Consider the following 569,042-nt stretch of genomic DNA (forward strand, 5'->3'; position numbering starts at 1 on the left):
ATGTGCTGCCCTGTGGGGTCAGGCCAACTCTCAGGACCACAATATTATGCTGTTAGACAGGAGGGTGTGACACAATTGCACATATTCAAACACACAAATCAATTAGGTGCATACACACACACACACACACACACACACACACACTACCAACTCAGGCACATACACATCCGAACCAGCCTAGGCACATGCATACCTATCACCAGTTCAAGCACATACACTATACACCCCAAAAGTTAGACAAAAATCAATTGTCCATACCTGCACACTCAGTACACATACACAGATGACTACTTCGTATATCACACAATGACATATATACACACACATACACACTCACCAGTTCACACACATACAACCCACCTACACATAAACACAAGTAAGTTCCTAATTTGGATGGTACGGTATGTTTGTGTGTGCTTGGGGTACCAGGGATACTTGGGGAAAGGTTAAGGTGAGAGAGAGAGTTGAAGTGTAGGGAATGAAAGTTGCCAGAACCAAGATTAGAACCTGTGGACTACAGAGAAGCTGGCTGAGGAACTTAAGGTCAAGTGGCCCCAGGGTTACTCAAGGTCACTGGTGCATGGGGGAGGGGGTCGGTGGCAAGAAGGAGACAGCCAGGAAAGAGAGACAGACAGAAACCTGGGAGGTTGGGGCTGGAAACTGAGGTGGACAGCTGAGATTTTGGGGGCCGGGGGGAGCAGATAAGTGGTGGCAAGGAGGAAACAGTCAGGAAACAGACAAAAACCCAACTCAGGGTTTCAAAATAACAGGTTTATTAAACATGGCCTGTTCAGGCAATGTCAGTCCTGTCCCAGAGGGCTCCAGGTGTTCTTCCTGAGCATGTATAGCTTTGGCACAATGGTGGGTTGCCTCATCTTTTGTTTCTTGAATGCTGAGGGTAGTTCCAATGGCTGGGTCATTGGTCCAGGTATTGGTGTTGATGGTTTGGTGATTCAGAGGGAGCTATTTTTAGACCTACTGCCATTGTCTCTCAAGCACCTGCATTCATCCCCATTCATTCAGGAACCAAGTTACATGGGAGGGGTAGGTATGAGTCATAGGTTAAAGCATCATGGGACACAAGAAGGAAACTTGACATGACTTATGCTAACTTACATATGTAGGCCTAAAACAGTAATCACACAATATAAAATCAGTAAAAAAAATCAATACAAACATAATAATTATCACATATAAAACAGTGGATATCTATATCAAAATAGAAGGGCACTTGTTTGCAAAGAAGGGAGAGAAAAATAAAACTTACTACCTAAAATAAAATGTTAAAGCTTATCCAACATCTTAGTTTACTTATAGTTATCTATAGGGAATAGAGGGGGAGAGAAAAAGTCAGAAATGGTTGGGGAAGGGTCAGGAATGCATTTTTAAATTTTAAAAAAAGAAAAACTGGGGGTTTTGCTACACACACACCATTTGTCAATCACAGAACCCTTTTATACGAGCATTGCACTCCATGCGCTAACGCACTGCACACGGCACCTGAAGGTGTACACAACAAGGCCTTTGTGAGTAGATGACATCATTCTCTTCCAAGGGTGGGTCAAACAAGGGTCCCTAGATGACCTGCTTAGAGTCATCTACAGAATCAAACAGCCTTGGCATTACCTTAGACCCTGTTTCTCTCCCAGCAGTCCCCTCCTTGATACCTTTCATGTGTAACCTGGAAGGTATCACCACAATGGTATGAGGGGCTGAGCCATGGTTTTATTCCTTCCTCAGAGGACACCATGCCCAAACGTTATTGCAGTCTCATATCTTGCTATGGATGGGAACAGATAGGTCAGCTAGTCTGGGAGCACGTGAATAAGTTTTATCCAACACTCTAACATGATCTAACTTAACCAAATGGGTAAATGATAAAACACACACTGTATTTAGTATCACTTATATGACTTATACATTATCACATTCACCCACTACTTCTTCATTCATATCCTTGTATACACTCCCTCAATCAACACTCATATATTCTTCATCTAACAATTTAGCTAGCTGTGTTTTTGACTGAGCCCTTTTAATCATTTGATTCACATACATAATCTTCTTCCTTATCTGACACATCCAAACTATAGTTACAACACTCATTACACGTAAACATACTTGGCCAATCACAATTACAACAAGCAGGTGGAGTACAAGGTTCAGGACACCAGTGGCCATGGGACTCCATCCTAATAAAGTTTCCCACCACTTGTGATCTGCCATCTTGGCAAAAGCATCCAAAATTTCGACAATTTCCCAATTATTAGATATCACCTTAATATAAACTTGCTCAGCTTTTTCTGCATTAGCATACAGAACTTCTTGAATAGCATGTTGTCTCTGTACCCAACCTGCAGCCTGTTTTACAAAGAGTGACATCTGCAACCGTTCCAGCTGATTCAGCCATCAGGCAGACATGTGACGGTTTATGTGCTAGAATTTGTGAACCACAAGGTTCCTTGCTGGAGTCACATTCAGCACAGCTTGCAGGACATACTCAGCAAGCTCAGGCACGGGAACTGAGAAATATTGCTAACAGCTCAATTCTGATCCACTGTCTGTTATCAGTGACTTCTAGAAAGGAAAACTAGTTTAATGGTTGGGACACTAAACATGGGAACCTGGTTTCAAATCCCACAGATATCCACATCTTCACCGTAGATTCCCTCTGTGACCTTAAGCAAGTCATTCAGCCACATGGGTCCCTCAGTTTCCCCACTGTAAACTGGGAAGAAGAAAAAATCTTAACTCACAATACTGTTGAGAAGATGTAGAATCATAGAAAAATAGGGCTAGAAGGAACATCAGGAGGTCATTTAATTCAACCCCCTCCTCACAGCAGGGTCATTTTTTCTCAAGACTAAAATAGAAGGCTACAAGAATCCCAGTTCTTCCAACCTTTCTTCATACCTCTTGTTTTCTAAACCTCAAATCTTTCTCGTTGCTCTGCTTGCTTTCCTATTTTTCCACATCTTTCTTGAAGTGCAATGCCCAAAACCGGACACAGTCTTCCAAGAAAGGCCTTACCTGCGCTGAGCAGAATGGAAACAATTATTATGCATGACTTGCATGTGCAAGTTCTGTTTATACATCCAAGTATGTTATTAATTTTATTTTCCAAAACAATCACAGTAAATTAAAGATGGCAATATGGACTCAGTGTACACTGCAGATAGAATTCAGAGGTTTTCTGGTTCAAAAATAATTGAATGTTTTTCTTTTTTACTCTTAAACAACTGTTACCAATAAATGTTTCCACTCACCTCAGGAATGCCCAGTGCTGAGGGAATGAGACCCACCACGCTCAAGAGCTGTTCATAGAAGATCATTACCACTTTATGTGCAAAAGAGCTCTCTTTGCAAGTTCTCACTTTATTTGGCTGTTCAGCACATGCTGATGTGCTTATAATAGTCATACTGGTTGCAAAATAGTTCCCTTCTAGCGCTCATCTTTACACTCTCAAAACTGCCTCCCCATGCTTTGATTCTGATGCAAGGGATACTAAATGTTAGTGCAGCTAGATTAAAAAAGCTTGAGTAGAATTTGTTGGGTATCCAGGTTGTAGCCATATTGGTCTAGAGTCTAGACACAAAAGGAATCAAAAATATTTGCAAGCTTTTGGGCACAAGCACCCTTCATCAGGCATTGGAGACCGCAAAGATTGCAAAAGTTCTCCTAGGTGGAAATTAAAATTCATATTCCACAGGAGTTGTGGTAAAGTCTCCTGTTTGGAATAGTTCATTTTGTGCAGATTAGGCTCAGAGAAAAGTTGGAAAAGTCTTTTTACCCTAAAGTTGTCTAGTAGAAAGCAGGATGTGGAATCATATTTCCTTCTCGTTATGATGTTTCTGGTTATGAGTAAAATGGGAATTTATCCATGATCAAAAATAATTTTTCCCACTGTTATTGATATTAACAACAATAACAATTCAGCAACTGCGAAGATCTTAGGCATTCTGGGAATGGATGAACCATCCCATTCATTCAAAAAGTTATGCTTCATTAGGCAGCAAGAATCAACCCAAAAGTTTCCTCTCTGTAAGGAAGCAGGCAGTTTGATTCAAGGCCTGCCATGCTGTTTACCTGGTATGAATCTAGGGCATAACAACGATAGCTACCTTTATTTTTCCACAGTGTTAACTTAAAAACTGCAGAAATCTATAGGACTGTGATTCAAATTCATTCTACAATAGACATGTATGGCTTCTGCTTTCCCATTCATCCTCAGAATAACCATCATCTTACTGGGTGTGTCTATACATTCATTAATGAGCCATAATTACAGCACATTACATTTAGTACCTGTAATGACAAGTACTAACTTAATGTGCCATAATTGGCGCTACTGCACATTAGTGCAGATGAATTTATTTTTAGTGATATTAATGTGCATTAAACTAAATCTTTGCCACCCATGCTATGGTGCAGTAGAATAATTCTTCTGTGCTCAAAGTGTCTCATGTAGATGAGCCCACTGTGTCTGAACTGACCTTAAACTTATTGCCTGCCCTAATCTCGGTAAGGCACTTGAAAATTGGTTGTAGCCAGTTCCAGTCCAGTTCTGGTGCACTGACTTCCTTGATGCTATGATGTTTTACACCAGCTGAGGATCCTGAGCATGTAGTGTAACAGCTGGGCTCACTGAAAAAGAAACAAGGTTTAGTATCATTATCACACTGCTGACACTGAACCCTGTGCTGCCATACAAGCAGTCCTAGTAGCCACATACACTCTTTATACAAGAGGACTAATAAGTGACCCCCAAGACACAAGCCCCCAGAATCGAAATGGCACAATTTAAAGCTTCCCTCTTATATTCCTTCCATCCAGAGCAAACTCCATTAGGCTCAGGGGTGATCTGATGGCCACCTATAAATTTATCAGGGGTGACTACCAGGGCCTGGGGGAACATTTGTTCAACAGAGCGCCCCAAGGGATGACGAGGTCGAATGCTCATAAACTACTACAAGACCATTTCAGGCTGGACGTAAGGAAGAATTTCTTTACTGTCCGAGCCCCCAAGTTCTGGAACAGCCTGCCATCGGAGGTGGTTCAGGCACCTACTCTGAACACCTTCAAGAGCAAATTGGATGCTTATCTTGCTGGGATCCTATGACCCCAGCTGACTTCCTGCCCTTTGGGCAGGGGGCTGGAATCGATGATCTTCTGAGGTCCCTTCCAGCCCTGATGTCTATGAAATCTATGAGAAGGCAGCCTCACCTATCACTGCAAGTTCTCTCCCACAGATCATTTTAGCACTGTGTGTTGTGGATTAGCTTTTCTCAGCCCACCTGTTACAAACCCAAACACTATCAGGTACAGGCTTTCTGTCCTGAACACAGTGTAAGTGTCATGCATCCATGCATCTCAGAAGCCTAGCTTTAACAACGTTGCTTGTGACAGATATAGTATAGCTACACACTTGAATCTTTTCTAACCTTGTGGCTTGTGCTGTGAGCATTGCTACTTTGCCTCAGTCTTCACAAAAAAATTTAGCTGCAGCCAGACACCTAATAAGTAGGGCTGTGTGAAGCTTTGGTCCCTGATTTGATCTGCCAGAGATTTGGCCCGATTTGGTGGCCAAATCTCTGAATCTGAATTGAATCAGAAGACCCTTTAATCTCTCCAAATTGAATCGGAACCCACCAAATTGATTCGGAGAGATTTGGAAAGATTCAGCGATTCAGACATAGACACAGCTTTTAATGTTTTGTCTACATTTCTCTAGGTAGCAGGCAGCTCATGAATGCTGCAGCGGTGGGGAGTATGGAGTATCCCATGGGAATGTGGGGGGCTCCCCAGCCCACTCAGCACCAGACCCAGAAGTGGACCAGAAGCACTTCCAGTCCACTTCCTGGTCCACCAGGGAGCATGCTGCCCCCCCCCCCATGCCTCCTTGGCTCGGCAACTGGTCTGAGGGGCAGCCACAGTCCCCCTGTGGCCAATCACTGAGCTGGGGAGGCTCAAGGGGCCCCTGGCACGCTCCCCTGCAAACCCAGAGGTGGACTGGAACGACTTCCAGTCCACTTCTGGGTTCACTGCCGAGCGTGTGGAGGCCCCTCCCCCCCGACACTCCTGTGGGATGCTCCATGCTCCCCAGCATTTCAGCTTTCACAAGCTGTGCTGGTACCTCGAGGTATGTAAAACATTTTTTTTAAAGCTGTGTTTATGTCCAAACCACCAATTCTCTGAATCAGCAGCAGATCTTCAGTTTTGGATTTGGCCAAATCGAATCAGAGACAGTGATCCGAATTAACCAATCGAATCACTATCCCTGAATCCAAATCTGAATTGAATAGGGCCCACTTCGCACACCCCTACTAATATGGATTATTTCGATAAGGAAGGGGACACGCTGAGGGAGGAGATAAAAGAGACAGTCAGAGGACTTTTGATGGGTCTGAATGAATTCAAGTCAGCAGGGCCTGGAACTTCATCCCAGGGTACTGAAGGAACTGGCAAAGGAGATTTCAGAGCTCTCGGTACAGGCAAGGTACCAGAGTAAAGGAAAAAGGACAACATAATGCCAGTCGAAAAAAGGCAAAAAGGAGGACCCAGGGAACTATGGACTGGTTAGCCTCACCTCAATACCCAGGAAGCTATTGGAGCATATCCTAAGGAAGGCCATTTGCAAGCATCTGGAGGAGGAAAGGCTGGAGGAGAAAAAACAATTCATGTCAAACAAACCTGATCTCTTTCTTTCACAAAGTAACTGCACTTGGGTAGATGAAGGGAATGCTGTGGACATAGTGTATCTGGACTTCAGCATGTCTTTCTACAAGGTCCAACACCACCTTTTCATAAACAAATTGGAGAAATATGGGCTGGACAAAACTAAAAGGTGGCTAGACAATAGCTATGTGCAAAGGGTAGTTATAGGTGGATGCTTGTCAGAATGGCAGGAGGTTTTGAATGGAGTTTCACGGGGGTCTGTCCTGGGCCCAGTGCTGTTCAATGTGTTTACTAATCATTTGGATGCTAGCATAGAAAGCTTCCTGAGCGAGTTTGAAAATGACATGAAACTGGAAAGGATTGTGAATATGTTGGAGTATGGGAGCACAGTTCAGAAGGATACTGATGGATTGGAAAGATGGGCTGAAGACAGAATCATAGAACTGAGGACCAGAAGGGATCTGCAAGATCATCAAGTCCAGTCCCCTGCCATGGGCAGGAGGTTATTGGGCCCAAATGAGCTCAACAAAGTGCTTATCCAGCCTCTGCTGGGAGTGTGTTCTGGATTCCAGTTACCCTCATGGAAAATAAGTTTTTTCTTATATCCAGCCTAAATTTTCTCTCTATTAGTTTGTTCCCATTGGTTTTCATCTTCCCTTGAGGTGCCTTCCTGAAGAGTTGCTCCCCTAGATCTTGTTGCTCACCCTGATGTACTTGTAGGCAGCTATCAAGTCACCTCTCAGTCTTCTCTTACTCAGACTGTACAGGCCCATTCCTGGAGTCTCACCTCATAGGGAGTATCCTCCAGGCCCATAATCATACAGGTGGCACTTCTTTGTATTGTCTTGAACTTATCCACATACTTCCTGAAGTGTCGTGCCCAGAACTAGATGCAGCACTCCAGCTGTGGCTTCACCAGTGCCGAGTAGAGAGGGAGAAGCACGTCCCTGGATCTATTGACAACACATCAGCCGATGCACGTCTGAGTTCTATTCACCCTTCTGGCAACCTCATTGCACTGTTGGCTCATGTTCATTTTCTGGTCGATTGTGACCCCCAGGTCTCATTCAGATGCTGTGCCAGCCAGTGGACCACCACACATCGTGTAGTTATGGTGAAGGTTCTTCCTACCCAGATGAAGATCCCTGCACTTCTCCCTGTTGAACCTCATCTGATTCTGTTCCACCCATAAAACCAATCTGTCAAGGTCATCCTGCATCCTTACCCTATCCTCTGATGTCCCTGCTGTTGTAATCATTTTGCATTTGTTATGTGTTATGGCCTTTTGTGATAGGTGGCCATGTTCGCATGCGTTAGTTAGAGGTTTGCATAGTGTTTATGTAATAGTGTTTATGTAACAGGTGCTGGGTGAATGGGAGACTCTGGGGCTGCAGCATGTAAGCAACATGCGGTTGGAATTTTCCACACGGGGTTTCTTAAGGGAAAGTCCAGGGTCTGTCAGTAATGTGACAGTCACCGCTCCGAGCCAGTGAAGAAGTGCCACACGTGATTAGACCGCCCTGCATCACTGAGGGTATAAAAGACATTGCACTGTGAACTTTGGGGTCTTTGCGCGCCCGACGGAACGTGCCCTATGGATCGAATCGAACTCGGAATGACCTTCGGCCCGGCCAGCCGGAGGGGAGGACGCCAGACCCGCCTGATCCCGGAGACCAACCCCAGAAACACCTCGCCAGAAAACAGCAGCAGTCTCATGTGTCGCTAGGGCGCGTGAGACGTGGTGAGTGTGTGCTCACTGGTGGACACAGCACCATTAATTCTGTTTTATTTTGCACTTCATTAATAAAGTTAAGCCTGACCAATAAAGCAAAGCGTGATCTGCCGTAAGCCCGACTATCGAAAGATCCTGTAACACCTGCATATCCCCACAGCTTGGTATCATCCTCAAACTTAATCACTGAGCTTTCATCCAAGTCATTAATAAATATATTAAAGAGTATGGGTCCAAGCACTGATCCCTGGGGGACACCACTGGAGATGACCTTCTAGGATGAGGCCATCCCATTGATCACAACTCTCTGGGATTGGCCTTTAAACCAGTTGTCCACAGATAACAAGGTGAAATTCAACATAGACAATTGTAAGGTGCTATACCTTGGGAAGAATAATAAAAAATATAAATACAAAATGGGTAACGCATGGCTGAATAGCAGCTCTATGAAAAAGGACTTGGGAGTCTTGGTAGATCCTTCCTTCCTCCTCATGTCCTTGTCACAAACTAGATGTTTTTCCAGAACAAGGAGCAATGGTCTCAAGTTGCAGCAAGGGAAGTTTAGATTAGATATTGAGAAAGACTATCTCACTAGGAGGGTAGTAAAGCACTGGAACAGGCTACCCAGAAAGGTTGTAAAATCTCCATCTTTAGAGGTTTTTAAAACCCAGCTAGACAGAGACTTGGCTGGGATGATCTAGTTGGGATGGTCCTACTCTGAGTAGGGGGTTGTACTAGGTGATCTCCTGAGGTCCCTTCCAAACTTAATTTTTATGAGTCTATAAGAAATGAACTATTGTTGGTTTCAGACAACATAAATAACATATTTGGGAGACTTTAAGGGGAATCTTATCTGACAAATTCAAAGGTGCAGGTAATGCTGAATATGGTAATGCCCAAGGATAAAAAAAGGGAATTCAAAGACTACTAGGAATGTTGACTTGTGTCAGCAAGTTTATACCTAACTACACAACTTCCCCAGCTTACTTAAAGTATCTTCTCCACAAGGGCACGGAATGGGCCTAGGTGCCAAAGTATAAAAGTGAATTTAATGATGTAAATATATATAGATATCAGGTCCAGTGCTACAGTGCTTTGAAGTGAGGGCAATACAGGCTGACTGTTAATGGTGTTGTTGGTTTGATCTCGCAGATGGAAATTCATAGCATGAAGCATTTGGGTCTAGTACCAATTTCGGGTTGATGATGACTGGGGACAGGACTAAGAGCAACAGCCTTAAGCTGCAGCAGGGGAAATTTAGGTTGAAGATTAGGAGGAACTTTCTGATTATAAGAGTGGTCAGGCATCAAAACAAGCTACGTTGAGAAGATGTGGAATCTCCATGCTTGGAAACTTGCAAAAGCAGAGTGAACAGACACTTGGCTGGGATAGTGTAGTCACGGATGATCCTGCCTTGAGCAGGAGGCTGGACACAACGACTTTGTGAGGACCCTTCCAGCCCTGTTTCCTATGGTCTTACAATGTAAATGCACTGAGGACCCCAATGCACACTGGGAGGATTGTTGTTTTAGCAGGCATCCCTAAGCAAACAGACTTTTTCTCAGCTTCAGTATGGATCATTTTCTCCACTAAAAATAAAGACATCCCAGTCCTAGCAGGCATATTGACTTCACTCCCTCCTGCACATATTTTGAGTCATGATACTTTCTTGTAGATGTAACAGGACAGGATTTCTTGGGGTCAGTTGCTCCCAATCTTTTTGTGCAGTTCCCTTCAAAACCCTCCATAGATATCACTCACAAGAAAAAAATGTTCCACTCTGCTAAAAAGCAAGTGTCTTCCTAGACGCCTGCTTTCTTGTTGGCAAAGTCTGACATCCAGTGGTCCAGGCCCTAAATTGCAGCAGAATTGGAAAATGGTATGCTTATTTATTTAAATGTCTCCAGTAGCACCTGGGTTCTGCTTCTTGCAAACTGAAGGGGAGACATTCAGTGTCATATTTCTACCTTCCCAGGCCTGAAATTATCCATGAACCATTTTGGGTTTAGTATCACAGAGCAACCTCAGAACTGTCTTAAAATGTCATGGGCTGGAGCAGTCTTTAGAGATAACTCAGGCAGTCAAGCATTGTTGGAGACCCTCTCAGTGCTTCCATACACCTCTCAGCCTTCAAAATCCCCCTGCATGGAGTGGAAAGCATTGGGTGGCTATATTAGCTTTCAACTACCATGGAGTCCCCTACAAAGGAAGAATCCATAGCTGCCTTTTAGGATGGTGCATGCTCAGGCAACATAGGGCATTTACAACTTGAACAGGCTGGAAGAGCAGCTGAAAAGATCCAACCAGTTGTGCCTGTCACTAAATCTGAGTGCACTGGAGGAGTTGCACAACTCTCCTCGTTGTTAACAAGGAAATGCAGGCTGCCCAGGCAAGGGACTCATTTAGAGCTTCAGAAAGAACAGATCACTGCAGCTTCCTGAAAGTCTCCATGTCAGACTCTTCCAGAAACCTCACCTAGCCTGCCTCCCATCTCAGTCATCCTCCCTCCTCAGGGACAGGATGAGAAAACAGGTTGATTTTATAACATAACTTGATGGCAACTAAACCCAGGCCTTTCGCGAGCAAGGACCAGAGGAAAATCCAATGCCCAGCACCCAGAATGAGCATTCTCTTTGCTACCCAGTCTTTAGCTACTGGCAACAAGAGAGAACAGTCAGCACAACTGCTTCAGATGAGGTCAGCCAAGCCCAGCAGAGAAAGAGTCACCCAACTCAATATTCAAAGTCCTTGAATCTGGCTTTTTCACAGTTTAGTTCAATATGACCCAAACAGATGCCATTTCATAGTAACCTCATGGACTACTGCCCCTCTTGCTTGTATAGAAGAAATTCACTTAGGAATGACTCAGCTTGTAAGAAAGAAACTCAGTCAGGGCGTGTCTAGATGTTGCCGGATTGCTACAGTGCCATACTTTAGTACTTTCTTTTGGAAGTACCAAAGCATGGAGTAGTATGGGTGGTTACTGTGCTGTGCACATGGTGCATGGTTAAATTTTGCTGCTACATTGCCATAGTGGGACACTGTACCCTGAGAGCTACCACTGTACCCTCATATGCTATGTCACTGTAGGATGACGGGTAGACATGCCCTATGTGTTAGAATTTCCAAATTCCCCATACCAGTCTTTAAAACAAAACACAGAATTTCGGAAGGCCGCACATTTCAATACAAAACCTGTCACTGCAGGAAAATGTCAAATAAATTTCTGTCAAAACGTTTTTGGTATTTTGTACAGTTTCTCTCAAAAAGATGATCATGATTACGCTTATGGTCATGAAGATAAATAAAATAGGGGAAAGACTCTTCTCTTTGGGCACGATACACACTTAAGCTCATATACAGTACTAATACATTCTAGTTAATCAGAATGTGAGCTCTCCATGGGAAGCACTGTCTCTTATTACGTGAGTGTATACCACATAGGGTAATGGGGGGTTATTCTCAGACACTGTGTTGGCAATAATAATAATAATAAGGCACCTTCTGAACATAGCATCTTCTGAATACAGATTTCATGTGGACTCACCATCACTGGAGGGTTTCAAGAAGAGGCTGAATAAGCAGCTGTCTAGGATTGTTTAAGAACAGCAAATCCTGCATCTGTGCAAGGACTAGATGGGGTTTAGCTCCTTACCAACCCTCTGGTTCTATGCCAAATGATTGTCACAGCTATGAGAACTCAAACTAATGGCAATAGATAAGGTTCTTTCTTCAATTAGTTTCCCTCCTACACCTGACAGGCAAGTCACATTCATGAAAGAGGGACTGTTACCCTGTCCTGGGGCATGGCCTGGAAAGTATCTGCATAACTTTCCCAAATACTCTGCAATTACTGCAGACATCAGTGTCTAGAGGGGAGCGTTCCACACCACCATTCACACCACGGCACATCCCCTTGCTAAACATCAATGTCCAGGGTCTGTTTTCATCTCATGGCAGTCACATCACCATCCTCCCGTTCCAGAGGTTTGGAGTCTGTTCTGCAGTTTTCCACTAGATGTCAATACAGCCTAAGGGGGAGGACAGTGACAGGCTCTGGGTTCATGGAATTATCACCAAATGTCCTGCAAATGTGGACACATGAGATAGCATCAGAGCAGCATTCAGGACAGAAGAGCAAACATAACTGACCCTAAAAAAGCAAGTTTTGCAACCGAGTCCCAGAGGCGACCTGGCCAAATGAACTTATGCACATGCCTGTGAGCCAAAAGTGCCTTTCCCAGCTCTGCTGTACAGTCAAAGCTAATTCCTATTTGACTTTATGTGCCTAAATGGCATGCACATAACTGCTTAGCTGCTTTTTGGTACCTGCACAGAGTTTGCTATTTAGTACCACGCAGATTAGCCTACTGAGCAGGCTCAGTGGGGCTCTGCTCCAGCTGAGCAACTGGGTAAGGAAACAGAATCACCCTGGTTCACAGGTAATGCCTGACAAGTCCAGGAATGCTAGTTGTGCAAAAACCATATCAGGGCCCTGCCACCCATCAGCCCAACAGTGCAGTAGTTAGGGTACTTGCCCAGGGAGCAATGGACCAGAGGAGACTTAAACTTACATCTCTTTGATTTCAAGGAATAGGACACTAAGCAACACATCACAGGTTAAGCGGGTGCCTCCTCCAACCCTCCTTCACTGGGCAGCCAAGAGAGGAAGATATGTGGTGTCAGGAGGAAGAGAGCACCCCAGAGGGCATATGGCTCAGTGAGATGGCTGCTGGCATGGACTAATGCAGACTCTAGCTTGGGTCTCTACTCTCAATAGAGCAGAAACTTTCCCAGTACTGTTTCCTCAGTGAATATTAACTGGACAGTGCAGTGGACTATTGTCAGGACGAGGGGTCTGGTAGCTAAAGTATTTTGCTGGAAAGTAGGAGATACGTATTCAACTTCCCTGAGGGAGGGGCTCTAAATCCATGTCTCCCACTCCCTGGCCAAGTGTCCTAACCACCAGATCTTGGGCTAAAGGGTGGATGGCTTCTCCTTTTCTTCTATTTTACTTTTGGCAGGTACATCTGCAGCTGTAGCATAACTAGGGGAGGGAGAGTAGGACCCAGGCACCAGAACAAGCATGCCACACACCCACCTCTCCTGCCTGCAGCACTTGGCACCCCCCCACTCTCTGCCCAAGGTGCTGAAATTGCCAGTTATACTTCTGATGTGCAGAGTGGTTGTATCTCACTGCAGGGGAAATGGAATCCCAAATTGTGCATACGTGACAAAAGCTGCAGTTGTGCAGCCACAGACATACCTCTTAGGGGCATCCAGGGCAACAGTTTAAACCTAGCGCAAAGCCTTGCATAAGACATGCAGGGTCAGATTTTCAAAGCAGCTCAGCAACTCCGCATGGGTCAGGTTTTCAAACATTTGTGACACCCAGTGCATATCCAGTGTGATGAAATCCTGTGAAGAAATCCAGCCCTTTGTTCCTACTCACATCATCTGCTTCTTCTGTCAAACTGGAATAATGAGACCTACCAGAGTAGATAGGCTATCTGTACAAGTGGCAGGGATGGAGCCCCTTCAGCTCCCATTTACTTCGGGGGGGAGGAGGAGGGTTATGAGTGTTCATAACCTCAAACAAGCGGACTGTTCACATATAAGCCTGTTTTGTCACTAAGACACTGACTCTATGTTTCATGGTAATTAGTAATAACGGTCTTTTGGGCTGATATGAACCTCTGCCCTCTGCAATAGGCCTGGTCCATGCACACAGTGGTGGCAGCGGTCAGATTATTTCCAACAGGAGTGTGTACCTTGCAACAAAAGAATTGTTTTATACTTTTGCATAGTCAAGAAACAAGGGAAAGTCAAGAGCTAGAATTTTCTGAGGGGTGACTTTAGTCTAATGACGTGTGCTTGGCATATTAAAGGGTAAGAATCACTGCCTTAGCATTTCATTAATCCAGGAGAGGTAAGATGATGCACTCACAAGTGTTTATATAAACGTGTATGTTTTACCTCAGTGACACCTGCCGTCTGAGAATCCAAAAGCTCCAGGGCTAGTAATCTCACACCAGTACACTCCCTTGTGAAATTCCTGCAGTTTAGCTGTCTCAGAAGTGTGATGGAGCCAGATTTTTAATGGTATTTATGTAATTAAAATCAGTGGGAGGTAAGCATCTAAGTCCCTCTTAAAACCTGCCCTCCCGGTCCTCTCAGATCAGAACTAAATGAGGACCTACAAAGCCAGGCCAAATGTAAAATAAAACAAAATCAATTTTTATTAAGACATTAGCTATTTGGAATCTCATTAGAGTTTTGTCTTGCCTTTGGGTCTGATGAAAGCTTTGGGTCTTTCCTCTACTAGAATAAGCTTAAGCCATCATTGATGCAGGTAACTGGTAGGAATCCTGTTATGCCCATGACAAGAGAAAACAGATGTCCATCTTTTAGACCAGACATACAATTCTGAACTCTTCAGATAAAAATTGGGATGGAATGAACTGAACATTTCCTGTCTTGGCCTCCATTCTGCTATTACAGTTCAGACAATTACTTAAGCATATGCTAATGTCTCCTTTACTTCAGTAGATCTTAAGCATGTTCCTAGTGTTACATGTATATTTAAATGCTTTGCTGATAGGTATGGAGTTCAGCATACTTAAATGGTTTGCAGAATTAGGGCTATACTGGCAATAGCACCACTGTGAATTATTCATTAATTATCTTTCACTGGCATTGCACATTAGGCCAACTGCTGTCCAGATGCTAGATCTGATTGAATTCAATTATCTGGGTCTCTTCCCCAAACCAGTTACAAGTTAACCTGCTTAGACTTAAGCTGGAAACCTTAGGCCTACATGCAGAGGTGCTTCTAAATAGATGAAAATAAACCTCCCCCATCTGCTGCTACAAAGGAGTCTATCACATGCCTCTTCCTCACAGTTCTCAGCTGGAGTAACCTTCCTTAATCAGGTGTTTCATGTAAAATTACCACCATGTAAGGAGCAACAATAGAGTGTCTACTTGGAATAATGATCTTAATGGAATGGGTAAAAACTGGTCAAGGGTGGGAGGACAGAAAAAGGCAGAGTGGGCATTTCCAGCATTGGAAACAGACATTTATGCCAAGTTCAGAGATAACAGTCTCCCGAGAAGGAAGAGTAACTGGGTTGGAACGAACACAAAGAGTATTATCTGCGTGTTCCCCTCAGGTAGAAGACTTGCTGGGATGCACAAGCCAATCCTTTTCAAGTGTAGCCAGCAGGTGCAGCATACTATGTGAGGTTGGAATATGATCCTTGATCTCACAGTACAGACAGATATCTTGCACACCACACAAAATGCAATCCAAAGTCTTGTTTGCAATCTGTGCTGGAGAGATAAAGTCAAGAACAGTCCTTGAGAATTAATAAATCCCATCAAGGTTCCCTGTCACAGATCATTCATGAACATTCAAAACAATTTAATAGCTATGCAGTTAGAGCGCATAGTTTTATCCCTGCTGCTTGTTCTTTTTATTTAGGACCATCATTCCAGAACTGCCTGGCAAGATTGCTTCTATGTCAGTATTGATGCTTAATAATCAAATGCAATCAGAACATTAATTAAGATGAATATTGTCTGGAACTAAGACGAAGAGTAAGTCCTGTCTTCCCCATGTAATTTATTTGGCCTCTACTACCTCAGCACCTGACAATCTCCAATATAATTATCTTCATAACGCTCCAAAGAGGACAAGCAGTACTCTTATTCATCCAGCAAGGCTAAGGGCTAGATCCCCAGAAAGACTTGAGCAGACTAAAGATAGTCCCTTAAGACTCACTAGATGCATCTCTCTTTGACCTGAGTGTTCTCTTGGCACCTGCAGTTTTGCTTCTGTGCATGTCCAGAGCTGCCCCAATCTAAGCATCCAGGCACTTAGCTCCTGCTCAGACTTGATCAAGGTCCAGAACCCAGGTAAAATAGCACCTAGGTCCCTTGGGGAGCGTGATGAGGATAGCATGCTTGGAGCATGCCTGACAGGATTTGGCCCTTCACAACATGGGCTTATAGCTGGAGAGGCTGGTAACAGTTCCCATTTACGATAATAGTCATTAGAGTGTTCGCTAGGAAATAAGGGACCTAGGTTCTACGCCTTTCCCAGCCTGCAATGGTTCAAACCTACATCTCCTACTTCCTAAACCACTAACCTGTAGGAAATTCTGGGATGGGAAAGATAAAGGCACACTCCATCCCTCCTGCTGAAGAAAGGAATGCACCACTCCTGGGCCTTGAATAGAGATCACAGGGGAAGGCTCACCTTGTAGCCTGCCGGTTACAGTACTCAGCTGGAGGAGGGGAGTGCTGGGTTTCAGTCCCTGTTCTCATCTGTGTTTATGCATTTTACATTAAACAGTCACTGGGGACAAAACCAGAAATCATCCTGGGAGCAAAACCCAGCACTCCCCAGAGCTGAGAGCCCTACCCAGCAGGCTACAGAGTCAGCTGCCCTCTTACATATGTGCTCTTTTCTTGGTGTCACAAATGTTGTATTCATTTGTGCCCAATGGCACCGCTTCAACTAAAGGAGAGAATTTCCCCTCCCCACCCCTCACCCCACCTAGCCTGAAGCCTAGTGATTTGGGCACTCTCCTGAGACTTGAGAGATGCTGGGTTGAACCCATGCAGACTAGGGAGGGCCTAGAAACCAGATCTCCCACTTCCTGTATGATTGTCTAAGCATTAGCCTATAACACAGAAAAACTGGCACATGTACTACCACCACTGGCATTTGAAAAGGACAATAGTGAGCTCTACTCCTTTCTGTCAAAGGGTAGATATAGGATCCATCCCTCAAGAGGAGTCTATGGGGTCTGGGTTCCAAGTGGATGGAAGTGTCTGCCTGCAGCCCCAAGTCCGCTATCTAAGCTCTAGGAGGAAGAGACCCCTGGGCTCAAGGGATGTCCCTCAGACTTGAAAGTGGATTTTTCTTTGTTTGTGGGGGTAAAGATGTCAGAGTTCTCAAACCACAGATGACATAAACCCCCCCGTGTCTGCTCCTAGTTCTATGAAAACTATTGAATCACAGTAACTCTAGGTAACATCATCTTAAACACTGGGGTAGCTGGTATACAAGGTAATATCATGCTTTTTATCCGTAGACTTCAAGATGTTTATAAAAGAGACAAGTATCATTATTCTCATTTAAGAGACAGTGAAACGGAGGCAGCGAGGTGAAATGGTGAGGTCACACATCTGACATGCCTTTTCTCTTTACACAACATTAGCAATAGGAGGAAACCTGTTCACCATCGCTCCCCTGCTTCTAGCTCAGTTAGAATCCCCTGGAGCTCAAACCATTTCTTTCAACAGGACCTGCCTGTATACAGCAGAGAGAGGCACGAGGGGGAGGGGGAGGTGTGACTTAACAGCTGTGAATAGCTTGGAATTTGGATTGACAAACAAGCCCTCTCAAAATGACTTTGTTGTCGCAAAGAAGATGGATCAAGGTGGGCGGTGCCCACCAAAACGTGCTGGGCACTGACATACTACAGTGTTTGGGCAAGAGGGAGCTCACTCAGGGTTATCGGATGTAACCAAGAATGATGCAGGCCATGATTGTCCTGAACAGAGTGCACAGCCAAGGCAAATACAAAGCTTTGTTAACTCTGCTTGCTCAGAGCAGATGCATCCATTCCCTGCGCTTACACTCTTGATGGGTGTTGATTAGCCAGGCCTGGACAACAATAAGAATTAATGAAACTGATAAAGAGAGGAAGTTATGAGAAAGCCCCTAGATAAGGCTTTGTTCTCATGGAGAAATTTCCACAACCCACAGAGGACCATTCTTTGCTACCAGTGCAGTCTAGCAACTGTTCACACCCCATATCAGATAGACTATTTTAGTCTACCTTCTTGACTTGGGAAATACAAGAGGTCTCCTCAGATGAAAACGGTTATCTCCTTCCATGGATACAAAGGCCTCATAACTCATGAGTAGCCCTGCTTTATGCTCCATCCTCCCTGTTGCAAATTCTTCTATTAAAAGATTGTAACCACTTCAAGGCCACTTCATCTCAGCTTAATAAATAATCATAATTAGGTTGGGATGACTGCCAGAAACAGCTAATGATGCAAAGCACTTTAGGTAAAGCTCATGAAAGACACATTTCCTGTTGTCTCATTTCTCATGACAAGCCTTGGTTTGGACATATCTATTTGTAATAGACCATGGCCTGGAGCCTGTTCTCGCCAGGCCCATAGGGATTTTTCTGATGGCTTCAATGGGAACAAGAGTAGGACATGAGTTTAAGGAGTCTTTCTTTCTAAAGGTATATTGAAGGACCTCAGGGAAAGACCACCATTGTTTGAGGACTGGAGAACAGCACTCACCCTACATGGGGTATTCCTATCTTATCACACACCCTAGACCAACTTCCAAAGGGAAAGAACACAGCATGGAGCCAGAATGAAAGCAGGAGGCAAACGCAGGAGTCCCTTTTCTCTGGCCAAGCCTCGGGCTTGTTCATGCACTAGAAATGAATGCTGGACCAAGAAGAAGGGTGAATTTGTTCCTAAAGAGCAGGTTATGGGGAGATCAAACACAGCTAAAGCACTTCCCGCCACTACCAGCAGTCTAGGTCTGGCAGGTTTTGGTGGCCTGTTGATCAGCAGGCGGCAGCAAGAGGAATGCTTGCCATAGATCTTCCTGATGCTCAGCACTTGCAGTTTGATTCTGCCAGGATCCATTCACTTGATGTGATGTTTTTCTGTTCATTGTATGAATAGCAGTATCTGCAGAGCTTTGGTATGGTTTTACTGCATTTTCTCTCTTTAAATCGAAAGATATACAAGTCCCTTCTATTTATCATCAGCTTGCCATGTGATGCCAATATACTGTATAAGCTAAGCAGGCTTCAAACCTCTTTGATCATGTCCCCCTTTACCTGCTCATACCCCTTACACCAACACATTCTCTCCATGGTCTTTTGTTAGCAAGAGTGCCAACACCTACATCAATGTGTGGCAATTCCATTATGCACCATTATGCATTGACCAATCAGAAGCTCCACCAGAAAGAAGTAGAGCTCACTATAAAAAAAATAGTCATGTACCCCTTGGCAAAGCACTACATACCCCAAGAGGTACATGTGCCACAGTTTGAAAGCCACAGGCCTAATCCATATATGGAAAGCTCATTAGGAATTTGCAAGGAATGATACAGGGGACTCAGTAGGAGAGGCTCTAAATCAGGGGTTCTTAACCTTTTTTGTGCCATGGACCCCTTTGGCAGTCTGGTGAAGCCTATGGACCCCTTCTCAGAATAATGTTTTTAAATGCATAAAATAAAATACATAGAGGTTAGTGAAAATAAAGATGTAATTTTTTTCCCATCCAAGTTCACAGACCCCCTGAAATTTATCCACAGACCCCTTAGGGATCCGTAGACACCAAGTTAAGAACCCCTGCTCTAAATCAACATTAAATGATTGCCCTGGCATGGTGGTAGAGAGCACTGGGTTGAAGAAAGACACTAAATTAAAGCCCTGACCTCTTGTGATTGTACATCACTCTTTGTAAGAGACTAGCAGTCCCAAAGTCTAGCCAGCTCCAACTGTGCCAGGACTGACTTCGTGCCCCAGAGTCACCAGGCCCTGAAGCCAACCAAGTTCCTCACCAGTTTGTAATTTTCCATAACAAAACAGGACACTGTGTAGAATCCTTTTCTGAAATGTTTTAACAAAGAAACAAAAATACCCATTCATCAGCAATACGGAAATGGATTAGCTTAACCCAAAGCCAGAAGAACAGCCAAGGTTACAAGATATGCTAAACCCTTGAGGAAAAATGCAATGAAAATAGTTAATTGTTTGGCAAAGAGCAGTTCTATATAGTGAGTACTTTCAGTTCAGCCCAGCTGCTCAAAGTAAGACTTCTAAAACATAAGTACTAGAGTTGGCCAAAAGGGCAGAAATATTGAAGGAAAAAAATCACATTTTTTAAAAATCTGAAATTGTTAATTTGAGATTAAGAGAGCTACATGCCTTTGGTGCTAGGCTGAAAGCACTTGAAGTTGGAATCTTCTGTCCACCAGGAAGTTTTTCAGTATAGCCAGCAGGAGGAGAAGTTTTGCTCCACCATGCCCTCCTCCTAGCAAGACCACCTTTGAGGGTGAGGGAGGGCCTACACTCTAGGGCATTCTCAGTTCTCAGACTGATAAACAGAGATTAGATATCTAAATTTTTGTAAAGATGGGAATAAATGGAGCATGCAATGTTAGAGAACATGCTTGGTTGAATCTAGATGCCCTTGTTTACAGATGGTGGTGGGTAGTCACATTAATGCGTCACATAATTCTGCCCAGCACTGCAGAATCACCTGCAAACAAGACCTAATGATAGGCAGGAACACAGATATACTAAATGCTCAAACACCCAGTCAGAGTCCAAACAGACACTCTGTTTCCTGTGCTGTTCTTCCAAGTTCCTTTCCAAGCAGAGTCCAAAATGAAGCTGAGTACTCTTGAGACCCTCATTGCAATAGCATGGCTCTTGAGCGATGGGGAAATAAAACATGCCCAACCTACCTGACTTACTATTACTCCGGTCTCAGCTCTGATTCTGATCCAAACTTCTTCCTACTCACATTTTAGTCATGCCCAAGTTGAATCTTTACTTTGCATCAGCTTAAGTAGATCAAATTCCTTTGCATTTTCTATTCTGAATCAAACCAGGGAGAAAGTACAGAGCTAGATCAGAGTTTCAGCTCTGAAGCCTCAGGCAAGGTTCATATTAAGACATACATCGGGTTTATGCAAATGATTTTGATGAGATAAAAAATATTAATCCAGGAAACTCATTTATTTAAGATGGAGTTAAAAAAATAAACTTTCTTGAGCCTCACAAGGTATACAGAAGTCAGTATTACGGTTTTATGGTATAGAGCATGTAATTGTTTTGTTACATTGATATTTGCTTATTTAAAGATGGACTGCTAAGATAGAAGTCATGCCCATAAAAATCACAAACAGAAAGTTTATGAAACTGTAGGACTTTTTATTTAATTGGAACACACTGCTTATTCTTGACACTATTTGTTTCCTTTTTGCATTTTGCCCAGTCTGAACATTGGAAAAAATGGTGATCTTTGCACGGATTCTCATGTGCTGACATGATACTAGAACAATACTGTTGTGTCTAGATTGCTGTGGCTCACATTTGATGGCCAGAGAAAGTGTGAGTTTTGACAGCAACTTTAAAAGCTGTGAAGAAGTTTCTCTTAGTTTTGAGCCACACCATGTCACCTTCATTTCCACTCTCTGGAGATTCAGGCCCTGCCCAAGGTAGTTTTCAATGGGAAGTGAGGTGGAATTATCTGAGTTCCTTGAGTAATATTTGCTTATGTTCAAGCATAGGAAACGTCTTGTCTCCTCCTCAAGACAGTACCCAGCACTCAGAAGCAGGCAGATCAGTCCACACCAACTATGGTTTACCTATGAAGTAATGCCAAATTTCCCAATAAGGTGGACTCTTACAAGCCAGTAAAAGAAGACAGCTTAGATGAATCAGGCCAGATGTGCTGACTGACACTTAGGAATATTTGTAAATTCCATCACCAGCATCTCATCTGTCTTCCCTTCTGCTTTATTCATCATGGAGCAACCATATCCCATTTATTTGGAAGGGAAAAACCAAGGAAGTGCTGGCAGCTTCATGAACAGTAGAGGACAAAGACTATTATAAAGCTGTACTGAACCATCTATGGATGGGCTTTTGGAAGCATAGTGTTCTCCTCAAAATCCTCTGGATATTCATTCATTTCGCCAATTTCTGAAGGCAGACCCAGAAACCCCAACAGGAGAGGTATGTCCCACTCTCAAACAGTAGGAGGTAATGATCTGTCTAAATCTTTAGTCCCAGCTCAAGCACAAGATCAAGAGCATGCCATTGCCTAACTGCATGAGTGAGCCAAGAATCTCTTGCAATAGTTCCATGGTCACCTTGGTGGCCGTGAAATCCTCAGAAGAAGCACACTTGGCATGGATAGTGAAGTCATCTGGCACTGTCAGCATCAAGAAATTGGTGGAGAACTATACCCTTAGGCCGTTCATAGTCTGTGACAGAGGCAGCTGTAACCGAGACATTGAAAAAAGCACCTCTGTTGGGCACCTGATCTTCCTTAACACCACAGATTCCAAAACGCTTCATAGGAGGTTCACCAGTTCTCATAGTGATTTTACAATGCAGCAGGGTGAGAGGTACACAAACAGTAGGCCCTTCTTACCTCCATCCTTAAATTCTACTGCAAGATGGACACTTATATACAGCCCAGATTCTGGATGGGAGATTTCCTATATTTCCAACCAGGTTGCTAAGGGAACAGCCACATTTGCCAGATATGGATCAATCCCCCTTCAGCTGTGCAATGCTAAAAAACCACAGCTGGAGTCTGCTGTGGTGTAGCAAATGGCCCAAGTTTCATTAACATGTATAAAATCAGGGGCCTCATCATTGATCAAATCAGCATCTTATTAAACACCTGATTTGCATTAATCAGCATGAGCAAAAAAAACCTAGCAAAGGTTTCCTTGTGTGCTCAATGAGTGCATGTACACCCAGGGGCTTTGGTAGCACCCATAACCAAAGCATGAGGACACATCACATAAATTACTGGATTTATTCTCACATCCCTGAAGTTAATGGGATGTAAGTACTTAGGTATTTTGGAAAATCCCATGAAGCAATTATCTGTATCTCTGGATGGCCAAATACCTTTATAAACATAGTCCTTATTTTCATGAGACTTAGGCTCCTAAGTATCACTTCTAAAGAGGCTCCTAAATCACTTCGGTGTGTTTTGAAATTTTCTTCTGTAAGTGGTTTCTCCAGTAGCCCACAGAGAGTCTATTCCAAAGCAGGGATTTGAGCCCAGGTTTCTTAAGTTGTAGGCTAATGTTTTAATCATCCTCCAAGCATAAAGGCTAGAATATGACCTTCCTTTTTCCTAATTTTCCAAATTCCTACATTTGACAACTTACGAATGTATTACTTAAGAATCATATGGCAAATTCAGTTGTAATTCCTGTGGCTTTATGAATGACCTAGGTAAGAACAGAACTCAGTTTGTAGCACCAGGGAGGTCTATTCTGATGCCCAGTGGAGTCAAACCTTTCCATTAAGTTCCATTGACTTTTGATTGGAATAGGTACCATTTTTTTCTGTCTGGACTGAATTCCACTTTCTCCACCAACCACCAGGGCTGGACTACTTGTACAACGTTTAGCTGAAACAGCTGAAAACTTGTTTTCATCTCATGTCTCCCACATTCTTGTCTTTAAACTTTTTCTTAACAATGCTAAATTTGTGGCAGAGTATACCATGAAATTGGAATAATACCATATAAGCACAAGAATGAACATAGTTTATCCATTTCATTTGGGACAGGTGTTTCCACAGGGGCTGTCTGTAAATCAGATTCTAGCTGGATTTCTTCAGCTGTGCTAGTGTGTTCTAAGTAGGTGGATTGTGCATTGAGCTGGCATTTTTTACATTTCACATTGAGCCCACAATGCCTTAGCATCTGTGTTACCTTCGTACGGTTGTATTATGTCCTTCCTGATTTGCTCTATTTTATGTATGTTTTCCAGAAAGCTTTATTTTGGAAATGCCTTGAAAATCATGTTTATGTGGTCTTGGTTGTAGCCATGTTGGTCTTGAAAATCATGCGTCATTCTTGGAAGCATGGGGCTCCTGAAGCACATTTGAAGGGCATATGTATATTACTGAGAAATTCTACAGCTGTTACAAATGTCATATACCGACTTGTGATTCTCATCCCAAAGGTATCTGATATGTCGGTTAACAAGTCAAATATAGAGAACATTATATAAATTTTCAGGCTGGTTTGCATTCTATTGATTTATTTTTGTTTTTTAACATCTGTGCACATACATACTACTTACGAGCCACAGTGATGAATCAATAAGTTCAACAGTTGTACTATCACAGAGTCCCCATATTTCCACATGTAAAGGTTTTTTTAGAAGACTATTTTGTACTCTGCTGGGTAGGAGTTTCACTACTCTTTAGTTCTCTATGATGTCTGAATCTGTCTGCGAGTCTCAAAGAGCGTGTGAGAGCCATTCTGTGAATTCATTCAATAGTGTCAGAAGCACTGCAGTCTGTTGTATGTCGGACTGGTCTGTTCTGAATAGGATCAAATATGCATAGAACTTTCTGGTCTTTCTGCCCTAAAGCAGATGTTTTGCAAAAGGAAACAAACTTTTCTTGGGCTTATCTCACTAGGCTGCAATTTCAAGTGTATTCTTTAAAACAAAGTTGGTCACAGATATTCAGAAGTTTATGAGGATTTTGTGTCTGTCAGTATTTATGGTTCAGTACCACCTACCAACCATACCCAGTTTTCACTTCGGGCCTTGATTGCTGAGTCCCCAGACACTTTGCAATGCAACGTACTTTTCAGTTTAGAGGAAATTGGCTTTGTGCTAGATCTGCAAAATTTAGCCAAGTGCTTATTTGTGCTGAATTATATTCCTGCTGTACCCTATGGCAGTTTGGCCACTGGTTTTAGTGGGAGCAACACTGAGACCATCATTTCCCTCAGGCATTTTCCTCAGGGCATTTTAGAAAGTCAGACATATGGCCAGCATCACTGCACCTGAAGCCAGAATTTATCCTGTGGTTTTTACAGGAGGTCTTTCTCTCTCCCACATCATGGCTGTTTATTGCACTGACACAATGGCTCTGTGGATTGTACAGGAGATAATGACTAAACCTTCCTTGCCTTAAACCTTCAGTAGCTACAGTAAAGTTCTCTGAGCTAAACTTGACAGAATCTTATTCAGGATTGAATCTTTCTCTATTAGCAGGAAGTCTCTAATTTCAGTATTACTTAAAATTAAGTTTTGGTCTCTGCTTTTTAGAATTATTTCAGTCCACATCATCCCAGCAGCTAGATATCATACCTGCATGCAGATCTGCTGTGCGGAGGTCCCTGGGTTCAGTGCAGGGGCAGAGGGGGTTGGGGACTGACACACTGACCTGTTCTGCTGCAGGAAGGAAATTCCACCTCCCCACCATGGAACAAATGCTGAGAAGCATATATTAGGAAAAACTTGAGCTTTCCTCTGCTTCATGCTCTTCTGGCTTTACTGCAGAAAGGACTTACCCAGGCAAACCTAGGCACCATTTTTGTTCTGTTTGTGTACAGCACCAACCACAATGCGATCCTGTCCTAGGACAACTTCTAGACAAGCTTCCTAGAAGCTTCCACAACACAAGTCATAGCTAATTAAGTAGCAGACAGAATCAGGATTGTTAATTTTACTGGGAAGGCCTTAAGAACACTGGAAATAGACTGAACGGTCCCACTCATCCAAAAAGGTGCACTCCTATGGATGGCAAAAAGTATCTGAAAATGTCTTCCCTGTAAATGTGCAGGGAAAACTTGACTGTTTCCAGTCCAAGAGCCAGCCATCATTTTCTGTAGCAGTATATACCACGAATCTAGGGCATAATAATAACAGCACCAACAACATCAATAATCCAAATAATTATCATGGTTATAATAGTTATACGAATAGCAATACTACTATGACAACTAATAATAATAATATGGTGAGCTGAAATAGCGTTATGGGTTTTAATGTCATGCTGAAGGTCTGTTAGTAGCAACACAGACATGTGCAAATAGACAGGTGTGAATGTTCCTGGTCAGTGAGGCCTCCTGAACCCTTGTTACATCTCTGCAGATTCCTATAGGGCAGATCCATTATACCTTCTGTATACCAAGCCGTCTCTGTCTGCTACTTGGACAGAGAAATGCAGACACGGCCCTGTTAAGGTGCTACTCACATAACTTTTAAGGTGCATAATTGTCACCTCCTGGTTTAACTGTCCTCCTCGGTGGAAGTCTGCCATACTCACAAAGTTGTCAACCCTCGCATGCCTGGTCCCTGGGAGGAGGGTTTTAAAGCCGGCAGTCTAGTCTTCTACCCATCCTCTGTCACCCTGTGAGCTGGGCAATACAAGCCATGCCAGGTATGTTTGTGTTCTAGGAAGTTTTGGAACAACACCCCGCACACACGCGCCCCCGCACCGCCCCCCCCCCCTTTATCTTTTCATTGAAAACAAAACTGGCCCAAGAGAATCGACTGGTTGATCATTTTTGGATGTGCCAGGGTTCCCTGATTTAGCCCTTTGGAGCTCACAGAAGCATGAAATCCCTCACAGGCTCTCTCTGCAATGGCCCGGCTGAAGGCAAAACGCCACCGCAGACACGGTACACGTTTCAGCCCTTTCGCTGCCTCCCCCCGGCTCTCCCGCAGCTCGAGGGGCTCCTCGGCAGGTAGCCGCGAGTTTGGCGAGGAGGCGAAGAGGAATCAATGAGGGGACTCGGGCAGACACCACGTGGTGGGCTATTTTGGAAGAGCATCTTAAAGGGGACGTGCTCCCCAATCTCTTGATCACTCCCTGATGGCGAGACCTAAATAGCGGGATCCAGCAGGACTTCCTCCGGCCGCGCTCCGTCTCCAGCAGGTAAGAGCTGGCTGCCGAGCCCGAGCCCGGGCCTTGGCGCCGATGTCCAGGGCCACGGCGCTTCCCGGGTCTGCCCGGCCCCGGCGCTGAACTTGGGGCGTGTGTCCGCGGGCTGGGCTCCAGGGGCGCGCGTGGGTGGCTTCGGCAGAAATCCCCGCGTCTCCCTCCCTCTCCCTCTCCCTTTCCCTTTCCCTCCCCTCTCGGCCCTGTTGCTGGGGGTGCCCCGCCACACAAGAGCGGCCGGGCTGCAAGCTCAGCCCGGCCCGCCATGCGCCCCGGAGCCCCCGGGCGGTCCCCAGGGCCGCGGCTCCGCCTTGCTTGCAACTTTCCCCGCGCGCGCGCGCTTCCCCGGCGTCGCTTCCCCGCTGCCGAGCCCCGCGCCTGCCCGGGAGCCCGCGGCGTGCGGGCCGGCGCGGGGCCTGTCCCCGGGCGGCGGGTCCCACCTGGAGCCGCCAAGGGCAGCTCTGCTCGCGTCCCCGAGCCCCAGACGTCGCCGCCGCTCCCAGCCCCGCTCCTGTTTTCCGCTTTTCCCGTCCATGATCGGCGTTTAAAATATTACACAGATATTTTCACACCTAAAACTGTTGTGGGGGGGGGGGTTCCTCCCTTTCCTTCCCCTTCCCAGTCCCCATCGCCTTGATTCAGCCCTTGGTAATTAATTTGGCATTTCAGAGTAGCTACTGGGCTGGATAATGCCTGCATTCATCCCCTCGGCCTAATCTGAACAAAATCTGGAAGAAAAGCTTTCAGAAAGACAGAAACTGCCATTCGGTTACTGTTCAAAAGAACTGTCACTCCCTAGGAATAAATCGCTCCTGATTATTTCCAACGGGGGCGTCTTTGGGCTTCCAGAAACCCTACGAGGACAGGGAGGGGGGAGAGCTTTACCATCATTTCTCCAGGGGCCGATTTGCCCGGGCGTTTCTTTTCTGCCGACCGTAATAACCGCAAACAATAGCGAGCAAGCGGCGGCGAGCGGGCCGGGGGCAGGCGCGGACACAGGCCGGGGGGGTTGACTTTTTTTTACAGCGGCGTCCGGGCTTGCGTGTGGGTGCCGTTTGAAAAATCAACCCCCCCGCGATGTCTGTATAAAATTGCAGCGGAAAAGGGCAGGGCTGAGATTAGATCCAGCAGCCGAATAATCCCGGGACCGGGAGAAGTCGCCCCGGGACGGAGCTGGGGGTGCTCCGGGCCCCTCTCTGGCTCGGCACGAGGAGTGGGGACGGGGCCCGGCCTCTCGGCTCGGGGGCCTCCTTCTCCCCGCCGCGGCCCGATCCCTCCGGGGGAAAGACACGGAGCCGCGCCGCGCCGGCCGCAGGGGTCTGAGCGGGTCCGAGGCGACGCCGGGGCTTGCTCGCAGCTTGTAGGAAGTGGAGGGTTTCCCCGGGGCGGGAGCGAGGCAGCGCTCGGGAAGGGCAGCAAGTGCGTGCGGGAGCGCCGGGAGCCGCGAAGAGCTGCCGCTGCCCGGCCGCGGAGGCGGCGGGTCATCCCGCGCCGCCGCGCTGCCCGAGCCGCGCTCCCGCCGGGCCGGCATCTCCGCGCCTGCGCTCGGCGGTGCCGCGGGACACGGCGTAACCGGCCACCCGCTGTCCCCGCTCCCGGATCAAGAGTCACCCACGCGCGGGTCCACCGCGGGCCTCCCGGGAGACCCCCTCCTCGGCACCGGCGGCCCATGCGCGGCACGGGGGAGAAGCCGGCCCCCGCGCGTTAGTCAGTGATAACCCGAGCCCGGCTGGGCGCGTTGGAAAGCCAGCCTTAGCAGCCGCTGGTTTGCCGGGGGGCTGGCCTGCAGCCCCTCAGCCCCTTCTTCCAGCGTCTGCAAACCCGTGTTCAGCCTTAGAGGATCGGAGGTTTCTGACCGCCGCCGCCGCCCCCCCCCCCCCCCGGGCTGCTCTGCCGAGCCGCGCCCGCCCCGCCGAGCCCTGGCCCCCGAGTCAGCCCCACGCGGCCGGCCCGGGGCTCGGCGGGGCGGGCCCCGGAGCCGCTCGGCAGTGGCACGCGTGCGGCCAGGCCGCGATGGCCCCTCTGGTCCCTTTCCTCCGCGCAGCCGGGGGCAGAAAGCCCGCGGAGCGCACGTGCGCGGGCCCGCGCGGCCGTCGGGAGCGGACCCCGGCCCGGCCCGCGCCGCAAGGGCAGGGGCGAGGGAGGAAGGGACAGGTGGGGCAGCGCCCTGGTCTCGGGCTGCAGGGGCGCCCGGGCCCGGTCTCCGGGAGCGGAGAGAGGGAGCTGGCTCCGATAGCCTGCGGCCGGGCAGAAAGCAAGGTCGGGATGTACCTTGCAAACGAGCTGAATCGGCGACCTCTCTCCATCAGATTCTGGCATTATTTCATTCATTCATCAGTGAGCCCCCCCCTCCCCCCCCCCGAGGTGCCTCAATAAAAACCCTCTCTGCATTTGGAGCTCATAAATTACACGGGGGGTGGGGGGGAGCAGGACCCCATTGGAAAAAGGCGTTGCCAGTCGGTGAGATTATTCAATAATAATCCAAACGCAGTTTTTTGGGGTTTAAAAGTCACCATTCGCAGCCGATGATTTTCTGGGAGGGCTGGTGAAGTGAGCTGTTGCTCACAAAAGCTTATCCATCTCTGGTTCAGGTGGCCCCGGGATTCTCCAGTCGAGTAAGCAGCCCCCTGCGTGCCTGGACATTATTTTAGGGTGCTGCCACACAATGTTGGCTCTCTTAAACATGCAAATGTGATTCACAAGAGAAACTCAGAGATTTCAAATCCAGGAATTCATGGTGTTAAAACGAGTTTGACTTGCTGTGGTCTTTTTGAGTTCTCTGCAACAGAAGAACTGCTCTGTTATTTTTCTGTAGTCCACAAACAAGTGAAAACGAAGAGCTGACATTTTCCAAGGGGTGTGTTTAGTTAAGGAGGGGTGCCTCGAATCTAAAAGGCTGGACACTTAGTCTATAAAGTGCATCTCTATTCTGCCTTCTGTCTGATCTTTAAAACTCTATTACAATCTAAAGCATTAGCATTAGGACTGTACTGACGGATTTAAACACTGATTAAAAAGAAAAGGAAAGAAAATATTAGATAGAAAATATATTTGTTATTGTAAGCAATGAAGTATACTTCCACTTTCCTGTGCGCCTAATGATATACATGAAAGCATCACTAAACACCAAGAGATATTTGAGTTCAAGTTTGAGTAATAATAAAAACAGCAACTACTACTACTACTTAATGCTCATTTAAATAGACTTGTTGAATGTACTCACATGTTATCAGTGATCATGGTAATGATAATAATTTTTTCTTGTCTCAGATTAATCCATTCCTTTTTTTTCTTTCCAAGCAAAGAAAAATAGGCCATACTGAGATTAGAATACAACTATATCCACTTTCAACAGCAACAACTTTAATGCCTGAGTGAAAGGGCCAACAGCACTGGCTTACTAAGACTTCCTTTCCTTGTCATTTTTCCCCACGTCTGGAAAATGCTTAATTCAAAATGAGGAACTAACATTGAAACCCAGAACTTTTAAGGGTCTTTGTAAGCTTAGGCTGTCCCTGCAGAAACTACAAGGGTTTTTGTTGTTGTGTGCTTACTATTTAAGGTCGTTATTTTGTACCCTGTCATTATAAGAAAATTAGCTCATATACAAGACTATTGTAAAATCGATTCTTACCCCAAGGATCACATATAACTACAGCTCTGCAGCTGGAGATGCTCTCCCTGTGAGCACAGTATCTGGGAAATGTATGGCAAAAAGGCTGTCTTGCTCAGGCAAAATGATCCATGAACTGGATATTTTGTCTGCATAAAAAACTATTATTTCTGTTTTATTAGCTGTTTTGTCTGATTGCTGAATTCTGCACTGTACTGTATTCAACAATTCCCAACCCAGGGATCATACCATGTAATGGCTGAGAAACACACAGGATGGTCCATAATGTGTATATGTGCATATTAAAATTTTGAAGTCAATGTGCTTAAAGTTATGTGCAGATGTATAGGGACATAATCCATCCCCAAATCCACTTCTTGTAATAGAAATCAGAATGCAAGAATCTTACTAATTCACACTAATGAACACAAGACCCCATTACAAAATATGAAATATTTTGAATTACAAAATAAGTTAACAAATACAACAAAAAAACAGAAGAATGCATCAACAGATATACTTTTTTCTATTCATTCTGACAATTACAGAGCTTGGCTTTAAGTACAGTACAGTATATTTTGTAAAAACTATTTTTGTAAAATTAACAAAATCTCAGCAATGCAAGTCCTAACTATCATGGTAACTTTGCTATTAAGCCCTTCCTGAGAGGCGTTTAGAGACTGACAGGGTTTTTTTTTTTCCTATGAGGAATATAAAGTGTGTGGATCAGACAAACACAGATTAGAAAGATTGTGGGGGTGTGTAGCAAATATCCATGGAGTAAAACCTACTACACAGGAACAGCCATTAGTTGCACTCCAGTTTCGGTGGTAATTACATCCCCATTCAATGAGGTACTTAAGCACATACCTATGGGTAATTCTAGTGATTTAACAGGGACTATTATATGCTGAAAATTATGTATGTGCTTAAATACTGTGATGAATCAGGGCCTATAAATGGCCTCATAGTAGAGTGTTAACCAAAAAACCTATCCATACACAAGCATATTTCATACTCGGTAAGCATAAAGCTAAACCAGTGGGATTTGGGGTCAGAGAATCCTGATTTCTGTCTGTGCACAATTGCCCACATGACAAAATTGCATATAACTGTACAAAACTAAACAGCACCTGTGACTTAGAGACCAATCCTGGAACCCCAACTTGGGCACTCATCCTGCAGACACTTACACATTAAAGTTAAGGCAATCATATGTAAAACTTAACATATGTATGTCTCTATAGGATCTGTAGTTACCAGCTATGAACTGACTGCCCAGAGTTTTCCATCTACTGATTCCTCTGTGAAATCCTATGAAATATGAACTTTCATTTCTATCCAGGAGCACTTTTACAATCTTTTCTCCAATGCTTAGTGAAGAGTGTTTGTGTGAAAGCTTGCAATTAAAGATAATTTTTTTCTGAAAAAATCTTACTGGTCTAATACAAGATGTCATCTCTACTATGAGTTCTGTAGGATCTGGCCCCCTAGACTGGGGGAAAGCTCAGAGAGCAGCTTGTTTCCTAGACACTTTTGTAAGGTAGCTAATGAAAATAATCTAATACTAGTTTAAATCAATGGGAGCAAGATGCTCTCACTGGAAACAAGTGCCAAATAAGCAAACAGGTCATAACTCTCTGCATAAGCCAGTCCAAGAGGCACAGAAAGATGCTGTAGGATGGGGATTATATCTTTTCACTAAGAAATCAAAGCAGCAAATAAACCATAACTCCCTGCACAGTGGGCTTTCACCATGAGAAATGCCATCAACTGGTACCTTTCAAGTGCCAGCACAATGGGCACATCACCCTCCAGGTCAGTTAGGCCCTGCACACCTTAGCATCAGTCCTACAGATGCAGCATTTGGACTGGCTGATGTGTGGTTAGAGGTACATGTCACAGGCAGCTGCATTCTAGGGTAGGAGCGTGACGGATAAAAGGGGAAATTGTGAACCTGCTGGACATCTCACTCCTGCTAAATTCTCTGAGTGGTCTGTAAGCATAAGCCTCGCTATTCACTGGTTTCTGCTAATGAATCCTATGTCAATTCGCCCTTACAGCATCCCATCCTAAACATACTCCTTCCTTCTGCACTGTGTTCCCTCCATACTGATCATTTCCTTCTTTATCTCAGTATAACAGGGGCCAGATCCAGGCTGCCTGGGAGCAGACAGTGACTAGCACAGGACTTGGAGCTGCACTACCTCCTTTTCATTGAGTGTTCCCTGTTCCAACACTACTGTGCTGCCTGCCTTTGGCAGGACATCCCCTCTCTTAGCCTCTCCTTCACCCTCTGACTCTGGTGTTTGGACTGTAAGCACTTTATAGCCTGGGTCTCACTCTGGGTTAGCTCAGTGCCCAGAACATGGCAGTCCCAGTCTGGGTTGATTCTGCATGGCACCACAAAATTCATTTTAAAGACAATGACCTCCCCCTGCCACACCTTCCCATATGCTCACTTCAGCATGTCAGCAGTACTCGTGAATCCTAATCCACCTCCAGGCAAATACAGCTACCCACCAAAGGCATTGAAACAGATAAGATAAAAGAGGTTCCGGCCTAGATCTTGGTCTCCATGTACATTTGATATTAGCTTGTAGAGATGATACATTTATTTGGCACACACTTTTACTTTGTCTGTGGCTTATATAGCATGGGGCACATTGTGTTTAACGAATAAGCCAGTGCCCAGGAATCTTTACTTCTCATAGAAAAATCATAATGAAGTGCTGTGTTCAGCATGGGTTTGGGGTGGTTGTTTTACTCATGTGTGCTGGAATCATGTGAGTTGTGAGGTTCATCCATAAATGAACATGAATGACATCCCTAAGCCAAAGTGTCACTTGCTAATGCACATGTTTTACAGGGAAATTATTTTCAATATGCTTTTGAGAGAATTAAAATACATGATTTCACTATTCCGGCTTCATTTCAGCAAAGGACTTAGGGATTCACCTAATTTTCAGCATGTGAGCAGTCCCATTTAGGATCAATAGGACTAATGTGCTTAAAGTCAGGCACTGCTTAACCACCTTGTGGTTGTTTAAGACTAACAACTGCAAGACCAGGATAAAGTTTCTCTCTAGAGCCAAGCTAGCCTTGTACTAAAATGTCAACTGTACAGGTTTCTGAGAATAATAAAATGACTAATAAACAGAAGAAACCACTAAAATAGCTGGTATGTAAAGCTGTTGGAAAAATAGGGGGAAAGCCCACCAAAACTTGACAGCAATTTTTCACTGATGTTTTGAAATGTTCAGATATGTATGAATGTCATCATTATAGTTATTCCCTCACTCTCATATATATAAAGTAGAAGGCAGAAGATATGATTAGTTCTTATACAACCCAGGGGATTTTTTCCCATGAAATATTTCATGGAGTTCCCCCTTCTCTATTTTTGCTGAAATGTCAAATATTTTCTACATTTCAAAAAACTTCTTTTCCCCATGTCTAGTTATGTTGCACTTTTAGGCTATTTGGCTATTTTCAAAGTTGTAAATGCTCAGTTCCCATTTAAATGAATTAAGAATCCAAATCCTTTAAGCTGCTTTGAAATTCACATCCTTGAGGTCTAGCTTATGATCTAACAGAGATAGAAACAAGTGTTGTATCCCATCAGAAAAGGGAAGCTTTTACTCCACAGGAAGATACAGTAACCATCTCTAAAATGAGTAGTGCATAAAGTTTTAACCCTACAGTCTGACTGTTGTAGGGAAGTTTTATTAATTGTAGAATGAAACGTAGGCCACTGGTGTTGGGATGGAAGATTTAGTGGAAACTGATACTCCGTGGCAGAGTAAAGCAGTCAGTAGTGTCAATGGAGATGGATTAATGCAGAATTTCCTACACTGTGGTCAGCAAAGCACTGGTGATGCAGCAAGTTAGATACAGCACATACAGATGCTGCAGTGATGGACAACCATATAAACCCCTGAAGTACATGGATAAAAGGGGGCAGGGGATTGTACGGTATTTGTTCCTCTGCTTTCCACTGCAGATACTAAATAGCATTAAAAGAAATTAAATATTTATGGAATCCTGCTGTAGTTGCTGCTAGAGCTAATTGGGAATTTTCAGTTTAACATTTTTGGCTGAAAGATGTCAATTCCTCAAAGCAGAACTTTGCAAAACAAAGTTGATTTAATGATTAACTGACTAGAAACAAAATAGAAAACAAAGTTTTGCAATTGTTAAGGTGGAACATGTCAATAATTTCTAAATAGAAAAGTTGATATATTACAGTAGAAGAGATTTTGTTTTGATGTGTTTTTAAATTTAGATTGAAAGGGGTTTACTAAAAGGGGAAAGGCCCACACTGTGATTCACAGATTCAAAGAAGTTCAGGGCTGGAAGGGACCTTGTGCTCTGGGTAGGAAAGACTGAAACGAAACATTTGAAAATGATCAAAACAAAACATTTTGACTGATGTGAAAAATTGGATGTTTTTTTCCATTTGTGAGATTTTAACTTTTTGTTGTGATGCAGGAGAACATTTTGAAGTCTCGAAAATCCTTACAGTATGGGAAACCTGTTTCCTGTCCACCTGAGTTGTGAATGGAAGGGGAAGTTCCTAGGTGGCAATGTCTCTATTAGGATGTGCTAGAGATTAAGAAGTCCTGGATCCATGGTGGAAATGCAGATGAAGTAGTTGCAAGTGGAAAACAGATGCACTTTATCACCACCACATACCAGTACTAACTTACTGTAGGTCCTGGAAACTAATAATAATAAAAAAAAATTCAAGGAAAAGAAAAAAATCAAGGCATGACTTAACAAAGGGATATGCCCCTTCTCTAAATCATCCACCCCTGCTGTCTGCTCTCCAGTTTGCCAGCCCTCCTGTGAACAACTGCTGTACTTAATACAGCTCAGGTCCTTTTGCACTCCCTTTTCTGGCAGTTCTGGGTGCTGCAACTGAACATTGGAGTTGTCCCCAAGCCATTATCAGTAATGGATCCATTGAGAATAAGACCTGAATGAAATATTTTAACCATCTGGTCTGCACTCCTGCCTGAAACACACTATAGACTCTCCCCCAGGAATCAAGCACGTGACTTTTGCAGGACTGTAGCATACTTTTAAAGTGCTTAACACAATGGAGCAGAAAGCATGGCACAAAAAGGCCAGCAAAAGGATCATCTGGATAACTCTTGTATCTCTGCTTCTTGTTAGTGGCCCTTCCAAAATCTCTGGTCCCTCTGCTGCTTCTCCCACTGGTGAGTTTGTTAGTTCAGCTGATGGCAGTAAGTGCTACCCTCCCACAGTCCCACATGGCTGAAGTCCTGACCCTGTTGAAGGCAAAAGGTGGTGTGGCCACTGACTTCAGTGGGCTCAGCATATCATCTTTGATTTTCTTCTGAGACAGATCCACACACATATGACTGGGATTTACGTGGATTTAGGCACTCACATTCTTTCAATTCCTTTGGACCTTCTTCCCCCCCCTCCCCCCCCCCTTTTTAAGTATGCATTAGCAGGGACTCATAAACCCACTTACCTGTGGGCACAGATATAAATATATACACCACCCTCGCCGCACAGGCAGAGTTGTGGAGTGAGCTCGCCTTTCCCTTTCCCTGCACCTTATTATCACAGACCGAGTCTCCCCCTTCCCTCTTTTTTTTTTTTTTTAAAAAAAGGACTCCCCTAATTGTGTACGTTATTTCTGTCAGTTGATTGTGAGGCTGGTCGGAGAGCACTGAGTAATTCATAGTGTTTGGACAAGACAAACATTGTTCTGGCCCTAAACAAACCTCCAGGAAGGTCAGCCCGGTTCATCCCATTGCTGTAGAGAGCTAAAAGTATCCAGATGATGTGAAAATCAGCCCCTTTTCACGGGGGAGAGGAAAAAAAACACAAGCATGCAAGCACACATCAACAAGTCCTGACGTTCCCACATTCTGCTCCTCTCCATTCACCTCCCGTTGTTTTACCCGGACAAAGTTGCCTCGTCGCCTTTGTTAAGCTATATTTAAATAATTAAATGGCCTTTCTTTCTGGAAATCGGTGCAGAGACAGGGGAGGTCAAGCCACTGGGTTTCGCAGTCTGATTCAGGAGAGATTTTTCAAACACCAAAAAGAGGACCAGGCCTTCCCCAATGAGCCTGACACGCTATACCTTTGATCGGCCTTCTTCGCGGCTATGTGTTGCGACGTGTGTTTGGTCTTGAATTCCCGATGGTTTGAGTTAGGAGGCGAAAGGTGCCTAGTAATTGTTCGTGTCAAGTTACTTGTTTTCATTGATCAGACTCATAAAAAACCCCCAGCTCTTGAAACGACAGCTACGTGATGTAGAGGAGCTGGCGGGCGGAGACCTCCGGCCGCAGAGGCGCTGCGAGAGAAGCTGCAGGTGGGGCCCGCGGGAGAGGAGAGCGGGCGGGTCTGGCCTCTGCGAGCCCTAAGGTGCGTGGAGTGCCTCAGGCAGACAGAGCTGCGAGATCGCCTCCTCCGCCCAGCCCCGGGCCCGGGGAGGCAGCCCTGGCTCGGGCCGGCGCCCCGCTGGTGGATTTGCAGCACGCGGGACCACGCGGCCGCAACCTGGCGGGGAAGATTGCTCTGGGGAAGCACGTCGCGCCCTCGTCCTCTCTCCCAGGTCCCCCGGCCCCTCTGCTCGCCCAGCCGCAGCGCCGCCGCTCTGGCGTGCAGCCCCGCCGAGCCCGGGCCTGGCGGCCAAGGGCTACGGGGCTGAGCAGGCGGGAGAGGGCAGGCGGCCGCCACCGCGCCTCGGACCGCGGCTGCGGGCTCGGGGCGGCGAGCTGTGCCGGGGAGCGGCCGGCCTTCGCCCGCCAGCGGCTCCCGCCCCCGGGGCCCGACCGGGCGGCCTGAGCAGGCTTCGCGGCCGGAGCGCGGGCGCGGGAGGAAGAAGTCGCTCACGTGCGGGCGGGAGACGGCGAGGCCCCTGCCCCGCGCCCGCGCCGCCGCCTCCCGCCGGGGCTGGAGCTGCGCTGCCGGCGGCCCCCGGGGGCTGCGGGGGAGCCCGCACGGCCCTGCCCGGAGGGACGGACGCTGAAACGCAGCAAGGGCGGGGCCCCGCGGGAGCGGGGCCTGGGCGCAGTGGCTTTGCCGGGGCAGAGCCCTGTCCCCTCGCCGCCCCTCTTGCGGCCAGACGGCCCCCCCCCCCATGTGAAACTCTTCCTTTTAATTGGGGAGGGGGGTGGGGAGAGCGGAGCGCCTGGTGCAGCTGTCGGCCCCGCTCCCCTCCCCTCCTGCCCCCGCACGGGGCGGCTCCGCACCCGCGGGGCTGGGGCTGGGGCTCGCGGTGTGCACTGGCGGGGACCGGGACGGGCTGCTGCTCTGGGGCGGACTCTGCCTCCCGGCCTCGGCGGGGCCGGGGCTGGCGGGAGCGGCCGGGAGGAGCTGGAGGGGCTGTTTCACGGGGCAGAGTTAACAAATCCATCCATCGCGGGCTGTCAAGGGAGCGGCTGGGGGCAGGGCGGCCGCCGGAGCCCCGCTGCCCTGCAGGGAGAGCGGTTGCACTGCCAAAGGCGCCCCGCTGGGCTAGCAGGCCCGGGAGCAGATTAATCAGGCACTAATTCAATTTACAACAACCACTTTTATTCAGCTCGGTGGCAAGGAATTCAAAGGGGGGAGGGGAGGGCAGGGGGAGCGGCGCTTTCCCCAGCTCCCGGTCCCCAAGCCGCGCCTTCCCCCGGGCTGATTGTCACCGCCGCGGCTCGCTGTAAAAAGGGACAGATCGCGGCGTGCCAGAGCCCGGGCGAGTGAGTGACAAATGTATAGGAGCCCGCGCAACAAGGGCACCTCCGTTGGAAAAATAAAAGTGCCCTTTTAATCAAGGGGACAGGCTGAATGCAGCGGGCCCAGGGAGGGCGGGAGGGACCAGCCCCGCAGCCACTGGCGACAAATGGCCGGGGCGGGCGCCACACCGGGGCCGGCCCGACGTGCGCTGCGGCCGCTTCTGCTCTGCCCCGGCCCCGGGTGCTAGCGGGGCCAACCCGCTTCCTTCGCCCGGTGGGAGCGAGCGGGCGCTGGGGGCGCGGTCCCGGGCCGGGCCGGGGCTTGCGGGAGGGCGCGCCGGGAAGCCTCGCGGTTAACACCCCAAGAAACCGGCCGAGCTGCCTCGCTCCGCGGGTGTCTGCACCCGACGGGCTATTTCCGCCCAGCGGGTCCGAGCACCGGAGTCGGCGCGAGGTGTCCGGTCCGCCGCCTCCTGGCGAGCTCGCCTGTCCGGCAGGGACTCGGGCCTTCAGCTGTCGCAGGCACGGGCCGGTGTCTTCTGCACCAGCCCACGGCTCGGGGGCACACCTCGGAGCAAAGCAGCTCGGGGACCCCGCAGACCTACACCTTAGCCGGCTCCGATTCCCACAGCGTTCCCCATACAACATCCCTGACAGGTTTCGTAAAGGGCTGCCTGCCTCCGCAGGCGCGGAACTCTGTTAAGGAGCGCCGAGCCAGAGCAGCACCCCCTCCCGGGGGCGGTGGAGCTGGCAGGAGGGCGCCGGCCCCGCCGTTCCCGGCCTCTCCCCGGTCTGGGGCGTTTCTCGCTGCGTCCCGGCCTCCCGGCGCCGGGTGAGTCTCCTGCAGGAGAGAGATGCGCACCTTAGGTGCATTGACACGATTCAAAACGCGGGGGGAGTTTCATCCCGCAGCGGTGAAACCGCGTGTGCGTGCGCGCAGACAGACGTGCTCCCGCACCCGGAACCTCTTTCCCTTTCTGCATTAAACTAGTAGCCGTGATGTGTTCACAGCCGGCCGTGAGCTGCTCATTGCGGCGGTAGTGCAGCGCCCCGACGTCGCTTCGAGGTCATCTCCACTTGAAAGCGGCTGAATGCGTTTCATTAGCCAGCAGCGAGCCATCCCCGGGCGGGGCGGGGCGGGGCGGCAGGGCGGGGGCCCGATCCGTGCCTGCTGGGGCAGACGAAGCAGGCAGGGCCCGGGGCCTCCCGGCAGGTGCCAGACATCCCGCAGCGACCGACTCCCGGGAGGCAACGGAGGAGGCATTGTAAATCACTGGCAGAAGGGGCCACAATTCAGCAAAATGCTCAGGCCAAGAGGACCGGGGCTCAGGGAAGTCCGGAGTGAAGGAAGAGTGCAGGACCTGACACCCGCTTTACAAGGGGTCACATGCAATTAATTATGTCCCTGAGCACATCATTAACGGGGGTGGTACTGCTTGGAGCAGAGGGTCGGACTCGGTGCTTCTCAGCCTGTTTTGTACCCGGACCCATTTGTAAACATCGATGGCCAGTCCCCACCCAGTGCCCTCACTTCCAGCCTGCTGCCCCCAGGCCCCAGGCCCCCCCTTTTGTGGGGCAGGGGGTGGGTGTGTGGGGCAAAGGCTGCGTGTGCAGGTCGCATGGAGGGGCCCAAGCAGGCACTCTGAGAGCGGGCAAGGGAAAAGCCACCGTTTCCCACATTTTTCTCATTTTAAAACTCCGTCGATCCATTTTTAAAGCTTGTTCATGACCCTTTCGTATACTTTTGCGACCAATTTTTGGGTCACGACCCACGGGCTGAGCAGCACTGGTGGATGACCTCCTGCGGTTTCTCCCAACCTGCGTTTCCTATGATTCCGTGAGCAGCAAGCTCCCCCTCCCCGAGCAAGGACCCAGGGACCCTGCATATAGCGCAGGGCGCGGAAGACGCATAGAGGATCTGTTTCCAGACACTGTTGTGTCCAGGGTGTGCTGGAGGTAAAGCTGGTGACGGGTCCCTGGGAAGCCACTTCCACGCTGGACTGTGGTGCGCAGGCGAGAGGCCCTTGCAAGCCCTCAGTCCCTCCTGCAAGCACCAGGAACTTTCCATTGACAAGGTTAAACGCGGTTTTCTCTGTGGAATTTCCTACCAGATGGTTCCCATTTCGCTCAATGGGCCCCCTGGAGAAGCAGGGTTTTTTTGGTGACATTTTTTCTTGGACCAACTCTCTAGCCGGGAGGGATCGGAGGCAAAGCTGCAGGCACTGAAATCTGTGCCCACTAGACAGATAAAAGGTATCACCCGAAACATCCTTGCCTCCGGTACAGTTCCTGCCCCATCAGACCTGCGATGCTCCAGCCCGGAGAAGGCACCTGGGATGCACACCGGGGAGCTGGGCCTCAGGGCTGAGCGAGAGCCTGAAGGGCCCTGCCAGGGAGCCCTGTCCCGTCTCCTGCAGCGGGGACCTGCCCCCGGCGGGAGAAGACTTCCAGCGGCCGGGCGGCCTCCTGCCTCGGCGGGCGGGCCGGCCCCCGGAGCCGGGCCCCTGGCGGCCACAGGCCCCGCTCACTTCCGAGGGACCTCCGCCCCCGCGGCTCTGCTCCGGCTCGGGGGTGGCAGAAGACCTCAGGCGGACACAAGTCGAGGCCCTCGCCCCTCGCCCCGACGGTTTTTAAGCAGCGCATAGCCGGCCAGACGGGAGGCGGGCGGCTTCCCGGAGCCGGCGGGACTTGCGGGCCCGGGGAGGGAAGGCCCTCGGCAGCTGCCCCGGGCCCGAGCAGGCCCCTCCCCTGGCCCCTCCCGCCGCGGCCGCCCCCTCCGGGCCCGGGCCGGGCTCGCCCCTCTCGGCGGCCCGGACGGCGGCGCCGCCCCCGCGCTCCCCCCGCGGCGCCGCGGCTGTGCCGGGCCGGGCCGGCTCCTGCCGCCGAGCCGCCAGTGGATGTCGTTGTTCCGTTCCCGCGCGGGCAGCGTGTCACTGCCGTAGGATGACCTCAGGCTCCGGCGGAGCGGGGAGCGCCGCTCACTCCGCCACAGGCAGCGCAGGAGGCAGGAGGCGCCCGGCCCCGCCACGGCCCCTGCCGCCGCCGCCGCCGCCGCCGCCGCCGCCGCCGCCCGTCCTGTGAGGCCCGGCCCGCCGCCTTCACCCCTCTCTCCCTCTGTGCCCCCAGGTCCGGCGAGAGGATGTCGGCGCGGTGCTGCGGGGCTCTGGTGGCGCTGGTGTCCCTGGCGTGCCTGGCGGAGGGCGGCTACTACGGCCTCAACATGTTCGCGGTGCAGACGGCGCAGCCCGACCCCTGCTACGACGAGCACGGCCTGCCGCGCCGCTGCATCCCGGACTTCGTCAACTCCGCCTTCGGCAAGGAGGTGCGGGCGTCCAGCACGTGCGGCCGCCCGCCGGCCCGCTACTGCGTGCTGAGCGAGAAGGGCGAGGAGCGGCTCCGCACCTGCCACCTGTGCAACGCGTCCGAGCCCCGGCGCGCCCACCCGCCCGCCTTCCTCACCGACCTCAACAACCCGCACAACCTCACGTGCTGGCAGTCCGAGAGCTTCGTGCAGCACCCGCACAACGTGACGCTCACGCTGGCGCTGGGCAAGAAGTTCGAGGTGACCTACGTGAGCCTGCAGTTCTGCTCGCCGCGCCCCGAGTCCATGGCCATCTACAAGTCCATGGACTACGGCCGCTCCTGGGTGCCCTTCCAGTTCTACTCCACGCAGTGCCGCAAGATGTACGGCCGCCCGCCGCGCGCCGCCATCACCAAGCAGAACGAGCAGGAGGCCGTCTGCACCGACTCGCACAGCGACGTGCGCCCGCTGGCCGGCGGCCTCATCGCCTTCAGCACCCTGGACGGCCGCCCCTCGGCCCACGACTTCGACAACTCGCCCGTGCTGCAGGACTGGGTCACGGCCACCGACATCCGCGTGACCTTCAGCCGCCTGCACACCTTCGGCGACGAGAACGAGGACGACTCCGAGCTGGCCCGCGACTCCTACTTCTACGCCGTGTCCGACCTGCAGGTGGGCGGGCGCTGCAAGTGCAACGGCCACGCGTCCCGCTGCGTGCGCGACCGCGACGACAGCCTGGTGTGCGACTGCAAGCACAACACGGCCGGCCCCGAGTGCGACCGCTGCAAGCCCTTCCACTACGACCGGCCCTGGCAGCGCGCCACGGCCCGCGAGGCCAACGAGTGCGTGGGTAAGTCCGCGCGCGGGCTCCGGGGAGAGGGGCGAGGCGCGCTGCCGTCCCGGGGCTCCCGCACCCGCTCCGCGGCCCCGCCGACGCACACGGAAGAGCCCGGCCCCGGCTCGCGCCCCGCGGACGGCCCCGGCCATCGGGCCGTTTCTCCGGGGCGGCGCGGGCGCCCGCGGCTTTTCCGAGCTGACTCGATGCGAGATGGGGGGGGGGGGGGGCTGGTGCGGTTGTGCGCGATGCGGGGGGAGGGAAGCGGGGCCGGGGTGCGGCTGGTGCCCTCCTGTCATTTCTGTCTCGTGCAGAAGCACCGTCCCTGCCGGTAACGCCGCCGGTAGCTAATAACTTGAGTCAGGGCACGGCTGACGGGAGAAACAGCGGTGTGCTTGGGGAATGATCCTTTTGCACCTTCGGAGGCAGATATGCAGACGCGCTCGGCTGTCAGCGATGCCGAGACCCGGGCTTAGCCCCTAAGCAAGAGTCCTCGAGTCCCCAGAGGCCGGTCCTCAACTGACAGGCAAAAGGTCGCTGTCACCTTGAAAGGGGGGTAATGCATTCAGGGGTGCTTTTCTGTAGAAGGTATCAAGGTTTCACCTGTTTCAACGTCTTTCCCTTGTCAGGGTGGATTTGATGTTCAAGAAGGCCAGGGCACCAGCTACGGTTACGCCAGTGTAAGGTGGGCACAGACAGTTCTGGGGGCCTCTCACTGTTTCAGTTTATGACCCCCACCGCTTCCGCAAAGCTCCTCTTCCTAACCTGTGGCAGGCCTGTTATTTTAGCCTTGGGATCCCACACAGCTCTGGTCACACACTTCAGTCCTGGTCTGCGGCACCCCCTTGTATTCTGGTCCTGATCCATCCCAGCCCTGGCAGTGCCCCTTAATCCTGGCTGCTAGCATATCTGCAGTCCTAAGCTTCCTCACCCGCCTGCACCTCTGAGCTAATTCACCCTGTCCTGAAGGGACTTCCACTTTTGTCTCTCACCCAGCTTCCAGCACAGCTCTAACCTAACCCGCAGAACGCCCTCTTCACTGGTTTTGTTCTCCACCACCACACATACTTCCCTAGGAATACGGGAATGCCCCACCGGTCTAGTCCCTAGGGTCTTCTAGCCAGGGACTTGTCTTACAGCACATATGGGCAGTTTTGTACCCACCAGAGACTAGGGTGAGACTCAACTATCTCATGTTCACCTGTTAAGACTTGTTAACATTTAACATTATTTAATCACAACATCTTTCAGCAGAGCACTTCTCAGCAGAGCGTATCTTTTAGCACTTGCCAGTCCTGCTGCGGGTTCTCAGGTGATGTAAACTGGCTGAGCTATGCTGAAGTCTTTGGAGCTATGCTGATTTATACTAGCTGAGGGCTACTGAAAGGGCTTTATGCCGTATTATTTATTTATGTTTCAAATCCCTTTGAATGACCATACACAAGCCACTGGACATGATTCAGTTGCCCCGTTACATTGATTCAACTTTAACTAGGGAGTTACTCTGAAACTACGCCACCAAAGCCCGACTAAAGCAGGAGGGAAACTTTTCCCTAGTGCATTTCTCATTTGTGAGTATTTAATCCAATTGTTTACACAGAAATTACATCTCACTTGTCCCATCTTCCAAAATATCTGCAACTCTGCTGATAGGAAAAACGCTGTGCAGCATCTCTGAACAATTCATTTGTCCTTTTCTTAAATCATAATCAGATGTGGCTTTAAGGAGCATTTGATTTCTTAGTCTTCTTCTTGAACATCAAGAATAATAACAAAGAAAAGTACTGGCAAGTCGCTGCAATTCTTTGGCTGACTAAGCCCTCTCCCTTCAGAAAATTAATGCAGTTAAGATCATTTAAAATGAATACAAGTTACAGACATATGTTCTTCGTACAATGTTTGTTCAGCTATTGCTCTGTACATGTCAAGTCTACATTTGAGCAGAGTTCTATATTGTAAATGTGCACATATTTTCTCTGCACTTTTGATGAATTGGGCAGAGACAGGTGAATTTTTAAATGTTTATTATAAAATTCAGTGCCCTTCATGTGGTCACATTTGTCTGTCACTTAGATCTGTGGCATCAGCAGCCTGTGCCTTCTGTGGGGAGGTGGTGGAGGAGACACTCTTCCATAGTAACTGCCTTGATTTGCCCCTGGCTGCAGCTGCTCTTTGCCACCTGTAGCATCCTCTGCGATGTGCTAGGCTTGGACTTCTCTGAGACAACATAGATCTCCTCTGTGCCACCCAGGAGCTGAGGGGAGCAGGATCTACTTGGTCAGTTTCCTGCTGGACCAAGTTGAGATGATAACCCTGAATTGCTGCAGGAACCAGCATACAGGGGCCAGCTTGGATGACGCCTGCCAGCTCTTTTAGTTTTTGGTCGAGGCACGCATCTCCTTTGTGCTCAGACACTTCACCTTGCAATACACAGGTTGTGTCACGCCGGGCTATCAAGGTGGGCACTATGCATGGTGGAAGACAGATAGAGAGATGGGCAAACAGACAAACTAGATATCAAATCCATCTTTTGCATTGAAGTCATAAGGTTTTCTTAACTGTGGAAACATTACTGATGTTGGTATATATAGGAAAGCTAGATTCTTTGTTAGTAAAATGTGGGCTTCCTTCCAGAAATATCCCAAAGCGGCGTGAATCAAAAGAGCATGCTACAGGCATGATGGCCCTCAGTGGAGACCAGGAATCTTTCATTCAGCCATACGTGAGATCGTACAGAACTAGATCTTCTGCTCGTGTAAATCAGTCTTGTTTTCTTGCTGTCATTGGAACTGTACTAATTTATACCGCCTGAGGATCTGGCCCATTGTATATATGGAGGCATGTGAAGTCTATTACAAATCTATACACATGTACATATTTCCATGTATACATTTCCATCTGAAAACATGATGGTGCTGTTCTTTTTTTATAGTAATTTTTATTCCTGATGAGCTTATGGAAGGTCTTTCGACCCTTGTGGAAAATATTTTAGGCTACACTGATTTCTGCATTTTGAAGATGATAAATTATATTAATAAATTGGCTGCTGAAGTTTAAATAAACTTCTCGTGAAGTATATGCACTTTTGCCTTTTACTGATGAGAATAATTTTTAAAAATCTTAGAAGGCAGGTGCTTTGCGGGGAAGCACTTACTAGGCCTGTGGCTGGGCTTTAGTTTATGAAAATCAGTCCTGTGACTGAAACCAGCAGATTTGCATAACACAGCTGTAATTTAAAACACAAACAAAAGATGGTTGTGTGAAATGAGTTCCTTGGTGCCCTGTAGTTCAGTTTTTCTGTTGTTAGTGTGTACCTGTGATACAATGGTCATAATTGCATGAACAAAGCTGCGTAAGCATGCTCTTTATTGGACTGTTCTTTCAGCTGCAAGGCTCAAATGTTTTGCTACCAAAGATAATTCTGTAGAACATAGTAGAATAGCTTTTATGCAGCATAATATTAGGATTTAATTGTGATTGTGTTAGGAAATTGAATCCATGGTCAAAGGAATTTATGGGTATACTAGGAAGATTTAATAAGCAGGAAAGGAAGGACTGCAAAGGGATAGGGTTGTCTCTGTACTCTGGGTGTATTCACTACACAAAAACTTTTTATAGGCTCACAGTTTTCTAGCCTTGTGTAAAAAGTGACTTATTTGAATTAATCATTATTGCTGTTTGTGTACACCAAATCCCAAGTCTTCAAAGGCGATGGTAAGAAAAAATCAGTCTTCTGAGCCTGACTCTGATCCAACTCACATGAGAGTAAATCAGGAGCCTCCCAGTAAAGTCCATGGAAGTGTATGGGTGTAGCAGATGTAGTAGCAGGGAGAAGAGAATCAAACTGCATGGATCAGGTTCATCAGTATGCTGTGGCTGCTTTGTGCCATCCCAGTGACACCAAACAGCTGTAAAAGTGGCTGAACCAATAAATTAGAGTTAGACTGTTTTGTGTCACTGCTTTGCTTGGCCAGGAAGCCATCTAATAACAAACCTATCTCATGTCTGTAAATGTGAGGGTTACAGGGAAGTGTAGCCTATTTACTCCTATCATGGGGGAAATCTGAATTCTCTGGGTCTGTGCACTGTGTGGAGTCCTTACCACTATATACAGTAAAGAATAGCAGCAATGAAGGAGTTAACAGGTGCAACATTATTAATGAGGGAGTCTCAGTGGGAAAGGGCATTTCCAAGTCCCTAGTGTGAAGTTAGTAAACGCCCTTTAAATGTGTAAACAGTATGAAGCTGTAATTTATCTCAGCCTAAAGCAGCTGGAGCAGAGCCGCTGCTGGGATTCTCATTAACACCTAGGGGGCAGGAATCTCCAACTACCACCCAGCCGAGGGGCATTACTGTGAAGGCAGGATCTGGAGAACCGTAGTATGAACAATGCCCCGGGTTCCCCATGGGTGAAAGGGAGTTGCTTTCTACCAAGTAGCGCTATATTTGTTAACCACGGGCTGCTGTTTCAGTAAGCCCATTTCTTTCTTGTAATCTCACTGAATATTTGTCTTTTTAAAAGCGATCACCCACATTTCTCTCCCACCTCTGGCAGCAGGCCAGAGGAGACACAGAAAAGGCTAGTTTAAACGTGTCTTTCTAGAGTGTCCGTTGGATAATTCTCTCTTCTTCCTGAAAATGCCAGTCTTTCTCACTACTTTTGGTATCTTTTTTTTTCCCCTCAAGATGAGCTCTGCTTTCCATTAAAGAATGATGTTGTAGCTGTGATGGTCCAGAAATTATGCGAGAGGCAGGATTTTTTTAAGAGTGATATCTTTTATTGAACCAACTATGTAGTTGCTTCAATAAAAGATATCACCCCAAGAAATTCTTGCACTTTCTATTAAGTGAATTTATGTTTTGCAATGAAACAATGATCACATTCTTAATGTTAATAACCTTATTATATGTTTACACTTCAAAAGTCCACTTGATTTAATTTTCTTCTCAATCATCATGATGTTTTCTAGGTTTGTTCTGCAAAGTAGAATGACTAGAAAACTTTTTAGTAACTATAAAACTGGCTGGAATTATTTAGTCTAGCTGGAATGAGGTCGTTGGGGATGGTTCATCTTTGAGCAGGTGGTTATACTAAATGACCTCCTGACATCCTTTCCAACCTCAATTATCTATGATACTGTGATTTCTCTAGACGAGGGGAAGAGAGGCAAAGGCAACCTAATTTATATTTACATGAATCTCAAGTATTTTTTTAACCATGAAAATGAAATACTTTCCATGTATGTAGTACTTTAATCAAAGACACTTAATGCCTTTTGCATTTTTACAAATGTTTCCTAGAAATGCTTGCTGTATCAGAACAATTGCTCATGTAGTCCAGTATCCTGGTTCTGACAGTAGCCAGTCCCAAATGCTTCAGGAGAAAGTGCAAGTCCTGTAAAAAGGTAGGGTAAGTTTAACACTAACATCAGATCGAAGAGTGCTTTCATTCCTGTTTTGCAGTTACGTAAATAGCCACAGAAGTTAAAAGACTTCTGGCTCAGGATCTCAGAGACCTTAGAGGAGAGCCCTTGATTCCTGACTCCCAATTCTGTGCTTCAGCACTATCAACAACATGTTTAAAATACAGCTAAATCTTGCAACAACCATGATAAATCACAGGGTTAATTTAATTGCTGTCAGTGAATATGTGTGAGTAAAGCCTGATAAGGGTGTTAGGATCTGGCCGATACTCTGTGTATTGCTCAAGGCCCTCTGGATAGTAATACTTCGGGGGAATTCCTGAATACAGTCAAGCTTCCTAAAGGCTGTGTGGCAGTCACCCTTTCTTCCTGTTCTGAATTAGCTGCTGATAAAGGAAATGAGTTTACAATATCTAATAGAGCTTTCGGAGTTCATATCAGCAGCTCCTGGGTATCAGGCCTTACAGTTCAATTGTTACATTTAGGTGTTCTTCAGAAGGCGCTTATGCCTTTTAGATACATGAGACTTCTGGATTAGACATCACTTCATCTTTCCTAAGAAATGTCCAGGCTTATTAGAAAGCAACTGCTTCACTAGGATAACATTGCTACAAATAACTTTTTCAAGTGTGACTGTTTCAGTCAGTTGGTTCAGTTTAGTCAAATAGGCACTGTGCCTATTAAAATGCAACGAAGTTCCCTTCCAAACTCAACAAAACATGCATTGTCTTAATCAAGACTATATAGCTTAATATTATTACCCATCAACAAAAGTCATAATAATCCTATTCGGCCACCCCTTACTCACTAATAATCCTTGCCCATCCTGAGCACATCACCTTTCAAACTCCAGCATGCAAAACTGGGTTTTGCAATACACCTGGAAGGTCAACAAGCCCAAGCTGTGGCAGAAAAAGACCATGGTAGAAAAGTGAGCAGATGGTGGAAAAGTGTGCTCACTAGAGCTGGTAGTGATATTGCCTGCTTCACTCAGAGAAAATAAGACTAAGGAAATACAATCCCACACAACAGCAGCGTTCAAGAAACAGAAGTTCCCAGCTAGGTTGCCTGTGTTTAAACCTGAATTATCCTGGGACGGTTGTTGTTGTTGTTATTATTTAAAATTTGTTCAATAAAATCTTTTTTATGAAAAGTAGGATTTTCAGTGAAAACAATTTTTTCCCTTAAAACTGATTTTTTAAAATTTCTATTTTTGGTTTTGGCCAAAAATATCAGTTTTGGGGGTTTAATTTTTAGAGGAAAGTTAAACTTCCCACAATAAAAACATTCTTTATTATTTCATAGAGCCTGAGTTTCCTACACTCTCCATGTATAAAATACAGGTCCCTGGCTTAAAGAGCTTACACCCTGAGGGACTGATCCTGCTATCAATTTGAATTCGGACTCTACCCAAGCATAACAGTTCATGCCGGTGACCCTCTTTTCAGAATGAGGTTTTAAAGGATGGAACTGGCAAAGAAGTGTGGAGATGATATACTCCAGGAAGGGAATAGGGAGGAAGGAAATGGCTTGGAGATATGTTGTTGCAATCCAGGTGGCTTGGTTCCCAGGTTAGTACACACAGGGACTCAGTTGCTTGTTTGCCATTCCAATGGGCATACAAAATGCCAGGATGTAGTTGCATAAAAGTTTTGAGTGTCGCTGTCTCCTCAAACCCGTTATTTCTTCAAGCATCATCTGCTCTGCACCCCCTGAACAACAGTTCTGCACCAACCAGCATCAGTCTAATCTAGGAGTCGACAACTCCTGGCACACATGCCAGAGCATGGCACATGGAGGCATTTTGCTTGGTATGCATGCCTCAGGGCAGATGGTGGGGAAGGGACCCAAGCCGTGCTACTGCAAAAGGGATCGGGCCCCTCCCAGCTTCCTCACTGTGTGCCCAGAGGCACGTGAGCACCTGCTGCTAGCGACAAGCAGAGCCAGGCTCCACAGACCTCAGTGCAGTGGCTTGCAGCCTGCCCACCACCTGCTGTGAGCAGCCTGGGCTCTGTGGCAGACGGCAGCTGTGGAAGGAAGCCGGGAGGCTGCAGACCACTGCACTGAGGTCTGTGGAGCCCCAGCTCTGCTTGTTGCTGGCAGTGGGTGCACGTGAACCTCCCGGCAGATGGCCAGGAAGGGGCTGGGGCTGCACTGCCACAAACAAGGGTCAGACCCCTCATGGCTTGCCCGCCACCTGCCCCTGGCATGCCAACATCTTACAAACTGGGGCTGGGGTGTTTTTGACATTCTGCCCAAAAACGTTGCTGAACCCTAGTCTGGCCCAAGCCTGTTGGCTTCCACCCTAAGTCTTTTAGGACAAGAGGGGATAGCTGAAAGAATACAGCATTAAAATGGCTCCTAAACTTAGATATTTGCTGACTTCTGACAGCACTGGTGAAAATAACCAGGGAGCTTTGCCCATACTTTTAACAGATTTAGTAGCATCCATAGATAAGAACTGCCTGTTGGCTTCGTAATTTTTTCTTAATCATTGCATTATTTTTAGCGTTGGAGATTAATTCAGCAAGAACTGGTATAGAACACTTTTTATAACTCCCTTTAACATGAACAAAATACCCTCACAGTTGCCTGGGATATGGAAAACACTGTTGGATAAATAAAGATAGCAGTGGGATGAGAAAGCCTGTTGAAAATGACCTCTGTAATTGGTTCCCATTGCAACCTATGGTGGTGGCTTCCTCTGAGAGGATTTGAACTGTACTCTGCACTTGCACGTCTCTCTGATGTCAATGGCACTTGCTCAGCGCCTTTCGGATTTTGACCCTATATTTTTGTATGCCTGGAGAATGTTTAATAATAACAGCTGTGATCACAGCGTGAAAAAGGAAACATATTGTGTTTTCAAATACAGGATTTGGCACAAGATACATGTGAAGGCTCTCACTACACTCGGCAGACTGTTCTGGGAGATGGCCTTGTTTCCCGCAGCACCCTTCACATGTCTGGTCTGCACTCTGCAGCTGGATGGGAGACCAGGCTGCTAGTCACTACTTCTCTCAGGCAAAGAGAAATTTTGGCTCAGGGGTAGGAGAAACTAGTAAGCTATTGTCAAATAACAAAGCAAAAATCCTTCCAATGAGCACCTATCTTTCCAGATAAATCTGGAACTTGACCTTAGTTATTTTAACCATAGTTTCTGGGAAAATGTTCAGAGGGCAAACCTATTAGAACAAAGATACTGGATAGATTTCCAGACAAGGTATATTATCATGGTTCAACTGATTTCAGTGGAGTTATATCAGATTATACCAGTTGAGAAGCTGGCCCTTTTCCTATCATCTTACACAAGTATTTAGCATTCACTACAATAATACTTCTCCTCAGTCTGTTTGAGCGGATGTAGTTGAGCAGCATAATGCATTTTCTCTTAGTCCTTGTTGGTAATAGAGTGAGAAGTTGAAACTGGAAAGAGAGGTGTAGCCACCAGGAAGTTCTGATGTACAGGCTGCAGGACCCCCTCAATAGCCTGTGCTGACGTAGGCAATGATCCACAAACTCCTGCTTGGCAAGAAGGAATCACTAAGCTACCTGCCCAACCTGCTTTGAAACTATAACACATTTAATTATGTATCCACATGTCAATTTAAATGCAGATGATTGTGATTATTTCTAGAAGACCTGATACATGCAAAACTTTCTCTGTAGGCAATAGGGAGCAGCAGCAGTGATGAGAAAAGGAAAGGTTGAAAATTAGGACAATTTAGCAGTGGAACAGCCTGTCCAGCATATAATTCTTGTGTATCATACTAGCGCTCACAACATGGCATTCCAGATTTTTGTTTGACGTTGTAAGGTCATGAGACTGTGAGAACAAAATACACAGGAACTGGCTTTATTTGCTACATAAAGCACAGCAGCAGAAAGGGATCTTGGAGTCATAGTTGACTCCAGGATGAACATGAACCAACAATGTGACAAAGTGATCAACAGGGCAGACCTCACTTTATCATGCATTAGCAGATGCAGGATGAACAGGTCCAGGGAGGTGATGCTCCCCCTCTATGCGGCGCTGGTGAGGCCGCAGCTGGAGTACTGCGTCCAGTTTCGTGCGTCGCACTTCAAGAGGGATGCGGAGAATCTTGAGAGGGTCCAGAGGAGGGCCACTTGTATGGTTAGGGGCCTGCAGGCAAGGCCCTACGAGGAGATACTGAGGGACCTGGATCTCTTCAGCCTTCGCAAGGGAAGGCTGAGAAGTGATCTTGTGGCTGCCTATGAATTCATCAGGGGAGGGCAGCAAGGAATAGGAGATGCTCTATTTACTAGGGCAACCCTTGGAGTAACTTGGAGTATCTAGGAACAATGGCCACAAATTGACAGAGTAGATTTAGGTTGGACATTAGAAAGAACTTCTTCGCAGTAAGGGTTGCCAGAACCTGGAATGGGAGGTGGTGCTCTCCCCCACCATGGGGGTCTTCAGGAGGAGACTGTACGGGCACCTAGCTGGGGTCGTCTGACCCCAGCGCTCTTTCCTGCTCAGGGCAGGGGGTCAGACTCAATGATCTGCTGAGGTCCCTTCCAACCCTAACATCTATGAATCTATCAATCTGTGATTTATAGGGTACCCCTCACTCTGTAGTTGTATCTATTTCCTTTCCCAGTAAGAGAAGTAGAACAGGCTTTCCTTGGAATTGAAGATGGGGGCAGGATCATCAGCTGGTGTTACACAGGACCAGTCAAAATGTAGCAGGATGGTCCTGTTTGAGCAGGGGATTGGACTAGATGACTGCCTGAGGTCCCTTCCAACCCTAGTTTTCTGTGGTTCTATGACTGTATGATTCAATAGTACTTCCTTTCACATGACACGAAGAGGGTGGACAGCAGGGTAATTGTTCACAGGATTTTATGCAAAGACCTTGTAACCAGACATTGTTGCATTTTCTTGCCCTTCATTTGGTATTTTCTTATCTTTAACTGGTGATATGGTATTTCAATCAGGCTCAGAGAGAAGCTACTTTTTTACACATGAAACAAACTACAAAGGAATGAGAAGGAGGTGGACCTGGTACTCATCATGGAGGAGTTTTGATGGACTTGTTACACACACATTCATTTGGTTAGGGTCAGACACTGTTATAATCTGTGTTCAGCTCATTATGTCCTAGTGGGAAAACCTATTAAGCAGTTAACCAGTGGATGTGGATGTGTAAATGTGGATGTGTAAATCTCCAGCCAGAAGAAAGTACTTGGTCAGAGGTGATAAGAAGCACCTCTCTTTCTTTCGCATGACATTTTAAGGTTACAGCATTCATAGATTAATATCTAAATTTGATAACCATTCAGCTGGTTCAGGGGTAGCTGCATGGATTGATTTTAGATCACCATTAAATGATCTAACTGGGCAATCATTCAAAATGTGTCGTCTGAAAAATTGCACCACAATCGCCATCTAGACTCTCTTTGATTTTCCATTTATGGAGTAGGTGTCCACATTTTCCATAAGAAGCACTTTAACCTGTTCATCCTGTTTGTCAGAGGATATCACTCGCTGACAGAAGAGGGAAGCTTTGAAGCAGCTGTTTTCCCCTAGGTGGGTAGAGCTGGATGCACTTCTTGACTGACCACAGGTCTTCAAGCTTTCTAGGCAGATGTTCGTATCCTGTGCTTGAAACTGTAGCATTTATACTGAAAAAGCTTAAACCAAAGTCAGGGCAAGTTGCTCATGGCCTGATTATTAGAGGCACATTTTATTTACCTTTAATGGTATTTGTGGGTGCTCACAACCATTTAATATCAGGCCCTCTGTCTCTGCCTCTGTTTCCCCATCTGTAAATTAAGGTTTTGGGGTAATATATTCGTAATGTGCTTGTGGGTGTGTAGATGAACAATATAAGCTTAATTTATGTGGTGAAACATCAGATATAAGGTTGGTTGGGGTTTTTTTGACGGGGTGTTCAGGAGCAAAATCATGAGTAAAGAATTGTTACCAGTACTACAATCACATTATGCAGGGAATAGGAGAAATACAGACAAACTCTTCGAGTTTGTCAGCAGGAGCTGTCAGCTAGGATTGATTCCAAGACAGAATTTATTGCCAAATGAGGGGCTGGTCCTGCAAGGTACAAAGTGCCCATAACTTCAGTTGATTTCTGCATCAACTGCAGCTTGTCAACCCCTCCCAGGATCTGGCCCTGAATCCTGGTTCAGTCTGAGGTAGGTTCATTCTGCAGCACTGTGGAGGAATTGTAATAAATGCAGATGGTTTTGTTATCAAGGACCAGATGGAGGGCAGTATCCATAGAAATATGGGCCCATAAGAGCTAGAGTCTCTAACTGTAGTCTCACAACTGATCCTTGCAGGAGAAGAGCTTTCTCACAGGCTTTTATTCTCAGGAAGCTTAAAGTTAAACTGATTTCCAACAAAAAGGTTTTTACACAAACAAAAAAGTGCAGTTAAGGCTAAAACAAAACCAGGCTTGGCATTCTGGTTTGGAGGTTTGCCTTCTCTTTAGTTTGTCCATGGCTAATCTCTGCCCTCCTCTTTCTGGGCCAAAGCATGACATCCTTATTCAGTTTTCACTGTCCTTACTAAGGCAAACTCCCACTGACTACAAAGAAAGTTTTCCCTATGTGAAGACTGAGCAAAGACTGAGTAAGAGTCTTAGGATTGGTAACTATCAGGGGTTCTTCTTTAAAAATGCTTCTGGGGCTTATGCTGTCTATCCTTGAACAATACAAGCCCTACCTTATTTCCCTGAGGTATCCCAACTCTTTCCCTTTAAGGTCAGTTGTGGGAAGCAGGGCTTTGGTAAAGAGCTATCATGCTCTTTGCTTCTTTACTGAAACAAGGAAAGGAATAGGACTTTGTTGGGTGTCAGGGAGGTTTCCTCTAAAATTGTGTGGATAACTTCATATTTCAGATGTTGCAAACTGAAGATATAAACTAGTCCCAGGTAGGGTGAAAGGGCTCTCCAAAATGCAACAGTCAGCGACACTGTCTAGAAAGCAGTTGCTGACACAGCTTCATTTCTGCCTGGAGTGGAGTGCACCCCAGCAACAACCTAGCCCAACTCAAAAACCAACTCAGGATGAAACACCAGAGAAGAAAATAAGGACAGAAAATGCTTATTAACTGTTGGCACTAATCCTCCTCCTTATAATGCTGAACATTTTCCCAGTTCTGTTAACATGCAAAAGAAATTCATTGCTCTAAACACAATGGGTCTGAATTAATTTATATTATGTGTTTTAGTGATTAAATAAAGTAAATCTGTTCCTCTTCATTTTGGCTTTAGAAACTCTCATTGATTTCATCAGAGACAAACTGTAAGGTTTAGCAATGCCCAGATATCAGCTAGGGCCAAGAAGAAGCACATTGTGGTATTGCTCAAATAATTCAACATGAGGGAATTGCCCCGTCCTCCGAAAGATTTCAGCACTAAATAGCAGAATCTGTGTCTGGCACAGGACACTGCACCTCTGATAAGCCTCTGTGTGATAGCACAGGAATATCTGCATCCACAAACACTCTTAAAACCCAGTATAAAGGCTTGTAGGATCAGAGTATCTGTTTGCATAGAAAATTGTCATAATAAACCAAGGAAGTTACATAATATACAGGATTACATTTTGCTTCTATTTACATTTGTGCAGTCCCATCTACATTCACTCCAATTGCATGGGTGAAGCTGAGGGCAAGATTTGGCTTACAGCTTTCACTTGGGCTGCTGCACAACTGGCATCCCAGGTGAGGATGTATCCAGCTAGCACCCTGAGGATGTTTCATTTCACCCACGCGTTACTTCCAATACACGTATTTTCTCAACTTCATGAACAGGATATGCACAATTGTCTTCTCAGAATGGCAGGTGGCAGAGTTGAATTCTCTAATGCTGTCCCAACTCTGTTCCAATGAGCAGGCATTTGGGACTAAATCCTGTTTCACTTTGTATGCCTACGTGGCACATGCACAGCCACATTACTGCCATTTCTGACATCTTCAAGCAGCTCGCAATTCAGCTCTGTGTGCATAGGTCCTATATGGGCCTACTGAGTAGGCTCAGTAGGGTGGTGCTCCAGCTGGTATGGTTTGGGAAAGTCAGAATCAAGCAGGTACTTGTGTAAGGCAGGGGAAGGGTTTTGTTGCAGAAAAGTCATAACTACCAGCTTGAGGGGAAAGAAGGTCTTCCCATCTTTTACCCAATAGCTTAGAGATTAGGGCAGTTGCTCAATCACCCAGAGCAGGGTTGAACCTGCACCTTTTATTTTCCAGCCCAGTTCTCTAGCCACCAGACTACAGGTTAGACATCACCCAAGCCTCTTTCCAGTCTTTTTTTTATAGCTGGACCACAAAGCAGACAAGCAAGGGAAATATGTGGGGCCCAGAGGAGAATTACAAGCCAAAGAACTGTGGCTCAGAAACTGTCCCAGTGCTGTTCATGCACTGAGTATTCAATGTGAGATAGAGTGGGCCAGCTTGAAGAGGAGGGCGAGACAGGTGCCCATGACTTGGTAGCTAGAGCACTTTACTGGGAAGCAGGATATGCAGTTTCAAGCCCTTTCTGGATAAGGGGGACCCAGAATCCATCTCTTTGGCTCTCTGGGCAGGTGCACTATCCACCAGGCTCTTAGGTGCAAAGGTGGAAGCCTCTTTCATTTTATTTCATGCAGAATGATTCTACTTTGTCACAGGGGGAAATAGAATCTTGAACCATTTATAAATACCAAAAAATGGCAGTTATGTGGCCATGTATGTAGCATTTAGGCATGACAAGTGAAATAGGATTTAGCCCTTCGTAACTAATCATGTTTATTCTGGTTCTGGCATGATCCGTCTCATTGACTTTTCCTGTTGCCTCCTAGACTTGGACATCCCTGTTCTACAGCTAGAGCTCAGTTCCAGGAATCATAGGACTATAATATTCACTGCAGTCTCTTCTAGTATATCTTTCCCCGCCTTCACTAGCAAAGTCAGAGGGATGTACTTTTATATTGCCTTAACACTCCTCCCAGAGCACCCCAGTAATTTTATAAGGTAGTTGAGTTTAAAAACAGATAGATTGATATTGGCATTTATAAACTAATATGGCAAAGATACTCAATGTTACAGTGATAAAAACAATGTAAATGCCTAGGTGGTCAGACTAACCCTGCTCTGAACTAGAACTGAAGTACACTGGTACACTGGCAGCATGAAGAAGTTTGAACTCCTGCTGTTTGCACTATAACTTTTCTGTGGAAAGCAGACAGAGATCATTCTCTACCACTACCAACCTGGGACAAGATTCACATTTAAAAACAAATTAATGTTATTTAGTAATATTATATATTATGGCACCCTAAACAAAATATATATCTTAATAAAATGGGATCACAATGGTTGGCAAGCATCAAACCGTTCTGATTTAAAATGTAATACCTTAGCATATCAAATCTTTTAAGGTCTCCCAAAGGATTTCATAAAACCAATGAATATTCAGTTATAATTCAAATCACATGAGTGTCCAAAGCGCCTACAGGGTACAATCCCCTAAAGGGTCATTTCTGAAAAATATTAATTTCAGTACAAACATGTTATGAAGCCAAGTAGGAACGGCTGACAAGGTTTACCTTTGACAGGATTCATGTAACAAAGAAGTGGCTCAAAAATGACTATTTCTTTATTGTCTACCCATTTGCAAAACAACACTTCTGTTCTCTCTCTTGGCTCTACAGTTTAAGATAAGCCTGAACCAAAACTCTGAATCAGAACAGCACTCTAGGGAAACTTTGGATCCAGATATGAAACTGGGGACTCAGATTCCTCTCTATAGACAATTACAATTACTTAACAGTGTTTTTAGAGCTCACATGGCATCACTGTTAATGCCAGTAAGGAAACAAAGAAACAAATACAAAATAATAATAATAATGTCAAATCGGTCTCTTTGAAATGAGTAAGAGTAACATTATGTAGAGACAGGAGTTTTACTTTCAAGCTTTCAAATGATTTTGCAACTAATGGAATGTCAGAAAATAACTTTCATAAGAGTGTCACAGTGATTGAGAATGATGGAAAACAAACTCTATTTTACTCTAGAAGCAGAATTTCTTTGCCAATGTCATTTATTGGCCCAAGTTTATAATTTGGAAAGATGTTACGCAAGCTTAAAGGCCCAACATGCACTTCCTCAGGAAGTGCACCCTTGAGGAAGGGCATTTTGTGCCTGAAAGCTTGTCTCATCTCTCCCAGGTGTACAGTTAGTCTGGTAAAGAGAAAACAAAATAAATCTTGCTTCTTGTGTATTCCCTGCACCATTACAACCACAACAATGGTACTGTATTTTACTTTGTCATAAGAAACATGTGAAGCTCCTAAAATATGCTGTAGATTTATGGAATTTAAGGCCAGAAGGGACTGTTAGATCAGCTAATTTTTCCAGCGAGTTTGTGAATTGCACCAAATCTATACCTTTCAAATGCAGGCTGTCTGATGCACCAGTACTGTAGGCATGTCAGCATTGTGGGGTGACAGAGCCCTACCTTCCTACTAGGGTTCAAAATATGCAGTGGCTGAGCCCCCGTAAACCTCCCACAAGAGATGAAATCCCCTGTCCTGTCCCACACCTTTCTAGGCAGCAGCCACTGCTGCTTCCGGCTGCCACTGCCACAGACACCACTCCCTCCAAGAGTCAGAGTGTAGTTCAAACCCTGCCTCCTACTCACCAGTACAGCTTGAAACACAGCTGCTCATGATCCAGGTAACTAGTGTAAAGCGCATGCATTGCCTTTATCCATATGTGCCATTGCAAAAGCCAGGCAATAGTGTGTCCTCATGTTAGCGTAACTCCTTCCACACCTGATTCATAAGTACCTCCAAAGGATTTGTGCCTGAGAATGAATTTGGCTAGTTGCATGCATGACATTTTAGAGTTTTTTCTTACATCCAAAATGGAAGAAAAGAGCTGAAAAGCGTGATCTCCCTGGACTCCACTGCACTCAGGCCACCTTTGGTAAATATCACAACGATTAGGTGTGCGTTCAGCATCTCCAGAAGATGGATTTTATTGAAGATGATCTAAGTTTTTGGTGAGTCAAGTGTTTCCACTTCTAACCCACTAGGCATGAAATTTGAGGTTGAGTAATTGCCAAAGCTAGGGGACAGTTGATCCGATGAGCTGTAAGAAAAGGTCTTTGGCTTCTTCCCTAGACTTTTGTTACGTAGGGTATTGTAATGACGAGATGCATGGGCAGAAAGATAAGCCTGCAAATTCCCCTTGGGATGAGGGTCACGTCAGCTTTTCAGATTGGTTTCCTCTTTCCCAGAGGAAAAGCTGCCATCTTCTCACTTGTACAGTAGGAAGGGCATAAACACATACGCACACACTTCTAATACTTATTGACCCACTGACTCATGAGCCAACATCATCAGCTTAAAAAGCTCCCTGGCAAAACCAATAAGCCAAGGTGTAGACTAGCTGTTGAGTCACCAAAGTGGGAGGACAAAATATGCATGAGTAAATGGGGTATATTTGTCTTTTTTTACAGTAAATTGATTCTTTTTGATCTGTCTTGTGGAGAGGCTAGAATTCGAAATAAGATTCTCCCTCCTTGTTTGGTTGACTCATAGACAGAGACATAAACACATTGATTTGTGTAAATTTGTACAATAGCCAGAAAAGTTCACTCCCCAGTTGCTTGCATATATAGACAGTTCCAGGACTTGACACCTGCTATCCCTAGATGGGAATCAGACATGGGAAAAAAAACTACATGAGGAAAGCTAACAAACAAGCTGCTTCAAACACCAGTAAGTTTATTATGCTAGGCTGCAACCCTTACCTGGAGCTATTTGTTCACTTTCCTGATTGTTTTTTCTCTGCTCATGATCATTGCACACATGCTTCCAGTGCAGTTGACAGGTGTGGCAGACATACAGCTGAGAGTACAGGCAACCTACTATTATGATACTTCCATAGCATTTACTTCCTTAATATCAAAAAGCCTTATACATAAAATGAAGGAACAGTCATGCTGACTGAAATTATTCATTCCACATTTCATTTTAACCAGTTAAAGTCTATTTTTGCATATCACTGGCCATATTTGCATGAGACACTGACTGCACAGTTGTTACTGTCTCTCTCTCGGATTCTTCAGTGAGTTTTCCACTTACCTAAATAGAAACAAGATGTGTTCCTGTTAGGTTTAGCAGTTAGGCAATAAGAACCTCATCTTTTCAGAGATCACTCACTGATCCTTTAAGAAACAATAGTCCATAGAAACTGGTAATAAGTGTTGTAGGTCAACTGCAAAGCTTTAAACCTAATCTAAGATTCCTGAGCAAATGCTTCAGTGCTGATCATAGCAGCTCTGTCTCAGGGATACTTATTTACTGACACAGTCAATGCCACTGTAAGGTGGTTACCTTATTTCCAGGATTTGGCATGTGCAGAAAAGGAAAGAAGAAGGGCCTGCTTCATGGCAGTACTCTCATGTGTGGCATGGAAATGGTACAGATATGCCTACGGAGTCCTCAGAGAGCTTATAAAATATTATCCACTATACTTCTGGTTTAGACTGAAGATGCTCTCAGTCTGTATTGCGAATAAGGTAGATCTGGTATAAACAGTCTCCCTGGAGCAATGGTAGTAGACTTAATGCAGGAAGGATAATTAAAAGCCTTGCAAAAACTGGTCAAGTCTCACCCAGCTTTCTGTGCACTGGGGGATTTGCAAATTGTACCCAGGCCTAGTCTGCCTTGTAGAAGTCAGCAGAGAGTGTGTGGGCTCATCATTTGCTAAGAGTCTTATGGTAATACCTACCTACAAGTGAACAAGCATCCGACAGTATCCAGACTTTGTTCAAGAAGCCATCCCCTGACTGATGAGACAATACGCAGGGTAAATTAGCCTACACTGAGCTCTCTGCTGCCACACCTAGAGTGTTCTTGATACACAGGCTAGATAGTTGAAAGCTAGTACAGGTAAGTCTACACTGCACTGCAGTCACATCCTTACCTGCAGTTGTAGACATTCTTGTAAGGTGGACAATAATAAGGTTTCAATCAGGAAGAAGGTGAGCTGAGGACAGGCAAAGGCTAAAAAATAGGGTTGCAGTATTATATAAGTTAGGAGTATACACAGCTTGTTGGTGCAGTTGATTATAAGAACTGTTATGCCAATGATGCCAACTATTTTTTTTTATTACATGGACACTTAACAGCAACAACAAAAATAAAATATTTCAGTGGCAGTGTCGAGAGGCTTTAGTAGACATTTAGGGAAGAATCCTATTTTGTTTTACACTCCTGAGGGGCAGTTACACAAGGAAGGCTGGAAGAAGGGGGCTAGATAATACCCAAGCTATGGCCCGACACCCAGAGCACTGTGCTAGGACACAAGTTCAAGCCATTTATGAGTGAGAGAGGATGTAAGGGTGTAACCCTTCTGATCCTTGAATAAGTGCCTTAACCACTAGGCTATTGGGACAGAAGATAAGAGTGCCTCCCCCTCCTCCATTTTGCCGTCAGTTGAAATGCACGCAGATTCTATTTTGCCACAGGATGAAATAAGATCTGCAACTGTGTGTAAGTGCCAAAAATTGCAGTTATGCACCTGTATAACTGCCATTTAGGTGTGTAAAGTAAAATAGGATTCCATTCTTACTAAGCAGACAAAACACACAATGGATGGGAGAAAAGAAACATTACTATGCCATGTTACAGTTGGGAGGACTGAGACACAGCTCGCATCAGAGTGAACTGCTGCAGTTCATACTGGAAATCCATGGCAGAGCCAGGAATGTATAGGGGGTTTCCTAAGTTCAAGTTGGCTTGATTTGCCCTTTGCCAGTGTGGGTTTCTGTTCCAAATCTGATCTATATAACTGTATGGTTTCTGCCTGTTCCTGCCGTCCTCTGAGAGTGTTGTGTTCTCCTTATACCATCCCATTTGGCTAGATTTTGCTTCTCTCTCTTTTCTGCACACTGTGTGCATCAGTCTCCTCTTTTCTTTCCCTCCCAGCTATTTAACACTGCTGGATCTTTGCCCATGTCCTGATAGACAAAAAATATGGGTTTGAAAAGAGAAGAAAAGAAAAGAAAAGAATTAAATGTACTGGCCAAACTGCAATTTATATAATTACCCATAAGATACAATGATATTTGATATGAGATTATGCATGCTTTGTTGTGTTTCATGTCACAGCAGATCGCCTGGACCAGAGCAGCTTTAAATTCACAGGCCCTGAGTAGTCTGCATAGAACTCATTGTTCTGTTCTGAAAATCCACAGAGGAAAAGATGACTCCCCCAGGCCCATAATACAGATGCCTGTAAACCATGTCCCTGTAGATCCCCACACCCTGTTTTCTCTTCATATACTTTCATTGCTCTTCCCATAGCTACAAACTGTATTTAAACCCAAACAGAGGAGGCTTTGGTGTCTTCCAGCTAGTAGGAACATATTAGAATTGAATAGCAAAATAACCCTCCCAGCACCAGCCAGATCCAGAGTGGTCTCGTCAAGCATGGCATTTTACTGGTAATGTGTTCTTGACACTCCCAGAACTGCTTTCAGTAATGGAGTCATGGAGTTGCTATTTTTTAATTTAGACAATGGGTCTGTGTATGACCATCCTGGATGTGCAGAGTCAAGGCTCAGCCTGGGAATACTGGCATTCTGGGCAGCAGCTTGCCAGGCAGGTAAAGCAGAAAGGTCTTGTGGTCGAGGAACTGATCTGGGGCTCAGAGGTTCAATTCCTAGTGATGACACAGATGTTGCAGATGTGATCAGGAGCCAAGTATGTAACTTGTATATCTCAGCTCTCTCAGATTTTGCTGCCTGTTCTTCTAATCTATAATCTCCTCAGTGCAGGGACCATTTCTTACAAGAGCTTGTGCAGTGCACAGTGGAATGAGACCTCGATCTCAATTCTACCACTACTATTGTATAAATAACCTATGAGCTAGAAGGCACCTGAGCTGTAAAAAAGCTGTGATGAACTTGCTGCAGAAGCAAATTCACTTTTGGTGGATTTTACAGTGTCATAAATATACTGTAAATGGATTATTCAGTGTTTATAGGTGAGAGAAAATGAGGGTAGACACAAGGAAAAGATTATGGTTAGGGCAGGAAAAGAGCTGCCTTTAAAAATGAAGTCTAATCTTGCATGACAAACTTCCTGTGAAATCAGGTGATTGACTTGAAGAGCATAATCCTCTGACCCTGCTCAGGCCAACTTCCCTGTTATCAAATGGTTGGTAATTGGCTGCAATTTTTTGTCATGATTTGGTACCAACATATAACCAGTAAGGCAGTTGCTAGAATTTTTGTTTTCCCTTGTATTGCTGGTTTTCCCAAGCCAGGCTGTTTACTTTGTCTTTTCGTTCCCTGAAATAGGGAGCCAGTTCTGTTTAATGTTTGAGATTGTAACATGATTACTGAAAGTCTCATGAAATTAAATCACTTTGCTTCAAAGAGAAAAGGGAGTGGGGAGCGTCTCTCTGGATGAGCGGATATTGAAAGCAGACTGGCAGCAGGCATTGCACTTTGCACAATTGAGTTCTGACACTGTGAAGGCAAATACAAACAGCAGCCTGTGTTTGCACACAATAGCTCTGTGGACCAGTATCTCCAGCCCTGTACTTTCTACCCTTAGATCCTGGGCAGAGAGTCATGGGAGGGGACGAGGAGGGACACCCTACTGAATATTTTGAAGTGATTGAACTGTGCAAACATTCCATGAGACAGTTCTCAGTGCCGCGCCGTGGATCGGATACTCGGCTGGTTCCAACGCAAGTGCTGAAGTTTAAAGAGCGGCTTTCATGCTGAAGCGAAACTGGACAAAGGGGGCTAAACAAAACAATCTTAAATGGGGTTTTGTTTGTTTTTGTAACTCAGTTACTGTTTCAGCAGTAGTTCTGCACTGAGATCTAGTGTTTTGCCTTTACATTTTGGTTATGTATTTCAGTCCTCATTCAGGTTAACTGGACACTGGAAGCTTCAGCATTAGGATGGATCGTAGGAAAGTAGGGCTGGAAGGGACCTCACAAAATCACCTAGTCCAGCCCCCTGCTCAAGGCAGAATCATCCTTGACTAAAATGTCAAGTCAAATGTCTGTCCAACCTGCTGCCTCTCAGGCAGCCTGTTCCAGGGCTCTGAGTAATGAAGTTCTTTCTAAATTCCAATTTACATTTGCTCTGAGTCACTGTTCCTAGTCCCAGCCCCTGTGGCCAAAGAGAATAGTCTATTGCCATCCTCTTTATAATTGCCCTTCAGGTATTTCAAGGCCTCCCATAGTCTTTTCTTCTCTGCACTAAATAATCCTAATTGTTTTAGCCTTTCTTTATAAATCATGTTTCCCAAACCTCTAATCATTTTTGTTGATCTCTGCCAAACTTTTTCTAATCTGCCCATATCTTTCTTGAAGTGTGGGGCCCAAAACTGGGCACAGTACTCCAGGTGAGGTCTCACTAGTGTTGAATAGAGTAGGAGGAATCACTTACCTTCATTGCAAGTGACACCCTCTATTAATACAACCTAGTATGCTGTTGGCTTTTTTTTGCAACAAGAGCAAACTGTTGGCTAATTCAGCTTCTGGTCCACTGTACTCTCCAGGTCCTTCACTGCAGTGCCACAGCCGAGCCAATATTCCTCAGCTTGTATTTGTGCATGCACTTATTCCATCCTAAGTGTAGGACTATATATTTGTCCAGTTTGAATTTCATCAGGTTGATTGCAGATCATTTCTCAAGTCTATCCAGGTCTTGCTTGATCCTAGGCCTACCCTTCAGGGTGTCAGCAACTTCACCCAACGTGGTATTATCCACAAATTTTCTAAGTGGTCACTCATTCCATCCTCTAAATCATTATTGAAGGTGTTAAATAATATGTGACTCAGAACTAATTCCTGGGGAACCCCACTTGATACCTCCCCCCAACTATACATTGAGCCATCGATAACTGCTTGTTGAGCCCAACGGTCCAACCACTTTTGTATCCACCTTATAGTACTTTCATCTGGACTTCATTTCCTTAGTTTGAGAACATTGTGGGAGACAGTGTCAAAGCCTTGCTAAAATGAAGGTACATCACATCTAGTGCTCTACCCCCTTCCACAGAGCCTGTCACCTTTGGGGATCAATGCCTCTGAAATTTGGGTGCCATCAGCTTTAGAGACTGTAATCTAACTGGCTTGTAACTGGATCATTTTTTTCACTAGATTTCATGCATCTGGACTTAGTGAACAGTGGTGTGAAAACAGCAGTTCCTAAACTGTATTAACACTTTCATTTCTAGGGCTTCTAGTGAAAAGTTGGATACAAAAAATAAAAGAACCTAAAAATGTTTGTCTGGATTGCTAGTGGCATAAGTTGAAAGAGGATTATTGGCTTCAGTGGAGATATGTCAGTTCACAGGAGCTAAGGATCTGGGCCATTAACTTTTGGAGTGTGTTCCCAAGAGGCCATACCAATTAGCAGTATGCTGACACAGAGGACTGAGAACCAGCAACACCTTGGAGCTCATTTTATTAACTGAGCAAGGGAATTAGGGGCTGACTTAGAAAGAGCAACAAAATCTGCTATTTGTTAGTCTCCTGTTTGAAATGTTTCAACAAAAAGACAGGAACAATAGCATATGTTTTGGATGATGAATGAAACAGCATAAACAATACCGAACAGTTGTAGTGAGCCATTTCCAAATAGTCCATGCATTGGAAATGACTAACAAGAAATTACCTAGTGAACCTTTATGGCTATTAAATGTGTTGAAAGGGAATCAAGACCATCTCATGAATGATTTGCCAACCAAAAAAAGAACCAAATCATCATAAATATATTCTTAATAAATAATTAATGAGCTCTACTAAAATAACTATCATTATAGTGGAAATGGACACCTTGATTCAAAATTTGCACTGAATTGTATTCTCATTTATACATTTCTACCAGCCTGAGAGCCTTGTGCATGGTTCATGTGTAGGATAGTTTGAAGAAAAAATTGCTGCTTTGTGTAAGTGTTGAAACTGTTACTGTGCTAGAACAACAGCTCTAACAGTTTGGTAGCTAGAGGGGACCTAATGCATGTGAAGCAATCCCCAGGATTAAAAACAGACTTGCAGAATTGTTAATGAAAGAGCTGTCGAATGGGGCATATTATGCTGGGACTACATAGAAATGTTTTGTTTCTTTAAAAAAAAAAAGTGTAGTAAAGGCCTCAGTTTAGTGGGATTTCCAATGCATCTCTGAGCTCTACACCCTGGCTCTGCTCTGAGGAGCAGAATAACTGCATGTTCATTATTGCTGAAAGGCTCCTTGTTAATTATATGGTGCTTGGACTTGACTGGAAGAAGAATCTACATACGGGGATCTATCTATCTATCTATCTATCTATCTATCTATCAAAATAATGGAGAGGTCAGCAGTCAGGAAAAACTAACTGTAAAGTTTATAGGTAGCAACTCTTCTCCAAAAGATCAAACTCCCAGGGGTCTGGGCTCTCATTATCCTTGGATTATCATATCAAGCACTTGGATTTTATTCTTTGTGTGTTTCTATACAGATGTGATCACTCCAAGTTCTTCCACAGAAAAGCCATGTTTATAGGAATGCTTAATTTTATAGATTCTTTGTTGACAGAAGAATTTATAGCAAAAATGTGAAGAAAAAAAATCATTAGGTTTTGTTTGTTCATTTTTTGGTTGGAAATAAAATGTGCATTATTTGGAGCAGGAGTCTTGTTAAAAGTTCCGTTTTTGTACAAGAAACCATGAACAAGAAAAAACACTGTGAAGCTAGATTCTGAACTCAGGTGCTTTTTATGATTCAAGGCAAAATCTAACTTCAATTCTGACAGTATAACCCACCCATTCATCTTTAAAACCATTCTTTTAAAGTTTCAATATACTTGTATCACATTCAAGGCAGAATATATGCATCTTCTCACAGGCAATTAATACACTTTTAGTACACTCTGTGCTATGCAAACATGTAAAGAAAAGAATGCCAGGTTCCAATCCCATTTATACTGGTGACAGTTCAGAGTCACTCTACTAGTTTTAGCTCTGTGGCTATGGATTTATAAAAAACTGTAGCCGAAAACAGAATATAGCTCAGTCTCTTCACCAAAAGCAATATAGTACAAACACTTGCCTTTCAGGCACATAAAGAACATCAAGTCCTTGCATGAGCTCCAGCTGCTAAAGGAAAATTCAAGAGGTCGTTTTTGAAAGGCTCAGTGGAAGAACCTGTAAAGCTAATTTAAATTTCAACACATGGTAACCAAAGACTTTGATGCAGCAGATAGACTAATTCCTGTATCTAAAGCACTGAATTCAAGTCCATGTCAGGGTGTAATTTTTTTTTCTAAATTACCAGTAACTTTTCCATCAGTACAGTTAGAGATTTGTGCATTCTTATTCTTACCCCATTTTTTGGAAATAGTACTAATATTTCACTGTTAATGGTACCTAATCTTAAACAGTTCATATGCTGGGGGAAGGGCGTGTGTAAACTGGGAAAATAAGAACAACTATGTAATGATAGGAAGCCTGTAAAACTAGCCAGTTTAGAAGAGGAATATCCATTTAGCTGGGGAATTAAAACAAGAGACAACTCAAGTTATGATTCTGTGATTTTTCCTCCTAAATCACAGCTGCCATACATTTACTTTGTTCAACCTAATGCTTCAAAGACTAGATTTTTCTTATGTCGGTGAGTTTGTAGAGATTGTGCAGCTTAAATGTCCATTGTATAACTAGGATTGTATTTTGTTGCACATAAAGTATTTTGCATAGACGACGTGCACAGAGCAACCAAGTGGTAAGACATGGCTTCTGGTGGTATCCTACCACATCTTTTCCCTGACTTCAGTAGGTTTGGAACCAGATCCTTTAATTCCTATAATTTAATCATGGTTTATTATTTCTATTCCTGTAACATCCTGAAGCTCCAGTTACGTTTGGGGCTCTGTTGTGCAGGGCTCTTCACAGAGTGGCCATTGGTTCTCATGGTAAAGATAAAAAAGTCTGATGTGAGAATGTAGAAGAAAAAGTGAGATTTAAAAATTCTGTTCATAGCTATCGCACTTGGCTTTCACTGAGATTCCTTAGAGTGGCTTCTCCCATTGCTGTCAACAGCGGTCAGAATGGCACTTGGGATCTCCTACAGCACCCCCTCATTTTCAAAAATGCACTTTGCTTTGAGTATGGAGAGAATGTGATTTTGGGGCCAGCATATTCTTTCACATGGCAGCATGGGATAGACAAAGATAACCCACTTCACACTCCATCCCACATCCTGGACGCACGAACCAAAGTACTTTGCCTTGGGTGTTCTCCAGTGGCATTGCTCAGCTTTATGAGTGCAAGCAGAATGTTTCAAAACAGGCCTACATTTCCCCTGGAATCATAGACTCGTAGACAGGTAGGGCTGGGGGCCTCAGGAGGTAATCTAGTTCAACTCTCTGCCTGGCAGGATCATTCCTATCCAATCCAACCCATACAAGTATTTGTCTAACCTACCATATTTTCTTCATAAAACACACACTTCCCTCCTCAAAATCACCCTTCAAAATTGCAGTGCATGTATTAAGCAGGGAAGCTGATTTTCTGACTGGAGTAGAAGCACCCTGAATTGATTCCTGCTCCACGGTGCAGTGATGCAGTTTGGCATTACTATTTAGGTAGCTGAGGGTGACAATTGACTTAATGGCTCATTGTTCTTTACTGCATAGGGTCTCCTTATTCTACAGCCTGGGAGATGCTTAGCTTTTTTCAAAATCATGAATCCACCCATGGGCATCAGTCTTCAACAATAGCTAAGGTTTCAGCTTTAGTTAAGCAGAAAAGAGAGGGTGAGTCAGTTGAAGTTTAGGTACTGTCCCTGGTCTATGCAGTCCTAAATGCAGAAAAATCCTTGTATTCTTCATTTTGCCTTTCAAAAACAAAGTGTATATCACATACTGGGGCATGAGGTGTACAAGAAAATATGGTATTTCTAAAAGTACACTAACAACCTTGTCTCATGACTACCAGGCACGTTGCTCCAAAACACCAAGAACACTAACCTGCCACAAGTAAAGCAGAGGCATGAGGGCACTGTAAATGTTTTGCCACTGCAAGCGTTGTTTAAATATACTTGAGAAATCAAGGAAGAAGACCATGTTCACCTCTACAGAGGAAGGCACACAATCCATGCCAGTCTGACTGTGGGGTAAAATTCCTTCTTGATTCATAGATTTCATAGACATTAGGGCTGGAAGGGACCTCGTAAGATCATTGGGTCCAGCCCCCTGCCCGAAGAGGCAGGAAGTCAGCTAAGGTCAAAAGATCCTAGCAAGATAAGCATCCAAATGTTTCTTGAGGGTGTCCAGAGTAGGTGCTTGCACCACCTCTGGGGGGAGTCTGTTCCAGGCCTTTGGGGCTCGGACAGTAAAGAAGTTTTTCCTTATGTCCAGCCTAAAATGGTCTTGATGGAGTTTGTGACCATTGGACCTCATCATTCCCTGGGATGCTCTGGTGAACAGGTGTTTCCCCAGATCCTGATGTACGCTCTTTACTTACTTATAGGCTGCCACCAAGTCACCCTTGAGCCTGCACTTCTCCAGGCTGAAGAGTCCCATGACTAGCAGCCTCTCTTCATAAGGCCTGTTCTCGTGTCCTCTGATCATGCACGTGGCTCTCCTCTGCCCTCTTTCAAGCTTCTCCAAATCCTTTTTAAATTGTGGAGCCCAGAATTGGATGCAGTACTCCAGCTGCGGCCTCACCAAGGCCAAGTACAGCGGGAGGATAGTATCTTGGGTCTTGCCTGAGATGCATTGGTAGATGCAAGCTAGAGTTTGGTTCACTTTGCCAGCTGCGGTATTGCATTGGTGGCTCATGTTCATCTCATGGTCAGTCATGACCCCCAAGTCTCTTTCAGTCATGGTGCCAGCAAATGTAGCATTGCCAAGCCTATAAGTGTGATGCAGGTTTTTATTCCCGAGGTGAAGCACCTTGCATTTCTCCATACTGAATGCCATCAAGTTTTCATCCACCCACCTTGCAAGCCTGTCAAGGTCAGCCTAGATCACCAGCCTATCCTCAAGTGTGGACACTCTTCCCCGAAGTTTGGTGTCATCAGCAAACTTAGCCAGTCTGCTTTTGACACCAGTGTCCAGATAGTTTATGAAGAATTTAAAGAGTACAGGTCCAAGACCAGTACTGGGGGATGCCAGTAGTCACTAAGTGCCATGTTGATTTGATTCCTTCAACTACCACCCTCTGGGTCCAACCAGTTCCCCAGCCATTAGACTGTGGAGTAGTCAAAGCTGCAGTTGCCCAATTTTTCCATGAGGACATCACAGTACACCAGATTAAAGGCTTTTTTAAAGTACAAATATATAATGTCAACCTCTTCCCTTTTGTCCAGGTGGTACATCACTTGGTCATAAAAGGAAATGAGATTGGTCAGGCAAGACCTACCTGCAACAAACCCATGCTGGCTGTCCCTCAGGATGTAACCTTCTGTTAGCCTGTCAAGGATGATTTGTTTGATAATTTTTTCCAAAATCTTTCCAGGGATTGAGGTCAAACTGATTGGCCTACAATGTCCCGTGTCTTCTTTCCTCCCTTTCTATAAGCTGGGCACCACATTGGCCCTCTTCCAATCTTCAGGTACTTTGCCTGAGTGCCACAAGCTCTCAAATATCCTTGCCAGTGGCTGCGCTGTGATGTCTTCCAGTTCCTTTAGCACTCTTGGGTGCAATCTATGTGGACCAGCTGATTTGTAGGGGTCCAGCCTCTCAAGATGCTCCCCCAGAAGATCCACACCAATGGTGGGCATATATTCATCCTCATTTCAAATGATCCTGAGCAGTGGCAAGACCCTCTCACCAAGAACCTCTAGGTTTTATTCCCATTGGCACACCCTAGTCGAAATGCCCAGTCTTGGCTTCAACTACCACCTAATGATCCTGAAGAAAGTAAAAAGACAAAACAAAACTGACACTTGTAGCAACAGGAGGGGAAAAATTCCTTTCCAGCCCCGTGTGGCAACCAGCAAAGCCCAGAAGCATGGGAAAAACCAAATACCTGCCACTCTGCTCTGCAACCTGAGGACAGCAAACATAAATCCATGCATCATACCCCCTAACTGGAGAGCCAGAACTCCCCTTTCTGTAATTGCATCCCCTCCAAAAACTTACCTCAGCTTCTTTAATCTTCTTTTGTAAGCCAGTTATGGAGCCCTGCTTCCTTCTCCTGCTCCTGAGCATGGTCTTTCCAATATCCACCTGCTCTGGGCTGCAGAGCTCTTCTTGTGATGTCCCAGTGATTCATAAGTAGGCAGCAGGGCCTCTTGGCTTACAGCCCACTTCAGGCATAGCTGCCCCGAGATCATCCTTGACCAATACTTATCCAATCTCTTCTTGAACATCTTCGATGAAACCACAGCCTCCCTAGACAGTCTATTCCTCTGCTTCACTGTTCAGATAGTGAATAAGTTTTCCCTCATAGCCAATCTAAATCTATTTTGTTGCAATCTAAGCCTTGAGCTATTGTTATACATCCTGTTCTCTGCAGTGATGGAGAAAAGGTCCTTCTTCTTTAGGGCAACCCTTCTGATATTTAAAGATTTCTATTATGCACCCTTTTAACTGTGTTTCCCACAAGTTGAGTAAGACTATATCTTTCAGCTTCTCCTTGGATGGCTTTGTTTCCAAGCCCTTTATCATTTTTGTCACCTGACTCTGCACCTTCTCTAACGTCCTTCTTAAAATGGGGAGCCCAAAACAGCACACAATAGATGAGACCTAACCATCGCTGAGGAAAGATACACTAGTACCTCCCATATCTTACACCTAATCCTTCTATTGATGCATCCCAAAACTGTAGTCACCTTTTGTGCAGCTGTATCACATGGCAGACTCATACTGAGTCTGTGATCTACCGAGACTCCTAGATCCTTCTCTGTAGTGCTGCCATGCAAACAACTGTATTTTTTATTTCTGTCTTAAATTATTCTGTCCAAAGTGTAGCACCTTGCATTTGTTGGTATGGATTTTCATCCTATTGGCTCTAGCTCACTTTTCCAATCTATAAAATCCTTCTGAATTGTGCTCCTGGAGTACCTTGGGCTCTTTCCTTCTGAGTTTGTGATGCTTAAATGAGTGGATGTTACCCTTCTAAGTTGGCTGTTGGTGTATTTCCTGTCACTAGGCTGCTGGCTGATAGCTGGCAAGTCTGGCTACAGTTTCTATCTGCAGTAGATATTCCATGCACCACTACCGTCTGAAATGGAGATAAATTGGTGGAGCCCAATCAGCCCAAGTGACTGATCTCCCAATGAATTAGAAGAACCTCTCAGTTTCTGCAAAGATCAAAAGACAAAATAAATTTCAGTAGTGGTTTGTTTCATGTGTATTCTCCAGAAATGTGGAGGTCACAGGCTTTAGATGAGAAAAATGTATTCACATGCCAGCTCCTTTGCAGCTGAAGAACTCTCCTTCATGTTGGCAGAGTTAACTGACTTCTGCTAAATGGAGTAAGGCTTCTGCCACCAGTCAGCAGCTGACTGAAAGCATGTGTAGCCACTCCCACACATAATAAATCCTGGATTTTGCAAAGGCGGGTACAGGAACAGTGACCAGTGTTGTGAGGGTGGCTGCACCCCTACTCCCAGTCTCCCCCCCACCAACCAGGACAGGCAGCCAACACCACAGGACCAGCAAGGCACTGAATCAGGTAAGAATCTGCCTCCCCTCCCCTCTAGGCTCAGAAGCAAAGCTGCTTTCTCACCAGCTGCTGCTGTTGTCCCTGGCTGACCCAGGGCCAGGGGGAACTCCAGAGTCACTCCTGCCCTACTTCAGCTGGGCTATTCAGGGAACCAGGCTCAGCTGGGACAGTAGCAGTGGCAGTGGTGGCTGGAGGGTTCCCACTCCCTGAGCCCACTCCTGGGCTGATAGGGAGCACCCAGGGGGATGGGCAGAGAAGGGGAACCCACCCACTGTCACTGTTCTCCCTGGCTGATCCCAGCTCCCCGTGCAGCCCAGCTGAAGTGGGGTAGCAGCAGCTCTAGAGGTCCCCTCCCTCATCCCCCCAGATCAGCTGTAGACAGTGGCAGCAGGCTGGGGGAGTGGGATGCAGTGGGAAGGGACATGCTGCTGAGCACAGAGGAGAAGGGAAGAGGGGAATTTTTACCTACTTTAAGTCCCTGGCTTCTGCTTTTGCTGCTACAGCATGGTCCAAAAGGGGGTTGCATCTGTGCCACTACACCTCCCTCCGAATCTGCCCCTGCTCCCATGTATGTGTTCTGCTGGCTGCCACAGTCCCTTCTGCATCTTGTGCCTTTATGATTTGGCAGCTGCTGACTGAAGTCTTGTGGAACTGACAGAACTTCTGGCAGTAGAACAAAGGGATTGCAGACAAATCCTGAGATTCATTCCATCCTCAGTATTCATCATTTCTCTCTCATAGAAAGGCCTGCACCTTTGAGGCCATGCATGGGAGTGTTGCATACATGCATGAAGTATGTCTCTGTGTCATTTCAGGGGTCAAAATTTTTGCTGTAAAAGGAGTAGAACTCAACACAAACTCCAACCAGGATCTGAGCAGAGCTGGATGTTTGTGCTAAAATGATCAGCAAAACATATTTAGCCATCTTGAGATTTAAAGTGTTGTTCTTAGGTGTCAGAGTTAACACTCCATTGCAGTCAATTGAGCTATCTCACACCCCTCTCTTAGGGCTGTTGGATCTGATTCTCCTCCCACTTATAACTGCTTTACTTGATGTAACTCCATTAGGCTAAAAATAGATGTTGGCTTTCTCCCAGGATAAGACCTTTTATCCAGACCTTTTATCCTGGGATCCTACAGATGTACAAGCCCATTTTCCTAATTTAAGTACCTGTGACGTAGCCACTGAAATAACACTTTTTCCTGGGACAGTGGGAGGGAGATAATTCCCTTTGCCATTCTTTGCCATTCAAGCTGCAACAGTCAGACCTGAGATAAACCCAACTGTCTGATTTTAGCCTTAGCAGGCACATCTACATGTGCACTTTAATGTGCAGTAGCCTATTCTATTCAGTAGAATAGAATCTATAAATTCTATTTATTTATAGAACAGACTACTGCGCATTAAGCATCACCTAAAAAGTGTGCCCTTGCACTACTGCACATTAGTGCAGCGTAATGCACATTTATTTATTGCCTCATACTGGACGTAGTAAATTTAATGCTCATTAGAAAAAGCACATGAATGCACATGTAGACACACCCACTTTCATGCAAATGATTCCTGATTTACATCAGTTTAAGTGAAAAGATAAGATTCATTCCCCATTGCCCTAACTTGGACAACTGCAAAGTAGGTGTAAAATACTAACTCAGAATTGTTGTGTAAAACTGGAATAAATGATTACATCAGGGCCAGATGTCAAACTCTTTCATCAAAGCACAGCTGAAGTCAGTGGGGCAGCAAACATTTACAACCAAATAGATCTGGCTGAGAATGCAGAGCACTGGAGAATTGTGGCCACCGGATCCTGCTACTATGGCCTTTGATAATTTAATGGATTCCTTGCACAGAATTTCCCATCTCAGACAGATACTGGCTCTTTTGACATCTTGCTCCTCAGTGTTTTAAACTTTTAATTTAACTTAGGATTTTAACAACAGATAAATGTTTCACAAAACTAGCTTGCAGTACGTTTATTTTGCAACTGTCGGCTATGGCATTCACTTGTATTCGTTTAACGGTGTTGTCAGTCCTTACGGATTTTTTTTTTTTGGTGGCAGCTTGCAAAATAATTCATGTTCTTAAAATCCTAGATCCAAGATTCTTGTGATCATAAGAGACTCAGTTTTTAAAAAAAGTTTTAGTTCTTATTTTTACAGGTAAAAGCTTAAAAAGATGAATAGTAAAGTCTCAAAAAAACAGGTGTAATAATTTTGTAAATTCTCATGATTTTAAGACAATCCTGTGATTTTGTTGGGGGAGCAGAATTGTGATTTTTGAACATTTGAAGTTAACAATACCGTCATTGTTTTACTGAAGTGTTATAAGTCTGTAGGTCGAATTGTCCATTTTCCAGTAGAAACTGACAATACAACTTCTGTTACTGCTCCTGAAACAGACAATGGGGAAACAGCCGGTACAAAATGAGCAGGCTTCCAGGCATTCTAGCCTCTGAAACATTCTCCTGAGAGTTTAATTTTTGGGAAGCTTTAACATCACAAGCTTACCCAGCACTGAAAGAAAGGTCAGCTAATCCTTCACAATGTCTGAATGAATTCAGGCCCAGAAGTGAGATTACTAAAAGGGGACGGGGAGAATGGGAAAGCTGCATGGAAACGGGGACCCTTCCCATAGTCAGTCCTGCTTTCTAAAGAAATGGACCTTTTATTTCAGTTTTCTTTCCCTGGGAGGCGGGGGCTGGGTAGCAAAGTCCAAAGCACCCAACTCCCCTCCCCCACCAGCAACAGGCCTAGAATTCCAAACACAGGCCCAGCGAGATCACATGGGGGGAAGCCCCACCATAACAGCTGAACAAGGGGCTGGCTCCAGGGAGAGGATGGGGGCAGGGAGGGGCCGGGGCCAGCAATGAAGAACAAGCGCTGAATCCAGGCTCCCCAGGCACACAGATCAGATGCAGCTGGAAAACTCATTACAAAATGCCTCTTGCTACCACCAGCCTGTTATCACAACCATTTAGCCAGGTTTGACCGGAGGGAGGGAGCTCCAGGGCCTTGCGTCCTTCCTGAGTTGAGTAAGTAGCTTATGAATAAGGAAAGGAGCCCACAGGCTCAGTGAGTGAATTTAAATCAGCACACCTTGTCAGCCTCGACTCCATGATTGACCCTGGCTGTGGAGGATGTTGCTCGTGCTATTTTAGGTCCTGACGAGTATATGGTATTATTGAGGAGACCCTGAGAAGAGAGTTGGATGTTAGCCATCAAGGAATAAATGGAGACATGAGTCAGCTTGAAACTGGGATGATGAGCCGAGATGATATAATGGGTGTGCCTGGAAAAGGAGAGAAGGAGGAGGTGCAGTCTTCAAGAATCCCCTCCCTGCTTCCACACACACCCCAATTTCTTCTCTGCTCCTCATCCCCCTCAAGTCCACTTGCAGAGTTTGGGAATAGGATTTGTGCCTTCTGGGAATCTGAGAATGGTCCAGCACAGCAAGGGCAGAGGCAGCCAGCTCTATTATGCACTGCACCCACAACCCATTGTGAACCCTGGGGTGATGACATGACAGCACCACTAAGGACTCTCTTTTCTTCTGCAAATCAACTGTCCTTCTCAATGCTGGAAGAGCAGAGCCCCATTGAATGAGGGAGAGAAGCGGACCCCCAGGGTGTGGATGCACGATGGATGAGCCATGGTAACCTGGCTACAAGTGTGACAACACAGACACCCAGACCTCAAGTGTTTTTGCCAGGCTCCAAATTCTCCCCAGATTGGGTATTCAGGCCACAGGGTTTTTCTCTATTGACCTCGGAATAGTGTTCTGCATGGGAGAATTTTCTTTCTTTCTTTCTTGGTAACTGCAGAATCAAGTGTTTGCAGTTGAAAACTTTCACTACCCGATGGCAAACTGTTAATTCAGTCTGGAGCCGTTTGCCCAATGGCAGGCCTGACTTGAAAGTCTCAGTACCCAGGAGCCAGTTCAGAGGAAACTAGGAGGAAGTTTTTCCAGATACCTGTGATGCCGTGCATGCCATTAAGGTAGGTTACCCTGAGCTGCAACACTACCCTGAGGTCATTCTTTTAGGTGTCATAGTCAAGAAAACATACATGTTCTGTCACAGTGCTGGGGGATGATATCCGTGAGAGGGAAACCCTACAAAACTGAAGAAAAATGAAACAAATAGAGTTCTCTAAAAATTACGCTATAACGTTTCTTACAAGTTTTTTACAGACATCTTTTGAATTCTGTGACCAAGATTTAAGGTCTTTCTCCTATCTTGTGCTTCTGTTGGTACATTTGTAAAGTACTCGGATACCACGGAGCACAGACAGGCAGCTCTCAGATTGTGTAGGAAGGTTTGAAAATTCTACGGAAATCTTATTATTCTTTACTATGTTTTATAGGAATTTTTTGTAAGAGAAAACAACATGAGCCTGACATATTGTCTGCTACATGTCCTATGGGACAGAGAACCGCTTTCCACATCAAATCCCTGTGTATTTCCCTCGCAAGGAAAATTCCTTCCAGGCCCTGGTTTGATGTATAGCTCCTCCCCTGTTCTTGTGAGAAACAATCAGTGGGGTTAGGCATTTTAATAAACTTTGTGCCCATGTGAATATATTTTATATTTATTTGAGTAATATATAAGACAATATTATATATTTGTAATATTTGATTATATAGCGGCTTTCTTCTGAGTACCCCAAAGGGCTATACAGGCGTGACAAGCTAATTCACAACCTATTGACAAGAATCACTGAGATGTACTCTAAGGAGTGCAGCCATCTCTAGGGTGGAGCATGACAGATCTCTAACAGTTTAACACAATGTTATGCAATAGTTTAGGATCAGAAGGGAAGTATAATTTTTTTCCTCCCAGGCTTGAATGTCTGTAAATAAATCATAGAGTGCCAAGAAGCAGAAGTAACTTCCAAGAAAATCTCACTGAACGGTGGTGGTGTTTCTGGGACTAATAAAGTCCTGGCAAAGTAAGATGGCAGATGTTTAATGGGGCTGGTTACAGATGAGCACAAGGTTAAGAAAATTCTTGCTTTTTTTGGGGAAATGTTCTCTGACCTGATTTCTATGTGATTTTCTAATCTAAATACATGAAAAATGTGACATGATCCAGGCACAAATTCACATATTATCTACCGATTTAAAAAGGCAGGGAAACTGAGGCACAGGTAAAAGTGATTAGATTTCCCCCCAGAGGATACCGGTTACCATTCCAGTAGCTGAGCCAATAGAAACCCTGGGCCTGAGTCTCTTGTCATTACACTGGTTTTGCATTGGAGTATTTCTAACGCACCGGGCGTGTCTACACATCACCATACAGAGACACTGTGCATCTACATGTGCTCGCTAGCTACATCGTCGTAGTGACACACTCCCCCTTCTAGCACACCTCTCTGGCGATATAGCAGGGAAATCTAAGCATGCACCTCCTGTATGGCCTAGTACAGGCGGTTACTGTGCCATGCTGTGGTACTTCCAAAAGGAAATACTAAAGCACAGTGCCACATCGCCATATGGCAACATGGAGATGTACCCAGTGGTTCTCAAATTTTTTTGTATTCGAGGCATTCTTTCATAACTTCTATGAATTGAATGGCACCTGATTACTAAAAAACTATACATATTACAGCACCTCCCTCTTTGCAGAGGGGCTGGTCAGTAGGGGTGAGGGATCACTCAGGCAGGAACAATTCTGATCCTGCGCTTGTCTGTTTAGCTTATCTGCTTATCTCTTCATACTTCAAGGCACCCTTGGCAGTATCTTATGGCACCCCAGGGAGCCTTGGTACACACTGTTGTAATGTGTAATTTACACATGTGGAAGTGAAAGGGAAATTCGTTTTACTGGCTCTGCATCATTGTGGTGTTAATATGAAGGTTAAGATCCATGGTATTTCCTGGGGATTAATGACTAGCTAGGAAGAGCAATGCCCTAAGGTTCACAATTTGTCATTAACAGCCAGTCAATGATTTATACCAACGTTGCAGAGTAAAAATATCAGAAATACATAAGGACCAGATTTTTTAAAGGCATCTGTGTGCCTAAAGATGTAGATAGGCACATAATAGTTTTTTTTAAAGGCAGTTAGGCACCCAAATGCTATTGATTTCCCATGGAAAGGTTAATATCAAGGGGAGTCAGTTGTCTTAGTGTTTTGTAAACTCTTACTACCTGTCTATTTTGCATTTTTATTTTTCTAAACAATTATAAAAAAATCTGTGCTCAAATGAGTAAGGTGCATTGAAATGTGTACCCATTCTTGCTAGCCATGAGGATGAAAAAGGCCAGCTCTGCGAGGGGCCTTTTTTGCTTTATAATTAGGTGATTACTACCCCAGACATGTCTATTCTGAATTTAACTTCTTGTCCATTTACCTTGATTCTTTCCACCCTTGAGTTCTTCTCCATCTTTTCTAGTTTAGCTCACACTAAATTTTACCTCATCCTCAATAAACATTGCCTCAAGCTATTCAGCTACTCTCTGGATCATTAAACATGTTGAGCAACAGTGATCCCTTTGCTGGTTAATTAGTAAATCAACTAATTGGTTGACTAATTTAATTGTGTTTGCATAGTGCCTGTAAAATAGGGGAAAGTGCTATAAAAGTGCTAGGTTTTACTATTAATTATTATTGCCTACTGGGTATGCTTCCATGAACCTTTCAGTGCCAGACATTGGCTACTTAATCCTACTCTGGATTTCTGGTCTCTGAAACAGGTTTTAAAATAGGATGTAGCTCTTGTCCTGTAGTTTCCAAGTTTCTTTTGTAGCCTCTTGTGCAGGACTTCATCAAAACACTCTGTAAAATCTTGATTATTTATACACACTGGCTCCTCTTCATCCATTTGTTATTAGCTCTTTCAATGAATTTTACAGGGCAGAGATACAGACTGTACTATTACACAAGCCATGTATAGCCCTTGCAGCCTGCCTCAAAATTCACCTGCAAGGCCACTTCTCAAAAGTCTCTCCAAAAAAGCTGTGTCTGAATCCATATCTGCAGCACCTCTGCTGTCCATACTAGCACCTGATAAGGCTTTTCCAACAGAGGGCAATCCTGGTCTGCAGACCCCCATTTTCCAATGCTAAGATTTGCTCCTAAAGGCTCCTTAGTTTTGTCATGCTCCCAGGCAAGAATTTGGATAAATCTATGAGATTCAGTTTAATTTACCATATATTGTCCTCCTGTCCCACTCAGATAATCCCTTGTTCTAAGCTGCAGGTGAATGAAAAATCCATTTTCCTGGATTTGGCAAGTATAAAATGGCTAAGCTCCATAGGGTTTACTGAGAGGTTGAATGCAGTCACTTTCCAGCTTCCCTTGGGATTAGTAAGAGCCAGAATCACGGACAAGGCAGTGGTTGCCAGGATGGAGAAATTCTGGTCAGGAAGGCCAACCACACCTTGTCCTGCATCCACAGATGCATCTCAAGCAGGTCCAAGGAGGTGATCCTCCCCCTCTGTGCGGCACTGGTCAGGCCACAGCTGGAGTACTGCGTCCAGTTCTGTGCGCCGCACTTCAGGAGGCATGTGGACAACATGGAGAGGGTCCAGAGGAGGCCACTTGCATGATCAGGGGGCAGCAGGGCAGGCCCTACGGGGAGAGGCTATGGGACCTGAATCCGTTCAGCCTCCACAAGAGAAGGCTGAGGGGGATCTAGTGGCCTGTTACAAACTAGTCAGAGGGGACCAGCAGGCACTGGGGGAGTCCCAGTTCCCCTGAGCACTGCCAGGAGTGACTAGGAATAATGGTCACAAGCTGGCAGAGGGTGAATGCAAACTAGACATCAGGAGACGTGACTTCACGGTCAGGGCGGCTAGGATCTGGAACCAACTTCCAAGCGAAGTGGTGCTGGCTCCTACCCTGGGAGTCTTTAAGAGGGGACTAGATATACACCTTGCTGGGGTCGTTTGACCCCAGTACTCTTTCCTGCCATGGCAGGGGGTCGGACTCGATGATCTGCTCAGGTCCCTTCCGACCCTAGAAACTCTGAAACTATGGTCAGTCAGGGAATATTGCTAGGTGGTTTTCAATGGAGTCTCTTCCAATCCTCCTTAACTAGAGTTTCAGAGTTAAGACACTTGAGGGAGGGGCAGGGGTGAGAGAGATTACAAATAGGGGAGGTGGCCAGGATTCATGGGCCCATCTTTGGGCTGGGACAGAAGGATCAGAGCTTTAGAGTGGGGAGGATAGGAGCAGTCACAGTCTAAATATTTCACCTATTAAAAAGGATGTGGACAAAATTCATTATCCTTGGAACATTTTGGCATCTCTGATGCATCAACAAGTCTAAGCATCTGGGGACTTCTCTACTTCATAAAAATGTCATCAGCTCATTAGGTTTTATTATAAAAAGCCTTATCCGTCTCTTAACACTGTTCTGGATAGAAGGTATTTGGCACCAGATATATAAATAAGACCCACCTCCACATTTTTACAATAGTAGTAAGAGCCAGAAGAACACCTTGCAGACAATAAGGCACCCAAGCAGACAATAAGCTGTCAGGATCACATAGTTATCTTTGAGGACTTGGATGTTGGAGATTGCCTGTCCTTGCAGGTTCAACTTGCAGTGCATTGGTCAATTAGAGGAGAAATGTGCTGGAGCATTACTCCAGGACTTGGCCATGTCATTATTATTAACTTTACAGTGTACTTGGAGACTTCATCTGAGATCTCTATTGTCTTAAGCACTGTAGACAATAGAGACATAGTGGGGCTTCCTCATCTAGGGTTTACCTCATTCAGGTAATACATGCTAATACTACTGCTTTTGTGGCTACTCTAGGATTTTCACATATTAAAACATGATAGAAATACACATTCCCCTGATGTAGACCTGCCTATAGACAAAGGGCCTGATTTTGCATTGCCCTGCAACCTGTCAGTCATTTAGACTAGTATGAAGTGGGTATAATATAATACTTTTCTGATTTAGTAGCATTTTCCACCCATTCTTTACTGGTGCCAATGCTTACGTAAGTACTGGGTTTGTACCTAAAGGCTCCTTAATTTTGTCTTGCTCCCAATCAAGAAGAAGATCTGAATTCAAAATCTCCAGCCTAATGCTTTAATCTGCCTTCTTCCCAATTCTGTCCAGCAAGTACTGCTCTCAGAAAGCTCCTGGGAGTTCTCCTTCCTGTGAATCTGCCCTACCCCTCTTTACTTCTTTTGGGGAAGGCTCTTCAGTATTTTCTTTACAGACAGCTTGCTCTGCTGTTTTGGGTAAAAGCATCTTGCTACTCTGTTAAACCTCCTGCCTCCCTCTGTAATGGAAAACTGCAAACTCCAGAGTCCTGGGGCAAAGTGTGATTTCTATCCCCACCATTCAGTGGATCAGTTTAATGGGGTGGTTGCAGTGCCACGAACAATGATTTCCTTCCCCGTGTTACAGCAGCTATTCCATACACAATTTTGCATTTGCCTCAGCCTTTCTGTTTAGAAGAAGTGCCAGCAAAATCTCCTGGTTGGGCCGGGAGGGGGGAGGGGAGGGGGGCTGGGAGAGAGAGAAAGAGAGGGAAGTCAAGGAACCCCGGAGAAAAGCAAATCAGAAAGGCAAATACTTTTGCATATAGGAAATGTCTTGGTCCCTTTTTCCACTTTAAAATTGACAGTATGGCAGCTAGAGGCAGTATAGACATCAGTAGTTGGAGTTATGTAGATTTATAGCCACTGACTGACCAAGTGTTCAGTCTACCTTGAATGAGATACAGTGCAAAACGTTGACTACAAGGTTTTTATTAGAACACTTGGTCAGTCAGTGGCTGTAAATCTTGGGAGAGCAAAAGCAAAGGAATATCCTGTGATAGGGAGCTACCTGCGTGGGCCTTGCTTTTCTAGGCTGCATCCTAGCCTGGAGACAGATGTTGCATGGAACCATGGACCCCAAACTTCAGAGTATTTTAGATGTGGGTATGAGCTCCATGGCTTCAGCTCGTCTCTATGGCAAATACATTTTAGCCAAAGGGCTTTATGTCCTTCAGTCTTGATCAGCCTTAGGTTTGCACAGTTGAGTTATGCATCCATTTCCACATTCAAATGAAGTTTTGCATTCAGGTTAAGCATTTTGATAGGCCCAACTGGATACAGAAAGTGTGAAACACAGTATTTAATTCTATTTTTGGTATATTTATGTTTTAAAAGTTCTTTAAAACTTTTACATTATGTTTAAAAATTATCATAGATGGTAGTTCTTAAACAAATACTCAGTAAAAGACAAAAGCATCCTCTCAATCTTTAGCAGGATCTCTGCACCCCAGCCCCGCCCTGGACATTTCCATTCCCATGTTCTATTAACTAGATGTACTTAGGGGTGGATCAAAGGCAGTGTGGTGCCATGATCACTTACCCCCTGCACAGTGTAGTTCATGTGCCAGTAGCTTCAGTTTCCTGTGAACCTGGATGCCTGAGTCCTCTGCAGAGTCTGACATGTGACTGAAGTACAAGGACTGGCAGGGGACACCTGGGCAGACCAAGTGGGGAGCAGATGAGGAAAGCGGGGGGGATCTGCTGTCGCTGCTGTCCCCAACTGATTGAGGGTCGGGAAACCCCAGAGCTGAGTTGTTTCAAGAGCTGGAAAATCTGAGAGGTCTAGAATGATAGCTGAGAGTTTCATACGAACCATTCCTCTGGACCCAGATGATACATCCCCTAGATCTTGACTTTGAATATGGTTGATATGTCTGAGGCATGTCTTGATAGCTAGAGTTGGCCTTGTATGACATTGGTCCTGTAGCTTCAAGGACAGTTACAGGCACCCACTGTGGCCTGGTGGCATAGTTTCAAACATACACAGGATCGTTTGGTTTGAGGTCCACACAAATGAAGTAGCCTTCTGGTTTGTTGAAAGCTGGATTTCTTGCTTTTCTTGGTGTTCAACTACCAGGTCTGTGCGGAGCTGATCCAAACAAGTCTTCAGCTGGTGATTTGTAATAGTTCTGCAGAGCTGCAGCCTGTGGCTGTGTATGGAATGATGTGCTAAAATCAGCTAATTATACGTTCCAGTCACCACCAACAACCTGCGTCAATGCATCTTCAATAATTTGCCCCATCCACTTAGCCTGGCCATTGGATGATGGATGGAATGGTGCAAATGTGATGTGACACATACAGTTTCTGTCTCCATAGTTCTTGAATTCTTCAGAAGTGAATTGTGCACTATTGTCACATGTAATGGTATCTGGAAGACTGTGTGCCACAAACAGCTTTGTAAAGCTTGGATTATGGTGCATGATGCCACTGATGCAATTAGAATAAAATTCCAGCCACTCAGAGAAGGAATCAACAACAATGAAGCATATCTAGCCTTGGAATGGGCAAACAAAATATATATGAAGACATGCCCATAGTGTCCTAGTCACCTCCCAAGTATGGCCTGGAGCCACAGGTGGTGCACGGCGAGTAGTGTGGCATGGTTTGTACTCCTCTGATTGAATGAAATCATAAAGAACTGTGGCTGGAAGGGACCTCCATAGCTCATCGAGTCCAGCCACCTGCCTGAGGCAAGATCATCCCTATTCAAACTATCCCATACAAATCCATAATTTGAACTCTTAGTAAAATTACATAGTCAATCCTGACACAACCCAAGACATAACATCCTAACCTGCCACAGATAAAGCACAGGAACCACAGTGGCCAACATCCTGCTTCTGTAAAAGGTTGCTAGTGGGTGTGTCTACACAAGATGCTACATCGCTGTTGTAATGAGCTATAATGTAGCATTGCCAGGCATGAACCCTAAGGGCGACACTACTGCACAGCAGCAGCTAAAAATAAATGTATGGCAATGGGACTGCGCAATAATGCCGGTTACTGTGCAGTCTTATTGCACAGTCCTTTAGGACTTGCTTAAGCAAGTATTAAATCACTGCACAGTAACAACTGCGCAGTGCACCATGCGTGTAAATGCACCTAAAATATACTTCATAAATCCCAGGAAAAATAGCTTTGCCCTTTGGCCAATTGGCTGCCTTCCAAAGTAAACAAACATCTAACAAAAGAAAAATATCCAGCCAAAAGCCCTAAATGACTTTAAATGACTTCTTTGCAACTGTATTCCTGGATACAGATACAAACACACCTCCCAGTAAGACTTTAGTATGGCATGAGAGAAATACCAATCCACCTATGGTTAGCACTGACCTAATGAAGGGGTACTTGGAGGGGTTGGACATATTTAAGTTGGCATGCCACAATGATCTTTACCCAAGGGTACTAAAGGAATTGGCTGATGTTGTAGCGAAACCACTGGCACAACTGTTTGAGTGCTCGTGGCACTCAGGACAGGTCCCAGAAGACTGGAAAAGGGCCAATGTGATCCCTATTTTCAAGAAGGGGAGGAAGGAGGAGCTGGGTAATTATAGGCTGGTTGGCCTCACCTCTATTCTCGGCAAGGCCTTAGAAAAAATCATAAAGGATCACATGGGGGGTAGTGGGTAATACAATGTTAAGGGGAAACCAGCATGGGTTTATAGCAGGCAGATCCTGCCTGACTAACCTGGTCTATTTTTATGACCAGGTCACAAAGTGCTTAGATGCAGGAGTGGAGATAGATGTTATTTACTTGAACTTTAAAAAGGCTTTTGACACAGTGTTGCACCCTATTTTTACAAGCAAACTGAGTAGCTGTGATATGGGTTTTTTACAGTAAGGTGGGTAAAAAACTGGCTTATGGGACACAGTCAGAGAGTGGTAGTCAATGAGGCAGTTTTTCCCTGGAGAGATGTGGGCAGTGGTGTTCCCCAGGGCTCTGTCCTTGGACCAGTGCTGTTCAATATCTTCATCAGTGATTTGGATGAGGGCATGGAAAGCACTCTGTCCAAATTTGCAGACAACACCAAACTGTGGGATACAGTTAACACACTGGAGGGCAGGGAGTGAATGCAGATGGATTTGGATAGACTGGGGAAGTGGGCAGATCAGAATAGGATGCAATTTAACAAGGGTAAGTGCAAGGTGCTGCACCTGGGGAGAAAGAATCTTCAATACCCCTATAAATGGGGAAGTACCGTACTGAGTACCACAGCAGTGGAAAGGGATCTTGGGGTCTTAGTCGATGAAAAAATGAACATGAGTCGCCAATGTGACAAGGTAAGGCTATCTGCACTCTCTTGCATTAGTAGGTGCATCATGAGCAGGTCTAGGGAGATGATACTTCCCCTCTATGCAGCATTGGTCAGGCTGCATTTGGAGTACTGTGTCCAGTTTTAGGTGCTGCACTTCAAGAGGGATGTGGATAACCTTGAGAGGGTTCAGAGAAGGGCTACTCATATGGTTGAGGGCCTGCAGGTAAGATCCTATAAAGACAGACTGAGGGACCTGAATCTCTTCAGTCTCCACAAGAGAAGGCTGAGAGGTGATCTTGTGGATGTCTACAAACTCATCATGGGGGGGTCAGCAGGGAATAGGGGATACCCTGTTTACCAGGGTGCCTCTCGGGGATACTAGAAATAGTGGCCACAAACTAAAGGAGAGTGGCTTTAGATTGGATATCAGGAAGAAATTCTTTATGGTAAGGGTTGCCAAACTATGGAATGGGCTTCTAAGGGAGGTGGTGCTTTCCCCTACCATGGAGGTGTTCAAGAAGAGATTAGACAGGCACCTAGCTGGGGTTATTTAACCCCAGTGCTCTTTCCTGCCTAGAGCAGGGGGTCAGACTTGATGACCTGCAAGGTCCCTTCCAACCCATATAATCTATGAAATCTATGAAAATGCCCCCCTCCATGAGAGGTTCATAAGAAATCAATCCATTAGGCAGGTTCCACTGCCCTTGAACAAAGACTCAGGGTGTAGTTAAACATGACACTTAGGCCATTCTAAATCTGTGGAATATTAAGCGAGGTTAAAGTTAGAACATGCTGTGAGCAGTCACACATTAAAGGTTAATCCCATTTCTTACTTGCACAGCTCTGACTTGCCACTAAGGGGCTGGTAAACAGGGGTGGCACTAGGAGTTAGGACACCTTGGCTCTATCCCTGCTCTGAGTCAGAGGGGGTTGGGAGTAGTGTATCTTGGGATGCTGAAAGACTTCAGATTTCTCATTTTATCTCTGTGGAGCAGACTGAAGTTACCGTAACATGAGCTAGGTAGCACAGCTCAAAATTAACTTTCGCCTGACATGGTGTAATTTTGAGATTCTCAGATGGCAATTAACATGAATTAATGAGCTTTATTATGAGAACCCTTGCAGTTTAAGTGCCCTCACCATGGTCTAAGTTGACTTGTAATTACACTCTCAGAAGCTGCTCTTGCTTTCTTTTGGTTCCTCACAATTTGAGGCTTTCTAGCTCAAAATGCCACACTTTTCACAGTATTTTTCCAGCCCTCTGGTTGCCCTTCCTATGTTTCTCTACCATGCCCTTGTCCTAGAAGCATCCAGTAGCAGGTACTGTCCCCTAAAAGCAGAGAGCAGTCACATATTTTACCCAGCACATCCAGCTTATAAATCGAACAGTCTCCCTGGATATCCCATAATACTATAAGTCTGGATTGAAATAGGAATAGGGCCAGAATGGAACCTCAGAGTCAGGTGAAAGGACCAGCTTCCATGCATATATGTATGCACGCACATGCGCACATACACACACACACACAGACCCACTCACCCGCACACCCTTTTTCACTTTGGGGATTTGATCCTTCCCTAATAAACATAATGCCATTGCAAACAACAAAGCTATGCTCCTGGAAGCTAAAAATCTGTTATACTCCCTTTGCATTTTCTTTGCTCTGCTTCAGGATATGTCAAGCACTGCTTCTAGGTTGTAAGAAGTAGTATATCATTATATACCATGTTAGGAGATTACTCAAGGTTCTAGCTAAAACTATGACATGTAAACTTTTCATTAGAACAGCTGAGAGTTGCATAACATGCTAGATAAGCCAGGCATATCGTACACAAAGTGCAGAGTTCCTCTGGGTTAGTAAAGGGTCAGACATCCTATTAGGCTTTCATTTAAAATAGTGTAAAATACTATTTATTAAATATTTATGGTGTGCCAATAGTGCGCAAAGTACTGGAAAAAATTTTGCAGAGAAGATTGTCTATGCCAGTGGTTCTCAAACTTTTTTTTTTGTGGACCAGTTAAAAATTGCTGAGGGTCTTGGCAGACCACTTAATACATTTTTTTTTGTTTTACAAATCAAAGCACACAACCCATATTTTAATATCTGTAGTCTTACCTTCCAAGTACAGATATTCTCGATTGTTCCACAACCTTTCTACGGACCACCTGAATGGAGCTCATGGACCAGTGTGGACCGCGGACCACAGTTTGAGAACGTGTGGTCTATGCTATCAAAATTAATTGAAGCTTTGCTGTTGAGTGTCAGGGAAGCAGGATTGGACCCAAAGATAGAAAGTGCAGTTTTTCTGCAGACTGAGCAATCTTCTGTCTAGTCTCAGAGTTACCTGTCTTGTATATTAAGAGACTCTGTCTTCATATATACATCATATCACAGATGAGTAAAATGAATAACATCCAGTATATAAAAACAAATTGGTACAGTACTCCGGATTGGCTATGGGAGACTCCACACAAGCTGAGAGATTCAGGAGTCTCTGTTTGTATTTTCCAGGGAAACCTATTAGCACTCAGTTCTCTCCAACACCATTTTTAGCTTTTACTCCTTTTACTACCATGGCACCTTATCAATACAACTGAACTTCTGGCTGAGCAAGACTAGATGGGACTTCTTTCAGTGCTTGCCAAGGGTATCCTTTTGCTGGCCAAAGTAGTCATCGCAGCAGGGTAATACAAGATGTTCCCTGCAGCATTAGCTCTCCTAGTCACTGCTGGACTCAGGAACCTGGGGCTGAATTAGAAAGTCACCCTTAGGTCTCTCACGCTGTGCTCACAGTAGCTTGCCAAGTCAGCCCCCTGCAGTGCTTTAAATTAGCTCAAGGACTACAGAGCTTCACATCATCTGAAAACTCACCAGAATTCTCCACTGAATAGAAAATGGAGCAGAAGGAGTAAAGTGAAGTTGGGGGTGGGGGATTCGAGATTCAGGTCTAGAAATGGTTCTGTTTTTGTTCTGGACTAATGTACTCCAGTTAATCAGTCCTTTTTCCTCTTGGCGCAAATGTTATACAGACTGTAAGAAACACTATGGTAACTTGGTGCATGAATTTTTTAGTGTGCTTGCCATGAGACTAAACAAAGCCAGGGTCCTTATGTACAAAAGCTCCGGTCTTAAACCGCTTTTTGTTGTACAGTGACAAGGTCATATTAACACCTTTGACTCTCTAGACCGGTTTATTCCATTCAAATGAACACAGCAACAGCATTCCAGCAGAATGTCCCAGTCTTCGCAACCAAAACACTTCACAGCAGAATGGGAAGGCCTGATTCTTCTCTTGCTGGGGCAAAACAGGACTAAATACAGTCAAGTTGATGGAATTATAGTGATAAAAAATGGGATAAGTGAGAAAAGAATCAGGCCTGTATTTACTCTCTCTTTTTCTCTCTTGCTGTTGGTTTAATGAGGTGCTTAACTTGCCAATCAAGGTTTGGAAAAAGTCAACCCATATTTAACTTACCTATTCAGACAGAGCTGAATTGTAGTTTTGCCACAAACCCTGAACAAAAGCTTGCAAATGTGCTACTCTGAAGTCACTACAGGAATAAATTGTGATGCTTGATGTGGACATATGTAACAAAATGTTTCAGAGCTGTTGACCTTTCAAAGCAGTGGTATAGGGATGTAACCAGGTGCCCTAGGCAAAGCGGAAGCAGGAACTTCTGATTACCACTGTGATCATAAACTCAAATGCATGGCTGCCACAAGCAGCAGCTTTTTTTGCCCTTGTGCTCCTCCCCTCCCCCACAAGTTGGCATACAAAGCAGTTGCCCCTATTGCTCACCTCACTTATTGTTTCAAAAGTGCCAGCTGTACAAACATTGACGCCCTTTGAAAAGTTCCCAAAGTGGCTGAAACAGTTCAAAAAACCACCTCTTTCAATAGCATCTCAGGATCACAACAGGGAGGGGGTGGCTACTAGGGGTGGGCAAAGTGGGTTCTAGTCGATTTGGATTCGGCCCAAATTGGGGACAGCGATTTGATTCATTGATTCGGATTGCTGTCCTGATTCAATTCAGCCAAATCCAAATCTGAAGATTCTATGCTGATTTGGAGAATCAGTGATTTGGACATAGACAAAGCTTTAAGTGTTTTTTCTACATACCTCGAGGTACCAGCGTGGCTTCTGAACACTGTGATGATGGGATGCATGGAGCGTCCCACAGGAGTGCAGGGGGGGTCCCCCATGTGCTTGGCAGCAAATCTGAAAGTGGACCAGAAGTACTTCCAGTACACTTCTGGGTCCACTGGGGAGCACACTTCCCCCCCACATACACACACACATGCCCCCTGACTCAGTGACTGGCCACAGGCCCCCCCCCCCCCCCGCGCTCCCTGATGGACCCAGAAATGGACTGGAATTGCTTCTGGTCCACTTCCAAGTCTACTGCCGAGCACGCTGGGGACCCTCCCTGCATTTCTGGGGGACATACCACGTGCCCCAGCATCGCAGCGTTCACAAGCTACCTAGAGGTATGCAGAAAAAACATTTAAAGCTGTGTCTGTGTCCAAATCTCTGAATCTTTCTGATTCGATTCGGAGAGACTAAAGGGTGCTCTGATTTGATTAGAATTTGGAGATTCAGCCCGTTGGGCTGAATCTCTGCTGAATCAAATCAGGGACCAAGGCTTCACACAGCTCTAGTGACTACACCCCCTTCAGCTGTGTGGCACATGCACAGTGAGCTCTCTTGAGTTCACTGGCATGTCAGCGCAGCTCCACTGGAGCCCAGCATGGGCTTTGAACTATTTGAGCTCATCCACGGATCAGCAAAGGCTGTGCTGGAGCCCCTGCTTTTACATGGCTCCAGAGCCCAGGGAGTGAGTGCTGCCACTATATCTCCCTGCTTCTCTCCAGCAGCAGGGAAAAAGAGGGGACAAACTATGGCAGCACTCACCCCTGGGCTTTGGAGATGCATGAAAGCAGGGACGCAAGCCAAAATGTATACCAATCAAGTGGTGAGCTCAGAGGTCAAGGCAAATATGAAGTTCCAGAAGGGGCTTCAAAAACATGCCAGTGAGTTCAGAGAGCTCACAGTGCATGCACCGCATAGATGAACTGGGGTTCAACTGCACTGTAACACCCATCTGGATCTGCCCCTTTAAATGTGCATGGGGACAGCATGAGCGAAAGAGGAGATGGTATGGACTGTAGCTACAGAAAGGTTGAAAAGAACACTTTAGAAGCTTTATGGAGTAGTTTTCTTTAAGCCACTAAAATCCTTTGGCCTCCAGTTTCCTCTGTGTTTCCCAAAGGAAGAGTTTACCCCTTAGGATGAGGGAATCAGCCTGCATGTGGTCCTTGGAGGAATGGGCTTTTATGTGGCTGCTTCTAAAAGGTACTGTGCTTCAACTCTCATTGATTTTAAAGAAGAATTAAAACACGTAGTTCCTTTCAGGTCTGGGCCCATGCTAGTAGAGCACTGAGGATTGCCATATGCAGGAAGACTGGACATACATGTTTTGGCTAATTTTAGAACCACCCAAGCATTGTGGTCTTCTCTGACACCACTGTTTTGAGGTTTGCATATAGACTGGGCCTGTCTAGGGAAAAAGGAGCAAAGGGAGATGTTAATAAAAGAATGGGTGAAAATGGATCTAAAGATGGGCCAGAACAAAAATTAGCTAGACAGAACTTCAGCAGGGATAGAAAGGAGAAGAAGAGAAAAATGTTCCAATGAGAAACCAACCAATATCTTGCAGGTCTGATTCTCTATCACACTGTAATCATGCCCATTTTGAGGCCCTTTTCCAATGCCAGGATGACATAAAAGGGATTTAGGATAAATCAGACCACATGTATATATAACATCCATTATGACCAGCCTGTATGTGGATGTTTTTGTCCCTAGCTTTGTCTGTACCTAAAGTTGTGCATGGAAGAAGTAAGGATATTTCATATGACCCCTGGTGTGGCTTCCACAATCTTGGATCATGGTTCTGTGCTGTCTGTATGGGAACAGTCAGGAATGGGTGGAAGGTGGATATTGTCATGTCCCACCCACATCCATGTATGCAGGGGGTGAAATACAAATAGCACTCTTTTCAGGACTGCATTAAATTGCTTAAAGGGAGGCAGTGGAAGAATGGGAATACTCTGTCTAGGAGCCAAGAGTTCTAGTTTTTTGTATCTGTCTCTTGGACCTACTTGTGGCTGTTACATTTAATACATTGTGTGTTACTCATGGCTGGGCTTGAAAGGCAACATCTAGCCCATACAGGTATAGCCTATATATTCAATAGTAAAGCTTGCTATCTTCTTTCAAATGTATTCACCTTTATAGGGAAAAATACAAGGTTAAAGCTGTCTGAAGAAAAGTCTCCCCAGATAGCTCATGAACTCCCTGGGCACTCACCATCATCAAGCTTCACCTCTTTCTAATGTCAGAAGGATGCTGATCAGTCCCTTAGCTCGCCTTGTGCATGGACTTTTGTCATTATAATTGGCAATTTAGTAGAAAATTGACCATTGTCAGCACATGCTGGTAGTGGGGAAGGGGCTGGCAATCCACCACTGCCTCACTCCTTGGAGCAAAGCAGCCTATAGAGGACCAATAGTCAGAGAAAAGCTGTCTCAGAGAGGCAACATAATGGCAGATTAGGACAAGTCCATGGGAAGTCATTGAGCTGCTTGGGCTTCCTGGGACCAGCACATGCTGGTCAGCTCATGCATTAACTGGAACTCATTGTGCTGTTCACTCCCTCATAACCCTTGCCTCACAGGAAATCCAAGCTTCCCCCGTCTCCATAAACCGCAGTCATTGACAGTGGAGTCATTGACAGATTGTCCTTTTATTCACACGATCAACTCCCCAGGACCTGTTCCTAAGGCATTTTGATCCCAGAGCATATGAATGGCAACCCGGAAAGAGATGGGCCCCCTCCTGGGCTTGCATGGGGCTTGGGGAAGCTGGAGGCCTATTAAATGGAAGAATACCTTGAGCCAGCAGGTGGGACATGGGAGCCATTAATCCTGAATCATTTTTTTTGTGCTGGCATCTTTTTTTATTATTATTGTTATCATCAGCAAGGCATGGAATCACCGCCTGTGAGAGTGATATAATTCACTGCCTTTTGTGCACCATGCCATGTTTGAATTGATAAACAATGAGCAGCAGTGTGTGCCTCCTATTAGAAGCTTTCCTATCCCACTGGGGATCCTGGACCCTTTCATTTCAGTCCGCACAATCAACTGACCTCTTCTTTTTTCAATTTTTAACTCTTTAGTAAATATCATAAGGAGAAAGAAAGTTAATCCCTGGAGACTGGGAGCGCTACGTACCCTGTGCTAAAGAGACACAACGAAAAGGAGAAAAAAGGAAAAGGAAGCAATAATAAAAAGAACTAATAATATTCAGAATTTTTTTTACAACTTTTCATCCATGGATTGCAGAGCAGTAAACTTAATTTAGCCACATTTTGTAGGTTGCAGTCTCTGTGGAGTAGAAGCCATCTTGGTTTTGCTTGAAAGAAACCACATGACCATCAATGGGATGATGGTCCATGAAGAATAAAAAATAATATGGAACCATGAGATTAAGACCCAAATGTTCAAAATGGCTACAGATTTTCAACACTTAAGGGATGGTTCCTGAATATGAGATATTACTGACCTGATTTTCAAAAACGCTGGACAATCACAATTGCTGCTGAAGTCAAACGAAGTACCAGAGTGTTTAGTACCTCTAAAAGTGAAATCCTAAGCCTCTCAAACTGGGCACCTGCATTAATGGATGCTTCACTGAAATTTCTCCAGACAAGAGAACACGGTGTAATGCCTGTGAGCATTCATTTGAATTGGCCCTTGTTTGTGCTGCTAAAAAGGGAGCCAAGAAAAATTTGCACCCATTTTAAAATTGAAAAAATGTAATGTTATCCAAATATGTTCTGAAACTCAATGATTTCCACGAGTTTTTGAATCTCTGAAGGAATTTTTTTGTTTGTTTTGCCTTTGTGGAGGTTTTTTTGTTTGTTTGTTTGTTTTGGGGGAGTTAAATCATTTTTAGTTGGCTTGACTTTTGACAACTAAAACAAAACGACAATTTCAATTTGAAATGAAACAAAATGTTTTCTCACTTTCCATTTTGATCATTTCTGTTGGAAAACTAAAATATTTCCTTTAAACAGATTCAAACAAAATGTTTTCTCTCAAAATTGTTTAAAATATATATATGTGTTTTCCAATTTGCTCTGGATCTAAAATTAGGATTGGTGGTAGGAACAAGATTTAAATTCCTAACCCAGACTCATGATCTGACAAGGGCTAGTATCCATTTACTAACTACAGTGGCTACAGTTACAATGAACCTTGTGATTTTCTATTCAAAAACATTCATTGAAGGAGCAACAGTATCATATGACTCAGGTGACCAATCACACTCCTCTCCAATAGCAAATCCTTGAAGAATGCAGACTGAAAAGGATGCAAAAGCTGAATTTGTTCACACAGCCTGTTGCTGCTAATATAACAGTGAACCTCAAAAATATGTATAAAAAGAGGCTGTTCACCAGAAACATTAAAGAGGTCTAAACTCACAAGTACTGTCATTCTTAATAGATAATTTGACCAGCTGTAACCCACATTTACACTGGCATAAATAAGAACAGAAAAGAAAACTCTTTTTACTTGAATTACTGCTTAGAGGAACTCCAAAAATTAAGTTTACCCTACAGGGATATGATAATAAATCATAGTAAGTCATGCATTCCAGTTAGGTAGCTGTCTCCATCTGGCTACCCAGAAGGACATTTATACAGCAAGCATGGATCCCACAGTGTACATCTGTAGGATTTGTGAAATAAAAATGTGGTATTCTAACTTTTACCTAGAGAAAATTAGCTGTGTATTGTCTGGCTGGCTCAGGGATTTTTAGTGTGTGTGTGTATATGTGTGTCTGTAACCATCCTGCTCAGGACATAATTTGAATGGATTCTGTCAAAGCTTGAACCAGACTAGTCCCCATGGACACTAATAACTGGTTTTTGCTTTCCTCATCATTTATAAGTTTTCCCATTGTCATGCCAAAGGAGGTTGTATTCTATGTTATTATCACCTAAAACACTACAAATCAAATAGGGAAAATAAGACATTAAATAAATAAGAGGCAAAGTAACAACTGAGAATTATGATCCTAACTGTTGTTTGAATATGACTTACTTTTCTGAAAGATCTTGCATGAACTATATATAGGTTGTAAAGCTTTCTTAACAAAGTCAAAGTCCTAGTTCCCGAAACTTGATGTATGTACCCCATCCCCTGCAAAAAGATGAAAAGGACTGGTATTGTGATTAATACATATTGTTGGAAAGGAGAAAGAGTGCCTGTCATAGTCCAATGGAAATGCCAGTCTTGGAGAGAGAGGCTGATAGCCTGTGTTTGGATACGGGTGACCTGTTCTCTTCTCCCACTTGCACAACACCTCACCTATACAGTAAGAATAGACTCCTAAAGCAGGTTGCTGCTACACACCATACACCCCACACTGCACGCCTTCCACATGCGGGGCTCCCACTGTGGTCAGGGGGAGTTCTGTGCAGAGGGAACTTGCAAAGAGAGGCCAACTCCAGTCTCTAATACAGAAGGTAGAGTTCGAGATGGAATTAGCAGAGTTCAGAAAAGACCTGACAAAAGACAAACAACCCCCTTGCACTGTTTGCCCAAAAAAAGTATAGTCCCAGAATATTAAAAGCAGCACTCTCCAGTAACTACCTGCCTCCAGGGAAGTCAGCTAAATAGTGCCAGAAGTTGTTAAAATCCAAAGCTTGGTGGGTTTTAGTCTGGTCTGCAGTCACTCCTGTCTGTTTGAACTATAAATTCTTTGGAGCAAGAACCATCTCCTATGCATATGTGCAGCACGTACCACAATGTGGCCCTGATTTCAGCTGAGGCTCCTACAAAATAAACCGATAAAGTATCAGTGCATTTCTGATGAATCCTGGGATGTTTCCAACAAGCAGGAAAGTTCTACAGTATTGCACAGAAGGGGCAAATATGAGAGGCAAATGAGTGTGCCAGATGCTTCCTACCTAAGCTGCACAGGAAGAGTGCTTTGCAAGGATTTCTGGGCAGGAATCAGTTTGCACCTTTCAGGGTCATTCACAAACAAAATTGATTAATCCATTCCTGGCTGTGGAGGTGACTTGTGCAGTGGATTAGTTTTTGTGTGTGTTTATTTTCTTATTCTCAGGGGAGGAGGAGGATGTCTCAACACATAAAAGGCCAGTAACCTCTGAACTTTAATGCCAGCTGCACCAGCTTGCAGCCATTTTCATGCTCTATAAATTTTATTGGAAAATCTGTTTCAGTTGAGCTTTATTTTTTTTTTTATTCCTCAATAACACCCCATGAAAGGCTTGTTAAAGCTGAGCTCCTCACACTGATTAATTCCTCCAGGCAGGAAGAGGTGACACATGGTAATGACATTTCCAGCAGGGCCTGTCCCAAGAGAATCATGCTATTGCTGTAGGCTGAGTACCACTGAAGGAGAAAGAGTGCTGGACGTCTGGAAGGTTGTTCTTGGCTGCATCGTTCATTTGTAGTGGATAAGTGCCTGTAGGAGCTGAGACACTCGATGTCTCTCAGGCTGTCCAGGAGGACATTCACATCTCATTCTACAGGACTATTACAATAGTTTTCCCCTTGATGGATAAACAGTATAAACACTATCCAGAAGGCTTTAGGAGAGTCAAGGAATCTGACTTCTCTTTAACTGCTATAAGTCCCTTCAGTAAGCCCACAAAATACTTCTTTAAGAAAGCACAAAGCTTACCTAGTGAAGATTGTTTTGTTAACCTAATAAACTGCTGCTTGGCTCTTGCCTGGGTCCTGGTGTTCTTGGAAAACCACAGGCTCACAAGACACCTTTCCAAAACAGCTGGCAGACGTCTACCTACCAGCCAATGGAAGGGTCACATCCACTTACGAATGCATTTTCTTAGAAACTCATGTGCCCTCCTGTGCCTAGAGCTGATGATGGAGATCTTTCCCTTACACCTCTTATATTGTTTCTTCAAGAGTTGTTTAGGCTGTACTGGAGAACTTGCCTATGAGCCCAGAATATCAGGGCAGTTTCATATTTTGTTGTGAGGGTCCAAGGCTGAAATCTCACTCTTCATCCCTCTGTGAAACTGAGATTGTTGCATAACGGGAGAAAATAGGGAGTTTCCTCATAGGTTCACAGAACATGGCTGAAAGAGGTGCTAGTTACCCTGGTCAGTCTATATAAAGGCACTTCAGGGCTTATTAAGTGACCTGACAGATTATCACATGAGAGGAATCACACAGTGATTTGAAACCGGAAGTGGGTGAAGAGGGGGCTAATGGACTCTTGGCCTAGGTCAGTGTTTTGCAGTGTTTTGCAAACTTTTGAGATCTGGGCACACTTTTTTTCCTGGATTTAAATTGGTACCACACTTCACTCTTACACCTGAAAAGGAGAATGGGGAAAAAGCAGCAGCAGCAGCACAAACATAGTTTGTAGCTGTCCAGTCCCAGTGTAGCCCCCCAGCAGCTGGAAGCTGCATGCATGCCACAGCCAGGGGGCAGGGGGCTGGGAGAAGTGGCAGTGGCACAGGAATGGGGAAAACCTTCCTCTGGGGAGCCAGCATCAGCCTGAATGAGGGCAGAAGCTTCTCCAACAGGGTGCAAGCAGCCACTCTGCTGTGCATCCCAGGACTGAGGGGGGATGTATACAAACTCCATGTTGCCCTGGGAAGTGGGAAGGGGGGTGCAGGACACTTGTTACTGAGGGCTCCTTGGTGCAGAGTGCAGTGGGACAGGGGGAGGGAGATTCTGGGCAAGAGGCTCCTGGCTACCCATAATTGGCTGAACCTAGGAAAAGAGAGGAAGGGAGAAGGGGGACCTGCAACAACCTTCCCAGCATAGAGGAAGAGGGAGCACAGCATGCATGCAGTGTCACCACTGCTTCTTCATGCACCCCACTCCCTGGCTGCAGTGGCATGCAGCTTCCAGCTGCTAGGGAGCTGTTCTGTGACCCAACCTCTGCAAACTGCTGCCACTGCACCCTGTCTGTGCCCTGCTCTGCTGTGCCCCCTGGCTAAGAATACAAAAAAAGATAAAATTATAATTTTTTCTGGCACACCTCTGCTGTTCTCATGGCATACTATTCCCCTTTGGGCATCACTGGCCTAAGTGTTTAGCAAACATCTAGCTTTTACTGCAAGGGATATTTCACTCACCTGATCCTAGGCAGTGAGATGACTACAATTGTGGCCAAGAAATGTAACGGCTCTGTAGTGTATTATTGAGCCAGGAATCAAGTAAATTTGTTGAAAGAAGGTTACCACATTATATAAGTAATAAAAGGGGAATTGTATTTAAATTGGCACAGAACAGTTATTTTTACTTAAGCAGAACTATGTACAGACATAGCTCATAGCTGCTTCCACTGTGAGGTCTTGTTCATTTTGGCCAAAGCTACCATGGGTCAGGAGGTAAAGCTATAGTCAGTTCCTGGGGGAGGCCATGGAAGGTGAGTAAGAAGGATGAGCAAAAATGGTACAGTTTATATTACAGTACTTGAGTCAGATCTTCAGCTGATGTACATGAGGGCAGCTCCAATTCTTTGACATTAGCTGAGGATTGGGCCCATTTGCCTGGGTCATTTAGCTGAACAGAATATAATAGAATCCACTTTGCTTTTCTGCAGTGTGATTTATTCAGGAGGATTACGAACACTTCACAGCCAATTATTATAATCTATAAAGGCAAATACAAGACAGCTAATGTTAAAATAGGGCACCCTGGGAGCATCTGTAATTGTGCTGGAACCAGAGGTGAAGGGGGTTAAAAATGATTCTGTGAGAACAATTGCATATAGAGGGGGATACAAAGCAGGAATGAAGCAGCTTATGGAACAGTGTTTTACTGTGTTCGAAGAGAAAAGGCTTGGAGTTATGGGCCAAAGAGAGTCAGGAATTCATTTACCCAGAGAGAGTCAAGGAGCCTCCTTCAGAAGTAGAAGAGTCTTGAAACCAAACTATAAGTTTAAACAATAACATCCTCCTCTCACCGAACAAACTAATCCCTTGTAAAACCAAAAAATCCCACCTTTTGTTTCTTTGAGGGAGGGAGGGAGAGAGAGAGGATGCTACAAGAAATACATCTGTGAAGGGATTTGAAGCCATGGGGCCTGGAGTAAAAAATCAAAGGGACTGGAGAAAATGGAGCATTTCACTCATGATTTCATGGGTTGACCATCAATTATAATATGCCCATCAAGTATAGGACATATGCCTCACAGGAGAAAGTGTTGTGACTAAGGCTGTACACATGGCTCAGGTCTCAAGGTCTTACAAGCCATAAAACTATCAAGTGCAATGTTACCAAGTGCACTGTTATCAGAATCCACCCACATATGTGTTTATGGCTTTATAGCTTGACACAGTTGTGGTATCCCCCCTCTCTCTTCATTTGGTATAAGTGACAAATGGGTTAATGAGATTTACTATAGGAATTGATTAGCACAAGAAAACATTGGTGTTTCTGTACCAACATATACGGAGCAAAATCCTTGTTGATGATTTGGACTCCATCTACCTTAGCAGAGGTGTAGCAGCCCCTTCAGCACCCTGGGCAGAGGAGGGGCCAGAGACATACAGCACTTGGTAGGGTTTGTGTCCTGCTTGCCCACCCATCCTTATGCTACTGTATCTTATAACTTCCTAAAGGGATCAGAGTTTGCAGGTTTATTCCAAGTATGACAAAATGGCATGTGAGAAAACATCAACAGTTTCACTAATCCCGAAATCAATCGTTTTAAAAATAAAGTTTATTTTTAATTTGGCCTGTAACAGGGACTTGGGGGATCCTATTACTTTAAGGGAAAAGCTGCAGCAGGGACGTTCTCAGGAGGGGCAAGACTGTTTGTTATGGGCTGACTGCAGGGGAGAAGGCAGCCAGGGGCCCCTAGGCTGCAGGGCTAGCTGTCTAGCAGCAGGACAGTAGGGCAGAGCCTGGTTATGCAGAAATGGTGCTACTACCATTCAGTCAGAGAAAATGGCAGTAAGCTGGTCTGGAGGCTAAGGGGACACACCTGCAGCCAGTCAGGAGAGCACCTGACTGGAAAGGGAGGAGCCCCGGGGGATATAAAGCTGGGTCCCTGAGGCAGAGGGGCAGTGCAGCCCTGAGCTCTGCAGGGAGAGGGGCTCCTGCCAGCTCAGGCTGGTGACGAGTGGGAGCTGCAGGCCTTGTCAGGCACTTCCAGAGCTGAGAGCCAGAGAGAGGGGAGGGGGTTGGCAGCAGCAAGATGACCCGGAGGGGCAGACATTGAGTGTTTGGGTTCAAAGCGGCTGCTTGAATTTTGTTGTAGTCCTACAGCCACATCCGATCCTCCCATATCGGAGTGGAAAGGAGGCCACAGGGGTGCTGGAGGCCCACCAGATTTTGAGCCCAGGCAGGGGTAGGGTGCAAGACAGAAGCAGGCTGAGGCTGAGAGGGGCCAGAGCCTGGCCCTGAGAGTGAGGCACATGCAAGCTGAGGCCAAGAAGGCCAGGGCCTGATCCTGAGAGGAGGCCAGAGGGGTGACAGAGGTGGCATGGGGGTTGACAAGAGACTGAAATTGGAAAGGCCAGGGTACAGCCAATAGGTCTAGGCTATCACTCAAGAGCCAGAGTAACCTGTTGGCTCAGGCTAAGAAAGCCAAAGCCTATTCAAGAAGGTAAATCATTACATCTGTGAGGGATGGGCATGGCTATGGGGGCAGCAGGAAGCCACAGCTAAAAGCCTTTAGGCTTAAATAATGGTCATTCAGGCTACAGGTGGTGGCCATTGGCTCACAGCACCAGCCAGGCACTAGTAGGTCCTCCAGGGAGTGAAACACACCTGTGGAGAACTGTGTAATTTTGGCTAGTGGGCAGAGGGCCAGTGATCATGAGAGATGTCAGGTTAGGCAAAGCACCAGTGAGGGTACTCCAGGGCTCGGAGGCAGCCTCCCAATTACTACCAAACAAACCTCAAGGTGTGGCAGGGAAGATAAATAGGGGAGGCTATAGAGCACAGGGAGTGTGGGCAGGATTAGCATGGCCCACAGCTGCCCCAGGGCCTGTCCTGCCACAAGGTCCCATGTGTTGCTTGCCTTCTCCACATGCAGCCTTCCTGTAGAGCATCATGAAGCACTATGCTTCCTGCTGACTCATGCAGACTTAAACACACATGGGAATAGGAGCAACCATAAAGGAAACTGAGACAAGTACCATAGATCTTAACAGACAAAAGCAAGAGATGAGGTTCTGTAGAAATCATTCTAAAATCCTGTAAACCTGAGGGTGCTCGACACAACATGAATACTTCAGAGGAATTTACAGCAGTGTGTACACTGAATTAAACTTACCTTGAGTAGGAGACAGACAACCAGCTGCTGTCAAGTAATCCCAGAGAAGACCTCACAGTGTTTATAGCTATTACAGTGCCCTCCCACCAGGTGTCAGGTGAGCAGCTATCTTGGATGACTTGCAGGTATGCCTCCCTACTGCCTCCTGGAATAGATGCCACAATGTTTCCTGGGAGGTATTCTCAGTGCTTTGTGTCTGTACCCATAATAGGGAATAAAATCCTTTCTGTATAATTTTTTAACTGTAGCAGGGGTATAATTTTTCCAGTAAATTCCATAAGAGCATCTAAAACAGCTTTCAGAAAAGTTAAATTTCCCCATGACAGACAAGACAACCCCTTTAGGTTACGAAGAAATATACTATTAATTCTATGAATTCTTGTTATTATTTACATCATTTATTTTGACACCTTGCCTTAGGCATCACTGATATAATGCAGATGTTGTTTCATTCACTGTGATATGGTTTAATATGAACCTAGATCTTGATAGGATTAAGAGAATATAACTATAGCACCTAGGAACCTAGTTAATGGACTAAGACTCCCATGTGTTAGGCATCTCTTTGTGCAGCCAAGATATTATAACCCAAAAGTAGGATCACATCCAGGGACTCAGAAGTTCTGGGCTCTTTCCGACTATTTCGATGATCTCATTGTTTTGTGTGAATTTCTGAGTGAATAAAAGTCCCTGTGCTTCAGTCAACCATCAACAAACTTGGGGGGGCGGGACTTACATGGCTTAATGTGCAACTATGTGCGCTTTGAGATCCTTAGTGGGAAACACCATAGAAATCCAAAGCATCTATTATCATTTTCATCATAGAACATGGTGAATATGTAACAATGAAAATATATTGTGAGTTAATGACAGTGTGAGAGCTTAACCATGCCTTAGCTGCTCTATCGACACCATCCATGTGCCTGCTTTTACCCCACAGTAAATGAATGATAACCCCCTGTTCCTTAGCTCTGCCTCAATTAAAAAATGAGTTTTTCACTTACCTTGGGTTAAAAGCATGCCCCCAAACAGTTACCGTGGGAGAAGTACTTTGCTCTGTGCCCCCTTCTAACTTGCAATACTGTTTTGTATATTTCTTGGTAATATAAATGGTTACTTTCCTAGTCACTCGTTCTGCATTCAACCATGCCCATACTGCCTGTAAAGCAGATGTAATGTGACTGACGACTGTAGCCTTGCTGTCCGCTGGGAAACAAGTTTAGTTAACAGTCTGTGCACTGAAGGCTGTTAACCTTCAAAGGTCTGATTAGTTGAACTCTTCAGAATTGTTTTGCTGTGGGGATTTAATATGATTTTTGAGATTGCAGTACTTCTTCTTTAGCTGTTCTCTGTATAGAAATTATGACATACAACTTGATGCTTCCACATCTACTCAGTACAGTATAGTAGGTACATCTACCTACACTGTACAGATCATTGCATAGGTTACTAGGTTACATAACACCATGCATTCACATCAGTTAAAATCCAACTCTTGACATGGATGCAGTGTTGCTTTGGCTCCTTGGGACTTCACAGTTGTCATTGTGTTGCATCCTTTGGCCGTAAACAACTTCATAATGACATCAAGGCAGAACCAGACCCAAAGAGTCCACACGCAGGCTGGCAGCTAAAACTAGGCAACATTTTCAAACAGCTTATTCACTGGAAAATGCACGATTTGGGTTATCTGAAGTTACTCACAAATTCTTGCCAAATTTGACAGATAGTTTCAGCTGGAAAAAAATCAGAGTTGAAAAGTTCATTTGAGCATTTTTCAAAATTTTTTTTTTCAATTTTTCACTTAAAAATGATATTTGGAAAAGGATTTACCCAAGGTCAACTTTAAAATAATAAAAACAATAAAAATTAAATTGCCAAAATTAAATGAAAATATTTCATTTTAGATCATACAGAGCATTTCATATGACCAAAAATTTTTGTTCAGCTCATCCTGACAGGATTTTTTTTTCAGTTTTTCCATTTGACCAATAAACCAGAAAAACAAGGTTTAAATCTTATTAAGCTTCTACGGTGCTTAAGCCTCTTGGGCACTTTAAGTACCTGATTCACAAAACAGAATATTATTGAATGCCTATGAAATATCCTGGGTTCTATTTTGGTGCCTAAATGACATTTTCTTAGGTTCCATATAGGTGGCTGTGGGGGTCCCCCATGAGCCTCAAAAGCTTTCTACAGTCCTCAGAAGGCATCCAAGGTGGCCACCAAAGCACTGACACTTCTGCTACCTTGTGATCCTATTGGTCCTGAGAGCACACAAATCCTATGAAAATCTCTGGGTGGGAAACGAGCAAGCACAATGGCAGCTTGACATTCAAATTAGGTGTGCATAGCAGCAGGGAGGTTGAAGTGACAGCCAATCCTTGGCCCAATAGCCTTGTGGTTAGAGCACTTGCCCAGAAAGCCTAGGTTCTGTTCTGCTGGGGGATGACTGGCTAGGCTTTAGTGCTGCAGAGAAGGACCTGAGGTTTACAATTGACCATAAGAAGAATATGAGCAAACAGTGTGCTTTTGTTGCAAAAAAGGCCAGCAGACTGGGTAGCATTAGCAAGAGTGTCACTTGCAAATCAAAGGAAGTGTTGAACAGAGCAATTCTTCTGCTCTGTTCAATACTGGTGAGGCCTCACCTGAAGCAGTGTGCCCAGTTTAGAGCCATACACTTCAAGAAGGATGCAGATAGACTGGAAATAGGCCAGTAGACAGAAACAAAAAACATTAGAAGCCTAGAAAGCATGACTTATGAGGAATTTTAGCCTGGAGAAGAGAAGACTGAGAGGGGATTTGATAATAGTTTTCAAATACCTAAAGAGTGGAAATAGGCTTTTCTCTGTGGCTGTAGGGGACAGGATTAGGAGCAATAGCCTCAAATTGCAGCAAAGGAAGTTTAGGCTGGACATTAGGAAGAACTTTCTGACTATGACAGTGCTCAAACATTGGAAGAGGCCACCTAGAGACATTGTGGACAGTAAGCCTAGAAGGGCTGTTAGTAGGGACCTACCTAAATTGAAGTGGAAGTTCATGGCACAGCAGTGCCTTTAATTTAGCTGTTTTTGCCGCGTACTCCACCCTGCTGCTAAGTGGCTGAGAGGCAATTAATGCCATGTTTTTTGCCTCTTGGCCAGTCAGTGGTGGGAGGTGGAGGGAGGGCACGAGATGAAAAGAGCAAAATTGAAGGTGCTGCAGCACTACAAATATCCGCCACAAATTAAATAGGTCCCTATTAAGAGTGCAAATCTGTATTAATGAAATAATAATTTGGGACAGTAGTGCCATTGAACATTAAGAATGACTGAGAAAAGTACTAGATATTGCAAGAGCTAGCAACCTGAATAAGGACAACTATCAGTTTCAGACAGCAGAAATAACATATCTGGGAGAGCAGCTGATCTTAAAGGGAATCTCATCTGACAATTCAAAGGTTCAGGCAATGCTGAATATCCTAAAGCCTGAGGATAAAAATGGAATTCAAAGACTGCTGGGAATGTTGAATTGTATTAGCAAGTTTTATACCTAACTACACAGCTCACCCAACTTAAGGTATTTTCTCCACAAGAGCGTGTAATGGGCCTGGATGTCAGAGCATGAAAGTGAAGTTAACAATTTAAATACATATTGACATCAGCCCCAGTGCTACAATTCCTTGATTCATTCACCAAAAGATGGATTTTGAGCATTGCTATTACAATACCATGGGACTGATTGGTTGCCAGTCTCATATGCATCTAGGGCTATGACAGCTGCTGAGAAACTATGTAAAAAATCGAAAAAGAAACTCTTGGACTGGTCCACATATATACAGGTTTTCATAACTTGCTGTATGATTGGAGATTCATTGCAGAAATGGACCACAAACCATTGATTTGAAATATTCATAAAGGAACTTGGAGATACATCACCAAGGATACAGCAACTTTGTGATATGACCCTGAAGCTCCAACCTGGATCCCGCTTAGTGGTGGCAGACATGCTTTTAAGAGCATACCTCTCTATTGAACAATGTAATGCTCTGGAAAAAACAGTAACCATGCATGTGAATGTAATTAAAGCATCATGCCATGTATTTCTAGGCCAGTGGTTCTCAACCTTTTTTAGTTTCAGGGCACCACCCTATAACTGTTCCAAATTTAGCAGCACCCTTGTTGACAGCCACTGCCTTAGCTTACTTCAGCAGTTCTCAATTGTGGTGTTGCCGCTGCTGCAGCAGCCAGGTGGAAGTGCCCTGCATGCCTCATGAGGAATGCACAGCCTGACTGGGAAGCGGCTGCAGTTATCTGATAAGCGTAATAGAGGCAAGAGTACCCACCCACTACTGTCACAGCGGTCCTGTAGGCGCGGTTTGCTGGTGTGGTCCTGCAGGCTCCTCCTCCAAAGGCATGTGACATTTCTGTCTGGCAGTGGCACAGAAGCACCAGGACTTATCTGTGTATCGCCCATATTTCTTCAGGCTGCCACACTGCTGTTGCCACTGCCACTGCCACCACTGCTGCCACTGCCACTGGGTAGAATTGTCCCACATGCCTCTGCTCCCAGGAGGAGCAGGTAGGAGCAGCCCAGCTGCTTTCTGATCAGGCTTCATACACTGCATGAGGTCCACAGAACACTTTCATCTGGTCACAGTGGTGGTGTCAGCACCAACACTAAGGTACCCCAGAAGATGGCCTGCAATATTCTGGTTAAGATCCATTGCCCTAGATATTGAAACACAGCTAAAAATGAAATATTGCAAGCGATGAAACGAGCAATGGGTAAAAAATGAAAAAAATCCATTTCCTACCTGCATATTCTCAATATAAACATGACCCCACAGTGATCTCAGGAGTATTTGTGAAGGGTGCAAAGGCCATGAGTCCTGGAGAGATGAGAAGGAAAAGTTTGGGACAAATACATGAAGTACATCTGGGAATGACAAAATCAAAAAATAGAGCCAGAGACATTGTCTTTTGGCCCTGGATGAATAATGATATTGAAGATATGGTGAGGAAGTATGGAACATGTCAGAAGTCCAGGGATGCCTAGCAAAATGAACCAATGATCTTTCATGATCAACCTGCTGTTCCATGGAACAAAGTGGGAATTGACATGTTGGGACTTTGACTACATGATTACCTCATTATAATGAACAATTATACTTATTTTTTGGAAGTAGCAACACCTGATGATACTACAGTAGCAACAGTTGTCAAGTATATTAATATTACATTTGTGTTTGCATGCCATGGAATTCTGAGAACTGTGTTATTGCTAATGGACTACAGTTCAAGAATAGGGAATTGAGAGACTTTGCTCAAATGTATGACTTTTGTCATGACATAGCCAATCCCCTCAAGGCAGTGGACTGACAGAATGTGGACTGTGCATTGTAAAGAATCTGCTTTAAATACAATGAAGGAAGGAGAAGATCTGTACTTGGCACTACTCAACTACAGAGCTAAACCATCGTAATGTGGCAAGTTAGCTGTAGAACTTCTCTACAATAGGCGTGTAAAATTTGACTATGTGACATGGGCCACAAATGAAGAGTGACAAATAGAGGTGGACCAATATATTGGTTGCATATCGGATAGGCACTGATAAAAGGAAAATTAACATTATCAGCTATCGGGTTTTTTGGTCATTTTAGCAGATAATGTTCTCCAATAATTAATTATGCTGGGGTCCCTGATTCCTGGGTTCCCTCTCACCCATGGAGCTGAGGCCCCTCAATACCTGGGTTCCCTCTCGTGAGCCGGGCTGACCCCAGATACACCCTCATCCCCTCATCAGTGGGCTGGGCTGGGTTGAAGCGGAGCAGCTACTGCTGTGTCCCAGGTGCTGGCACAGTGCAGCACAGACTGTGGGCTGGGGCAGGTGCTGTAAAAGGCACTGAAAGCTGCAGGTGTGACTGAGGGAGGGAGGGGTGGGCAGAGCTGACCTGCCTGGCTCAGCTCAGCCCAGTGCCCAGGGCTCTGTGCCCCAGAGGCCGGGGCAGAGCCTGGCAGGGGTGGGGGCAGCCGCTCCCCCCTGCTGTGTACAGCAGGGTCCTTCCCCCAGTGGGAAGGAAGACTCTGGGAAGTGGGAAGGCACTCTGAGAGCCACTCTAATTAAAGTGCCACCATGTCTCCAGCTTCCCCATGCTTAGAAATGGTGGGGGAGGGGGGGCACTTGAACTAAAGCTGGTTCAATGAGCTTTATTACTAAATATCAGCTTTCAGATCAGTATCAGCCAATATGGCTGGTTAATAATCAGCTCTCAGTATTGGCTAAGAAAATCATTATCAGTGCACCCCTAGTGACAAAGGACAGTGTGGAAGTAGTGGTGCAGATAATGTGAAAAAGACTGGGAGAGTACAATTAGATGCAGAATTACAGCAAAGAAGCAAGACCTATTCCATGGCTGAAAAACAAAATTCAGTGGAAATTTGGCAGATAGACGAAATATATATAGCCAATTAAAGCTATAATTATCTAAGAGGAGTCACCTTGATCATATTCTGTGATCACAATTGAAGGCCAGATCTTGAAAAGGAACTGAAGACATCTGCTCAAAATCCCTGACAACTAAGTTGATATGAGTGAAATAGGAATGGAGACATTAGAAAAAACTAAGTTCTAGCTGGCATCACCCAGACTGTCTCTTTGGTGCCACACTTCCTGGGCACTACACATTACCAGGACTTACTCTGTGTCACTCATTCCCCTATTGATAAAATTCCTAATTAAACTAATATTGCAAATTCAGACTAATGTCTTTGGCCATTTTAGCAGTTTTCCAGCTTTACTGTATGAAAGACCCTCTTTACCTACATCTTTGTCTGTATCTGAATGTTTAGACTCCTAGTCAGGTTCTGGGTCAACCTGTAAATGACAAGCACCTCTAGCCATGAGTAGAGAAGTTTGGATTGGGGATAGACTGCTCGATCTAGAGTTTTGTGTGCAGTTTTGGGTTCCACATTTTTTAAATGATGTGGAAAAGTTAGAGAGGTTCCAGAGCCAGGCAACCAAAATGATAAAGGGCTTGGAAAGCAAGGCATACAAGGGGATTTAGAAGGAAATAGACATGTTCAGTTTGTGGAAAAGGCACTTCAGAGGGGTCATGAGAGCACTCTTCAAATACCTGAAGGGGGTACCATAAAGTTGCTTGAGAGAGTAGGATGTATAGCAATGGCTCAAGGTTTAGACTGCAGCAAAGTAGAGGCAAAATACATTTTCCTTCTTGCTGCTGAGTGGAGGATGTAGACCAATGGCTTGAAGTTGCAGCAAAGTAGATTTAGATTGGATATCAGGAAACACTTCTTCACTGTTAGAACAGTGAAGCAGTGGAATAGATTGCCTAGGGAAGTTGCTGAACGTCCATCATTATAGGTGTTCAGGAAGAGGTTGGACAGCTACTGGTCAGGGATGGTCTAGGTGTAGCTATGCCTTAGTTCTACTATGGGTATTTCCCATGCTTCTGGGCTTTGATGGTTGCTGCATGGAATCAAAAGATATTTTTTTCCCTTCCTTCTGTTAATTTCCCCAAAAATGTTGGGTGTTGCTTGAAGACAAGACTGGGGATTGTGACTGGGGTGTGTCAGTGTTCCTACTGCAACTTCAACTGGGAGGTTCCTGGCTAGTGCACCTCACCCCTCTGCTCAGGGTTAGGCTGGTCACCATATTTGGGGTCAGAAAATAATTTGCCTCCATGGTCAGATTGGTATGGACTGTGGAGGGTTTTGCTTTCGTCTGTACTGGAGGGCATGGTCCTCTTCCTGGGATTTCCCAAACATATTTTAACAATTTATGCAGAAGCAGAATGCTAGCCACTGTGGTCCCCCTGCTTTATGTGTGGCAGGTTAGGGTGTTACGATTCAGGTTGTGGCAGGGTTGTGTAGTTTTACTATGAGGTTAGATTATGAATTTATACAGGGTGGTTTGTATAGGGATAATTCAGCCTCAGGCAGGAAGTTGGACTAGATGACTTCTAGAGGTCCCTTCCAGCCATATTCTCTATAATTCTATCATGATTACTAGGGGTATGCAAGGTTTCAGTTGCCAATTCGATTCAGAGAAGATTTGACCCGATTCGGGGGCTGAATTAACAAATCCAAATTGAATCAGATAACCAAAGAAACCCTCCAAATCAATTTGGAGCCTCTGAATCAATTTGAAAAAAATTTGGAAAAAGATTTGGAGATTCGGAAGTTAGTCTTTCAGAGGAACAGAAACAGAGAACAGGGAGGCAAAGCTGGGGTGGTGGGAGACTGACATCTGTAGCTTGCCAGGGACTGTAATCTTTCCCTGAGTCCCCTTCCAGTCACAGTGCTCTTAGGGAGGGACACAGAAACAGCACATAAGCCTCTGTCTGCAGTCTTTCTGTCCCTTTTGTGAGCTGTTTCTGCCTCAGCCTGAGCACCCTGTTACAGGCTACCATCTCTGTTGGTTTCATCCCATTTACCTTAACATACACAGAGTCACACATCATAAGTTTTGCTTGTCATCACCTTGAGGTGCGGTTTCCCAGAAACCCATGCACCTTGAAACCTGATAGACTTAATGCCCTCAGAAGGGGCTACCATCCCTACTGTTTTCATTCAAATCTGCCCCAAAAATGACTAAGTTATAGGTATTTCAGCGATTCCCCATTATAGTCTATGGGTGAATTGCCGAATCACTCTGAATCAGCGCTGAATCTTCAGAAGCCAATTCAGCCAAATGGATTCAGGACAGCGATCCAAATCTCCGAATTGAATCACTGTCCTCTGAATCAGCCAAATCTAAATGCGAATCAAATACTTCCCTATTTGCACAGGCCTAATGATTACCTGATACCATTTTGAAATAATCCTCACCTGAAAGGGAGCAAATTGCTGTGATGGCACTTAACATGCACTAATTGCTTGAAGGTGCATTTCCTTGCGTTTTAACTACACTTAGCAAGTATTAAGTTGAATGTGTGATACAGCACTAAGACCATATTATAGAGAGTTAGAGTGTGCCACATGAACCTGAGAGGTCAGCAGCAAAGCAAATGGGAGTGTGCTTGAAACAAGAACCAACCCAAAGTTTGGCTCACAGCTTAAACAAAACTGACCCTGAGGCCCTGCTGAAGTTCAGAAAGTCTAGCTAGCTTTAAAATACAGAAGCTCATATCAAAGCATTTTCTAGTTTCAGCTAGATCAGGAAATTCGAGTACAAAATCACAGCCGCTTCTTTTTCTGTAATATTTCTAAGACGGACAGTACCACTGAGACACCAGAAGTCCTTCTGGGAAACCTGATATCACGAGAGTAATAGCTGCAGAAGACTTCAATAAACATTTATCCTTTGAATGCCATTGCTTTTCACCCTTCTGACGGAAGAGACTTCTCAGAGCAGAAATTGTGAGCGTCCTCTGCTTAGATACATTTTGATTGTTCTTCCACATCAGCTTCTTGTCCTCTTTCAGATGTGTTTCCCAACCCCAAACTTATGAGGTGTTTGTGGTTTGCCCATTGCTGAACACAAAGCTTTCAAAGGATTGTTTGCCATAGTGTAGTCTTTGGCACAAAGCCTACCACAGCCCTGGAAATAACCTTAAATTAAAGTCTAAGCCTGACAGCAGGAAATAAATTTCATTTTATAGGTGTTAGCAGACAGCCAAGAATGGGATACATCCTAGGAATACATTCGCTTTTCTAGGAATCCAGATGTTTATAAACTGAAGCGCTGCCGAGGGGCATTGCATTCAGACTGGCGTCAAAGAATACTCATGGCCTAAAGAAACTATTATATTAGAAAACAATGATTTAAATACCATTCACAAATATAGGCATGGCAGAGCTTAGCTGAAGAGGATTAGCCCTATGATATTCATTGAAATGCTACTTTGATTATAACTTCTGGGTGGTAGGGGGAATCCAGAGCAATAATGAGATACATTTAGTCAAATAAGGATTACATCCCAAGGAGAACATTCTCAGGTGAGTGTTCATGAGATCGCTGAGATACTAAGAGGACAGCTAGCTGAAAATGACATGGGATAAAATTGAAAGCTTGCATAAAGTTTTAACCATGATGAAGTAAGTGGAGCTGAAATTGCTTTGGCAGGGCTGAATTTGGCTTATGATAGTTTATGATCTTTGTGTTATGGTCAGATTGATGATCAATGGCAGAATTCTAACTGACCTCAGTTGAAACTAGTTAGGCCTTATGTGAAGCGTCATGATTTTCCAGCTTCCATCTAAAAGCAAAAATCTCTTTTCACAAGAGAGAACATTTTTCTTATTATTTAATGTCAGTTCAAATCAGTCTCCAGTTGCCTGTAAACAGCTTCTCACAAAACTGTTTAACTCTTCATCTGACCCTAAGCATCACTCTGAAAGGGGTAAACTCTCTCCTGCCTTTGAAACCAGCAAAAAAAAAATCTTTCCCACTGTATCTATCCCCCAGCTAATGCCCCTTTGGCATTGCATGGTCATTTTAAACTGAAACAGTCATGTTTGCCACTCTCAGTGTAAAATAAGAGTATCCTCACACAGGCTTGTACTGAAATAACTAAACATATGCTTTTAAATCAATTTTGTTATTTTGATTCTAGTCTGAATAGAATTGAGCCCAGTGACAGGCTGTCTTTTCCAGAAGGGATTTGCCACTCTTCCCTTCAACTGGCACGTGTTGAAAGCTGCATTGTTTATGGAAGGGTGATCAGTGTTATTAGGCAGAAGGCTGGGTAGAGATGCACCTTATAGACTGACTGAATCAGAGAGGTGTACAAGCTTTTGTGAACAAAAGGTCGCTTCATCAAATGCTGTTAGGGTTCTGTTTGCAGGTAGTGGGAAGCCATGGAAATTTACGGCTTAAGAATCTGAGTTCTGAGGCGCTAACAAAGGGCAAGACAAAAGTGGTTTCTGAACACTTAACAACTGTGCATGACCTTGGATGCTATAGCATGGTAAATTTTAAGCTGGCCCTTTTCATACTTGACTACATATACACACTACTCAATGACTCTGTGAGTCTGTGTAATAGTTGAAAAAACTGTTCTTAATTCAGCTTGGCTAAATCAAGTTAGCTAATTTGTGTTAAAATAGCAGTGAAGACAATATTGCTTAGGTCTTACATGGGCTAGTGGCTTGAGTTAAACCTGTTCAGAAGCCTGGGTTTGAAGTTGAACTCCTAATGAGAATTTTATCAAGTTGCCTCATCTTCACAACTCTTTTAACCGGAGTTTGTCAATCTGAGTTAAGAACACACCTTTTATTTGTAGACATACCCAAGGCTGAATGTAGTCTCTGCATTTAATACTTTCAGATTTCTCCTCCTATTAGAGTAAGACTTTGAGGTAGTGAAGGGTATATCTTCCCTACTGAATTACAGGTAACCTAAGAGGGTACACTCAACTGACTCTCTTCAAGTTACCCTGGCTCACGTGAGAGTGATTTCACTGCAAAATAACATTGGAGTGACTCCATCCACATTGATAGTACATCCACTTCCGTGTAGAGTAAATCTTTCAGGACTTGTCCCAGGGTGCTGAGCACTACAGTTAGTCAAACCACACTTACTGTGACTGCAGGACAATGTAATTGTCCTTTCTGGGTACATGGGTGGAAGTGGACAAAGCAGTAGAAGCTTGGTGATGCTCAAGTCTACATCTGCCCTACTGAGTTGGTCATAAAGCAGCTGACAAATTCTTCTCACTCCAGTTTTAGCAAATACTTCCTCTCAGGGCAGACCACTTGAGTTAAAAGCCCACCTGCATTCAAGATAAGCATTTTTATCTGTGGATAGGACTCAAATTAGGAAAAGCCCTTGAGTTATAACTCAAGTTAACTGTGCAGTGAAGACAGACAATGCGTAGCTCAATTAAATTTTCCAGGTTAGACGATCCCTTAATTTAAAAAAAAAAATTCTTAGATGAGAAAGGGTGAATGATCCAGTGGTTAGAAGAGAGAACAGGTAATCAGGAGGTCTAATCCTTCTGCCTGACTATGCCATAAACTTCTGTGATCCTGAGCAAGCCAGTTAGGCTTGATGGGGTTCAAAGAGTCAAATATGCTGCTGAATGGCTAAACTGCTTGCATATGTGCCAAAATTATACATCCACACAAATCAAGCTGAGGTACATACAAAAGCAAGAAAGATGTGTGACTGGCTGTGTCACCTAGAAGTGGCTGATCTGTACCTGCAGTTATGGACTGCCTGTTCTGCATAGTGCGTTCCACCTTGCAGGAGCCTGTACCCACGCAGTTCAGGGCCAGGTCTTACTTGAACAGTACTAAGCCTTGCTCGTCTAGAAGACATGGTATTAAGTAGCTCTTAACCAGACTTATGTACTGAAAAAGCCAGTGCAAAAGGACCTCAGAAGTGTCTCTCAGTGGAAGCACACGTATGTATCCAGATGATTTTTAGAGCATGCCTCAAACTTCCTTAGGGTGTAGTGCTGGCAAGCCTAGTGCTCTTATGAGAAAATTAGCAGTAGCAACTATGCAAAAGGGCACAGCCTCTGGAATCACAGCACTGCATATCATCTTCCAGCCTTACCTGGGCCCTTTTTTTAAACAGTAAATTCACCAAAAAATGGAGCTTCAAAAAATCAACCGTTTGCAAAATCAGGTCAAATTTGGTGAGTGTTTGACCAATCTCCACCCCCCCAACCCAAAATATATGCAGAAATGATGTTTGAAAACATCAAACTAGTTCATTCAACTCCCCTTTTAAAATGGAACGTTTTCTTTCAGATATGCTGAAATGTTTCACTTCATCCTTTTTGGAATGGCACTTTTTGACTTTGGGTTTTGAAACATTCCTCTTTCATAAATTAGCCTGAAAACTGAAAAGGGGGTTTGAAAAAGTTAAGTTACCAGCAAATTATATGAAACATGTCATTTTTGGTTTTGTTTTCTTCATTTAATCCAAAACTTTAAAAGTTTTTGTTTCAGTTTGCCCTGCAGCAAATTATTTTTTGCTACTTTGGTTTATCCACTAAAATGAAAAAATGCATTCTTTGCCCAGCGGCATGGCATAGCTCAGCACCTTTCCACCTGCCCCTCTGTGTCGTCTGTGGGCAGGAGAATGGCCAGAATGTATCTTTACTTTTCCCACTCTCTGTGAGGCAGCCTTGATGAAACAAGGGCCCATCACACACATCGGAAACGTTGATCAGCCCAACATCTTTAAATTATTTTGTGCTAGAATGGCAAAGGATAACGAAGGATGTAGTTACAAGCTTCTTCGTCGCACATGGAGGACGGAAGGAAATGCCTGGGCCTTAGAAAGACTGCTCACCCTCTGGAATACTTCTGCAATAACCAATGTATTGACAAAAATGCAGGCAGCACAAGACACCCTGGACCTGAGTCTGGGAGGTGCCAAGCATCCACAACGCCTATTAGCATCAGTGGTGGTTACAGGCAGATCAGCATCTCAGGGGATCAATCCCTTGGTTAATTATGCATTGTTACTGAAGTCTCTTGACTGCCCATGTGAAGTAATTCAAACTCTTTTTGTGGCCTGGGTGGAATGCACTAACCAGGAGTTATTTTGGGGTCTGAAAAAAATAAGCCTTTTGTAGATGACTGATGTTATTAAAAACATCCACAAGAAGGGGAAAAGATCCTCTTTCATGTTTGGGTAATATTTTCTCACTGCCTCTCAAGGAGAAGATTTCTGTAGAAAAACATCATTAAAATTTTTTTTTGAGGCACACGTGCCTGAAAATGAACCATGAACGGATAAGCTGTTTGGTTCAGAAATATACCCAAGAATCAGAAATAAAGGCCAAACTCAGACACTGAAGTCCTTGCTCCTAGTCCATTTCTAAAACTTAACAGAAATTACCATTGTATTGGATTTATGATGTAAAGCAAAGCAAAGTATGGAGGGTGTGCCCAGTGATGCTCTTGCTTTGCTCTGTGATGTGCAATTCAAACAAACACAGTGGTTTGAACTGCACAGGAATATGGATTATGGAGGGAAGGAAGGACTTTGACTTTTTAGCTACTTTATTCAGACTTTCAGGGTACAAAAAGTTGTCCCCTCTGGGGTCCAGGTCCAATATACAAAGCAAGGACAAACAAATTACCATCAAACCAAAAGCACCATGTCATTACATTCATAACATCACACTGTGACAGACACCTTCACAGTATTATATGTTGTGCCCAACATGTTACATGGTCATGTAAACCAAAGCCCTCTATAAACAAACTAATCCTACCCTGTTCTAGCCAATTGTACATGTGACAAAACCTTCAACTTCCCACACAAAGAAAAAATACAAAAAGCAGCCTGGTGAGGGCCCAGGGCACAGTGTAAGCTTGCAGTCATCCACCAAGCCTGCCTGGTCGCCCAGACCAGTCATGATATCAGAGTGTGTATTGAAGGCAGCCATCGTCCATATGTCACAGCATTCCCTCAAGGGCCCAGCGTGCCTCAAAGGTGGGCACCACCTGCCAGACCACAGCATGCTCAAACTCCAGTGAAAGGTGCGCCCACACCAGGGGGCTGAAGAGTCTCAGGGCATCATCTGAGCCAGTCCCGGCAAGCCAGTTGCGGTGGCTCTTGAGGACAGTCATCTTGGCCTGACCCAGTAGAAAGTTGGCCAGGCATACAGTGCCCCGCTTGGCCACCTGGTATGGGTAGGAGCACACCTAGGTGTTCTCTGAGAGGCTCCTGCCTAGTGCCTGCAATGGTGGCTCAAGGGCGGCAAAGAGCAGGCACAGGTGGGGACAGTCGAGGAAGGCATGAAAGAGATTCTCCCCAATGCCCCCAGGTCAGACGGGGCAGGCTGTCAAGGCAGCTGGGTCAAAGTGGTACACAGACATGCCAGTGGCTAGGATGCCATGCAGCAACCGCAACTGCAGGTCACCAGTCTTCTTGGTGGTTGGTGGCTTATACAATGTGCACCAAGTGAGGTGGGCTGGTGGGGAATCTGGTGGCTTCAGGTGCTGTCACCATGGTGTATCGGGGCAGCCCACCAGCACTTGGGCATGGCAGATGTAAACCATCCAGGCATAAAGTCTTCTACATGACAGAGAAGCAAAGGGGCAACCCATGTGACTGTTGGGAGGCACAGGGAGTGTCAACAGGGTGCCAGGCCCGCTGGCCAGCTCGCTCGCCATGGCCGGGGTGACCGGCAGTGGGGGGGAAGGCCTCACTCCTGGCATTTGTGGTGAGGGGGACCTGGCACACCCGGAGATGGTCATCAGGGTAACTGCTGTCTCCAGTGGGAGGGCAGCCAGGATGTCATGCAGGAGACGGCCCACACTGCAGATGGAGCACATGCCCAGCTGGGATGTCAGGGCCTCAAGTGAGAGCCAGACCAACCAAGCGGGGTCAAGGAGATGGCCCAGGCAGAGAACATGTGCCCAGATGAGAGCAGCTGTGAGGCTGGCAGAGGCCAGGCTCAGCACAGGGTGCCGCAGGGTTGGGTTGTGCACCAGGGGCTCGCTCAGGAGCTGCAGGAACTGCAGGCACTGGGCCCAAGGCTAGAGGTGGAAGGTGGCCTGCTAGGCTCATACCACACCGCGGTGGAAGGCTGGAAGCACCGCCCAGTTCAGGAGCATGAGGTCCAGTAGGAAGAGCTCCCACCGAGGGCCCCAACCCTCTGCAGCAACCAGCACAGCAGTTGTTGCCAGGGTAGGTGCTCCTCACTGTCGAGGAGTTGCTGAAGGGCTTGCAGGTAGAAGGCAGCCACCTTGCTCACCAGGTCGACCAGGCTCTGGCCCCTCTTGGCGACAGGTAGGCAAAGGACAGCTTGTGGGAGCCAGTGGTGCCCATCCAAGAAAACATCTACCAGGAGGCACTGGAGTCTCTTGAGTAGGTCCTGTGGCGGGTCGAGTATGGTGCATAAGTGACACAGGGTCACCACCAAGTTGTTGGTGATGAGGACACATCCACGGTAGGAGAGGCTAGGTAGGTGCCAGTGCCACTGTTCCAGGTGAGCCTCCACACCCTCCTCAAGGCTGTCCCAGTTGAATGCCATGAAGGCCAGTGGACCCAGGAACATGCCCAGGACCTTGAGGCCCTCATGGCACCAGGTGAGGCCCCCCAGCAAATACGGCAGGGGTTGCGCTGGTCCACATGCCAAGCACCAGGGTATGACTCTTGGCCCAGTTGATATGGGCTGAGGAGGCATGCTCATAGGCTTGCTGGCACTCTGTCAGGACCCACACATCTTCCTGGGTGTTGATGAAGGTGGTCACATGGTCTGCATACACTGACAGCCAGAGTGGAGGGCCAATGGATGGGCCCGTGGTTGTTGGCAGGGCTACACCAATCAGGCGGCACTGCAGCGCGTGCAGCAGCAGCTCAATGGCCAGGGCATAGAACATGCCTGACAGGGGGCAGCCCTGATGAATGCCCCTGCACATGGGAAATGGGGCACAGACCACATTGTTCACCTTGAGCAGGCTGGAGGTGTCTTGGTACAAGCCCCAGAGGGCCCTGGTGAAGAGGGGCCTGAAGCCAAAGGCTTCCAGGGTTTGGAAGAAATAGGCTGTCCCACCTGGTTGAAGGCCTTCTCCTGGTCCAGAGAGATGAGGCCAATGTCCAGGCTGAAGAGTTCACTGGCTGTGAGTAGGTCACTCAGTAGGAACAGGTTGTCTTGGATGGTCCCACCCAGCATGCAGTTGCTCTGCTCAGGCCCGATGACAGAGGCCATGACAGTGCGGAGGCAGGTCGTCAGCGTTTCGGCCAGAATCTTGTAGTCTGCACAGAGCAGCAAGATTGGCCACCAGTTATTAATGCAGTCAAGGTCTCCCTTCTTGGGCAGCAATGTGAGCGGCACTCAGTGACAGCTGATCAGCATGCCCTTGTTGGAGAGGCTTTCCTGGAAAATGCACAGGAGGCAGGGGCCAAGGAGAAGCCAGAAGGTCTTGTAGAATTCATCAGGTAACTCACTGAGATCTGGGGCTTTGCCAAAGGTGAGGCCAGCTGTGGTGGCTGCCAGCTCCTCCAGAGACAATTCCCACTCAAGCTCACCAGCCTCCAGGGTGCAGAGATGTGGCAGGCCCTTGTGGAGTTCCTGCATAGCCTCAGGGCAGGATGGCTTAGCCGCAGACAGGTCATGATAGAAGGCAATGGCATGCTCATACACTTCGCCTGGGTCTGTGATTACCCAGCTCTCGGGGGTCTTGAGGTGATCTAAGACTTTGCTGTCTGCCTGCTGCCACTCCAGGTTGAAGAAGCAGCGGGTTGGGGCATTGTTTTTTGCCAGCTCTTGGCAGCAGGCACGAATCTTCGGTCTATGGGCTGCACTCTCTGCCAAGTCATACAGACATTTCCTGTGGAAATGGAGGGTCTTGTACAGCACCACATCACTGTCAGCAGCCAGCAGTGCAACCTCGAGCTCTGCCACATCTTCCTCCAGCTCTCAGATATGACGGCACAGTTCATTCATAGCCAGCTGGGTGTATGGCTGGCAAAAAATCCATACCTTGCCCACGTCCCACCATAGCTTCCAGGAGGAGTAGCTCAGTCTTGTGGCCTCCCAGACCCAGCAAAAGTGGGTGAAGCAGTCCTGGAAGTAGGAGTCTTGAAGCAGGCTGATGTTGAAGCACCAATAAAGCACTTGCATGCAGGCTCTCTTGGGCAGGCTTAGCTCACAGCAGGCCAGGCCATGATTTGACAGGCCCAAAATAATGATGCGGCCATTGCGCAGGAGTGGCAGGTGGTGCTTGGTGACATAAAGGCAGTCAAGGTGTTGGGGGAAGTTGGAAATCACACCTCACCACCTGGGTGTCTAGGGCCGTAACAAGGTAGTGTACGCCTGCGATGTCCAGGCACTCTGCACACACCCTGTTGACTAGGGTGGGAGCACTCGAGTAAATCACTGGGACTGTGATAACACTGGTCACATAACATATGTTACGCTGCCCCAGGAGATCATCTAGGGCACCTGCACTGACCTCAGTCCCAACATAGGGAGGGGTATGAATTCTCAAGCCATGGTTAAGGGGGAGGTTTTGAGAGGTATCCCCATGCCAGCTGCTGGGTGTAGGGGGAGCCATTCCTGCTAGGACAGAGTTAATCCCAAAAGCTAAAACTAAGGGAACAAAAAAAAATTGTATGTATAAACTACAGAGATAAGTGTCTGGGAATGCAGCCATAAAAAGCAAAAAAGGAGAGGTGTGAGTGCCCGGAGGGGAGAAAGAAGGAGCGAAAAAGAGGTGGGGGTTGGTCATAGGGGTTAGGTAGGAAAAAAGAATAAAATAGAAGAAGTGAAAAGGGGGGGAAATTAAGAGCACCCCTCAAAAGGTAAAAGATAAAAAATGATAACTCCCCACAGCAAACAAGCAAAAAAAGAAAGAAAGAAAGAGAAACAGTAAGAGAGAAGCTACAAAGTACACAAATGCAATTTGCAGACAGAAAAACGAAGTAGGAAGGGGAGGGGACAGAGAACAGAGGAAAAAATGCAAAAATACAAGAAAAAAAATCAGAAAGCAAGGTAAACAAAAGCAAGAGACCTTTAGACAGGTGGTAGTCAGAAAAGAAAAGAGATAGAAAGCCGGGGAGTCTTACGCTCAGGGTCGCTCCAAGCAAGCCTGGTCTAAGGTGTCCAAAGCGGAAGGAAGGAGAAAACAGACATCCTGGGTCTGATTTGCCCCTGCCCTGCATTGTTCTTTTGTACCTAATAAAAGTGGATGTAACATGCTATCAATGGCACTAGCTTTCACTCCCTCCTGCTGGGGTAGGGTTTTACATTTCCTTTCCACAAGTGTAAACAGCTAATCGAGCAAGGCTGCGTAGCATCAGACTCCTTGTCAGTACCCACAGAGTGCATCTCTCTCAGTCCAAAATCTCAGCTGCGGGAAGGCCTTTTACTGGATCTCACTGCTGGTGACTTATGAAGAAATGTGAGTGCTTAGAACCGAGGGATTTAAGGGGTCATCTCACCTCTACCTACCCACATCAGTTGTACTCCGTAGCCTCCTCTTCCTTGCATTACCTTTCAAGCCAAGGTTTTGAAATACGCTCCTACCTTTAGGACTCAGTATCGTGCAAGGTGCCCACTTGTTAGACTGAAAGTTGATCAACCCTTAACTACAGGTGGATCCAGGATTGTACGAAGGGGGTGCAGGAGCAGCAACCAGAGCTGCAGGGGCGGCAGTCAGCCTGTTTCCAGCCACCCTCCTCCCACGGGGGGGAGCTCCAGAGCTGCTCCTGCGTCACTTCAGCCAGGCTGCATGAGGAGCCAGGCTTGGCTGAAACAGCGGCAGTGGCTGGTGAGTTACCCCTCCCTGAGCCTGCTTTCAGGCTGACAGGGAACAGCTGGGCAAACTGGGTAGGGAAGGGAAACCTGTCCACCACTGTTACTGTCCCCATCTGAGCCTGACTCCCTGTGCAGCCTGGGTGGAGCAGCTCTGGTGCTCCCTCTGCCCCCCAGGTCGGCTGGGGACAATAGCAGGGGCAGATGGGGGTGGGAGGGATTGGGGGGAGAAGGAAGTGGGGAGAGTCATACCTACTTTGGAGTTTAAAAGAAGTCCTCAGTTATTGTGGCATGGTCCAAAAGGGGGGTGCAACTGCACTACCAGACCCAGAGTAGATTTGCCCTTCCTGTTAACCAATCTAAGATTTCCTGTGCTAGCCCAAGAGGGAAACCCCATCCCTCTCTTCGCAGCCTCTCCTCTGGCAGTGGCATAGTGGATGTCTTGTGTCTTGGCTTGGTGAACACAAGCCTGCCTCTAAGTCAGTGGCTTTGAAACACTCCAAATCTGTAAGCTGCGCTGAGGGGAGTCTAAGCAATGAAGCTAATTGTCTGTGATAAGCCAATTACATGGGTCTGATCAAAATCTGCCTTTCAGACTCTGGAGAATCCAGTGGCAGTGCCCTCCCTCAGCTGGAAGTCAGATGAAGAGATGCTCTGAGCTGTATAGCACTCACCCAGATCCTATAATTCTCCCCCCCCAGCTGCCCCTCCCTCCACAGCTTGTCATCAACAGTGCTGGGCCTTAGATTCCCTCTGTTCATTGCCTACCTTTGCCATTCTTCAGTCTCCCTACTTCCCCAGGCACTTTCCTGTCTTGTTGACAGTAAATCTGGGGTTATAAAAGAGAACAAAAGCATTTTAAGTCCTGTACAACACTTAGCTCTGCTGCTGAACTTGGGGCATGCCTACATGAGGGAAGCAGTGGGCCCTGGCCAGGCCATCCTCAAGCACTCCCATTCCACCCACGTGCTTCTCCCTGCACACTTCAAACTCAGAGTTATGCTGAAAACACTCTGAGGCATCCCTCTCAAGCCACTCTAGAGACCTCAGTTTCTGGTGTGTTTGAGAGCAGCTACCGGGCGCAACCTAGAGCATCTTTATTTCTGAAAGGGGTATTTCTGAAACTGGAGTGCGTGTGGATGGGTTCAGTGTACTTAGAAGCAGCCTGGCTTAGACACAGGAACTCTGTAGTGCAGAAATGGCCCGAGAAGTTCTTTTGGCATTAGGGGCTTTGACATGCACGTATCTTGGTACAGTTTGACAACAGATCCTTAGAAAGGTTATCAGCCTATGCAGTTTTTAATTCTTGTCTAAAACCAAAATGGTTTTTCTAATTGGAAACACTATTTGAAATTCTCATGTGCTCAGTTTGTCAGCTTTGCAGTTGGTTATTTACTACAAGCTCTTCCTTTATGAGTCTCTCCAAATGCTATGCAGATTGGTGTGACAGAGAATTCACTGTCCTGTTCACATTTCGTAGTTTCATAGTTTGTAGGGTCTGAAGGGACCCGAGCAGATCATCAAGTCCAACCCCCTGCCATGGCAGGAAAGAGTACTGGGGCCAAACGACCCCAGCAAGGTGTTCATCCAGCCTCCTCTTAAAGACCCCCAGGGTAGGAGCCAGCACTACTTCTCTTGGAAGTTGGTTTTTCAAATACTAGTCTGTCCCCAACTTCCTGCCATTAACCTCTCTGCAAAACTGTCCTCCAAATCACCATGATTCTATGCCTTGTACCCCCAGACACCTCATCTCCCTGTCCTGATCTCACTGTAAAGTCCAAACCAACATCTTTTGGCAACTGCCATTAGCAGAAAATATCACTTATTTCAGAATAGAGCTGGGAGATAGGAAAAGGACTTTTTACCAACACAGAAGGTTGCTGCCCATAGATCTGCATCTTCTTGGCCACATGGGAAGGTTCATGTATGGTTTAGCCTTTGGTATTCTTTCACACCCATGCTCAGAAACTAGACACTATCCTAACCATCGTTATTTTAATATGAAGAGTCAAGTTAGTTTTCAGTTTGACAGTGTAACTACAGGCTGCATAATGTTTGTTTTTAATTGAAAATAAGATTTTAGCTCACGTGCAATTAATTTTCCCTATCCTACAGTCCAAATCATGTCAATAATAGGAGATATCAAAGTATTTTACAGATGGGAAACCTGGAAAACAGAGACACTGTTCAGGGACACATATCTGTGGATGGCAGAGCCAGTGTTAGACTTCAGGTCTCTTGAGCTCCTTGAACCCTAGCCCCCTTGTGCTGAACTTCATTGTCACCACTTCCGTTGTGCCCATCCCTAATAGCTTGTTTAAACCAGGGACCAGAGAAATTCTGTCACACCTGTGCCTGCTCTCAGACTACAGAGCTTTTATTATTTTGGAAACACAAGGCAGTGAAATGCATCCTTGGCACTTAGAATAAAATACGCATGTACTTAGGAAAAGATTCACTGGCTTATGGCATGAGCTTCCCCATGACTTAGACCTTGCTCACCATTCCAGACGAGGTGAGGTGATGACCTTTCACTATGGTCATTAAACACTGGAAAAGAAGCCAGTTAGAGCACTATTCTTAGAGGACAGACCTCTTTGGTACTGTGAAAAGTTGCTGTCTCACACAGCTGGGCCAAGTAATCTAAGATTATCCTCTTTGGTGCTTTGATTTAGAACAGGAAACAAATGGTATCTGAGTGCCCAGCTGATAATTACTGTTCCAAAACTAGATATACTATGTACCTATAGCTAAATGAATCATATAACAGCCCATCACACTGGCCAGTGCTTCAGACTCTCTTAACTATCCTCAAAGGCTAAGTAAAACAAATGCAGCCTGCATGATGCCCTAAAAATGAACAATTTTTGGCTATTTTAGACTAGCATCGGGGAGATATTATAAAGCCTTGGAGTTGTTATTGGAGAACTTCACACTCTCAGCTCCTTATCTAATGCCATATCAGTTGGGAATCTATCATATACGGATGTGCTGCAGGTGCTTGTCAGTTGTCCAGCTGTCTTCTTAAGAGTGTTATCCACGTTCTGTGGGAGCCTAGCTTCCTCCTCATTGATCCACCTCTCCAGCTGGCTAACCCCTTTCTTGCAGGTTCTCTTTGTAACCCTCTGATTTCCTTCCAGGTGTTGACTTCTGTCTCAAAAGGTCTATTCCCTTTCACTTTGAACTCACAGGCTGCATCCAGATGTGTGTAGGCATTCTGGTTCCCTAGGGACAACTAGCGGCAGTGTACCTTGTGCCACCGCTAGTTGTCTTTGGGGAATGCCCATGCCACATGTGTGGTGGTATGTGGCAAGTTACTCCGGGGGCAGTAGAGAAGGCTGGGGCCAGCACTGGGCTTGCCCCAGCAGCCTTACCTGAGGTCTCAGGGCTGCAGAAGCAGTGATCCTGTCGTGTGGAGCCTGTCTGGCAGTGGAGTGCAGCTCTGGCTGGCCAGGCTCTAGTTCAGGGCAGTGCATGCAGCTGCTGCCACACGCACTACTCCACTTCTTTTTCTGTGGGTTTTTCCAGGGGTCAAAAAAACACTCTGCACTGCTCTCTTGCAATGTGGAGAATGACCGAACTTGCGGTATGTGACACTGAAAACATGTCTGCAGCACCACATACCGCATGGCCACGCTTGTCTGGACGCAGACATAAGAGGTATTGCTTTTGATCTCAGAGAGGGCATGATCAGGCAAAGATTTTTCAGCTTCCTCCTTTACCTTGTGATTAGCACCTTCACAGCTTCCTCTCATGGCTTGCATCTCACCAAAGGTCTTCTTTCCAATGTTACTCCTAATTCACTATCCCCACATTGAGCACTTCAGCTAAAGAAGGAGTACCTGTGATGTGGCCCTTTTGTTGAGCTAAGCTGAGGAGAAAGAAAGTCTGTCAAGCATTGTTGTGGTCTAACCTGTAGTCTGGTGGTGCTTGGAAACTGGAGAGATGTAGGTTTAAACCTTCCCTAGTCATGGGTTTCTAGAATCTGTGCTTCTTGCTTGTGCAAGTGAGTTAACAACTAGGCAATTGAATTAAAACTTCGAAGGGTTCTGTTTGTAGCCAGCTACTGTTTAAGGACTTTGCGCAGGTATGCACATTCAGAGCTCCACACCTGTCTGGCCAGAGCACAGCCTATTGTGGTTGATCAGTAACCATGTGGATGCTTGCATAGCTACACTGCAAATGGAATAGCATTGCTAACTGTATATATGTCCTGAAAAAGGAATTTATCCATCTAGGTAAGTGCCATTGGACAGGTAAAGTGAAATAGGATGCTGTGTTTTGTTTTAATCTGTAAAAAAATGTTCTAAGTTGCTCGCTGTGCCACTCATATATTCCAAGTACCTCCAACTTTCAATCAAACACTTATCATAGGGCTGCAGTGTATTGTTGCTGCATTCCCAACTAGACATGGGACTACTTCAGGGTAGCTATGGCTTAAGGTCCTGGCTGCTATGCTTGCTTTAGGCACATCCAAATGGCTCCCTACATCACTCCTAGCAGAACTAAAAGTCCCCAAAGAGATGAGAGATCTTTTTAAGTGTACCACATTTCAGTTATGGAGCAGTTTTGGAGATTTTTGTTTAATACCAACCATTCCTGAGGAGAAGACAGGCACCTCTTCATGGGTGCTATCTGTTTGAAAGTCTTTAGGAGGAAGCTGAGGCTAGCAGGGCAGTGAGTTCAGCTTCTTTCAATATGTGTCCCTTCATTTTGCTTAATCTCCAAAAGGGCAAATGAACAGCTCTGAGAATGACTGTTAGAATTCTTTGACCATTTATTCTGGTGTTGGAAGTAATTAAATTGCTGAGACAATGATCTTCTGAGAAGCTGAGCTCCCTTGACTTCCTTTGATGTCAGTGCCCAGCATCTTTCAGGCTGGATTCTTAGATGTGAAAAAACTGTTACAGATGTGGGTGACAAACTTCCTAAACTAGTGCTCTTCTTCCAACAGAGCTCAATCACACTCTCCGTAGTAGTGCTGAAAGCACCATCTGTGCAAGCAGCAAAGCTGCTTCAGCACCAGAACAAGGGGAGCTTTGCTGCCATCCACTGCCAGCAGAGTGCTGTGACCACTGCCTTCCATATTGATCAGCATGGTCTCATTATTTTGTTGTGCTTTCCTTGTGTCCAGCTATTCTCTCTTGCTCTGTAAGACTGTAAGTACTGTCGGACAGGGACTTCTTTGTTCTGGGCTTGTACACAGCATAATACAATGGGGCCATGATCCATGACTGGGGCTCCAAGGAGGAAGGAGAGTCTTCTGGTTAGGGTATTAGCTAAGGACAGGCAATCTAGATTCAGATCCCTGCCCTACAAGTCACTTGGTCTCTCTGTGCCTCAGTTCTCCATCTATAAAATGGGGTAATATAACCCTGCCCTGCTTCAACAGGGTACTTTAAGGACAAATACATAAAAGGTTAGAAAGTGCTTAGATATTACAGTAATGGGGAGGATTAGAAGTTTTTAGACAGTCCAGAGCATCACTAGTCAACTATTTGAGACAAGAAGTAAAAATAAAAGTTCCAGTTGTACCTATAGGGGAATTTGGGGAGGCAAAATGCAGCGTATAAATTAGGATTTGTACAGAACACTTAGCCTAAAAAGCTTACATTTGTGGAAGATGCAGTAAGATTTTTAATGTTCACAAATTGCTTGAAGCCGTGATTTTCTATGTCACTGAACAGTTTGCCTGGATTCCACATATACCAGTAGGACAATTGCGCTTTCTTTTGTAGATACCTCTGTAGTACATTGAGGATTCTCCATTCTCTTAACCTTGTCAGCTGCCATCCATGAACTCCCCCTCCTTGGCCTGATCATGCAGAAATAGCAAAGTCATTGCCAAGAATATCTGATACAGAAAGACATTACCAGTAATAATCTTTACTAATATATCTCATCGCCAGCATAATACACATGGGACGAAATCACTGAGGTAAAGTCACTCTTCCATTTTGTGTATTGCCTGGTTGGATTTACCTCTGTACTGGCAGTAGTGCACAGAAATTAAACGTCCAAACAGCACGGGGTGGAGGGGAAAAAAAGGAGGGGCAGGGTAGGGAGAGAAAGCACACTGTCCTGGCAGCTCCTTGAAACACTTTCATGTTGTACTCAGTGATGACTCCAAACATGAGGTCAGTCATATAAGCATCATCTTTTTTAGATCCCTCTGATAAAATCCCTGGAGATAACCTGGATGAGGGTTTAGCTAGCCTCTGGTCACAAGGGAGCACTTCTGTCAGACGTCCTCAAGAGGCACTGATCCTAGCTGAATTAATACAGCCATAACAAGCTCTTGATACCTGTCTGGTGTTATGAAAGCATAGCCAAGATCTGACATATTAAACACAAGGATTAATGCATTGTGGGCGTATCAAACAAAAAAGAGAAGAATAAAAGGAAGAAAAAAAGGGAACTTATGGCCTTGTGCATGTAACCCCTACTATTCCTGACTGGACAAAAGGGGAAGGCTTTTTCCTCCTAGCCTTGTTAATGTTATTGGCAGTTCACAGGGTATTTTGCCTGGGAAATTCTTTCTTATACATGGTGAAGAGACTTAAAATATGATACTTTGTCTTGCAGAAGTAACCAGTGGGGCCATTGCTAGCTCCCTCTGGAAGCAACTTGTAATACAACCCATGAAATTCAGTGGGTAAAGATAGCAGAGGTGGAGTGTCATAGTATCAGAGCAAGTAGTAAAACTGTTGCTATTCTTCCAGTACTATCATCAGGGTATTGATTCAGTATGTCTGGCAACTTCCATTTAAGATCATTTGCAAATATTTAGTGACCAGCTATTTGGGTGTATAGTTAAGGAATATTTTCAAATGGGGAACAAGGCAATGTATTTTTAAATAATTACTGTATCTGAGATTTTGGACAACTTTGAAACAGAATTTAAATACACTAACATCAAGATTTTCCCAGCTTGTGCTGACATTTCTGAACTGGTTGGCATTTTTCACAGGTTCATGCAAAACTGGAAATTTTGTTATTCTTGGCTCAAATTTCATGGTACAAAAACAAAAGACAAATTTGGCTATCTAACTAGTTCTGTGCGTCATTTTTATCTTGGGAGATCAGGACTCTTCATAAATACTAATTACAGCACAATACCCCTGTAATTAGTGTACCCTCTTACAGAATGGGAAAACTAAGGCACAGAAAAGTTAAATGGTGTGACCAGAATCTCACAGTAACTCAGTAGCTGAACCAGAACTAGAACTCAGAACTGGACTCCCCAGACTTCAGGTCAGACCACTTCTCTGCACACATGCTGCATAATTTAACTTGAAGGTCAACCTGATAGTGAGTGAGGCTATCAGTCTTCAGCATGTGAGTGTGCATGGGTCTGTATGTAATGTAGTATCAGGTCTAGAAAGACGAGATGATTTATTGAGAAGAGCAGCAGAAGCAGCAAGAATGAGGATAGCTGCTGCGCTCCTGCTTAGGCAGCATATAGGTACACACATTAACTCCATTCAGTGCTGCTATGCAGAGAACAAAGTACCAATGTATCTCAGTTTAGTGCTAGAAGGGTGGCACTTCTGTCTTTTGTTGAGATGTGTGTGTTGTATGTAATGTTTATACAGGTTGCTTCTCCAATATGGTTCAGCATAAATATAACTTCACATGTGAAGGAACTAATAACAAAGCTGTTAGGTCAAAAGGAAGCTGTGATAGCCTAGAGGAAAGAAAGTGACTCAAGGCATCGCACCAGGCAGAGAAAAGAGTAGCAAACAATCTGGGAGGTCAGTAGGGTAACAAGAGTAACACAGACAAGAGCTGCACACAGAAACAAATCTGCAGCTTAGTCTTCATTGTGTATGCTTGTTGTGTTTTTGTAAAGGACTTAGGGTCAGTCAGTGGAAATCAATGTTCAGTCTGTGACATACAGTAAGTTTCCTAGAAACTGTGTTTGTCCAGAAAGCATGGCATCCTAGGAGACAGTTTAGGTGGAACCAGCAGGAACTTCCTAATGTAGCAAAACAGGAGCAAAGCTAGCCACAAAACCCTTGCAGTGGCAATAGTAAAACTGCTACCTCTTTACTGTAAATACTTCTTTATATAGGTTCCTTTACATAATAAAGTATTGTTTGTACACCCCAAACTTCATCAAGATACTACACAGTTCACAAGATCCCCTTGATGACAGGTATGTAGGTCTGGGATTGTTTACATACCTGAGAGATGGCTCTTGGGTTTGGAGAAACGGCCAAATGTTCCCATTTATTTCTATGCTTGCACTTCAAGAGAGGCAGTGCTGTCTACTTCCTAAATCCTAGGCACAGACTAGGGAACAAGGAGAATTGAAATCTGTTCCTGACTTGCTATTGATTTGCTTGGCTTTGAGTGAATTATTTAATCTCTGTGTGCCTCTGTAAAATGGGAATTAGAACACAGAACATAGGCTCAGCAAAACTACCGACCTCCACATTTGACCTGCTACTGTTACTATAAATATACAACCAGAGTATATAAGGTTGTAAATAGATATTGTGTTTGTTTCAGAAAAATCCTTTTCTCCCATGATCCTACAGACATACAAGTCCATTGTCCAGCTTCAAGTTCCTCTGAAGTATGTGGAGTAAAATGTGCTAATGCTTTTTCCCAGGCATGGCTGCGTGCATCTATAAGGTTACTGTGCCTTTCCCCAGACAAGGCAGTCGGGCTGTGTGCTCTTCTGGCAGTGAAGCAGCAACACCTCTATGAGAGATGATGTGTGTAAGTAGCCGTGCTGCACTTGTTCTGACCCAGGGTAAACCCCAGGCAAATCAGGCCGGCGTCAAGGGAGATTTTTACAGTGCCAGTCACCCTGGTATCTAGGCGCTGCCTAATAGCAGGACTGATTAAACAAGGAATCATTTTTCACCACCTTAACACATTTCATTAAGATAATAACAAGGACATATGTGTAAGTATTTACATTTATTCCTGAGTTTGTTGGAATACCAGTTTCTGTTTACACATCTGGGAGCCGTTTGCAAATAGACCCAAAATCTGGCTATTGTAATATGAAACAGTTCCTTGCTGTGCTGCCACAGCAAGATGCTATAGTCTGCTGACAAGCTGCTGGGCTACCTTTTTTGTTTCAAGAATATTTTCAAGGATTGGTGAGACAGTGACACAAGTTGTTCAGGATGTGTGGTAGGAAATGGAGAAAGTGACTGATTATTGAGAAGCTCTATCAGCTTCGTTCTTAGAACACCAGTGTCCTGAGACCTTTGTGAATTCTTCTGGTGCCCATTTTACCCCTGGCATTTTGATAAGGGCAAGACTGGCAAAGGAAATATCCCCTTGCCATTGAACATACTATTTTTTCTGCCTGAGGGCTTATTCTTTCAGTCATTGAAATCAATGCCAGAATGCTGGGTTTATCTGCTGTACATTTTCTACTGTGAAGATGGTTTGTTCACCATTTAGATGAATTGGACCAGATAGAAATGATTGAAGTAACTTGTCGCGGGAAAATTTGCAGGAGAGATACATTCTCTGCAAAAGACACAAGCATATTTTCAGTTAACAAAGCCTGTCAGCTCTGGAGACTTTGGTTCTTAATTGCATGACAGTCATTCTAAGAAACTGCATTTCCTTTGGATATTTATCATATCCTGGAAAACATTTATGATTTTAATTTAATAAAAGGATGGGGGAGGGTTTTTTTTGTCCCAACCCAGCAAACTAACCCTCACAAGGAACTGGCTTCCAGTTCCTAGCCCCCTTGCTTACTGGGATGTCAGGTTTAGGAGTCCTTAAGTCATCAGGTGGTGGGGTAGGTGGTAGCATCGCTCCTTGCTGCCAAACCAAAGCTGTTCTGGTTGGTGACTGGTGCTCCTCATCTGGAGAGTGGAGACGGGTGACGGTATACGTATAAGATTAAAACGTAGGGGTTGCTATATGTACCAGGTGGCTGGTTAATTTGCTAGGCTATAGTTCGGGCTGGATCCTTCTTCAGGCACTGACTGGTTTCTAAGCTGTGGACTGCTGATGATCTGTGAGACCATGGTTAGTGATCTTGAAATTGCACTGCCCCCAAATTTCCACTGGAGTTTGATGGGAAGGGTGAATATAGTCTGTAAGAAAATGTTTAGGTTTGACAATTGCTCAGTATATCGAAGATTTTGGAAACCACTGTGTTAGGGGGAATGGCTATGTGATCTAATTCATGGGGAACCTCCCTGTACAGGGAAAACTGCTGCCAAGCAAAACTGCTGAACAGTTCCTATCCAATAAGGAAACAAACTCTCCCGAAATTGTACCTTGGAAACAGGAGACAGAGCTCCCTCAGCCAGGCTCCATTGTGGAAGGTTTACTCTGTTGGATGGTAACGCATGGGCTCATCTGCCAGCTGTCACCCTCGGCCAACTTGGCCCCAGTGGGAAACCAAAACCCTTCCCAAGATCTGTAATCATCCAAGCTTCTGTTACTATGACTGGCACATCAGGCAGCCGAGCAGGGAGGAGGCCTCCAACAATTATCCTGAAGAGCTTGTAGTATGAACGAGGAGGAGGCTGAGAAGGAGGAAGGATTCACGTTTGTTGGGCCAGCTGTGTGAAAAATCAATTCTGGTGACTTTTAGTGGCCATCTCCATACAGACAGGCAGGGCCTTTTCCCAGACAGACTCAAGGATTTATCTACTGTGGCACAATAGCAACTGTGAGGCAACACTGACCTTCCTTTCCTAGGGTGCTGTCATCTGCTTATTTAGTACAGTTGCTCAGTCCATCTGCCTTTAGCAGTGTCTTTTCTGAATAGTTTAGCAGGCTTGGAGACAGATATATTAATCAAGGCAGAGGATGCCTTTTTAGAAAGTTGGCTCATGGGGCCAGGCATTTATCTGACATAAATGTACACAGTGCCACTGAAGTCAGCGAAACCGCATTCATGTTAATGCCAGCCAAGCAGCTGGCCCACGCTCTCTAGGAAGAGCAAAGCATTTTCAATAGTCTCATTCTTGATTATTGGACCTGATTCTTCAGGCAAATTGAAAGTAACTGAAACAAGAGGCATAACTGGCCAGTTCTGTGCCCTGGACACTTCTCCCCATCACTCTCCCCCACTTTGCACCTTCCCTGCTCCAGCTGCAGCTCTTGACAGCAGGCAAACAGAGCAACAGCTACAGCACATATTGCAGGAGCAGTGGCCAGCAGTATATTGTTGCTAGAGGAGATGTCACCACCTTTTCTTGCTGTTGACATGCTTGTCAAGCAGCAAAAAAATTGCCAGTGCATATTTTTAGTGGCAGATCACACAATGGGAATGATGCATGCAAGGAATACATTATTCTGTTAGACTATGGGTTTAGAATCATAGAAAACTAGAGCTGGAAGGGTTTTGTAGAGCTGCATGGGGCTATGTCCCTGGTAGTATCAGAACTAGTTTGTTTATAGCTGTCTTGGGTATGTCTGCCCAAGCTGCAGTGACGCACTTGTCAGCTGCATAGATGTACACTAAGTTTGCTCCTTGCCCTTCAGGGCAAGAAGATGAGAAGAATTAAGATAGTTTAAGTTCTTTGCCAATGAATAGGGTTCTTTTGGGCTGCCCGCTTTAATGCATACTTCAATGTCTTTTTATTATTATGTTGTATTGAGCATCAAAACGATGATATCCTTTCAAGTGTCATGTAACCTTAACTCTGAATTTACCTGTTGTTTGATGTGATATTTCAGTGATTTGGGGAAGGGCAAGGGAGGGAATGTGCCAGTAGAAATGGAGGGGAAGGCAGCGGAGGCAGGGGCAGAATTCTTACCTGTTTGGGGGTTTTAAAACAAAGTCCCTGGCTGTTTCTCCCACGGTGTGTTTGACTGAAAGAAGGGTGTCTCTGTGCCACCACACCCCACAGATCTGCCGCTACCAATATGTACTTCTAACCAGTGCTCTCTGGACGCATGCCTTTTTCAGGTAAAATGTCTCTCCTATAGACAGGTAGAAAACTGCATAAGAAATTATTCTTGAAACAAATAAGTCCTATGTTAATGGAGCATTTTGTGAAAGCTTTGTCCTCCCACATTAGAGCTTGGTCTGAACTAAAACCATAGATCAGAACATACAGGTGAATTGTAAGGCATTCGACACCAAACCTATGTTTTGCAGCTCAGACTTCTCTTTTAAAACCTTATCGTAACTCAAAGACAGCAGTGCAAAAAGTGCTAGGGGATGGACTAGCTAACTGTAAACACTTCGGGTGGGAATCTGGCTTACTGTGCTTCTGGAAAGCCTCAGACAAGTTAAGCTGAGCAGGCAGCACCTTATAGACTAACTCATTCAGAAATGTCAGCCTAACATGGCTAGCTATCTCTCTCTACTCATGAAAATTAGCAGCAATATATACGAGGCTAGCAGTGATAACGCTTAATACTCCTAGCTGAACAAGAAGGTTCTGCTTCCTACAAAGCACTGCTCCCTGTGACTATGGAAAGGCTGCTGCTGAGATCCACACCAGATAAGAGTGTAACTGTATGGGCAAGTAGCTTTTAAATGGACAAATGGTTCCCAAGTGGATTCTCGTTGGACTCTACATAAACATAAACACTTAACGAGCACCTAAGAGCTTTGTTTGAGCTAGAAGTTCAGGGACCGACTTCTGTGTACTTCCCTTGATAACCCTTGTGTTGTAGGGCGAGCTCTTGTATTAATTCTTGTTTTAGGCTGAAGTCAACATCAATTGCAGGATATAAACAATTCACCTGAAAGCACTTCAGAATCCAGTGCCCTGATTTGTTCAGGGCAATGAAATAAAATCTGATGACATTTTAATATCTTTACTTAAATTCTTCATTCTTTTGTCTTTTAGAAGAAAAAAAAATGAGGCTGTTCCTACATCTGAATTGATCTACAAATCTCTGCAAGGATATTCTAGTTACGGAGATAATGCAGCAAGGACCACCGCTGAAGAACTAGGGAGATTCTGGATAGGTCTCAGAAAACACTCCCTCTAGATTTACTGTTCTAAATTAGCTGTCACCACCTCTAGTTGTTTAGGAGTCAGTAAGGGATATGTATGAGTGGTTTCAGTTCCTTTCCTTGTGGTTATGTTTGTACGATCGCACAGTTGCTGCTAACTGGCCCCTTCACTGTTAATCTAAGCACAAAGGCCAATGGCTGAACTCTCTTCTTGTATAGGTGGTCCCTTTAGCTCAGTGGGCTGGTATGTCAAGGTCCTGATCCTACAAAGATTTAAACAATATGTTCTGCATTATGATTTCTGTCTCTACCTCTGTTTTTTCTGTGGGTAAGTAGAAACATAAGACTGCAGGGGCTTGTAGTCAGGAAGCTTTCATTGGCACTTAGTTAAAAATATGTAATAATAATCATTGGGCCAAATATTAATGTGATGCAAATAAGATGGCAGCTTCCAAAAGATGAATCATTGTTATGCAGCAATAACATTAAAATAAGGTCTAGTAGATGTTTGACTTTCAGTGTATGATTTGGTATTTTTCTGGTTCTAAGATGGCACCCCCCTCCCCTTCCCCCCCCCCAACAGGAGTATTTCTGGGGGGCAAGGGGAAGGAATTCTGGTGGCAAAAGTCAGGGGCTAGGGGGTCGGACTTCTGGTCCCAAAATGGTGACCAGTGGGTGGGGCAGCTGTCAAGGGGCGGAGCTACTCAAGCAGCCCTCAACAGCTCGCCAAAACTCGTTAAGCAGCCCTCCAGCCAAAATACCTGCCTGGCCCTGATATAATCCAACCCCATTTTTGAGGCAGCATCATCGCTATCCAAACCATCCCACAGAAGCCATAATCTAAACTCTACATAAGATGACTGTCAACCCTGACACAACACAGATCTAACACCCTACCCTGCCACAGGTAAAGCAGGAGAACCACAGCAGCCAATGTCCTGCTTCTCTGACATGTTGTCAATGTCTGCTCGAGACACCCCAGGTAGTGGGTCATGGCGCCCACTACAGATGAAGGCAACCCCCCCCACACTTCATGCCAGTCTGACCGTGGAGTAAAATTCTTTCCTGACCCCAAATATGGTGACCCTGAGCAGAAGGGCCTTCCAGCCAGGAAGCACTGGCACAGCCTGGTCAATGTCCCCAGCCTTGGCTGTGCCGAACACCCAGTGCCTCTGGCGAGGCTTAAAAACACCCTAATGTGTGTAGCAGAAGGTGGGGAGGAGGGGGGCAGGAGAGGGTGGAGGACAGGGCAGCCAGCAGAGCCCAGAAGCATGGGAATACCCATGGCAGAACATAGCATAGCTCTGCCTAGATCATCCCTGACCAGTGGCTGTACAATCTCTTTTTCAATACCTCCAGCAATGGAGAGTCAACAACTTTCCTAAATGGGAACAACAGCTCCACTGCCTCACTATGCTAACAGTGAAGAAGTGTTTTTCTGGATATCCAGTCTAAATCTGCTTTACTTCAGTTTCCAGCCACTGCTCTGTGTCCTTCTTTGCAGCAAGAGAGAAAAGGTGCTTTCCCTCTTCTTATGGCAGCCCTTCAAGTATTTGAAGACTGCTATCATATCCCCTCTTAAGCTCCTTTTCCACAAGCTGAACATGCCTAGCTCCTTCAGCCTCGCCTCATATGACTTGCCTTCCAAGTCCTTGATCATCTTTATTGCCTGTCTCTGGACTCCCTCTAACTTTTCCTCATCTTTTAAAAAATATGGAGCCCAGAACTGCACAAAATGCTGCAGATGAGGCCTAAGCAGTGCTGCACTATCACCTCCTGTGTCTTGCACCTAATGCTTCTGTTGATGCATCACAAATCCACATTCACCTTTTGTGCAACTGTATCACTCTGCAGACTCATGTGGAGTCTGTGATCCACCAAGACTTCTAAGTCACAGATTCACACAGATTTACAGAAGTTTAGGACTGGAAGGGACCTCGTGAGATTATCAGATCCAGCCCTCCTGCTCTGGGCAGGAAAGACTGCTGTGGTCAAATAACCCCAGCAAGGTGTGCGTCCCATCTTATTCCATAGTGCTGCCATCCTGCCAGGTGTGACCCATTTTATATTTGTATTTTTGATTATTCCTTCCAAGGTGTAGCACCTTGCATTTGTCTGCATTGGACTTCATCCTGTTAGTTCTAGCCCGGTTTCCCAATCTGTTTAGATCCTTCTGAATTGCAATTGCATCCCCCAGTGTGTTCGCAGTCCTTCCCAGTTTCATGGCATCTGCAAACTTGATCAAGAAGATTTCTATGTCAGCATCCAAATGATTAAAAAAACATGTTGAACAGCACCAGGGCCAGGAAAGACCCCTGTGGGACACTACTTAAAACTTCCTGCCATTCTGACAAGGACCTGTTAATAATTCCCCTTTCTTTGCAGCTATTGAGCCATTTATTTATCCACCTTGTAGTAGTTTTATGTAGTCCACATTTCTCCAATTTGTTTAAGAGGAGGTCATGTGGGACCTTGTCTAAAACCTTTCTGAAGTCCAGATACACTATCTCCACAGTATTCCCTTCATCCACCCAAGTCAAAGAAGGAGATCAGGTTTGACACCATTTATTTTTCATAAATCCATGCTTGCTGTTTGTAATCAGCTTTTCCTCCTCCACATGCTTGCAAATGGCTTTCCTTTACAAAAGCATACTCCAGTGACTTCCCAGGTATTGAGGCGAGGTTAATTGGTCTGTAGGTCCCCAGGTCCTCCTTTTTGCCCTTTTTAAAGAGAGGCACTATGCTGGCCCTTTTCTAGTCCTCTGATACCTGGCCTATCTCCCATGACTTCATGAAGTTCATTGCCAAGGGCTCTGAGACCTCCTCTGCCAGTTCCTTCAGGACCCTGGGATGAAGTTCATCTGGTCCTGATAAGAATTCATTCGGCCCTATCACCACCTCTCCCACTGTCTTTTGTTATCTCCCCTCTCAGCTTGCTCCCTTCCTTATCCAGATAATCTCTATTAGGTGTCTGGCTGTAGCTTGATCTTTTTGTGAAGACTGAGGCAAAGTAGCTGTTGACTAGATCTTCCTTCTTTGCATCTTGTTAGGAGTTCCCCCTGGCTTGTTAACAGAGGGCCTACAGCTTCTTTGGTCCTTCTTTTCTGGCTAACATACTTACAGAACCTCTTCTTGTTGTCCTTAACCTCCTCTGCCAGGTGCAGCTTGTTCTTTATCTTTGCCTTCCTGATTACGTCGCTGCAGGTTCTTGCTATTTCTTGGTACGCTCCCGTGGTGACCTGCTCATTCTTCCATTGCCTGTGAGCTTTTCTTTTGTGTCTGAGGCATTTTAGAAGTTCATTGTGCATTGGCCTTTTGCCATTATGTTTGTATTTCCATCAGGTTGGGACCGTTTCTTGTTGAGCTTCCAATATGTACTCTGGAAATATCTCATAGTATACAAGGTAAGAATATGCAAAATATTAGGATGCTGTTCACTTCACACAGCTGCCTGCCACCTGTTTCAGCTAGTGATGAGTGGATCTAAAAAATTCAGAGGTTTCTAAAATGTGGATCTTTATCTGAGTGACACTGATCTACAACGTAGGGCTGTAAATCTCACAGAAGGGAGCATTCCTTTGTTATTCTTGTTCTTGGTTATTCCTGCCAGACCGGAAATACCACATGGACAGTCCGGATATATCGTGTGATATTTTGGCACTTCAGTCAAGTCTGGAAATAATAAGTTCAGAGGCAGTTATGAGAGTGATTTTTTCTAACATGAACTTAATTTTTTTAAACCACAGTAAAACCACAGATTCATAGTACAGGTTAAGTTTTGAGTCCGTTCTTTTACTATATTGGGTTGAATGCCCCTTGGACAATGGAAATGAATGGTTTTCTAGGTTTTCAGTGATTTTTGGTCAACTTCCAAAGAAGTATTTTGTTATCAACATTTTTTTGATCTTGAACACTAGTAAAAGCTAGTTACTACTAATGCTGAGAAAGTAATCTGTAGAGTTTAATTAATTTGATTAAGTTCATCTCTTTCTCTGGTGAAGAATTAGCAATTCAGGATTTTTTCAAATGTACTTGTGATTAAAATGATATGCCTGGAACTAAATTTAAGGACTGGGTCTTGGCTTGCAGATTCTTTCTATAAGATGTTTGTTGGGACTTTTTGATGCATAAAATTTGAGTTCTGTTGATTGGTATTGCTTAGCGTGCAAGTATCATTGTTTTGTTTTTGTCTTTTTTTGGATAAGGGTAACTATTAAAACTAGATTGGGGTGGGGGAGGGAGGGAGGATACTTTACGTTCTGAAGCTCAGCATTTGCTTTTCATAAATATTCTCTAAAAGTTGCTGAAAATTTTTTATTTCTGCTGACATTCCTGCCAGCATTGTTTGAAAAACAGTTACCTATAAAGTTCAGAGAAATGAAGGACATAGATTTCTTTTTGTTTTAATACACATTTTGCACACATCTTTTACCAATTTAACCAACTCCAAAACTTACTAGTATCTCTTTCCTGCAGACAGGGAAAAATCAAAATACAGAAAAGTACTTGTTTATCACTAGCATTGCAATCTGCATGTCTGTCTTCCTTGGGGAGTTATAATTCAAGTATTCCTAACTTTAGCTTCATCTGCAGATAAAACCCCTAGATGTGAATGTGATGGTGTTTTTAAATCAGTTTGGCATGGTTGTCAGGGGTATAAGCTACTTCTCTAGTTAGTCATTCTGGCCCACTAACAGAATGACTCTCTTAAGCAATCTCTTCTGTTTTATGTAGATGCTTATATACTGCTTTATCATCATAGCTTCTGAGTGCCTTCCAGTTTTGTATTAGCCACTAGCACTAAAATCTGCCATGTGTTATTTATTCTCACAACCACTTCCCATGGCAGAAATGTGTGTAATAGGAATGATGAAATTCAGGAATCCTGGGTTTGATTTCAGGTACCGCAAGGGAATATGATCTGATAAACAGAGTCTTTTGTCCATTCCCTCCAGCATGATCTGTTCCCTCTAACATGATCTGTCTTGATCCCGTGTCTTCTCCGTCACTGGTTCCTTACCCCAGTCCCATGCCTCTTGCCTACCCAGTTCCAGCTTCTGTTCCTCAGCCTGTCCTCCTAGTCCAGGTTCACTTCCTCAGCAGGGTCTAATCTCCCCCATCAGATTCCACAGCTCATTCACATTCCCGGTCGTCTTCCTGAGCCACTACTGTTTTCTCCTTAACCTGCCAGGCCTTGTCCCTAAACTGATCCTGTGCCTGATCGGTGTCCCTCTGCTTTCTAGCCTCCAATTCACTTGCTCTCCCCACTGGCTCCCAGTCCCAGTTTCCCTCCCTGGTCTTCTCATCCAATCTCCATGTCTCTCACACTCCAGCTGTCTTTCTCCAGACGGTCTCCCTTCCTGCCTCTATATTCAGCTCAAAAGCCCTGTTTCACCACCTGTGGCTCACCCCCTTTTTATGATTCCACTGTTTTCTAGTCCCAGTTTCCTTGCCAGCCTGTCTCAATCTTCCCGCAGTACCTTATACCATCGTAGTCAAACCCTCCACCAACTAACTTACAGTATCCCCTCTATTTTCTTCACTAGATCTGAGTCTCATTCTCTTCCCCAGCAATGACTGTCAGTCTCTTTTCCCAGTTAATTCTAATCTCCCCACATCCTAATTCCTAGTTTTTTCCATCTCTCTTTCAGCACCATTCATAGTTTCTCACTCTTTCCACTTGTCCCAAGCTATTCTACTACCCTTTTTCTCCTTGATAGGTCTGGCTCTTGTTCTCTTTAAGAGTATAGGAAAGACAGGCAGCCTGCCCTCAGTTCTAGGGCAAGGACCCAGCATGGCCCACAGCAACACAGAACAATAGCAGAGAAAGCTCCAGGGGTGCATCTGGGGGGTAGGGGAGGAGGTACAGTGGCACAGGCACCCCCCTCCTCTTTCAGTGAACTATGATGTGGAAGCAGCAGCTGGAGATTGTTTTATTATTTTTTTAGTCTCCAAAGCAAACAAAAATCCCCTCTCCCTTTCCCTCCATGTTAAGCAGCATCCCTCTTTTCCCTCATCTTTTACCCAGCTGGCTCCAGCTGCCCTGGGGGTAGGGGCCAGGGAATTCCTTCCTGCTCCATCCAGGCTCTGCACAGAGCTGGGCTTAGCCACGGACAGTGCAACAGCAGGCAGGCCCTTCCTCTCTGCCCAGTCCCCAAGGCAAGAGTGGCTCTGAAGCCTGCCTTCTTCCAACTCCTGGGTCACTTGGGAACTGCGGCAGTGGCAGCACTTGGTGCGGGGCCGGGAGGGAAAGGTAGGGGAGGGAACGTGCCACTGAGCATGGAGAGGAAGGAAAGGGGGAAGAAAGATTCTTATCTGCTTGAGGGACTTTAAAAAATGTCCCCTGCTGCTGCTCCAGTGGTGGTCTGCCCCCCCGGTGTGTGCGCGGAGGGAGGCTAGGACCCAAGGTGCAGCCATCCCTGCAATGCAGGTTGCAGCTTGCACACAGCCATTTAATAAATTTGGGATCTGCCCATGGAATGCTCTGCTCAATTCTGGGCTGAATTTTTCCCAGCGTAGACAGTGTCTTCATGGAATTTAGCTGCAAAGTTCTAGGAAATATCAAGGGACCATATTGTCATTTTTCAAAGGCTTATAACTTGGCCAAATTTGAGCAGCTTTTCATGGTAACAGCAACAGGCACAGGTGTGACACAAAAGCCATGCTGCTGCAAAGTTCAAGCCCTTCCTCCAACACACTTGGTTCTAGAATTTCTCAATGAAGAGATTACCACAATTCTTTAACTTTAGTATTACTGTGCATTTTTCACCAACTATCTTGTAAATGGATGAGCCATTTTGGCAGAAAAGGGCCATAATAATTTAGCTTGAATGAAACTCTTAGCATGGAAAGTTTCAGCCAAAATGAATGAACTTTGACAAAGTTATAAGTAAATATACTGTATAAAATACACTGCCTAACCACACAGCTCCACAGGTATAGCACCCCTGTGGCCTACTCAGCCCCTCTGCCACCCAGGACTGCCACCATTTTATAATTGGACATGTTTGGAAACCTTAGATAGTGTTACCAGTCCCACTTACCATATTGCAAAATATTTGTGTTAGACCCTACAGAATCAAAGACAAGAAGGATAGTGTTGTGTAGGGAAAGCCTAATTTCCCCCGTGATGTGACAAGGTGCACTACTTGGGCGATGGATAAAGTAGAGAATGGGGAGCTCTCCAGCAAAGACTGTTGTACTGGGTGACAGTTGGTGCATTGTACAGCTGCCGGTGGCACAGATGTGAAGCACTCTGGCTGGGTCAGCTGTTGTATTATCTTTTCTGGAACGCTTTTCACTGGAACTGTCTGTCCTCAAGTCTTTGTCCTCATTTCTTTCCTGTTTGGGACATGACCTGCTCTGATTGCCTGGTCTCCTGCTGAAACCTATCATGTGTTTTCTAATATGTCATGTTTCCCTCCTCCTCCCATTGGAACATTGATTCCAAGACCCTATTACTCTTTCTCTGTCTCCATGTCAAAATTAATGTTTACCCTTCTTTTTCTTGCTTTCATGTTTATTGGGTGTTTAGCTGTGCTGGGAGCAAAAGTCTAATACAATTAGCCAGGCAATCACTTATGCAGTATTCAAAGTGATTTAATGTGGTATACTGCAGTTAAAATGGATTGGTAAGCATGCCAAATTTCCTTAACAAGGCCCAAGACAATACAGTAATAGGAAACTCCATTGTGACTCAATATTAATAGGTCTTTATTTGTCCACAAATAGTGCCCATTCTTCCTTTCCTGCTGCAGCCTCTGTTCATAGCTAAGATCTCACAGCCTATGTGAAAGCACAGCTGTATATTAGGGGGTTTCTCCATTCTACTATGCAAACCTTCCTGCACAGCCTCACTCTGGTTCTCAGGTAAACTTAAGTTCACACTGGTCCACTGAACTCTTTTTTCATGGCCATGGTATGCTGATATATTTTTCCCTTCATGTAGGGGTGTTGAAATCCCTGGGCCACATCTGGACCATGGAGATCTTTCTGGGCCAGATTCAGACTTAACTCCATTCATGAGTGAGTGGCAGCACAATAAGTGGTGCATGGAGTCACGGGGATAAACGTACCTGTCAGTCACTCATTTGCTGCCAACACGCGCTCCCTATGGGACAACTTACACTGGAATTCAGTGACAGACCCTGCCTCTACTTGCTCCACCACTGAATTCCCAGCTCCTCCAGGAGTTTCATGAACCAGATAATAGATAGGGCTCTGCGGGCCATATCTTTGACAGCCCTGCCTTAGTGCATAGCACAGGCCAACTGAATCTCTCTCAGATCATCTCTCTTACTTAGACTTATAATACATGCAAATAAATTATCTAGAGCCAGCTTTTTCTTTTCAATTAACTAAGCAAGCCTGTGGTTGATGACAAATATCCAGCAGTAGGGATTGCCCTAGTTTAGCCTTGAAGCCTCTATAACCATCAAACTTGGCTGAAGCAAGCCTGCCACCACAGCCAGCAGGGGCTGATTCATTCATTGACCTCTCTGAGCACTGGTAGGACACAGATTCCTAAGCAGAGAAGAATCTGTTTCTGTTTAGCTTATGTGTGTCTTACTGTAATGTGTCGGTCACACATGGTGCATCTACACATTCAGTTAATGCAAAGCGATAAACTCCGGAGCACTTTTAGCAGGAGTGAAATGCTCCTGGGTGCAGTGTCTATACATATGTCTGAGACAGCAGCAGTTTGAGCTTGACTGAAGCATGCCCAGGCTGGGAAGGGGCACAAAGGGCCAGCCCTTGGCTCCAGGTGGCAGTGCCGGGTGGCAGAGGGGCTGACTAGGCCACAAGGGCACTGTACCTGTGGAGCTGTGTGGCTAGGCAGCAGCCAGGAATCTGGCCCCCACCCAGTCACTGTCTACGTGTGCATTTCAGCACAGTAAAGTAGGGCTGTGCAAGGCTTCAGTCCATGATTCAATTCAGTGGCGATTCAGCCCGATTCGGTGGCTGAATCTCCGAATCATAGATTTCACAGACATTAGGGCTGGAAGGGACCTTGGAAGATCATCGAGTCCAGCCCCCTGCCCCAGGGGCAGGATGTCAGCAGGGCTCATAGGATCCCAGCAAGATAAACATCCACATTTCTCTTGAAGGTGTTCAAAGTAGGTGCTTGAACCACCTCCGGCAGCAGTCTATTCCAAACCTTGGGGGGCTCGGACAGTAAAGAAGTTCTTCCTTATGTCCAGCCTGAAGCAGTCATGGAGGAGTTTGTGACTGTTAGACCTTGTCATTCCCAGAGAACCCTAATCTCTCCGAATCGGTTTAGAGAGATTCAGAAAGATTTGGAGATTTGGACATAGACACAGCTTTAAATGTTTTTTTCTACAAATCTCTAGGTAGCAGGGGCTTGTGAATGCTGTGATGCTGGGGCGCATGGAGCATCCTTCAGGAGCATGGGGGGCTCCCTGGCACGCTCAGCAGGAGATCCAGAAGTGGTCCACCAGGGAGCATGCTTGGGGGCTCCCCGGCTTGGCGACTGGTGCCTCCTGGGTCTGGGGGGGCACCCAGGGTTCCCCCATGGCTGATTGCCAAGCCAGGGTGATGGGGGGGGGGGGGCACTTGCATTTACTTTTGCATTGTAATTCAAACAATATACATAAAACCAGGGCCTTTCAAGCTGTTAATGCTCTCTAGGCTTGCTGTTCAGAGTCGATTTTTATTTTAGTATATTGGAAAGTAGTGATTTTCAGAGAAAGATTTCTCTTAGGTCTCCCTGTAATACTTGCACTGGATGCAAGGAGGCAGCTTCACATTCCTTCCTCTTTTCCCACCCCGATCACCTCCTACCCCTGATCACTAATGTTTCCCACTCTTTGCTCAACTACTGACCTGTTTCCTACCAAAAAGTCCCAAGAAAGTGATTTCCATGGATGTAGAAGCTGCAGGATGGGTAAGAGAAAGGCTTACTCTATTGAACTAGACTTTCAGCAATCTTCTGCAGGATGCCTCTTCATTGTGCATGACTGTTGGGAAGACCTTGATCACTGGGGGGCAGAGACTTTCTGGTACTTTTGTGTGCCCAGGATGCTTGCCTGTTAGTTACCTAGAATTTTGTGGAAAGCAAGCAGTTTCCTCCCCTCCCTTGAGGGTCAAAAGGGGCAGATAGTCAGGCTTAATCCCCCAGAGGTGTAATCGGTGTGGTGTGAGGAGATACAAGGACACCAGTCCCCCATTCTGTTGGAAGACAACTGAGAAGAAATGGGTAGAGCTGGGCAGTTCTCTTTGGCAAATTACTTTGGTGAAAAACTGCAGTTTGGAGCAATAGAAACTATTTGCTAATGTGAGTTAAGCTTAGTGAGTAATTTCACCTAAAAAAAACGGGAAAAGTCAAAATGAAATGTTTCTTTTTTTTGTTTAGATATTACATTTCATATTGAAAAATCTCAAAATTTAATTTAAAAAGTGCTAAAAGCCCCAAAACAAAATAAAACATTTTGGTCCTGTTGCTTTGGGCATCAGGGGGAGAGGGCAGGGTTCACCTTCCACAGAAGTATTCAGTCTTGGCTGAAATGAAAGCCAGGGATTTCAACTCAGGTGCACTAAGCTCTGACTGGTGTTTGCTGCTACTGGTTTCTTCCAACTTGGCCTGCAAACATTGCCTTTTTTGTCCTACATAGAGACATATATTTCCATAGAATTCTTCTAGAGAGAGGCTTTAGCTAGACAACCAGGTGTCAATATGAATTATCTGGTACCAGCTAAATGTAGATATTTCATATAAAAGGGAATAAGGATAAGGTCAAATGTCCAAAGGGTCAGAGGTTTGGTTTACAACTACTCAAAAAAAATAAAACTGCAATATTTTCCTATGGAAAGATTAAATTTTGTCACTTTTGGAAGAATTTGGGGCACAATTAAATTAAAAACTATATTTTGAGTCATGTTACTATTACTCTCTGCATCTACATGAACCACTGTGGTGCCTGCCTCCTGTGCCAGTTCTTTCCTATAGGGCCTGGTTTCCGGGTGAACTACTCCTCCCAAGATCCCAGACAAGAGTCTCTCCATTTTTTGACCAGCGCTAGTTCAGTTAGATTTACAAAGGTCTGATAACATCTCAGCGCTGACTGGGTTTGCAAATTTCATCTGGAAAGCTCCAATTTGGTTTGTAATTCAAAAATGCTGTGGCAAAATGGAAGAAAACATCTTTGAAAATATATTCTTCTAAAAGCTTTAGTTGACATGGACAGTCCCAAGTATGGCTTTGATAACGGACAGGATCAGAATCTGTATTATTTCAGTGATACTCGCTGATACACGGCCTGTGTCGTACAGGAAATCAGACTACATGGTGTAATGGCCAGGCTTTATGATATGTAAAAAAAAATCTATGACATCTAAGTTACAAAGTGTGGATAGTCTAAAACAGTATTGCCAACTGTCATGATTTTGGGCATTGTTCTTAAAGTCTGCACTTCAGGAATGTGAAAAACATAGTTTTTTCTTTTATATATATTTAAAACATAGCTCTTTCTTTTAAATATATATAAAAGAAAGAGCTAAGTTTTCACATTCCTGAAGCACAGACTTTAAAAACAACACCAAAAATTATGAGAGTTGGCAACACTGCTAAATAGCTCTTGGCCACTCTGTTCTGGCTTGCATGTAGACAGGACACAGTCACTGTCTCCTACAGTTCTGTTTTCTCTACGACTGTAGCATGGCTCAGGAACACAAGTTACTTAAAGATGGACTGTGATTTTAATTATATGACAGGGCCTGCTGCGCTGCAGCCAGTTCTTCTAATATGGCTGTTTCTGTGGTGTAGACGGACTGTTTCCTCCTCAGTTTTTCTCCTGCTGCTATTATTCCCCCTCTCTGCATGTTGTTGTAAGAAGGAAATGGTGTGGCTATTTTTTTGTTCAGATCAAGCCTCTCCCAACAGGCATCTTAAAGCACAGCAGGCTAACTACTATAATTGCCAGTTAGTCCTGGCTGATAGCCAGAGGGAACCCAGTGCCAGAGTATTCAGTGACCAAGCATTCAGGAACAGGGTGAAAGACAAGAGCGTCTAATAAATCCAGACTTCTTGTGAAATTAGAGCCCATATCAGCTGCACTTCCAGTGGCCCGTCTGATTAGCAGGGCACTGGTTCTACAAACAGGTGCACAGGGAGGAAAAATAATAAAGAGGCACAAGCCTGTGTGTTGGGCCAGGGTTTGAGACCTAAAATTGCCAAATGCTGTTGTGCTGGGCATCAGGGCACTAGCTGTGGAGCTGCAGACCCAGCAAAAGCCCACAGAGTTGGCACTAACTGATTGCTCCATAGTGATCATCCCACAGTGAGGATAAGGAGGCAGAAGTATTGTTTCTTGGCTCCTCCCATATCCCAGGGAAAGCAGGTTCTTTGCTGCTCCCAGGATAATTGGAGACATATACCCCAGTGCCAGAAACATGCTGACATTCCCTGTCATGCCTGAATAGGAAACAGGGTTGTAGAGAGTTAAGACCTTTTGGTGATTTCAAAGTACAAAGGGGGAAAACAAAGAGAGAAGGGGAAGAAAAAAAGGCAGAGAGACTATAAGAAACAGAAACATGATTCACAGAAGCTGTGAGAGTGTAGGTGGAGGGATAGGTGCACTTGGGATGTTGCTGGAGCTGACAATAGCCTGAGCAATTTGTGGGGAAATCTCATGGGAAGGGCTTGCTGCCTGGCTCCAAAATGCATTAATCAAAAGTAGCACTAAGGCCAGGCAGAAAGGACTAGGAAGGCGGGTGAAAGAAAACTGTTGTAGACAAAAACATGGTAAAATGCAGATCAGTGCTTTGTGGAGAACAGCAGCTCATCTCCACCATCTCATGGGGCCAGGTTCAGCAGACTATGGGGTAGGCATCTTTAGTCCCCTCTGCCTCCTCCTGCTTGGGGAGCTGAACAGCTTACCTTTTGTAGCCTCTGCCTTTGCATTATGTTTTTAAAGCTGTTCACAAGGTAAAAGGCCATAAAACTTTCCACAGATGTTGAAGTTAATTTTCATGTTTCTAGGTCCCCCCACTAGTGGTGTTAGTGTGGGGCAGGAAGGTTTTTGACCCAAAGGCCAGTTCTAGTGGGTATAGGGCTGCAAAAGGACTCCTTAGTCAACTTGAAGTAATTGAAACTAAAAGATTTCAGTGTTTTCCTTTAAAAAAAAATTAAAAATAGAATTAGACACTGGACTTGAACAGAGAGTTTGCAAACAGAGCTAAATGGACAGCCCAGAGAAGGGTCAGGTGGAGGACAGTGGGCATTCAACACTCACAGCTATCCAGGCCACATTGTGTAAGCAGGAGATGGGAGTGAGATCAGTGGAAAAGCACATACAGTCTTTGGTCAGATCACAATGTCTACTAAGGAATTTGGAAGCTTTCAGGTTTGAAGGCACTGCGTGAGTATCAATATTCTTATTGGCTCTGTCTAACGGCTGCAATCAGAAAACTCCCTGTTGGGGGTGGTTTCAAAGGGAGAGACACAGCAAATTTTTATTACCATCAGTGAGGAGCTGCCCAGGTAAATCCTTTATTAATGCTGTTAAAATAGACATTGCCTCTGAACTTAAGCTTCTTATGGCGTAGTAGAGGCAATCATGAATACATGGACAAAATGCAGTTAAAAGGTGGGAGGTACAGCAAGCAAGTCATAAATCTTAGCTTATTTTGGGTAGCAGAAGGAATGTATGGGCTGGGAAGTCCTGCGTCCTTTTCATGCAGCAGTCTCTTTCCAAATGATTGGTCTTGGTTTTCTGGCAGATGAGGTGAATTATTTTCTTAACATAAGTTTTCATTTGGTTTGTCAGAGGACTTATATAGGAAAAAGGATTATGGGGCTGGTACCATCAGCATGGCTTTTGTGAACATTTCCCTATGCCCTTCTCTTAAACTTGGCAGCAATATTTTATAAGTCTCCACTGCCTGGGAATGAGAGCTAGCCAGAACTCCTTTGCCTATTGACTGTGTACTATTGCCTGCCTTTTTGGACAGGTGGAATCTGGGTACTAAAGAGGTCCTAGCAGACTCCTCAAGCTTTTTAAGGCTTGTTCTTGTCTTGAAAGAAACAAGAAACTACCCTGGATGTGCTAGATCTGCTCTGATGAGGAGATAAGGCATTTTCACTGCTTAGCTTCTGTTTCACTTATTAGATTCGACTGCATTGCCTTTACCATCATGTGATCTGGAAGGAAAATGCCTCCTAGGCTAAATCCTATTGCACCTTCATATAGGAAAGTGGCACTTACAGTTTGGTTTCTGCATAGCTGTATTTACCCTACCCTCTCCTTGGACCATAACCTTGTTGGGGTGGAGAGGCTTGTGTGTTCCAATGACCCTCAGAGCTATGTTGTCTGGAGTCTTGTACTCCTGGTAGGGTTTCCCCTGGTGAACAGATCTGAGGTGAGGTACCAGACTAAGCATGGTCCAGACTCCTGAAGACCTCAACGGTGGAGCAAGAGTACTTGATGACCTGCTGGTTCTCTGTGGCTGTGAAGGTGGATGAGGGCTGCAGCAGGATGAAGGTCTCTGGTCGTCTTGGACATCTTTGCCACTGAGTTCAGAGCTCCCTCCTTTCAAATTCATGTGGCTGTCACTTATGTACTGACTTCCCCATGTTAAAAGATATCATGCACAGGCCTCTGCCAGGGATTTTAACATCTCCCACAAACCAAGTCCTGCAGCAATGGACAAGTGGCAATGGGGACAGGAACAGCGATCTCTGGGAGTTCCTAGTCATAAATCTGCACATAGGCGACAGTCATGTGATGGTCGCTTGCACTCCCAAGACAGAAGTGCAATTTAGCAGCTGCAGCTATGACTAAGCAGTCCTCTTTAAGATACCCTCTGCTCATCCTGAATGGGGAAGGGGCTAGAAAAGGTGTCCTGAACATACACCGTCTCAAACTCCCCTGGCTGGATTGCCACATCCACTGGGATCACTGTACTTGTGGCTAAAACCAACAAAATAAAGTACTAATGTTCACCACATGGAAAGTCTGCACTCTCATGGACTCCCCGAACAGTAAGCGCCCTGAAAGAAAAACCACCATAGTAGCTAGAGAACTTGCAAGATAGACATTGATATTGCTGCCCTAAGCAAGACCCACTGGGCAGATGAAACCCAGCTGAAGGAAGAAGGAGGTGGCTACACCTTTTTTTGGAAAGGAAAGCCACCTGGAGAGAGGTGTATCCATGGGGTTGGCTTTGCCATCAGGAACAAGATTGTCAGCCAGCTTTCAGAACTCCCCATGGGCATTAATGAATGTCTTATGACTCCTCACCTCAAGCTCAGTAACAACCAGTTAGCTATGGTCATCAGTGCATACTCCCCCACACTTGACAATAAAGAAGTCAATGAGGAACAGTTCTTACTGTGCTCTTGACATGGTTTTGACTGTCACTGCCAAGGAAGACAAACTCATCCTCAAGGTGACTTCAACGCAGGAGTTGTGTAACACTCTGAGCTCTGGAATGGCACCATTGGGAAAGAGGGGTTGAGGAAAGTCAACTCCAGTAGCATCCTCCTTCTCAGCAAATGTGCAAAGTGTGACTTGCTCATCATGATGAATACAGGAAACACTATTTGCAAATTCGCTATTCACAGATTTGAATATTCACAGTGTGCCATACCAACGGCACAGCCACACTCGGGGTGGGTAGGGGTGAGTGCTGCCGTGGCTCCCTCTGGCGCTGCACTGAGTTCCTGCCTCTGTGTAAGCCAGAGGGGCAGGGAAGGGCAGAGCCGGGAGGTGGGCAGAGAGTGAGCGCCAGGGATGAGGAGGGAGATGGTAGTGACACCTTCTTTCCCAGAGGCAGCCACGGCAGTGCTCGGAGTGTGCATGGCATGGCAGGGAGGAAGGGGTTGGTCTCCAGGTGCTGCAGGGAGCCCTGCACTTCCAGCTTCTTTATTAAATGGGGGGGAAGCAGGGGAGGCTGTGCGGTCTGACTTGGAGCCCCATCAGTATTCACAGATTTTGCCATTTGTGGGGATCTCTAGAACGTATCCCCCATGAATGGCAAGGGTCTTCTGTACCATCTTCAGAAAAAAAGTGACAAATAAGACCACTTGGAAACATCCACACTCCAATCACTTTTTTAACTATATTGTCAGAGCCCCTGATTGTACTGATGTCCACATCATCTGAGTCCTGAGAGGTACGGATGACTGCTGGATGGATCACCATTTAGTCAGATCAATAATATGCATGCAGCTTGCACCATAACACTGTAAACAACCAAAAGGAATGCAGAAGAGTTTTAACATCAAGGAACTCCAAGACCAAGCTAGATTCAAGGCTATTCAGCAACACCTTACCGAGAGGCTCTCTGACCTACCTGATAACATCAAGGAGATCCAGGCATATTGGGAGGAGCTTAAGAACATTATTCATAAGGAATGCTCTGAATCAATTTGATACTGCACTTACTGTCACCAAGACTGATTTGACAAGAACAATGAGGAAATCCTAGTACTTATCCATCATAAGAGAGCCTCATTCTGCAGTTAGCAAAATGAGCCCTCCAACCAACAAAAATGAGAGACTAACCACTGGCTCAAAGCTGTAGTTCAAAGGAGGCTACAGGACATCAAGGACTAGTGGTGGCCATGGAGATCCAGAGTTTCACTGTCCAATACGACATGAGAAGCTTCCTTCAAGCAATAAAAGTAATCCATGGGCCATGTTCCAATAGACCAATGCCGTTGTGATCCCAGGATGGCTTCACCTTTCTCACAATGTATCCATCAAGCAGCGCTGGAAGGAGAACTTCAAGACTCTATTCAACCATCAATCTGAAGTCTCAACTGCCACCACTGACTCCCTAGTAATAGAACCTCTTGCTGATCCCCCATCCTTCAAGGAAGTCTGGCATGCCATCACTCAGACCAAGAACAGCAAGGTGCCGGGCCCAGATGGCATCCCCACAGAGGTCTTCAAAACTGGTGGAACAGCACTAGCATAAACATTTCACCAACTTCTCATCAAAATATGGATTAATGAGGAAGTCCTACCTGACTTAAAGAATGCCAACATTGTGACCATCTTCAAGAAAGGGGACAAGTCAGTATGTGGGAACTACTGAGGCATTGCCATTGCTGGAAAGATTCTTACTTCCATCCTTCTGAATTGCCTCCTCCCCCTTGCAGAAGATGTCCTTCCAGAATCCCAGTGTGGCTTTAGAAAATTTTAGAGTACCACCAACATGATTTTTATTGCCCAACTGATCCAGAAGAAGTATACAGGGCAACACCAGGAGATATTTATGGAATTCATTGACCTAACCAAAGCCTTCAACTCCATCAGTCGTGAAGCATTATGGAAGGTGCTGGCTAGGTTTAGTTGCCCACCAAAGTTCATCAGTGTCCTCCATGATGTGATGACCACCACAGCCTCTTCCAGTAGATCAGAAACAGACCCATTTACCATCCATACTGGTGTCAAGCAGGGCTGTATCATTACCCCAACCCCTTTTTTCCATCTATCTGGCTGTGATTTTGATTCTCATTCTTGACTGCCTTCCTCCCAGAATTGGGGTTGAGTACTGAATAAACAGTCAGCTTTTCTAACCTGCAGCACCTTCACAACAAAACAAAAGTTACCAAGACTGTGTGGCAGAGCACAAGTTGTGCCTGCCACTTTAAGAGGTTTAGGCAGGCTATGGAGCAGCCGGCAGGTGCAGTCAGGTCCAATTAGGTGGTCACATGACCACAAGGGGGCCACCTGATTGGATGAGGGCTGGATAGCCAGGGTATAAGCCCAGGCCCTGGGAGTAGAGCTGGCAGTTACATGTAGGAAGGCAATGGAGTAACATCACACAGTGAGGAGAGCAGCTCCTAGAGCATCTGGAGGTTAAGGGTAGGAACTATGGGGATGAAGGCGGTTCCTTCTGGTCCTGGGTAAGACCTGGAACTACACCTTGCGGTGGTTGGATGGTGTGGTGGGACTGCCTGTGGTAGGGCAGTCTCTAGGAAATGCCACACCCGTGCCTCCCCAGTGAAAGGCGAGGATGGGGCACCGTGAAACCTCAGCCCCCATTGCCTTGTGGGTACCCCATGGAGGGGAAAGCCTAGGGGAGTACACCCCAACAGAAAAGCACAGGTCCCAGGTCCACTGGGGGGAGCCTGAGGCAGGGGCCAAGGCCCACTGAGTGGGGCCTGAGGCCCAAGGGGTATAAAGCTAAGTAGCCCAATGAGGGGCAGAGTAGTGGCCCACTAAGGGATAAAGAGTGGCCTAGAGAAGGGGCCAGGAGACCAAGGCCCACACAGTGGGGCCTGAGGCCAAATCTGGGGCACAGACTTAGTGAGACCCAGCAAAGGGGAGTTATGGTGAATTAGAAGCCATCTGGAAGGCACAGGAGATGGTATAGAGGTGGTTTGGAGCCATGTATTTGGCCCAGTACACCATGGGCACAATTAGGGCAGCTTCCTGCATTTAAGAACAATTATTGTAACATCAAAGGCATGGCAGACAAGTCAAGACAGACTGTTCTAGTCAGGGGGTGGCCCTATGACGTGTGGCTCAAGGGAGAAGCTCGTAGTTGCCCCCCCTGTTGCAGACTGGCATCACCGACCTTCAGTATTCTGACAACTGGTTATCCTCATGCACAGAGACTGACCTGCAATCCACCCATGACCTTTTCTCAGGTGCCCAGCACAACCTGGGGCTCTCCTTTAACATTGGAAAGACCAAGGTTCTCCATCATCCTGCCCCAGCACAAGCTGTCCTCCTCCCCCCACAAATCACCATTGGTGGAGAACCCCTGGAAAACGAGCATTTCCCATACCTTGGCAGTTGCATCTCCCATTCAGTCAGGATTGATGTAGAAATTGAACATAGGATTCACTGTGCCAGTGTATCCTTCAGAAAGGTGCTTCACCGTGTCTTTGGTGACTGAGATCTGCAGATGGAAACTAAGATCCTGGTCTACAATGCAGTGGTAACTCCCACACTCCTCTACAGGTGTGAGACACGGGTGACATATTGAAACCATCTTAAAGGCCTGGAATGGTTCCATCCTTGTTGCCTCAGCAAGATTCTTTGCATTAGATGGGAAGACTACTGCACCAATGCCAGCATCCTCTCTGCAGTTAACATAACCAGCATTGAGGCAAAGACCATGAAACATCAACTCCACTGGGCTGGCCACTGTATGCAGATGGCTGACACTTGTCTCCTGAAGCAAGTCCTCTTCTCTCAGCTTAGTCATGGTAAGAGGACCCACAGAAGACGTGCTACAAGGACACCCTAAAAGCAGTGGCATAGCAATGGGGGGAGGGACAGTAGGAGGGGGTCATGGCCCTGGCACTGGCCTGTGGAGGAAAGGGGTGTTGGCCGGGCTGAGAGGCCACAGCGCCTCCCACATTTGGTGTGTGGCCCGCCCTCCTGCCTGGCAGGTTGGGCATTTGTTTACCTGTTATGGATGGAAAATCTGGCCACCCCCCCCCCCCACGGCATCAGTTTCCCCATGGAAGTGGGGCAGGAGAGGGGGCACCATGCCCTGCTCGGATCACCCCCTGGGTGCTGGAGACTGATGATACACCTCTGCTTAAAAGCATACCTTAAGAAGCGGGGCATCAACCCTACAAATTGGAAGTGCTGGCTGGTAACAGGTCTCAATGGTGCTGCACCATACATCAAGCTACAGCCCACTTCAAAGAGAACCATCTTAGGAAGCTGAGAAATGGCGGAGGAGAAAGGAAAGTGCACAACATCCTGGCTAACAGTTGTTCCCCCCGCTTCCCCCAGGCACTACTTGTCATAGCTGTAGAAAAACTTGCAGAACATGGATTGGACTCCTATGCCACCTTAAAACTCACCAGTAATCACCCTTGCAGACATCATCCTTGTATCAAGGGGGAGTCAATGATTTACCCTACTAACAGAAATTCCTTCTCAGACATGGGTATTTGTGTTTCTAGTATCACAGATACAAGTCTTCTGCTTTCAAGTACTAATAAACATTCTTGCCAGAATAGCACCCTTGCTTAAGGAGGCTTTCTGCAAGTTTAGTCCAAAGTCTTACCACTTGCAGGTGTTAATGTTCTCACCCTCTCAGGGCTGGAATCCAGAAAGGCCATCTTGATACTGTGGTGTGCTTGGTAGCCATGTTTTTCTGAGGCAAAAAGACACAAAAAACTAGAACTCGTTTCCAAAATGATACCTTTTATTAGACCAACTGGAAAATGGTTCTTGCCATTTTCCAATTGATCTAATAAAAGGTATCATTTTGGAAACAAGAGTTCTAGTTTTTTGTATATCTTGATACTGATGCTCCTTCTGGTAAGATCTTTTTTAACTTCAAGTGCCAGGGCTGCTGCTTTGGAATTGGAGGGAGTTAGCTCCAGGCCCTTCATCCTCCTGAAAGCAGAGGGAAGAACACAAAATACAACGAAAGGTGTTTTTGTCTAGCTGTTTCAGGCCTACAAAGTATTTTGCTCTTCAGTTGGGCGAGGTTCTAAGTCAGGAGTAGAGCACTGACCCTTACAGAAAAAGAATTTAAGCTGCACTGTTATTTTCTGGGCTGAAATTTGATAATTAAGCAAATATTGCATGCCTTTGCCTTGGGTGAGCAGCATGAGGTAAACAGGAAGGAATGAGGGATTAAGATGTCTCTCTTCTAAAGGAAGGTGACAAGCCAAGAGCTGTGACACCTTTGCACAGAACTGAGAGGCCCAGCTGTGGGGCTGCATTGTTCAGTGGTGTAGAGCAAATAAAAGCAAAGGGAAAAGAAAACAAGCTATAAAATTCCCCGCAAATCACACAGTTCTTGCAACTGCTGCTTGATGTTTCTTTGACAGATCTGAGGAATGGCAGGAGAAGGGCTGAGCTTTTGATGTTCCCTCTTCAGTTTTCTTTTGCAAAGGCCCTTGTTAAAATAGCCTCTGTGTTGACATTAGGTTGCATAGGGCAGAGAGATCGGCAACTCCTGGCATGTTCGGTCATGGTGTAATTGTCAGTTGAGAACACTAGCTCTTATTTACTTAACATGGTGCCAAACTGACCAAAGCCCTGCAATGGGTAGAGAATGGTCAGCAAGGAGGACAGAAGGCAGGGTAGACTTGCACCTTATGCACTCATTAAATCACAGAGGCATAGCACAGGCTTTCATAAGAAGCAGACTTACTTCATCAGATGGCTGTGAAGGGATCACAGGAAGTCCCTTCACAGCATCTGATGAAGTAAGCCCGCGACTTACAAAAGTTTATGCTATGCATCTCTAATTTAGTTAGTCTACAAGGTACAAATGTTCATTGGAAATCAGGCAGAAGAAAGGGTACATGTCAAATTACCTCTGGTCATGGATAGCGATGAGGAGAGCGTATTTAGGTTGTCTTGTTTTGAGTGATAGATATGAAGTGCTCAATAATGCTCTGGGCACCAAACCATCAAAGGAATAGTAGGGAAGAATATTTAAGAGAACTAAATTAAATCCTTACTTAGGCCACAGTCACAGCTGTGCCAAGTGGGTGTAACAGTGTATGTGTGTGAAAGTGCATATTGAAGAGAAGAACCCATTTCTAATGCTTAAAATGGGGATGGAGTTGCAAGGAGTCTTAGCTTAGAAATGCACCAAAAACCTATGGTGAATTGGACTCTCCCAGGAAGGGTGCACTTGACATATTCTGTATCTAGTACTGTACAGTGAAAAATATATAACAGTAGTTTTCAAACTCCTTAGACCAACTGATTCTTATTCTCCCTCAAAATTTCTTGTGGGCCAGCATCACCCTTATCCTCAAACTTGGTGCGTGACATGTTGGAAGCTACTTTCACTATGATCAGGAGTAAAAAGGACCGAGAGTAACAGGTTGGGGTGTGGCTTTACGTTGTCTCATGAAACCATTTACCACAAGGGGCAATGTTTCTGCTTTTGTCTCCTTTTCCACAGCTTGTAACTGCAATCTTCATGCACGGAGGTGCCGCTTTAATATGGAGCTCTACAAGCTTTCAGGCCGCAAGAGTGGAGGGGTTTGCCTGAACTGTCGACACAACACAGCAGGCCGCCACTGCCATTACTGCAAGGAGGGCTTCTATCGGGACCTGAGCAAGCCAATATCTCACAGGAAAGCATGCAAAGGTACACAGTGAAAGGGGCTGGGGGAAGGGCTGGGATACTGTAAGGATCTTTCTTCAGTTGCCTTCCTGTTTGCTGTATTCATATCAAGTTTAACAGGTTATTTTCACTGTACCCTGTCAAAAAGACTACCAAAAAAGTACACCCTTACCTTCTAACCCTTTCTTTCCTTCCTTGCCTCATTCCTCATAGCCAGTCATGAGACCTGCCCAGAGTTGGGCATTTGGATGGAGACTGAGATATTTTTCAGTATAAGTTTAAAGAAGATGTTTTAGGGTCAGATTTTTTTTTAAGAGATCAGTCTCTTGTACCTGCCATTCAGAAAGTATAAAGCCACAACTGTCTGATTAGCATGTAATAAAATCTGTCTTATTTGAAATCAGTTGCAGAGTTAGAAAACTGAAAAGTCTGACCCTCTTAAAAAAAAAAAATTGTTTATTCATTGTTACGGTCTAACCAGCAGCCATGTGCATTCGTGCACAGGTGCGCGTACACACACACCTCTCACAACTGTTCAGTCATTTTGAGCTGCTATTCAGAACACACGTGGCCAGGCAAGCAAAGAGAGAGAGATGGAAAAGAAAACTCAGACAAAGGAGAAGAAAGACAAAAGTGTGAACAGAGTGCCAGGGTTATTCAGATTAGCAAATGGGGCTCTCACATTAAAAAGCAAATCTCTGCTTCCCTCTCTTCTCACAGGTGTGCATACCAGCAAACAGTGGTCTCCATTCAACAGGCTTAGCATCTGGGAGAAGAAAGGTTATTCCTCTGACGAACACATATGGACATATATCTCCCATACACAAACAGATCTCAAGCATTAGGGGGGGAAAGTACAAGAGAACATTCAATCCATGTACAAACAGCTTTTCTCCTCTGGACAAAATAATAACAAAAAAAAAGTGGGGGTGGAGATCTGTCGAGGCATAGTGAACCAGTTTAGTTGTCCAGATGTTTTAATTTTCTTCATCTATGGAAGTAAAACAAGCATGGGGGTACAGGGTATAAGACAAAATGCAAGGGGTTCACAGTGGTTATAGGGAGTTCTGCTGAATTCTCTCCTAAAATGGTACTACTCCAGCTGTTCACAGACAGGAATAATTATTGTGCCCCCACACCAGCAGCGTGTATTCAAGTGTCCTTCAGTTTGCTTTTGAATTTTTTTTGTTGAGATCCAGAGATGAGTATCAGTAGCAAAACTTGTAGATGACTTTTCTCTGTTGTAAAGAATTGTGGCTACATGCAGTAGGGGAAGTACAGGAACAGTAAAATCTTTAGGGTGCCAAGTGAAGGGGAGCAAGGTATATGTGAGAACTCAGCACGTCCAAGGAGACTTGGGTCCAAGTGGATTCTCATCCTCTCAGGATTTACTTGGCTAGTAGGTCTGGGTCGGTTACCACACAACATGTTCTCATTGTTGTTGGATAAGACTCCTCAGCACCTCATGTTCTGCTTTCCCCTTTTCATTTGCGTTTATACAAAACAGGGTAAGATCAATCGTGTAAAATTTGGTCTTGTTTTAGTTCTCAGCTTCACTATTGAGAGAAAAATGCATTATAGACATAAGCCACCCCAGTCATCTCAGCAAAATACATGGGCAGTCAGCAGAGGCTAGTTAGTAGAGATGCAGAGAAAATGCTGGGATTTTCCTTGCAGATCGTTTCAACTTCTTGTTGAAAAAAAATGAAACATTTGATAAAAAAATATATATTTTTGGGCCACATATGGAAGTTGCTTAGTTTTGGCTGAAAAGTTTCCTTTTTTTTCCCCTCTCCTTTTTTCTTTTCTTTGCTTTTCTTTTTACAAAAACCTCATTTTTTTTTTCCTGTGGAAAGCATAAACTTATACCAAAGGACAATTGTTTAATCAAAAACGCAATTTTCCATTGCAAAACAGTTATAATGGAATTTTTTCAAATGACCCTGCCATCAAGAATTTCTGGGATTTTGGCAGAGGAGACTACAGGTGGAATGAGAGTGGCCTTGAAAGCAGTCCAACTTTTTGAACAGGAGTGGCCTTCAAAGAGGGGAAAGTAGTTCAACATCATTACCTGGACACAGCAAAGGCAGGGAAAAAAGGAAGACCAGAAAAAAAATCCAGCCTAGGGTGGGAAAGCAACTTGGACTAGAAACCTTTTAATATTTTTCAAGCTGCTCAATGGCCCCAAGAGAAGTAACTGAAGTGATTGGTAAATTATTTGTGGAGCATAGCCGTGCCTTGCCCTTAATGATCTGAGTGGATATGGTTTGCAATTCAGTTCATATTTTTTATTTCAAGGCACTTAGTCCCAGACTAAGTAATAAATGTGTTAGATGGAAACAAACAAAGGAAAATTCTGATCATATGGTGTCTTTCCTAATGAAAATAGGAGGGGAAAAACAAGTGCAGAAAAACAGAGAAAAAGGGAAAGAGTGTTTCATCCGTATTTGGATCAAAAGAGCATGTATAAACCTTGTTTCACTTGTGGCCACATACTTCAGATGTTATTTTCATTAACACTCAGGCCTTTTACACCATTCTGACACTAATTGGGCTGTGTCACGGAGTGGGGCGCAGGAGCGCCTGTGATCCCACTAGCGCCCCCTGCCGTGCCCAATTAGGGTGATCCAGCACCCTCTTTTCTCGCCCGCCACGTCTTGTTGGTATATGGTTCTATAAGGGAGGCTGCCACTTATCGCCCTGGACACTGTCCTATGCTTGTACTATTCCCCATTCCGTATGGGGTGACCTGGTGCACCCCCAGCCCTATAGGCTATGCGTGCCTCCTACCTCCCCTTTAGCACGCCCCAAACCTTGCTGCTCTTCCGGACATTATCAGGTCCTTTTCCTTTTCCGCGCCCTGCCCGGCGCCCCCCAGGGCTTGTCATGCAATCAGCGCCCTTTGTCTGGCGCCCCTGGGGCTTGTCACGCAACCAGCGCCCCTATATTTATTAGCCTTCTCCAGCTTACTGACCATACTCTTGCCAGTTGGGCTCAGGTGGCTTGAGCCTTACCTGGCCCCTTTGACCCTTCGGGGTCCCCACTACTGTGGAGCCCCTCCGGGACCCTTTCCAGTCCGCACCCCTGCTGGGGTTTCTATCAATTCCCAATGGGGCTCAGGCGGCCTAAGCCTTACCTGGCCCCTTTGGCCCTTCGGAGTCCCCACCACTGTGGAGCCCCTCAGGGACCCTTTTCCAGTCCTACCCCCAGTTGGGGCTCAGGCGGCCGTGGCCATGCCTGGCCCCGTGGAACACCGCCAGGGTCTTTCGCCTTACTGGGGCTTCTCCACTTATCGCCCCACAGGGCCGGGGTCAACACCGGCCCCCACCGGCGCAAACAGCTGTGCCCCACTGGGCACCAGGAACCCCCAGATTACTGGGGAGCTCCTGTGAGGCCTTCTTGCACCCCTACAGCCTCACCCGGTCCGCCGGTCTAACAGTAACAAGAACAGAACCAAAAGCCAAACGGCTGTAACACAACAACAAGAAGCCTCTTGGCTTATAACGTAGGGTCTACGCTCACTTGGCTCTCTTGCAATGGCCTCCCAGCCCGGGGTCTCTCCACCCTTACCATGCTGTAGCGGCTTGGGTGGTCAGGCTGCAACCATCTGCTCTGCTCTGCTCTGCTGCAGAGCTCCTGCCCCTCAGGCTGCCAGAAGGGAACTGCTGGCTAGGCTTCGGCCTGGGCTGTTTATAAAGGCCCGGCCCTGCCCGGTTCTGGTCACATAACCAACCCAGTTGCCCCAGCAACCGGCACCTGAGCTGCCCCTGGAGAGTGGCAGCTGGCCTTCTCCCATCTTAGGAACAGGGCACCTGAGTGCCCCTGTGACAGGCTGCAACTGTGGATTTGATACTTACACCAACAAAAAAGCACTGCCAAAGTATAAAGAGACCTTAGCATAACTGAGAGTCACAGCCTCTGATCTGCATTTTGCAGTTAACAAATTCTGTAGCCCCTATCCTCATATCTGCCCTGTTGTCTAGCCCCAGTTCTGCCTCTGTCTGGCAGCTCCAACTCTGCCATCCTTGCCACTCTTAGGATCGTTCTCCCCCTTCCATGTAGGGAGGTAGACCTGGCTGGAGGATCCAGACCCCTTGTCCCCATGCCTGTGGTTGCAGGGTAAAGGAGGAGTAGAGAGGATCTCATGAATAATTTACAAGAGGAGACAGAGAAGGTAGGAACCGAGCCATCCTGACATGTTTTTGGTTTCTTCCTTTCCCCTCTTGTGAACCTAAGGTCTCTTTCCCCATACCTGATAACTTTTATCACCCCTTGAAAGAAGTGGGGGAGCTCTGCCTGCTATGATTGGCTACCAGGAGGAAAGGGAATGATGATTGATGTCGGTTTCTGCACTGACACAGAAGAGGGTGTAAACCCCCCCAACCTCATGCAGCATCAGCAAGTGTAGGCTTGCTAGCAAACTTTGCAGTTATCAAAGAATACAAAGAAGCATGAACAGGTGAGCCACCATGCATTCATCTTTCACCCTCAGGTATGAGGGAGCCTAAAATCACTAGAGCACAGCAGCCACACTTCGTTCTGTGCAAACTTCCAATGCTCCTTTGCAACACAGGCTGCAAGAAGGGACAGCAGGGGCATTCACACTTACTAGGAAACTCCTTTGCACCATGAGTTTTTTCATGAGGGTGTTTGACCCTTCATATCTAGAAGAATTATTTTATGTACATTGCACACATTCCTACCCTGCTCAGGAGTCTAGGGCTTTTTATCCATCTTTTATTGGTTTTGAACCCCCCAAAAAATCAAGTTTGGGTTTAAAAAATCCCATAAGCATGGTCTTGGACTCTTGTTTGAACAGGTATGTAATAATGACACTCACCCATGCAAAGGTGCCTTGACAACACAGAATCTCAAACTCGCCCACTGCAGGATTAGACCCCAGTGCAGGACAGTGTCGACAAGACAGAATCAGTATCTTTTAACTTCCATCTAGCTAATATTTTTTGCCTACAGGTTGAAATTGCTATGACAACTACTTTGGCTTTTTATAGCCCGCAGAGGGCTTCTCCAAGTCAGGGGAGAATTGATCGAGCAATGTCCCACTGCTATTGATTTACCATTTTTATGCCTGCCAAACTAGCAACTTCTACAAGCATTAAAGGTGAACTTCATTGTTGTGCAGAGGGACAGCATTATCCCCCTGCATCTCCACTGTACTAGTGCATGTATCTTGTGCTCCCTTTAGCATGGCAATAAAAGTCATACTGGGGAAGATTTATCTAATGGTTAGTGCACAGGTTTGGAAGGAAGGAGACCTGTGTTCTCACCCTTTCTCTTCCACTAACTCACTGTGTGACTTTTGGCAGGTTAGCTGCCCACTGGGAATCACACTTATTGATCTTCCAAATATTTTGCAGTACCTTTGTGAAAAGATCTGTCATTTACTAAGTTCACTTTGCAAGCATGTTTTTGTTGATTTAGTATACTCTTGAACTGTTCTTGCTCTTGAAATATGAGATCAACATATTTGAATGTATTTCCCTATCTGCCCTATTAAGACAAAAAGGTGGTCATTGGAGCTAATAGATTTAAAGGGATGTAAATATGCTAATGAATGAGAAGCTCCCAACACTCCAGCTGTTCAGTCCAATTCACAGTACTTGGAATGGTTTATTGTCAGTGTAATCTATTGTCCTATATAAACACAGATGAAATAAAGTTTCTTGCAGCAAAAGGAGGTCATTGCAACATAGTTTTCTGGAGAACTATTTACAGTATACAGGGTTTTAGTTTTCCCAATTGTTTTTTTTATCAGCCTTGGGGCTATTTCAATATACGCTCTAAAATAAAAGAAACATACAAATAGCTACCATCTAACCATTGTAGCCATTTCTCCATTGATAACAATGTTAATTTATCATCTCACCAAACCATCTGTCAACCTGGGATAACCTAGGCCAGGTTTTCCAGAATCTCATGTGAACTGAATACATTTAGAATTAAGAAATTAACTGTCCTATTACATCTGCCATCATCCTTACAGATGACTTGTGTTTCATCTCATAGAGCAGACTGTGCTTCTCTATAAGACTTGATTCTTTCAACCATTGCACTGCTGCACTCACTTTTTTACTTTTAACACATTTAGATGAATGCATTTAATCAAATACAAATGTCTAGTAAACATAAAATTGATGCTATTAAGCAAGCATGCAGCAACATCTTGCAAGCAAGCATATGTTGGCTGGTGTGAACTCATAACAAATGTGCTATGACGGTTCTGTTGAAGATGCTTCTATGTAATAATTCAGCTTCATTAATTCAGCCTAACAGACACATTTAGCTAAACCACTTTTCCTCATCCTTGTTTTTTTCATGTTTCACTCCATATTATCATTGAGTTGTATTTCTTAATAATACCTCTAATAGCATGGTAATAGTGAATGTTGAATGAATAAAATAGTGTTATCAGTAGTTACATTTTTGTGCATTTTTGTCCTCAATTTTTATATGGCAAACCTGACATTTATAATTTCAGTAAAAATATATGTTATAATATGGTATGATATGTTCACCTTTATAATTTCAGTGAAAACATTTTAAGTGCTTTTAACATGTCCCTGCTATGGCAGGAACCAAAAACATGCAGCATAAGCTTGTGAAATAAATTGTGAACAGAAAATTAAATTGACCAATGAAATTGACTCCTGCCCAGACTGCAAGATCATTTTTAAAAAAGGACAAAAAAAAGATAATGAAAAATGCATCCATTTAAAAAAGAATATTTTATTTTAAAAAAATTCCGTGTGGTCTTTGGAATACAGGTAAGGAAATGTGTCCCTGCTTGGGGACTTTACAAATTACTTCTAACTTGACAGTGTCCACTTTTGCTATTATGTTTACTGTACATTTGCCTCCTTCCTGTTACCTTCTCAGAAAGAAGGTTTTTGGTGGATTCAGAGGGTGTCTCAGATCCAGGCAACAGCTAGAAAATGGCATGAAGGCACATAGAAAACTTTTGCTAGACTAGCAGCATGCTCAGCTACACATTGCCATTTGGCTGAGAACCACATGCAGAGGAGCTGATGACAGATTGAGAAGCAATATTGCATGAAGTGGCAGCACTGGAATGATGCCAAGGCCTACCAGGGCATACACTGGAAGCAAAAGAAGAAGAATTACATCTGATAGTGGGTGGCTGGACAAAATGAGAGATGACTGATTCAAGAAGGGCCTTAGTGCCTCTCAGGTCTAGAGATCAGACCGCGCAGGTAGATTGTAATAATTCTAGAATGACTTTGGCATCTCGTGAATGGAGTGAGGGGTTCTGACTGTAGTGGTGATCCAAAACCCACTGAAATCAACAGGAGCATTTCCAGTGACCTACAGGTGAACCATAACTGAATACAATGCTCCTTGTTTTAGCAGCTGAACTAAGAACTGTGGTTCATTTCTTAACTATTTGGGCTTATACCAATATCCCTGAGAAATCTGGTGACAACCTATTTTGGGATAACCTATGCATCAGTAAAACTACTCTAAAATTGCATTTTTAGTGAAATCTATCAACACATGTGACAGCTGGAATATTACTAACTAACCTTTTAAGATTTGGGACCACGAGGAATTGTGTTTTCAGTCTCTCATTGTTATTAGTGGGATCAAGATTGGGCCCTAAAACGAGAATAAAAACTGTGCTTTCCTTAGAGATAAAGTTTTGTGTATATTTTGATTTCCTTTTCACCACCAACTCTGAATGATGTTGCAAGTGAAATTCCACATCTCTGTCCCATGCAAACCCCTTCTATCATGAGCTGTTATAAATAGAATGGATTTCACTAGCACTTTTGATTAAATTCAATCCTGATATTTACCAGACTTTCAGTACTAATGTAATTATATTGAAACAGAGATCCTGAAGGGTTTTATATTGTTGCAATAAAACAGTTCTGCACTTTGGAGAAAGGATTTACATGCTTTTGATGAAAAGATGACAAATGATATTAGCCATGAATACACTTGCACTAAGACTGCCAATGTAAACCTAATGAGGAGAGGCAGAATTGGTATATGTGAAAGTTAGATCACCTAATGCAGAACCAAAAAATTCATGAAGAAAATGAATCTTCCCCCTCCACCGTACAATTTTGGATCAATATCTACACAGACTTCCAAAATAATTTAAAATCATGATTGGCAAATTATTACACAGCCTATGCAAACTTGTGTATTTAGTGGCTTAAACTCATAGGCTGTATCCCCACATGCAGACATGTGGGATTTAGGGTGTCACAAACTTCTTTGTGGTGCCACAAACTGCATGCACGGAACATTAAAATGTGCCCTGTGCTGCAAATGTGCAGCACAAGGGCAAAATTTGCTACCAAGATTTCTGAGGAGCAAAAAAAAAAACCCTGGAAAAAAAGCAGTGCAGCAAATGTTACAATAGCATGCACCAGAAAAAACTGAGGCTTGGTCTTCCAGGGAGATGCTCTGGCTGCTGGCCAGTGTCTCCACTACTCCATTTGTGCCCTGGCTGCTCCAGCAGACCGGGAGCTGGGTGCAGTGAAGCAAGGGCAGTTTGTCCAAAGCAGGACAGTGTCCCACAATAAAGCACATATGCAGGGGTGTGTACTGCGGCACAAAGTAGCTGCACAAATTTGTGCTACTACTATTTGTGCCACTGTAGGCGCATGCCCCTGCACATCTAGACACAGTCATATACGCGTAGGACCTGCTTTTTTTTTTTTTTTGAGAAAGATTGGGCCAAAACACCAAATGCTTTCCACAACTGCCATTTGCAATCACGCTGTCTGTGTGTACAGAACCATAACTTCCATTATACCTTCATGCACCTTGGGAGTTGGTGCATGGATGTGATCCTGTGCACTGGTCTGATCCTGCACACTGAATCTGGCAGCACAAGTCTGATCCCATGCACCACATCCAGCCATATACCATCCCAATTCTACATGCTGAATATATCTTTACACTGGCCTGATTACGCACACTGAATCTAGCCACTCTGGTCCAATCCTGCATGTTGCCTGAACCTGTGTGTGTCCCAATCCTCTATGCTGCATCTGGCTTTGCAGAGACCAAATCCCACACTTCAGTTCTGGCCATGACAGCCTGACCCCACATGCTGGATCTGGCCTGACTCTGTATGGCAAATCTGCCTGTGTACCAGATCCACTGCAGACCGAGGATCTAGCACGCATAACCATACCATCTAGCCTGCAGGACCCCCCACACATCTGGAAATTTGGCAGCAGAAGAGTAGCAATTAATGGTCTCGCTGCTCCCCCAGCACCAAATTTCCAAACCTGTGGGGAGCCTAGGTTGAACTTTTCACATGGCAACCTTCACCAGGTTGCAAACACACCTGCAGATTTTTGCACCTGCTAATGGATGAACTGGAAGGCCTTACAGATGAAGTTACAGTTTTGTTTATTGTGTTGAGATGATCACCCTAGCCAGGTGTCAACAAGCCTGAGCCAACTCTGCCCAGAGCCAACTCTAATGCTCTTTGAAGATGGAGCTATGGGGTCCTTGAGATCAAAAGGGAACACCATAACGACAACTAAACATTTGTTTCAAACAAAGGTTACTCCATCCTTATTTCTGGACATAAGAGTGCAGGTTGTAAACAAGGCTCCCCTGCTTATTCCTTCTAATGGGACTTTGCTTTTTGCTGTCATTAAAAAGGATACTAAAAAGTGTGATCCATAGAGGGACTGGGGCACAGCTTCACCAAACTTCCTGAGCTAGCTCTGCTTTTCCTCCTGTAGCCCTTCAGAGAATACTTGTTAGCCATGTCAATGGCTAAGCCTTTTCTGAATCCTACAAAGCCTTGCCCTTGGTGATATTTCATGGCCATTAGAATAACTGCATTGTAGGGAGAAATATTTCCTTTTCAGTTTCTGCCTTTCAATTTCATTGGCCATTTCCTTGTTCCCGTATCCATGAAATAGTGAATGGAAGCTACTGACCTCTCTTCTCTGGGTCATCCATTTGTATACTTTTTGTCTGTCACCTCTTACTCTTTGCCTCTTCAAGGTATACAGTCCCAATCTTTACAGTCTTCCTGTAGAGGCTGTTTTTAGCTCTGGCTGTGCCTGCTTTTTCCTGAGACCTGAAGAAGAATGCACTGCTTTTGCCTCTGTGCCATCATAAAACAGTTCCCCCATTTAGGATTGCCCAGGCATGCATTGACACTCCAGTGCAGTCCCAGAGCTGGGACTACCAATCAGCTGATTGATAGTCTCAGCCATGGGACCACACCAGAACTGGCTTTCCCCTGCTTACAGAGATGCACCTCTGAGTTTTCCTGGGGTATATCTCTGCAAGTAGGGAACTTGTCACCTGTTGTCCCACAGGATCAACAGTTGGAACAACAGGCAATATATGTTTCACCCAGTAAAGCAGATAAGCTATGTCAAGACACATTTTATTTAGCAATGTCTACTTATCTATTTAGTGATATCTACTTATACCCTAAGTCTGTCCCAGCCATGCAGTTGGTCCAATAGACCAATGTAGTTTACTGGTATATCCATTTGTATAATCATTATTTAAAGCACTACAGCCACTTGGGAAAGGTCAACATTTCTGCACAACAGGGCTGTTCACCTTCTAAGTGGCTGGGAGCTGCATGCCACCCAGGCTGCACTAGTGGGACCTGCATGCACTGGCCTGCACTAGTGTGAGCCATGAACCCCCAGGGCCACATTCCCCTGCTGCACTGTGCATGCAGGCAGCCCAGTGCTGCACAGTGCACACAGCAGCCATTGCACTGTGGGCAGCTCTTGCATCAGGCACATGGGCTGTCCCCACCTCAGCTCCACCATGGGCTCCCCTGATATTGTGAGCTGCCCACCCCACTCCCTGGGGCAGGAGCAAGAAATGAAAGCTGAGTGAGGAAGGAGGAGCCTGGAGACCCCCGTTGATTCCCCAGAGCAATAGGGGGAGCAATGGCCAATTGAGAGCTCAGGGCCCACACATTAACACCTTGCGTGCAGCCAGTAGGACGGCCTTGCAGTCAAATTTCATAGATTTCATAGACATTAGGGCTGGAAGGGACCTCGGGAGATCATCGAGTCCAGCCCCCTGCCCAAAGGGCAGGAAGTCAGCTGGGGTCATAGGATCCCAGCAAGATAAGCATCCAATTTACTCTTGAAGGTGTTCAATGTAGGTGCTTGAACCACCTCCGCTGGCAGACTGTTCCAGACCTTGGGGGCTCGGACAGTAAAGAAATTCTTCCTTATGTCCAGCCTGAAACGGTCTTGCAGGAGTTTGTGACCATTCGACCCCGTCATCCCTTGGGGCGCTCTGGTGAACAGACGTTCCCCCAGATCCTGGTGGTCACCCCTGATAAACTTATAGGTGGCCATCAGATCACCCCTGAGCCTGCGCTTTTCCAGGCTAAAGAGTCCCATGTCTCTCAGCCTGTCATCGTAAGATCTGTTTTCCTGACCTCTGATCATGCGCATGGCTCTCCTCTGGACTCTCTCAAGCTTCTCCACATCCTTTTTGAATTCTGGAGCCCAAAACTGGAGGCAGTACTCCAGCTGCAGCCTCACCAAGGCCGAGTACAAGGGGAGAATGACGTCCCGGGATTTGCTCGAGAAGCATCTATGGATGCACGCCAGCATTTTGGTCGCTTTACTAGCCGCAGCATCGCATTGCAGGCTCATGTTCATCTTGTGGTCAATGATGACCCCCAAGTCTTTTTCTTCTGTAGTGCTATCCAACGTAGCACTGCCGAGCCTATAAGGGTGCTGCAGGTTTTTCCTCCCAAGGTGGAGAAGCTTGCACTTTTCGGTGTTAAACACCATGAGGTCCTCGTCTGCCCATTTGCTGAGCTTGTCCATGTCAGCCTGGATCACCCGCCTATCTTCTTTGCCCCAAAGTTTGGTGTCATCGGTGAACTTGGCCAGTCCACTCCTGACTCCAATGTCCACATCGTTAATGAAGATGTTGAACAGTATGGGTCCCAGGACAGAGCCTTGAGGGACCCCACTGGTCACAGGGCACCATGATGAGTGACTGCCATCAATCACAACCCTCTGGGTCCGACCACGAAGCCAATTTCCCAGCCAGCGGATCGTGGTGGAGCCAAGGCCACAACTGGGCAGTTTGGCCAAGAGGTGATCATGGGATACCAGATCAAAAGCTTTTCTGAAGTCAAGATATATGACATCAATCTCTTTTCCCTTGTCCAGGTGATAGGTCACCTGGTCATAGAAGGAAATGAGATTGGTCAAACAAGACTTACCCGCAACAAACCCGTGCTGGCTGTCCCTTAGGATGTTAGCCTGGGCCAGTCCCTCAAGGATGGCCTCCTTAATAAACTTTTCTAAGATCTTCCCCAGGATAGAAGTCAAGCTAATGGGCCTGTAGTTAGCCGGATCCACTCTCCTCCCTTTCTTGAATATCGGCACCACATTGGCCTTCTTCCAGTCTTTGGGCACTACACCAGAGCGCCAGGAGTTTTCAAAGATCCATGCCAGGGGCTGGGCTATGACGCTCGCCAGCTCCTTGAGTACCCTGGGGTGCAGGTTGTCAGGGCCAGCTGACTTGAAGGTATCCAGCTTCTCGAGGTGTTCCTTCATGAGGTCAGCATTGATGGAGGGTAGGGGATCCCCCTCACCCAGATTTCCCTGTCCCATAGCAGGCATGGGCATCCCGTGTGACTGATGAAAGACTGACGCAAAGTACCTATTTAATAGGTTGGCTTTTTCCTGGGCATCAGTTGTCAGTTGCCCCATCTGGTTTAGCAGGGGTCCAATATTTTAACCTTCTATTTGGAAGGGAAGATTATGACACTGATTCACTGTGTGGCCGTGGGCAGGTAACTTCACCTTAAGGTCCCCTTGTAAAATGGAGATGACAGAAAATTGGCCTGGGAGGGACCTCAGGAGGTCATCTAGTTCAACCACCTGCCCAAGGCAGGATCATTCCTGTGTAAGTAATGCCTATCAAGTGCTTGTCTAATCTGCACTTAACAACTTCCAAGGATGGAGATTCATCAACCTCTCTAGGGAATCTGTTTCAATGCTGAAGTCTCCTCATACTGACAAAGTTTTCCTAATGCCCATCCTAAGTTACAACTTAAGACCATTGCTTCTTGTCCTGGCCCCTGTCACTTATAGAATACCATAGTTATTAGCATACCATAAGTCCCACTTTCCCCCCAAATAAGGCACACGTCTTACTTTGGGAAGGCAGAATGAAGGTTAAAAATATGTTTCTTTCCTTGAAAAAAGGCGGGGGTGGGAACGTGGGCAGTCTTATTGCCACATCAAAAGCTGTAGACCTCAGCCAAGTAGATTAGGGTGGAATTCTCTCATCATCCTCACACATCTTAGCCCATGGGAGATGCTGCTACTTCAGCACCTCCAGGATTACCTCAATCAGATCAGCAGCCTAATTATATGCAGTCCAACACTGTAAAAGCCTCCTCCAGTGGGAAGAGGAGTGAGGCTGAGAAGAGGAATCCTGCCCTAGCTCCAGGTGGCACAAGACTCCAGACCCTGCAGAAATCAGCTTCCTCATTTTAGACACACCCCAATTTTCCACTGCTAATATTTTGGGGGAAAGTGCATGTGGTATGAGAGTACATTTTATAGTCTATCACCATCCTCCATATAACCCTCTCTGGTCATATATTTGGAGGCTGTTATCAAATTCCCCCTCAGTCTTCTCTAGAGTAAACCATCCAAGTTCTTTCAACCTTTTCTCATACATTGTAAAATCATAGAATTTAAGGTTGAAGGGGACCTCAAGAGGTCATCTAGTCCAACCCCCTGCTCAAAGCAGGATCATCCCCAACTAGATCATCCCAGCCAAGGCTTTGTCTAGCTGGGTCTTTAAAACCTCCAAGGATGGAGATTCCACAACCTCTCTGGGTAGCCTGTCCCAGTGCTTTACTACCCTCCTGAGAAAGTTTTCCCTAATATCTAACCTAAATTTCCTTTGCTGCAACTCAAGACCATTGCTCCTTGTTCTGTCATCTGCCACCACTGAAAACAGTCTATCTCCATCCTCTTGGTAACCACCCTTCAGGTAGTTGAAGGCTGTTATTAAATCCCCACTTAGTCTTATCTTCTCCAGACTAAGTAATCCCAGTTCCCTCAGCCTCTCTTCATAAGTCATGTTCTCCAGCCCCCTCACCATTTTCACTGCCCTTCACTGGACTCCCTCCAATTTGTCAATATCCCTTCTGTAGTGGGGACCCCATAAGTGGACACAGTACTCCAGATGTGACCTCACCAGTGCAGAATCGAGGGAAATAATTACTTCCCTCAATCTGCTGGCAGCACTCTTACTAAATCAGCCCAATATGCCATTAGACTTCTTGGCAGCAAGGGCACACTGCTGGCTCATATTTGGCTTCTTGTCCACTGTAACCCCAGGTCTTTTTCTGCAGAGCTGCTTCTTATCCAGTCAGCCCCCAGCCTGTACTGGTGCATGGGTTTGTTCTGTTCTAAGTGCAGGACTTTGTACTTGTCCTTATTGAACCTCATGAGATTCCTTTTGGCCCAATCCTCCAATTTGTCTAGGTCACTCTGAATCCTAGCCCTACCTTTCAGTGTATATACTACAGCCCCTAGCTTGGTGTCATGCACAGATTTGCCCAAGGTGCACTCTAGGCCACATTCCATATCGTTGATGAAGACATTGAACCAAACTGGCCCCAGGACCAACTCCTGAGACACTCCACTTGATACCGGCTGCCAACTAGACATAGAGCCTTTGAGCCCAACGGTCCAGCCAGTTTTCTATCCACCTTACAGTCCATTCATCCAGACCATACTTCCATAGCTTTTCTGCAAAACTGTTGTGGGAAACCATATCAAAAGCCTTGATAAAGTCAAGGTATATCACATCCACTGCTCTCCCCACATCCACAGAGCCAGTCATCTCATCATAGAAGACAATCAGGTTGGTCAGCCATGATTTGCCCTTGGTGAATCCATGCTGACTGTTCCTAATCACTTTCTTCTCCTCCCAGTGCCTAGTAATGGATTCCTTGAGGATCTGATCCATGATTTTCCCAGGGAATGAGGTGAGGCTGACTGATCTGTAGTTCTCTGGATCTTCCTTCTTTCTTTTCTTAAAGATGGGCTCTATATTTGCCCCTATAGAACAAACACATCCTCACAAGCACACATGTGTGGTTTGTGACACCTTAAAAGTCATTTGAGGTGCTCCAAGCCACGTGGTGCATGTGCACTCATGCACCACTAATTAGCAGCATGATGGAGGTTTTTTGACACCATGAGATACCAGTGTCAAAAAAACCCCGCCACTAAAAAAAAGTGTGGCAGCACACACTGCAGTAGTGTGCATGACCAGGGACTGGAGCCTGTCCAGCTAGAGCCATGCTCTGTGCTACAGTGCACGTGCAGGAGCGTGCCACTGGATAAATAGTAGTGGCACAAATACTTGCCCCATAGAAAATGTGTGCCCCTGCACATGTGCACTCATGGGGATACACCCATGCAGTGCAAATCATGTTTCCTAGACTCCTAATCATTTTTGTTACTCTTCACTGGACTTTCTCTAATTTGTCTGTGTCTTTCTTGAAGTGCAGTGCCCAAAACTGCACACAGTACTCTAAATGAGGCCTTGCCATTGCTGAATAGAAGAATTGCTTCTCTGCACTTGCAAGTGACACTTGTGTTATTTAATCTTGCATGCTATCAGCCTTTCTTTGCAACAAGCACATGCTGTTGGCTTATATTCGTCTTGGGGGTCAGTATAACCCCCAGGTCCTTTTCCATGGTTCTAAAGCCTAGCCTGTCATTCCTCAGGTTGTTCTGTATTTGTATATGCATTAGTTTTGTCCAAAGTGAAGAACTTTGCACTTGTCTTCACTAATTTCATTCTATTAATTTTGGACCATTTTCCCAGTTTATTAAGGTCATTTTGAATCTTAATCCCATCCTTCCTTTGTCTGCAACTCCACCCAATTTAATACCACCCTGTACTTGACCCTATCCTTCAACTCAGTTAGGCTTCTTTACAGGGATATAGGTTGTAGCCATGTTTGTCTAAGGATATAGGCAGACAAGGTTCTTTGGGTAAACCCAATATCTTTTATTAGACTAACTCAAATAACTGGAAAAATTCTTAGCAAGCTTTCAGGTACTAATACCCTTTGTCAGGCTGAGAAAGCATCTGCACAGACCAACTGCAGATGCTTCCTCAGCCTGACAAAGGGTATATCTGAAAGCTTGTAAAAAAGAATATTTCCAACTATTTTTAGTTGATCGAATAAAAGATACCAGATTTACCAAAAAAACCTTAGGCTTCCTTAGGCATTTTGAGACCTTCCAGTGAAAGCACTAAGCTTCATTTTTAAAATTATATTTACAATATTGAGAAGGCATTGTCCCAATTTCAGCAAAACGCTCCAGCCTATGACTATTCATATAGCCCTTGCAGATGTAAGAAACTTTAATGGAATTTAAGCACCTGCTTGACATTAAGCAGGGGATTATATGATACCCTGAATAAGGATGGGTTGCTGAACCATGGCTGTAATGGAATATTTCTGTGGCTCAACACTGATACCTAGACATGTTCTAATTTTTTCAAGACAGGTATGGAGCCACGACCGGACCTCAGTCCTGTGCTTCCTTTTCTGCATGTGCTCTAGTTAAAAGTTATTTCTAATTAAATATAATCCTTGTATGTCATTAGCAAGGAAGAAAACCAAATATTGGAAAAAATGCAATCCCCTTTTCTCTCCAGATCCACCAGTGCTCCCCTGATGTATGCTTTGAAATGTGTGTGTAATATATACTCTCCAGAATTCTGAGAACTGCAAATACCACACTATGGTTTTGTATTAATCTTTATTTATCTAAAGCTTTCAGTGCTTGCTTTCTTCATTGACTACCCTGCACCTCTGTGTATCTTTCCCTGGAAGTGTCCCAGTGTCTGTGCCACTTCTCAGTTTCTTTGCATGTTAACTGAGCTTAGGGCAAAATCTTGCTCTCTGATCTTCATAGCAGATCTTATTTCTGACTTCTTTCTCTTCCTGGTTACAATTCAGGATATCTTCCCAACACCTCAGCAGTTAAGCACAAACTTGGCTCCAGCGAAACTTAAGCATCTGCTTAAAGGTGTCCTGAATCAGAACCACTGTGTTACAGACTGTTGTGCATGAAAGGAAAGGAAAATTTTAGAGTACAGGGCATTAGCCTTCAAGGTGGGAGTGAAAGCCATTTCCATTTGAGAAAACATGACTCGAGGGAAAGTTGGGTAATTGTTACCATTCACACTCGAGTCTGAGAACCCTTGTCATGTATACTAGCTCTCTGCTGTGACACAGCCTTAAACTCCAGATCGCAAAAGCCAGCCTACACATTTAAGAAAGCAAGCAAGCTCAATATGATCATATTAAAACCAAAAATTCACTTAAGCTACAGATATCTTAAAACTTCAGGGAAGTCAGCGATTTCGCATATTGTTCCCACCCCACCTCCCTTCTGGTATGATTTTTGTTCCTTTCTAACTTTAAGCTCTTCAGATGGGGTTGGGTCCTTCTGGAACTGCACTTCCGGCAGATGGTCATTTCATTCCCCCACCTCTTAGGCCTGGAAATCCCTTTACTTCTTTGTGAATAAAGGGAGTGCAAGTCAACACGTTAATAATTTCTCAGCCTAGGTCCCCAGCATAAATTGAGAACACCATGCCATATTTAAGCTGTGTTTGTGTTCTTCTGCAAAGCTTTCCTTTCTTCTCAGACAATACAGTCTTGGATTTTCAGACATTTTTGAGATACTGTCTTACATCTCATGTCAAATTTAAAACAGACACAGCTTAGAGGAGGGGAAGGAGAAGGAACAAGAGAGGGCCTTTGACATTCTTCAAAAAGGCTGCAACGACATCTGGACATAAACAAGGCATCATCTGACTGGAACAACTGACCTCCGGTGCAATTCCCAGTGCTGTTCTGACATGTCCGGTTGGCTTCCCCAGTGAAACCTCCAAAGCCTGAGTGTGCCCAGTACATCAGAAATATTTCCAGATCCCCTGCCTTGTGATCATATCTCAGTAGAGCAGCCAGGCACACGTGCAGAAAGGCTGCACTTCCACAGATGCTTTCTCTGGAATAGCATCAGCATTTGGCTTCAAGAATTAGCTTGTTTTGCACAACATAATATAAGCAGAATCCAAAACAACAGCCACCCTAGAACAAATATGGTAGAGAGAATCAACAGAGAGTTGATCCAAACTGCCCACATTTTTTTTTAGGAAACAAGGATCATGGTTGAGTAGGAAGAGTGGAGAATGGCTGATCTGAACAATTACAGAGCTAACGTTGTAAAGATATTCTTTGTCCAAAGCACCTCTGAAAAGAAAAAGAATTGAAACAGAAACTATTGGTAAAATCCTGGCTCAGCTGAAGTCAGTGGAAGATTTGTTTTTGAATTCAGAGAGGGACACATTTCTCCCTATGTATATAAAGAGAAATGTGTGAATGTGCTTTGTCAATAGGTCTTCTGCTCCTCATTCCCTCACGCATCTTGGAAACTTCCCTGTAATCATTATACATTAAAACCTCACTGTTTTGCCCAGCAGTATTACTAGAGTTGCATCTACAGGGTGCTTATTAATTACACTTGTGTGATATGCAAACAGAATTATTGATAACCACAGGGATTGAAGTACTCATTCATAACACCTGCATAATAGCATTAGTAAAACCCAAATGCTTTAAGTTTAGCATCAGTGAGAATTTTTCTAAGCTTTACATTATTAATGCATCAGTAATACAGTGATCGCTAGTTATAGATTATCAGCTGCGGGCAGTCCAATATAAGGACGAGAAGTTATAGGCTCTTGGGGGTGGGGTTTGTTTCAAAGTCCTATAATTATTCCATTGTTTGCATCTGCAAAGGCTGGACTTAATTACAGTTGCTCAAAGCCCTTTCTGGGTTAATCCAACTTGTTGCTTAATGGAGGCATTGTTAAGCCTGTCTGGTATAAGAAGTGAGCTGTGAAGTTAGAAATAATTAGCTAAAAAGCCACTGATGCTGCTGCTAAAACCACTGGATTCCCTGAGTTCCTGTTTCATAAACAGGAAATTAGAGAGGACGCTGAGGAGCAGCACACTAGCAGGTGCACTTGGAAATGGAATGGAGTTATTTGCCTGTACCTGATCAGAAAATGTATTAGTTTTGCCGGCTGGAAACCTCTGGATCTCTTAAGTACTGACGGATGCACAGACAAATGCAGGGGATACGACGTAAACATGAAGAAAACAACAGTAAATTCTGCTCACAACACTCAACATTTCTTCTGAAGTGATCAACAGCGAGCTGGTAGTTAACCACATCAGTACAGTATAGAAAGTCACTGCTAGGTTTCAGAATGAACACAGCGAGGTCGCATGACTTCTGCTGCAAGTTCCTTTTCCAGGTAGCAGTTCTGGTTGGAAAGAAAAATGTCTAAGATCACCAAGCGGTGTTAAGACGCGCACATTTCCATGAGCATTCACTTTCCACAGTTCGTACCACAACGTCCATGTGCTGCCTCTGCGGGAAACTCTGAAGGAAGAGCTATCTGCTTCCCCAGCAATAAATCGCCCATTAGGAGCAAGCATATAATCAAGTGGTGTAAATCTCCCCTCCCAGCAGCAGCCCACATGTGTCTAGTTCTCAAACTGGAACTATCTACACCAGATTAGGGTAACATTTTCCTGACAAATCTCCAAATCAAGTGGCATTTCTCATTTATATGCATAAGTGGCACTTACGTAGCTGTGTAAATGCAATTTTTGCCACTTTTGTGCAGTTTGGCTTTCATTTGCCTTTGTGGAAGCATGGCTTCCTGCAGTACCCATTTGAATATGCTCAGAAGGATGTATTATGTCTTTGAAGGCTCTGGGAAGAAGAGGAATGCCTAGGTGCATGCACAACTCCATGGAAGTTCCTGAAGATGTAGCAGGAGGAAAGTTGCAAATAGTGACTTTTTGACAGGGCAGGAGCGGCAGACCCTCTCACCTTTTAGGCTAGTAGCTTGGTGGTTAGGGGATCTGCCCAAGTAGGACACCTGGGGGGGTTGAGGTTGCATTACTCACCAGGAAGGAGTGTGTGTTAGCACCTTCAAAGAGAGCAGGTCCTAGCACTTGTTTCTGTCCCTCATAGTTTCTATGCACCTTGTATTTAATAGTTATTGGATAAGATGCGTAAAGAATAGCGAGATAATTTCTTCCTTACTGGGAGCAGAAGTCAGGGCCGGTTTCTTTCCAAAGCAGTGTCCAGTCCATCTTGTTGACTTACAGTCTCCCTCTTTGTTTGCTTCTTCCTGGCCCCACATATCTTCCCTTCCTGATTGCCCAGCAGTCCAGCTTCAAGAGGGTTAGACCAGAATGAGCTGGCTAATGTGTAACCCACATAGAACACTTTGCTCAGAAGTAGGAGATCCAGGTTCAAATCATCCCTGGATGAAGAGGAACTAGAATCTGGATCTTCTGCTTCCTGGGCAAATGCCATAACAACTAGAATATAAAATGCTCGTGCTGCCCTCCTTCCCCACTTCAAGAAATGGAATCCAATATCTGCATAAGTGCCACTTAGTTGCATGAAGGTAAATAAGATTTGGCCCTTCCTGTTTTCAGGTGTTGCTTCACATCTGCCAAAAAGTTTCCAAGGTTTTACATCTTCTGGAAAGCAAGGGGCAAAGTTTTGAGGCTACAGTCAAATTTCAGATGAACGCCCTCCCCTCTCCCTCCCCACTCCCAGTTATAGGTTTAGGTAGAAATAATACAGATTTCAAATGGTTTTGTGCATCTTTTATCCCAAGATAGACAGGCTCCGCAGAATCAGTGTTTACTGGTGCACGAGGTACTGAACACAGTGTTCCAGAGGAATTTGGCTCACTGTCTCAGGAAAGCTACTGTCATTTCAGGTTGGAAACTAAAATTGATATTGTGCAGGAAGGTCAGACATAATGAAATTTACTTCTGTTCCAAGATGGAGGGAAAAGCTAAATTTCTGAAATTTGTCGAAAAATTCTGACAAATTTCGTTTGGGAACTATTGAAATATTTCCTTAGATAATGTTGAAACGTCTCACATAAGCATTACATATTACACAATATTAAATATATGTATAAATTTAATATTAAAGTCAAATTAAATGCTTTAACAGTTTCAGAAAAAAGGAAAAAGCCAACATTATTCATTTATTATAAACATGTCCCCATTCAAAGTTTGATTTAAACAAAACTGCATTTTTTAATGAAAAACTATTTTGTCAAAGTGTTCTGATCCTCATTACTTCCAGATTCCATATGAATGGCAGACTGAGAAGGGGAGCACACAATGGAGCTGATTCCAGAAAAGAAATTAAGAATATGCTTAACTGTTAGCATGCCTTTAATCCATGTGGGCTGCAAAAGGGCATGAATTAAGCACAGACGAGCATGGTTTCCTGAACAGAGATAACTTCCTGAATTGTTATTTTAAACAGATTTCTGCAACTGAATATATACTTTTCAAAGCTTAATTCAACATTTTCATTGAGATTTTATTTTCCACTGTAAAACACAATGCACATCTTTCAGACTCTAGGGTTTTATATCTAGAAGGTCTGAAAGTCAGGATGTTATCATTTCAGATATGATGTAATGAAGAAAGCCAAACTGTACTGTGCAATCAAGCTTTTTTATCCCATGAAGCTGACTTTGTATCATTCTCAGAGCATTCTCTTAAGCAGGAAAATGGTGATTCTCAAAAATTGAAAGTCCTTTCAGTCTCCTAGCCCCGGGAGAACTGGATACCTTCTCAGAAATGTCAAACTCAACAAGAGATAATCCTGGAGATTTGTCCTCCTGTTTATCTTTCAACACATGCATGTGTGGAGATTAGTGGCTGAGAATACCCGTGATGAAAATTCAAGGATGGAAAAATATTTGCATTTTTGTCATGGCCATTTGGTGACCTGCCATGAGCCAGACAAATCCTAACAAGTTCTAACACTTCCTAAGAGAATTTCTCTCTCTCATACTCTTATTCACAGTCCTGATTTTTTTATTCAAAAACTTGAAAACTCTACCTTAATCTCAGATAAAGCATAAAAGCAGAACAGTTCCTATACTCAAACAGACAAATGGCTTGTCAAAATCCAGAACCCTGCATGCAGGGGTGGCTAGCACTGGGTGCTTCAGAGGAAGATATAAAATCCCACAACAGACAATAGCATGACTTCAGGGAACTTTCTTCTTTTCCAGACCTGAAGAAGGGCCTTGAAAAAAGGTATCTTTCTCAACTAAAATTAAAATGTAGCCAAAAAATCCCCACGTTTCTCCCATATTTCCTGGACAGCAAGACTCGAGTGTTCCTCATTGCAGTCAGTCAGTAGTTGGTTTGTGTCCTAAAACAGGAGTGTTTATGTCCCATATATATTTTAATCCTAGCAAATGTAACTACAGTACAGAAATTCTCATTCAAGGGACTGCCGCTGGGCCTTTGCTACAGTATTTTTCAGCCATGAGTTCTACGTGTTAGTTATGTGCAGTATAAGATAGCATTTCCATTTATCCTTTGACATTTATGAATTGTTCAGTTTGTTAGCCAAGTGTGGAGCCGCTTCCTTTTTCTACTGCTGACCATGGTTCTCTGTAATATCCATCTGCTCTGGACTGCACAGCTCTTCTCTTGATTTCTTGGTAATCTGGGGAGTGAGAAGGGAGGAAGCGGCTTCCAACGGAGCACTTCAGGCACAGCTATTCCTAAATCATCCCTGCCTGATGTTTGTCCAATCTCTTCTTGAAAAATTCCCTAGGATGGAGATTCCTCAACTTCCCTCAGAGTCAATCCAGTGCCTCACTGTTCTAACAATGAAGAAGTTTTTCCTGCTCTCCAATATAAACCTACTTTGCTGCAAATTCCAGTTTTGCTATAGATCCTACTCTGTGCAGCAACGGAGAAAAAGGTGTTCTCCCTCTTATTTATGGCAGCTCTTCAGATATTTCAAAACTGCTATCATATCCCCTCTTGTCTTTTCTGCAAGTTGAATATAAGTATTTCTTTCAACTGCTCTTCATACAGTTTTCCTTCCAAGCCGTTTATTATTTTTGTCAACTGCCTCTGGGCCCTCTTCTCTACATCCTTTTTAAAATGTGGAGTCCCAAACTGCACAAAATACTCTTGAGGAGGCCTAACTAGTGCCAAGTAAAGAGGTACTGTCACCTCCTGTGTCTAGAAAACATGACTTAAATGGAAAGGTTAGAAGAACTGTGATTATTTCGTCTGAAAAGAGAAGATTGATGGAGGATTTGATAACAGTCTTCAAATCTATGAAGAATGCTTATAAAGAAGATCATGATAGACTGTTCTCTGACTATGGGATAGGACACGAAGTAACTGTCCAAAATTGCAAGGGAAATTTAGTTTAGATATCAGGAAGAATTTTCTTACTGAGAGTGGTTTAGCACTAGACCTGATTATCTAGAGAGGTTATGGCATCTCCATCCTTGAAAGTGTTTAAGAACAGATTAGAAAAACAGTTAAGTGAGATGGTTTAGACATGGATGATTCTGCCTTAAGGAAGGGTTAGACTAAATGGAGCCATTGATAGTGACCTTTCTTATATAAAATTTGCATGAGCAAAGTATAATAATGTCTAACAATGCTGAGAGCCTCAGGAGGAAAAGATAGAAGCTGCCATAAATAAGGGGGAGAACACCTTTTTCTCCATTGCTGCACAGAGTAGGATCTAAAGCAAGCAGCAAGTTAAATTATACTTGATATGTCTGTAAAAATATCCAGGGCAATTTTGAGCTTGATGTGCAAAGGTATTGTAGTGTGAAAGGGAGGTGATGTTCCCATTTATTTATATGGGGCAGAATTTTATTTTTCCTGTGTGTCTAAAGTGGCCATGTACAAGATATTCTTGCCACTTACACACAGTTTGCTATTCTATTTCCGCTACACTGTGTCTGTGTAAGCTTGCACAAGTACACTGAGCATGCACATTTAGCTATACACTGGCCAGGCAGGTGCATAACTGCATATGTGCACCCATTCTGGATGCATGTCTTTATCTCAGTCCCCAAAACACAGCCAGCCAAAAACCCATCACAAGCGGGTGTTAGCCTCTGGAGGAGGAGAGGATCCTCCATGGTTTAGCTTCAAATCCTAGGGGTTAGGGTACTCACTCATGAAGCCAAAGGCCTGATTTCTAGGCCACCTTCATTTAGAAAGGGCTTGAAGCTGTCTTTCTCTGAATTGTAAACACAGTGCTATATGCACAATGCATCACTCTACAGGTTAGACAGTTCCCACTTATGCATGCAGGACAGGCTCATGTCCAAAACAAACAGCACTGGGGACAGCAATATAGGGCATTTTCTGTTTTATTTATGTATTAGATTTATTTTCTGCCCTCCCCAGAAAAGGCTTAGGGAGGCTTATAATAAAACCTAAGATAAATTATAAAAAAACCAAATATTAAAAAAGAATAATATGTAATAAACAACAAATTCCCCAAACAGTGCCCCCCAGATTAGTCCCTCCTACTAAAAGCCTGCCCAGGAGAAAAGTTCTTGTAGGGGCCTGGATCCAATGATCTGTAAGGTCCCTTCTAGCCCCTAACAACTATGAAACTATGAAATACTTTCTGAAGATATCCAGGATCAGGCTTCCAGTGGGAGGAAAGGAAAAAGCTTCAAACCAAAAACTTTTCCAAACCAAACCAAACCAAACCAAAACAAACAACCCCCCCCCAAAACATACTTTTGAGATTTTTCAGTGGAAAATGTGTATCTCCTTCAGGAAAAGAAAAAAACATACAACAATAACAATAAATATTTTCTAACCAACATTACTGAAACAGATACCTTCAGGAGAGATCTCCTCTGTCATCCTAACACACATCTTCCAAATGATGATTTTGTTTTCCTATGGACTTGAGAAAAAATGAGAAGGGGCATTGTCTTATATCCCAGCTTTCACACAGAAGGAAGCACTGTGCCTCCTTCCCTTAATTTCCCAAGTGAAGAAAAGGCTTTTGGAAGAATGGAGGACTGTAGTACACAGCCTTACCTTTATTCTTATCTATCCTCCATCACTGTCCTGTGGGGACCCTCACCAGCTGGAAGACTGCTCAGCTGTAGGCAGAAATGGCTCTGTGGGCAGCTGGCAGCAGAGACAAGGTGGCTTCCCTACCCCAGTTGCCCTTATTCCAATTCAGGGGAGAAGTTAAGGGTGCAGGAAACTGAAAGTGGAAGAACATGGAAACCAGAGAAACTGGAGAAAGATAAAAGGAATGTGGGAGAAAGAGAGAAGAGGCAAGGGGAATGTGAGGTCAATGCTAGGTCCCAAGGAGAGGGCAGAGGGACTGTGACAAGGAAAAAAGGGAAGCAAATGGGGAGCCGAGGCATGGGGGACTTGAGGGAGAAACGAGGAGCTGCGAAGTGGAAGTGTGAAGGGGGAAAGAGAAGCCAGAGGGAGGACAAGAGGTTCTCATAAGAAAACCAAGAGAGACTGAAGCAGCCCATATCTGCAAAGCAGCTCTGTGCCTTATTCTGTGATCCCATCAACTTCAAGACAAAATAACTCCCTTGGCTGTTATACAAGTGGAGAGAAGCAGTTTAGTATCTTGCAAAAGTGTGGATGCATAAAGTGGGGCAATCGGAGTAAAGAGGACCAGCTCTGCTTTTGTCTTCGTGCCATGGCTGTGAGGGTCTTTTCCAGGCTGCTCAGGCTGCTGGTGTAACTTGCTGCCCCAAAAGAGATCCAAGGGCAGGGTTCTCTATACACTTATGTTCAGGACACTCTTGGGAAATCCTGTTAGGGTCTGGTGAAGAGATAACTGGACTGGAGAGACAGGGTATGAAGTCTTGATGGCAATCCACTGGCCAAGGAGGTTTGAATAAGAGGGAGGAATGAAAATTCATTACAGAGACATGACGATTTTAGCTAGGAATTATAATAATGGTAGTAGAATTGTCTACTTTTTGGTTGGGTCCTCTGGAGCCACCAGGAAAAGATCAGGTACTCATTGTGCTGCATATCGTGCAGATATATAGCTAGAGTCCAACATTTATACTCCAAATAGATGAAACAGACATTGGTTGGAAATAGGATGAAACTGAGAAAAGGAAGTTTTAGGCTGGACTCCAGGGCTAGGGACAGAAATTACACAGAAACCAGTATAAGTGATCAGAAACTGGTTCAAATCAGTAACACAACAGAAGTTCAGTGCACTTAAATGGCTTTCAAAATGACTGAAACTAGTTTAAGATAAACTGGATGGATGTAATATAAAACTTAACTGATTTAGGTTAAATTGATTTATTGAACTTCTGTCCCTGATCTCCTCCAGATTCAAATTAACTCACAGTCCTCTTGTATCCCAGGGTGCTTTGCCTCAGTGGGCAGGCTAGTCTTGCCCCAAGCTGTCTGTTCCAGCCAAGCAGGGAGTTGTGCTTTAGGACCCGCAGCTTCTGGCATGAACTATTGCAGGCATGTGGCTGCATTTCCTGAATCAAAAGTGAATGTCTGTTCACTTGCTTGGTTGTTCAATCTATGCATTTTAAATTAACCTGTGAAGATTGGATGATTCAGTTTCAGGCTTTTTGATTGTCTGTCAAAATGTCCTGACTTATCCCAGGACTAACTTCCTGACTGTGTGAGTTAACAGGCTATGGAGTTGCTCCCCTGGACAATGTCAGAAACCCTAGCACTTGCCATGACACTAGGGAGATCCACTGGACAAATCATCAGTGAAAACTTCTCTGGAGCCACGTGTGCCACATGTGGCAACCACTCTGGGGCTGCACTGTACATGGCAGCCACTCCACTGCTCTGGGGCTGCGCTGCATGGGGCAGCCACTCTGGGACCTGCCACTGGATCCAGCAAAGTGCTGACATACTAGAGTAGGTGCTGTATGTGGTGTGGCCTCAAAGTAGGCACTATGTGCAGCACGTGGGGCCATCTGATATGCCCCATATGCTACTTATGAATCAACTCCAAGACCCACAGAAAGCACTGGGGGCTGAATGATAGGGCACTGTGGGCTGGATATGACCCATGGGCCATATCTTTGACACCCATGCATTAGAGGTTATGTACCACACTGAGCTTCAGAAATAAGCATGAAGGTAGTACTGAGTACAAGGGCTGTCAGTTTGCGAAGTAAAATGAGCAATTTAATGCTAAACTGGCTAGGGCAATGGAGAGAAGCACCATGCTTGGAGTGGTTACAGAACATAAGAAAGGGGAGTCACAGTGCATATGAAAGAACAGAGTGTAGCAGGAGACCTGCTCTCTCCATGACTGTGTGATAGAGTCCTGCCAGCCACAAAATGGTCCCAAATGGCCAGCTCTTATATGAGAATGCTAGAGGAACAAAGGAAGGCTCATTACATCTTCATTCCCATTGCGTATCTGGGTAGGAGCAGGTCACAACCTGACCCAAAATGTGCAACATTTTGAAAGCAGGGACATTAATAACTCTCTGAGACTGTAATCACAAAGAGCTGTGATAGTAACAGTCTCTGTTGCTTTTTACAAACAGCTGCAAAAATAAGATACGTTGCTGGAAATTAGGTTTGAGTGTTTTCAAGTGCAGCATTTACATCCCTTTTCAAGCCCTTCACATCTCCCTAATCTGCACTTAAACCTCCATCCAGCTGGAATGGAACAGCAGGATGTACCAACAGGTACTTACAGCTGCATGCGAGGGATAAGGGTATTTCCCTCCTACACCTGCAGTATCAGCTGCTGGGGATGAGCTAAAGGGAAAGTACTAACAGGAGGTTCTTATATGAAACATGAAATAAATTGTTGTTTCTGAAACCAAATTAATTCCACATACGGGTCCTCACAACAAGTGGGTGTCCAAGTACACCCTGAATTTGCCCACTTCCTTTATAACATTGACACTGGCCAGTAGCATGTCTATCATGACTTTGTAGTGTGTGCTCACAGAGCTGACACTGGATTCCTGTATTGCTACCTTTCTCTGCCTTACCCTGTCCTGTTGCTCTAACTATGGAACCAGTCTCTTACTCTTCTGGAATCCAGAACTGCAGCATCAGAAGATGGATATCCTCCCAGCAGCATCCTCCCAGCAGCATTTCGAGAACCCAGGTCTACCCAGTCTGCTCAGGTTGGGAGGCAAAGAAGTTTTATGCTAAAACGCCTCTGCTCAGTTTACCACAACAAAGGAGTATGTTTGTCTTAAAAATATGCAATTATTTTAGACACTTTCTCAGCAACTGGATTTCTGATTTGCCAAACAGAGCAACAGCTATTGAAATCCACTGCTGTAAATTGCTGTCTTTGTTTCAGATTGATGTGTTTGCTGGCTCTACTAATGCACAAGTGTTGGATTGGGCTGATTTCTGAGAAGGTGAAACCCTGTTGCAGACACAGCTGCTTCTACCTTGTCCCTGCACATCTGGCATCAAGCCCTCGACTAGTATAGGGGGTGCTATTGCCAACTGACGTTGTACATTCTTTCCTCCCTCCCCTTTCTCCACCTCTGACCTCTTGTTGTGTGTTCCCCCCACAGAATGTGATTGCCATCCCGTGGGTGCAGCTGGCCAAACCTGTAATCAAACCACAGGTCAATGTCCCTGTAAAGATGGTGTGACTGGCATCACGTGCAATCGATGTGCCAAAGGCTACCAGCAAAGCCGATCTCCCATTGCCCCCTGCATAAGTATGTGGACCACTCTTTTTGAAGTCTGTACTATAGTGGAATTAACCCATAAAAAAATCAACCTCAGCTACTAAGGGTAGTGTTACAGGCTACCTTTAAACCATTCCAAAGGCACTTAAAACAGGAGCATCCATGGATTAAATGGTGGTAAGCTGTGCTAGATAGTCTCTAAGTATCTTAAAGTTACACTAGTTTGGGCAAGGGTTATCTCTGAAGCGTTCTACCTAGCTTGAGCTAGGATATTTTTAGTCTACTCCATGGAGATAAAGTGACTAATTTGTAGTCACCCAGCATCCCATGATGCACAGCTCCCAGTCCCTTTACCCCTGACAAACTTTCCACCCTCCCAAGCCCTATTGCCCATGGGGTTGTACTGGCCCCAAGCCAACACCCCACCTGCCCTCAGTGGGCATGATCCCAGCCCACATGGCACACACCGCTGACTCCTCATGCAGGTGCCAGGCATGTGGACCTCCACTCAGAGGGCTAAGCCTTTGCCCTACATCTGGGCAGCATTCCCCTACCCAAGAGAAATGGAGGTGAAGTGGGGTACAGCCTCTCTCTCCAGCCTTTCACATTTTTGGGGAGGTAACCAGGAAGGGGCTTCCTAGCACTGCATGTGGTGAGAACATGGAGCCCAGAAAGGCATGCTTTCCCAAGCGCCACACTCTCAGTGTGCTTAACCCCTGGGGTCTGCTCCCAGAGGAGGGATAGAGTCCTGGCTCCTGGCCATGCCCCTGCTCACCAGGGCTCTCTAGTAGAAGTCAAAATTTTTCAGGTCAGGTCGCATTAAGCCTTAACCTGCAGCTGCTCTGAACCTGTTCTAACTTGAACACCACCAGCAGTTTTAGAATGGTTTAAAGATGACTTGTAACATCATCCTGAGATTATACCAGGTTGAGTGATTACTAACACTCATATGTTCCATTACTAGTGCTCAACTGAAAATACATTTGTGAAATTTTAACTAGACTGCATGTAATAGGTGTCTGTATGCCTACTACATATACATTTTACATGCATCTCATTTGCTAGCCTGGCTAGGTTATGTGAGTGTCATCTAAAACCTATTTCATCTAAAGACTGAGTAGTTTAAATGATTCATTTTGCTTTGAAGACCTTTCCCTAGCTCATAGGGAGACCTGGATATATATTTCCTTTGCAATGCTATCTTAGTCCTGCTTGCTATGGTAAATTGCTATGATGTTTTTCACTTCTTCCAGACTACGTTGCTTTGTATTGTCAAGGTTCTTCAGTTGAAACCAGCTAATTACCTGGGTTCATTATTATCAGTTGCTGTCATCATATATTGAAAAGATCCTCAGGTATGCCCACCCAAATGGTTAAATGGGACCTTCCACTCACACAATCTAGCCAGAGATATGGGACATTTTACTTTTTTGTTTATCTTTTAACATTAGTTTGGGTTTTAAATACTGCTTAAGACAGCAGCAGCAAAGCACACTAGGTTGCAGCTTCCAATATTTCTTGTCACAATGCCTTCCTTTCTAAAACTGTGTGCCCTCTTTTTATATCCCTATATAAACCAGCCCAGGGCAGATCGAAAACATCTGCACCAGTAGCCATGTCCCATTCTGTGTCTTTGTGAAATGCTAAATCTCCTTAAATGAACAGTTCCCTCTGCTGCCTGTTGTCTTTGCTGCCGCTGAATAGTTTTGTGCCTTCACATGATATAGGTTGTCAATTTACTCTCTCTCTACCTCCCTTAAAAAAACCAAATGACAAAATCATGGCTGTAAGAAGCAAAACCAAATAAAACAATAAAAGTACAGCAGTTGGAGAAAGCAGTGGGGCTACCATTGCAGTAGAAGTAGACTTTCTGGTCTGTGCTAACTTCCTGGTGTAAAGAAAAAGAAAGAAAGATGAAGGTTGAAAGAATCAAGTCTTTGTCCAGGACCCAGTCTATTTCAGCACTGTCCATTCCCAATGTCCTTTTGAGATGATGACTTTTTAAATATGGGGAGATGCCCCCTTTCTACTGTTTGTTACTGAATAAAACATGCATTCCACGGTGGATTTTGTTCACTTGAGATTAATTCTTCCTCGTGATGCAATGGTGCGGTAAAAGCTATAACCAGATGCTTGTTTCCCAAGATGGCATAATCATGACATTCCGGTTGCTTTGCAACAAGTATGCACAAAGGTTTATCGCTAACAATGCAGACTGCCATGGTAAATCAGACGGTAAGTAGCTCCTTGCATCACTTGCCCTACGGTTCGTGGCACTCAATACAGACAGACACAGAATTTCAGCATGATCATACAGGCATAGGTTCAGCACTGCATGGATCATATTCCTGCTCACAGAATCAGCCTGCTAAGAAGTCAATCTGTTTCAGTGCCAGACTAAAAGAATAGTAGGCTTCCAGCTAGTGTCTGGATGTCTGACTGTAAATACTTCTTTTAATTTAAAGAACATGAAGGCACTCTCCTGTGACAGGGACAGCAAGAATTTTGGATCTGAAAGACTTTTAAACACTTCCATGATTAATCCCACTGAAAACTTATTACTGATTCTTTACCATTGTAAAATATTTTAAGGAACCCAGATTTTGAGGGAACTACATTTTGAATACTTTCAGAACGTAGGGCTGCTTATAAAGTCCTGCTCCACTAGGCAATGACCAGTATTTTTATACATACACACATATATAATAAATGATGACATTTTGCCAACTGAGTCTCAATACCTGCTCACTCTACCTTTACAGTATTGTAATGAGAAAAAATACTTCTAGCATAAGTAATAGAGCTGTGCAAAGCTTTGGTCTCTGATTTGACTCGGTGGAGATTTGACCTGATTCGGTGGCTGATTCTCCGAACCCGAATCGAATCAGGAGACCCTTTAATCTCTCCAAATCTAATTGGAACCCTTCGAGTTGAATCAGAGAGATTCAGAAAGATTCAGTAATTTGGACATAGGCACAGCTTTAAATGTTATTTTGACATACCTCTAGGCAGGAGGGGCTCGTGAACGCTGTGATGCTGGGGTGCATGGAGTGTCCCACAGGAGCAAGGGGGTGGGGGCTCCCCAGCGCACTTAGCAGCAGACCCGAAAGTGGAACAGAAACACTTCCGGTCCACTTCCTGGTCCCCCGGGGAGCACAGGAGGCACCTGGGGTTCCCCTATGGCTGATCACTGAGCTGGGGTGGTGTAGGGGAGCGGGGCCCAGGACACTCCCCAGCAGACCTGGCAGTCAACAGGAAGTACTTCTGGATTTGCCACTGAGCACATGAAGGGCCCCCCACACTCCTGTGGGATGCTCCATGCACCCCAGCATCGCAGCCTTCACAAGCCATGCTGGTACCTCAAGGTACTTAGAAAAAACATTTAAAACTGTGTCTATGTCGGAATCGCTGATTCTCCAAATCAGCATCAAATCTTCAGAATTTGGATTCAGCCAAGTCAAACTGGGGACAGTGATCCAAAACCAATCAAATCACTGTCCCTGATTTGGGCCGAATCTGAATTGAACAGGGCCTGCTTCACACACCCCTTATAAGTAGACAAGTACAATTTTGTCAGGGTAGTATCGTTGAAACAAGGGTGTTTCAGAAAGTAATGGCAACTTCAAAATAAAAAATTGTGTATGCAGTGAGTGGGAAGCTGCACAGCAGTGGGGAACACTGATTGTCAAATGTACCCATTGTTTATGACTATGTAGAGATTGGATATACAACAGTTTTATTTCAAAATTGCCATTACTTTCTGAAACACTTTCATATAATACAATAGATGTGTGCTGAATATATAAAGCCAAAACTGTTAATATGGAGAAATCTGTTTATATATATATTATTATGTATATATGTTATTATATATGTATTATATAATACATATTATTATATATTATATTTAATTATATAATTTATATATATATATATATGTTCTCCTCATGGTTCTCTCTTTTTTTTCAAATAGTTCCACATTTGTATCCTTAAAAAATGCCAATCAGCCTACTGTAAAATTTTAATGTAGGGCAATATCTATGAAGCATCCTTTCCAAGTCACAGATTCAGAGAGAGCAGGTATAGCATGATTAAGCCAAATTTCTGCACCTGTCCCACAGGAGTATGTTTAACTTTCTGATATCACTCTCTGATTTACCATTGCCTATAATTTTACCATCCCAAATCCTGGAGATTTCCATCTATGTAATTGCCCAGTCTGCGTGATAAACAACAATATACTCAGGGTATTGTTACATGTCTGCACAGGTTACAGTAACAGAAATGACCGTGTCATAAATATACCCCTGAACCTAAACATTAGCAGTGTATAGTGTGGTTTTTCTTTTTTTCAAAAGGAGCCACACAAGTTCAGGGATAGCCAGATTTTAAGTCTTAATATGTATTATATTCTCCTCTGAGTAAATCTAGCTCTCATAGTCACGTGACAGATTTTAACTGATATTCTGTATTCTCCTACATGGATTTCTAGTAATGTACAGAAATGTCAGAGCTTTGCTCTAAACAGAAGATTTCATTACAAGAGCTGTCCATGTGCCTTGAGACTCAATCATCTAATTTAAGTTGGGACAATTTACTGTACCTTATCTATAGTCCATCCTTGTGACAAATTTTCAGCTCCTATTTTATATCCACCTGGGCAATGCAAGCAGCAGCCTCTGTATCCCATAAGATTGCTTTTGGTTCTCCTATGTAATATTTTACTGCCTCACTCTGACATACGTAAAACTGTGAAAGCAACAGCCACATAGGTGTAGTCAGTAAAACCAAGCATGCATGACATACAGTCCCGTCTCACTGAAGTGTGATACAATGTTCTCCCTCATTTTTTTCATCTTTCTCTTTCCCCACTGCACAGAGATTCCTGTTGCTCCACCCACCACTGCAGCTAGTAGCACGGAAGAGCCTGCAGGTATGTTGTCGTCTTTCTTTTTAACCCAGCCCAGGCTGCATTCATGGAAAACAGATTTTGTAAAGGGGGGGCAAGGAAGCAATTGCTTGGGGGGAATCTTAAAATCATAGTTCTGGAAAGGACCTCAGTGATCATCTGGTGTAACCCCCTGTGGAAATTTAGGACAGATTATTCCCAAACCATTCCATATGTTTCTCCAGCTTCTTGAAATCCTCCAGTGAAGGAGATTCCACGACTTCTCTGAGCAGCTTGTTCCACTGTCCAACCGATCTGACAGCAGGGTTTTTTTCCCTGAGACTTAATCTAAATCTGCTTTGCTGCAGTTTAAACATTTAAGTGTCATTTAAGATAATCATCTAGACTGACAACCATTTTGGTGTAGAGGGGGCTGGAGTTGGATTTCCACATAGTCCTTTGGTCTTGTTAGGTATACTGGGACAAGCTAACACCAGTTAAAGCTCAGAACATTTTTGCTCAGTCTTCATAATCTCTGTGTAGATGTTCAGAGAAGTAGCCTTTTCTAGGGCTTTGCACCAGGTGAACAGACAGATAAAACTAAGAGACTTTTTTGAGGGTCTGTATTTATACACCCATAAATATGGCCTTCTACTTGAAAATACCTAGTGCAGTACCTGCAACTGATGTGTCACATCAGTATGAACGAAGGATTGGAGATCAAGATTTACTTCCGTGTTTACAAGTCTTTGCTTGCTTCACAGTGCCAGGGTCCCAGTTCAGTTGTTCTCCAGCAGGACTATAGCACTGGGCTTTTTCTAACCCTAATATGGAAAATGGAAGGGATTATTTGGGGAATCGATGATCAGCTTAGGAATTCTCTGGTTAATGTTAGGAAATTACTGCATCATAGAATGCCTAAATGTAGTTTGAATCAGCCACAGATTGACCAGGAATAATGGTTATTGCTTCAATTTTAATGGTCACTTCAGGATAACGGGATCCCTGAAACCTGAAGCACCCAAGTTTAGCTGGAGGGAGGTTTGGAGTGTTGAAAGTCCCCAAACAGAACAAAGAAATTAAAATGTTGTTGCCAGCCTTTAATAGCCACAAAGGCAGGGTAAATCAGAAAAAGACTCATGGACATGCATCCAAAGCTTTGAAACAGGAATAGGGAACATGCTTTCATAGTGGGTTGGCAAGAGTTCCTGGTGTTTAACTGCGAAGCAAACTAGGATCAAACCAAGCTGTCCTGGGCACCGAGAGAGAGAGTCTGTGCTGCAGAAGAAGTCATGAAGGTGTGTATTTGGGGGAGAGGGGAGCAGTTGTCGACTCCGTGGAGAATTCTTCCCCAAGGCAAAGAAACTCCCCAGAGAGGTGAGGAAACTGATGCATGGAAATGGATAATGGCATGTTTATTCTTTTTTCCTGTGAAACCTAAGTAAATAATAACTTGTTTTAGGACTATGTGCACAGTCTCTGGGTGTTGTGTTTAATACCTATCACGTACTGAGGAAGTGTTACACTATAAATCCAGATTGCCGATAAGAGTGGAGTCCTAGGAGATGGTATGGTTACTTGGGAGTCTGGGCGGGGGGGGGGGGGTCAGCAAAGGTCCATGGAGCCTAGGGCAGCTGGGCCCCAGGGCTTCATTTCTAGGGCAGGGGAGCAGACAGAAACCCCATGTGCAGGAAATACACCAAGAAAGAAACAGTGTTGTTGCTGATTTAGGCCAAGGTAAGTTTAAGAACACAGAGGTTCAAGGGATTGAACCAACTCAGCATCTGGTGAGTTTGTGGCTTAATCAAGGTTGTGACAAGATCCAAACATTCATGGACAGGCAGGGTGGAGACCTTCTCCTCTCCAGTGAACTGATATTCATGACAGAGGGCCTTCTTCAACTCAGCCAAGGTTAGAAAAGACCCACCCTCCACTGTCAGATTAGCTGAGCCTAGCCTGGGATACAGGGTTTGGATAATCCCCTGACCTACATATGCATGCGCACGTGTGCATGTGTGTGCACGTGAGTATGCATGTGTGCGTCTGTGTGTGGGTGTGGGTGCATGCACACATGCACATATGCACGCACATGCATACAGGTGCACGTATACCACTGGCTTTTTAGATAGAATAAAATCTGCTCAAAGAGATCACCGTTCCAGGAGTAAAAAGAACCAGGGGAGAGTCACCATTAGCTCAGATAATAGGAGTCTCTGCTTTGGAGCAGGAATATCTGGACTCTTGCCACATCATTGCAATGGACTTCAAGGGGCTGTGAAATGTGGCCTGGTAATGATGACTGCCAACATTTTAGTTATCTGTGGGGTTTTTGCAATGTTTTCCAGATTTCTCAGGCCTCCATACAATGTCTCGCAACTAGGATAAGTCTAAATCTTTCTAAAAAGACCAGAGTCCGCTGTTGACATGAAAATCCTCTTTTTTAATCCCTCGTATACTCCTTTATCCTATAACTGGAAACAAATATTATAAGCTGTATAGGTTCTGTTAGAGTCTCCCACCACTTTCACTAACTTTATTCCAGATCAGTTCCAATGGCTCCCCAGGAGGCATTCCTGATTGACATGAGGATGAGATGAAAATAGGTTGCCACATATCACAGATTTATTTTCCAGAGAGTTTTACACAGTTTCCATGTTTTCTAACATATCTCAACAGGTGACTGCAATGCAAGCAAGAGGCCCCTGGGAAAATGGACATGGTAGCTTATTATGTTTGGATGCTTGTAGATTCTTGCACTGTTTGAACAGTGCTCTCTCTGTACAGGTCTTGAGAAATGGAGGTTATTTACTTTTGTCTCAGCAATGTGGGAGGATTCATAAATTAGGGATTTTGTACTAAAAGTGATGGATGTCACCTTGAATTGAACTCAGAATTTCTCTTTATGTTCTATGGCAGGGCTTTTCACCCAGTGAACTTTCAGGCTGGTCACATTTGCTGCATACTTAGTAACTCTTCCCAGGACAGTGAAACCTGGAAAGTGAATGGACAAGGTCTGTAGTTTGTAATGTCAGGGAAAGTTAAAGTCCACTCAGACTCTTAAGCCCCAACTCTGTTCTTCCTAAAGCACTAAATCCACTGTAGCAGCAACACTGTGTTTCAACTTGTCTTCAACCTCAGCTTGTCCTAAATAAGGGAAATCTACTGCTATTTCTATCTACTGCTTTTAAGCAGTATCTGACAGCCTGAAGGTTTTATACTATTGTGTGCCTTATAAAGACTGTCCACTGAATAGTAAACTCATTTGTCCACAAAAGGAGTACATGCAAACCAAACCCCTCAAAACTTAGATTTTTGATGCGTGCTTCCACTGACAGTAGGTGAGTTTGATGACTCTTACTATCATTTTAAGACTGTTGATTTCATACATGAGATGAGGTCTCACAAGTGTTTCAACAAGAAAAAATAAAGCATTAGTGACAGAGGTAGGCATGCAGACATTTGAAAACATTGGATGTTTGGTTTTTGTTCATATTTCACAAACATTAATATAAACTTTTCTTTCTTTTACTCTAGTCAAATCTTTCTTGTCTTATCCTCTTTTACCCAGGAAACTTCCCCCTTTCTGCCTTAAGTGTTCTTGCAAATCATGATGTACTTCTCACCATTTTCTTCTCCAATCTGAAATCTCCTCCAGAAGCTTATTTCTAAGCCTCTCATTATATTTGCTTCTCTGTTATGAACACACTCCAATTTGATAGCATCCGTTCTTGGGCAAAAGGCCCAATACTAAACACAGTTCTCTGACTTTCTTATCAGTGAATATGAAGTCAGAGAACTATGTTTAGTTTAGTGAATAGCTCCCTTCCTGGGGTATGGATGTTTTTACTAGAAATGTCACATGTTCCTAACAGAAATGCCACATGGCTGATCATGGTTTCTAACAGCGATCAAGTAGAATTCAGAACAAAAAAGAATTGCATTTTAAATTGACATTTCTATTTGCAGTTTATTTGCTTTCTAACCAATAACTGTGGTAGTCATTGCAGACAATTCTGGTTTAGAAAAAAGGAGCAACTCAAGCTTGGCCATAGATGAATCATCCTGCAGTTCAACACTAGTGAAAAAGTGAGCCTCAGAAAGGGATGGAGACAACAAAGAAATGGCTTTTACTGTTTAAGTTCTCCAGATGGAAAGCATCTGTTTGTTCTTCTATTCCTAAATACTAGCAAATGCTCCAGAATTTTTCCCTATTTCCAGTATCATGCTGTGAAAGAATGAAGAAAGCTGGCCACTTGTAGAACTTGTGAAAGCCCATATTCTTTTTAAACTATTACAATATAAAGGTTGAATGCATTTCTGCCTGATAGCTGCTGCACAGCCTAGGACAGTGTTTTTCCAACTTTGTTCCATAGAACCCAGGGGTCATCATCATCATCATCATCTGTAATAGGTCATTGGGGGTCTACAAAGAGATTGCAAGTCAAGCTAGGAGGCAATGCACTGCCATTGCCAGGCTGGGGTGCTTGGCTCCACATCAGTCTTTAGGACGGAGGTAGGTAAGCAGAAGTGACATGAAAAGGTTCTCTGATCTTAGAAACGCTGAAAACCATTAACCTAGGAAAATCCAGCTATTGGGCTATGTGTCTTAGTAGCCTACAGGTAGAACATACCTGCAGCTACCTGCTTCAGTTGGAAAGCATCCATGCTGCTGTCAAATGAATGGCCTACGCTCACACAGAACACACTGGCTGGTGTTACTTCATGAAGCAAGTACTTCTAAGGACAGCACAACTGCTCTGCTGCTGACTGTACAGCATAGGATATAACATAAACCCTAAGGGCTTCCATGACATGTTAATGGAAAACAGTAATATAATGGGTGCCAAGAAGAGCAGCATCTAAGGGGTTAATCTGGAAATTCTCCAGAAAATTGTATACTATTGCATTATATAGATCAGAGAATAAAAGAGAAAAGTAATCCCAAGCCTTTGCTCATGCTTCGCATGAAGGCTTCACTAGAGTGATAGAAAGAAAGTAGAGCGCTTCCTGAATGCAGTGGGGATCACCTGAGTTGGCCATAAAATGTGAGGGAATAAACGTTTGGGTCTGAGGGACCCAAACGTATCTGTCAGAGGGCAGTGATGGGGCTAATCCTGGATGTATACATCACTGTAAATTTACCATTAGCCCCATTAAGAGAAAGAGCAGGTTGCTTTTTGAATAATACCATGGCAGATTCAAGCACCTCAGTAAAAAAAAAAAGAATTCAGGTCATACCCTTGTTATTCAGACAGATGAATATTGAATTTGATGCTCACCAGAGTCTTATTTTAACAGTGACTTTCAGATTAAGTTAACAGTCTCTCCCAACTCCAGGGAACATTATGGCTTTTATGTTATGCCTCAAGGGCCCCTCAGCCTATTCACAAGGCACTGCTGGGATTAGAGAGAGATAAATTCCTTATCAAAACACTTGTGTTTTTATCACAGCCCTGCCAGTAAATACAGACATACTAGGGACATCTACATGAGACACTAACTGTGCATAGCCTGGTAATACTGCTTAGTAGCACGTCACAGCACAAACAGTGCTAATATGCTACTACACAGTATTATTAACCGACTGTGCAGTAGCATCACTAAAAGGCATGCACACAGTAATGCTGGTTACTGTGCATTGATTTAGTACTTGATTATACAAATACTAAACTTAATGCACCATAACTACGGCACATTAATGAATGTGTAGACACATCCTCTGGAGCCTAAAAGATGTAGACATGGATTTTCATAGCCAGTTCTGAGTGGGTTAGGACCAGGATGCCAGTCCTAAGAGAACATTGGTCATGGGAATGATTCCCACCATAAAGCACAGTGACAGTGTCAGTGTGTAAGGGTGAGGTGTAACCCCCTGATGTATTTTGTATAGTTCTCCAATTTTACTCTGACTTTTGTGGACTAACTCTGAATTTACATTGATATTTATGAGACCCCTTGAAGTCCAACAAGGGGCTACTCTCAGGCAAGAGACCGAGCAATTTCAAGTAGGTCAAAACTTACACTATAAAAAGTTATTTGTGTAGGTGCAACAGACTGTTCCCATATGGAGGTCCAGCAATATAAGTGAATCCTGCCTCAGTTTCTCCTGTAGTTTCCAGGATCAGAAGTGATACCAGCCTTTTCTCCTCAGATCAAATCAGTGGTCACTTAGACTGCACCCTGCCTGGAAAAAGAAGACCCCTTCCCATCCTCCCCAGCTCTCTGGTGCAATAAATTTCAAGCCACTCTGTTTCATGGGTCTGCAAGATGAACAGTGTTTGTAGATGACATACCTCCCCAGTCTGAGGTTTGATTTCAGAGTCAGAAGAAAAGCAGAGAAAAATAGCTTTTATTTGTAAAATCAAGGGCCAGTTGCAGTGCCCTGTACAAATGCCAACTAGAGTGATTTTATTTGACCACCCTAATCTTCCCTTGCCATATTGATTGGACACAGTACACTTCACAGCCTACCCTGAGCTTATCTGCTGTGGCAGTGTCACCCAAGGGAGAAAGCACAGGGCTGGGAATCAAACTCATGAGCTCTGTTCCCACCTCTGCCTCTGACTTGCTGTGTGGCTTTTAGACAAGTCACTTCCCTTCCCAGCTTCTCCATATCTTAAATGAGGAATGTTATTGGTACCTGCATGGCTTGCCAACATGATGTGAGGATGAAATATTTACTAGGACAGATTCACCTCTGTCTTATATCAGTTTCGAGCAGAGCACAGGGTCCACAAAGACAAAAGCATCACCAGAGAAGGACATGAGGTGACAACCTCTTCTAGGAGCCCACAGGAGACCAGTGGAGAGTGCTGGCTGAGCCTGGGGCATGGTCAGAGAGATCGGGTGTTGTGCTGCCCCAGTGAATCCCTTTAGCAGTCTGTGCCAATGCCCTGCTTAGGCTAAAGCTTCCCTCCCTCCAGACAGGATGACAGCGGAAAGACCATTTTCTCTTCCTCCCACAGAAAGATGTGGCATGGAGCCAGATTGGTGTACCAGCCATGATGAATCTACTGGTAATTAACACTTCTTACAGCACGTGGAATCTGCAAGGCCCACTGTAAGTACTCAGAGTACCTATTAGCACGGTACTTCTCTGATGAGTGAAGTGATCCTTGTATACAACAACTAGAAAGCACTTCGAGGTATTTTGCAATGCATGGTCCTGGAGGCCATGCATTGCAAGTACAGCAAAAGCATGTGTTATTTTTGATTGCTTCACTCATGTCTATGATGACACTACACTATGGCTGTATCCACATGCCTCTTGCAAGTCTATAGATCTCACTAATTATGGTTTATTTAGTAATCAGGCTATATATGACTAATTCTAACTCTTATGAAGTTTAGTTAATTTTTTAAATTTAAATCAACCCACCTAAGGTAATGGTTCATGGTCCAGGAGTATCATAGGGGGAAAGGCTTCAATTCAGCTAAGTACTGAACTCATGAAATAAATTATTATTTTCAAACTGCTGAGAGTTACAAACAGACTGGAGAGCAAACCCAGAATCCCAACAACCTGGAAACTATGAAAAATTGCTTGACAGTGTCTTTTGGACCCCGGTATTGTTTTAAATTAGGATTTCCCCATTCTTCTGTCTGGATCAGTTACAATAGAACAATCCATCTTTTCAGAAGCTGATCGTAGCACAAGGCGCCCTCTCTTTCAAAGCACAAGGAAAGCTCAGCCAAATTGAGCAATCTGATTGGCCAGGCATCCCACAGTGCCTGATAATAATTCTTTCTATAATGATTTTTATTAGACTTTTTAAGTACTGTTTCGTCCGGGGAGCTTGAACCTCCCATATTTTATTCCTTCCTTTTGATTATCTGACCAAAGTGTCAGACAGCTCTGGATCTCGGCGCCATTCGGATTCCAGTGCTGCACAGATCCTCTCAGGCATCCTGTTGCAATTCACAGCATTTCCTAGGCAGTCTGTAAGGCAGAGTCTCTGTAAGCTACTCTGCTATAAGAGAAGCAGCCAGGGCTCCTGTGAACAGCAAAAGGCTGTAGAGACTGAAATCCAGAAAGAAACCTAGCTGGAGACCTTGTGCAGCCAGTTCTTATTAGATGCTCACTTTACTTCCTGTTTTATATCTTTGGGGCTTCCTAGCCAACCGCTGTAGAAGCCTCCTGCCAGTGATCTAAATTAATGCTAGGCAAATCTCAAAAGCATGGGCCAAATTCATTTCTTGTGGGTGGAACAATATTGACTTTAGTGGACTTGCACATGGTACAGTTTGGCCCTGAAGATCCAGAACAACATGGAAAAGCAGGCCAAAGTTGCAGTCCTATAAAACATTTTTCCACACACTGCGGCACAGGCTGTTCTATCTTGTTGGGTGCTTCTCACTTCTGGCCAGGCCAGGAGTGATCACAGTTTTTTCTATTTCCAGTCCTTTTTTGATGTGTAGTCTCATGCAGAATATTGAGGTGCAGACAGAAGATCAGCCAAAGGAAAAATCATATTCTTTTAGGGAGAGGTATGAGGGAAGTTTTATACTCCTGTCAGTCAGTTCTTCTTTATTCTGAACCTTGCCTAGACTGGCTTGGGAACCATTACCTTAGGTGGGTGATTTCAACTAGTCAGTTTATTTAAATCAATAAATACAACTGATTTGGGGTTAGAAGCAGCCTTGAATGACTTTCAGCTCAAAACAGATCTATTAATTTTCAAGTCTAGACCTGAAATTTCAGTGAGGAGGCTGGGTCCTGAGTTTGGGTTTAGCCTTTTGACCTGCTGGGAAGGAAGGGTCCTGCTTAGGTAAAGTGACAATAAAAGACACCCTTGAGGCTTCTGGGCATAGGACAAACCCTATAGTTCTCTCTATCTTGCAAAGTCCCTAATATAGCCTATTAGTCAGGGTCTTCCTACAGCTTGGTTAAACTGATCAACTGTGGAATGAACTACGTGGCCATTACAGAAAGAGGGACCACACACAAAGTTTGACTCCCGATTCAAACTTTCCCAATGCTTGGGGCAGATCCAGTACAAAGGTTGGATCAGGCCCAGCTATAATTCTTGTGATGTGCAAGCATAATTGATATCTTCCAGAATCTGTTTCTGAGATGGGAAATAGGCAGCTGGTCTCTGTTTAAGAATAATTTGAAATAGTTTTAAGGGGAAAAGAAAACCCTGCAAGCCGTTAAGAGTCTTTTGAGACTGTTCTTGTTTCTAAGTCTCTGATGGGAAAGAAACCTAACAACCAACAAACAAAAAAACCCTAAAAACAAAGTCTGTGGCTCCAGTCTGACAAAATGCACACTTTATAGGACATATTAGAAAACATGAATTTAAAAGAATCATTCCTCCATGAGGGAGAGTTATCTCTTCTGCTCCTGTGAAGACCTAGTCCTGGGCTTGTACTAAGCATCCTAAACTCACCCTAACTTTTATGGGAGCTGAGAAAAGTTAGTGCCCTCAGAAGGTGTTCAGCATGTCCCAGATTCAGGCCTCTTGGTCACATCCAAAGGCTTAAATCCCCCTCTACCACAGCCAGGGAAATCAATAGACAGCACTCCCCTAGACATACGGAAACTTGCTTTATGCTGATTATTGTTTTGGTCTCTGGTGCAAGCTTTCCTCTTCTTCTGTGACCTTCTTGGGTCTTTATGTTGGAGCTGGAAGACTTTGCAGATATGTTGTCTCTCCAGTGGGACCAAAGAACAAAGTAAATAGCATCTATCACAGTGTTTTAGCACATCTGCCTTTGGATCTGGGCAGGACTGGGAAGTCAAAAGGAATAATGCACCCAAGGGAATTGGCATCAACATCAGCATCATAAATTAACCATTAACATTATTTCTGAATTTCAGAAAAAAACTTTTTTTTCCAGCCTAGATTAAAAATTCATACGGGTTTAATTTTATCTGTCCAGTAGATACACCTGTAGCCATCAAGTCCAAGTAATCCAACATAGTTAAATGATTTATGGGGGCTGCAACAGGAAATACAGAGGAATGCAACATTCAAAGGGCCCTTCTGGATCATCAACTCTAGTTCTTTGCTGTTACAGATACTATAGATAACCACATTATTTCATTATATTAATAACTTTATCAAGAACCACCTTGGTGGGAGAGAGGGAAGTTTCCACTAGTACTCCTAGTTAAGTACATCCTGTTTATGAGTCTGTAGGCCAAAATAATATCTGGGTAGTGGCAAATACTACATAGAAAAGTGACATTAGAAGAGGATTCTTCTTATCTCATATCTTCTTTTAATCTGATTTAGCAGATGGGAACAAGGGAGGAAACCAGCACTGTGCAACTAGTCAGCTATCTGCCTTACATCAGCCAGGCATACCAAGAACTCCAATAGTCCACAGAATACAACTGGGAAACTTTGGTTTGGAAAAGTTGGTCCGTGCAACTCTGCTGAGCCCCAGCAGGAATAATCAGAGATGCAGCCACCCACAACACAACTGCTCAGACACCTCAGACTTTGAGAAAGCTCAAGTCTTTTGAAACTTAGGGCCACTTTGGAGCAATTATCTAAATCATTGGAATAACTTCTGCTCTGAGTGAAGGTAATGGCAAAACTCCCAATAACTTATGTGGTGTTTGACCCATAGAGGCAAGGGCAGTTGCAGGATTTTAAAATTCTGTGCCTGGATTTTGTTTGGCCAGTAACAATACTGTGTCCAGTAATAATACTATGTGGCAAGAGATGCGAACTCAGAGCAGCCTTGTGGGAGGGAGAGTCAACCATTCACTGCAGGTCTTAGGAAACATCCTTATTGCACAAGTAGATAGCCCCATCATTGCACAACTGGGTAGAGATGCAAGGAGCTCACTGTCTTCTAGTATCTCACATTGGCTACTGCAAGCTATTAAGTGGGACAAATCCCCTAGGTCAGGTTTTGAACTCATTTAGGCAAGTGTAAATCCAGACAATGCCACTTATTTCAGGAAGTTATTGTGGATTTTCTTCCTCTCCCTACTACAATATTAAGGGTACTAGTGCTAGGGTCAGCTTTGCTCCTGATCCTTCAGATATTAAACATGTAAGATCAACAATTGAACTGTATGCTACCCTGGCTGGAGATGTATACTTTAGGGCTGTGCAAAATTTTGCTGGCTGTTTCATTTTGATGTTGTTTTGACTTGTTTCAAGCTCGAGACAGTGAAATCAAAACAAAATGAAGGGCTTTGCAACAGCCTTAAAACAAAATGAGGGCAGTTGAAATGTTTCGAAAGTTTCAAAAAGTTTCGAGTTTCAGAGCTCAAGCTGGGCTTGCCTGCAGGGAAACAGAATGTAAGGAGAGGTGGGGGAAGGAGTGCTTTCATATTGACTGTGTAGCTGGCCAGTTACTGTCATCCTTCCTTGAGGTCCCTTCCAATCCCAGTGCTCTGGGGGAGGGATGGAAAAACAGCATAAAAGGGATCATTGTTTGACCTGGCCTGCTTGCTGCCTTGGGGTCTGACAGGTACTGAGCTGTGTCTTCGAACAGCTTAGGAGTGTTAGACAACGAAGGCTACTACTGCCATTGATTTGAATGATTTCCTACTTGCTAGCCCAGCACAGCAAGTGGGATTCCACAATACCTTTTGCTTTCTTCTAGACCCTTTTATTTTATTATTATAGTCACTGATTTATTCTCTTCAATTTTATAATTATATTGGAAATTACACTATAGCATTTATATAGGAAGGGAGGTACATTTATATTTTATTTCTATACACTTATACCTTGCAGCATATACTACACACCTTATAGAATTTATATAGGAATGCAGATACATTTATATATTTGTATAAAAACAAAACACTATGAAACACACCATGAAGCATGGTGGAAAGGCAGCTGGCAAGCCTTCAGGGAGGGGCACAAGATGGGGTAGATGTGGAGAGGTGTAAGTTCCCTGCCCCCAAACTGAGACACAGCCTCTTTCCTACAACTAGCAGGGATGAAGCTTCCAGGAGCAGCAAGGACAGGGGAGCAGTGCCAATGCCACTGCCTGTGCCTGAGACTGCATACCCTCCAAGGGCACCAGCCATAACCCTTCCCCCCCACACCCCACCATCACCACCGTGACAACAAGCACCAGCACCAGCATGACAGTCTCCTCCACCCCCATTTCACTTCCCATGCTGAGCCTTCCAGTGCCAGAGGAAGAGCTGGATCTGAGTGCCCTAGCAAGGGAAATTCTGGGGAAGGAGGAGAAATCAGCTAAGTTTGTGCTCCACACCTCTCAAGTTTCCCCTAGGGCCAGGTCTCCTTCCCCAGAAGGCACTTCAGAGGTGGCTGAGGTAGAGGTTGCAGAGGCATGTGGCTCACCTGAGTCCACTCCTCCTGTTCTGTGCCTCTGCCTGCTGAGAAGGGGGAAATTGCAGCATCTACACATGCACCCATACCCCAGATGTGAGCAGGTGCTGTGGTCTGGGATCATTTTGAGCTGGCAAATAATCCCATGTATGCTATCTGCCTGCACTGCTAAGCCAAAACCAGCTGGGGCAAGGGAACAAAACACATGAGCACCACAGGGATGCTGATGCATCTCCGCAGGCACCACTCCCTTGCCCCTGATCCTCCTCAGCCTGGCACCAGTGGGAGCACGCCCAAAGGGAAGTCCCCCTCTCACTCCAAAGCCCCGACCCCCCAAAGCAGAGGCAGGCCACCCTGGAATAATGGGGAAAAGGAGGACAGAGAGGCACGTTGCAAGGGCAAGCGAGATCACCCAGAGCACCGGGTAGATGTTTGCTGTTGATGGCCAGCCCTTCTCCTTAGTTGAGTGGCCAGGGTTCAGGCAGCTCATGGCTTCATCATACCAAGTGCCCAAACATACCACCTCAGCAGGACATTTGTGCCCTCTCTGTATGAGGCATGCAGGACTATTTGAGGGAGAAGCTGTGCAAGGCAGGTCCACAGGTGGCCTTACACTTCACCTCGGACATCTGGAGCAGCTGGGGCGGAGATCACACCTACCTCTCCTTCACAGGGCACTGGTGTGACCAGTTGGTGGGCTCTCCTTCAAGCCAAGGTGATGCATGAGTCAAACACAACAACAGCAATTATGGGGGCCATGAATCGCTTGGTGCAGGGGTGGCTTATTGGGCAGAGTTCATGGTCACAGACAATGGGGCCAATATGGTCAAGGAGGTCTGTGATGATAACTTTGTTGGCATCCACTGTGTGGCACACAAGTTCCACCTCATTGTCAGGGATGCCTTGGAGGGGGACAGGGCTGCCGGTGACAGTGCCAGCACCACCATCAAGCTCATTTCCAAATGCAGGAAAGTGGCAGGCTACTTCCACTGAAGCATCAAGGGGGGCAAGATGCTGTGGGACAAAAAAGCAGAGCTGAACATCCCACAGCACAAAATCATCCAGGATGTGGAGACTCAGTGGAACTCCACATACCTAATACTTGAGAGGCAGATGGAGCAACAGAAGTCCATCCATGAGATGGCCTTGCTTGGGGAGACTGGGATCAGCAGTCCCGTTAACAGAGCTGCATGGGATACCATCTCCCAGATCTTGGTGGTCCTCAAGCCCTTCCTCGAAGCCACCAAGACCCTCAGTGCTGGTGATGCCCTCCTTAGAAAGGTGATCCCCGTAGTGAGGGAACTTCAGAGCCAAAAGGAGAGCTTCCAGGGGATCAGTGTTCCTGGCTGGGGCAAGCCACTGTCACCAGACATCCAAGCACTGGTGAGGCGGCTGAAGGAGGGCATCAGGAAACAGCTTAATCCCTTGTGGTCCAGTATAGTTCATGTGCTGGCTGCCATGTGTGACCCGAGGGTGAAGGGGAGCGTATACAGCAGCCAAAGACAATCAGTGGCCGGAGGTGCTGGTGAAAAGAGTCAGGGAGGCAGAACAGTGGAGGTGGGGGGACATGGAAGAAGGGGATCTACTGTCCCATGTTAGTATGCCATCCATCATCCAGTCTCCAACTACATCACAGGTGCTGCCAATGTGGGCCAAGGGCATGGCTTCCATGGTGGAGTCCAGAGGCCCCAGACCCCACCACCAGGCAGGTAGCATTCAGGCCTTGGTGGCTGCCTGTCTTGCTGAGGGGGTGGAGCTGCTGCTATGCGACCCCTTGGTCTACTGGGCCAGCCACAGCCAGATGTGGCCGGATCTGGCCACAGTTGCTCAGAAACACCTGTCCTGTCCATCGACCAGTGTGCCAAGTGAGAAGGTGCTCAGCATTGCTGGGGGTGTACTGACACCCCACCACACCTGCTTGGATCCTGGTTTGGTGGAGCAGCTGGTGTTCCTGAAGGTGAACCTCCCACTGCTGGGGTTTCCCAAGCTCCAGGTGCTGATGGAGTGAATGACACTCTCCCTACTCTGTCTGCACCTATTTTCTTTTTTTAATTTTTTAAAAGCCATTTAATGCCCTGCTCTCAGAGCTGGAGGGGACACTCACTGCATCACCAGCCAGCAGGGGAAGAACATACCCCTGCTGAGCTTACATGCCAGGATGAACTTGGAGGTATGAGATGGGGCAGTGGGGAATGAGGAGGCCCCAGGTCCTGTGCATGACCACTAAAACTGCACTCTGCCAGAGTCAGGGAAGCCTGGTGGGACTTCTGGCAGCATGCCAACCCCAGGAAATGCCAAGACAGAGGATCCCCCTGGTGAAAGGAGGGTAGGAGGCACCATAACCTCCAGCTACCACACACATGCACACAATCCTGGCTGGGGAAAGCCCAGACCTATCACGTCTTTGACAGGGCTGAGGCTTGCTAGTTGCAGTGGAGTTGTGAGGTTCCAGGTAAGCTCAGCTTAGCTGCCTGGGATGCCAGCTTTTGGGCTGAAAAACCCTTTGTCAGGCTGAGGAAGCCTCTGCAGTTGGTCTGTGTGTGCTGTTCCTGGATGGAAGGAATCATGAAGAAGGGGCTGTCCCTCAACCCCTGATGCCTCCATTTACCTTTTCACTGATTGGCTTTCTTGCCTACATTACCAGGCCAGCCTCTGGCTTCTTTACTATTCCTTCCATCCAGGAACAGCGCGCACACACACACCAAATGCAGGTGCTTCCTTAGCTTGACAAAGAGTTTTTCAACCTGAAAGCTTGCTAAGATATATTTCTGTAACTAGCTATTCAGTTAGTTTGCTAAAACATACCAGATTAGATTGACCCGAAGGAAAGGACCTTGTCTGCCAGTGCCATGTCCTTAGACCAACACCCCTAGCCTGACCGGAAGGACACAGGGCCCTGGGCACATCTAAACCCCAGGGCTGGGGCTGGCAGGGAGACTCCTCTGGCAGCTGCTGGAGAAGAAACTCCTGCAGGACAGGAAGGACAGGCTCTAGTCTGTGACAATTTGGATGCCTGAGATGCTGCTGGTGCTACTGTGCTTCTTACTAAGTTATTACCTGTTGTCATTTAAAGTGGGGAGGAGGCCTCATTGAGGCACACTACTGTGTCATGTAGAGGCTCCAGTACCAGTACACCTTAACACCCACACACAGTCACACAGTGAGGGCACACCTTAACACTCACGCTTGAGAAGAAGCTTCTGCAGATAGGAAAGAAAGACTGTGTCACAGTTTGGCTTCCTGAGATGCTGCTTGTGCTACTGTGCTGCTCACTAAGGCTGTGTGTAGATGAAACAAGAGGTGTGTGTGCTCGACACTTTAAAGTGTGCTAAATGCTTTTGCACTGCTTTAATGGTGTTGGTGTTTGCACACCTTGATGACATACTGCACATTAATTCCAGCTGCTGTAGGAAATTCAGTGGTGTAATACACCTTAAATGACTTGGGGTGCAGCAAACTAAAACTCACTTGAGGAATTTTAGTTTAGTTTGCTACCCCTACAGCCATAGAGCGAAACACTGGGCTCGGTGCAGCTTCACAACCCTGCAGGAAGCCCTGCAGGCAGCCTGGCAGCAGCTTGGGAAAGCAGGCTCCACCCAAGAAAAGCAGCGAGCCTGATCTTTTCTTTTTTTCCCCCATGGAGCCTGCCTGCCTGAGCTGCACGGGGACTTGGTGCTTCCCTCCATGGCTGTGGTGCCCCCCGGGACCACCCGAGCCAGGTGCCTGTGGGCAGGTGCCACCTGGGGAGTAGGGGCCGCCACTGCCGCGGAGGGAAGCACCAGCCCCCCACTCCAGCCCGAGGGCCACTCTGCCCACCGGCAGCTTGCCCTCCCCTCCCCACTGAAGAGGCAGGTAAGTCAGCAAGTGTGTGTATGACACGGGGGGTTAATCAGCCCTAAATTGAAGTGGTGCTTTTTAAAACCCACCGCTTCAATTTAGGGTCCGCGTTTTGTCTACACACGCCCTAAGTTATTTTATTACTTGTTGTCATTTGAAGTGGTGGACCAGACTGAGGCTGTAGGGGAGGACGCCTCATTGGGGCACGCTATCATGTCACGTAGAGGCCCCAGCACCAGTGAGGGGACGCCTTGCCAGACACACAGTGTCACCTACATGTCACGAGTTTTGCTTGTCAGCAGCCTGAGGTGCAGTTTCCCAGAAACCCCTCCACGTATCTCCTTGAAAGCTGGCAGGCTCCATGGCCTCAGCAGGGGCCGCCATGCCTGCAGTTTTCACCCCACTGCGCCTTAACACACACACGTAACATAAGTTTTGCTTTCAAGACTTTGAGGTGCAGTTTCCCAGAAAACCCCTGAACCCATCTCTTTGAAACTTGTCAGGCTTCATGACCTCAGAAGGGGCTAACAGCTCTGCAAGTTTCACCTGAATCAAGCCAGCAATGACCAAGTTAAAGGCAGTTTCATGCTTCCCCATTATAGCCTGTGGACAGAACGTGGAAACAGCGGAAGTTTTGACAAAACGACACGAAACAGAACAGTGCTTTCAAAATTAAACAAAATTCAAAACGAAACATTGTCCCACTGAAACATCAAAATAAAAGTCAAAACAGAACAGTGGTGTTTCGCAGAGCCCTAGCATACTTGGCTTCCAGTCGCCTCCTTTACTCACTCTTCTCTTGCAATGCAGGCATCACTAGGATACCACAGAGTGCATGGCCACTCTTTTGCCATGTCTCTTGGGCACCCAGGCCCCGTCAGGCACAGTGCACAACTTTATAGAACTTTATAAAACTCTCAGACCAATATGGATTCATCTCCCTACCAGTATAGACACACCGGCATTGATGAGATGGGAGTAGCATCACGGAGTCAGTTAAGCTGTTCAAGTGGCAGTGCTTCTGACTGGTTATAAAAGTTGCTGTACAGTAATGAAAGTTGCTGTACGGACAGAAAGTTACTTATGGAATTTCAGCTGCATCATCCACTGGTCGCATCAGCAACAGTCAGATATTGCCAGTCCTTCAAGGTCTTCCTTGTATCGCTCTGAGTTAGCTCTAAAGTCTTCATTCAGGCAAAACTTCTACTGAAGTCATTGGGGCGTGGGGCTGAAGAAGGGCTAGTTTTGGTTTAATAACTTCTCCTTCTGTCTCCTACAATTATTTCTGACATCTCAGTTCTCAGCTCCCCTTCAGTAACTGCTTGTTTCCCATAGCCACAAGAAAAGGGAGGTGATCCTTAGCAGAAATAAAGTCACGGGGGCATCATAACCTGGCTGGCATGGAGGAGAGGGTGCATTGTGAGAATAAAAGGGTCTCTGTCTATGTTCTTTCCTCTCTGATCGCCTCCTTAGTAGACCAAGAACTTAATAACAGCTAGAGAGCAGCTTCAACTGCAAAATGCAAAAGGTGAGGAACCTACTGCTTGGAGTCTGATTCAGGCTCCTATCTGATAACTTTGGCCGTGTGTAGATGAAAGGAGGGGCATGTGTGCATGATGCTTTAAAGTGGGTTAAATGTTTTTTCACTACTTGGGTGTTGGTGTTTGCATGCACTGGCAGTGTATTGTTCAGTAATTCCAGCCACTGTAGCAAATTCAGCAGTGTAATGCGCCTTAAATGACTTGGGGCGCAGCAAACCAAAACTCCTCCGAGGAATTTTAGTTTGCTGTCCTACAGCTGCAGAGCAAAGAACTGGGCTCTGGGCTCAGGGGCTCTGCAGGAAGCCCATGCAGGCAGCCTGGCAGCAGCCTGGGAAGGCAGGATCCACCCATGAAAAGAAAAAAGCAGCAAGCCTGATCTTTTTTTCTTTTTTTCCCCCTTTGGAGTCTGCCTGCCTCAGCTATGCAGGGGACCAGTGCTTCCCTCTGTGGCTGCAGTGCCCCAAGATCACCCAAGCTGGGTTCCTGTGGGCAGGTGCCACCTGGGGGGACCGCCACTTCCGCACAGTGAAGCATCGTCCCCCCAGGAACCGCTCCGCCCACCAGCAGCTCACCTTCCCCTCCCTGCCAGGCAGGCAAGTTCAGATGTGCGCACAATAAGGGGGTTTAAAGGGCCCTAAATTGAAGTGGTGTTTTTAAAAACCACTGCTTCAATTTAGGGCTCCCATTTCGATTACACATGCTGTTTGGGTGCAGACAGAAGTGCAGTTCCCATCTGCAACTGAGAATGCTTTGAAGGAAATGTTCTCAGTTACAACGATCCCCCTGAACAAACAGAAGTTCACTGCTGGTTCCAAGGGGTAGAGGAATGGAGCTGCTGCCTGCAGCCAGTTTCCCCTAGGAATGGCCCCTCCTCCCTCCCAGTCTGTGCTGTTTTCAGAATGGGAGGGGGGGAAAGGGAGCAGAGGGGCTTGTTTTAGGGGTTTCCCAGCTGGTGCTGGAGGGTAGGGTGCGTGGATTGGAGCACCCTCCCCCGGGTACACCTGTTCCACCCTCCAATGTGGGCTGAAAAAACCCCAGACTGAACTCCCTCCACTCCCTTTTCCTGCTCCCATTCTGAAAAAACTGATAGGCTTGGAAGCAGTGCAAACAGAAGTTACTGAAGACACTGTGTTTTGAAATGTCCTCATCTGAACCCTCATATAATGAGGTTTCTGATTTTTGATGGATTGGGACCTTTTTAAGTACTTGCAGTTGTGCATTTTTCTTTGGTCACGGCTGTAGAACACTTTCAGGGGCCAGACTGGGCAAAAACTGCCTCTTCTGTCTAGACCCATATGAGATGTTTCAGGAACAGACCTCTCATCCAAGCAGGCATAACCTTTTTCTGGTGTATCTTAATTCTGTTTTCCTGCCATTTTACCAGTGACACTCATGTCCCCTCCTTCTAATTCCAGGTTTCTTCCTGGAGAGAGAGTTTCTCTATGAACTGTCACCCATGGGTCACCTGGATCATTGCCAGGGCTGTTTGAGAAACATACCCAGGGCATACCGTGTTGCTGTGCAAAAGTAGGGATTTCCTGTGGATTTTATAGTTTTGCAGTATTGTCCACAGAACACAGGGTGCAAAATGGGACAGAATTTCCTAGAGGTTTCCACCACCTTCACCCACCCCTTCCTCCATTTACAATTGTAACCTTTCATTTGAAATAGCTCTCGCATAAAGCAATTATGCAAGGGGTTGAGTTACTGAAAACTGGACAGGAGATAACTCTGGAGACTATACTGTTCGAAACATTCCTGCATTTGCTAGGGGCTGGACTATGTTTGGTTTGAAAGGCCATTTCTATTTGTTAGATAGAAATATGATCCATAAGGAGGGAATAAGCGAATGTTAGTTGTTTTCTTGGTCCTGGAGAGAGAGAAATCACTTGCCATGAGTCTATCTTTGTATTAATATAGCAAAAAACCGTCTTTTTTTTTCAAAACACACCTATTATCCATCAATTTGTATGGAAATATCTCCATTTTAAATGCTAAAATCCATGCAAAGAACACACAATTGCACTTGCAGGAGAAGACTTCAAAAAAGACTTTGAGGGTTGCCCATTGTGAATCATGTAAAATAGCTTGACTGAACAATTAGCCCAGGAGACCATCATCCAGATCTGAGCATCCAAGTTGTTCAAATCCTGATGAGAGCAGCCACTCTGACACCACCACATCTGAGTTATTGAGTCCTTACTGATGCTAATTTACCATGCTGTGACAGGGCACTTAGTACACCTGTCACTTTAAGAGGAGGTTAGATGTACATCTTGCTGGGGTTGTTTGACCCCAGTACTCTTTCCTGCCATGGCAGGAGGTCGGACTTGACGATCTGCTCAGGTCCCTTCCGACCCTAGAAACAATGAAACTATAAGAGAGGGGGTTTGGGAAACAGCTCAAGCAGTAATCATGGGGAGACACCTGAAAGGAAGGGTGGCTGGACTTGAGGTATATATAAACCCCTGGTGGTAGGGAGGTAATCTGGGGAAGGAGCTCTTGAGTGGGCTGCTGGGAAAGTGGCTCTGACTCATGCCAAGTATGTCTCAGGTAGGTAGCCTTAGGGCTGGGAAGCATCTGGTGGGTTGTGGAAAGAACTTAAGGGAGGTAAGGAGGTCCCAACTGGTCCAGAGAGAGAGTGGCCAGAGAGCCCAGGGGGGAACAGAAAGGCAGATGGCTGGAGGGCCTAGGAGCAGGTAGGGCTAAGCTGCCCATAGGCCTCACTCCCCTAGGAGTGGGGCCAAGGCTTGAGAAGGGATGAAGGTCAAGAAGGGCCACAGCTGGAAACTGGTGCGGCTGAAGAACCCATGGGTCTCAACTAGCCTAGGCATGGGGCCAGGGTCTAAGGAGAAGGACTGAAGGCCAGAAGGGCTGCAACTAGAGGTTGAGGGGGCCAGAGTGCCCATAGCCCAGAGAGGGGCTGGTGTAATGGATGACCAGAGCCCATAGCCCATAGGGGCAGTTATGATTGATTAGTATGTGTGACACCTGCAAGGCACAGATGAAGGTACTGGGGAGGAAGGAGCCCACATAATTATTAGCCCTTAAGGTGATGAGTAGCACCATGCTCATAAGGAGATCTGACTTGGGAAGCCCTGGGGCAGCCTCCCTTTTCTGAAGGTATCATTCATCAAAGCATGGCAGGCAAGGAGAAGAGGAGATTGCCCAAAGAGAGAGCAGGTTGACATGGGCTGAGAGGGCTCCAAGGGCACTGCAGCCATCCCTGTAGTTGAATGTGGTTACACATGTGTATGGCTAGAAAGTCCTATGGTTCTTTGTGCAGCAATAAACTTAACTGATCTATGATTCTTTCCCAGGGAATTGTGGAGGAAATTCTCGTAGAGGTTGATTGAAGGGGGAGAAGCACCGGGGGGGAGGGGGCGTTCTGTTAACCACTGACCCCATGCCAGCAATTCCCAGGAAAAACTTCCCCAGGGAAGCAGTTATTTCATAGACCAGAATTTCTTTTGTAGGAGGGGTCCTGTTATCCTGTTTCTTCTCACTTGTTTGCAAAGCACAGAGAAGCATATTACACTCTGAAAAAGTGCATCATGATAAAATTTCATAGATTTCATAGACATTAGGGCTGGAAGGGACCCCAGAGGAACTTCGAGTCCAGCCCCCTGCCCCAGGGCCAGGAAGTCAGCAGGGATCATAGGACCCCAGCAAGATAAGCATCCAAATGTGTCTTGAAGGCATTTAAAGTGGGTGCTTGAACCGCCTCCGGCAGCAGTCTATTCCAAACCTTGGGGGCTCGGACAGTAAAGAAGTTCTTCCTTAAGTCCAGCCTGAAATGGTTACAGCGGAGTTTGTGACAGTTCGATCTTGTCATTCCCTGGGACGCTCTGGTGAACAGACGTTCCCCCAGATCCTGATGAGCACTCCGATAAACTTATAGGAGGCCACCAGATCACCCCTGAGCCTGCACTTTTCCAGGCTGAAGAGTCCTTTGGCTCTCAGCCTCTCTTCATAAGGTCTGTTTTCCTGACCTCTGATCATGCGTGTGGCTCTCCTCTGCACCCTCTCAAGCTTCTCCACATCCTTTTTGAATTGTGGAGCCCAAAACTGGATGCAGTACTCCAGCTGCAGCCTCACCAAGGCTGAGTACAAGGGGAGAATGACATCCCAGGCTTTGCTTGAGAAGCATCTATGGATGCAAGCCAGCATTTTGTGTGCTTTACTAGCCACAGCATCACATTGACGGCTCATGTTCATCTTGTGGTCAGTCATGACCCCCAAGTCATAGAATCAATGAGTTGGAAGGGACCTAGGCAGATCGAGTCCGACACCCCGCCATGGGCAGGAATGAGCACTGGGGGTGGGGGGGTCATAAGACCCCAGCCAGGTGCCGTATGACCCCTCCCACCCCCTCATCCCTTTTATCCGTAGTGCTAACAAGCGTAGCACTGCTGAGCCTATAAGCACGCTGCAGGTTTTTCCTCCCAAGGAGGAGAACCTTGCATTTACTGGTGTTAAACACCTTCAGATTCTCATTCGCCCATTTCCTGAGCCCGTCAAGATCTGCCTGGATCACCCTCCTGTCCTCAGTTGTGGATGTTTTACCCCAGAGTTTGGTGTCATTTGCAGACTTGGCCACTCCACTTCTAACACCAATGTCCACATCATTGATGAAGATGTTAAATAGTATAGGCCCTGGGACAGAGCCTTGAGACATGTGTTCTGTCTCAGATGATTAAGGTACAGATCCTCAAAGGTTCAGGCTTTCTGAAACTCAAACAACCTACTTACATACCTGAGTATGAATTTAAGAACCTTGTTATAAGCCAAGGTTTAAAGCTTGCCCAAAGTGACTTGCACAAATCCTGAGAGGGGACTGGTGTCAGAACTAGGGCTAGAACCCCATGGACTTGTCTACACAAGATATTTACTGTGCAGTAGACTAATTAGCTGCACACTAAACGTCACATGTCTACACATGTGACCCTATTAGGCTGGAGTAAACTAATAAACTGCAGCAGGATAGTACTTGTATTTAGTGTAAATACAAGTACTGTCCTGCTGCAGAGTTTTGTATTCCGCAGCAGCACATATGTAGATACTGCCTCAACTGGCTGGAGTACTAAAGTGCTTCAGTGTGGAGGCTGCTTGCCAGCTAGCCTCATGCTGAAGCACCTTCATGCCCTAGCCAGCCCTTCCACAGCATGTTGAGATGGGGGGGAGCAGTCCCAGGCTGGCAGGCTGACCCCCAGGACCCGCTGCCAGCCAGGGCTGCTCTGACCCAGCTGAACATGCTGTAGCCCTGGGCACATGTGCAAACACTGTGCCAGGAGCAATAAACTCTGGAGTAGTAAACTCTGGAGTTTATTGCTTCACATTAATATGCACAGGTAGATGGGCCCTATGTTCAAATTACTAGTCCTTTTGCCTGCGCAAGAGAACATAACTCAAGAGGCCCAAGAGATTCACTCCCAAATGCTATGTCACAGAATGTGATGCAATACAATGAAACAGAATTATTACAAACCGGGGGGGGCTGTACTGCTCGGAGACCCAGGGTGCTGGTGCTTTTCATTTGCCCCACTGTTGCAGTTCCAGGACCCTAAGGTGGTTCAGCATATATAACTACTGATTCAAACACAAGAATTTTACGATGAGAAGATCCAAAGTTCATGCATAAGGTTAGAGGGTTGTAAGGGGCCTACCCAGGATTATGACTCCCCAGCAAACACAAAGGAAAGCAGCTTTCATTCCCCCTCCAGTCTATTGTTTTTACTCTCATTGGGATTTGCAGGTGATGCTGCTATAGCAATAGGGCATCTTGGCAGAAGGTGGGGATGCAGAGAGGTAGAGGAGGCAGAGGAGGCACAGAGTGGGGATGTTCTTTAACAACTATACACCATTCCCCCGCCCATCTCTTCTACCCTGCAAAGCAAAAGTCCTCCTTTGACGGCTCATATTTTGCCTTGGGAGTCAAATCTTGACAGAGTTTTGGTTTTGTTCCTTTTGAAACATTGAGCAGCTAAGTTTGGCTTTTCCTTTAGCAAGAAGGAATTCATTATATTATATAGCATCCTCAAGAGGGAGATTGAAGCATCTGGAAGAGAAATGCAGGATGCAAGGGGGTCTCTTCCATGAGGTGGGGATTGAAGCTGTCCTCAGCTAGGCTTGCTTTTGCTTTCTTTTTTAAGTGGAATGAAAGCAACCAGGGAAATTTCATAGATTGTGCTTCCAGGTACTTTGGTGCTCAGATTTCCAGAATCCAAAGCAATACAGTGTGAGAATGCTGCAGCAGATTAAAACAAAACCAGCTGACATATACATCTCGAAGCTGACCAAAAGTCAGACCCAAGAACCTGTACTCCTCTGACTTTTGGATAAATTCAGTGGCAAGTTAGGATCAGCTCAGGTGTTCTTACAGGCTGGTGATTTTACACTAGTGCGGTTGCCCATCTTAGGGCAGAGGGCCCCAGTACAGGGCTAGATTGGATCAGTGGGTTTTACAGCACATAACTTACACTTCACCCACGGAGACCATCTATCTTAGGGTGTGTTTACACCATAGCAGCAGCAAGCTCCCAGCAGGACATTCCTGAGCAGTCCCTACCAGTTTGTAGACTCCAAATCTGGAAATATGCCAATGAGGCCACTCTAGAGTCATCCCCAGTGGCAAATCTGAAGCATGCCAGAGACAGAAGTCCTGAGAGTAGCCACAGAGGAGCACTTCAAAGCACCTCCCTGGATATTGTTGGGTTGGCTGGGTCTGAGTGAGAAGGAGCAGCAGGGGGTGCTCAGGAATGTCCTGGCTAGGGCACGTTGCTGTCACAGGGTAAGGGTGGGGTATTTCATAGCCTTTAAAGCAGGTACTCCTACAGGATTGTGCTACTATCCTCATTTTATAGATAAAGAACTGGGGCCCAGGGAGGTCTGAGGTCACACCAGGACACAGCAGGGACTTGAATTCAGGACCCCTAAGCCCTAGTGCCCCAACTAGTGGACTGTTCTTCCTCCTATTAATGTAGCCTAAGGTGTTTTGCTTATGTGCTGAGAGGCCTAAATACAGAAATTCATCAAGAAAAGCAGCTAGCAGAAATGTTTGAAGAAGTGACTGTTAAAGAAGCAGATATCTGTCTACTGATACTACTGTCTCCCCTTCCTATGGAGGAAGCTTTATACATTCTGCCTTTCTTGGTTGACTTTTTAATAGTTCTCTAGTCCCTAGGGAATGTGGAGGTACCTTTCGCTCCAGGCTGCCAGCAGGTCTTTATGCCGAGCTCTCTAATTGTTCCAACCTGGGCTATTAGTCTGAAGAGGTCCTAGAGCCCTCTGCCTCACAGTACAAAATTCAGAGGTCTGCCCTTTAGCTGGTATGCCCAGGATCCTGCCTCAGCAGTGGATGTGTCTAGTGGCTCTTAAACTTGCCCTGAGGTGCTGCATTTTTTTCTGGACACAAGACTGACCTCAAACAATTTCTGACCTTGCACAGCCCTCTCAGTGAAACAGCACCAGCCAAGAGCCCAGCTGCGCAGGATATGAATGACTGGGAAGTAGCCCATCAGTGCCAACCACTAATGTCATTCTTTGAGAAGGTATCCAGGCTTTTAGCAAAGGGCTTCATTGTACTTCTGTTTCTGGCACATATTTGGTTCAGTGTATGGGAAGCAGATCATTTTAGCAGGACAGCTTCCTGTACTGTGAAGTATTTCTGATGCTGTCCAGGTCTGATCCTGCAAAATGTACTCATCTGAGCTCTTCTGACTCAGATAAGTAGTCACATTGACTTCAGTGAGGTGAATGGCATATGCAGGGAATACTTATAGAGGTCTGGATTACAAGTCTAGCTAAACCTTCTGGTTCAAAGTATTGCTTTTAAAGATCTCTTTTGCTGTTTCTGGGTGCTTTTCTGTTTGATGCACTAAACATGTTATTTTAAGAGGCTAGTTTTTATGCAGATCTCCTTTAAGCGAGGAGAGGAGAGGAACTCAGCAGCTCTTCTGCTTGCAAAAAAATATCTCTGAGCTTGTTTCTATTTATTTTTATTTATTATTGTAAGAGACAACATCCCATAAAGGCTTTTAGAGGTATTTGATTTCAAGCAAGAGTCATTCAGAGACCAAGATGTGATATCACAGAAGTTATGAAACAATTGACCTCCATAACTTAGTGATGAATCAGGGACCAGATTCAAAATGATTCCTTAGCTGCCTACATGGAACAGAGCTCAGGCACCTAAGTTTCAAAGAGCAATTTAAAATGACCCTGTACAACAGCTGCAACATTAGGTTCCTACATTCATTAGGTACCTCATGGTTCAGCTTCAACAGGAATAATAGAGAAAGCTTTCACCAACCCTATTCTTTAGCCTGGTAGCTAGCAGATGCTTGTGGGAGGTGTGGGTTTGAATCCATTCAGGATGAAGTGAGTTGAGAACCAGGTGTCTCACTTGCTGGACAAGAACTCTACTTACTGACCTGTTGAGCCGAAGGTTGAAACCACCACCATCTACTATGAATTACCTGCCTTTAGAAACTCATTATACATCTACCCCAGAAGTGAGATCAGGCACTGTGAATGACAAGTGAACACAGGCACTTAGGAAAGGATCCTGTCTCAGTGCATGCATCCAAATGATACTTATCTAGCTGCATAACTTCCATTTTCAGCACTTACACAGTTTGCTATCCTGCTCTATGTGCTATATTTATCTGACTACTAAGTATATGTAGGCTTTTCTCTGGCCAACCAGGTGCACAGCTCCATACACACACATTTAAGCATAAATCCCAAAATTGTGGCCTGGAAGAGTCAGGAAATGGGAGTCCTCCCACATTTTAACCCAGGAGCTTAGTAATTAGGACACTTACCCAGGAAGCAGGAAAGCCATATTCTACATCCCCCTCATCAGATGTTTAATCTGCACATATCCAACTTCCTTGCTCTTATCATCAGGCCACAGGTTAATTATTATCCAAGCCCCTCTTGAACCTGAACCTTGCATTTAATATTCACTGATTGGAGAAAAGTGGGGACTGTTCTGCCCCACTGGGAGCAAGGGTCCAGGCTAAAACTCAGGGCCCTCTCATTTCCGAGGAACATTCGTCTTATCAAGCATACATCCTGTAACTTGTTGTCTTCCTCCTGGCACCACATATCTCCCTCTTGGCTGCCCAAGGGGGCTAACTTCAAAAGGAGGGCTGGAGAGAGGACTGGGTTATGCTTAAACTGTGGTCTGGTGCCCAGAGCACTGTGCTGGAAAGATGTAGGCTCAATCCCTGTTTGGGTGAAGGGGGTCTAGAAACTTGGCAAGTGTCTGAAGTATGGGCTAAAAAACAATCATACATAGTCTGATAACCAGTTCATGCTGGATATCATGTTGTAAAATCATAGCATGGACAAGACTGTAGCTTTTAACACAGCACAGATGGAGTAACAATGGTTTGGAGATATAATATTGGCCTCACCTAGCTACATCAAAATAAAAACTATCTCTGCTTTTTCTCTGCTGGACTTTGCATCAGCAGTGGTAGCAGTCCTTCAATTGTGCAGGGGGGCTGGACCCAATGATCTGTAAGGTCCCTTCCAGCCACAAACAACTATGAAACTATGAGGATGACAGTCTTACAGTAAATAGGGAAGTCATCAGTGAATCTGTAGATGACCAAGAGGCTGATCTGAGATATGTATGTTTGACTGCAGATGTAAAAAACAGAGAAAGGAGTAGATCCTGGTAATGTTGAATCACAGCTCTTTCCCTTTGTCTCTCACATCTATCCACCTCTTTAGTGAGGCAAGTTTGCTCAAAGTGATCAATGTCTTCTCATACATCACAGCACCACTGGGGATGATTCAGTGTTCAAGTCTCCCAGGTATTGATGTTAATATTGCATTTCATCAGATTGGCCTTTAAAATGTCTTTGAATCTCTTCTTTTGCCTTCTTCTAGAGCAGTGACCTATTTTGGGAACTGGCTGTCAGGCATCCTTATGATGTCCAGCAGAGGTGGTGTTGTATATACATGGCTTTAAAGCTGGTGGTGTTTGCTTGAGCCAGAATACTGGCATTCATTCTTCTGCCCTTCCAGTTTAGGTATTCTTTCTTCATCTACCTGCTTCTCCATCTTCTTCATCAAGGACCCTTTTTTTTTTTTGGATTGTTATTAATCTGGAAACCTCACTCTCGACCTTGCCTCTGTGGGTCACCCTACCAGAAGTACAAAATTCCAGACAGCATCATTAATGGTAACGTGCACGCCTCTCCACCACATCAAGGTTGCAATGCTTGGGAGGACTAGACTTTGCTTGTCCAGTTAGTTATATCCCTACTAATAATTCATCTTTTCTGGCTACAAAGCCACAGATTTATATCGATTTAGAGCTGCTCTGTATCAACTGTAGTTTATTTAAATTTAAAGGCATAACTATACCAGGATTAGTAGTTTAAACCAGTATATGTCTTTTCCAGGATCTAAATCAGTTTAGCTACATAATTTTTAAACCAATAAATAAGTGTAACTTCTAAGCCTAGAAAAGACCATAGTTTAGATCAGAGGTACCCAGCTTATCCAGCCCGTGGAGCTAGATGAATATCACAAGACTGTTTGTAGACCTGATCTGGCACTCAGGGCTGCACCATTAGGCCTGCGAGGCTCCAAAAGATCTGAAAATTTGTTGGCAGGGGAATGGTGGCAGCATTAATTGCCATGACTTCCAGAACAGGTCAGGAAATTTGGCAGTGGGATGAGCAGTGGCAACGGTTAATTGCCATGGCTCTGGGAGCTGAGGCACTTAACACTGCCATGATTCCCCTGCCAACAAATTTCCATACCCATGGGCAGGATGGCATAGCTCCATAGGTCAGATCACCTCTGCTTACCTCTGATTTAAATGAGTGGAAAGGATTAATACTAATGTTTAAAAATGTGACCATTTTAAAGTGTGTGGGCTAGCCTGCTTTCACATCAGTGCAAGGTTAGTATTAGTCTTTTGACATTAGTAGAGCAGACTGTTGACTTACACTGTTATCATTGAGTAATTACGATGTTACTTGAATAGAAGAGGACCTCAATCTAAGATCCCCCCAATAATTAGATTTTGTATATGGAAAATTTATAAATTAGTTATAATTTTCCAGGCATAGAATCTAATTAGTGGAGGTTTGCCTTGAATTTTCCCTCCCAGAACTAAAGCTGGAAAAATAAATGGGGGGGAGGGGGCAGGTGGCCCTCTGCCCACCCAGTCTTCCTCTTTCTGTAGCCCCTTTCTCGTTCCAAAAGTCCTGGGATCTTCCAAAAATGTATATGCAGATGAGGCACAGGACAATCTGGTTTAGCTCCACCTCACGGTATGCAAGGCCTCATTAATCATATGGGACAAGCTGAGAGGGGGTGACAGAGGAATTCTGAGTGAATTGTTTGGGTCCTCATTTGGTAATGTTTGCCAGATATTTAAGGCTGGTAAAGAAACAGAAATCATTGGAAATGGGGAAGAAAGACATGGTTCAGCTGTGCAAGTGAAGAAGTCCAAATATGTTCAATGTAGTGGCTCACCATGACTTGGAAAAGAGTCAGTGCTGAGTGGGACTGCCTACATGGGGCAATACAATATATTTAATTCAGTTGGTTTATACTAACAATCCTTGTGATAGGCATTCCGCTCATGTGGGGCTTTTGGCCCGCTGATATGTCCTCCACAGGAAGTGTATATTGAGCAGATTCTTTTTGGTGTTGGGTGGTGGAACCGGAGCATGTTCCATCCACCCCATGCATTGACCTGGTATTGCAGTGCTTCCAGGACTGGTGCGAAAAAAAAAAAAAAGGTTTTTATCAGTGTGTTTGCCCAATATGTTTTATAGCTATGCTCAGTATTGGCTGCATTTAATCAACTTCATGGTTGGTTTGCATTACTGAGCACATGTTGCTTTTGGCAAAAGTGTAATGATAGACAACATATTTATTGAAGTTTTCTTGTATGTGAATGTTAGTTGAGAAGTTTTTTCCCTGTGCTGACTGGGGTAAAATTCTCTTCTTATATTTGAGTAAATACAGGAATTCAGCCCTATCGATGTATTCTTGGACTGCATAGAGAAGTAGGGCTAGAAGGGACCTCCAGAGGTCATTTAATCCAACCCCCTGCCTGAGGCAGGATCATCCGTATCCAAACCATCCCATACAAACCATAATCTAAGCCGTACACAAGACTACCATCAACCCTGAGACAACACAGACCTAACACCCTAACCTGCCACAGGTAAAGCAAAGGAATCACAGCAGTCAATGTCCTGCTTCTATGAAATACTGTCAGTGTCTGCTCAAGTGGTCCTGGGTAGAATGGCATGCCCCTATACTAGAGAGGAAGGCAAAATCCCACACAGTTCATACTAATCTGACCAAGGAATAAAATTCCTTCCTGACCCCAAATATGGTGATTGGTCTGACCCTGAGCACAGGGCAGAACCTTCTAATCAGAAACCTCCAGCTTTGATCCCAGCAGAAGCACTGGCACGGCCCAGTCACTGCCCCGAGTCTTGGCTGTAGCCAACGTCAAGTGCCTCTTCAGAGGCTTAAAAACACCCTGACACATGTAGAAGGTGAGGGTGGGGGTCGGGGCAGGGGCAACCAGCAAAGCCCAGAAGCATGGGAAATACACATAGCAGAACATAAGTATAGCTATGCTTCAATACTTCCAGTGATAGAGAGTCCACAACTTCCCTGGGGCAATCTATTCCACCACCTCACTATTCTAACAAGGAAGATGTTTTTCTGTATATCCAATCTAAATCTGCTTGGCTGCAGCTTCAAACCATTGGTCTGTGTCCTGCTCTTTTAAGCAAGAAAGAAAAGGTCCTTCCCCGCTTCTTTACAGCAGTCTTCACATGCTATTAATTCCCAGTAAGCTTACTGCACAGTAAAATATTGCACAATAAGCCTTCCTGGGAGCATGTCTACATTTGATCCCTCTTGGGAAAAGATCTGCTTCCAATGGGAGAAGCCCAGAATAGGGTGCTAACTCAGTGGCTGGCAAGGGGCATAGGGCCAGAAGACCTCTGCTTCCTGCAGCAGGCAGAGCTTTGCTAGCCCCATGTCTATCAGGACACACAGCTGTAAGCAAGCCCCCTGCCTGCCAGTGCTTCCCTGCCCAGCAGAAGGCTGCTGGGAGTTGTCCCAGGTGTGAGGCAGATGCTGACAAGCCTTCTGCCAGGTGGGGAGACATGAGGCTCACTGGTAGCTGCCCTGCTTAGCACAGAGATGGCTGCTCCAAGGATTGTGCAGGGGCTGGGAATTCAGCCCTCACTTGTCCCCCAGAGCAACTTCACATGGCATGGAGCTGGCTGCTCCAGGGGACAGGTAGGGGCTCAATTCTTAGCTGCTGCTCACCCTCTGGAGCTGCCCAGACAGGGGGTAGAGTGCTCCCCAGTCCTGGCACTGATTGGATCCCAGCTCCTGGGGAGAGCTGGGAAGCTGAGCAGTGCTAGGACCAGGGACAGAAAGTTCCCTGTCCCCTGTGGCTCCTGCTGCCTAGGCTCACTAGGAGCAAATTTGCTCCTGGTCAGTGTCTACATGAGTGTTACTGTGCAGTATCTACTGTGCAGTTAGTTTACTACCTGTATTTACGGGTAGTAGCTAAGTGCACAGTAGACTAATTTGCTGTGCAAGTAAATGGTGTGCATGAGTAGATGGTGATGATTTACTGTATAGTAGATTAGTCTACTGTGCAGTAAAGTGTCTCATGTGGACACTGTATATTTAAAAAAATTATGAAATGGACAGGCTTCTGTTGGGACTGTATCTGGTTTTCTGCTAGCTCACCTTAGGGATGCTACTGTATAGTATGGATTTCCAGGGTCTGCATCTCTGCAGCTGCCCTCTCATGTGGCCTACCCAGGGACCAGGTACACCCAGGTTTCCAGGGTCCACTGACAGCCCCATCAAGAGGATAGCTATCCCAGAGTTTACGTGTTCCACAGCTCCTTGGGATCTCCATTATGTAGACCATGGGAAACCCCTTGGCTCCCCACAAATCTAGGGCAGCTTTGCCATGTGAAACACTTTGGTTGCTTATAAATAAATATATATTTCCCCCTCTCCCCAAATATTGCCTTCTATGGGAAATGTTAACATTTCTAATCCATTCCAAAACATTTTTTTTTTGGTGCAGATATTCTGACTTTCACTCATCTCTTGTAACAGCCTATCTTTCTGTACACACTCCATGCTTGACTTCATTGGTACAGTACATGGGCCGCTCTGTCAGGGAGCTCTTGTCAGACCAGTAATTTATAGAGTGCCCAATGCTACTCTGCTGCTCTGAAGACAGATGGTTTCCTATTAATGTATTTAATCATGTAGACTAGAGTTTTCTGTGTGTCTGTATCCTGGAGAGCAGCTGTAACAAGGAATTCTGGAGTGTGTCAGCCGTCAGAGCACCAACAGAGGGACTAATTCTCTGCAGTCTGAGAATAGGAATAAAAGCTTGTGCATAAATTTCCAAAGGAAAAATTCTAGGCTATGTTCCATTGGGCAAAAAGTGCCATTTCGGTTGGTGTAAAACATTCCATACATTTCATACAACTAATCTGTAGTTTGAAGTCCCACCTAATTATTAGGGCTGTGCGAAACAGCACCATTTTGTTTTGACTTCCTTTTCGCCATTTCAACAGGATATTGTTTCATTTCAAGTTTTGTTTCATTTCGAAGCACTATTCCATTTCGTTTTTATTCAAAACTGTTTTGACGTTTTGCCCATATGCTATAATGGGGAAGCATGAAACTTCCTATAACTTTCTCATTTTTGGCAGATTTGGATGAAAACATCAGGGATGGTAACTCCTTCTGAAGGCATGAAGCCTGCCAAGTTTCAAGGAGATACGTGCAGGGGTTTCTGGGAAACTGCACCTCAGGGTGCTGACAAGCAAAACTCATGACATGGGTGACACTGTGTGTGTGTTAAGGTATGCCCTCACTGGCACAGGGGCATCTACACAACATGGTAGTGTGCCCCAATGAGGCCTCCTCCACCCCTAAAGCCTCATCCCGGTCCGCCACTTTAAATAACAACAGATATAGAATAACTTAGTGAGCACTACCACAGTAGTACCAGCAGCATCTCTGGCAGCCAAACTGTGACAGAGCCTTTCTTTCCTCTCCTGCAGGAGCTTCTTCTCCAGCGTGTGTGTTAAGGTACACCCTCACTGTGTCCTTCCCCCCTCTTTCCCCTCCTTCTCCTTACTTTCTGTTTCCCTGCAGGCAAGCCCAGCTTCAGCTTTAAAACTCGAAACACTTCAAAACTTTCAAAATGTTTCAACTGCCCTCGTTTCATTTTGAGGCTGTTTCAAAGCCCTTCATTTTGTTTCACTTTCACTGTTTTGAGCTCGAAATAAGTCGAAACACCATTGAAACGAAACAGCTGATAGAATTTCACACAGCCCTACTAATTATGTCTTGTGTATCTACATATGCAAGAGCAGCAGGCAAACTCAGGCCCATGATAGACTAAAGACTCGAGAGAAGTCACACAGAAATGCTTTCAAATTTGGTGTGTACCAGCAGACTCAGATGGGTAGGGTGTGGCAGGGCCTGATCAGGCATCCTATTGCCAGGACCCATTGCTGCATCAGTGCAGATAAGCCCAGCATGAATGCCTAAAAGCACTGTTGCTCCTAAAGGTACAGTTTACCATGGCATAAAAGAGGTCCCCCTTTTATTACACCTCCATTGCTGAACAGTAACTGCCTGTGTGCATGCTAAACCCTGGCAGTTTACCACTCCACTTACTGTGGGACAGGAGCAGTCACACAGCCAGCCACTGACAAAGGGTAAATCCCCATTCCCTTTTACCTTGTGGTGACAACTGTGTGCGCCTGCTCCCAGGAATCAAGCTCAGGTGGAAATGCAGAGGTGAGCTGGTCCATGACAGAGTACACATTGTCTTATAGAAGACTAGCCTGGTGGGTGGTGTGAAAACTGGGATCAGGCCACAGCATTTCTTGTCCCAACAGGATTTCTGGGTCTCCACATGCATCTACCTGTGCAATTAGCATGTAGCAATAAATTCCAACACAGTTTGCGCTGAAGATTATTTCTCCCAGGCACAGTGTTTACATGTGCACCTGGGACTGCAGCACGCTGAGCTGGCGCAAAACAACCCCAGGGTAGCAGAGGGCCTAGGGGTTAGCATGCCAGTCCAAGGCTGCTCCACCCTAGCTCAATAAGCTGTAGAGGGGCTGGCTAAGACACAAGGGTGCTATAGTGTGGGGCTAGCTGCCAGGCAGCCCCTGCACTGTAGCACCATCATGCCCCAGCCAGCCCCAGTCACTATTTATACATGTTTTAGCACCCTAAATAACTCTGCTGTAGGATAGTACTTGTCCCAGACAGTACTATCCTACAGTGAAGTTAATTAACTTACTGTGCATTAATACGGGTGCCTGTGTAAATGGTGACACTTTAAAGCTGACCTAATTATTTTAGTTGGTTTGCAGTAAAGCACACATGTAGATGCACCCTATGTGGGGAGAATTACACTCATTCCATTTGTACCTTTTGGGGGGCATTCTCTAGGCACTTGCACCAAGTTGTTCCTCCCCCCCTTTAGGTCAGCATCACGTATTTCACCATTTGGGTTAGAACCCAGTCTCCTTTGAGCCTGGAAGAGGCTGGGCATTTATGGGTTGCAACAAGACTCATAAGCAAACCCAAAGCTTAATGGTTTTAATTGACTCCAGAGAGAAACTGCCAGAAGCAGCCACACCTTATAGCATCAGCTGATAGGGATACAAGTTATTCAGTTAATGGCTGTACAATGCCTGCAAAAAAACCTTGTGGAGAGAGGAGCCAGACTGCAAAGTCTGTGTGGTTCAGATCTGGAAGCTGCTTCAAATGCAAGAGGAAGGAGCTGAGTAAAGACTGTTTGGCAGGGAATAAATGTGTTGCAAAGCCCCCTTGTTCATGTGATGGCTTGTTTTCTAGTGCCCTTCATCCATGGTACAATTAGGCTTGACTGCAGCCTGAATACTTCCGCTGAATCTAAGCAGAGTGCACTTGCTCTGCAAATGATTGGACCAGATGCAGCAAGGCAGACTGCACCTGCAAGCCAGGCTGTTGAAGGCTCTACTCCCCTGTCCTGTCACTCCTAGCAGAGGGCACTTCATCATTATCAATTCTGGAGTCGTGATGTGCACTGAGGTGCCTGCGGCAACATTCAGTGTTTGGGAGGTTCCAACATAGCTGTGACTAGCAGGCCCTCATATGTGCAGCCAGTGGGGTTACAATTCATTCAGGCCCATTTCTTGCGGCCTCAGCTTTGATGCTTTACAATATGGGCATTTCTATGCTAGTTCTTGTGCCACACCAGGACTGCCCCTGAGAAGCGTGCCCCACCCACTCACTCCAAATCATGCATCAAATCCCAGAAACGGGGTGTACTTCTTGGTGCGCATTCAAGCCACTTTCAGGGGGGATGTGCTCATTTCCAGGATTTAATGCACACAAAGGAGGTGCAAGGAAACAGGATGTGCATCTTGGCAGCAGTCCTGGGCACTGCACAGAGCCAGTATAGACATGCCCTATATGTTTCCTGGCCCCTTTGCTTCACTCTGTCTGGAATGCTAATGATAGATCAGAACAAGCCTAAAGGCCTGACACAATTGTTTAGACCATTACGGGACAGGAGCTAGAGTCCACCCCAAATCCGGATCTGTGTTTTAGGAATGGCTTCTCTCATAGGAATAAGCAGCTCAGACTCTCTGTGACGCTCTCCTGGGTATTTGAGCATTTCTAGGAGCTGCTGACCTTATGGCCAAAACAGATCACTAGTTCCATGCAGGAACTAGGAAGATGATCATTGCTTGGAAATGTTTAATAGTCTTTTGCTTTCCAATGAAAATTGATGGATGGTGACAGCAGAAGCAGTGTCGTGGGAGACCCAAAAGTGAAAGAGTTACCGGGCATAAAAGTTCTCACATTAAGGGCTAGATTGAGCATTAGGGAATGGATATATTTTGGGGGTGCTGTGCATCTGCCCCTCCACAGGCATCAGGCATGATTCTTCCCCCAGCTGTTCAGCATTCACAGGAGATATTGCTCACTATCCCCTTCTTCAGGCTGCAGGACTGCTCACCCTCTGCACAATCTGGTTGTTGTGAAGAGCAGGGTAGAGCCCTCCCTGGAAACATCCTTCTTCCCCACCCGTTTCTGATTTATACCCCTAGGGAACTAGGAAGACACAATCCCACCACTTCCCAAGCACAAAGAGTTTTTTGTCTGGGCCTTACAAATGGTGCCCAAGAGGGGGATGCAGACAGGTGATCCTTTTTCATCCCTCTGAGCCACACAGAAATACATACTAAAGGCGAGGCACAGTAGGGTGGATGTTGTGTTGAAGTGCTCATTCTACATGGGGCATCTTGGCTTGTGCCAGATCAGTGTGAGAGCTGCCAAGCCTTGCAGCAGGGGTCTCTTGCTCAAGAGAAACTGTAGCTACAATTGTTTTCCCATCAAAGTGGGAGATGAGTGGAGGGGAGGGAAGGGAGGATCTGGGCAGGGCCTTTCAGCGATGGCTCCAATCTGTGTCCTTCATCAGGGCACAAAAGGATCCTTCTTGCTGAGTTATAACTACACGGTGGCAAACAGAACATTCTGGACATGGCATTCGCGCTGGGCTGCGGGGGACGAAAGAGGCAGAGATGAGAATACTAATAAGAGTTCCTGCAAAAGGCCTGGGCTTTGGTTTCCATCCCAGCAGCTCCAGGCAAGAGGCTTTAATCTAATTACATGCTTTATTTGCGCCAATTTGTTTTTCAATCAATCTTGTTCAGCCAGAAGAAAGGATATTACTGTGGGCTCATTTGCACCTTCTTGTTCCAAGACTGAGGTTAATGGCAGTTATCCTTGCTGGGATTGCCTGTTGGGCTGCAGACCTGGCTTCCTGTTAGCAGTGGACACGGCCTGCCCATCTCAAGAGTCATTTTTAACCTTATACTCCTGCAACAATTAGTGTGCAAAAGAAAAGTGCTGCTACAAGAACAGCCCAGCTACAGCACATGCCTTTCAAGGAAGGCATCTTTGCACCCACTTACTTGTGACTGCTGATGCTGTCTGTCCCAGGGAACAGGAAGGAGAAGGGTGAAACTACCTGGCCACCACTGCTGCTCCTGCTTTCTGGGCCAGAAAAGCAGCAGTTGCAACTGGGTAGGCAGCTCCCCTGGGACAGACAGCACAGAGCCACAAATCAGTAATGCCCCAGGGGTGAAGGGAGGCAAGAGGCAGGGTGGAAGAGGTGGGGGGGCGAGCCCCAGGGATGGGGGGAACCGGGGGAGAGCCCCGGGAGGGGCAGGGGGGAAGGCTGGAATGGGGGGAGGATTCTTACCTTTCTGCCCTCTAGGCCCCTGCTGGCTTGTAGCCTGCTCCAAGCTCCAGCCAGCACCAACACCCATCACCATTTGTGCAGCTCAGTGTAAGGTGTAACAAAGCCCTTGATCTTTCCTCAGATCAAGCTAGTTTGTGTCAGTAAATCCAGCTGATTTAGTTAAGTTAGCATGCTTTTCCTTCAGACACCAAACTTGACATGAGGTCTAGTCTTGTGTTTAAAAATGGTACTGAGTAGCTATCCTGGTAAGATTTGTATCCACATGCATATGTAAAAGTCCAAGTGCAAATGGAATTATGCTAACATAAAGCATTGTATACCAGCATGGCTCACAGTTTTGCTGAAGCAGTTCTGCTCTTTATAGTAAGATAAGTAGATCTATGCTAGGTCATTTTGCCAAGATAAAAAAGTGACATTTTAAAGTGCAGGCAAGGCTTTAGACGCTTTCCAAGGAGTTTCCCCAGTTTTGTATGATGAGGCTGCATCTCAGAGGATGGTGAAAGAGTCTTCCTTTTCCTTTAGAGGTAACATTGCTCAGTGAACTTACAATAATGCATCAATGCCATATTGTAAAACTTGAGTCAGGATGTAATGATGCAGTGATGCAATTATCCTCTCATGCCTATGGCCCAGGGACAAACCAAGCTGTGGTGAAGATTGATGAATATGGTCTGGAATAACGTATGCAAGGCAGATTCTACTTCTGACTCGGCCACTGACTTACTGTAAGTCCTTGCGTGCACTAGATAGAAGATTGCACAATGGTAGAATGAACGCAGCTAAGATGATGCTGAGTATGGATTAGTGCCCAGTAGAGGCCAGCATGGCCATGTCCCTGGGGAACCAGGCTTACCATTGTGCTTGTCCATGGAGTTAAAAAGCACAGGCATGGCCAACTATTTCTGGACTTTTTGGATAGGGCAGGATATAAATCTAATAAGTAACTAAATAAATGTTGGTGCACTGGGCAGAGGTGCCAGAGAGTGTGGCTGCCAGGTGGGGAGGGAGGGGCTGCTGTTGCACAGTCCCCACATACTTGGATTTCCCAGGGGCCGCCATCCTGGCACTACCTCTAACTCAGCAGCTACCTGCTCCACCCTAGTTACACTCCTGTTACAAAACTCTTAGCTGCCACATTTTCCCCATTTTTCCAATCTACACAGAGCCTGATGGGGAAATCCTGTGGAATCCTAGCTGTCCCTCAGTGCTTTCCCGGGTGGGGGTTCTTACTCCACGATGGGATATCTATCATTTGCAACTACTGCAGTGACTGCAGCAAAGTAGTGACACCCATGAACTAGCTTAAAACCAGCTAGCTCGGGTACTGGTAGCAGTCTGGTTGCTGCAGCATGGAGTTAAGCCAGCGAAGAACCAGGGTAGGAATTTGGAAAGCTGGCCTATGCTGAACTCGGCACAGCTGCAGTTAACTTACACTGTTAGCAGTGCCCAAGGTAGCTACTAGCTAGCTTAAAGTTTTTTTGAGTATGTTGGCACTACACTGAAGTTACAGACAGGTAGAAATGACTGCAGTGTAGATATAATATCAGCCCTTGGACAGACGTTCATCTACTGTAGCCCTACAAAATGCCTCAGTACTTTATAGTGCTACAAAGAGAGAGCCCTATGGGGCATGGAAGCTCACTGACTGGAGAGAGATAAAGTCACCTGAAAGGCACATTAAGAGATAAAATGGAGCATTTACTTTCCAGCAGCTGCCTCTTGGGCCCCTGGCACATGTTCACATAAAAGTGCCATTGATCTGATCTACTGTTCCAACATTTGTGCCTCCTGCCATGCCACACAGCCTGGGACAAGGTCAAAACCCCAGGATGTCCCAGGGCTAGTCTGAGAGTACCTGTTCCAGCCTTGGGACAGATTGGGGTGAGTTCAAGACCCTGGGCTGTCCTGAGGCTGTGGCTGACAATTAGCTGATGAAACATAGACTTTTCTCTGTGACTGTAGGGAGCAGGACTAGGAGAAATGGCTTCAAACTGCAGCAAAGGAAATTTTGGTTGGAGGTAGGAAGAACTTTCTCATTCTGATGGGGTTTAAGCACTGGAACAAGCTGCCTAGAAAAGCTGTGGAATCTCCATCCCTGGAAAGTTCAAGAGCAGGTTGGACAGACATTTGGCCAGGTTGGTTTAGTCAGGGATGATACTGGCTAGAGCAGAGGGCTGGATTAGATGATGTTATGAGGTCCCTTCCAGCCCTGCTTTCCTATGATCCTAAGGAACAATGAGTTTTAGTTTAGTAAGAGCCACAGATGGAACAACCAAGTGCTGGGCAGCCTGCCGCACCCCGTCTGCCAAAGCACTTCAGTCTTGATTTGAAAAGTTCCTTTGCTTTTCCAGTGTTTGGCCTGTGCAAAGCAGAGACTGGATCATGCCCAGCTGTGGCCTGGGTTTAGACTGTTGATTAGCCCTCACAAGATGGAGCAAAGCTGAGACTACTGATTTGAAAATGATCTTTCAAACCAAAACAATCACACTGTAGTTGTGCAAAGCTAAATGTTAGAAATGTTTAGAATCATGTGTTCAGACCTGCTCGACTAATTTATATGCTGATTTAAGTGGCTAAATATAGTTTCAAGTGTTTAATATTAAACACACAAATTTGAAAATGTGCCCTCAGCACGTTAATCATTTCTCCCCACCGTTTCTGCACATTTGCAAGGTTCAGATTTGCTGCAGGTTGCCATCTCCCAGCTGCAGCAGCAACCCAGGAAGCATCCCTACATCTTGTTCTAATCTATGGAAGATTTTTTAGGTGAAGTAAATGTAATTCTCTCACTTTACTAGTTTCAGTAAATGTAATCTCTCCCACTTTACTAATTCTTTAAGGATTTCAGTGTCTTATTTTGCACCTTGTAGACAGGAGGTCAGAGAGGGGGTGACATTTTGGATGTGGATTTGAATTACAAGCACTCCCTCAGTCCGGACATTTTCATCTATTTAATCCATAGGATCTGGATCTTGCTTCCAGTCTTTAATTGCCCCAAAGCTGGATGGTTTGGATCTTGGGTGGTGATGTTGGGCCCTTCTATTAAAAATACAAGAAAAGAAGAGACTTCACGTGGCCTTTCTCCTAATCTTTTCCATTTCATCCCCTCACCTGCAGCCTACAAGCTTCAATGCTGCTCTGTTGTGGCTGTGACTAGAAGAATGCATGGTAGGCAGGATACACCAAGGGCTCTTCTACATGTTACATTTATGCCAGAAGTAACTTGTTAATGATGGCATGAATGGCAAGCGTGCTACACACGCACCCAGTTTAAGGCACCATAAAATGTCAAACCAGCCATTAAAATGTTTGTTATATGTATAAGAGTATTTATGGCTGTTTTGTTTGGCCCCTTAAATTAAATGTGTTGCATATCCACACACAGGGGCTGTCTGCGGTAGATGCCTGATAAGCATCTGATTGTTGGAATTAGCTCTGAACATCCCTGGATCCTCAACAGATGGTGCTGGCAATCTTACCAACACTGGACTAGAGCAGTCCTGGGTCTTCAGCCAGTCTGAGGCTGCCCCAGGGATGGGTCTGACAATGAGCTGAATGTTGGCGCTAGCTCCCAGGGCAGCCCTGGTTCTTGAACTGGACCAGAGGTTGCCCTGCAGGCTCATGGCAGGGGAACTAAAGGGCTCCCCTACCAGGAAGTTAAACCCCTGTGCTGGGCATCCTGGGCAGGGCTGCAGTTCCCAGAGTGGGGAACCAAAGAGCTTCACCTGCTGCAGACTTTAAACTCAGTGCTCTGCAGCTGAGGGGATCAGAGGCTCCCAGGGAGGGACTGCAAGGAACTGCTGATCCCCGACCCCTGGAAGCCCTGCTGGAGCTATGGATCTCTGAGTTTAAAGTCCCTGGGGGGAGAAGGTCTCAAACTTCAATCACCCTTCAAGTATTTGAAGACTGTTATCAAATCCCCCCTCAATCTTCTCTTCTCCAGACTAAATAAACCTACTTATTTCAGCCTCTCCTCATAAGTCTTGTGTCCTAGGCCTCTAATCATTTATGTGGCTCTGTGCTGGACACTTTCTAATTTGTCCACATCCTTCTTGAAGTGGGACCCAGAGTCAGACACAGTACTTGAGAGGAGGCCTTACCAGTGCTGAATAGAGCTGAAGTTCCCTTGGCTTGCGAGTGACACTCCTGTTCACAACCCAGAAAGCTGTTGGCTTCTTTTGCAGCAAGAGCACACTGTTGGCTTATATTCAGCTTCTGGTCCACTGTAAACGTCAGGTGCACAGCATGGAAAGCATTGCTAACATCAAGGTATATCACATCCATTGCTTTCCCCCAGCCACAGGGTCTGTCATCTTATCATAGAAGAAAATCAAGTTGGTTAGACATGACTTGCTCTTTGTGAATGCTGACTGCTCCTGAGCACCTTGCTCTCCTCTTTGTGCTTTGAACTAGATTCCTCGAGGGTCTGCTCCTTGATCTTTCCAGGTACTGAGGTCAGACTGACTGATCTGCAATTCTTCCTTCCCTTTCATAAAGATAGCCACTGTATTTGTCCTTCCCCAGTCATCTGGGACCTTATCTGACCTCCATGATTTTTCAAACAGGGTAGCTAATGGCTCTGAAATTACATCAACCAATTCCTTTGGTACCGTATTTGATTAAAATGACTCAGAATGGAGGGAAAATTTTGTTTTTAAACTAAAATATCTTGTGAAATAATAAAACAAATCAAAAAAGAAGTTTAGCTGTCAAAATTATTTGCACAGCCAGAGAATTAGTTATAACACGGGGAGAGTGGAGCCATAAAGCTAGTGAATGCATTTCTGATACATTTTACTAAGTTTTGATGGACACAGAACACAGGGCTCTAAAACTGAAGTGCTTTTCAAAGAAGTAGCACCAGTTGCATCTTTTCAACCTCCCTTTTGTTGCCTTTACCCATCTGGATCTGGACTCTAGTTCCCTCTCAGCCACAGACCTCCTGTATTTTCAGTTTAGTCACTTGGGTGTCCCAAGTAGTAACCTAATTTCTCTTGTTAGCCACCTGAGTACGTCACAAAATTAGGGGCATTTTTACACCTGCTTGGAGGGGGAGGGGTGGGGAGGGTCGCTTTAATTAAAGAAGCTCCCGGGACCCACTCTAATTATCGCGCCCACAGCGTCACATGTATTCAGTGTCCTGTGCTTCAAAATGACAGCGGGGGGTGCTTAACTACAGCTTGTTTGCTGAGCTTTAGTTAAAGTGCCCTGCTGCCATTTTGAAGTGAAGGGACCTGAATATACACAGTGCTGAGGGTGCTGGAGCGTGCTAATTAGCACATGTTGGAGCAGGTGTCAGGCACATGTATAGATGCCCTAGGTTCCTAAAATGGGGATTTAAGTTCATGAGTGTGGATTTAGGTGCCTAACTTCAGGTATACAAGTGTGAAAACTGAGTCTCCGGTGTGCCTTGATTTCCTCAAGCCTGCCTCATAACGAATGTGTGCAGCATTACTAACTTCAGTTCATAAAGCACTTTGAGATCCTCAAATGGAAGGTGCTGGAAAAAAGAAAAGTCTTCTATTTCACTCACTAGGTGTTAATGCAATGCTTGCTTTGAATCCACTAGGGTGAGGGGAAAACCTTATAAATCTATGGCAGGGGTTTCAAACATACAGCCCGTGGGTTGGATTCGGCCCTTGGAGCCTCTCGACCCAGCCCACCGAGCTGCCAGACGGCATTGGACATTGGGTCCTTGGGCCCCACTGGGCATGGCCATCAGCAGCGAGCCAAGAAGGGCATTTGTTGCCGAAAGCTTGCAAAGAACACTTTTTTCTAACTACTTAGTTGGTCTAATAAAAGGTATCACATCTACCTGAAGAACCTTGTCTGCCTGTTCTCAGGAAAGCAAAACACATGTAAAAAACCAGGCAGGAAGAAGCATGAAAACCCCCTCAAGCTTTCCAGCGGGAGGAGCAGGATGGGAAGCACTCTACAATAAGAAATCTTTATCCCTTCCAGAAAGTTACCCGCCTAGCTGGCATTAAGGCTGTCATAACTTTAGTTACTGTGGTACTGGTGCTAATTGGAGTGGTTAACAAATAATTAGGACTGACTTCACCTATTAGTCCTACCCAGCAGAGAGTGAGTGCTCCAGTCCATGACTGTTCCATGGGAGCTGGAAATTTAGCAGTTTACTTCTTCTCCAGAGCCCTTACGGCTCCGAGTGTGGACCTGAAGTCTTCAGCCTTTTGTAGAAGGCCCCAGATAGCCCTGGTTGCTGTCACTCGGAGAAGAATTTCTGAATCTACCTACTGGCTTGGCAGCTTCAGTTTATTTGGATCTCAGCCCTGCTTTTGTGTTGGATCCTTCCCTAGAGGCAGAATACACTATGGCTGGCCCCATTAACCCAAGAGATGTGCAAAAGACACACTTGGCTTTGGTCTGAGCACCCATATCTCTCATTACAGCCAAAGGGAGCTGTGGATGCTCAGCATCTGTTTCACTCAGACAGAACACATTATTATTCACCCTGTTAAGCAATGGACATGAGGCAAGGAAGAATATAGTGAAGCAATCCAGGCAGGGGCATCCTAGAGCCCTTTGATTTGCGTGCATTGAAGCAATGGCCAGAGTTTTTGAGTTGTCAGTAAACTGTTGCTCCCCCACAGCACTGCTGCCCTTCCCTCCCCCCCAACACTTCGAGCTTGGCTCAGTGATCATCTTTCAGCAGGGGAGCTGCAGCACAGTAAATCTTTCCACCGGTGCCTGAACTGTTGAAATGATATTTGATGGACTACAATAACGTCTTTTTTAATCATTAGGCAACGTTAGTTTAACATTCAGTGCATCTGTACGTTTGGCTTGGCTAAATGGTGGCCTTTCTTTTTTCGTAAGGATATAATGCAGCTCATTTATACCGTAAATTCAGAATCTGAACTTTGTTTAAATATTTAATTTGTCATCTAAAATAGTCTCCAGAGAATTTATAATTGTTTGGTGAAGAAGCGCCTGAAAGTGAAGGATCAGAGGGGGGAGGAAAAAGGGAGAGAGCTGCTCAACTGATGTAGATCAGCATTAATGTCCAATATAGTACTGCACTGCTTTGCACCAGCAGGGCATTTGGCTCATTGATTACACTGGAGCTACATTTATCTATACAAGTTGGGTTCTGTTCCCATTGCCTTCAACAAAATCGTAGTACTTTAATCACCTGGATTATGGCCTCATTGACTTCACTGGAACTATGCTGATTTCAGCTGGCTGAGATTGGCCCCACAGATTTCATTGCAGTTACTCTGATTAACACCAGCCAGGGATCTGGTCCACTGAATCATTTTAAACCAGCTGAGGCTTTGGCCCAGCAGGCAGAGATGTGGAGAAATGGTGAAGATAAAGAGCGATGGAGTAGGGTGGTCTGATTCAGCTTGCACTTCAAGGGAATTGTCCTTGATTTACATCAACAGTAAGCGAGGTCAGAGAGCCAGGCCTAAAGTAAATGATGGTTTATTAAGGAATAAACTTGTTCTATATGATGTTTGAGGTTCACAGTGTGTCTGCACCCACAAACGATGAAGCAGAATGTTTTTATCTCCATCACCAAGGATGTAGCTTAGCACCATTATGTTTTTTGTGTCACATCCACAATCACCAGCCATTTGCTGCTTCCTACCCTAAAGGGAAGATCAGTTGTGCGGTGGTAGAAAGTGCCAGTTGTTGATTCAAAGCAGTATCATTTCTGGAAGTGGGCACTGCCTGGCCAAACTCACAAGGGTTGGAAATTCAGTTGAGTCTGGATACTTCTCTGATTCTTGCCTCCATGGTTAGGAAATCTCAAGAGGACAGGTTTCTCGATGTTCCTAACCTCAGCCAGACTGGAAATATGAAATAAATGTAGTGAAAAGGAAGCAGAGAGAAACCTAGGAACTGAAGCCATGAGACAAGTTTGCTGAATTGCACTGGCAGGGGCAGGCTGTCTAGAATAGGGTGAATTTCAGTGTATAGTTCTGGCCACTCTCCGACGTCATTTGTGCTGCCTTGGGACGAACCCAACGTTCCCTAGAAGTGGTGCTGCTGGATCTTATAAGTTAGAGCAGCCTGTGAGCATTGATAGAGAGCCTTCCTGTATAAGCATGTCAGAATAACCGCCGCTGGGCCCAGCCTATGGAAAGTCTTCCAGTCTGGCTGGAGCACAGGTGATGCATGTAACCCATGGCTGAAGATTTTACTCTCACAAAAGGAGACCTGAACCGGATCAAGGACTGACTGCTCTCCCACCTGCTAGCATACAAGGCAGCTTTTGCCATCAGGGTGCAGTATCCATCAGGCACTCAACAGGGAGTTCATTTCTGTTTGTTACCAGCATTACATGCCTTCTGCTCATTCGCTTCTCTACTGCAAAATTTCAGGATTTCAGAGACAACTAAGCAAGATCCTACTTGGGTGGTCTTGTAGTTAATATAGGGGACTGGGAGCCAGGACTCCTAAGTTTTACTTTCTGTTCTGCCATTAACATCTTGTATAGCTTTGGGAAATCGTCTCTCTATTCTCTTCTGTGAAACAGGTATAGCAGGACCCTCCTTCCTCTGCAGGGTGAGGTGAAACCTACTTAATGAATTATTTATGAGGCTTAGAGATCTTTATGCTAGAAGAGAGTAAAGTATTAACCATAATTAACATCATCATCATGTTAGTGCATTAGATCCAGAAAACATTATCGCATTCATTACTGAGTAGAACGCCATTAGTTGCATATGCAAACAATCTGATTGCATGGCTCAGATCAGCATGTGGCTTAGTCAGAAGTGCTGGGGGAAAGCCCTGTCTGTTCTGATTAGATCAAGGCATTAAGATTTGTCCCCCTTGGGACATTTTCCTTCAGTATTTATGGCCCACAACTTTTTTGCATCATCTGCACCATAAATATTAAAATATCCACCCTGGCTCTTGATGCCTACCCTCAAACAATGGGCTGGTGGAGCAGCATGTTGCAAATACTAGCATGCTGCTTAGTGTCACTTTATAAAGAAGAGACTGAGCTCTTCTTGTCATCTGGACAAAGGGAATTCAGGGCGATCAGCATTCCCTTCCATTATGTAGTAGTCCAGGCGAGGACTTTAGTCAGCTGTGTTAGCGACATTGGCAACATTGTATAAGAAACTAAAACTGCAGAACATGTGATTTTGAGTTTTATTGGTTGTATACATGGGTCCAGGAAGGAATTTTTTCCCCTCTTGCTGCTAGAGGTGTTGCAGGGGTGGGGGGCACTGGTTTTCCTCTGAAGCTGTGGGTATTGGCTGCAGCCAGAGCTGGGGATTTTGACTGGGGTGTACCAGTGCTAGGATTCAACCCCAGAGATTTTTGGCTAGAGGATCTTGCTACTCTGTTCTGCTAAAACCCATTGCCACATATGAGATTACGAAAAATTTTTACCCCATGGTCAGATTAGCATGGACCATAGGTGAGGGTTGCCTTCCTCTGGGGTAGGAGGGATGGGCATACAGGGATTAGTGAAGGAACTGGTTAGATACTATCAAAGATTCACAGTAATGCTTTCTGCCAGTGTTTTTTATGGAATATGCTCTCTTTGTTTCAATGTGCTTCAAGGTTTACTTAACATCCAGGGCTCTATTAGATGAAGAAAACAAAGAGACCCAGTGATTTCTCTTGACTATGCTTTTCTGTTTCACACGTTCTTGGCAGCTTGAGATCATGGTAGGGAATCTCAGCGGGGCCTCTGGCATTTCAAATGTTTCAAATGATAGGTTTTGTTTCTGGCCTGTGATTTTGATTAGGTCATATTTAGAGAGGACAAAGCAGATTATCACATTTTACACTCTTCTGATGAATGGAAATAAAGTTGCTAGTGGTCAAAGGAGAATAATGAGACTAAATGGAGATGTGCTGATGAGACAGTGTGTGTCTAGGTTATGGTTAGGTTAGGACTAGGGATTTGGTAGGAGGCTGAATCAGAACTAGACCTTTGATGGTTTACACAATTTCAGTGTTGGAAGTTTCCATTGCACAATTTCCACCATCTGGGTCCTAGTAAGACTTTGGCTATATTCCACTCAGAACCAGAAAGTTAGCTGTTTTTAGGTCTAAATCTGATATGGTACTAAAATCACAAAAGATGATTGCAATCAGGGAATTTTAACACGACGCCCTGCCTAGGCAGGAAAGTGCTGGGGTCAGATGACCTCGGCCAGATGCCTGTCCAGCCTTCTCTTAAAGGCCCCCAAGGAAAGGGAGAGCACCACCTCCCTTGGAAGCCCATTCCAAATTTTGGCCACCCTTACCGTGAAGAAGCTTTTCCTGATATCTAGCCTAATTCTGTACTCTGTCAGTTTGTGACCATTGTTCCTTGTTACCCCAAGAGGTGCCCCGGTGAACAGAGCATCCCTTGCTGTGTCCCCCTAATGAATTTGTAGGCGGCCCAAGATCACCTCTCAGTCTTCTCTTGCGGAGGCTGAAGAGGTCCAGACACCTTAGTCTCCCTCATAGGGCTTGTCTTGTAAGTCCATAGGGGGGTGGCCCTCCTCTGGACCCTCTCGAGTCTATCAACATCCTTCTTGAAGTACAGTGCCCAAAACTGGATGCAGTACTCCAACTGCGGTCTGACCAATGCCGCTTAGAGGGGAAGTATCACCTCCTTGGATCTATTTGTCATGCATCTGCTAATGCATGATAAAGTGCGGTTAGGTTTGCTGATGATTTCGTCCCACTGATGACTCATGTTCATCTTGGAGTCACTGTAACTCCAAGATCCCTTTCTGCTTCTGTGCTGCTGAGAGGGTCACTTCCCAGCCAGCAGGTGTGCTGGATATTTTTGCACCCCAGGTGCAGCACTCTGCACTTGTCCTTGTTGTACTGCATCCTATTGTGTACTGCCCAGTTTTCTAACTTGTCCAGGTCTGCCTGCAATTGTTCCCTACCCTCCGGAGTGTGCCCTTCACCCCACAATTTAGTATCATCTGCAAACTTGGACAGAGTACACTTCACACCCTCATCCAAGTCACTGATGAAGATGTTGAAGAGTACAGGTCCAAGGACTGAACCCTGCGGGACCCCACTACCCACATCCTTCCAGGTCGATAGCGACCCATCTACTACCGGCTTGAAAGGATGCGGTATCTCATATTAGAGGTACTAAACTTAATGCACTGTAGCAAAGGTGCATTAATGAACGTGTACTGTAGGAGCAGTCCAAATGGATTTACCTAACAAAGGACTTCAGTGCACTTGCTCCTGCTAGGGAGTAACTTGCTTGTTACTGATAAAATAAAGTATGTACATGGAGGAGTAAGGATGGCCCAATTTGGCCCCTTTTTAGCATTAGAGCAGGGGTGTCAAATTAGTTGGTCCCCATGGACCCCATGGGGTTTTTCATGAGTTGAACCCAGAGCATGGGGCTTCCCACAGGTCAGATGAAGCAAGAGGGACAGTGGTGGCATTAATCTCATGGCTGCCCAGGCCATTATTTTGGTGTGGCTTCAGAACCCAGGGAGTTAATGCCTCTGCTGCTTGCCCTCCTTTTTCCCTGTTGCTGATATTAGCCACCAGGGACAACAAGAAACCCAATTTTGGTGATGAGTAAAGGCCGGGGAGGGAGTGGAAGGTGAGCAGTCTTAACTCCTTTGGCCATGGAGCTGTGCTGAAACTGCAGGGACTGATGCTATAGCAGGGGCTCCAGAAGCCACAGCAATGAGCCAGCAGACTGAATCCAGCCCACAGAGGGGGGTGGTCCAGTCTTCAAGAAGCCTCACAGGCTGGATGACCCACCTCAGTGGACTGGATATGGCCCCCAGGCTGGATGTTTGACACCCCTGTATTACAGTATTCTGCTGGTATGCTCCACAGCGGTCTGTGTTTTTCAATGTGCATTGTAAATCTGACTTACTCCCAGAGTCAGCACAGGTTAAACAAACTTGTAGTGCCACTGAGAACAATTCGTGAGAGTTACTCCAGTTTCAAACAGCAGCAACAACCAAACTTCTTTGTTTCTGCAGCTCTTTAAGGTTAGGGGAGTGATTGGAAAGCTGCTCCTGGTTGACCCATGTCCAGTGAACAGTCTGCTGGACAGGGACTTACTCATGACTTTCTGTGTGACTTTGGGCTAGTTACTTCCCTGCTCTGTGCCTCTGTTTCCCTTCCAGCCTTTTGGATACTTATATTTCAAGTGCTCGGAGGCAGGGGCCACTTCTTATTGTGTATATCTTTAATACCTACAGCACAAAGAACTGATAGGCTGTATCAGGTTACAAACGACAGTAGCAACATCAAGGAAAAAGAACACCTGGAGGAGACGCAAGCAGACGCTGCATTAGATCCACTTGGAAATGACATCAGGCTAGAACATGCGTTTGGGGGTTTGGCCCAAATGAATGCGATTTCCAACCATGTCTGCATGTGTGTAAACAGGGACAGATCCCCTGTTATTTCCTATCAGCTGGTCATGAGCAAACTCTGCCAGGGTCAAGGGCTAAAGGCTTGGCTACTCATGCCCTGGTGACATTGCCCTTCACTGACACTGTTTCCTTTCCTTACTTTTCTCCTCCCCTTGCACCCTTGGGTACAGATCTCTGGTGCCTCTTAGTGACATTTCATAAAATGGGGGCCCGACAGAAAAAGTATTATTAAACAAATATTCATGTGTTGGATATCTGCCTTGACTCAACCTATCATCCTGCCTGAACCAAACTCTCACTCTGTTTATCCCGTCAAACCTATTTACAGCAACGCTGCCCTGTGGAAGTTCCAGCATTCGAATAACTTACCAGTGTTGCCTGGCCCCAGTACAGCATTGCTACGACAAGACGGTGTCATGCCTTTGCATGTGACATTAGCATGTGGCCACATGGTGACAGCATGTTTGCATGACACTATGCAGTGTCATGGTCACACAGGGGATTGCTGTCACGTTGCAATACCACTGCTTCGTGACATGGTCTGAATGGTTAATGTGGCTGGGCCTAGGACTGCCCTTTCAAAATGTGGATGACTCCACCAAAATCAGAGTAGGGAGCAACCTCTGATATATCACAATTAATTCAGTGTCACAGAAGTGCATGGAATTGCTCCAGTGCAGTAAACAGACCATGTTGCCAAACTGCTGGCCTTGCTAGAACTGCAGCTCCATCGCATTAGTAGCAATGGAATACAAGATGATGATCAGACAGAGTAAAATCATCATGTCACAGCAGTAGGGCCCATTAGAAATGAAATGTTCCTACTGGGATATTTTATTTACACACTTCAGTAGAGTGGACACCAAAAGGTTTTGCTAATGCTTCATGGGCTGCTAATTTCCTCTCTGACCTCTTTTGTTAGGGAGTGACCCCAGCTAGAATCTCTGTGCAATGAATGCCAAAGCTTGACACAGGCCTGGGTTAGGGGTGACAATGAGGCCTCTATGGGCTTTAATCAGGCTCCAGTTTGGAGTTTCAGAACAGGGAGAATTTGTGTGGCTCTCAAAAGATCTGGGTGGCACAATAAGGGAGGCCCTGGGGTCTCCCAGGAAGGCAGAGGCAGCCCAGAGAAGACAGGCTAAAGGATTCGTCAGGCGGGGAGGCGGGGGAGGCAGGCTGGAGGATGGCTTCCTTTGTGAAAGGCTTTCTTTAGAAAGGAAGGTTTTTCTGAATGCCCCGTTAGATGACCCAATCAGGTCCTGGCAGATGGATATCACAGGCATGCTGCTTATTCATGGCAAGCTGCAGCTTTTATCATTACCCCCTCCCCCAGCCTTTTATTCATTTTAAGGCTAATTTGTTTTGTTAATGTTTTCTTGCCCTCCTCTTTTCTTTCCCCCCTACAGACTGTGAGTCATACTGCAAGGCGTCCAAAGGGAAACTGAAGATCAACATGAAAAAGTACTGTAAGAAAGACTATGGTGAGTTACACATTCTTGGACTTAGCTGCATTTTTAAAGTGAGGCAAATTTTCAAAAATATCTTTCCTGCAACATAATAAATGTCCTTCTCATGATACACAATAGAAAGGGACGAGCCAGGAATGAGCTGTAGCGCGGCCGAACGCTGGAAATGTTCTTCCCAACACAGCCCCGGGTTGCGCAAAGGAGGAGAGTGTTTGGGACACGGACCCCAGACATTTCCAGATGGACTTTGATGAGATTTCTCTCAGGGAAAGAGCAGGGAGGTCGGCATTCCCCTGCTGCGTCGTGTCAGCTCGCCTGTTAACACTGGCTAGTCCTTCCCCACAGTTTGAGTATATCGTACTGTGCGTTTCAGTCAATATTCTTCTATATTGTAGAGATCAATTCAGACTCGGTAATACGAGGCGTTAATACAGTTTAGGAAGCAGAGATGCACAGTAAGACTCCGACAACGTTCGGTGACATCTAAGTGTATGTGTGATGCATATTGGATATGGGCTGCCAGGGGCCCCAGCACAGCATTGTCTGCTCTCCAGAAACTCTGGGGAATCCCACTCTGCCTCACTTTCTCATCTCCCAGGACTTCTACTGAGCCCCATATGCCTGTTACCCAGAATCCTTTGGGGCCTGTCCTCATCACCACCATGACTGCATTCTCTATCATGAACAGTGGCTTTTTAAAAATTGGGTTTAAATGTGGTTTCTGTAGAGTAGCAACCCTGCTGCTTCATCATGTGAATGTGCATACTCCTCCAACTTTTACTTTTCCAGGCACAGCGCTCTTCAGAGCACTCAAGTTTTGTCTCATTTTTTTGTTTAAATGTTAAAGGTTATAGGTAGGATTAATGGAGTAAAATAAACTGGGACAGAAAGTAAGAAATACCCGTGATCTGTCCCTCTCTTGTGTTTTAAGAGAAGTCTGGGTCCTTCCTGCAGTGGAAAGTGATGACTGTACACACAAGGGTGACATCTAGGTAGCAGCCAACAGTCAGATCATGTCTAATTGAAACCTTTCCCTCATTTGCTTGGAAAGTTACTTTTATTCCAAATGAGACAGCAGAATCTAATCAAACAATTTCAAATGCTGATTGATGTCTTCCAGAGTGCTAATTTTCTCTGCTATTAGACTTGCGTATTGGAATGACAGGATAAGTTAGTAAGAGGGACGGTAGTTTCTCATGCTTTTTGGACTGAGCAATACAGACACTTCTCAAATCAGTGGAGAAATGCCAGTTTACTTCAGCATAGAATTTGGCCTGTTAGCTGCTGGCTGCAAGTTCTGGGGGCTTATTTTGATTTTCTTCTTTTTTTTTTTTTAATGTGTATAAAATAAAACCAACGAGTTCCTTAGCAACTTATTTGCCCCTAAAATGTAGGGATGGTTTTCTTTGGAGAAAGGGATGTGGTGGACAATCTGATCCCTCCATTGTGCTTCAGTTAGAAATCTCAGGATTTTTTGTCTACTCTGTTTATTATCTGATGACAAAGCACTATGATGCTGGAAGACTTTTCTGTGTGTCCTTTTCTGGATCTGTGTCCAAGAATCTTAAACTTTTTTGTTTTAAAACATGCAGAGAAATTTCACAGATAAAGAGGCTCTAAGGATAGAAGGGGCCATTAGATCATTTAGCCTGGCATCCTGTATAAGCATTGTCCATAGCATTTCATCTAGTTATATCTGTAGAAAGCCTAATACCGATATTCTTTTAACCGTCAATGGTACTCTCATGCTTACATCTTCTTTTTTGTAAACATATCTTTCTAGAAAGAAGTGTTTGATGCTCTGTGATTTAATGACATGATCAATATTTTTTTATAACTTCTCTGGCAAGTCCCAGGCACAGTTCACATTGACTGTCATCTTCAAAGCCTTCTGATCCTGATCCTCCTCTTAGTTACACTGGTAGTAGGATTTCCATGACTTCCCAGGATTATGCTAGTAGAAGGATTTTCAGAGAATTCAAAAGACTTTCTCTGGGTTTATATGATTCTAAAAGATTGTAAAAAATTCTAAAAAAAATTACTTGAGTCTTGGCTTTCCAGCAGATAAGCCTTCCTTCCCAAATGTTGCCAGTGTAGTTGAGGTCATCTCAGCTACTCCAGACATCAGTAAACTGATTTAAGCATCTGTCATTATGGAAAAGTCATGTATTATTCATTAGGGATCAAATCAACAGGGTCTGTTTAACATAGATCTCTAGATATTATTCTAAATATAACTGTAGGGAATGAGATTGTTTCCACAGTTTTAAAGCATCTGATAGAATTTGACAGTAGGGATCTGGTTTTCCATTAAATTCTATAGGATAGTCCAAAAACACCTACAACAAAGCAATCATTTTCTGTTTAAAAGTGTAGTAGCAGAATTTGGGAGAAGGAGGCTGTCTATAAGAGAAGTTCTAACATTCATTTCTTTTGCTAGGTCAAAGGCCTGATCCAATTCCCACTCAGGTCAATGAGAGTCTTTCCATTCACTTTAATGAGTACTGGCATTTTAACTGGAGACTGGCAAGACCTGGGCCATCTTCCTATTTACACTGGCAATGTAATAAGGCTTTGAAATGGATGTGATTTACAGTTGTGGCAACTTTATATTGCCAGAGTTGTGTAAAGGGGCATTAGCATAAATGAAAATCAGTGCTGCTGGCTGATACATCCATGGCACGTCTACAGAAGAGAAGAAGAGAGCTCACTGCGCATATGCCACACTACCAAAGGAGGTATGCCCACCCCGCTACCCCTAGTCATGATCCTACACATGGCAGGGAGTTCAGAGCTCTCAGCTCACCAGGTAGTTGATACAGGATCTGGTTGGAGTCTCTGCTTTCACAGGGCTCCAGAGCCCAGGGGGTGAGTGCCACGACTGTTCATCCTCCCTCTCCTCCCTTAGTTCAGCAGCAGGTGACTAGAGGGGATGAGTGTCAGGGGACAGGATTCAGCAGCAGGGGAATAGAGGGGATGAATTCCTGCAGTTCTGGACCCTAGGGACTGAATGCAGTCGCCAATCATCCTCCTTTTCCCCTTGCCGATAAATTCAGGGAGAGGGGAGAGGGAGAGCTAACATCAGCAGGACTCTGGTCTCTGGAGCTGCGTGAGAGTACGGGCTTCAGCCCAAACTTGCACCAACCAACTGGTGAACTTGGAGCTCATGCCATATCCACAAACCCCAGCATGAGCTACACTGACATGCCAGTGAGCTCAGAGAGTCATAGTCAAGGGAGGGGCGATGGTAATTGCACTACTGCACCCCCCGAATCCACCTTCAGATCCATCTCCACTCACTTGCTTTTGCCTCAAGGGGATGAAGTAAATGGACTGGTGCAGCCTTCATTATGTAAAGGGGTGCAAACCTCCAACTGGTATAAGTCAGCCTAGCTTCACTGATCTCAGAAATACTAATTTATTTATGGCGAATGGTAATTGCTAGGGTCTTCTACTTTTAAGTCATTTATTAGGTTCAGTGTATTACATGCTCCCAGAGTAGTAATGGGCATATTTGAAATCCATTCTATAAATTAATGTAGGTTTAAGTAACTAAAAGATACTCTTTGACAGTACTCTGTTTCTGTAAATGCTGTGGTTGTGTCACATGCACACCTATCCGAGCTTCCACAGGTGGTGAAAGGTATCTGCATCACTGTCTCTTTCTTGCCTTGCGTTTAGATATTATAGCTTAAGTCAGGGTGGGCAAAATAGTAGATCCGGCCAGTGGCCAGACTCCGTTTCCAGGAACACCTGCCTGCATCGCTGTAGCCAGTGTCCATGGAGACCGCAGCAGCAGCGGGGCTGTGACTGTGGGGCTGGTAGGGCCTGTGGCTGGGTTGGGAGCTGCTGCGGGGCCGGGGCTGCCATCTTGCAGCAGTGACAGCGTGGTCCAGAGCCAGGGCAAAGCTGTGATCCGCTGCCTGCATGCTCCTGCTTGGGGTGTGCAGGCAGCAGACTGCAGTTCTGCTCCAGCGCCAGGCCACGCTGTCACCGCCGCAAGATCCCTGCCCTGGAGCAGCTCTGCACCCAGCCACATGCCCTGCCAGCACAGCTGGGGTTGGTCTCCATGGAAACCCCAGCCCCTGCTGTCACAGCCCCTTGGAAGCTGGGGTCTCCATGAAAACTGGCCGCAGTGTCGTGGGCAGGGGCTGCTGGGAAATGGAGTCCACCATGGGCCCAATCTGGCCCGCAGACCAGACTTTTCCTGCCCCTGGCCTAAGCGCTGCACTGATGCATATATTTCAAGTGGCTGTTGTGTTAGTCCAGGGCCAGTTTTCAATGGGAGGCCTGGAGCAGGCCCAGATGAGCTCAAGTGAATGCTGGAGGCCTCTGAAGGAAAATAAAAAAGCATCCTCTCTGTATCAAAGTTTCCAGCAGCAATGGCAGTGGCACCTCCTCCTCACTCCGAACGCAAAGTCACAACAGCAGGCACAGCACATTCTGGAAGTGTTTGCAAAGGCAGAACTAATTTCCATTTAACACTCCTTCACAACGTCTTTTTCATACAAGGGAATTCCTGGCGGTAGCTGTGTTCAGGGATGCTCTCGTTTGGCTTTGCGTTCTGACAGCTTCCAGTGAATTCACGCGAGCAAAGGCACATGGAGGGGCAGCGAAGTACTAAGAAGACCATGTCCCTGTATATGCCCTCTCTGCCACTTCCATGCCCCTGCCCTCGCTCACTCTTCACTGCCAAATAAAACTCTACCCTGCATGTACAGAGTTAAACCCTGAATAATTTATAATAGTTTTCTGTCAAGGAAGGAAGGGGGATGTGAACTTTGAAACCAAAGCAATCAGGATTTTCTCATCCAATCCCACAGCGTGGGGCTCAAATGTTTATTCTCGCTTTATGCCACATGGCAAATGTGTTCTGAAGTTTAAATGAGACATTGTCCCCTTTCTGCAACAATGAACAGGCAGGGCTGGAATGCATTCACTACAGAATATTAAAGGAACATTGCCTTATATTCTGTTCCCACTTGGTTTAAAATACTATTGTAAATATGATGAAAGAAAAAATCCTTCATTGGTGTGACCTATTACTAACATTTATGATAATTTGAGATGGGAAAAAAAAGGGATTTACTTTTCATCTCAATTGCTGCATGCTGTCCTTTTACATTTCGCTTGCAGCAAAGGTGGAGTATCACAGTATCTGGGACTGTTTCAAGTGAAAACAAAGAAATCTTCATCTTCTGTTGATTGGCTTTTCTGAGCTGTCATGCAATATAATTTTCTATCACTGTTAGGTTTTGGGAAACTTTTTTTTAACTTTTCAAAATAAGACCTGTTGCTTTTGCTTTACAAATGAAGATATAATGAGGTACTGCACAGCATTCAAGAATCTATATGAATATCAGAAAAACCTACATAAAAGCTACTTGTAATGAAGCAGCCCTGAAAAGATGTACAGGAGGAAAGGGGGCATTGGCTGCTGCAGTTTTTTTGTCTGTTTCATTAAATTGCAGCATTTGCAATAAATAACTAAATGCAGGCAGTAATACTAGTAAACGGTCTCTCCGAGGCAGTTTTCTGCAGGGGCGAGGTTCGGGTCCTGGAAATATCTGATAACTGACTGAAAGGAGCTCACTTTCCATTGCAGGTGATGTTAAATAGAGGTGCTTCGTGCACTGCAGGATCCCATCTGTAGTACTTGGCACAACAATCTGCTGCATCCAAAGAGATCCACAGCTACTTGCCAGTCTGGCCAGAGCTGAACAACTTTTAGGAGTTAGCTTTTTTAAATGACAGTGACTGAGTAAACTTTTAAAATTATCTTGAACCAACCAAATGAATTCACATCTGACAGCACAGAAAGCATGCAAGCCTTGAACAGATGATCAGGAGAGGGGGGGTGGTGAGGGGAAGTAATCCCAGCCATATAGGCTAGACAACACTCGTGCTGGCAGCTTGGCGGTTCCTTGTAAACACACACTAGGTGAGGGCGGCCAAGCTTTCGAACCATTCCAGGAGGGAATAAAAGATTGAAAAGGCACACGGAGTGATAATAAAGACTTTCTGACTGACAACCCAGCGGGAAGCCAATTAGGAGGCACTTTTCCTCAACTTTATGGGATGATAGCAGCTCTGAATGTCCTAAAAGGCCCTAATTAGGTTGAACATGGTTACTTCTCCTGTGAGCTAAATCAGGGAGCTATCATCTGGATAGCTCTGCTCAATAGAGCTTTTTATCTCCCTTTTTAATTCAGTGACTCAAAGGGGATATTTTTACTTATTTATTTTTATCTATTTATGCTTTTTGTTAATACACTGTTTCTTGCAAAGTATATTCTGTGCAAATATTTTGAGCCAGGCAAGGCAAGAGGGGAATGCAACCATGGTTTAATCTCAATGAGATTTAGGCAAGAACAAAATTCTTTTTAGTTTGCTGCTAAGTGGAATTAGTTAATGACTTTGCTAAATCCCTGTTATACAGAAAAATGAGAGGGAGTTGTTAGATTTGTAGGCTGTTAAACCTCTTGAGCTCAAAGCTTTGGAAACACTGCTCTGGAAAGTCTTGAGTTTGGGAGGAAATATAGTTTGAAGGTGAAGATGGTGCAGGGAGACTCCGGCTTCCAGGTCCTAGTGAAGGAGAACACGCAGCTGAGATGATACCTCAGGCTGTCTTGCATCTTCATTGATAAGTGTACAAAGACAGAGTGGCACGGTGCCATTGTCATGTGAGCGAGCAGAGGAGTCTGAACAAAGGATGGAATTTTTCCCTTGTGTGCTGAAATGGCAGCTTTCTAGCTGGGTAACTGATGTTTCTGTCACTTAAGCTCCTGATGGACTTTACTGGTTAATTATGTCTTAAGCAGTGACCCGGCCACACATCCAATCAATTAATGGTGTGATAAAACAAGGAATAAGCCACAAAGTTATTATTCAAAACATGTGTAATAACATGGCTGGTTCCTATCATGCGCTTAATTGAACGTGTGACCAGTGCCCAGCCTCCGGAGCTCACGGGAGCCTATCAAGACTCCTTTGTGCTTCAGAGGCCGGGAGCACCCCTCAGCTGATTGGGGCTCCCAGTGGGTGAGTGCAGGGAGACAAGCTGGCTACCTGCCTACTGGGTTCCCTGTGCACTGGCAGTATGGTATGATGGGATCTGATGCAGGATCCCATAGTCAATTGTTGGGATCCCAAATCAGATCCCATTGCACCTTTACTTTAACGCCTGTCAGGGGCCTTACATAGAACGCAGTTCTATTACTCCTGCCCTGTCGACATGTCAGCTTGTGCCTGTAAACTGAGCATGATCCGTTAGATATGCACTGACTGAGCAGGTATGCAGCTATACACATGTGCCCATTCTGACATCTAAGTGCATCTAAGGCCCTTGGCAGACATTACAGTTAAGACATAATTAACCAGTAAACATAGCCATGTATTAATGCAATTAATTGGATGATAAAACAGGGAATTAACCACAAAGCTATTATGCAAAATATGTGTAATAACTTTGTGGGTGGTTCCTGTCATCTTTTGCTCCACTGTGCTCCCATGACTGGGAACACCAGTCACGTCAGGAGATCAGTACTGCCAGCCTCAGGAGCACTTGGGAGGTTTAAAGGCTTCTGTGCCCTCCCAAAGCTGAGAGCACCAGTCACTGCTTCCAGCCTCTGGAGCCCATTGGGGCCCTTCACTGGGAGTGCTGAACCAGCTGCCTGGCACTCCAAGCCATGAGCCAAACGTGTACCCAGCTTGCCACCTGGTGCACAGTTGAGCACTATCATGATCCTGAGCTCCCGTTGCACCAGCAGTAGGGTGGCACTTGGGCTAGAGCTAGAGCTTTTGAAGTTTCAAGACAGTTGAAACTTCAAGACAGTCCAAGTTTCTCTACTGCCAAATGTGAAGGTCCTTTAAGCCCAGCAGGAAGACAGATGCACCAACATTAGTGTCCTCTCACAAGCAAACACCACAAACATTGAGGCAACGATCATTGAACATCAACTTCACTGGGCTAGCCACATCATCCAGATGTCCAACTTCAGACTCTTGAATCAAGTTTTATTTTCCCAGCTTAGTCAAGGCCTAGGCTCAAGAGTAGGGCAGAGAAAGTGCTTCAAGGATGTCCTCAAGGCCAACTTGAAAAAACACAACATTGACATCAGCTCATGGAAACTATAGCCCAGGACTGCCCAAAGTAGAGGAAGAGCCTGCAATAAAAAGTCCTTTTTCAGATATGTGGGGAGCCAGAGGAAAAGCAAGGGCAACATTGGAGCCCTGCTGAACCAGATGGGGCAACTGACAACTGACGCCCAGGAAAAAGCCAACCTATTAAATGGGTACTTTGCGTCGGTCTTTCATCAGTGCCATGGAACACCCATGCCCACTACGGGACAGGGAGGTCTGGGTGGGGGAGATCCCTGCCCTCCATAAATGCTGACCTCGTGAAGGAACATCTTGAGAAGCTGGATACCTTCAAGTCAGCCAGCTCTGACAATCTACACCCCAGGGTACTCAAGGAGCTGGCGAGCGTCATAGCCCAGCCCCTAGCACAGATCTTTAAAAACTCCTGGTGCTCTGGTGTAGTGCCCAAAGACTGGAAGAAGACCAATGTGGTGCCTATCTTCAGGAAAGGGAGGAAAGTGGATCCGGCTAACTATAATCCCATTAGCCTGACTTCTATCCCGGGGAAGATCTTAGAAAAGTTTATTAAAGAGGCCATCCTTAATGGACTGGCCGAGGCCAACATCCTATGGGATAGCCAGCACAGGTTTGTTGTGGGTACGTCTTGCTTAACCAATCTCATTTCCTTCTACGACCAGGTGACCTATCACCTGGACAAGGGAGAAGAGATTGATATCATATATCTTGACTTCAGAAAAGCCTTCGATCTGGTATCCCATGATCACCTCTTGGCAAAACTAGCCAACTGTGGCCTTGGGTCCACCATGATCTGCTGGCTGGGAAACTGGCGCCGTGGTCGGACCCAGAGGGTTATAATTGATGGCAGTCACTCATCATGGTGCCCTGTGGCCAGTTGGGTCCCCCAAGGCTCTGTCCTTGGAGCCATATTGTTCAACATCTTCATTAATGATGTGGACATTGGAGTCAGGAGCGGACTGGCCAAGTTCGCCGATGACACCAAACTTTGGGGCAAAGCATCCACGCCAGATGAAAGGCGGGTGATCCAGGCTGACCTGGACAGGCTTATCAAATGGACAGATGAGAACCTGATGGTGTTTAACACCAAAAAATGCAAGGTTCTCCACCTTGGGAGGAAAAACCTGCAGCTTCCTTATAGGCTCGGCAGTCCTACGCTGGCTAGCACTATGGAAGAAAGAGACTTGGGGGTCATCACTGACCACAAGATGAACACGAGCCTGCAATGTGATGCTGTGGCTAGTAAAGTGACCAAAACGCCGGCTTGCATCCATAGATGCTTCTCGAGCAAATCCCGGGACGTCATTCTCCCCTTGTACTCGGCCTTGGTGAGGCCACAGCTGGAGTACTGCCTCCAGTTTTGGGCTCCACAATTCAAAAAGGATGTGGAGAAGCTTGCAAGAGTCCAGAGAAGAGCCACGTGTGTGATTAGAGGTCAGGAAAACAGACCTTACAATGACAGGCTGAGAGCCATGGGGCTGTTTAGCCTGGAAAAGCGCAGGCTCAGGGGTGATCTGATGGCCACCTATAAGTTTATCAGGGGTGACCACCACGATCTGGGGAAACATTTGTTCACCAGAGCGCCCCAAGGGATGACGAGGTCGAACGGTCATAAACTACTGCAAGACCGTTTCAGGCTGGACATAAGGAAGAATTTCTTTGCTGTCCGAGCCCCCAAGGTCTGGAACAGCCTGCCACTGGAGGTGGTTCAAGCACCTACTCTGAACACCTTCAAGAGCAAATTGGATGCTTATCTTGCTGGGATCCTATGACTCCAGCTGACTTCCTGCCCTTTGGGTGGGGGGCTGGACTCGATGATCTTCCGAGGTCCCTTCCAGCCCTAATGTCTATGAAATCTATGAAATCTCAGTACTTTGAAAACTCACAATGACAATTGGAGATGGAAAAGCAGGACTGGCCAGAACAACTTGTTGTGTACCCAGTCAAGAATCCAGAGCCACCCACCCTGCACAGAAACATGTGCCTGAGTTGCAGCAGAACTTGTCAATCCTGGACTGGCCTTGTCAACCATCTTTGGTTACAGATAAGGCAACCATGTAAGACAATCATCCTTGACTACAAAGGATTGCTGTTGTTGATGGATAAGACCCTGGGAGAGATTAGGGACTTGAGCAAGAAATGAGGTGACACACAAGTTGAAAAAGAGTTACTAATATATCTAGGCATAAATGAGACTTTGATATAAAACATACTTGGTCAGAGACACAGAAACCTAGTAAGATGTATGGTCAAGAGAAGCTTGGGCTGAGAATGAAGAACAAGCTTGCATGTGCAAGGTGATAGGGAGGCAAACCCCAGCCACAATGTATTAGAAGCACAACACATCACAAAGCAGGGGAGTTGTTGACCCACACTGCTGTGGTGTGACTGTATCTGGAATACTGAAATACTGACCTAGTTCTGTTCCCACTGTTGGCTCAGTTACTCTTGAATTACACTACTGTGAGTGAGAAAAGAATAGGCCCCACTGTGATCCTGTGTCTTGCCAACTGGTTACTAGAAAGTTACATGGTCAAGTCAAGAGGGAGTTTGGAGGAGAGGAACACAAAGTCATTATGGGCTGGAAGAATTCAATAAAGTTATGTCTGTATAAGCTAGCTGAGATAAGAGAAACAATAAAAATTGCAGATATTAAAAGGTCTGAACCCAAAGGAGGGAGATGAAAGATTTAGTGTAATAAAAGGGCCCAACTAGGGAGTACTGGGGAGAGAAGCATTTAGGCTGAGTATAGATTTCCTGTGGAATAAGCCTTTTCAGGGATGTCCAATTACTTGGATTACTTAACACTGAACTGGGCAGAACACAGCTATGGGAGACAGACTGAATTAGATCAAATAAGATCTAATTAGCCCTTCGAGTCCCCGGCTGTTCCACTCTCCAAGGAGGGAAGGATAGGATACTATAACATCAAGCAAAGCTTTGGAATCTCCATTATAACCTCCTCGGCATCCCCAAAGCTTCTGCCCTCCCCTGAAGGTTTTGGCATGTGGCCCAATGAAGCCGACCCATAAAAGCTACATTTGTGGTTATTCTCTGCAGCATTGTAACCCAATAAGCTTTCGGTTAAGGGGAGCTGCTGGATGGCTTAGGGACAGGATGCAGTCATTTTAGATACTGGATAAGCTTTGACTTTTGGAGAAGGTAGCACATCCAGGTCAAAGTGGAGGTGACTAAGAGGCCAGAGCAGGAAAGATTAAGTGCCCCAAGGGATGTTGGTGCTGCACCACACCTGGTCTGTGAATAAACAGAGGGTTTCAGTTTCCAGAGCTGTTAATCTCTTAATTCTTCTGGACAAGTGCATTGTGCATTCTCCTTCTCTCCCCCTCCCACAGCTATCCCACTCACATACACACCCCTTCCTGACCAAATGCAAAGACAGGGCACTGTAAAAGCCCTGGGCATTCAGAGCATTTTCTACCACAATCTTCACTTTATGAGGTCTACTTTGCACCAGTTATTTATCTAGCATGGGCCTGATCCTGCATGTCTGAAATGGGGGGTGGGGGGGTTGGCTTCCAGAAAAAGCCTGTTTGGGCTGATATCCCCAAACATCAGCCCAAACATCATCCAACTGTGGACACCATGTTTCCTGAATCAGTAGGACCTGACTGTGTCCACTCCCACTGATGTCACAAGGGGTGCCCAGCAAGTCATTTAGGCAAGCCCTTTGTATAGCCCCCTTTATGCTGTTAACCCATTACCTTGTGAAGGGACATGAGGCAATCAGCTCCTTTATGAAATGAGAACTAAGGCTGACTAAGAGTATCCTAACTGTGACCCAGGCAGAGGCCTCCTGAAGCACTTTGAGTTGGAGGTGATGCTCCCCAGTCCTCATCTCCATTTTACTTGCCTAGAGAGGAAGGATGGGACAGGGAGGCCTTCTGGCCCAAGACACTCAAATGCCATTGCACGCCAGGCTGCCCGGCAGACCGCCCGGCAGACCATCCGGCTTCACTTTGCCTTGGTCCAGTCCACTGAGTCACCATTCCCATTCCAGTCAGCATTTAAAAAAGAAGATGGGGGTGGAGAAAGTAAGATCCTATTCTGAAAGGTGAGATCATCTTCTCACTCTGCCCTTTCTTGGAAAAATCCTTCCTTCATGGAGACTTCAGTTAGTCACCCCCTTTGTTGAAAGACAGCTTGGCAAGGCCTCATGGAAAAATCAAAATATGTTTTCAAAAGACCTTTTTAAAAAAACCCAAAAAACGTACTCCTCATAGAAACCTAACATGAGCATTGCTGAGGATGCAGCTGTGGGGGGCAGGGAAGGGGGCACCTACAAGCTTCTCCCCATAATGGAGATCTCCTAAACACATTCATATAAAGAAACCATATTTTTGAAGTCAGGGGAAGGTTCCTGGAGTGGTGGTAAATTGTTGAGAAATCCCTAGCATAACTGCATCCATATGCTCTGGAACACACTGAGACAAAGGAAACTTCTGGGGGAGAGGAGCACTGAGGTAACCCTCTCCTCCAGGGCTGTAATAAAACTGGTGCAGGAATGAATTAAACCGTGTGAAAAGGAAAGTGACTGGATGGGTCACACCCTTTCAAACAGAAAAGATTAAACCTCATAAATCTCTAATATTAAACTGGTGTGAAACTGGGGAACCAGAACAATAAAATAACAATACAGGGTTGAAATCATATTTTAATAATATTGTGCACTCTGCCTTTGAGGAAGGAGGGAACTGGACCCATCTGACCCAATTCCTCCCTAAACTTCAAGGGTTTGGATAAACTAAGGAACTATGTCAGCCCCACCCCTGGGACTTGTTTCTGCCCCTGTTGATGTCTGCTCTCATCAGCTTCAGTGGCTGCAGAATTTTCCCTCTTACCTCTGATTTTCAGGCGAAATAAGCCATGCTCTGAATTGCTCTGGACTCTGATTGGGCATAGTTAGGTCCAGTGCTTGCCCTTGACACTGGCTTATTTCTTGGGCAGCTCTTCATGTGCGATAAGTGGAGAAAAGCACTGCCAAACATGACAGGGGGGATGCGGTGAGAACGAATATGTTGTTCTCTGTAAAGTCCTCAGATACTGCTGTGGTGGTGCTAGGTGGCAGAAGAAAGCTTTACAATGCATAGCAGTGGAATGTATTAGGGCTATGTGAAATGGCACCGTTCTGTTTCACCTTGAGTTTCAAGGCTTCCATGGAACAGCAGTCCATTTCAAATTTAATTTTGATTCGAAATAGCCCTTCTGTTTTGTCAAAACAATGAGGATGTTTCGATGCCGTTTCGACATTTTGCTAGATCAGACTGGGGGGAGGGCAGTCAGCCTAGCTGGGCTGACTCTCTAGCCCCGGCCCAGTCTAGCACTGGGGATGGGAAGTCAGCCCAGCTGGACTGACTTCCCATCCCCAGCGCTATGGTTGAAACATTTCAACTTTCAAAACGTTTCGACTAGCCTCATTTTGTTTCGAGGCTGTTTTGATGCCCTTTGTTTTTCTTTGATTTTGCTGTTTCAACCTCAAAATGAGTCAAAACAGTGTTGAAATGAAACAGCTAGTGAAATTTCACACAGCCCTAGTATAACTGCATCCATCTGTGATAAAACTCTCCTGAACTCAGAGTGTCAGGATGAAGTGGAGCCTGGCCCAAGAAGTTCACTCTTAGACGTTCACTCTTAGTTTAGTTCTTGGAAAAGAAAAGAAAAAAAGCCCCCAGATTCTTCCAGATACAAACAAGCCCCCTGCTTAGCCTGAGCCAGCACCTGCCGTCCGAGATGCTCCAGCACTGTACCTAAACTTCTGGCAGCCCTGGGAGAACTTTTAGTATTGGGGCTCACCTTTGCCAGAAATTATGATAATAATAATCGGACAATGGGGGAAAAATGATCATTTTTGGGCCCCCATTCTGTCCAGGTCCCAGGTGGCTGCCTGGTTCACCCATGCCTATGTCCAGCCCTGAGATGCTCAGACCACTTTACAAATAAACACTAGTCAATTAAGCACTGGAAGAACTCAGTTCAGTCACTATTTCCCTTAAAACAACAATCACTTAAGTAGAAAGAACAGCTAGAAACACTCTTTTGCACAGTATCTTCTGCCCAGCACACACAGTAAAGGCAATCAAGTCAGCTCCCATCCTGACACCACAGTATTTTGAACACTATTTCTTAAAGATGAACACTGAAGCAAGGCTATTCTTACAGTATTGCCCTTTTACAGTACAGTATTGACAATTTTTGAGAAAGTTGGTACTTTTCTAATAGTCTCAGCTTCTGGAATTATGTTATCATGCAAGAATTTCTGTTTTAATTAAAAATAAGGTAAATTCCTAAGCTCTATATTTGCAGAGAAAAGCATGAAAACAGGAATCTGGATGATTCCAAAACCAGAAAACATAAACTTTACTCATGATTTTTTGACCGCAGGTGTCAAGACTGGTGCTTCCATTTTATCCTTTAGGATGTTGACATGAAACATTAAAAAAAAAACCCAGAACTTTCTTTTTAGTTGTACTGCCTTAGCCAGACCACTGGAAGACCTCAGTAGATAGATCACATGAGGCTGTAACCTGAACTGGACGGGGAAGGACTACTACATTTTAAGAAGTATGAAGCAGGAGCAGTAGTGCCATCTGATGGCTGTTTTGCAACAGGTCTGAAATAAGTGGTGGGTTCCAGTTCAGCTCCCAGCCAGCCTGTGTAAATGCCACTCTAAACTATAGCCTCTTCTGAACGACCAGGGACCAAATAGTAGCTGAACCCTTTTCCATACTGGAGCAGTAGCCCCTTCAGGTCAGGGCTGAGGCATGTTAGTGGGGTAGGGTGGGATGGCTTGCTTGTGCCCTGTTTAAGCAGAACACTTCATTTCCTAGGGACACATATCTAAAGGTATCATCCATGAAAAGGGATGTGAGCGCAGTGAAAGCAGTTGAACTGGTTTAATTTAAATAAGTGTTTAAATTAAACCGGTACAGACCTTTGTATGCAGGCAGAACTGTGCTTAGAACTTTTTAATTTGCAGGTACAGCCAGAGTATCACCAAACGGACTCCAAATGATCTAAGCACGTTCCCACAGAGCATTTCACCTGTTTAACCAAATGGTTCTCAGCTGCCACCTGGTTAACCTGGGGCTACTCTGTGTGTAGAGCAGGTGTTATGGGGTGTCAAAATTTTGTTTTATACTTCTTTTATCAGATAACTAAATTATAAGCCCTGAAGCCACAGTGCCTTTTGCTGGACTAAAGAGTTTGAACAGAGCAAGGACTTCTATTTGGCCCCAAACATGTATGCCAAAAGACTTCCCAGTGTTAACCTAATTGCCTCTGCCCTATGGGATTAACCTTAACCTTTCATTCCTGCACATTTCATTGGCTTGAGGGAGCAATGGGCCTGCTCAGGGCACCTGTCCTGCCTGCAGGGCTCTTCAGATGTAGCAGCAGCCTGTTTTGCAAATGCTGGGTAAAGGGACAGATTCAGGACGTTACAGCTAGTTGCTTTTTTGAAAGTGCACAGAAAACAATCAGGCAAAGGCAGCCAGGGAGATGCCTGCTCTGCTCTCGACACTGGAGCTGTGCGGTCCCAAGGTATTCTGTTCAGGAACTGGACAGGAGCCATTCCATGTTGAAAAGTGGTGTCATCAGCCCAGCCTGCAGCAGGATCTCTGTGAAAACTGTGACTCATTTGATTTTGTTCTCCCCTCAGGGGGTACATTGCTGGAACATAGCAGCATCACATGGCTGCTTAAGGGGCACCCGCTGGTTGCTTCAACAGCTTGCCTCAATTACGAATTACAGCAATTTCACCCATCATGTTTTCCCTAGTGCCAGGGCTCAGGCTAATCCACTTTCCCTCTGATCATCGGGTGGGCTTTGTGGCTTACAGTGCAAGCACTGCTGTGAATGAAATGGGGATGATGCCTTGCAGCGGGGAAAGTCCCTTCTTCCCTGCTGAGAGAGGTTACCAGCACTGTTAACCAGCTGGCTTGTCAAATCCTTCTTCAGCTGAATGCTGATTTGATCTCTCTGTTTGCTGGTTGGGGCTCCAAATGACAGAAGAATGAACAGGCCATGGGCAAGTGTGTGTCTGTCCTGATCATTGCTGCACTGGCCTTGCAGTGTGCATTGCAAAGCAGATTCCCAGTAGGATAAAGAAGGGGGCAAAAAGGAGACAATTAAGTTGTTAATCAACCCTAAAAGTCTCTCAGGAGACCATAAACCACAAGAGTGACCAGCAAGTGGTTTGAATTGCAATCAGAAGCGTGAGAGGGATGTGCCCTAGCCCTGGGTTATCCATCTGCTTCTGCTCATGATGAATGGGGAATGCTTCATGATCCCTTCCTACTCTGCTTATATAAACATCTTCCTTGGCGTCATTTATTACCCTCTGAAATACAGCTGCTCTAAATGTGTGACACCATTTAAACGCCAGGCCCATGGGCCAGATTAATGTAGTGAAGAGTCTGAGCTGCCAGGCAATTTTATCCTTTAGGCAAACATTTCGTATTGGCTTCTCTGCCTTCTGTGGGTCTCTGGGAGGTGTTGCCAGGTAACTGAAAAACACAGGTCTGGTCCACATTCTGTCCCCATGTTAAGCGGCCTTCCTGCTGCAGTGATACACTTTGTCACTGGGGGCCAAGCTTTTCTGGTAGCCTTGCCCTGCACCCTCCCCGAGTGCCACTCTGATCCCCCTCCTCTGCCCCATCTTCTGCTTTGCTCCCCGATACATGCCTCTTGCCCCATCTGCTGCTTGTCTCCTCCCTGATCTGCTCTATGCCACACACAGAGGCTGCCTGTGCTGCTTGTGGCACATATGCTGGAGGTTGGCCACCCTGCACTATGCTGTGGGTCTCACTCGTGCTCAGGAGACGATGACGCACCTTGCTGATTTTCCAGTCCTTTGTTGGGTTTAGAGTTTGGTTTTGGGAAGTGTTCAGGCAGTGCCCGATGACCTGTAACAGCGTCATCTAAGGAAAAATCAGAGAGAAGAAATGCAAGAGTGATCCTGCCTGGTGAGTTTGGGAGTTGCCACACGGAGAGGGAGCTGGCTGCACAGCAGAGTGGACGTAGGGAGAATAGTCTCAGATGTTGTTTCTGGAAGTGGAATTTCTGCCTCAGCTGCTGTGTGGCAGATGTTTGCGGAGCTAAATCATGTCCATGTAGCTGTTCAAACAAGGCTTTTTCTGAGTTCATATCAAATGCCTAGACTGGATTATAGCACAAGCAGATAGTGGGGCCAGAATGGTAAGTGGTGTGAGGTGCCAAGCTGCATTTATCATCACATTATTTGCTTGCCTTTACAAGTGCCTTTTGTTTCTGTCAGGAAAATGCCTTCTATGGTCTGTCCTGATTCTCCTTTTCCCTGCACCTTGACAATGGGGCCAGTTCACTGCAATTTGTATCTTTATTTACACCCAAGCAAATGAGCAGAAGATGCCGGTATAGTCATCTGCAAACATGCAACATTAACAACCATTTGTACAGCTGTAAATGATGGCACACGTTGAAGAGAAGTAGCGAGCTGGGCCCTTAATCTTAGTTCCTGTCTATATCATACACTAGAGGAATGTAATTTTATTAGTGAAGTGCTTGTGTATTTATGAATCAATATAAAACCAATCATTTAGCAAAGATACACCAATGTAAGCATCAGTGCAGCTCTCACACCAAAGGTGTGCATTGGTGTAACTACATGGCACTGCAGGCCATCTTAATGGGCACTGGGCCTAAAACTTACTCTCCGTTTGGAACTGGGTCCGTTTCCCCCTCAGTAATGAATACAGTTTCCTAGACTGACCTGAAGCCGACTCTTGTGCTGGAAGCCAACTGAAGGGAAGGTGCAGAGGGTAATCCCATGCATTTACCACATGAAATCCTAATCCCTAGTTAATGACATGACTTGAATGAGGTCAGGATTTCACCTGTGGTGTTAAATTAACCAGCACCTGAAGCTCCTGATCCGAGGCAACAAACTCCTATCTGCCTTCATGTGAAATGACATCAAAGTAGCTCATCAGGAGTTGTTATTCCAGCACAGTGCACTAACCACCAGGCCACAGGGTAGGCATTAACCAGTACCTGCTCCAGCCCTCCTTGTGAAGCTGATCCGTTGTACTTTTATTTGTTCGAAAAACAGTAAGTGTGAGAGCAGTGTGGAAGTTTCTGCCCCATTTAGAAACCAACATCCCCTCCTGGCTTATTTGCTTCCTACTGGCCCTACACATTTTCCTTTCTTAGCTGCCAGCTTCAAAGAGAAGGCTGGGGAGGGAAATTTTCTAATCTCTAACCTGTGGCATGGTGGTAGAAGTACTGTTCTGGAAAGTTGGAGAGATGCAGATTCCTGATTCAAACCTCTAGGTTAGAGGGTGCTACAATAAGGCTCTTCTGCTTTCTAAGTTAGTGCCCTGTTGGGTCAAAATATAGGAGAGTCTCCTCCTTTGGTATCTAACAACTCCTTATCATGGATTTGTGCCAGGGTACAGTTGTGGGACTTACACTTGCCTACAAACATGTACAGAGCTGCACACCCCCTGGCTAGAGAGCAATCTCCTGCATATGGTCAGTGTCCATGTGGACACTTGAGCATCTACCCTGCCCGCTAGGACTGAAAACTGCCAGAGTGCCACAAATGGTGGTTACGTAGCTATGTAACTGCTGTTTGGGTGTAGAGAGAGAAATAGGTTTCTGCCCTTAGTGTCGGAAGTGTAAGATGCAAATAGGCATCTCCTGAGATTTTCAAACACGTTTTTAAAATAGGTTGGCCCCTTCAGCACCTAACCTGCTTAGGTACTTTTGAAAAATCATAGGAGGTACCTATCATGCAAAGTGTGCCTAAATGACTTTGAAGATTTGGCCCCTAGGAATCTAAGTTTCATCAGAGGACACTGACATTGCTTCCCAGTACACACCATCTACCGCAAAAACAAAGAGAAAAGGTTGATTTTTTTTACTCTTCTTTTGAGTTGCAAGAGATTTCCTTGGAGAACCCCATGTGTGGTTGATAGATGTTTGGCTGCGGCGACCCAGCAGTTGGTGGAAACAATATTAGAAGGGCCACTTGGTTTCCTTCAGCTTCAGGAAATCACATGATCTAGAAGCTAAGTTAGAACATAAAACTTTCTGTCAATGAGCATAGCAATGGCTGTGCCAGCCAAGTTTTCACCTAAGCCTTCAGTCCTTCCACTTCATTTATTAAAAAAAAGGGGACTTTGACATAGAAAAATATAGACTGTATTTTAGACAGACTGAGTTTCCAGTAACCACCTCTGCTCAGTTCCTTTGCATTCATTTTCTCCATTTTGTCAGTGTGGATCTGGGCAGGTCAAAGGTTTAAGGTTTTTTGGAAAGATATGTTTCCAAAAGAATAAAAATTGGCTCATCTTCACTTTTTCTTACCTTCACAGTACTCTGGGAAATATGTAGTCAGAGCTCAGAATTTTATGAAAGCATCTGGCATCTATGACATACTTTTTAAAAGTACATGCATTTTGCAGTTTTTTTAAAAAGGTATTCGTGGACTTAATTCTTTCCCCCCACCCCATCTTAGCACTAAATCATGTTGCATACAAGGCTTTTAATGAAGATGGGTTGCTCCTCCAAATGTTAATTCTGCACCTTTAAAGTTCAGTTATCATCACCAACACAGGTTAGAGATTTTTGTGTTGCTGGTTTGGACAGGTTTTTTTTTCAACCTATATAACAAACACTGAGTCCCTCTGGCATTGACATGGGATGTGGTAAATCTTACAGACAGACAAGTGGACGGAGAGGCTGGACTGTAAATCAGGAGGGAAGTTTAGAAAAAGGTTGAAAATTCAGTCAAAAGTGTTTTGTTGCTGAACTACAAAGTTAGGTCAGAAAACAGAAAAAGTGGAATGCTACATCCTTTGGGCTAAGCCAGCTTGGATCTTGCATAAAGTGATCTCTCTTTACTTTGTCTGCTCTCCAGCATGTAACTTCGAATGGTTTTTTTTTCTTTCTGTCTAGTTTTATGGATTCCTCACCACTCACAATTAGCAAATAAACACATGAAGCCTATATAACCATTTCCCAACAAGGCTACTTTCCTGGAAGCCAACTTAGCGAGCAGTGTAGTGTTACAATCAGTGAAGGAAAAAAAATGGAAGTGAGGTAGTCACAAAATACCCTGGGTTTCTCTCGCGCTTCCCATTTTCTGCTTTTGGTTACCATGAACATTATTTGACAGACAGCTATTCAGAAGAAACAAATACATAACTAGGCCAAAGCAAGATGCTTCCAGATTTCATCTGTTTCATCAACATGCGGCAACACTTGGATTGCTCTGTTACTCGAGTAATAAAAGCAGTTTTCCTCCACTCCGTGTGGTTTGAAACTGAACCACAGCACTGACATTTTTATGAATGGAAATTCCGACTGCACCACACATCAGGAGCTTGAGCAACCTCTATCACTTACTTCACGGCATCACTAGAGTTTATGGCTTTCTGAGCAAACTTCAGGACCCAGAATCTCTGGTTTTTGTCCCCTGCTTAATTCAGTTGCACCAGCAATGGCATTCAGTTCCTGTTGCTGAAAGCAGCGTGTTATACACTAGGCGAAATCAGAATGGAGTAGTTTGTAGGCACAGGGCAGCATGGAAAATTACAATGCGTATTTTTGGGGGGTACATTGAGGAGATTTTGGAATGAACCAGGATAGAGAAGGTTTCTGAATATGCATAGACATACCTGTCAAGTAATGTTGTACAAGAAAGCAGCCTTTCTCCTCCATCAGGAGGTCCCAGCACAGCACCAGTTCCCGGGGGGATGTGTCGACACAGACCAGCCCTGGATGCAGATGGAACAGCACCCCTATGAACCCCGGCAATTTGCTCCTTTGTGATTCTGCCTAGAACAATTGCTGGTGCATACCACGTACTGAGCATGGCTCACTGGAGAGAGCTGGTCACTCAGATATTTCATAGCCTGCACTATGCCCCATGCAGCACATGAACTCTAGGGTGCAACATGCAGTTGCCTGGCAAACAGCTACCAGAATCCATGTCTTAACACCAGGGAGCTGGAAAAAAATCTTTGTCAGTCACAGTACAGTTCGAAAAGGACCTCACAAGGTCATCTAGTCTAGCCCCCTGCTTAAGGCAGGATTGTTCCTAACTAACCCATCATAGCCAAGTGTCTGTCCAGCCTGGTCTTGAAAATTTCCGAGGTTGGAGATTCCAGTTTTTCTGGGTAACCTTTACAATGCTTGACCACCTTCACAGTGAGAAAGTTCTTCTGAATTTCCAACGTAAATTTCCTCTCCTGAAATCTGAGGCCATTGTTCTTAGGCTTTTCTCTGTGGCTGTAGGGAATAGGACTATCTCCATCCTCTCTATAATCCCTTCAGGTATCAGAAAACTGTTATTGAATCCCCCCTCACCCAGTCTTCTCTTCTTCAGACTAAATAACCCTACTTCTTTCAGCCTCTCCTCATAAAGATTGCTCCTCAGGGCCCTAATCACTTCAGTTGCTCTGTGCTGGACTCTTTCTAATGTGTCCACATCCTTCTTGATGTGTGAGGCCCAAAACTGGACACAGTACTCCAGAGGAGGCCTCACTAGTGCTGAATACAGCAAAGGAATCACTTCCCTGGATCTGCAAGTGACTCCTGTTCACAACCCAGAAAGCTATTGGGTCTTTTGCAACAAGAGCACACTGTTGGCTCATATGCAGCTTCTGGTCCACTGTAAACTTCAGGTTCTTCTCTGCAGTACTGCAGCCCAAGGTAGCTGTATTTGTGTATGCAATAATCCTGTTGCAAGTACAGGACTTTGCACTTGCTCTTATGGACTCTTATCTAATGATTGCAGACCATCCATCCAGGTCATTCTGGATCCCAGACCTGCCCTCCAGAGTGTCTGCGACTCCACCCAACATGTTGTCATCCCAAAATTTGCTAAGTGTGTACACAATCCTATTATCCAAATCATTAATGAAGATGATGAATAATTCCAGACCCAGGACAGACCACCTGACCCCTCCTCCCAACTAAATATTGAGCCATTGATGACTATTTGCTGAGAATAATGATCCAGCTGACGATGTATCCACATTACAGTACTTCCATTTAGTTTGTATTTTCTTAGCTTCTTAATGAGAGTGTCATGAAAGACAGCATAGAAAGCATTGCTCACACCAAGGTACATCACATCCATTGCTTTCTCCCTAACCGCCTGTCACCTTATTATAGAAGAAAATCAAGTTGGTTAGGCACAATTTGCTCTTGGTGAATCCACACTGGCTGTTCCTGAGCACCTTGTTCTCCTCTCTGTGCTTTGATATAGATTCCTTGAGGGCCTGTCCCATGATCTTTCCAGGTATTGAGGTCAGACTGACTGGTTTATATAATTTCCTGGATCCTCCTTCTTCCCTTTCTTAATGACGGGCACTGTATTTGCCCTTTTCCAATCATCTGTACATCTTCTCAGAGGAGACCAGGAAAAGTCTTATTCCTACCATCTTCAGATCATGACATAAAGTCCCCTCTTAACAATGTTTGAGTAGCGCTATTGGCTGCTGTTAGATAGTCTCTGCATTCCACCCTTGAAGTGTCTGCATGTCAATGGTGGGTGAAAGTGTGTAGTTTATACTGGAGTGAAAGACATCATGTGCATACAAGATAGTAGAAAAGCACAGTGCCGAATTTCTCCCCAGATTTCCTAGGAGGTCACTGTCATACAGCTTTTTCTTCCTGTCTTCTATAAATGAAAATTGCCAAAACAGACCTAGGGATTTCTGTGGAATGAAATCAACTGAGTTTTCAGCTTTTTGGTTATGGTGCCCAGATGGCTACTCTTGGCATCTCCCCTTGGTCTCTGAAATGTCAGCAGCTGAGTTGAAAAGTTAGCACCATTTCTACACCAAACTCTTAAAGCTTAAGCTTTGACCTCATATGTTGAACATTATGTGAAGCCAAAGAGAACCATGCTGCCTTTATACAAACATGATGTAGTATTATGTTGTGCCTGTATTTTCCAAGAAGTGATATAGAGGCTTAGGTAGAGCTGCCCTGTTCGGCCAAACAGTATATCTGATCAGAAATGTACATTGGTATTCAGTGATATGAGGCAAACTAGCTACCTTCTGTTGAATCATTCCATGTATGTTTACATGAATTAATATATTGTCCCAGAAAAAGAGTGAGCACACAAAAGTAGGGTCTGGATCAAGATTTGGGGCATACAGATCTGAGATCTTAGTTTGATCTGTCTCAATGTTTCTTCCCACTTTGTACCTCAACTGGAGCTAGCTTGGCTCAGCTAAATTAAACACAACATTCTCCATTCTTAGAACTGAGCATATTGTAAGGCTGTAAAATGCTTGGATACAGATTGTACTACTTGTCAGAAAGGATATGTATCAGTAGTACAAAAATATTATGAGAAATTCTTTTTCATAAACTTCTGTATAAATTCTATCCCTTCCATTTGAATTATAGAATATATTTTAGAAAGACATACAGCTTTCAATTAAAGACTTCAGAGGAAGAGGATCCACTACGTCCCTGGCTATGTTGTTCCCATAGTTAATTACCTTCCTTTTGAAACACTGCACCTTGTTTTGTATGTGAATCTATTTAGCTTCAGCTTCTGACCATTGACTTCATTATGCCTTTTTCTGCTAGATTAGAGTCCTCTAATCCCATCCCCACACAGACGTTTTTGCTCATGCATCTGCCCACCTGAGCCAGCTGGGTGGCTGCAAACTGTCCCGGGGGCTTCCAAGTGGAAAGAAGACTATCGGAGTTGAGCAGCATGCTGTTGTTAGCTGTGTCCCACCATTCCTTAGCGTATCAACCCAACACGGCAGGCAAAGGACAACAGAGAAAGTAGTCATGCCCATCATTCACAAATCTTGCCCACATATGTAGAGTCACCAGTGTTAAACATACTCACCAGTTTGACCCATCTAATATATCAGCAGGTGCTCCTGGATGGCAGTGGTATTTGGATCACCTTTTCATGGTCCTGGAAATGGAGATTCCCACTTCTGGAGCAGTCTGCAGACCCATGTTCTTTTCTAAGCAGGGCTGTAGTCTGGTGTTCAGACTGTGTTGCTTTAAGCCCTGACATACTTCAGATGCAGCATTCTGCACATTTGCCATATTAAAGGTGGGACAAACTTGTTCTTTGAGGAACACACTAGCTGTGGATCTCAACTCCTCTCAAAAATTACAGGGAAAAATGGGGATTCTCCTCTATATGGTTTTGAACCATTACTCTTCTTATCTACCTACAGAAAAGATGGATGGCTGCAACCTCATCAAACCTGCTTATGATCTCTCCTGATGTTGTAGCACTTAGGCTGAAATCACATCCTTCCTAGCATCTGGGTTAGCCCCACTCTAATGAGATGAGATTAAATTTCTGCTGCGTTTTGGTGAAGGCTTTCATTTCTCCATTTCCCTCACACCCCTTGTCATTGATGCTGTGCACACTGTGGGCAGCCATTGTTACTAAAAGAATGGGTAGGAGCTTATTAAGAAGTAGAATGGGAGAGTGCAGTGTGGATTGACTGGCATTAATTTACCTGTTATAATAGCTATTCATTTCTGCTATTCTGGGCAGTGGGATTAGTATTTTTCTCTGGAAGAGCTGCTTGTTCAGTTTACTTATAAATCAGTTGAAGGCTACCTGAGAGCCTCCCTCAAACTGAATAGGGATGTAGAACAGGAAAGCTGAAACCCAGCAGTGAGACGGGAACTTGGGATTGTTTCACTGCCATCCTCCATCTTTTTCAACCAAAAGTGTTTCTGAACACAAAGATAAAGGGATTATGTCTTATATGGTCTGAGATCAGCAGTGCCAGGATTTTGCCCATCCCAGTTATCCACTGGGTTTCTTAATTTATCCTCTATAATTTAGTCTCTTGCATTAGGAAAGGTATCTGACAAGACTGTATGGTCACATCCTCATGAAATGAAGAACTAGTTTTATGTATATCCTGCCAAACTTTTGTATTCTGCATTTGTCCATGGCAATATAAAGCCCTTTGAATATTGCTACTGTGCTTTAATGGGGGAAGATTTCATTGCACTGACATTGTGTCTAATCACTCAGTTGGCATCCAGATGGAGACAGGGCTGCATCAAGTCCTTGGCTGTGAAGAAGCACCCAGCTTTAACAGAATTTGGGCCTAAGTTCAAATTCAAAATTGATTACTATCCCTCATCATTGTAAGCACTTCACCCAGAAGTAGGAAAGACCTGTTAGAGCATTTAATTGGTCTGCCCAGAATAAGTATAAAACTCTCCCATCCAAAAATGAACCAATCCAAGACTCTTGAATACCCTGGAATCTGATTGTTTGGACCCAGATGCATCTTAGTCCCATATCTAACAAAGCACCCTTTTTTTAAAAGCATGTTTTCTAATCAGTTGTAACACACTGGCAGGAGCTGGTGGTGTGTACTACAAAGCTGTGCTGTTAATGCTGCTGAGGTCCTGTGTTAATAAAGGGTGCAATGTTCTAGTCTAGACTGTTTTCCAGCCACCTGTTCTCTCTGCAGCTGATTCATCTAACCTCAGGTATGTCCTCTCTCATCTAAGAGATGGCTGTTTGCAAGGGATGCGTTACCAGAACTTGTTTCAGCCTACCCAAGAAGGCCAGATTTGCTGTCTCCCTCTTGATAATATTTACCCCATTCAAACCTGTAAGCAGCATGCTTGGGAAATGTCCAATTTGTTATGCCCTCTGCCATTGACTGGCCTACCGTCAGATTTTCTTGTGCCAACAAAGGTCCTGCTTGGCTAGTGCTTAGAGTGGGTCGTCGTATCACCCCCCTGCTGGGAATATACCCTCGTTCTGTGAATATATCTCAGTCCTGACTTGGTAGAACCTTTCTTCCCATCCAACAGGGGCCTCAGACAGATCTGTCAGTGCCTTCACACCAGGACTAGGTGAATTACTTACTATTCCACTGCAGAATCTCTTCTAGTCCAAGACTATTCAGCAGAGCTTGAGACTTGATTGGCTGGTATTTATAGATACATGCTGAGGACTGGTGGAAGCCACGATACTTGTTTGACACGTAATGCAACAGATTTAAGGTTGGAAAGAGATCAAAGTCTTAAACCACTCTTCAAGGTAATGCAAAGCACTGAGTCACTTGGTCATCCTTAAACTGGCTGCTCATCTTGCATCCTCCAGTTAAGATAATCTCACTCACCTGCAAGTCAAAGTATGTCACCAAATCTTTAACTAAATGAATGACAGACACAGCGATGAGGCAGGCAAGGTAAACACCAAGCCAAAGTCTCTGCCTGTGGGCTACCCACGAGTTACTTGTGGCTGATGGCACCATAAGATGCCTCACATTTCCTTTCTCATGCCCAGCAATGGGACTGGCAGAATGAATGCCTCAGCCACATGTGACGCTCCCCAAGCAGTCCTGGACAGCTCCAGTGAAGGCAGTCTCACTAAGTGGCACAGAAGCCTTCTTCCTTATTGCACCAGCATTTTTCACTGACCACTCTACAGATTTGTTGTCAAACTATTAATTGAAAATGGTGTACCCAGTGTGTTTTGTAGACAACTTGCTTTGGCCTCACCAAGCACCAATGAGCCATATACCACAATTTAGGAATGACTGCATTAGAGTATGTCATTCTAGAGCCAGGACTAATTGCTCTTGAAGGCTTGGATCTTTCTGGCACCTGAGCCCATCCTATTTGTATCAGGCCCACAGCATATTCCCTAAAGGCTGACCATTCGTATACAAAAGGCCCACAGAGCACTTCAGCGAGCCCGTGCCAGATTCAACATGTAGTTCCCATAACAGGTCATGCAAATTGCTCACAGCCTGTCATGCCAGACTCTCACTGCCCTAAGTATGGCCTTGCACACAGCCCAGGAGACCAGTTGGCTATTTATGCCAGTATTACATGGTATAGCGAAGTTGCAGCATTAGTGGGTGCTGCACAGTTAGTGGTAACTGCATGAGGGCTTCATTTTTGCTCTAAAGTAAGGGCTGTGGAGAAAATCCATGTTCATTCATAAAATAAAAGTGGGGATAGAGCCGGTCTGTGACAACCAGAAGTGTAGCAGTACAGCTCTGCGCCCAGGGCAGCTGTGTGGTGCCCAGGGTAGCACCAGGTCCTTCTCTGCCAATTGCGGGAGCATAATCTGCTGTTTTTGTGCCCCCTGCCCCCCCCCCCAAAGATATCTGCCCCAGAAGACGGTACACAAAGGGCACGAACTGACAATGTAAAGATGTAGAGGAGTGTCTGTCCCTGAATCTTCATGCCTAACTCTTGGGAGTGGGATTTATATATTCGAGCATAGCAGGGATATTCTCTTGAATTCCTAAGGCCAGACTGTAGTTTTCAAGAGCAAATGGTTTTGTGCTTTGAACAATATACTGGGTGAAATAGGAGAGCCCTGTAGGTTAAGAGCTGCAGGAGGACAGGTCTTGATGCTACTCTAGAATTATTGCTCTAAAATACTCTGTGTGTGTAAGGATTGTGTCTGCTGTTTGCAGCCACTGCATTTGCAACCACCCTACCCCTTCAAACCCTCTGGTACAGTGAGATGACAGGGCCTCTGAGAACAGGGTCAAAAGCAGCCATTTTGCTGAGTAAATGCTGAAGAAAACTTACAGTGACATGCATCCCACTTTCCAGGGCACAGGCTTCAAATACAAAGGTTGTTATAACGATGATAGTGATCAATCGTTCTCTCTGTCTTCAGGGGACAGGACCCAAAGTAATGAGCTTAAATTGCTACAGTGGAAGTTTAGTTTAGATATTAGGAAGAGTTTTCTAACTATGAGGATGGTTAAGCACTGGAACAGATTACCTAGATGGCCCGTAGACTCTCTGTCATTGGAGGTTGTTAAGAGCAAGTTGGAGAAACAATTGTCTGGGTTGGTTTAAGCAGGATGATCCTGCCTTGAGCAGGGGGTTGGAGTTCCCTTCCAGCTCTCTTCTTCTATGATTCCTTCCCAGCCCACTCTGTGGAAAACAAGCGTTCTGGAGGGTGTATTTGCCCCTCCCTTCTGCCCCCGTTTCTGTAAGTGGAAGGGGATGATTTTGGCACCATTATGACCTTTATGACTTCAGCCAAACATAAACCCACTTTATTTTTATTTCATTATTTTAAGTTTATAATAAGCATCAAATCCCTTGGTGAGGCAAACATGGAAACCATTACCATAATAGTTGGGTCTGATTAATTCAAACTTCAGGATGCCCAGAAACATTTGAAAGAAAAGTAAGGCAAACTGGATAGGTCAAATGAACAGACATCCCTTATTTGTTGCGGACATCACCGCTGGAGGTAAAGCAGCATAAGTCATGGAGGTGCTGCTGCACATCAGCACTGGTTCTTTCACATTAACAGTGCATGTGGGCCACACCAGTTAAACTAGGAGTTACTACCTCCTAGTAAACTGGAGGACAGACTTGAGCTATGCTTTGGGCATTGCTGACACAAGATCTCCAAGCACTGATGCGCATGTTTCCTCCAAACTTACTCTGAGCCATATGTCTGGGAAGACTGAATTTGAGATAGTAGTGGAAAAAATGGTGAACACTAGGAATGCAAGAGTAGGAAGTGAAACAGAAACATCTCTAAATGAGCCTGACTCAATGCTCTTTGAAATAGCCCCCTCTGCACACCATTCATTACACAGGCTTATTCTACTCTACAGTAACATGCAGATGAGGTTAATTATTTTAACAACCATAGCAAAGAGCAGGGCAAACACTTTTAAAGGCTTGAGGAAAGAGCAATGCTAAGCTGGATTTGAGCCTAGGAAGTCTCCTGTGCAAGCCAATCTGCCCAGGATGCATGCTGGTGGCTGTGAGGCATCAGATCCCGGCATACATTTGTTGCAAGGCGGTGGACCCACGGGTTCTGCGCCGCGTCGGTGCTTGGAGAGGGCCGGGAGCCAGGCTTCCTGACCCCACAACAGGAGCAGCAGAGAAGTCCCGTCCAGTCGGCCTGTGCACCGCTCTGCTGGGTAGAGCTCTCCATTTCTTCTAATGGGGCTTTCACTCCTGCCTATGGGAGGTTGTCCCAGGAGTGAATCCTTCCCTAAAGGCTAGCCCGTAACTTTCTGACCCCACATAGTGCTCCCTTATCAGGGCTCTGGTGATTCAGCCCCGGATTTGCTGCTGTCATCTCCACTCCACCGTGGCCAAGTAGCAGCATCTCCACGCAGTTTCTTTTCCTGGCATAAGGCAAGTGACCAGCTTGATTCAGGTCAGCTTCAGTTACCTGTCAGCTAGGTGTAGTCAAACCCTATTTAACTTGAGGCCCCAACTGATGATTCTGCTGTCTCAGACTATATAGTCTCGAAGTCTCCTGCATGCATGGCCAAAGAGACTAATGCCCTGTACTTATCCTCAAAACAGATGCCTCAGGAGCAACAGGGTAACCTCCCCAAAAAAGGCCCATTAAGAAGCCTTACTCATGACACTGTGGGACTCCCTTCAAGGGGGAAGAGAGACAGCCCACTAAATGGCAACTTACTGCAGCAGTGACTTTTGTACCATGACCTGAGAACCTCTTAACTATACAGTCAGTCCAATAAAAGGTATAATAAAAAGTATTCTCTCATATATATCCTGAACCATCATGACTGCACCAACACTCAAAATCTTTTTGTAACATGGACATTTAGTCTCTGGGAACTTAGATTCAAACAGCAGCAAATTTCACATGTGGCTGTCACAAAGCTGTGTTTACCTTTGGCCATGTCTTCTGAGGACGACCATTAGAGATGAAGTGTTTTTTTGTCTAGGGTGCTTTGCTACTGGGATCAACAAAAGCCCCTTAACATCTTTTCTTGTCTTGGCTTTCTTTTTCCAGCTGTGCAGATCCACATCCTGAAGGCTGAAAAAACTGCTGACTGGTGGAAGTTCACCGTCAATATCATCTCTGTCTACAAACAGGGAAGCAACCGGATACGGCGTGGGGACCAGAGCCTGTGGATCCACTCCAAGGACATTGCATGCAAATGCCCAAAAGTAAAACCCATGAAGAAGTACTTACTGCTGGGCAACAATGAGGACTCACCTGACCAGAGTGGCATCATAGCAGACAAAACCAGTCTGGTGATACAGTGGAGGGACACGTGGGCTCGGAGGCTCAGGAAGTTCCAGCAACGGGAAAAGAAGGGGAAGTGTAAGAAAGCCTAAAGGAAGAGATGGCATCAGAGAGAGGGTGTGTTTGTGTGTGTGTGTCTGTGGGTGAGAGTTTGTTTGTGTGTGTGTGTGTGTGTGTGTGTGTGTGTGTGCACACGAGTGAAAGAGAGAGAGAGAGAAGGACTGTGCAAGCTGCTTTGTGTAGAACTTGGAGCAGATAGAATTGGGGGTAGGGACTTTGTGAAGGGACTCACTTTGCAGTTTGTGTGCATCCAGGGGGCAGGGCAGGCTGGGTTTGTGGGGATATTGGTGAATCGCTTTCATGGGACTGCCAAGCTTGCACCTCATATAGCAGGAAAGACGATCACAAAAGCAATAGGAATGTTGTGACCAGAGGTTGGCTAAGGGGCATGCAACACCTCGATCATGGAGAAGCAGATACTTGTTCAGTTACCAGTTCCCATCAACCCCTTGCTTATTTCTCCCCTATGTGTTGAAGAAAAGAGCCACCAAACTGCCTTAAAACTGCTGATGTCTGCTAGTTCCAAAGCCTAGCCACAGAAACAATTGACCATGTCAGAAACTGATTGACAACAGTGCTGGAAATTAACTTCCCCCCCACCCCAAAATACACATCCTCTGCATAGACCGAATGAGACAGCTAAGGTAGGGGAAACTAAATAGAAATTGATCACTGAGGATATATATGATGATCGACTAACATAGGTTATTTAAGTGTTTTTTCAATAAGATATAGTTCTAATAATCAATTACCTGCTGTACAATATTTAAGAGAGAAGATAAGATTTTCACAGTTAGGTATGCAGAAGTCTTTCACTACAGAAGAGGGAATGTCTTAAGTTCAGAGTCCATAGAGAAAGTTATTGCCCTTGACTCTCCCTGGGGCCTTGTAGGTGTTGCTAATATCCAGAGCCTCACTGTTGCAAAACTTTACTACCGCTTCATTTTGTGGGTGGGAGCTCAGGACCAATCCAATCAGACTTTACTTAGACCATCGTGCACATGATGGCAGTTCTGTTTTGGTCAAACCAGGATGCAGGGATTTCTTAGCTTCTATGTTAGGCTCATAAAAAATGAAGGATGTCTGCCTGCAGATAACTCACACAAGCAATAGCATGTAAAATAACAAAACAGGAGGCAGCTTGGGCACACAGTTCAAAAACAAACTAAGATGCCAATGCTAAAAAAAAAAAAATAATCAAAACCTCCCTGATATTTTTCCATTTAGGAAACTTGGAAACATGTATTTTATGACATTTTCCAGTGGTTTTGCCTTGTTTTATAGCAATCAACAATATTTATATAATGACATAAACTACCATAAAGCAAGGCAGGAATGTAAATAGGTGTAAAGTGGAGAGGTTCCCAGTGAAACACAGTGTTGGGATTGGGCAGTTGAGATTGGGTTGGAGAAACAAGCTCCTCTGAGCTTCATTGTGAATTTATGAGAGTTTTCTAAAACAAGCTTACTTGTTAATAGAGGAAATCCATTCCCAGTGGTGAGTGTCCAACAAAAGCAAGTGTTTGTTCCCAAACCCCTTTTTTCTGTCAAAGAAACAGAGAGTTAGTATATGCAGTGTAGACACCAGAAAGGGCAAATGATTTAATAGTTAAATGGGACTAGTGTTCCTAAATCACTCAGGCTCTTTTTGAAATCGTACTCTTGGATATCTATGGACTTAGGAGCCTAACAAGTTGGTCAAAATGATCCCATACGGATGGGAGGATGGAGCTAAAGTATGGGTCCAACGTACAAATTGACTCTCCTAATTACTAAAGGAGATGGCACTGAAGGTTGAACCATTTATTCAGGTAACAGAAGGAGTTAATTCAAGTCAGTGGCATCCACTCAGATTGCTCTGCTTTCAGCTACCCAGAGTTGATACCATACCCTGTTATCAAGTGTCCCACTTGACCTCCTGTGGAAGGAGCAAAAAGAAAGAGGCAGATGGATCAAAGCCGTCTGGGCCAGATGGGTACTAGGTACAGGACAAGGACAGTACAGGTCACCTGCATGTGCACAAGGCAGACATGGGTGAATAAGTACCCTGGAAGATTCACTCTTTTTGTTTTATTTGTATTTGAACTTAATCTACAGCCCAGAGAGGTCAGAGGAAAGACTGTCACTGAGATCAACAGGTTTGGAATCAGCCTTCATGCAGGGCTCTCGCCCTGAGATTTTTCCAGGGAGCTCAAGGAGGGAAGTTTTTTGGCACAATCTCCAGCAGAGAAGTGGGATCTCAGACTTCCAGTTGGCACAGTCCCCTGAACCTGCTTTTCCAATATGCCCATTCAGAAGTGGCAGGGTCCTCCTTGGCACAGCTCAGCCTCCTAGTCAGATACGCTGCAGGCTCCACCTAGAAAGCTGTAGGATTGCACGCATTTCTGTGTTTGGTTTTTGGAGCTAGCATTAATATCCTGTCATCAAGACTGGCATTCAATACAAAAACAACTCAGCTTAAAAAGCCCAATCCTCTATCTATTGCTATGAATCTTTTTTAGAAGAATGCCCAGAGGACTGTGAAGAACACATTACCTTCTTCAACAGAAGATGCTTGTATTCTGAAAAGCTGCAATGGGGCATTTATTGGTACCCCCCACACTAGAAGGGAAATAAATAAATAAATAAGCAATCCCGGAAGTTGTCCGTATAGGTAGCACAAGGTGTAAAACAAATTAGAGCTCAGAAAGTTGATTATTAACCAGAAATGTAATATTGTAGATTTTTTTAAACAAGCCCCGCCCACATGCAAGACTAGTATGAAATAAATAACATTTTTTGTTGAAGTTTTGCGCTTATCAGCAGGCCTGAGGGGTTTGTTTTGCTCTTTCTGCAGTTAACAAGTACCTCTTTAGCTGTGCGTAATACTGTTATGCAGAATAATGAGCATGTGTAACATATACAACCTCAGTTTCCATTGAGTGAACTAGAATAAAACAGTTTAACTTTTGGGGTGTCTTGCAAAGTAATTATTTCCTATGGCCCTCTCCCTTCTTTATGTTTAAGAACAAGCATCCAAGGAGAAATCCTGGTTCTTGACTTCAACTGGGCCAGGATTTCACCTGCTAAATAGTAACTTCCCTAGCCACAGCTGTTCCTTGGATGGGTCCGACAGATCTTACTGTGGAGATGACAATAAGGCAGCCACCAAGGAATTTATAAATGTCCACTCATCGACTAAAAGCAAATGGATCTGTGGCTGGTTTGGTGGCTTATCGGCTAATTAAATCATATGCTGTATTTCTCCACCTTAAGCTGAGGGCCTTCCGTTGCAATGAAACAAGTCATCTGATTCTTCCAGGTGAGTCAACAAAGAATAATGGACAATGAGAGAAAAATCAGCTTCCTGGAAGCACAGGGAAGGGGCAAGGGGTCTTTCAGGATCCTGCACCTGCATTTACCATTAAGTGTTACACACAGCGGTGGACTGTTACAGCAACTTGAGTAGCGCAGAACAATACCGAGGTACTCTTAGGAAAGGTAACATAGAATTTGTAACAGGGTAAAAGGGCTGCGGTGCCTACAAAGTGATTCTGGAAAGCAGCTGAAATGCCAAAACAATCATCACTCACTAGTAGCAGTGAACAAAAGTTGTTTCGTCTCATTTTAATTTGTTACATTTTGTGTCTGTTTTCCCTTGCACACACACCCACCTTTTCTCCTGTTACACAGACCTGTCGGGAAACCTGTGTTTTTGATTTATTTCTGTTAATATCTTGAATTGTAAATGTTGTTTAGTTATGACCATTGCATACTGTTTTGGGCAATGTTTCTTTACAATGCATACTAATATATTATGGTTATTATATATGAATATATTTAATGACACGTGAAAAAGTTGTGGATTTTCTTATTTTTTTTCCAAGTTGTCTTTTTTGTTTGTTAGATGGCTGTAATTGAACCAGAAGGAGCTTGTAACTGTTCAGCACCCACTCAGTAGAACTAAAGTAAGAAACCAGTTGAATAAACTTGTGTAAACTCTCCTCTCCCTGGATCAGTCTCTTAAGTGATAGCTTTTTGAATAAGGGGCTTATTAGGCTAAATGGGGCATGGTCTGCTGATCTCCCAGAATACCATGTGTGGCCACTCTTAATGGGGTGGGAATGCCCAATATTCAAGCATTCGTAACAGCCTGTATGAGTATCAGTTGTGGTACCAGCTGAGAGGACGGTGTGAAATGGCTAATATTAACTTATGGAAATCTGGCTACTTGTTTGCACCTATTGCAAAGCTCAGAGATGTGTTTTCTAGGGGAAGCTAGTGCTGGTGAAAGCTGCCAGACTGAATTCCCCAGGGTGAGGAGATTGCATATAAACACATGGCAGCAGCACAGCAAGCCTGCCAGTCTTGCCTTGTTAGCTTGCTTCAGTTGGCCCAGGGGTCCCCAAGGCAACTACATGAAATCCTTCCTTGACAGTCCCAGCACTGGCATGATTCTTTTCAAGAGAAGGCTTTTATAAGGTGCCCAACAGCACGTCTCCCCTAGTGCTAGGCCTCTGCTTATTTCTTGGGACAGGAATGACTAATGCAGCAGAATGGACTCCAGGACAACAGGAGTTGTACGTCCTTAGCAATTGCCTAGTCCATCCTGCAGATCTCACTACATCCTTCATTTCTATCCATGTGGAAATAGGATTCCTGAAGTCCCATCCCTTATTGGGACAGGGCTAGGACTTCCTGGAACCATCAGTGCTTTCAAAAGGGTCCTGTAACCATAATCCATGCAGCACGTGGTACCCAAGGGCAAAGAATGGGATCTCAGCACTATCAAATGAGCCAGCATGGGCACAAAAGAACCGAACTGACATTCTTGTCTTGTTTACTGTCAAATTGTTACCTCCCATTGCCTCTTAATGTGTTACAGTAGCACAGCAGGCTCCAAATCTTCTCATTTAAGCCACTGTAGAGGCTGGTTTGTAACTAGCTTGTAATATCTGAGATGAACCAGTGACATAGCTAGGATGGGATGACAAGGGCAGACAAACAGAACTATCAAAGCCATCCACAAGCAAGGTAGCATCAATGCTTTATACCAGTAATTCTCAATTGGGGTGCAACATGATCCTTTAAAGGGTGCCGTGGGATGCCCTTCTTCTTGGTGGCCCTAGCCTGTGTACACCTGTCTGTGGCTGGAAGGCTGGTGTCTGTATGTTTGAAGGTGATACAGGTTCCTCCCTCACTGCTCTGTGCTGAGGCAGCACCCCTGTCCAGTCTGGCCCAGTCTAGCCTACTGCAGGGCCTGAAGGACACTGCCAACTGGCTCCACATCAGCTCCATCAAGGCCACCATAACAGCTGGCTTGGGGTGAATCAGGGCTTGCCAAACTCCAGTGCCTACCTCACCACCAAGCTTGGCCCTCACTTCCCAAAGCCCCTCAATACAACCTGCCTCTCCACTCTGCTCTGAGCAGATACCCCTTGGCCGGTCTCCTTTGAGACCTCATGTCCTATTGCCCACTCCTTATCACACCCTACATGCCACATGTGCAGCAGCGTGTGCAGATGGTCATTTGATCCTGTCTGGCTAGACAGAGCCAGAAGCCCGGTCCTGCCTTCAGGTGTCTCTGGATGTTTGTTGCAGCTGCCCAGGCTGGATTTCAGGGGGGGAGGGCAGCCCTGGGGTTACTAAGGGCAGAAATTGGCTTGCTGATTCCCGGAGGTGACCTAGAGCCAGGTGCAAGGTGTCCAGTTACCACACTGGAAGCAAACGTGTGTGGCTGGGTGGAGCCAGGGGAGCATTCACTGCCAGCAACTTACAGGGGCAAGTATCGTACTTACATTACATTTGATATGATATAATAATAATGAATAAGAGACTATATATTCATTTTTAAAATGGGGTATGGCTAAACTCTAAAAAGTTATGGAAAGGTGTTTTGAGTCTAAAAGGTTTGGGAATCACTGCTTCACACAAAAAACCAGCTGGTGCTCTTAATGTGCCCATTGCACTTTCAAGTAGCTCTTCAAGTCCTGGGGTACAATGGACTGTCAGTATCTGATTGCCGCCCCCTAGGAAAGGGAATTTTGCGTCTGGTACAGATGGGGTCCGTGAGAGCAGCTGCAGTTTGTCCACACCCCACGGTCATCCCATCTTCAAACTAATTTACAGAGTCCAGAGTGGAGAATTCCCTTTTTCTGCAGCAAATGACTCCAGGAAGCTGTATCCCAAGGGCAGTGCCCATAAAGCAACAGAAAAGGGAAAACCAACCCAGCCGTTCTGTTCAGCACTGGTGAAGCCCCACCTGGAGCACTGTGTCCAGTTTTGGGCCCCACACTTCAAGAAAGATGTGAACAGATTAGGAGAAGTCCAGCAGAAAGCAACAAAAGACTGAATGCCTGGGAAACAACTTGTGAGGAAAGACTCAAAGAACAAGGATTATTTAATCCAGAGAAAAGAAGACTGATGGGGGATTTGGTAATAGTCTTCAAATAACTGGAAGGTAATTATAGAGAGGATGAGATTGGTGGCCCCAGGGAACAGGACTAAGAGCAATGGTCTCAAACTGCAGCAGAGGAAATTTAGATTGGAAATTAGGAAGAACCATGAGGGTAGTCAAGTACTGAAACAGGCTACCTAGAGAAGTTGTGACATCTCCAACCCTGGAAATGTTGGCTCTGAATTTCCTCTTTGGGTCCTGGTACACTCCAGCCTGGGGTACAAAGGGCTGTCAGCATCCAACTAGGGTAGTTTAGTCAGGCATGATCCTGCCTTGAGCAGGACACTGGACCCTGTTCAGGAGGAAAATATTTCATTGGCTGAATGCACTGGCTGAGTGTTGTGTTGGCAGAGCCACAAATGACCACCCTCGAATGCTTACTTAAGGTGAGGGTAGACATGGGGACCATTGTGCAAGCATCTTCTATTGAAGCCACCTCTTAAGTGAATAAGACAAAAGAGGCTGTTCAATGGTTAGGGTACTCGTCTAGGACTTAGACCTACGTTTAATTCTCTGCTCCACCACAGACTTCCTGGGTGGCCTTAGTTTACCAGTTCCCTACCTCAGAAGAGTGTTGTGCAGATAAATACATCAAAAAGTGTGAGGTTTTGAAGCACAATGCTGATAGGACAAAATAAAAATTTTTCTTGTACAGGAAGTAGTCTAGATTTTTAGTGTAATGAGTTTTTCTGACAGGACACGGAAACTCCTCTCACGAGGATGGTTCTCGGATAGGTAGCCAAGTCTATCTGGGTACCTGATGCTTTAGGAGGTGCTTGGCATTTTTTTTTACTTGCATCTGCTTGAAATTGAAAACCAGCCATGGTGTAGCTGAAGCCCTCCTCACTTAAGTTTCCCTTGAGGTAGTCAAAAGATTAACACATTCAATAGACAGCTTTGTAGATCACCTTTTAAAATAGTGGCAGCCCTTTTCTACACTAGTTTCTGAACCTTGCTTTATTTTCTTGCTTCAAGTCAGTTGGGCCGAGCAAAACTATTATAATCACATTAGGGTGAGAACCTTGTCTTCACAGATTTCAAGGCCAGAAGATACCATTATGATCATCTAGTTTGACCTCTGCCTGAATCAAGCTCATAACCTCCAAGTAAGTGAGTTTCATTTAGAAAGTATTTCATTCAGAAAGCTATCCAGTCTCAATTTAGGGCCTACAGGTGATAGACAATCCATCATGTCCTCAGGTAAGCTGGTTTGGCAAATAATTACTCTATGTTAATTATTTGTGACCATTTTAGTCCGAGTTGCTTCCTTAGAAAAGCAGAAAGACAAGTTTATAACACATTGCACTGGCCTCCATTTTTTTACAAGAGGAAATTCAAGTCATTGGGCATTTTTATATGCATTTGGGATGTGGTGCTGGGTGCTTTACTTAGCGAGCTGTGCTAATTGAAACCACTCTCATGTCACATGCATCAGCATCCCTGCACACCACCGTGCTGAAAAAATGGCAGTGGGGAGCTTTGAACTAAAGCTTATGGAATGTGTTTTATTTCAAAGCTCTTTGCTACCGTTATTTCAGCACGGGAATGCATGGGAACACGGATACACGTGATATGGAAGACATGCCAGAGAGCATCTATGTCTGTACGCCAGCAGACTTGATTGGGTCTGCTCTGACGTGCTGGATTTCCCGTGCGTTGGAGCAGGCTCCCTGCATGCTTGTAGAAGCCCATTGGTATCAACTCTAGGGCCCTCTTCATGATTTGGAACCTGGATGTTCTAGGTAATCTCTCTTCCTCTACAGCATCAGCAGTCTTGGCCCATATTCAGCTTATGGCCTACTGCAGGGTGGCCAACCTGTAGCACGTCACAAGTGCCCTGGAGAACTTCTATGTTTGGCCCACAGCAGATGGTAGAGGGGGCAGGAAGCAGAAAGCAGAGCAGCAGATCAGGCGGGTGAAGAGGATCCAAGTGATTTTCAGGAAGGGTACAGGCAGGGCTTAATCTGTGGCATGCCTGCCAGTAAGGTTGGCTTCCATAGGTCTACTGTAACCCCCAGGTCCTGCTCTGTAGTACTGCAGCCTAGTCCATCATTCCCATCTGTATTTGTGCATGCAATTATTCTGTCCCAAGTGCAGGATTTTGCATGCCCTTGTTGAATTTCATCTGATTGATTGTAGACTTAATGAAAATAATAAACAATACCATACCCTGGAGAGATCCCTGGGGAACCACACTTGATACCTCCTCCCAACTAGACACTAACTCATTGATGACTATTCAGTAAGCACAATGATCCAACCTATTATACTTCTACCTAACAGTACTTTCACTTAAGCTGCATTTCTTTAGTTTACTAATGAGAATGTTATGAGAGAGTATGTCAAAAGCCTTGCTGATATATAACATCTACTGCTTTCCCTCACCAGAGCCAGTTACCTTGTTATAGAAGGAAACCAAGTTGCTCAGGCATGATTTACTTATAGTGAATCTATACTGGTTCTTCCTTATCACCTGGTTCTCCTCCAGGTGCTTGTAAGTAGATTCCTTGATGACCTTCTCCACAAATATTCCAGGCATAGAGGATTTACTGTTTGGTTGCTTATTCCCTGGATCTTCCCCGTCTTAAAGACAGGCAATATTATTTCCCTTTCCCAGTTAACCAGGACTTTGACCAACCTCCATGAGTTCTCAAAGATGATAGCTAATGGCTCGGAAATTACCTCAGCCAATTTTTTCGGTACTTTTGGGTGTATCCTATTCAGCCCTGTCAACTAGAAAGCATCCAGCTTCTCCAAGTAATCCCTAACCTGTTTTCCACTACTCCATGCTACTTATTTCCTTCGCTATCATGCTGCCAATTGCACTTGTCACTTGACAGATGACTTTACTCATGCAGACTGAAGTTAAAAAAAAAGAAAAAGAAAAAAGCATTACATACTTCTGCCTCCTCTGCATCATCTGTTACTAGGTTGCCTTCTGCTTCAGTAATGGACCTATACTTTCCTTGCTATTACTCCACTTCTGACGTACAATTAGAATCTGTTTTTATTGCCTTTTACTTCCGTTGTTTGTTGCGTCTTAAATTGCATCTTGGATTTGGATCAACTAAACCTAGTGATTTAGATTCATTCAGCTCTTAGTGTCCCTGTCATGCCATATCACATATAACCACTAGAGTTTCAGTATCTGCTCTAAAGTAAGTTGGTCATGGACCCTGAAAATGCAAAGAAGTCCAGTTGCATACCTGATGATCTTTGCCTGCATTATGGCACATTGGCAGAAGATGTTATAAGGGAGGATTTTGATTGTCAGTGCCAAGAACCAAATGCTCATTTTAAAAATCCATATCATCCAGTGCTGAGATTGCATGAGGTGAGGACTAGCTTGGGGCTACAGGAACCATTAAAATGCATGTGAAAAAGACATTTCAAAATAATGGCAACATTAAAAAATAAATTAAACATGAAACTATTAAGACATAGTAGGAAAAAAGAAAGCCAGTAGAAAACAATATATAAACAAATTGACTTTTATTCAGTGCTATTGCTTGCTCTATCCATTCAATCAAGTTGGCACATATATGAAAATAATAGTTTTTGGCCAGAAATAAGCATTGCATTTCTTTTTCATTAATGAGTTTTAAATACTTGTATTTTCCATTACAGGTTTAACAAACTGTGGAACATTATAAAAGAAAGAGAAGCAGAAATCTGGGCTTGAGATTAGTACATGGACTCTTGTTTTATCTTCTGCAGTTTAGTTGGCTGTGTTAAAACTTGCCTCAGTACAAGTTAAAGCACACTTACCAGAAAGTCTCAGCTCCTTATGAGAACATTTTGGGCAGTGCTTTCCACTTGCATGCACCTGGCTGTACTAAACCTTGAAAAGACCCTCAGCTATTTACATTTCTATTTGCGGAGATCAACACTGATAATTCTCACAACAGCCAAAAACTGAGTCATAGTTGAATGCACTTCTAAGGTTTATCTGAAATACTAAATCAATCCCGTTCCACCTTACCATCAGACATCGTTGTAGGGTTATACCCGCTCTCAGACTTTATGGATATCCAGTATAAATGAGCTCTTTAAAACATTCACGTCCTTGTAAGATGAAAAGTCTTAATTCTCAAGAGAAGCACTAGAGTGAAAGAACTCCACGTATGTACTACAAGAATCATGTCTTAAGAGTTTATAGAAAATCGAAACCCTCAGGACAGTTGATGTCGACACAAGGGAGAGGGGGCATGGCAGATCTATATGATCATTTGCTTAGAAATGGGTGCATCAAGGAGTAAATTATAAAAAAAAAATGTGTCTATCTCCAGTTGTGCCTCCTTTAAATACAAAATTCAGGTAGTAAAGGAGCCCTTTTCAAGGTAGCCACAACTGTCTGGCTATGGACTTTGTGCAGAAACTGATGCATGTCAGACACAGCTTCATTCTAATACTGTTGAGTTTATTTTAAAACACAAAACGTGTTTGCACTCTTGTTCTGCTCTGGTGTCATCCATACTCCACCACTGATATGCAGCATCTCTGACAGTTCCTGAATTCATATTATTTTGTTGGCCAGACGGCAACCACTGCTATCGCAATCAGCAACAAGACAATCACCACCAGCATTCCTAGAAGAAACAGAACAAAATTAAATTACTGCTTTAGGTTTATCTGAAGGAATTTTTAAAAGAAACTTCCTTTAGAGTTTCTCCCTTTACTTCTCCCTTGAAAGAAAGTGCTATTTAGAGGATTCAACTGCCAAAAAATTTTCAATTAGAACTAAAGCCAGATGCTTTCAAGTTGATACTTGGGCAGTATTTTAACTGCAAAGTCCTATTTTTGGTAGGATTATTTGTTAAAGCTTTCAAGGCTGATACTAAGACCACTATTTTTGCCACGCTAAGAGTGCATGTTTAAAGAGAGACATCCCCTACTTTGGGTCCCAGTCCTGAAGACTTATGAACCTGCTTAGTTGTACCAATTTTCTACAGACTCCAAGCAGGGACTAACGTGCCTAAATCTTCGCAAGACTGCACTTTCTTCTTAGAACCACCAGAACCCTTAATTAGCACTCTCTCTCTGCACAAAGTAAAGTATTGAAACCTTGTAGATTTATATCCTGCACTGTCCCACATGGACAGAGCAGCTTACAATAAACCACCCACAGAGAATGAACAACTGTAGATTCTCCAAACAGCCCCCAAAACTTGAAAACTCCACCCCGCCCAACCAATTACTACATCCCTCCCTACAAGCAAACCATTTGGCCCAGCATTTCTCAACCTGTGTGTGGGTTGCAAGAATATACGAAAGGGTCACAAACAAACTTTAAAAATGGATTCTCCTTTAAAGGAGAAAATGTGGGAAACTGGCTTTTCCCTTGCTGGCTGGCAGAGTTGCAGCCTGCAAGGAGCCACTTGGGGTTCACCATGCCCTCCATACATCCACCTCCTGCCCCACATACTGGGGGGCTGGGGCCTGGGTGCAGGGGGCAGCAAGTCAGGAGTGAGGGCACTGGGTGGGGACTAGCCATCCAAGTTTACAAATGGGTCCTGATACAAAAAAGGTTGACAACCACTGCTCTGGCCAATCCCAACCATGCTTCTCAACCACCAGTTACAATCAAATATAAGAAATCTCTTCCTACTTCCACCACCCCCTGTCCATCCAACTCCCACTACCCTGCCTCATCCTCAGAGAGATCCTTTTCTCCTCCCCCAATGACCTGTCCAAGCTTGCAACTCCCCTCCTACAGAGGGCTGCCCCACACAACTTCTCCACCCTGACAAGCAACATTAAATTCAAAAGAATCTTAATGAAAAGAAAAGGAAAGGCCCTCTGTTTTGGCCTCGGTCACACACAAAGGGCAACACTACAGGGGGCTCTTAAGTATCACCCCTTGGCATCACCCCAGGGTGGTCTGACAACCTTGCATGGCCATGCAAGCTTGCTGGGTCCTTGCATATGAAGTTGCTGCTGATATACAGGTAATTTTACTGCTGAGGGAAGAAACTATTTGCAAAGCAAAAAGTTAGTTTTGTTGAACATACACACAAACTGTGGAAAACAAAGAGCAATGACCACAATAAAGAATCTAACAAGTGCTATGCCAAACCTTGCAGCAGATGCATGTTTGTGTGATTTTTCCTTTCCAAAAATCTTATTAGCTGAGATGCTGTAAATACTGGGCTAGGCTCACAAAATGTTGTGACAATTTATTTGCTCAGGTATGAAACAACACTACTTCCTCACCCCTAGCCAGAAAAAGAGCGTTAAAAGAGTGAAACAAGGTGTCTTTAAAACCTACTCAGATTCACAAGAAATAACTACTGAAAGCCTTAGCTAAGTTGACAGTGGGCAAGGCCCTTTTTCATTTGGGCTGGCACTCAGCAAAGCAAGGTTAAATTGGAGTACTGTTATGGGAGTTGCTACATAATCCTCTCTCTTATTTCATATGTTTAAGTTTGTTTCTCTTTTAGTATAAGCTGCCCCGAGTCTTTTTTGCAGAGTAGCATATAAATCTAACAAATAAAACACAAATAAATAAATAAATAGCTACATGGAACTAGTTTTGCCAGACCACTTCATCTTCCTTATGTTTCGAAGGGTATTAGCTGCTTCTCTTAGCTGAAATATTAGTTTCACATCTTGCAAGAGGAGTACATTGTAGCAATGTTGATGATAAACCCATCTCTCCCCTAAAAATAAATCCCCTATTATTAAAACTCTTGGCAAAATTTCTTGGCTAACTGCACAATGTCCTATGCATTTCACTCAACAGTGTAGCACACATTGGCTTCTCCTCAGATTTAGCCCTCTTTGAATTATTAAACAGACTTTCTTCTTTTTTTTTTACTTCAATATCTGCTCTCAAGTATCCCCTTCAGAGCTGTGTGAACCACATCAGGTCTTCAAGCGTGGAAAAAACGTCCCTTCGTTTGGTCTGCTAACAGATGAGTATTACTCAACCACATGCAATATTTACAAGTCCAGCTCATTGCAATTAAAAAAGGATATATTAAAATAAATCCTCTTTCCAAACTGGAAAAGAATATTAGACATGGCTCTTCATAAACAGTGTCATGTTTTCTGTGCAGAAATTGTTTCAGTGCCATGCATATTTTTTTCCAGAGAAATGGAGTTGCCACCAACATTATTTTTCATAGCTGGGTGCTAGTACATATCTGAATTTAGCGCTACTAGCAAGTCACCAGATTAATGCAGTCAATATCTCATGCACCAGGCATGGATTTATCTTCCTAGGAAAGCTGCTTTAATCTAAATATCATAGAAGCCAGTATCAGAATGCAGTCCTGTGTTTCAGGTAGCATTTGTTTTCCTTTACTTAAAAAAAAACAAAAACCCTCCTCTCCCCCCCCCCACACACACACTTTTCACAGCTGTATTATAAACTACTTGCTTGGGGACATTTTAATCATTGTAAGAAGAAAGTAAACCTTTTTTGTCAAATTCTGTTTTGGTGCAACTCCTTAGTAACTTAAAATGCTCAGGGGGAGGGGGGGCGGGGGGAGGGGCTGGGGCAACAGTTTAGTACAAGACACATTCTTGGGTTTCAGTTTTTAGCCTAATTAAGAAAATCCTGAATGTAACAGGCCCTTTACATCACTGTTATGGCTGTATGGAAAACTTTTCTGATTGATATTTGCAAAGGAGTTTTAAGATATTTGGCACAAACCCTCCACTGATATTCAGTTTAGACTGGGTGTCTAAAAACCCTGGACATCTTCGAAGACTCCTAGCCACTTGTACACAAAGACTCCAGGGATATTTTCAGAGGCATCAGTGAGATTTAAACTAGGCAACTCTTATTCAGCTTTCAATAACATTCAAGTGCCCTTTTTTCCCTTGCAAATTCACCTCCCACGCAAATTTAGGTTTTCTTTTCTATTATGCTATTACTCCCTTTGACATTATGCTTGGATTGGGGAGAGGGAATGGGGGAATGACCGGACCAAATGGTTTGGTTTTTTTCAGCTGTGTGATCCTATTTCTATAGAAATGCATTCAGCACTGAGAAAGTGAAAGCACCAGATCCATGCGTAGAGCAATTCAGAAATAGAACATTTCCAAACAATTTCTACTGGATGCCAGCTGTTTATTGAATTTAATTGTTTGAGGAAGCTTACTCAGCATCCTCTACTACTCCCTTCAAGCCACATGTAACAAAAACTGTAAACACTATTGATCTCAAAGTGCTGACTGCCAAATTCTCTCATTCTGCCTCCAAAAGGCCTCCCCTTCCCTCTCCCCAGTCCAAAGTCACTCTGCCTTTTCTTCTCCGAGGAATCCCAGAGGGTTTCTCTGCTTTCAGACCCCACTAAGTCCAATACAGGGCCAGCCAATGCTCTTTAGTGCAAGTCACTGGAGGTATGCAGGTTTATATTAGGTGAAGCTCTGGCCCATAAATCAAGTAACTTACTTCTCCAGATGGGTAAGCAAAAGGCTGATATTCTTGGTTATTTTCAGTTCTTAAGGAAGAGATGGTTACTGTTAACCTGAAGTCAGGCAGAAGGTAAGGCAGTGGCACCTTAGAGACTAACTGGTTCAGAAAGGCATGTGCTTTCATAGGCAACAACCTACTTCATCAGATACTAGCTTCATATTAACATCTGACAAAGCGGATTGTTACCTATGAAAGCACATGCCCCTGTAAACCAGTTAGTCTCTAACATGCAACCTTGCCACTTCTGCCAGTTCTTGAGAAATGCTCAGATATTGCTGTAAGGGATGCTGCGTATCAACAAAAACAGCCAGGTGGACAGATGGATTTTTTTCTGTTTTGCCAAAGGGGGAAGAATGATGTGTTTTACTAAATAAGTTACCTTGCAAATTTATACTTTGATCATTAATTTTGAAAAGTACCAATGAACTGAACACAATGGACACATCTACACATGTAATCAAAGAGGCTGAATAAACTCTGGAATACTTTGTGCCAAAGTTTATTGCTCCTGGGTGCTCCATGTGTCAGCTCCACAGTAAACACCTCGTGTAGGTGTGCCCAATGTTTTAAACCTGGTCTCGATTTTTAAATTTTAATATACATTTTGGAGTTTTTATTTTTGATGGATTTGTTAGGAGTGAATGGTGCTGCTTAAATTGGAAGGAAATAAGACATGCTATTTAACTGATGTTCTCAGGCTTTTCATTATGTTTTTGCACTGCAGGAAGTTTTAGAAGGTGAAAATCCTCAGTGCAGTTTCAGTGTAATTGAGTTTACAGTCTTTAGCAATTAAGAGACAACCAAGATTGGCTTATTAAAAAACATTCTACATGTGTGAATTAGTTAAGTTAATGGGGCATAATTAGTCTTTGACAGCCCCAGGAAAAGCTCCATATAAAACAGAATTATTACCCGGCAGGAATTCAGGAAAGTAGGTGATTAATAAAACATCGCTAACATGTGACAGGAAAATTAACAGGAGAATTTAAGAAAAAGTTCGCTACAACAGCAGCAACATGACAGGCTGAGAAATGAAATAAAGTCATTCTTGCACCTTAAAAAATGGGTACAAATAAAAAACAGGTGGATACCTCCTCCCTCCCTCAAGAAGTCCTGCTCAAGTACTTACTCCTCACACAAGAGGTGGCAAACTATGTAAGGCATGTGTCAGTGTAGCCAAAGTCTGAGACTGGCTGGTCTTAAAGGCTTATTTTATCCAGTCATTCTTCACAGGAAGGGCAGGAAAACAAGTTGGCAAAACTATACAAATTTCAATATGCCTCTTGCATGAAAGAAACCAGATGTTGCGTGTATCATATTTTATGCCTCTATAGCATAGTAGGTAAAGAGGATATGGACATTTAAAGTAGCAGTTTCCATATGCGTGACAGGCTGTCATAAAAATGCTTATGGTATGGTTTGACAATAATTTGCATTTCAGATTCTCGGTCATCTGTGCTTGCTCCAGTGCTGCGAAGTATAAATATCCCATTGCCAAGAACAGCTGAAGGAAGCATTCACAAGGCACACAATATAGTTGCCTAATCTAATCTAAAAGAACTGTGAAGTAAAACAGGAGCAACAGAAAATGGAATAAACAAGATGGATGTACGGATAGTACAGGAAATGGTGATACAGATGAGTTTGGCTGGCTTACAAAGGGGAATCTCAAAAGTGAGAACTGTGGTCTGCCCAGAGCCAATGGAACAATCAACCAGCAAACATGGGTGGCCAGAGAAAGTCCAGCTCTTTTGCAATCCTGATGTTGCTAGAGTTTAGCTAATTGTTAGTGAACATCCTAGAGATGTATGGATGAGATGCAAGGAACACAGAGGTCTCTCTCAATAACCATTATGTCTTCTGCAGATCCAAGGGCTAATGCAGTGCTACAAAGCTGAAATGTTGTGCCCCTCCTATTAATATCCTCAACCCTCAGACAGATCTACCTGTTTCTTGTACAGTACAGACACTGGAGTTACCAGGGTATTCCCCATTCCAAGAACAGAAAGATGAACTGAATAATTCACCTGCTGAACAGCAGAGGGTCTGGGAGACTCAAAGGTATTAGTATACATATATTATTATATATGGAGAAAAAGGGGCAACAAGGATGATTAGTGGTATGGAGAGGCTTCTATACAATGAGAGACTAAAGAGGCTAGGCCTATTCAGTTTAGAAAAGAGATGCTTGAGGGGGGAACATGATAAAGGTTTACAAAACACTAAGTGGTGAAGAGAAAGTAGATAGGGATTTATTATTTACTATCTCTTACAATACAAGAACACCAGGGGTCATAAAATGAAGCCAGCAGGCAGCAAGTTTAAAACTAACCAAAGAAAGTTTGTTTTCACATTGTGTTAATTCAAGCATGGAACTCATTGCCACAAGATGTTGTGGAAACCAACAGGTTAATAAGAGTTTAAAAGGGATTGGGCAAATTCTTGGAGGAATTTCTAAACATAGAACTTAGGGGTCCAGCATTTATCAAATCTTCCTAGACCTTAAATGCTGGAGACTGGAAGTGGGAGAGGACCAAGAAAAAAACCCTGTTCCTATCCTGTTCATCTTCCCTTCTAGCATTCCCTCTCTGCCACTGTGTGTGACAAGATACTGGGCAAGATGGACCTATAGTTTGCCCCAGGAAGTAACTTTTATATATAAGAACTGCTAAGTGATAAAAGCATCAGTCATGGATCTCAGTAGCTCAAGAGCTAAATAAATACATTACAAAGATGGTCCCCATCCCAAAGTGTTTATGGTGCAAGTATTAAACCAGAAACTGCAGATGGATACAGACGAGTGTAGGAACACAAAGAATCAATATTAAGCGGAACAATGAGCAGTGTTTTCAAAACCACAACAGCCTAGCTCTTGTCAAAATTGTTGAAGCCTTCATAACAATGGAGAAATTTGAGGGAATAACTGAAGGAGAAAGCAAGATAGCTTTCCCGATGTTTACAAGGGATTCTTCCCAAGTACTAGGGCAGATCAGCCTAAAACAAAAATACTTGATGAAAATCGAACAAGTGGGCATGAAAGAAGCTGGTACCCAAGGGTTGACTGGAGACAATAATCAATCTCTTGGTGCTGAATGAGAGATAAACAGGGTGAAGGCAGGCTGTTAAAACCCTTAAAAGTGAAGACAAGTAGCTTATGTTTGACACAATGAAGAAAGGGATGGAGGGACAGAAGGCAAAAAGAAGGTCATATGGTCAAAGCAACAGGCTAGAAAAATGATCTTTCCAGCAGCATTTAGACTGGAGATGGGTCAAGATCAGAAAGAACAATACTGCAGCGATCAAGATAGAGAGAAGTTCTGTGCATGTTGAATAGGAAAGGGAAAAATCTCAGATATGTTATGAGGGAAGAATATGCAAAGATATAGACACAACCTGGATGTGACATATAAGTTTAAAGACCTAGATGGATATGCAAGTTGAAATTGATATGTAATGTCTTGATCTCAGTAATAGCCAAGACGGTGGCACTGTCCCCAGCTATGCACGAAGAAAGGGACAAGAGATCTGTATGCAGATAACGGTTCAATAGTTCTGCTAAGGCACAGCTACAGAAATACCGCTCTCTCCTTCCTTCATTAGTGACACCGAGGCCTTTGCAGCAAGCCTTTGTTGTTCCTTCTCTCTAGGGAGTAGAAACTGCTGGATTCAATGCTGCTCCACTATCAAAACACCGCACATGCTCCCCTGCACAATGAATCCTGGGCTAGTGAGGTTCTGTTCATTTCAGACTGGCTGGTGATCAGGATAATCTTGCACTGATATACTTCTCTTTGAACTTAATACACTAAATAAAATTAAAAGCACACAAATGCATGCACCTCCCCCCCCACATGTGAATCATCAACATTATATGTGAATCACTTAATCCCCCCCAAAATGTAGCCACCTCAGGAATGAAACTAGGAAGTTGTTTAATGCCACATGCAAAAGCACCACACAACAGGATATTCAAGCAGGTTAACATCTGTTCCCTCTGGAATTGCAGGAGACCGTTCAGCAAGGCACAAGCTAGAATTCAGCCCGGGCATTTTGGTTCATACCCTTACTCCCCTCTACAGGTGGCAGAAGTTTTCAAAAGACTATTTTATTTTTATTTTTGAAAACCAGACTTTTTTAAAAAACAATTTTTGAAGTCATTGACTTGGTGTCAAATATGTGTTTTTCATGAAAAGGGCAGTTCTAGTTCTCAATTTTAATAAACTTACTGAAATACTTAACAACATCTATATTTTTCTTTCACCATTTCAGTAGCTCTCTCAGTAATACATATTAACCTTTCCAAAAGAGATTTTTAAACGTGAAAAATGTCAAACAGGATCTTCTTAAACACTTGGATACAAGAATAGTTTTAAGTTATTGTGAAAATACGTTTAATTTTTGAACAATTTTGTTTCAACCATAACTCTCATGGGCTACTAAAAATGAGCAGTCAGGTTCTGTTGGAAGAAGAGTAGGCCTTGCAGTACAGTCGTGACTGCTTGTGTACCAGCAAGGCTAGAGGGGGAGTACCACTGAGCAAAACAGCAACACCATTTCCCAAGATATTTCCTATTCCAGTAGTTAACCGCTTTGCTTGCGAGAGCTAAAAGCGACTCAGGCTGCAGGTACTGCATTTGTGCAACTTCACCACTGTCACATTACAGAGTGGCAGATCAGACAGGTGAAGGGGACTGGGAGTGGTATTCGGGGGGGCGGAGAGGGGGTGTTAACTTGTGGCACACTTGGACCTAACTTGTGGCACGCCTGCCAAAAAGGTTGGCCACCAATGCACTAGAGAATAGGAAAAGACCCAACCGTTCTTTTTTCCCCCCCTTGTAACATGAGAGGTATTTAAAGCTGTCTAATGAAGCAGAGGATGACATCTACTGGAACCAACCCATTTGCCTCAAACACAACCAACAAATCACATTATAGTTTCACCAGACAATGCTGGATGCCTGTTGCCAGCTCAATGAGTCTCTGTACATGTGATTAGTTATCAAGGATCTAAGTTTTCTACTGTTGATTTTTTGCAATGGAAGCCACAGAGGCATCCAGGGCTACAAGTTTGTCTGCAATTTCTTTGAAGTGCTTCTAAATGTAACGACGACCCCAGCCTTACAGAAGTTGCTGCGCAAGAACACTCCTTAGTGATGAAAACAACTCGTCACATCATCCACACAAAGCAGCCAATTGTTGCTTGTCAGGTTGGTGTTTAATGCCTGCTTTCTGACATGCCAATATTTACTGTGAAATATCCACTCATTGTGCTGAATATAACTCCTGGGAATTTGAGCATGTTTAGCATTTGGCAGCAATTCAAGTGGCTTTGAAAAAGCAGTCAGGAACTCTGTCATAAATATGTCTTGTTTTGGCAAGTCCCTCTTGAATAAGCGTCAAAAGTTTTCTGGTCTGCTTCTATCAGAGTATTGGTTTACCATCAAAATCACTTCATACTTGCTATATACTGACTGCTTATGTTTAATATGGTATCAATTAGGACTTACAGGCTTCTACAAAGATGTGTGTAACACTGCAACTACATGCAAGAGTTTTAGCTGTCTGAGAATATGCAGGAGAGACTACAGAAAACAAACAACATTAAGATGATTTCTCTTCAGTGTATCATTTGCAAGTAGGGGGCTATTTATTTAATTTTTTTATAATGAGAAGACATTTGCCTGGTAGTTGCAAAGCTTTCTAATTTAACCTGCAGTTAAGTCTCTCAACTTACTTTGCTCATATAGTTTAATTCCTGACACAAGGGTATCTTTGGGATTCTGGTTACTGTCTAGGCAATCTCTGTAACATATTCGCTGCCAATCTTTAAGTGCTAGATGGGTACTGTAACAGTGTGAAGAGTGATATTCAGCATCATTTCACATAGTTGTGTGATGTCCTGCCTTGTCACTGCCTGTTTCAGACACAAACATGACACTCTGCATTCAATTCTCAGCTCTTTACCACGTGCCAGCCTGACAGTCCTATGGCAAGGGTATAATTATGACATGTCTACAGACCCTGAGGGGGAGCTATAGGTGGCTCATTCTGGAGTTGCTCCACTCCTCCCTCTCCCAGAGGTCCCAGGGAAGTAATACTGGGTAACTGCCTTTCTTCCCTGTTGTCTCTCTCATTCTGGTTTCATGCCAGGCTGCATCATTTCACCCTTCCTGATCACAATGCATGGGCGGGGGGAAGACTTCAGAAGAACTAATAAGGCATAAGTAACCATATAATATAGTGATGATGCCCAGCCAGGGGCTCTCTTTGATCTGCTTCTGGATTTCCACTTAGCAGCAGCTGGCAAGAATAGCTCTGCTCTAGCTGCCAGCTGATTTCCAGAAGAAATGTAAAGTGTTAGCTTTACGCTAGAGACTTTGGGCCCCAAAAGGGCCAAGATCTCTCTACTCCTCTTCCAAATGATCATAAGGAATCTGCAAACACTGGAAGTTCCCAACCTGCCAGTGCCTGATCATTGTGGGATTCACATTTCCCCAAGGTCTGACAAATGAACCACCACGGGAACATTGGACTGGTTTTTAGGCATTCATATGATACTTCCTGTCCAATGGAACCGGTGCTATATAAATGTGGCTCGAATGCTAGTGGGGTTTGAGTCAGAACGCTGGCATTCATTCTTCCGTCTTTCCAATTAATTTGGAGGATTTTTCAAAGACATTGCTGATGGTAACACTCCAAAGCTTTCGGGTGTTTCCAATACATAGTCCAAGTCTCACTCGTATACAACATGGTATGATCTTAACACTACGGATCACTGGGAGAGCCTCAAGAAAGGAATCCAAGAGATGTGTGAACAATCTCTAGGCTTCGCCACAAAGAAACACCAGGACTGGTTCAATGAGAATAACATGGAAATTCAAACTCTCACTGACAGAAAAAGGAGAGCCTTCAAAGCTTGGCAGACTGATATCAACTCCAAACAGAGGCAAGACACTTATTGCAACTCTAAAGCCAAGACCCAGAGGATTATTTGAGAGCGAAAGAACAAGTGGTGGCAGGACAAAGCAGAAGAGATCCAAAAGTTTAACAACAGTTAGAACGTACATCGTTTCTTTAGCACAATCAAAGCTATCTATAGATAAAGCACACAAAGATCCACCCCTCAAGTCCAAGAATGGAATAACAATCTTTAAAGACAGATCTACCTCAAACGCACAGCAGAAGCAGCACTTCCAAGAGTTCCTGAGCTGAGATTCTGATGTTAAAACAGTACACTGAAGCCATTCCATAACATCCCATTAATCTTGCAGATCCATCAATTTATCAAGAGGCCTTGAAAGTCATTAAACAGGTTAAAGCCCCCAGCTGTTGCTAAAGATTCATATTTGCAGTCGTGACCAGGAATAAGTCTTTTCTTCTCCACACATGACCAGGAAAGGGAGAAAATCTTTGGGATTGGGGCTTTTGTCACCTCAGTTAGATTCTGATGCTTTCCACAGTGCTATATCTTAATGCCACCTGGCAAGAGACAGATACTGGATGTGACAGTCCGTTTAATAAGCTGGATGGGTTTTTTAATTTTTTGGGGGGGATGGGGGCAGAGAGGAACCAGGAGAGGGTGAGTAGAGAAGGGATGGTAATTTTTTTTGAATACTGGAAATCCAAGAAGCAAATGTTCGCCCTGTTGTGCACTGGCTGCCACATGATTTCTGGATGGACTATAAAGGTGTTGATTTCCAGCTAGGAAACCCTAAATGGTTTAGGGATCTGCCTATTTGAGACACTCCTGCCATTCTCTGCCATACTGCTGCAGTTGCAGTCAGTACAGGTGCTCATGTTAGAGTCCCTGCTAACAAGAAGAGAGCAGTTTCCATGAGGGCTGAGCTCAGAAACAAGATTACAGACCCACTTAAAACAGCCTTGGCTGAGTAAACTTTGGGCATCCCACTGGCCCATCTTTCTGCTTGTTGGCAACTGTTTGTGGAGGATGGAGGCTTGTGGGTTGCTGGGCAGAGAGCAAGGGAGATCTTGCCCAAGTTTGCTGGTGTTTTACCACTAATTTGGCTGTAAGATTATTTTCAATAATGTTAGAGGTGTCCAGATCAGTTGGTTGGTGCCTTTTATATGAAATTCTACATGAAGAAATAATATCAACCAGCTATGACTTAAAGAGTCTGGTATAATATTACATTATCTAGAAAAAGTTTTTTCTTTTTTGTGCCAAGGAATTATTATCCCTGCAGAATTGTCTCTTCAAAAATGGAAGAATAAATCCTCAGATCCATCATATATGACATGGAGTACTAACTTATAAACACACCGTTTTTCCTAATGGAGTGGGGGGAAGCAGGGTAGAGACATAGTCGAGAAGAGATCGTAGACTCATTAGTGCCCTCTTCATTGGATTTCTTAATGGCACATGTTAAAAATCCTTATTTGCTTTTTAAATAAGTGATGTTTAAGTCAGTGTTGCCAGATATATGCCAGGCCCATCCAAACCTGTTAAAAACCTTTATTTATTTTCAAGACATCAGAGGACCAATTTGGAAGGCTGAATATTAATTCAATTTATACACTGAAATCACCAGTTTTATATGGCAAATACCCTAACAAATCCATCCTACTATCCACTTCCCCCACCAAAAGCCATAAAACCTTTCCTTCTAACATTTTTCCATTTAATTCTGAGACAGGGTATTCAATTTGTATTGCATTAAGAACCACTTTAGTATAAATCCCACACTATTAAGCTGACTTGTATGTAAATATACTCCCTGATTGCTACACCTGCAGCATTTGAAACAATTCCTCTAGAGGCCTGTTTTTTATTAATTTTATGACAGCCAAACTTTTTTCCCTCATGTGATATGTCTGAATAAAAGGCTGCAATTGCACATTATCCTACACCTCCGTCCACCCAGAGAAACCTGGACAAGTTATTGCTTTTGACCTTCTTCTTTAAAATAGCATAACTTGAGAAATTTAATGTTACAATTGTACTTCTCAACTCTGACACCAAAATCATTGGCAATCCTGAAACAAATCAAGAACAGGCTTTGAGAACAGCTAATAAAGATTCAGAAAGCCACATGTTCCTATGGGTCAAAAGAAAAGCAAACACATCTGAAAAAAAGAAAAGTTATTTGAAAAATTGTTTGCATTGCTAAATTTTAAATTGGAAGCAATGGAGAAGATAAGTCATTCTATGTAGTCTAAAAATATTAACAGTTTCAAAGCTGGACTGCTACATAAAAATATATGTCAACTGGTAATCCAATAAAACCTTTAATTACCAGGAGTGCAAATTCATGAGGTTGTGTTTCTATATAGCAATCCCTCTAATCCATTTTATTAAATGTCAGACTGAAGTAGTGCCCAAGCTCTATCTTTTTGCCGTTTAGTGTTAGGAGTCTTCTGTTGTAGGTACTTGGTTCTAGGGCACACTAAGAGCTTATAATCACCGTCGATGCCACCATTTAGAAGATCATGAACATATGTTAGCATTTACTGCCAAGTAGTATGTGCTGGCAAACAGTAAAATGAGGATGAATAAAATGCAAGAGAAAGAATGAGATGGGAATTCAAATATGTCAAAATCAGAGTCAAAAGAAACGTATAAGAAATTTAAATCCAAAATGTTTACTGTCTCTACGATCAAATAATCCCTAGAGTTTATGGTCTCAAACCACATGCATGATCCAACTGAATGAAAGGAAATGAGATAAGTGTTTCCCTTAATCTATCATTGTTTTTCTTCTTTTTATTTCAGGGTGTATTTTTTTAATCTGTTGCTACTTTTTAAAAAACAAGTGAATGCCAGATAATATACTTTGCTATGTCCAAGTGGAATTTAAGATACTTTCCAACTTTTCAGGAAAATATAATTTTTAAACATTTAACTTAAAATGAACTGTGGTAGTTGGAGGATTATTTCAGTGCATTTAGTTATAGTAATCTAAATACTAGACCTCACTCAGCCTGTAGTTTCCAGGATCTCTTTTGTCCTTACAAACCTTTTGGTTCATCTTTAAAGTACAGTCTTGCATTCAGGAAAAAATTAGAGTGGCTGAAGTCCATAATTTTAAAATACTATTTAATCATGCATTTGACAATACAGCTATATTATTATACACTACCATATAACTTCATGTCTTAGCTCCAAAGTCAGCAACCTGGTGCATTAATCTCAGAGGAAGCCATACAAAGAGGATGTCTGAATGGAAGGTTTTCTAAATGCATGAAGAAGGGTAAGTATGTCTTATCTCCATTATAAGGAAAAAGCAGTGGTTCTCAACCACTGCTGTGGCACCAAGGGTGCTAGGGGGTGCTGTACAATGTTAACACCGTTAGGTGTGCAAGCATGAATCACACATAAACACAGAGATCTCAAATAGGAATTCATAGTGCTAAGAACATTTTAATGTGCTGTGCTGTTTCTGGGTTCATTGCAAAAGAAATCCTCTATTATTTTTCTGCAGTCAACAAGTAAATGAAAAATAAGAGCTGTCATTTTCTGAGGAGTGCCTTGAGCCTACAAGGTTGAGAACCACTGTGGTAGAGTAACTGGAACACAAACAGGCAAAGCCAAAAATCACACATGGACAGAACTACAAAAGTGGCAGAACTGCAAATAAAATCTAATAGTCCTTATTCCCAAAAAGTCCGCTGGAAAGGACATATTCATCTAAATTGTGCTAATCTGAAGCTGTATCCATGTGTCCATAGCACAAAGTATAAGCACATGAGAAAAGTTTCCACTCACTTTTTTCAGAGTTTACTGAAACCTCACTGAAGAATATAAAAACAATATATAACTAAGAAGCCATATGAACTATCCCTTCTTCTACATGTCTAAGAAACTGCATCGCTTGAAAATGCCATTTAACTTAACTTTACTAGTAAATGTGGTATAAACTTCTTTAGCCACTCAGAAATCCAAACTGTAAACATTTTTGTGATTCCCACCGTCACGTTCAAGACACCTGAGTTCCCTGACACACCATAACCACTCGCACTCAAAAATGTCTGTTGTAAGTGCTGACTACAATCCTAAAGACAACTAAACTGGAGTAGGGAGTTTGATTTTTTGTTCTGTACAGCATGTAGCATCCATGGGTCCTGGGCCATAACTTGGGCCTCAAGGCACTAATCATTAATATAATACAAGCTAACAATCTCAGGGTGACTTTTCCTTAAGACTCAGTCTGGGTGTTTTTCAATGCAGCATCTACTTCGTTTCTGGCTAGAGTTGGCAACCTCTTCTCACCTCTGCCTGATTCCTTTTTCTGCTGTTCTAATGGAAGCACTGGGCAGTGCATGTTTGTATAGAAGGTCACCCAGATCCCATTAAGTGAGAAACTGGAAACAGTCTAACGTTTTTTTTCCTTTTGTTCTCACTGGAGTGACTTCACAGACTTTCCTTGTTCATCCCAGCATTGCCATTATCAAACTATTTCCAACCCCAAAGGTCATCAGCAGACATGGTTACTGGGGTTTTTGTATACAACTTTTTTTTTTTTTTTTTTTTTTAAATAAAACGCACACATTTTCCAATTTGCCTTGTCCAACCTCTCTCTGCATCTTTTCCCTTATGTCAGCAAGGACGGGGGATACAAGATTGGTTATGATGCGCTGTATTTGTGAACAACTGCATTGGGGTTTGGAACAGGACTTGTAAAAGCTTGAAAAAAATCTAACAACCCTGCATTAAGTTGTCCCAGAAGAAACCAAAGAAAAAAAAAAATTAGCAAAGCTGGGTAATTAGAAGAGAAAGTCCACTCTATAATTCTCATGTTTAAGTTGATGGTTGTAGTCATGTTGGTTTAAGGCTATAGGCAGACAAGGTTATTTGGGTAAATGCGATATCTTTTGAGACCAATTAAATAGTTGGAAAAATTGTTCTCTGCTAGCTTTTGGGCACAAACACCCTTCTTTAGGCATTCCCCCGCAACAAACTGTCTCTCACCTATTGTCTCCTGTTTCCTTTGATCCTCACTGCCATACATTTGCATTTTCCCAGAGCTGCATTTTGCATATTGGCTTCTATTCTACCCAGGAGAGAACACAAAACACCAACAGACTCTCTTTCTGCCTGAAATCTTGCAAAGAACAATTTTTCCAACTATTTAATTGGCTTAATAAAAGATAATCACATCTACCCAAAGAACCTTGTCTACCTAAGTTTAAAGTGAAATTCACCCATCTAAGGAGCAGTACAAGCTCTGAGCACCACCTGGACTCTTCAAACAGGGCTTAAGATATAACACAGGTCTCTAGGCATGCCTATACATGAGCAGTGAGGCTGCTCCGACTTGCTGTAATTACTTGCTTTAAAGTGCCCCACCGCCATTTTTAAGTGCAGGGACACTCATACACTAGATGCTCCGGACACTTTAATCAGATTAAAAAGCACCCTCCTCCACTCCCAGAGCACATGTATAAACAGTGCACCCTAGGCCTCTAGATCAAGCCATTTGCCCTACAGAACCCTAAACAAGGTTCAATGACAGAGCTAACAAGGAAGGATAACAATAAACTATTACATTTGGGGCCAGATAAGAAGCAGCTCTGAGGGGATCTAGAATGGTTTACACCATCTTCCAGACTGCTGAGAGTTTAAGGTGTACCAAATTAAGCTTGGAGAAATTCCCACTCACTACTTCATGTATAATTTACACTTCTTAAATGCCAGAAGATAGGGATGGGTCAGGGAAAAAAACCCCAACAAGGGATAAGAAAGTGCAAGCTTGCTGTTAATTTATCCTTTTTTTTGTTTTTTTTGCTGGGGTAGTCACCTTCCCTGTTACACCTGCATTCTCTCTTGGCTGACAACATACAAAGCACTTGTCAGGGCCTATTAGTCTAATAAGCTGGGGGTGAAGGCCAGTAGGCTTCCAAGACCTGAAGGGTCCTATGCACTGGGGCCGGAGTAATGCTGAAAGTAGGGGGCCAGTGCACACATCCCCAGGAGGCCTCAGATGCCTCTACACAAACGCTCATAGTATGGGAAACAAGCAGGAGGAACTTACCTTCCTGCTAGCTGACACCAACCCAGACATAGTGGGGCTCACTGAAAGATGGTGGGACCCAACACATGACTAGGCAGTGAATATCAAGGGTTATAGGCTGTACAGGATGGATAGGACAGGGAGGAAAGGAGGGGGCGTGGCGCTCTACATTAAGGAGGAATACACATCTTCATCAATTAGCAAAGAATCAGAGGAGGGGCACTCTAACGTGCTCTGGGTTAGAATATAAGGCAGTCGAGGGGAAAGAGATTCAATGGTGGGGGTCTACTACAGACCACCCAACCAAAGGGAAGAGCTAGACCAGGAATTCTTAAGTCAGCTCACGGAGGTAGTTAGGTCAGAGGACATGGTCATCAGGGGTGACCTGAACTTTCCAGACATCTACTGGGAAGAGCAGTCAATCAGGTCTGACCACTCACGTAGGTTCCTAGCCAGAATGCAGAACCTCCATCTAACCCAGGAGGTGCACAGCCCCACCAGGGGAGACGCCTTGTTGGACCTGGTGCTGGCCACCGGTGATGACCTGGTGAGGCGGCTGAGGGTGCTCGACCACCTGGGCGACAGTGATCATCACCTGCTGGAATTCACCATCCAGCGCAAGGTGGCAAAGGCCTACAGCAAGGCAGCAGCCCTAGATTTCAGGAGGGTGGACTTCAATGAGCTAAGGAGAATAGTCAGGGAAGCACTGAGGTCCCAGAGGGGAGGGGAGCCAGGTGTCCAAGAAGAGTGGTCGCTCCTTAAGGAGATGATCCTCCAAGCCCAAAGGGAGGTAATCCCAACAAGGATCAAAGGGCGCAGGAGGGCACAAAAGCCCCCATAGCTCACCAAAAGCATCCAGGAGTGTCTCCTAGCTAAAAGGGAGGCGTACACCCAATGGAAGGGAGGGGGCATCACCAGGGAGGATTGTACTGTGGTTGCTCGGGGCTATAGGGGGGCAGTCAGGAAGGCCAAGGCAGAGATGGAAGTGGGACTAACTTCCCGGAGCAAGGACAACAAGAAGTCCTTTTTTAAATATACAGGGGGCAAAAAGAAGGTTCCAGGTAACATGGAGCCCCTGCAGGACATGCTAGGAAATTTGGTTGTCACACCAGATGACAAAGCTAACATATTTAATGACTTCTTTGCCTCCATTTTCCTGAGCAAGGGCCGGAACAGCCACTGCCCCTCTGGGCCCCCCTTAGACCCCAGGGGAGGGACACCTAGGCCAAGGGCTAGTGAGGAACTGTTAGGGAACTTCTAGAGGGACTGGATGTATTCAAATCAGCTGGTCTGGGTGATCTCCACCCTAGAGAACTAAGGAAATTAGCTGTCATTGCGGGATCCCTGGCATGGCTTTACAAGTACTTGTGGTGCTCTGGTGTGGTGCCAGAGGACTGGAAGAGGGCCAATGTGCTTCTCATCTTCAAAAAGGGGAGGAAGGAGGACCCGGGAAACTATAGGCCAGTTAGTCTTACCTCAATCGTGGGCAAACTTTTGAGAAAATTATTCTGGCACATGTCCACGAGAGGCCAGAAGGGGAGATTATGCTTAGGGGCAACCAACACGGGTTCATTAGAGGCAGGTCCTGTCAGACCAACCTAGTGGCCTTCTACAACAAGGTCACCAAATCCTTAGATGCAGGGGTAGCAGTGGACATAGTCTTCTTGGACTTTCAGAAGGCCTTTGACACTGTCTCTCACCCCGTTCTCATTAAGAAACTGGGGGACTGTGGTGTTGACACCCACACAGTCAAATGGGTCGCCAACTAGCTGGTGGATCGCACCCAGAGAGTGGTGGTGGATGTGTCATTTTCGACCCGGAGGGATGTGGGCAGCAGGGTTCCGCAGGGCTCAGTCCTCAGGTCCGCACTGTTCAATATCTTCATTGGTGACTTGGATGAGGGGGTAAAAAGCACCCTGTTTAAATTTGCTGATGACACTAAGATGTGGGGGGATGTGGGCACACTGGAAGGAAGCATCAGGCTACAATCAGACCTAGACAGGTTACAAGGGTGGGCGGATGTAAATAGGATGGGATTCAACACAGACACGTGCAAGGTGATGGGGAGGAACAACCAGCACCGTACCTACAGGCTGGGGAACTCCCCTCTTGTCAGCACAGAGGCAGAAAAGGATCTCAGAGTCATAATTGACTCCAAGATGAACATGAGCCAGCAGTGTGGGGATGCAGTTAGGATTGCCAACCACACCTTGTTATGCATCCACAGATGCATCTCAAGCAGATCCAAGGAGGTGATACTTCCCCTCTATCCAGCACTGGTCAGGCCGCAGCTGGAGTACCGCGTCCAGTTTTGGGCGCCGCACTTCAAGAGGGATGTGGACAACATGGAGAGGGTCCAGAGGAGGGCCACTCACATGATCGGGGCAGCAGGGCAGGCCCTACGAGGAAAGGCTACGGGACCTGATCCTGTTCAGCCTCCACAAGAGAAGGCTGAGGGGGGATCTAGTGGCCTGTTACAAACTAGTCAGGGGCAGCAGCCATTGGGGGAGTCCCTCTTCCCCCGAGCACTACCAGGAGTGACTAGGAATAATGGTCACAAGCTGGCAGAGGGTAGATTCAGGCTAGACATCAGGAGGCGCGACTTCAGAGTCAGGGCGGGTAGGATCTGGAACCAACTTCCAAGCGAAGTGGTGCTGGCTCCTACCCTGGGGGTCTTTAAGAGGAGGCTAGATGAACACCTCGCCGGGGCGTTTGACCCCAGTACTCTTTCCTGCCTTGGCAGGAGGTCGGACTCGATCTGCTCAGGTCCCTTCCAACCCTAGAAACTATGAAACTGCCTGGTAAGCTTTAGACTATTTTCTTCTTAGAAAGAAGAAAAACAGAACTAAACATGAAGTTCATCATAATGTAAAGTGCCAGGGGCTTAGCTGAAAAAAAACTCCAAAACACAAAACCCCCCAAAAAATCTTGAAAAAAATATTGCTGCCTTTGCAGTCCTCACACATTCTACATTGCCACAGCAGCAGGCTTGCCCAGCAAGTCTTCACTGTTCTCTTCTGCTCACAATTACCAGGACAGAAAGGTGAAGGGGAAGAGATAAGACACAGATGTCTGCCAGCAGGTGCATCCACGAGACAGTGAGTACAGAAGAAAGGAAATGAGCACAGAAGCACTGAAATTCCCCTACTGACCTGCCTCCAGAGTGAAGAATACCCCCCCAGCTTGCACATACATGCTTGTATCCACATACCCAATCTGGATCAGCCTCACACAGACTTTTTATTCTGTTCCCCCTTCCTGCAACAAAGTAGCTGAGGCCCAGCAGGTGAACTATAAGTAGATTTCCTTCAGGGAATGGGGAAGAAGATAAATTACCAATGAGATGCTGCAACAAGTGGCAAAAAAGCAGCCATGGAAGACCAAGGCACAGTAATGCTGATGCACCACTCTGCAGAGCGGCCGCATCTGCCATGGCTCCCAGGAGGGTGGTTTGTCCATCAGCAGCCTGAGATGGGTGTTCTAACCTGGGACTGTCCCAGTCAAATTTTGACTTGTGGCAGATGCATTTTCAGACCGAGTTATAGCAGGGGTTTTCAACTGGGGGTATGCATAGCCCTGGAGGTACTTGGGATGACCTCAGGGGCTACTTGGCAGTGGGCGTCGGTGCCAGCACGCTCACTGATCACCTGTGGGGGACCCCCCCCCCCACAACTCACTGACTGGCTGCTGGGGGACCCATTCCCCCTGCCATTCCTCTGGCCACCAAGGGACTCCTGCCTTCTTGACTGACTGCCAGGGGTACACTGACCCAAAAAGGTTGAAAAAACCCCTGAGTTATAGAAATTTCCTTATATTTCACCTCAGCAGCCAAAAACATATCAGGAAGCAATGAGATCAAGGGCTTAAGGCAAATTTCATAGGCCTAATCTCTCATTTGAGTGCTGAGACTCCTGAAAGGTATGTGTTATACCAGTTTTGACATTGCTGTAAACCCAGCTCTTAGTTGTAAGTATCTTGTGTACGAGTTTGTGTATCCATCTGTTTTATGCAGTCCAAGCATCCCAATAAAACAGTTCAGTGTTAATAGGGGAAAACAAATTTTAAAAGTTGGGGAAAATACATTCTGTCAATATATCTGCAAGGCTTTCACTACTAGTAATAAAGTTTCATAAAGTAATGCTAATGAGACATTGCATGCATAGGAACATCAGCTAAGGGTCTGTCAACTTAACCAACACTTTTCAGGGTGTATAATGGCCATTTCTACTGTGGGCAAACAGGGAGTGTTACACAAACTGTGCTGCCAGGTCTGCTGCCTGTGACAAGCCTGAAGACAGAAGCAAACCCAACTTTTCAAAACATGCCTAAATAAATGAGTGTTAATACAGACACAGAACTGATATAAACAAAACAGTTGCAAGCATCTAAATACAGGGAACACACTGACTGTGTGCTGGAGAACATCCACATCCCCATGCACAGCTTATCAGGAAAGAAGCCAGCAAATATTTGTCAGGACAATGGTAGAGCAGGCAGCAGCAAAACAATTCTAGTTCACAGCAAGTTTCAAGGTTTGAAATATATTCTCTTTCTGCACTGGAACAAAAAACAAAACAGAATTGTGCTAAAGTGTTCATTTCTATATCCAAGTGTGTGTACAGGTGCACACTTCTTGGACAGGGTAGCTAGGCCACTAGCTTGGAATGCAGGACACCGAAGACCAAGATTCAGAAAAAAGGTTTTCTTCATTAATCAGACAAACCACAGTCCCCACATTGCACACTAATGCCCAAACCAATAGCTTACGATGCCAACACATTCTCTCATGCTGGGGAATCCAAGTCTCATTTTATAAAGAACAATAAGGTTCTTTGGGTAAATGTGGTATATTTTATTAGACCAATTAAGTAGTTGGAAAAAACGTTCTTTGCAAGCTTTTGGGCACAAACACCCTTCTTCAGGCACAGGGAGAGTCTACTGCTGTTTTGTGTTCTCCTGGATAGGATAGAAGCCAATATGTAAAATGCAGGTCTGCAAAAATGCTAATATACGGCAGCAAGGATCAGGAGCAAAGGGAGATAACAGGGGTGAGACAGGCAGAGGGCAGGGTGGGGGACAAATATAGAACTGGTGATAGAATGTACCTGGTAAAATGCAGATGGATTACCTGGCATAATCAGATGTTAGGCAGGGTATAATGTGCCACAAATCCAATCTCTATATTTAGTCTGGTTTTCTGTATCCAGCAGATTTATGAAGTGAACTTAGTAGGCTTGTCTGTGAAAGCTGTTTCGTAAATTCCATTTAAGGATAAGAACTGAGAGATTGGAAAGACAGCAGTTGTCTTGTGAGAAGGGTGCACCCACAGCTAACTGAGTTTTTGTCTTTGAGAGATTTTCGGTATACATTCATTCTTCTGTGCAATTGTTTGGTTTCTCTTGCATATTTTCCATCAGGGCATTTGGTGCACTAAATGAGATGCATTACATTTCTGGAGGTGCAGGTATAAGATCCAGGAATGGTGATGGTTCTGTTGCTGGGTGTAGTTAGCATGGGAGTGGTGGAGATATTTTGGCATGCTTTACATTTCTTGTCCCAGCATGGTCTGAATCTATTCAGTGTGTGTTGAGCCATAGGAAGTTTGCTTCTGGTGATAAGATTGGCAAGGTTTGGTGCTTTTTTAAAAGCTAGGATGAGTGGCTCTGGGAAGATCTCTTTAAGAATTGGGTCTTTTTCTAGTATGGGTTGCAACTGTTTGAGGATTTTCCATATAGGTCCAGGGAGGGATGGCATGTCATAACTAATGACGTGCGATTTGTCGGATTTTTTAATCATTTTATAAAGGCATTCCCAGGTTTCAAAGCTCAAGTCATTTTAATGTTCCGGTTTAGACTCCTAAATGACTTCTGAAAGAGAGGTTGTGATTTTGAAAATGCTACCTTGAGAAGCCCAAGTCCCTGACTTTCAGTGATAGTGAGGCCAGATCTACACAGCAGTATTTTGTCAGCAAACCTATACTGATATACCTAAGACACAAGATGCCCCCAGCATAGACAATTCATGCCAAAAAACCAGCTCTGCAAATGTAATATTTTGCATCAAGAACAGCATCGTTTTGCCCTTGGAGCTGCGACCCACAAAGCTATATTGGTCAGGGCAGAATAAGAGACATCAGCATAAATAAAGCAGAGTATATTGTACACTTCTAGTCGGGTCACACATTTGCCCGATAGACACTTTTGAAAATAGCACGTTAGTAATGTAGAAACCTAGGATCTTCAAAAAAAAGGCGGGGGAATAGGCACCTAAGTCTTTTTATGTGCTTTAAAAAATTATCCTCATAGTAGCAGAAATATATATACAAACAACATTTTCTAATGGCTCCCTCGGAGGGAATATGGGGGTGGAAGAAGAGGTAAGAACATTTAGTGATTAGTTCCTTATGGTTCTTACATTCTTGAAGCATATTTCTTGCACTCCCTGGAACACTTGTGCATTCTTGATTACAAAATGGCAACAAGTGATTTACTTCAAAAGCACTGCCTTTTATTACAATACTAAAAATATCCTGAGAACCAAGCTTGGCTTCATTCACTCTCTCTTTTGGAGAGGCACCATCATCTAGCTATGTTTTAGTTTGAACACCACAATAAACATTTCAGCATGGTTTGTTTAATCCACTTCATAATATTTTATATTACCACTGTACCTCCACTAGGACCATAAATCATTTTTGCACAGACTAAGCATGAGAAATTCCAACCCAAATTGAAGTTTCTCTTATAAAAGTTAGAAATAGGTATAAAATACAAAATGGAATGACTGCCAATAAAGAAGATGGAGCCACTAGCATGATCCTGTAGGCAGAAGTGTTTGGATGACCAATCAACATTCATGCACACAGCACATTCCCTTGATATGAAGCCTAGGTCAAGGGAGACTGCTCTTTGGGGTGATGTAGAGAAAATCTCTAAGCAAACACTGAGTCAAAATTTGGAATGCTCTGACTGCTGCTAATTTACAATGTCACAAAAGAGGATTAATTATATAAATGCTGGGGGTAGCAACATGGCCACTAGCCATTGGCTCTCACCCATGGAGTTGGTGAGCTTCACCTGTTCCCATGTTTGTGTCAGGGCTCGGCAGCAAGGACCTGCAGCTATGCCACCACTGCTTCTCCCCACCTCTCTTTGCCTTCCCCCCCAGCTAAGGTGTAGGAGTAGCTTCCAACCAGCGGAGAGCTGCACTGTGGACAGACTGGTGCCAGCCATGCTTGTGCCAAGAGACTAGAGGGAGGGAGAAGCAGTGGCAGGCAGATGTAGCTTCCAGCTGCCCAACCTCAGTTCAGTTCCCTACCAGATGGAAGCGATGCCTGTTGCAGCTGGAGAGCAAAAGGGTGAAGAAAAGTGGCAGCAATGTGGGCACAGACACCAGCTGCCTGACACCAGTGCAGGCAGGGCCCTTCGTCACCAATGCATCACAGCCAGTGCCAGACCAGAACAAGGTCATAAAGGTTGCTGGCCACTGATAAAGTATTTCTAGCCTGGTTAAACATAGTGAACGCTACTTAGGAATTAAAGAAATAACTTTCTCAGAGTATGGGTTGCTGTCAGGTTGTTTCTCCCTTTAAAATTTCCTAGCGTCTGTGGAAGGAACGTACAATTTTTGATACACCTAGCTTCTTATCATTACTGCACTGGTTTGAGAGAAAGAAAGACCATTTCCTTTAGCAGCAGTCACATGGATATAGTCAAGGTATAGGTGTTAGGATGGCTATGCGCCCAGGCTTTCATCTTGAACTACAAGATCTGATGTTGATGAGACATACTCTTTTCCCTCTTTAGGAATTTAAAAAAAACAAACGATAAACTAAATTTTGTTTCTCATTTAGGCCCCTGGCTGATGTTTCAGATAGGGCATAATATTCCTCTGGTCCCAACTGTGCCACTTGAACCAGGTCAGTTTAAGACCTGAGGCTCCCAGGGGCAGGTCTGACAATCAAAGTGATTGTCAGCCTATCCCCAGGACAGTTCAGCTCTATGTGTGGCTTTTAGAAGTCTCAGTGCTCGAATGCCAGGACTGGGGAGCCTCTCCACATCCCAGTGCTCCTGTGCCTAGAGACATCTAAAAATTGTAGGTTCAGACCAGCTCCCTGCAACCTGGCATTTTAAAGCGACAGGGCTGCAGCACAAGGCAGAAAAGGCTACAGGGCCTGGGGATTGCCAGAGACAGCAGCCCCTGAGCTCTCCCCTACATGGAACTTTGCAACCCACTCTCCCAGCAGCCAAATTTGGCATTAGGACCAGCCCTGGTCCCAGTGTCAACCCTGGTCCACAAACTGATGCTGACAATCAGTTAATGGTCACCATTGGCACAGGCTCAATTTATGGTGCCATAAATTGGCTGGACATGTAGCACTGTTACTATTTATGGTGTGATTAACATATCAGTTGCACCGTAACTGTAATGTGTACCAGGAGCCTTAGACACATCTACATTTTCAATTCTTGCTGTCTGCCTATTACCGGCATGTGTAGCAACTATTCTGTAATGGCTTAGTGTGATGCCATTAATATTGGTTTTGTTTCCAACTCCAATCTCTGGCCATGGACAGGCATTACATTTCTGGCAGGAGAAAAAACTTCTCTCCCAGCACAAAGAGAGAGCATAAAGCCATTCAAGGGCTTTCTTGTGGAAGAAAATTGGCTCTTCCACAAGAAAATTCTCGCACTTCCAACCAAGAAGATCTTTTCCCTCCCACACTAATGGTTGTAACTTCTTTTGGGTGTTGAGAACACTGAGTATCCCAGTCTTCTGCTCTCCTGCCCTCCCTCCAAGGAAGAGGGTAGGAGGGAGAGCAGTGGCTCCCTTATAATCAGCCAGGGTGAGCTGTCAGGGGGCTGTATGGCACATGGAACCAGATTGTACACAGGTAAGGGATGTTTTCTGCAGCTAGACCCCCTCTACTGTGGATTACTGTGGATTGGGTTCAGCTGCACTGCCTCAGTCTCCCATCCCATGCCCCCCTCCAGGTTACCGGAAGGAGCATGGAGCAGGACACTTCAGTTAAGGCTGAAACCTGCCCAGGGCTCTGGGATGGTTCTGCCATGAGTGAATGCACCCCCCTGTCCTGCCAATCACCTGATTGGAGAGATGGGCAGGGGTCGTTCTCCTGGGGCAGAAATCCTTCTGGGGTTCTGGGAAGGCTGCAGCCACAGGCGCATCTGCCTCCCATCCTGTGCACACTTTCCAGGTGAGCAGGAGTGTATGTGATGGGGGGCATTGCCCTACACATGCACAGTTCTAAAGCCCAAACTATTTTTCTAGCACTAAGAATTTTACAGAAAGGGGAAAGGGTAGACGTTTGCAGAAATTCTTAATGGTAGAAATAAATGCCTGCCCATGGCCTCTGATAAACTCAGAGGAAAACAAGCCTACCCTTTACCTTTCCTGTTGCATATCTCATGTAGGAAAGCTGGCAAAAAACACATGGTTATTTTCTGGGGGTTCCTTCTACCAATACTTTCTGAAAGAGTCGGGTACTTGAACAGCATGATGCAATGGTCTAATGAAGGAGGTTCCCCCTCTGGAGTTGGGAGCATTAACTGGAGTCTCCTGCAGGCTGTAGTACTCTTCACTTTGGGAGAGTCAGGACAAATAATTTAATTTCTGTGAGCCTCAGCTTTTCTGTCTGTAGAAAGTGGATAAGAGTTGCCTGCCTCTGAGCAGTGAGGAGGAAGTAAATTCAGGATTAACTGAGACACCGTAGTGATGGTGCAACACGACAGAGGAAACAAAGGAAGGGTTATCTTGTGACCTGTAGCAAGTTAGATGAAAACTCAAAATTTCCTTTTCCCATCCTAGCATCTCACAAACAAAAGATCCTGATGCAGGAGGTAAACATTAACATTCAAAGCTCTGTCTCTGAAGACACTCACTACTAGGTCAAGTATTCACTAATGCAAGTAGGTCCAGAAGGCAAGACTACCCACTGACTTCACTCCATCTAATCATGCTAAGCACTATGCCCAGTAGTGATCTTTCACAATACAGAACTTTCAGGCCTTTCTCTACAAAAACGAGACTATCTAAATAAGTTTACTCATGTCGAATAGGCCCCACTGACTTAAGTGGGTCTACTCATGTCCAGATATGTGCAATTTCAGACCCTCAGTTTATGTTATCACAAGCAGTGCAAAATGAACAGAAGTCTTTGTATTCTAATGTTTATAAAGGTAGTATCTCATCCAATATCAGGTTTATGGGAGAGGCCTAAATTATCTTCTATTAATGGCTGCCAGGTATCCACTCCCAGTTCAACAGGTCTTGAGCAAACTAGCAACGTGGTCTCTTATTGGAAATGTACAAAGATTTTTTTCTGAAGTATCCAGGCCGAGTTATTTCAGATGAAATTCCCTCACTTTTCATTTCAGCAAGACTGAAAGAAATGCAGTGACTGTGCCAACTTGGCTCAGGCAGCCATTAAACTGAATGTAGAAAATTAGGCTTTGCCTTATCTTTATTTAGTTTTAATTGCATTAGGCTTTATATTTTCAAATGAAATACCACATTTTCATACTTACAAAAGTTCGAGCTGACCCGTCACTCAAGTTCCTTTTTCACTTTTTACACAGACAACATATGCCTGGTTCAGCCAGTACCGCTGTGAGCACATATGTTTCTTCAATTTCTACTGATTTTACTTAATACAATGATGAAAAATGTAATTGTCTATAATCCTGACAGTACAGCATGCCTTAAGGAAAAAAAATGTGTAAACTGCACATTGAGACTGATTACTTCACAAGCTTATATGTTTTACTACCAAATTTAATCACTTAACAGATGTAAGTCTACTGGTGCAGTTCTTTCTATTCCCATTTCTTTTGTGAAACAAGTTGTTTTGAGAAGGGGGAATGATGGTCAAAATCAAAACATATTCTAAACATCAGTTCTGTACTACAGCCAAGGAGAACCTGCTTATGGCCTTCTGAAACAATGCTACAGTGTTCCCTAGGTTTCATAACTTAAGCATTTAACAGTTCTATGTGAAATTTTATACCTCAAGCAGAGCAGAATAGAAATATGCATGCATTGGACAGTTTATATGCAGGCAGATGAATACATAATGCTATTGGGATGAAGTTTATTGGTAACCCATTAACACTATTTTAGGAAGAATTACACAGTATATGGACTTTGGTAACACCCAAGCAGAGAAACAGTTATTTCATAAATATAATCTACAAAGATGGTACAATGTGTGGGGGGGAAGACGTGCTATGACTTTCACTGTGGCTTTTATAAATTTAAATTCATTTAATTGTCAGTCTAAAAGGAGAAAAAAGCCACACATGCATGGTAGATGCCAACTTGGGCACGTTTTGCTTTAACTTCTGTTGAAATATATCTGCTAAAACGTTTCTGCCTGCATGGTACATATGCTGGCGTAGGCATGGTATTTTTATGCTGAGAAAAATGTTTTAATTACTAACTCAAAGAATAATGTTTTTAGAAATGTGTTCAACCTTTGATAATCAAAAGCAAGCAGAACACAAAGACTGTGGAAAGCAGCAACTAAATATTAATACCATTTACAGTTGTTAACAACTACAAGGACCCTTTTAAAAATGCCAAGGGAAACAACAGACTGAGTCTTGAGACGCAGGATATCTCTGAAATAGCTTAGCCAATAAACACAGGATTGTGATAAGAAATTATGTTTGAATTGCATAATCATATTTTTAAAAGTCTATGGTTAATGAAGTCTGAAGAACAGAAGCTGATAAAATACCACAGTTCACTATCAATTCAAAACCCTTGTTCATGTAGACCGAGGTAGAAAATTCAGTCCTTGCTGAATTCTTGAAGTCATTTAAATGTTAACAGAAGTTTCTTCTCCAAAAAGAAAAAAAAAAAAGGGAAAGACGTATGTCAGAGCCCACACACACACACACTGATCTTTGACTCCTAAATGCTGGTGTACAACACACAATTATTTTGGATTTGGAAGACTGCTTTGTCTCCAGTGTTGGGGTGACTAATTTTTTTTTTTTAAGTCCTGTCTTGAGTAATGCCAAAAACTGTAAAATTTATGCAAGTACAGTACAAGAGGTTCTTTCTCATTTAAAAAAAATGAAGTACAAAAAAGAAAAAGGAACTGGGAAAAAAACCCCTCACAATACTATTTCATCTCAATACTTTTCTAAACCTTGATAAGTTTATAAGCTCTTAGCTCTAGTTCTCCTCCTTTGCCATTACAGATGACAACTATAAGCTGCCATAGCAGCTGCAAAGTGAATGTCTTTAAAGGAAATAAAGAAATAATTGCACTAAGAATAAAGAGGAGGGGAAAAATGGACTGGGTGACATGACTAATACAAAGCTGAACTGCCTGTACTCATGGGAATGAATGTGGTATTTGTTACAGATTAATATAGGGTAACCTCTCTGCATACACACTAACCATTAAAGACCTTTTTCGTAACAGAGAAGAGTAGTAAAAACAGAAGGGATTTTGGGAGAACCTGCATATAAAAATTAGTTTTGAACCCCTGTACACATATATTCTGTATCTAGTTGCCATACCACAGAACGTGTTCCCCTTTTGAACCCTTAATAGTATCTTCTCTATAGTGTCACAGACAAGTATGAAACAGATAAAAGAAAAAGTCAATAACGAAAAAACTTTAAGACAAGAACTAAACAGTACAAAAATACTCTGAAGTAAAATTCAATTGCCTGTCTTAATATATTGAGTTTTCTCTTTAATCTAGTGCGGCAGCAGTGTTTTCATAGGTTATTTCCCTTATGCTTTTGGGGGGCAGGGGGAAAGGCAGTCAAGAGGCACATAAATTGCTGTGGATCATTTGTCTAAATTCTACCACTTGCCCTGTACTAGGGATATTCCATGTGCTTTTACAATACCACTGTTTTGATAGCATTATCAGGAGTGTCCATATTAATCACATTGCCACTAAAAAGTCTCTCTGGAGACCATGCTTATTGCACATGTTTTCAATCTGTTTATATTTACTCCTAATTTATTAAAAGTTCACCAAAGATGACCCCATTCAAAGGTAACATCAGCTACTATGGAACCCAAAAGAGAAGGCTATACTATCACAAGTGTTTAGATGATCCTGCCCTATTTTCCTTCCTAGGTTTCTACCTTTGGTTGGCTGGTATAAACATGCGTGTTCACAATACAGCCCGGGATGTTTCTGTATACTGTGATGCTAAATTTGAAGAAACATTTTCCTGGAAATTACTATTTGAGTCAGGATGTTTGGAAGAAAGGCTTATAGGTTCAACTGTACTGGAATCAATGCAACAATTTATGTACATAACATGTACTTTGAGATGTATTTAAGTGCTTTGCTTGATCAAAAATAAAATACTCGGGCCCTTGTAGGACAGATTCCTCACAGTGTATTCTACATCTGCACATCTTATGGGATTGCTGTTTGTGGATTCTTAGTTATGAATAATTAGTAAAGTTGGAACCATTTGATTAATAAAATAAAACTAACATTCTGCAATTCTTCAGTTTTCTACTAAATTCACATTCAGCATTGTATATATTAGCTATCCCTTATTCTCTCTCTCACATATCAATGGGTCACATAATTGGAAAAGAGGCATGAAAAAAGTGAAAATATCTAGAATGCTGAGTTAATTCAGCAGCAGTGCTTGGAGCATACATCCATGTGAATCCTGTATTTCAGGATCAATGTGTTCCCACCTGGTAGGACAGCAGGGGTTAGAGGTGTTACAGAGATACGGTGCATTTAAGACCGACTATGGCAATAATGAGGATGGTGACTTGTATTGCTTGGCATCAATCCCTCCTGGCTTTAACAAGTTTCACAAGATCACAGATTGGCAACCTATGTCCCATGGGCTGGATACAGCCTGTGGAGCCACTGGATCTGCTACATGAAGCTGAGGTATTAGCAGTATTCAGCACAGTGGGATTTGTCTGTGATGCACTGTACTGTGGCCAGGAAGCAGGAAGCTTTCCCATGCTGTGCTGCACCCGGGCAGAGGCATGAAGAGGCAGCAGGGCAAGTAGCAGGAGCAGCCGCCACCAAGTCCCAGCACAGGCTCACTTGGGATCCATGTTGAGCCATTCAGTCCCTCCATTGCAAAACACTGCTGCCTGCTGCACAAAATAATTCCCAGGTGTTGCATTATCAGTTTCAAATACGTTGAGTCTCTGGTTAAAAGGGTAAGATGGGGCCCCAAAGAATTGAAGGGAGGTGTTTTCTACTCCTATGTTGCATTTTAAAACTTCAAATACCTGAACAAGCATGAAGTACAGCTCTGTATAACAGTCCAAAGAATTGACAACACAGCTCTGTAAAATACCAATTATATTTACATATTTCAAGAAATACTCCTCTAGCTGCAAAACATTAACTTAAGCCAGGTGGTCAAATTCTGATGAAATTTCACTTTTGAAGCCAACACTCTGTATGTCTTTTCAAACAATATAAAACACAATGATATATTTTAATGCATGGCTCAAGTTATAACATGTTTAAATCCTATTTTCTAGGATTTCCTCGCCCAGCAGTCATATTTTCTATCAGATTATACAAAGACATTTATCTAAAGCTTCCAATCATATTACATATTTGTCTTCGTTATAAAACATAAAACTTTTGTTTGTAGTTCCTTAATGAAACCTTGGCTGACTTCTGCAAAAAGGATACTTTGAAGAGACCCAGTACTCCCTATGGTCCCAATCCTTCCAGAAGAAACCTATGTGCGCTATTTTCAACACCCATACATGCTTCACTGAAGACAAATGGGCAGAAGGCCATGACTTCTAGGATTCACATTTAGAATCAGGGTCAAACACCAGATTCAAAGCCATATGAAATCAGTGTAAAGTACCAGATAATCTAGTTTTGAATTAAGAGCAAGAAGATCCAAGATGATGGGGTACTGAAATTCAAAAGAGATGGTTAAGAGTGGTTAATAGGATTCTAAAAGAGGCCTATGACAGCTCTGACCTTTGACACTGGAATGCAACTAGTTAAGACCAGCTGCATCCTGACTTTACTTGTTAACAAGATTCGGGTAAGGTGCTGGATGAAGACCTCAAATGAACAACCCTTGATTTAGGACAGGGCACAGAACCCACACAATTTATCTACAGCTTCCTTTTCTCCATGTCCAATTGCATCTTCTCTCTTCACAAATCTGGATGCAAATCAGCAAACCATTATTATCTAACAGAGCAAGCTCACTGAACACCCAAGGAAGCTGGGGGTATACTGTAGGGCTACACGAAGCTTTTGTAGCCGATTAGATTTGGAGAAGATTTGGCCTGATTCGGGGACTGAATCTGCAAACCCAATCGAATTGGGAGCCAAAGTAAAAGCTCCAAATTGTTTTGAAGCATTTGAATCAATCCGGAAAAGCTTCAGCCAACTTGGAGACTCGGCCATAGACTAAACAGGCAGTTGATAGCTGCCTCCAGCTGGTAAGTCTGTTGGGGTTGGGAAGCAGGGAAGGAAGGGGCATGGGTACAACAGTGGTAGGAGTGGGGGCTCTGCCCTGCTGCTGCTTGCCCAGCTGGGGTGGGGGGGCGTGGAATGTGGGTGCACCTCGATTTAGGCAGAAGGGGGCAAGTGGCAGCAGGGCAGAGTCCCCACTCCCAGTGTTGCCGCGCTTGCATCCCATGCCACCCATGCCAGCTGGCAAGTGGCACCAGGGCAGAGCCCCCGCTCCCAGTGCTGATGCGGGCGCAGCACAGCTGGGAGTGGGAGCTATGCCTTGCTGCTGCCTGGAGTGAGTCACACCTGCATCGCGCCCCCTCCGCCCCCACGCCAGCTGGGCAAGCAACAGCAGGGGAGAGCCAGGGCACAGCTGGGGGAACTGCGAGAGAAGCCCCCATGGCTGCTCTGCATGGCCCCATCCCCTGCCCAGCCCCAGCCTCTGGCACTTTACAAAAAAGCCCCATACTCAGTGGCTCTGGCAGCAGCAATAGTGGGCATCTGAGGGCTCATGGCAGAAGCCCCCCACGCAGAGCAGTGGGAGACCATGGGGATTGCCACCGCCCCTCTCACTCCCAGCACCCGTGCGGCAACTGCCCCATGGTGCAGGTACAGCACTGCTCGGCAGGGCACCGTGCGCTGTCTGGGAGCTGGGGGAGATCCACATGTCACCTGGAGCTCGGCAGTGCTCAGGAAGGGGGAGTGGAGGAGCAGACCTGGGTCTAATGCGGTGGCAGGGGAGGACTGGGTCTGGATGAGTGGGGGAGGGGACTCAGGGCTCCATCCTTGCCTGCCCCCCTGTTATTCTTGACTGGCAATTTGCTAGACTGTGCGTGTGTGTACACACACACTCTCTCACACGTGCGCGCGCGCGCGCGCACACACACACACACACACACACACTTGGTATATACATATATATCATATATTTGTACCTGCTTATACATAAAACAAGCCATGCATAATAGTCCAAATCCAAAAAGCTCATGATTTATAGTATCGCTTATGGGGCTGGGCCTCACCAGAGTCAACAGTGTTTCAAGCCATGGTGATCCCAGAGTCCAGAACTGCTCAGTATGCATGTGCACTCCAGATACACCCCCACAACAGATCCACATACGAATTAGCACACCCACTCATGACTGCAACCTGGTGTTCTTGTTGCAAGTCCAGGTATCCTCCAAAAATAAATATGCAAATGAGGCGCAGGACTGCCTGGTTCAGCTCCACCCTACAGAGGGTGAGGCCACACTAAACACATGTGACAGACTGAGAGAGGGGGCAACAGAACCTTTTGTCAGATATTTAAGGCTTGTGAAGAGAATTGGAAATGGGAAAAAGGCACTACACTCAGCTATGGGAGTGAAGAGGAAGTTAAAATGTGTTTGATGTAGTGGTTCACCATGACTTGAAAAGTTGGCACTGAGGGGGACTGAGCACAACGAGCACTATGGTTTATTCAGATAGGCTGTAGTAACCTAGCTTTGTGGTAGGTTTCCGTCAGTGTGTTTGCTTAATGTGAACTGGGTGTTTTATGGGCATGCTCAACATAGGCTGCATTCTGTTGTTTTCACAGTTGGTTGCTATGGCTGAGTACGTGCTGCTTCCACCACCAGTTTAATGGCAAACAGTGCACTTAATTGGGGGGTGGGAATCTTCTGGTATGTGAATATGTGGGGTTTTTCCCCTCTATGCTCTTCTGGGGAGAAACACATTGTCTTATATTCAAGTAAATACAGACTTATTAGACACAGGTCTGTGTCTATTGCGACAAAGCCTCCCTGGGGGTGCCTGTGGGTGACTAGCACCGTTCTGTTCACTCTACTCATTCTCTGCCTCCCTTGAGTCCCCCACGCTGCTTGGTATGGAGATGCCATGCCCAGCTCCTGTGGCAGGGCTGGGAAAGCAGAGGGCTGCACTGCCATGGCAAAGCCTCCCAGAGGGTCATTCTGGTACTGCCTCATAGTCAGAGCCTGGGGCTGTACCCCACTTGTCCTTCCCTACTTAAGCTTCTGTTACCCATCATGGATGTTATCTTGAAGAAGAAATTCGACTCACAGCAGTCATCTTTAGAAAAAAGCAAACTGAAAAAAATAAATGTTGTAGAGAGGAAGGAATTTTTCCCTCTTGTTTGAAAACACAATGAGGGCTGGTGTGAGGTGAACCTAAGAAGATCCAGAAGTCAACATCTGTGTTAAGCCATTATTACTTTCTTTAAACATGAAGATTTGGCTGTAGCAATTAGTTTGCTTGCTAACAGCAATCACTTTTTTAAAGCATTCTCCACAAAAGTTTTAAAGAGTTTGAGAGCAAATTTTTAGTATGACCAACTGCCAAGAAACGTCTCCCAGTTAACTTTCCTTGGTCATAAGTCAGTAACTGATATTAGCAAACCAAATTCTACCAGCAAATCCAATAATCCTAAAACTAGGAAAGGCAATTTTTCTTCAGGTTGGTTTTGGTAGGGAAAACATTTTTAACATTTTAGCACTCAAAACACATGGCATGGCTTCTTATAATAGAACTCATAATAAAGGATATTTTCAAGCCCCTTTCCTCACTTAACCTGCCAGCAAACATGGGAAACCATTAACTCATGCCGCTACAATTAACTCAAAGCTTCTCCTTCAAAGGCTTACACAATCCGGAGCTACTTGTCATGCAAACAACCTGTGAGACTCATTCTCCCTGCAAAGCAAAAGGAGGGGTAAATTACTGAGTTAAGTAGATTACTGGGGAGGGAGTCACACTCGGCAGCCTTATGAGATGATTAGACCCTGGGAAATTCATACTCCAAATCCCTAGGCCCCGATAGTGCACATTCATTTCCAGTTTCTGGATAAACTACAGTCAAGAACCTTCTCTGACAACAGTAAATATTCCTCTTTCAGTGAACTTTCCTTTAACATCCCAAAGAGGAGTTACATTTTAATTTGCAGAGGTATAGCAATATCAGTATATAGCAAACACTGAGCACAATCATTTTTTTAAAAGAAATCCTGTAATTTTCTAAATGCATATATTATCAATACTTTACCAGAACCAAACTTTATTGGGGCGTATGCAGGGGTGTATAGACAGTCAGCAATCTGATTGTATCCAGTCCCCATGTTTAAGCTGTTGGCACTGATTGTCTAACTGCCAAAACACCACCAAGGGCCAGAGTTTTCTCTAACAGCTCATGGTGTTCTATGGTCACATGCCTTTAATAAATGCAAAAGTGTAACAGAGAAACTTGATATTGAATGAAAGGGAAAAAAAAATCACTTGCAGCAAGAAAGCTATTTGCTCTAAAGGGAAGGTAAAATGGCCTCTGAATTTAACTTTTTGTCAGAAAATAACAAGAATGAATGAAATCAGAAACTCCAAATTGTGGTACATGAGCTTAATATTTCATCCATATACTTCACAACAATTTTTAAGATGGTAGTATGTAAACCAATAAAGCTGCTGAGTTAGACATCCAGGGTAGAAAGCAAACAGACAGCTGATATTTGATTATGGATCATCTGTCTATTCAAAAGATGGCTATTGATAGCTGCAGGTTCTAGAGAAGCTTGTACTCCCCTGTAGCTTAGTCAGTCAGTTCCATAATCTAAGAAAAACATGCTTTTCTTAGATTATGCCATTCTCCTCTTACTTAATGAACAACGGATTCTCAATCTTTGTGTATTTGTGTAAATCAAAAGGGAAAAGAAATAAAACTAAAAGCCTGAACAGTTCTCACAGGATAGCACTACATGATGCTTTTTTGCCAAAGACAGAGTTTTAAAAAATGCCTGTCATTAAACAAAACAAACAAACAAAGCAAGCAAGCAAAAAGCATCTCAAAGGAGAAAGGAGGAGATCTAAGATGGCCAAATTAGGATACACCTGCTAAAAATAAATTTCACCATCACAAGAGGCATTTTCAAACCCCAATGGCTTGGCAGCAGCATCCAGGGCAGTGACACAACTACCTTCCCTTTCTTATGTGCATGAGAACAGCAATAAAATTAATTCAAAATACAGACCAGCCTGCCCATCGCATTAGGTGATCTTCAAGGTCCACTATTGTTAACAAGTAAGAAAGGGTAAATCCAGAGGAAATGATCACTAAAGAGCAAAAAGGACTAAAAACTAATTTCTGTAAGACAGCCACAAGAGGATGAGTGCACTGATATGGGATGTTAAATGTACAAATAAAGAGAACTTTAACACAAGAAAAATGTGGGGGGTACACCCAAACAAACAGCATGGGGGCTGCACCAAGAAACATTAGGTTTACTGATGTAAAGGACAGGCTACTTGGGTGCAATGTAAAAGCAGTTATTTAGACTGGGGATTTCTTTTTTAAATTACTGAAGTACTTGGATGATTTCCTCCCAGTACTGGAATTTGTTCACGTAACTAATAGAGTATTTGAAACTGTACAAGAAACTAGTGTGAAGATTAAAACTTGAATACATGGAAGCCAAAGTTAATTCATATATGTTACTGGTTCCTTCATACCTACGTGCCACCAGATAGAACTAGCACTGGGCACCTGCTTCTTGGGGTTCAGTGTTCGACAGCACTGACTTCCAAAAATAGCAAAAGTCTATCATTCTGCTTCCCCCTCCACAGTGTGGAGGGATGATTTTCAACTTTCAGCTGCCTTTGTAAAAAAAACCAAAACAAACAAAACAAAAACAAAAAAACCCAACCCAAAACAAAACATTACTCAGAATTTCATATACTGAACTTAAAAAAAATATATGTAAAAAAAGTTATCCATAGCTACAACGGCAAAACTGGACAGCTTTTAAAGGCATCTATCATGACCAATTAAACTAATCCCAGCTGGAACAACCTACAAATCTTTTTATTGGGATTTCTTCCCTTCCCTACAACCTCAGGCTTCCACCTCCGTTGAATATTCCCCTCTTCACTTACCTGTACCATGGTGTACATCCCATTAGTCTGACTCCCAGTCAACAGGGTGCCAGAAATAGGGATTTTTCAACCAGGAAATGAAACCTCCTACCACACTTGTGTCCAGGCATCTAATGCTCTTTTCTTCAATGAGAAATACTGCTGAACACAGAGTGCACTCTTTGGTCTACCATTCCTTTCTGCCGGTCTCTAAAGAGGAGGCGATTGAGGGGGGATTTGATAACAGTCTTCAAACACATGAATGGCAATTACAAAGAGCATGGAGTTGTGCTTTTCTGTGCGACTATTAGGCCTGTGCGAAGCAGCTAGTATTCATTTTGGATTCGGCTGATTCGGGGGACAGTGATTCGATTTGGTGATTCGAATCACTGTCCTGAATCAATTCAGCTGAATCCAATTTGGAGATTCAACTGCCACTGAATCGGCCCCATCTCCCGCCCACTCTCCCAGCCCGGCCCAGCTCCTGCTCTTAAGGAAAAAAAAAAAGGACCAGCATTAACCGGCTGCTGCCAGGCATGCGGACAATCCACACTGCTCCATGTGCACAAGCCCCCATCCCCTGCCCGGCCTCAGCTCCCGGCTCTTAAAAAAAAGCCCCCACTTAGTGGCTGCTGCCAGGCCGGGGGCGATCCCTGCTGCTCCCCACTGCCCCTGGGTGCGTGGGGGGGTCTGCCACGAGCCCCCAGAAGCCCTGAAGCTACTGCAGCAGCCAATGAGTGCAGGCTTTTTTTTTTTTTTTTTTTTTTTTTTAAGGAGCTGGCAGCCATGGGGGGGTGAGGGGCCAGGGACAGCAGGTGGGGGTTAGGGGGGATTGTGGCAGAGCCCACCATGCAGCATGGGGCAGCAGGAATCGCCCCCTTGCCTGGCAGCAGCTGGTGAGGGGCTTTTTTAAAAAAAAGCTGGGAGCTGGGGCCAGATAGGGCAGCCATGGTGGGGGCTAGGTCAGCAGGCAGGGGTTGAGGCCTGGCAGGGGTCCCCCCATGGTCCCCTCCCTGCCCTACTTACCAGCACAGAATCTGGGCCCAGCTCCCTGTGGCAGCAAGTGGGGACTGCCCGAATCACCAAAGTTCTCCAAATCATTTCTGAATTGATTTGGAAAGTTTTTAATCGATTTGGGCCTTTTAATTGGTCTCCTGCTTTGATTTGGATTCTGAGATTCTGCCACTGAATTGGGCTGAATCTCCTCCAAATCAAATCAGCACCCGAAGCTTCGCACAGCCCTATTGGACACAGGACTAGGAGCAATGGCCATAAGATGTAGCAGAGATCATTTAGGTTGGAGATTAGGAGGAACTTTATGACTATGAAGGTGGTCAAGAATTAGAATAGGCTACCTAGAAAAATAATGGAATCCCCAGCCTTGGAAATTTTTAAGAGCAGGTTGCATGGACCCTTGGCTAGGATGGTTTAAATCAGGGTTGACACTGCCTTGAGTAGGAAGTCTGCCCTAGGTGACCTATGATACAAAGCCAACTCAACTAACTCACTTCATGGACTAATAAAAACGTCAACTGTCTTATTTAATAGGGCACAAAATTAACCATCCATTTCAAACTTCTGGTGGATATCGCTTCAGAAACAGAAATAGGCAACATAACCTGGCCCTCTACCTCCTTACCCAAGAAGAATGGCAATGCTCACAGATAACCCAAATGGCTTTAGACACACAACATACACCAGGTATCATATTCCTGTCTCTAGAGTTCTAATCTAAAAACAGATAATGACTTCAGACATCATCCAAAAAGGGTAGTGCCAGAGGTAGAATAGTTCCTAGCACATTCCTATGGGCTACTTTACTGTTCTGTGAAATATCTCGTGTGACTATTTTAAGGCAGAAGGGATCAAATAATCTCTTATCAGCAACAAGGTACTATGAAGATGCAGATCCTTTTAATTCAGAGTTGAAAGGACCATCTTTCTCGCCTATTATTTCTTAACCAGCACTAATTTTTTAAGAACTTTTGTCCAGCAAAAGAGGCCAGATAATGATAATAATATGGTCATCATCCCAAGTACCCAGAGCTTTCGTGATACATATTTCAAATAAACCTAACTAGGAAACAACTGAATACATCTCTGTTTTCCCATCTTAATACAAGACACAAGAGAGAAAAGCAAGCTTCTGTGTAAACTACTCTAAGCAATATTGTAAAACTACCCCAAAAGCCTACTGAAATCCTCCAGAGATAGAGAAGAAAATCATAGAATAGTAGGACTAGAAGGGACTTCATTAGGGCATCTAGTTGAACACCCTGGTCAAGGCAGGATCATGCCTTGACTAACCCACCCCAGCCAAATGTCTGTCTAACCTTCTCTTAGGGCACCTGAAGATGTTCAGATAACGGCATGATAGGATCTGATCCAGCGTCAGATCTAATTATGCCTTATGGCGGTGCCTTATAGCTCCTGATGCACCAGGCAAGTAGCGAGCTCCTGCAGCCGAGCCTCCCACAACTAACTGGACTCCCAACTGTGCAGCGTCTCATGTGTTGCCATGGCTGCAAGCCCTGCAAGCTGATGGGTTGCACAGCCACAGCAACACATGGAGCACTGCCACAGCTGCAAGCCGCATCAGGACTCCCAAACACAACAGCATATGATGCATCCCTGCAGCTGGGAGCCCCATCAGCTGCCAGGGCTCCCAGCTGCAGGGACGTACCTATATCATGATGTTCCTTGCTACGTGTTCAACTTAAAGCTGGATAGAAACCAATTATAAAGTTGTTACATATTTTCAAGCTCTAACTTTATAGTTGGATGGAACTTTTTATGGCGTGATAGTTACTTTGCATGTACAGCTGGTCTAAATTAATTGCACAAATAACTAGTTGATTGTGTAATACGTGCAATATGTAGAGGAGGCCTTAAAAACTTGCAAGGATAGACATTTAACAGTCTCTCTGGATAGCCTGTCCCAATGCTTAATCACCCTCATAGTGAGGAAGTTGTCCCTAATATCCAACCTAAATCTCCTTGCCACAACTTTAGACTACTGATGCTTGTTCCACTCCCTTCAGGCACAAGGGAACAGTCAATCTCATACAATCACAGAATCAAAGAACCAGAAGGGACCTGTAAGATCAAGTCCACTCCCCTGCCATGGGAAGGAAGTTGTTGAGCTTGTCTAAGACCAATAGAAGTGTTTGTCCAGCCTCATCTTGAATACCTCCAAGGATGAAGACTGCACCACCTCTGCTGGGAGTGTGTTCCAGATTCTGGTGACCCTTACAGAGAAAAAGGGTTGGGTTTTTTTTATGCCTGGCCTGAATTTACCCTCTAAATTAGCTTATGCCCATTGGTCCTCATCCTCCTTTGAGGTGCCCCATCCTGAAGAGTTGCTCTCCATGATCTTGATGTTCACCCCTGACGTACTTGTAGGCAGCTATCAAGTCACCTCTCAGTCTTCTCTTACTCAGACTGAACAGGCCCAGTTCCCGGTGTCTCCCCTCATAGTGCCTGTGGCAGAAAGCCACCTCTGTTTCCCTCAAACTCTGCTCTGTGACAATTTGGTTAGGATGGGCCCAGCAGAGAATACACACCTTACCCTCTCTTTAGGTAACCTGAGCTGGATACATTCCTGAGGGGGGAAACCTACTTCCTCTGCATATGTGACTGGCATCACATACCTGGGTGAGGGGCTTGGGCTCCCTGGGCAGCTAGGAACTGCCAGTCTGCCCAGCAACTAGTGATGCATTTCAAATTGACAGCCAACAGGTGCTAGCCTCTATTGGACCAGGTAAATGAGGTCATAAGGGCTACATAGGTTAAGGGCTGCCCAGGAGGAGGACAGCAGCCATGAAGAAGACTCAGAGATAGAGAGAGAGAGAGAAGAGCTGAACCATCTGAAACTTGCTCTCTCTCTCTCAAAACTCATGATCAAGGAACTGCCTGCCTCCAGAGGGAATCTCCACCTGCCTCTGGATGATACTTGTGAGTAAGCTACTTGAGATCTAACTAGATATATAGCTTGCAATAACTCAGATGTGTGATCAAAGGCTACCCAGCCATGCTAGTTTGCTCAATGGGATTTCTCTGATATTGCTCTACCCTGTACCCTATTCCAACCCTTCCCCTTGTAACCAATAAATTTCTCCTTTGTACTTAGCATAGGAGACCTATTGGGAGTGGGTCTAGCTTATGTCTTGGGGTCCCCTTGGTTCAGCTGACTAATGGAGAGCATTATTTGTGCTTCCAACTGAGGGAAGCATCCCAAGTTCTTGAAGTGAATCAAGTACCCTCCAGGGCTACTAGGCCTGTGTTTCCCAGGATGCGCAGAGCCAGAATCAAGCCCATCCCTGGGTAGTGGCAGTGTTACCCCCAGGCTAGCAGATGTGCTCCAGGAAGGGGGTTGGCCAGACGTGAGGTGCCCCCAGGGAGGCACTCAGAGCCTGAAAGGTGGTCAGGTGCAGTGAGGTGGGTGGCTCAACACAGGACCTATCCTCCATGCCCCTAATCATACACGTGGCCCTTCTCTGTACGCTCTCAAGCTTATCCACATCCTTCTTGAAGTGTGGTGCCCAGAACTGGACACAGTACTCCAGCTGTGGCCTCACCAATGCCAAGAAGAGGGAGAAGCACCTTCCTGGATCTACTGGCAACACACTGGCTGATGCACGCCCGAGTTCTGTTTGTCCTGCTGGCAATCTCATCACATTGTTGGCTCGTGTCCATCTTCTGGTCAACTGTGACCTCCAGGTTTTGTTCAGATGCCGTGCCAGCCAGTGGACCACCACCCACTGTATGGTTATGGTGTAGGTTTCTTCCTACCTAGATGAAGAACCCTGAACTTTTCCCTGTTAAACCTCATCTGATTGCGTTCTGCCAGTAAAACCAGTCTGCCAAGGTCATCTTGGATCTTTACCCTATCCTCTGATGTGCCCGCATTTCCCCACAGCTTAGTATCATCTGCAAACTTAATCACTGAGCTTTCCATCCCCGCATCCAAGTCATTAATAAATATGTTAAAAAGCACGGGTCTGAGCACTGCTCCCTGGGGGACACCACTGGAGATGGCCCTCCAGGATAAGACCATCCCATTGATTACAATTCTCTGAGATTTTAGAACTCTCTAAAATCACCCTTTAGGTATTTGAAGACTGGGGGGGGAAAAGGGCAGAGCTTCGTACTTTCACATGCTCCTCGCTCCTTACAGACACACTGATCTGACTCCATGTGGCACAAACACAGCTCCATGCCCCCAGACCAGTGCTGCCACATGCCCCAGCAGATGATGGCTTCTCTCAGTCAATCTTCTGTCATTTAGGAGAAATGATACAACTCAGGTAGCAGAAAAACCCTTTCTATAAGCAGAGCTGGGCCCATACCAGAGGGCCTGCCTGCATAATATAGCCGGAATAGTTAACTCAGCAGAAGTCCTGTAGCATAGACTAAGCCTAAGGCCCAGCCTATGCTGCAAAGTTTTGCCAGCAGTACTACAGTTGTCCTAGGGAATGGGTCTACACTGAAAATTCCTCTTCAATGGCAGAACTCTTCTTGCTGACAGAAGTAAGCCAACTCTGCCAAGTACAATAAAGTTTCTGCTCCCATTTGGCAAATGACATGTGCAGATACTCCTAACGCCTACAGAGGTACTTGTACAGGCTCTAACAACATAGCTGCTGAGTGGAGCCATGCAGAGTTACAGCAATGCACATATATACACGCACCTGATGGCAGAACTTTCAGCAACTGGGGTAGCAAGCGCAGAAACCACCACATGGACTAGTTAAACCAGAAATGCATATGCCTAGTATGTGTAGTAAGGGTAAACCAGACCTCAGAGACATAGCTCCTTGCCACTAGGTAAGCTAGAGAATGAGAGCTGGCCACATTAAAAATATTCCACATCTCCCATGAAGCTACTGATAAGTTCCATTGTGCATGGCTCCCTTTTTTGTAGTGATTCTTTCCTTTGCCACTTAGTGCTTGCAAGCTGTCATTGCTTCTAGAGGAACTATAGAGAAAGAAGAGCCATGAGGAAAAAGATGTAAACCTAGTAAAAATGGATTCCCTGCAATGATGACACCTTCATTCTCTCTTTAGTAGCACACACATGTAATGACAACTTTAACAAATGGAAAGGACCCTTTTACCATCTCAGTGCTGCAAAATCATGAGTCTCCTCATATGTGCATGTCACTGTCCCTTAACTCTAATGCAGATGAAACAGGCTATAGGAAGCAAATATGATATATGCTACACGTACCATCATGGGCAGACTTAGGATTTTGAAGAAGTGGTTGCAAATGGCATTGTGCATCATCAAATATAATAATGTATATTTTTCTCCAGTTAAAAAGAAACTAGAAGCTTTACTAATATGCTAGTGGTTAGCACTATATTACTCAGTTTAAGATCAAAGCAAAAACAAATAACTGTACTGAAATGTGCATTACTTTGCTACATTATATATTGTTTAAAAAAATAAATTATTTAAAAATAGTCAAAATAATCAAAGAGATTGTTTCATTAGTCCTGTAGTCATTAAAGTTCAATGCACATTTCTTATTCAGGTTCATAAAACAAAATCTAGTCTTCTTGTGCATCTTGACCGGTGCCTGTAATAATTTCTACACCTGAGTTAAGGTTTTTGTAGCGAGTTAAAACAGTCTGCAGGGCTATGAAATAGAAGAGAGACATTACTAGGAACCGCTAACAGACATCAAAACTGCAGAAGGGATAGCTTGAACAGTGGAACACCAAGACTATTAAAAGGAGAGAGAGTCTTGAATATCTGAGGAGTGAAGCAAAAATAGCAGGAATCAGGTAGGTTTTAATGGACCATGAAATGAATTGACACCCTCAGTGCTGCCTGCATGGAAATGCTGCTGCCCTTCCCAGGCCCAGGAAGCTGGCTTTAAAGTTTGAGTAGACCAGGAATCAAAGGAGGTGGGGGGGGCTCAGCTGTACCACTGCATGCCCCCTGGATCTGCCCCTGTATGGCACCCCCTTGTGGCAATCAGCAGTTGAGGCCCCCCCCATCAGTAGTCAGTGTGCTGCAGTACTGAGCAGAGTAAAACTAAAAGCCTTCAAAGATGCACATCCTCTACAAGGCAGAAGAAAATATGAAAGATGAGGCAGACTGGGCTTGTTGGTAGCCTGCTCTCCTCCATGATTCTTCAGCACTTTCAGTTTGTATGTTTAGTCCTGTAGCCAGCAGGTGATGATGTTTGTAATCTACTACTCAGAGTGCAGAAATGGAAGCCGGAGGTTTTGAGATATGTTGGTGACTGATGCTAGCTCTCTACAGCCTTAAGCAAAGTCATTTAATTTCTAAAACCCTGTTTTTCAGAGGTGCTGAGCCCCTGCAGCTCCAAATAACTTTGGATCTAGGTCCACAGACCTACTCAAAAAGTCTCCCAATACTTTAGTAGCCAGCTTGCAAGATGGGTGGGAGTTACTTACCTACCCTACAAAGATGTTGGCAGGACTAATGCTTGCAAAGTGAAACGACCGAAAAACAGCTTAGTATCTCAGGTGAAGCAGACCACCACTAAACAAGACAGAAACAAAACTACCCTCTTACCTCACACAGGTCCTGCAATGAATCCTGGTTCTGTTATGAACTCTGCCAAATTAAGCAAGAAAGCAGACAACCGATGTTCCTGTGCCAGTCTGATCTGGTATGCAGGACCACCTTATCCATGCCATGGGGCTCCCCATGCCTGGAAATTTGGCAGCAGCAGATAACACTGCAATTAACACTGTGACCTTCGAGGAGCCCCATGGGCTGGATCGAGCCAGTAGGCCACAGTCTGAGCTTCCCTGACTTGCATCGTAGCATCTGACAACTTATCTCAAAACAATACTAAAATATGAAGCAAAAGCCAGGAGAAATAAAACGAAAAAAAAAGCAAAATTAAGCACCTTTGCATTAGAAACTGAATGTTAATTTTCATAATACCGGGAAGGGGGGGGGGGGGGGGCATTAAATATGGTGGTTTAGACCAGCGTTTCTCAACTCATGGGGTGCGACTCAAAACTGGGTTATGAGAATATATGAAAGGGTCATGAACAAACTTCAAAAATGGATCAACAAGCTTTAAAAACTGATTCTTCTTTAAAGGAAAAGAACATGGGAAACCATGGATTTTCCCTTGCAGGCTGGCAGGGTCCAGCCTGCAAGAGGCTGCTTGAGACCCCCCATATCCCACACACCCCCAGGAGTCAGGGTCGGGAGCGAGGGACACCGGCAGGGCCAGGGGGCTATTTTCTACTTACAGGGTCAGAATCAATGTTTACAAATGGATCCTGGTGCAAAAAAGGATGAGAACCACTGGTTTAGATCATTAAAAGGTATACTATAAAATACTTAGGATGAATCATGCTTAGTCAAATCTGTAGAAACTTAAATATATACCATTTTCTTACTTTTGAATAATGCCTTTCTCATCTTGATGTTGAATTGTAATTAGCTGCTGCATTTAATTTCAAGGTGAAAAAATCTCTACTAAAAGTAACAGAGAGGTACTGTAATTCTGATGAGGTGCTTAAGTTTTTTTTAGTATTGCTGTTGTCCTACTCATTTTCTAGAGCAATCTAATGGAAATGTTCTGTTTTGCTGGATCCACTAAGAGCTTTTAAGCACTACAGTAGCAAGAACACCTGAAGGTGTAGAAGCATTATGACGTTTAGTAAATTTCCAGATGCAGAGAGAACCAAAGGGCCCACGAATTTCTTCTCCTGGATTACATCAACAGGAGCATACGGGGCAAGACGTAGGAGAAGACAGTGCCACTTTACTTAGCACAAGTTACGCTGCATGTAGAGCAGTAGGGACCAACCTTTTTAGCAGGTTTGCCACAAATTAAGCCCAGCATCCTCCCTGAGAACTACTCCAATCCCCCTCCCCTACCCAACTGCCTGCTGCTTTCTGTTCCTGTGTTTCCTACCTAGTTTACTTCCCTGCTTTCTGTTCTCTGTCCTGTGGTCCCTTCCCTATCTGCTTCCTGCTCCCTCCTTGATTTGTCATGTGCCACACAGAAAATGCCTGTGCTATTTGAGGCAAGTGCGTCACAGATTGGCAACACCCATCTGGAGTACTGCAGTGTCAATCTCCACATTTTAAAAAGGACATGGGAGAAGTTAGAGACAGTCCAGAGGTGCGTGGCACAAATGATACGAGGTGACATTGAAATAAATAGGTATGTTCAGTTTGTGGAAAAGGCAATTAAGATGGGACATGATAGCAGTCTTCAAATATCCCAATGGAAGAGTGAACACTTTATTTCTCGCTGCCCCGAGTAGGATGTGTAGTAATAGCCTGACATTGCAACAAAGTAGTTTTCAATTGGGTATCAGAAAAAAAAAATGTTCTTCGTTGTCAGAACAGCAAGGCAAAAAGCTGGATAAGCACTGTGACGGCCAAAACCAAAGAAATTAATAAGCAGTAAATATGTGCTTCTTAGAGGCATCTGGAATTTTTGTCTAATGTAAAGATTGTATTTTTGTAACCTGCAAATGTATCTTGTAGCTGTTTGTAGAACTGACTAAGCCTGAAAGACAAAGCTATAGGTGTGAAATTAGCTGACCTAATGGTTCTTTCTTGCTCAGAATTTAGCCTTGATGATGATAAAAACTGGATCCAAACACCTGGCCTACCCAGCACATTCCAAAAAAGCACATCTCAAAAAAGCATAGTCAGAGAATTCTAAAGGGGTTGGATTTAGGTGGAATAATGTTAATTTCAAACCTGAAGATGCTGCGTCATAATTTGCTTATTGGATAAATCCAAGTCTGGGTAGTAACCTTTTATAATACTTTTTAACACCTTTTAATTTCATAGGGTAATAGCTACAGAACAACATTGTGAGTGGCTCTAAACCAACAGATTAGCATTAAGACTAGATATAAAACGTGCAACCAGTAGGAAGGAGGGAACAGGACGGTAATTGCTGTTCCAAGCCCGGACTCTGGACTCCCAGTGAGTGAGGATAGGATCCTGATTAAGGGACCTTCCCCTGTAATCCCTCGGACAGCATCGATCGGGGCTGCCTGACTTTGCTGGAATCACCTAGCGTGCACCTGGCATTGAGGGACTGCCGATAAGTTGCCAACCCATGTCTGTCTATTTGTTGTTTTCAACAGCCAGTGGCTGATACCTCACAGTGCCCTGCTGGCCTGTGACAGATTGATCTATTTATCTGTTGTTATTATCTGCTGTTATTATTTACTATTATCGCTTTAATACCATATTATCTGCTTATCACATTTATCTTTCTGTTAGCTGTTATGTGTGTGCATGTGTTATAATAAACTTGCCATTGCTTTACTCCCAACTCTGCCTCCTCGATCCCAAACCAAACAGCTTAGTGGCTAAATTGATATACTCACAGTGCCCAGCTGGCCTGTCACAAAGCACTGATCAGCAATGATCTAGGAGTAGCATTGCCAGGAGTGTGCTGTGAAGAGCAACAGTTGGAAGGCCCAGGATTTTTTGGGTTACCTGGATGCCATAAGGGGCTGGGAAGGACCGTTTTCTTCTGGTTTCCCACCCCCCCACCTCTCTCAGAAGCATCAGGTGTTGGTTGCAGTTAAAGATGGGGATTTTGACCAGGGTGTATAACGCTTTTTTTGGGATTAACAATCCCGCAGGCTCCTGATTAGAGGATCCTGCCCCTCCGCTTAGGGTCACATTTGGGATCAGAAGCGATATGAGCAAACAGATTATCATGGACTGTGGGTATTTTTGCTTCCTCTGTAGCAGGGGGAATGGTCTTTTTCCTTGGATCTCATGTATATTTTAACAACCACTTCTTGTCCTGCAATAGCAGGGCACTGACAGTGCCCTCAGCTCCCTGCTTTACCTGTAGAAGATTAGGGCATTCTTGGTGTTCTGGGGCAAGGTCCCTAGTAGTTGTGCAACAGGTTGTTTGTACAGTTTTAAACATAGGTTAGAAAAACAGTTGTACAGGAACCTACCTTGAGCAGGGGGTTGGAGTGGATGGTTTCCTGAGATGCCCTTCGAGACTTACTTTGACATGATTTATGATTTCTGTGTAGTTTACACTCTTGCAGGTTTTCTTTGACATTCTGGTTTTCTTTGATTCCATAGAGCTTACAAGTCAGTAAGAGATTCTAGTATCGCCTCTCTTCTGACAATACAAGATATTTTGCACAAGTCCTGCCTTACATTCTTTTTTCTTATCCACAAAAAGAGGGTAATGTGACATCACAATGAATATTATAAACAGAGTACTATGCCTCCTTCCTGTTATAAAAATACATAAAGGTGCAAGCATGCAGGGAGATGAAGGTTATCATCAAAACAGTGTGGACATGACTATATCTTAGCCATCCCTCATTTCAAAGCTAAATTCACTTCTGCCTCATAGGAGTTATTTGGTGTTCTCATTCAAGTGTCCTTAACATCAGAAAAGCTGAAGTCATTTAAACTAAAGCAAAACGAAGAAAACGTTTTCTTTGATAATCACATCATCCCTGTAATGAGTTGGGACCAGTTTATTCGCATAAAACTACTTGTTCTCACCCATAATACCCTGTCTCATCTCTCAGTATCCTGACCCATCCCCCATCCAAGATTTTGACTCAACTTCTACCTGATTTCTCACTTTGTACCTTCCTAATGCCAGGAACCATCTTACTCATCTTTGTCTACTGTGCACCCAGTACCACCTCCTTCTTCAAATACCTATTTAACATTAATCTGTACCTACTATCCAGCCATTTGCTTACCCTTCATATCTTCAATTGTTGCCCAGTTTCTTGCCTTCCCTAACTTGGATTGCAATCTCCTAAGGAAGGAAATGTGCCACCCTATGTTTGTTAATTCCCACATACATTTACATCACTAGGAACATTAAATATCATTTCACATTTTCTGCTGTAGCGAAAGGTATTTTGCTCCTCATTTTGGGTCTCTGTTGCACCTCCTTGGGTGCAGGCAAGAAGGATGGTTTGCTAAGAAAGAGCATGCTGATTTCTACTTTTTTTCTTCATTAGTAGTAATCACACTTTATATCTTTATTGAAAAAATGAGCTAAAAAGTATTGATGCGGGTTCTTTTTTTCTTACAGCCAAGGTATGTGAAGACAGGAAATAAATATAAAAAATTACTATGTTTGACTTCAACTGATGAATAAATAGGTGCATTATAGAAGATTCATACATACTTACTACTCAGCAAACTTAGAAATAAGTTAATTACGTCAGAAGTTAACAAAATTATCTTATTCTAGAGCAGGGCAGCCAGCCTGTAGTACAGTTGCAAACTGTGGCATGGGCAGCCGTAGTGTGTGGCACTTGGCAGACCAGGAAGGGGACAGGCAGTATAGGGCAGAGAGCAGAAAACAGGAGTAGCAGACTTGGCAGAAAGCAGAGCATCACATCAAACAGGGAATACAGGGCAGGAAACAGAAAACAGAGCAGCCAGTTAGGCAGGGGACAGGGATCAGAGTGACACTGGGGGAGGATGTGGGGCTAATCTCTGGCATGCCTGCCAAAAAGGTTGGCCCCATGGTTTAAGATTATATTCAAGGTCTTATAATCATTAGTTTTTCAAATTACTCCTCTAAAAGCTAATCATCCAACAATGCTATGAAATGTAAAGGCTAATATTCCACTCTGTATAAATACACACATGGGCACTAACTGCTTAAGAACTACTGTTTGCCCTTTTTGATTTAGCCTCCTACCCTCCATTAAGACTAATGAAACAAGACTGTGGAATGCATTACAAAACCTTTTTTACCCCCCACTAATTTTTTGTTTACTTATATATGCTGCATAAAAAGGCTGGTTAGTTTTAGATTCCTAAGAAATGTCCATACAATTGATCTAGCTTCTGTTGGGGGATGTGGGTTCATTTTTATAAACAAGCGATGACCTCTGGCAATGCCTAGCTTGCACTTGCTACTGTCTTCAGTTTGGCAACACAGCACAAAAGCAGCATGTATACACTTTCTAGGCTGAGCCCCCTATTCAAAGTGGGCTGGAGCTTCGCACGTAATGGGCCCCCTAGAAACAAAGCATGCAAGTTTCTTAATTAAGTCTAAGTGAAAGACAGCCTAAAAGCATCCCGCTTACATCTTCAGAGTACCTTCATTCTGGACTTCAAACACACACATACACTGCTCATCAAACCAAGGCATTAATAGCCAGTTGACAATTTTTCTCTTTTAAATATACAGCCCCTTCCCTTTAGTGCAGCCTCTTCAGCCTACTCTCATTTTCCCTGCAATTTTAGACAAGTCTCTGGTTTATAGAACAGGAAACAAAGGGACTTGTGTGTCAGGAGCCCTACACAGGGTCTGCGTTTCATTCTGTCCTTCTCCAAAGCAGGGCAGTGTCTGGAGAGCTCTTTAGCTGTTTTTGTCTCATTAACATTTCCATGAGGGATCAAAGAATATATTAAAAAATATCTAAGTATAAGTGCAATTCCTGCTATGGAACCAGAATATATAAAAACCTGCTCAGATGCCTTTCCCTGACCCATTTCATTATTATTAGATAACGGTCTTCTCATGAAACCAGCTTTTATTTCCATTGTACTGCCCCTCTATAAATCCTGTGAAAGTCTCAATAAATACGTTCCACAGAGCCCCCCCAGCCCTGAACATTTTCTGTTTTCTGAACTATACTGTGATAATGCTCCTTGCAAACAGAAACCAATTATTCACTGGCAGTAAGTCACCAGGAGTATGAATTGCTTTAATTTTGCCCCCTTTTAGCAGCTGCTCAGGGTGGGCTGAGAGAGGCTGTGGTAATGAAGCTGGGATGAATACTAAAGCAGCACTGAGCCATGGCATCCTGCAGAGAAAAAAAAAAGTACTTTCTTGTTTCAGGAAGCAAATCAATGAGCTTTACGTGTCAAAAGGGGAGCTTTTACTGTATGTTTGCATTCCCAAACCCTGCCAGAATAAGAATTCCTATGCACCTGACTAGCTTGTAAAAACTTCACCTTAAGTGTTAAAAGTGCTAAAACACACCCTCCCTTCCCACCCCCATCTTCCCTCCCACAGCAATTCTTTGCTTTCTCATTAAAAATGCCCAGCAACATCCACCAGACAAAGACACTGCAAACAAAGTGCATGGGGAAGGGGGATTTTTTTTTTTTTTTTTTAAAGAAGAAAGAAGTGCAGAGGAATTCTTCATTCACTGATCTGCAGAATACATTAATATCCTAAACTGTTGGCACAGCCTAAAATACTGAGGAGGCTAACAATGTGAGCAATGACTCTGAGTCTGGGATCCTCAAATAAACCACCCCTGCTGTCATGGCCACCGGGAAAGAGAATAACGGTGATATTAGCTGACCTTCATTTTGTTGTTTCTCCAGACCTGACTGCTGGACCTCTGTTTGCCTGTTACCAGGATTTTTTGGATGAAAAATGTAAGCATTTCCTAGACGATATAAGAGGCAGTTTATTAGGTAAATAAACTAGGTCCTAAGGAGTCGCTTCTGCTTGGTAATGAGGAGGGAAGGAGAGAAACAGACCTCCCGCCGCCACCTAAAATCCCCCCAAAAACAACACTGCTCTATCACCAACACAACGTGCATATTTTTAAACAGGCTTTTAATGAACAGGTGAAGGTCATTTCAACATAAGCAGAGCCATTTGTTCAGAAAACCAGAGATATTGTCCACCTTGTGGTACATAAATGTGTCCATCAAGGGAAGTAGAAAAATAATGGAAAACAAGAATATTATTTAATTTTTTTGTAAGGCTGCTATGTAGGAGGAAATAAGAGTTTAGAAAGTGATCCGTCATGAAGGGTCAGAAAGAAGAATGTTTGTACAGTGGCCAGCACAGCCTCATGCTTGGCTGATCCCTAGGCATTACAGTCATAAATATAATTGCTGAAGCCACAAAAAACCTAGGCAGAAAATTTAATTATATTCCTTATAGTTCAGCCCTACAGGTCTCTCTGTTAGAACACCTCAACGGAATTTAAAATCAACAGTTTACAGCATTTCCTATAACCTCTGTGAGGTAAATATAATATGCAGACTACTGTATTTACTCACATATCACATGCACCTTTCACCCTAAAATTACCCGTGCCCCTCCAAACTGGAGGGCATCTTAAGTGGAGAAATGGATTTTCTGCCCAGAAAGAGCAGTGGCATTTCTATTCAGGCAGGGCTAAGGGAGTCAATTGATTTAATGGCTCATTAAAATCTACTTAATTCCTGCTATTTGCTAGTCATAGTTTCATAATTGGTAGGGCCGGAAGGGACCTGAGCAGATCATCAAGTCCGACTCCCTGCCACGGGCAGGAAAGGATGCTGGGGTCAAATGACCCCAGCTAGGTGACTGTCAAGCCTCCTTTTGAAGACCCCCAGGGTAGGAGTGAGCACCACTTCCCTTGGAAGTTGGTTCCAGATCCATAGGCACCCTGATTGTGAAGTAGCGCCTCCTGATATCTAGCCTGAATCTGCTCTCAGTCAACTTATGGCTGTTATTCCTTGTTACTCCTGGTAGTGCTTGGGGGAACAGGGACTCTTCCAATGCCTGCTGGTCTCCCTTGGCAAGTTTACAGATGGCCACCAGATGCCCTCCTTCTCTTGTGGAGGCTGAACAGGTTCAGGTCCCGTAGCCTCTCCTCGTAGGGCCTGCTCTGCTGCCCCTGATCATGAGAGTGGCCCTCCTCTGGACCCTCTCGATGATGTCCACATCCCTGAAATGCGATGCCCAAAACTGGATGCAGTACTCCAACTGCGGCCTGACCAGTGTCGCATAGAGGGGGAGGATCACCTCCTTGGACCTGCTCGTGATGCATCTGTGGATGCATGACAAGGTGTGGTTGGCCACGTCCCCACATTGGCGGCCCACGTTCATCTTGGAGTCAATGGTGACTCTAAGATCCTTTTCTGCCTCTGTGCTTACAAGGGAGTTCCCCAGCCTGTAGGAATGCTGCTGGTTCTTCCTCCCCAGGTTCTTCGCTCCACAGGTGTTAACAACCCACTTGCCTTTTTAATGTTCTCGATATGTCACTACACATCCTATCCTGTCTTTGGCCATTTTGCTGAAGAACTTGTAACTTAGATCCTCTCAGTCTCTCACAACCCTGCAGACTATTTTTAAGATCCTAGATCTGCCCATTAAGTCCAGCCTTCAGCAGCAACTAGTTCCAGCTTTTGTCAGAGCAGCAAATAGCTACAAACAATGCATCTGTGGAAGGGCTGAAACTAGCTTTTGCCTGAGCAGGAAAGGGAAGGTAAGTGGTAGGGCTGTGCGAAGTTTCAGTCCCCTATTCAATTCGGCGGAGATTCGGCCCTATTCAGTGGATGAATCTCCAAATCTGAATTGAATAGGAGAATCCTTGAATCTCTCCAAATCAAATCAGAACTCTCCGAATCGATTTGGAGAGATTTGGACATAGACACAGCTTTAAATGTTTTTTCTCCGTACCTCTACGTAGCAGAGGCTCATGAATGCTGCAGTACTGGGGTGGACTGAATGTCCCACAGAAGCATGGGGGGCTCCCCAGTGTGCTTGGCATCAGACCCAGAAGTGGACCAGAAGCACTTACAGTCTACTTCCAGGTCTACCAGGGAGTGCGCAGGGCCCCCCCTCAGCAACTGGTACCTCCTGGGTCGGGGGGGGGGAGGGGGGCGGCACCCAGGGTCCCCCCACAGCCAATCACCGAGCCAGGAGGGCCTCCAACACGCTTCCCAGCAGACCCACAAGGGGACCAGAAGTACTTCTGGGTTCGCTGCCAAACATGTGGAGGGCCCCCCCCAGACTCCTGTGGGACACTCCATCCGCCCCAGCATTGCAGCATTCACAAGCCGCACTGGTACCTCAAGGTATGTAGAAAAAACTTTTAAAGCTCTATGTCTGAATTGCGGATTCTCTGAATCAGCATCGAATCTTCAGATTTGGATTTGGCCAAATCAAATCAAGGACAGTGATCTGAACTGATGACACTGTCCCCGATTCAGGCTGAATCTGAATCGAATAGGGCCTGCTTCGCACACCCCTAGTAAGCGGGCTGAGGAATAGGCTCTGTCCCTGCTCTATGTGGGCATACCTAGAAAAAAACCCCAACTTGTTTTCTTTATTCTACCGTCTCAAAAACAAGGAGCACATCTTATTAGGAGGGGTTTGGCAGGTGAAAAAATATAGTAGTTTAGGAAAGCGTGATTTGGAAAATAAAGTCAGTAGGCAGAGTTACTGAAGCTCTATCTTCACTACCAAACATATAATATAAAAAACATTTGAAATTAGTTTAGAGTGGCAGAAGGACAAACTTGGGAAGACAGCATAGAGCAGGGGTGGTAAAATTACAGCCTGCAGGCTGGATCCGGCCCATGGAGTCACGCAATCTGATCTGCAGATCATTACACCAACCCCATGCACTAGCCCTAGCCCCAGACACGGCATGCAGACTGACACCCATGGAAAAGAGAAAGGAGTGGGGACAAAGAGCAGAAACACAAGGCTGACAGAAGTCGCAATGAGGAACCACTGTGGGAGGTAAGGAAAAAATGATGGGAAAGAGACAGGCGAAGAACAATCAAGCACAGAACAACAGAAGTCAACATGGAGGGAGTAAAAAACTACATGAAAAGTAGTCAACAGGTCAGTTGGTTTGAGCATGGAGAAGCATCCTCAGAAGTCTGTCAGAAGCAGGTCAGTAGTGAATTCAATGACAGCAAACTCAGATGCACAACAAGAAGCTAGAACGTGGGGAACCAAGAAATACCTGAATGTAGAGTACAAGGTTTGACTTTCGTAAAAATACCGGAGGCCTATCCTGACTTCCTTAGTCATACACAGAACTCATATGGAATGCTTCTAAGTAAGGGCTGAAGGACTGGACTAAGCTCTTCTGGAACGTCTAGCCTACACGCCAGAAGCACGACTGCAACTCTGTCATTTATATTAGCTAGCCCAAGTTTGTTAACAGCACAACTACTACTAGCTGCACATGGGCTGCAAAACCTGCCTGGGCTCTTGAGTAAACACTGTGGCAAAGACCCTACAGTGAGCTCTCTACAACAGTGACTGTACTGCTCCTGGCACCAAGCTAGGTTGAGTATGTATATATGAAATACAATCACACCTCTGAACTTGAATGTAAGATATACCCTTAAACTGTGATCACAAATATCCTCTTTGTTACCCAAGTCAAACCCATTAATGCACATCATAATATGCAAGAGTGTGCCAGTGATTCTCAGCTGGGATGCCATGGGATACTGCACAATATTAGCACTGTTACATGTGCAAACAGGTACACAATTCACAAGACAAACCCAGACATTTCAAAGAGAGTTAAGCTGATTATAACATTATGGTTACTTATGCATATTTTTCCATTTTGTTTAAAAATGTACTTCCACTCATACATTTTTTTACACCATGTAATAAATACATTTGCTTTTGAAATAGGGTGGTACTAAATTCAGTAACGTTATGAAGGGGTTCCTCAAGTCCAAGAAGGCTGAGAACCACTAGTCTACGCTAATGTAATGTTATGTAATATAGTGTTAAGGGCTAGTTTGTATGTTTTTGAAAGAATAACCTGATTTCAGAAACAGAAATATAGGGAGGTTTTCAAAAGCACCTAAGCAAGTAAGGCATCTAATTCACAAAAGGATGTCAATGAAATGACGCATCCTGCTTGCCCAGGTGCTTTTGAAAAAATCAGTCAGTATTAATATAGCAATATCTCTCAAACATTTTCAACTAACAACTTCTGATATGCCTCAAGCACCATCACAAATCATTAAACTTTCACCTGTATATAGCATAAAGGTGTTTAAGTTGGGGAGAGCTGTAGACCACTTCATATGGCATCATGACCAAGCCATAGTTTGCAGACCAATCATTACTACAGAGTCATGAGAATCTTTAGCAATTTGCTTCTCAACTTTTTTTTTACTCCAGCCACTCCTTTTTTGACCCGAGGCACCCCTCCATAACATTTGTGAATTGAACTGTTGAAATGAGGTGCTGGTAATTCTTTTATTACAAACCTTACCTCTATGACGAGGAGAAGAGCAGAGGCGGCAGAATAGCAGCTGGGCAGGGATGAACCGAAGCATGCACTTATTTCATCGCACTTTGTGGCACACTTCAAAAGATCTCCTAACGCTCCAGGGTGCCCTGGCACCCTGGTTGAGATTCACTGATTGAGAGCAATGGTTAAACAGAATTAACTTGAGGACAATGCACAGGTGTAATGCAGTACAACCTCATTATAACAAACTCTCTGCAACCCAGAAAAAAGTTAATTAAAATCTGTTTCTGTTGTTGCAACTGCAAAGTAGGGGTTTATTATAAATAGGATTTGTTGTAATGAGGTCGCACTACATTCTTTAGTTCTGGCTTTCCCTGTTGAATATACACCTTGTTCTTTTTTGTATTCATATATCTAAATGTGAGGTCCTAGGATGCTACAAAAAACAGTTCACCACCACAACTGAGATAACTCTGCTATAGGAAATTTAACTTTTGCTATTTTAACCCCTCAGGAGTAACATGTATTAATGTATTCTTATTTTAAGATGAAAAAAAAAAATCAAGGTTAATTTCTTAATAGTGTTAGAATTTATACAATATCAACTGAGCTTTGAAATCTACACCTCACAGAAGTGAATGAGGTATGGTGGAGTTTGCTATAATTACTGTTTACATGGAAACTGTTTCAAGACTGGGTTAGAAGAACTATAGATTAGCGTTTGTCAACTCATGGGTTGCAACCCAAAAGTGGGTCACAAGAATATACGAAAGGGTCATAAACAAACTTTAAAAATGGATTCTTCTTTAATGGAGAAAACCATGGGAAACCATGGCTTTTCTCCGGCAGGTGCTGCTTGGGGCCCCCTATGCCCCACACACCCACCCCCAGCCCCACACATTGGGGGGCTGAGGCTTGGGGGAGGGGGGCACTGGCCATTGATGTTTACAAATGGGTCCTGGTACATAAAAGGTTGAGAACCACTGCTATAGATCATCTGATCATATCCCAGTAGTCTATTTTGCAATGGAAAGAAAAACACTTAAAATTAAAAAATTCTGAGATCTGCTGAATGGAAAAGAAAACTGTGGAGATAAATTGCAAATCTTAATGTTACAGGGTGTCACAACTGCATTTTACTCCAAAACCCGAGGTTAAGGCAGAGGGGAGGTTTGGAGGAATGGGGGTGCAGACGCTTTGTTTTGCTTCACAGAAATTTAGGCCTGGAAAGGACCCGTGAGATCATCAGGTCCTTCTGAGGAGAGGAAGTTTTTTTTTCCTTCTTCCTTTCAACTGAATATAAAGTGGCATATCTAGGGATGACCTAGACCCCTGGGGATTAGCTGGAATACTGCCTGGCTAAGGACCATTCCAAGTTGCCAGTCTATTGACAGAACAGCCAATCTGCTTGTATAAGTTCAGTGCTCCACACCAGAAATCTGCAAAATATGGCCTGTGGGTCAGATCTGGCCCACTAAGCAATTTTTGTGCCCTGCAAAGCAGTTTTATCTGGCTTGCAAAACAGGGACGTCAGTGGCCAGGTTGCAAATGTGTCAGCAGCAGTTTGATGGTAGGGGGCATCAGCAGTTCAAACAGTAGCCTATTCTTGGACCAAGCTGTGTTAATTCAGTCTACTGCTTCTAAAATGTTTCCAACCACTTCTCCCTACTAATTCAGTTTTCAAAGTTTCATGCCCCTTCCTCGTTTACATATCTCAGACTCTGATGGGATCAAGAAGCATTTCTTCTTTGAGTATTCCTGAAAAGATAGTAAAATCTTATCTTGCAGGTCGATGGATACTCAAAACCCCTCTTCTGGCCACATTTGTGTCTACTGTGCGCAAGGTCAGCTGCCCACCTCGAGAGACTCATGCCCATAAATCAGGATTCTGGGCTGTGAAATGTGGATCCCATCACCAAGACAGTTTTTTGTTTCCAGGAATAAAAGGGTCAGTTCATTCCAGACTGCATCCTTATCTTTTGTATCTCTTGTTATACTAAACCATCCTTCTGGGTAAGAACTGGAGTCAATCCTTTTGAAAAGAAAAACAAGGTACTCAGACCTATGTAGGGCACAGACTATAACCTCCATGTATTTCCTGCCTATTGCAGGATCAAAGGGGCAAGGCAGCATATCAGAAATGAGTCGGTAATATTTTTAAACACCTACATGAAATCAATTTTAAATCAGGACTTTTTTTTTTAAGGTGATTTAAAATCATGACATGGACTCCACAATAAAGAGACCCTAAAACATAGATCCCGCATATTGTGAAAGAAAGGACCAAACTGAGCTAGTTTCAGCTGCTTTGGTAATGTAGAGATTAATACATTTCAGCACCATTTTCAAAACTATAAATTGGTAATTTCATTCTGAGAGATGTAGCCTTGGAAACAAAACTGTAAGCAGTTGCCCCTGGACAGCTCACACAATTCCAACTTTTCCTTTTTATATTCAGCTATAACTAATTACGTGGCCTTTTGGAATGATGGATGGCTTGGGTGAGCTGGGTGCTCAGAGGCTCAGTTTACCCCAAGACTGGTACAATCAGGTTACGTGGATTGGCAACAGCTGCTCTAAATCTCCTGCGAGGTACGAACAAGCACTGGTGAAGTTCAGTCTATTTGAACAGCTGCATATGCAAATGTAATTAACTAGGTGTCTACTGCCTGCTTTTTTTATCCAGTCTCTTACCCTCAGAGGCAAACTATGTCCCCTCCACCTTCATAAGTAAAAAAAAAAAAAAAAAAATCTTACTAGTTGTGGCTTACTAAATATGCCTAATCTTTATTCAATCTTAGACAGTCAGCCTGATTTATACCTTTTCATGAATGGGTGCCAGAAATTCTGTTTCTGAAGCTCCTACCACCACTGCTTTTATTCCTTTTAAATTTGGGACACAGCTAACAAATGCTAGGCGATCTTGCACCCTTGAAACAACTGTCCTCAAATTAGTGTAGAGGCAGACCAACACACAATGGTCTGACAACTACACTGCTGTATTATACACAGAGAATTTCTTATTTCAAAGCTATTCTTTCCCTGCTTCCTTTCTTTCTGGGTCAGTGCAACTCATGGCAGGACAGTCTGCAATTAAAGGACAGGACTTAGAATTGAGAAATCTAGGGATCAGTATATACTGTGTGTTTTGTATTCCACTGAACAAATCAATTTATTTCTTTCTGTCTGTGTTTTCCCCACCTGTAGAACAGGGATGCCACCACTATCCTCTCTCACTGGGGAAAGGAAAGTCTGACAAGAAATGCAAATTCAGACCTTATAGAAGACTTGCTTATAAAACATTAACCTTAGATTGAGTGATCATGAGTTGATTCAATTTAAATTCAATGGGAAGATGAACAAAAGTAGGTCTGCAACTAAGTTCTTGATTTCAGACTTTGATAAATTAAGGAACTGGGTAGTAAAGCCAACTGGAGTCAGGAACACTCCAGGGATCTGAATACAGAGGCGGCTTGGAATTTCTTCAAGTCAGCAGTGCAAAAACTCTCTTGTTGCATCTCCAAGAAAGAAGAAAATTCGTACAGAAAAGCTTCAGACCTAGGAAGATGAATCATCCTCTCAAACTGTATACTGGGAATCAGTAAAAAGACTTCATGGAGAGTAAAAAAATTCTGACCACCAAAGGAAGGTTTTTTAAGCAGTCAAAATCAGTAGAGATAAAAGGGGAATTGCCATAAGTTCAGCTGAGTTTAGCCTTGCACAAGATAGTGAAACAAACAGCAAAAGGATCTTCATATATTTAAAAGGTAAGTTGGTTGAAAACAACTAGTAGAAACAACCTATAAGACCTGGCAGGAAGAACCTGAGGAATCAACTTCACCACTCTACAAACATCAACACTTGCACTAGTATACGCACTTGCTGAATACTGCTGTCAAATAGCCACACCAGCAAAGTTGATGTTGCCCTGAACTCAGCAATAAGAATAGTAACGGGGTGTGTAACATACATGCCTGTCGACATGTTGCTAGTACTACCAGGGACACTACCTCCCCTACTAAGACAGAAGGCAACTCTTTGCTCAATGCACCCAACAAAACCAGGAGCACCTGCTTCTCAAAGTCTTGGTGCAATCAGTACATAAATAACTAAAGTTAAGAAACTCATTTAGATGGGAGGTGCAGTTACTGTTGCAACAATGTGGAGGTGGGAGCAGTGCCCTATGGACACATGAACACCACCACAAAAAGTGGGATGAGACTGATTCTTATCTCAAGCACTTCATAAGCAACCAAACATGCTATCCACCCGGGTCTTAGCTCCCCCACAATTTATGCATTAATCTAAACAGGATTCACACTGGAGTTTGACACTTTAATGCCATACTCTAAGATTGGCTTAAAGGACAGTCCAATATGCACCACAGACTGCTGACTACCTTCCCATGTGTGCAGCACACCCAAGTACCCAGGATGAGGACTTGGCAAGCATCAGTGATAAAGCAGTTGTGTGGCTCCATCACATTAATGTGTAGAAGGGGAATGAAATACATGAGAAGAGATGCATTTAAAAGACAAAACAAAGAAGCAAGCAGGAACACTATGTAGTGAAGACAGAGTAGAAATAACAGATGATAAAGATATAGCCTAAAAACTAAATGAATACTTTTTCCAATATGGAAATGAAGCTCTACAAAGGGGTAAAGGCAGGATTATGGTTAATGGAAATGAATTTATGGACATGTAAATTATGTAACAAACATGGAAACAAAACTCAAAAGGGTTTAATGCACTCAAAATGGGGGGGGGTTAGATAATCCCAATCCCAGAATTCTGAAAGAACTGGCATATAAAAATCAAGTTTATATGTAAGCATTTGTACTAGTCTAGCAAGTTGGGCATGGTACGTTACAAACTGAAAAAGATTAAATAAGACACCTACCATTTAAAAACAATGGAAAAGAAAAAAAGACATGGAAGTAAATGCAAAATCAGATAAAATGCAATACGTTTTTGCCAAATGTAGAACACATACTAAACTAACCTGACACTTCTTTGATGATTTTGTAGATCAGTGTTTTCAAATTGCATAACAAGGAACACTTCTAAAGAGTATGAGGAAGAAGAACTAGCAAAGCAGAGGAAAGCAAAAATCAAAATTGAGGAAGAAGAAAAATGGATTCTACAACATTTATTAGACTGTTGGAAAGGTAACAAGGCAGCTGATGTGGTTGTAATGATGAAGTAGTGACATTAGCATAGCGACATTATCATCATCTATGGAAATATAGGGTAAACAACAATACAAATTGAGAGAGAGGTAATCAACCCCAAAAAGGGTTTCTGTTGCGTAGTAACTGAAACACGATCCATCTAATCTATCTAGGCTTCTGTAAAGCACTCACTGCAATGCTACATGAAAAATGAATAGTTAAGCTAGATAAGATATTTATTAGAACTGTGAAACAGGCAAGCCTCTCGCTAAAAGGAAGACAAGGACTGGTAAAGTTAAAAGGGCAGCTATCGGGCTGGATGGGCGTTACTAACTGATTTTGTCAAAAACTGATCTGGGAACTGATTTTATTTACATTTTTTTTTTTTTTTTTAGCAACCTTGGCACAAAAATGTAGGAATGTGTAAGTGCTGATAGCACTTAGTTGAAATGCACCATAATTGAGGGGAAGATAGAGATATTGCAGAGAAATAAGTGGATAACTGAGGATAACAGAAGTGGATTGTATTTTAACAGACTGAAAAAATACAAGGTCACAAACATAAGAATGTATGCTCTAAACTGGGAGTTCATCATTTGGAAACAGCTGAGTGATGATCATCAGTTGCCTACTGTGATGCAACTATAAAAAAAGATGAATCTGAATAAAGATGTAAAAAATATTTGAGATAGGCAAGTATTAATGTCATTGTAAAAAGCACTGGTGTAACCTTACCTAGCATACCACGTACCAGAATAACTCTGGCCACCCATGTTCAAGACAGATGAATTTATATTGGAACAGGAATAGAGAAGAGCCTGCTAAAATGATTATGACATGAATTAGCAAAGCTGGAGGGATTTGTGTGGGTAGAAAATTGACTGGTTTTCAGAAACAAATGAAAAACTATCAGGGATGGAAAATAATTATTTAAGCTAAAGGAGATTTTTGCACAAGAGCAGATAAATATAAATTGTCCGGGAGAAACAGAATCTCTGTCAGCTATATATCCCCTGTCACATACCATCCCACACTGGAACCTGTAAGGAAGATCAAGTATAGACTGAGTTTTTTTGTTTGTTTGTTTTTTTTATGTGAAGGACTACACCTTGAGACAAATATGTCCTATTCCCTGCCCCCCAACTAAGGCTGGTTGCAAAGGTTCTGTCTAAATGGACTTTTGGATAAAAATTAAGATTTAAATAAACCTTTTTAATAAAACACACCTGGTTGTTATAGAAAAACTAGTCAATTGCCCATGAAGTATGATGGGAGGAGGGACGGAGGGGTGGAGCCCTGTGCCACCCCCATCCAAGCCCACTCCTCCCTTCCTTCCTGCTCCTTTGGGTCCAGGCCCATTCCCCCACCTCCCTGCTGCAGTGTCAGGGGGAGGGGAGGAGCAGGTTTGGGCCCAATGCAGGGGAGGACTGGGCTCAAGGGTGCGGAGAAGCTGGGCCACTGGGGGATGATGGGAGGAGTGCAGGAGGGGCCGACACAGGGAGCATGGAAGATTGGGCCCGAGCCTGACACGGGGAGGCGGCCCACTCTTCCCACCCCCCGCCAGCTGCTGTGTCGGGCCAGGCCTGCTGCTCCCCCCACCCTGCGTTGGGCCTGCAATGGTAGTGGAAGGGGATGAGTGGGCCCGGGCTCACTGCAGGGGAGAACCGGGCCTGAGGTTGGGGAGAAGCTGGGCTGTAGTGACGGGGGGAGCAAAGGGCCCGGGCCAACCCAGCAGCGGTGAAGGGGACAGGAGAACTGGGTTCAGAGCCAACGTGGGGGAGAAGTAGGACAGGGACGGGGGGTAGGGCAGGGAGAGGAGGCCTGCTCCTTCCCCCTCGCTCAACTGCTGCCGTGTTGGGCCAGGTCTGCTGCTCCTTCCACACCACTGTGGCAGCTTGGGCTCAGTCCCATTATTCCCCCTTCCACCGTTGGCTCCAATCCTGCTCCTCCCATCCCCCCACCACCGCCAGGTCGGCCAAGGCCTGCTGCTCTCCCTGCCACTGTAGCCCAGCTTCTCCCCGCCCTGGGCCCCAGTTCTCCTCCACGCTGGGCCTGGGCTCACTCCTCCTCTCTCCCCACTGCCACCGCCATCGCATGCCCGCTATTTCCACTACCACTGATCTGTCACCCTGTGTTGGGCACTGCAGGCGGTGATGATGGAAGGGGGGAGGGGCTGGTCAAGGCCAGTACTGGTGGCCTCGTCTCCCCTGACCCCACTCCCCTCGCTGCCATCACCTGCAACGAGTAAGGGGTGGGGGCGAGGCCAGCTCTGGCCTCACCCCCGCCTCCACTCCATCATTCCCACCTGCAAGGAGCACGGCAGGGAGGGTGAGGTCTTGCTCCCATTCTATCCACTCCATTGCCTCTGCCTCCAGGGAGCAGGGTGGCGCTCCATCTTGCCACCACCTCCTGTAGGAATACTTGTTTGCACTCTAATTGGCTATTTGTCAGCCAAACAGAGCACAAATAAAGCATTACAGACAGACAGACTTATGTTTTTATATTAGAACTGTGTTTATTTCATCCACTGCTGTTGCCATTACCCAAGGCAGTCCAATACATGCATTTATAGTTTTATATTTGTTAAGGAATTTTAATAACACCTTCTTGATTCTAATGATTGATTTAAATTCTGAATCAATTTATTTGTTTTTCCAATTCATTGTGTGCATTATTCAAATGTGGTCTGTTCATTCACTGACGCTGGTATTTTCAGCTGACTCGAGTTTGCTTCTTAATGCATTAAAACAAAGTTTTCAAAGTAAACCAGTCTTGTTCCTATATTTTATTACAGATTTGTTTTAGGGCTGATAGCAGTTTGGAAGATGGTGCCTCTTCTGTCACTAAATATTCTCCAAATCACAAGTGTTTTTATCACCACAGCACTCATTTGAAGACTAGAAGTGCTACTGTTTGTATCTGAGAGAGAGCGAGAGCGAGAGAGAGAGCGCGAGTGAGAGCATGCGCAAAGATTCAGAAAGGTTCAAGCTGGGTTCCCCAGGGGTCTGTTCTGGTTCCAATATTCAAATATAATAAAAGCCTTTGTCTGTCTGTCTGTCCATCCATAACGCTTTATATGCACTCCGATTAGTCATCTTGGCAGCCAATCACAATGCTGACAAACAACCGGAGCGTTCCAAGAGCATTCCAGACAGGAGGTGGGGGCGGGTTGGAGCATTGCTATGATGCTGGGGATGGAGCTGGGGGGGGGGGCGGTGGGAGAGGCCAGCAGTGCTGGCCTTGCCCCTGCCCACCAGCCCTGCTCCCTGGAGGTGGCAGAGACACGGGGTGCTGGCCAAGGGGGACAGTGCGGCAAGCTCCCCGCCCCAAGCTCCTGGGAGGCAGCGGCAGTGTGTGGTGGTGGGTGCTGGCACTCCAGCCCACCCTCCACTCCTCCGGTCATTCTTGACAGGCAATTGGCTAGTTATTAAACAACTTCATTAGCAAATCTGTGGACAGCACCAAGTCAGGTGGATTTGCAGATACTTGGAGAGTAGGTCTAGGTTTTAGAATGACCAGAATAAGCTGGAAAAATGGTTCGCAATCAACCAAAAGAAATTCAACAAGGACATATGTAGTCCTGCACTAGGGACAGAATAACTGCATGCACAAAAGCAGACTGGGAAATGACTGCCTAGGTTGCAATACTGGAGAGAAGAACCTGGGGGTTACAGTGGACCAGCAAATGTATATGAACCAACAGTGTGCTCTTGCTGCAAAAAAAGCCAGCAGCATGATAGGTTGTATTAGTAGGAGTGTCACTTGCAATACCAGGGGAAGTAATTCTTCTGCTATGGTGAGGCCTTACCTGGAGTTCTGTGTCCAGTTTGGGGCCTCATACTTCAAAATGTGGACAGATTGGAGAGTTCAGTGGAGAATGACAAAAATGATTAAGGGCCTTAGAAGCAAGACTTATGAGGAAATGTTGAAAGAACTAAGTTTATTTAGTTTGGAGATGAGACATTACACAAAAACAGGTTTAAGTGATCAGAAATCGATTTAAACCGGTAACAGAACAAATGTGCACTGCACATAAGTCTGAAAATGGCTAAAACCAGTTTGAAATAAACCTGGTTGAATGCAGTATCAGACTTAACCAATTTGGGTCAAACTGGTTTATGCAATGTCTTTCTCACACCCATTCCTGGTTTAACTTACACCAGAGTCCTCCTAGCATTCCAGATGGTTTGCAGCCCTGAGCGGGGCTCTCTGCTCCACAGCAGGGCTGGCCACTCCCCTCTGCTCTCTGACTGGAGCTCTGGCAGAGACTGCAGGTACAGTGGCATCTGCTTGGCTTCCTCTTGCTCCTCACCCCCCCCCCCCCACTCCCTGCTCAAACAAGGGATTCCCCTCCTCCCCTCTCCCCCACAGATCATAGCCAGCATGTGGTATGCTAACTAATACTGACAGATGTCTGTGTAAGGCAGACAGGACAAAGGAAGAAAGACAGGACAGTGTCCACTTAGGGCTTTTTGGAGCTAATCAACAGTTAGGTGGTAATGTCCCTCCATTCGTTCCTTGGAAAAATTTGTTTAAGAAGAACTTGAACTAATGAGAGGCTTTTGTTTTGTTTTGATGGGGTGCTAAATGCTGTGTTACTTCCTGTGTAACTCCCTGTTGTGTAACTAAATGCTGTGCAACTCCCTCCTGGCTCTCTTGCTGGTCAGGAGCAGTGAGGGGACGAGTGGGGGGAGGGGAGAGGAGGAGGGGGCCCTCCCTAATCAGACCCTCTTGCCAGGGCCTGGCCACACTCTACTCAGCTTAGCACTGTACAAGGGAAAGGAGAGCTGCTCTAGCACCCCCTGGCTTCTAGCTTGAGCTACTGCAGGCATGTGCCTGCATTTCTTCAGTCCAGAGGAGATGTCTGTACAGTTGCAAACCAGTTCAGCCTAGCCAGGTTAGACTAACCTGCAAAGATGGAATCATTTCAGGCTCAGGCTTTTTCAATGTCTGTCCCCCTAGAAATGAGAGGGAGGATCTCATAACAGCCTTCAAATACCTGAAGGCCTATTGAAGAGAGGATGGCGATAAGCTTTTCTCTGTGTCTGTAAAGGACAGGACTAGGAGCAATGGACTCAACCTTCAGCGGTGGAAATTTAGGTTGGAAATTAGGAGGAACTTTCTGACTATGAGGGTGGTCAGCACTGGGACAGTCTACATAAAGAAGTTGTGGAATCTTCAAACTTAGAAGTTTTCAAGACCAGGTTTGGACACACACTTTTCTGGGATAGTTTAGTCAGGAATGATTGTGCCTTGAGCTGGATTGGATGACCTCATGAGGTCCCTTCCACCTGTACTTTCCTATGATCCTGAGGGCACATAGAAAGACTGCGACACAGCAGGGAGTTGAAGCCAAGTCTCGCAAGATCTAGATTATTGTAGTAACTACCATATTATCCTTTCCTCTGTACTGGGAGCCATGGAGTTTGGAATCATTACTATAGCAACTGTTATAGACAAGAAAAACTTTATATTCAATTATATCCCATTTTTACATAAGGTGATATAAACCACTTAAGAGGATGAAAATAATTTATAGCAGAGTTTGGCAACTTACGGCCAGCAGGCTGGATCCAGTCTACCAAGCAATTTTATCTAGCTCATGAAGCCTAAAATATCTGTAGCAATTCAATGGCAGGGGGATTCACTTGCACATGTGATGACAACACTTGCATCAGAAGGTGTCAGCCTGTCATGGACCAAGCTACAGTATTTTGGCCAACTGCTACTAAAACGTTGCTTTACAAGACTGGGACAATTCCTTCAGTGCAAGAACAAGAGAAAGCTATGAACAGCCTGAAAATAAAATATGGCAAGATATGAGAAAACGTGGGAGGAAATACTTAAAACTTAAAAGGAAGTTCCATTGATGGTAAATTTTCTTCCTGATAGTTTACAGCAAGGGAAGAAAGGAAAACATGTAGTAAGTGGAGGAAATTTGGAATGACCTTCATCAGGTTCTACTTAGCTAGCAATATGTCAAATCCATTATTTTATGGCTATGCTACAGAGAAAATTCAGATTTCTTGCCCAATACATTCATTTCAGCATGGTATTAATACATTTAATGCACCTATTTTAAAAACTGGCACTAGGTGGCAAGGGAAGTAAAGGATCCAATTTCTCCGTCTCTCCCCATCTGCAGAGAGAGCAGCATTATTAGCCATATTTGCCCTTTGCATAGTATTTGCATAGTATACTTGTTTCGGTTTTAGATAAGTTTTTTCCTTCTGCTTCAATTATAACAGCTCAAGCAAGAGACTTCTCTAAAAGGGATTTCTTAAAATGGAGCAGACTCAAGAGGGGAGAAGAGAGAGACCTGGTAAGAAAAAACAAGCTAGGACAAGAAAACTCATCACTTCCAAGTAAAAACAGGCAACTCGGAACCAATGCAGCTATCAATGTGGCTTTTGAAAGGAATATTAATGTAATATTTCTGAGAATCAGACTGCAGGAAAGGTTGACCAAGTGTCACCCAAGAACAAGTTCTCCACTGCACTAAAATAAAAAAACCCAAACACACACATTGATGGAGACTTGCTCATCTACACATAAAATGTATGATAATTTGAGTAACCACCATCCACAGCTTATAAAGTAAATTAAGTTCATGGCTAAAATAACTATTACTGAGAACAGAGTAAAAAAAAGACCACAGTCTTTGGGAATTATTAATTTTAGGGGTCCCCGTATATAACAGATATTTCCCCATTTTAAAACAAGCAAAACTGAAAACTTTGGCAAAGTGTGGCCTTTGCTTTTAATGCAAATTCTCTGAAACTATGCTAAGATAAAACTAAGCAGTAGCTGAAGTCATGGCTTCAACTTCTTTGGAAAAATTTATCATAAAAATAAATAAACTAAATGAGCACTAGAGAGGTATCTACCTGGGTTCATCTTCAAATGGATTCATGAGGAAAGGCTATTAGATTACAATGCCACCTTGTGGAATAGGATAAAATGAAAGACAGAAAAAACCCCAACACTACTTTTGTAGCATATTTTCAAACAGAAGATAATGTTGCCAATAGCAGAGCTGGCAGTACATTTGTTGCTTCTTATCTTATTGCATTTTTTAGAAGTTTATAGTAGAGAGTAACAATGGCAAGTACGTGTTTCTCTCCACAACACTGATCAGAATGAGGCACAGAACTATCCTGTCAGAAAGTTAAAACTTGCTCCTTTTCACTTTCCAACCTTCATTATGAAGAAATCACTTTGCTCATTTGCTGCCTCCCTAAGAAATATGCCCTTTTTCCTAAATCCAAGGCCAAGCCTGCTATAGGAGACCACTCAAAGAGCTTCACCTGAGTGAGAAATGAAAAAGAATCTAACTCTGGCCATGGAGAGACATTCATTTCTAGCAGTAAGAACTTCAGAGAAGTTTTCACTGGGAGCTAGAATATACAGGCTCCAGCCACAGGGCAGGAACAAGCTATACACAGGCTAGGTAGGGAACACTAGAGGGCTGCTCCTTGGGCCACCCCTGCCCTTGGGGGAGCCCCGTGCCTGGGAAGGAGGCAGGCTGTCAATCTGCAGTTGGCAGGTGTTGAAAGCAGCAGTCGTTGCCACAGACACCTGCGGGAGGGTCCCACCCAAGAAGAATGCCCTCCCTGCCCTGACCATCCCTCCACAAAGCTGACTGGTAGGATAGGGGCCCATTCTTTTGTGATGAGAACCTCCTGGTTTCAATCACAGGAGAATAACTCCCCATGTCTTGCATTCCTCCAGACTGCCCCTGCCTCCCCCTCACTGCTCTGGGTCATTCTGCCACAGCTGCAAGGCTCCCCAGATGTTGCAACCACAGCGCAGTACCCTGCCCTCCCCACAACGGTCCTGGGTTGACGAGAAGCAGTGTGAAATGGAAGCAGGTATCCAGGTTGAAGCCATACTGGTCTAGAGGCAAAAGGAATCAGAACTTGTGGTAGAGGTGAGATCTTTTATTAAACCAACTAGATGTTTGCAAAAAAAAATCCTTTATTTGCAAGCTGTCAGGCACATGCACCCTTCTTCAAGCATAGGAGAAAAGACTAAAAGTTCTCCTAGGTAGAAATGAAAGTTCGTATTCCATAGAACATGGAGTAGGTGGAAGCAGGTGCATTCTCCCACAGCAGGAATGGTTCCAGGATGGTTTCTGCAGCAGGCTCCCCATCCCAAACAGCTGACTGGCAGGAGAGGGAAATCATTCTCCTGCAATGCACCCTGGTTCAGGAAGGATCCCCTCACAGGAGAATTTCCTCCTCCTCCAATCAGGTAATTGGCAGGAGAGTTGGATATTTTTCAGCGCATGTTCTCCTCAAGGCTTGCTAACAGCTCACCCCTGGGTGGGCTATCAGTGAGACTGTGTTTTCCCTTCTTCTCTTCCGGCAGGAGGAAGGGAGAGCAGAGAACTATGAGATACTGGATTTCCTCTGCACTCAAGAGAAGAGTCGTTCACATCAGATCGGGAGGAGGAAGGATATCTTCCTGGCAGATATCCAATTTATCTTCTTGCAGAAGTGCCTGTTCTCTTCCACAAGAAATACATTGAATAGCTGTAAGGGTGTAGGTTGTAGCCATGCTGGTCTAAGGACATAGGCAGACAAGGTTCTTGGGTGAATCTGACACCTTTTATTAGACCAACTTAAATAGTTGGAAAGCAATTATTAAGCAAACTTTCAGGTTCAAAAACCCTTAGTCAGGCTAAGGAAGTTTCAGCAGTTGATGTGTGCTCTTCCTGGATGGAATGAAAAGTAAAGAACCTGTCTTGTATGCAGACCAGCCCAGCCTCTGGCTTCTTTACTTTTCATTCCATCCAGGAAGAGCACACCCCAACTGCTGAAACTTCCTTAGCCTAATGAAGGGTTTTTAAACCTGAAAGCTTGCTTAATAATTGTTTTCCAGCTATTTAAGTTGGTCTAATAAAAGATGTCAGAGTCACCCAAAGAACCCTGTCTGCCTTGAATAGCTGTACACTCTCTTTTTGTGCAGAGAAAAAAGGCTTCTATCTCAAACCCAGCACCTGTTCACGGCCTCTGTCGCCTTACCATTTTTTGTTTTGCTTGTTATAGGACACATTAAGGCCACAGAACATTTATGTGTGACCTTGATTTGGACTCAAGGCTAACCATGAGCTCTACCTCAAAAAAAGGAAAAAGCCAGATTACTAACACACTTCCTCATTTAGATTTTACTTCTATCTACCATCCTACCTCCTATGCAAGTGCCCCAATCACTACACTATTGTGCAAAAGGTAGGTACAACCTCCTTGGCCACAACAGGCTAAGATGGAGAGCTACAAAAGTAGATATACTGACAAATTTCTAGATAACTGAGCAAGGTAGAATAGGATCATGGTTAGTGATGTGCATCCTTAGATGCTGTATAACTGCCATGTGGCCATCTTAGAGGTGGCATCTCTGTGCCAGATTTGGGAACTCTGTGCACACTTACAAGTTCTTATCATTTTAAAAACATCTAATTTCATTCGTGGTTCAGGGTATGTTGAACTCACCATCTGCTGCCATGGCTGCGTAATGTATCTTCCAGATAAGGGGCAAAGAGGATTGGTAAATGGCAAGAGATCCCATTCAAATGGAAGCACCTTGAAACAATGGCCCACATTCATAAAGCCATCCTTCATAAAGCCAGTTTTTCCAACCTCTCCAAAGAGGGCTGAGGTTTAGAGATTGGAAATTCCCTACACAGGAGAATGAAGAGATCAGGTATTAGCATGGGTTCTTAAAGCCACCGAACTTGAGATACTTGGGGAAACTCAGAGGGACCAACAGACAAGAAGTTTGGGCAGGAGAAGGAAACAGTCTGCTTTTGTTTAAAACAAAACCCAAACCAAAAACACACACATACACAAAGAGAGCCCAGCTGAGAAAGAAGGAAACTGGCCACACTAAAGGCACCCCATGATTTTGAGAACTGATAAGCACGAGCGAGGATCCCAGACTTCTCAGAGGCTTCTGACTTAAACCTAAGGAAGTTTCAGGAAATGTGTACAGTGATTTATGTTTTGTGCTGACTAAAGTAAAGCATAGTTGTTTGGGGAACCCTTAAAATTATGTGCAACTCTGCTTCAACTATCACATGCCTCTAATGAAGCGAATTGCAAACCCATGGCCCGCAGAAGATAAAAGTGCTGAGAAAGGATGAACTTAAGCTACTGGGTGTATAAACACTAGTCCCTGTGGCCTAGGGCAGCTGAGCTGACTTGGAAGCAACCATGGGAAATTTGCCATTGAATTCATATAAAGCCTACTGGGTTTCTAAAGGAGATGCAGTTGAAACAATCATGGGCCATAATTTATTGAAATCTGGCAGTGGAAGGTCAAACACCTACCATCAGTTTAAGACTACTCCTGAAGTCAGTGGGGATCTTACTATTGGAAAAGCAAACTGCAAAGAAAACAACATGTTTCAGATTTTATCTTATTTGTCTGACATATCTGGGCATCTTTTGGCCTGCACATAACCAAAGCCATAGTGAAAATTAAGCAGTAGCTCCTTGTTCAACCCCTCATCAACAGGACTCTTTATTAAAACAAATATGCTTGGACTGCAGGGACAAGAAAAGCACATAAAGCCCATCACGTGCTGGCAGCAACCTAGTAAAGAAACTGACATTCTGTCTGAAGAAATAAAAGCTATAGAAATACTGAGCTTAAATTTGCAGTTGCATCAATGTTGGTCTGTTTTATTACCACATTGACTGCTACAAAGTTCTTAGACAATAGGAATATTGCCGACGCCATGCTACCATATTATATTCATACCAAAAGCAGAAATCTCCACTTGTCTTACCATTCTCTTGGTTTAGGAGGATAACTGCTAAACAAAAACAAAATAAAACAAAACACGCACATTACAACTTCAAATGAGGCACGAAGACAGAAAAAGATGAGAGCTGAAAAAACAAAGACGCTGTTTTCATGGAAATGTCTTCAGAATTAAAAAGGAAGGAATGGGAGAGAGAAAGATATCAAAATTACTTTGGTGTAAATCTCAAGTGGTACTACTGAACTCTAACAGGTTACTTGGGATTTAAACAAAATTGAATGAGATCACACAGAGGCAAACAGAACACCTTCCAAAGTTATCTAGGAGGTATCAGTCATTTACAAAATGCCCATAGTTACACGGGAAGTTTTTGACTACAGTATTTTAATAATTTTAGTGCTAATGAGAGAGAAGGGAAGGAGAAATGCCACAAGTAATATGCTATAAACTCGTGCTTTTTAGCACTACTATTAAAAAAACAACCCAATCAGACAGTATAAAATAGCCATGAGGCCAATATAGAGTTTATGGATACATAAACTGTTACACAAACACAGGAAGATTCATTAGGGTGGTTTCAATATGGCAATACCAGCCAGCCCTCCCCACCACCACACAAACAAAAATCAATGTGGAGAGTGCAAGAGAGGTCACTACCATCCAATGTGGATCCTCCTCAGTTTTCTGTTTCACATCCTCTTCGCAAAATCTCTATCACAGTTGCCACCTTTATAGTTAGAGGGGAATACATTATCCAGCAATACTGTCTGGACCTTGCATTTGTACTAGAACCTTTCAAAGGGGAGGAAAATATCTGACAAGCAAGATATTGTTAGACATTGAGTGCACGCTGTATACAAGTAGTCCTCACTCTTTCCCCTGTATTGTTGTTCATCTCTTTTTTTTTTTTAAAGAAAATTTCATATACTATATATTTAACAAAAAGAGAAAATAAATTAAAAATCAGTCATGAATACTGTAGCTATCTCCATAATTCTGTCCATAACTGCTAAACATCAGATTATAAAAGCAGAGCAGTCTATAGATCCGAGTTCAGAGCTTCACTTCAAAACAAGTTACAAACAAGCAGAATTAACTTTCTTTCATAGACTCGCACACTAAAAGGTTGACAGGATTATTATGGCCTATATTTAATTTCATGACAGCATTAACAGTTTCATTACATAAAATATGCAAACCCAGACTCTGACTGAAGTTGCACATGGTTTTGAGAAAGACAATAAATGATGACAAATTCATCATACCTTTAGTGAAACTATGCTATTAGTTAACTACCCTCATTGTTTTTAAAAAAAAAAATGTCTCATTTCTATTCTGAATGTGTCCAACTTCAACTACCAAGTAATGGATCTTTGTCTGCTATCATCAAATACATTCCCCATTGAAGTACTTAACAACCATGTTCAAGTCACCTCCTAACCTTCTTTTTTGTTAAGCCACATACAGTGAACTCCTTTAATCTTTTACTGTAAGGCAGTTTTTTTCTTGAATCATTCTTGGAGCTTGCTTTGAAGTCTCTCTAGTTCATTAGCATCCTTTCTGAAATGTGGACACCAAAAAATGGAGACAATGTTTCACCAAAAAATGGATACAATAATGGTCCACCTGCTTCCATATTTCTATTTGACATTAATTTGTTTATACATCCTGTTAGTATTTCCTCTTAATTAATGCAACATACTACAAACATATAACTATCATGACCCTATATCTTTCTAAATCACACTCCTCTTCCCACGGATATGACCTATAGTTTGGGTTCCTAACCAGAAATACAATAAGTATACATTATAAAAAATGTACATAAAATGTATAATGTAACATTTTGTATTAATGTTATAGTTCTATAACTATATAGAATTTTAACGTTAATACAAAAGCAGTCATAAATATTAATATATTGTATATTATGTAATGCCAAAATAACTTGAGATCTATCAGTTAGGCAGTTTTTAATCAAGTTAGTATGTGCTGGAATGATTTTGCATTGTGCTATTAGAACATTATGTCATACCAAATCAAATACCATAAGAGAGTATTAATTGGGATATATCGACAGTTACTTTTATCACTCCAATCTCTAATTTTATCAACTAACAATATCAGTTTCTTAAACATAATTGCTTTTTAAGGGGAATTTCCTGTGAAGGGAACCATGACATGCATAATGCACCGGGCACAAATCTTTTATGATTTTTATAGAATTTCAACTTAAGCCATTTCCTACCACAGGAAGTTGACTTTTTGTCCACCATCTTCACATGCCGAGTTTGATTGCGAAGCTTGTCATCTGTGTTTTCTACTAAATTGGTTAGGTCATCAATGATCTCTGGGGGAAGAAGCAGCAAGACACAACATTAGTATCTGATCTTCTTTGCATCATATCTCAACACACACAATTCTATCAGGCTGTGAAATGGAAACCATCTGCACCCTTTTGTTTTCCAATACTGTAGACAAGTATTTTACAGTCCTGGGACAACAGCAGGAATTAATTTAAAGAACACATGAATTTAAAGGTGCAGTATTGCTCAGGATTTGTGATGGGACAACAGGTCTAAGTGCTTTCAGTTACACTGTTAGCATGCTTTTCCTCACAAAAATAGAGAGAAAGCAACCTCACAGTAGAGATAGCCTGAAACAGCAGTTCATTATAGATAACTATACCACAGAATTGTATTTACCACAGAATTTTAAGCATCTTTTTCCTTCATACAAATGACTCTCAAGTAGGGTCCCATGACATCCTGGGGTGCTGCGAGATCACTTTAAGAGTACTGTGTGGAGTACCATGAAAATTAGTACTCTTAGGAGTGCAAACACCTGCATATGATTCACAAGATAAACCTACAGATTTCAAATAGAAAATCATAGCATCAAAACATTCTAACCTGCTGTGGTCTTTCTGACTTCTTTGCAACAGAAAATTGTTCTATTATTTTTCTACAGTCAAAAAATGAGTGAAAGCTAAAACCTAGCATTTTCCCTGGGTGTCTCAAGTCTAATGAGGAGTGCCCTGGGTCTAAAACAAGGTTGACAACCACTGCGCTATGCCATTCTTACTGCAGATCTACCACAACAGAAACTCTAATGAATTGTCAATAAAATGGCAATAGCCAAAATTTATTGCTCTTTCATTTCGTCCAAGTGTCACAAACTGGACATGAGCAAATCTGAATGCACAGAAGTAGCATATCTTCTGGTGATAAGAGAAAGAATCACATGCAATTAATCTTCCAGAAACAATTCTATTTTCCTGAAAGTCTTATTCCTGTTAATAATCAGACAAAGAAACCATTAATTTTATTCCCTGGAATTTGGCAATCCTGAATCCAGGATTTGGTTGACAGTCACAGAAAGAGGTTCACAGTAACTGGGGTTTTTGAAAATGCTTCGGAAAGCATCCTGAAGTGGTCTCATTCTAGTGATCCCAGCAGACCAGAATAAATCTCACATTGTTTCAATTATTGCAATCTGCACGTGGCACTCCAGTTTATAGTGTAGTTGTTCTTTAAAACAAAGCACTGTGCTCACCAAAAGCAACCTCCCTGGAACATACTTTTTAATGGAGGGGTGAAAGAGCCAACATATTCTAGGCCACACCCTGTCCAGCGCAACGCACTTGCTGAATTTATTTTTGCCCTGGAAATCAGAGTGCTTTAAAAAGTCTGGATTGAGATTATCAACACTTGGTTCCTAAAGTTAAGGCAGTATTTCCACATCCAATAACCTTCTAACTAGATGGCATACCCAGAGTTTGTTTAGTAAATATATACATGCTTCTTATTTCTGGAATTGCGAATACCCTACATTTCAGCTGGTTTCCATGCTGTGGTTAAGGAATAAATGTGTGAAGAATAAATTAAATCAAATAGTACAAGTTAGCAGGAGGACAGCAGCCAGAAACTGAGTAAGGTTTCAACACGTGTCTCTCTGGTTATATCTTGCAATCTCCCTGCTATTGATCAATGTCTTAACAAATTCAATTCCATGTCTTTTCCAATAAATTCTGAGCTTGCTGGAGTTCAAACTGGCAGGTGGTGAGATGTGAAGTCATTTGTACACAAACAGATCCTAGTATTGTATTTCTCAGTTATAGCATTGATGAAACGTCAAGACATATAATGCACTGTTAGAAAGAGGGGGGAAAAAAGAAAACCTCCCAGAAGAGCATACCAGATTCAAGTGTGTTGCACTAACACAAAAGTATTCGCAGCCTTTTAATTTTTCAATAAAGATAATACCTTCTTTACACTGTGGCTGTGAGTTATATAGCACAATTGCTGCAGTTTAAGACCTTTTATCACTGACTGCATTATAGAAAGAAATCAGACTATTTTAAACCACATATTTCCCTAGTTTCTCTCCCTTAGGGGGACAGGTGGTTACACTAATGGTATGTTAGGCGGTGCTATCAAGCTTTCCAGCTAACTTGAACAGAAATTCTTCAACATGCAAGGAATGCAGAAGAAGGTGCCTCCTCCAACAACTTCTGTAACACTTTTTCATAAATTCTGAGCTGAACATTAGTTTTGCATCAGTATATGAAAGGAAAATTGCACAACATTTTTTGCATCAAAAGATAAGTTACATTTCTTATGCATACTTTGCATTTTTTGGTATTCCCTCCTACACCAGCTGTGGAGAAATTATAAATGAAAATACAGATATAAAACTTATTTCTTGACCAAATTAATGGATTCTGTAAAAGTTTAAAATTAGTGTACTTTGCAATGTTCCTCACATATGATTGGGCAAACTATTAAGACAATGTGACAGCTTTCCAAAAGCCAACAAGGCAGTGCGGGGCTTTTACCTTTCATGGGAAGTCAGTAGGCATCTTACTGTCATTTGTACCTTGTTTGTTTTCAGGATGTAACTTTTTGGACAAAAAAAATTAATCAATCATAGTATCATCTCCACTCCACACATACAGAGCTGACCCTAGGGGGATGTGGGGCCTAGGACAAATCAGCATGTGTGGAGCCATGGTACCTCCACAGAGTGGGGGGGGGAAGGGGGAGGGAGTCTTCGTGCTTGTTCCTTGGTGTGGGGCTGAGCCACCAGCTCCAGTCGGGCCCCGGGAGGGGCCGTGGCCACTCCGCACAGCTCTGCGGGGCCCCTCCAAAGCACAGGGCCCGGGGCGGTCACCCCAATTCGCCATACCATAGAGACAGCTCTGCTTACATAACAGGGAATTGGAAATGAAAATATGCCTGTACCAGGAAAATGAATACAAAAAGTCTTAAAATAGTGGCTGACAACCTTTGCAAGCAACGGGCCAGAACAACTCAGCTCCGATCCAACACACCAGTGGGCAGGTCAGCAGGAAGGAGCTTTTGCTGTGCTCACACTGGGACCAAGCAGTTGGCAGCTGTGCCTATGCCACTGCCAAGCCTCTTCACCAGGGCTGGGCAACTTCCAGCTGCATCTGCACTGCTGCCACTTTTTCCCAGCCCCCCAAAATCCCTGGAGGAGGACAGAAGGGGTGCAGGTGCAGCTCCTCACGGTCCAGCCTGGGCATAGGCACAGCCTTCTGGCTCTGCAGACCAGATCCAGTGGCTCCGTGGGTGGGATCTGGCCCATAGGCTGTATGTTGACAAGCCCTGTCTTAAAATATTACGTTCTTTTTTCTTCTCCCTCAACTTAAGCCAGTTTACATAAAGAAAAAAACTTGAAAGCCACACATCATCTCCTTCTCCTCCCTTTATTTACATTCTTTCCACAATTATTTTGTTTTCCTAACACAGAAGCTCCATCACAAAGCAGCATTTTCATCCCAACAGACAGAAATGTTATATATTTACCCAGGACAGAATGAAAAACAAAAAACTGTTCACACAGGTAAAGGTAGTGTTAGAATAATAGGCGACAACTTTTATTTTTGCCAGGCCGGAGGAAAGCACCTAACAGGATAGACATGCAGAAGGTTATATACCTTTCTGGTGATAGTCCTCTACCCAAGAGGGACTAGGGCCCTCGGGCCCCCATATACTCAGCACCTGTGGTTCAAATGATGTAGCTGTGATGGTCCACAAAAAAAATATATCTAAAATCCTTCCCAACCATATGGTTGGTTCAGTAAGAGATATTACCCACAAACAGCCTTGCCTCTTACATGTGTGAAAGCATTCACAATAAGATTGTACTGGGTGCTCATCTTACACATGCTATATTCCTGTTTATTCAGACATGAGGCTCAAACTGCAGGCTTAGCTCGGTACATCATTTAGACATTAATTCCTTTTTCTTCCTTCCCCAAAAACCCAAAGCCTGCAATAGCAGCATTTTTTGTAAGCTTATCTGTCTTATATGATTGCCCACACAGGAAATCAGCACAATGCTACATACATTGCGAGGCAAATTTTCTCATGTTTGCCTCTAAATGAAAAAGCGTGCTGAAAGTTCCCATCACAACTCAGTTTCCCATCACTGTCAAGGCCAAAACGATAAGCACGTTTGGGAAATAAGAAACTTTCCTTTGCCAACACTGACCAGACCCTCCTAGACAAACATCCTGGTGATCCAGCTGCAACTAAATGAGAAAAAATAACAAATGCAACCAAGAATATTTTTTGTTTCAAAGCTTGAGGTATTATGATTGGATTCTCTCTCTCCTCTCCTTCCCCCAAGATCTCCTGAATCTGGCTATTAACAATGACCCATATGCTCATTAAAACACATACACGCATGCGCATGCACACACAAAACAACAGCCAGTTCTTTTCTTGTGAGGTGGCCCATGTAGTTTGAGAGAAATGTTTTAACGCCCTGAACATTTTCTGACACCACTTGCTTTTAATTATAAATGTAACCAGCTCAGCTGGGTCCGTTTCAGAAAGCAAGCATCTTCATTTCCAAATACAATATACAAAACAGAGGAGTCCCAGTGAAATCCTGGCAATGCTGAGCACTTGGTGAAACCTGCCTTCGTGTACCTGTGCTGGAGTTGAAGTGGGGAGAAGTCAGGATAGGGAGCTTCCTCCTCAAGTCAGCTGTTCAAAAGATAGATTTAGCTTGGCCAAAAAGGTTGTGATAGATATAGAAGATGACAGAAAAAAACAAGGGTTTGGTAAAACAAGTAATCTCAGAGTGTTGTTTTTAGAACAGAAAGTGGGTGTCCTCCACATAGACACAGTGTGGCTGTGCCGGGAGAAGTGAGGTTACACCACTGGAACAGGTACAGCAAAGCAGTAGCCTTACATAGTGATACTTAGACTTTCCTATTACTTCCTCCCTTCATAGGTTCACTGCAATTCAGGTTCATAAGAGTTTTCACCAGATGATTCAATTAAGAGAATTCTCAACAGCAAAAAGTAAAATCTGACTACAATGGAGAGAAGTTTAGAAAACAGATTTTTCAGTGAAAAGCTATTTTTTTTCCTTAATATTTCAAAATTTCTAGGCAGGCAAGACAGCTGTAGGAGAAAGATGCTCCATTTCTGAAAACACAAGATAAGTACTGACAGTCCACACACTTCACTCATTGATAAGATCCCAATATTCCACTTCTAGTGGAAAATAATCATGACAACCTTCCACTCAAGATCTGGGAAAAAATTCAAATTCCCCCATTATCTACAATGCAGGAACACAGAATTGTAAAGCAGGCACAGACTGATATAAGTGCAAAAAAAATGAGAGCTTCCTGTTTTATTACACAGCAAAAGTTGACTGATGAAAGTTTGCCAGTGACTATGAAGGATTTTTCACTGTACTGCAAACCACACTTAATGGTCTTGCTGAGTGTCCACTTACCAAAAGTAGTCAATTAGTCTTCTTCCAGTGAAACAGACTCACAGCAGAGAAGATAAGATGTGTGGTATAAACTTAGCGCTTAAGTATTTGACTAATCTAGACAGCTGGAAGGAGGGAAAGTTTGCAAACTTATTCCAATGCAGAGTATGTATGAAATCCATCAGAAATTAGGCCAGATCGTACCACTTAAGCCAATGGGAGCTTCTCCCTAAAACTGATAACACAATCTGACCTACCACAAAGCCCTAAGCATAACCCTTCAAAAATGCACACACGTTCCTCTGACATGTTCAGAAGGATCACCTAGGGGGAACAGCCAGTTTAACCTTCAGACAATGCACTGGTTGGGTCCACTAATGGTGCAGTTGCTAGGCTTCCGGAGAAAATTGTGGGGATTCAAGTTTGTGCGTTATGAAACGTTGGTAAGGCATCCCCATTCAACCACTGACTTATTCTTTTGTGAGATGGCCATAGAAAAATAGTGGTTGCAAAAGATTCAGATTTCTGAAAATTTTGGATACTTTTCTGAAAGTCAAGTCTGAAAATATGGAACAGAAGTCTCAAAAGGACAGTTTTCTTCAAACATCTATGTACTTGAGGGTAGCATCTGAGTGTACTACAGCTTTATCTGGGTGAACAAAAGACGTCTTTAGCTGGGTCGGCTTTCTTCTGCACATTAAAGATTTGTTATTGAAGTTGACAATTCCTTTATTCCAACTATATGGAATTTCATGAAGACTTTATGTAATTTGGATTAAATCCAGGCAAGAGTCTGTAAGTAAGGACCCAGCATCTCAGTGATAATATCCACAGAGTCAATGAAAAGGGCAACTACATGTGTGGATAAATAAGCAGGTTGTGGTATTCTGAACCACTTGGCACAATTTTTAAAAATAAGATCAGTGGCTTTATTTTTGGGCACGGTACATTTTGTTACACAGAAAGCAAACCAAGCTTGATAATCAGTTTGTTGCTTCCAAAGTCAGAATAGGTAGGAAAAGCTAGATTCAGCCTCTGGAAACTTGGGAAGTACTTTGTAGTAGTAACAAGTGGCATATAAAGGAAAGTTATTGGCCAATTCAAAATCAGTTCTATTCACTGCTTCCCAGACAGATACAGATCAAAAAAGAAAGGAGGAAGCCTGCACAGTAAAGAGGCAATGCGCATATCAGCACTGGAGGTTCCATCCCAGAATATTTTTTTTAAATAATACTAAAGAAAGTCCATTTAGGATGAAATTTAGCTCAATTACTTACAAGTGTTTTTCAACTACAAAAAGAAAAGAAAAAGACAAAGAAAAACCATATATCTATTCTGCTTGAATCTATTTCTATATCATCTATAAGGGCCTAACAACTAGGCTCTTAACTGAATTTGATACATCAGAAGGATTAAAAAAACCTGACTTTCTGACATGCTTCATAGATCACAGCAAATTCAAGACCTTATTGATAGATGTAGTCAACCTGTGAAGGATGAATCTGATTTGTTTAAGAATGATGAATCGTCTAGCATGGATATGCCACTTAATCCTTTTTTAACTCTTATTGAAAATAAAGAAAGAATGGAGCAACTAGCTAGGCAGCAACTGTTAAATACTCTCCAGTTAGCTCTATTACTAAGATTTGGAATCTTAAATATCAAATTCATGGTGGGAAAATACGGACTTTAAATTATTCCTTAGTATTTATGGTTTATATAGTTATTTCTTTGAATTAAATATCTGTAGTGTGATTAATGGGAGTGTACAATGAATGGGAGCATTCACCTGATACCTGGAAGACTGTTCTCCCACAAGGGGCATGTTTCCCCAACAAGGATTAACTGAATTAACACTTGTACACTCATGGTTTCTACCAGGAGAGTGAAAGTTCTCCCAGTAGTAATGTAATGCCTGTATGTTGCATGTTGTCATCACATTTTCCTCTGTTTTTGAATTATGGTCTCCACCTATGCGCATACCTGGGTACAATGATTAAGCTGGAACTGACCATCATCAAGAAAAGAAATCCTTTCTGAAATTAGTAGAGTCGGATAATCTGGCATTTGAAAGAGATGTGCAAGTATTTACACAATTTAAAATGCGCAAGAATGAAATCCGGATCAGGTCTGTCAGAGGCTAGGAATCTAAAAAAAAACTATGCTAAAGATGGCTGCAGAAAGTACAGAGATTATTTTAAACAGGTAAAATGCTCTTTTTGAGAAAATTATTCTTTAAAAATGTTGATTTTGTACAAATCAGCATTGAAAATATGCACAAAATCTTGGAAAAAAGTTTTGCTTCAAGTAAAAATAAACACCAATTCTTTATCTAAAAAGATATTTCTCATTCTGTCTAGCTGTGGCATGGATAATTTCAGAACCTCTCCTGGAATGCTCTGATGGGCATGACCCACTTACTATCATGGCGATTTGTCATTTCCCAAGAAAAAATATGAACATCCGGGTCACTTATATTTTTACACAAAAAGAAAATAAATCCTATGTCATGAGCACTACCCTCCACCCATGCTTCTATCAAACCTTTCTATGGTTTCCAATATTCATGACTTGATTAATAAGAATACCTTGATCTTATTCCAGCACTTTTCATCTGTAAATCTCATAGAGAAGTATTTCAAAAGAATGGCAGCATCATCATCCCCATTTCAAAACTGAGGAAACAAAGGCTTGGAAAGGGAAGGGAATTTGTCCAAGGTCAGTTGCAAGACAATGGCAGAGATCAAATACAGGCCTTCTCGAGTCCCAGTCCAGTACTGTACTCATTAGACCATACTGCTGACTTTGCAGGAATTTATCAATTTTTTTCAATGTTTTTGAAGGAAATTGCCAAGACATTTTGTTTTAATACAACTGAAATATTTCACTATTTTCATTTTGTTTTGACTTTATTGTTTTGTCTATTGCTTATATATAACCAATAGTCAAAACCATAAAAGTTGTTATGACACATTTTGATGGGATTGGAATGAATTTCAATATATATCATTTAACAAATTTTGACCTTTTGGGACAAAGCCAAATTTCAGAATCTCAATTTTCCACAGAACAAAAATTCCATTTCCTGCCCAGCTGCAATTCACTGCAGTTTGCCTGTAAAGTCCTCTTTTTTTTGTCACTGCCACTAACCCACAGTCTGGATTGTATCACAATATCCAGGTCTACCTTGAGGCTGCTTTGGTGCTGAATATCTCACAAGAAAAGGCTGAAGCATACCTCAAGACTGTGGGATCTCATTACAAGTATGAAATTACCATAGTACTAAATCCTGAAAAGATTAACAGCAGTAACCTAAACCAGCAGTCAAAATGCAGCATGTATATGCACAGATGCTTTACACTTTAATCCCGGTGTAATTTATGGAGATTACAGGTCACAGCAACTTGATCCAAACAGCAGGTTGGCATATACAGCAGCTACGGATTGGTAACAAGAAGATGCAATCTTCTGTATTTTATGCAACTTCTACAAAACACTCTGTCTCTGAAATACACCATTTTGTCTGCAAGGCAACCTATGGGCAGCCATGACATCACTAGCCAAATAAATGTGTCCTGTGAGACCTATGTAAGTTGCTTTGGAGGCTACAAAAGAAAACAATTCAATTGACATTTCCTTTCCTCCCCAAATTGAAGGAGGGAGAGGAAGAAGCAAAGAACTTCATTAGACAAGCAAAAGCCAAACAGAAGGTAAACTGTACAGCAGAAAACTGATCACATAAAAAAAAACAGTATGTTTCTTTTTCAGGAAACAAAATGTTTTTCCTCCTTCCTCCCAAAATCAGGAAGAGGAATTTGTTTAACTTTACATCCCAACATGTTGCAGAAGTTTTACCCATGTCATATTCAGGTGTGCCCTCTCCACAAAGGTTTGGGGTATAACCACATAGGGAATCTCAAGGAGTAAATTTCTACCACACGCCGATGATGTAAAACAGACCCACTACAGCCAGAATTCCCGCTTGCATGGTTGGCTTTACACTAATTGATTTTCTGATTTATTTAACATACATAAAAGCCTCATTTTGTTTTGGCAACTAAGTCTCAAGGCATGTACCCTCATTCTGCTCTTCTGAGTAACAAAAGCCACGTAAAAACTATCACACAAAATGAAAGCAAAAATAATTCTTTACAAAATGACTGATCTCCTGGTTTAACAGAAAGGCATGCTGTGTCCTCCCTCCTCCCCCCCCCAAAAAAATTTAGTTTTTATTTTTGTGTGTGTGGGTCTGATTTACTAATCACTTTATCCTATTCGTCAATGAGTAATGCAGCTCTACTGTATAGTCCACTGCATGAGTCATGGAACATATAATTTTATATGTACATTGGAGTTAGTCTTAAGAAAAACATATAGAGAATTAAAATCCATAACATTTTATGCCATGCAAAAATACTGCAAGACAGGAATCTAGTGTGGAAGCCAACCAATACCTTCACACTTCCCCCTCCAGGTCTATGGTGCCTCAAGAGAAGAGCAAGATGCCAGGGAAATGAATCACACTGAATGCCAGTCTATACACATGCAAACCTCACAATTATACATTAATAAGAAAGCAAGCATTGTTCATAATGCCAGTAATATGAAATGAAGATTGCAACTAATGTAAGTATATGAGAAACTTAAAGGATCTTAGCACCACATGCCAGTTACAATGTCAGAACTAGGTGACAGGAAAAAAAAATAGAGCAAAGAAATTTAGAGCCAAGGATCTCAATCTATCTCCAAGTCAGCTAACAAAAAACAGTTTCTGCAGATTTCAAGTGTGGGTGATACTACGTGCTACATGCAATGCCTCAGTACAACCACATGCTCTTCTCAATTAACTCCAAAACCTAACAAACAAAAAACACATTAAGATTTCTATTGATTTAAGCTTTGTCTTGCTCAGTATGTTATTATAAAGGCATCTGCCAAGACTCCATAATTAAAACTGTGCTGACTTTCGCATTCAAAAGCAAGACTTTCATACATTCATCTCTTCCTGGTCAAATTGAATCTCTCTGGCATAATATCACTTCACGGAAGAACTGGTTTTTTGAGGTCTTTTGAAAAAAAAGAATTTACTAACTCTTTTGGAGAAAATAATTACAACTGCCCTTCTTCAAAATTTTACCCTATTTCCCCCTTATTTTGTGGATTTCCTTTCTTATTCAGGAGTGTCTAAACCATGGCCTGGGGTCCCCTGAAGACCCTTCAAGGCTGCCAGCTAAAGAATAAGGAAATACAGACTTGCTGATGCAGTGAAAACGTTCCCAGGAGCCAGCCACTGTGATCTTCTGCATTACTGGGGAATGTGACTGCTCCACTGCTTACTTTATAACTGGACTGTAAAGGACCAGGGAGAGCAACAGAAGAGCTCAACTGGCTTTGCTTAACTTAGTGGGAGAGCTTATAAAAGGATGATTCTTCTCCGCATAACAAGTTAACAGCTTCTTGATCTCTGCCCACCTCAGGTTAGAGCAGACTGAGCTCTGCCCCAACTAGCACGAGATAACCGTATGTCCCCTGGAGAAAGCCAGAACACAATGTCCTATGCATCTCTACAACATGGCCATGTAACAGGCAGCATGATTTCATAGACATCAGGGCTGGAAGGGACCTTGAGAGATCGAGTCCAGCCCCCTGCCCAAAGGGCAGGAAGTCAGCTGAGGTCATAAGGTCCCAGCAAGATAAGCATCCAATTTACTCTTGAAGGTGTTCAATGTAGGTGCTTGAACCACCTCCGCTGGCAGACTGTTCCAGACCTTGGGGGCTTGGACAGTAAAGAAATTCTTCCTTATGTCCAGCCTGAAACGGTCTCGCAGGAGTTTGTGACCGTTCAACCTAGTCATCCCTTAGGGCGCTCTGGTGAACAAACGTTCCCCCAGATCCTGGTGGTCACCCCTGATAAACTTATAGGTGGCCATCAGATCACACCTGAGCCTGCGCTTTTCCAGGCTAAAGAGTCCCATGGCTCTCAACCTATCATCATAAGATCTGTTTTCCTGACCTCTGATCATGCGCGTAGCTCTCCTCTGGACTCTCTCAAGCTTCTCCACATCCTTTTTGAATTGTGGAGCCCAAAACTGGATGCAGTACTCCAGTTGTGGCCTCACCAAGGCCGAGTACAAGGGGAGAATGACGTCCCGGGATTTGCTCAAGAAGCATCTATGGATGCAAGCCAGCGTTTTGGTCGCTTTATTAGCCGCAGCATCGCATTGCAGGCTCATGTTCATCTTGTGGTCAATGATGACCCCCAAGTCTTTTTCTTCTGTAGTGTTATCCAACGTAGCACTGCCGAGCCTATAAGGATGCTGCAGGTTTTTCCTCCCAAGGTGGAGAACCTTGCATTTTTCGGTGTTAAACACCGACAAGTTCTCGTCTGCCCATTTGCTGAGCTTGTCCATGTCAGCCTAGATCACCCGCCTATCTTCTGGCGTGGATGCTTTGCCCCAAAGTTTGGTGTCATCGGCGAACTTGGCCAGTCCACTCCTGACTCCGATGTCCACATCATTAATGAAGATGTTGAACAGTATGGGTCCCAGGACAGAGCCTTGAGGGACCCCACTGGGGGCAGAAGCCAGTTGTGCCAGCTCCACATTTACTGTTTGGGGCGTGGGGTGGGCAGGAGTTAGAATTTCTACTGGTGCAAATATGGGTTGTTTCTGCTCTTTTCATCTCCATGGCAGGCACAAAATGGAGCAGAACATAAATGACAATATGCTCCACAGTACTGAATGTGGCCCCCTGGACCTTTGTAAATTATATTCATAAACAATACACAAATGCTGACAGTGGAGGGGCACAACTCGGTGCTGCCGGCACAGCGTGGGGGGGCAATTCTGCACTGCTGCCACCATCACTGATGCTGGGCTTTGAGTTCAGCCAGACTGCAGCCCTACGCTCTGCCGCTGGCACATACTATGCCATCACTGCCACCCCCATTACTGCCAGGCCCTGGGTCCAGCCAGGCTGCAGTCCCACACCTCGCACCCTGCTGTTGGTGCAGAAGTCTGAGGGGGCATGTAACCCCCCCATGCCCCTCCAATGGGCCACCAATGAATATTTAGCATGTAGGCTTGTAAGGTTGATTATGAAAGCATGTTTCTATCATGATGTGTGGAGATAGATCCATGCAAGTCTGGTGTTCCTGAGGGCAACATACAGGCTGTTGTATTTGTTGTGACCAGAGAAAAATGTTTGTTCCATTATGGAGTAGGGCCAGTTGGGCACTGATGGGCTCTCCCCTCCAGGACTGCTGCAAATCCATTACATCTCGCCTCTCACAGAACATTAACCAGCAGTCAAACGAACTCTAACTTACCATACTTGAAATGGTTAACAAGATTACATACCATATTTACTCAAATCCAAGAAGAGGGGTTTTCCATTAGTCAGCATGGGAAATAAAAGCCTCATCTTGGCAGAGGGCAACCCAGGGCAGGCAGCAGCTCAGCTCTGGTTTTGGGCCCGTTCCCAGGGCTGAAGCTGGAGCTGAGCTGCCACCTGCCCAGGTGCCAGATGGCCCTTTTGGTGGGGGAAAGGGGACAGACCTGTTGTTAGGAGCTACTGCCACTTTTCCCTGGCTGGGCTGGGCTGGGACGGTGCTGCTGCTGAATAACTTGGATCTGGAGAAGTGCCATACAGAAGGTAAAGGGGAAGTAGGTGGGCACAGACTTGGGGGTTGCAGGCACAGGATGTGGGATAGGAAGCAGGGGTCAGGCACAGGCACAAGGAAGGGGCATGGGTGGACAGGCAATGAGTAGGCAAGGCAGGCACAGGCAAGGGGGGCAAGAGGTAGGAGATGTGGAGGCAGGCAGCAGAGGGGACATGGCAGAGTGGTGCATGGTGGGGGGGGAGCAGGGAGTGGCATGGTGAGGACCAGTACAGGGGGAAAAGGGGAAGGGAGGACAGGCAGGGAGGGAGTACAAGGGCCAGGGGTCTGGTCCCTCATCCCCCCGGTTCTGCTTTCCCTGCCAGAGAAGTGAGGGACAAATTTAAGATGACCTTCTACTAATTAGACTGTATACATGGAAAATTATAACACATTTATAATTTGACATGTAGAGAATCTAACTGGGGGGAAGCGGGTCATCTTAAATTCAAACTAATCTTGGATTCAGGTAAATAAAATACATCTCCTAGTTTTTATTTTACAAAACACCCATGTAAAATGGATCTCTTATCTCTATCATCTCCAAATACTATGTCGGAGGGTAAAGATACATTTGCAAAACAGCAGAGGTAGCAGGAAAGAATTGTTCCAGGCCATCAACTATAGCAAAGTTCAGATTATTCAGAATTAAAAAACATTACCAACAAAACAAACTATAATATTGATTCCAGTGTACACAATTAACTAGAGTTGTTATTTTAGAATGGGCACCAAAGATTTCCTTTTCCAGCCGCTTATTTTGTTTCTATTCAAACAAAAAAACTTGAGCATTAATTTTAGTTATATTTAATTGAATAATTTCTCAGAGGAATAGTTCATGCAGAGTTTTAAAGCGGCCTCTTTCCAAGAGCCATTACTAATTGGCATATACCACAATGTCAGTGAGCCAACCAAAATAGTACACTTTAATGTTACTGGAACTACTTTCTATCCAGATGTGTTGAGAACTCTTGGTGATATAAGGCAGGCAATTATAGTTACATGAAATAGTATTCGGAGTGTCCTTTTTCCAGTTATCTAGGATGAGATAACAGGCCCCTTAACTGGGAGCATTTGAATATAAAGCCAGGTTATTTTCTTCTCCCCACAATTCCTAATGCAAGTTTTGTTTCCTCTGCTTTTGCTCACTTAAAGGATCCTGTGTGTAAAGCAGACCTAGTCAACAAAGTTAACTAATTCAAAAGTTGGACATTTTAGTCAGAAAGGCTCTTATAAGCGACTCCAGTTCACGGTACTCAAAAAACTAAATTTTGCTATTAACAAGCCTCTCTCAACTACAAATTTCACTGACATAATTTAGTTTGTGGCAGAATGTTCCCTATTGTACTGCAAGTACCTTTTTAGGTGCTCAAGACAGAAGTCAAAGACCTCTCCAAATCATACATATTACACATATAAAATAAAAATGGGGAAAAGACCTTTTAGGAAATAAAAAAGGTTACCTAATATGAGGCAAGGTCCTCAAATTACAGACTTCAGGTGCAAGATTATTCAATACAAAAAACTAAAACTCTCAGTTCCAAAATGATACTTTTTATTAGACCAACTGGGAAACCACAAGAAAACTGTCCTTTTTTTTATTCAATAGTTTTCCACAGAACTGACAAACTAGAAAGCATCGACTCTGGCAGTACTGTATTTATCCAGCAGTCCCTAAAAAACTAGAGGTAAATAATGGAATCTATATCATGAACATCTGCACAACTGCTTTCATACCAAGAGGTTCACTATAAAAAAATCTCTCTTCCTTATCTACTGAATTGCCATCTGCTAGCCAAGGTATTACATACCTTACTCTAAAGCAATGGTATCAAAGATATAGCCCTACAGGGCTCTTCTTAGGTCCAGAAATTTGGTGACAGGACCTGCTGTGGTAACTCTGGGAGCCACAGCAATCAACACTGCTGCTGCCTATCCTACAACCAAATTTCCAGCCCTGAGGGAAGCCCAGAGGATCAGATATGGAGCACAAAACCATATCACCCGACCCAGATATTTCTGGGGCCAGAAATCTGGTGGTTGGAGGAACAGTGGCAGCCATGGCTCCAGGAAGCAGAAAATAATTATTAACACTGCCAAAGCCAAATTTCCAGCTCTTGTAGACCAAATTCCATATCCAGGCTGTGGACAGGCTCCACAGTGCAGATATAGCCGGCAGACTGAGATCAGATAAGTTTGAAACTCCTGTTCTAACACTGGGTACACACATGCAAGCTTTCATTTCCCTCTAAGCAGAACATGCAAAAGTGAAGATAGGGCAGAAACTAGTTTTAATTCCTATTTTCGTTTTGCTTTTATGACTTGCAACATCACAGGATCCCACTCAGGCTCCTTGAGCGTACCTCACTATTTTCCCAAATCTGTGCTCATACATGATCAGCATTTATCACAGAATATGGCCTCTGTTACAGTTAAACACTGTGGCAGAAAGCCACCTTGGTTTCTCCCCAAAATCTCTGCCCTGTGACAATGTGATTAAATCTCTGCACTGTGACCATTTGATTAGGATGGGCCCAGCAGAGGAGGCACACCCTTACCCTATCTCTTTAGGTAACCTGAGCTGGTTACATTCCTGAGGGAGGGGGGAAACCTGCTCCCTCTGCCTACATGACTGGTATCACCTACCTGGGTGAGGGGCATCTACCTGGTGGGCTGGAGTCTGCCCGGCAATGAGTGATGTGTTTCAAATTGGTTGGCCGACAGCCAACCGGAGCTGGCCTCCACTGGGCCAGGTGAATGAGGTCACAGGAGCTATATAAGTTAGGACTGCCCAGGAGGAAGGGGCAGCAGCCATGCGGGGGACTCAGGGGAGCTTTAACATCTGAAACTGGCTCTCTTCCCCAAAAACTCATGAGCTAGAAACGGCCTGCCTCCAAAGGGAAACTTCACCTGCCTTCGGAAGATGCTTGTGAGTAAGCTACTCGAGATCTGATTAGATATCTAGCTGGCAGTAACTCAGATGCATGATCAAAAGGCCACCTCAGGCAGACTGTTTGCTCTTTAGGATTTCTAGGATATTCCTCAATCTTGTACTCTATTTTCACCCCACCCCTGTAATCCATAAAGTTCTCCTTTGTGACTGGTGTGGGAGACTTATTGAGGGGTGGGTCTAAATTATGCCCAGGAGACCCCTTGGGTCTGCAAACTAAGGGAGACTTTCCTTTTTGCCCCCGACCTGGGGAAGTGCCCCAAGTGCCTGTACTGGGTCGAGTACCCATAGGGCTTTAGGCCTGTGTTTCCCCGAGGATACAGGGCCAAGAGTGAGTCCCTTCTTGGAGTGGTGGCAGCTCCACACGTTACCCCCAGGCTAGCGAGTGTGCTCCAGGAAGGGGGTTGGCCCGATGTGAGGCACCCCTACGGAGGCATTCGGAGCCTGGAAGGTGATCAGGCGCCGGGAGGTGGGCGGCTCAACCCAGGAACGCCCCCTACTGGCCTGCCACACACACCATACTATAGTACTAGAGAGAAAGAAATTCCCCGAAAATCATCAACATGGTTTGGTGCTAAAAATTATACTTTTACATTTCTAGTCCATTTCATGGATGTCACAGGAAAAAATCATTTTAAAAGGCTACACCAAATGCAGCTGCTATCATTTATAAAGATGCAGCCAACAATCCTGCTTTCTAGAAGAATCACTTCAGTGGCTGAGTTGTGGTAACAAAGTAAAAAACCCCATAAAAAATAACAGTTTTAACGCATGTGATTTAGGATGGTACCAAAGGGAATAAGGACCTCAAATCCCTTTGAATTCCAGTGGGATGGAAGTCCTAAACTCCTTTCTACTATCTTAAAAATCCCACCCTCAAGTAACATTACCCAAAAGATAAAATACACAAGAAATCCATTCCCGAGACAAGCTGCATTATTAAATATAACTTCTAGCCATTGCATAAATCTAAAACTAAGAAGCAAGTGAAGTGCAAAAACAGCAGAGTTGGGGAGGGAGGCAACAGTGGTGGAGGGAGAAAGTGGGAAGCAATAGAAATTAGGCCTGTGCAAAGTGGCTAGTATTCGCTTTGGACAAGGATTCAGCCAATTCAGGAGACAGTGATTCAATTCGGTGATTTGAATCACTGTCCCAGTTTGATTCGGCTAAATCTGATTCGGTGATTTGGCTGCTGCTGAATCTCCAAATCAACCAGGCCAGGCTCATCCCCCACCCGCTCTCCCAGCCTGGCTCCCAGCACTTAGAAAAAAAAGCCCCGATTCAGTGGGTGCTGCTGGGCCAGGGGGTGGGGGGTTGATCCCTGCTGCCCCCCATTGTGTGAGGGGCTCTCCATGAGCTCCCTGACCACCCCCCCAGGCCAGCTCTGGCCCTTTAAGAAAAAAAAAAAAAACCCAAAACCCCCCCAGACTCACTGTTCCTGCCAGGGGGAGGGGGTGATCCCTGCTGCCCTGCACCACCTGGGGGGCTCTGTCCAAACTCCCCAAGCCCCAAGGCCACTGCAGGAGCAGCAAGTCCCAGGGCTTTTCTTTTTTGCTTAGAAGGGCCAGAGCTGGCCCTGGTGGGGATCCTGTGGAGGGGCCAGGAGGCAGAGCCCCCCCATCTAGTGTGGAGCAGTAGGGATTGCCCCCATGCCCAGCAGCACCTGGTGAATAACAGGGCTTTTTTTTTTTTTAAAGTATCAAGCTGGGGCAGGCAGGGGGTTAGGGGGCTGGCAGGGGTACCCCCATGGTCCCTTCCCTCAGCCCCCCCACCCCTCCCCAACACTTACCAGCTCAGAGCTGGCTGCAGTTCCCTGCTGCAACCACCGGAGACTGACGGAATCATCGAAGCTCACTGAATCTTTTCCGAAGATTCAGAGAGCTTTGAATCAATTTGGACCTTTAAATTGGTCCTCCAATTTGTTTTGGATTCAGAAATTTGGCCACCAAAATTGGGCTAAATCTCCTCCGAATCGAAATCACTGCCTGAAGCTTTGCACAGTCCTAATAGAAATCATAGCCTAGAAGCATTTTGGTCTACTTGCTATTACTTCGAAATGAAGCTAATCAATTTTGTCAATCTGTTTGACAAAGTAAAGTTTCATACCTTTTTTTAATAATTATAAAGGGAGTTCGCTCAAAAGCCAACATGCATGTGTATTTTCAGTGGGCTACAAGAGAAGCTTCAAGTAAATCTAGACTGGAATAGCATGTTGTTGGTCTGCCTACCAATATATCACTAATGAAGAGACCACCAGAAAGAGCTGACTCATTAGTAACACATTGCTGTGAACTACTCTCTGACTTTTACTAGTAATGAATGATAACAGTGCGTTCACTGATCACTCCCAGCAGCAGGTCTGAGTCTGAAGACAACCAAATACAAAACCAATTATTAATTTTTCCTTGGAAACAAATGTAACTCAACATGCTTTATCAATTATCCCACTGTAATGCAAAGGCTTTTGAGGAATGAAACACATTTTCCAGAATCTCAGAGCATGTTAAGACACTTAAGTCACATGCAAGCAGAAGACAGTTCAAGTGTCTGAACTCCTAGATGGCAAAATACTGACTACAGGAGGTATAATTTATTAAGTTATTCCCACCCCACTTAAAGAAAAAAAATGAAAGAAGTTAGACTTGAACATCCTCAAAAATGTTAATTATGCCACTACTCCCAACTAAGCACAATCAGCAGAACATTGTTAATTGTTACCGTGTCTCTACAAATGAGACTTCTTTAACAACTGGGAATTAAGTGAACTTGGTTTAAAATTGTATTAAAATAGTAGAAAAACTAACTACCATGTTCTATATTTCATAGAACACCAAAAATATATTACATAGAACGTTATTTAAGAATTGAAAAGGGAGCATGATTTAAAGTGATGATGTGATGCTTCCTTTAGTGATTCACTCAAGTAATGCTCTTTTCCATTAAGGTTTCTTCATTTTAGTCACCCTGAGCTAACACTAGCCCATTGTCATTCCAAAAGAAGGCATAGCCACAACAGTGTGCTTTTTGCAAGGCAGAGTTGATTGTTAGTGTATAAATCTTATTTTAAAAAAAACTTAGAAGTAGGAATTTATTTTTCTTGCACTACCTGGTATAAGCCCAATGGCTGGTCTAGACAAGAGCTTTGGTGCTTTGTTCTTATCTGTTATTAATCATGACTTCAGTGAAGTTGGCTGCCTTATCTAGGGCAAGGAGACAAAAATCTCAAGTGTTTCCAAAACCATCATCAACAGCATGTCAGTAAATTTAATTTATCATTCCACTGGCTCTGTATTATCACACTTGTCCAATTACAGACTAAAGTCACTTCATTGGTGCATCCAAGCATAAAAGGCTTGAAAAAAAACAGTAGTTACAGAACTAGGTCAACCTAAACCTGGATCTTGTGTGATAACAAACACAGATAATCTGTAGGCTCAAACATTGCTTCCTCTTGTTCTCAAACACTTCCAATAAAATTGTTGGGGTTAGGTTATTCACAGGAGCAGGATTTGGTTCTAAAAGTCATGATATAATGTCCCGGTCTCAGAGTCAGCAGTAAGAACAATTAACTTCACTGGGACCAAGCTTTCACTCTTAAACTCATCTGGAAGTGTAAGATGTAGCCTCTTGCAAAATGTACTGAAGTACCCTAAAAATCTTAAGGCAGTAAAAGTAGAGATAGCAGTACCCAAGGTATATCAGGGCTGTCCAACTGGCAGCCTACAAAAGGTTAACTTGTGGAGCCTGGGCTCCCACCCAGGTGCCACTGCCCCTTGCTCTAGATCGGGGCAGTCAATTATTTTGGGCAGAGGGCTGCTTACTGAATTTTGGCAAGCCATCAAGAACCATATAACAGGCAGCCCAGGGTAGATAAATTTAAATTTTCTAAATTTTTTAGGGGCCCTGCAGGTGGATAGAATGGCCTGGCGGGCCGCATGTGGCCCTTGGGCCACATTTTGTCCACCCGTGCTCTAGATACAAGTGCCACAGGAGAACCCACAGGGAGATCCGGGTGAAGCAGGGCATTGCACTTCACAGGGATGGTATGGAGTGACCACCTCCCTGCTTGTAGTGCTGTAGGGTTGCAGAGCACCCACCAATACCCAGGCCCAGCCCCTGCCCCACTTCCCTCACCATGGGAGCCTTAATCTGCCTCCCTTCCCCACTGACTTACCTGCAGGCAGCTGGGGGAGCTGTTTTCCACCACTGCTTGGGTGACGCCCCCTGTCACCTACTCCCCCCATAGCCCCCTACAGGCTGGAACTCTACCAACCTGCAAGGGCAAACCCATCATTTCCTGGCTTTTCCCATGGTGAATGGAAAACCCGGATCCCTGCACAATACCGGGAATCCAAGACACGTGCTGTCCTGTAGTCATGCAGTCCGGAACTGTGACCTGATATTCCCATTTCAGGACCAATTAAGGATGAGTGGTCACCCAGCCCTCTTCCCGAGGGGGGCCAGGGCCCTCAGGCCCCCACATACCCAGCACCTATGTACCCAACAGTGCTAATACTGCACAGCACCCTTGAAAAGGATCTCTAGGATGCCACAACACCCTAGTTGAGAAGCACTGTCTTGCTGCAAGCCACTCAGACTTCTTTGGGGCGTGGGGGGGGAAGGGCAACGTATAAATAAAATAAAGTAAAAAATAAATAAAGACGTCCATGCCAGGCAACGACTTCTTGAACAGATGGCTTCAATATGTGCTCCTCCAAGTCTGCAGTACAGGCAACTGTACAGATATGTTAGTGAAATGCTGACAAAGGCCCCCAAAATCTATGGAGCTTGGCCAGGTGTAGGTAAAGAATTCTTCCTTTTTGCCTGCTTTGGATTTTGCATAGCAAGGAAAGGCTACCTAAAAGGGGAACCTATATAATTATTCTATTCATTCATGAATTTCACTTCTCTGCACAGTGCATTTGCTAAGAGAGCCAAATGATTAATTGACCAAAACTGCAGAAAGCTTAGGTTTAAGTACCATTAAATAAAGTATCTGTAATAGACTTCAGAAGACCGTAGCTAAAACACTTTCTCAATTTCCATGCACGAGCCCTAAATTCCACAGTATGACAAACTCCAGCTCAGGAAGGAAGTCTTAAGCCTCCATCTTATCAAGCTACATAAATAAATAATTTTATCACAAACTGAACAGATTATCTGTGCTCACTCTCCTTGTTCTGCAGTTCTGTTTGAGGAAGAAGCTCGCTACTTAACCACTTTCAACTGCATAGGCACAAGTTAGTAAGCTAACTTAATGTAACAGCAGGAGTTCATAACTTAACCATAAACGCTTCTTTCAGTAAAAGAACAATTTAATCAGCTTTACTTTTACAGCGTTTCAAACAAAGAATGTGTGAAGGAACCTGTGGAGGGAAGTAAGGTTTATTAGGTGTGCATTTGCTGTTCAGATTGACTCAGGATTGGTGATATTTTACATTAAAAAAGATAGAATAAAACACAGTAAAATTTTACCCTATTTCTGCAGGACTTTCTAAATTGATTTTGTTGAATACTGATAGATTATGGAACATTTAAAAAAAAGCAAAAGATTATGGGAAGGAGGGAGGCAGGACTCTCCTGCAAACCAGGACAAACACTAGCTGAACATACAAAATGTATCCTATTTGCCTCCTGTATCTCTGAAATTTGAAAGAATCCTAATTTGTTCAAGAGAAATTTTAGTACTGGTATTCCACCCCCAATAAAACAAACATACACTTTTTTCCTTTAAAAGCCTAGCTTTATTAAACCAATCTGTAAATGTGACTTCTTTCTAAATGTTCATTATATTTCTCAAGGGCATTGTTACTGCCAATTAGGTCTACTAATTTTAACTTGTGAGGCTAGATTTAATTGAGAAGTTTGATTTTAAAACTACTATTGATGATAACACTGCTCACAGACAAAAGTTCTGTTATGTTGGGACCCAGAGGCCCTCAGGCCTGGGTTTGACCTCTGTGCTGAACTCAGGCTGCATCCTTAACTTAAACTGTGGTCAAGACCTGCACCCAGTGAAAGACGCAGATGGAAAAAATACTGTCCCTGACTTAAAATGAAATCAGGAAGTTGTCTAACACTAAACTGAATAAAAATAAACTTGGGCAAAAGAGAAAGTCAGGGTGAAACCTACCCCTATCTAAGACTGAAAAAGATTACCCCAAAATAGAAAGTTCCAGTTAAAGGTAACCATATCTGGCAAACAGAAGCAAGATTATTAACAGGCATTAGGAGGAAAGCTTAAGTTAACTTTATGCATTAAAAATGCAAGCTATATGGTATACGTGGCAGGGCACTACTTGTGCCTGCCACTTTAAGGGCCAGAAGACAGCAGCCAGCAGGTGCCTGATGAGGGCAGCCATTTTAGATTCAGGGCCGCCCATATAAACAGGGCATTTTGCTGCTGGGAGGCCACGCAGCAACATCACCTGGCTGCAGGTATCATCCGGAGGTAAGGCAGGAGCTGTGGGGAATGGTCAGGAGGCTCCTGGTCCTAGGCATGACCTAAAACTGCACCCTGCTGGGAGTGGGTGGCCTGGTGGGGCTCTCAGTGGTGCAGGAGCCCTCAGGAATTACCAGACCAGTTACCACCTCAGTGAAAGACGGGTTGGGGCACCTTAACCCCTAGCCCCCACAACCGGGTAGGTTACCCCTTGTTGGAGGGTCTGGAAGATGGACACCCAAAGAGAGAGAGTGGGGCCATAGACTCAGCCTGTCTGGGCATCCCCTGACTGGCCCATGCTGGGGCCAGGACCAGAAGGGTTGGAGGGTCAGGAGCCCACCACGAGGGACGCCCAAGAGCTGAGGGCCTGGGGCTCCGACTGGCCAGGAGGTAAGCCAGGGCCAGTAAAGCCAAGGGTCCCAGGGGGACCACACCCATAAGAGGGAAACAGCTCAGGGAGCTATGCAGCCAGGAATGAAGGCAGAATAGGCTGCCTGAGGAAAGGAATCCAGGCGGGGTTCAACTAGTAGGATTCTGGGGGCCAGTGTGGGGCCGGCGATGAAGATAACATCTGGATGCCATCTGCGAGGCTTGGGCTGCGGTGTAGGGGAGGAACAGAGCTGCAGATGGCGCCCCCTGGCATCATGGCAAAAAATGGGCAGCCTCCCACTTAATCAACTTCTATTAATTATCATCATGGCATGGTGGGTGAGAAGGCGGGTGATTAGCCCAGAAACAGGTGGGCAGGCCACAGGGAAATCAGCCCTGAGAAGGCCCCCTGTTACAGTATGTAAAAGAAGTGAGAGAGTGTATCCTCGGCAAATGCCTGAAGAAAGCCTGAAGAAATCCTGTCATCGATCCAAGATCCTGTCTTGACATCAGACATGGGAGCCAGGAGCCCTGGACAACTTCATGGCCTGATCAAACAGTAAAGTTGCGTTTGCAACATTTCGGGGTGGTAAGAATCTGCTTTGGCTAGATACAAACCTAAAATTTTTAAACTGCTGTTGCCACTTCATTTTTAAATTAAAACTGAATTTGCTAGGGTTCAATAAACTGACTTTGAGTTTAGAAAAACTGTCTTAGACTCTTTGCCTGGTATAAGACCTATTATAGCATCGTAGCAACGCAACAGTCGACATGGATCCCCAATTTCCAGTTCCACAATGCATGCTGACATTCTCCTTTCCCCTTGAAGAGCAGTATTTACTTGAATATAAAACAACCCAGATTATAAAATGATCCCCCCCACCAAAAGTAGAGTCTATGTATGGAAAAATTAGTATTTTCCTGGTATAGAATCTAATTATTGGGGTTGCCTTGAATTTATCCTCTTCCTGCTGCTACAGCAGGGGGAAAAATTGGGGGGGGGGGGTCAGGCCCCCTGCATCTCCCCCCACCCCCAACTTCATCCCTTTCCCCCTCCTTACTCCCAGCACTCGCTCTCCCAGAGCACATGGAAGTGAGGAGCAAATCTGATAAAAATGACCTTGAAATTAAACATAGCTGTACTAAGTTGCATATGTATACAGACTTAGTTCACTCAGAATTGATGCATTTTACCTTTTTTGGAAACTGCTGCAAATTTTAGCACAGGTACTCCATAAACATACTTCTGTACTATATATATAGTAGGTGCCAACTATGCATGATATTAATTCCAAGCCAACAGAGTTCACTGGGCTAAGCCCCAGCAGAGTCAAGAGCATTTCAAGCCATGACGACTCCACAACTTGGCATTACTCAGTATGCATGTGGACTCCAGATACCCACCCCTCACCCCCAAAAGGATCCATGTGCCATGTGTTAATTAATTCCCCCCAAGGATCCATATGCTAATTAGCTCCCCACTCATGACTGGAACCAGGTGTTCTTATCATGACTCCCAAGATCCTCCAACAATGTATATGCAGATGAGGCGCAGGGGAGCCTAGTCCAGTTTCACCTCATGGAAGATGGGGCCACACTAATCATATGCAACAAAACAAGCTGAGAGGAGGCAATAGAGTGATTCTGGGTGAACTCTTTGGGGCCCTATTATATGATGTTTTCCAGACATTTAAAGCTGGTGAAGAAACAGGATTCTTAGGAATGGGAAGGGAGGGTGCAGCTCAGCTGTGGGAGTTGAGATGAAGTTCAAATGTGTGCAAAGGAGTGGCTCACCATGACCAGGAAGCACTGGTACTGAGCAGGACTACATTTAATTTGCACTACCATATATCTTATAGTCATGCTAAGTGTTGGCAGCATTGGCTTCCTAGTTGGTTTCCATTACTGTACCACATGCTACTTCGGACAGCAATAGCGAATGTATTTAATGATGTTTCCTTGCATGCAAATATAAGACATGGGGCTTTTCCCCTATGCTGATTAGGGATAAAAAGCCTCATTTTTCATTTGAGTAAATATGGTACTTCATCAGAGCCAGAGACCCAAGAGGATGTTGATTACTCAAAACATACACATTTTCATTATCATAAAGAACTCAATGCTATGGTCTAGCAAAGCTTTGTAAAAACCTGGTAGGAGCATTCATGGTTTAGTACCACGTTTATAGGCCACCCAGTCTTTAAGCCAACAGTTCTCAATGTTTTTAGCCTCAAGGCACCCCTCCATAACTTTTCTGAACTTCATTGCACCTCAGCTGAAAAATCACTGAGCTAGAATCTAAATTCCAAAACCCTGCGAGAGGCACCCTGTGGCTAAAAATCGTTGAGAACCACTGACCTAACGAGTACCACTTAAGGACAGGGGCAGGACCTAATCCTGCTATGCCCTGCTCTTTCCATTCTTTGCTCTCAGTCTGTACCTAACAGAGTAAGGAGGCCTCTGCCGCTGAGGCTGCTCCTGCAAGCATCTCATATGCTGATGACCCTCCCATTCCAGGGCTGCCAACCCAACCTAATTCAATTTTTCACTGACAATCTGCAACCTTTTTACCGAAGACTAAACTCTTCTACTGACATGTGTTTTTGCTGACATGTTTTACATAATGTAAATGTAAGCCTTCTGCCAAGCCCTAGACAAGGGCTGGATTCTAATCTAGGATACAACTAGGGTGACCATATGTCCTGGATTTCTAAGGCTGATCCCAGTTAGCCAAGGAAAATTAAAATTAACATCCCAGGCACAGGGCATGGGGTAGAGTTGCAGCAACTGTGAAGTAGGAAGCCCTATCAACACTAACTATTACTTCACAGGTGATTGTTAACACCTCTGAAGAACACTGGCTTATTAATGGGCCATTGACTCTGTACAGCGGGGGAGGGAGGGAAGGGGAATGGGCAGGCAGGCAGGCAGCATCCCACATATCACATTGTCCCATATAGTCAGCCTAGGTGTAACACCAACCATAGTAAAAAAAAGTTTGGTTGTCAGTAAAAAGTTTGCAGATTGCAAGTAAGAAGAAAATTTGGGTTGGCAACCCTGCTTGACTGCAGCAATAATTTTGCATTGTGGTGCCCCAACTCCATGGCACCCCTACTCATTCCACATCCTAAGGTCCCTGACCACACCCTGCATCATTATGCTCTGCAAGCCTTAACCCACCAGCACACCATCCCAGCAAGGACCCTCCCAGAGAAAGATTACTGTCTGCCTAACTAGGACTCAGCAGTGTTAAAAGGCAGGCAATGGGATGCAGCAGTAGCAGTACATGGCTTGGAATAGGATGGAGAGGGGGAGGGGGGCTCCCATGGGCTACAGAGCCCTGAGGGAATGCTCCCCACAGGGTGCTGCATTCCAGCTCAGAAGCCAGGTAGTCATACTCTGCTTTACCTGTCCTTCAATATGAAGCCTTGTTCAGACAAGAGACCTTCAATTAAGTTCCTATTTGGTTAATTTATTATTATGATGCACTTATAAACTTTACAGACGTATTTTTAACCTGATTTTTTATAAACTATCCATAGAGAGTTGGCAACTCTGACCCCTGCAGCTTTGCCCACTGGCCCCAAGAGCATGGGAGGAATAGAGGGAACAAGATGGACTACAAAATGTAGCTCCAGCCCCACAACCATCCACCCTCAGAGTATGCTGCTGGGAACATGAAGTCAACTAGAACAGGGGCTGTAGTCCTCAAAGCAGCCACAGGAATTTCTGGTGTAGCTGTGGCAGGCTCAGAGCACCAGATGGAGGGAGGAAAGCATTTAGTATCATAGAACTTAGGGTCAGAAGTGACCTAAACAGATCATCAGGTCTGACCCCCTGCCCCGGGCAGGAACAGGTGTCGGGATCATATCACCCCAGCCAAATCTCTGTCCAGCCTCCTCTTGAAGACCCCCCAAGTTAGGAGAGAGCATCACCTCCCTTGGGAGCCCATGCCAGAGCCTGGCAGCCCTAACTGTACAGTAATATCTCCTGATGTCCAGCCTGAACCTCCTAAAAATTTGTGGCCGTTATTCCTAGTAACCCCAGATGGTGCCCAGGAGAACAGAGCCTCCCCTCAATTCCTGCTGGTCCCCCTGGTGAGTTTGTAAATGGCTACCAGATCCCCTCTCAGCCTTCTCTTGTGGAGGCTGAATAGGTTCAGGCCCTTTAGCCTCTCGTGGTAGGGCCTGCCCTGATGCCCCAGGACCATGTGAGTAGCCCTCCTCTGGACCCTGTCACTGCTAGCCACATCCCTCTTGAAGTGCAGCACCCAGAACTGGATGCAGTACTCCAACTGTGGTTTGGCCAATGCCACACAGAGGGGAAGGATCACCTTTCCGGACCTGCTTGTGATGCATCTGTAGATGCACGACAAGGTGCAGTTAGCCTTACTGACCGCTTCCTTGCACTGGCGGCTCATGCTCATGAAACCATCTGGCCAATTTGCCACCTGACTGTGTAGGCATCAATGCCTTAGTCACCAAGTTTTTTAAAGAGACTGTTGTAAGAAACTGTGTCAAAGGCCTTCTTAAAGTCCAGGAAGACAACATCCACCCTGACACCCTCGACCAGGGACTTTGTGACCTGTTCATAAAAAGAAACCAGGTTAGTCAGGCAGTACCTGCTGTCTATGAACCCACATTGGTTGCCCCTGAGCATTACCTCCCCTGCTGAGCCCTTGCAGATGTGCCCCTTGGCAATTTTCTCAAAGGTCTTCCTAAGAACCGAGGTAAGACTGACTGGCCTATAATTGCCAGGGTACACTTTTCTCCCCTTCTTGTAAATGGGGACCGCACTGGTCCTTTTCCAATCCTGGCCAGTGCCCCATGAGTGCTCATAGAGCCATGCCAGGGGCCCCACGATGACCCCCCCCCCCCCAAATTCCCTCAGCTACCTTGGGTGAAAAGCATCCAGACTTAAACATGTCCAGCCCCTCCAAAAGTTCCCTAAGTCGTCCCTGAGCCTAGGCATAGTGGTGCCTCCCCTGGGTCTGTCCGCAATTATAGTGGGGGAGATGTCCCAGTCCCTGTTCAGGAATATGGAGGCACCTCCTCACAAAGGGACAAGGCAGCACAGCACCCTTAAAAGGATCTTGCAACACACCACAGTGCCACACCATCCCAGTTGAGAAATCATTATTTTAAGCAAACTGGAAGCTGGGGACCTTCCAAATACTCTTGCGTGCAATCCCACTCATAAGGAGGGAAGTCCTCAAAAAGGCCAGGTAAGCTAGCTTTACAGCCCCTTTATACCAGTGGAGTAGTAGCCATCTTGTTGAGGCAGGTTTACAAGACAAACAATACCACAAGAATACCAAATTCAAGCCCCATTTCAATCCGAGGGTTCCTGATGTATCAGGTCAATCCACCACGTAGACAACTATGTATCTAGACTGAATACATTTCTAAGCAAAAGAATAAATAAGTAGTTACTGGTTAAAGATACATACTTTCAGTGTTTTCATTTTAAAATTGGTCAGGTTTTTTATATTAGCCATAGCAGGTGTACCAGAAATCCAACACTGTTCACATATATCCATGCCAAGGCTACATACTTTCAAACAATCAGATTTAAAAGGTGTTTCCTCACTAGTGAAAAGCAGTTAAAAAACATTTCTCAAGACTTTAAATGCTGGTTTTTAGCCCTGAAACTAAAATGAACACTAACCAATTTAATCCCCCCGTCCCACTTAAAAAAAAGGGAAAAGGGGTTTCACATTCCAGCTTCAGCCGAACAAATTAAACGTCTGCGCTAAAGCCTCCGTGAAACAAACATACCATGGAAATACCAATTAAGCACTTCCTAGGAGCCCCATTCTGCAAGAAAATAAACAAAAAAGAAAAAACAATACAAACCGCCCTACAATGAGATTTAAAAAATAGATTTTGTAGGCTGGTACCAAATGACTAACACGGGTATTGCCAAAATGGTGCTCATGGCTCACATTTCTCCATAGCTTTTAATGTGAACGTTTTGCAACAGTCAACATCAATAACCCACCCACTAAACTGCTGAATATAGCACTTCTCACAATACCCCCCCATTTTAATTTAAATATAAGGCTGAAATTTCCAAGGGTGCATACGTGTCAGTGGTACTTAGGCACCTAACTTCCACATGTATCTTTTGAAATAAAAGTATTTACAGCTAGTGAAAGAAAGTAAATGAAAACACAAGCTGTGTGGAATAAAATGTTTTTCAGCCCATTGTTTACAAAGGAAATTCAAATGAATAGCAAGTGCAGAGGGGAGACAGAAACAGAGTTGTTTAGAATGATAAAGACACACTTAAAATAGGAAAAATAATCTCACTAACTCGTCAGAAAAACAATATGGAACTGAAGTGTCCCAACTAATATAATAAAAGTGTTAATGTAACACATTTTGATCACTGAACCATTTACTTACCCAGATGTCATATCATCAGGTTAGCTCCTAAGAATTCCCTTTTTGCTATTTTTTTCACTTCTGAAATTAAGTATAATTTCAGTATTTTAATATACCTCAAAGTAGTATGGAAGGAAAAGATGGCTGATCTGTAAATGGTATCCAAGCAATAATTTTTCTTACTGTTACATTTCTCTTTATAAATACTGTAGTGTCTTCTAACACTCACAAAAACTGTATTATTAAATCTACAGTAGACAAGTATTAGCCATCAAACCTCTGGATGATGGTGTGTGTATAAGAGGTCTAAGTCAGGTGCCTGATGAATCTGCTCATGGATGACTAGTAGGGGTGTGCAAAATGGGCTGCATTTGATGAATAGAATTATAGGGCTGGAAGGGACCCCAAAGGATCATCAGGTCCAGCCCCCTGCATGAGCAGGAAAGACATATGGGGTCAGATGACCCCAGCCAGGTAACTGTCCAGTCCTTTCTTGAGACCTCTAGGGTAGATGATTGCACCACCTCTGGGGGGAGCTTCTTCCATAGTCTAGACACCCTAGCTGTAAAGAAGTTTTTCCTAATGTTCAGCCTCAAACTATCTTCCAGGAGTTCGTGGCCATTGTTTCTAGTTTTCCCCCAGGGCATCCTAGTGAACAGTTGTTCACTGAGACCCTGATGTACACCTCTGATATAGCAGTAAGCTGCAATCAAGTCCCCTCTCAGCCTTCTTTTCTTTAGGCTGAGAGGGGACTTCAGCTTACTGCTATATCATGAGTCCAAGATCCCTCAGCCTCTCATCGTATGGCTTGTCATGCAAGTCCCTGATCATACGGGTGGGCCCTTCTCTGGACCCTCTCGAGCTTTAGCATGTCCTTGTTGAAGTGCGCCACCCAGAACTGGACACAATACTCCAGCTGCAGCCACACCAATGCTGGGTAAAGCAGGAGAATCACTTCCTTGTATTTACTGGAGCTGCATCAATTGATGCATGCCCAAGTTTTATGGGCTCTAACAGCAACTGCGTCACATTGCCGGCTTATATTCATGCGGGGGTCTATTGTTACCCCCGATCCCTTTCATTTGTAGTGTTGGTCAGGTTAGCAACACCCAGCCTGTAGGTTCTTCCTTCCCAGATGCATCACTTTGCATTTCTCTACATTGAACCTCATCTGGTTCTGTTCTGCCCAACATGCCAGCCTGTCTAGGTCTGCTTGTATCTGCAGGCGTGTCCACCCAAGCCCATATCTTAGTGTCGTCCATGAACTTGGCCAATAGGCTTTTCACCTCCTCATCCAGGTCACTGATGAAGATATTGAACAACACTGGCCAAGTACTGACTCCTGGCCTACACCGCTGCCCACATCTTGCCTGGATGACACCAATCCGTTCATTTGGACTCTGTGTCTTACCCCACGACCAGTTTCGCACCCACCTGATGGTCCTGCAGTTGAGCCCGATATTTTCCAGTTTTCTGATCAGTACCTCGTGGGATACCAGGTCAAAGGCTTTCTGGAACTCAAGGTATATGAGGTCAACTGCTTCTCTCATCCAGGTGACGAGTCACCTGATCACAGAAAGAAAGACAAGACTTGCCATGCTGGCTGTCACTCAGCATCATGCCTTCTGCAAGTTTGTCACATATAACCTCTAATGAATGTTTCTAGGATTTTTCCTGGAATAGAAGTTAAGCTAATTGGCCCATAGTTTCCTTGGTCTTCACGGTTCCCCTTCTTGAAGATGGGCACAATATCGGCCCTCTTCCAGTCCTCTGGGATTTCTCGAGGCCCATGATTTTTGGAAGACCTTTGCCAGGGGCTCTGCAATTACTACGGCCAACTCTTGCAGCACTCCTGGGTGGAGTTCAACTGGTCCTGCTGATTTATATACATCCAATTTCTTTAACTGAACGTACACCAGTTCTAGGGCAATGGTGTCAATCCCACCCTGCTTGTTCTGCGCCATACCTGGCATGTTGTTCCCCTTGGTCTTGTGAAAGACCGAGGCAAAGTAGTCATTTAGGAGTTCTGTTTTTTCCTGAGTGGTAGTGACCAGGTATCTTGATGCATTGGGCAGTGGCCCCACACTCCCATTAGTTTTTCTTTTACTCCTTATGTAGCTAAAGAAGGACTTCCTGTTGTCCTTGATTCTTGTAGCTAGTTTTAGTTTGGTTTCTGCCTTAGCTTTGCCTAATCTGTTTTCTACAAGTGCAGGCCATTGTCAAGTAATCTTCCTTAGAGGCTATCCCAAGCTTCCATTGTTTGTATGCCTCTTTCTTTTTCTGTAGGAGGGCTGCAACTTCCCTGCTTAGCCAAGAGGGTTTTTGGACCCCTCTGCTACTTTTTCTCTGTAAGGCAATGGATTTTCTCTGAGCCTTAAGGATTGTATCCTTAAGGAACAACCACTCTTCTTGTGCTCCCTTTACCTGTAGTCCTTGGTGTCTCAGGGCATTCCCTACTAGTGACCTGAGCTTATTAAAAGTTTGCATTTTTGAAGTCTACGACTTTGAGCTTGGTATCTGTTGGTCCATCGCAAGGCTGACACATGATTGCCTAGGCTGTTCTCTATGTTTAAGTCGGTCACCAGGTCATCCCCTTTGGCCAGGACCAGGACCAGATCAAGAACTACACTGCCTCTAGTTGGCCTGCGCACCTCCCAAGTCAAAAAAACCCAAAACTGTTCAGTCCTGGTCAGGAATGATTGTGATCGATTCGAGCTGGCTGAGCATTCCTCCCAGGAGACATCTGGATAGTTGAAGTGACCCATGACAACTATGTTCCGTGCACATGCAGCCTCTGTTAGTTCACAGGTGAACACTAGAACAAGCTCCTCTCCTTGGATAGGTGGCCTGTAGTATACACCTACAGTCAGGTCTCTCTCACCGCACCTCCCCCAGAGCTTGACCCAGAGGGTTTCAACCTTTGGGGCCCAACATTGACCTGTAGGGAGATGTACTGCTCCTTCACATAGAGGGCAACACCCCCACCTCTCTACCTTACCCAATCCCTTCTGTGAAGGATGTAGCCCTTTATGGCTACGCTTCAGTCATGAGGAGTCCCACCAGGTCTCCGTGGTCCTTACTAGATCATACTGCCCAGTGGAAAGCAGGAGGATTAGTTCCGCCTCCTTGTTCCCCATGCTTCTGGCATTGGTGTACAGGCACTTAAGTCCTACTGAGGTCACTGGCCACCTGTTGCATTGAAAGGGAGCTATTTTCTCAGCTCCAATAAGAGTGGCTTGCTTGGTTTCACTGTTGATGGAGCTTTCCTGTATACTAGTCACCGGGTAGGCTCCATTCGGCATTTCCCCATCCCCCTGAGATCTTAGCTTAAAGCCCTAAGAGATTGGCCATCTTCAGATTCAGCCCAAATCAAGGACAGCAATTCTATTAGTTGATTCGGATCACTGTCCCCTGATTCAATTTGGCCGAATCCGAATCTGAAGATTTTATGCCGATTTGGAGAATCAGTGATTTGGCCATAGACACAGCTTTAAATGTTTTTTCTACATACCTCGAGGTGCCAGGCGTGGCTCATGAACACTGTGATCCTGAGGTGGATGGAGCGCCCCCACATGTTCAGCGGCAAACCCAGAAGTGGACCAGAAATACTTCCAGTCCACTTCCAAATCCACCGGGGAGTGTGTGGAGGGCCCCCCTTGCCTCTCTGGCTTGGTGATTGGCCATGGGGGGGACATTCAGGTGCCCCCCCAGACCCAGGAGGCACGAGTTGCTGAGCCAGGGGTGCCAAGGGCCACCCCGCAGCATGCTCCCCAGCGGACCCAGAAGTGCTTCCCGTCCGCTTCTGGGTCTGCTGCCAAGTGCACTGGGGAGCCCCCTGCACTCCTGTGGGGCCCTCCATCCGCCCCAGCATCACAGCATTCACAAGCCACCTGGTATCTTGAGGTGTGTAGGAGAAACATTTAAAGCTGTGTTCATGTCCGAATTATTGAATCTCTCCAAATTGATTCAGAGGGTTCTGACTCAATTCAGAGAGATTAAAGAGTCTCCCGATTAGGTTTGGATTTGGAGATTCAGCCACTGAATTGGGCTGAATCTCTGCCAGATCAAATCAGGACCTGAAGTGTTGCACAGCCCTACTGACTAACCCAATTCAAGAGTGACACAGCTTGTTACAAGTTTCACAGATGCACTTGTTGTCTGAGTTGGAGTCCAAGTTTACAGCAGGCTGCTTTCTTCTTTCTCACTTTGCTTCCATCCTCTGGATCAAACCCGCTTCATGTTGTGCTGCACCCAGTGCCAGATGTTACCTCCAGACTGGACAAGATTCTGTGCACTCCTCCCAGCTTTCTACATTGGTGTTTAATGACTTCATATTATTTTTCCACATCGTGGTAGCGCCATAGAGGACAACCCCACTTTCTCAAATCTCACTGTACAAAATGTTCTTGGGGATAAAGTTTCTTCCCATTCTCCTGACATGGCAGAGCCATTGCAACCTTCTCTGCTTCATGGTGGTTTCTAAGCATGCCAGTCCTGCAAGCTCCAGCACCTCTGTTTGGCATTTTATCTTCTTGCTTTATTTTCAGGGTCTTGTGCATACATCTCATGTGGAAGCTCATCAGTCTCCTGATGTGCCTAGTATATGCAGTCCAAGTTTCTGAACCATAAAGCAGGGATGGCTGCACGCAAGTCTCATAGATTCCATGCACATGTCTGTAATAGCATGAAATTCTCAGTCGCTGTTCCAAGTCTATTAGTCAGTTCAGTCTGAAAGTCAAGATTCCTGCTGGCTTTCTACAAAAAACATTCTGCCGTGTGCATGATGCCGAATATCGTTTCATTTTTTAGCCTTAATTTTTTGGTAGTCTCCCACTGATCAATTAAACCACAGTAAGCACAAATTAATCTTTTCATCCTGAATTACTAAGCAACATTCCCCAAATTTTCTCTAACATCTTGAAGCTCTCCATGCTTTTGATTGGTAAACCAGCTGTTTTGTTCAGTTAGCAGCATTACTGCAGCACTTACCTGCAACATTTGGTCCGCAAACATATCATTTCATTTTGAACAAGTAAGATTTAGAGAAGTTGTTAGCAGCACATTAGTTACATCTACATTTAAACTATTTTTCTATTTTCCCAGTTGGCATTTAAGACTAGTGACTCACAACTGGTGGAAAAAATGCAGAAGTTTGCTCTCAACTAAGTCAAGATAAGGATATCTTTACTATATGCCTCCTTTGTTACTTTGAAGAAAGGCAACATACATTTGTATGTTTATTACTACTATCCTGGGCCATTATAACATGTTCTGAAAGGATCCTCTTCCTACTATTTTTCTGATGGCTGTTGTTTTCCCATTCTTCCTTCTTTCTGCTCTCATCCTAATTTTCTGCAGCTCCTTAAGTCAAAAAAGAGCCAAAACAGCACCATTGATGCTGTTAACCTCCACTTGCTGGATGTGGGGCCAGATTCAGCCCTTGAGAAGCTCTGTTGTCTGCAATTCAGCCCAGAGGATCAAACAAATTTCACATCCATGTAACAGAAGGGTTACTACTCCCAGTTAATGCTGATTATTGAGGTTAGTTGGACAGATATAAAGAACAACTTCAGTAATCACTATAAAGCTGGCACAAACTGCCACATAAGGCTGGGGCTGAAGCACAGAACACTCCTACTTGTGATAACTTGTCCCTTTAAAAAAAAAAAGCATGAAAGGCCACACAGACATGCATCTTCTATGACGCAGTAAGCCAGTATTATCTAACATTTCAATTATCAGCTGTTTCGCTTCTGCTTAATGTGCCAAATGCATCAAGTAACCTAAACTTCAGTGTTCCACTGATACTTGAAAAAGGAAGGTGGATACCAAAGTGTAGACACAGGAGTCAGGCAAGGGGATAAACAGAATCAGTAACCACTATTTGTATTAATGTAGTGCCTAGAAAGCCAAGCCATGCACCAGAACCCCACGTGTGCTAGATATAGCACAAGCACAAATATGGTCTCATGTAGGCATCAGGAGAACAGAGGGAAAGCAGAGACCTCTTAGGAGGGAGAAGAAGAGGTAAGGAGGGAGCAGACCAGTTTTTAATGATTCTTCTTGGCACAGTGCTGACAGCCTAAAAAGAGAGCCAGAATGGGGCATAACAGAAATATCTATAGTGTCATAAGGCAACAACAGAAAACATGAATGGGAAAACAACTACAGAAAGGCAGGAGAAACGAGACTGTTTTCGAACACTGCCACAGGTAAAGTAATGGTGTTGAGAAGCAGACACTCCAAGCTTACTTTAAACTCAACCAAGCATGAAGACAGTAGCTGCAGCATCAGTGTTGAGCTTCCACCACTTCGTGACTGTTAGAAGACACCTTTCTCAAGGAAGATTAGTCAGAAAACAAAACACTTACCTGTCAAAACTTGAGCTTGCTTTTCTTCATTAGCAGACCTTTCCTGGTGTCTAACACAGCTTTCCTGAGTCATCAATATTCAACCATTTTCAAATTTTAGCCAAAAGCCACTTTGCCCTGGACTATCTCTCTTACTTTGCCTCTCCTACTGTGTAGTATTTTAGCTTTGTATCCATTTCCAACTCTGAAGTGGCTGGGATACTTTTTACAAAAGATGCAACAGAAAGCATGTGTCATCTACTGAATTGCATAGGAGCCCATTGTTAACATTTGTAACATGACAATGTAATGGACAACATGTTAAAAGGGACAGGTAATGCAGCTTTTTTTTTTTTTTTACTTAGGACTGAACAGTCTAGTCTAAAGAGAATTACCCCTTGAGGGTAATTTGAATGCGGAGGGGAGGGTGGGGGGGAGAAGATTATCTTCATCCCCTTTGATTCCCTCAACATACAACATGACATCTTGGATATAATTTGTATCTTCACATTTGAGGTCTACAGTTTTAAGTCTCTTTTAACTCCGTTTACTTAAATCATTCATTTTCTACTGCAAACTATCCCTTCCCTAACTTTAACTTTCCAATGGGATTTGAGCACTTAGTCTTTCTGATTCCTTTAACAATCCCAGGCTGCATGTTTAATGCTAACAATGTTCTGTGAACAGTCACGACATTTAAGTAATTGATCACTTTTTCAGAATTCCCTCATGTCTGAAGTTCTTTTGCTGCCCATGCTTGCATTTGTTTTTTTTTTTGGGGGGGGGGGAAGAGAGGAAAGCATGTGCAACTGGACATGCAGAGAATAAACTCCTTAATTGGTAAAGGATTTAGTTCCAACTCAGCTAAAGGACAGTTTTCCCAGCAATATTTTCCTGTGATGGAGAAATGGATAAACTGTATTGTTCCTACCAGTGTGCCATAATTCAAGAATAAATGAAAACCAAAAGCCAAAATGCGAGCACTCTTAATTTCTGATGTTTACTGGCTGAGGTAATGGCTTCAAGCAAGAAATGTTACTTTCACAGGGCAGAGCACACTGCAAGCTTATAATGCAAGTCTAGTAGGAAAAAAATAAAGGGGGTTTTGTTGTTTTGTGTGGGTTTTTCTCCTCTTTTCGGAACAATGTGATACAAGCCAGCTTGATGCACACAAATTAGAGGTGATCTCATCAGTCCATTAACCCAACTAAAGCAAGACCATCACTTGCAAGGGGATGTACTGGCTAGATACTACTGATTGGCCTGTGCGTAGCATTACTATAGGGTACAAATGCAGACTTCATTACACAGGCAAAGCATGGCTTCTAGCTTTCAATCTGCTACAAACAGTTTAACTGCATTGAAAAGTGGGATTTTAGAGTAATGTTTCACATTTGTTGCTTTACCATTTAGTCAGAGACTATGGCTAGTCTTGCCCACTTCTCTTGATAGAAGGAAATGACCTACAAACATCATATGCATCACTGATTCACACAAAGCAGATGCCTTGTACAGTGTCAACCACTGAAAGGGGAGAGAGAAAGCACTTTAAAATTCAGCAAGAATTATAAAAGGTGGTTCAGAGGTTTTTTTCCCTCTCATTTCTCAAACTAGATCATATATTTTCACTAAGGCCTTTTCATTTCTTTGTTGTAGAATGAACAATACTTTGAAGCTACTACAGTTTCATTTCTAAGATGTTTCTGTTTTCGATCTAGCAGCAGGACAATTATTTCCCTAGTTGGTGATAGGATTAAACAATTTGTCTTTGAAAATTGTATAATCCTTCTCCTTATACTCCCCATCTGCTTTTTAGATTATGTTACTTTGATTTTTACCAGCTAAAGGTTTATGAACTGTTGTATAAACATAATTATGCTCCTAGTAAATTTTTTAAAAACTCAAATGTTGGTTTTTTTAATTTTTTTTCCCTCTAGAGTACTATTGAGATTCTGAAAACGAAAGCCTCACTAGGACATCCTGGATTACAAATAAATAATTGTGCAGAGAGAGGAAACCTCAACATGTTTAAAAGTGAGATGAGGCACCCCAAGAGACTATCCAAAGTAGGACTGTTAAAAATTAAATTTTATTTTAGTAGGTGAGTGTTTAAAAACAGATAAAGTTTCATCTGAGGTACTGCTTCTGCCTCGCTTACTGAAGGTAGTTACAAGGGATCCTCTTCTCTTTCCTCCTGGGATGTCATCAGTAGACAGTATCACACTACATCATGTCTGAAGGAACTGTTTCAGCTAAGAAGGAAGCCAACTTTCAATTTTCTTTGTAGATAAAGCTGAAGAGCTCCAAAGAGACAGCAGTACCTGGCTAATGTGGAGGCGCAAGCCTGAGGCATAAAACAGCGAAGATGGGCAACAAAAACTTCAGAACAAGACCAAAGCTTACAAGTTGCTCCTTCACACTCGTAGCTTGAGGAAGAAAAGCTCGGTTCCCCTGCACTGGCCCCATATACTGGCAGAAGCCTGTTCTGTTTTTAAAAACTTCTCTTGTACAAGTCTTTCTGGAAGGTGCAAGGGGGAAGACTGCCATTTGTGTTCCTTCAGCAGCTGCACCCCTTTCAGACCAGGTCACTGTCAGTGAGTTCAGGTACGCCCAGCAGCTGGTATAATTTACATGATGCTCCTCTGAATCCCTGGGTTGGAACTGCAACATAGGTGGTCTCAAACCAGAACATGGGGCTGCACCCTGGGCCCCATCCCAAAGCTCCACTGAGCATCAGGATGGGGCCCAGGGCAGCCCCAGGGTCTGGGATACAGCCCCCCTGCCCAGTCCCCAGGATCAGGCATGGAAGACCCCTGGATCCCAAAACAGGACCTGGGATTGTGCCATGCCCAGTCCCAATGCTCAGGCACAGAGCAGTTCTGAGGGCCAGGACAGAGCCAGGACAATCCTCAGAACTGGGCTGGGGACAGCCCCAGGATTCAAAGCGGGACCCAGGGCTATACTATGCCCCATTCCAACATTCAGCTCAGCATCTGGAATAGGGCATGGGGAGGTCCCAGAGTCCAGGATATGCCCAGCACCCTGCCCATTACCCAGGATCACGCAGGGGACAACCCTCAGTCCTGGTTTTGCCCCGATAGTTGCAAGGCTGGGATTGAAGGAATTGTATGTCCTGTCCCAAACATCACGTGTCCTGCCATGAATGTCTGCCATGGCAGAATGCACTATGTTTTGGAAGGGTCATAGAGTTCCTCAGATCCCAATCATGCCCTTATGCTAACATCTGCCAGGGTCTCCAGAAGTGTAGTGCTAGTGCCCCTTCAAGAGCAAGTACCCAGGTACCAAAATAGGCAGACTGAAGTTATGAGAATACTCCAGTTACAAGGCAGCAGCTAATTCCAAGAACTATGCAGTATGACTTACTCAGGCCAAGCTTGAAAAGAAACATGCTACTCTCTAGCACGCTTTTTCATTTTTAACATAAATTGGTATGAAAAGTAACAGAGGAATACTGTGTGATGCCCTTTAGTTGTCTAGCCCCTTTTTTCTTAGTGAAACAGTATAGACTAAAGTTAGATCAGGAGCCTATGAAGTCAGGTGTAATTCTCAGGAACCTAGTCTGATCATGGCCAGATTTCTTCACCTCTCCATTCCATAGTTGCTTCATCAATTAAAGGGAAAATGCTTGCCTACCACACATTCATCCTTCGATATAATGGTGCTATATGGAATGACAGCAAGCACCATTCTAACTGGAACAACATCCAACAACATGCAAAATACAATGAAAAGTCAAACCAAGTCAAACCAAATGAAAAGTCAAACCTTTTTTTCTGGCAATTTCCACTCTTACATTTTTACAGGGCTGAACCAGTTGTTCAGCACTCCATTCAAAATAGCTGTCAAGAAAAAAAAGCTAAAGAAAGTGTGTAGCTTGACCAAACAAGGAGGATTTTACCTCTAATGTCAGAAATGATAAATAGTTCCTAGTGAGTCCCTGCTGTGAGTCTGGCCTAGATGTCAAGCCAATATTAACGGGGTGGGGGGGAGTTACTCTTCAAGTGGCTCACATAAGAGGAGGCCTGAGGTGCCATGAGTTCAACAGCTGCAGCTCGTTTAGAGAATGCTGGCGCTAACTGAAGCAGTATAATCAATCTGCATTCAACTCCTCCCCATCATTTCCACCTATTTAAAGTACAAGTCAAGGGCTGAGCAGTTAAAACCTCTGTAGAGTAACTGGCCTACAGAGGATGAGAATACAGATGGCTACATATGTCCAAAGAAGTCTCTTTCATGGTGTATCTTAAAAGTGAATGGGAAAAACTTTTTTTTAAAAGGTTCTGTTGAGTTTTCAAATTATAAAATCATAGAAAACTAAAGTTGGAAGGGATCTCAAGATGTCATCTAGTCCAACACCCTGCTCAAAGCAGGATCAGCCCCAACTAGATCATCCCAGGCAAAACTTTGTCTAGCTGGGTCTTAAAAACCTTCAAGGATGGAGATTCCACAACCTCTGTAGGTAACCTATTCAAGTGCTTTACCACCCTCCTTGTGAGAAAGTTTTTTCTTAATATGTAACCTAAATTTCCCTTGCTGCAAACTTGAGACCACTGCTTCTTGTTTAGTCATCTGTCACCACTGAGAACAGTCCAGCTCCATCCTCTTTGGAGCCACCTTTTAGGTAGTTGAAGGCTGCTTTTAAATCCCCTCTCAGTCTTCTCTAGTCTAAATAAGCTCAGTTCCCTCAGCATCTCCTCAAAAGTCATGTGCCAAAAACCATTTTCACTGACCATGGCTGCAATGTCTCCAATACATCCACATCCTTTTTGTAGTGGGGTGTCAAAAACTCAACAGTACTCCAGATATGGCCTCTCCAGTGCTGAAAAGAGGAATAATAATTTCCCTCAATCTGCTGGCAATGCTCCCAATAATGCAACCCAGTATGCCACTAGCCTTCTTCACAACAAGGGCACACTTCTGGCTCATAATCAGCTTCCTGGCCACTGTAATCCCCAGGTCCTTTTCTGCAGAGCTGCTGCCCAGCCAGTCAACCCCAACCTGTACTGGTGCATGGGATTGTTCTATCCTAAGTGCAGGACTTTGCACTTGTCCTTGTTGAACCTCATGAAATTTCTTTTGGTCCAATCCTCCAATTTGTTTAGGTCTCTCTGAATCCTAGTCCTACCCCCCAGCTTGGTGTCATCAGCAAACTTGCTGAGGATGCACTCTATGCCATTTTCCAGGTCATTAATGAAGATATTGAACAAAACTGGCTCTAGGACCAACCCCTGAGGTATTTCACTTGATACCGACTGCCAACTAGACATTGAGCCATTGGTTTGAGCCTTTGAGCCTGACGACCCATCAAGTTTTCTACCCACCTTACAGTCCATTCATTCAGCTTGTACTTTCTTAGCTTGCTTGTGAGACTGTATCAAAAGCCTTGCTGAAGTCGAGATATATCACTTCCACTGCTCTGTCAGCATCCACAGAGCCAGTCATCTCAGACAAGATAATCCAGCTGGTCAGGCATGACTTGCTGTTGGTGAATCCATGCTGATAGTTCCTAATCACCTTCTCCAAGTGCTTAGAAATGGATTCCTTGAGGACCTGGCTGCATGATTTTTCCAGGGACTGAGGTGAGGCTGACCAGTCTATAGCTTCACAGATCCTTCTTCTTCCCTTTTTTAAAGGTAAGTACTATATTTGACCTTTCCCAATCATCCAGGACCGCTTTGGGTGCATCACATTCCACCCCATGGACTTGTACACATCCAGATTTTCTAAATAGTCCCTAACCTGTTTTGCCATTGTAAGCTGCTCATTCTCTCCTCCCCAGACTGTGCTGCCAAGCGCAATAGTCTGGGAGCCGACCTTGTGTGTGAAGACCGAGGTAAAAAAGGCATTGAGTACTTAAGCCTTTTCTGCACTGGGTTGCCTCCCCTATTCAGTAAGGGACCCACACTTTCCCCAGTCTTCTTTTTGTTGCTGCCATACTTGTAGAACCCCTTCTTGTTACCCTTTACGTCTCATGCTAGCTGCAACTCCAATTCTGCTTTGGACTTCCTGATTTCATCCCTGCTTGCCCAAGCAGTACTTTTATATCCTCCCTAGTCATCTGTCCAAGTTTCTACTTCTTGTAAGCTTCCTTTTTTGTCTTATGAAACAACAGTTATAGGCAAATTATAACTAAGTAGCAAATCTTAGAATAGCAGCTGAACTGCCCTATGTTACACCTAAAACATGAGAATGGTGGCAAAAGTCCATTAGAGAACACATTCAAACAGGACAAAAGCATCCCTCTGTTTACATTCTTTCATTTAAAATGCCCTCTGTATAACATATGGGGGGAAGAGGTAAAGTTATGTAGGCTTCCAATGTAAAGACTGCCTCTTTCTAGGCAAAAAAGGGATGCTTCAGAAACCTAGGACTTACTTGACCAGGCCCCTCCCTACCATAACTTTGTTCCATCCATGCAAATAGGACAAAAATCTAGTTTAAAAGTCAGCTGAGGTTAATCTTTACATAGATGATTCCCCATAAGGTGCAAAGTCAGTTTTATACCATGTGCGCCTAGCCCCTAGCACAAGCACTCCAGCCCCTGGCCTTCCCAGCTATGCAACTTCTCTATCCCTGACACAATGAATAACTCAGGTAGAGCTGAGGATCCGGCTCCTTTTCCCTACTCAACATAGAAAACATTGCTAAACAACTAATCTAACCTTTGCTCTAGGGCTTCCTTGATTAAGTTTGGGATCCTTTTCCCAGAAACCAATATACTGATTTTTTTTTTTTTTTTTTTTGGGGGGGGGGGGGGTTAGGGGTTTTCTGGGTTGTTGTTTTTTTTTTACCTTGTGAAGAGTATTTTAGCATATTTGAGACATTTGTCATTCATTTTTACCTATGCGTGAGACAAAGGAAATACTTAGAAAAAAAAGTCAGGGCGTTGCTGATGGGCCAGGGTTCTGCCTTTTCAGTTTAAATGGAACAGGCCATGACCAAAAGTTGTTATCCTCTGACAGGTCTGGGAAAGAAATTGGATTTTGGCTCACACACTTCGGATTAAATAGGCCTTAGTGCCTGGATTATCCTCTCAGTGCTAGTGGAAATTTCTTTAGGTCAAGGACACTGGTTTGGGTCTGTGCGATTCTTATTTCAACAATAAATGTACAGGCTTCGTCTGTAGTACTGTCAATCTTGCACCCATCATCAACTGTCAATTCACCAGGGGCCAAATCTAGAAGTCCTGCCCCATAATACCACTGAAGTCACTGAGAGTTTACTCAAATAAAAGCTACACAGGTTTGGGCCATTGTTATTACAACTTAATACTGACAACCTCCCAATATTGCAGAAAACAGATTTTAAAATTGATGACTGAAGTGTCCTGTAAGTTATACTTCTATCTACCTCACAGATACAGGCATTTATCAGCCTCTCCAGCCTTATCTGCCCAAGTATTTGCCAAAAGTTACAGCTCTTCTATCATACTTGCACTGGGAAAAGGAAAAATTGCTACTCTTTAGTTATTTTCAGTGTCAGCATTGCTCTTCCGTAAACAAATAGTTTACAGACCTTTTATAAAAAGTTGTATTAAGGCCCAAGGAAAGGTTCACATTTATTACTGTAGGTCCCCACCGTCTTACTGTCTACAAGTTGTGAGCAATACAAACATCACGCTGGTCTTCAGGCACTTCCACTTGCTCCCTGCTTACTTCAGACCTGGTTCTGAAGCACCCACTTCCTCTTCAAAGCCCCTGTTCTAGTCCAGCTTGCAGACACAGTCTTTTCTCACTTTCAAATACTTCCATCGAGCACTAGTGTCCCCTCTCCACCCATATACCGCTGATGTACAAAATCCTTTTCTGCAGCCACCACCCTTAGGATGTTAGAGCAATCTTCAAATTTCAGCCTTCCACATCCATTCTAATCTTTTGTATTCTCGTCTTAACTAACTTCCCTTCTTAGCTTAAATTTTGTTGAGTTTATTATATTGAGCAAAACTGAATGGACTGGAAAAATCAGGTGCGTCTACCCACCCCACCATTAACACTGAAAAAAATGGACACTTGTGGAGTGGGGGGAGGGTGTTGCAGGCAAACATATAAAGTATACCAAAATAGATATTTGAGATAAACTGTATTTTACTTCTGCTCTATTATAACAGTATAAACATGGGTAACTTAAATCTTATGAGAAAAATCCAAATTTGTTTCTACTGGATCCTATGATAGGAAGTGAAAGACACTGTTCAAAACATCTTGCATTTCCTGAGAGCTGGTCTCCTGTTCCTTTTGGACTCATAGCCCATTGCCCACTATGCAGTAAAATGGACAAGGAGGAAAACAAAAAACCATCAGATCATGAAAATATTCTCTTTGTAAAAAGGACAACTTCACTAGCAGTTGCAGATTCTACCTATTTTTAATAAATTTATTAGAAATAAATAAGACAACACTCTGGTCAGCCTCCTACCACTCCTTGCTTAATGCAATCATAATGTACGTGTTAAACAGATGGCAGGATTCAAGAGATTCCCTTCCTTCCTCTAAATAAGCAGAAAAGCAATTCCCTACATGCTACACGTTTTAATAAACATTACTGTATATTCTGATGTCTAATCAACATATGTTCTAAATAGTCTGAAGGCAAGATTAGGCACTGTGTAATATGCATGAGCTAAAGTGACGAGTAGCAAGAAAGACTGAACATTAATAGTCAAAACAGGACATCCTTTGATTGCTCTTGCCAAGTCTACTCATACCCAATTAAGCGTCAAGGGAACCTTGCCACTTAAAAGGTGCAACTTTTTATTCAGCTTTCACAGCACAAATAGCCACAAGAAAGTTACCAAAACCCTCCACCTGTCAACTCAGGATTATTTGATATGAAGGTCACTAAATACATCTCAGGCAAACTGCTCTAAATCCTTTAACAGGCAAGTCCAAAGAACACTTTTATCAATTTTATGACATTAGACATAGGTCAAATGTTTTAAGCACACAAAGAACTCATGCTTAAAAAGGAATCTAACATGCTGTACAATGAAAAAATTCATTCTATTTGTACCAGGGGGAAATGCAACCGTTTTAATTTATTAAGATAAATTAATACAACCACAAAGCCTAGTGCTTGAAGGCAATTATGATTTTCCTAAATTGGCTGTCGATATGATACAGATCCAAAAAAAATTACCACTTTCTTCTCTAAGAAAACAATAAGTTGGTTCCACTGAATACAGTGGTTTAAAAAAAAAATCCAAAAGATCCTGACCTTGAATGTTTTATTAGTAGTACGCTATGCTGTAGGGAACACCCAGGGTGATATTTGCTGATATGTGCAGGATTTATGATATAATAGGCTGTCCAAAAGTGCCAAAAAAAAATAAAAAACTTAAATCCAAGCAAATTAAGATGAATTAGCTATTAAATATCAAAGAGAACACAGTGCAATATAGGTGATGCAAAAAGCTGCCCTGTTTTCTGTACACGGTGACCAAACAAGTGATTTCCAAGGTCAAATTAAAAGTTATGCATCTTCTATCACACTGCCACTGGGAAAAGGAAAAATTGCTATTCCTTAGTCATTTTCAGTGTCAATGTTGCTCTTCCATAAACAAATAGTATATAGTCCTTTTATTAAATTAATCATACTAAGCTCCAAGGAAAATGCAGCAGCATCTGGCTTTGATCACAGAAACAGTCTGAAAATTAGCTATGCAATACCCTGTACTGCGCTTATCAATGTGTCTACTCGTCCCATTGTTCTGTGTCATTATAAATCAAACCCACTTTTAATTCTTCTTCCCCCTTCTGCCTGTGAAATGGCTTTTTTTTATTGCTAATAATTACAATTACAGGTGTTCAAACATCAAAGTTAGAGAGAAAACTCTTTCTCTAGAGGCCACCATGACTCCTACTAATTTTCTAGAATCAGACTTCAAGTTTCATGTACTCAGTTCTTTTACCAGCAATAAGCGGTCTTCCAAAAATCCCAGAGAAAACATCCTTTTAAAACCATATATACACGTGCTCTCAGTTCACAGAAACCTGATTTTTTTCTCCCCAGATCACTTCCCCCAGGAATGTGAACACATTGTTAATACCCTTGCAATATGCTGTGCTTCCTTCTTAATCCTCCTTTTAACCAGCCTTTTCCTGACATGAGATCATATCAATATGTCACTCCCAGTCAAACAATGCAGTAAAGAGCTAATGTTATTGTGAGCCTACAGTGGTATGACTGCATACACAGCAGGAGATCAATTTGTACTAGGCAGCAGTATGTTCTCCTCTAGCAGAGGTAAGTGCTTCGAAGGAGCTGGTCTCCCCGTGACAACAAACATCCTTGCTAAGATATGGTCAGTTGGTTAAAGCTCAAATATGAAGGCAGCAGTACTTTTTCCATAGATCAATTAAGTACAGCATTTCTGTCTCATACTCTAGTCCTAAAACATGACCACATTTACACAGACCTTTAACATGTCAGAAACACATTTGTCTACCCTAACCTTGTGGGATCACAAGGCAGCTCTGCAACTTCTTCCTTGGTCCACATCAATCTGGAGCTTTGAAATCTGAACCATGCTTCTCCTTTCAGATGCCTTTGCAGTAGTTTGTTATTCTGAGACATGGTGAAGCTTTGGTTAAGTTGTATTAGCTCTGCATCCTTCACTAATGTAAATAATTTCCAGTAGACCACAGCTCCCCATCAATCAGACTGTTCTAAGGAAACAAGAGATTTCTAACAATTACTAATCGTTAAACAAAAGTGAAAGGAATATTTCCAAATGTTAACTGCAGTGTATATCCTATGGCTCATTCCTCAACTGGTTTATTGTACACCTTCCAGCAACAGTGTTCAGTAGAACTAAAAATGACAAACTTATAAATACATCAATTTCCCTACCGTAATTACCTTGATACCATTTCTGTTGCATGCATCTTACAATTCTTTCACAGATCTTTTCAACTGTATTTACTTATAGATGAAATAAATTATGCAATAATCTGCACGATGATACTTTTGAGGGGAGGAGAGGAAAAGACCACCAGATTATGTTATCTCAAGAAAGGGAAACTTGAATGACAGAGGGGAAAGTGATATATATTCAGCCCGTCAGAAATTTTCTTTAATATCAATTTAATTCAAATGCCCTGCAAACAGAGGAAGAGAGTCGTCAGTTAAAGGCTCAACATCTACCACTTTACTTAAGCACTGAAAAAATGACTAATCCATTTCTCTCGGTTGCAAAGACAGACTCATTGCAAAGATTTAAGGCCTGATTTACATAGAGAAATAACCCAGAACAGCCATTCTACAACAGCTTCTCCCACGTGAACACGCTTACTCCACACTAAAAGTATCCACACAATGGGAGTGTGTGTGTAAAAGTTTTGTGCTTTAAAAATTCAGACTAAAGCTTATTTCCCAAATGGTCTCCCTATCTCGGCAAGCCCTAAGAAGTAGCAATTAACCACATCCCTCCCACTCTGTAAACTATATCTTGAATATTTTCAAAAGACCTAAAAATTTATAGCATATTGTCTTTGGTGTTCAGTTTCTGAGGAGAGGCAGCTTCTATAGCCAACTGGGAGGTGTCCCCTAATCAGTACAGCCACAAAGGGAAATGTCAGAATAACAATGATACATTGTGGTACCCATATACTGGGATTAAAATGTTTTACCATCCCAGAATTGATAGGCATAGTAATTGGAGACAGCTGCAAGGGGAAAAAAACCCACACCTTTAATGACATGATTCATTACTTTTCATAGATAATTACATCTACTCATGGTGGATCATTAATTTAGGAAAAATTTTTGTATTAAAATTTAAAACACTGTAACCGGATTTGTTAGTCTTCAGGACAAGACAAACCAAAAGAAACTTTGCTATTCAGGCACCTGTTTACACATTCAATACTGTCTATTGTCATATAATTTGCAGTTGTAGACCAAAATAATTTTAATCTAGATAAATCCATTTTTTAAAATAAGTGTGATAGGTAGTGTTGATACTAATAGCAAAAAAGATACATTTTTTAGCAGCAGCGAGACTTAATACAACATATTGCCAAGCATTGTTATTGTAATCCCTTACTTTTCAGGGGCTGTAGCCAGACTAAACAAATTTTGTCCACGCTGATGCTTGGTAGGGATGGTAGTAACACACACTTTCTGCAAAAAAAAAAAAAAAAATCTCCATATTTTAATAGACTAAAGCAATTAGAAGACAGCTTAAAACTTAAATTTTTGCAACCTTGCAAATAAGATTGGGGTGGGTTTTTGCAGCTCTACTCTACTGTAAGTTCCAGAAAATTAGTTGTACATTTGATCTAACTACTTTTGTGGCTTTGGAGTACTAACATTTTTTTAATTGTCAGAACACAGGTCTGGAAAGCACCTCTTAGGTCACCAAGTCCAGGCCCCTGAGTCCCCTAATATGACAGGTCCTGGACAGAAGTTCTGTTTAGCGCATTCCAAATGCCTTGGAGTGTCTCTAAACAGTGAGTGTACAGACATCCACAGCTGAAGGAGCACTTAAAAAAATGGTCAAAGTGCTTCAAAAATGGTCCTCAAAAACGAGGAACATAGGAACATTTTTGAAATGTTTAAATGCACTTTCTGAAATGTGTATCTTCCATCAGAGAACAACAGGGGGTTGTTTAGTCCTTTAGCATCCTACAGTGCTCTGCTTCTCTGCAACCCCAGAAGGGGAAGGGGGTGGAAGGGAAGGGAGAGCAGGACAGAGCCAGTGAGCACTCTCCTATATGCTCAGCTATCTTGGGGAACATTCAGAGGCTCTAGAGGCAAAGATGCATAAAAGGAATAGGGCTGTGCGACGCTTCAGTAGCCAATTTGATTCGGAGGTGATTCAGCCCGATTTGGGGGCTGAATCTCCGAATCTGAATGGAATCAGGAAAATCATTAAAAGGTCCGAATCAAAATCAGAAGCCTCTGAATTAATTCGGAGATTTGGATGGTCCCCGCTCTCTGCTGCAGGGAGCTGGACCCAGGCTCCGTACCAGTAAGTAGGGGGTGGGAGGGACTGGAGAAAGGGGAAGGGAACTATGGGAGGACCCCTGGCCAGCCCCATCTCTTGTTGGCTCCTCTAGCACCCCACCCCCCCCCAGTATCCCCTATCCAGCCCCGTCCCCCGTGGTTGCCCTGCCTGGCCCCAGCTTCCTGGCACTTCAAAAACAATAAATAAATAAATAAAGCCCCAAACTCACCAGCTACAGCAGTGGTGATTGGGCCATCTTGGGGCTCACGGCAGAGCCCCTCCACGCAGCACAGGGCAGTGGGGCTCTGCCCTCTCCCCCCGCCTGGTACCTACACAACAGCTTTTGCATTGCAAGAGCACAGCACAGCTCAGCAGGGCACCACAGGGCTCTGAGTGCTGGGGCCGCTCAGACTGAGTGCTGCCAGGCTCCAGGTGACTACCGGAGCCACCCCAGCTCCAGAACAGCACACAGCGCCCTCCCAAGCTGCGCTGCATCCACACAATGCCACTAGCCCCCAGTTGCTGCTGCTGCAGCTGGTGAGTGCAGGGCTTATTTATTTAAGTGCCAGGATGCTGGGCCCAGATGAGGCAGCCATGGGGGGACCTGGGGCTCTGCTTGCCACCACCATTCCCCTGCTGCCGGCAATTCAGCCATTCTGAATTGGCCAAATCGAATCAGGACAGTGATCTGAATCACTGAATCGAATCATCATCCCTCCGAAACAGCCAAATCTGAAGCCGAACAGAAGACTTGCTGCTTTGCACAGGCCTAACAACGAATCCTTCTCTCCAGCCCCTAGCCAGAAAATAGGAACCCCCTGCCTGGCCTTATAACCTCCAGAGGTTCTCAAGGACAGGTAAGTAAGAAAGGAGAGGACTCACAAGCTGTTTGTACTTCCCCCCACACAGAATTTGGAGCACATTTTGGCCACGGTTACAGGGCCTACTCCTTTTAGAGACTGAACAAGCTCCATCTTAGAAGCAGGAGTGGTTTTTTGCCCAACTGCTATTAGAAATCTGTTCCAGAACATGATTGCTCGAATTGTCAGAAACCTCCTAATCTCCAGACTAATTTTATGTACAGCCACTTTATATCCATTTGTTCTTGTGCCAACATAGTCCTTTACCTTAAATGGTTCCTTCCTCTCCCTGATGTTTCCATCTTGCTATATTTATAGACAGCAATCAAACCACCTCTCAGCCATGGTTATGATAGGCTAAACAAGCCAAGTTCTTTGTCTGCTCTAATATGGCAAGGCTCTCTAATCCCCTGATCGTCCTACCAGCCCTTCTCTGTACCTCTTCCAGTGCCAATTCATCTTATTAAGTGTGCATGTGAGAATTATACATTTGTAAGAAAAATTTAGCTATATATGCCTACTGCAGTCATACCAGCAACCACGTCCCAAACACATGATTAACGAACTGTTAATTGATTCATATTAGAAAGCTTTCAACAATCTTGAAACATTAAAGCTCTAATAACTAAGGTTCAACCACAGGCTGCCTGAGTAAAGCATGTTATAGAAATTCCACAATCACAGAAGGATTGATAAAAGAATCAAGCAAAAGTGTCATTATGGGGATTTGATTTATGTAGTACCTTACAGTAGATTTCAAAGGCATTTAGTGAGATTAATTCAGTACAATTTTTACAGCCTCCTGCTACCCAATCTGTAGGATCAAGCTGGGGGCAACCGTGGGTTCCACTTCAGCCCAGGCAATTCTGTGGCATGGCAGGATTTTTAATAGAAGTCATTAAATTTCTCAGATCCCAGTTGCGCCATTATTATAACATCTACTGGAGACCATCTTCAGGCACATACATGAGTTAACAGAAAGTACCCTAAATGCTGTGAAAAGTTAAACTTCGTTCTTTGCAATACCTGTTAGCTTAACTCCTGTTCCACATGCCAAGGTCTGGAGATTTTTTTAAAATACAATTAATGTCTCCCTCATCTCTTTCTAAACATTACTTTCATTTTTAGCCTCAGCACCACCACTTGTTTGTGTAACTGGATAAGTGTCAGGCCCTTTCTTCTAGAGTGATTTAAACTGTTCCAGTGTTAAAAGTAAAATAGCAAGAACAAAGATGCTAAAAAATTAATCATCTTGCACAGCATCCACTGGGAATTACTGAAAAAATGTAATGCTTTTCAATCTGCTGGCCTCACTTCCAGGTTACTGCCTGCTCAGCACACAGAGACTCCCTTTCCTGTACATATGGAGAGGACCTGGGAAAGAATTTACCTCACTGGCTTTTTTAAATTGGCCCTTCAGAGTGCAAAGTTCCTTTGGTGGTAACTACCCCATCAACGTGAATAATTATTTACTGCTGGGGGCTGACAATATGCATGGCACTCAGCAGCTTAACATGGTACCCACATCCCTCTACCCCACAGCCTGAAAATCCAAGCACATAACTCCAGGCAAGAATAAGGCTTTTGTTTGCACACGACACCATTATTCTGATTCTCAACTCACAACAAACACCTATTTTTAATGTTTAGTTAAGCAGAGCAGTAATCATCAGTGCAAGTTAAAAAAAAAAAAGCATTTGGGCAGAACCACCATTTTTGCAGTCTCTAAAGTTTATTTTCTTATAATTACTATTAACAGAACCATTCAAATGCCTTTTCCCCACCTTTCCACAAACACATCTTGTGAAAATTAATGGTGCTGGCCACTCCATGAAATGTTTTTACAGGACACAGCTGAAGAATTTATTTTTGAAGAGGAGCAGCCATTATAGTACAGACAAAATGGGGGAATATAATCTTAGTTGTTTTCTAATCTTTATTTGATGACACCCAACTCAACTGAGTCCCTATTAGAATTAGTTTTGTTTTTAATCAAACTTTTTACAGCATATTATTCTGGGAAACTTGTTTAAAAATACTTCTCCAAACAGCTCCCAGAAAGGGAAAAAAATGTTATTTTTATTCTTCTTTTTAACGCCACAAAATAAACTGTAAATCAGACAATTTAAGAACACAATGTTAATAACTTCCATACCAAGCCAGGGCACAGAATTACCCAAGTCTCCCACCAATTTTCACTGCATTTACTCAAACAAGATCTCCTGATTTGTCCTGAGAGACAAAAAAAAATTACCATATACCAGAGAATCTCTAACAAGTTCATTCCAACAAGATACCTGATTTATCCTACTAACTGAGACCCATTTAAACAGACTTTTCATCCCAGTGGGTATTGTCGGTATAAATCCATCACGATACAAAGCTGTAAAACCAGCAGCAATTCATAGGCACTTAATGAACAGAATTTTTGATTCCATCCTATTATAGAGGTCCTGGTTACAGCTCTATCATAATTAAGCTTCGTGTGATGTTTGTACTTTAAACAGAGATTCAACATCTTTGTTAAGAACAATTACAATGCATCCTCCTTCAAATCAGAATAGAGTGAGATTTACAAGTATATATATTGATATCATTTAAAAAAGAACAAACAGAAAGGATGAAGAATGCTGCCAAAAATGCAGCAAACCAGTGCCAGATTTTTTTTCCAGCCTATCTATACAAAAATTGGCAGGAAGGTCAACTCCATTATTCTTTTAAATATATTTTCAGGGTTAAGTCTTTTTCATTATTCTTTACAACTGACACTTTCCCTTTCATCAAAAGCTAAAAAATAATGTTCTCCTACACAAAGTATTGTACTACGTCAAAACGGCTTCTCCTTCTCTCCCTCATTGAGTAGCCTCTCACTGGGTCCTATTAAGAACACTGGAAAATGACACATTAAATGAGGACAACCTATGTTTGATGTCTTAAACTACAACATAAAATCTTTGTTATGAAAAACAGTATAACAAGATGACCATTTCATTTAACACTCTCCTTCAAATACCATCTACTTGACCGAATCAACTAACTACTGGATTTATTTTCAAATTTAACCTTAATTCTAAATTTCTGGGGTTTTAATGCTTAGTTTTGAGAGAACTACCATATCCCACTCTGGAAAAGAAATCCTTTTCCCAAAATCCTCTGAACACGTACTAGTCAGTTACTTTTCAGCCACTGCAATGGGGAGGGGGATCCAGATAATGGGGCTCTGCAGGCCAGATTTGGCCTGAGGACCAGATTTTAAAACTCCTGGTCTAACAGAGAGAGGGTCAAAAAGGAAGCATTAGGGAACTATAGAAGAGCAACTCCCAGTGCATATTTATGCTCTTACTCACAGTACCCAGAAGGCTTGAAAAGTAAGAAAAGAAGATGAGATTAAGTACCTTTTCCCTTTATAAACTAGAGGGGTTTCAAAACCCATCTTCGATAACATCTGGTTAAAAGAGGTGTCTTGGAAGCAAGAAGCCCATCCTGACAGAACTCCCATCTGCTTTCTCTTCTGCTGCTACCCAGGGTTATAATGGCAAGGGAGGACCTGCGTGACCCTGTGTCGCACTCTCCCTAACAGTCTTTCTGCTAGCAGGTATCTAATAGGGATTTGGTGGTTCCACCTCCTTAGCAACTTCTGCCTGTAGAGTAATGCAGCATGTAAAAAGCCTGCTAATTAACAAACATAAATCAACACCCCCTAGTTCTAGTACAAGATTCTATAAGCCAACTTTAATATCATAAATCAGACTCTGGAGCCAATACGGGGGATCACGTTCATTGACAGTCCTAAACAGGATCATCACAACTTATTAATTCAACTGTTTGTTTTTCCAGAAGGAAGGAAAAGGAACAGTAAAGATCATCCTAAAAACCAAGCTCTTACCTGCCTCCTTCTTGTATACTGCAACAGGTGAATCTCAGATGTTGGTTTAAATCATACAATTTAAATGAAGTCATAAGCCTGTCTGACAATAACATATAAATAAAATAACAATTTTATTATAAAGAGTCTTGCACAACACTCGGGGTGCTGAAGAAGTATCAAGCCAATTACCAACAAAAGATACCTCGCCCACCATTAGCAGTGTATCAGTATACAATATCTGTTGGATATTTAAATGTACAGTGAGATCATCAATTTAAAATAAGAACTGGAACTACATAGATTCTAGATCTTAGTACACATTCTTCACTATTATAAATGAAAAACTACAATAAACTATGGGAAGAAATCTGCTTAGTGTGATTCTACACTCAATTATTCCTTAAGTACACATCAATATGAGTGGTCCCATATGTCTAATATTTGGTTTTTTATGCATAAATCCAGACCATATAATAATCTTTCTGTGCAGGCTGGTGTTCTCATGGAGTTTGAATAATACCTTAAAGAATTTTTAAGTGAAAATATACATAATAGGAACTATTACATAAAAAGTCTGCCACAAGCTCAACCAAAAGGAAAAATTTCCCTTTGACTTATCTGCTTTTCTGTTCATTTAAAGTATTGTTTTTCAGAAGGCCACTTTAGATTTCAATTCATACTGCTAATTTTCTCTGGCAAAAGACCATGTTATCTACAAACACCGGGTGAAATCCAATTAGAGTACCATAATGCCTACACCCTACTGCATAGCAACAGGGTAACTTAGGAACTTGAAAAAAGTTGATATTCCAAAATAAAGGCAGGTAACAATCCCATTGAAAAATAGTACAGAAAACAACTGCATTATAAAAATGTCAAGGTTGCAAAGTGTTCAGAGAATACGGAATATCAGAGTTGAGATCTCCCATTCAGTTCACCCCAAAACACCCACCACAACCTTGGCTTAATGTCCCAGTCTCCACCTCCCTTCTCCATGGTTCCAGTCTTTCTGTTTGCCGTTGTCCAGGTCCAGCTTCCCACCACTGTTGCCAGCTTAGTCATTTGGTCACTAGGGGCTTTTATGGGAAGGTTAGGAAGCACACAACTAGGCTGGGCCAAGGGGTTTGCTCTCCTGTGTGACAGGCAGGAAATGGGAGTGGGTGGGGTAGAGCTTTAAAGTTTCGGGGTGTTATTTGGAGAGTCTGTTGTTGTTTCTTATCTTGTAGGTTGTTTTTTATTGTAAACCATCCTTAGCCTTTCTGGGTAGGGAGGGGTATAAATCCTAACAACAATAATAAATAATAACTCTACCATCAATCTGACAAACTAGAGGCTTTCTAGACCCTACAGCTACTTGGTGAAACTGTTGTTGTTTCACTGTCAGTACCAAGAAACAATTTCTTAAGAACATGAATGTCAACCTACAGATCTGAAAGACTCTTGAAGTTGATAATGCTTTTGTATCTGAATGCTATGCTTGGTAATATTAAAGTATCTTTCTTCAAGCATCTGATATAAGTTCTGCCAGAAGTGAACAGACTTAATTCAGCTTCATCTGTCTGCAAGACCAAAGATAATCAGTTCCTGCCACAGAACTGAACTATTCTTGCTCTTATACATACAGCTTGCCTGGTTACAAGTTACTACACAAAGCATTTGGCAAGATGAAGGTGTTCTACAGATCTAAACACAGAACTTGACTGTCCCGGATTCTTCCAATGTTGTGTAGTTTTGCCACATCCATCCATGGCCTTGCTTCAACTAGGCTTTTTACTTTCAAATTCCCTATCAATAGTAAAAATGTTTTAGCTCCATCAGCTGCAGCAGCAGAGGCAGCAACAACACAAGATGAACATGAGCCTGCAATGCGATGCTGCGGCTAGTAAAGCGACCAAAATGCTGGTGTGCATCCATAGATGCTTCTCAAGCAAATCCCGGGACGTCATTCCTCCCTTGTACTCGGCCTTGGTGAGGCCGCAGCTGGAGTACTGCGTCCAGTTTTGGGCTCCACAATTCAAAAAGGATGTGGAGAAGCTTGAGAGAGTCCAGAGGAGAGCCACGCGCATGATCAGAGGTCAGGAAAACAGATCTTACGATGACAGGCTGAGAGCCATGGGACTCTTTAGCCTGGAAAAGCGCCGGCTCAGGGGTGATCTGATGGCCACCTATAAGTTTATCAGGGGTGACCACCAGGATCTGGGGGAACGTCTGTTCACCAGAGCGCCCCAAGGGATGACGAGGTCGAACGGTCACAAACTCCTGCAAGACCGTTTCAGGCTGGACATAAGGAAGAATTTCTTTACTGTCCAAGCCCCCAAGGTCTGGAACAGTCTGCCAGTGGAGGTGGTTCAAGCACCTACATTGAACACCTTCAAGAGTAAATTGGATGCTTATCTTGCTGGGAACCGATGACCCCAGCTCACTTCCTGCCCTTTGGGCAGGGGGCTGGACTTGATGATCTCCCGAGGTCCCTTCCAGCCCTAATGTCTATGAAATCTATGAACATTGAAAAAAAGTGCTGTTAGCCAACAGTGACATTACACTTACTGTAGACTTCAGTGAGGGCTAAACAGCAATGTATTCAAAACATCTAAGGCCACAAGGGTCCCAGACTACAACAATGTCTCAGGGGACGTGCACTGATGACAGCAGTAATGAAAAAAAATATTGTGGATGTGTAAATAATTCAAAAAGTCTTTATGCTATTAAGGCAAGACTTCATGGAGGTGATAACTTTTACTGAACTAACGGTATGGCTGGAATAGACATAGGCAAGTTTTCTTCCTCAGGCCTCACTCCAGGGTGCTGATACCTGAGAAAGCTTGCCTGTGTCTATCCCAACCATTCAGTTGGTCCAATAAAAGATATCATCCACAAGAATTCGTGCCTTTTGCATACTCCTGGACCATCACAGCAAAAATGTCCCCCCCATCACTACCATTTTATTTCCTTATCAGATTTATTCCAGCCAAGAGTTATATAGTGGATTTCCTTAGGTAAATTAACTTTATTTAAATTAACAAACATACCCACATCCTGGACATCCAGTAACAACAGAACTCTAGCAAAGCAATTTGTTTCAAAATCATCTCAGTGAGGTTGCTTAAAACTTCAATTTAGATTTCTTTAGGAGCATATTATATTTTTAACGTCTGATGACATTAACCTCAATTATGTTTATAACTGAAATATGATTTTGCTTAAACAAACATGTCCAGTGTTCCTCTAATCCTACTAATGTCCAGTAGCAATTAATTTTGTTTGCACTTAATCTGGAAATGATTACTCGCGTTGCTTTGCAGGGTTTGACTTTAGCTGAGCGTTATCTGCCTTTATACAAGTTCCCTTCTTAAAAATAGATTTCTACAAATATTAAAATGTTTTAAACATGAAAGCAAATTACTTCTTCTATTGAAGTAGTGCACAGACAACTCTGTATATAGAAAAACCAATTTTACCCTGCATTCTTCTCACTCTGGTGAAAAATTAATAGAGGTTTTTTTATTTAGTTTTCTGGTTCAGCAAAGTGCCGATTACTAAAGTGGTTCCATATGTTACACTTGTTTATTGTAGAAGGGATCAACGAAGAATTCTCACTGCCTAGCAATTGATAAACATTATACGGCAGATCAATTTTCAACACAACTGCCATAAGTAATTGTGCATTTGGGAATTGCTCAGAGAAAGAAATCAGCTGGAATGGTTTGAACATCAGCATACAAGGGACATTCCCAATTCAACTAGGTTAAGACCACGTCATCTGAATCCCTGTAGTAACTTTACCTGACTTTCTGCAATAAATTTAAATGCTTCAGTATAGAGTTCAAGCCTTTGCACAACTCTGTTCTAGCCTTTGTCTTTCCCTTCTGTCCATCTCCCCCATACCCCCAGCTCTGAACCCTTCACACCCAAACATAATGCACATCTTCTACCTGCAACTGCCTTATATTTCAGTGCTTTCATCTGTGATTCTCTTTGGTGCCTTTCCCTAGAACTTCCTCCCAACTCCCATGAAGTAAGGCTATGAAACCTCTCCTCAAAGCACACTTTGCATAGAAAAGTTATCACTGTTTGCTTTTAGGAAACACCGGTGCAAAATTGAGCAACAAATTTACCTTCTGGGCATGCAGTGCTCTGTGAGTCTGAACAGTTGTTTACTGCCCACTCATTTACACTGTAAGCCTTCTAATACAGACAATTGTGTCTGAACATTGTCCTGCTTGGGCACAACATGAAGTGTGCTTTTCTTAGACCAAAAAGAGGATTAGATGGGCTAAGGGCAACTTCTGTTTCTTTGTTAGCTTTTGTAAGCAAGAACAAGACAAAGAATTTTTACTGATTAAACTTCTGCTTTATGTAGTTGGAGAAATGAATATATCACTTTTTTAAAGTTACTTTAATCAAGAGGGCTGGATATGTACCAAGAAGGTAGGCCTGTCTGAGTAATATGGTGGTATGTCCAGTGGTCTGTTGAAGAGTATCAGAGCCACTTGGTTCTACCCAGAGTGCACTGTAGGAAGCCAGGCTTGTCACCTATGGGATGCCCTGCAAAGGGACTAATAAATGTCTGAAGTGCAGCTCATGCTGTAACTGTGACTTTTCCTTACCAGGACCTCTATTGGAGACTGAAACCCACCACTGAAGTCACATGTGTTGGGATGAGGAAACGGGAAAGATGAACTGAAGATGCCACCTATCTTCAGAAACACACCAAAATATTCCCACTATTTCCAACATACAAGCTAGTCAGCAGCAAGCTAGCTGCAGAGCTGCAACTAAAGCAAGTGAACACTACTCCTCCTCATGCCTTATAACTCACTGAACATACCTAATCTTCCATTTTTTTTTAAAAGCCCCGGTATTCACTGGGTGCTGCAAAGAGTGGGGGTCAATCCCTGCTGCCCTCCACTGCCCCATGCTGCATGGGGGGCTCTGCACAAGCCCCCTGACACCTCCTCGCTCCCCCCAAACCCCTCATGGCTGCCCCGCCAGGTCAGCTCCGCCGTCCCTTTAAGGAAAAAAAAAAAAAAAAAAAAACTTCCTCAGAGTCATGGCTGAAACCTTAGCCACAGAGCAGGGGGAGGAGATCCTACTCTCCAGCTCACTCACCCTCCCTTTTGTATTCAGGCAAAAGCTTGAGTTAATCCTCTCATAGCTGCTATGAGCAGCACCTATGAGAAGACTAACTCAACTCTGGCTGAACAGTGGATTTGGCCCCTGTTGCTTGCAGCCCTGGAGAGAAAGGAAAGAAGCTCAGCACAGAAAATCAGCTTCCATGCTTAAAACATGGGCCCCAAAAATGAAGGGCTAATTTTGGGGGAAAAGGCATGTGGTATGTGAGTAAATACAATACCACTGGATCATCTCTCAGAGGGGTCACTGCTCAACAGGGAACCCATGCCTTCAAAATGAATCACTGGATAGAAAAAGGATGTGGAATCCAATATAGCAAAAACCCATGTAGCAGAAATCTTCCTTTCATTCACAGAAAAGCCAGAGTAATTGCTCCCAAGTTGTAGAAGCTTGATGGGAAGCCTTATAACAAAGCAAGTGTGAAGGAACTGATAAAAAGGGATCTGTGATCCCTTAATTTTCTTAAATTAATCTTGAAATTAATTTAAAATTGGATGACAAGCAACCTGCTGCTGCTTTGCTGTTCATAGAGTCTGGAGGGATGATATACTATTGCTAGTCACAGACAGACATGCAATTTCCCAAATATAGGGGCTATACAAAGGAAAACAGACTGGATTTGTGCCTTTTTACTTTTTCATGATGTATGAAGATTTACTTTATAATTTATGAAGGCAAGTGATAAAATAATTGCCCTCTATTGTCAGAACTAGAGGTCCTGTATTCCCCTAGAGGACTACAGAACTGGTAGAATTATGACAGGAGAGATGCCATATAAGAAAAGTTAAAAGAGAATATATTTTGTCACAAAATTTAAACCTCTGCAGTTTGAGGGCTTTTGTTTATAAAAAGATATACAATTTAACTCAAATGCCTGTACAAACATGGGGAGAAAGCATTTTTTAATAAAAGTAAGGGCTGGTCATGCTCCCATTCATACCTTAGAGCTTCCAATGAGGGTTCCCCCAAAGCCAAAAGAGAACACTGAACAGTCCAGATGTTTCATGTTAAAAAGGGGGAAGAGGGAGAAAAAGCCCCCCAAAACTTTAAAAAGCTAGAACTTTCAAATCTTTTCTGCGAGTCAAAAATATAATAAAGTTACAAGACCAATCCTCCTTAGACACTGCCATCACCGTTAGAGCAGATGGTAGAAATCTAGTTTCCCTAGCTTCCTCCCCACCACATACACAGTGGTGTGGGTGAGGTAGAGACTAACTATGGAAAAATCCACATAATTGAGAAGACAAATGTTGAACAGTTATTTTATGTTTTGAACTATACAAGGAAAAAAGTTAAATCTGCCAAGTGGCCAGAGTCATTGTGTATGTGCATTAGTATGTAGGAGCCCAGTCAAGCTTCAGAAATGTAATGCTTTTATCTTCGTCCAGTCTGTGCTTTGATGGTTTATCTGTTTTTGTGAGCACGGCATAAAGCAGTAAAAATGTTAAGAGACAAAAAATGGTCTCCCAGTACTGTATATATACATTTAATGTTATAGATGGGGCAGGTAGCATGTTGTATTATTAACAATGATCAACATTTCCTATTCTAAGGTCATTTTCTATTGCTAATAAGTATGTTCCCGATTGGTTAACGTTTGACAAATCTATTATACTGGGTGTCTGTCTCAGGGAATTTAGGGGTTTTTTGGGGGGTTGTTTTTGAAGGGGGGGTTTTTTGTTTTTGTTTTTTTTAAGATTTTAGCCAAAATGTTTCAGCAATATGAGAGCAAGGCTAGCAAAAAATGTTTTCACCAGAGAGTTCTAACATGGATGAAGCAACATTTCTTTCAGGTGCTTTAGCAACCCCATTTTTTTTTTTTTTTTTTTTTTTTTTTTTAGAAGTAGAGGCTTGAAAACTGGCAGAGGAACAGTCTGTAACAGTAATACAATTTCTGATGTTTTGTGTCTGAATTGACCAAATTTGGCAAGCTGAGGCTTTATGAAAAATTAGTTGTTTTTATTTCATACTTGGTAAAAGCTTCCATGATGCAGTCTAAAAAATTCATTTTTCTAAACATGCTCCAGCCCAGCACTGCACCTTACACTGACCAGACTACACATGGACTATATTCCCAGTGTTACAAAGTAAGCTCAAGTCTAGGGTTGCAGTGGTAAAACCAACATTTTCTCTGCTGTTATTGCTCCTTCTGCTGTGAGGCTGGGCATCAGAAATAAGAATAGGGACTTTGTCTCTCCTACATCCCCACAAGCTGCCTTCTAGTGTCTGGGCAAAAGAAGAGGAAGCTGTTTGATTTGAAATGTAAATGAGCCAATAGCCAGACTGATGAGAGGGAGAAGAGATTGGGACAAGGAACCCCTTAATATTGGGACTGGAATCCAGGGTAGGGAGAAGGAACAGACTTGCGGCAGGGACTGGGACTAGAAATGCAACTGGGATGGATGACTGAAGGCTGGAGTCAAAGGAGTGAGAATAGAAAAAGAGCCAGACATAAACAACGTAGAACTAGCTAATCAAGAAGACTAGGAATGGATGGGAAACTAGGATTCAAGATGGAGCTCAAAAAGGGGAAACTTTGGCCCAATAGAGAAGTGACACCGGGTGAGAAGTCTGGAGTGCATACAAACTCACTTGCTGGGGAGAATCGGACTGGGACAAGGAGTCAGAACAAGCAGAGCAGAAGAGTAAATGACTACAGAGGCCCAATCCCCTACGGAGCCTGGAATGGAATCAGAGAGTCCCAATTCTCACCATTACTTTATTGTTAGCTAATGTTTGTGAAACACACTGGCATAGGCAGACCCAGGGTTTTGAAAAGGCTTGCCCAGCTCCATCCATAGCTGTAAGGAGTGGTTGCACAGGGACTACACTTGGCCAGGGACTATGGCGGCAGGTGGGTTCCCCCCTCCTTGCACCTACTCCCAGGCTGGTGGGGAACTTGTGAGGGACGAGACAGTGAGGGGGAACCCACCTGCTGCTACCCCGGCTGAGCCTGTTAGCTCCAGCCAGAGCCAAGAATCCCCTCGCAGTCCGGCTCCTCCTCCCTTTCTGCTGTGCAGCAACAGCTTCTCTGTTAAGGCTTTTATAGCAAAAATCTGCATGCAGATCACTGGCACCTGTGAAAGGGTTAACAAAGGAGAGGGCGAGTGAGGCTGATGAGGGGACTCCACCCCAGGTCCCCACTGACAGCCTGCAGCCCCTAGGTGAGCCCACACCGTGGCAGATGAAGCAATCTGCTCTCCCCTCCTCTCAACCAACACCCCTTCTGCTCTCAGCACATCTCCCTCCTCAGCAGCCCCTCTGTGCCCAGGGCGCAGAGTCATTTCTAACTGGAGCAGTGATTCTCAACTGAAGCACTCTCAATTTCAGAGAAGTGATGGAGGGTGCCTTGAGTCTGAAAAGGTTGAGAACCACTGTTTTAAAGCAGGGGTGTCAAATATATGGCCTGCGGGCCAGATCCAGTCCATGGAGCTGCTCTACATGGCCCACCAAACACCAGAAGTTGGGGGCATGTGGCAACGGTGGTGGCTGAGGCAACAAATCATGTGGTGGTGACAGCTGAACAAATGAGGGCAATGACAGCAGAGTACATGGCAGCAGCTTCAACCTCCACTGTTTCCCCCCCATATTGGTGCCAGAGCTGGAGCTGTCACAATGACACGGGACATGCAGTGGCACCAGCTCCTACAAGAGGCTGCCTCCGCCACGTGCTATGCTGTATCCACTGCCACCTGCATGTGCACTGGTTCTGCCACTGCATGTTCCTCTGCTGCCACCTGCTCCTTGTGCCCTGAGAAGGCTCCAGCCTGCAAGGATCCCTGTGATCTGGATCTGTTCCAGGGCCCAAGGTGAGTATGACAGCCAGGATTTGGATTTCTATTGACTTAAGTTGCCACTGTGAGTGCTCGGCACTTCTTCAAATAAATCTCACGATATCAAGTCAGGCACACAGAAAAATGGTGGCATAAAGTCAGCGAACACTTATGAAAAGCTTGTTTTAAGCAACTTACCCAGTATTGCACTGGAATACAGTAGCTGTGAGAGGGACAGACTTTTGCTCCAAGGCAACAGTCAACTGCCTTAACCAGGAGATCAGCCTCTACCTATAGACCCTGTCTCATTCATCATAAACCTTCTAACTTGAGAAATAGGTGAGGTGTCCTATAGATAACCACCTCCTTCACCACAATCCTGATTTGCCTTCAAAACAAGTCAGTTCCATGCATCAAATAAGATGTGAATCTTGTGGAAAACACAGCAAGTGATCATGTAATTAAAGTCTCTTTCACAATGCTTGTGCAAAAGAACACTGTCCAAGCTTGACTCTGGTACTCCCTAAACTTACCTTTGTGATTGCATGTTATTTAGATCATTCAGAAGGGGGAAAAAAGCCCTGCATCAGACTTGCAGAAATAATTCTAATTAAACAGCATGCAACAAAGATATAGAAAGATGTCCCAATAAACGGAACTAATTTATGCTCTATTCAGTAAACTCAGAGGGTCTAAGTTAAAACCAGTGGTATTGTATGAGGTCAGTTACTCCAAGGATGGCTATCTTAAATTTCAATATTAAAACCATGTGCTTCTGTAAAGCAATCAGTTAAAGTGCTTGATCTGCAAAGATGCTGAGCATTTTCTAAAATGGGGTGAACACCCCCCATCACACTGAGGATGGGAGCTAACAAAATTCAACCAATCTTGGAAGGAACAGGGTGTCTTGTGGGATCACACTGTAAACACACCAAGCAAATACTGTTTAAATAGGACGATTAGCATCTGAACATTTAAGACTTAATGCTAAATCATTTTTATTTATAAAACTAATGCTAACAATGAGGTAATACACCTAACCTCAATGCTTTATTACTCATAACCCACACATATCCTCTATATACAATGCTAATTAGTTTGTATTATAACATAACGTCCTTAATATATAGTAATGTGAAACCATTTCAATATTCCACCCAATGATTAATTATGTAATAGACTTGTAAAATAACTTTGAAAAGAAGGCATTTCATTTTTAAATACTGAATGTGTAAGAGGGCAAATATCTGTACCAGAAACTAAGGATGGTTAAAGATACTGCCCTAGGACTTGAGAGATTTCAGTTCAATTCCCAGTTCTACTATAATTTCTTGTGGGACTTAGGGCAACTCAGTCTCCCTACTTCATGTAACGTATTTTTCCTTCACTCTTTGCCACAGAGTAGGGACTGTCCCTTACTATAGGCTACGTATCTATACATACAGAGTACAGCGCAGTTCTCATCTCAGTTGAGACCTCTAGTCCTTGGTGAAGTATTAATACCTGTAATTACTTAACAGACTAGGAGACCTTTGTAACATAGATGTACCCTGCACGGCACACCACTCCAGCCACAGACTCTTAATACTTAAGTCAAGTCCTTGTTTCTATGGAAACTTGATTTTTGTATGGGATCCATGACAGCAGGACCTAAGTAATTCAACAACCAGTACACACACTGCTTCCAGATGCTTGCCTAACTGGATTTAATTAAAGTTCAAAGTGCTCATCTAGCCTTGATAGTCAACTCTTACTTACCTGGAGAACGGGTACAGCAGAGGCAGTACACGGAAATGTCTTAATGTCCTGCAAAGTTGCCTCCCCCAAAACATGCAAACAACTGCCCCTCCGTTCCAAATTGCCAATAAATCCTCCCATTCTGACCGCCAACTAATATTTAACAATTCTGGTGCTTCGAGCTTTGTAATTGCTTGCAGCCTACATTTGCATACATCTGCAAATTGCTTTTGTTTACTAATAAACTAGATCTGAAGTAAGAGAAGAAGAACAACCTATACCCCATAACAAACCCTGAGGTATTCCTCCAAGGTTTAACTTACGCACGGTCTCAAACGTTTTGGCTCTGTGGGCTGCATGGATTCTGCAGTGGCAAAATAGGATTCTATTCTGGTTTATGCAACTGGACCAGGTCCCATCTATAAAATTAGTCCTGCTATTAATAAAGAAAGGTTGACAAAAACATAGAATTGCATTGTAGACCAAGTGTCAGCAACCTATGGGCCGTGGGCCTACAGCCTGCAGAGCCGCTTGATCTGACCCATGCTGCGGCTGGGTCCTCAGTGCCTGCCCATCCACCTCTGACTCAGAGTGTCAATCCAGCCTACAGCCCTAAAAGGTTACCAACTACTATTGTAGAGAAAAGCAACTGTAATTCTCTGCTAGCTTAACATTACTGAAGCAACTGTATGTATTGTAGTGAAGAATCTGGCCTCCTGTGTCACATAGATGGTGATGATGGAGGAGCAAATTCACAGTCTTATGAAAAACCTTAACTCTGAATTTCATACCATCCAAACTTTGGGGGTTTGGAGCAGTTTGACACTTAACTGAGAATTTCTTATCTTTCAAAACACTTAGAGATGTTCTCCAAGTGTTAAATTAAGGTCAGAAAGACAGATCAGTTACTTCAGAGAAGAACAAACACAAACACACTTCTAGGACATTTTAGGAGAGCCTCCTAATAAAAGAACATGAGCAAAGACAAACAACTGTTCAGCCCACTTTTTAAAAATGTATTTGAAAACTCAATGTTTGACATTTGTCAAGGGTGGGAGTGAAATAATCCATCCTGGATAACGTACACCAGAAGACGAGGAATTTGGTAAAAATGCCAAACATTATATATTTTGCAAACACTAAATATTTGCCTTCCATCATTAGCAGTCCTCTACTCCCATGTGAATATCCCACAGTGAAAAACAACATCTCTATGAGGGTAAAATAAACAGTATTCAGAGTTCCTGAAAGCATTACCTCAGAATTATCGCACTAGATTTGACTGCTTCATCAAAAGGGCCAGGAGCCATTTACGGTATTTCCCTGCTTTATTTTTCCCCTATCACAAACAAAAAGAGGGTCTGCAGAAAGTTTTCCAAGGCCCAAAAATGGAACTAACGATCAGGAAACCTTCACTGCTCATGCCACACAGCTCCCGCTGCTAACACACTACTTGGACTGTTCATGGAACAGCAGCAACACTACCTTATTTCTGTTTTGTCATCCCGTGCAGCATCCCCCAAAAGGATAAGCACACACTGAAAGGGCCGACAGATTTGAAGCATATCAACCCCAGGAAAATACACAGGCAACATATTTCTAGACTGCCACTAACCAGAGAATGTAGGTAAGGAATGACCCAAGAGACCCATTAAAATTTAGGAATGCTCAATTAAATCAGTGAGTCTGGTCCAACAGCCTTTAAACTTCTCTCTCATTAAAAAACCCCTATATGTAGATATTAATATATAGATGTGCATCTATACATATGTGTATATTTGTACACACACACAAAATATACATTTTTAAAATATGTCTGTATGTTTTTTTAAACAAGACAGTTTAGAGACTCTCGGACCAGACTCACAGACTTAATTGGGTTGTGCTGTTGAGCGTGGACAGAAAGGGAAGGGTGGGATACTTAACTGCTTCAGAGATCTGAGGCCCTAGCTACTATTTCTGCAGGGATGTCTGGACTTTGCAGGGGACCCAGGCATCCACGGCTGCAGGAAGCCAGTGCTGCTAAGTTTCAAGACCCTGTCTTGAACCTCTGACCTCAGGGATGAAGCACCAGCTTGGCCCTGCACCACAGCTCACGGAGGAAGGCAGAACAGCAAAGCGAGGGACCATGCCAGGGAAAGGTCTCCTGCTGTTGGCCCCTGATTAGCCTGGGGCTCCCAGCCCCGACTGGATCCTCCCACCTATATCAGGCTTCCTGTTTCCCAGGGAAACTATCTGGAGAGCAAGGTACCTGCCAGCCTCAGCCCACCCTGCTGCTTCCTCACCTCTGTGCCATGCTTATATAGAGACATCATGAGAACATAGCTACTACCATCACTCCATGCAGTTGACCCCATTTTCAATATGTGACGATACAAATCCTGGATACACCACTGTCTGCAACTTCTTACTCCGGGGTGGGTGATACTAACCAAGTTAGTGGTTGTAAACCAGGGTGCCACGAGAACCTTCAGCTGAACTGAGAAGTGGCTGCAGCAGACAGGTGCACCTGCCCGCCATTCATTATGCAGGCAGGCACCACCACTTCCGTTACAGCCCCTCCTGGTTCGGCTTCAACATGCCTCCTGAAAACAGAGGCTTGCAGGGCACTTCCACCTGATAGCTGCAGCACTCCTCTTCAGACTTCCATCCACAATGACAGGGTAGAACTGCGCACCTCCGTTTTCAAGAGTCATGATGAAGCCAAACCAGAAAGGTACAGCAGAAGCACTTTCTGATGCAGTCACTCTTCAGTTCAACTCCCAATGTGCCTCCTGAGAAGAGACACATGGGGCAGTTCCACCTGTCCCCACATGCCTCTGTTTCTGGGACATACTGTGCAGAGCTGGACTGGGAATGGCTTTGACAAAAACAAGTGCTCCTGCCAGAGCCACTTCCTGATCTGGCTGTGCAGGAGGTGCACAATGCATTTCCACCTGGCTGCAGTGGCAGTAGAGTGAAGTAAATACAATTATGATAAAAATCAATCATCAGTTAATAACTAATAACATTATTACAGTGCTTATAGTTTAATATTCATAATATAGATACATTAGTTGTTTAATGGGATGCCATTAAATTTTCAAAAGTTTTGAAGGAGTGCTTTGAGTCCACTGGAATAAGTAAGAAAAAAAAGTCAGTAAGTCATCTTTCTAAAAAAATGGTATTTAGTTATTTTGGTTAAGATTAAGCACAAAAATATATGGAGGTGCTCCTTGATCATGATTAAACAGTTGCTTGGAATATCTTTACTTCTCACTAGGGCTGCATCCCTTCTTCTTCCACAGGTAAGCTACTGGCACTAAAGGAAAATTACCTGTAGAACAATACTAAGAAAGCTGTAAAGAACACAAACTTTAGCTCAGCAAAATCTGAACTGATGCAGGAAAAGAGCAGACAACGAAGTGGCTCTCCCTCAAAAATAGGTTGCCTAAAAAACAGTTAAGCAACAAAACTGAAAGAGGTGGGCCAGCGTAATTTTCAGAGGTGAGATTAAATTAGAAGGTTTCTGATATTACAGCAATATTTCAGCTTTGTCAGCACAAAATATTAATCTCCAAATAATTTATAAATGAGAAACAGACTGTTTAGTTATAAGAAGTAGGAACAACTAAGGTAAGTTAGTGGAACGGAAAACAAGCTTCCCACAGAATCACAGTTTGATGGAAATTTTGACTCCCATAAAAATATTGATGAAGCGTTCAAGGAAGGTGGACTTCCCCTACATTCTCACAGTCTGCATGATGCCATCACCACTCTGCCTTAAGGAAAGGGATTCCAAATACAGTGGAAATTACAGAGAAATTATGTTCATTAATGCTGGCAGCATAATAGTGACCAAATATTGGCAAAGTGCCTCAGAAAAGACTGTTGAAAGTTACACACCAGGAACAACATCAAATGCATAAAATGCTACTGGAAAATACTGAAAGGGATTTCAGCTTTTCCAGTGTGCCAATGGCATGAAGTGGACAACAGTCACTGTGCCCCATTCTACGAGAGAGAGAGCCTAAGACAGAAAATGAAGCTTAAAAACCCATTTTACTATGTTGCAGAGAGAAATTAATAATTTGCACCTTGCCTTAGTGTCCCCATCTGTCAAATCAAGTTATTTCCCCACTTTTACAAACTGCTTTGAAATCTAGGCATGAGGTATTCAACATAAATATGAAACATTATCGTTACGAGTTGGGGATAGTAATGAACAGAGGCAGTTTCACCATTTGACTTTCAGACAAAGAATCTGGTCTGAGATGGTCTGGGAGAGCAGATATAACAAACTAATCATCAACCTTTATCACTTCAAATGCCTGAGAAATGTTGTCAGCTTTAGAAAAATACTCTCTACTAGCTAGAACAAGAACAGGGAGTCAGGGCCCTGGAGGTCTATTTGATGGTCATGTTACTAACTGGAAACCTAGCCAAGGGAAACCAAACCATGCCTCAGTTTTCCAGTCTTTAAAACAGTCTTAGTAAGTTGATTATTTCAAAGAGGCAAATTCAAGCTTCACTGTTTATAAAGAGCTTTTGTTTGTAGTGAAATTCTTGATATCTACAAAACAGAGCCCCAAAGCAGCACAGAGAGAAGCACAGACCGAGATGAAACTGGAGACGCTTCCACTTGTAGAGCAAACGGACGCAGAATATAGAACATGCTCCTGATTATGACAGACTGATGTACCAAACAAAACTGATAAACTAATTTCTCCTTTCTGTTATCTGAGGGGGAAAAAAGCAGTAAAATGGAGATTTTCAAAACGCTTGAGTTTTTTTTAAATATTAAGAGATTTAAATTAAAAAGTCCTTAATCTAGATGAGGCAGAAGTGACTCAGTTCAAATGAGCATCTTCCTCTAATGTTTCCCAGCTGCATACGGCAATTTCCAAACATGGCAAATCAGTAAATAAAAACACATTCAAAGCATCTGATGGACATCCCTGAGTCAGTCGGAACGAATACAAGACAAACATGGGAAAGCTATGATTTCAACCTACTCAGAGAGTTGGAATGGAGTTATTTCATGCTAATTTATGTTGTCCAAACATTAATAGGAAATACCCCTTCAATACACATCTAACAAAATAAAGGAAGAGAAATTTGGTTCAGGGAAGAGGTAGACTGAAGCACATCATTTATCGGCAAGGGAAGGGGTCTTTGCCTTCTCAGTGGTTAAGTATAATACTATCCAAGGACACACCATATGGATCAAATCTTTATGCAAGAGAGAAAATTGGCCAGATTTCAAAGTTCTAATTCAGCTGTTACTATATTGTGAGAAATGAGGAAGGTCAGAAAAACTAGAGGATCTCCTCTCAGGGGCTTAGTTTATGTCATTTGATCAATTAAGTGACTAATACAGCATATTTAATATCAGCGCTTCTCAAATTCACCATTTAGATACATATTCCGCCTGAAGATGGATTTTCAGGTCCCTGTGCTCCACTTAATTTCATCCTACATCCAATTTCATGAAATACTGAAGAGCTATATAACTTGTAGTGAAGGCAATATAATGCCTATCCTTTAATCACTGTTCACAGACACTGCCATTAAATATTTAAAGACACTAGTTCTTCATGACAGCAAGAGTAGGAGAACACAAATGGTATCTAAGACCAAATAAAAGACTACAGACTAGAAGTTGCATTACTAAAATATAGTTCTAAAACCCAGGGAGATGCTGCTTTTTAACCACTCATGCTGAGACAACCACTTTACACAAAACCTAATTTCCCTTTGAGGGACCATGTGAGGAAAATACATTCAGGTTCAGACTGTGCCTTGTTTAGAAATGGTAAAGTAAATCAGCTAATTCAATAAGTGATATAACCCCTCACAAGAACTGTCTTGATATTTTCTGAACAGAAGCAACATACTGTGTATTTTCACTGAGGTCTACGGTAAACCCGATAAGCTACAAAATCCATAGGTTTCTGTTACCACCTTTTACTATTCTTACCATTCTGTTCTTCCAGTTCATTACCAATTTGCTGCCCCATTTGTTTTTGCCGGGACAAAACTGAGGAGAGAGTATCAAGCCCAGCATCTTGCTCTGCATAGAAAAGAGAAACAAAATAAATGAGCATTCATTGTTGACATGCCAAATGGCATCCCAAAAGGATGCAAACTAATACACAGAGTTTTAAACATGCCAGAAGACAAGTGAAAAGAAAGATCTGGCTTGTGTTGCAAGAGTTAAAATACATTAAGAGAGAGAGAGAGAGAGAAACATGAACGGCATGAAATTTAATTCTTACAGCAATAGCACTTTTAGATTATAATAAAAAATAATGTGCATAATAGGTAATTAATTTGTCTGCTCCAGTTGGGACATTCAGCCAAAGATCCCAAAACTCCAGGAACTGAACATATAGCTATTACTCAATCATAAATGCACTGGATTTTCTGGCGCACACATAAGGCCTCTGATTAGCCTTTTTAAATTTTCCAAAGAGCTTTTAACATGACTAAAAGACAAACAGGTGATGCAAGCACTAAGGAATTCAAATAGTTTAAGCTGCGAGAGGCTATAGCGTGCATGGAGGAGAGAATCTGAGAACATTGGCAGAGCCACATATAGAGAAAGCAGCCACAATTTTAAAGTTCCCTCGCATGGCTCTGTTAGCACTCCCAAGTCCGAACCTGCAACACACACTGTTATTCCAGTTTGTGAATAACTTTCAGCCTTGCAAATGCACTTCAACTGTAACGTGCTGCTCTTCCTGCTCAAGACTCCCACAAGCAGAACTGAGGGGTTCTGAATACAAGAACTGCTGTGGCTTGCCACTTGCTGAACAGCAAAAACACTGCATAATGCCAGGCTGCTAGAAGAGCCAGATACTACTTAGCTACAGCCTAAGAATTAAAGGTCAAAGGTTGATCTGTACAACCAGAGTCTGTTTGCTTTGTTCAGGGCTGAATGTCCCCCACCTTACCTGCCAAATAATTTCTACAGCCTTCAAACCTACATACATGAATATATACACACAGGGATAAATTTGATATGCACCATATGTTAGCAGTGTTTGAAATTGACTCCTGAACAGTCAAAATAAAGCTAATGCCGTTCTCTTGACCTACAGATCCAAACATCAGTTCACATACAGATTAAATGATACTCGATTATCTAGAGATTTATTTAATTTGATCATCCTCAACATCCCTAAACATTTAATTATGTGCAGTATTACCTCATTTACAATCTAATGCATTCAGACTGGGGTAAAAGGAAATAAAGGGAGTTAGGCACTTACTACCAAAAAAAATAAAGGAGCTAGGTTAACGCCATAAAGGCCCTATTAATAATCCAGCCTCAAGGATACAACAGATTTTGTAACCATAAATTAATTCTTATGTACATCATAAGATCCTGATTCAACCAAGTCTATAATATGTATCATGCTGTATTTCAGTATTTCCACTTAAGTAAACAGTATTAGTAGTGGCCCCTGTTGAAGTCAAGAAATACTGACTTACTTAAAGCTAGGCATATCCTGATACGCCTTGCAATTCCAGGACAAATCAATCTGCATCCAATGGATGCTCACTGCACAGCTGACAGATGATGCATATGTACATTAAAATAACTTGGGAGAGTTCTCCCAGATTTTCTCTTATGGTAGGAAACCCCCCCCCCCCCCCCAAACCTTACCTAGAGCCACATGTACAGACACTAAATGTTGAGGCCCTGAAAAACGGAAAGTTTGCAGGACTGACACTGTGTTGCTGGGGGGTGGGCGTGAGCAAACTTTTCCAGGGGCAACCGAATGTCTGTATGAGGCCCAAGCTGATGTCACCATAATACTACTTGTTTTGTCCTCCACACTCTCAACTGTCCTGGCTGTATGTATAAAAATATTTTATGCTGCTTTGTGTGACAATTATAGCTCAAGAGACCCAATGTACATCTTCACAGAAGTCTGCAAACTTGGCACACCAAGACACAAAATCTAGTTGCCATTTACCAGGATGAAAAAAAACGATGTGCAAAATACTCCTTGTCTGGGGCGAACAAGTGAGCAGAATTTGAGCAGACTGCTTTAAAAGAATACTGTCAAGTGATACTTTTCCCACAATAAGCTTAAGAATGTGATGCCTTTGCAAACAAAGGAAAGCAGAAGTAGGTGAATAGTAAGGCCAACGGGCAAACATTTTTTAACCACAGAATAGCTAATTCTTTGAGTGAGAGACCAAAAATACCACACTGAGCTACAAGGCCAAGGGTTCTTAGGTCAAACAGTGAATCTAATCCAAGCTGTGAATTTACAAAAAATATAGCAAATGTTACAAATTACATAAAAATGTAAAAACATGAGACAAAATATAAATTGTAATATAATATAAAATAAAAAAGGTTCTACCTTGTATGATTCTCTGCTGCTGCTGTCTGATATCATCAAAGCTAAGGCCTCTGGTTTCCTCAGATTCTTCCAGGAGCCATGGGTTTGTTGCACCTCGTTTGACCCCTCCAGTCATTAGGCTAGATCTGAAAACATTTTTAAAGCTTAAAATAATTCCTCAAAATAAAAACTGTGTCTTCTGTGCTTTCCCCCTCAAGTAACTGGGAATCATGAGGCTACAATACATACTACATGCCATCCCCCCAAATATCATCCGCCAGAGAACGTACAATTACGTTTAATTTCTGAGCTTGTATGGCAAAACATACCTCCCATGCCACATTACCATGTCAGAAGAGAACAGAGAATGCTAGTAAATGAATCTGTAGTGGATACAACTGCCATACGTCTAACAAACACACAATAATATATGCATTTAACCATGCTATTCACATATAAAATGATACCTTAGAAACAGCTTCAAAACACACTGAGAAGCGTATATGGGCACGCGCGCACGTGTAGAGAGATCTTTTTTTTTTTTAAATCAAGATGCGGGGTTAAAACTGCAGAGATATTGAAGGCATCCTTCCTGCAGCACCAAAGTTCAGTACATTAGCATGGACTTAGATCACACAAATGCACTATTACTTTGCAGCAACAGTCAAGTCTGACACGTAACACTTCTGCATTTAAAAAAAAATTAACTCTCTGATTTCCTTCTTCATATTTACTTTCCTTTGTTTCTTGGTTCAACTTAACAGGAATAAGAAATAAGAAAAATCTTGTTCTTAAATGAAACAGCCATTTAAAAAAAATGACTTGTAGGCTGTTGCTGTTACAGACTTTTCCCTTAGTTATAATGGAAAATAAGTTTTTATTGTGCCAAGTTACATAAATCCAAGTAGTGAAATAACTTCACGTAAATATTTCTCTCAACAGCAGATTTCCCATCCTTGCAAATTCATGTTGTTTTATTACTTATTCTTATTACAGGAAGAGTACAATACAAAGTATAACATACAACCTTTTTGCATCCAAAACTGGAATAAAATTTTTGGGAGCATTAGGTATGAAAGGATCTCAGGAGTGGGTTTTTTGATTAAACTAAAACAACCCAGTAAGGACATTTTTTAAACAGTTCTCTATGCATCACTATCAAACCCCAAGACATTTTTACTACCCGTCTCGGATTATATGAGTATTCTGTTACTGCATGTAGAATCAAAGCTAAAATCTAACGCTTTTTAAATCAAAGGAGTTTTTCACTTTTATATCTGGATGCGAATCAGGTACCATACAACTTGTATACGTGTACAAATCTTGTGGATTCTATGAATAAAACACATAAATTGGGCTAACTGACCAAAACACCAGAAAACATAAAATTAATTTTATGCCGTCTGTGACAGGCTTTTGCCACACAACATTGCGGAAGATTCATTAACATTTTATGCCAAGCGCATTTCAAAGTTAAGAAGCTGGTCCAGCCACTCCGTGAGGATTTATAGTGAGCCAGAGACCTCTGCTGGGTAAGAGCTAGAACAACCACGACTGAAAAATATTTTAACATGGCTCTAAATCAGGAAAGTTCAACAACTAAGTGGCCAGGCTGCACATCACAGGGGCTCCACTAGCACAGGCCACATGCTGCAGGGACTGCACCTGCAGGGACCACGGCCCTGCCACCTCTCTACAGCAGCAAGCTCCCATGGCACCGTGTGTAGGTAGCTCCCCCTTTCCCCTGCTGTCCTGCATGCAGGCAACCCCGCCCATGCTACTGCACGGCACTGCACTGAACATATGGGCAGGTAAGTGCCCCTGCACCCACTTCCTTGGCTCCAGGCTGCCTTGTTGCACGGTGCCGCAGGCTCCCCCTGCACTGTGCAGTGCTGGCCTGCAGGGAGCAGGCCACCAGTTGGACAGTTCTGCTCTAAATCAAGCCAGCACACCTCCATATATTTCTTTGGTATTCATCTGACATGGTGCATTTCATTTTGCATTCACTGCCCAAATTAAAGCCAACATGACACTACCACAATGAGTTTCACTATTAAGCTCTATCTTTTTGTTGAAAGTAAAAAGGGTTTGCCAGGATCAGGCAATGACCTCTAGTTTTTCACTTTAAGTTCCAAAACAAACCTAAGTTATTGACTAATACAGTTATGAAGGTAATTTTGGTTTCAGTGGGACACGAGTCTAGAAAATACTTTGCTATATTAACTAGTTTTCATCATTGCATTTTGGAGTTTAAACCTCCTAAATTTCAGACTATTACCAGCTTTTGCAAATAACCAAAATTGAAATTGTACATCTCTAAAGACTTCTTCAAACCACTAAGCACAATAGTTCAGACAATATACACAACAGCAAAACAGTGCCATATTTTAAACTTATTTAACAAAATAAAATCAGGAATATACAACTCTTTGCTGTGGCTGCCAAACTGGTTAGCTAGCAAGAATAAAAATATATTTGCCATTTAGAAAAGCCAGCATAAGCAAGTCTGAAACAATTTGTGATACTGTCTCTTCTTTTAATAACCTGCCCTATTCTTCTAGTTTTGGTCATGACAATGGATCTGCCTTTTACAATAATCTTTTTGACATGTTTGGTAACTACCTTCCCACACAACAAAGCATAACTTCCTACTTCCTCTGATCTTACCATGTTTCGCTTTGGTGGTGTGAAGATTAAAGCTTATCCAATTAGCCACCCACTGCCTCCGCCACGTTAATCACTTAAATCTTTGAAATTGTCACAGAGCAGTGGAGTGTGTAGATAGCTTTTGATTATAGGAGCAGATTTAACTAATTATAAGGCTTAGCAGTGCACCCAAATATAAAAGATGCGGGGGGAGGAAGGTTAAAATCAGGGGGCTAATGTCACTGCTTAACAAGTGAGGACTTAACTTTCAAAAGCATTGTTTCACTGATAATTCTTATAAAACTTCCCAAGTAACTTAGATTAGTCAACCAGTTCTTACTCTAGACCAAGGCCACACATTAAGACTGGCAGCTTTGGAAGAATGATCAGCAAGACTGAATTTTAAACAAAACCCTGGTCATATGACAACTGCTGAATAATTGAACATTTCCTTATAGATACCACTATATAGTAGTTCTCCCTAAAGTGTCCAGGGTCTAGGCACCACAGCTTGGATTCACAGATCGATACTTAGAAGGATCAGGACAAGAATAATTGAATATATTCTCTTGTTTATATACCCTGAATGCCTGTTTAAGTGATTAATTCATATTTTAGGCAGCTCTTGGTTTTTAGAACAGCATTTGCTGATTTCACAAAGACACAGGATTCTCCCAAGGCAGAGTACTGTAAGTCTGGGTAGTATTTCAATGGCTCCACAAAGTTTTCCCTTTAAGCCTTAAATCAAAGTCCTCAGCACTCCTCCAAAGGAAGCAGATCTGCCCATCAGCATTGCTCATCTTGACACAAAAAGGGCTACGCCAGAGGTGCTCAACCTGCAGCACCATCATGTTTGGCTTGCCAGCTCCCCACAGGTCAGAGCACTTAACGGTGGGGGAATAGTGTCCATTAATATGGTCGCTCCTTTCCCCACCCCCTGCCAAACTCCCAAGCCCCAGTTCACTGTGACAGGCCCAGTTGAGCTGTGACCTCCTTCCTCCACAGAACTGGGCCATAACCCCGTCACCCCACTTCTGGTTGAGGAAATATTTCCCTGCACTGACAGGGAAATACACTGGGTTAATTTTTGTGCCTAATGCTCTGCTTCCCCACTCTACAGCTCCCACCACTGTTCTGAAATATGCACATATGTCTGGAGCAGATTCTATTGCAGATGACTAGAAAATGAAGAAGCCATTCAGGGAAGCCATTCAGGTCTCACTGAAAGAAAGTACAAAGTGTTGGTTAGTGAGGGCCCTTCTACAGCTGAAAGCTTTATAAAATATGCTGGTATAATTAGTAATCAGAAATAGTTACAGTAGTATAACTACTCAAACAAGCAAACCCCTTTCACAGTAACACAAATTAAACAAAAATGACTCTCCTGAAACACAACGTGCATCTACACAAGAGTTATAAATTTACACCATGGCTTATACTAGTGTCTCCTGTGTTCCCTAAGTACTAACATACTCTGTGTTCAACAGCCCAGAGTATCACAATCAGATTATTCTTAATCCAAATCAACTTCAAGAGTAAAATCAACATTCCCTTTGTGTCATATTTGGCCTTTCCATGTTGCCTTCCATGCAAGATCTCAACTAAATTGTCATAGAGAATCCTGGAAAGGGTGAGTTGGTAATACAGTCAATGTTAAAACAGGAAGCTCTGATTTCCACTATCAATCGCTATATTAGGAGATCTCTTGCTCCCTTTCTTCCAATAAAAGGAAAATGATCTTGAGAGGAAACTACAATGTGGGTAATCATATCAGAGGCCATTGAAGTAAAGGCAGCTTCTCTGTTTCTCCATAATCCATTACTGCTGTCCAGAAAAACAGATTATGATGCTGTGATCAGCACCTGATCTTTCATGCACTTGAGACAAGAAACTTCTCTTTCTGTCTCATTTGAAGACTACTTCCCAATCAGAGCAGCACAGTAAGATGAAACATTCACCTTTCATTTCTGGAAACATGGTCTTAAAAATCCTTGGTCATAGGACCAGGGACAGAAGGTAAATGGGGTACACAATGAGTGGTCATTTCTCAAGGACACAATCCTTGAAGCATAAAAGAAAAACTATTCCCATGAAGAGGAAAGGTAGAAGAAGGGCTGGCAAGCCCTCCTGGCTCAATAGGGACATCACAGTCTTCTTGAAAAAGAAAAAAAGAGGTGTACACACAGTGGAAGCTAGGGGCAGTCCTCAAGGAGGACTACGCAAAAGTGGTCTGTTCTTGTAGGGAGATGATTAGGAAAGCTAATGCAGTGACTGAGTTTAAGTTAGCCAAGGGAGTCAAGGACAATAAGAAGTCCTTCTTTAGGTACACAGGGAGCAGAAAGAAAACAAGTGGAAGTGTGGGACCCCTACTTAACACCTTGGGACAGCTGGTAACCGACACTCAGGAAAAAACTGAACTCCTGAATGCATACTTTGCTTTGATATTTCACCGGACCAAGGGGAAAGACAAGTGAGATAAGGATCACAGGGGGCATGGTGGGAATGATAGCCTTCCCACTGTGGACGCTAAGCTGGTGCAAAACCAACTAGAAAAGCTAGACATTTATAAGTCAGCAGGACACACAAGAGTGCTGATGGAGCTGGCTGAGGTCACTGCAGAACCCCTGGCAAAACTCCTTCAGAAATCGTGGCACACAGGGGAGATCCCTGAGGATTGGAAGAGTGCCAACATTGTGCCTATCTTCAAGATGGGGAAGAGGGAGGACCCCAGCAACTATAGGCCAATCAGCCTCACCTCCATCCCAGGGAAAACTCCTTCACAGTCAAGGTGTCCAGACTGTGGAATAAACTCCCTCCAGTGGTGGTACAGTCATCTACCCTGGAAATCTTTAAAAGGAGACTGGACAGTCACCTTGCTGGGGTCACTTGACCCCAGTTGTCTTTTCCAGGGGGACTGGGACCCAATGATCTACAAGGTCCCTTCCAGCCCCTAACAATCTATGAATAAATTAAAAGAGTTTCTGGTCTCAATGCAGCAGCAGTCCCAACCACAAAAGTCTGTCCCAAACCTGACTGTTCAGAGATCTAAACGACCTAAAGTGATGAGAGGCAAAATTGTAGAGTTCCCATGGTAACTGCCCTCCTAGAGAGGTTGATGAGTGCTACTAACAGAACTGAGCTTGAAGGTCTAATGAGAAGTTTGGAGCAAAAAAGCAAGTTTTCTTACTAATTATACCCACTGTTCTAAGATCAGTTCTTTCTATTTACTCTTCCTTAAAAATACAAATATAAAACTTTTCCATATATAGTAATCATGGTTCTGACCTACTGGGGTCATTTAAAAACCACAGTACACTTTGTGAAAATACGAGATACACATTCTGTACTGTCAACAAATGCCAGGCATTAAAATTGTAAGAGAAGTAGGGCTGGAAGGGACCTCCAAGGTCATCTAATCCAACCCCCTTCTTGAGGCAGGATGTTCCATGTCCAAACCATCTCATATAAACCATAATCTAAAACTCTACATAAGACTATCGTCAACCCTGACAACATAGACATTGATCTGCCACAGATAAAGCAGAGGAAACACAGAAGCCAATGTCCTGCTTCTATAAAAGTTTGTCAATATATGCTCAAGAGATTCTGGGCAGAGGGCCAGAGGAAGGCAACCCCCCCGCACCTCCAGTCCATACCGATCTGACCATGGGGTAAAGGTTCCTTTCTCATCCCAGTATGGAGATTGGTCTCACCCTGAGGAGAGACAAGACCCCTTTGCCAGGAACATCTGGCTTTGGTCCCAGCAGAAGCACTGGCACACACCAAAGTCCCCAGCCTTGGTTGAAGCCAACACTCAATGCCTCCCAAGAGAGGCTTAAAAACACCCTGACACATGTAGCAGGAAGGGGAGGAGTAGAAGGGGGAACCAACCAGCACAGCCTAGAAGCGTGGGAAACACCCATAGTAGAGCATAAGCATGGCTACATCTAGATCATCCCCAACCACTGGCTGTCCAACCTCTTCCTGAATACCTCCAGTAATGGAGTCCACAACTTCCCTAGGCAGTCTACTTCACTGTCTCACTGTTCTAACAGTGTAGAAGTTTTCCTGGATATCCAATACAAACCTACTTTGCCGGAACGCCAAGCCATTGGTCCACATCCTCTGCAGCAAGAGAGAAAAGGTGCTTTCCCTCTTCTTTATGGCAGCCATTCAAGTATCGAAAGAGTGCTATCATGTTTAAAAGGATGTGGAGAAGTTAGAGAGGGTGCAGAGGTTGGAAGTTAGCGGGTTCAGGACTTGTTTTCCAAACCCTTGATCATCTTTATTGCCAACCTCTGGATGCTTTCTAACTTCGCCACATTCTTTTAAAATGCAAAGCCTAGAACTGCACATAATACTTCAAGTGAGGCCTAACCAGTGCTAAGTAGAGAGTCACTATCTTACTTATTGATGCATCCCAAAACTGCATTCACATTATGCATGGCTGCACCACACTACAGACTCGTATCAAGTCTGTGATCTACCTAAACTCCCAAATCCCTTTCCACAGTGCTGTCATTCAGCCAGGTGATACCCATTTTGAATTTGTATTTTTTTGATTACTCTCCTCAAGGTGTAATATTTTGTGTTTGTCAGCACTGAACTTCATCCTGTTAGTTCTAGCTCTAGCCCAGCTTTCCAATCTGTTGAGATCTTTCTGATTTGTGCTTCTATCCTCCAACATGTTCACAACCCTTACCAGTTTTCTGTCATCCACAAACTTCGTCAAGAGTCATTCAAAAACTTCCTTGAAGAGTGCCTCATCTACTTCCTCCTCCTGATTTGGTGACCTATAAATCCACACCATTTTATCGGTGCATCTTTCACCTTTCAGCTTCACCCAAATGCATTTTGCTTCGACATCTTCCTCCTCCTGAACCAGGAAGTAGCCTGGGTATCTACTCCGCATTACTAGACCCCCTGTAATTTCAATGGAAGCCAGGGATCTTCATTTTGGTATATTTGTACGGAATCTTTGTGGACTGCTAGAGAGCTGTTTTTAGTATGGGTGCCGTAACTCCAGTATATTGTGCAGATCAAGTATTTTAGCATCTTTCAAGGTGAAAGGTGCTACAGGAGAGAGATGGTGTATGTAGTCCTGTGAACAAATGGAAGATGTGAAAATTTAAAGTTACAGTCAACTGGTCTGTCTCAAGGTCCTGCATAGATGCAATAATCTGGAGTACAGTATTCTTCCCTTCAACCCTGTTTATGAGAGACTGCATCAAATGTTCTCAACTATAGGTCCCAGGCTGATAAATTCACTTCCTTTTGCAGTATCATCAGAAAATATTTTTGGTAACTGACAGGCCGTAAGACAAGTCTCTGATCAGGTAAAATTAATATCCAAATGTTGTTGCTGTAAGAAAGGATGTTTCTGGCAAGAAGCAGGTAGTGTCTTCAGAGGCACCTATATGATTTAGGAATCTCCATTTTACTTAAACAAAAAAATCCTCAGGTATTTAAAAGCTTAAGCCTGAATTTCATTAATTTTCAGTGACTCTAAGGAGCGGAGGTATTTTTAAAAGGGAAGCTGGAGCTTTTGAAAAGGTTGCTAGGGCAGTTATCAGTGGCAACATCTGGTATCCCACAGTAGTTAAACAACCTTTCCTACATTTTGCCCAGCATTCACATACTATAGCAACAGACACCAAAGTAATGCATGTAAAATCAAATACACAATTCATTCAATTTCATTATTGCTCTCTTAGGTATATGCAAGACATCAACTACCTAGGTGCAGTTTGCTGTGGTTCACTGAGTAGCCAATAAGAAAGGATAAGGATATTCCATTCACTTGGTCTTTGCAAACACTTTGACACTCACAACTTTGAGATTCTGGAATCATTCAGTTTTTTCATTCTTCATTAGCAGAACAGCACTTCATGGTTTAATATTAATATTTTTAGTGCATGTAAGAACTTACATTAATAAGTCTACAAAAAGAAGTGGTTGGAGAAACATATTTTGCTTTTGTAAGAGTTTAATTTGAAAGAAAATACGTTCTAACTGTAATAAATATGACCCCCCTCAAAAAGCCATAAACAGCACAATCTTTCCTCTAGCAAATTTCAGATGCATCTTAATTAAGGCTGACAATGCCAGAAAGTAAAGTAATTCTATACAAAACAATGTAATACCCTGTTCTGCATTTTGGCCCGAGTTGTCACTTAGAATAAAAATTAAAAGTATTAAGGCCACTGTACTAAACAAAGTAAATAGCATTACAGCAATTTGCAAAGGATGTAAAAATCACTGAATGGTGACCAAATATAAATGGAGATTAATTCTGGTAAACCCTTCACAATTATATGCCATGGGGACATTAAATATGTGATCACTGGTGCAAGAAGGTTAATGAAGGGAATGACTGCTCTTAAAAAAAAAAGAAAAAAAAATACAGGCTGTCACATCAGGGATGGATTAGATAAAGAAAGCTGGTATAGAACCAGAGAAGTGTCACTGCTAGAACTTAATCAAACTTCATGTGTGTTTTTATGCTGTACCTCTCAGTCCCTACACTTCTAAAGAAACCTACTGCATAAAAGTCACCAATTTAACAATAATGAAAACTGATATCCTCTTTCCCTATAAATGGTGGGGGGGGACAGACTTTGAACTGTCCTAAATTAGTGGAGCTTTTGCTTCCTTTTCAAGAAGGCATATCAGCCACTCATATTGGTTTATGTATTAATAAGTAAATATACAGGAGTCTTCTCAGAGAGTGATCCTTCATGGAAATATTTACTTACTTGTGATTTCATACATTTAAGTTAATTCAGCAATAAATGAAAAACCTAGCTGCTCTAAGACATCAAATAGATTTATGCTGCACTCTGGAGAATCACTAATCCCTAAAATAATTAAACACAAATCCATAGTTTTGCTATCTAAAATGGACTTAAACAATGACAAGATACATTTATCCAAAGGTAACACTTTACAAGTGGAAACATTTGTTTTAACTGTTTCAAACACCATATTGGAAGAGAATGGGAATGGCTCACCAAGCTGAGCAGGTTACAGCAGCAAAAGATTTAACATGTACATCATATTCTGGAATACCGTATTTACTTGATTCTAAGATTAGGAGTCATCCCGTCCCCCCCAACCTAAATGGGGGGGAAGCCCCTCATCTTGGAATGGAGTATGAGACGGTGGGAGAGCAGGCAGCTGCTGCCTGGCCCCACAATGCCTCTGCCAACCCCCACGCTGGGTCCCCCCTTCTGTCCCAATCTCCTCCCCCACCAGCTGAAGCTACCACAACTCAGCTGCCATGGGATCAAGCTGGAGCTGTGTTTTGTGCTCTAGGCTGAAGTGAGGATAGAGAAGAGGCAAGGCAAGGGGCAGAGGCAGCAAGCAGGCAGGCATAAGTGGACCAAGTGAGGAGGAGAAAGGATAGGTGGCCTGGAGGCAAGTGCTTGACCCCCAGCCCTCCAATCACCCGATTCCCCCCTCCTGATGGTCCCACATGACCTGGCCCCCTACTGTCTGCTCCCCTCCTCCTCCCGACCGCAACAGTGTGGAGGGAAGAATTTAATATGACCTTCCAATAAGCAGACTCTATAGATGGAAAATTATAACAAATTTATGATGTTTTCCATGCACAGAATCTATTCATGGGGGAGGGATGGGGTTTAAATTCAGGGTCCTATTGGATTCGGGTACATACCTCAACAGACAATGCAGTGTGGCCCTTCACTACCGCTAGGTTCTTATTACTAACCCCATGCAGAAGTCTATCAAGTGAATGGAGAGTCCCCAGATATGTCAGACTCCCAGAGAGCAATATGGGAAAGGACATGTATCCTCCTCACCCCAAGATCAGGAACAGCAGCCAATTTGTTTCTGCATTAGTGCTGAACAGCCTCTTTAAAAGGGCTTAAAACAAAATATGAACACACACTCCCATTGGTGGATCCATGATTGCAGTGACAACGGTGCAGCCATACCCCCTTCAGCAGTGTGATACACGTGCAGTAAAGCAAGTTTACTGTACATGCAACACACCACCAAAGGGGGTGCAACTGCAACTGCTCTCTATGATCCTGGATACTAGTGAGCTCTCTGGGATTACCAGCACATCAGCACAGTTCCTGCTGGGAGTTCTGCATGTATAAAGAGCTCTATGAGCTCACCAGCTGGTCAGCAGAGGGTCTGTCTCCTTCTCATTCCCTCAAATTCAGCTGTAGGAGAAAGGAAGAGAGCGGACAAGTGACAGCAGTGTGCAGCCCCTGGACTCTAGAGCCAGCCTGCATGGGGAACAATGGCTGAGCATACCGCCAGCCACTCCTGCCTTCCATTGCTCTGCTGCTGAATCTGGGGGCAAAGAGGAAGAAAAGAAAGAGTGAACAGAAGCAGTGCTCACTCCTTGTGCTCCACAGCTGCTTGAAGGCCAGGACTCTGAAAAGACCCCCAGCAGAAGCTCCCCTGATAAGTTGTTGAGCTCTAAGAGTGCACAGAGCATGTGATGTACAAAGCGGGGGCAGGAGGGGAGGATTCAGCCATGCTGCTGCACCCCCTCCGAATCCATCCTCGTGAACTGCCTTTCAAAACAGCACACCAGTGTGACCTTATAGTAACTGCTACTTGAACAGGAGAGAAATTATCAGTTCCAACTTACTAACTACTAATATTAATTATTAAGTACAGATGTTATGTTTAACAGTAGCTAGCAACACTCATTTGAAAATGCAATTTTCTTAAGGTGACACCTTTCTTTAGCTTCCTACATGACTTCTGCATACTTTTGAGAACAAATACTCATACCAGGGGGGAAAAAGAAAATAAAAAAACTCTTCAAAGCTCTTCATCAAAAGGAATCACTCCTTTCTTCATAAGCACAGAGGGCTTCAAAATATGTAAGTCTTCTCTCACAATGACAATAGCCAACAAAGCACCACAGGGAATACGATGCTTCAACATCAGGGCATGTACAAATGGACTGATGCATATATTCAAAACCAAAGCTGTACACAGGCAAGCTTGTCTCTACAGAGACTGGATTTTGCACGTATCAGATGTCTGCAACCCAGTCATGGGTTAAGCACTACTAGGAGCCTCACAGTCACGCTGTTTTCATCTCACAAGTGTATTTAAATCCTTGTCTAAAGGGTCTAGTGTCAGTTAACATTTATTATATTGGTGTTGCATTAGTTATGTAGGTTCATATGCCCATGCAGTTGTGTTTATATTTTTAAAGACTGCATGTATACATACAGCAAGGTCCTTTCATTACAAAAGAATTTACCAGCTTCAACTGAAATCCAGACTATGCACTGACCACGGAAACAGGCAAGCTCTACAATGATTCTACTTCTCTCCTATGTTACTGTAAAAGATAAATTATCCAACTAAAAATACAAGGGAAATTTAGAAAGGGTGCATGCAAATACCCATGTTGGACTTTGGCCAAAGCACTAAGGTTATCATTGTCCTAACCCCCTCCTCCCAAATGGGTTTTGCATCCCATTTGAAAATCTGACTCCAGAGAAGTACAATGCCTCTTAACTTTGTACCTGAATGCTGTTGCAACAGCGATTGTGATCAAATGCATCACACAGTAAATCACCAAAACGCTTCTGAAACAATCCTTGGAGACATTTCATTGAAACGTTGAAACAGTCCAGGCTAACTTATAGCATAAAGCAGCAACAGTGTAGTTTATCCCTCAGTCTTAAGAAAGGAGCGAGGAATGATAGTTTCCTCATGCAGTATTTTTTAAAAACGGATAGTCTTTCAAGGCAGATAGAAAAGCTCTTCAAAATTAAAGCATTTTGAATGAGTTTCTTAGCAACAGGCACATGGGGTTATAGGTAGTTTCAAGCTACCAAAAATGTGGTGGTTCCATCACACCGCAAATCAATCAAGTAGCAAAGAGCAGCATTTTGAAGACAAAGGCTCATATTGGTATACTGCGGGAAATGGGTGAAACTGAAAAGACCGGTAGCAAGTTACTAAAAACAGCACCTCCAATATTGCATTCTGCTCTGAGTTGAGAGTACAAGGTTTGTAAACATTTAGGATTTTAAGACTTTTTATTATAATCTTCTCTAAATTTAGTTCCTACCCATGGGCTGTTTCATAATTCAAGGACACGTGTGTTCTGTGCAACTCAGCTGCTCCTCAATTTGTGGACTGCTACGAATATCTCATGTGAACCTAGGTGACAATCCTAAATTTCAGAGTAGAAGGAAAAGTTCTAGTTTTTTTTCCAAATCAGTTAAAGCCCACAAGCGAGGTGTTATTTTCAAGAACAGGGAGAACTAGTAGAGATTCCAGCTGTAACTTTCTTAGTTGACGGAAGGAGTCTGTAAAGGAAAGAACTGCAGGAGACACCAATTTTCAGGCTAGCTATTAACTGGCAGTTACTCTGCCTGGCTATGAAGGGCTGTACATGCATACCCTGAAAATAATTCAAGTGAGAACCTATTTCTTCAGTAAGTCTGAATGACAAAAGGAAGTCCATGTCAGAGTTAATATACCAGCAATGAGGTATAATTAGAACAAGTGAAAGCTTACATGTTATAGCTATTCACTTTACTCTAAAAGCTATTCCAGTCAAGTATTATGTATTAATTAATACTGCACATATTCATAATCATACCTACCTATCCCCAGGGATGATTTACCATAGTACATCAACCTTGATAGATACTGATCTATCCTAGACGAAAATTAAAATCCACCCACTTTTTGCTAGAGATAGAAGGTAGTATACAACAAAGTACCTTGGAGTAAAACAAAATGTAGACTTAATATTTTTATTTCAGATAAATCAAAACCTATGGACTAGGAACAATATATATGGTTCATGTAAGAGATCTAGTCAAATTCTAGAAAACCACAAAAATAGAAGTGTAAAAGCCCTATCAGACAATATTCATTTTTCACCTTGAAACTAAGTAATCTTTCATTCCCCCACCCTCCCAGAGGATGTGTATGTTAAAATGACACAAAATAATAAAGGCATAAACTGTCATGCCTCAGTAAATCAAGCTGTAGTTTGCTATATACATGGATGAAAACAAAAATCAAGAGAAGCATTCAAAGTACTGTCTTCATATTCAAAAAACATCCCCAGACTGCTCCTTGAAGGTGGCAGTATCCTACCTTATCACATCTGTTTCTGTACCATCATTCTTATAGGACGCTTGAAGTTGTCTTTGTCGTGTGAGGAGGTCATCCAGTAAGCTTTGCCTTCTATCCCCCTCCAGCTGAGTTCTGGAGCCATATGGTTAAGGTCCAAACACAGAAATAAAATAGGACTTAAAGTTTTTATTTTCAGTATTAATAGCATCATGCACAGAAGTGAGATGTTACAGTAATATTAAAAAAGTCAGAAAATGAGAATCTTCAAAGAACAATAGAGTAAAACAGCCTGAAAAAGAAGACTCCACTTCATGTGAAGAAGAGTTGCAACTCTTTTTCATACCTGATAGTCAAGTCTCAGGACTCTTAAGACACCTGGCATACCCTTTTCACACCTACATAGCAGTGGAATATCTCCACTCATCATCACTTGTCATAAGTATATTTGTTACTTATAGTTCCTTAAAGAAAGGCTGCATCTTGAGAAAGTGATCTAGAAAGCTCAAATTTCTTGGGGAGGGATGGTTTCAGGGTTTTTGCAAAAAATAAAATCACTCAAAACATGCATATGACATTCTTCTCAGGCTCTCTCATTTAAGAGAGTATCATTTAAAGAGCTGTATTTAACATGCACAGAAACATTATTAGTTCTAGAATCTTAGCATGCAATAGTAAGTTGGATATACTAAACTCAACAAGGTAAGGATAAAGTTTCTGCTGCACTCATTATACAAGGCACAGCACATTTTTATTTTTAATCGAAATTACAATATAAACAATGGCCACAAAATTGACTTTATATGTTGGATTAAGCCTGGCACTCAGCACATTTATCATTTCACTAAGGGTGAGGCTGATAACATGGATCTAGTGGGAAGTCTTCTGCAGAATTCAGACAATCACAAAAAATGTATTTAAATGATGTGTTTAATAATGTATTTCCATGTACATCACAAGAACTCCTCAATAGCAGCTGAAACAGGGCTTGTTGCTTTAAAAAAATAATCAATTAATTCAATGAGTCTGAATGACAAGGTTGCTGGAGTACTGCCATTTTTAGAGGTTGTTCAGTTTTTTTTAAATAAACTTAGAGATAACCCTTGTAAACAACTATTAGTCCTTTTCCTAAAAAAAAAGTTTAACTGCAATGTAAGCATGTGCATAGCCGTAACAACTTATATTTGCTTTCTTACATAGCAGTGGCATTTATCTGCTCCATGGGAGTCATTTGAAAAGAAAATTTTACACACTCCACTCAGTGCAGCATTATGAAAGTTCATGTTTAGGAAAGATTTACACTGCAGTAAGCTTGAACTTAATTGCAATTAAAACAGTAGGATTTATAAGGTTCCCCCCCCAAATAAGAATTTAAATCCCTACACAACTCAGTCTTTCTACTGACTGCACAAAGCCTAGGCATCTATATACCTGAACTGCTCCGCTGTCACCAGGCACAAGATTTTTTTTTGGGTGCTGAGACACCCAAGTTGAAGCATCTTTCTACAACTTATATCAAGCATGCCTCCACTAAAGTGCAGGGAGTCACTAAAATGAATGTGGCCTCATGCATGCATTTCTGATCCTCTATACCAATATGGGATACTTTCAAACACCTGGCTGCTGTTACATGTCCCTGTTACACATGTGTGGGGAAAGAAAAGGAATGACAGCTAGGTCATAACATGCATTCCAAAGCACAGAAGAACAAGGAAAGTTAGACAGCCATGAAATTACGTTTTACCCATCCACACCTTCTCTATCATTTGTCTGAGAAGCTACTCTATGACCCTATATTTTGTCCATAGACGTTTCCTCCATGTTAGTGATGTACTTTAGCAAAGTTGCTGCTGAGGTTTGTTTTTTTTTTTTAATGGATGTGCTTCTTCAGGGAGATAGACATACCTGTTCATACAGAGACCTTAAATTCTCCCTACCCCATGAAGCAGAAGGAAACCACTTTTCTACACTGGCTTCTCCTAAGGTGCCAATAGTACAGCAACCTGAAACGTCTTTTTAAACAGAAAAAAATGAACCTGAGAAAACCTACAAGCAAACAATGTCTTAAACCAAGAACATCAGTGTCAACAGGATTTCACCACTGGGAACTGTACAATATTTAAAATAAGTACTTGAAACAGAAGTTAAGATTGCCAGCAACAACTAGTAATTAGGTCTTCCTCAAACTGTGCGTGGGGAGGTGGGAGGGGAAAAGGAGGGGGAGAGAGAAGAAGGAAAAAAAAAAGAAAAAAGATTGTGGAGCCACTTCCTTCCCATAAAAGCCTGTTTTTCCACCCACTCTTAAGATACTGGAAAGAATGCTGAAATACTGTTTACATGGATACATTTGGTGTGTTGATACAGCTTGAAGCAGTAAGTCCTTCAGATGGTTGATCTTTTCCTTGAGATTCTGCAACAATGACCTTATTGCCACATTAAGCTGAAGGAAGAAAAATAAAAGAGAAAAGATTTTTTTTCCAGATTACACTACAATTCTACAAGCAGTAGTACCATATTATAGAGGGTGGACTAATACAAGCCCAACTGTGTATCACATCACAGGATTTCCTTCTAAATCACCAGAGTGCTGATGAGAGACCATATCGAGGACTGGATGTATACAGTATTATTAATGCATTGCAATATCGACCTTTCCTTTTTCTACAGTCAGGTCCCTCTCCAGACTCCTTTTAGTGTTGCTCATTGTCAGAGGTTCAAAGGCTCCCTCTTCTGGTTCTCTTAAAGCTTTGACCAATATCTCCTAGACTTTCATTTCTATTCCATTTCAGGTTTCCTTATAATTTTGTTCACTGTTTCCCTTTGGTCTCTCCAGACAATTGATTAACAATGTGTGTCCATAATGCTTGTGCGAGGTTCTTCAGTTTGCTATTTTTATTAAAAGAATACCAAAAATGTTATTCTTCTTCATGCTAGCAAACATCCATCTTTGCATTCTCTAACTTTCCTCTTAATCACAATCTTTTATTGGTGCTATTATTATTGCTGTTTTTGTTGTATTTAATGAGATAATTACTGCTTCCTTCTCCTAGACATTATTCTCTTTGAATCAGCTAAGCACAGCGTACCTTAAGAAACACATTAATTATAACTGCATTGTAATAAACAATGACTGTAAATAATAGCTGCAATTATTACAACTAATTACAGGCTTCCATATTACTTAAAGATGCTTCTTGTTCACAAAGGAATAACTATACTGTGGCCATCATTCACACAGATAGCAAAGGTAGCTTAGCAGTAAGGATATATCCATTCATGAGCAGAGCAAAAATGACCACTCTGTCCTATCGCTGCTACTCACCAACAACTTAGTCCTCTCAGCATTTGCTAGTCACATATTCAGCACCAACAAGACTCCTCAACTTCAGCACCTCTCTCCAGCAAGCACTGGCATTCTTTATAGCCTTAACAGCCTCTCCCCCTAAAGGACTATTTAAAAAGGCTCAAGCTGTAGCTTTCTACTCGACTCCCCCTTGAAAGGCAATCCAAATGCCATTACAAATTATTTGTTATATATTAAACTGTCCTTGTTAACTGCAGAGAGGTGAGGAGTGGGATTTTCAAAAGTGCCTAACAGTTACAAACCTAAATCTCACCAACTTGGGCTTCTAAATGTATCAGGCACTTCTGAAATTCCTATCAGATAGGATGCTGAGAGCATAGGTCAGAAGTGGAGACAGCCATGCTTGCTGCAAGCACACTGCTCAACATTTCTGCAGATAAGCAGCCAGAGGAGAGACCTGTGCAATCCACATGAAGTTGAAAAAAGTCAAGCAGTTATATAAAACAGCACTGGCCAAACTCTTGAAAGATGGATTCCCTCTCAATAAACATGAAACCAACTGCACAGCCCTCCTGCCCGCCCACACGGTACAAGAGGCTTTAATTTAATGAACAGATTCTTCTTACTCTGGCTGACTGGGAATCCCATGGCCTGACAACTGTTACATTTTTTGCAGACTAAGTGCAACTAATGGTAACAGGTAAAATATTAAAGGAATTTTTCCTGGGAGAAAAATGGCTGGCTGACCACAAAAATGGCAGATCCATGACAAAGAAGCTGTCTTTCAAAAAGCAGCCATTTCAAACAGCAACTTCCCTGGCTTACCAAGAAAAATTCCATGTGTGGCCAAACCTTAAACCACTGATTCTCAACCAAGGGAAGCGCTAGCAGCATCCTGGCATGCCTTGAGATCCTTTCAAGAGTGCTGCAAGATGCTTTGCAATGTTAGCACTCTTGGGCGTGCAAACATGAATCACAAGATAAACCTAGAGTTTTCAACTAGAAATTCACACTGTTTAAAAACATTGTCTTGTTGTGGTCTTTTCTGACTTCTCTGCAATACACAAACCGCTCCATTTTTTTCTGTAGTCAAAAAATGAGTGAGAAGTGAAAGCTGGAATTTTCCAAAGGGTGCCTTGAGCTGAATAAGGGGTGCCACAAACCAAGCCAGGGGTGCCTTAAGTCTTTGTACTTTTCCCCTTCCAAGGCGATGGGAGAAGGGAAGGAGAGCAGAGGGCTACATGATAGTCCAACAGGGAGCTGCCAGGGAGGTTCGCAAGCTGCCCTGTTTCCATTCCCACCCAAAAGCTAGCTGCTAGCTAGTTCTAGTCTCTTGCCTCCTACTTCACAGCCCTGAAGGCTCTTGAGCTCTTTTTAAAGTCATAGATCTACTCATGTACATGAGTTGTCAGCAGCAGCTGGGGTTTCAGCTTCAGTTAAGCAAGAAAGGGAGAATGAGTTAGTTGATGATTAGCCTCTGTCCCTGCTCTATGCAGCCATAACTCTGGAAGTGTTTTTTTTCCACCCCCTTCATTCTGCCATTCAAAAACAAGGTGCATATTATACTGCAGAATATGTTGCATGTGAGAAAACATGGCAATTTATTCAGGGTTGACTAACTTTCGTGGTTCCTCAGTTTCATTAAGGAAAACAGTGTTTAAGCATTTTCTAAACATAACTTACACTCTGCAAAGAGATTACATCTCCCCAAGTCAATGAACATCTCCCTTTAACAACACTATGGCATCAACCAAAATTTTGCCCCAATTGAAATCCATATCCATAGGAGTTTTACCACTGACCATTTTGAGTAGTCTCAAGCAGTCGGAGTGCATCTGAAAGTCTTACCTTGTAACTTCTAACTAACTTCTATACTCTGTTTTTATCCCATTTTAAATGGGATAAAAAGCCTGGCATGGCTCTATGAGCATTCATGGGGATTGGAAAAGGGCCAATGTGGTCCCCATTTACAAGAAGGGGAGAAAAGAGGACCCCGGCAGTTATAGGCCAGTCAGTCTTACCTCCATCCCTGGGAAGACCTTTGAGAAAATTATTAAGGGGCATATCTGCAAGGGCCCAGCTAGGGAGGTAATGCTCAGAGGCAACCACCATGGGTTCACTGAGGGCAGGTCCTGCCTAACTAACCTGGTTTCTTTTTATGATCAGGTCACAAAGTCTGTGGATGAGGGTGTCAGGGTGGATATCATCTTCCTGGACCTTAAGAAGGCCTTTGACATGTTTTCCCATCACATTCTCTTAAAAAACTAGGTGACTGCAGCATTGATGCCTACACAGTCAGATGGGTGGCAAATTGGCAAGACAGTCACACCCAGAGGGCGGTGGTGGATGGGTTGTTTTTGACCTCGAGGGATGTGAGCAGTGGAGTTGCCCAGGGCTTGGTCCTGGAGTCTGTACTGTTCAACATCTTTATCAGCAATCTGGATGTGGAAAGCATGCTGTCCAAATCTGCCGATGACACCAAGTTGTGGGGCAAGATGGGCACGCTGGAGGGGAGGGACAGAATCCAGCTAGATCTAGACAGTTACAGAGGTGGGCAGATAAGAATAGGATGGAATTCAATGCAGACAAGTGCAAGGTACTGCATCTAAGGAGAAGGAACCAGCAACACACCTAATTGGCTGGAGGACCACACCCAGAGAGTGGTGGTGTACAGGTCTTATTTGACCTAGAGGGATGTGGGCAGTGGGGCTCCACAGGATTTGGTCCTCGGGCCCTCACTGCTCAACATCTTCATCAGTGACTTGCAAGAGGGGGTAAAAAGCACCCTGTTCAAATTCGCAGATGACACTAAGATGTGGGGAGAAGTGGGCATGCAAGAAGGGAGGAATAAGCTGCAATTGGACCTGGACAGATTACAGGGGTGAGCAGATGAGAACTGGATGAGTTTCAACATTGGCAAGTGCAGGGTACTGCACCTGGGAGGGAAGAACCAGTAACATACCTATAGGCTGGGGAACTCCCTTCTCTTCAGTGCAGAGGCAGAAAGGGAACTTGGAGTCATCATTGATGCCAAAATGAACATGGGCTGACAGTGTGGAGACGCGGTCAGGGAGGCCAGCCGTACCCTGTCATGCATCCACAGATGCATCTCGAGCAGGTCCAGGGAGATGATCCTCCCCCTCAAGGTGACACTGGTCAGGCTGCAGTTGGAGTACTGCCTCCAGTTCTGGGCACCACACTTCAGGAGGAATGTGGACAGCATGGAGAGGGTCCAGAGGAGGCCACTCGCATGATCAGGGGGCAGCAGGGAAGGCCCTACGAGGAGAGGCTACAAGACCTGAACCTGTTCAGCCTCCACAAGAGAAGGCTGAGGGGGGATCTGGTGGCCTGTTGCAAACTAGTCAGAGGGGACCAGCAGGCATTGGGGGAGTCCCTGTTCCTCCGAGCACTACCAGGAGTGACCAGGAAAATCGGTCACAAGCTGGCAGAGGGTAGATTCAGGCTAGACATCAGGAGGCGCTACTTCACAGTCAGGGCGGCTAGGATCTGGAACCAACTTCCAAGAGAAGTGGTGCTGGCTTCTACCCTGGGAGTCTTTAAGAGGAGGCTAGATGAACATTTTGCCAGGGTCATTGTTTCATAGTTTCTAGGGTCGGAAGGGACCTGAGTAGATCATCCAGTCCGACCCCCTGCCATGGCAGGAAAGAGTACTGGGGTCAAACGACCCCAACAAGGTGTTCATCTAGCCTTCTCTTAAAGACCCCCAGGGTAGGAGCCTGCACCACTTCTCTTGGAAGCTGGTTCCAGATCCTAGCCGCCCTGACCGTGAAGTCGCGCCTCCTGATATCAAGCCTAAATCTACCCTCTGCCAGCTTGTGACCGTTATTCCTGGTCACTCCTGGCAGTGCTCAGGGGAACAGGGACTTCCCCAATGCCTGCTGGTCCCCCCTGACTAGTCTGTAACAGGGCACTAGATGCCCCCTCAGCCTTCTCTTGTGGAGGCTGAACAGGTTCAGGTCCCGTAGCCTCTCCTCATAAGGCCTGCCCTGCTGCCCCCTGATCATGTGAATGGCCCTCCTCTACACCCTCTCCATGTTGTCCACATCCCTCTTGAAGTGCAGCGCCCAGAACTGGATGCAGTACTCCAGCTGCGGCCTGACCAGTGCCGCACAGACCCCAGTACTCTTTCCTGCCATGGCAGGGGGTTGGACTTGATGATCTGCTCAGGTCCCTTTCGACCCTACCAACTATGAAACTATGAAACACATAAACTGGGGAACACCCTTCTTGTCAACACAGTGGCAGAAAGGGATCTTGGAGTTATTGTTGACTCCAGAATGAACATGAGCTGCCAATGCGAGGAAGCGGTCAGTAAAGCTAACTGCACCTTGTCATGCATCTACAGATGCAGCACAAGCAGGTCCAGGGAGGTAATCCTTCCCCCCTATGTGGCATTGGTCAGGCCACAGTTGGAGTATTGTGTCCAATTCTGGGCACCACACTTCAAGTGGGATGTGGCTAGCATTGAGAGGGTCCAGAGGAGGGCCACTCACATGGTCCAGGGGCAGCGGGGCAGGTCCTACAGAGAGCTAAAGGGCCCATACCTATTCAGCCTCCACAAGAGGAGGCTGAAAGGGGATCTGGTGGCCATTTACAAACTCACCAGGGGAGACCAGTGGGAACTGGGGGAGACTCTGTTCCCCTAGGCACCACCCATAGTTACTAGGAATAACAGGCACAAATTGTTAGAGAGAAGGTTCAGGCTAGACATCAGGAGACATTACTTTACAGTTAGGGCTGCCAGGCTCTAGAATGGGCTCCCAAGGGAGGTGGTGCTCTCTCCTACCTTAGGGGTCTTCAAGAGGAGGCTGGACAGATATTTGGCTGAGGTGATATGACCCCGGCACCCATTCCTGCCCGGGACAGGGGGTCAGACCTGATGATTTGTTGAGGTCCCTTCTGACACCTAAGCACTATGATACTATGACATTTCTAGTGGTAAAATACTATAAAGTTGTGTTGACATTTTCCCTACCAGGCAAAGACATTTTTTCTGTAAAACTTTCACTAGCCATAGAAAATGTGGTTGCTCAGCCGCAGATTTCTCAACATGAGTGCCTGTTATGACAACAAATATTTCATTGTCAGAACTGTTGTTTATAATAGAATCAAACACAGCCAAATACTTCTCTTTAAACTGTTCCAAGAGCAAATTCCTCTTACCCTATTAAACACAAAACATGGAAAAATTTCTTCATAGAATCACTTAGGTCAACTATATAATGTTTTCATTACACACAAGCTACAAAGCTTACACTACAAGAGAGGTTATCAGACAATAATTATACAGCCCATTTTATTTTTTTTTTTTTTAAACAGGACATTGCAGTAAATGAGGCAATACTCTGCCTTCTCTAAATACTGATGATTTAATAAATACGAGTTCTTACTTTGCCTGCCTGTACAGCCACACTAAATCTGTAAAAGTAAATCATTTCTGCAATTCAGTGGAGTGTCAGCTTGATAATTCCAAATATTTTTTTGTTCCAAAATTGGCCTTAATTACAATTAGCCAAGAGTCAGAGCTAACTAGCCCGTCTGCCACATAATAGCACATACACTGCAATAAACTAGAACCAAAAGTAAACATTTTTTCAGCTCTGGAAATTTATGCTATATGCGGAGTCCCAGATTTTCCACCCCAAAAGTTAGTTATTTTACCCAAGAACCCTTTCTAAAATAAATGTTACAGCTGGATTTAGGAGGAGATTCCCAAGTCAATTCTGTTAGCATTGTTCTTAAAAAAACAACTTCCTGCATAGCTATGAAAAATACACAAAGCTATGAACCTGGTTAAGAATTAGCGAGAATGGAGAATACGTAAAAAAAAAAATTAAATACGTTTCATTTTATTAGAAATATTAATACTGGTCATCACCCAAATGCCATGGGATTAAGATTTCTGAAATAATTCTTACAAACTGTGAAAACACCTGGCTAGAGAGGTATTTAGTGTCCACAATGAAAGCTATCCCTCATGAGTGACAACAGAGAGAGGATCTGAATAAGTATTAAGGGCACATGTATTGTAACAGATCACATGTAGATTGATTGAATCTAGAAACTGAAAAGCTTGGAAAAAAAAAAAAGATTCTATATTTTAAAACTTAGGTGTGTGCACCAGAACACATGCTATTCCATTGTTCTGATAACCTCATCCAAGAGCTTTTCTTACAGCAGAGTAAATTTGATGACAGCCTCAAGTGATTCAGAATGTCTGACATGCACCACACTAAGGATTTATCAATTTTAATGATTTTTTTAAAACACAGTAATATTAAATACAAGGTAAGTAGAAGCTCTATTCTGATTTTCATTGTATAAACCTTAAACATTTTTTTAAATTACATGCTTATCATAATGAAATAGTTATTGCAACATTGCTTAAGATTCATATATTTGAAAGCCAGATAAACCATTAGATCTCTAATCTGACCGTCTGCAAAATCCAAGTCATAGAATTTCATTCAGTTACCTCTGCATTGGGTTACTTTATTTAGCTAAAACATATCTTACAATTTTACACTCAATCTTGAATTTAAGGTAATGAACCTGCCATAGCAAGCTTCAACTTCCTGAACAAAGCTAAAGTTTTAATATTGCATTAATTTATAATGAAATGCAAAATTTAAGCTGAAAGAAAAATTCACAAACATTACATCTTTCATGAAGGTATGGTACCTTTGATGAACTTTCCCCATTTCTTTGACAACGGTTACGTTCCTGGATCTTTTCAGCGATCTCTTGTGCAATGTGACAAGTGGAATCATACATCAACAGCCTAAAAGTAAAAAAAGATTCAAATTTAAGAAAAGTTCTCCAAGTGACAACCACTGCCGGACTTCCTGGTTTCAATCTCTGTTCTGTTAGTCAAGACTGAGCTTTGGATAGATTTTCCTTTTCAGAAAGTGTTTAAGATTTGAGATACTAAAAACAAAGAAGCCAAACACAAAGTAGTTTCACTTCTAAAACTAAAGGTATCAATAGTAACATTTCTTGCAAATGTCACTGCCAGCTTTCAAAATCACTGGAGTAGCCACAGCATGGGGAGGTGCTGAAGCCAGCAGATGAGGAGTTAGGGTCTTGGGTGAAGTAGGCAGAGAGAGGGCAGCCAGGACTGTATCAGTGCTCACTTGCTTTTCTGCCACCAATTGTTATGTCTACTGGGGCCCAAGGGCCCAGATTCTGTGGCAGGTCACTCTCTTGGACCATTCCCTACAACTTCCAGATGCCCACAAGTAGCTCAGTAGGCTGGATCCTATGTATGGGCACATGTTTGAGACTCCTGATTTTAAATCAACATTACATCTATGTTTCTGGTCCTCTAGAGTCAGCCACAAGTTACACCACACATAAATCAGAGACCTCAAAAGTGCTCAACCAAGTGCCCTTAGCCACTTCTAAGAAGAATGAGAGTAACAAAGAAGATTGGCAATAATCTTTGTTTAGATCAAATTGGAGCATCTTGCAGAGGGACACATATTCCTGAAAAGACTTTCCTATAGTAAAGACAAGGGCAGTTCCCATTATACCTCCCATTATACCAGGTACACACAAAAATTCCCATTCTTCCTTAGACTATTTACAACCAGCCTGGTGATGGCTCAGAAGTAAAGCAAAAGACATCAAACAAACTAATTGTGGTACCTGGCTTTTATTTACAGTACTAGCTTGCATTTTTTGATAATCAGAGAAAACAATTTTAAGTTATTATTTAGTTTATATATCACTAATAACAGCTTTGAGTTACTTTTTCCTATTACAGCATAATCTTAACATAAGTGTGATGCACTAGGACTAACTAGATGATGTTTTACTGTTAAATCAGCAGAGATAAGAAGAAAACAACAACTGTTAGGAAATGATTTCCATGTAGGGCTAACCCAGTCTCAGACAGGATGCATTTTGCATCTAACAATCATATGAATCAGGCATCAAACCCTACCTTGGAAGTGAAGTGAAGGAGGAAAGAAAAAGGGAGGATGGGGCAAGCCAAAAGGATTAAGCATGAAGGGGAATTACTCAAGGCAGCTTTATAGTTAATTTAATTTACCTCAAATGTTTATTTCCTAGTTTATATTGTTTCTTTTCTACACACTGGTAATATCAGTACTTTCCAATGGACAAACTGGCCAATTATAAATAGCTCATAAGCACGAGCACGATGCCAAAAGTACGCCAGTCTTAAAAAGATTCCTCAATAAGTTCCTTAAATAGGAGAGGAACCAGCAGGACAGTGCATGAGACTTCTGATAACCAAAACAGGAAAACTTAACATGGCCTGGAATAAAACAGAGGTAACAGCTACTTCTCTCCAGCAGAGGTTCCCAAACTTTCTTATTGCATGTTCCCTTCCAGTTTTACCAATGTTTTCCATTTTCAACCCCTTAAACACCAATTATTATACTGAAAATTAAATCTTCCATTACACAATTTCTCCCATGTACCCCCAGAGACATCTTGCATCTCCTTAGGGCTCCACGTACCAGTTTGGGAACTTCTGCCCAGGATGGAAGCAGGTGCAGGCAACCCCCACTTAGTGCTCTTAATTTGGTTCCTGAAAAACAGAGCTTTAAGCTAAACTGAAAGTATATGACTATCTAAGACGGCCACCACAAGTGTTTTTAATGACCCAAGACGGCGATTGCGAGCGTTGTAATGAAATTCGCCGAGCGCTAAGTGAAATCATGGATCAATTTTAAATGAGTGTTATAGTGAAACAGCACTAAGCAAAACAGCATTAAGTGGGGGTCGCCTGGATTTCAAACGCACCCATCTCCAAGGGGCAAATGGGGGTCACAGCCGAAAACCGCTTCAGACCCACGGGCTGCGTAAGCGCTTGGCACGAGCAGCAGCACCTAACCCTAACCTCCACCTCAGGCACCCACATGTGCCTCTAGGAAGCCCCCTGGCCCCTCAGGGCCTGTATCCTTCCTTCGCTCTGGGGGGACCAGCGGTCCGGGCAGGACTCTGCTCCGTCTACGAGGGGGCGCGGGAGCAAGGAGGAGAGGGGGGTCGGAGGCTTCGCCTTCCCTTTCACAGCCCCACACGCCCACTGAGCGGCCCTGGGGACTCGGCCCCGTGCTGCCCGCGGCGTCTGCATGGGAAGCCCCTGGCCGCGCTCGCCTCCACAACAGTGCCCTCCGCAGCCGGGGTCGGACGAACAGCCTGTCCCCTCGGCGGGCGCCGCTCACCAGGGGTCCGGAGCCATCACTGCGCCCGAGCCCCTCAGCACGGCCACGGGACACTTCCGGGTCGTATCAGCTGACTACGGCGAGCACGGAAGCTCAAACCACGGAAGGCGAAACGCGGCAGTCCGCATCACCCCTCCCACGTTCCTTCCCGCACAGCTCACAGCCAGGCAGTCGCGCATGCGCACATCGGTGCCACGTGCAAGGCACGTGGGGCTGCGACCCTGGTTCCCTGCAGCCTTTGGCTTCTCGATGCCTCAGTCGCATTGCGTCGTGTGGGGCTTTGCACAGTGCCTGGGTGAACTGGTTTTCTTCTCAGGGTTCATCCAGCCCAGTCTTCTGCACCGCCTCGTGTGGAGGTCCTTGCTAGCCAGTCCCCACACCGATTCATTCACACAGTGGCCAGCCCTGGCCCCCACCTCCTGGTCAACTTCCTCCTGGCCCTGGCCTGCTGCCCTGTGCCTGATGCGGGCAAGGAGGCTCTGGCCAGCAGGGTCCTGAGGGACTGCGGGCCTGCTTACCCTCGCCCTACAGCCCTCCAAACTCCAAGCACAGTAGCACTGACAGAGTATCCCCGGACTCATTTGAGGGCCGGTGGTGGCTATCCGGTGTACTCAGCTCAGTGTTCCCACTCCACACACTTGTTTTCAACCTCTGACCATGCTGCTATCCCTGCCTTTTATTATTGGTCCCGAGAAATCTGTTGTCCCCTGTTCCTGTGGCCTCCCTGCCTAAGGGAAGCCAATGAATGACTTGGTGGGCTGGGCCCACACATTTTTTTAAAGATGGACAGATAAGCTGCCCACAGCTATCGCTGTTTTTTTATTATTTGTCCCAAAATGTCTCCTTTTGCTGTAGCCTCCTTGCCTAAGAGAGGCCAATGAGAAACTTGGCAGGCTGGGCCCACATGATTAAAAGGTGACAAATAGGCCTGCCTAGAGATGAGCTTTATTCCACTTCAGCTTTCTTTCACAGGCCCTTGTGCCTGATTTTCTCAAGCCTCTGCTCCTGGAGTCTTGGGAGTAAGCAGGAGTTTCAGCTTTTGTTTAAAACCAGACGTTCCCAGCCTTTGCAGCTATAGAGGAAGGCTTGCCAGCAGGCCTAGAAGGGCTTAGAAACTGGAAGGCAAGTCAAGAGTTTTGAATTTTTAAAAATATTTACTGTTCTTGAATCAATTTTGTGAGGGGGATGGGACATGACATGGTTTTTGAATGTTTGCAGGTGGCAATGCTCAGCCTGCAGAGGGGGAATTGGTCCATCAGGGTCAGTCTGGTGAGGGCCTTGAATATCAGGAAAGAGGTTTCAGAGTGGACTTCAATCCAGTATCTGAGCAGACTGAAAACATAGAACAGGGCAGCGGCTCTGCATGGGACAGAGCAACCACCTGCAAAGGCCATTCCCCAGGGCTGCTGCCCTGGTTGTTTCCCCTCCATTAGGCTACTGGCACAGAGGGCAGTATTGTCAGCAATAAGCATCATCAGGCAGCGGCCCCATTTACAATCTGAATTGCTTTAAGTTTGCAAAGGGCACAGGGTTGCAATCTTAAATAAAAAGATTTGCATAATGATGCAAATTTATGGACAACCACAGGTGGAAATAGGTGTTTGTGTACCATATGCTTGCATAATGCTACAGTGTTTGGGTTGCAAACATTACAAAGGAATGTTTATTTGTTTAATACAATTGTTTTCACCAAATTATTTTTAATTCCATGTAAATATTCCTAATAAACTCAGTGATCCTTCTGTATGGAAGATAATGTGTCACCTGGTTCTTGCCCTTAGCATTTGTAGGACAAATACATTTGTGTAAATTTTGCCTTTGAATTTACCTAGCTACTATGTAACATTCAAACATTACTTTTTGTTAGATTAAAATTTGTTCAGGCCAATGAGTCTCTCTTACTGCTGACTCTGTACAAGCCCCTATGGAGCTGAGATGCTTTTTGAGCTTATGAATGCTATTATAATACCAGTATTATAGTTTGAATTCAATATTATTGAAATCTGGGGAGTGAAAGAGCTGCCCTTTGTGTAAGGTAGTTATAAGAAGCTGTGAAGCATGTTGATGGGACTAGGTAGGACTCCAGGCAAAACATGAAGATGGCAGGGTAAAGGTGCACTTTATTGACCAAGTGAATCAGAGATGTATAAGTTTTCATGAGCAAGAGATGCATGAAGATGAGTCAGGGACAGAAGGTACAGAAAGGTTAAAGTGTTCTACCAAAGGCTTTTGTGTGTTTTTGGACTTGATATCAAATCAGTGTTCCCACGTTCTTTCATGTAGGAATTGCCCTGTCTGTCCAATGTAGTAGCAGAGAGGCACTGTAGCTAAGTGATAATCTTGATAGAGGTGCAGCTGAATTAACCTTGGATGTTATAATCCATATTATTTGGTCCAGTGATGATGTGATCTGCATTGATGAGGGTGCAGAGCTTGAATCTGTGTCTGCTGAAAGGAGTGGTGCCTCAGAGTAGAGTTTAAGTAATCTGTTGCTTGAAAGACACTATTTGAGGTTGGGGAGCTGTCTGGAAGCCAAAACAGGTTGGTCCCCCATGGCTACCTTAAGATGAGAGTAGTTAGCTATGATAGTCTGAAGTCAGGCAGAAGGCAGGGTAGGCTACAGAGATCTGTAGCATAAGCTTTCCTGTGCCCAAGCTCACTTCATCAGATGCTGTGAAAGGACATGCAGCCTACCAAATGGAGAAATTAATTTGAATACAAAGGATGGGGGTGGGGAGGTGGGAGCAGTGCTGGGAGAGTGGGAGAGGCAAACAAGCTATAAAGCCATAAGGACAAAAGGGTCACAAAAGCTAATCCAAGAAATGGAATAAATTCCATAATCCTTGTTCAGACAATGTTTAACACAATCCAGTCTGTGAAGGATGTCTTGTTTTGCTAGTTCCCATTCCAGTTCATCTTTAAAGTTTTGCTGTTTAAGAACAGCTACTCTGAGGTCAGTGATGAGGTGGTCATCATTTTCCAGGAGGGGTTGGAGGTTATCAGTGATGCATCCAAGTTTTTCAAACTAGGGGCTACAGAGGTATTTGTTACCTTAATCCAGACCTGTCCATCTTCTAGGGGCAGCTGGGGGCTACATGCCCTATAGGATGCACCAGCAGGAGCCACATGCTGCAGAGGCCACATTAGCTGAGGCCATGGGCCCAAGCTGCACACCATGTGCACACATGCAGGCAAGCGCATCCCTGCTGCACTGCACGTGATACTGCACCTCACCTTCAGCTGCCTGGCCACAACCTCCCAGGCTGCATCGTTCCACATGGGCACTCTGGACCACCAGCTCTCCTGGCATCATGGGCTGGCTGTATTACCCCACCCCATCCCCTTGGTAGAAGTGGAAGCTGAGGAGGGAGCGGGAGCCTGAGACCCCAGTTGCTGCTTCAGCCAGTGCTGGGGACAGTAGCAGCCAGGTGGGAGTCCAAGGACTGCATGTTAATCCCTTATAGGCTGCATGCAGTCTGTGGGCTGCCAGTTGGACAGCCTTTCCCTAAAACAAGACACAAGTGATTGTTCCCCTCTATTCTGGTCACACTGTGTAAACCACTGTTACAGTCTTTCCCATAGATGGCCTGTTTCACTGGTTTACACAGTGAAGTCTGCAGCTTTTACTGGCCCCTTATACTCTTTTCCACTGACATGTTTGACTATAAAGTGTCCCGTGGGTCCAGGAGAAATGTTGAAGGTTGACAGTGGGCTGGTAGTTCATAACATTTGTGAACTGTTGGCATGGATACCATATGCTGATCTTAAAACCAGCTCTTTATGGAGGGAATTTAGAGGTTCTGGATGATTGGAAAAGGGCAAACATAGTGCCCATATTCAAGAAAAGGAAAAAGGAGGATCCAGGGAACTACAGACCAGTCAGCCTCACCTCAGTCCCTAGAAAAAATCATGGAGCAGATCGTCAAGGAACCCATTTCTAAGCACTTAGAGGAGAAAAAGATGATTAGGAACAGTCAGCATGGATTCACCAGGGGCAACTCATGCCTGACCAACCTGATTGCCTTCTGTGATGAGATAACTGGCTCTGTAGATGTGGGGGGATTGATAGATGTGGTGTACTTTGATTTTAGCAAGACTTTTGATGCAGTCTTCCACAACATTCTCACTGGCAAGCTAAGGTAGTATGGGCTGGATGAATGGACTGTAAGGTGGACAGAAAATCAGCTGGAGCATCGGGCTCAGAGAGTAGTTATCAATGGCTCAATGTCTTGTTGGCAGCTGGTATCAAGTGGAGTGCCCCAGGGGTTGGTCCTGGGGCCAGTTTGGTTCAATGTCTTTATCGACGACCTGGGAGATAGTATAGAGTGCACCCTCAGCAAGTTTGCTGATGACACCAAGCTGGGGGAAGTAGTAGATACGCTGGTGGATAGGGCTAGGATTCAGAGTGACCTGGACAAATTGGAGGATTGGGCCAAAAGGAATCTCATGAGGTTCAACAAGGATAAGTGCAAAGTCCTGTACTTAAAACAGAACAATCCCATGCACCAGGACAGGCTGGGGACCAACTGGCTAAGCAGCAGCAGGTCTGCAGAAAAGGACCTGGGAATTACAGTGGACAAGAAGCCAAATATTAGCCAGCAGTGTGCCCTTGCTACCAAGAAGGTTAATGGCATATTGGGCTGTTTTAGTAAGAGTGCTGCCAGCGGATTGAGGGAAGTGATTATTTCCCTCGATTCTGCACTGGTGAGGTCACATCTGTGTCCACTTTTGGGCCCCCCACTACAAAAAGGATATGGACAAATTGGAGGGAGTCCAGCAGAGAGCAATGAAAATGGTTAGGGGGCCAGAGTACATGACTTATGAGGAGAGGCTGAGGAAACCAGGCTTATTTAGTCTACAGAAGAGAAGACTGCGGGGGGATTTAATAAGAGCCTTCAACTACCTGAGGGGTTGTTCCAAAGAAGGTAAAGCGAGACTGTTCTTAGTGGTGGCAGATGACAGAACAAGGAGCAGTGGTCTCAAGTTTGCATCAAGGGAAATTTAAGGTAGATATTAGGAAGAATTTTCTCACTAGAAGGGTAGTAAAACCCTGGGACAGGTTACCCAGAGAGGTGGTGGAACTAGATAACCTCCTGAGGTCCCTTCAATCCCTAATTTCTGTGATTCTGTGATTACATTAAAAATGACTACCATTTAAGTTCTTCTCTGAACAGACAACATGGAAGAACCCAAATTTTAGCTAACTGCTTGGGTCAAAAGTAGTAAGAATAATATAGACAAAACCATTTCTTGTGCTATAAAGGTACAGACTTCATTAGAGGAAGGAAAAAAAACAAACAAAGCCCAAAACAGATAAAACAGGAATTGTTCCATATTTATATAATTTTATGGGCTTTGTCATCCAGTGAGTTAATAGTCATGAATGTCAAAGCTGTTTATTTCTCTGTGTGGAGAAATCTGAATGTTCATCTAAGTTTTTTGAGGAAGCTCTGAATCCAGTGTTGCAATATGAAACAGGGCCCAAATGACAGGATAGTAAATAACAAAGAGTGACCTGCTCAAATAGCAATGCAGACCTAAACTGGTGCCTGGTGTGTTTTACTCATGTTAATAAAAATGCATCAAGGGTAGATAATATTTTGAAGCAGGCATCTTGCTTCCATTGCTTTATTAGTACTAGGGCTTCTTCCAAACGCTGGCACTGTGTCTGTCTCCATAAATAGCACCTAACGTTTCAGCTGAGGAAGAATCTACGAGAAAGTAAACATCCTTGTGCAAAACCATTCATTGTCCATAAATATTTGTGTAGCATTGCTTGCCAAAGAGCTAGGCTACCCCATGTTTGGTCTGTAAAGTGATTTGGCCTTCTCTGAGATGAAAGGGTGCCACATTAATGGAATAATACTGGACTCATAACTGAGATCATTTATATTTGGTCAGTTTTCTCCAGCCCCATCTAACCACCTGAGCAAGGCATGTGAGCACAAGGACAAACAGAGGTAACACTTGTAGCTTAGTGACATTGGATTGCAAGTGTTGACATTGGCAATGCTGTACAGCCTCCAACTGTGGGGTATTGTTATATCTAGGTGAAATAATCCTTGGGAAACTCACTGAAGTTTATGGTCATCCTATCCAGTACACATCCACATTGTCTTACCTGTTTATTTACAATCTATAATTAATAGACTGTAGGCTAACTTGGCACAGAGGCTATGTCCGCTTCAGTGTGCTGAGAACAATGAAAGTACTTAATAAATAAACTACTAAGGATAAGCTAATCTTAGAAACACTTTTCTCATATCTGCATTTAGACTCTTTCTGTCCTTCTCTTTAGCTAGCCTTTATCTTATCAGATAGGTAGTTGATGATAAGTTAATATGTTTTAACCTGTTTAAACTCTTGGTCTTAGAATGATAATCATAAATATAATGTTTTGGCATCCCGTGACTAGAGGGTCTCTAAGCAACTTATGAAAAACAGCAGTACCAGATGGGCAACCTGTCTTCAAAGAGCTCAGTGAACTTGCAAACTTTCTGACTTTGAGGGGCCCCTCTTGAGTACCCACCCTCACATGACCTCTTCAATCATGACTCCTTCAGGATTGCTGCTTGACCCATGCTTTCTGGCTCGCTTGCATTCACTTTCTCAGTCACTGGACTTGGACTTCTTCAAGACTGTACTAAACAGCCAAGGGGAACATCATCTACCTGACCAGTTTCCTGCAGGACCCGCCAAGATAGCAACCCTGAAGAGCTACAGCAGCTGGCTTGCAGGGCCCCCTCTAACAACATCGTACAACTCTTCCTTTTCCTGGTCCAGGCACATGTCTCACTTGAGTCTGGACACTTCATCTTGCAACAAATATGGATTGGTTTGTGTCTCACTGGGTCATCAAAGGGACAGTCTGCAAGTTGAAAGATGGATGGCTAGTCTTAAATGTGTAACCCCATGAAGGGAATTGGGGGAGAGGTTTTCACTCTATGGTGATATGGGGGGAGGGGGATTAACTGTCAAGTATTTCATGCTCAGCCGGTAAAGGGGGACCACAGGGTTTTGTACTGTCACCTTTGGTTTTTAATGTTTTATAATAAAAATCTAAAAAGTCTCTCTCTCAGAGCAACTTCCCTTAATATCCTCAGCTTCTTCCTGGTAAGTCCAAAACTAATAGTTTGGGCCTGTCTGTACCCCTGCAGTCATGCCTCATTATGGTATTTGCCATCCCACCAGTCATGTTTCCTTGACTGCCATGATTTCCCCCGTGCATACCATGGGGGCCAATACCACCTCAGTTCTTCACAAGGGTCATTAGTTCCACTGTGAGTCACAAGCCCTCCATATGAAATGTGGGGGAGTTTAGACCAGATATGAAGGGAAGGGCTAGACTATAAGGAAATGACGACACAGCTGAATGTTGACATTCAAAATATTTTTGATGTCAATGCTGACAAGAGGGGAAATACCTGTGTTAAGTCAAGAAGAATTGTTTCAACTATTTTAGTTGGTCTAATAAAAGATACCGGATTTACCCAAAGAACCTTGCCTGGGTTAAGCCAAATAACTCCATGTGGGCAAACAAGGCAATTTCCCCAGGCCCTTTTGGAGCCAATGCTTTACACTGTAGCCAAAGGACAAATACCTAAAATGTTGCTTTGAATTTATCATGCAAGATCTGCTGGGGGCTTCAGCTTTATTTCTGTGTGATTCATGCTGCAAAGAAATACAGATATTTACATATGTATTTATGGTATGAACGCTGCTGGGGGGGGCATTGATAGATATACTTTATTGCCCTCATAACTTGGGCTTATTGTTGCAGCACTTCTGCGAGTTATGACAAGGAACTGTTTCTTGTCATGATATTTATGGACACCCTGCAGCTTCTATTTATCTCACAGTAAATGTTTCTGCTTGGTGCATACAACCTCACGATTAGGTCTTGTTTATTCTGTACCTGAGCCTATATCATATCACTGGGCAGAAACAGTTTTCCTCCAGAAACAAAGAGGGTGTCCATCTCCAGAATTTGGACTGAGAGAGCGGCAGAATGACCTGCTTGCTCTTTCTAGATAAGCCGCTGTTTCGTTCTGCAGTTACACCAGAAAAGGGAAAAAATATATGTAGTGACGTCTTCCCCAGAAAAAATCAGTAGCTTTCAAGAACAGAAAGATACGTCAAGAAGATAGGTCAAGTACAGTGATTTCAGAACAAATCACAGTAAGTGCAAGATCCAAAAAGAGAATGAAGTGGCCCTGTGCCTGGTCCTGCACCATTTGCTTATCATGTTTGAGTCATAGTCCAGTTCTGAAACACCGAATCAGATCCTGGGTCACAACTATCAAGTGAAAATCACCCAGTTGAAGTGTAAAAAACTCTCAGTGACTTCAGCATAGCCAGACTTTTGCCCTATATCCTTAAGTAATGTGCTTTGTGCATGTGGATAAACTCCAGAGTCCTTTCTGTTGTTTTCTTCCCTCTACTATTTGCATTCCCATCATGAAAGAAAAAAGAAAACTCTAGCTGAATTCTCTAAAGTTGCCCCTTGCTACTGATTGGCATCCATGGCTGGTGAAATTCACCCCTAAGGTACTTTTTAGGGAGCAGAGCTGAAAAAAGTAAAGTACTGAGAGGTATAAAGAATGAGATAGAAAATTCTGTATTGCCAGTGATGTGATGCCCTCAGGTGGAGTCCCATCTTAAGTTCTGGTCACCTTATCTCAGAAAGGATAGAGAAGTAAATGGGTTCAGCGATGACAAGAATGATGAAAGACTAGAAAAAGTGGCATATGAAGACAGATTGCAAACACTGTAGCTGTTTAAAGCAGACAATAAAGTTATGCGAAATAAATGTTCTAGAGAAGGTAAATCAGTGACTTCTATTCACCCTTTTTGGTACACGAGTAAGGAGGTATTCAGTGAAACTGATAGACCATTTTACACCAAGTATAATTAGTCTGCACACAAGTATAACTGTGTATAATTGCACAGGTAAATTAACCTGATTAAGAAATTATTGCCACAACACATGTTTTAGGCCAAATGTTAAGCTCAGCAAGATTCAGGAAAAAATTATAGATTGACCTAAAGAATAAAAATGTAATCCATGCTTGTATCATAGGGCTCTCTGTCCCTCTGTGAGATGAGCCACATATAAATGCTGTGTGGATTTGATAGAATCTCTGATTGGGTGTTTTGGTTTATGCAAGAGATGTTCATGCTTATAGGTCCAGAGACCATAGGTTTAGTCCCTGCTGCTGTTGACTACCTGGGCCAAAGTCATTCTGGACTTCTTGCTGACCCTTATGAAGAACAAACTTCTCCCATGGGCAGGATATTCTATAACTGGCATTGCTAGGGCAAGATACTAAATTCATGGACCATAGCTCTGACCCATTCTGGTAGTTCCTTTGGTCCCCACATGCATATGTGTCCTCTCAATTCTTAGTCATCATGTGTGCTAGTTAACAACAGTAATGGACTATGCCCTTTCCCCATATCATTTCCCCATGCACACATATTTCTATTATCAATTACCCAGATAAATAGATCTGCATGCCCCTGTTAACCTTTGTTTCTCAACCTTTCTAACCCAAAAAACTGACCAAAAAAACATCCTAGGACCAACTTAACCCACAAGTCTTTGTGGCTGCAAAGATGATAGGATTTAGGTCACAGAAGACAAAACAGAAGGGAACTAATTTCAGTGTAATGAGTGTATGTACTGAGTGTAGGGACACTGTCCTGATGGTTGGGAGTGCTTTTGGGTTGACAGTTGATTGTAGTCATTTCCTTCTCCTCTGTACTGCTTGACTTTGGATATGTGCTGCTTCTGGAGGCTGTTGAGCAGGCACCGTAGCTTTTAAAATGCTGTCTTTTATTCTGTTATTTTTGTCTGCATGATCCTGCTAATATTTTTTCTTAACCCTTGCATTGCAACCCATTTGGCACTCCTTAGTGTTAGCTAAGAGCCCGACAGGGGTTGCGATGCAGTAAGGTATGTGGCATCAGTGACAGCATGTTATCTTGTCCCGATTTTTGACTCCTCTCCCCAGCCTCTCCAAATGAGGCTAATGAAGAAGTTGCATTAGAGTCTTCTCTGTGCATGTCCAATTAGCAGGTGTCATTACCTTTAGCAGCATGTCTCATTTGGCAGGATTAGGACCTCTACATATTTAATTTTTTCCCATTAAAAATTCATGAAACAATGGTCCCTTTCTCACAACCCCTAATTAGCTCCCACTTGCCATCTCCATGTGGATTGTTTCATTTCATTTAGAGCAAGGAAAGGAGTCTTTCCCCCACTTCCTCTTTGCTGGTTGCTAGTGATGTGAAAGAAGAAACACGGAGGAGGTTGATGAAATGTCCCGATGACTCCAAACAAGAGTGAGGCTACAAGAAGGTAGGAAAAACTTAGTAGGCAAGACACATGGCACATTTCTGAGTTAGATAGACTGTTACCATGGGCAAATTCATGGCATCTGCAATTATATAAAGAAGAGCCAGGAATAAGTGGACTCTTAGGAACTTACTGCTATGGAAGATCAAGTGTAAGGATTTACAACTTGTGAAGGGAAAAGCTTACAATCCTAGCATGGAACCTTGATAGATAACAGTGAAATCAAGTGCTTGGATACAGAATAAGAAGTCTATTATAAATAAAGACTGTTCCCAGGAGCATGTAAGAAGTGGAGTTTTTATGCAGTTTTGAGAGACATTTAAAGCCCTTAGACAAAGTTGTTTATCAAAAATTAGGTATCCTGCAAATGGACCTAATTTTGATTGATATCCTTGTGATTAGCATAATATAAAGGCTCTACATATTCATAATTAAGAGTCCTTAGTATGATGAGAACAAGAATAGATGTTGCTATCCAGCACCAGGAAAGAGTTAAGGATACTTGAGGAGACAATTATTATAGTTTTAAAAACTTGCTTGTAAGCTTAACCTTAACCCTAAATTTCCTACTTTTCCAATGTTTGTTTTTTGGTCTATAGAATGTTCTTGTGAAGGTTTTTTTCCTGTATTTTTCTGTGCTCTTAACCATAGGAACCTTAATAAGAATTAGTCTGTGTGTGAATATCACAGTTTGTAAGGCTGCAAAGTATTCTGTCATTCTTTAAATTAATCAGTAATGACACTTTTAGATGGAACAAACTGGAAAGTGATAATACACTAGAAAATTGCCTGGAATTACCCTGCTTTTATGTTTCCAATATAACATCTTTTAGAGCAGTACATTCCAACATGAAATACCCAATTCTGGCACCCATCCTCAGGCTGAACAGCTCCCTCTGAAATGAGCAGGACTGTGCATGGCAGAAGATAGTAGCGTAATATTGAGTAGGCACTGGCAAACTGGACATGAGCCCTGGGGGGGTGCCTCAAGGGAAAGATTTAGGGGATGCATCACCCTCCCATCTCACCCAGCGTATTTTTGTTGCTTAATATGCATGTCAGTGGCAGAAAAGGCAGTTACATCTCTCCTGGCAGCATGAAATCTCTGGTTACTGCAGCATGGACTGCCACTACTCAGGGCACAGCCCATGCTGAAGGTAAGGCAGGGTGGCATATTAAGTTCAGAAACCCAGTTAGTCTCTAAGGTGCCACCCTGGCCTGCCTTTTACATGACTCTTGAGTAACACCTCTGTGTACATGACATAAGCCATACTCAGACTATCAAGACTAGCAGAACTGTTCCCTAGGACACAGCAACAGCAAAAGAATGGGGTGTTGCAGCACTGTTCCAGGAGCACCCCAGTGAAGGAATAAATCCTTCCATGCTTTTCCTCTGGCAAGTGTGGTGGGAATAAAAGTAGGTGGAAGGACCACATTGTATGGAGCTAAAGAATGGAAGGGTGTCCATACACACGCTCTGGGGTGGGGGCATTTTAAATACAGCGGCTCTCAAAAAGTTGCTCTAATTAAAATGCCCCAGTATTATGTGCATTCAATGTCCTGCATTTCAAAATGGTGGCGGAGGTGCTTTAACTAAAACTCATCTGACGAGTTTTAGTTAAAGCACCGCCACCACCATTTTGGAACCTGATGTGCTGTGTGCCACACTCAGAGGCTGCCCATGCCACCTAAGGCACATGTGCTGCAGGCTGGACAGCCCTGTACTATGTCATCAAATCTGTTCTCTGGAGGGACTTTGCATAGGATGTATCAGAGAATAGCCTGATACCACACTCCTTAGCTGAAAGGCCAAGGTGTTGTACTGGAATGGAACTTAAGATCTGGTCAACCCCCTCTTCCTGACATTGGCCCTCATTGAGATAGTGTCATCAGCCCTGGATTGTTTTTATATGAAGACAAAGGATCTCATTAACCTTTGCTCTGTGCGATGTGTGGCCATGTATACCAGGACAGAGTGGATCTAATACACTCTGGGTGCGGTGACAGCATGACTAAGATGTTTCACTAGCAATCCAGAGATGTGACTTCAGGCTTGACTTCAGACTCCTACTGTTGAGTGGCCTAGTCCAGCATCAGGTGCTTACTCATTCCAACTGGGGAATAAAAGACAACTCAGCTTGATGCCAGCCACCTTTTCCTTCTCTGCCACTGGCTATAGATATTACTGTGCATTAACCACACAAGCCTGATGGATTGCTGAGGCTCAGGACAGACCTTGGACTTGGGTAATTAACAGCAATATAGTCTAGCCCACAAAGGACTCCTATGGTGATACCCCTTTGAGGCCTGTTCTAGTCTAAGACAAAAGGTTTATTTAGGATCTACCCCAACCAAGGTGCAGTTTAAAGGTGTTATATTGTATTTACATTGGGTCCTAAGTGGTTTTTGCAGTGGCATTCAAATAGTTAAATAACACCTAGACAAGGCCTAAATGGCACCAATGACACTTACAGGCAAAGCATCACTTTAACATCTTCAGATCAGATTGGCAACTAAGCACATAGTCTATTGATTAGAAACTTCTTCACTAGACCAACCTTATTATAGCATTTGGAGATGCTGCCTCAGCCTGACAAAGGGTCTTTATACCCAAAAGCTTGCAAAGAAGAATTTTTCCAACTATTTGAGTTGGTCTAATAAAAGATAGCAGATTTACCCAAAGAACCTTGTCTGCCTGTGTCCTTAGACCAACACAGCTACACCCTACACCCTTACAGTGTTTGAAAGCATTTGTAATTTTGTTCTTACTCTGTAGACTGCCCGTTAGATCTTTTGCACTCGCTGTTCACATGATTCTATTTCTGTCTTCAACAAGAACCAAACCATCCAGCGAGAAGCGGTTAGAAACCTATTTTCTGTGTTTATGTTTCGTCAGTTCAAGGACAGGTAATCAGTAAGGGACACAAATCAAGAACTCCCCTTTACATTTCCCCTACTTTATTTCCTTGTTACGTGGATTTAATTTCTTGTGACACTGAAGTAGGAAATCATTTCAAGATCATGGAAATGAAGTGTAGCTTTGGGAAAATAAATGATTAGGTTTAATGATCCTGTTGCTGTTTTGATCACTATCTCTCCCCATGACTTGTTTACATCCCTGCCCGTTACTAGCATACAGGGCACTGGGGTAGGAAGGGGCTGGGGAGCTTTCTAGCAGTCCTACCCCTTGCATTGTTTACATCAAATAAGTGTCTCCTGCTCTTTAGGGGAGGTGCTAACCTTAAGAGAATGCAAACAGAATAAATTACACGCAGGAACCAAACCTAGCAGAAGCAGCTTGCTAGTGAGTTTTGATTTCAGCACAGGTAATCCCAGAGACATGTTACAGGTTGGGCTGAGCTTTTCCAGCTGCCCTGAAGGCACTGCTATTGATTTCCCTTCAGACAAGTCTGGGAAGCAGAGCAGGTGTAATTCTGTCTTGGTGAATTCAGAGGAAGGTGACATGGAAGCCCCACAAGGTAGGTCAGCTCCTGAGAAGGACCTGCATCTTTCTGCACAGACAGTTAAATGCAGCAGCTGGTAAAGGATGCATTCCTGTTTACACAAATGATGCAATTGCGTCCTCTTAACCAGGCGAGCATCACTAACTAGAAGAGGTCAGTTGGGCTAAATCTGCTTCTTTACTCTGCCCTACTTCCAGCATGTTTTCTTTGCAATGCTGTATTTCCTGGGGCATGGCACACAGAAGAGCACTGCAACCGAGGCAGTACTCCACTGCTAACAGGCTAAAGAAAGAGGAGATCTTTTGTAATAGAGCTGAGTGAATCAGTCTAATCATGGATGTATTTGGTAGCTGTGTTGGTCTGAGACAAAAAGAAATATAAAACTCTAGAACTCTTGGTTCAGAGATGATCCCTTTTACTAGACCAACTAAAAATTCCCAAAAATTATCTTTTTCTGCAAGCTTTTAGGCACATGCACCCTTCCTCAGGCTCAGGGAAAATTAAAGATGGTAAAAAGCCCCCATAGGTAGAAAAGAAACTTCATTTTGCACAGAGTAAGCTGAAGGTGGACGTCTGTTCCTCTGGGTCCATGAGGGTGTCTTTGGGAGTTGCTCATGGATGTGCAGATAAGGCAGGATTCCTTCCCTGGTGGTATCAGATGGCAGAAAGGCAGGGAGGTATAGAAATCTTTCTTGTTGTTCAGCAATGACATGTAATTGCAAAATTGGCCAAAATTCAGCGTCTTCCATGTTTCAGGGATGTATTTGATAGCCGTGTTGGTCTAAGACAAAAAGAAATCAAAACTCTAGTACTCTTGGCTCAGAGATGATCCCTTTTATTAGACCAGCTAAGAAATCACAGAAAAATTATCTTTTTCTGCAAGCTTTCGGGCACACACCCTCTCTCAGGCTCAGGGAAAATTAAAGATGGTAAAAAGTCCCCATTTTTTTATGATTTCTTAAAAAGGTGTAAAAGGTCTCATCTCTGAACCAAGAGTTCTAGAGTTCTGTATTTCTTTCAGTCTGATCATTAAACAGGAGCTAGGGACTGGATGGCTCCGGGGACTGTCAATGAGAGACAGGTATCACCTCTAAATCATCGGCTTGTATCCATGCTGAGGCTGAAAGAAGCTTAAGTATAAGAGTTGTTTGGGGAGGTGGGCCTCAGTGTAGTAAATATTAACATAACAGCGCGTGTAGACGAAATGAAGGCCCTAAATTGAAGTGGCAGTGGGTTTTAAAAAACACTGTTTCAGTTTAGGGCTGATTAAACCCCCGTGTCATGCACACAGCCCACTGACTTACCTGCTCCTCTGGCAGGGAGGGGAGGGTGCATTGCTGGTGGGCGGAGCGCTCCCCAGGCTGCAGGTTGGTGGGGGCTGGTGCTTCCCTCTGTGGCAGCAGTGGCCACCCCCCCCCAGGTGCCACCCACCTGGAGGCACCTGGCTCGAGAGATTTCATAGTTTTCATAGACATTAGGGCTGGAAGGGACCTCGGGAGATCGAGTCCAGCCCCCTGCCCAAAGGGCAGGAAGTCAGCTGGGGTCATAGGATCCCAGCAAGATAAGCATCCAATTTACTCTTGAAGGTGTTCAATGTAGGTGCTTGAACCACCTCCGATGGCAGATTGTTCCAGACCTTGGGGGCTCGGACAGTAAAGAAATTCTTCCTTATGTCCAGCCTGAAATGGTCTTGCAGGAGTTTGTGACCGTTCGACCTTGTCATCCCTTGGGGCGCTCTGGTGAACAGACGTTCCCCCAGATCCTGGTGGTCACCCCTGATAAACTTATAGGTGGCCATCAGATCACCCCTGAGCTGGCGCTTTTCCAGGCTAAAGAGTCCCATGGCTCTCAGCCTGTCATCGTAAGATCTGTTTTCCTGACCTCTGATCATGCGCGTGGCTCTCCTCTGGACTCTCTCAAGCTTTTCCACATCCTTTTTGAATTGTGGAGCCCAAAACTGGACGCAGTACTCCAGCTGCAGCCTCACCAAGGCCGAGTACAAGGGGAGAATGATGTCCCGGGATTTGCTCGAGAAGCATGTATGGATGCACACCAGCATTTTGGTCGCTTTACTAGCCGCAGCATCGCATTGCAGGCTCATGTTCATCTTGTGGTCAATGATGACCCCCCAGTCTCTTTCTTCTGTAGTGCTAACCAACGTAGCACTGCCGAGCCTATAAGGGTGCTGCAGGTTTTTCCTCCCAAGGTGGAGAATCTTGCATTTATCGGTGTTAAACACCATCAGGTTCTCGTCTGCCCATTTGCTGAGCTTGTCCAGGTCAGCCTGGATCACCCGCCTATCTTCTGGCATGGATGCTTTGCCCCAAAGTTTGGTATCATCGGCGAACTTGGCCAGTCCACTCCTGACTCCAATATCCACATCGTTAATGAAGATGTTGAACAGTATGGGTCCCAGGACAGAGCCTTGAGGGACCCCACTGGTCACAGGGCACCATGATGAGTGACTGCCATCAATCACAACCCTCTGGGTCCGACCACGAAGCCAATTTCCCAGCCAGCGGATCGTGGTGGAGCCAAGACCACAACTGGTCAGTTTGGCCAAGAGGTGATCATGGGATACCAGATCAAAAGCTTTTCTGAAGTCAAGATATATGACATCAATCTCTTCTCCCTTGTCCAGGTGATAGGTCACCTGGTCATAGAAGGAAACGAGATTGGTCAAACAAGACCTATCTGCAACAAACCCGTGCTGGCTGTCCCTTAGAATGTTAGCCTGGGCCAGTCCCTCAAGGATGGCCTCCTTAATAAACTTTTCTAGGATCTTCCCCAGGATAGAAGTCAGGCTAATGGGCCTGTAGTTAGCCGGATCCACTCTCCTCCCTTTCTTGAAGATCAGCACCACATTGGCCTTCTTCCAGTCTTCGGGCACTACACCAGAGCGCCAGGAGTTTTCAAAGATCCGTGCCAGGGGCTGGGCTATGATGCTCGCCAGCTCCTTGAGTACCCTGGGGTGCAGGTTGTCAGGGCCAGCTGACTTGAAGGTATCCAGCTTCTCAAGGTGTTCCTTCACAAGGTCAGCATTGATGGAGGGTAGGGGATCCCCCTCACCCAGATTTCCCTGTCCCATAGCAGGCATGGGCGTCCCGTGTGACTGATGAAAGACTGACGCAAAGTACCTATTTAATAGGTTGGCTTTTTCCTGGGCGTCAGTTGTCAGTTGCCCCATCTGCTTTAGCAGGGGTCCAACATTGCCCTTGCTTTTCCTCCGGCTCCCCACATATCTGAAAAAGGACTTTTTGTTGTCCTGAAGCTAGTTGGAGTTCAGTTGCAGCCTTGGCTTTCCTGGTTTGGTCCCTGCAGGACCGGACCAGCGCGGAGTAATCCTCCTTGGAGGTGAATCCCGTTCTCCATCCTTTGTAGGCTTTCCTTTTTAGCCACAGTAAGTCCACTAGGTCTCTGGAGAGCCAGGGGGGCTGCTGTGCCTTCTTGCTGCCTTTCCTCCGTGTTGGAATAGATTTAGCTTGTGCACTGAGGATCGCTTCCTTGAGAAGCAACCACTCTTCTTGAACTCCCATCTCCCTGGGGTCATGGTCCCTGAGGGCCTGACCGACAAGCCTCTTGAGCTTATCAAAGTCGGCTTTTCTGAAGTCAAGGACTTCTGTGTTGCTGACTGACTTGCCAGCTTTACAGCGGATGGTGAAGGTGATCAGCTCGTGGTCGCTGTCACCCAACTTCCCATCAATCACTAGGTCGCCGATTGGGTTGTCCCCCGTAGCCAGTACCAGGTCAAGCACCGCTTTGCCTCTTGTTGGCCCATAGACTTCTTGAGTCAGGTAGAGGTCATCCACACACAAGAGAAAGCTTTGCGCCCGCTCAGATTTAGCTGAGTGATCTTCCCACGAGATGTCCGGGTAATTGAAGTCACCCATGACAACCAAGGTCCTGGAGCAAGCGGCCTCAGTCAGTTCCCGGGTGAACTCCTGGTCAAGCTCGGGACTTTGAGTGGGAGGTCTGTAATAGACTCCCACCGTTGTGTCCCCTGTGCCGAATTCCCCACGAATTTTTACCCAGAGGGTCTCTAGCTGTCCATGCCGGTCACCAACATCAGCTTGCAGGGACATGTAGCTTTCCTTCACATAGAGAGCTACACCCCCGCCCCTTTTGTCAACACTATCCCTCCTGTATAGGGTATAGCCCTCTATACCCATGGTCCAGTCATGGGTGGAGTCCCACCAGGTCTCCGTTATCCCAATGACATCATATTTCTTTGCACTGAGCAGGAGGACGAGCTCGTCCTGCTTGTTGCCCAGGCTCCTGGCATTAGTGTACAGTCAGGCAAGTGTGCCCTTGGGGGCTCTTGCCTTGCCCACAGATTGTGCCAGGGCTGGGGCAGGAGTGGGCTCCCTTAAGTGCCCCCTTAAGTGCCTTGGTCCACTGGCTTTGCAAGGGCCGTTCAGTGGGCCAGCAGGGGCAGTAGTCCCCCCATCCCCCATCCTGAGAGGTCCCAGGGGCCACCACAGCCATGGAGGGAAGCACTGGGGCCCCACGCAACTCAGGCAGGTAGGCAGGTTCCAGGGGGCAAAATAAAAATAGATGAGGCTTACTGCTTTTCTTGGGCAGAGACTGCCTTTCCGGGCTGCTGCCAGGCTGTCTGCAGGGCTTCCCGCAGAGCCCCTGAGCTGCACAGAGCCCAGTGCTTCACACGATGGCTGTAGTTTGCTGCACCCCAAGTCATTTAAGGCACATTACGTCACTGAATTTCCTACAGTGGCTGGAATTAAGGCGCAATACGCCGTGAAGGTGTGCAAACACCAACACCATTAAAGCGGAGCAAAAGCATTTAGCCCACTTTAAAGTGTCGTGCATACATGCCTCTTGTTTCGTCTACAGATAACACGGTCCCCAAAGATGACAAGGGTGGAATATGCTTCATGAAGACTGAACAGCCCCTCACCCTTGCAAGTTCTCCACCAGTTATGAATGGGGCACAATACTTGAGAGCAGTATGAGAAGGAAGCATGTACAGAAGCTTCCATGCTGTTCCCCTTCAGAGCGGCTTAGTGGTTCCAAAAAGTTCCATTTCCTTCTTTTTCTGTCCATACTTTGGGGTATTTGGCAGGAGATAAGGGCTGAAACTAGACCCAAAAAAGCTAATTTTGTGACCAGCTCAGAACAGGAAAGCATTGACCTGGAAATTTCACCATATTCCTAGACAAATCTAGTAAAATCTTTACTAGATTTTACAAATCCCTAGACAAATCTTTATACTCAAGGATGTTGGTTTGAGTCAGAAGGGTTTCAGATAATCATCCAAACTTTTGAAGCCTTATACAACCCTCCAGACTTGCTGAAGCTTCCCAGCACTACTTTGTCCTCTAATACAAATACACTAGGACAAAATAAATCTTCTGAGCTGACTATTACCTGTGTTTATCATTACCAATGAGGAGCAAGCCTGACTTCATTTGTACTCTGCTAGACACAGAGCTCAGGTGGATTATACTGCAGTTTAGATTCCACTTTCACTGGAATCCATTGTTCTATGCATTCTGGTTACAAATCAGTTTATGCTATCACAGGTAGCCTGAAAGGTAAATGTTAAAAATTTATCTTCTTTGTTAATGATCAAAACCTTCTTTTGAGTGACAGTACTACTAAATCTGATTTTTGTTGCAGCAACAGGGCAAGGTATTTTGTGTGTACCTTTCCTATAAAAATCCTCACCTCCACACCACAATGTACTGGGAGATGTTTTACATGGGGACAGTTGTTCCCTTAGCAGTTGCTGCTAACAGACATGAACCCCCCCCCCAAAAAACAGTTTACCAGAAGAGGAAACACTTGTTTGATCCAGGTCCCCAGTGACAGGCTAGCTGGTAGTGATTTGGTCCAGGGGTTTTGAAATGGTAAAACAAAGATTGGAGGACTGGGATTGCCTTTCCTCACCAATCAGGCCCCGGAGACTCACTCTCCATGTCCCCTGATTGGCCCCACAGGTCACCTGGAGGGGGATAAAAGGGGCAGCGTAGCTGACTTGGAGAGACTGGCGAGGGATGACAAGGAAGGAGTTTCAAAGAGCTGGCAAGAGTTCCCCACCTGGCTCCAGCAAGAAGCTGTGCAGTGACCCATGAGGCTCCCAGTTCTGCTTCCAGTTTTCCAGCAAGAAGCAGGGCAGCTCGATGTGAGGCAGGGGCTCCTGGAAGGTCAAAAGCCCTAGCAGCCTGGAGCAAGCCCAGCAGTGATAGCTGTGGTAGAGTTTCTGCCTGCCATATGGGAGATCTGAGTTCATACCCTGGCTAGGAGGAGTGAAATGACAGGCAGAAATTTTTTTGTCGGAGTGGAGGGGGTCATTGTGTTTTCCCTCTTTCCCCCTCCAGGTACCTATGCCCTACATCTCTTGTTATTTGGCATTTTGTATTTTGTGCATTTTATATTTTGTCAACCAGTATTGTTTGTTATGTTGTTTGCATTTTATACTTTGTTAAACCTGTGTTTTGTTAACTGGATGAATAGGTCTACGAATGTGAATGCCTAACCTTTATTGTATCCCATCCTCTCGGGGTATTGTAGTATTCCCTAAATCCCCTGGTTTATATATGTTATGTTCCCACCACTGTTTTCTTCATTAAAAGGTATATGGTTAAGTCCCCATTGGTGGTCTGGCTCTGCTCTATAGGGGAAGGAGGGCACCTACACCTCCCACAGTGCTCATGCACCTGCTCTGATCCCTTCAGTTGGAGAGGGGGTATGTCTTGGAGTACCACTCAGGTTACATCTGTATAGATCAGGCACTTCAGCAGGGCTTTTTGGCACTTTTTTCAAATGCTGGTTCAATTAGCTATTAGATAAAAGCACAAAAAAGTGCCACTGAAACATGCAGTCTATACAGATGTTGGGTGAGCAGGGTCCAATTAATGCACTACTTCTTCTGGGTATGTGCTGTGCTGTGTGCGGGCATGATGAATTTAAAGTAAAGTGCTGGGTTTGGGGAGGGGAGGTGTTCATGTCTGTAAGCAGCCCATATTTTTATACAGCGTTACCATTTCTGTGCATTACAAAATGGAAATGCTACAGTCAGTCTGGTATATCATTCATGATTAAGGTGGGACCTGCTCTCTACTCAGGAGGGTAGTAGTATAATAACCTATTTATTTTGCATTTATTATATTTATGTTAATCTATTTATTTATTATTGATTTATAATTTGAGTTGGTCTAATAAAAGATATCGGATTTACCCAAAGAACCTTATCTGCTTATAATAACGTATAATTCTACTAGTAGATCGGCCTGGACATTGTGTTCTCTTGAGTAATTTTTGAAGCTGGCTTTTCCTTTTGGAAAGACTATCCAGACAACTGTTTTATAGTAGCTTCTTGTTCTTGACTGTAAATAGGATTCTAGGATCTGCCACTCATTGCATTTTATTGTGGTACAACACAACTGTCTCACCAGTGCATCTGCTTTCCAGAAATCCTACAGGCAATATAGACTGTGACAGGTACACACTCTTGATATCCTCAGCACCCAGCCAAATTAAGCAGTCCTAAACTAGGGAGAGAAGCCACGTGCTTTGGGATGGGATAGAAACCTCTCCCAGGTCAGTGAGTGACAGCCCAGCTGTTACTGCAGCTGCAGAACGTCAATGTTTTCTATTCCCATTGTGCTCCCAGATGCCACTGTCCTGAATGCAATCACTTCCTCTACTAAGATGTATGTTGTTTTCCCAGGATCCTATATCCTCCCATGACTAAGGAAGGGAGAAGGAGAATGTGTGGTGTCAGACTGAGATTGTAAAAGGAAGTAACATTTCATAGGTACTTTTTCAAGTCTTATACAAAGGCTGGCAACACTAGGGCCCCAGCAACCAAGCACCTGACCCAGAAGGGGTCTCCTGCCTGGCTTTAGCAAAGTATAGTGTCTGTAGTTTGCATTCCTTTGGTATACCCTGGCTTTGAGCACTGAACCATGGGACCACATAGTCTTATTTCAAATCACTCTGTGTAATATACACCGAGGCAGACAGACCGAGGTTGCTTGGGAAGGTCCTGGCAGGGCAAAATTCTTAGTTTTGTACCAACAGAAAAAAAACACAGTCTTTAGTAGGGGAAGTGAAAGGGACAGTGGGAAGTCCATACTAGGGAGAAACCGTTGAGCTGTCTCTGGCCTTGGACACATGTTACTTTTGTAGCACTATGTACCCCTTTATAGCACTACAAAAAGCAAGTGTCCATATATCCAGACCATTTATAATACTGCAGAGATGGTGGAGCTGCGACAAAAGATAATGCAGTCTACACAGAAAAATTCCTGTTTCTGACTTGACAGCCTATGGGGAGCAGCACTGTCTGAGGACTTACAAGAAACAGGCAACTAGAAAAAGATGAAGTGATGAATATAGTTCTGGTATGAAAAGCCAATATAAGAACTTCTTTTTAGGGACATGAAAATGTTCTACCTATTTAAATACATATATGTTGACTTAAATCTTAGAAGTGGCTGTCAGAATTAAGGCACCTGTCAATCAGTGAAATGAATTATGTTGTATTTGTGTTCTGCAGGGACAATCAGTTCTCCTCCAATCTCTGTGGTGATCACCTCTGAGGCTGAGACTTGGGACATTGATGCATCTTCTTGCATGGGCTCTGGACAGTTTGTAGATTGGGATAAGCTGCCAGAATTGGATCAAGAGACAAACAGCCACAGAGAGATCCTCAGCAAAACCACTAGGGAACTGAAAAAGCTGGCAAGAGAAGGCTACTGGACTACCAGCCACAGTCTAAGAGCTCAGGCTTACCACCAGATCATCCAACATATCCCCTGCCGGCTTGTGACCCCAGATTCTCTGGTCTATCGGGATGTGGCAATCAGGCTGTTCGGAAAACAGAACGTGAGCTCCCATCCATTGCCTGAATTCCTTGAAGGATGCTTCATGCCCACATATTGCCTGACTAGGGAAGGTATAACAGCAGTAAAGAAAATTCTCATCTGTATTGGCAACCTCTTCCCTGACATCACCTACTGTCCAATTCTGCCTGCAATTGTAACTCTGTTGCTGCACTACAGTGAAGATGAAGCTCAGTGCTTTGACAATGTCTCTCACCTCATTGCTTGCAATGACTCCCACATCAGCTATATTGATCAGTCTTTCTTGGCCCACAAGGCCTCCTGTATGACTTTTGGGGATCTGGCTAACAAGCACTGCCCCACAGCTCACAGATTAATAGCCAGTGCTTCTGAGAATGTCTCAGAGGTCTATTCTGAATGGTTAACATGGCTCTTTGGTGAGCTTCCCTTTGATTATGCCATACGCATACTTGATGTATACCTATTGGAGGGACAGAAAGTCCTCTACCGGATTGCTCTGGCCTTGCTGAGACAATACAAGCTCTTGGTGACCTCGAGAGAGCTGGAAGTGACTGACATCAAAGGGGATTTGCAAGCTTTCATGCAGAACATTAGAGAGCACATGACTGTTGATAAGCTACTAGAGAGAGCTTTTGGTATCAGGCTATTCTCCCGCAAGGAAATCTGGCTTCTTCAGATGGCAAACAGGAAGGCTCTGCTGGAGAAAGGGATTACCATGGTGCAGCGCAGGTAAGAAAGCCTGTTTTATTCACCAGCATGCCCAGGTAACGTTCCCTTGTGGTAGCCAGACAAACCAAAAACAATAGGTGGAGAGAGAAAGAGAGAAAAGAAAGACAGACGGATCTATCAGTCAATCTCACTAGAAGAGCTTGTTAGGAATTTTTTCAACAAAATGTTTTTTCACTGAAAAATTCAGATTAATCAAAAACAAAAACTTTTTTGTAAAAAAGTATAAGTTCAAACAAAACTTGTGTTTAAAAGAACGCTCAGATTCAGAATAGAATTATATGGAGGTGGAAAGGTTGATCACAAGCAGCCAGCATGGATTTGTCAGAACAAATTGTTAGATGTCAGATGTCAGAACAAATTGTACCAAACACATTTGATCTCATTATTTGACAAAGTCATTAAGTGGGAGAATGAAGGGAATGTAATAGATATAGTGTATCTAGATGCCAGTAAGGCTTTTAACAACATCCTACATGACCTTCTCATAAACAAATTGGAGAATTGTAGGTTAGACAAAGCTATTACAAGGTGAATAGATAACTGGTTCAATCGCTGCAAGAAAAGTGTCATTATAAATGGATTGATGTCAGAATGGCAGGTAGTATTGAGTGGAGGCCCACGGGGTTCTGTCCTGGGCCCGGTACTGTTTGACTGGTTGATTGGTGATTTGGATACTGAAATAGAGAGCTCCCTGAGCACATCTGCAGAAAACACAACACTGGGAAGAAATTCAAGCAAATGGGAGGACAGGAGCAAAATTCAGAAGGGGCAGCTGTTGGAAACCCAGGAGCCCCCTTCACACAGATTGCTGGGGATCATGTGAAGAGCTCTGGAGCCCAGAGGGGTTGGATATAGGAGAAGACCATGCCAAGAAGCAGAAGAATACAGCAGAGCTCCAAAACCAGCTTAGTTATAAAAGAAGATTAAAGGAGGTGGGATAAGTTTATGGAGGGGGGAGAATGACAGAAAAGGGAGTCCTGGCTCTCTAGTTAGAGGGCATTATGTGGGGAGTTGTTTGCAATCCCCAGGTTGCAGAGCAGTGTGGAGCGTGTTTTGTTTTTCCCATGCTCCTTTGCTTTCCTGATTGCCACATGGGGCCTGGAAGGAACTTCTTCCCTTCTGTTGGTTCAGGTGTCAGTATTTTTTTGCCATCCTCAGAAGCAGTGCATGTTGGCTGCAGCCAAGGCTGTAGGTTTAGACTGGGGTGTGCCAATGCTCCTGCTGGGACTAAAACCCAGAGGTTCCTAGTTAAAGGGTCTTACTGCTCTGTGCAGGGTAAGACCAATTACCACATTAGGGATCAAGAAGAAATTTTACCCCATGGTCAGACTGGTGTGGGCTGGGGGAGGGGGAGCATTGCCTTCCTTTGTAGCAGGGGTCATGATCCGTGTCCCTGGATCTCTTGAGTGTATTTTAACAACACTTGCAGCAGCAGGACATTGGAAGTGCCCTCATCCCTCTTCTTTAGCTGTGACAGGTTAGGGTGCTCTTGATTTTTTGGGACAATGTGCCTTGTAGTTGTGCATCAGGGTTGTTGTGTACTTTTAGGAATAAGCTAGACAAGCTCTAGTATGGATGGTTTGGATAGGAATGATCCTGTCTTGAGTTGGGAGTTGAACGAGATGACCTCCTGAGTTCCCTTCCCACTCTACTTTTCTATGATTCTGTGGTCAAAAATCAGACTGACAGTGGGAGATAGCAAGAAAGTGACTTTATGGACTGGTAGTTACAGCCCTGTGATGTGGAAAACCCAGGTGCAAGATTCAGAGCAAGAATCTGAACTTTCATCTTAAAAGTGAGTGCCCTAAACACCATACTACTGGATTCTCCAGGATGGAGGTTGGTGTCTTCAAGTTACGGTTGAAATGGACTTCAGGAGGTCATCCCATACTAGATCATCCCAGCCAAAGCTTTGTCTAGCCAGGTTTTGAAAACATCCAAGGATGCAGCTTCGCTCACCTTTCTGGGTAACCTGTTCCAGTGTTTACTATCCTCCTAGTGAGAAAATTCTTCCTAATATCTAACCTAAACTTCCCTTGCGGCAACTTGAGACCATTGCTCCTTGTTCTGTCATCTGCCACCACTGAAAACATTCTAGCTACATCCTCTTTCGAATCTCTCCTCAGGTAGTTCAAGGCTGCTATTAAAACCCTCCCCCAGTCTTCTCTTCTTTAAACTAAATAAGCCAAGTTTCCTTAGTCTTTTCTCATAGCTCATGTCCTCCCAGCCCCCTCACCATTTTTATTGCCCTCTGCTGGACTCTCTCCAATTTGGCGACATCCTATCTGTAGTGGGAGGCCCAAAACTGAACACAGTACTCCAGATGTGGCCTCACCAGTGCTGAATAAAGGGGAATAATCACTTCCCTGGATCTACTGGCAACACACCTAACAATGTAGCCCAGTATTCTGTTAGCCTTCTTGGCAACAAGGGCACACTGCTGGCTCATATTCAGCTTATTGTCCACTGTAACCCCCAGGTACTTTGCTGCAGAGCTGCTGCCCAGCCAGTCACTCCCCAGCCTGTACTTGTACATGGGCTTGTTCCATCCTAAGTGCAGGACTTTGCACTTGTCCTTAGTGAACCTCATGAAATTTCTTTTGATCCAATCCTCCAGTTTGTCTAGGTCACGCTGATTCCTAGCCCTAGTCTCCAACTTACCTACTACTCCCCTCAGCTTGGTGTCATCTGCAAACATATCCTGTTTCAGGGTTCCCTAATTCAGTGGCATGCAATGTACTAATATCAAGGAAGGACTAAAGATGTTGATGAAAGCCAGTACAGGCTGTCTAATAGGGTATAATATATGCCCAGGCCTCTGCCCATGCACTGTAGAGTATATCTATGCTGATAGTTAAAGCCACCTTTAAGTTCATCCTCAAGCCCATGCCACTATTCATCTTAAGTGTAAGCTCCAATACTTAACCCCAAAATAGTCCAACCTAACCTTGAAACTCTGCTGAAATCCTAGGTACAAGGCTGACCCCACCCCTGTTCACCTCCTTGCCTGCCCTTGCCTCTACTGCATTTGGAACTCACCCATATATGCAGGCCACAAGCACAGAAAGTCCATCATCAGCAACCCAACAGTCCCAAGTTCCTTCTGTGCCCTACTTTCTGTCTCAACTGTTCCAAAAGTAGAGACAAATCTGGAAGGAGAAGCTGGCCCACAGACCAATTCCTGGGATGGCTCTGCCTCACAACCAAGAAACACAAGACAATCAGCTTTGGTGCTGGCTAAAAGGTATGACATAGGCAGTCAAGGAAAACTCACATTCTACCAGGTGGTTCATCTGACCCCAAGTGCCACCACAGCGGCTGCCTTAGGCCTGACCTGCAGCATTCTGCTGTTCCCGTCATTGACCTCACGTGGTTCTGTCAATCCCAATTTAACAGTTCCTCCTCCTGGTTTCAGGTCTGGTGCCCACAGAGCTCGCCAATGTTCCTCAGCCTTGGCCTGCAATCACTTGCTGTTATATTGATAGGTGCTGTGCTGGACTGATATTAAGATAGCAATAGTTTCCAAATGTTCCAAGCAGAAGCAGCCCCCACTGTGTTAAGTATTATGTGAATGTAAATTAGGAGACAGTCCATGTCCCTGTCCAATGCTTGGCACAGTGGGAGTTTTGGTCCATAACTAGAGCCCCTAAGAACTACTGCATTATTAAATACATGAATAAATAATAACAACAGAGAGATTGCAGTCTAAAATATGCAAGAAAAACTGAAGAGTTGGGTACTGGATTATAACATAAAACTCTGCATATTTCTGCTGTTTTTAGACACACCAGGTTTTTGACTTATTAGAAGTGCTCTGCTCTCATCTTGCTTTCCCCTACAGACAATCATTCCACCTGGCTGTGGATATGCTGAAGTTCAGCTCTACTATTGTAACTGCCCAAGAGATGCGTATCATATGGTCCTGGATTCCTGAGCGATTCTCCTTATTCCCTCCTGTCTTATTATTCTCCACCTCAGACGACGGGTACAGTTTACAAAGGTATAGTGACATCTGCAAAATTATATCAAATGGGTCAGATTTCTAGTTAAGGAAAATTGACATAGCCTCATTGACTGAAATGGTGATATTTGGATCTACACCAGTTGACGTTTGGATCCAATAACTGTACCTAATGTTTGAGCAATTTATTTTAGCAAGATGGTCTGTTGTATGAACTTCCTTGAGGCTTAAGACTGCTCAGCTCTCTGTAGAGATGTTCTTCTCTGTGTTCTTCTCAATGTATTGTTTTTGTGGGAGACATGCATGTTATCGCAGGGGATCAGGAGTGTTTTTCTTACGATGGCTGTTTCATCTGATGTGAAATATGTTTGACTGATCTCAGTCCAGCTCCTTGGAGAGACACATCCACAACAGAAAACCACCATACCGCTGTCATCCTTGTAGATGACAGGCCAAGGATTGAATGAGCCATGGAGGCCAATCAGTGTTCTTGCTCTCTAAAGATGGCATCCCTAGATCAAGGCTGTTGTATGGAAGGGTTGTCCAACTTCTTAGTGGTCAGGGCTGCATACCATGGAGGCTGCACCAGCAAGGCCCACAGCCTTGCCTCATATTCCCAGCTATGGGCTCTCCCTGGCTCTCCCTATGAGCTCCCCTGTGCTATAAGCTCCCCTGGCATTGCATGCATGTGACCCCTACAACCTTTACAGCATGCACACAGGTATCCCCTATCAACTCCCTGCCTGCAGGCTTCCTCAGCACTGCAGGCTAACCCCTGTCACTCTGTCCCGTCCCCCAGAGTAGGGGCAGGAAATAAAAGCCAAAGAACGGAGGGGGAGCCTGAAGACCCTGGCTGCAGGAGCAGCCAGAGCAGTGAGGGGAGCAGTGGCCCTTGGTCAGCCCAGGGGCAGGGCTGGGGGGAATACTGTAGATTAACCCTTTGTGGCCTGCCAGTGGGCCGGCCCTGTCATATGGGAATCACATGGAGCTGTCAGCCCAGTACCTCCTACCAGCTTTAAACTTACTTGAAGATAAGCAGTAAATATTTCCTGTGTAAAGGTTAAGTCCAAAACCTGTAGTTAGCTGTGCTGTCCTGCTGCTTCCCACCTAAGGCAGCATGTACTGGGAGCAGCAATCCTTCTGCCTGTGCCCTGCTATCCCACAAGAACTCAAGGCACAGAGGCAGTACCAACTCCTATTCCAAATTATTTGCTCCAGCTGTTGTTGGCTGAGCATTTGGGCTTCAAAGCTCTATTTAGGTAGCAGATTAGGCATCCAGACACATAAATATAGCATTGATCAGCACAGCCTAAACCCCAAGCCAGACAGGCAAGCAGTCAGACATTCCTCCTGGCTTCTTCTCCAACTTATGGAAGCAGAGTGATGGAAAGGGTGAATGGCAAATTCCCCAATCAATTTACAGATCAAAAATTAACAAACATTTGAGCAGCAGGCCAAAGTGCAGTGAAATCACTGGGAGTCTTTCCACTGCTCTGGATGGGCTTTGGATTAGGCCTCTTTAATGATTTGAGCCACCTGCTCCTTAATGCTTGCTCACAGACAGCAATCACAAGATGACTGTGGGCAGGATCCAGCCAAGCTCAGTTTTAAACTGTGAATGTGAATTTCTAAAAATTACCTACACTTGTCTCTGCTCTCTTACAATGACATCTGGTGCCAGGGCATATACCATTCCCTCTCAGCACCTGTTCTGGTTCCCACTGGAAGTCATGAAACTAGCTTTGCCCAGTTTGGGTCTGTGCAGATGCAAAGTGTGGTCCAGAACAAGAGGTGGCACCTATAGTCCAGGATGTGAAGGCAGCTACCTACTATGATAGTGCATAAAGGTAGATAGCTTCACAGAGATCCTATGCTTCCATGGCAGAAAGGAATATAAAATGGTGCAACAACTCAGTTCAAACAAAGGAGTCCAAATAGTAACTTTGTCTACAAGTAAATTACTAGGTAAGAACTGGAAATTAGACTGAACCTGTCATTAGTGCCATAAAGAAGAGAGAGAACACCTTTACTCTGTCACTGCAGAGAGCAAGATGAGTAGCAATGGCTTGAAATTGCAGCAAAGTAAGTTTCGATTAGATGTCAGGATAAGCTTCTTCACTGTTAGAACAATGAGGCATGGGACTAGCCTGTTTAGGAAAGCTGTGGGTCTCCTTCATTAGAGGTTTCCAAGAAGAGTTTGGAAAGCATTGGTCAGTATTAATCTAGGAGTAGCTGTGTCTGGAGTGTGCTTTGAAGAGCAACAGTGGGAAGCCCAACAACTCCCTCTCCTCCAAAACACACACACACACTCTGCTGGGACATGACAAGAAGAGCTCTGCAGCTGAGAGCAGGTAGGAATTGGAAAAGATTTGCTCAGCAGTAGGAGAAGAAAGCAGAGCTCCACAACTGGCTTAGCTATAAAAGATTAAAGGCACTGGGATAAACTCATGGAGAGGATCAGATTACAAAAAGAGTCCTGACTCTCCAGTTAGGGTGTGGGAAGTGGGGGATTGTATTCCCAGGGTGCAGATCAGAGTGTAGTGTGTTTGTTTTTTTCCATGCTTCTGGCTTTGGCTGGTTGCCATCTGGGGCTAGGGAGGAATTTTCCCCCTCCTGTTGCTACAGGTATCAAAACGATTTTGCACCTTCCATTGAGTGTTGCCTGCAAGCAAGGCTGGAGATCCTGATGGAGGCATGTTGATGTTCCTGCTGGGACTAAAAACCCCAGAGATTCTTGCTTAGAGGGTCTTGTTCATCCACTCAGGATCATATCTATTACTACGTTTGGGATCAGGAAGGAATTTTACCCCACAGTCAGATTGTCATGGACTGTGGGGGGGAGGGTGCAATTGCCTTCCTGTGTAGTGGTGTGGGGCATGGGGACTCACTGAAATTAGCAGGAGACAGGTTTAAAAGTAACAAGACAAAATAGTATTTTTATGCCGCATATAGTTAACTCAGAGAACCCATTGCCACAGGAGGTTGTAGAAGTAGATAGTATAGCCAGGTTCAAAAAGGGGCTAGACAAATTATGTATGATAGCTCTATTACTAGCTATTAAATAGAACAGTAAGGAATGTATCCTCCGATACCTCTAAACCAATGTTGTTGGATGCTAGGGAGAGTACGACAGAGTATAACATCACTCTAGATAGAGCTTGTTCATATGCTCTCTGTCTAAAGCATCAGAGACAGGGTACTGGACTAGGCTGACCATTCATCTGATCTAGTATGGCACTTCCTATGTTTGCTATTATGACAATCTTATTAACTTCATATATCAAGGGATGATTAATAAATTATTTGCTTACATAAGGACCCTGCCACATGCTCAAATGAAAGCTGGATAGAAACCAGATATACAGTTGTTAGACATTTTCAAGCACTAACTTTTATAGCTCTTTTATAGATGGATAGACATTTTCATGGCATGATAATTATTTTTGCATGTGTGGCTAGTCCAAATTTATTGCACAATTAACCAACCAGTTGCACGATATATGTTGCATGTGGCAGGGGCCTAAGTGTCAAAGGTTAGACAAAAAATGACGGCTGTCTGGCATTAAGGAGTTTGCCCAGGGACCTCTCTAAGAAGCAGAATCTGGCCTTTTACTTGAGTGATCTCAGTTTACACTGATATAAACCAGGCGTAACTGCATCAAGTGGAGTCACACCAGAGCGAAACTCTGTAAAAGCAGAGCCTGGTCTGATCTGTTCTTATGTTCTCCACCAAAATTCTACCGAAAAGGCTGTGGGTTTTCTTTCCCATCAAAAGGGAAGCTCTCTACATTAGTGTGCAAAACTAAAGCCCAGTCAGTCATTTTTAAACTTCCCATTTGATTGACAGCACCAAGGTTGACAGTGTTCTTGTATCCTCTGTACCCACTCTGACTCCACTTGATGCAGTTACGCCTGGTTTATATCAGATGTATATATAGATGAATTCCTTTGCTGTAGGACCAGTGCAAGGAGCCTTACCCCCATCTATGCTTGTAAGACCGTGAGTCGAGTGTAGGTTAGAGGCGTGGATGTGGACATTGCCCTGTGGAGATTCCTGGCTGCAGTGCAGACCACCGGCAACCTCAAACAGGCCAAATCTCGCTCACCAAAGGGGCTGTTTTGGAATGTAGGTTGTGTCAAGGTGACCCAAAGCCCCCTGCTCTCCTTGTCTGAGCCTTTACTTTTGTGCATCACAAAAGAATCCAGCCCAGTATAAATTCATGGTGTCCAAGTAACGCAGACTCTCAGCAGAACATTTTTAAAAAGCATCCAAGTTAAACAAAACTTACTTTGTAACAACCCTACCATGATGTTTTCTCTACCCAGACTGAGAATCTGAGGTGGGGCTTTGCATGTCTTAGCTGTGATTTTATGTTTGGATTTATCTAAACAATTACCTGCTATGTTGGGCAAAAATTATGACATTAGAATACCCATAATAAAGTGACTTCCCAAGTTACTAACAAACACAAAAGATGCTGGAGCTAAATGATTAAGTGTTCCTGTCACTGTCCCTTTATGAGTTTGCTCAGGCAGGCTATTTAACATTGCAATAGTTTCCAGAAGAGCTGTAACTGTTCTTAACAGTCCTTTACATTTTGATTCAGCTTGCTATGTTTAGAAAAGATTATTTCAACCCCTAACCAAAGAGTTTGTAGTCAGATTTTTTCCATCAGTGCAAGCTAAACCAGAGGGGTTCTACCAAGGTTAAATATAGCCCTTGGCAGAGCATAGCTTTGTGCCCTAAGCAAACACCCACCAGAGAACAGAGGTCTGTGGGAGTGGGGCTGGCAAGTGCCAGAGGGGAAGGGATGTCAGGGAGGTCAGTCTTTTTGCCCAGGGGAACCGAAGACCTTGGCTGGCTGGCTGCCCATGGCTGCTGCTGCTACAGCAAAGACTCCCCAGGAGACTGCCATCCAGCACCCCCTCTAAGCTGGCACCCTGCTTGCCCACCCCTAGTTACACTACTAGCCCGTGGATTTAAAATGTTAAAACTGTAACCCAAGGGACATCTAATCTTCAACAAGATGGCCCCTGTTTCCACAACGGCAGTGAAAACCCCACAGAAACCCAACAGGGAATGATACAGCATTATCTGCCACAACCCAGAAAAAGTGAAAAGGGGGAAAATGCAAAGTCTGATTCAAAAATATAGGTATGGCTGTGGAGAAAATGGAGTGCAGCACCTTCTGAAAACCTGCTTAGCATAAGAGTGGCAGCATCCACTTTCAGTGACTCCATCCATCATTGTTACCCTTATCATCAGTAACTACCACAGGTCTGTGCCGTGTGGGTTGCATATTGGGCTCAGCAATTCCAGTAGCCAAACAGATCCTTGAACCTTTGATCTTGCAGTTCATGATAGTGTTGCCTGACCAATGGCACACACGTCTAAGTGCTCTGTTCTTTCCCCCTCTCCTCCCAGTTCTGCTGACATTGAGATTATCTTGTTTTCTTCTCTGCTGGAACAGCTGCACTTCCAAGTTAGCTTCATGGTTTGGGGAGAGCTCCCAGAATAGAGGATCCTTTGACTGGTCCTGGGTTTGATGGTACTCTGTTTGTGACCTTAACCTCTGAATGGCAGCTTTCACATATGAAAAATAGGGGCACTCCTTTCCAGGGTGTTTCAAATGTTTGTAAAGTGCTAATGATTGACAAGGTGATTCTAAGTGTAGACAGAGCTCCCTCATGCTGTCTCCCTCTAGCCAACCTGAGGCTCTACAGTCCATCAACAAGATTAAATGCAGTTTTCCTGAACTATAAGCAGGGCAGGACGTGCTGAGGTCACCAGGCATTTTATTTATTATTTATCTATTAGATTTATGTACTGCCCTTCCCAGCAAAGTTCCTGGCAATTTACAAGAAGAGAGTAAAACAGCTTATAGAACAAGGGAATGTACAAGAAAACAAAACAAGAGAACAAAACTACCAAGCAAGCAGGGGCGAGTCTCCAAGAGCACATAACTCCTATGCTCCAGACTCTGTATTGGCTTCCAGTAACTTTCTGGGCACAGTTCAAGGTGATGATTTTGACCTATCAGGCACTAAATGGTCGGGCCTGAGTACGTAGGGGACTGCCTTCTCCCTTTTGCCTCAACATGATCCAGAAGCATAGCAGGGCAGCTCCATCTCAAGGTTACAAAGGCATGAATGATGGTGGCCAGATCTGAATCTGAAAGAAAGCCCTCTTACCAGACGGAGTTGATAAAAGGCCTTATAGCCACCACCACCGCTTGGAGATCTACTTGTAGGAGAGGACGCAGAAGCACCCCATGGTTGCAGTAGTGAGCAACAATGGGAGGCTGAGCCCCATTTAATGATAGGTGCTCCAATCTCACAAGTCAAGCAGTCTGCCCACCACCACTGTAAGGGATCATTAGGCTGTAGCCAGTCAGTTCAAGTGGATTGCGCTAGATCAGGAGTTTCCTGGAGTGTAAGCCAGGGTCCACCAGATAGCAGTCCTAGTCCAGGATAGCAAGCTGAGTTTGAGATGAGGTCCTCATCAGGGCACACTGCTAATGCGGCCCAGGAAGTCCAAGACAAAAAACAGGAGCAGGTAAATTTCATAGATTTCATAGACATTAGGACTGAAAGGGACCTCGCAAGATCATTGGGTCCAGCCCCCTGCCCCAGGGGCAGGAAGTCATCTGGGACCACATAATCCCACAAGATAATCATCCAAGTATTTCTTAAAGGTATCCAGAGTAGGTGCTTGCACCACTTCTGGGGGGAGTCTATTCCAGACTCTGGAGACTTGGACGGTAAAGAAGTTTTTCCTTATGTCCAGTCTAAAACGGTCTTCCAGCAGTTTGTGACCATTAGACCTTGGAACTGCTCCAAGCAGATAATGAATATTAACCTCTTTGGACAATTGCCTGCCCTATCAACAGATCTGAGAATTACCAGCCAATAAAAAAGATCATATTCTAATGCCTGAAGGATTGCGTCAAAGGAGCACTCACGGAGAGTTGATACATCAGCCAATAATAGGTCTATATAAATATACTGCCCCGGTACTGTAAAAAAGGAACATGCCAACCTTATGGGCTCTCTACTGAGTTCCCTTGTGTAACTATCAAATCAGGTAGGTCTCTCCTCAGTTTCAAGCTCGTATCAATCGATTTACTTTGCTCATCCCTGCAGGTTTTATTCATGCTGTGAAGGTTACGAACCAACAGTACTGCTCCTAAAAACAACACGGGAGGAAGTAAGTACCATATTATCCAAACACAGAAGAGTACTATGAGGAGATTCAGATTGGTCCAGGAGAGAAATGAATATGTAGGCAGATATATTCTACACCCTGATTTTCTAACCAGGGTTGCTGCCGGATCCTCTGAAGGGTGCCACAAGGTACGAGGAGATAAGTAGATAAGCTAAGTAGAAAAATGCAGGTTCAGGCTTGTCCCGGCCTGAACGCTCCCCCGACTCCTACTGCCCTGCCCCTCTGCTGGGAGGTAAGCACTATAATATGTACATTCATTTTTGAAATTGGGTGCTACTTAAATCCCAAATGTCATGAAGGGGGGAGCTTGAGTCCAGTGAAGGGTGTAGTTTAATCATGAGATGACAAAGGCTTGGATTACAGCAGCCATGTCCACATCAGAAAATATATATATAGAACCAAACCTGATTTCACTTTATGCATCTAAGTGCCTTTTATTTATATAGGTGCCCTAGGCTCTGGATCCTGCATCAGTGGCTTTTAAGTACTTAACATTTAATATTTTTGGATAAAATAGATAAATAGCAGCAGGGTATCTTCTGTACTACTAGGAGCAGGGGTCAGAGTCTGAGCCCAAGGGTCCCCTTCCTTTCAGGGCAATATCTATGTCACTGAGACACACTTTCAATGGCTTACTTTCCTCATAGCCCAATATATCTTCCCCCAGCTTCCATCCATGAAGCCTATAGACACAGGGCCCAATTTATCCCTGTGCTGCAACATCTTTACAGTGGCACTGTGGAAAAAAAGCCATTCTCTGTCAAGTAAATTCCTTAATCCTGGTGCAAATCAATGGATGTTTTGGTGATTAATAAGGAAGAAGATGGATCTGTGGAGAAGGACATTTTCACCAATGAACATGTCCCTCTTTGATTTCAGTAACAGCCACACCAGAGAAAGAAAAGAAAAATAGAGATGTCTTCCTTAACATCTGAAAGTGGTAAAATATGTGCAAAAACAAAAAGCAGGTATCTTCCCAGGGACTTTTCAGAGCAGTTCATAAATCCATACTTTATCTCTGCACTCTTGGTCAAATGGTAGAAAGATGATACTGGAAATCTCTCGGGCATCCAAAAGATTTATCAGCCAACTGGTACAGGTTTCCCAGGATCTGACCCTCTAGCTTGACAATGGGATAAACAGTTTGCTTCCTTCCAATGCCTTGTCTAGACAAGACAAAGGTAGTTTATCAAACCATGCTAGCCACAGTTTTAATTAACACACATGTTTTAGCACCTAGGGTTTCATAGCTTCAAAAAGATACTATCATGTCATGGTCAAATCAAGATCATCAACTCATGGCTTGACAAAACCAGAAAAATGACAAAGATCTGCTAGCACATTTTGAAGGCATAAAATCCTTTCCACGCTCCTGTTAAAAAATGTTGTAATGCAATGTATTTGTTTTAGTTTAATGTAATGCATTTGTTAGAAAAATAACCACCTTTCACCTGAGGCTTTTATATAGACAAATAAGTATTCCCCAAATTTGCCTGCAGGCAAACCTGAAGCATTTGCACAAGAGAAGTGAAAAAAGCAATGGGTCAAACCCACATATGGTATTAATCAGATTAGTTGCAATAATATGGATGGAGCATGCTGATTTGATCAGTCTGTACAGCTGTTGATCTAGTCTACGATACAGTTTAAATCATTCTGAAAAGTCATTCCATAAAAAATGGAAATCTATCATGGATTTCCTCAGTTATTCCTATTTTCAGTAACACAAAATCAAATCTGCTCAAAAGTTTTGTTTTATTTTATTTTTGTTTGTTTCTATCCAAAAACTCATCTTGGCAGCTGGGAATCAAGCCAGGTTTTTTTCTTCTCACATATTACCACCAGCAGTTAGGGCTGTTCAGGCCAAATTAGGTCTTTAGTTACTCCAGAACAACATTGCTGTTTTCCAGTTCTGCCCTCACTGGCCCCTGAGGCAGTCCTGTTGCCCTCGGGTACAACAGATGGGAATGCAGTTAACAATCCTGCTGATGCATGAAGAGGAACGGGCTCCAACCCCTGTACATGGGTGCACATCATCATACTAACAGAGCAAAAAAGCAGCAGAAACAGCCTAGTTGCTATGGCCCTAGACACACAGAGCGGGGCAGATCAGCTAAGTAAGAAGAAGCTGTTAAGTATCCTTTCAGTGCAATTCTGCCTTTTGATCCAAACCAGGAATCCCAGTTCTGATAGTCTACTTTCAGAATTCCCATATGTGGCCCAAATCTGGGTAACCAAATAAGTGTGCGTGTGTAAATCAAAGGTTGCCACTCCCCCAGCACTGCATCTTCCTAGCCTGTGATTTCTGTTGTTTAACCTTGTTGGTGCTTTCCCTGCTCTACTGATTCACTGACAACTAAATTGTTCTTCATTCGCCCTCCTTAAGGTGTGTGGTGCATTTCTCTCTTCTGACTGGAATGAAAGGAAAAGGAGTGGGGGTACGTCCAGCTTTTTTGGCACAGGGGAATGCTTTGTTTTTAGCGTAAGTCTTACTCTATTTCCCACCTTATTTATTTATCATTTATCTTATCTATAGTTTGTATATTTTAAGATTTACGGTAATTTGCTTTCACCTCTCGTATAACTCTCACTGTGGCAGTTAACTACCAAAGCATACAGCCAGCAGGTACTATCTCTGCTTCCTTCACACAGCTCCACCACTGTCCCTTGCCTCTGACAGGAAAAGTACAAAAGAACAGAGAAATTGTTGTGTCGGATGAGAACACAGGTCCATCAGGTCCCAGTGTCTATCGGGTCTTCGAGTCAAGGTGCATTAAGCCTTGTAGTGCAATGTAGAGTTTAATCCAGGGGTGTCAAACTCACTTTGGGCCCCAGGCTGGATTCGGACCACAGGGGCTCCTCCCAGGCTAGATCCATGGGACAATGTCTGGGGGGCAGTGTTGGTACAGGTCAGGCAGCAGCATGGGTTTCAAGGCATGGGGCTACACAGAGGCACACTTGTGGGGTGCACAGCCAGCAGCATGCATCCCTGAGGAGCCAGGGGCAGGGAGCGGTGTGGAGATCTGGCTGGGCTGCAGCAAGGAGCCAGGGGCCTGCAGTGGTGCAGGTTCAGGTTTGTCCAGAGCTCCACACCACTGCATGCCCCCAGTAGACATGCCCCTGGCTCTGCACTGGCCAAATATGACTCCATGCCACTGCAGGCCCCCTGGAGTCACAGTGCAGCATGCCCCGGCACAGTCAACACACCAGAGTTCAGTACCGCTGGGCATTGACAGAGCTAGGGGCATGCGGCTGCACAGAGTTGTGTTTGGGAAGCACAGATCTGGGGCCATGCGTCCTCAAGGAGCCGGCAAAGTGCAGCGGTGTGGAGCTCTGGCCAAACACAGCTCCACACCACTGCACACCCCTGGATCTGTGCCACTGCCCAGCAGCAGAACTCTGGCCGGTCAGCAGTGCCAGGGGCATGCCGCAGCACAGAGCTGAGGGTGTGCACCAGTAGTGCATCAGACTACCAGTTAGCCAGATGCAATCTGTGCGCCATATATTTGACATCCCTGGTTTAATCTGTGGGGGTTGGAGCAGATTCAGCCCTGTCAGGATTTATCATCCCCTCCAAAGACAGTGTCATAATTACAGGGCTAGCAATACCCTTCCCTATTCTGAACATGCCTTCTCAGCAATCAGGCCTGCATCCCTTTATTTCTCTTGGCAAGAAATCACATAATTTTATCACTCTTATATCAGGCTCTGAACCAGAGCACCCCCTGGATCAGCCATGATTACCCAACCAGTCTCACTGCATTCAGTACTTATAGTTCTTCCATTTGAAAATCTGTGGCCAGTGGTGTCTCAAAAGACCAAACAGCCTTCTTAAGCCAAAATGTTGTTTAAACTTTACAGAATGAAGAAAGCATAACATAAAAGAAAAAGAATATTAAAAGAATCATTCATGCTCTCATCTATCTTACTTAAGTCTTGTCCCTCTGTGATAAAAGCCTAGGAAGACCTAGTTTCTTCAAATCCTCCAGTGGGGGTTGGTGTCTATGAGAACAGCATCTCCGCAGTATCTGTCTGTACTTGCTTTTTATTCACCCATATGTCGTGTCTTGATTTCTGGAGCATAAACTCCAGTCTCTTGACAAACTGGTCCAATGAGCTCAGTGGGGAGTTGGAGGCAGAACAGCAAAGCAAATGACTTTTGTGTTGTTCTTTCTCTATCAGTATGGGATGGCTATCTGAAGCCACTGTACTCTTCATACAATAATCCCCCTTAAAACAGTTAGACAAGCATACAGAATACACAGTATTCATAAATTATTACCAAGCAGTCTCATCTCTTCCATGATATCTCCAGACCTAGAGTAGTTTCGATACAACAAGGAGACTAACGCATGGGAGATCCTGCAAAGCGGTAGCCATAATGCTCCATTGGTGGAGTTTGGCCCTGTTAACTCCTGCTGAATAGTCATCATTTATGGACTTACCTCTGATATCCACAGAAACAACCAAACACCCAGACCCAGTTAATATCATTTGGCAGGAAAGTATTCAAAGGATATGCTGCAGTGTTCATGTGTTGCCTTGTTTTATAGGTGCGCCCTGAAATGGAGAGATATGAGTGGGTGTTCATCAAGAAACCAGAGCTGACCAAGGCAGTCCCTCGTTCACCCCACCAGCACTCATCTTCTCTTTCCTCCCACACTGACATCTCATCTTCCCCTAATGGCCACATGGCCAGTTCAAACCACCTCTCAGTGCCAGTTCTGCAGAGAGGAAAGGTTCGCCTTTCTCCATTTTTGGCAATAAGACACTTCCTGCTGCCTTCAAAAACAGCTTCCATGTTCATGTCTGGGACTCAAGAAGGAATCATTATTGGTAACTATGCTATTAATGAGTATCCTCACATTCTCAGAAAAAAAGAGTGCTATCCTAGCCCAAAAGCACTCCAGCCCAAACTCTAATTTACATATGGCCACTCAGAGGGTGGTATGGTACTGAACAGCCTCAAGGTGCTTTCTCTGAATGCTCCAGAGAACACAGAGGGAAGGTATGTGTGAAAACCTGATCTTCTCTCTGTAGCTGGCTAGCTCTGTTGCCTGATGCTATCAGCAGAGAATGGTGAGGTGCAGTCATGGACCCACATCCTATCTGCTTTGCATAATTTGTACCTTTAGGGCTGCCAGAGTGTGTAGTCACTCATTTTGGGATACCACAAGCCTTGTGACTGTGCCTGGGACTTATGAAGGCACTTACTGGCTGCAATATCCCTGTCCAAATGGCAGCTGGAGTTTACCACTTTATATTTTTTACAAAAAAGTATCAGGAAGAAACCAAGGTAGGAAGTCCATTAGTGACTTAATAATGAGCATAACTTGTGCATGAGGAGTTACACCATAGCTTACAGAGTTGCAAATTAAATCTTTGAGACCTAGTGCCATTCAACTGATTCACAAGTATTATATCAGAAATGAGCAGAACTAATTGTCTCGGCAATACAAAGCTCTTCCATTTCAGATAAAGGAGAATTTGCATTAGCTGTTAGCAACAGCAAGATGCTATTGCTGCAAAGGCAGCTAGGGAGCAGTGAGAGGCAGACACAAAGCACAAGCAGGGCATCCTAAAGTAATGCTCAGCCTGTAGCCTGCCCTACAGTTGGGAAAGAATTAACTTCCCCAAACTGTACCTCTGTTTCATTCCCCAAGCAATCAGATGCAGAAATGAAATTGAGGTCAAGTGCAACGTCTGTGAAAACAAGATTTTTAAAATCTCCATCCAATTTAATAATTTAGGTCCAACTACTTGAGCAATCTCCAATATTGTCTGTATTGCAGTCTGTTGTCCCATGAGGTAACTCTTCAGAAGCTGTTGCATGAGAAGTAGACAGTGACTTCCAGTTTGGCATAGAAAGGTAATGGACCAGATAAGATGAAGGCCTCTTCTACTTCCAGTTGTATAGCACAGTCAAGAGGAAATAAAACTAAGTAGGAACTGAGACATGAGTGGGATGATTGGGATTCTTTTGAGATCAGCCCCTCTATTTACCTAATAACCTGGTGACAGCAGATCCCCAACAATCCTTCTCATTCTTTAACAGGAGGTGGAGGAGGCCAGGCTCTGTGCATTGATGCTGACCTGCTTCACGGAAGGACAGAGCACTGTGAGACATTTGACAACCCTCCGCTCTGTGAAGAGAACTTCCAGGTGCAGCTCCTTGAAGTCTGGGGTTTTCAGAATGCCTAAATTACTGCTGAAATTGCTCCTGCCGGCCCCATATTAATCAATGAAAGATTCATCACCACCAGAGGATGCATGACTGGTTGACTCCAAAGGCCTGACTGTCATAGAGGAAGTCCCCACATGATGGCAGCCTGCATTTCTCTTGCTGCTTTTTTACCCCACTGCTAGCCATTCTCCATATTTTCCATTTTCATCATAATGGGCAGTGATGATGACTAGGAATGAGGGAAATAAAGCTCCACAGTACAACCTGTTGTTACAGGTACTGCCTTGCTATGAATGTATGATAATAACTCAGCCCCAAAATGTTTTCACACAGTTCAGATTAAACCCCCAATTTTCTGCAGTTTGGAAAAATGAGCTAATTTGCATATTTTCTTGTGCTTCTCTGAAGAGAAATAACACAGCAAAGGCAGACCTTGGGGGACATTCAGGCAAGCTGATATCTAAGCTATAAATCTTTCTAAGACTGACTTGTAAGGTATCCATCCTGGTCCCAAGTCCAAAATGATTATAACTGGGAACAGAGCTGCTATAGTCTTTGAAGGTCACCAGACAGTGACAAGTTAGTTATCTTATAATATGGTACACAAGTGGCTTTCATGTGCAGCTACCCATTTTAGCAAAGTAGTTTTGACAGTTACCACAAGAACCAATTATCTGCACTATTTTTGAAAAAGCAGCAAATTCTGGGCAGATTGCAAGCAGTTGTATAACTAGGGCTGGGCAAGGAGGCCACAAGCCCCTGGCATTGCTTTAGGGTAGGGCTTGCTGGAACCAAGGCTGGGGGGTGCTAGGATTGAAGTAGCTAGGCTGCTAGTCCAGAAGCTGCAGGCTGGGACTGGTGGAGATGGGCTAGGAATTGGACATTGATGTCAAGGAGGCTCTCGGGTGCTTGACAGATAAGTGCTGAGCATGAAAGAAGAAGCAAGAGATGAAGGGAGAAGGGCACACCCTTGCTGCAGAATTAGGGATTTTATTTCTTTACTCACCTTGGTATTCAGCAGCACCTTTGTGGGGGGCAGCTGAGAGATTTAACACATTAGCTGAGAGGACCTGCCAGGACCCTAAAACAGCCTTGGCTCCAATCTGGTCTCTTTCCCCTGTCTGCAGGAGCTGGAGGTCCCACAGCCGTCAGGACCCAAGAGCCTCTTGCTCTCACCCCCTGGGTCCTGACACCACCCATGGGCACTGTCCCATTCCCTCTACCCCTGCCTCACAACCAACTTTGCTCAGAAGCAAAAGAGCTTGCCATGTGTCTGAATGCAAAGTGTTCAGATGCTCCATAGACTCTGCTCCAGCCTAAATACATATAACTATGTAGTTGTGCCTCCGTACCACGTGTGGAAAAAGGCAGGTGATGTATTCCTAGAACACATAGCTAGTGTAGAGCCACCTTGGTGGGAAAAAGTAGAACTCTGGAAGTAATAGTTTCCCTCTAAGTGAATATGTTTTGCTTGCAATTTCTGGAGGCCCCAGGGTGGTCAACAGTTTTAATATGGTCAAGACAGTTGAGTAAAGGATTTGTCACAGAGACAAGACCCTCTCCATCCATAGTATTGTAAACCTTCCTTATCGTGGGGCTTGTACTAAACTGAAGAGGTGTTTTCAGAGCAGTGTCGGTGTCTTAAGAATCTAAATAGTTAGAACATCTGGCAGTCTAATCTATCCTGTCATTAGTTATCCAACATTAGAACAATAAAAAATTAATCATTTGTAAAGATGAACTATAAACATGTAAACTATGATAAGTCCAATGTAATAGTGAATGTGTTTTTTAATCCCTATAAAAATCATTTAGTTGGCAGAATGAAAACATGCTTTCAAAGTCCAAATATATTTTTCATTTAAAGTTTTATTTTACCGGCACTCATTCTCTCCAGTTATAAAGAGCAGACATGGCTTCCTCCAAGGAGATAATTCTAGAAATGCTAGGTGAACTGGGTCAAAGAGAGAACAGTCCCATACCCACACAGTCATCTATGCAGACATTCAAATCATTAGCAATAACTTGTGGTCTTCAAAGTACATCTGGTAAGATAAGATGTGAAGTCTGTATTTCTGCTCTTTTACATCAGTTTTGTTTTACTGTTAGTCTAATAAAGCTATTGATACATGGATAGGTTTAATTCATAGAAGGCATAAATCTGGAACCAGAATCAGGACCATGGTGTTGTATATACAGTGATGTGCTTAGACATCATTTTCCTACACACATGCTTAGCAGAACCTGAACAGGGGCCTGGGGACTTGCCAGAGCTCATTGCATTAGGATCACCCTTTGCCATAAGCTCCCTATTTTGTTGTTTCATGAGCTCTGCCAGTCATAAAAGTGACGGGCAGGGTTGTTCCTTCATGCCCTGAATCTGGCCAATAAATTCCTGTTTTGAATTTGAGGAGTTCTGCTAAGACCTGGCCAATATTTGCCCTTTCCTAAGGCTATATCCTGAACCAGACAGATTTTCTGGGTGAAATTGCTAAGCAGAGGGATACACTTATCTTACCAGATGCATTCTTTCCCTAGGTCTGAGTATTTTGCCTCTTTCTATGGAAATCCCAAGACCTCCAAACTCATAGGGCTGAGGAATGTAAAGCTTTTCTTATGTTGCAGCCTGTGTTTCTCTAGCCTTTGTGTAGCTTTTGGATCAATACTCAGGGTATTTTATTGTAAAGGACAAGTGGTTTTCATCTAAAGTAGTTAAAATACTGGACATGTGGGACCATACTATAAACTTCTTGCTGTCTTTGCTGCAGTGGCAAAACTTGTGAACTTTTGTGTTGCTTTACGTGCAGTATAACTTATCTTCTAACTTCAGCTGAAAATCACAATGAAACATGCGGTCCGGTAATTGCTGGTGATCCAATGAGTTGTCACTGTAATTTTTAAAACCAGTGTTAAAGTTTCTTCTTTGTACTTTTATTCTTTTTTCTGCATAAAGTTCATAACAATTAAGAAAAGAAACATTAAGTAGAGAAAGCAGTGAAGGCACAAAGTTCTAGCAGTAGAGTAGACTGATATCTTTTATCTCATCTTATTGCTGCTTGAATACAGTTTAGGTCAATAGAGGCTGAACTTCAGTGCATTCTGATGGCTATTTTATGCCGTATGTGAAATGAACCAGTAGACAGAGGAACCATGTCCCCAAAAATAGAATCATAGAAAATTAGGGTCATCCTGTCCAACCCCATGGTCAAAGCAGGACCATTCCCAACTGGATCATTCCAGCCAAGGCTTTGTCAAGCTCTGAAAAAACCTCCAAAGATGCAGATTCCACCACTTCTCTAGGTAACCAGTTCAAGTGGTTCACCACACTCCTAGTGAGAATGTTTTTCCTAATACTGAACCTAAGCCTCCCTTGCTGCAACTTGATACCATTGCTCCTTGTTCTGTCACCTGTCACCACCAAAAACAGTCTGGCTCCATCCTTTTTGGAAGCACCCTTTAAGTAGTTGAAGGTTGCTATCAAATACCCCCTCAATCTTCTCTTCTGCAGGCTAAATAAACCCAGTTCCCTCAGCCTCTCCTCATAAGTCTTGTGCCCTACCCCCTGAACCATTTTCATTGCTCTCTGTTGGACTTTCTTCAATTTGTCCACATTTTTTCTATAGTGGGGGCTGTGTCAGGCAGTGTGTGTGCCTGCCACTTTAAGGCCCTGGAGCTGGCAGCTGCCAGGTGCCTGATGAAGGCAGCCATTTTGGGATCAGGGGCTGCCCATATAAACAGTGCAGTTCCTCTGCCTAGAGGCTAGGCAACAATACTGCCTATCCAAAGGGCTGCTGATATCATCTGGAGGTAAAGGAGGAGCTGTAGGGGAAGCATAGGAGGCTCCTGGTCCTGGGTACAGCCTAAAACTACACCCTGTTGAGTGGGTGGCCTGGTGGGGCTCTCAGTGGTGCAGGAGCTCCCAAGAAATGCCAGGCCAGTGATCACCCTGGTGAAAGGTAGATAGGGGTGCCTTAACCTCTAGCCCCCACTACTGGGTAGGTGACCCCTTTGTTTGTAGGGCCTGGAGGGCAGACCCCAGGAGAGAAAGAGAGGGGCTAGACACTTGGACCTGATCAAGAGAGTACCCTTGACTGCCCCATGCTGGGGCCAGGACCAGGATGGTCGAAAGGGCCAGGGGCCCACCATGAGGGATGCCCAAGAGCTGAGGGCCTGGCCTCCTGACTGGCCTGGAGGTGGGCCAGGGCTGGTAGCCAAAGGTCCTGGGGGGACTACACCCGAGAGGGGAAAAATAGTTTCAGAGAGCTTGGTAGCTGAATGAAGGCAGGGTAGGCTGCCTGAATGGAGGGATGTTGGAGGGGTCCTGATTAGAGAAGTCTGGTGCCCAGTGTGGGGCTGGTGATAATGAGAACACCTAGATGCCATCTGTGAGGCTTGGGCTGCAGTGTAGGGGAGGAATGGAGCTGCAAATAGTGCCCCCTGGCATTGCGGCAGTAAATGGGCAGCCTCCTGCTAATTAACATCCATGAATTAATTAAGATCAAGGCATGGTGGGCAAGAATGGGGGTGGTTAGCCCAGGAACAGGTGGGTGGGCCACTCTGAGACTGGCCCCAAGTGAGCCCTCTGTTACAGGGGCCCAAAACTGGACACACTACTCCAGATGTGGCTTCACTAGTGCAGAATAGAGCAGAATAATTACTTCCTTTGATCTGCTGGCAACATTCCTACTAATGCAGCCCAGTATGCTGTTAGCCTTCTTGGCAACAAGGGCACACTGCTGACTTATCCCTCTTATTGTCCACTGTAACCCTCTGCTCCTTTTGCAGAGCTGCTGTGCTTAGCCAGTCAGTCCCCAGGCTGTAGCAGTGCATGGGATTCTTTCATAGTAAGTGCAAGACTTTGCACTTGTCCTTATTAAACCTCCAGAGATTTCTTTTGGCTCAGTCCTCCAGTTTGTCTAGGTCACTCTGAATCCTAGCCATACCCTCTAGTGTTGTTATCTGCAAACTCGCTGAGGGTACAATCCATCCCATCTTGCAAATTGTTAATGAAGATATTGAACAAAACCAGCCACAGGACCAAGTCCTGGGGCACTCCACTTGATGCTGGCTACCAGCTAGACATTGAGCCATTGACTACTACCCACTGAACCCAACAGTCCAGCCAGCTTTCTATCCACTCCATGATTTTTCTGGGGACTGAGGTGAGGCTGATTTGTCTGTAGTTCCCTGGATCCTCCTTCTTCCCATTTTTAAAATGGACACTATATTTGCCCTTTTCTAAGCATCCAGGATATCCCCTGATCACCGTGAGTTGTCAAAGATGAAGGCCACCAGCTCTGCAATCACATTGGCCAACTCCCTTAGCATTCTTGGATGCATCACATCTGGCCCCATGGACTTGTACATGTCCAGCTTTTCTAAATAGTCCCTAACCTGTTCTTTCCACTGAGGGCTGCTTGCCTCCTCCCCAGACTGTGCTGCCTGGTGCAGTAGTCTGGGAGCTGACCTTGCCTGTGAAAACCAAGGTAAAGTCATTGAGCACTTCAGCCTTTTCCTCATCCTCTGTCACTAAATGCGAACCTCAACCGAGAACCTTAGGGTTGGAAAGGTCATTGGAGACTGAACTCCTCTGTAACTACAGTTATTCTATCCAGGTTAATATTGAAATCCTATGTTTCATCTTTTTTTAACTAGAAGGATATAAAAATATACAATGGGCTAAATGTGTAATGCCAAAGACTAATTTGATGGATTTATACCACGGATGGATTTAGTCCATTTAATTTATTTTAATGTACCATTATTGCATATGAAGGCAGAGAGCTCCAAAAATATTCACATACCACCGCAATCATTTAAGTGCCCTGACATTTAAATATGTGCAGTATAGCAGACATGCACGTATTGTATCTGGAGTTGTACAGTGGTTTATTGTCAAGACAGTTTGATCAAATTGGATCTTTTTTATTTAATTTTCTCTTTAAAAAAAAATCAAAAAAAAATCAATAAAATTCAACATTAATATTGATATGAGTGGGTGTCCAGACCAAGAATTTAAACACAAATGGAGAATCCTCACAATAACTATAACACAAATGTGCTGTGTGGCTGAGTTTATTAAGTCATGAATCTGACAACTTGCTATGCAGAGTAATGCAAAATGCTGTACACACAGAAGAACAAGTTACTGTCACTGTAAGAACCAAGATTGAATTTCCTGCCTGTTGTGCATGTGAAAGCTCAACAATAATGTAATATTGATAAGGTTTATTGGAAGCACTTCAACTTATTTTTATTTAACCTAAAAGGTGTCCTTCTCCACACTGCAGGGTATGTATAAAAATGTCCATCCATGACATGGAACATATGTGACCACTTTCAATACTATGATTATAATTGTCTCACTGTTACTCCCTGCTGCTCCATCTGCTCGTTTTATCCACTGCTGGAGCTTATATGCTTTTTCTTGTCCTTGCACTGTAAATTCTTTGGTAGGGGCAGTTGGTTGTAGCCATGTTGGTCTAAGGATATAGGCAGACAAGGTTCTTTGGGTAAATGTGGTATCTTTTGTTAGACCAACTAAATAGTTGGAAAAATTGTTCTTTGCAAGCTGCCAGGCACAAACACCCTTCAGGCACAGGAAGAGTCTACTGTTTTGTGCTCTTCTGGGTGGAACAGAAGCCAATATGCAAAATGCAGGTCTGTGAGAATGCAGTGGTTACCTGGGATTATCAGATGGCAGGCAGGATATAATGTGCCATAAATCCAATGTCTATATTTAGTCCATGATTTTTTGTATTCACTAGATTTATGAAATGAAGATCATAGGCTTATCTACAAAAGGTGTTTTGTAAATTCCCTTTGAGGATCAGAACTGAGATTTGAGAGAGAGCAGCTGTCTTGTGAGAAGGGTGCACCCACCGGTAACTGGGTATTTTTTATCTTTGAGAGATTTTCAGTGTGTGTTCATTCTGGTGCGCATTTGTTGTTTGGTTTCTCCTACATATTTTCCATCAGAGCATTTGGTGCACTGGATGAGATGCATTACATTTCTGGAGGTGCAGGTATAAAATCTAGGAATGGTGATGGTTCTGTTGTGGGGTGTAGTTATTGTGGAGTGGTGGAGAAGTGTTGGCAGGTTTTACTTTTTTTTTTTTTTGTCCCAGCATGTTCTGGATCCATTTTGTGTGTTTGGGGCCGTAGAAAATTGACTTCTGGTGATGATATTAGCAAGGTTCAGTGCTTGTTTGCAGGGGTCGGCAAAATGCGGCCTGGGGGCCAGATGTGGCCTGCCTGGCCATTCTATCTGGCCTGCAGGGCCCCTATAAAATTAATATCTATCTGCCCTGGGCTGCCTGTCATATGGCCCTTAATGGCTTGCCAAAACTCAGTAAGCGGCCTTCTGCCCAAAATAATTGCCCGCCCCTGGTTTAGAGGCTAGGATGGGTGGTTCTGGGAAGATCTCTAAAGACTGGGTCTTCTTCTAGTACAGGTTGCAATTGTTTGAGGATTTTCCTCATAGGCTCCAGGGAAGGATGATATGTCATAACTAATGTTGTGCAATTCATGGGGCTTTTCTTTTTGTATTTCAGCAAATATTTAAGTGGGATCTGGGTGGCTCTTTCAAAAATGCGATCTATCTCTCTGGAGGAGTATCCTTGTTGAGTGAAGGCCTGTTTGAGACTTATGAGGTGATCATCATGAGTGTTCCCCTCAGTGCAAATTTGGTGGTACTGGAGCCTTGGCCATATATTACAGCTTTCTTGGTGTGTTTAGGGTGACTGCTGGTTCTGTACAGACATGTGTTGGTCTGTGGGTTTCTTGTATATAGTGGTTTGTATTTTAACCTTCTGGATATAGATCATAGTGTCTAAAAAGGAGATGTTGGTGCTGGAGTTTTCAAGAGATAGTCTGATGGAGGTGTGATGACTATTGAATTTGTAATGGAAATCAGTCAGATTGCAGGTTTTCAGTCCAAATGTTGAAGATGTCTTCTATATCTCTTAAGTATAGCATGGGTTTGATGGTTCAGTTCTTGAGGACTTTTTCTTCGAAGTGGCTCATAAAAAGGTTGGCATATTGGTAGAGGCAGCCTTTTTTGTTGTTTCCATAATATGTAACACAACAGAATTGTGACTTCTGATGCAGTTCTCAAAAGAGCTTCCCTAATACAAATTCGCAATGACAATGTCCTTTGAACAAATAAAAACACAGGTGAAAATGTTGTAGAAAACAGAATTGCTTTTGAGTAAAGGTGCTGCCCTCCATGCCAGGGGCCTAGATCTCCAGGAAGGAAAGTTTCCTATCATTGTGCCAGGCTGAGTGGCCCTATGATTGAAGCAAGGATAAACCAGCCTGTTCAGAAAGCCGGGCTTTTGGTTGCCCTATCCTTAGGAGAGGCTTTGTTGAGGTGTAGGACAGCCCTGTCTAAAGCAGGGCTCCCTGCTCATTGTGGGAGAAGGCTGGAGGCTGATCCCTTGAGACATAAAAATGGGCAATTCTGGACTTTCTGGTGCAGAGAAGTGACCAGCTTCGTTCCCAGAAAGAAAGGAGACAGCAATGCCAAGGAGCATACCCTGCTGGCACCCAGCCAGAGGGATCCTGCTCAGGCTCCTGAGTGGCGTCATAGGCGGCCTGGCTGGCAGCAGCTGGCATTGAAAGGCATAAAATCCTAGAAAGTGAGGGTTAGAAGGGACTTCAGGAGGTCATCTAGTCCAACCCCCTGCTCAAAGCAGGACCATCCCCAACTACATCATCCCAACCAGTTTCAGAAGGAAAAGGCAGTGGTGAAGCTGCCCAGCGTGTTGTTCATGTCACCTGCAGGTGCTTGGAAAGACACTGGCCACCAGAAGTGGTACTGAACCAAGTGTATGCAGACTTAGGTCTTAGCCATGTTCCCCCCACCCCACCCCAGTTAATAACAGGCATGACAGATTTAAAAAATGATCAAGACAAGGCATGTTGCTGAGTTTACCTCATGGTAAAACTGAGGTGGCCTTGTCTTCACTTCAGGATAAATAATGCACATTTGTTACTCTGAAGAACATATGTACATTTAAAAAAAAACAAACCCCAAACGTCATAGTGAAAGCAGGTCCTCAGGAAGAGGTTTACTTTCCATTCAACCTTGGGAGATTTATTTTCTCATAGCTTCCACCCACTCAGCATGGCACGCCCATCCTCTGGTTGTTTTTGGCTAATTTTAACTCTAAAGTTGATAAGCCTGCTACAGTCCTGGGAGGGAAAATAAAGGCCTTAGAACTTATTTTTTTGAAAAAACACTCGTAGTAGAAACTCATACTTTTGAATCCAGGGGTCCCAAGTTCAATCCCTGCTGCTGACAACCCAGTTAGGTACTGCCTTCCAAGTGGTGGCTCACACAAGGATTTGGCTTAGGTTGACCTCTGCACCGTAGGTCAAGCTTTCCCACTCACAGCTTTACCAATTTCAAAGAAATCTCTCTCTCTCTCTCTCTCTCTCTCACACACACACACACGCACACACACACACAAAATTCGCAGAAACATCTGGCCTGCTCAGTCCTCTCACCAGGCAAAGCTGCTTCATTGATTGCAAGTCTGCAAGCAGATTTTCCAAGTTATACGATAAAGATACCATTGGAGTTTTAAAAAAAAATCAAATTTAACATAAAATGCTGTATGGAAAAGGATAACCTAAATTCAAGACAAAACCACCACAGTCAAATTCAGAGTACCTGATGCAGAATTTCTGCTGAACAGAAAATCCTGACACTGAATACAGTCATTTGAGCAGCTTTTAATAACCACCTGCTCTGCAGAAATTTCAAACTGGTGCAAGACATTCAGACCATTTTCCTTCCTCCTTTGGCAAATACTATGCGAGTGTGCACACTTAAATATTTAACTAGTTAACCAAGACTGGCGCTGATGTCATCGGGAAGGCTTTGGCTTCCATGACCACAGCCCGCTCTTTGGCGAGAGAGGCAGCGAGCTGCTGGGAAGAGATGGCCTCCACCTCTCTCCCCTGGGGAGGAGGCTCTTCTCAGCCAGGCTGGCTGACCTGCTCCACCAGGCTTTAAATTAAGCCTGCTGCAGGACAGGGGGACTACTGCCATTGCTGGCCCACTGAGCAACCCTTGCAAAGCCAGCGAACAAAGGCACTTAAGAAAGCCCAGCCCTGGTACAATCTGTGGGCAAGGCAAGAGCCCCCAAGGGGACACTTGCCTGCCTGTACACAAATGCCAGAAGCTTGGGTAATAAGCAGAAGGAACTTGTCCTCCTGCTTAACACAAATAATTACGACATCATAGGGATAACAGAGACCTGGTGGGAATCCACCCATGACTGGACCATGGGTATAGACGGCTATACCCTGTACAGAAGAGAGAGAGTAGATAAAAGGGGTGGGAGGTGTAGCTGTCTATGTTAAGGAAAGCTACACATCCCTGCAAGCTGATATTGGCAACCAGCATGGATGACTGAAGACCCTCTGGGTTAAAATACATGGGGAACATGGCACAGGGGACACAATGATGGGAGTCTACTATAGACCTCCCACCCAAAGTCAAGAGCTTGACCAGGAGTTCACCCGGGAACTGGCTGAGGCTACATGCTCCAGGACCACGGTTGTCATGGGTAACTTCAATTACCCGGACATCTCGTGGGAGGATCACTCAGCAAAATCTGAGCAGTCGCAAAGTTTCCTCTTGTGCATGGATGACCTCTACCTGACTCAAGAAGTCTACAGGCCAATGCGAGGTAAAGCGCTGCTCGACCTGGTATTGGCAAATGGGGTTGACCTAATCAGTGACCTAGTGATCGATGGGAAGCTGAGTGACAGCGACCATGAGCTGATCACCTTCACCATCCGCTGTAAAGCTGGCAAGTCAGTCAACAAAACGGAAGTCCTTGACTTCAGGAAAGCTGACCTTGACTAGCTCAGGAGGCTTCTCAGTGAAGTCCTAAGGGACCATGACCCCAGGGGGAGGGGAGTTCAGGAAGAGTGGTTGCTCCTCAAGGGAGCGATCCTCAATGCACAAGCTAATTCAATTCCATCTTGGAGGAAAAGCAGCAAGAGGGCACAGCAGCCCCCCTGGCTCTCCAGGGATCTAGCAGACCTCCTGAGGCTAAAAAGAAAGACCTGCAAAGGATGGAGAATGGGATTAACCTCCAAGGAGGAATATTCTGCACTGGTCTGGTCCTGCAGGGAGCAAACCAGGAAAGCCAAGGCTGCAACTGAACTCCAACTAGTTTTGAGCATCAAGGACAATAGGAAGTCCTTTTTCAGATATGTGGGGAGCCGGAGGAAAAGCAAGGGCAACATTGGACGTCTGCGAAACCAGATGGGACATCTAACAACTGACACCCAGGAAAAAGTGAACCTATTAAATGGGACTGATGAAAGACCGACACAAAGTACCCATGGCACTCCCATGCCCACTATGGGACGGGGAGGTCTGGGTGAGGGAGATTCCCTGCCCTCCATCAATGCTGACCTTGTGAAGGAACAGCTTGAGAGGCTGGACACCTTCAAGTCAGCTGGCCCTGACAATCTATACCCCAGGGTACTCAAGGAGCTGGCAAGCATCATAGCCCAGCCCCTGGCACAGATCTTTGAGAACTCCTGGTTCTCTGGTGTAGTGACTGAAGACTGGAAGAAGGCCAATGTGGTGCCCATCTTCAAGAAAGGGAGGAAAGTGGATCCAGCAAACTACAGGCCCATCAGCCTGACCCCTATCCTGGGGAAGGTCTTAGAAAAGATTATCAAAGAGGCCATCCTTAATGGACTGGCCGACACCAACATCCTAAAGGATAGCCAGCATGGGTTTGTTGCGGGTAGGTATTGCTTGACCAATCTCCTTTCCTTTTACGGCCAGGTGACCTATCACCTGGACAGGGAGAAGAGATTGATTGTCATATATCTTGACTTCAAACAAGCCTTTGATCTAGTATCCCATGATCACCTCTTGGTGAAACTGGCTAGCTGTGGCCTTAGGTCCACCACGATCCACTGGCTGGGAAATTGGCTCCTTGGTTGGACCCAGAGGGTGGTAACTGATGGAAGTCAATCATCATACTGCCTTCTGACCAGTGGGGTCCCCCAAGACTCTGTCCTTGGACCCATGTTGTTCAACATCTTCATTAATGATGTGAACATTGGAGTCAGGAGCGGACTGGCCAAGTTCGCCAATGATACCAAACTTTGGGGCAAGGCATCCACACCTGGAGACAGGAGGGTGATCCAGGCTGACCTAGACAGGCTCAGCAAATGGGCAGATGAGAACCTGATGGTTTTCAACACTGAAAAATGCAAGGTTCTCCACCTTGGGAGGAAAAACCTGCAGCATGCTTATAGACTTGGCAATGCAACGCTGGCTAGCGCAATGGAAGAAAGAGACTTGGGGGTCATCATCGACCACAAGATGAACATGAGCCTCCAATGCGATGCTGCGGCTAGTAAAGCGACCAAAATGCTGGTGTGCATCCATAGATGCTTCTCGAGCAAATCCCGGGACATCATTCTCCCCTTGTACTCGGCCTTGGTGAGGCTGCAGCTGGAGTACTGCGTCCAGTTTTGGGCCCCACAATTCAAAAAGGATGTGGAGAAGCTTGAGAGAGTCCAGAGAAAAGCCACATGCATGATTAGGGGTCAGGGAAACAGACCTTACGATGACCATCTGAGAGCTATGGGGCTCTTTAGCCAGGAAAAGCATGGGCTCAGGGGTGATCTGATGGTCACCTATAAGTTTATCGGGGTGACCATCAGTATTTGGGGGAGCGTTTGTTCACCAGAGCCCCCCAAGGGATGACGAGGTCGAACGGTCATAAACTCCTGCAAGACCGTTTCAGGCTGGTCATAAGGAAGAATTTCTTTACTGTCCGAGCCCCCAAGGTCTGGAAAAGCCTGCCATCGGAGGTGGTTCAAACATGTACATTGAACACCTTCAAGAGAAATTTGGATGCTTATCTTGCTGGGATCCTATGACCCCAGCTGACTTCCTGCCTCTTGGGCAGGGGGCTGGACTTGATGATCTTCCGAGGTCCCTTCCAGCCCTAATGTCTATGAAATCTATGACATTTCCCATTAAGTAACACATCTTGTGTCAATTCTATTACAAGGCAGGGCCTTTGTTCTTCACTAGCCCTGGCATCTCTTTCACTTTCAACTTTTCCCCCATCTTACAAGGCTTTCTGGTCTTAAGGATGTCATACAAACCTAAGGAGCACAAAGGGCTTGATAAAGACCCCAGTAAAGAAAGCAGCCCCGGTCCATGCAGGCTGTCCCGGCTCCAGGCCAGGGCGCAGAGAGTCCCAGCAGCAGCTGTGGGCAGGGCCACCCAGACTGCACCACCAGGGCACGGCCCATGCACTGTGCCCAGCACAGTGGAGCCAAGTGCTGTTGGGCCTGAGGCCTCGGGCTCAGGCACGGTTGCCTACTGCCCGCTGTACACGGCTGCACTGGGCTCTGTGATGGCATCTCAGAAGGACGCAGCATGGGCGCTGGAGCTGCAGGTTGTTATTGGCTTCGATGGTTTAGGCTAGGGAAGGGCAAGGCAAGGTGGCTGTGAGCACTGCTGACCAGAAGCCAGGCTCTGAGTGCCCTGCTCAGCCGCACTAGGGAAGCTTGCCCCAGACCAGCATTCTCCAACCCAGCCCTTCCTGCCTCCCAGCTGGTGGGTCAGCATAAGCACTGCAAGCCTGGTCTCCTGCTTCCTCTCCCTCCCCCTGTGCATCTTGGAGGTAGGGATCCGTGAGGGTGCATCTCTCTCCCCTGCCTCCTAGCTGCTGGGGCAGGCAGCCCTGCTGCTGCCTTGCTCAAAACCCTCTCCCCCTGCCTTGGCCTGCCCAGACACACCGGGCTCCCTTCCCTGGGAATTTTTTGGCTGTGTCCCTATGGTCCCATCATACAATGCTGCTTTCAGTTCCCTGCAGTCAGAGCCACGGTGCTCCTGGGGATCAGGGGCTGCAGGCAGGTGTTTGCTGAAGAGTCTGCGGAGCTGTTAAGCAGCTATATGCCCTTGATACCTTTTCCTTTTGGGGCATATGTGATGCATAAAACGATTCATTTCTCTGGAGGCCACAAAAATCACAGACACACACTCATTAGATGGCACAAAAGGTGTATTTGCAAATAGGGTCAGAGCAGAGTCAAGAACTCAGATTACTCTGAACCAACAAAGGAATTTTGCAGGGAATATTTATCTTCTCCCTCCTGGGCATGTGTGCAGAAACAGGAACTCTTACAGCTCACTTCCATTTCATACAAGCATACATGTGGTTACATCACTACATACATCGCATGTATAGTATAATTAACTACTTAAGTATGCAGGGCGGAGAGGTAAATATGCATCAGCTAATTAAGCATGTTCAGAAACTACTATAGGTCACCAAGAGTTCAAATCCCCCCCCTTTTCAAGGATACGGTCAGTTGAATTCCAGCTTCTGTAATCTGTATGAGAAAGGCTAGGGAGAAGCTGGGGGAGAGTCTGCGATTTAGCATAAGAAAAGCTGTGGCAAGGCTGGGAAAGGAAAAAAGTCCTTGGCAGTGTTTCTTTCTTATCGGGTGCAAGATGCAAGCTGTGCATTTCTAACAATACTCCATTTCTAACATATGCATGCAGGTCTGACCTGCCACCCCGATTGGGAGCACTTCGTCTATCCGCTGAGCTGCACTGTGGTTACTGAAAGCTTGAACAACAGCCAGAGCTTCCTGCACAGTCACATTAACAATGTCTCCTGTGCTGCTGTGTCTCTGAGCAGATGTTACATTATTCCTGGGCAGGTCACCTTCATGGGCTTCAAAGTGGGTGTCACGGGTCAGGGTCCATAAGGATGGGCATGATCTCCCAAGGCCCCTTTTCCATGCCAATTCAGTTCAGTTGGGCACCTTCAGTTCTCAGCTGCCACATCTTTGATGGAAAATATAAAGTAAGGAGTCTGCCTTTTAAAGTCCTCTTGGACACTGTTTGCTGGACTCTCTCTGACCCCGTGTGCTCCCAGACCCCTTGTGGGTCCTGTTTTACAATGGGTGTTTCCGGGCACCCTAGCCTTATGACTAATATGCATGGCTCCAACCGCCCCTTTTACCACACCCCAAGCCTCACTGATGGTACTGACATTGTTTGGTCTGGGCCTTGTTATAATCTGGCCCCCTTCTCCTCCCTGGGCTCTCCACAACCCTGTCTCATGCTGCGCCCCCCGGTGCTTGGGCTGTCTGTGGCCCTGTCTCACTCTGCGCCCTGCAGCCCCACAAAGTGCTGCGCCCTTTCTGGTGCTGGGGTAGGTCACCCCGACTACTGTGCCCTCTCTGGCACTGGGGTCCCCATGCTGCTGTGGGTTCCCTATGAGGCCTCCTCCTTCCCCTAATAGCCTCATCCAAACTACCGATGCTCCTTCCCCCTTGGCTTCTGGCAGCGAACTGCCCTCCCTGGGCCCAGTCCTGGGATTTATTTGGGCCCAGGGCCTTGTCCCTTCTGGTCAGCTGACCAGGTGCTGGCTAATTTACCCTCTGGCTTGTTGCCATGGTAACGTGCACCTGGGCTTCTCTCTCTCTCTCTTTCTCTCTCTCTCTGGGCTTTTCCTCCAGGCAGTTACCACCCTTCTAGGAGCAGGGCACTTTTGTGCCCTGCAACAGTGGGTAACAATTTAAAAACATGGCAGCTCTTACAAGCTGGCCCACAGACAGCAAATCTGGCCTGAAGACTGGCTCTGAGGCACTCATCTGGCTTGCTGGGCCAGAAGGCCAAGCAGTACTGGTTTAAACAATAGCTGAAGTTTTTGTTTTAGGGGAAAACAAATGCAAAGGCAGGAAAGCTATTGCAGGAGACTGGGGTTTATTTTGAATGCATGCTTGGATCTGTTTCTGATTGTCTATGTGATTTTTAAATAACTCACTTATTTTTAAATGTGCCTGTGACTTTGGAGCTCAAGTCTCACTTTCAGAAGTGACCTGGGCATTTAATAATGGGGTTTCAACTGTTACATGACTGAGTCATTCTTAAAAATGGGACTTTGACTCCAAAGTCCCTTAAGGCAAGGCAACCGTATCTTAATGGCAAGTCACCTCTTGCAAGCTGGACTGTTCTATGGATCGTCCATCCCCTGCTGCACCCCAGTTTCTGCTTTCAGCAGAGGGGCGATCTCCTGTCCTCCTTCCTGCAAGATCTGGTGAGAGACAATTTAGAGTAGCTAATTCAGTGAGCAGAGCCTACTGCTTGTGCGAGATAAAGCAGCTTTCTGCATGGAGCCAGAGCTAAAACTACATGGAGCTGGAACTGCATGGAGCCCTCCACAGGAGCTGGCAGCAAGCCGATTAACTGGCTGTTTGTGATGTAACCCGGGTACATGTAATGGTGTGCCCTATTCTCATTTGGATGGGATGGGTAGGCAGGAGAGGGATGCCAGAATTTCAAGCAGATCCCCCTTTCTTCTATACAGTAGCCCAAAGTTCTTAACTATATACAATTTATTGAGTTACCAACATATAGAATAAAACTCTTTAAGTTGGATATAATACCAGATATAGATACAAATATACATATAAAGGTCCGTTAGCTGGAAGAAGTTGGCCCTAGGGAGGGCATTTGTGTAAGTACCCATGCCTCAGGCCCAGAAGAGAGGGGATCCCGGGACAGTCAATCCAGCAATTGTACCACAAGTGGGTTAGCTAATAAAGACATCCTTACAGAGCCCATTATACAGAATTAATACATCCAACTATTTATAACACCAACATTAACAATAGATAACAAATGGGGAACATAACTATACCAGTTATTAGACGTACCCTATCTGGGTTCCAACCACTTGGGCCCTCAAATGGAATAGGGTCTTCTCCCCACTAGGCCCCTTGCCCAGGGGCACCTCCCCTACGGGACCTGGGTTCCCGGTAACTCACGGTCCTTCCTCTGGGGGCTGTTGATCTGGCGTCTGGGTCTCCACACTGTCTCAGGCCTCCTGGAGCCATTGGCCTTGAGTTGGTTCTTCCCTCTGGGCCATGTGCCCAACGCGGGGCACCCAGGGAGCCTTCACCGGGTCTGTGTCACCAGCCTCACGCCAGGGGTCTTTCCCCTTCCCAGGCCCTGCTATGGGCACCAGGCTCTTTTAGTTTAATGCTGAGCCATACTGCAGGGCTCTGGTTATCCAGCCTAGAGCTGGGGCTAATTTGAGCAGCCTCGAGCTACTCCCAGGGCCAACTCCCCATGTGCTGACCTGCGCACCATGTGGGGCCCTTGAGCTGCTCCCAGGGCTGGCTCAGGCAGGGTCCAGATGATGGTCATCTCTGGAGCTCCTCTCTCTTCATGGTCCCTCACTGCATCTGAGCACGGTGGGCTCTTATTTACACTGGAGGCCCTGCCCCTGATGTCTGCCAGACCTGAAAAGTGCAGTCTTCAATCAGGTCCAGGGGCTCCTCACCACCGCCTCGAAGCAGGGGTGGGGCAAGCCCCTCCCAGCTGTTACCTGATTGGTGGAAATATTCCACCAATCTGAAGTGTCCTTCTCCAAGCTGGGCTTGCCAGGCAAAAGCAGTGAGCCGCCACAATGAGATGCAGAGTGGAGAACTTGGCTGGGATCTGACTGCTAGGCTGCAACAGGGGATCAATGCACTGTTCATAAAACATAGGATTGGATTCCTGGTTACATCTGGCCTGCAGCCTGTAGGTTGCTGACTCCTGAATTAAGGAATTTTGAAATCCCACTAGGCACCTATTTGCATCTTCAGATGTCTAATACTTTGAGAATCTCACCTTTGTGCCTCACTTTTGCCTATTCACAGGGTTTGCTGTGAAGTTTAATACATTTGCTTTTTGAAAAGGGCAAGGAAGAGACTAGCATTTTCTTCTTTTAGCACTTGTTGGCCCTGTCATTACATTGACTTTAAAATGAAACACATTTATTAAAGTGACAAATTTGGTGCTTCTGAGAGGGGCTAATCTGAACAGTACTTAAACCTCTGGAGCCCTGGGCTGGAAAGAAGGCTGCTTTTATGTTCTTTAGACTGACATCTTTGAATCGTGGTACTTAGCTACAAAAGCACCAAAGTACATTCTGAATACTACTCTTGTTCTGACCCCTTGTGCTTTGGATCTCAGGCAGATATCATTTTGTAGGACTATGAGAAGAAAGAGCTGCTTGCCCGGCTGTCGCTTCACAAGGGAAAAGTAGAAAAACTGGACTTCTCTCCAAATGACCTTTTTTTGGTGTCACTGGGAGGCCAGGATGATGGCAAGTAAGAAACTTTAAATATTGATTCTCCCTCCTTCCTGATTTGACTGGCCCTGTAAGGTGTGGGCCAGGTGAGAGAGAGAGAGAGACAGCTTCCATATGTGAGGAGGAAACAAGCTACTGGGCTCCAGTGCTTTGCCCCCTTGTCCTGTTGTGAGTCTTGTTTCTAGTAAGCATCAAAAGGCAGGGGGAGACTAAGCTGGTGTCATTTATACCATCTCCCAGCCTACACAGCACACACCATATTTTCTCACATACGCATGCCCTGGAATATTATATACATTGTGTTTTTCAAAGTCAGAATCAATGCAAAAAGATTTGTCCTTGTTTTAAGTAACTAAGTAGGTAAGGAGTTGAGCCTGCTCATTGTTCTGCTTCCTGTGGATCTGTACTGATTTTACTTTTGGTTTCACCCTTAAATGGCAGAACCTGCTCTTACCATATTTCTCACATACACTGTCCACTTCAATTTCCAGCAGCTGGATTCTGGGAAAAGGGGGTGTATTCTATGCAATAAAATATGGTATTTCACAGTAAATTAGGCCTGAAAGCCTGACATATCATCGCTGTCTGCACAGCCCTTGCTTACCCCCTGCTGCTGATGGCCATGTTCATCCATGTCCAGGCACCCCAAACTCTGCAGGTGGCCACACCCCAGTAGCCCCACCCCCAATGTCCAGTACCCTGACGGAGTACTGGCAGGCTAGGTGGAACTCTTCCATTTGGGCCATATGTTTGACACCCTTGGGGTAGTGTCTTTATGGTGAGGACAGGATTAGACCCATCAAATCAATTTCTACTGATAACAGAAGACATGATTTTGAATCATGAATCATGGTCATTAGATGCTGAGGGACAAGTGCCCATTAAATCATTAATCATTAAACTACTTTATGAAGAAGGGGCATGAATTGTAAGTACACATATCTATTAGGTAAGATAACATGACTGAAAATTTCCCTTGGTTAAAATATCTGTAAAGTGACCCCAACCCTTTATTCATCTAGGCTGGGAAGATGGTCAGACTCATTTTGATCTATGATGTTTTCAAGCCACTCAGCTAAGCTGAAACCTAATCTCCCTCCTCTGTTTTGCAGTGTGGTCGTATGGAGCATAGCTAAGAGAGATGCCATCTGTGGCAGTCCTGCTTCAGCCCAAGGTGCTGGAAATGCTACTGTCCTGGCTTTTTCCAGATGCAGAGATGAGATGTTCGTTAGTGCTGGAAAGTAAGGTTTTGTCTACACAAGGAGAAAGAAGTGCTTCTGAGGGACAAAAGTTCACAAACATATTTCCTTTTACAAAAACTGTTTATTTAGGTGGCAGGAAACTTAAGAAACAGTGTTAATGTTTTTCCTATTGCTTTGTAGGGGTCTTTGACTATCTCAGCTTGTCCCCAGGAGGTATTTCTGCTTGTTCTACACATAGGCGTAAGCTTTTAAAGCAGTATGTGCAAGGAGCAGCGTGCAACTTTTGTGGCTGTTGGCAGGGGTTTGTACTCATTCCCCATATGTTCTTCCTAATGTTTACATGAGAAAAGCAGTCAGCAAATGACTCTGAACAACAGCTTTTTAATATAGGAATAGTGACACCTTGCAGGTCATCAATTTATTTCTTACCTATACCAGCAGCAGCCTCTAGCCACTGGCTTGCAACAGTGTGAGAGCCCTTCAGTGCAAAGCTGTCATTGCAGCAGGATGAATGTATTATTACTTGCATCTCCCCTGGTTTTCAAAGATGCTGAAAGCCTGTAGCTCCCATTAAAAAAATTTGGAAGGGCTCTTGAGAATCATAGCAATGACACCCAGAATTGCTAGATGTTTTACACAACATATTAAAAAAGGGAGACAAAGGCATATTGAGAAGAGTAGGTCTGTGGCCTAATGTTCTTGCTTGTCAGTCCATCCACTTACCTTGTTGATTTTGGTGGGTTTTTTCCATTAGAAATTGAAATGGGCTTTTTTGAATGATTGCTAAATGCGTCAAAGAAAAAATGAACATGATGTGGGGAAGATGGGTTGTGAATGGGACAAAATAAAGGACACAGTGGAGCTGGGGAGAGTGTGGGGTAAGGGAAGAAGAAAGAGAAAGCAGCAGTTGTTTTGTTTTATCACTGTAAACACCTCACAACCCCATCCAAGCTTTTCAGTTATGCTGTCTGCTAGCAGGTAGAAACAGAGAATGAAACTGCATTGATGCCCTCTGTTACAACATCTCAGCAATAGAACAGTACTAATTGATATCTTGTCTTATGTACTGGTACTGTGAAATAATTATAGTAGTCGTACAATAAATGAGGCAGCAGCCTGTGGCAAAAACCCATAACTGCTTATATTCTTTAAGCCTGCATCATAACACATGATGATAAGAAGACTGAATTAAGGTTGTAAATGCTGTCTAAATTCTGGCATTTCTTAAATTTTCAGTGCTTGACTTTTCAGCATTGATATTCTTTTAATATAATATTTTTGTGTAATAGATATGGTGGTGATATCTGGTTGCAGTGAAGTTGCAGTACTGAGAAGTTATTTGAATTGCCCTGGATAGTTTATTTTCCAATCTATTCAGAACTAAGAGACTCCACAAAGTCCCACCCATGTATGTGTAACTGGGGAAAGGAAGATACTGAGGTGGCTTGTCCCTATGACTACAGTATATACTTCTGCACTTCTGGGCTATTGTTGGCTAACCTGATGGAAGTCATCAGAAACTTATCTTACAGATACAATGGATTATTTTTTTGTTTTCTTTTGTTTGTTTATCTGGAATTGTATCTTTTTTCCTTTTATATTAACTAGATGATAGACCCCAGGCAGAACATACTGAAGGTTTTTTTCAGCAGTGCATTATTCCAAGGACTCAGAGATTTGTGCATGTATGAATTCAATTGTGATGTGTATTCTTTGGCTACAGTGGGACCATTCGAGTATGGGAACTGGATTTACCAAACAGAAAAATCAGGTCAACTGAATGCCAAACGGGGCAGCTCAAGAGAGTGATCACATGTATCATGGTAAGTTTCAGCAAAAAATGTATAGTTAGACTGAGTACGTCTCAATAGACCTGTAGGTTATCCTAACCATTTGTAATGATGGTGTGTTTATCAGTTGTAACACCATGATGAGTGTAAAAATATTAAACCTTGGAGACTGTACCCTATAATATTTTTCTCCAGACGAGCAATTGTTTTTAGTGTTTTTGAAAAGAAGCAGGCTGACTTTTAGCCAGAAGTTCTGGGATGCAAAAAATCCTTTTTCTGATCATGACCATTATCAGTTTTAGTTAGAAAAATGTCTTACCTTCAGCAGAGATCTGGATCCGTTTGTGGTGTTGGACAGAAACTTCATTTACACCAGTCCAAGTGACATCCTGGCAATAAACCGAAGTGTAGCCACTAATACATCACAAGGGTACAGTTGGCACTGAGTTCAAAGACCTGGTTCAGATTCTATTCTTTCTCAGTATATTCCCAGAGATGGGTTTTGCCCACAGCTCTTGTGCTATCACAGATTCTCTCTTATCAAATTCAATATCAGATAAAGATACAGGGAGACCAGGGTAAAAACAAATGCAAACACTCCTGATTTTGGCAATGTGGAAGTAAAGCCCCAAGGGGATCTACTTTCACAAACAAAAAGGAATTGCCTTGTGCAGATATTTTTTCCTCTCTGTTTAGCTCATTTGTTGCTTGCTTCACCTGACGTGTACATTGTACTGAATAGAACTTAAAATTAGGGATAACAAACTGGAAGACAACAGTTGTGGAACTGGCTGAATATTGGGCAGTATTTGGCTATTTGAATTTCTCCAAGAGACAGTCAGTGGGATTGGGTAGTTGATGTACCTCTTCTGGCAGCCACCACTCCACCTCTCTTGCTGGCTTGAAATTTCTCTTTCCCCTTCTCTGCTACACAGTTGGGAAAATAGGAAAATTAGCCTCCCTTAGGCATGGTGCCTATCACTTCCCCTGTGCCCGATCAGGGAGGAGGAGAGCTTATTTCTTGAGACAACAGAATGCACTTTTTACTTGTCCAGTTTCTAGTAATCTCCAAGGCCTCTGGGAGTGGAGAAATAAGGCCACCCTTGTCCATCCCAGAAACTAGCTCCAAATCAGTATGTACTGGAAGGAGAGTATAGGGCAAGGGGAAGAAGTATTACAGGCATTTCTACCAAAGGATTCTCAAGGGCTGACATGCATCTTTTCCACTTGCTGCTGTTGCCATGGAAGGGACACAATCCTGTTGGAGGAATGGAGGGGGGATGATGGTCTAGGTGTGATCTGTTACATTACATATTATTAAAGTTGCTATTTGTTCCCCATTGTAAGACCCTGTTTTGGGGGTTGTATAATTTTGCCAGATTCTAACTAGTCAGGTTGAAATCCTCCATACCAGATGTCTGCCTCAGGCTGAATATTTTTAGGAAACTTCAGCCAAAACTGTATAGCTGCTTCAGAACAAAGCTAAGGGAAAATGAGTTATTAGAGCTCATTTTAAGGTTAGAGGGTTACAGCTTTAAACTAAGGAGGGTTAGAGCTTTAAACTAAGATTGCCACAGGACAGGGGACAACCATCAGTGCAAGCCCAGGAAGTGACAAGCACATAATCAGCAGGTGAGGTAACACCAGGGAACTTACTCCAACCCCAGCCCAAGGACAGGACTCTCCTAAGTGCACAAAGAAGCTTAGGGCTTCCAATGGCAGGCTTAGCTGTCTGTACACAAATGCCAGGAGCATGGGGAACAAACAGGAGGAACTGGCCCTTCTGCTAAGCAGTAACAAATATGATTTCATAGGGATAACAGAGACCTGGTGGGACTTCACCTATAACTGGACCACAGGTATAGATGGCTATAACTTGTACAGGAGGGACCGTGTCGGGAGGAAGGCTGGGGATGTAGCTCTCTATCAAGGAGCAGTACACTTCCCTACAAGCAGACATTGGCACCCAAAGAAGGAGACTTGACAACCTCTGGGTTCGAATACGGGGAGAACGTGGTGAAAGGGATATAACTGTAGGAGTCTATTACAGACCTAACCAGGAGGAAGCATTTGACCATGAATTCTCTAAGGAATTAGCAGAGGCTGCATGCTCTTGATGCATGGTCATCATGGATGACTTCAACCACCCTGACATCTCATGGGAAGAGCATTCAGCCAAACCTGATCAGTCGCATAGCTTCCTCACTTGCACTGATGAGCTCTATTTGATTCAAGAAGTCTATGGGCTAACAAAGTGTAAGGTGCTGCTGGATCTGGTTCTGGCCAACCGTGACATTGTATAATTCTGGATTACAACCAAGATCAAAACTGGATCTTGTATGAGATCCTCATACAAGAAGGCAAAAGACCAAAAGTTATTCCATCTGTCTGGATTATGAGAAGCTAGACAAGTGGACATCTCTGAAACAGCTAATAATGGCATCATCTGTGGAATAGACTTGGCTTCTAATCATGAAGAGATGATGACATCCAGACTTTTTTACTACACATTTATTTTGTTTCCATTTACTGTTTTAAAGACTTAAGAAATTGCATCCAAAAAAATCCGTACTGAAAGACCATTAACAACACAAAGTCACACACTCAATATAAAAAAAAAAATGCCTGAATCAATGGTGCCTGTACAGTTGTAACTGGGCCCCCCTCATCTGTAGGCATCATGAAACATCCTTTAGTTACATGATCATATACTGTGTTTTTTCCCCTCCACAAGACCCCTGCCCCACTGAAGGCACTCACTTTATGAGCAGCTATTCAATATTGTTTTATTTTCAGTGTCCATGGTAGGGGCCTAGGCCTTACTCACTGCACACTCTTCAAAGTGCTCTCTGGAAAGAGAATCATTAAGTTATTTTACAGCTGTTCTATTGTATTCATCATTATAGTACATTTATCTTCACAAAACTCCCGTGAGGTGAGAGAGATATTAGTATCATGTTCCAGATGGGGGAAAAAAACCCCACAAGAAATTAAGACCAAAGTATCCCTTACTTTGGGTGCCCATTTTGAGATGCAAGGTACCCACGTCTTCAGGATTTTAATATGATGTAGAACTCTTGATATGAAAAACAGCTTCCATTACCTTCAGCAGTGTCTGATGCTACCCAGCACTTACGCAAATCAGACCCTCGGGTTTTTTAGATGGACACACACAAAGTAAGAATCACATTAGTGATAACCCATGAGACATTTGGTTTAAGTGATTTGCTTGGCATACAGTTCTACACGACAACATTTAACTATCTTAGCAACATGATTGTCCTTTCTTTTCTGTAATGCCCTGCCTCATTCAACATATACCATCCAGTGACAGCTGCAAATGAAGCAGGGGCTCTACAGACAGCCACTTCCTTTACTACCTACCCCGAGTGCTCCCTGATGTTCCCATCTGAGCATGGATTGAAGCCCGATTCCTGTGGCAAAGAAGTACATAGTCATGTAATTAGAGACTGTATCATAATGTGTATGCACATGGTGGGGGGGACGCTTAAAGTTAAGAGGCCATGATAATCCTATTACTTGTTAACTTTTGAGTGCTTGACTTTGAAATCTTACTAATGTTCTTTAAATGTTAGTTTGTGTGTGCAATTAGGATTCAGCCACCTCATGATTCTGAAACATGAATGTCCTCTGAATAAGGAGTGGGTTTCCATTCTTTGTGAACAAATCTTCAGGGAGAACTTGTTATGATAAACAATTATCACTGGCTAGGATGCTTGCTCTTGGATTCTCTTTATTCCTAGCTATAAAAGGCCTTTTGTTAATTCTCAGCTAATGCCCAGAGGTGAGTGGGCTTTCTGAGGAATTCAGACTCTTCATTGAAAAGGTTTCTTGATGAAAATCGGATGTATTTTGCTGTTGTGTTAGAAGCACTGAAAATGAGTCGGCAGCAAGGAAAGCTACCTACCTGAAAGCTTTTTCTGCACTACTGTGATGTATGCCTTTGTGAAACTCCCTGAAAGATGTAAACCTTGTGTTTTGAGAGAATGAGGGCTAGAAAAGACTATAACAAAAATGTAACAATAAAACTGCTAAAAAGAGCCACTAGAGACATACTTTTCCAAACTGCCTCAGTTGCAACTGTGGAGTGTGATTAGGCATACTGCAAGACCAGATACACACGTGAGTCTGGTACAATAGAAAGGTCCAAGCATCACTGGTGCATACACATATTTTCTGAGAACTTGGGTGCCAAGTTGCGTCTTGTCTACACTGGACGAGAATTCGATTTGTGCCAAGTTCCACTGCTGCTTATTAAAATAACAAGCATTCACACAACACTGTTCTCAGTAACATCTTAAATGGCAAGATAATACACGTTTTATACCCCTGCTTGAAACTAGATTAAATTCACTGAATATTAAATTAATGTATAATTTTAGGTATGTGCATCTGAACTGCCTCTGATTTTGGTTATTCTTCTGCCACAGTCCCACACTGCTTTGCATCCTTCCAGAACTGACTTGTCTGTTTGCCTGTGTCCTCTTCTTTTCAGGGACAATTGTAAGTAGATATTATCTCCCTGTTTAAATGCTAGCATACAGCTAATGCATCTCCATTTATCATTGCACACTCTTGGAATCAGCATCTAGCTATCTGTATTGCTGTCTAGAGTGGTACCATCACCAGTCTGGAGCCATGCCATTTCCTCACGTTGTGGGAAGCAGTGACGGTTCTGCAAAAAGAATATTTTGAGGCCATCACCATGAGGATGGCTGATCAGAGGCCCAGTCATGACATTGTATAATTCTGGATTACAACTAAGATCAGAACTGGATCTTGTATGAGAAAGCAAAGGACCAAAAGTCGTTCCACCTGTCCGGATTATGAGAAGCTAGACAGGTGGACATCTCTGAAACAGCTAATAATGGCATCATCTCTGGGACAGACTTGGCTTCTGATCATGAAGAGATGATGAAAGCTGGACTTTTTTACTATGCAAAGATTTAATGGGTGCTAGAGACCCCAGAATATTCTGAAGTGGACTATGCATTAGGCCTGCCAGCCCTGTGAAGATCTCCAGTGGTTAACATTTAGCTCCTGACTCATAATAAAGACAAGATTGTATGTCATTGGTTGTGACCTAGTAAAGCAAGTGAGGTAGATTCAAAGGAGAAAACATGACCACAGAAATGAATTTCGACTCATTGTTTCATAATGAAGTCTGCGACATATGAAGTGTTTTGTGGGTATTTTATAAAATAGAAAATATTGCTATATTTCTTCAGTACACATCTATGCTTATACTCCAGCAAAATAACACCTGTGGAATGGTACCTAGTACAAGATGCTTCTAGCCAGCCTTTGTGGAAAGGCACCACCACTTGGAGGGAGCCTGCCACTACGTAGAGGTTCTGATTGATAATAGGAACCTGGAATACCTCTGGTCAGCAGAAAGACTGAACTGAGAACACACTTGCTGGTCCTCGTTTTCCTCCAGGTTTAGTTTTACAATTACCTGTAGACCAAGAGTCTGCAATAGCAAGGCAGATATCATCTTGTGGAAGAACAAGTATTGAGACACCACGGAACCCATCCACAATCCTGGGGCCCAAGAATTTCACAAATAGGATTATGGAGAGGGACTTGATGGAAACCTTCAGATCTTCCCTTAGCTAAGATCCCCTGCTTACTAGTCACCCTCATGTTAAGGACCCCTGATTCAAGAGCAAGACAAGAATTCAGGTTAAAGAGGGGTATCTTCCATCATCTCTGGCTGGGCCTATCACTGGGTGTGTTTGTATGTCCCAAATGGCAACCCCAGTTAGAGGTGCCTAGATTTAGCCACAACTCCCCAGTGTCAGGGCACCTGAACCACATCAAGACTAGCCTGAAATTTCTTGTGGCCAAAGATGCAGGTAGACATCAAGGCCTATATCATCTCCTGCAAGACCTGTTCCTGCACCAAAATCCAGAGGCCAAGCTTTTTGGTTTCCTCCAGCCCCTACACACTCCTCCCCAGCCCTGGGCCATGGTCTCCCTTGATTTTGTCACTGACCTCCCCCAGTCCTAGGACCACATGATAATCCTCATGATAGACTTCTTCAGCAAGATGGTACTTCATCCCCTGCCATGGAGTGCTCACAAACTGAACCAGCCCAGTTCACATAGAACATATTTTAGCTCACAGGGATGCCTGCTAGTACTGAATCAGGCTGCTGGCTATGAACAGTGCCACTTGCACAAAAATGCAAGACACTGGATGGGGCAAGATGGGGTTGTGGTAACAAGCCTGCCACAAAGAAAAATCAGACTCCCATTAGGTGTAAGAGAGTGGAGTGCTTGCAGTACCCAGTACCAGACCCAGGCCATGAGATAATAAAAGTCTTGATAACAGTCCTCAACCTTCTACCACACCACAGCAATAAATAAATAAATAAATAAATAAGTGATGGTTAAAAGTTATGGGCAAAAGACCCGATACATTCATTACATGTATATAACAAGACTCAGAGAGCAAGCCAGAAAGCCAAACGGGCTGGGGAGAAACCTCCAAACTACATGTGTATCTTAGTTGAGCCAAGTGTCACTAAAGCAAACAAAAGGACTAAAATATCCACTTCAAAGCAAAGCCTGTAAGAGACAAGAAAAGCCAAGGTGCGCTGAAAACATGACTGTAAATATATCCTGATCAACACATTTCCCTCTTTGATTAAGATCTGTTTCCCAAAGCAAACATCCAGGACCTGTCTAAAGTTTTATGCTATATGACTGCATCTAACCTACCTCAAACCTATTGTCTGATCCTCACTGCCTCACATTTGCACTTATTAATTAAGGCATATTTCTCAAAATAGGCAGTCAATTTCTAGATGTTTATTATGCTAAACCAGGGTATTTTCCCGAAACTCACACCTGTTGGATCCAATGGTCTCTGAGCTTTACTGTTACCATAAGCCATTTGATGCAGCTATTTATTAGGCTCCATTGTTAAAATAACTATTGAAAAATAGTATTCTGTGATTAACTTCCTAAAGGTACCTCATTCAATCAATACCCATCCCATGTGATTCCAAACTGATCAAAAGCTTGCAAACTTCACAAACACACAAACAGGATACAACTCTAATATGTTAATTCTGTCCTTTCCTGCTTTGTCTGGACTTTGATTAACCAACCAGCTATCAAGAAGGAATGCTTTGAAGCTATACAATTCAAACAGTAGAAAAAGCACAACAGAACTGCCAGCTAGGAGTGTGCAGTCCAGGAAAGATCAAGAAACCATCCTGCACCACCCAGTGCACAAGTGAACGACCCACGCTCCAGAAAGCTGTACAAGAACTGCTTCCTGCCTCCACCGGGTAAAGAGCTCTGTGCAGCTAAGCTAATACAAGGACTGTAATAGCACATTGATTGAATATTAAAGAAAAGTCTTTTCCTTTTCTGTTACTTAGTTTTAGAATTTGTTGGTGGTTGTTAAAGCAAGCCTTTCTGCTATTCATCAGCCAAGTGTTGTGTCAGTTTTTAAAGCACTAGGTATAAAAAATTTAGTTTCTAAGTGCAATACGGGCTGATGACCTCAGTTCATGTTGAACTTCTAGCAAGAGTTCCTCCAGCTTTTAGGGGTGAAGCTGCATCTCTAGTTGGCCTGCCATCCACCAAAGGTCAGACTGAGTGTTGGAGCAACACCTACATTGCTTCTTAGATTTCCATTAGAGGGACTGGTTTGCCCTCTTGCCCATGGCCAAGTTCACCTACAACTTGGGTAGAGGTAAGGCCCAGCACCGCCCCTTACGTGGTAACTTTGGGTTCCATCCCTACTTTCACCCAATCCTTCCTAATGTTTCTTCAACTTCCACTGTTTCCAAGCTAATAACCCACTTAGAACATATCCATAAATACCTGAAAGGTCCCCTCAGGCAGGCCTACAAGCACTATGCAGACCAGCCTAATCTGAGGCACCCATGTTCATGGCATGAGACAAGGTATTGCTGTTTTTCCAGCCTCTTGAAACCATCCTCCCCACTGCCAACCTGGACCACTAATGCCTGGGGTCATATCTCCATCATAAACACTTGACTATGTAGTTTTGTTAATAGGTTAGACAATGGATTTGAACAAGATGGTTTGGATAAGGATGATTGCCTCAGGCAGGATCTTGGACCAGATAACCTCTGAAGGTCCTTTCCAGTGCTACTTTTCTGTTATTTCTATGATCTGATTGCAATCCTGAGCCTTCCTTCCACCTGCAGCTACCAACTACCATGTCAGTCCACCCTGTCTCATGTCTTCCTGTTAAAACTGTATTCAGAGAGCTCATTTCCTAGTCAAGGGGCACAAGGAATTTGTGGAACGGAAGTCCTCAACAAACCGGAAGATACAGGGGAAACTCCACTACCTAAATGGACTGGGAAGGCTAGGGACTAGCAGACCACTCCTGGGAACACATGGAAAAATATGCAAATCCCAGATTTGGTCTTCTCTGTATAGGCCTGGAAAAAACTTCAAAGGTTCAAGGGTGCCCAGAGGTCATTCTAGAAAGGGGGTATAACAGGATCAGGCCCTTAGGGGCAGCTGTGACAGGCCCTGGCAACCACATGCCTCCTGCCCCCCACCGCAGCCCCTCAGGGTACCCTTCATTCTTCCTCACCTGCCACACCTTGATGTAATTATTTCTAGTGGGAAAGGTAGGTTGCCCCAGGGTCCCAGCATAAGTGCAGTCCAACTCCACCTTGCCCCTTGGACATGCAGCTGTAGCCCTCCTGTCCCAATTAGAGCCTCAAGCACCAGTTGCCTTATGGGCTATTCATGGCTTCCATCCATCCCTGTGGACACACCTATGCCTCACAGATGTTACACTAGATCTATGTACCAGCATGTACAGGCTTCAGCCCTCCTGGCTTTAGCATGCTGTGGACTGCTACCCCAGGCCCACTTCCTCTGGGCCTCTCAACCTTTTAGCTTTCCCCCATCTTGCTGCAGGAGCTCAGGCCCTTAGTCTGCCCCCACGCACTGCCAGGGCTCAAACCCTTGGCCCTCTCAGCTTTGGCCAACTCTTGATAGGACTCAGAACTTGGAGTGCCTCCCAGACACCACTGTGTAGCTTCCTGTCCTCCCCACCACACACTACATGGTCATCTAGTTAAACTAAAACAAGTAGTGCCAGCCAAATATTTTAAATGAAACACACAGAGCACCCCCTAGTGTACCAGGCCACTACAGAAGCCTTTTCCTCACTTCTTGGCCCCCTCCAAGCCCCTGGGGTACCTGCGCTGGCAAGAGCTCTCCTCCATACAGAGCTCAGGGCTGCACTGCCCCTCTACTTCAGGGACCCAGGCTTATATCCTCTGTGCTCCTCCCCTTCCAGTCAGGGGTTCTTCTGGCTCACTGCCGGTGTGTCCTTCTCAGTCTTTTCTCCCTTAAAGCAACAGGAATCTCTGGCTCCTTGTTACGGGGTCCTATGATGAGCTCAGATCAGTTATCCTGGTTCCAGCAGATCCTAATTGAGCAATCAGGGCTGGCAGTCCTCTAGTACTGCAAGAAACATGCTCCACTTACTGGAGCCTTTAAAAGCAAGCCCCAGACAGCAGTCGTGTTTTAATGTTTGCTCCTGACTGCTTGGTAGTTCCCTGATTTTTGCTTACCTGCAGCTCTGGCTTGGATTCCTGGCTTGCCTTGATTCTTATTTTAGCTTTTGACTCCTGGTTGATCTTGCCTTTGGCTTCGATTCCTGACTTGCCTTGACTGCTGGCTTGCCTTGAACTCTGCCCTTGATTTCCGGCTCGTCTTGACTTCAGTTTAGGCTTCTGGCTTGCTTGGAACTCTGGTCTTGACTCTTGGCTTATTGCAACTCCAGCTTTGACTCCTGGCTCCTCATAAATCCTGCTTTTGGTCTCTGTCCAATTAACCAAGTGACCTTCCATGACTGCTCATGCCCTAGTCCCTTACAGGTATGGGTTGCTGAGGTTTTTGTTTCTCTCTATAGCAGGGGGTCTGGCCCTCTTTCTTGGATCTCTTGTGTTTATTTTAACAATGCTTGCAGTGGCAGGACATTTAAAGTTTTTGTCCCCCTGTGTTATGATGCTTTTGGTGTTTTGGGGCAACATGCCTTGTAGCTGTGTGACAGGGTTGCTTGGGTAGTTTTAGGAGTATGTTAGACAAGCCCTTGTGTTGGATGATGTAAATGGTGTAACCAGTCTGTAACCCTTGTTACACAAGTAAAAAGAGTACAGTGCTTCAGAGGGCAGATTGTGAGTGCAGACTGCAGGGAGACTGGCTGTAAGCATGCCAGTATTAATGGAAAGGCCCTGTGCCCTGTTATGTAAGGGCCCCAGGTAAGTGGGAGGTGACAGAGCATAGGGCCAGATAAACCTGCCTCCCGGGAAGGGTTCTGACTGACCTATGCTAGACTTGGGGAAGGAGCTCTGCAAGAGAGACCAGTAGGAAGAATGAGTTTTATTGATGGATTCAGTGCTGTGAGTTTTGTTAATGGATTTAGATGAGACTGAGGCCTTAGGGACAAGAGAAAAAACCTAAGAACTGTTGATGGGGAGCCAGAGGGAAAGCACTCACTCAGAACTACTCTGATGAGGAACCAGGAAGAGAGCACTGGTTCAGGACTACTGACCCGGGGGGGTGGGGGGAAGGGGAGGACCAGAGTGCTCTGGCTATATATTATTAATGGAGCTAGAGAGAGCCCTGGGGGCAGACAGAAGGGCAACTGAAAATAGAGATGCCTTGCCTAGATTTAGAGCTAGAGACTGGACCAGATTGAAGTGGCTTAATAATGAGCGTAAAGCACCTGAAGGGTCACTCTGGTCTGAGGGCAGCATCCTAACTTGATATTAATTTCACATCAAGTTGTGGCAAGTGAGGACAGGGCACTACCCTGGTGGCAGGTCAGAATGAAAGACAGCTGTAAGATGGCTGTCAGAAGGTGCCACAGCCACCTTCACAGTTGGGGTCCTATTACGATAGGGGTGATCCTGCCTTGAGCAGGGAGTTGGGCTAGGTGACCTCCCGAGGTCCCTTCCAGCCTTTCTCTCCTGTGATTCTGTGATCCTTGTCAGGTGACCCCTACCAGCCCTCTCAGTGCTCAGAGCCATCCTCCAAGCAACCCAGCGGTTCTGCATGGTTCTTTAGGTTGGGCCACCACCTTAAACTGATTCACTGGATTTCTGGAGGCAGACTTGTTCAGACATGAGTGAGTTGGTCTCACTGGAGACCTGCAGGCACCACTAAGAAACAAACAAAACAGTGTGAGTTTAACAAAGATAAAATCAAACCACAATTCATAACTGGTACATAGCGATTGCATTAACGGCTGTGACGATTTAGGCACTCCTGTAAGCAAGTTCTTGTTGTGGCCAGATGCAAACATGCTGTTATGATTGCTTGCGTGCTGACAATGTGTTTCACTGCTGCTCTTTCTACAACCATCTCAGAGGAGCTAGGGCAGGGGTGACACACTCATTGGGTCCTGCAGTCTGGATCCAGACTTTAGGGCTTCCCATGGGTTAGATGACACACTTTTGGTGGTATAGCAAGCAGCAGTTGTGTTAACCCCCATGGCTGCCGGAGACACTGTCGACACAACAACTAAGGCAGAGTGGTCAGGACAGCAGCCCCAGGCACTAACTTAAGGAGGGGCTGGAAAAATAAATGCTGCTATTGCAGTCACACAGCCTCACTGGCAGTACCAACAACTGGAAGTTGTTGCCCTGGGTGTCCCGGTGCCCTGTTACACGTCTGACTGTATTCATCCACCAACATACATATTTTAAGGATAGCAAACTGTCTTTTGCTTAACCTGAAAAAAAGGAAAAAGTAAAGGTGGGTGGTAAAGTCACGGAAGCAACAATTTTGGTTTTAAAACCAGTGCAGGTTGCTAAGCAACTGCTTATTTAGTTCTTGCATTATTTACAAGACCATTGGTGATGTGTAGGGGGTGCACGTGCAGCCCCTCAGGTTGGCCATGCACCCCCGGAAGTGCCAGCCACAAAACTGGAAGTGCACTTCTGGTTTCGCCACTGGCTCAGTGATCGGCACTGGGGGACCTCCACCCCCAGTTGGTGCTTGGCCATGGGGGACCCCTCCCCCCTGGTCAGTGATCAGTGGCTGGGGAACACCCCCCCACTTGCAATCTGGTGCTCTCCCAGACTCGGGATGCACCAGTTGCCCATGTACAAGACTCAGATACTTCATAGCAACAAAATGAATGGTTGGAGACAGGGGACTGAACACTATTAACTTAGATGTGCCCAACTAGCATTTTTGGCACTTAAGCAGAGTTTTCAGTTTTATTACTTGTGCACTATGGACATGTAATCATTCACATCAATACTGAGTATGCCCAGTAGATTACACACTAGCTGGACAGGTACACGGCTTATACATGTCACAAAATTCTGCTTGCACAAAACAGTGACTAGTATATGGCAAGAAAAAGTCCTTCTATAGGTACATGGGGTGCAAGAAAAAAAAAGTGAGCTCCACTGTGGAACCCCTACTGAATATGGAGGGATAGCCCCCAGTTGAACCCTGGAAAAAGCAGAGCTCCTAAATACTTACTTCACATTGGTATTCCTGAAATCAGATGGGAGCTGTTCACCTGTCCAGAGACCCAAGGAATGTGGGGGAGACAACAGACCACATGAAATCAGTCCCAAACAGATGAGGGTACTCTTAGAACATTTGGACATTTTTAAGTCTGCTGGGTGAGATGACCTGCATCCGAGAGTCCTGAAAGAACTGGCTGAGCTCGTAGCAGGGCCTCTGGCAAAGCTGTTGGAGGAGGTGTGGAACTCAGGAGTGGTCCTGAATGACTGGAAGAGGCCAACATGGTACTGATCTTTAAGAAAGGGAAGAGGGACAACCCTGCAAACTATAAACCGGTCAGTCTGACTTCAGTCCTGGGGAAAAAATAATTAAATTGTTAAGGAGGCCATCAGATACAAGCTTGTAACTGGTGGGGCATTAAGAAGCAACCAGCTCAGCTTTGTTGAGGGTAGGTCATGCCTAACAAACCTGGTGTCCTTTTATGACCAGGTAACTGACCAGCTGGACAAGGGACATGAGTTTGATATAATTTATTTAGACATCAGTAAAGCCTTTGATTCTGTATCCCATGAGATTCTCTCAATTAAACTGGAAGGTACTGGCCTAAGCCAGTTTACAGTGAGGTGGGTAGACACCGGGCTCAGAGGCTGATCCCAGAGAGTTGTAATCATCCTGGAGGGCCGTCTCCAGTGGTGTCCCCTAGGAATCAGTGCTTGTGTAACCCAGGTGGTACTCCAAGAGGTACCCCCTCTCCAATTGAAGGGATCAAAGCAGGTGCACAAGCACTGTGGAAGGTGTAGGGACTCTCCTCCCCCTATAGAGCAGAGCCAGAGCACCAATGGGGACTTAACCAGATACCTTTTAATAAGAGAACAGCACTGGGAACATAACCAGTATAAACCAGGGGGTATAGGGGACAGGACAATGCCCTGAGGGGGCAGGATTCAACAAAGGTTAGACACTTACAATCATAGACATATTCATCCAGTTGACAAAAGACAGGGTTAACCAACGTGTAAAACACAAACAACAGAACAAACAATACTGGTTGGTGAAATATAAAAGGCAAAATACAAACTGTCAATTAACAAGGAATATAGGGCCTAGGTACCTGGAGGGGGAAGAAGGGGGGAAAACACAATGGCCCCTTTCCACTGCAAGAAGAATTTCTCTCTGGTAGCTCACTCACCCAAGCTAGGACTTGAACTCAAACCTCCCACATGGTAGGCAGGAACACTATCACACAGCCACCAATGCTGGTACTGCTCCAGACTGCTAGGGGTCTTGACTTCCCAGAGCCCTGGCCTCACATCGAGCTGCCTGGCCTCTGACTGGAGGAGCTGGAAGCAGAGCTGGGAACCTCTCAGGTTGCTGCTCAGATCCTTGCTGGAGCGGGGGAGCCTCTCCTGCTGGCTGCAGCCTCTCGTAGGGGATCCTGGAGCCCAGCGGGGAGCCTCACCTGCCAACCACACGCTGCGCTGCTGAGGGTCCAACCGCTGCCTGCAGGTCCTGCTCCTTCAGGCTCTTCTGGAACAACTACTCCCGCCCCGCTGGCCCAGCTCTTGCCAGCTCTGTGAAGCTCCTTCCTTGTGGTCCTTCACCGGTCTCCCTGAGTCAGCCGCACTGCCCCTGTTATCCCCCTCCAGGTGACCCAAGGGGCCAATCAGGGGACATGGAGGGTGAGTCTCTGGGTTCTGACTGTTGAGGAAAGGGAATCCCAAGTCCTCCGATCATCTTTTGCCCTTTCAAAACCCCTGGGCTAAGTCACTTCCAGGCAGCCCGTCACACTTGGAACTGTGCTCTTTAATGTCTTTATCAATTACTTTATCAATGACTTGGATGCGGGGGTGGAAAGCTCAATGATCAAGTTTGCGGATGACACCAAGCTGTGGGGAAATGCAGGGACATGAGGCTAATGTAAGGATCCAGGATGACCTTGACAGACTGGTCCTCTGCACTGAATGGAACAAACAACCTGAAAATTAACAGGAGTCAATGCGACGAAGTTGCCAGTAGGACAAACAGAACTCAGGCGTACATCAGCCGATGTGTTACCAACAGATCCAGGGAGGTGCTTTTCCCTCTACTCAGCATTGGTGAGGCCACAGGTGGAGTACTGTGTCCAGTTCTGGGCATCGCACTTCAGGAAGGATGTGGATAAGCTTGAGAGGGCATAGAGAAGGGCCACCCATATGATTAGGGGCGTGGAGGATAGGCCCTCTGAGAAGAGACTCTGGGCCTGTTCAGTCTGATTAAGAGAAGACTTAGAGGTGACTTGATAGGCGCCTATAAGTACGTCGGGGTGAACACCAAGATCTAGGGGAGCAACTCTTCAGGAAGACACCCCTTGGGAGGACAAGGACCAATGGGCACAAGCTAGTTCAAGAAAAAATTAGGCTGGACACAAGGAAAACCTTTTTTTCTCGTAAGGGTAACTAGAACCTGGAACACGCTCCTAGTGGAGGTGGTGTAGTCGCCATCCTTGGAGGTGCTCAAGGGGAGGCTGAACAAGCACCTCGTTGAGCTCGTTTGAGCCCAATAAGCTTCTGCCCATGGCAGGGGACTGGACTTGATGATCTTACAGGTCCCTTCCAGTCCTCGGATTCTATGATTCTTTACTCTTGCAATACGATGAAAGATATTCTTTCTGCAAGTATACGTCTGTGTGGATCCCCCTCCAGTTCTGAGGTGCCTCCTGCATGCAAGAAGCCCAGTTAGCATAGAGCACACAGCTGAACTGGCATCACAACAACTGATGTATTCTCTCATCTCCATCATTGTACCATTAGGAAGAGTGCTTAACTGTTTACCGAGGGAGGTTGTGGAAGCTGTCACTGGAAGATTTCAAGTACAGGCTAGACAAATATTTGTCTGGGATGGGTTAAATCAGCCTGTAGCTGAGGGAGGGACTAGATGACCTTTTGAAGTTCCTTCCTTCCCCATTTTTCTAGGATTTCATGATTAGTAGCTACAAGTCTCAGTGTCCCCATTAAAGGTCAGAGCTGTGTAAGTGCTGAGCTTTGTGGCCACAACCAGAGTTCAGATTCCACCTCAGGATTACGCTTGGATCTCCTCAAGCACTTACCCTATCACTTTATGAGGTACGTCATAATCCCCATGCATTCCAGTCCCACCCTTCAGTCTGTACTGGGGAGGAGTATAAGCCATGGTTCCTGCAGCACAGCAGGAAAGGTCTGCACCTCAAGACATGCCACACTTTATGAAAGAACAAAAACAATAATGTTGCCCCTCTTGCTTACAAAGAAATAATCTAGACCTTTTCTATCCCAGGTGTGACATTAAACCTTTCCTTAGTTCACATTACCACCCACTATAAAAAAAACCTCCTCAGCTCAGCTTAGATTTTGGTCTACACTCTAAAAAGTCTTTTGAACTCTCACCCTGTGTCTGCATGGTTTTTCCAAGCAGAGAAATCCCATTTGTTTAGCAGCATCTGTAAGGCAGGTAAGAAGTGAGGTGTGTGACTGGCAAGGGCAGTCTAAGAAATATTGGGAGTGTCTGCATTGGAGAAGTGTCTTTAAAAGAACTTGAAGGGGAAGACCTTAGTGTAGCAAAGAAGTCTGGAAGAGACTGCAGTGGTACAGAAAGAGAGGATCTCATTGAGGAGATGGACTGGCTTGATTTGGTTTGTGATTTTTCTTTGCAATCAGCATACTTCAGAGCAGTGGCTTTCTTTTTGTAAAAAGTAAATAATGAAAGATGAAATTTTAACCCCTCCACTATGCTCTGCATTTCATCTGCAAAAGGATATAAAACAGAATGTTTATTGCATCATTAATATGAGCTGCTTGGCTTCATGAATAACAAGTGTGGAGTATAAAGCTGTCTTTACTCGTGGTGATTCAAAGAAGAGCCTTGACAGGAAAACAGCCCACTTACAAAGGCAGTGTTGAAATCAAATGCCAATATTGGCATGTCTAACAGTGTGTTCTGACCACTTAAGGATGCTTAATTTTCACTGTTTGTGGTATCAACTTCAGTCTCAAATTAGGGAAATTAAAACATGACACCCAGGAAACTTGAAGTAGTGTAGAGAGGGCCATAAAAGTGCAAATTTATTAGCAGGTAGTCAAGAACTGTAATCGTGTGTGTTCTCCACAGTCACAGGTTTGATTTGTAGTGTCACCACCTGCTATAACTCTAAACCCAAAGGGCATTTGAAACTGAGCTTTTTTTACAGGAAGAGCTGTGCAGTAGTAGATCAAAAGCATAGTTGATGGGTCTCAGATAACGGGGTACTCAAAGAACGGCTGGTGCTTCATAGAAAGCTTTGAAAAACATTCTGTTTAGAAACAGTTCTGCTTCTGGATCATATTTTCTGATTTTCCTGCTTTGTCCTCGTTCTTCTGCTGAAAACACTTGCATGAAAACAAGCTTTCTTTCTGCTGTTGTTCTCTAGGTGATGGTATAGAATCTGGTGTGCGAGACATTCCACAATTAGGCATGATGGCCATACCCGTGTGTAGACAAAACAAGAGGTGTGTGCACAACACTTTAGAAGTGGGGCTAAATGCTTTTGCACCGCTTTAATGGTGTTGGTGTTTGCATGCCTTGGAGGCATATTGCGCATTAATTCCGGCTGCTGTAGAAAATTCAGCAGTGTAATGTGCCTTAAATGACTTGGGGCAAAGCAAACTAAAACTCCAAGAAAAGCAGCGAGCCTGATCCCCCCACCCCTGGAGCCTGAGTGTCTGAGCTGCACAGGGGCCTGGTGCTTCCCTACGTGGCTGTGGTGCCTCCAGGAACACCCGAGCCGGGTGCCTGTGGGCGGGTGCTGCCTGGGGGAGTGGGGGGGCCACCACTGCCATGGAGGGAAGCACCAGCCCGCTCACCTGCAGCCCAGGGAGCACTCCACCCACCAGCAGCTCGCCCTCCCCTCCCTGCCCGAGCGGCAGGTAAGTCAGCAGGGGGTGTGCATGACATGGGGGTTTACTCAGCCCTAAATGAAAACACTGTTTTTTAAAACCCACTGCTTCAATTTAGGGCCCCTGTTTCGTCTACACATGCCCCATGATGTCAGAGTGCTGTGACATCAAGCGAGAGAAGCTCCTGGAACCAATCAACACATTCGAAATAAATACATCTCTTTAAGCTAAATTGGCTTAGGTTAGAAATGTGTTTCCATGCAGATGTTTGCTAGTGCTTACAGCTATGCTAGATTGAATATATCCAATTTTGTCCAGTTGTGAAAAATGAAAGTGCCCTTGCTATTTCTGTCTCTGGCTGGGCTTCTCACATCCATAACTAAGCCTAAATGGTGCAGATGAAGTAAATAGAGATGTATTATTTACTGTCTCTCTCAATGCTAGAATAAGGGGACAGAGGTGAAAGCATTGGGTAGTAGGCTAAAAAGTAACAACGACATGCTTTTTCACACAGCGAGTAGTTAACCTGTGGAATTCGTTGTCTCTGGAAGTTGTAGGGGCTGGTAGCTTCACCTAGTTCAAAGGGGACTAAGCCAATTCTTGGGGAAAAGGTATATATATTAGTAGCTATGGAGCATGGTAGACTGGGGTGCAGCCTCCAAATGAGAAGTTCCTAAACCTCTGGCTGCTGAACACTGCAATGAGGGAGAAGCAAGGGATGGGAAATTCTGGTCATGCTGTTTCCTCCCTCTCTTTCCACCACCCCTCCCGCACCCCCAGCATCCCCTCTCTGCTGCTGCATGAGATGGGATACTGCGCTTGGGGGATCTATGATTCCATCAGAGGTGGTTCAAGCACCTACATTGAACACCTTCAAGAGCAAATTGGATGCTTATCTTGCTGGGATCCTGTGACCCCAGCTGACTTCCTGCCCTTTGCGCAGGGGGCTGGACTCAATGATCTTCCAAGGTCCCTTCCAGCCCAAATATCTATGAAATCTATGAAATGATCTGACCCAGTAAATATCAGTGCTTATGTACTTTTGTAATATCTAAAAGGAAAAAAAGCTATGAAAGGATGAATTTAGGCAATAACAGAGAATGCTACAATAAGGTAAAGTTGTGCATTCATACTCTGTTCTACAACCTCTGTAGGCTCAGTGCTATTGCTCCTTTTTACACCTTGCCAGCAAAGTTCTTTGGGTAGATGTGATATCTTTTATTAGACCAACTGAGCTACAACTTAACATTTTTACACTAACTCTTAATATACCCATATCTAATAAAGGCTTTCTCCATTTTCATTTTGAAGATGCTCCTTTTTACTTGGCAGTGGAAGCATACTAATAGAACAATATTTGAATGATGTAAGGACTGCCCCAGGGAGCATGACAAAGACTTGGTTGTACTATTCAACATGGCTGCATCAATATAGAGATGCTGCTTCAATATAATTGTGTTTTAATCCTGTTTTCTCCTAGAGACTCACAGCTTTGCTTTTGCTGAAGACAGGAGATTTAGTATTTGGCACCGGAGGAGGGATTGTAGCTCCCTTTAAAGGCTCAAACCACAAATCAATCAAGTGAGTCTATAGATTGAAGTAGCATAAGGATGTAGTGGTGCAGAGTGGGAAAGTGATGGGGCAGTAATGTACACACTCCAGATACCAGTTTTGATACTTTTTAAGTAAAAAGACAGTAGACATTGTTGACATGGACAATAAAATAAAGTGGAGACTGGTTGAAATATACTGCAGAGACTTGTTCTATTCCTTTGCAAATGTTAATTTAAATATCCCCTGTTCATTTAAAATAATTTGTATAAATGTCAATTTGTGTAGCTCCCCTGAAGCCAATGAAATTATACCATTTTATAACAGCTGAGGCTATGACCCTTGAAGTTAACAAGTAGTTGTAAGAGACACTGGATTCAAAAAGGGTTTTGTCAATAGCTTTATAAGCAAGTGTATAAAAAAGTGTGCGCCTAAGTACTTATACCACCTCTGCTATGCTTACAAAACAGTTGCTGGCATCATTTCCCACTATGTAATTTGTGGATTGTGCATGTAGTTACTTATTGCAGTTGCATTGTTTGCATAGGCAACCTAGGCGGGCACTTCTGAAAGCTTAGCAATATATGGTTTAAACTATTCCCAAAACATCTCAACTGCCTGGTATACTGTTGGGTATTTGCTACTGAAGTGCACTTTAGTTAAAAAAAAAAAGGTGTGTTGTTATCTTACAATGTGGTCCAAAGGATGTGTGTATGTGCTTGTGCTTTTAGTCTGTGCTGTACTACGGATAACATGAAGTGCTAATGAATTTGACAGAAAATGGAGCATTGGTCTTGACAAGGCTGCTGCCTGTTATGGAGAATGGTGGGAGATGACGGCGAAGTGGAGGCCAAATAAAAAGTGGGGGGAAGGAGAACACTATAAGAAAAATCAGTATCAAGTTCAGGTCAAACTTCTGTTTTATTTTAACAGGAAAATTCAGGTCCAAGGTGGTGTCACTTCCTGGACACTCAGAGGTCAAGGTCACCAGTTCTTTGCAGGAACAGAAGAGTCCCAGATTTATCGAATTAACTTCACTGAGTTTAAAGAGGAATGCATTGTCACCTGTCATAACAAAGCAATTAATGACATCATTTCCCCCCCTGTAAGGATAAGTAGAGGAGAGCCTTTATATCCTTGAAAAGGAGGTGGGGGGAGGGTGGGAGGAGGTGGAGATTTGACTAAGATACCTGTACAACACTTTTTAGCCAGGCGATTCCCAAAGCTTCTTACATAATTTACTTGCATGTAGGAGTCCCCTCATCCAGCATTTCAGTGCAGCCAATTTAGTTGCTGAATTAGAAAGCTGTTCAGGAAGTGACAAATAACAGATGGATCAAACCTCCAGGAGGTTCTTCCAGGAAGAATTTTAAACTGAAGCACTGTAATTACACAAATTTGTGTAACAGCAGTGTTAACACCCTACACAAGAGGTAGGCAAGCTTTTCCAGCTGTAGGCCAGACTTACCTACCCTGTGTCAGAAAGAAGGACAAGTGCCAGGATGCAGCTGGTGCTATTGCTTGTCCCTGTGGCAGCTTGGAAAAATCACCCACAGCCGAAGCCCCCTGCCACAGAGTCCCAACGTCTGCAAGCTTGATGCAAAGGTTTTGCAGGCTGGATCCAGCCCCTGGGCTGTAGTTTACCAACCCTTGCCCTATACCATACTCATGGGGAAAATGCCATGAAGCCTAAGCCAGGAGGCCCTTCACTAATCCATATCTTCACATGCAATGCATCTTTCAATATTTCTTGCATTTATTGTCTTAAGTGGTGCTGATATTTGCAGATATGGCAGACAAGGTTCTTTAGGTAAATATGATATCTTTTATTAGACCAACCAAATAGTTGGAAAAAATATTCTTTGCAAGCTTTCAGGTAGAAACACCCAGGGACCTGACAGAGTTTGTTGTTTCTTCGAGTTCTCTCCTGGGTAGAATGGAAGCCAGTATGCGAAATACTGGTTTGAAAATGCAGATGCATGGCAGGGGGGATCAGAGGCCCTGTGAGACTATAAGAGACAGTGCAGGGAGAGGTGAGGTGTGGGGAAGGAGAAGAAGAATGTAGCTGGTATGATGCAGACAGGTTATCTGGGGTTATCAGATGGCAGGGAGGTTATAATGTGCCATAAACCCAATGTCTGTATTTAGTCCAGACACAGTTCTTTGGGTAAACCTGGTATCTTTTATTAGACCAACTCAAATAGTTGGAAGAATTCTTCTTTGCAAACTTTCGGGTATAAATATCCTTCATCAGGCTAAATACACATCATATGCATATTTAGTTCATGATTTTTTGTATCCAGTAGGTTGATGAAGTGAAGTTCGTAGGCTCGTCTATGAAAGGTATTTTGTAAATTCTCTTTGAGGATTAGAACTGAGAAATTTTGTGAGAAGTATGCACCCACAGGTAGTTGTGTATTTTTGTCTTTGATAAATTTTCAGTGTGCATTCATTCTGGTACGCAGTTGTTGTTTGGTTTCTCTTACATATTTTCCAGGGGGTCATTTGGTGCACTGGATGAGATATATTACATTTCTGGAGGTGCAGCTGTAATATCCAGGAATGGTGATGGTTCTGTTGTGGGGGTAGTTATTGTGGGGGTGGTGAAGAGGTGTTGGGAGGTTTTACATTTTTTTGTCCCAGCATGTTCTGGATCTATTCAGTGTGCTTTGAGCCATAAGAATTTTGCTTCTGGTGACTAGGTTGCCGAGGTTTGGTGCTTTTTTAAAGGCTAGGATGGGTGGTTCTGGAAAGATCTCTTTAAGAACTGGGTCTTCTTTTAGTATGGGTTGCAGTTGTTTGAAGATTTTTCATATAGGTTCCAGGGATGGATGAAACATCATAACTAATGGTGTGCGATTTGTGAGGATTTTCTTTTTGTACTACAGCAAATCTTCACATAGTATCCAGGTGGCTCTTTCAAAAATATGATCCATCTCTACTGTGGAGTGTCCTTGTTGGGTGGATGCCCTTTTGAGATTCATGAGGTCACGTGTATTCTCCTCAGTGCAAATTCGGTGGTATGGACTTGGCTGTAAATGAGAGCTTTCTTGGCGTGTTTAGGGTGCATGCTGCTTCTGTGTAGATATGTATGTTGGGCCTTGGGTTTCTTTTATAGAGTGGTTTATTTTACCATTTTGGATATTGATACGGGTGTCCAAAAAAGAAAACAAAAGCAATAGTCTGATGGAGGGGTGATGACTGTTTAATTTTTGGTGGAAATCAATCAAGGCACTTGTATACATGTGTTAGTGCATACAGTTGTATAAGTGGCAAAACACGTGTCAGTGCTGAGAAAGCGGTGGTGGTGCACTTTTGAACTAAAACACATTGGAGGTGTTTTAGTTCAAAAGCACACTACTGCCATTTTTTGCACACTGATGCGCATTTCACCACTTACACAACTGCACGCAGCACAGTGCACACCAACTTGTGCATGGAGTAGACTCTGTTAATTGAGTCTGCTCTGACCTGCCGGATCTCCGGTGCATTGCAAGACAAAAAGGTATGTGTATAAATGCCCTCAGAAACCGAAAGGTTTTGGTCTAAATGATGAAGATGTTATCTATGCATCTCGGGTATAGCATGGGTTTAGTGCAGTTCTTAAGGAATTCTTCTTCCAGGTGGGCCATAAAAAGGTTGGTATATTGTGGGGCCAATTTGGTGCCCATAGCTGTGCCCATGGTTTGGAGGAAGTGTTGGTTGTTGAAACTGAAGTTGTTGTATGTGAGGATGAAGTATATGAGTTCAGTGCTATCCTGAGGTTTGTACTCCGAGTTGTAATCTCAATCTTGTGGATATGTGAGGCAGGCTTGGATGCCATCCTGGTATGGGATGTTGGTGTCACTAAGCTAGTTACATCTGTGGTGACTAGGAAGGTATTCTGGGGAAGGTGGTCTGTTTCTGAGTTTTTTGCAGGAAGTCCATTGTGTCTCAGATAAAACTCAGTCTTTGGGTGATGAGCGGTTTAGGATGCATTCAATGAAGCCTAGTATTTCTTCCATTAGGGTTCTGTGGTTGGAAGTGATAGGTCTGTCGGGGTTCCCTTGTTTTGGGATTTTAGAGAGCACATAAAAAGTCCATGAATTGGGTAGTGGAGGGAATCAGGATCTGAAGTTTTTTGTGTAGTTCAGATGGAAGTGATGTGATGGTGGTTTTGAGTTTTGAGGTGAAAAGGGGAGTTGGATCTTCCTCTAGTTTTTTTATAGTAGGTAGTGTCAGGGAGTTTTCTGCTGGCTTCTTTTATGTAGTCTTCATGGTTCTACCTTGGAAAATTACTACAGTAGAGTCTCTCTTACTTATCTTTTGGCTTCCTCCCACTTCCCTTCTCTACCTTTTGTTTTCCTGATTTCTGCCTATTTATATTCTCAGTGACATCCTGTCACTCTTTTCACTTCTTTCATTCCTTGGAGATTGAAAAACAGCAGAGACCCTCTATGCCTGTAGAAGGATGATTGCACCTGAAAACTTGAAAATAACTTTTTTCCAATTAATCAATTGATCTAATAAAAGATATCAGATCTACTCAAGGAACCTGGCTTGCCTATGTCCTTAGACCAAGGCTAGATATCAGGAGGCGCTACTTCACGGTCAGGGCGGTTAGGATCTGGAACTAACTTCCAAGAGAAGTGGTGCTGGCTCCTACCCTGGGGTCTTTAAGAGGAGGTTAGATATACACTTTGCTGGGGTCGTTTGACCCCAGTACTCTTTCCTGCCATGGCAGGGGGTCGGACTAGATGATCTACTCAGGTCCCTTCCGACCCTAGAAACTATGAAACTATGGCTACAACCAAAAACCCAGCTACATTCGTCAGCTACATTCTTCCCCCCACCCCGACCTCTCTCACCTGTTGTTTCACAGGGCCTCTGATCCCCCCTGCCATGCATTTGCATTTTCACAGACCAGCATTTTGCATGCTGGCTTCCATTCTACTCAGGAGAGAACACAGAGAAACAACAAACCCTCCCTGCGCCTGAAGAAGGGTATTTGTGCCCAAAAGCTTGCAAAGAACAATTTTTCCAACTATTTAGTTCATCTAATAAAAAGACATCACATTTACCTAAAGAAACCTTGTCTACCTATGTCAGCTACAACCAACAGCGCTGGCAGATGTGGCTGCGTTCGTGTTCTCCAATTTAAAGCTTTGAACATCATGTAATATCCGAGTAACACAGCTGTTGAAAGTGATTTTTTTGGGTCCGTGGGCATCGTTTACAATTTGACAATATGACATGTTACATTAAATTCAGGACTCATGATATGCGATGCTAAGTTTTACCAGAGTGCCTTCTGTTCACATTCTTCTTGTGAACAGCCAGCAACATTTCCCCCTTACTGTGAATATTGGGATCACAAGATTTCATAAAAATGATGGATCAGTCACTTCCTTTCCAAATGGAGAGTGGCAGTTTGATCCAGAAGGTAGTTTTGAGTTTTGGCATGCTGCTGTTGTGTCCCCTCCTGACATGACATGAAACGTCAGACCCTATAAAGGTATAACAAAATCCATGAAATATAAATCAGAAGTACAAGAAACCCTAGCAAACAAACCTGCACCTTTAATTTAATGAGTAAATTACCAAGGGCTTTGGAGTAATCTTATGCTCACATACCTAATGCACCCCATGCAAGAGAGGCATTCAGATGAGCTGGATTTGGAGATGTTTATAAGGACTATATCACTGCATATAACTTGAATTACTTATCCCTTATCAGCTTTTGAATAGCATAGATCACAAGCTTTGAAACCCAGATTTAAATGCTTTTCTCTGTCATGATTTAATCCAACATGGTTAAACTTCTGATATTATCCTACTTTATAAAGCATCCCTGGATACTTAGCTTGAAAGGTGATACATTTTGATGTATCAGTGTTTGCTTTCTCTGTCCTTCTGGCTCTTTTTTATGGGGGTGGGTAGTGTTGTCGGACAAGTTGTGTGATCATTTCATAATACACCTAGATTTCACTGTCAACTCTGGGTGGTATGTAGGTTGGTTATTGTCATAACATAATTGATATAGCGCCTTATTATATATGCACTTAATTTCATCTTCAAAAAATGGGGGCAGTAATTTAAAATAACTGGGGGGGGGGAGTTAAAGCTACCTGTTTATTTTTAAACAACCTGCCTCTTTGCCATCAGTGATTGGGATGCATTTTGACTCAAACAAGAGTTAACAGCCACTAGCTTAGTCACTTTTGTTTCTGTTGCTGAAAAAGACAACCTTTTCCTCTAATAGCACCTATAAACTCTAAGATCAGCTAGACTTTCCAGTGTAACTTTGTCTTCTTTTTAAAATATATAAGGCTTCTGACTGCTGAATGAAAAAATACACACATTCTTAAACAGAATAAAAATGTTTTCATATTAATTTCAACTTCCAAAGAAAAAAAAGTGACCAGGTTTTCTTCTATGAATCTGAGAATCTAAAGGCTTATGCAGCATTTTGGGATGCACTTGAACAGACTTTTGCAGTTTAGTCTAACTGTTCCAAAAGCATTCCCCATCTAGTACCTGTGGAAGAAATCAAACTTTGCATTGTGGTTGACGCAGAACTGACAGAGCCAGCTTTTCTTTATTTAGGGCTATACTGTGATCACAGGGAGGATTCCATACAGCAAGGGGAATCACCCACTTGTCTGTTTTAAAGGATTTCTCGAAGTTTACAAGCATATTTATACTTAAGACAGAGAAAGAGGGAAATGAAACAGGCTTCAGAGAACTCCAATCTCAGAGTAACGTATGTCAGTGTCTGAGCAAAGGAGATGTCTGCAGTGCACAGGAGATGAAGTTAGCTCTGGCAGAGTGATCAGTTTGGATAAATCTCTGACTCAAGCTGCTTTGTGGGTATTTTCTAGACGTCTTATAAGGAATCAGATGATCCTGGCCAACACTTTGTTCCAGTGTGTTTGTTACCATCCTGAAGAGTTCCAGATAATCACAAGTGGAACAGACAGAAATGTAAGTAAAGCCACAGGAAGTCAGCTTGAAGTAACTCAGAGACCCAAGGGCATGGCAGCAAGTTTTGTCATTGACTGGGGGGTCCAGCTTCCAATCAGAATCGAGCCAGACCAGGAGCATAAGGATAGGTAAGTAGGCAGGGCGTGAGCCTTAGGTCCTGCCCAAGGAGAGAGGCTACTATGTATGTGTGTGCTATGCACATGAGTGCATGCATGTATGTGTGAGAGTGGGCATCCTGGGAAGTATAGTTCCTGCTGTTGAGGAAATATGTCATCTCTTTTTTGCTTGTTTGTTTGTTTTTGCTACCAAAGAATAGTTTCTAGAGCCGCCAGGGTCAGAGGAACTGCAAGGATGCTGCATGAGAAGGGGAAAGGCAGAGTGGAGGGGAGGGAGGATTGCCCAGGGTGTAATAGCAGCTGGTTACACCTCTGAATCAGGCTGTGATCAAGACAGGCCTTGTCAACCAACATAGCCTTCCCCTGGAAAAACCAGGACCTATTAGGTAAAACAGACACTGGGTCCCACATGTTACTTATGATTTCTGTAACATGGACAGTGCTAAACATGTCTTCCAGAAACAATGGAAATCATCATGGTTCAAGCACCTACTTTGAATGCCTTCAAGAGACATATGGATGCTTATCTTGCTGAGATCCTATGATCCCTGCTGACTTCCTGCCCCTGAGGCAGGGGGCTGGACTCAATGATCTTCCGAGGTCCCTTCCAGCCCTAGTATCTATGAATCTATGAATTACGCTAATTCTGTATAACTAAATTTCCTTGCTGGTCTGGTTCCTAGATTGGCTGGTGGGAGGTATTTGATGGTTCTGTGATCAGAGAACTGGAAGGCTCTGTGAAAGGTTCCATTAATGGGATGGACATCACATCTGATGGGACTCACTTTGTTACAGGTATGTGGATGAGAAGAATCTGAATAAAAAATGCTGGGAGAGGAGAAGGCAATGCCATCAAAAGGAGGGCAAAGAAATAACAGAGACCCCCTGAGAGCTTAAAAAGGTAGACAGGACAGAATAAAATAAGGTTCCTCTCGGAAGGAAAATAACAGGTATCACTGGAGGGAAATACTTGCAAAAATGCTGTGGGCATGGTCCTGCAAGATGCTGAGCTCAATGTGCTCTCACTGAAGTCATATGGAGATGGGAGTGCTCTGTGCTTCCCAGGGTCACCTTCTCAATACCTGTCTGCCACAGAGAGTACATGGCATTAGGGTTACAGCAGGGATAACTTTGATACTTGCTGTCTCATGACTTGGAGGGCATCCATGCTCCAGAAGCCTAGAGACCTCCCTGGTATATTGAAAATATGGGGATGACCCACGTTTGCCCAAAGGCAGTCCAACATGAGCACTGGGGTACACATGCCCAGCCATTCTCACATGTCCTCTGTGACCCTGGCACTGTAGTGGCAGAGAAACACTATGCTACTAGGCAGGCATGTGGTTAAAGCTGCAGACTTTATGTCTAGGGACCAAAATCCCTTAATTTATCTTGTTAAATCAGCCTTAAGAGGGAATTCTCTTTGAAGGCCCTGAATATTCCAGGTATTTGTACATCTCTGGATAGAGCTCCTTTTGATATGTTAGTGGAGGAGCTTATGCTGAGCACCATACTGAACCCCAAATACTGAGACTTGGTGCCTCATGGGCCAGAAAGTGCATTGCCACTGCAGTGCTCAGGGCCCTTTTCCCTTCCTAATGCCAGGACAGAATTACACCCCTCCCCCAAAAAAGAAGAAAGCACTATGTAACCACCCGTTCTTCCTTTGTGCCCAACACAGGTGGTGATGACCATCTGGTGAAAGTGTGGGATTACGATACAGGTGAGGTGACTCATGTTGGTGTGGATCACAGTGGCAGCATCAGGCGACTCAAGATCTGCCCTGGGAACAAGTACATCGTGAGTGTGAGTGCAGATGGTGCTATCCTGTGATGGAAACACCCACACTCACACTAACAGTCGGCACAGAAACTACAATACCAGTTTTTAGAAAATCTTTTACCTTCCACTTGACACTGTTGAGAAATGTGCAAATCCTTCTACTAGGGAAGGGTTATTTTGATAGTGTCCAGTGTGAATTAGCCAGGCTCATTTTCTTTCTAGTACCTGGTAAAACAGATAGTTTCAGAGTACAAAGCACTCCTGTTGATTCAGTTGCAGTTGGGGATGCTCTCCTCTTCTGAATATCAGGCTCAGGAAGTTATATTACTGGTTGTGCCCTGTTACTGTATTCTGGACAACTCCAAGTCTCTCTCTCCCCCTTCTTCTTCACAATGAATAACTTGTTGTATAAATACAATGTTCTGTGTTCATTTTTGTTTGTCTGGTTCTAATTATGCCAAAAGGCTTTTCTGCTTCAAGCCAGAAATGTAATTGTGAAACCCTTCAGATATAAAATTTTAACCAAGAGGTTCAAAACTACATGAAGGGACCTGTTTCTCAGAGGGCTGGAGCTTACTAGTTTTTGAAAATGAGGTTTTTCTACATTGTCTCTAGGTGAGCATCCACAATTACCAGTCATTTGAATAAATTTTGCCCAAGCTTTTCTAGGATAAACCTATTGTAATCACATACGTTTTCCTATTCAAAATACATCCCTGAAATACTTTATTCTCTTGCATACCACCTGCCCCTAAATAAGACATGTCTTGCAGAAGGCAGAACGTAGAAATAAAAGATTTTTCCAGAGTCATGGATGACTGTGTGACATAGAGTAAACCCTCTTGGAAATATTGAGCATCCAGGAAGCGTGGCATCCCAGGAAACAGTCTGGGTGAGGCAGCAGGGACCTCCTGATATGGCAGGACCCAAGACCCTTGCAAGGGCAGTACCATGCCTGTTACTACTTTACTGTAAACAGCTTTTATATAAGTTCCAGTAAATAATGAAGTGCTGTTTCCACACTACAAACCTCACCAATGTACTACAGACTGCATGCAGCTGCTCACTTGCCCTGAGCCAACTCAAGTGCTCCTTCAGGCACAAGCTACAATGCGCAGCCAATAGCTGGGGTTTTGAGAGGGTTAACGGGGGATCCCACCCCTTCTGTGTACTAGAACCAGAGACAAGAGGCAGCTGTTTTGGCTCCAGAAGCAAGCAGATGCTGTGCTTTAATATTCTTCTCTGGTTCTCTTCTAGTGAAGAAAAATCATTGTCCCTGCTTAAGAGACAAACCCCAATTTGGGAGGACTGATTGCATGTGGAATGCAAGTAAATATGGGCACTGACTGTGTCTGATGCTAAGTGCGCTGCATCATATCTGGTATTACACTGTCACCTCTTTCAAAAACTGCCTGTTTGAAAATCCAGTTAGTTCAGATAGGACAGTTCTGAAGGCTGAAGGAATTACATGTCTGGGAGACTGTAATAAATTATAATTTTAGCAGTGTTGCACTCTTTAACATGAACACTTCCAGGCAATTTAGTTGGATCAGAAAGTGTTTTAGAGGAAGTGCCAGCCAGACATTGTTATGCCCAGAATCTTAGTATTTGCAGTACAAGGTGTGTAGTGAGAGGAGAGGGAACTGGAGGATTACGGAGCCACAGAGGTCATGTGAGGTTTTTTATATGCCATCCAGGATGATTATCATTTGTGTTGCAATTAGGGTGGTGTGTTGGGCTGGTTGTGTATGTGCTTATGGGCTGGGGCTCAGGAGTGCCAGAACACAAGCTTCCTTTGGCACAGAAGCTCACTTGTTTAAATATCTCCTGTCTGAACAGTGCAATGCTGTGGGATGGGATTAAATAGCCCTGGCCTTTTGTCTTTCTGCAGACACAGAGCTCGATGCTATGCAGTGATAACATTCTAGCAGGTTTTACAAGCTATGCAGCAGTGTTCACCATGGCTTGTAAATAGGATCAAACCCTTAGAATGTAAAAAGCTGAGCAGGAAGGAGTCTACATGCGTGCGTCTGCATAGGAATGAAACAAAGCAAAGCTAAAGGAATACAATGCTGATCTGGCAGCCCTGGAGTCTGAAGTCCTGTATCTCCAGGTACCCTCCTCCGTGACAGCGACTGCAAGTCCAGTCTCCTGCACTAGTGCCCTGTTCACTTGTATCAGTCCTGGAGTTGGGATGGGAGTCTACCTCCTGATGCAGCGTTCAGCCTTCTTGTAAGGGCCTTGTTACACATTACACTGGAGGCACACAAATGTTGATCAGTGTTAGTGCTATCTCCAGTTTGGAGCAGTCACACTTCAGGACAGGAGAGTTTGGGGGGGGGATTTTCACCTTTCTCCTCCAGGCCTCTCCTAATTCCAGGCTTCCTCCCTGTCCCCTGGGGCGCCTCTGGTTCCCCCTGCCCCTCTAAGCCCCCCCCCACCTCCTGTCTCTCCCTGCCCCCAGGGCATTACTTCCTTGTGGCTGCCTGTGCTCTGTCTCAGGGGAGCAGGCAGCACTAGCCTTGATGGATCTCAATGCCCACCCCCCCTGCTCTCCCCAACACCGAAGACCCCAAACTTATTGCACCCCCCAGCTTACTTGTGGTTGCCCACCTGTTTGTCTAGGCAGCAGGTGGGGCAGGGGTTTTCAACCTTTTTAAATGTACCCCCGGCAACCCCTTTTTAGTAAGTGTACCTCAGAGATGGTGGGGTGGCAAGCAGCAGGACACCAAGGTGGGGGGGGTGGCAAGCAGCTGGATGCTGAGTGGTGGGGTGCAGGGGGTGCAGCATCTGTGTGGCCCTGCTCTTGCCCCACCCCAGCCCTTTACTCCGATGGTGCAGGGTGGCAGCGCTCCATCCACACCTGCCCCCACATACCCCTTGGGACCTTTCAAAGTACCCCCAGTTGACAACCCCTGCACTAAGATATAGCCTAGAGTGGCTGCATCTTAGCCAGAGTAACATGAGTTGGGTAGCGTGGATCAGAGATGAACCTGCCCTGAAGCGGCATCACTTTGAGCCACCTAGTGAGTGCTTAAAACCAGTTCCAGGTGTTAATGTATGGACAATCCAGCGGTTAAGAGCTCCAGGAACCACCCAAAATTACTATGTAACAAGGTTTTTGTATTGATAAGGGAGTGTAACAGGGTGGCATGTCCTCTTGAGGAGGCAGTTAGCCTGGCTGTGGGGCTGCAGCTCTGTGAAGACTAATGAGTAGTTCTCTAGGAACCAAAATCCCCAGCAGGCAGAACCAGAAGGAGGTGCAGAGGAGAAGCACTGGCCACTCCTGGGCTACAAGGAGGGCAAGCCAGCAGTAGGAAGGCTAAAGCCACAGCAGACCCCTCCCACTGTGACAATAAGGTTTTTTGGTTACTTGCTTTATTTTGTTAAAAGACTGTATATTACTGGGGCATACTGAGAGAGACTCCAGGGAGCAAAGGTCAGTGAGTTTAAAAGACTGCATATTGCTGAGGCTTGATGAGAGACACCTGGGGAAGGTGCAATAGCTTGGCTGAAAAGGGCCTTAGGCTGCGTCCAGATGAGTACGGCTGTGTGGTGCATAGCATGGCAGACCTGTCTACTGTGCCACATACCGCACATTCAGCTGTTCTCCATGCTGCAAGGTAGCAGTGTGGGGGCATTTTTTGGCCCTAGGATATCCAGAGGTCAAAAAAATCTGTGCAAAAAAAAAAGTGGAGCGGCACGTGTAGGGGCAGCATGCACCGCTCAAAACCAGAGCCTGGCCAGCTGGAGCCACACTCTGGCTGCCAGCCAAGCTCCAAGCAGCAGGATCGCTGCTGCTGCAGCCCCAGGAGGCACCTAGGATCCCAGGTAAGGCTGCTGGGGCCAGGCCAGTGCTGGACCCAGCCTTCCCTACCCCACCCAGGGCAACCTGCCGCACGCCAGAGGATGTGTGGCACAAGCATTCCTGAAGGACACACAGGAGAAGATGCTAGCTGTCCCCGGGGAACCAAATGTCCACACTCATGTAGACACAGCCTTAGGGGGCAACCTGCTACAGGGAGCCATTCAGTGCCGTCTATGGTGAAATTTATTATTTGGATACAAGTCCAGTAGAAACTCATGCGAGACCCCTTAATCTAATGTTATAGACACCATCTAATAACCATCGTAAGCTGGCTACCATGTCAACAAAGCTGGGTAAAATTAGACTAGCAAATTGGGAGTTCAAGTTCTATCTCCCTGTAGCCATGAATGTGTGTCCTCATGGAAGAACAGTCAGTCTGATTCTTACAACACCTGGCACTCAGGAATCTCAGACTACTTGCATTGCACTGCCCAAAACAGTAGGTTATTCTCAGCATGCCTATGATTTAGCCCCATTTTACTGATGTGGAGGCTGAGGTATAACATGTGAAAGTAAATGCTGTAAGATTACACAGTGACTCAGGAGGCTCTGGGACTGGAAGAGCCCTGGACTGCATTTTCTTTTATTTATAGATGCAAGTAAAAGAAGGGGGCTACATGCCTGTCTCTTTAATCAACAAATCACATGAAAGCTGTGAGTGCAGGGCACACTTTGTGTAGATCTGGTCCACACCCAGAAGTTGTATCTGTTTATTGAATTGGTACACCTTTGTGTATAGTCACTCACTGGCTGAGCTTGCCCCTATTAAAAATAAGCTTTACACCAATATAGGGTCTGCTCAATGCTTGTTTAAATACATAGGTTCAATGTCACACCTTTGCAACTCTGGGTATAGACAGGTCAAGAGTTCTGACCCCCATGCTGTATTTCCATGGGGGTCAGCCATGTAGACTGTGATATTGCTCCTAGTAGTATCATCTCGGAGTCTGATACTTAGCTTGGGTAAGACAGACTCAGGTGGCAGAGCCATACATCAGTCAGCTCATCTTTTTTTTTAGCAGTTTTCCAGTGCCCCTGAACTTTAGCAACTCCGGTTCCTCCAACATCAGTTTGGTCCTCACAGCATATTTCACTGACGTGCTAGAATGGCACATGTCCCACACTGATGTGGCCATTGGTCCTGGAAGGGCCAGTTGAGTCTTACAAATGCATACAACCCACATAAATAACCAAGGAAAGTGAAGTGAACATGCAGGGGAAACTCCATAGTTATTCCACCATAAGTGGGGCTGTATTGGGGAAACTTGAGCTGCAGTCATAACTTCCCACATTATGCATTTGCCTGGCAGCAAGCAGATTGTATTTTATCATCTGAATGTATTCATTATACTATCATTAGTCACAAAGAACATTGCTGCTAATAATGGAGATCTATAACATTCTTACATAAGATCCCATTGTAATTCAGTCATAATGAATGTACTATTACCAGAGTGCTATGAATTTCAGTGCCCCTCTATTCACAGAGGGAACGAGATTTAATATTTCTGTAGTTGCATCAAGAAAATGAAAAGGATGTCACTGAAAAGAACCACTGGTCTATATATATCCCATTTGCCTCAGCTGACACCTTTCCTGTCTTCCAGGTTAACACATGTTCTCTGACTAGGAGGATAATCTCCATTGCTAGTAAAAGAAGGCAGTAGAAAGTGTTGCATCATTCAGAAATAGCATAGATGCTACAGGCCCAGTTCTCAGTTACACAACTGCCTCTTTATGTAGCTCTAGCAGGACTGAGTGGCCTGAAGGGGGATGTAAATTTTACCCCTCCTATACTCCAAGGTAGGTGTGAAGGGGCCTAATGTGAATGAGAATCATGCCTTTTTATGTTTAAGGAAATACTTCATATTAACTACTACTAGGAAAGCCAAAGGCAGCATTCAAACAGGCCCCAGCCATGTATGTCTTACTCCATCATCCAGTATTTTCTCTAGTGGGAGAAAGGATGTGTAGCTATTAAAGAACTCGACCAAGAGGCAGGAGATGTGGGTTCCCAACTCTACCAGTGGCTCAAAGATGCACATGAGGTGACAACCTGGCCCTTAATCTCTCTGTACTTTTCTTTTCCCATCTGTGAAATGGAATCAGTCACCCACCTATAGACGCACGGACCTTGCATTGCTTTGAAGGGGAGTACAGAATGGCAGCTTATTTTCATTCTGTTATCCCATCCCCAATATGAATGCTTCTGAAGATGGTCTTGTAATATATTTGAGCCAGCCTCCCAAAGCAGCTGTCCAGTTCTCACTGTTAATACTGGATCCCTCAGAGACTCAGGACACCTGTTTGTACAGAATGATAATTGCATTGTTCATCCCAAAGGCTGGGATACAAACATCTCAACTTCTCTGCAAGGCAGCCAAGCCTGGCCTGAAGGAGGCAACGGGAAGGAGAAGTTCCTGTTTTGATCCACAGGGCCAAGGTAAGGCCAGATCCACCCTGCTGTAGGCAGAGCCTGACACAGGCATGGACAAACTGGGCAGCTGCCCAGGGCTTAGACAGAAAGGGAGCCCAAAAATGGTAATTTTTAAAAATTATTATTATTATCATTATCTCTGGCAAAGAGGGGCCCAATGTTGAGTTTTCCCAGGGCCATCAGGAGTCTAGGTACCGTGCTGACAGTCAATGGGGAACAGTTTGCTCACGAACAAGACTTACGCAGGTCTTGCTGGAAAGGTAGTGACATATTTCTCTTAAGCAACATGTTTGAAGACTGAAGGGCCAGCACACTTCCCATTCTCACCCAGGAACCTCATCCACCTGACTAAGAGTGCAAGCTGAAGGACTGCAGGGCTGGCAGCCCATGGGGTGCAAGAGCAGCCAAACCTCGACTCAAGGTGCTGGTGGTGGGGGGTCTATAAAAAGCACAAGCTGAACATTTGAAAGCCAATCTGCTCAGCCCTACCAGGGCACTCAGCCCAGCACCTCATGTCACGACCAACAGGACTGTGAGGCTGGTGAATGACCTGGAGCATCAGTAGTGGCATCTGGCCTCTGCTCATGCTTTCATGAGAACATTTAACATAAATGTTTAGAGGTGCACCGATATATCAGTTGCATATCGGATCGGCACCAATAAAAGGAAGATTAACATTATTGGTTATTGGCTTTTTTTGGCCGGTTGTAGCTGATAAAGTTCACCAATAGATATAATGTGCCAGGGCCCCCGGACGCTGCATTCATGCCCGCAGCCGCACACATCCACATGGCCAGGAATGCAACTGGGCAGCAAGGAGAGCAGCACCCTGCAGGTAGGTTTGTGGAGGGGAAGGGGCACATAGGGGGCAGATGGAGGCCCCCACAGTGAGGGAGGGAGTAGGGCAGAGGTTGGGGGTACTGCCCAGCCAGGGTGGTGAATGGGACCCAGGGCTGGGGGGGGAGTGTGATGGAGCTGCAGGCAGCTTGTCCAGGGGGTGCAGGGGGTTGGGAGGAGGGGGTGGCTCCCCATCACTGCATGAACCCCTGGGGGAGGCATGGAATTGCATGTTCCCCCCCCATTTGTGTGCAGGGTGGATACAGACTGCTCGCTGGGGGCTCAGGGCTCTCCACCCTGATGCCTTTTCCTTGGGAGCCCCACGCCGGCTGTGCAACCCATGCCCGCCTGGCAGCAGTGGGGGCAACGAGTTGTGCCTCCCACTGCTTGGTGGGCAGGGGATGCATGACCAACACAGGAGTCCCAAGGCAAAGGCAGCAGGGCAGAGAGCCCTGAGCCCACAGCAAGCAGCCTGTATCCACCCTTGCCCCATTCTGCTCTAATTAATAGCATCCCTGTGCCTCGAAATGGTGGTGGTGACGGTACCTGAACTAAATCTCATTTGATGAGGTTTATTTCAAATGCTTCCACCACCATTTTTAAGCACTGGGATGCTGATCCTCTGGATGAGCTGCCTGTGGCTCTATCCTGCTTCCTGCTCTGGATCCCATTCACCGCCCCAGCTGGCCAGTGCCCCCACTCCCTGCTCCTGCCCCACTCCCTCACAGTGGGACCTTGATCCACCTCCTCACACCCCTTCCCCTCCACAGACTTACATGCAGGGAGCTGCTCTCCCAGATGCCCAGCTGCATTCCTTTAACTCGGTTATCAGATCGGTATTGGCTGATATGGCTGGTTAAGGTGCAAATCTACCCTGCCTTATGATTGGTATCATGGCCAGGACTGCTGTCTGATTGGCTCAGGTTTCCTGTTTGAGACTAGCTCTGCATCCTGGGAGAGATAAAATCCTTCGGTCTTTCTTACGGCCTGGAACATCCTTCCACCTGACCGCTGGCTTTTTCCTACCACAGCCCCCTGGCAGGCCTGCCCTGCTCTCCATGAATAGTCATCCTTGTCAGCCAGAAGAGGTCTCTGGCGACTGTCCCGAGTAACCTGTACCCTGAGCATGCTCCTGGCTCCTAGCCCCTGCTAGCTCAGAATCAAGCTGAAATCCCTCTTTATTCTGAACCATTTGTTACTGAACATCCCCTTTTGGAGGATGTTGATAATATTAAAAGGGAAAAGCAGAAGTGTGACCACATCCCAGAACCTAAATCAGCACCTAACAAGGCCTACAGCCCCTCACCCCCTCCTGCAACAGCTGCAGTGAAGTTGATTTAAAAGCACTCTTTGGATTGAAGAGTAATTAGGCTTCCACAGCCCTAAAAGGCCTTTCGTGCTTTGGTCTCTGTATCATAAATTGATGACAGACATACAATCAAATGTGGCTGGTCCATCATACCATGGCCACTGATAGACCAGGGTGGCCAATCTGTAGCCCAGGGGACCAGAAGTGGCAGGAGCAGCCTGTGTATGTGGCATGCAGAAGATCAGGGAGGGGACAGGGAGCACAGTGGCAGGGCAGGAAGCACACAGCAAAGCAGCAAATTGGGCAGGGAGCACATGGAAGGAGACAGAAAGCAAAGCAAATCAAGTGGAGAGTTCAGGGCTAATTTGTGGCACAGCGGCCAAAAAGGTTCACCCTGCTGAAACGGACCATCAGCTCCTGACCAGTGGTTTCCACTCTGTCCACTAGAGGGCAGTCCAGTGCTTTCCTAATCACCCTCTCAAAGTTTACGCCCCAGGTTATATCCAGATAGATAAGAGTTGAATGTAAATGGCTTCACAAACTGATTTTATTTACTGCAGACAATCCAGATAAACAAGCGTGTCTGTAGTAAAAGCCTGGTTGCTACCTGAATCTTTCAAATCCATATAAACTCCTCCAACCAGGCATGGTATATGCAAATCCACATGTGAGAGCACTATTTTGTGTCTTTAAAGTTGGTTTGTAAGGGGTTCACTGCTGATGTAAATGAACCCTGTCTTTCTTCTCTGTCTCCCTCCATGTTTCAAGATCTGCTATATGGAGCACAGGTTCTTAATTCAGAGGGATAATGGTTGAAAATAAGCTGGGAGACATGTACTCGGCAAAGCAGTTCAGCTAGGGGCCATACATATTCATTAAAAACAAAGCAAAATTGATGCAAAGTGCATAAGTTACTGCAGCTCAAGGCAGCAGTAAGTTATCTGCTGACCTTTCATGTTCAAAATCAATGAAGCATGTCCATTGCTATTCATCATCAGTAAGGTGTGAGATCTTTGGTAAAGTAGCATTTACCTGCCTCAACACTATTCATCCAGATACATCTTCCAAAAAAGGCAGGACATACACATCTTTAATATAGGTGCTAAATAACTTAGCTTGCTATCTATTATTTAATTAGAATGAACAGACTAAGAAGGAGGCTTTGGCAAAGTAGTTTCCTCTGTCTCTCGAATGATAACAATTTAGCATCACTACTTTTTAAAAATTGCTTGGGGGTGTGCGGTTCTTCTCATAAGGACATGGTTATATTATCAGAACTAATGTATTGGCAAGTCAATATGAGAAATTTCCCTGTAGCTAATGAATCTCTTCAAAGTATGCTGGACACAGGTTTAACATTTCAGCTGCATGCACACCAAGAATACTTTAGTGCTCTTCTGGTTGTGTCTTTAAAGCACTGTGCAAACATTAACTAACCTGCATGGTGCCCCTGGGAGCTAGGAGCTCTGCCTCCATCCATCTGCATCCTTGCTTATTGTATTCCACACTCACCTGCACGTTGAACAAGAAATCTCACTCAGAGTTCTTCTCTGCACACAAGCAGGGGGATTGCACAGGGAATACGAATGTCCACTCTGCTGCGCACATGAGCATAGTCTGTGCCAGGAGGGCTGGAGATTCTTAGTATAAGCCTTTGTCACCAAACAAACCCCCATAAGCATGTAGGAAGTACCAGCATATTTCTTTTTTTACACCAAAAGGCAGTTGCACTGAACCACCTAAAAGCAGTTCACTTCCATTCTGTTCTACTCTGCAGAGTATTTTACTGAACTGCTCATCATAGTACCTGAACATATATGACCTATTTCCCTAATAAAGGACACTTTTCTATCATCTCTTTCCTCTTTCTTTCTGTCTATCTGGAGGAAGCAATAACTTTACTCCTCTTTCAGCTTTGCTAAGATAGTGCTTTTAATGCCCTCTTCTCCTATTTCCCTGAGCCCTTTCTGGGTGTCTGGCCCCCTCCACAGTTAATCTGTCCTGTTTTATTTGTTGTTTTCTCCCTTTTTGTGTTTTTCACTCTTTTACCTTCTCTTGCCCCTGCCCTGCTGAACCAAACTTAAGGCTTTAGCAGAGTATTCCCCTTCCCTTCTCCCTTTAAGTTAGGTTATTCCCTGACTCTTACTTTATTTTCCTCCTTTTTTTTGCCTTTTTCCCTATTTATTTTTAAACTTGCACTTTCATTCCACGCCCCAGCCAGAAAGCCCTTCCGCTCAACAGCTGGATACTTCCTTTGTTAAACCTTCCCTGCCAAAATGGCCAGCTCTAGCACACAAGGATCTTTGAATCTCTCAAGAGCCTATGACTCTTTCCTCCTGACTGTCAGGGTAGAGGAAAGCACCATGGCAGCTGGGAAGTTGGTAGGGTACAAAATCATCAGGTGTGTGTCCCACGTCAACATGGTGCCCGTGACTTTCCTGAGCTTCCCAAACCTTGTGATCAAGGTGGTAGAGGAGGACATCACCATTAAGGGAGCCTTTGTTACCATGATGCCTTTGGACACCTTGGCCATAAGAATCATAACTGTCCAATGATCTCCTCCTTTCTCAGTGAAGACCTGCTGGCTGGCCACCTGGCTGGTTTTGGTAAGATAATGAGCCCCATTTGTAGAATCTCGCTTGGCTGTAAAGTCCCCAAGCTCAGGCATGTCCTGTCCCTCAGGAGGCAGGTCTTTATGACTGTAAAGGATAACACAAATCCTTAAGGACCATCCTATGATATACACTAGGTAAGCATTTGTATATCTCTCCCTCGAGGAGACTACATGCTTGTAGTGCAGTAGTCCTACTCACTTGGCTGGTCAGCGTGCAGTGAGAAGGCCGGCTGGTGCAGCAGGGACAGCTCAACCCATGCAGAGGGGGGACAACCCCCCAAGCCCAGGTGAGGAAAGAGGCTGAGACTGAGCCTGCTCCCCCTGTCACTTCTGGGGTGGTTGGGCTCTCACCAGTCCCACTTCTCCCATTGAAAGGAAACCCTTTTCCTACTGCTGGGGTTGAAACCCAAGAGAGGAGAGAGCATGGGTGACTGACTCCAGTTTTCTGCATACCTGACCCAGCTAGCCTCCTGACCCCAATCTCTACCTGACCCTCTGGATCTCTGATTTGGTTTCTCAGGTGGAAATCCTGGTTTCTGCTTCCTGTATTCCCTACACTTGGACTTGCTCCCCCCAGATTGCCCACCTATGACCTGGCATGACACCCAGAACCAAGAGTATGGACTGGAAGTGAGTATTGGCCTAAGAGTTGGAGAAGACTCTCCAAGAAAATGTGGCCACTAAGAGAGTTGGGGTTAAGAGAGGCCTCAGAGAACCCACTAAGAATACTGTCCTCCTCCCCCTGACAGTGGCTTTAGCAGTCTTGGCAGGGAGGTGATTCCCCTTGGTTATTGACAGTCCCCCCCACCCAGAGGTCCACCCTCCACCGAGCCAACCCTGAAGATGGGACCGATACTTCTTCAACCTAGAGAAAGGATGTGGAGAATGCAAGATTACTGGCCACCTTAAGACCCCATGAGCCTGACCCATAGACCCTGCTGAGATCTGGGAGCATGCTGTTTGTTTCTATGCAGAGCTGTTTGCAGCTCAGCCTAACTTCTCAGAGTCCATTCAGCACCTGAAAGTAGGCATCCCCAAACTCTCCACATCAGATGCTGATGTTCTTGACCAGAAGCTGTCCTAGCAGAGCTGACTATCTCCCCATGGGGAAGGTGCCAGGCCTCAGTGGATTGGTTGTTGACGCTGAGCAGAGCAACTGCATGCTTGGTAAAACCATCCAGGACAACTTGCTTCTGCTGTGTGACCTGCTGGAAGCTACAGAGTTCTCTGGCCTAAGTACTGCTTTTATTTCCTTGGAACAAGAGAAAGCCTTTGATCAGGTCAATCACACTTCTTATTCCAGCCTCTGGAGACCTTCTGCTGTGACTCCTGTTCACCTCAACCACCCAGTTCCTGCACTGAGACATCTCCAGCCCCCTGAAGATGAATGAATGGGCCCCATTCCCAGCCTACAGGGGCATCTGGCAGGGTTGCACCATCTTCAGAACAATTTATACTCTAGCCACTGAGCCACTGCTGCACACGCCGGATCCTCACCTAACAGGCCTGGCCCTGCTGTCAGCCTCACCTCTAGCCACCAGGCCCCCCAAGTAAGGTGACAGCATCTACCAATGGTATGACTGTTTTTGTGAGCAGTGAGGACAACATCCACCCTTGAAGAACTGTCAGTGTACCTACAAGTGCACCTCCTTGGCTTGTATCAGTTGGGCCAAAAGCAACAAACTTCTGTTGGGCATGTGGGTTGATGTTCAGCCTCTAGACCTGAATGAAGTCTTGTCCTGGTGCCATGATAGCTTTTTCTAGGCCTGCCAGCTTATCTAGCTTGAACTAGGAAGGCCTCAGTGAGGAGGTTGAGACATTACTATAATGGTGGCGTTGTCCCTACCAAGCCTCTGCTACCACCTTCAGGTCCTAATGATCAACAGCTTGGGGATTACTCTTTGTGCTGTCCAAGATCTGCCATTGACCCTGTTCGACAAGCTGCTTGTGAACTTCTTCTGGGATTAGGGACACTAGCTCCAGGAGGCAATCCTCTGCCTATCTACCACTGAGAGGGTTAGGGCCTGATTGACCTGGTAGGCAGGGTGGATACCTTCCATCTGCAAGCTCTTAGGTGGCTGCTCTTTGCTGGCAGACTCTTCTCCTGGTGGCAGCTAGCCTTTGTGTTTCTGCACCAGGCAGGGGGCTTCAGCCTTAATTGGGAACTCTTCCTCTGGGAAGAGGCTTGGCTATGACACCCTCCCATCCTACTGCAGCCTTGCCTGGTCTTGGAGAGCCTCCTTCTCCCCGAGAGCCCAGGACAGGTGTCTGAGTTTTCCAGGGCTGCTGCAGGAGCCTCTACTTCACAAACAGGCTTTACAAAAGTGGGTACCGAGCCTCACTTTTGGAAGCTTTATTGCCTCCTTGACCTTTGTTCACACACCATCAAAGTGATCCACCTTCCTGACCCAGCCTAATCTTTCTGGCTCTGTCTGCTTTGCTTCATGCCTCTTGGATGAAGTGAAGGCTGACCTCCCCAGAGACATTGTTGCTGCCCTGAAGGACCACTTCCACGTGTGGCTGGCCCTCCCCAGTGGGAGCTCTCTAGACTCACCATATCCATCACTGCCAGTCACCCCAGCTGTGGACAGTGATGAAAGCAGTGAGCCCAGTACCTTGCTGTTCCTTGCTGTGCCAAACAAGAGCAGCAGTGGTGGCATCTGCTTTCAGATCCTACCTGGAAACATGCTTCATGCATGGGCAGTCAGGATGCATCACACCTGTAGCCTGGCTACCTTCCCCAATACAACCTGGAGGCAGCATCTAATGGCACCAAGGTCACAGCAAGCCCATCCAGTCGGATACACCCTGTACAAGTTACTCTAGGTCAAGAGGACCAGCAGCTTCCAGTGGCAGCTGCTGCTTGGAGCCCTGGCAATGAGCATCTTTGTCTGCCACTGAGATATGGTGGCATCTGTAGTTTGCTCCTCCTGTGAGCAAGAAGTAAGGCAGCTGCTCTTTGCTACCCTCTTTGCCACACTGGACTGGGACTTTCTCTGTGCTATGCTGGACAATCAAGGGAAATACTATATGCTTGGCTGGTTTCCTTCTGGGTCAGGCCAAGATGGCAGCTGCGAAGAGCCTCAGGAACCATCTTGCAGGGACCAGATCTGATGATGCTCTCCACCTCTTCCAATTCCTTGTCCAGGCATTTCCCTCCTTTGAGCGTAGGCTCTTCACCTTGCAAGAGAGCACAGATGTATGTGTGCTGTGCTGGGCTCCTGAAGGGTCACTCCCTGTACAGTGAAATATGGCCAGCTGATCCTAAAAGTGTAACCACAGGAAGGACACTGTGAGGAGGGGGAGGAGGGTTTCAGTCTCTAGTTAGGATGTAAGTCTGACTGTCAAACGCTTTCATGCCCAGCCCCTTGTGGGGCTGTATATACTTTTTATCCTTTTGTTTTTAATGGTTTTAGATTTGTTTTTACCTTTATTATATCTGGCTGGCTGTTCCCTCATATACTCTTATCTATATAGCTATGTAGCTCTTTCCAAGTATATGTCTGTCTATCTTCTATGTTTTGCACCACACCCAGCACCTCAGTTTCTAAGGTATTTGATCTGTTCACATAATAACAGGAAATCATCTTTCTTGATAGTATAATAGTATTTGCCACTCAGTTGACTCTTAAAATTGTACGGACTATTTTGTACGGACAGATGCCTCTGTCCTGCCTTGAATTTGCTCCTAGCCTGAGTGTTAAATGTGGAAAATGGCAGCCCGAGAGGTACAAGTCAGGGAAAGTTACAAGCAACTGACAAATGGGTTTTTGGAATGAAAATGTTTCTGCCCCTTCGCTGTAGCACAGACTGCATGCTGCAGTTAAAATAAATATTTGATTTAATCTGAATAATAAGGCACAGAGAACAGAACTATTTTAAGAAGCACAAAGCTTACAAATAAGGATTATATTGAAAAATAAATCATCGTTGTAAGAATTCCTGTCAGTCACTCCATTATAAGAAATGATTGTTCCAAGTCATAATCAATAAGCGCTATCTATAATATAATAATAAGCTCTTGATCCTGCTCCTAGATCCACGTGAGCTAAACCTCATATCCAGACAGAAGCCATAGGGGCTGAGAGAGCGCCAAAGGGTCATCCCACACCAATCTGATTGTGAGATTGGGGCTTAATGCTTGACAAGCCCTATCCTGAATTAATGAGGGTTGAGGGCTCTCAGTATCTCAAAGGAGTAGAGCCTGAATTACCAGCTCCCTGTCTTGGCCAGAGCACTCTGTGAATGCACCGAAGTTGTGCAATAGCAGAACAAAGTCATCACGTATTTGTTTGTTTAGTGCTAACTCTAACTATGTGCTTGGTGTTGCACAAGGAACAAAAATAAAGACAGTTCCTGACTCAGAGGTTTTATCATCTAGGCCTGGATCCTTCGCACACTTTGAATACTGGATACAAAGAGCGCCTATACATGTGCTCAGGGGTAGGAGATGGGGGAAGGGGGGTTAATTAGAGCAGTTCTTGGAGAGCCGCTCTAATTAAAATGCCTTGCTGTCATATGTTTTAAGCCCCTGCAGGTTTAAAAAAGGTTGTGGGACACTTTATCTGAACCTCATTTGATGAGGTTTAGCTAAAGCACCCCAGTGGACATTTTTAAACCTGCTGGGGTTTATACACACAATGTTGAGGCCACGTTGGAGTGTTCGAATTAGAACGCAGAGCAGACACGATGAATCAGGTGGGCTCTGACATGTCCTAATTAGAGCGCACTTCGGCATGCATGTAGGCACCCAAGGTTTACTCCTGGTAATGATCCCACTTACTTTTCTGGGTGGCTTGTGGTGCTAAATCCATTAGCAAATATTTTGGGACTGAGCTCCAAAGGGAGTCACAAAAAGGTCACAAAAAGGCGACATCAGAGACACTAGAAGAAAGTAATTTATTGGTCGCTGTCTTTGTTTATTAAATATAAATTAAATAGTGAATTTTAAGAGCCCAAAATTTCCTGCTAGAGTCTTCCTCTTCCATATGGGGTCAAACCATTTGCCAAATTTAAGATTAAGAAGGAACTTTTACCCTTGGCAAAAACTGTGGAGATTTTGCCTTCTGCTGTAATGTAGACTGAACATGGTCCTTTCCCTAGGTTCTTCCTGACATGTAGGATGCAATGACATCCCTCTCATTTAGGTGGGAAGGCATTGGCAGTGCTCATCTCTAAATACTATCCTGCTGTGGAGTAAAAAACTCTGCAGCAGTGCATGTGTAGAGGCTGGAGGGACTCACTGGGACATGAGGGTGCTTCAGTGTGGGGGCTGCCTTCCAGCTAGCCCCACAATGAAGCTCCTTTGTGCCCCAGCCAGCCCCTCTGCAGCATGCTGAGGTAGGGGGAGCAGCACCAGATTGGCAGACTGGCCCACAGAGGCCCCTGCCAGCCGAGGCTATCCTGCCCTGGTTCCACATTGTGTATGAATAACTTGTGGAGCTTATTGCTCCAGAGTTAATTACTCCTGGGCACATGTTCAAATGACGTGCCTGGGAGCAATAAACTGTGCAGCAACAAGAGCCACAGTTTATTCATGAAGTATAATTGCACATATAGATGCGCCCACTGCCATGAAAAAGTCAGATCGGTATTTTAAACCATCGCCTGACCTCAGTTGCTAATAACCCCGGTAACTATTAAATATGGCATACCTGTTGTAAATAAAATGTACTTTGATTGCTGTTTATCATAGAAAATGAGAGTTGGAAGAGACTTCAAGGGGTCATCTAGTTCAACCCCCTTCTCAAAGCACGACCATCCCGAACTAGATCACCCCAACCCAGGTTTTATTTACCTGGGTCTTAAAAACCTCTAAGGATGGAGAGTCCACAGCTACTCTGGGTAGGCTGTTCCAGTGCTTTACTATCCCCCTAGTGAGATTTTTTCCCCCCTAATATCTAACCTAAACCTCCCTTGCTGCAACTTGACCCCATTGCTCCTTGTTCTGTCATCTCCCCCACTGAGAACAGTCTCGCTCCATCCTTTCTGGAACCCCCTTCAGGTAGTTGAAGGCTGCTTTTAAATCCCCTCTGTCTTCTCTTCTCCAGACTATATAAGCACAGTGCCCTCAGCCTCTCCTCAGAAGTCATGTGTCCCAGTCTCTGAACCATTTCCGTTGCATCTGCTGCACTCTCTCCAATTTGTCAACATCCCTTTTGTAGTGGGGGCCCCGAAACTGGACACAGGACTCCAGATGTGGCCTCACCAGTGCCAAATAGAGGGGAATCATCTCTTTCTTCAATCTGCTGGCATCACTCCTACTAATGCAGCTCAGTTTGCTGTTAACCTTCTTGGCAACAAGGGCACAATGTTGGCTCATTCAGCTTACTGTCCACTGTAACCCCCGGGCTCTTTTCTGCAGAGCTGCTGCCCAGCAGTCAGCCCCAGCCTGTACTGGTGCATGGGATAGTTCTGTCCTAAGTGCTGGACTTTGCACTTGTCCTTGCTGAACCTCACAAGATTTCTTTAGGCCCACTCCTACAATTTGGCTAGGTCTTTCTGAATCCTAGCCCTACCCTCTAGCATGCCTACTATTCCACCCAGCCTGGTGTCATCTGCAAACTTGCTGAGGGTATGCTCCATCCCACCTTCCAAATCACTGATGAAGATACTGAATAAAACTGGTCCCAGGGTCAAATGCAGGGGCACTCCATTTGATACCAGGTGCCAACTAGACATAGAGCCATTGATTACTACCCTTTAAGCCTGACAATCCCTCCAGGTTTCTGTCCACCGTGCAGTCCATATGCTACTTTCACTTTGTGGTTCTTTAGTCCCAACACTCCTATGATGTAATGAGTCCCATCAGTCCCACCCAGACTGTGCAGCCTTCAAAACCAAGTATGAGATGCTATTGGAAGCCCTGTCTGGATTTCAGGATTTTGTCATGTTGTCTATTTTGTACGAATTTGGGTTATGACCCTTGGAAACTGAATTTTAAAAATTGGTATTTCATATATTGTTTATGCAAAGAAAAATCCTTGTGTGTGAGGGGGAAAGACCCCTTGCCTTTCAGGACAGGTATGGACAGAGAGATGGGCTGCAAGGCTAGATATGGTGTCAGGCCCAAATTTACTCATATTACATAGGTGTTTGGAACCAGGGTTTTGGTTCAGCCTTGCAGCAGTCACAAACCGTCCTGTGACTGCACTATCCAGGCAGCATTGCAGGAGATCTAGTGTGAAAATACAAGCTTCCACGGTTGGCCAGAAAGATTAAGCAACTTGCTCAAAGTCACATAGGACATCTATAGCAGAGCAGGGATTTGCCCCTTGGTTTTGAAAGTCCTATATCAGCACTCAAACAACCCTTCCTCCCTAGCTTGCCTGTTATCTGCTACGTATGCATGCAACTGCACTGCTCCCTGCTTCCTGAGCTGTGTCAGCGCAGGGTCTGCTTTCAGCCCAAACCACCTTGTGTTCCTCCCTCTCCTTTTCCTTGTGCTCTGCCACAACCCCTCTCCCTACCTTACCCATGCTTTCTGGGCAGACAGCCCAGTTCCTAAAGTAATTGGCCTGAGACTCCAGGCCTAAGGTACTGTGTCACTTTTGTTAGCAGGTTGTCTGATCAATAAGCAAGTAGCCCTGGAGTATGTTCATTATCTAAATATAACAGTAATGACTCCTGCTGGTGCAATAGTTTCAGTTGTCTGGTGACTTCACTGGGATCCTGCGTCCAGGGTGGGTCACCATGCTCTCTGCCACTTCTATCAGAGAGGAGAACTCATTATCAAAGTGCCCAGCCTGAGTCGAGCTGAGGCTTCAGTGGCAGTGAGTCAACAACAGGCAGGAAGAGAGGGATTAGCAGGGATTTAGGAGGAGGCCAGAAAGAGGAGGCCAGGAGAGCAGCAGAAAGGGTGGCCTGGGCAGAGACACCCTCTCCACTTAAGGAGTTGCCCTGAAGTGAAATGACACACCTGCCTTGTCTCTTTCTGCTGGTAGGAGGGGGAAAGCAGGTCTGAACTGAGACCGAACCATTGGAAATGTATGATTTTTCCATGTGGATGCCACCCTGAATCCTGCCAGGCCTGGGTGATAGGCAGTACTTACTATCTTTAAGTCATTTGGTGATGGGTTATTGGTTTGGAAAGACAAAGCCCCTTCATCTCCATTCATGAACCTCTGCACATTGAAACTCTACCCTCAGGGACCTCAGGCCTGGCTCTTCTTGGATATGAAGGCAGGAGTTGCAGGAGATGGGAGGTATGTGTCTAACGCCAGCTGGAATAGGGGGATTCTGAGCAAAAGCTAATGCTGGGGGCAAGAATCTGGTGAGGTGCCGGAGGACTGGAAGAGGGCCAATGTGTCCCTATCTTCAAAAAGGGAAAAAAAGAGGACCCGGGAAATTACAGGCCAGTTAGTCTTACCTCAATCCCGGGTAAGCTCTTTGAAAAAATTATCCTGGCACACATCCAGGAGGGCCTTGCAGGGGAATGCATGCTCAGGGGCAACCAACATGGGTTCATCAGTGGCAGGTCTTGCCAGACCAACCTGGTGGCCTTTTACGATCAGGTCACCAAATCATTAGACGCAGGGGTTGCTGTGGATGTAGTCTTTCTGGACTTCCGGAAGGCTTTCGACACTGTCTCTCACCCTGTCCTCATCAAAAAGCTGGGAGACTGTGGTGTCGATGCCCACACGGTCAAATGGGTCGCCAACTGGCTGGAGGGCCGCACCCAGAGGGTGGTAGTGGATGGGTTCTTCTCGACCTGGAAGGACGTGGGCAGTGGGGTCCCCCAGGGCTCGGTCCTCGGGCCCGCACTGTTCAACATCTTCATCAGTGACTTGGATGACGGGGTAGAAAGCACCCTGTTCAAGTCTGCTGATGACACTAAGATGTGGGGGGATGTGGGTGCACTAGAAGGGTGCAATAGGCTACAAGCTGACCTTGACAGGTTGCAACGGTGGGCGGATGAGAATAGGATGGGGTTTAACACTGATAAGTGCAAGGTGTTGCACATGGGGAGGAAGAACCGGCACCACACTTACAGGTTGGGGAACTCCCCTCTTGCCAGCACGGAGATGGAAAAGGATCTTGGAGTCGTCATTGACTCCACGATGAACATGGGCCGGCAGTGTGGGGAGGCAGTCAAGAAGGCCAACCGTACCCTGTCATGCATCCACAGATGCATCTCGAGCAGGTCCAGGGAGGTGATCCTCCCCCTCTATGCGGCACTGGTCAGGCCGCAGCTGGAGTACTGCGTCCAGTTCTGGGCGCCACACTTCAAGAGGGACGTGGACGATATGGAAAGAGTCCAGAGGAGGGCCACTCGTATGATCAGGGGTCAGCAGGGCAGGCCTTATGAGGAGAGGCTACGGGACCTGAACCTGTTTAGCCTCCACAAGAGAAGGTTAAGGGGGGACCTTGTGGCCTGCTACAAACTGGTCAGGGGGGATCAGCAGGTATTGGGGGAGTCCCTGTTCCCCCGTGCGCTGCCAGGAGTGACCAGGAATAACGGTCACAAGCTGGCGGAGGGTAAGTTTAGATTAGATATTAGGAGGCGCTACTTCACAGTCAGGGCGGCTAGGGCCTGGAACCAGCTTCCAGGGGAAGTGGTGCAGGCTCCTAGCCTAGGGATTTTTAAAAGGAAGTTAGATGAGCACCTTGCCGGGGTCATCTGACCCCGGTGCTCTTTCCTGCCAAGGCAGGGGGTCGGACTAGATGATCTACCTAGGTCCCTTCCGACTCTAGCTACTATGAAACTATGAATCTGACACAGGCCCCTGGGCTGCAGAACAGTCTCCCCAGGGAAATGCCAGGAGCTCCAGAGCTCACAACATTCAACATGTAGCTGCAGAGAGGAGTTGGGAAGTGCACTACACCTGGCTCCGCAACACTGACAGCGAGAAAGTCTGGCTGGGTGCTCGGAGCCTCCCCTAGCGCTGATGGTTCGGATTCCATAAAAGTTTAAAATGTTTTACACGAAAAATCTGGCGAGGCTGTAAGTGGTGGGATTAAATATGTAGGAGAAACTTACATAAATTTCTGGGAAGGACAGAAGGAGGGTGAGAGTGAGACTGTTCTTCCTGGGCTCTAAAATATACATGAAAAGCAATCCAGTCTGACAGGAGCGAGAGGAGGGAATAGCTGGAACCGAGACACCCGATCCGGGATGGAGAGATGGAAGGGAACTCGTGTGTCACAGGTACCTACCTCTCTCCCATTTCCCAGCCCCACGTTGGCTCTTTACAGACAGGAAACAAACCCCTTTGCAGGGCTGGTTTCACCAGCTTGGGAGACTGCCAGGCACATATTGTGTCACTCGTGCTTCCCACTCTGCTCAGCACCTTGGACATGGCCTCCTATTTGGGGGACATGGAAAAGAAGTTAAAAAAGTATGTGCGCAGCATGGCGTGACCAGGTAAAACAGCTGTTTAAAAGCTGCAGAGGACCTCCCTTCTCATGGCTGGCCAAGGCTAACTGTATTCAGTTAAACTGGACCATTTTTTTTATTACTTAATCAATAGTGTCCCAAGGAAATGCCTTAGAAAGGACCCAGGTACCAAGTTTGCTTCTCATTTCTGCCTAGGGAAGCAGCATGCTGGTCTGCAAGGGAGTACTGTGTCCTTACTACCTACTGTTTGATCAGGTGGGCCAGTGAGCTGTATTTATTTATTTACTGACTGCTTACTTCTGTAGTGATCACTGGGTTCAATAAACACAGACATACAATGAATGAGAAGGACAGAAAACTAACCCTGCAGCAGTAAGTAACTTCTGCAGACCCTTTCCGGCTCTAACAAACTTGCTCTTAACTGAGGGACCATCCTGCAATTCCCAATCTCTGTAGTCTAAGAGAGGGAGCATCTCTAAACTACAACCTCTGTCTCCACAGCTTCTTACCATTGTGCACTGGTAACCCTAAATTAAAGGCATTTTGGAGGCAGGAGCTTTAACAAAGAGAACTTTTCTCTCAAGTGTTTTTTTAGATATTTAAATTAAATGCACTGGAGCAAGACAGATGAAAAAACTGAAGAGCTTTAAGAAATCGGAATAACAATCCTTTCCTCTCTCAGTTAATTAAGGGTCACTTGCTTATTGCTTCTGGTGTTGTTAAAACTACCAATTCTCCAGCTGTCTGGAGAATTTTCCGGTAGAAAAGGAGTAAGTAAGAAACAGGGTAGGCAAAGCAATGCAAAGCAAAAATATGGCTCATGGTAAGACAGCAAAGGCAGGCCAAGCCTCTTTGCAGGTCATGTATTAGGAGAAGTGCCCAGCTTTGGAAGGTTACACATGTTGTATCTACCTTGTAACCCGAGCTGAGCTAAGCATTTTGGATGCATTCCCTCTCCCTGCACTTGAAAACAAGGAGGTTTTTGTATATGTGAAATATCAGGAAAAACTTATTTTGGGTTTCTCAGCTATTTGATGTGGCCTACTTGATGGTAGCAGGCCTTGGTTTCCAGACAGAATAGAGTCACCTCATCAGCCCCAAAGCAGGTACCGTCAGGACAAAGGTCATGGAAGGTCTTTATGTCGTCCCTGTGTGCGCCTGCCCTGAGCACCGACTCCACCTTGTGCTGAGGTGGGAGGTATCTCTCCATGTCCCTGGCAAGCTCCTGAACTGCAGGCAACATGCAAGGGAAACTCCAAAGCAACTGGTATCTGGGCCAGGCTCCAGCGCAGCTCTCTGCCTCCCTGGATTCCTGTGTCTCACAGACGACAGCACTTCAAGGTGTGAATCTCACACCACTTTGCACTCGGACAGGATAGTTGCTATGACACACTTCATTCCTGCCAGGGGTGGATGTAAGGAGGACCCCTAATCCCTGGTACTGGAGAGACCAAAGCAGCAGAGCAAAGTGGCTGCAGGACTGCAGAGGACATCCTGCAGGAAGGCAGGCCGGAGAGCAGCCAACATCCGGATGAAGCCAGTGTGAAACCCCTGTAGCTGGTAGAGAGAACCAGAGATCCTGTAACCAGCCCGGGGCTATACAGGCGTGGCTCTTGGGCTTGAGAGGGTATTTTGGCCTAGACCCTTGGAAGAGAAAAACAGACCTTTGTGAGACTCTGCAAGGTTTTATGTTGGTCTGAGTCTGCGTTTGCCACGAGGTGTGGAACGGCTAGAAGGGGAGTGCGGAGGCCACCAGAGGTGCCCAGTGGAGGTGCTGATAATCATTAGTTTTACAGGGTTGTAGCCCTGCAAAGCCATTGAAGTGGTGTGTGAAAAGGTGCTGTGTGTAGTTGTGGCAAGTCTGCTATGGGAGACTACAGGCCAACGAGAAGGCAGTGACTACAAGGCCTAGTCGAGGACTGTTGACAAGGGCTAGGAAGAAAGAGCCCTGCAGAAAGACTGCTGACATGGTCCTGGAGAAAGGGCCTAGCTATAGCTTAAGTGAATTAGCTGGGGCCAACGAGAGGGAGAGAAACCCTACTTGAGGGTTAAAACCCAAAGACTGAGCCAGAGTGAGGTGGCTGATGATGAGCAGGGGCAGAAGGAAGCATCTCAAGGCTCCCTCTGCTATTCTGAGGACAGCCTCCCATCTTAGATTTATTTTCCAGCAAGGTGTGGCAGGTACCTTGGGGTACAGGGCAGTACCTTGGGGAGCCACAGGGAGACAGAATTGGTGTAGTCACCTTAGAGGCAAATCCTCAGTGGGTTGCAGTGGGTGAGTAACAAGATCTCAGCCAGCAGTCAGCTGTGGAAGCAATACAAGCAGGGCACTGGGCTAGTGGAAGGGAAAAAGGGGTCCATCTGAGGTCCCTTCTTTCTATACTATGCCCTATGAAGCAGAGCTGTGACGGGAAGACCCCCAGATGGTGATACCCTGCCCCCTCCTATGTGGTATTGGGGAGAACTGCCAAAAGGAGCTATCCAGAAGCTCTGCTCTGGCAATGGGAGCTGCTGGCCAAGCATCCTATGCAGAAGGCTTTGGCCATGCAGAGAACTCTGCTGCTGCCAAGGGCTGGTAGCTCCAACTTCTGACCTTCCCATTCTCCCATTCTCTCCCCCTCTGTTTGCTCCCAGCTGCATGTGTGCTAACACTGGTGTCACTGAATTGCATTGCATGCCTTCCTGTTGTTGCATTCTGGGGCAGAGCAGACTGCAACCAGAGTAACTTTCTTTGGGCTCTGCTGTGTTGTTAGATGCCTCTCCATGCTAAAGGGGGGCATTTCAGAGAGGCACAGATGCCCAAGGGTGTTTGTAGTAATGCAGTCTATTCTCACCTGGCCATGTGTTATATGGACGACTGCCATACTGCCGTAGGGATTCAGTGAGGGGTAGCCAAAATAAAAGCTTGTATGGCACTAATGGGCCTGTATGTTGGCTGCTTTTTGCATACCCTTTCGCGTCATCTGATGAAGTGAGTTACAGCTCGCAAAAGTGTGTGTGGTTGGCTGATCTGTAAGTTGCAAATCCAGCCTGCTTTCTACTTGTCTTCAGACTGACACTTAACTATGGCTCTAAATTTCATGAAGCCAGGGTTTGCTCCTTGCACAGTAGCTTGTCATTAAATGTGACACTTATTGGACCTGTATGCTCAGGAGAGGAAGGGCCTCTCTACAACTCTTTCCTGAGTCCTTTGGCCCTCAGCTACTGTAAATCAATGTGTTATTGGACTATAATGTATAGCAGTGGAGGGGGGTAGCATCACTACCAATTAAATGCCTGCATTTCCCCAGCAGCCAAATCTACTCACATGCACGTGCCTATGCACAGTCGGCTGTCAGATGTTTCGTGCTGACCCCAATGAATAGATACGATGCTGACTGGCAGCTTGTAGCTGACACTTGCTAATGAACTCCCTGGGGGCACCCTGACCTTGCACCCTCCAAGCTATGCATTCACCTATGCTTTACAGAGCAAACACTGCTGGCTGCACCCGGCAGCTGCTATGAACTTTTTACCCCTTTCACTTGCAGACATCTTGGTGGTTGTTTTTGAGGCAAACTTCTCTAAATGTATTTATTTGGCTTTTTTTGCTGGTAGCAAAGGCAGATGTGTGAAGCAGGTGAGGAGCTGGCACTGCCTGTCTACTGCAGGTGGAGCCTAGGGACATGCTGGAGCAGGGCAATTCATCATGAAAGCTGGCATCAAAGTCTACTGGTACTGCCTGGGGATTTCACAGGTGCAGAAAACTGTCAGGGCAGAGTGAGGGGGCTGGCTAGATGAAGGGGAGGCGCCTGTCTGTGTGCTGCAAAAATCAGTGGTCTGTACTAGATCTTGTCATCCCAATGGCTGGGTAACACAGTGCCTGGCAACAAGCCGCTGGCAATGGGTTTGAATCTGGGATTTTGCAGCACAATCCTCCTATGCCCTTGGCTTAATAGGTTATGTATGGCTTAGACGCCAGGGCAGGAGCGTGCTGGGGAAGCAATGGAGAAAGGATTGACTGGACAAAACCACCAGTGAAGGAGAGAAGCTGGCACCAGTGATGTTCCTGCACCTAGGGCTTGCTGATGCTTGAAAACAAGGGCAGGGCCCCATTTATCATGAGACGCCTTGAGCAATGGACATTTACCCTGCCTGAACCTATGCATGGAGAACGTGTCTCTGTAAACATAAAGGCTGCACTTTCAACGGACTATTCTTGTAAAATAAAATGACCATGCAAGCCTGGGAAGCTGTTCCAGTGCTGTGGGAGGAGGGGGAGTGAGAAAGAGGCAGGACATGAAGGCTTGCTTTCTGCTCTTTATCTTTTCTAGCTGACCCTTATTTCAGCCGTAAAAGGTTCCAGGACAGGGTCAGGGCACAAGTACCTCAGAGTAGCAGCATAAATAAACGGCTGAGGTCTAAGCCAGGAAAACAGCCAGTCCCCGCTCTCTTTACTCACAATATCTCACAACTATCAATGCAGAGGATGCTGGGAGCAGAACAGCGATACAGTAAATCTGTTAGGGGTCTGATTCTTGTGTTCTGCTCTGTGTGGGGAAA

At 44.4% G+C, this 569,042-nt stretch overlaps 3 protein-coding genes and 1 pseudogene across 9 annotated transcripts; 3 read left to right on the plus strand and 1 right to left on the minus strand.

Moving 5' to 3' along the window:
* The first annotated feature begins 26,791 nt into the window (after positions 1-26,791).
* Positions 26,792-273,441, plus strand: LOC149858820 (netrin-1). Of its 3 annotated transcripts, XM_090060557.1 has the most exons (7): positions 26,792-26,905; positions 41,348-42,372; positions 154,788-154,976; positions 183,456-183,605; positions 188,455-188,508; positions 239,188-239,262; positions 269,162-273,441. In XM_090060557.1, exons 2-7 carry the CDS (start codon positions 41,361-41,363, stop codon positions 269,488-269,490), a joined length of 1,809 nt encoding a protein of 602 aa, XP_089916683.1. In that variant the 5' UTR covers positions 26,792-26,905; positions 41,348-41,360; the 3' UTR covers positions 269,491-273,441. The 3 variants fall into 3 exon arrangements, with proteins under 3 accessions (XP_089916683.1, XP_089916682.1, XP_089916684.1); XM_090060556.1 differs by lacking the exon at positions 26,792-26,905 and having other exon boundaries at positions 41,223-42,372; XM_090060558.1 differs by lacking the exons at positions 26,792-26,905; positions 183,456-183,605 and having other exon boundaries at positions 41,223-42,372.
* A 5,928-nt stretch (positions 273,442-279,369) lies between these two features.
* Positions 279,370-453,513, minus strand: STX8 (syntaxin 8). Of its 5 annotated transcripts, none has more exons than XR_016443952.1 (11): positions 453,388-453,513; positions 450,875-450,974; positions 443,214-443,308; positions 440,893-441,003; positions 427,153-427,277; positions 424,752-424,844; positions 354,791-354,892; positions 353,200-353,269; positions 352,106-352,161; positions 351,269-351,454; positions 279,370-280,483 (listed from the first exon to the last, which is right to left on the minus strand). XR_016443952.1 is itself a non-coding variant. In XM_090060943.1 (8 exons), the coding sequence occupies exons 1-8, from the start codon at positions 453,402-453,404 to the stop codon at positions 280,416-280,418; spliced, it is 711 nt and encodes a 236-aa protein (XP_089917069.1). In that variant the 5' UTR covers positions 453,405-453,513; the 3' UTR covers positions 279,370-280,415. The 5 variants fall into 5 exon arrangements, 1 of the variants encoding a protein (XP_089917069.1); XR_016443951.1 differs by having other exon boundaries at positions 352,567-353,269; XR_016443953.1 differs by adding an exon at positions 353,984-354,102 and having other exon boundaries at positions 352,106-353,269.
* Positions 453,514-467,030: 13,517 nt separating this feature from the next.
* Positions 467,031-497,054, plus strand: LOC149858822 (TBC1 domain family member 24-like). The gene is made up of 7 exons (XM_090060455.1): positions 467,031-467,223; positions 475,730-476,765; positions 480,607-480,765; positions 487,870-487,933; positions 490,338-490,433; positions 492,505-492,787; positions 494,007-497,054. The coding sequence occupies exons 1-7, from the start codon at positions 467,085-467,087 to the stop codon at positions 494,150-494,152; spliced, it is 1,923 nt and encodes a 640-aa protein (XP_089916581.1). The 5' UTR covers positions 467,031-467,084; the 3' UTR covers positions 494,153-497,054.
* A 10,493-nt stretch (positions 497,055-507,547) lies between these two features.
* On the plus strand, positions 507,548-519,810 carry LOC149858823 (cilia- and flagella-associated protein 52-like; annotated as a pseudogene).
* The last annotated feature ends 49,232 nt before the right edge of the window (positions 519,811-569,042 follow it).

Source organism: Crocodylus siamensis, chromosome 8 (assembly GCF_052110815.1).
Source record: "Crocodylus siamensis isolate JL-2025a chromosome 8, ASM5211081v1, whole genome shotgun sequence".
In the NCBI taxonomy this organism is placed as follows: Eukaryota; Metazoa; Chordata; order Crocodylia; family Crocodylidae; genus Crocodylus; species Crocodylus siamensis.

Excerpts from the sequence above, each read along its gene's own strand:
- LOC149858820 (XM_090060557.1), top strand. The coding sequence starts at position 41,361 with ATGTCGGCGCGGTGCTGCGGGGCTCTGGTGGCGCTGGTGTCCCTGGCG. Across the intron at positions 42,373-154,787 it reads CGAGGCCAACGAGTGCGTGG|CTTGTAACTGCAATCTTCAT; the intron begins GTAAGTCCGCGC and ends CCTTTTCCACAG. Across the intron at positions 154,977-183,455 it reads TCACAGGAAAGCATGCAAAG|AATGTGATTGCCATCCCGTG; the intron begins GTACACAGTGAA and ends TTCCCCCCACAG.
- STX8 (XM_090060943.1), bottom strand. Across the intron at positions 427,278-440,892 it reads ACAGAAACAGATGTGATAAG|ATCTAGCCTAATGACTGGAG; the intron begins GTAGGATACTGC and ends AAATGTTTTCAG. Across the intron at positions 424,845-427,152 it reads GCAGCAGAGAATCATACAAG|AGCAAGATGCTGGGCTTGAT; the intron begins GTAGAACCTTTT and ends TTTTCTATGCAG.
- LOC149858822 (XM_090060455.1), top strand. The coding sequence starts at position 467,085 with ATGTTACAGGTTGGGCTGAGCTTTTCCAGCTGCCCTGAAGGCACTGCT. Across the intron at positions 480,766-487,869 it reads GACGGGTACAGTTTACAAAG|GTTTTATTCATGCTGTGAAG; the intron begins GTATAGTGACAT and ends TCATCCCTGCAG. Across the intron at positions 492,788-494,006 it reads TCAAGAAGGAATCATTATTG|GAGGTGGAGGAGGCCAGGCT; the intron begins GTAACTATGCTA and ends ATTCTTTAACAG.